At 38.4% G+C, this 576716-nt stretch overlaps 3 protein-coding genes, 4 long non-coding RNA genes and 1 other non-coding gene across 19 annotated transcripts; 6 read left to right on the forward strand and 2 right to left on the reverse strand.

Annotated features, from left to right (window-relative positions):
- Positions 1-36909: 36909 nt before the first annotated feature.
- Positions 36910-37016, reverse strand: LOC140615660 (U6 spliceosomal RNA). Its single transcript, XR_012016143.1, has one exon. It is a non-coding gene; the product is annotated as a U6 spliceosomal RNA (small nuclear RNA).
- A 6582-nt stretch (positions 37017-43598) lies between these two features.
- Positions 43599-88931, forward strand: SLC5A12 (solute carrier family 5 member 12). Its single transcript, XM_072793737.1, has 15 exons — positions 43599-44300; positions 53464-53529; positions 54744-54795; positions 55962-56029; positions 60282-60436; positions 60557-60697; positions 64893-65022; positions 66058-66146; positions 68779-68891; positions 74242-74309; positions 78841-78927; positions 81839-82005; positions 83624-83727; positions 86524-86651; positions 88461-88931. The coding sequence occupies exons 1-15, from the start codon at positions 43962-43964 to the stop codon at positions 88611-88613; spliced, it is 1860 nt and encodes a 619-aa protein (XP_072649838.1). The 5' UTR covers positions 43599-43961; the 3' UTR covers positions 88614-88931.
- A 7829-nt stretch (positions 88932-96760) lies between these two features.
- Positions 96761-469428, reverse strand: ANO3 (anoctamin 3). 6 transcript variants are annotated; one of them, XM_072793740.1, is made up of 29 exons: positions 468914-469428; positions 355114-355188; positions 266324-266518; positions 265237-265308; positions 249756-249874; positions 210441-210599; positions 198152-198252; positions 190843-190887; positions 185802-185933; positions 184491-184597; positions 182028-182083; positions 180166-180287; positions 175541-175675; positions 167793-167889; positions 163760-163820; positions 133573-133655; positions 133004-133144; positions 132298-132462; positions 125474-125510; positions 121180-121291; positions 120353-120410; positions 114687-114784; positions 111968-112101; positions 110924-111076; positions 108832-108979; positions 104632-104712; positions 104366-104471; positions 99825-99931; positions 96761-97048 (listed from the first exon to the last, which is right to left on the reverse strand). In XM_072793740.1, the coding sequence occupies exons 1-29, from the start codon at positions 469065-469067 to the stop codon at positions 97045-97047; spliced, it is 3057 nt and encodes a 1018-aa protein (XP_072649841.1). In that variant the 5' UTR covers positions 469068-469428; the 3' UTR covers positions 96761-97044. The 6 variants fall into 6 exon arrangements, with proteins under 6 accessions (XP_072649841.1, XP_072649840.1, XP_072649844.1 ...); XM_072793739.1 differs by having other exon boundaries at positions 96761-97051; XM_072793743.1 differs by lacking the exon at positions 468914-469428 and adding exons at positions 458254-458385; positions 459478-459588 and having other exon boundaries at positions 96761-99931.
- MUC15 (mucin 15, cell surface associated) lies at positions 151920-164678 on the forward strand. 3 transcript variants are annotated; one of them, XM_072793745.1, is made up of 4 exons: positions 151920-152158; positions 157149-157879; positions 160382-160531; positions 162477-164678. In XM_072793745.1, exons 1-4 carry the CDS (start codon positions 151938-151940, stop codon positions 162542-162544), a joined length of 1170 nt encoding a protein of 389 aa, XP_072649846.1. In that variant the 5' UTR covers positions 151920-151937; the 3' UTR covers positions 162545-164678. The 3 variants fall into 3 exon arrangements, with proteins under 3 accessions (XP_072649846.1, XP_072649847.1, XP_072649845.1); XM_072793746.1 differs by having other exon boundaries at positions 162480-164678; XM_072793744.1 differs by having other exon boundaries at positions 151921-152158; positions 162384-164678.
- LOC140615371 (uncharacterized) lies at positions 311982-333268 on the forward strand. Of its 2 annotated transcripts, XR_012016043.1 has the most exons (4): positions 311982-312316; positions 312448-312529; positions 329675-329896; positions 332633-333268. It is a non-coding gene; the product is annotated as an uncharacterized lncRNA (long non-coding RNA). The 2 variants fall into 2 exon arrangements; XR_012016042.1 differs by lacking the exons at positions 329675-329896; positions 332633-333268 and adding an exon at positions 312962-313081.
- On the forward strand, positions 339041-341910 carry LOC140615372 (uncharacterized). Its single transcript, XR_012016044.1, has 3 exons — positions 339041-339175; positions 339243-339430; positions 341291-341910. It is a non-coding gene; the product is annotated as an uncharacterized lncRNA (long non-coding RNA).
- On the forward strand, positions 423765-427781 carry LOC140615373 (uncharacterized). The gene is made up of 3 exons (XR_012016045.1): positions 423765-424017; positions 424632-424708; positions 427453-427781. It is a non-coding gene; the product is annotated as an uncharacterized lncRNA (long non-coding RNA).
- A 15392-nt stretch (positions 469429-484820) lies between the features above and the next one.
- Positions 484821-494998, forward strand: LOC140615374 (uncharacterized). Of its 4 annotated transcripts, none has more exons than XR_012016049.1 (3): positions 484821-484908; positions 485035-485143; positions 494847-494998. It is a non-coding gene; the product is annotated as an uncharacterized lncRNA (long non-coding RNA). The 4 variants fall into 4 exon arrangements; XR_012016048.1 differs by lacking the exon at positions 494847-494998 and adding an exon at positions 485365-486006; XR_012016047.1 differs by having other exon boundaries at positions 484834-484942.
- Positions 494999-576716: the final 81718 nt, after the last annotated feature.

The raw sequence follows: 576716 nt of genomic DNA on the forward strand, positions 1-576716 counted from the left end.
CTTCTTTCTAATACATTCATTCAATGCTACACATTTCCTTCTAAGCATTGTTTTCATTGCACCCCATAAATTTTGAGAGTGGACTCCATTCCTTTTAGGAATCATCTACAAAATTTCAAGAGTGAATAACCTAAATTTGGCTCTTATTCTTTTCAATAAAGATGGTGTTCCATGAAAAAAAAAAAAGGTGGCTAGTTCTTCCTCCAGTTTGGTCACATAAGTGGTTTCCCTCAATACAACTATCATACTTGGTAAGTATTAGTAGCACTTTTTGTCAGTTCTCATTTTGTTACATAGGATATTAAAAAAATGTGCACTCAAGGGTTGAGGGTTACTACAATTAATAATTTTACTGCTTTGTTGAGGATTTTCTTTTTTTTAAGTTTTTTTAAAATTTATTCATTTGAGATTGAGAGAGAGCACGCATGAGCAGTGGAGAGAGGCAGAGGGAAGAGGAGAAGCAGACCCCCCTCTGCTAAGCAGAGAGCCCTATTCACGGCTCAATCCCAGGACCTTGGGATCATGACCTGAGCCAAATATAGCCGCTTAACCAATTGAGCCACCCAAGTGCTGTCAAGAAATTTCTTAATGTCCTTGACATTCGAAATCTTTTTCTTCTTCTGTGTATAAACACAGTGACTAGTATACAGTTTGATGCCACTGTGTCATTTGTTTACCCACCGTTATTTTGCATCATGGGTACAGATGCCAACACAGTGAAAAAGGCAAATAATGTCTTAGTGGTACTATGAAAATTACATTGACCTCATGGACCTCATGGAAGCTTCTCAAAGACCCCAGGGGTCTGGCACTTTGAGGACCACTGGAGAAGTGGCTGGGAAGATAGATGTATGGCTATAACCTTCCTGGGGTTCATCTCTGGACTTTCAACCTTACCATTATATTCAAAAGCAGGTTGTTCTCATGTTCCCTCCATTTCCTCAATCTCTAAAAAGGATATGCTGCTACCGCTGCTGGACACATGTCATTATGCAACCTGAGTGAACCCTAATGCCAACTACAGACCTAGAGTGATTATGGTTCATCAGTTCATGCATCAGTCATGCAGGTTCATCAGTTGTAACAAATGGATCACTGTGGTGGGGGATACTGGTAAAGGGGGATGCTATGCATGTATGGGGTTGGAGAGGTATATAGGAAATCTCTGTATTTCCTCTTAACCTTTCTATAAACCTAAAACTGCTCTAAAATGTCTTTTTAAGAAAAAAAGGGGGTGGGGAAGGATGGCGAATAATACTGCCTACTTCATAGCATTGTTGTGACGTTTATAGATGAATATGGGGAAAGTGTTCAGAACAGTGTCTGGGATAGAGTAAGGATGACATAACATTATCTCTCTTCATTGATTTTCATTATTATCCAGGCACTTAGAGAGAGGCTGGTATGGAGCTGGTATTCCATAAATATTTGTCAAGATAAAAAGGATTAGAACAAGTCCCATACATACTAGGTAAATTATCTTTGAGCCTCATTTTTTTTCATTAAAAAAATATTTTCTGAGAGACAGAGCATGAGCTGTGGGGAGAGCATAGGTAGAGGGAGAGAGAATCCTCAGCAAGTTGCACACATGGTGCGGAGCCTGAGATCATGACCTGAGCCAAAATCAAGAGTTAGGCGCATAACCAACTGAGCCACCCCGGAGCCCCTCTTTGAGCCTATCTTTTTTTTTTTTTTTTTTAACAGATGAACAAAATTCACTACTTTGTGGATTTATTGTTAGGGTTAAGGAAACATGTGTATGTGGAAAGGCTAAGTTTCAAGGGCTTTAAAAGTGTTATTTTTTTTTGCAAAGAATGAGATTTCCCTCATGGACTTCCATTCACCTTTTGTACCCTCTGACCTTTCCCAATCTCTAAACGCTCATGCAGAACTCTCTATCCTGCGTCTCATTCTCATTAGGCTTGGCTCTGACTAGTTAATTGGTATGTCCATGATAGATTAAGAGCAAGCATGTCAGAGTTTCATTATGTTTGATCTACGCCTAATGTAAAACTTATAGAATATATACAGCTCTGTCCTAGAAAAGTACTCGTGAAGGGCAATACACATCAAAGTTTGAATAAGTTCTAAGTTTAATAATTAGTGACAACTTGGGATTAATTTATATGAATTATGACTAGCAGGTGAATTAGTTAGGACTCTTGGTTACAAGTGATCAAAGGCTTGTAAGGAAAAAAAAAAGCCAGTCAAAGAGAACATCAGTTCACATTTCCTAAAGTACAGTTTCAGGCACAACTAAATTCAGATACTGACATTTTGTCACCAGTAATACGTCTTTCTCTACTTTTCAGCTTTGCCCCCTACCTTGGTGTTGCATCATTTCTCAGGTTGGCTCTCAGGGGGTAATGACAGAATTAATCACCAACAGCTTTAAGCTTGCAACACGCCAGCTTGGAAACTATGATGAATCTACCGCTTATTTCCTGGTTGATCCTGTAAGGTTCAGGGTAGGACCCTCATTGACCCAGCTTGGGTGGTCGGATGCCCATTCCTTCACCATGCAGAAGGTGAGGTTCTCTAATAATCACTGACAGATCTGGGTCGAATGCATAACTCTAGAAATTGGAGGTGGTTCAGCCCTACTTTCACCGTGTAGATTGACAATGGAAGATTGGGGTTAGTTTCCCCAAGGAAATTTGATACACTATTACCAGAAGAAGGGTGAAGATTATGGCAGGTGAAAGTAACAGGTGGTATCAGAGAGGGGGGTATCAGATAAATGTTGACATATTATCCATATAGATGGGTTTTATGTATAAGGTAAGTCCTATATTTGAACAGTATCCTTTCTTGCCAAAGGAGTGACTCTGATAAAGAAGGTTGTGGGGGTGGGGGGCAGCCTGGGTGGCTCAGCGGTTTAGGGCCACCTTCAACCCAGGGCCTGATCCTGGAGACCCAGGATCGAATCCCATGTCGGGCTCCCTTCATGGAGCCTGCTTCTCCCTCTGCCTGTGTCTCTGCCTCTCTCTCTCTCTCTCTCTCTGTCTCTCTCTCTCATGAATAAATAAATAAAAATTTTAAAACGAAGGTTGTAGGGGATGAGGCACGCAAGTTGATGAGAGTGTTTTAAAAAGAGTGGATTTGTTTTGTTTACCTTCAGATTCCATTACATGAGTGGAGCCCCATGCTCCACCTATGCGGAAGACAGATGTTTCCTTAGCCAAACTCATTCTTTCATTTTAGTTTCTTCTTTCTCATTTTTCACTTTCATCCACCTCAAAGAATACTCTCCAGACTTGCTATTCAGATGGCCATTCTTCCCATTTGATTTGATCTTGTTATTCAGTTAAAAGGAGATGCGGTGTATTGATGTGAGCATTGAGAGATGCACAGGACCGATTTTGACTCATTTATTTATTAACCACGTCACAATTGAATTGTTCAACCCTGTAAGCATCAGGGTTTTTTAGCTGAAAAATGGGGAAGATATGAGTGCTTTTGAGTATTCAATGAGTTGCTGTAAAAATCCAAAAATAGAGCCTTGTCCAAAGTCTGTCTTCAGTAACAGGTAGCTCCCTCCCCTGATTCCCTGCCTCCCTTTCCAGATGTACATTTCTTCTGTTTCTCTCATTTGCAATTCTCATCTCTGTTCCATCATGTTGAACCATAACTCTCTTCCAATTAAGTTGGTGTTTCTAGTTCTAAGTGTCCTTGAAGTCTACCCAGAAAATCCCCACTTTCAACATATGTTCAGGGAGACAAAAATCTAAGGCCAGACTTAGATATAAGCAGAGCAGGTGACTGTTTAGAGGCAGATAATGACTTTAAAAAGTGAAAGTTAGAGGCTCTCTGGCCCTAAGCTTTCTTTCCCAACCACCTACCTGTCAATTTCCATTTAGGACAATTTTTGACATTAAATCAGTGAATTTCCATTATGATCTTGTTTGCATGTAGATATTCATCCTAATAGTAGCAATCTATGGCTATTGGTTAGTCAATAGCAGCATGAAGTCATTAATTGGATTAACCTAGAATATAAAAGAATTTGAAAGAAATGGAAGTGAGAACAGGATTAGAGTCTGTGATATTTTAAGGATGACAGAAAGTAGTCACAGTATCGGGTACACTGGGGTGATCCTCAGTGGGCAAGACATTCACTCATTGAGGCTCCATTGATCTGTTAAACCAGAACTTATGAAATACCCATGTTGTGTCTGATAGAATCTGGATGAAAAAGAAAGGCAAATTCTGGGCTTTCGTGAAATTCAGTCTGGAGGGCGGCTGATATTAAACAAGTAGTTGCAATAAAGCTCAGTGCATTTTATAATAAACTAAGTCCAGGTCTTCTGGAAACACGGAGCTAGACTACCAGGCCCACTTAGCCAAGATGAGGCCGGGTGGAAGATGTGCCATTCAACCTGAGACCTCCAGGATGGCTCTGATGTAACCAGAAAACAATAAGGAGGAAGATCTCCTAGGAAGAAAACAAACAAACAAACAATCAAAGAAAAACAAAAACAAAAACAAAAAAACAAAGGTTACACAGGCCTGGAGACTAAAAAGAGAAAGAAAACAAAACAAAAATGCCTGGTAAATGTAAGGTATAGAAATAATAATTTTCTATACCTCAAATGCAGAATACATGGAAACCCGAGTAGAGACAAGGCTGGAGAAGCAGCAGGGACGAGAATCACAGGAAGCTGGTTGTGGGGAAGGAACGGGAGTATGTGAGCCTTATTGAGGCATTGCCATTGTCCCAGATGAGTGCAGGGCTACTGCAAGACTTTAAGCAGAATAGGCGTATGACCACATTAGCTTTCATCCAGGTCGGGCTGTTGTCGTATATCGGGAGCCATGGATGAAAACAGATCATTTGCTACAGCAATCCAGTGAGAGGTGATGGCTGTCAGAGCTAGTGTGGCAGTGATCTTAATGACGGCAGTGATGATGAGGAGGAGGAGGACGCCAGAGTTGATGAAAGTGGTGGTGGCGATGGTGATGCTATCTGTAGGCACTCTCAGGACTTTTTGTCTTCCAGTCTCTGTAGCTGCACTGTCTAGTACCGTAGCCAGTGACCACATGTGGCTATTTGAATTTAAAGGAAGTAAAATTAAAAATTGAAGTCCTGCCAGCCACATTCCAGGGGCTCAGTCACATGCAGCTAGTGACTATCACATTAGATAATGCAGGCAGAGAACATATCCCTCCTCATGGAATGTTCCATCAGACACCACTGCTCTGTAGTTTTCTTCTTATCATATTTAGAACTGCTTGACTTCCAGTGACATTTGTACCTAGCACTAAATTTAGGACTAATATTTACCAGGAATATAAACATAGACTCAACACTTAGAACACATTAGGGCCCAATAAGTGTATTTTAAATGAAAAGCATCTGCCAGGTACAGCTCTTGTCCTTCATCAAATTCCTTTTGCTTCTAGTCAAGCTCAAATTCCACTTCTGAAAACCAAACTTCCACCTGTGTTTTTGGACAGGCTTTAATCACTTAAAATCCCATCCACTGCTTTGCAAGATAGCGTGTTTTGGTGCAGGGCTTTTAATTTTTATGTCAACCATAAAACTTTTACCCAAAATAATTATGTTAGGGAAGCCTCAAATACAGAGGTAATAAAGTTACAGCTTCCCTGGTGAAGTTTGATAGAGAACTCAACTACTCTCTTGCTCCCCCAAATTTCTGTGTAGAAAGATGTGTAGAATTTTAGGGCTCAACAGAACACAGCTTGAAAACCACTGTTGTAACAAAGAGAATACAGGATTTAAGGTCACAAGTTCTGAGTTACAATTACAAGCCTACTAATAACTAACTACACATCCTTGAAGAAATCTTTAACATCTAGTATTTTTATTTTTGACCCCTCTAAAATAAGTGTATCACGAGCCCTTTGTTCACGGATTTCTGTGCAGATTAGCTGACATGATGAATGTGAAAGTAGTTTGCAACTTGTAAAGGGATATTCCAGAAGGAAATGATGCTATTATTGCTTTTCTTGTCAAACCTCCCTTCAGGAATTACAGCCGGTTACCTGCTAACAGATGGTTGCTTCATCAAAACTGGCGTCCTGCACAACTAATTCTAAGATCTTCCAGACCTTGTTGGTTTGCGGGGACAAATGAGGTTCTAATTGACAATAAAATTTAATGACTCTCACTTTGACCTGCTCACACAGGACCTCCAGATTCCCTCAAATTGTCTCCCAATTATTTCTCATGTATACTTGTGAGCAAGTACACTATTTATAGTTAGTAAGTAATTCCTTCTATTTTTTCTCCTCTTGCAATGAATTTCTTTATCCAAACCCCATCCGTGTAGATCCCTGAAGGAAACCCCCTGAACTTTCTACCTTTTATTGTGTCCATAGAATCCCTCCTTTCTACATAGCTTAGCAGCACTCCTGAAATTGCCTCCTATTCTCCTCTTCTGTGTGTTCTGTCCAGAAGAGGGGGAAGGTACCCATTTTCCTCCCTCAGTGACACATGATTTCACCAGGTCGTAGAAGTAGCACTGCTAGGCCACCATATCTCTCAGGGTCAACTATGGAGATAGTTCTTTGCTTTTTGGCCAAGAAATCCTCTCTCTAAAGGATTCACCTGTGGGTCTTTGAAGATATATGGGTGGTGAAAGTTAGAGGGATAAGCTGATGTTTAGTCAGGGACAAGGCCAAGGCCATAGTTAAGGAGACAACACCAAAGGACCATATTGAGGTTGAGCAGGGTAGGAAACAGCTTGTGATGAGTTTTATGGAAAACGTCAGGTCTGAGTCTATGAAAAGCAAGAGGGCTGAAGGCTCACTTTTAGGGGGAGTTTTCCTACACTAATATGAGGGATAACCACTTATATCTTTTAATTAATAATGTTTCAGTAAGACAATACTTTTTAACATTTTGGAGCACACACTCACAGAGGGCACCTCAGAATCTTGGCAAATAGAGTGAGGTGGGATGTTGCATGTAGTTTGAAAAAAATCTTTGAATGTATTGGATCTACTTTTCTTCCACACAGAGCAACACTTTATTATAGTGTATAGCCTACTCAGCTAATCGGCTGGCTGGGTGGTTAAAGGCACTATACTGCTGAGCACTGACCAAATTCAACTACTACCTTCAGTATTCAGTCATTAACTCCAAAGTGGGTCCCATAGTCTTTGGGTATTTGTCCTTTATATGGTCTCCTCCACGATGAATCAGAGCTGGTCTGTGTGACCGATAAAGTATGGCAGCGGTAATAGGGTGATCTACAAGACTAGATCATGCAAAGCATCGAAGTCATATTTGCTTCCTTGGATCCATTGCTCTGGGAGGAGCTGACTGCCATGCCACGAGGTCACTCAAGGCCCCCACCCACACCCAATACTAACTTGAAAGCTACATGAGTGAGTCACCTTAGAGGTGGATCCATCAGCCTCAGTCAAGTCTTCCAGTGACTGCAACCCCAGCCAGTAGATGATTACAACTTCAGGACAGACTGTGAGCCAGCCTGCTCAGCCATGCCACTCCCAAATTCCTGACCCATAGACTATGTGATAAATAGTAAGCATTTAGTGTCGTACTAAGTCGCTATGTTTTTATGTAATTTGTTATGTAGAAATAACTAATGCAACAGCTAAGGGCAACTCGCTTGAATTTCAATTACAGACACATTGAATTAATTGTACACTTTCTTTCCCATATTGAACCACACATTCTAAATTTGTAGAGACCCACTAAAAAGGGTAATAAATAAATAAATAAATAAATAAAGACACCAAAGGATGGATATATGTATTTTTAAAGTTAAGTATTTTAAATTTCACATGAAATATCTAGTCATATGAGGTGACAAAAAACATCTTAAAATTATGAAAGGAAAAAGATGTTCCTTAGAGATAATAATATATCAGTGATTTGATGACAATATTAAGAACACATTCATCGTGTTTGCAGATCCAGGGAGTCAGAATGGGTTAGGAAAGAAGTTATTAGACAGAAACAAGACTAAAAAAATCCATCTAGTTAGTGTGTTATCAATAGACCATAAAATTTTCAAAAATAGTTATAATAAGAAAAGAATAGAAGTCCTGTACTGGGCTACAAACAGTACCATTTATGTTTTTCTTGAGTATAGATAACATTGTGCAATCCTAGCTATTCTTTTTTTAGTTCCTAGCCTCTTTTTAAGTTATGTTGGGCCCCTAGGAATAGATTCTAACCAATGCATGAGAAAAAGAAGCACTATATGGCAGTCTTTGGCCTGAGAATAACACCCATGTTATTTCTTCTCCTTCCATGCAAACGTGGTTATGTGTTGAAGATAGTGACATCACGAGGCTCAAGGAGCCTGGGTCCCTGACCGACCCTGAGGAGGAGAAGTGTACAGGAGAGCTTTCTGGGGGGAGCTGTCCATCAAACTCAAAGCCTTTCTCTTGTTAAACTACAGAGCTTTTGAGTAATTGTTACTACAGCGTAATCTATGACTAAAACAGAGAGCTTGCCATCTGAGTTCCTTTGAGGATTATAATTCTCCAAGAATATACTCATACTCTTAATCATTCGTTCCAAAGCATAGCCTTTCTACTAAACTAGCTTAGTTAGTCATGGACCATGTTACAGTCAGTTCTCTTCTCCAGCCATTTAAGGGTCCAGGCCAATAATCCAAATGTCTACGTCTTTCAGAGCTAGTTCCTCTTTGGAGCCTTTGATCTACTTTGCAGTTATCATGCTCATGCCTCAGCAGGGATAAACCCACCAGAAACCCCAACAAAATTTGATCTCAAAAAAGGTGGTATTTCAGGTCTCTATTTCTTCCTTCCCAGGAGGCTCCAAATTTACTCAAATCCTCCCCAAAGATCAATTCTACAGCAGGGTTTGTCAGTAATTGAGAAGTTGTATTAAATATTTCCCTTTTGAGCAGAGATGGGCAAACCGCAGCCTGCTGACAAAATCTAGTCCGTGCCCTGTTTTATTATGGCCTGGAAACTAAGAATGGTGTTAACATTTCTTTATGTTTATAAATGAATGAGAAAAAAAGATGGGGGGAAGAAGAGGCGAGGTAACAGCAACAGAAATCTTAGTGGCCAAAAAGGCCTTGGCCATTTACTTTACTTCCTGGCACTTTACAGTAAGAGCTTGCTGACCTCTGCTTACGAGAATCGGGCTAGCACTAACTTAAATGTACTATGAGGAATCCGTTAGGTGACATTTCCTGGGAGAATATCTACTCCAACGTAATTTTTTATGTCTATTTTCAGAAATAGACCATTTAAGTTTAGTCTCACCCTTCATCTTGCTAACGTTGTTTGCATGTGAATAATTTTGGGGGGGGGCTCTATGACAAGATACCCAAAGCAGCCCTTTTTGCATAGAAATTCTTCATAGATAATTTTAAAACATGTTTTGCCTACGTATGTCTTCTAATTCTTTTTCAGTGAATATTTTTTTACTTGTGTTATTCTCAAAAAGGATTATGTCTAGCTCTAAGTGATATGAAACGTAGGAAGATCAACACATGGAATGCATCTGGGGGTAAGTCTTATGAGAAACAATTTCAGGAAGCAGGGAACATTTTTCCTGGAAAAGAGAAAACTCAGAGGAGCTGTGACAACATCTCTGAAATTTCAGAAGGATCTGTCAGAAGAGAAAGGCATTTCACTTATTCTCTATGATTAAAAGGAGTAGGATTAGAAGAGAAAGGGAGACCCACAGGGAGACCAATTTCTGCTTATTATGAGAAAGCCTTTCTAAAAGTCATGGAAAGCCCTAAGAAATACACTGGATAATTATTTGGCATGGAAGTTACAAAAGATATTTGATCCTATGATTTGGGACTGGATAGAAGTTTTTTTTTTTTTTTTTTCTTTTGTGTTCAATTTACTAACATACAGAATAACCCCCAGTGCCCGTCACCCATTCACTCCCACCCCCCGCCTCACCACACACAAAACACAAGTATTTGAAAACACTGCTGATATAAATTCTATACCCTCCATCTACTGACTCAGACCACTGTCCGTCAGCTCATGGACACCATCCCCAGTCATTGCAAATATTTCTGATCATTAATTGATAGCATCTCTGGAATCAAATGCGTGGGTGAGGAATCAATTTGCTTTGTATTCTCGCTTTGCATGGAAAGGAGTTCTTCACTAGGAACTGGGTACCTGAAATGCCTCCCATCCTATCCACACAGAATGGAGGAAAAGAGCTGAGCTAGAATTAAGGAGAAGGAAAGAAAGCAGAGGAAAAGTAGAGAAAGGGGGATTTGACATAGCCAGGGCTCTTTTCCCAGAGCTAAGATGAAATTACCAGGCAACTATGTTTTCCCTCCAGGAAAATCAACCCCGTCTTGGTTCTTTCCATTGTTTTCTGCTTCTGGGTGTTTTTTGTTTTGTTTTGTTTTGGGTTTGGGGTTTTGTTTTCTTTCTTTCTTTCTTTCTTTCTTTCTTTCTTTCTTTCTTTCTTTCTTTCTTTCTTTCTTTTTCTTTCTTTCTTGTCTTTCTGATCTTTTTGTTTTTTTAAATTTTCCTTGTCATGGTTATTTAAAAGTGATCCAAAGAGAGTAGTAATGTGTCCAGATGGCAGAGTTAAAGCAACCTGGGGAAATTAGCTAAGCACATTGTGGGATCAAAGACAGCTGCTTTTTTGGTATAATTAAACATTTTTAGGGAAAAACCTACAGACAAGAGTAAGGCTCAGGGGGCCTCTGTTGATTAATCAGAAGCCAGACAGCATGTAAATCAGCCTCACAATATAGGGACACAAGGAACCGCTGAAACAGATTGCAAGAATGGCCTCTTTTCCTTGGCCTGAGAAGCTACTTAATATTAAATTATAGGATGCTGAAGATGATTAATTGTCCCTGAAGTCACTCCCCTTCTCCATGCCTCATTTGCATCTGAAATAAGATTAGAACTACTGTTCCTCACCTAACGTTCCTGTGATGATCTTTAAGGGTTTAGGAATATACGGTCATAAAGAATCAGTAAATTGTTTTCAATATCTCTGAAAGTTTACTAGAAATCGTAAGGCCATGAAAGTCACAATTATTGAGTTTGATTCTGTTCGGAATTTTTCAATGCATAGATATCATATTGGTAATGTAACGGTGATGGAAAAACACCACCTGGCTATTGATAACTTGAAGGACTTTCTGGGATGTGACTGGCGGACCAGACGCTGGTAACAAAACATGGCCACCTGGGTCATGACCAAAGAGTGAAGCTCTCTATTAAGTGAAAAAAAAAAAAAAAACAAACAAAAAACAAACAAACAAAACAACAACAACAACAAAAAAACAAAACAAAAGATGAAACACATAAGAAACTTTACATTGTCCCTCAAGTGCTCACACTCTTGGGTTTGAAGTTTCTAATTTCTGTGGCCTAGATTGTTGGTGGTCATATTTTAAATCGTTTACTCAAAAACTAATTTCCCAGGATAAACTTGCAAACTAATTTGCTCCCACGATGGGGTGAATGGATGACTTTTTTCTCCACAAGAGCATTAAATTTTATAATTCCCCTCCTTTGACTGCACTGGAGGTACAATTTAAAGACTAAAACAGGGTTTGGAAATGTGAGCGTCGGGCTTTTACTTTGCCAAGGCTTTGTCTCTTTGGGGGCACTCTTGATGTCCTTAAGCACATCAAGCGATTTTTAGTCTATGCTTGTTTTTATAAAGCTCCTTTTAAATAGAAATATTTTGAGATCTCCTTTGTGGGCAGTGACAGTGATGGAACTGACAACTACAGGAAAAATCTCAGCACCCACCTTCTTAAACTGCAGATGCGTTTGTGGCCAAGTGGACTGCTTCTCTTTTCAAAATGTACTATTTTAAGTCTTCAACATCTGCCATCGGTATTATTTTAATAATTGGTTTCCTGGCCTCCGATCTTACTATCTAACTGTTGCTGCCAGACAAATCTTTCTAAGGCATAATTCTGAACATAATTCTTGCTCAAAATCTTTCAATGGCTCCTTGTTGAATATAAAAAGAAATGAAATCTCCTCAGCCTGGGATTCAGTGCACTGTGTATTCTGGCTTTGAAATGCTCTTTAGACTTTCTTTCCATTATAGTCTCTTCTACTTTTAATTCAAGCAGCGATAGCGTACTTACTGTTCCCCATTGTATCATGCATTTTTCGTGCCTCCGAGCCTTCGCTGGTGCTGTTCCCTATGGCTGGAATGCTCTTTCTTTCCTTTCTTTAAAACATTTAAAAAATCCTTTGGAGATCGCTTTTGGTTGTTATTGTTGTTGATCACCTTCAACCATTTTAATAAAAGAAATGATTAAATCTCTGGGTACCAGCTCAAATGTTTCTCTAAGAAACATAAACGGTTTCCAGCAATTCTGCTTCTGTCCTTCTGCAGAACTCAGCACGTGTCTTAGTCAGCCTCCCGTTACGCAGACCGGTTTGACACATTTGCGAACCTCTAGAGACCAAGAATTACGTTCTTTCAACTTGAATCTCTGCAAGTCCTTAATGGAGTCTCTCAAATAATTTAGTTGTCCCCGAACTAATCAATTGGTAAATTATCCTCTAAAAATTCTCCGGGAATGACTGTGTAAGAAGGGATATCTTCCTGTGACTTCAGAATTAAAAGATAAGACTGGATATTTTGATGTTCTCGTTTAAAATAAGCCCCCATGATCTTTATTAAAAGTTTTCCTGAGCCACCTTGGCTTTACCAACTTCCCAAGTGACATAACCTATAATCTGGGTTTTTTTAAATTTTCTTTTTCTAGGTCAGGAACCTGGGTCTCTGGTAGCTGCCACTAGCAACTCACCTCTACCCCAAATGTTTTCCAAGGGTCCTGAGCAAAGATGTTGCCTGACTCCAAGAAGCATATTCCTAACCAAGAAAAAGTACATTTCATTCCACTTCTGCAAGAGTTAAGGAAGAGAGGCCTGGAATTTGGGGGAGGCCTTCCCAAAGCTGCCCAGAGGCGTCATTTACGAACGAGGGTCCTGGGAAAAGCCAATGAGGTCAGTTACTGAGTGGGACAAAGTAATTGAGGGGAGAGTTCAAGAAATAGAGGAGACTCAAGATGCATTTCTTAAGCAATTGTTCATTATTTTCCCATTGTTATTACAAACCTAAGAAGGCTATGTTAGAACTTAGCAGGATGCACTAAAATGAGCTGAGAAGGTCCCAGATGAGGGAAAGCTCTGGATATTTAGCTCAATTATGCAACCTTACTGTGGTAAAAAGTAGGATGACCATTAGATTTTCAGAACTATTGAAAATGACTTGCAGACCCCTGTTATAATCTTTGCAAGATTCCCAGGAGCCCACAATCTAAGATTTGGGAGAATTATTAGAGTAGGTCAATCCCAATTCTTTCACCGTTATTTATGGAAACATGAGGAACTTGATAGCTCCCTTTGCTTTACTTTGTTATCCTATTGCTCTCCTGGCAGAAAAGAAGGTCTTCATATTAAAATCCTCTATTCCCTCTGAAGCCACTTGCATGCTGATGACTCAGGTCTGCTGATCCACGTTATTCCTTCAGGAAACCTAATGCCTCCATCTGCAACTATTTGAAGATAAAGAAGTCCAGACCCAAGCTTCACAAAGAATTTTCTTCAAGGGACGCTTAAAATGAACAGTATGACATGAGAATCACATGACATCAGCTGAGGCTAAGGCCTCCGGGGGCTTCTGGAGAAAGTGCTCCGTGGAATGAGACCACAGGGGCTGGTTCTGTCAGCCATGACCTGGGGATTTTGCAGATTTGTCCCCTTTTCCTTCTTGTCAAGAGTCATCGTGCTAAGGTTGCGACCTTTTCTCTTTTCATTCTTTTATTTTTATTTATAAAAACAACACATGGCTTACTATTGAAATATCAAGTAAAAAAGCCAAATTATTCTTTTACCATCCCCTTTACACCTCTAGTTGTACAACCAGACCCAATTCCGTATGTATCCTTACACATCTTTTTGACTGCGTGCACTGAAATGTGTATTCATGGGTGTTTTTTATCTACATTTTCTTTTTTTTTTTTACTTCAAACATAGTACTCATGGACATCATTTCATACAATGGGATGGGTGGGTGTTCTCTTCACAATCTTATTATGGAAATGAATTAGAAGTAGAAATAGGTTTTTGTGTCTTTTTTTTTTTTTTTTGGCCTGGAGCTTTGGCCCTCTGCTGAATTCCAAATCCTAAATCTACAGTCCACTGTTCCACAGCTACAACCAGAGAATAATTCCAGTATTTGTATCCGCTTGATCATTCCTTTACTATGTTCTTCAGTGAGAATTTGCCAGCCTTCAAAGTAAAGAACAACTATACAGCTCTTACCAGTCAGCAGCTGAGTATTTCAAAATGCAAAGATAAAGGTTGATAACCTGAAACCTCTAAATTAATGAAAATCCAACCACTGGTTGATGGTTAACTGAAGATTGTTTCTGCTTCCCCCTTCCTTACTTCTATCTTTCACAAATTCCTATTTCTTCATGTTTGTGTCTTTCCTTCCTTGTCTCTTTCCTGTTTCCTTCTCTTCCAATCTACCTCTTTTCTCCCTTTGCTCACATTCTTCTTTCCTTTCTTATTCTCCTGTTTAACTGTTTCTTTTATAAACCTATAGCATTTTTTAAAACAGATTTGTTGTAAAGACTCAATTAAATATACTATAGCATATTGACACAATGGGATAATATATAACCATTAAAATTTACAGTGTGGGGATGCATGTTTCACACATAAAAATGTACATAACACAATGTGAATTTTTTAAAAAAAATCTACAAAATAGTATTTCTACATAGTAAAAATCCATTTTGGAAAAATATTTAATTTATATGGACGTGGGATGTTATAAAACAGTTAACTGAGTTTATCTTTGGGTGGTAATAGGTTGGACTGTTTTATGTCACTATTTTTCAGTTTTCTGTATCAAATTATTTTCTTGTTTGGTATACATGGCACAATTTTTTTTTTTTTTTTTTTTTAAGTAGACTCCACATCCAACATGGAGTCCAACACAGGGCTCAAATTCAGGACCCTGAGATAAGGACCGGAGCTGAAACCAAGACTCAGATGCTTAATCCCCTGAGCCACCCAGGCATCTCTCAAAATATTTTTACAAAGGAATTCAAAACATATTTACTACCTTTATTGAGTGAAATTATTTTGCCTTTTCTAAAATTTTGGTAAGATAAATCATGCAGTCAAAAGTACATCATAAAAAGAAACAATTAAGTTAAAATTAGAACTGAACATCAATAAAAATTAAGTGACCTTTCGGATTTAAAAGCCTAAGGAGAAAAAGCACAAGAACTCTTTAGCACAGGGGCACACAGGACCTCAGCCTTCAGAAGGCTGCCACCATCAAAGAGGCTCACTCCTTGCCTTCAGAGCTCGGCCTGGCCATACCTGGCCTGAGGCCCACCAGACCCAGCAGCCTCAGTCCTGATGGGACTCTGGGGCAAAACCCTGCAAATACACTTGTGCTTTCTGAGGACAAGATGAAACAAAATAAATTTAAAAATATATATTATATATAACATAAATTTTAAAAGGCAAATAAAATGGTTTTCATTCATTAGTGGCCCAGAACTGAATCCCAACCCGCAGTCCTCTCCATTACCCTGAGGTTCTTACCCCTAAAACCGAAACCCAGCAGATGCAGCGGAACCATACAAGAGTTAAACATGAAGAGGCTGCCATCTTGTGGCCCCTTAGAAGGCGATTCCACCGTCCACTGGGTTGTAGGGTTACACAACACAGCTGGTTCCTATTAGTCTTGTTTCAGACTGTAGACTATGAATACAAATCCTATTCATGTGTTAGAGCAGGATTGGGGTCTTGTGCAGTCATTTTTTATGACTTTTTAAAAGAAAGGGTCATTTGAGTTAGGGCGTGTGGCCTATTTCCGGCAGTTTTTCCATTAACATTATTCTGAATGACCTACTGTCTTCAGTCATGGGAGGCCTTCAGAAATTCACAGTGCACCTTACTGTGTATGTTTGCTGCATTCTGAGGACTTTTCCTGGACGACCAGGGAAAGGACAGCTATACACAGAGGCTCTCTGTATATTGGTCGAACAGAGAAAATATTATAAAGATGTCTTAGAATTTCATAGTGTGCAAAAAATTTTATCTGGAGGCTCTGCTCAAACACACACGCACACAAACGCACAATTCACCTATTCATCTGATTTTCCAGCGTCTGAGGAAAAGGCATGGTGGGCTTCAAATTGCCTTGCATCATTTTGTCAGATTGAAGACAGCTCTTTGGTCAAATCCTCAGCACTGAAATTGCTAAAAAGGCTTCAAATCTATTCCAATATAGGCTTTTTGGATGTAAGAAGCACTATACATACTAACTATTAACCAATGGCCAAGAGTTGGTGCTTCTGGAAACAAAAAACTTTAAAGAGGCGAGTGAATCTTTCAAAGCCTCTATACTCTCTTCCTTCTAAATCAATTCTGGGGAATCCACGTCCTGACCTTTCCATCACATTCGCATATCATACCAAGTTCTTCCTCCAACTCTCTTGATCCCACGTTTCTAGTTCTCCCCTGATGTCTGGCCCCTTCAACCATCTATCTCTTTCTTTTATTTTTTGTTATTTTCCTTTAGCCACTTCTCCTTGGTACATAAATTAACAAACTCCCGATCCCCCAAAGTACAATGAAACAGAACGAAATGATAAAGCTAACTTTGTTCAATCCTGTATTTCTCTAAAGTCACCGTTCCCAGCCTTCAGTCCCCTCCAAAGCTTTCAAAGACATAATTTACATTTCTGCCTGTCTGTGACTTTAATGATGGGACTCAGACATGAGAACTCAACTGGATACAGATATTAAGAAGTCCGCAATAGTGAGGCAGTATTTTACATCATCAAAATGAAAAAGCCATCAAGGGAATAAATGTAGTTTGAGAACAAAAGAGGATTGAGAGCTAATCATTACAGATTACCTGAATATAAGGGGTGAGCAGAGAGAGAGGAGGCAAAAAATGATTGATGGGGAGGAGCCAAGAGATGAAAAAACCAAGAGAGTTCAGTGTCACTGGGCATCAACTGTAGTGTGAGCAACTCTAAAAAAACCAACAATAATAATAACCATGCTGACTGTTCTCTATGCTGACCATTCATTTTACACTAACCCCCTTTTTAGGTATTCGCATTCTTTTCATTTAATATTCATAGAAGTCATTAAAACATATCATTTCTCCTCTTCTGTTGAAGAGTCTGAGGCTCACAGGACTTATTTCCCAGTTTTGCAAAATCAAGTGGCAGAGACTGGAATAGAATTCAGCTCTCTTTGTTCTATTCCATATGCCCCAAATGACACTTTATAAATATATAAATATATATGTGCATGGAAATACCTAATATGTTATATAAAATGGGTCATATATTTTTATATGACATGTTTGATATGTTATATTCTTAAAAAATGTTTAAAGCTATGTCCTTTCCTCTGTCTCTGTCTTGGTAAGTACCCAAGGACTCTTGAGGATTTTTTCTTCTCTCTTCCTGCCTCACTTCCTCTTGATTTTATTGACTTTGGCAAGGTATTGATTCCCAAGTGCACTACTCAGGTTCTTCACCTTCACTGTAAGTACTGTAGATAATTTCTTAGTTTCCCAATTCAACCCTCTGCCTCCAGATATTGAATTCTTAAAAATCATTTTCATGATAATTTTGTTTTCTTAGTTTTGTTTTGTTTAGTTTTTTGAGAGAGAGAGAGAGAGAGAGGGAGGGAGAGAGAGCATTTCACGCACACGTGATAGACGGGCAGAGGGAGATGGAGAGAAAGAATCTTAAGCAGGCTCCACGCTGGACATGGAGGACTCAATCTCACAACCCAATGTTGGAACAATTACACATTTGATGGGGAACAACCTACAAGATTTAGGACCTTTGCGAAGGAGCCACAGGTTGAATTTTAAAAATTGGATCGGATTTGAATTGAAGGAGAGAAGCAGGGAGGGTATTCCAGAAATGGAAACTGCACAAACATGTGGGAAGCAGGAATGAAGGTGATGCTGTTGTGGAAATATGAGAACAATGAAGAGGAAAGTTCATGTTGGAGGGCACAGGGGAGTGATTTGTAGGACTGAGGTGAGGCTAGCTAGGGAGAGCCGTTGGAGTCCAGGCAAAGAAGTTTCACCTTCGTATGACAGATTGTGGTTCTTGAGAGGGATAAAAATAATATTTTAAGAAAATTTATCATGTGGATTAGAATGGACAAAGACATGAGTAAGGACATTGCTTCACAGGGATTGTGAAATGCTTGGTAAACTCGCATGCACGATACAAAGGCTTACAAAAATGAAGGAGAACCAGAAACAGAATAAGCTCCTTTGGGATGTAGAAGGCAGAGTGAGTTTAAGAGATTTGAGAGGAAAAAGCAAAGTTAGGTTAGAGGGACCTGTCAGACGAACAGCTACACTCCGTGTCTGGGCTAGTCCTGGCTGCTAGCAGACAGTGAGGACACAGAGTAACTTGGCGTGCCTCCAAAAGAAAAAAAATGAAGTATATGAAATAATAATTCAGTTAATTCACAACTTAAAGACCATCATATCGATTGCCCATTTATTATTTCAGAAAGCTTAGCAATGACTTGCAGAGCACAATAGAAAATAATTAATTAGCCTGGGTTAAGAGCGAACAAAAAATAAAGAAAGAAAGAAAGAAAGAAAGAAAGAAAGAAAGAAAGAAAGAAAGAAAGAAAAAAAATCCTAAAAGACTGGATACACGATGGAACCATAAATAAAGTTAATCATTCAAATTATAATGAGCCACACATTTAATATGGGTTTGAGCCAGCAAATTAGCTTTAAACTTTCTGGCAGCTGATGTCAAAAGGGAGGAACTTGGCAATTAAACGAACCAGATAAAACCATATGGATTGCTAGATGGAATTCTAAGTAATCTTGGTTCTGAAGTTAGCAAGATCACCTCCCATTATATGTATTTCAGGTGAAAGTTATGTTTCTGTGGCATGAGACTTTCTCCTTTTCTCTCTCTTTTCTCTACAGCTTCCCCACCTCTCCACAAAGACCCTAAGCACAGATACACAGAGGAAAGTACTAAAACTAATAGTAATTAAAGAATAGCTAATGTCTAACTTTGACCATATTGGTGAGTTTTGATGGATAAATCAGCACATCTCCTCTTCAAAAAAAAAAAAAAAATCACAGAAAATATTCCCTTGAGATACAAATACACAGTTGATTGTTGTAATCTTATGTCTTGTGCTGGACTTTATAAAATTAAGAATTTACAGGTAGTACACAGGGTAGGTAGGAAAAAAATTGTCCCTTAAAGAAAATGGGATATTTTTAAAGATATTTTTCCTGTGATCTGGAAACGTATCCTAAGCCAGTATTTGACCTTGATCATAATAGGACTTCACCATGAAGTTTCACTGAATCTGTTCCAAGAAGTTAACTAAATTTGGCACGCAGATAATGTTGCATACCTAAGGAAAGATTAGAAAAATCATGCAAGTCAAATGTGAAGGAGACCAAATATCAGTTGAAATAACATTTAGAAATAAGAACACAACGTTATTTGTGGTAAAGTACCATGGGCTGCTTAATTAGGTATAGTGGTCATAGAAAAGTGAAGCATTTCTGTGCAAACCCATGCCAAGAGCGTTTCCCAAATGAGAAAGAGCTCATTAAAGTATACTGTTCCTGTGCTGTATTTCTGTCATAATGATAATCAAGGACTTCACCACAGGCCCTGGGGAATCCTTGCTTTTATAGGCAAAGCCACTACAAAGTCTTGGGATATTTTCATTTTTGTTACATCCTCGCCACTCGTCCCAAAGGACTTTGTCTCTCCAGTCAGGAAAAGTGAAATTATAGCTTAGACATAGAAAGGACGTTGGGTGACTCCCCAGCACATCCAAGTGGAGAAGTGCAATAAAGAGTTGTACAGTCTGGTCTGAAGCTCGGGAGTCAAATGAAGAGAAAATGTGAATGAATATAGATAATTATAACAACAACAGCAACAGCTGCTATGGAACAAACACTGGTTACATGCCAGTCACGATGCTAAAAGTTTTAAAATGTAGTTTTATTTAATTCGGTCAGTATCTTCTTGTTTAACCTGGGGAATCACAGAGAAGCTAAATAATATGTAAAGAAAGTGGATTTCAGGGCCATGAGGGGGCTCAGCGGTTGAGCATCTGCCTTTGGCTCAGGGTGTGACACTGGAGTCCTGGGATCGAGTCCTACATCAGGCTTCCTGCAGGGAGCCTGCTTCACCCTCTGCCTATGTCTCTGCCTCTCTCTGTGTCTGTCTTGAATAAATAATTTTTTTTTTTTTTAAAGAAAGTGGATTTCATTACTTAGAGGAAAGGTATCTAGAGTCCGTTGAAAAGCTCGTAACTGCAGGTGACAGGAAGCTAAGCTCAAACTCTGTAATTGAAATGTCCAAAAATAGAGTATGTCTGGTTGAGATTTAGCCCAAAACAACAGTGTCTCATAATAACCAGCTTCCGTCAGTTCCTCCTCTGCCGTCCACCGATTTGCTCTGATTGACTAGTTTCTATCATATGCTCACTCTGCCCCCAGTTAACTGGGGAGGAACACGGTGTACGGACTCACTCACACCTGACTCTACACGCATGCTTGTGAAACAGCCACTGTAGGACGAGGCTATGCTTACTGATGAAGGCCTAAGAAGACCTCTTCTGCCTACTGAAACTTCAGAACTTCAGAGCTCTTTGGAGAAGAGAAGGGGGCTGTTGGGGAGACAAATAGCAACATTCACTAAGCAGAGTGACCAAGAAAGAGGATCGCAGCCGGAATTCTGGGAAGGCATCATATTTAGGGGACAGGCTCAAGAAGCCATGTCATTAGAAGGAGAATGAGAAAGGTTTGAAGAGAGAGGAAAGCTAGGGAAAAGAGAACGAGTTTTCATGAGTGCATTTGAGGCTAATTATGTTAAATTCCCTCAGAAAAGTCAATTTAATTTAGTTCTTAGGAAGTGAGTAAGTTGTTACTAAACTTTTCCAAAGCTATTTTAGATGAGTGGAAATAAGGATTTACTTTAATATGACCGTAAAATCTCACTTGATATTTTACAATTTTCTCATGCTCTTAAAATATTCTAAATATTCTAAATTCCTTTTTTTTTTTTTTTTTCCTTTAAAGGAGGAAGTAGGGAGAGTCTGATCCCAGGCATATTGGTACGGTCTTTGTTGTGGAGGGTCCTCTGACTTTCTATCCTACATAGGAGGTCCCCGTGATGCCTTTGGATGGTCTGACCCCACCCTCGAGGCCTTAGGAGGCACAGACTACAGCTACACACTTCTTATACGGGAAGCCCTCCCTCCAAGATTAAAGAGGCAGGAAAAACCCAAATCATTATCTACTGAATGGGATTATTCACTGCAACTAAAGATAGAGCACTGCTTTATAGCTAGGTTGGGGGAGGTCCAACAGACCTGAGTTTGGATTTGACTTCTGATCCCGGCCAAGTGACCTTGCCCAAATGACTACATCCTTCTGAAGCTCTGCTTCCTGACGATAAAATGGGGGAAAATTACTAGTCTCTTGTTCAGGACGTTGACTAAGACAATACACGTATATTAACTAGCGTGACGCATCATATTCGTTCAATAAATGGCGATTAAAGTCTCCTGTGTGTCATCTTTCTTTATAGTTGCTGTTGCCTGGTGCTTCTTGCAACGAGAAGGCAGTATGGATAGTGGTTAAGCACCAGGAATGGAGGTCACATTGCCCAGGTTTGAATTCTACAACCATTTTTTTTTTTAATTGTATATCCTTGGGCCACTGTACCTCAGTCCCCTCATCAATGGGCTCATGGTACTAATAGTACTTTCTCAAAGGGTTGTGAGGAAAATTAAGACATGATAGATACTTAAGTGTTAGGCCTGCCCCTGATGCTCAATAATGAGCCGTACACATTGGTTTTAACCACTGTTGTAGAAGGTGATAATGGGAAGATTCGTCAATGAATCGACTATCTCAAAGTGTTCTGCGTCCCAGGGCATTTGGTTTTCTCTGACCTCATTCTCATTGAAAATGCAGGTGACTTTCTCTTTGGTTGGCCCGGGCCACAATCCCAATCAGAACGTGTGATGTCCTCCATGGTGCACACTCAGCTTTGTGCCCCACACTTGATGTGCACTGTGGTTGGGATGGCAGTAGCGGCCCCACATCACCCTTGTGAAAAATGGGTCAGGACAGCTTGTAACCCCCCCAGATCTAGATGGGATTTAACTTAAGCTCCCCTGTACACTCCCTGGAATTTCTAATCCCATCTCCTATGGGACAGAGTTTTGTTTTCTCGTGGTCAGTTCTGATGCTGAGCCGAATTTTCACTTTTTCTGAATTTGTTCAGGATCATACACCGTCTTGCTTTCTCTTTCAGACTCTTACCAGTTCTGCAATGGTTTTCTCAGAAACTCGGTTCCCTTCTTGAATATCAGAAAGGAAGAAAAGAGAGCGGGAAGGATGAAGGAGATTGAGGGAGGGATTAAAATAACACAGAGCGTTTAAGTGTGTAGTAAAATCCCTAAAGACTTTGGGAGAACAAAAGAGAGTAATAGATGGCAATGGTTTTAAAACTTTCTAATTAAATATCAGATATTTCTTTTCTCAAAGTCCTCATATTAAGGGACTCTTTTCATACATTTTTTTTGCCTTTCAGTGTGTACTAGCCTCCAACCACCTAGCTGATTTCTCTCTTGTTCCTCTTTCTCTTATTTCCTTGGTCTTTTGAAACTTCATCCACGATTCTCCAATGTAGTTTCTTCCTCTCTTGCTTCTTTGATTTCTGTCAACATATACCCTCAGGGTTTCACTTTCTTCAGTGTGGCTTACTTATCAAAGGGGTTTGCCAAAAAAAATGCCTTATCTTTTTACCTATGAGCGACACTTTATAAAGTTCTGGCACATAACTTTAGTGAATTTAATAATAATGGAGGCAGTAATTATCATCATTATGATATTAGCAAAGGGAAAGACACTGGTTATGGGAGGGATATATGGTTGCAAAGCATCATTCTGTTGCTTACTTAGGAACTTTGGACCGGTTACTTAACATCCTTATTCTCATATTCCTTATCCACACAATGAGAAAAAAAGTTAGTCCCTACCTCAGAGAATGGTTATATGGATTATGGAAGAAACTGTGTAATTGGCTTAGCGCTATGCCCGCAAATACTTAATTTTCAATGTCTGTTAATCATCATTGCTCATGAAGTATGTATTAATTCATACCCTGTCAAACCCTGAAACACTCACAATCAGGTGTACCCAGGGTTTTCTTTCCCAGCTTCCTCCTGAATGGCTCATCATACAGTGGTCTCCAAAGGGAAATTTTTTTTACCAGTGAATTTACAAAAATGCAAGTAAAATATTAAGGAATTCATATATATATTATATACACATACAGATTTATATACATACGTGTGTATGCTTGTATATTATATATTACATATTACATATCTAATATCTATATTCTATTTCTTTTTGGTCTAATACATATAACATCTTAGTTCATATTGTATAAATATATATACCCTAATCTGTAAATTAACATTTTATAATCTTCTCTTAAATGTCTTTATTTAGACATGTGTACTATTTACATATACTTTTAAATATACTTTAACATGGCATAATGTATTAATACATGTAAATAATTTATAAGTAGACAAAATATACCTGTATTAGAAGTGTGATGGGGATTTTTTTTTTTTTTTTTGAGAGAGAGAGAATAAGAGAGTCCATGAGCAGGTATGGTGAGAGGGAAAGAGCAGAAGGAGAAGGAAAGAAAGAATCTTTTTTTTTCTTTTTAATAAAGATTTTATTTATTTATTCACGAGAGACAGACACAGAGAGAGAAAGAGAATGGGCTCAATCACCCAACCCTGAGGTCATGACCAGAGCTGAAAACAGAGTCTGACACTTAACCGACTGAGCCCCCCAGGGCTCCCAGAAGTGTGATGTAGATTTTTATTGACAGGGTATGAAATGAAAAAAAAATTAGAAATCAATTTACAACTTTCATGGCACAATGATATTTAATTTGCTACAAGATACCAGTTTGCCAACCTCTAGCCAACTGGTAAGAAGAACGACAATTGGTATCTCATACAGGGGAGTCCCACCATGAGCTTCGATGTAAGCATGATAGGGATCTCAGATGGCAAGCTTGCATAATAATAGTCACTATAATGGCTAATACTTATTAGGTGCTTATCCTGCATCAAAAATCGGGTAAGCCCTTTGCATATGGTCACTTCATTCAAACTGCATAAATACCTGTGGTTCCTATTAAAATTTATATTTTATAGGTGAGGAAAAAAGTTCTCATGAGGCTAAGTAACTTGCACAGAATTAGAAAGCTAATAAGTAGTAGAGCCAGGGTCCTTACTCACGCAGGTGAGCCCTTCCACCTGTTGTAATAGTGACAGTCTGGTTCTAGTAACTCTCTGCCACACTTGACCACATCCAATTTTTAAAACCTGTTTACAGATCCAGTCTTATTTGGGCCTCACAGCAAACCTCTGAGTTACCATTAGCCCTTTTTCATAGAGGGCACCATTTCATAGAAGTTGACGTGCCTGCTTGTGAAATGTGAATTGTCTTTCTTCTGTCAATGGCCTTTACGTTCAGCAAGTGATCACATGTTGGTTAAAGAAACAACTAACAACCAGCTCCTTTTTCGAAAACACAAGCGAGGGATGGGTTCACTCCACTTCTTTGTTGACTAACTACCCTCATTGGTTCCTAAACTCTGGCAGGAACACAAACCTGTTCCACACCTTTGTTAACGGGCAGACTGCGAAAAGAAGCAGTCGTCTTATAAATAAATGTGAGGGTGGGTACAGACGTACACGTTTATCCTGCTGTGATCTCATGGTGAACGTCTCCTGTTGTTACGTAGGAAGCACCCAAGAGAAAAATAATTCCTTGTATTTTCAGTCATTTCAGAGACAGACGTGTAAAGCGTTTTGAAAACTCCCCTGTCCCATGTTTCATGAGCAGCAGAAGTAAAGTGAAGAGGAGAACAATGGTTTGCTTCATTCAAGCCTTAAAACTCCTCCGTCCAAAATAGTGCAGTGATGAAATAACTTGTTTTTAGTTTGAATGATTAGGAGAACTGCAGGAGTCCTCCCCAGTGGGGGGGGGGGGGGACTGCAGCGGGTAAGTATTCTTACAGCATACGCCCTGCCTTTCTAGTGTCTAGAGCCGAGGTTGGCACACTCTTTCTGTAAATGAACAGACAGTAAATATTTTGGGCTCAGGGGGCCACAGGCTTTGTTGCCCTAATTAACTCTGTCATCGTAGCAGGAAAGCGTCTAGAACAATAGTGAACCTGTGGGCAGGGCTGTGCTCCAGGAACATCGTATGTATTAAGCAAGCAAATCAAAGGAGGATTAAATTTGGCCAGAGGGCTCTGGTTGGCTAATCCCTGATCTAGAACTCCTCTGAAAACCCTTCACCACCAATAATTTAGAATATAGAGGTTACATATCCACGGGCATGCGTGTGTATGTTTTTAATAATCTCTGACAACGGAAGTCTTACTAAAATCTCTAAAGAGATTTGGTGAACGCAAATCCTTCTAAACTGTTTCTTATTTTTAAGTTGATCCTCATTTAGATGTCATTTCAGGGTCGCGAGGCAGGAAGGGCTGGCATTATTATTCCTATGGTTTCATTTGTAGAAGATGAAACTAAGGCACTAGCTAATTGGTAGAACTTGACCTACGTCTTCAAAGACACAACCATGGGTGTTTCTTCTCTGGATGATTTGAAATATATCCATTGTAGCAAATTTTGACCTCACCCAAATAAATGTATGCCCGGATCTTACAACATTACCGTTTAGGAAATATGGATACCAAGTCACCGGAATTAGGAATCCGAGTAGCACGTAATTACAGTTTACATTAGTTTTTATTTTTTAACAAATGAAGTTCAAAGATTGTGTTTACAGCATCATCAACATAACTTTATTATATCTGTAACTGGAAGACCAAACGCCCCTGTTCCCACACCAGACAAGGACTGGGCCCTTCCAGCATTAATTCAAAGCTTTCTTTATATTTTGTATTGGTCGATAGGAGCCCAAACCTAGGTTGGGGGGTAGGAACTGGAAAAGAGCTGAAGTGCTCTGAAGAAGAAAATAGGAGGAATTTTTCTTTTTTAAGAGAGGGAGTGGAGAGGGGCAGAGGGAGAGAGAACCCTAAGCAGGCTCCATGCCCAGCGCAGAGCAAGGACCTGAGCCAAAATCCAGAGTCCGACGCTTCATCATTTAACCGAAGGAGCCATCCAGGTGCCCCAGGAGAATTTTTATTTGATTAGTTGGCTGTTGGATTTGGCTCTTGTGGAGAAAAAGGGAGCGGTGAAGGGAGGAGAGGGGAGGGAGGGAGGGGAATAACCAAAGTATATGATGACAACAACACAAAGCAAGAACGGCCAGTTTAAGTGCAGGGTTGGCTAGTTGTCTTCACTGTGGTCATGTAAACACCCCCTCACCATCTTCCCCTAATTGTAGTTAAGTCTGCTCCTCGTCACAGGCACTAGTGCAAGTTAATGGTTTTGTGAATCAAGGAGAGAAGGCAGTTTTCCCCTCTGGGGTGGTGCTGTCTGTGGACAGGAAAGAACCACCCCCACTTGGAGTAAATGTCCATTCTCTGAGAACAAATCACTGGGCTTTCCCGGGGGGGAAGGAGCTCTCAATAATCAACTTGCCCCCCCAGGGGTTCATTGATCTTGGGCAACAGTGCTAGTCCAGAGGCCGCCCTGAATGTAGCTGAGCTGCAGCTGCTGTCCACTTTTGTCTTCCACTCACATACCGACCTGACCCATCTTTAAACCGAGCTTGGTCCTGCTTATGCACTATCCTGAGTTTAAAATTTCTGTCATATAATGGGTTTCTGCTGGAACTACTGGATGGCTTTATGATTCAGTCAGTCCAACCGGAGCTCCCTTGATGTTTTCCTTTGCTGTACAGAAGGTTTTTTATTTTGATTTAGTCCCAGTAGTTTTTTTTTTTTTTTTTTTTTGGTTTTGTTTCTCTTGCTTCCGGAGACCTATCTAGAAAAATGTTGCTATGGTTGGTGTCAAAGGAATTACTACTGCCTGGGCTCTCTTCTAGGAGTTTTATGGTTTCAGGCCTCACTTTTAGGTCTCATCCATTTTGAATTTAATTTTGTGTATAGTGTTAGAAAGTGGTCCAGTGTCGTTCTTGTACATGTCTCTGTCCAGTTTCCCCAGCACCATTTATTGAAGAGACGGTCTTTTCCCCATTGTAGATTCTTGCCTCTTATGTCATAGATTAACTGACCATAAAAACCTGGGTTTATTTCTGTTCTGTTGATCTATCTGTCTATTTTTTACACCAGTACCATACTGTTTTGATTACTATGGCTTTGTAATACATCTTGAAATGTGAGACTGTAATATCTCCAGCTTTGTTCTTTTTTTTTTAAAAAATATTTTATTTATTTATTAATGAGAGACACAGAGAGAGAGGCAGAGACACAGGCAGAGGGAGAAGCAGACTCCTCGCAGGGAGCCCGATGTGGGACTTGATCCCAGGACTCTGGGATCACACCCTGAGCCGAAGGCAGATGTTCAACTGCTGAACCACCCAGGCGTCCCTCCAGCTCATTCTTCTTTCTCAAGATTGCTTTGGCTATTCAGGGTCTTTTGTGGTTCCACAGATATTTTAAGTATTATTTGTCCTAGTTCTATGAAAAATGATGTTGGTGTTTTGACAGGAATTACTTTGAATCTGTAGATTGCTTTGGGTGGTATGGACATTTTAATAAAAATATGGTCACTTGGTCTCTGAGGCCAAGCTTTTTGTCTCTACCAGAGTCCAAACCCAGTAATCTACTCAGTGATTGATCCCACTGGGATCTGGTATAAATTCATCATTGCATCTTTTTCCACAACAACGTCTGACAGTTCATGTGATCCAAGTGGCCGGTCAACTTGCACTGCAGCTTAGATCTGCTTGGAACTCTTTCATTCTCGGGGTCCCAATCAAACATGACATCCTTTCATCGCACCCAATATACAAACCCAGAGCAATATTCTGGGTGTGAAATGTGTCATCTGCAAGAAAAGAGAGACTTCCAGAAATTAGACTTCTTTGTGAAAGATGATGCAAGATGCATAATTTGTCCTTGACTTTAAAGAGATATCTTGATACATTCCTGATTTCTGGTCTCCTAAAATGTTTCACTGAAACACTGAAGTGGCAGGTCTCTCAGTATTCATAGGATTTGTCTACTCGCCTCTGCAGTGATGAGGTCTTCAGGATTTTTGCGTCTTAGCCACCTCTAGCTTATTCTAGCCAAATAGCATGATGCCAGTGATGTACCCGAGCAGTATGATATTCTGTAGGATGTCAAGATAGCTCAGGTTTTTTTCACTACATTATGAGAAAAAGAAGGAAAGGTAACATAATCCTGGCTAAAACTGTTGAATACATTGTCATCTACGTATTGTGAAAGTCAACTGTTTCTAATCTTCAGTCCTGTTTCAATAGAAAGGAATAGTCACCAAATTAATGGTCACCTTGTATTGAAAACCATATTATATCAATCTACGGTAGAAAAAAAAATTGTTTGACATGTTATTGTGGCTACTCCTTGGTTGAGTGTGTATAGTTTACAGCATAGTCCAGGATCCACCCGGTTTTTACAGGAGCCCAGACTAGCAGATGAAACAGAACCACAAGAAAGACTCTCACTCCTGTTTCTTTAAATCTTATAATGCTTTACCCTCTCTACCATCTCCTCTGGGATGCGATGTTGTTTTTGATTTGCTATCTTGGCCAGATGTGGGAGGCAGTTTCAGAGGTTTTCTTCCACTTGATTTCTCCACTGTACTATCAATTACCCCATAGGCCAAGGACCTAGTACGGGGGTTACTCCAATTGCCAAGGATATCAATCACCATATACATGCATGGGTTGAGGACACGGCCACCAGATGAGTTCCCGAACATGGTGAACCCTGTAACTGAGACTTTGGGGAACGTGCTGATACCTGAGATCTCCAGGTATTTGTGCCCGTAGAGATGTTCTGTTGTACTTACTATCTCCACAACTCTCATTGATTTAAGACCCCCTGACTGCTCCCTTGACATTGCCATTTGTTATAGCAATGATAACATCCTAGTTTGTGTTAGGTCTGTCTCCTAGCTTCTGTTGTTTTAAAGCCCCAACATCCCCATTGCCATCCATTCTGTAGATCTACTCACTGATTCTCTCACTGGGCCCAGTCCAGTTCCAGACCACTGCAATAAAGCAAATATTTCAACAAAGCAGGTCAAATGAATTTGTTGGTTTTCTCTGTGCATACAAAATTCATGTTTATACAAAGCTTTAGTCTGTTAGGAGTGCAATGGCATTACGTCTAAGAAGACAGTGTTCATACCTTAATTAAAAAATGCTTTATTGCCGAAAAGTGTTAATCATCACCTGAGCTTCCTGCAAGTCTTAATCTTTTGCTAGAGGAGGGTCTTGCCTCTATGGCTGTGGACTGATCAAGGTGGTGGTTTCTGAAGGTTGAGGTGGCTGTGGACATTTTTAAAAATAAGACAATGAAGTCTAATACATTGATTGACTCCTCCTTTTATTAATGATTTCTCAGTAGCATAAGATGCTGTTTGATAGACTTTATTTTTAATATTTTATTTATTTATTTGACACAGAGAGAGTGAGACAGAGAGAGAGAGAGAGCACAAGCAAGGGGAGCAGCAGATGGAGAGGGAGAAGCAGGCTCCCTGATGAGCAAAGAGTCTGATGCAGGGCTCAATCCCAGGATCACAATCTGAGCTGAAGGCAGAGGCTTAACCAACTGAGCCACCCATGTGCCTGTTGATAGACTTTAAACCACACTAGAATTCTTTCAAAATTGGAGTCAATCTTCTCAAACCCTGCCACTGCTTTATCAACTAAGTTTATGTAATATTCTAAATCCTGTCATTTCAACAATCTTCACAGCTTCTTCACCGAGAGTAGGTTCCATCTCAAGAAACCGCTTTCTTTACTCATCCATTAGAAGCAACTCTTTCTCCATTCAAATTTGATCGTGAGATGCAGCAATTCAGTCCCATCTCCAGTCTCCACTTTTAATTCTAGTTCTCTTGCTGTTTCCCCCACATGTGCAGTTTCTTCCTCCACTGAAGTCTTGAAACCCGCTAAGTCAACCATGAGGGTTGGAACCAACTTCTTCCAAACTCCTGTCAGTATAGATATTTTTGCCTCTTCTCATGAATCATAAATGTTCACAATGGCATCCAGAATGGTGAAACCTTTCCAGAGGGGTTTCAATTTACTTTGCCCAGATCCATCGGATGAATCACTATCTATGGTAGCTACAGTCATATGAAATGTATTTCTTAAATATTAAGACTCAAAATTTGAAATTACTGCTTGATCTGTGGGCTAAAAAAATGGATGTTGTGTTTGTAGGCAAGAAAACAACTTTCATCTTGCTGCACATCTCCATCAGAGCTCTTGGGTGACCAGGTGCATTGTCAATGAACAGTAATATTTTGAATGGAATCTTTTTCCGAGTAGTATGTCTAAATAGTGGACTTAAAATATTCCATAAACAAGGTCATCAACAGATGTGCTGCCATCTAGGCTTTGTTGTTCCACTTGTAGAGCACAGGCAGGGGAGATTGGCATAATTCTTAAAGGCCCTAGGGTTTTTGGAATGGCAGACGAACATTGGCTTCAATGTAAAGTCACCAGCCCCTAACAAGAGAGTCAGCCTGTGCTTTGAAGCTTTGTAGTGAGGCATTTTCTCTCTAGCTATGAAAGTCCTAGATGGCATCTTCTTCCAGTATGAGGCTGTTTTGTCTACATTGCGAATTTCTTGTTTAGCATAGGCACTTTCATGATTATCTTAGCAAGATCTTCAGGATGACTTGTTGCAGGTTCTAAATCAGCACTTTTATGTCATGGAGACGGCTTCTTATTAAAACCTCATGAGTCAACGTCAGCTGGCTGCAAATTTTTCTTCTGCAGCTTGCCCTCTCAGCCTTTGTAGAACTAAAGGGAATTAGGGCCTTGCTCTGGTTTTGGCTAAGGGAATGTCGTGGCTGGTTTGATCTTCTATCTAGACTGTTAAAATTTTCTTCATGTCAGCAATAAGGCTGTTCCACTTTCTTATCTCTCATGTGTTCACTGGAGTAGCACTTTAATTTTCCTTCAAGAATTTAACCTCTCCATTCACACTTTGGTGAACCGGTACAGAAGGCCTAGATTTTGCCTATCCTGGCTTTGGACCTGACTTCCTCACTAAGCTTAATCCTTTCTACCTTTTGATTGAAAGTGTGGCTTTTCCTTTCATTTGAATACTTGGAGGCCATTGTAGGGTTATTAATCGGGCTCATTTCAATATTGTGGTATCTCAAGGAATAGTTAGCCCTGAGGACAGGGAGAGAGACAGAGGAATGGCCAGTCAGCAGAGCCATCAAGAACATACACATTTATCGATTAACCTTGCCTTAAATGGGCAATTCGTGGTGCCCCAAAGCAATTATAATAGCAACATCAAAGATCACTAATCACAAATCACTGTAATAAAAATAATAATAATGAAAAAGTTTGAAATACTGTGAGAAATACCTAAATAGGACACGGAGATATGTGAGCAAATGCTGTTGGAAAAGTGGTGCCTATAGACTTGTTTGATGCAAGGTGGTCAAAAAACCTCAGTTTGTAAAAAGTATAATATCTGTGAAGCATGACAAGGCAAAGTACCAAATGAGGTATGCCTGTAGTTGGGTTCATCATTTAGTGTGTAGCCCTCTGACTAGCACATGGTAAACAGGAGGTCCACAAAGATGCATTTTATTTCTTCTCTTGTCCATTCTGTAGGTCCTTTCCCATGGGATGGACTTGGAAACAACCTTGCATAATATGCTTCTTCAACGAGCCTTTAATTCTTCAGAAGGTTGGGATGTGAAATCAACTTATACAAAGGTTTCATCCAAGATGACTCAGATTCTAAAAATTATTGAAAATGTCATTTTTCTTCTAAGAAGTAGTACTATTTTTTCCTTCACACTCAATGACTATTCCCTGTGGTAGAACTTGATGGTTCACGAACTCACAGAACCTCAGCTAAATTTATCTTTATGCTTGTGGACCTGTGAACTTCAGTATATATAGGCAGAGACATCTTATTGCTAGATAAAACAATGATTAACAAAAACTAAAGTCCAAAAGTAAATCTTTACCTGAAGGAGAAATAGCCCCCTATTCCCTTAGCAAAAAATTGCTAGGCAAAAATTATAAAAATTTTAATGAAGTTAAGTTTTTCTTCTAAGTTTTTGTCAGTTGTTGTGTTTATAACTTTGTATCCTCGGTAGTAAGACCAATTATTGAGTTATCATTCATTGAACCTCACCTTATGCCTGGTACTAATTCTCTTATCCACAATAACCATAATACTCTTCCTAGTATTTATCTTAACTGCTTTATAGGCATTGTCTTATTTAATCTTCACAATTACCCTTCAAAATGTTGTTCTTCTTTTACAGCTAAGGAAACAAGATCTCAGTTTTCATAACTTTCCTCAAACTTGTAGTGTGGGGAGCAGAGCTTGGAAAAAAATCCAGATTTGACAAAAGCCATGGTCTGCCTACCACAATGCCTGGTTTTCATGAAAGTAAATATTTACCTCTGCCTTACAAGGTCATACTAGTTGATTTTTAAAAGCCCCCCTCCCTCTATTTTTTTTTCTTAATTTCATGCAAGATTTGCAAGTTCAGTGGTTATTCAAGACCAGAACCCTTAAATCAAGTGTAACATCTCTCTTTCTTAGAGAAAGAGAATGTTGGGCATACAAGAAATGGACAGACAGCTATGTTTCCTAGAAATTGGATTGTTCCTGTTGAATAGGAACAGAGTTAGTTGATTCTTATCATCTAGAAGCTCCTAAACTTAACACATAGACAAAATCAAACACCAATGTTTCTATCAGTAGGTATCCTGAGCTCTATTTGTTTTTCTGCTTTTGACAGTGAGGTTGATTTTAATTCCACTGACAATTGGGGAATTTTTCCTCTTTGATGACTAAAAATAAACACATTAAGAAGTCAGGCTTAGTAGAGCACCAGAGTTTATCAGCTGCTTTCCCTCCACCTGAGTGGGAATGCTGTGTGGGAGGGTGCTTTTTCACAAGATGTGGAAGGATCAGCCCCTTTTCAATCTCAAGAATTTCTCCAGGGGAGACACTGCCAGAGAGTGGGGGCTGGAAACCAGAACATTCTGGAACCTTCTGATCACCTCCTGTGATCAGAAACAAAACACCGACAACTGACCTAAAAGTTGGCCTGAGGCAGTTGCAAGAAATTAGCTGAATTTATTCTCACTGATTATCTCCTGAAGAGGGTGACCATTGTCTTGGTTTGCATGGGACGGCTTGAGTTACCTCTGCCCCAGTATCACAGCACAACCCTTTTTACTGTCAGAGGTCTCAGTTAAGATGATGGATCATAAATTACATGATGTCTTTATTTAGAGACAGTTTTCCATCCCCACACCCCTACTGGATAATAGGTATCTCAGGAGTATGAACCAGGTTTCATTTGCCATTTGCATACTTCCTGAGAACTTCACTTTGACCCTTTTATGTGGTTTGCATTCAACACATGCTTGCTTTATTAAATTGAATCTGTATAAATACTCCAATAGTAAAAAGGGAAAGAAGAAAGAGACAAAGAAAGAAGGAAAAAAGAAAGAAAGAAAGAAAGAAAGAAAGAAAGAAAGAAAGAAAGAAAGAAAGAAGTATGTATTGAAAACTACTGTGTAGTAGACCCTTCCTTAGGCACTGATTTATCTTATTGATTTATATTACCTCTTTGGAGCTCATAACTACCCTGCCAGCTATTCCTATTTTACTGAAGAGGAAATTCAGAGAGATTCAGTAATCAGACTACATTGTATAGTTAGTAAATAGCGCAGAAAAAATGCAATTCTGTTCCATTTCATGTCCCAGCTCAAGATTCTATTATTATTCCCCCTGCCTTCCTGTGAAGGCATATGCCAGTATCCTTGTGTGATGCTTTTATAATTTAGAATACATAATAGTATAGAAATCTCAAAACAGCCCTGTAAGGTAAGTAGAAGCTTCCTTTTACAAAGAGGTATATTCATTTTACAAAGTTTTCATCTGGTGATATCTTCATGATCTTGGAATTAATTGTGCCCTCCCCCTCCCTACTTAATCCCAACTCTCCTTCTTCAGGTGTACTATACCTAACTTTTCAACATACACTGGTAATGAATTCCTAAAAATAAAAATAGTGAATTTATTTGGTTTATAATGTTTTCCCAAAATTTGTCTCAAAAGTACTCATGATTAAAAATGTCATAGCATGTCTTCCCAATTAATAATTTTTGCTACTCACTCATGCTTTCCCATTAGGAAAACCTCAGCTATCTCTGACAGACCTCACAAACCTCAAGCTACATCTATTAATTTGGAAACATACTTGGCAGGGACAAGGAGTGGGATTTCAAACTTGAAATGTAGTAGGTAGACCCATGAAAATCTCATCCGTATACCCATTTCCATACAGAGATGTATTTTAAAACAAGTAGAAGTTAGCTTCTTAAACCCATGTTTGTCCCACAAAGGCCCCAATATTGTAAATGTTTTTCCATAACCCCTTCTTTCTAATCCTCTAGAATTCTAAAATATAGTGCAAAGCAAGATTGTTTGTAAATATGCTTTCTTACATACTCTTCCCCAAGTCCTAATTGCTGTGATATTCCATAATATTTTTGCTTCATCGGATAACTGAAATAATGCTGATTTAGGAAAGTTTGAAACATTTTTAAAGTGGGCCATACACTTGCTTATCTAGAGTGCAAAGGTGACAAGAAGTGTCTTAGAAGCTATAATAGCTGCAAATACCTACAGAATCACGAAACAAAATTAGCTGCAGCTGACAGATTTCAGCTGAGCTAGAATTTTTACCCCGTTTACAAGACTATTCCTATCTATTCCTATCTATTTCAGATAGGAAGAAAGAAAAGGAAGAAAGAAGTGATATAAAATGTACAATCTGATAAATTACAACAGTGCAATGACACCAGGAGGATTTCCATAGTCTAGAAATTGCAAATACAGAATAGAGCAAAAACCAAGAAAACTCCCAGTCAGAAATCTGACTTTTGCCACCCCTGGATTGGGAAATAAATAATTATAAGGTTCTTCCTATGTTGTTTTCCTGTAGTCTTTGTTCTTTCCAGAATAGTGTTGAAAACTCCTGGTGCAAGTGCAACAGCTGTCACTAATAGAGGTGTGACAGACATCAGTTTTGAGGTTCCTATGATGTGTGAACTCTGTATACGACACATGCCTCTAACATTCATAGTCGTCTAGCGAAAAGGCTCTTATTTCTCTTTCGAAGATGAGTGATTGAGTGTCAAAGAAATTAAATAACTTATTTGAGGTGGTGAAATTATAAATGGCTGAGCAAAAATGTGAGCCTAGCTCTGGTTTAAATCCTCTAGTCTTCACTGCTAATAATTAGACCCTTCATTTCTTGACACATATGTATGTATCTATCAATTGACTATTATGTTTAAGTTTGTTAAATTATCTGAAAACCGTAAGAAAAGCCACCAAGAGCAAGCTTCAATAAAAAGGAAATAGAAATGAAATAAAATAAATTTGAGGCTCCTAGCAAAGGAGGTTCTGCTAAAAATCCTTATATGGGACTTGGGTATGCCTGTGGAATGCCTACAGAGAGCCGCATGAAGAACTGCATCAATTTATTCTAATTTCCCCCTGCCTTACTGCCCATCATGCCCTGTGAATAACTTAGCCACTATCCTGAGTTGATGAAGATGTAAAGCAATTTTCCCAAGGCCAAAAAAGTGGGTAATTGACTGTGAAAAAAATTGAGTTCTGTTTTTTTATGCTTTCAACGTAATGGGAAGCATTTTTCCTTAATGTTAACAATTTTGAAACAGTTACCCGAAAAACCTAAATCCTGATGGGAATTTTTTCTAGAGGAACTTTTTAAATGTATCATCAATCAAGATAAAATACAAAGCCTGGCAAATTAACCTGGTGAGGAAACCAAGTCTAATCAAGTCTAATCAAACATTAGAAAATGTAGAATTAGAATAAAGTTTCTACGAATTATTTCTCAGACTAAAAATCTAAAACACACACATAAATATCACTAAGAAACCCAGCACTTGAAAAGTGAGTGCCCTGTGACCAGTGTCGATGGACCTCCATTATGACCATCTTAATCTTTTATAAAGGAAGACAATGTTATCTTTGATTTGACACTAAGCACGTGAGAACACAGTCACCCACATCACACTCCAAATGGGTCACTGTTGGAAAAAACTCTATGTTGTAGTTACCATTACACATTTTTACCTTTTTCTCTTGATGTTGCCTTTGAAGCTAGGACACATTTGTTTGTATATTCCCAGTGATGACAAATGTTCAGGAAATACAGAAAGCCACTCATTCTTAGTGGTGTCCAGTGGTAGCAAGGGTGACATGAGGAACCCTGGAATAGGATAGGAAATTAGGTACAAAGGAGATTCCATAGTAACCGATAAAGTTACATCAAAACTTGCCAACTGTATTGTCGTGTTCAAATGTATTTCAAAAGATTCTGAATAAATAAAAGATACTTAATATTAAAATTTGCTTGAATTTAATTGAAGTTTTATTGATTGATCGATTGATAAGGTACTTGAGAACATGATAGTGTTACAGAACATGAGCCTTGGTTATCACTGCTCTATTTCACTGGAGATGTGTTGATTGTCACTGTTCAGATTGACAAGGTAGAAAAACTTAAATTTTTCTTCAATACTTTTTTTTTTTTTTTTTTTTTTTAGGTTCAGAGAGAGAAAATTTTATTTTCTTATTTTGGAAAGTATTGTTGTAAGATTTTCCAAGTGTTAAAATTCACTGTCAAACACGATGAAAAAATATGGAACACTTCATGAATTTGCGTGTCATCCTTGCGCAGGGGCCATGCTAATCTTCTCTGTATCGTTCCAATTTTAGTATATGTGCTGCCGAAGCGAGCACAATACTTTTTTTTTTTTAGAGAAAGAGAGAGCACATACATGCATGCATGAGAGAGGCAGTGAGGTGGGAGGGAAGGAGAGGGAGAGAGAGAATCTTAAGCAGGTTCTATACCCAGCATGGAGCCTACCATGGCACTCGATCTCACAACCCTGAGATCATGACCTGGGCCAAAATCAAGAGTTGGATCCTTAACCAACTGAGCCACTCAGGCATCCCTTTTATTATTTTATTTTATTTTATTTTATTTTATTTTATTTTATTTTATTTTATTTTATTTTATTTTTAAAAGATTTTATTTATTTATTCATGAGAGACACAGAGAGAGGCAGCGACACAGGCAGAGGGAGAAGCAGGCTCTGTGCAGGGAGCCTGTTGCTAGACTCAATCCCAGACCCCGGGATCATGACCTGAGCTGAAGGCAGATGCTCAACCACTGAGCCACCCAGGCGTCCCCCTTTAATACTTTTAAAAAGTCTCTCCATTTAAACTAAAAAGTGAGTAAGCTGAAAATGTCTTTACAAGATATATACAATGGAATATTACTGAGCCATTGAAAAGAATGCAATCTTGCCATTTGTAACAGCGTGGATAGAGCTAGAGTGGATTATGCTAAGCAAAGTAAGTCAAAGACAAGCACCATATGATTTCACTCATATGTGGAATTTAAGAAACAAAACAGGCAAGGGAAAAAAGAGAGAGAGAGAGGCAAACCCTAAGAGACTTTTAAATATAGAGAACAAACCAAGAGTTGCTGGAGGAAGGGTGGGCAGGGGATGGGCTAAATGGGTGATGGGTATTAAGGACTTGTTGTGATGGCCACTGGATATTATATGTAAGTGATGAATCACCAAATCCTATTCCTGAAACCAAATTATACTATGTGTTAACTAACTAGAATTTAAATAAAAATTTGAAACAAAAAAATGTTTTTGTAAGAAATACTCAGTACAAACAGTATAGATTTTGGAGTTATCCAGGCTTTACTCGAGTCTAAAACCACTTCTCAGAAGCTATATGACCTTGCTCTTGACCTTGGGCTAAGCACTTGAATGTACTTTTTTTCTAACATTTGTAAAATGGGACTATTGATACTATTTTTTACACATTTTTTTAATTTTTTAATTTTTAATTTTTTAATTTTTTAATTTTTTAATGGGACTATTGATACTATTTTTTACACACTTTTAAAAAAGTTTTACAGATTTTTATAGTCATATGAGAAGAACCAAAATAATGCATGAACGTTTCAGACAATAAGAGAATCCATCCCCTTTTCAAGATTATTCAAAAGTTCTATTTTAATGGCTAGAAGCATGAACTAAACAAGAAATGTTCTTCTTTTATACTTATTTAGCAAATCAAGCCCATTGTCGATCATGCTGTTCTACAATGAAGAGTACTTAAGGGCGTTTAATGAGGACCTTGATCCTCATGCTCAATTGCCCTTCCAGCTGGATATTCCTTTCCAATGTTCTACTTGTTTACTGTAGACCTGCAATGCCATAGGTCAGTTCTAAATAACATTATCTGCTGGACTTTGAAATTTGCCTCCTAAAGGTTTGAATAACCGTCTCTTCACATTTGTTAAGTGTATGTAGAATGAGTGAGTGAAATTTTAACCACAGTCCCATTTAGCTACAATGAATTTGGGAACTTGATAGGATGGAATATAAATATCAATTTTACATGGAAAATATGTTTGGAGGTAGATTAATACTTAAGCTTAAAAAAATCTTGAAAGATTTTTTATTCATTTTTTATTTTTTTCTTCAGTAAAATAGGGATTAAACATAGATTATAAAGATAGAATGGACTCCTAGAATTTATATAATTTAGTTCGATGTATGGGATATTTGTTAAGGGACAGAAACTTCTAGATTATGAGGTTACCTTAGAAAACAAAGTAGATAAATCCTTTTAGAAAGTTTTCATTTCAGTTGAGGGATGTTAACATTTAAAATATTATATAGTGGGGTGCCTGGGTAGGTGGCTCATTCAGTTAAGCATCTGACTCTTGATTTCTGTTCAGGTCATGATCTCAGGGTTGAGGGATCAAGGTCCGCACTGGGCTCTGAACTCAGCACAGGGTCTGTTAGTCCCTCTGCCTCTGCTTCTCTCCCCACTTGTGCTCCCCCTGTCTTTCAAATAAATAAATAAATAAATAAATAAATAAATAAAATGTTTAAAAAATAAAATGTTACAAATTATATTAGTAGAGGATACATTTTTGAAGAAAAAATAGAGTAGGGAAGGAAGATTTGAAGGTGGTTGTTTGGACTTTAATCAAAGAAGGCAACATCTGAGTAGACTTGAAAAGTGATTTAGTTACTTACATTAATCTGAATATCTAATTATTAATAGGATATACCATCATTTTTTACAAATGTGGTAACTAAGAACCAGAGAAAATAGTAACAAAATCATAGAACAGCTTAGTGACAGGATGGAGAAAGAAACTTGGTCTCTTGTTGCAGGTAAAGGATGTTCTCCACTATATTACACAAGGGTCTGGGAACAATCTTTTTTTTCTAGTGAGAAGATGTAAATGAAATTCAAGTATTAACTCCTCAGTGCCCCAAATCCTCTAGACTTCTCAGATCACCCTTATTTTTATATTAGGAAGCAAAGGAGGGAGAGAGGGAAGGAGGAAAGGGAAGGTGAAAGAAAGAAGAAAGAAAGAAAAAGAAAGAAAGAAAGAAAGAAAAAGAAAGAAAAAGAAAGAAAGAAAGAAAGAAAGAAAGAAAGAAAGAAAGAAAGAAAGAAAGAAAGGAAGGAAGGAAGGAAGGAAGGAAGGAAGGAAGGAAGAATAAGAAGGGAAGGAAAAGAGAAAAACAAACACAAGACAAAAAAATAAAGACAAAAAAGCTCAACTCCTGACTTTGATGGAATAATCGATCTCAAAGGTCATAAATATTGTCAGGAGGTCTTTTCTGCAATTTACGTAGGCTCTATATCCAGCATGGAGCTTACCATGGCACTCAATCTCACAACCCTGAGATCATGACTTGGGCCAAAATCAAGAGTCAGTTGCTTAACCGACTCAGCCACCCAATTTTTGTTTTTACTGGGTCCTCAATTTCCCCTATGTGTCATACTTCCTTCAATAGTTTTCCTTCCTCCTTCTGTATTTTGAACCTAAAGACAAACACAATCTCTTTTCCCTTTAGTGTAATGATGAATATACATCAATATAATACCAGTGATGTAACAGCTTTTCCATAAAGGTTGAGGTGAAGAAGGGAATTACCCTCCAGCACAACATGACAAAAATTTAACATTTATTTGGGGACCTAATGTACAGCATGGTGACTATAGTTAACAAGTTAACAATATGGTATTATATACCTAAGAGTTGCTAAGAGAGTAGATCCTGAATGTCCTCATCGCCCACCCCCCAAGAAGGTAATTATGGGAATGATGCAGTCAACTAACCCTATTGTGGTGATCATTCCACAATATATAAGCGTATCAAACCATCACATTGTATATCTTAAACTTACATAATGCTACATGTCACTTATATCTCAATAAGGCTGGAAAAAATACTAACATTTAATGTTAATCTCATTGTTAGAACCCCTTTGGTTCTCCTTACACTGGTTTTAAGATAGTCTTACTAGGTTTGAGAAATGTCTCTGCCACCAGATAGATTCATGTACTGGTTTTTGTTTTGTTTTGTTTTTGTCTTTATTCCTATGCCTAGTCTCCAACACTATACCCCCAGAAGTCTAATCTTGCCAGTGCTTTACTGTTTCCTCCCTTTGGTAGCATTCAATGTTCTCAAACTCTCTTGCTTTCTCCCGTTAGAACTTGCTCCAAGCAAAGTGCAGAACTATTTTACACCAAGGAGACTATTACTGATAACAACAACAAATCTAACCTATTATGCAGTGGGAATTGGATAGTGGAGCCTCATTAGGGGAGAGTGTGTGTGTGTGTGGGGGAGAGCCGGTGATGATGTCTTACCTTCTAACAAAGGTTTCCACCTTACACTAAGGAACAAGGTTCAATGTTTGCATTTGGAGTTCCTGCAAAATGATACAGGAGATACTGGGTTTCTTCAGATCAAAGAAGTACATTTTCCCACCCTTCCATGCAAATATTTTTGTTATAGGGATGTACCTTCTAACTGATGTAGCCATTGGGTGCCTGGGTGGCTCAGTTGGTTAAGTGTCCAACTCTTAATTTCAGCTCAGGTCATGATCTCAGGGTCCTGGGATCAAGTCCCAACAGGCTCCCCACTCAGCAGGTAGTCTGCTTGTCTCTCTCTCTCTCTCCCTTTTCCCCTGCTCTCTCTCTCTCTCTTTCAAATAAATAAGTAGATCTTTAAAAAATAATTGATACACCCATTGCATGTGCTGGTTGTGTTGTTTTCCCTGAAAAGTTATTAGTAAGTTGATCCTATACCTTGTATAGGTTCACCATGAACCTTGCATAGAGTGAATTTCATGGGGAAGGAGGAAGAGAGTTTGAAGTCACTGAATACTACCAATAGGATGGAAAGATTTTCAAAAAATGGGAGATAACTGAGAATTAAATCAATAAATTGATGCTGTGCCTCATAGTCAGCAAAATGTTGAAAGCAAGGAATATGTTATTGTGAGAGGCATGGAGTTTCCTTCCCATACGAAACCATTAGCCTCTCTATTTCCCCACTGTCTTGACATCCAAGACAAACGCAAGTTATGTAGACAATACTGTTTCTTGACACTGATTCATTAAAATCAGCAGCACTCATGGACTCGTCAACCGTAAGCTGCTGGTATTTAACCCTGGGACCTCATAGATATAATGATAATGTTTTGAACAAATATTCACCTGACCAGAACAAGTTGTTTACATCCTTTGTGGATTGAATATTAACACTTAGTTGGTGTTAATATTAAAGTAAAAGGTAGTCTCTGAAAGCCAGAGTTCCAATTTTCTGCTGAGACTGTTACAAACAAAACTCTGTTACATAATCAGAATGGTGCATGATAAAAATAATTAAAAGCTTAGGTTAAAATAAAAATATTAAAGGCCTGGTTTCTCATTAACACTGATCATGTCAAGTCTGCAAATTTAGAGAAGGAAATTTAACAGGACACTGATAGCTCCTGGCGGTCTTTGCGTATTTATTTGTAACTACAAGTATATTTTGGCCATCAGTGCTTCCAATGCCCTTCAAATCCATGGAGCACAGTAGAGAGGGAAGACAATATCCAGACTAAACAAATCATCACAGATATGTTCAATTATCCAGATGTCAAAAGCAAGATTAGAATTTCCTCTGTTTGGCAGAAAATGTTTCTGGCTTTGGGCATATTGGATAATTTACAATTTCTTCTTTTGCTTTGTTGATTATTTCCTTATTTTCTACAGTGGCTACTGTTTCTTGATCACTCTGGACCGGGCCTTGTCCCTATCTTCCAAAAGTTGGTCATCTACAACAGCTGACAGACTCATACAGACACTCATGTAGGTTCTTTAAAATAGCGGAGGATACGCAGTCCCAGGAGGGGCTGCTCCCACGGTGGCTGCGGTGGAGCGAGCAGGTGTGAGTCAGGGAAGGCTCCACACAGCAGAGGAGACAGGAACTATATCTTGTGGAATAACCAGGCTTTGTAGGGCGAGGGTCAGGGAAGACAATCGAGAAAGAGGAGAAGTATGAACAAAATAGAGAAACCGTCCCCCAAAGACTTAGTGGGGATACTTCAGGACAATTGATGTTCTAACAAGAGCAGAAACGGGAGTCTATAACTGGATTTTCACCTTCCTTTTCTTATTTGTCCTAGAACTAATTCTGAGTTGACCTCCAGGTACAAGTGTTGAGTTGTAAATGTCAAAATGAAGGAGAGATGGAGATAAAATGGAGGAATACAAATGGTGTTTTTTTTTTTTTTTTTTTAAGATTTTACTTATTTGACAGAAAGAGAGCAAGGGCTCCCAGAGCACAAGGTGGGGAGGGGCAGAGGGGGAAGGAGAAGCAGTCCCATGCTTAGGACTCCATCTCAGGACCCTGGATCATGACCTTAGCCGAAGGCAGATGCTTAACTGACTGAGCCACCCAGGTGCCCCATAAATGGTTTATTAATTATTGGTAAATCCATTTTCTGAGTTCAGAGAGAATCAACTACTATGTTCAGGAGGGTTCCACTGTAAAGGTTTACCAATAAGAGCCAATGAGGTAGATATTATCAGCTTTCATATTAACAGATGGGGGAAAGAGGGTAGAAAGTTTGAGACACTTGAAGACTCATAGTAACCCCTTGCGGTCTTATTACCCCCATGCTCCAGCTGAAGCTCAGAAAGGTTAAATGACTTGCAGCAATTACACAGCTTGCTTAGAGTGGAGCCAACTTGAGCAAAGGTCTCCAGATTGCCGGTCCCTTGCGCCTTTCCCTCCACACCCACTGCCTCGGGCAATTGCAGGTACCCTGCCTCCACCCTCCCTTCCTCCCTCACTCGGGAAAAGACACCCCCGAGGGTGCTGTTGCCCAGTGCAGATTCCATTTCACTACTTAAAAATGCTGAGATGTTCAACTTGTATCACTTCCATTTTTTCTCCAGTAATGTTTAACCTTAAATCAAAAAAAATCCAGAAGATAAAAGAGCATGTTATCTGGAAGTCCATTCCACCCCCATGGTTATTAATTTCAGAACACATCTGAACTCCCTCTCCGTTTTAGCAGGGGAACATACAGCTCCTGGCTGGGTCGGATTGCACGTTCTCACTTGGCGGTACCAATAGTACCACCAGATTCTTCTTTGGAGTCAACTTTGAGATCTTCCCTGAATACAGCTTGGTGTCTGGAGACCCACTCAAGTGCCTACGGTCATCAGTCTCCTCCCAAAATCACCTTGATCTCTCTCGGCAAAGCATCCACTGTCCTGAGCTCTGCTTTTGGAAGCAGCTTCGCCCTGAGCCCTGGTTGGAAGCACCTCCCTGGTGCCATCCGGCCCAGCATGGAGGCCAAAAGCTTCACAGTTTGGGATTATGTTGTGTTTGCGGCCCTCTTTGTCATTTCCTCCGGGATTGGGGTGTTCTTTGCTATTAAGGAGAGGAAAAAGGCAACTTCAAGAGAGTTCCTGGTCGGGGGAAGGCAGATGAGCTTTGGCCCCGTGGCCTTGTCTCTGACAGCCAGCTTCATGTCAGCTGTCACTGTGCTGGGGGCCCCCTCGGAGGTTTACCGCTTTGGGGCATCCTTTGTGCTCTTCTTCATCGCCTACACCTTTGTCATCATCCTCACGTCGGAGCTCTTTCTCCCTGTGTTCTACAGGTCTGGCATCACCAGCACCTACGAGGTAAGACAGCTCTGCTTCTTCACGTTAGAAAGAGTAGTTATTTTCTCCCCATGTGGACACCTCCCCCCCCCCAATAGCATACATCACCTTGATAACACAGGGTTGTTGAGAAGCGCATTTATTTTCAGGATGATCACACATCACAGGAAGAGCACATGTGGGTGTTATTGGGCAAGGCTTAGGTTTGGCCATACACACAACTGCGTTCACATCCATAGAATGAAGAAGGATGGAGCCACTCCCACGAGGCTACCCCAAGGATGATACCTGCTTCCTGGTCTAACTTGTAGGACAGTCTTCCTGAAAGGGAGTTGATCTTATTATCTGTGTCAGTAACATCAGTCTTCTGAAAAGCATGCAGAAGAGACGTTGCAAATGTTGCCATTTTCCAGATAAGAAAACTCAAGATTGAGATAAATGGTGTACTGAGTATCCATTTCGTCTTTATCCCCTTCTGTCATGTAGTAGAGCCGAGTCCTTTAACAAAAGTTATTTCTACCAGTTTTGGTAGAAATACCAAAAAACAGCAATTTTTTTTTATTAGAAAACATTTTAATGAGGGGGGATTCCTAAATGATACAAATATGGGGATTATGTTAATGAAAACAAAATGAGGCAGTGCTATCTTGATCTTGCAATAATTCTCAACTAAAATAGCACGTTAAAAATTGAGTTTGTGTGCCCAGTATGTAGGTGTGACCATAAGTCAGCTTCTATGAGAAAGTGGTTTGTTTTCCTTGTCCAACACCATCTCTACCAAGTCACAGCAGAGGATTCTTAACACACCTCTTTTTTATTATTAGGTAAACTAAATGATTATAAAGGATGACTCTGGATTTCAAAAGCCACTTCAGCAAATGAATACTTTCCAGAAGGTTTTAAAACTTGTGATTCCACAGATAATCAAATATCCAAACTCCCCTCCCCACCAAAGGTAGGTAGGTGATCAGAATAGGTAGTAGGTTGGATGGTAGGTAATGCACCAGCTACTGTCTGGGGCGTAAGTCAAGTGGGAACGACTCGATTGATGCTTCGTCCCACAAAGTCTATGCACATATCCTCGTTGCTCATTAGTGTACTTTCGGAAAACGTAAATATATCCTTGGTTTTTCCATTGAGCTATTAACGTTTGAGTCCCCAAAGCGTTGCTACTGTTTTTTTTTTTTTTTTAAAAAATGCCTCAGTAACTGTTAGAAAGAGGGAGACAGAGGAGAAAGAGGAGTCAGAAAGGAGTGCAATTTCAAAGTCCATTGCTTAAGAAGAGGATGACGTTGTGCAGGTTACTGAGTGTTGTTATCAGCTACGGTTTCCACGTAGAGGATACTTCCCTTCTTTCATGAAGCTTTGGTTGAGTGTTAAAGAGTTTTTAAATTCAATAAATAAATAAATAAATAAATAAATAAATAATAATAAATAAACAAACTACCCAAATGTGGAAAATCATTTGTACAACTAAGTAACTCAGTTAACCACTCAATGCTTGTTAAGCATCTACGATGTTCCGGGCGCCCTCTCGGGCGGGGGAGAAAGCACTGAACCAAACCCGTCTCTTATGGTGCTTCCTTCATCGCAGAGAAGGTGATCAATAAATGTACCGGAAGGTGATTAATAAACATACTGCGTAAGGCGATCATAACAGAAAAGTGTTGGCCATTTAACTGTGTGCCAAGCCCTGCTCTGGGTCCTTCACGTGCATTCAAGCATTTGCCCTTCAAATGACCTTTCCCGGTTGGTTCTATCGTTATCATCCCCTCTTAACAGACTAGAACCATTGCACGTATGGAGTCAAGCAACGTGCCCCATGTCACCCTCTAGCAAGTGGCAGTGTTTCCATCCGGGCAGTGGAAGTTGGAGGAGGTTGCATGTGCCTCGCAGCCCTCTGGCCTGCTGAGTGCCCTGGACAGACAGTAAATAGGAAAAGGTAGATTGTACGGGTCCTGCCTCAGCAGGGACGGCGGTAATTCATACAGGGTGATTAAGTGAGGTTTGGGTGGTGACCAGGGCCAGTCCTGGCACCCCGGGAGGGAGAGACACCCCAACCTACAGTAGCCACAGATGCCCAGGCCCTAAAAAGGGAGTAGGACTCGCATGTTTGAGGGACAGGAAAGAAATCAGTGTGCTCCAGAGGAGTGAGCCAGGGGGAGAAAGGTGAGAGAGGAGATCAAAGAAGTGGAGGGGGGAGTCCCTGTATGTGGAGGAGCATTCCGGGGGGGTGCGGTGTCAGACACGGGGAGGGGCTTGGAATATTTGTGGGGTAATTTGGCCACCACACTGAGAGGAGGCACCCACTACTGGAGTGCAGGGGGCCCAAGCAGGGACAGTGGGGGTCTTGGGCATGTGAGACACATACGTACGATGAGTAATTGTACCACTTCGTGCTCGGTGGTTGTTCAACGCCCTCGTGTTCAAAACCTCCTGCAAATAGAAATCACGATGCACTTGGCTCTCTGGTTATGTTAACCTTGGAAAGTAAGAAGCTGTGTACATGCACTAAAACGTAGGGTATTTGCCCCAAGACAAAGTAGAATAAAAACATTGTCTTGAGGTCAATTGAAAAATTTTCTGAGCAACTCTGTTCCAGCGGTGCTACTAATTGGTTTTCGGGAAAATGGTTCAGTTTTTACAGTAAACCAACTGCAAATATGTACCTGAGGAGATCTGAGACCGCCTTTATAATTATTAAGGTAACACAGGTACAGGGAATGCAAGGGTTTCATTGAATTTAATTTATGACGTTTATTGCCCTCTATGTATTTTAGTTTTTACTACCCTAGTAAGGATTTCAGATTGCGTAAAGTACACACGGGGTGATTGGGGGTTGCCTTTTGCTGTGTCAGAATGGGCACTACAGCACAAGGGTTAAGGGCATGGACTCTTGAGAAGGCTGGGTGGCTCTGGGGTTGAGCGTCTGCCTTCGGCTCAGGTCGTGACCCTGAGGTCCTGGGATTGAGTCCTGCATCCGGGTCCCTGCAGGGAGCCTGCTTCTCCCTCTGCCTGTGTTTCTGCCTCTCTCTCTGGGTCTCTCATGAATAAATAAATAAAATCCTAAGAAAAAAAAAAAAGAATCATGGACTCTTGACTCTGTTGGGCTGTACACGCTGGCACTGCCGCCCAGCAGTGCCCGATTTCCACGTCTGTGGGCGAGTGATCATAAATGCACCTGTCTCAAAGGATGTCCAGGAGGAGTAAATGAGGTGTTACATGCAAACACTTTTAACAGAACGTGGCCAATGGTGCCTTCCACGTAAGCGTTTTGTATTATTACTTATTGTTGTTGTTCCTGTTGTTACTGTCCCCAAATTTATACCACTCAAGTCCTTTGCAGAAGCTCTTTGTTCATCCTCTATTCCCTGTTACCCAACCATAGATACTCTTCCCAGGGTCTTTTAAAGCCCTGAGGACTGCAAGAGGTGGAGTCTGTTTCCCTACCCCTTGAATCTGCGAGGGCCTTGCGACTTGCTCTGACCCATAGGATGTGGCTTTGACCAAGAGAAGTGATGTGTGAATCTGGAGCCCAGGCCTCGTGAGGTTATATGGCTTCTGCTCTCACCCCCTTGCAATGCCGTCCTGGTACTGCTGTCGGGAAGCTGGGCTAGGCGGACTGGCTGTGGGGGGATGAGTGGACATGCAGAGGACGACAGAGGCACACCAGCCAGCACCCAATGCGACTAGCAGACCTGAGAGTGAGGCCACCTGGATCTTCTCACCCAGCTGACCTTTCGGGTGATGGCAACCTCACGGGGGCCCTGGGGAAGCAAGTAGGGAGATAACCCAGCCAATCTGCAAAATCATGAAAAATATTAAATTATTTTTAATGTTTATTTTTAATTTTGATTGCTTCTTTTAAATTGCAGCATAGTTGATCAAATCCTTTGTTTTTAAGCCAGTGGGTCTTGGGGTGAGTATTACGCAGCCACTGCCAATTGACTTAAATGCTCTGATATACAGTGGGATTTCCAGAGCCAGATGCACCACCTGTGCAACTGTACTACTATCCTTCCCCTTGTTGAAGCAGGAGGGCTTGTCCTCACCCTCACTTGACAGATTAGGCTCAGCTCAATCGCAGTGTCATATGGTTTCATTATCTCCATTTGGATGGTTTGTCATTAGCCTCATCCTGCTGTCTCCACTCCAGTTAACGTTGTTTCCTTCTTTATCTTATCACAGGCTGATAAACCCAGTCTGTTATTATTCGCCCTCAGCACTAGCCTATAGGCCGGTGTGTGCCTGCCTTCTCATTTTTCTTGGACTTCTTAAACTAAATGACTTCTGAATTACTTACTTCTCTTTAACCCAAACTTTTTCATTATAGTAATGCACAGGCCACTACTTTTTTTTTTAAAGATTTTATTTATTTATTCATGAAACAGAGAGAGAGAGGCAGAGACCCAGGCAGAGGGAGAAGCAGGCTCCTGCAGGGGAGCCCGATGTGGGATTCGATTCCAGGACCTCGGGGTCACGCGCTGAGCCGAAGGCAGACGCTCAACCGCTGAGCCACCCGGGCGTCCCCCAAGCTACTACTTTTTTAATGTCATCTTTCGAAGTGGTGCCTAAGCATTATAGGTGACATAATGCGGAGGGTTAAGTTTCTTTCTTTTTAATTTGCCTTTCCATTACATTGGTGGTGTTGTAGTAATTATAGTTAAGGTTTCAGAAATTAGATATGTAGGTATAGGATATCATTATTGAATATTATTTTGACATAGTAAGTGACATCACAAAATGATTGCTTTATGATGGATATTCATGGTCTGAGAGGGTTTGAAGCAATGCTATGAAGCCTTGAAGGTCTTTGTAAGTGTTGACCTTTACTCACCTTGAGATGGGTCACGGCAGCGTTTGAGCAGAGGAGTGACACGATGTGATCTGCATTTTTTGAGTGTTGCTGTAGCTGGATGTTGGGAATGAGTCTAGGATTTTGATTGCTGAAGCAAGGGTCTGGTTCAGAGGCTGTTCCTATAGCCCAAGCAAGAGCTGATGGTATTCCAGTGGCAAGAGAAGAGATGATGCAAGTGGCTATATTTGAGAGTGGGACATAGGCACCAGGATTCTTGTAGGAAGTGGATGTGGGGGGTGAGAGAAAGAGAGGGGTTAAGACTGGTTCCATGTTGAGTTCAAACCAACATGAGAAGTGAACTTACTATCTACTAAGATGGAAAAGAATGTGCCTCTATAAGGCCTGGGGTCTTGAAAATAATCAAATACAATGATGGGAAGTGTTACCTTTGCCATTTTCAAAAGCAGGCATCAAGCATACATCTCTTTGGTTGAATTTCCATTTTTATTATTGGCTGTAGTGATAGATAAATACACATCAAAGAGGACCATTGAGTGAAGGAGGGAGTAATTGAAAGAATAGGTAAATGCAGTCTTTCAGATGTAGAATTTCACAATTGCAATTGTCTCTCTTGTTTCAAGGATGAAAAAACAGAGGCTTAGGTTGCTGTGAGATTGTGGCAAAGCTCAAACTAGAATTTAAGGACTCTTCCTTCTGATCCACTTCTTTTTTTTTTTTTCTTCACATATTATTTTCTCAATATTGCCTCTCCAGCTGGACTGAATTGGCTGACATCAGGGAACTAAACCGAGAGGCTAAAACCCTTGACTTTGTGCAGGTTCCTATGGCAGTTTCCTCACTGTCTTGCCATTTTTCATAATTTCCCTTTTGCTGTCCCAAACTTCAGGTGCCACCCAGTCCCAAAGCTAATACCACATATTTGGGGACTTTGGGGTTACAGCATTTCTCCACTCCTACTACCAATTTTCATATTACTTATGAATTGCTGTGTAACACATCACCCCAAAATAAATTTCTTAAACAGCAATTTTATTTGCTCACAATTCTATGGGCCAGCAATTTGGTCTGGGCTGAGATGGGTCCAGTAAAATAGTAAGGTTCTCCTCCTGGTCTCACTGGGGCCTTGTATGAGCCTGCCATCAGCTCTTGCGTTAGCTAGTGGCTCACCGGTCTGGGGGATCTCAGACAAGACAGCTTGTCTATGTCACACTTAGTCTTGTCCTCCAGTAGGCTACCTTGAGTTCTTCTATGTTTTGGGACAAAAAGTTCCCATCAGCAGAACATATCTTTTTTTACATGAGCATTTTTAGTCACCACTTGGATTATATTTGCTTTAAGTTATGTTCCCCCAGAAGCATTAAAAAAATAAACAAACAAACAAAAAAACCCTAAGACAAGGATTTGAATGCAAGTCATACTGGGGGAAGTGATTTCATTGAATATTGGTGGCGATGAAAATATGGAAGAAAATGAAGCCAATAAAAGGTGTGTTTTTGAGCAGGTTACCCCTGTGAGCACTTGAGGTTCCCTCTCACTGGGGACCTGTGGAAGACCTCCAGATCCTGTCTCAGGGTCGTCCCTCCTGGTGGGCAAAGAAGCCTGAATATTTGTGTCTAACTCCTTCTGTCACTGGCTTTCAGCCAATGATAACAGCCCCGGGCACTGCCAGCCTGCCCTGTGCAAGGGCTGAGATGAAGCCCTGAAGCAAAGGATCACAGGTGCATTGGGAGGCCATCAGCACGTCCTGGAATACTGAGTGCCACCCACTTGACGGCTACGGTCGCTAAGATCCCAGCGTGTCCTCGTCCCTGGACTTGGCGTTATCACGTACTATGCCATGGAGCCTATGAGCACCAGGTTTAGAAAAGAAAGCCATTGTTTAGGGCAATAAATGAATCTTCCCAAAGACATATGATTGGAAACTAAGTTGTCCTCACCACAGAAGTTCTGCATGGTTTTCAGTCCTATGACATCCGAGACTTGCCTCCTCACTGACTTCCTTACCTCTTAAGATCATTTCCTTTATACCTGGTGTCCTCTGTCATTCGGCCACTGGCCTGTGTCCTGACTCACAGGGTACTGAATCTACCGTCTGAAGAAAGAGGGTCTACGGACAGGATGGATACGTGCTTGGGGTGAGGGTTGAGCAGGTGTAGTAGTGTGAAACTGAGTAACACTTCTGCTAAGAGAGTCCCTTCTAGGGTTTCAGAGAAGGCCCCGTTGTACACCATGACACAACACTTCTGTATCATTTCTAGGAATAGGACAAATCTGGTAGTTAACTCCTGATTTAATCAAAATGATTTTTTTTTCTTCAATGCAAGTAAGACAGGACCACTACCAATCAGAAACTCCTGCCAAGAAATTGAAACCTCAAGTCATACTTTTAACACTTATTTTGTTCACCTAATGCATATTTATTATGATAAATAATCATAATCATAATCATAATAATAACAACAACAAATACCAGTGTTGTCTAGAATCTTTATTCAGGAAAACCCTTCTTGACCTCTAACTGTAAACCAGATCCAGCTGTTCAGTGTGTTCACAGTTCCTAGTAGCTCTTCCTCTAGTACACAGCATACCTGGAACTTTATTTTTATTAGAATAAATTTGTTAAAGGTCACTTTGTCTAACCCATAGAATCCTCTAAGGCACAGACTATATCATATTTGGTATTACTGTATGTCAGAATGCAGGATGGAAGTCAGGTAATAATTATTTATTGAATGAATGAAGATATAAAAGAAGACAAAAATGAATCCTTAGAGCACTGTTTACATGTATCAGGGAAGGTAAGTGTGGTTAGGCTGAAAAAATGTATCCCTTTCTTTAAAAAAAAAAAAAAAAAGTCAATATTCTAATCCCTGAACCTATGACTATTACCTTACCTGATTAAAAAAAAAAAAAGCTTTTGCAAATGTAATTAAATTAAGGATCTTAAAAGAGGAGATTATCCTGGATCTCCCCAGGTAGGCCCTAGGTACCATCACATGTACCTTTCTAAGACTGAGGCAGAGGAAGACTTGACAACCAGGAGAAGAAGCGATGTGACCACAGAGGCAGGAATTGAAGTGATGGAACCAGAGGCTAAGGAATAAAAATTATTTTAACATTAAGTGATCTCAGGTTCTTTCCTAAAGCCTCCAACCTGCCAGTACCTTGATTTTGGCCCAGTGAAATCGATTTCATACTTCTGGTCTTCAGAACCTCCAGAGAACTTCTGTTACTTTAAGCTGCATCAAAATCATGGCAATTTGTTACAGTCACTTTAGGAAACTGATACTGTAAGATTTATGGATCCGTTGTCAATCCACCAGACAGTAGAGTAGGTGGTCAAGTGACGCCATATAGGAAAAAAGTTGATCATAATTGCTGTTGGAGCTCAGAGGAGAAAGTATGCATATGGGTGGGAATGGCAGCTGGGCCAGCCTCCTTAAAAGATGACTAAGGATTGATGAATCTGGGGGGAAGATTCTCTCCCGTCGAAGGGTCTGTGCAAATGAAAGAAGAGCCTGAGAAGTGCAAAGCATGTTGACTGAGCCACACACAATGATTTGATGTGGAGAATAAATAATGGGAGGCCTAGTGGTGTGATTTAAGATAAGAAGGGTATAGATCAGAGGGTGGAGAGTATCAAGTGTGGGATGCGCACCTTGTTTGTCAATGATGGAGAATCATTGAAGATTTTAAGTAAAAAGGCAACATATGATGCCTGGGTGGCTCAGTGGTTGAGCATCTGCTCAGGGTGTGATCCCGGGGTCCTGGGATCCAGTCTCTCATCAGGCTCCCCTCAAGGAGCCTGACTCTCCCTCTGCCTATGTCTCTGCCTCACTCTGTGTCTCTCATGAATAAATAAATAGAATCTTAAAGAAAAAATAAAAAGCAACATGGTTAGAGCCTTGCTCTAGGAGAACCAACATGGCAGATGTATGGTTGATGGGATGGATGGGCAAGGATCAGAATTAGAGAAATCAGCTGGGAGCTACTGCAGTGACCTGGGAAAGAGGGAATACAGGGTGGGCTAAATCTAGGGCCAGGGATATAAAAGGAAACAGTGGCTTCAGTATAGTCAGTAGGATGACCTCTGGGTCGAAAGTGAGAGGGTCTGGGTTTTTATTCAAGCAATAGAAGTTTAAAAAGAAGGCATTTGTCTTCTCTCTCATGAGAAGCTTAAGCCAGAATGGAGCTTTCATAGAGCTCTGGTATTTCTTTGACCTCAAGCAATCTGTAGTTTTCCTGTTCTCTCAAGTAAAGCCATATTACAAACCCAAAGCACTAAACACGGGAATCCAAGAAAATAAAGCACCTTCTTAGCAGCTCTGATGCTGACTCTTTGCTTGTCCTTCTCTCTGTTTCTAGTACTTACAGCTACGATTCAATAAGCCAGTACGCTACGCGGCCACAGTCATCTACATCGTGCAGACGGTAAGGGGGAAGGGCCGCAGGGGGTGGACTGTGTGCGGTGACAACACACAGGTTTGTTTACTCCAGGGGGGGAGGCAGTGCAACCAAAGGACAGACCAAACGCCAAGAAGCAACTCCTTTCCTCACAGGTAGGACTTCTGAGACGGGTGACCACTGGCAGTGGTCCACATGGTACGGACCCCGTATATTCATCCGGATAATAGATAACAAACAAATGTCTACTATAAACCACAAAGAAAAACGTAGCCTTAAAAACTCATTTGAAACTTTTATTTCCCTTGTACAAGTTACTTTGGATATGAAATGGTCCTTTCACTAGCTTTTCTCTAGTTAACTGCATTGAACCAGAAAAGCCCATTTTGCCGAAAATCATTTAATTAATTAATTAATTAATTAATTTATGTATTTATGTATTTATTTATTTATTTTTGCCCCAAATCATTTTAAGACAATACTCCCATTTTCCCCTTTTGGACTTCTCTCCTGCTTCCTAGGCTCTGGGCGCCTCCAGGCCGTCCTCCAAGTTGGTATATATACTTCCTAGAACTCACACAGTACTTCCTGCTGGAAAATTACCTTCTTGCCTTTTTTAACCAAAACACTCCCTCACGATTGAAGGATTTAGTAGAGGGGAAAAGAAAGCACTGCTCCCTGACCTTCTCATACACTTCTGCCTTTTAAAACCCTTGCCTGAATCTCTAAATGGTGAAATCCCATTTAAAATAAAATGAGACTGTGCCCGCTTCCTTCAGTGTAGTGGCTGCAACTGGGGGAGTCCAACCATTAAGTAGATCACTCGTGTGGTTAGTTTTCCCCGTGCTGTCCTGTCCCCTGTTTCAGTAGGCCACTAAAAGGAGGTTGAGTCATGGTGGCATAAGCGTGGGGGCGGAGGTGGGTAGAGAAAAGTTGGATCAAAACCTTACCTTGAAGCCTATTTTTGTGTCCTCCAAAAATATGCCGTATCTAGCCATAAAATCTCAAAATTCACAGCAATCTTAGAAGTCCAGTGCTCTTCCTCCATCAGATGCTTATTATCCCCTTTGCATGCTAATGATGGCGATCATATGATTTCAAGATGAGAGCGGTTGCCAATGAGATGTGTAGTGACCACGTTGAGGGAAACACCTCTTGAAGGTCAATAAGGACCGTTGGAAGCAGCTTTCCCTTCCATGTCACTCCTCACACTGTTCACCCGACTCTTGTTCACCTTACAGATTCTCTACACAGGAGTGGTGGTGTATGCCCCCGCCCTGGCGCTCAATCAAGGTGAGTTACTGATACTCCCCTGGGTACTTTCCATCTTTTGTCTGTTTACATTCTCATCTCAAGAAACACACATCCGTATTGTCAGGGAGACATTCTTGTGCTTAGGGGGCTCTAATTACTATAGTCATCACCATCTAGAGCTCCAAAAATCCTTGGAAAGAGCACTGGGTGTTTCATGCAATTGATGAATTGCTAAATCTACCCCCAAAACTAATAATACACTATGTGTTAACTAACTTGAATTTAAAGAAAATCTAAAAAAAGAAAAAAGAAAGAAAATAATGCAAATAATTAGTCACTTGATTTTGCCCACATGGTTTCAAACACCAAGCTTGATTGTCATTTGTTTTGGTTTTTTAATCACTGAAATGATGGAGGTCTTGGTTATTGCATATGAACAACCACTAAGCACGTTTGTGGTATATGATCCCATCTCAGTGCTTTCATGTAGATAATCTGAATAGAGGAGCGAGGGATCCCTGGGTGACTCAGCGATTGAGCGTTTGCCTTCAGCCCACGGCGTGATCCTGGAGACCCGGGATCAGGTCCCACAACAGACCCCCTGCATGGAGCCTGCTTCTCCCTCTGCCTGTGTCTCAGCCTCTCTTTCTCTGTGTCTCTCATGGATAAATAAATAAAATCTTTAAAAAAAATAAATAGAGGGGTGAAAGGTGCTCGTAGGAATCATTTTAAGATTTATACTTGGCCTTTTGGAGAGACCTAAGAGCAAAAAGTTTTAAATGATTAAAATAAATTTCGTGATGGTACCTATAATATTAAAAGACTTCAATATTCAATTTAATCATGCTCTGGGCTTATACTGAGAAATACTTATTCATGGCTGATGCTTAGGTAGTTTCAAAGTACTCAGACTAATTTTGTTAAGAAAAAGCAAACAAACAGTTGGTACAAAGACGGGCAGCTACAGAATTTTTGGAGGAAAAATTTGGCTTTTAGCCATACCTAAAAATTATGGACTGAGTTGAAATATAACAATGTAATAAAATAATCTTAATCAGAGGTGAATTTAATAAGAGAAAATTCTAATGCGATTTCCATTTGCCCACAAAAAACGCTAACAAAAATATTGTGACTTTGTCTTCATAAACCTTGGTCTTCTACTTTCCTCGGAGAAACTTCTTTCAATATTTCTTCTCCTTTTCTAGTGACGGGGTTTGATCTCTGGGGCTCTGTGTTTGCCACGGGAATTGTTTGCACATTCTACTGTACCCTGGTATGTATCTATCCATTAAAAAGTATTTAATACCATGTCCTAATATGGGATAAGGGCAAATCTCCAACAACAGAGCATCTAATTATAGCAGAATTTGCTATTCCAAAATTAAATAGAAATATGCTGGCCTATCTGTCACAGTTTCCTGAGGAAGGTGCTGTTGTTTTATTTAAAATTCTTTTCAGTACCATTAGTAGAATTGGGTTGGGCTCATTTGAGAAATCTTGGCAAAGAAAAAATTTAATGGGAGAACTACCTCCTTGATCAGAGGATAAGTGACCCTACACGTAACAAGCACAAAACCAAAATGTGCTTTTTTCACAGCAACTATGAACCATATAGGTAGCATACATGTCACACCTAGTGATTGAGAAATTCAAAATGTGTGTACGAAAGACCAAGAATGGTTGGTGTTCTGTGAACTTGAGGGTTCCACAGTGTGCTGTTCTTTCTTATTGATGGATAAGCTTGCGTTACATTAACATTTGGCTTACCATATGCTCCATTTTTAACCAGGCAATCTGGGTGGTATTGGCACTATATTTATATAACTGTTAAAATCAGTTTAGTTCAGAAGCGTTCGTTGAGCACCTATTATTGATCATGCCCTGCGATGGGAATCTTCATTCATCTGAATCTTTGGCACCCACAGACAGAGGCTGTAAGTAACCAGGTAAAAGTGTGACAGTGTTTTTCAGAAAACTGGACCTTTTTTGTCCTCTATAGAGAAAAATAAAGTAATCCTATATTATCATAGAGCAGGCCATACATGTATTTTGGCACTGTGTGCAGATCAGATACTCTTTTAACATATATCATGAAATATATGACTTGGAAACGCCCTTAACTCCTTTTCATACACACAATTCCCACCATTTCTTTGCACTGCAGAGTTTTGTCTTTTTTTTTTTTCATTCCATTCTCACTATCATTGTTCTATTCCAGACGCACATCTCTTACGTAGGTTAAAAATAAGTTTCTGCTCCTTAAATGTCTGGCCATATGTGACAGATTAGTTGCTCTGAGGCATCTACCCATACAAGGATGACTAGACGCATTGCCAGGGACACTGAAGACAGACTTCTTAGCAACAAATAATGGAAGGCAGAAACAGTGAGATAATATCTTCAAAGCATTGATGGAAAACAATTGTCAACCTATAATTGTGTATTCAGCAATACTAACTTCTCAGAACTGTCAAGAACCAGGATGATTTACCACCAATCTAACTTCCCCTGAGAAAAACCTAGAGGAAGGAAGAAGGAAAATGATCCAGTTTTGGATAGAAGAAGTAATGATCAGAAAATAAAATAGTAAACCTTTAAAAAGTCCAGTCAAACAGTTTTTTGGTGCTTGATGACAAAAAATAACAACTTGATATTACATATCAATAATATCTAATAACTTACATATCTAATGATATGTTATAATTTACAATATTGTGAAATATACCACTACTATTTTTATTATTAGGTGTAATTTTTTTTATATGTAATTTTGGATTAAGAAAAAGAATAACCATCTTTTGGACAACAATAGCATGTAAATTAGGAAGACAGTAATCAGACTTGATGATTTTGTCTTCTTTGAATTGTTGGGGATTAAGACATTCTTTAAATTTAGACTCTAACTTAAAATTTTATGGCAAAATCTCAAGAGGACTTGTTTAAATAAAATGGTCAAAGTGGAGAAAAGGAATTAAAACATGACAAAACAAAACCTCAAGTGATTTAAGCAAGAGAAGAGGAAAAAAGCATAGAGAAAGCACAAATAGAGACCAAAAAGTAAGATGTCAGAAACATGTCTGCGTATTTTAATGATCACAACAAGCTAAACTGAACTAAACTTACTAACTCTTAATTGGTTTCAGTGCTTTCCCCCCTACCCCCCCCCATGTCTCTGGAAGATTAATCTTAATCACCCGTTTCTTTATGCCACTTAACTGACCCAATTCTCTTCTCACTTCCCATTGTTCACAGGATAAAGTATAAGCCTCTTGGTGTTGGAAATCGTTTATGATGTGCATCAATCCACCCAGCTAATCCCTCACCACACCTCTGTCCCCCTCTGTCCCATCTCTCCTCTCTCTAGCCAAGTTGCAGGCTTCCGGATCTCATTATGCTGGTGGCTCACTGGTCTAACACTTGCTGCTCAGGTGACAGGCTCCTTATGGTCCTGCAGTTGCATAGTACAACTAAGACAACCAGCGGGAGAGATTAAAATAATAAATAATTCCTGCCATTCAGGGACTTGCAATCTAGTGAAGTAAACATTAGATTTCACACAAACTGATTACATATATCAGTGACCCCGCACGATCAGGGTTATAGGTCAGTGGTGTGTGTGTGTGTGTGTGTGTGTGTGAGTCTCACTGTATGAAGGAGTTATGGAGTCAGAAAAATTTTCATGGTGGCTATAATCTGTCTTTTGATGTACATTTGATAAGGTGGTTTGTCCTCATGCCTCAGGGCTAGCTGAAGATAAGGTTCATGCATATTTTTGCATAACCAATAGCAAGTAACCTCTGAAAACCGAGGTCTTGGACACTTGATCTTCATATCACTAAAATCTGGTGTTGCAATTTGGGTTTAGAAGGCTTAGTATCTTTAGAGAACATCACGATACCACTATTTGAGGGGGTAGGAGGAAAATATTGGTTATTCCTCAAGTCAGGATGAGAACACAACATACAAATACAATGCCTCTGGCAGAACTTTAATGTCTATTTATTAAATTGCACTTTAATTGCAAAAGAAATGATGGGACAACCCCAATATCTTCTTTCTTCTCAAGGTAAAGATGAAGCCTGTCATCTTTTCAGAGAAGTTCTTGACACTCTGGAGGAGTAACTGGGGATGATAATTCTATTTTTCAATGTTAAAAATACCACATCCTTCCATTCTCATTGTGCTTATTCATTTTCAAAGCACTTCTTTTTTTAAAATATCACTTTGTTTAATCTTTCCCGATTTGCTCATTCCTCCTTCACTGTGGTCCTGGGGGATTCTCTACCTGGATTACTCCAGCAGCTTCTTTCTCCCCCTCCTTTCCTCTTGCCCACGTGTTTCTCAACTAAAATTGCACACTAGAATCCCTGTGGGAGCTTTGAGAAAACATTTAGGACTCGGTCTCAACCCAGACCTCAATTTATTCAGAATCTTGGAGTTGGTGCTAGGATATTTTGTTAGTTTGCTTGTTTTCAAATTCCGCAAGTGATTCTCAAGAGGATCCAATTTTGATAACCAGCATGCTCACCTCTTGCTCATCACTCTGTGTTGAGTTCTGATGTGAGATTTACCCTCTAGAAAGTCTGCTTTGCTCATCTCCCTATTTGACCATTTCTTGATGAATTTCTAGACTCTGTGTTTTTCTAGTTCTTTTCTTCTTTCTCATCATTCTACCATTTCACTTCCCCCAAATTTATTTATTGTCACTAAATTTACAAAAACCAAAAAAAGAAAAAAATGCTTATGTTGCATAAACCAGACCTAGGTGATCATCCTCAATTCCCCTCCTTCCTCATCATATGTATTCAATTATTCACAAGTTGTGTTGATTTGACCTCCCAATTGTTTTCCAAATCCATCTACTTCTTTCTATCTCTGCCTTGCTTCAAACCTCTGTCATCTTGGGCACAGACTCTGAAATCACATCTGGGTGTATCTCTTCACTCCTTCTTTTCCATGGTCCTGCAATCTGGTATCTACACAACCACCCCTGAAACCACTATAAAGCAAACAAATAAAATCTCATCATCATGTAAATCTCTTTAATGCTGTCTCATTACTCTTGAGAAATCATTTAAGTAGCCTTGTCAAAATCTGTGTTCTGGCCTGTAGCAGATTCAGCAACCTCCCCTTGGGCATTCTGTATATGCTTCAATCTATATATTCTAGTATTATTTCATTTCTCCAGGCAGCCATACATCTCCATCCTTCACACATGTGGTTCCCTTCTCTTGTCCTCTGTGCCTGGAAAATTCCTACCCATTCTTTACAATGTAGTGAAAGAAAGAAAGAAAGAAAGAAAGAAAGAAAGAAAGAAAGAAGAAAGAAAGAAAGAAAAAGAAAGAAAGAAAGAAAGAAAGAAAGAAAGAAAGAAAGAAAGAAAGAAAGAAAGAAAGAAAAATGGAAGGTAGCAAGGAAGGGAAGAAAGAGAAAGAAAGATTGTATCAGCAGAGAGGTTGTCAAAAAGAATTGGAAGACTTGAAGCCTTCCTTTTTAAGAACTCACATCCATTCTCTCCATTTCAGGGAGGATTAAAAGCAGTGGTGTGGACAGATGCATTTCAGATGGTTGTCATGATTGTGGGATTCTTAACGGTTCTCATTCAAGGATCAGCTCATGCTGGTGGATTACCCAATGTAATAGAACAATCAAGAAATGGATCCCGACTAAATATATTTGAGTACGTGCAATACTACTTTCCCATGTTTTATAAAGATTTAGCTGTATGGCCTCTGTAACTAAAGCAATATTTGGGCATCGAAGGAACATCTTTGTTCACTCACTTCTCTCTGGCTCATAGCTTTGATGTAGATCCTCTCAGACGGCACACTATTTGGACAATCTCAGTGGGAGGAACGTTTACGTGGCTTGGGATCTATGGTGTTAATCAGTCGACCATACAGCGATGCATCTCTTGCAAAACAGAAAAACATGCAAAACTGTAAGTTATAAATACACATTTCAGTTTTCTTTGTCCTTATTGGGTATTTATTATACGCTTCTGTGTGTGTGTGTGTGTGTGTGAGAGAGAGAGAGATGGAAAGTTTGATTTAACCCTCTCAACAGTTTTTTGAGGCCGGCATTACTACTCCCATCTCAACAAAGAAGTGGATTGGAGCTCACGTCTGCCTCCCTTTGCTCTCCATCATTGACTGCCTCCATTTGTTGAGAACTTGTAGGCTAAATTAGGTGGCCATGGGTGGCGATGCAGAGGTAAATAGCATAGATTGTCTACTCACAGCTTCTGTGAGGAGATGGCCCTTATGATTTGCTTGATGAAGCCTGTGGTCTCTTGAGCTACTATTTTTGTTTTGATGGATCTATCCTTAAGTTTTCCAAGGAGAGGTTTAAAAGAAGTCATAATGGGCTTTCACCAGGGCAGCTCTCGCCAAGCTAGCAGCCCCTAGTATTGCCAGGCCTGCTTGCCCTGAGGGACTCCAGCAGGCACAGCTCGGGGAGCCTTTTCCAAGCCCTGCAAGGCATCGCATGCTCTAGACTGGGGGTTGAAGGAAGTCATGTATTATTCTGCACGACTGGCAGAAATAAGCTAGCACTGCATCTGCAATGGACATTTTATCCTCCTTGTTACTGTCCAGATTTCCAGCATCCCCGGATTTGTCAGGATGTCCTCAACTTTTCTTAGAGTGAGAAACAGTCACTGTGAATATTTTCACAACTGACTTTAAAATACTTTCAATGCATAGTTTTTTATTTAGAATGAGTAGAAGATAACATTGCTGCGACACGGCTCACCATTTTGTGACTTGGATTCCAAAAGAGAATTTATTACTTATCTATTCCACACGCTCTCAGAAGGAAGCACTGAATACGTTATCTAGTATTCCATTAATTTGCTGGTAACATATTCATATCCTATTAGAATAAACAATGTTAGCAAACCCTCCACACAAGATTATCACTTTATCAAATAGGAAACAGAAATCAGTCAAAATGGTCAGTCCAGTTGAAGTGCACTCAGCCGGAAGGAAGGGCGCGGCGGGGATGTGTCATTTGTCACACAACTGAAGCCTCAAGGTCATTACGGGGGCAGCTGGAGGCCACTTGGAGCCGGCTGCCAATCTGCTCTCATCTAGGAGGCTCTGCAGAATGTTGATTAAATGCTCTGCTTCTGTTCAATTACCTGAGAGCCTGGTGTCATTAAGACATTCCATCAGAGTTTAGGAAAAACTCTGCTACTTGGGAAAAATACACCCTGAAACATATGTAGGTGAAAACAGATCCATAACCTTCGTACTGACCATGCGTCCATGGGGTGAAACCACGAGTGGGCTCATTATATATGCATAGCATTCATGACCAGGAATGCCGAGGACGCACTGGAGACAATTCGGTTGATCTTAAGCCTGATCCGTCTTCCTCATATCTAGAAATAACATCACCCACCATGTCATCTTAGATGTGCTCCCTGGAAGCGGACTTCACCTCCTCTTGTTTCTAGACTCCAATTTCTTTTTCTTTTCTTTTCTTTTTTTTTTAAGATTTTATTTATTTATTCATGAAAGAGAGAGAGAGAGAGAGAGAGAGAGAGAGAGAGAGATGCAGGCTCTTCTTTTTCTTTTCTTTTCTTTTTTTTTTAAGATTTTATTTATTTATTCATGAAAGAGAGAGAGAGAGAGAGAGAGAGCGAGAGAAGCAGGCTCCATGCAGGGAGCCCGATGTGGGCCTCGATTCCGGATCTCCAGGATCACGCCCTGGGCTGAAGGCGACGCTAAACCACTGAGCCACCCGGGCTGCCCCCAGTTTACTTTCCAAGGTGGTTGACTGTACATGTTGCTTTGAGGGTAGTAGGTGCTGATGCAGAGTCTCAGGTCCCTTCCCACATCCATCCCAGCTCCTGGCTAAGATGAGCACACCCACACAAGTCACTTTTGTTCTATTCCTGCTGCTTTTGTTTATTTCCTCATTCACATCTAAAATCATTGTGTTCATTTATTTCATTTCAGTGATGATCTGCTTCCAATCCCGGAATTTAACCTCCATGAGGGAGGGTTCCCTGTTGCTCACTGCTATACCCCAGTACCTAAGAGAGCCTAGTACACAGAGATGTCTAATCCATATATTTTGAGTGAAACAATGAAGTGGCTTTAGTTAAAAATAGGAGAATTATCTCTGTAAAGAATCAAAGTCCATTTCTAATGAAAAACAAAGTCACGACACAAGGTCTTTAACATTCAATACAGTCTTACCCTTGGTTTCTCACTTCCTGTCGTTGACTGGTGAAGCTTAAAATTGTTCTGGATAATGTATGGATGTCCTCTGTATGGATATTTTTACAGAATGTAACTCATTCAATCCCTGTACTAGTCCTATAATAGAAGGAAAGCAGGTGTGTTCACACTCTTTTTACAGATGACATAACTGCCTCAGGGTGTTACATGACTTGTCTAAGGGCAGGTGGTCGTTAAGGATAAAGTCTTCTGCCCCGAGGTCCAATGTTTTTTTTTTTTTTTTAATAAATGATACAAGGAGTATAATCACAGTGTACTGAATTTCTACCATTCATTCATTCAATTATTTATTACCAAAAGGGAAATAATTTCATGTCTGCTATGTGCCAGCACTATTCTATAGCACTGTGTTTGTTTGAGTGGGGGAAATTAATAATAAGCAAATTAACATATAATTTCAGATAATAAACATTGCTGGAATACTTTCAAGGAAGTAACTTCTAGGATAAGTCTCTTTTCTCATGTAAATAGTATCAAATAGAAACTTCCAAACGAGGTAATGATTGAACCAGATTCACTTCATATACAGGTAGTTTGACTCAAGGGTTTTTTTGAGAGCTAGGCACACTCGTACAGGATGGGTTTTCGGAGGCTTTGAAATTAATGTGTATCCTTACATTTATTTTTTTCTTTTTCTTTTTTTTTTAAATAAATTTATTTTTTATTGGTGTTCAATTTGCCAACTTACAGAATAACACCCAGTGCTCACCCCGTCAAGTGCCCCCCTCAGGGCCCGTCACCCAGTCACCCCCACCCCCGCCCTCCTCCCCTTCCACCACCCCTAGTTCTTTTCCCAGAGTTAGGAGTCTTCATGTATCCTTACATTTAAATGTGGATGTGTCTGATTCCCTTCAAACACTGACGTGATCCAAGAAAATTCCTAGTGTTGCTCTCTGGCCCTTTGACATTCTCTCCAGAATGAGGCTGTTTATAAAAATCCAGCCTACTTTCAAATCTTCCTTGAAATTAAGAAAACTAGTGGGGCATCTGGGTGGCCGTTAAGCATCAGACTCTTGATTGCAGCTCAGGTCATGAGCTCAGGGTTGTGAGATCAAGACCACACTGAGCTCCACATTGAGCCTGCTTGGGATGCTCTTCCTTCCTCTGCCTTTTGCTCGCTTGCAGGCTCTCTAAGTAAATATATATATATATATATATATATATATATATATATATATATATTTTTTTTTTTTTTTTTTTAAAGAAATCTAGTAATATTTTGACTTTCAGAAATCAACAATGAATTCAAAATAACCATAGGAAACTGTCAAAGCACTCAAACTAGAGTGAAGTGTATCCATGTGTTGTACAAATAAAAAGAATTGCTCCCCAGAATATGGGTAAAATGACCTTAAGTTTTGCATACTTTCTATTCTCTTTAAAAAAAAAAAAAACCCTCAACTTTACATTTCATCTAAATCAGTCTCCAAAGTGAATATTTCCAAAATGTGTCTATTTCTACATTTATCTCATTATCCCTCTGGAAGAAAAGGTGTTAAAATGTAAGTTCACTTTTTGACAGTTTTATGAATTGAGTGGGGGGAAAAATCACTGTAAGTTATATAATATGAGTGATCGGTATGTGAAATTTCATCCGAGAAAATAGATCTTGCACCACACATTGAGATTTTGCAGAAAAACTCCTGATTTCAAAAGAAAAGCCATCAAAAACCTACCTCATTCAATTTTGTCATCAGTCTAAAAATATAACATTCCCAAATAGAACAAAAATGGTGAATGTATAAAATATAATGATTCTTGAAGGCTGTAGAATTTTATTTTATAGCAAAAAGCCCCCCAAATTCTTACCTTGAATTTTTGGTGATGTCTTCATCACACTATTATATGGCATAGAGGCTACCAATAGGCCGATGTGTTCTCTTCTAGGGCCTTGTATTTTAACTTGCTGGGTCTCTGGATCATTCTGGTGTGTGCTGTCTTCTCTGGCTTAATCATGTACTCCCACTTCAAGGACTGTGACCCTTGGACTTCTGGCATTATCTCAGCGCCAGACCAGGTTTGTGTTCTCTTGGGACCAGCGGAGAATGGCCGAAATGAGTGAGCTTCTGGCCATGACTGGGTGATATGGGTTCTTCCTTTTTATTTTTCCACCTGGATCCCAAGCCACTTCCTGAGCCCCAGGGAGATGATCTCTTTCCCCTCCTCTTGGGTGATGTCACCACACACCAGGTTCTAATAGGGGAAGTGACACGTAAAAAGGTATCTCTCCTTGCCCTTGAAGACCAGGCCAGGGCAAGGCTGGGGAGAGTGGAGGTTAGGCTTGAACCCATGGCTTTGGTTGTCGATCCAGCCCTTCTTTTTTCCCCTAGATGTCTCAAGGTTCATTACAGATGCTTTATTCTCATATTGAACAAAATGACCCTTATTTCTATAAAGCTTCTGCGCTTGTCTTCTCATTATACTACATTAAAAGTGCTTTCAAAAACTCCATTTATTGAGGCACCATCACCTCTCTCCCGTCTGTATATTCCACTGTCCCAGGGGGGCTCCTCTCTCACAGATCTGACTCCAGAATAGAACCATAATACCTAGACACCCTGAAGACCTGGCTCAAGCATTCGTTTTTAGGATTTAACTGCTAACATTAAGGGTGCACAGGCAAAGGAATGGCATACATTGCAAATACCAGAAAAATAAAACGAGTTCTTGAACCTTCTAAAGTGCATCTAATCCTTTTTCCTAATGTCAGCTGCCCCTTCCCATGCCTCCACCTCCCCTCCAGCTGAAGCTGGACCTCAGGGCCCATGAAATCAGACTACTTGTAGCCTCAACTGGAAGCACGTAACAACCTGAGTTGTGCAAATGCCTCTATTTTATTTTATTTTATTTTATTTTATTTTATTTTATTTTATTTTATTTTTTTATTTTATTTTATTTTATTTTATTTTTTTATTTTATTTATTTTATTATTTTTTAATTTTTTTTTTTTTTTGTATTTTTTTCCCACTTCCTTTTGCTAAAAAGTGACATTTTTCCACTCAGACTGTGCTGATGAGACCACTGATCCTATCTCGTTTTACCACCTCTTCAGCTAATGCCGTACTTCGTCATGGAGATATTCTCCATGATGCCAGGACTGCCTGGACTCTTCGTGGCCTGTGCCTTCAGTGGAACTCTGAGGTTAGTCTGTTGACAATACACGGCTCTGGCGATGTGGATGATATTATTTACATTTAAGAATATTCATTTAAGGGTTGCACGGGTGGTGCAGTCGCTTCCGTGTCCGACTCCTGGTTTCGGCTCAGGATCTGACATCAAGCCCTATGTCGAGCTCTGTGCTTAGCACAGAGTCTGCTTGAGATTGTCTCTCCCTCTCCTGTCCCTCCTGCTTGTGCTCTCTCTTAGTCTCTCGAAAATAAATAAATATATTTTTTTAAAAAAGAATGTTTATTTAAAGTTAATAAATCATAAAAAAAAGAACAAAATGCATATACTTATTCTACTTTTAGGAAAGTTTTTATCAGAGATACTGAATTTTATTAAATTTTTGGCATTTTTGCAGTGGCTATGTTTTTAACTTTTGGCAACCTAATATGGTGGCAGATTTCCAAATTAGCAACATCCTTGACTTCATGTAATGATTTTAACCTGCTTCGGGTATAATTCTAATTTAGTGAACTACTGAATTATTTTTGCTAATATTCTTTTTAGGATTTTTGCATCAAATACATGAAGTGACATTATTCTGTGGTATTGCGATTAGGATCTCAGGGAAACTCCAGACAGAAAATAGGAGCACCAGAGGATCAAGGAGGGGTAGCACTTTAGTTTTTATTTTTTCCCTCTCTATAGAGCTTTGCTTATCTTTTCTCTTACTTTAAGACCGACTCTTGACTCTTTCCAGATTGGAGAACTCGTAGTTGTCAACAGATAATTCACAAAAGAATGGATGGCTCTTTTGTTCTCAAGTCCAAAACTTCTAAGAAAGGGACACATTGGGTGGTACCTGCTATAGAGAGATTACTTCTGCTGCAACCTTAAGGAGGATGTTGAGTTGAGAAAGGGAAAGACAAGAATGGGGGTACAGTAAAGAGATCGTCCTTGAGGGTTAGGAAAAATTAAAAAAGAAAGATTTTTATCATCTTACAGAAGCTTTAGATCTGAGAAGTTGACATATGGATAATTTACCTGACTCCAAAAGCAACCCAGTAGAGGCTCCATAGGGGCCAAATTCAAGTTTTTGCTCCCTCCTTCCCAGTGGATTTAAGGGTCAACCCTAATGTTCAGGACTTTCAGATGATGTATTTTGAGACAAAGTCGTATTTTGAGATCAAACTCCTTCTGTTTGATCATCTCCTTTCCTTACTGGATTTTCATGGAGCTGCAGATAGGAGGAAAGTCTGGCAGGAAACACACACACCACGTAGTGATTCTCAGGAAAACGAGAATGGTATCCCAGAGTACTTACAGTTTGAATTCCCTAGAAATGGGTCTTAGGAGATTTCTGCTTGCTATAGCTACCACTCAGGGAAGGAACTTTTAATTTTGCACAAAATGGACATGGAACTATTCTAACTAAAGTAACCTACGGCTAAAATTAATGGTATTATTAGAGGAAAAAGAAAAAAAAAAGAATTTTCTTCCATGCTGTTGGCACAGCCCTAGCTTGTCTTCAAATGAACATCGGAGGATAACAAAACAGTCAGCTAACGAATAGCAGTGGAGAATTTACCAACAGCTTGGTCAGGTTTTGTCCATCAGCTTGTTTCTTTTCTGGAACCTTTGTTTGTGATTGTGATTTTGCATCACATGAATTTAATATAGTTACCTGTTCCACTAGCTAAAATATTCCTGGTCTGTATGAGAAATTAGATAAGCTTTCATGCTATTGGGAAGGGAAAACCCCAACCTCCAGGTCCTCTGTTGTCAAAACGAGTTTTAGGGCTTTAAGACTGGACTCTGATTGGAAAGTCAGAGAGAATATCAAATCTTTTATGTGGTTTTAGCCTTTGCCTCCTTCCCATTTTATCTTTTGCTTCTTTCTCCCTGACCGATTGCATTCTAACCACTCTGGTGGCTTCAGGCTGTTGAGTGCGGGAAGCTTTCCATCTAGAGGCATTTGAATGTCAAGTTCCCTTTTCCCCAATTTGCATGGGTCCTTTCGGTGCCTATTTCAATCATCATCTCCTAAGGGAAGAATTCTTTAACTTCAGTTTAGGACTCTGCAAGGCACACTTTCCTAGTCTCTTGTTATTTTCCTTCATGACAACCGTGATCAGTTGTGTAATTGGCTGTTGAATGTCTGTGGTGCTAAGTAGAGTGTAAGGTCTATGTTTGGTAGTTGACCATTGTATGCCTGGTGCCTAGACGTGTAAATTGTAAGAATGAATGAATGCGTGAATGATTAATGAGTGGCACATTTTACTGATTCCTGGATTAGGGTAGTTACTGCTTCCTGCCTCAAGTCCAAGCTAAACACACACACACATACACGTGCACCTGCACACACAACCTATCAATGCCTGCGAATTCACTTAAAGTCTTGTTCGGGGGCATTGGTAGGCATTAGAGCACAGACATGTAGCTTCTTCACTAGGGTTTGAAGAAATCCAAGAGCACAAGCACAGAAGCAGCTTTGAGGAGGGAAAAGCTCCCCATGGAGCTCCCCTGAAGTCCCAGAATAAGGACATATGTCTGTATCTGTTTCTTGTTTCTTTCCAGAGCCCTGCTTTGTCTACTTGCCCTGAGTGACAGGGCAGGCTGCTCAGCTTTATTTAGCTTGGATGATGTTCTTGCTTTTCTCTCCCTGCAGCACCGTGGCCGCCAGCATCAACGCCTTAGCAACAGTGACCTTTGAGGATTTTGTCAAGAGCTGTTTTCCCCATCTCTCCGACAAGCTGAGCACCTGGATCAGTAAAGGCTTATGTAGGTACAGCCGGTGGATCTTCTCCTCCACATCACGAAATGTACGTGTGGTGCATGTCAAAATTCAGGACCCACAGGCACGAACGCACACTGAGGTGTGTGAGGAATTTCACATATGGATTCACACTTCCAGAGCACCAGGAGGGTAATGGGAGATAATCACCAGCTAGCGTGCCTTTCCCCGTCCTTAGTTTTGACTCTCTTCCGTACTTGCCCTCTGCTCTATATTCATCACTTCGTCATCCCTTGGTTCTGCCTTGTGTTGATCATATTCGCCCCTCTACATGGGAAGATGTTCTCCTCACTGTGGCCGTGACTTTGTCTAATAAAGTCAAATCATTTCCTTTTCTTTCTTTTTACTATTTATATTTATTATTACTATTATTATTATTAGTAGTAGTAGTAGTAGTGACACAGTGTTATGTTAGCTTCAGGTGTGCCACATGGTGATTATGCCAAATTCTTTCTCTAAATAACTTTTTATTACCAAACTCCTGGTGACCTCACTTCCAGGAATAATTCCTCCTTGCTTAATCACAGGGTTGCATATTACATTTATGCTCACTGTAGCACTTACCATGTTGAATTATCATTTTACAGAGTTTCCTTCTTCTTAAGTACAAATGAATTATATGCTTATTCACTTACTACAAAAAAATGTAGGTATTGGAGAAAACATATGAGCTTTTTAAATAAAATCATACCTGATTTTGTTCTGGTTGTTTTTTTTTTTTTTTTTTTCTAGGATAGGATAGTAAGCATTTTCCTGTGTCACTTATGCATAGGTTTTGAATGTTTGCCTAGTAGTCTACAAAATGGCTTCCTTTTAATTTTTATGCTGTTACTTTTTAGATTTTTTTGTAATATCGTGATGACACCAAAATACATTCATCTTTGATGGCATCCACAATTTTTTTCCTTAATGAAAACCTCCAAAAAAACCATCAGATCGAATGATACAAATTCACTGACAGCTCTTGATGTATGTTCTGAAAAATATTTCCAGCATGGTCCAATTAATATTTATGTTTGGCAATAGTGAGTAATGACGTGTTTCTCTGTGCACTCTGTGCACATTAGTATTTTTAAAAATTGGCCAAATTCATGGTCAAAATAACATCACAGTTTTGCTTTAGTTTACATTTTTTGATTTATAGTGAATTTGAACATCTCTCAGATGATAAATAAGCCATCTTAATTTTTTGAAAAATCTATTTATACTTTCTGTTTGTTGATGAGATATTAGAAATTTTGCCTGTAAAATCTCTTCATGTATAAAGGAAATGTGACCTTTGTATATTTGAGAATATCCCCCAGATTTTTAAAATACATTTTTGATGTACAGAAATTATAATTACATGTTTGATCAAATATGTGTGTTATTTCTTTTCCTATTTTATTTATTTTATTTATTTATTCATGAGAGACACAGAGAGAGAGGCAGAGACACAGGCAGAGGGAGAAGCAGGCTCCATGGAGGGACCCTGATGCGGGACTCGATCCCGTGACTCCAGGATGACGCCCTGAGCCAAAGACAGACGCTCAACAGCTGAGCCACCCAGGCATCCTCTTTTACCATTTTATCCATTTCTTTATGCTTATGAATTTCTTCCCATGCAAAACCCATTTATATATTTCCTTATTTTTTCTGGATTGTAAATAATTTTATATTTCACATTTAATATTAACTGTATTCAAATTATTCGATTTGTTTGTGAAATATGATGAGGATCTAACTTGTTCTTTTTTCTTACATAGCCAATTCTCTAAGCTTCATGAATCCAATACTCTTCACTGTTTTTTAATATTTCAGTGATGATAATATACACTATAAAATTCTTTCATCTGTGAGGGTTTAAGGATACTACATATTATTTTCATTAAATTATCTATTGCAGGATGAATACCATCCTTTTGTATACTATAGCTTTATAGTGTTTTATTTAAAATATCTGCTAGAGTAACTCCTGTCACATTTATTTTAGTTTAAAATTAAAATTTTTTTCTATTGTTACTTTACTTTTTTTTTCCTGGAAAAACAAACTTTGAGTTACACGTGTTTATTAATGCTTTAGGCTGACTTTAAAATACTTTATTGCATGTCACCTAGCCGCACCTCCATCCCAATGGGAATGCATTAAATCTAAAAATGTTTGGGGGAAGAATTGACATCGTTGTAAGCTTTCTATCTAGAGTTTCCAATAAAACTTGAAAAACTCAATTTTTCTCTTGACGTAATTTTTAATTTTCCACAAAGTAAATTTCTTAACAATAATGATTTTAATCCTAGGATTGTGTTTTGTTCCTTACATTTTATTATATAAATTTAATCTTACAGCAAAATTTAAGACTTTTTTCATAAATTCTCATTTACATACCCCCTGGATTCTCCATTACTATTGTCCTTGTCTTGCTTTTTCATGTAACCATCCAGCTCTCTACCATCCATTAGTATATCATGTTTGATACATTTAAAAGTTAATTGCAGATATCAGCACACTTCCACATAATTATTTTAGCATATACATTATTAACTAGAATTTAATACTGTTTTAAAATTTTTATGTAAAATCTACCTATAAAGATTTAGACAAATGGTAAGTATATATTTGCTGACTTTTGACAAGTGCGTATACCTGTGAAACCCAGAGATTACTAAAGTGATATAAATCACTTATCTATGATATAAATCATAGTGATATAAATCACTATCATTACCCTGGAAAGTTCTCTCTTGCTCATTCGAGGTAACCCCTGCCCCACGGCCCTCCCATGGCCCACGGGGACAACCACTCTTGATATTTCTCTCATAGATCAGTTTTATCTCTTCTAGACTGTCGAATACATGGAATCACAGTACACACTCTTTTTATGTACGACTCCTTTCGCTCACCATGTTTTTGAGATTTATCCATGTTGTTTTGTATATCGGTAGTTCATCCTTTATTTCCGAGTAGTATGACATTGTATGGATATACCACAGTTTTTTCAAACTCCTGATTCTGTTAATGGACCTGGGGTGTTTCAGTTTTAGTTTATAATGAATAAAAGTGCAATGTATACTCTTGTACAAGTCTTTTTGTGAACATATTTTCATTTCTAGTTGATAAATACTTAGGAGCAGACATGCTCGGTCAATTATCATTTTAAATTTCTTTATAGTCCTTCCTTAGCCCACTTGGACCCATTTTCATCTAAATTTATTGCTGTTACCCCTTATCTTGCCATTTTTCACCTCATTTGCTTTCTCTTGACTTGAGCTTGTTTGTTTTTTGCATCCTATTAAAATTGCCAATTTCCAAATACTTGATTTTTTTTGCTTCCTAAGGTAAATTATTTCTAGAAAGCCTACCTTGTATTTGAGCTTTTAGGTTAATATATTCACTCCTTTGTTCGGCGATATTCTGCTATGGATCTCATATTTCTTTTTTTGTTTTATTTATGCTTTGACAAGGAGAGATCAATGCTGACCACATATTTGTTAACTGGTGGTGAATTGCCTTGCTTCTAGTCACCATCTTGCACAATGGACTAAAGCTAATAATGGATGGGCCTTACTCTCAGTACAGTTCCCAATTTCTAGAAGATAGTCATAAACATGCTGGATGATAGTAGAAATTTCTTCTATGCCCATAATTTATTGTCTGGTCCTCCGAGTTGATGTAGCACTTGAAAAATCCATAGTATTTGCTGTAATTGTGGGACTCTTTCCCTCCCACATTGACTGTTTTGTTTCTGGTGCTACACATTCCAGGCCTCTATGGAACCCCCATCAACTTCCTCTAAATTTCCTGCCTTCATGGTTGTTATTGATTATAATATGGCAGGAGTATAATATTTTGGGGGAGGGGAGGAATGAATTAATTCTCTGGTCAGCACAAAAAAGTAGAACCCTTGGAGAGAGGGATGACTGCCTAGGATTTCATCTGAACAGATGATTGTTGGCCCAGCAGAAGGGAAATCAGTAGTAGACAGAAAACATGTCTTTTGTTATTTTCTTCAGATAGGCAAAGTTCTCCTTATTCGTGAAGCAGTTCAGAATCAGGGCAAACATTGTTTTCTGCACTCCAGTTTATCATCTTTAAAGATAATGAGAATAATATCACAATTCCAAAATGTTTTTCTTGATGAAACTTGGCTTTTAGTGTTGTTGTGAGCTTCTTTATTTTTCTGTCTTATTGAGAAGTTGGAAAATATTACATTGAATGTTACTAGCATGAGTTCATTTTAAGAGTGAGTTCCTGATAATAAGTATCATGAATATCGTGTACTGAACCTGAAATATAATAATAATAATAATGATAATAATAATAATAATGATAAAATAATGATAAACTCAAAGTATTTTCTATGGCACTGTTGGATACATCATTTATATGTAATCTTTTCCTAGAATGTAAGATCTTTAGAACAGGAATCAGGTTCTGACTTTGTAGCACTGACACAGATAAAGTACCTGACATATGGTCAGTACTCAGTACTATAACAGGACATGTTGGCAACTGAGCGGGATATTTAGCTGAGAGATGATTTCAAACAATGAACAAAATCATTTTATCTCCATTTCTGTCATTGTTGTCTCTGTCTATATCTCTAATTCTTTGTCTCTGTCTCCCTCTCTCATTTAATCCAAAGTTTATAAGGGAATTGAACCCAATTTTAAGATGATTTTTTAAACAAAGATGTATATAAAAACAATTCTTTTTTTAAAGGTGGTTTAAAAGATGACTAACACACATACGCTTCTTCACTGAGTGAGTTCCCTTGGTACTAGAGGCCCTGTATTAGATGCTTCAGGGCTTGGTACTCTGATGGCCCTTAGGGCGCTCCCACATAGATATGAAAACAAAGAAATCATTGCACAGTATACTGAGGGCCCGAAGGATGGTATGAATAAAACACTAAAGGAAAAAATGAGAAAAACTTTCCAGAGTTGCAATTCCTCTGAGATAAAATGTATAGATACTTAAACATTTTAAAGTTGAAGAACTATCTGAATCCCAGAAAGGTCCTCTAGAAACTTCTTCAGCTAGAGGGAATTGCTGCCAGTAATCCCACTAATTTGGTCTGGATTAGTCTAGACCAGTGCCTTTTCCACATTTTCATGTTGTGTCTACATGATGGTTCACTTCCTGAGTCCGGGAGAGCAAATCTCTGGTGGCTGGATTCCAGTTCTTTTTGCCCGACTGGGACCAAAGCCTCCCATATCTCCCTCTTGGGGCCTGTGATGGCTGGGTGGCCAGGACGGTTCTTACTGAGATCCCTTCCAAAGGTGCTCAGACACTGTTCCTGCCCAGGAGCTCGAGAAATCCCTCAAAGCCAGCTTGATGATGGCTTTTCTTTCTTTCAGGTCTCTTGTTTGGCGTGATGTGTACCTCCATGGCCGTGGCTGCATCCCTCATGGGGGGCGTCGTGCAGGTAATGAAAGAGAAAAAGGACACCTTTGATTTCAGAGCAACTCTAAACCCGCTTTCTTTGCCAATGCTTTGCCTATTCCTCCGAGCACCGTACCCTGGACTCCGATCCTAGGTCGGAATTAAACATTACATGTAAAATTTCAACCGAAATTGCCTTCAGAAGGGGAAACTAGTAAAAACCAGTAATGGAAGTCAGTGACTTGGTACACTGTAATAAAATTAGAAGCCCATTTGAAATCCAGATCTGAGAATATATGATCCGGAAATAAAAGTAGAAGTGATAATTAGAATAGCAGAAAAAGAATAACAATTGCTATTAATGGAACAGCTACTATGTTCGAGGTGCAGCCCCAGATGGATTACCTCGTTTAATCTTCATCACTTCTCTCAGGGTAGTTGTGATTCATGTACTCACTTTACAGACGAAGAAACTAAGAAGTAGAGAGTGAGGGGACTGTCCCAGGCTCACATGGTTAAGGAGTGGGGGAGCTGGCATATGAGCCACCGCTACCTCTTATCCAGGCTGAACGGCCTCCCATATGTCCAACTCCCATTTCCATAAAAAGATGACTCTAGAAGGAGCCTCAGGGATGATCTATTTGAGCATCTTCATTTTGTAGATGATTATAGAAAAGAGTGAAAATATCCTGCTCAGGTTCTCACAGCTACTCAGTGGCTGAGAAGTTTACAGCCCACGTCTCCCCGGGGGCCACCTCTCCTCCCTTCGCAAATCGCCCACCTGTCAAGGCAACAGCAGATAAGCCCATCTTCAGATTGTACCTCAGCCTTTCACCACCCCCCTGATATCTTTGTATAATTTTAACATCTTTTATATTATCTTGGCATGGCAGGGGGTTTCCATAAATGTTGCTTCAACAAAGAATTGAATAAGGGCATGTGAAGAGTAGTCACGGACTTTTAGAGAGTGTCTTTGAGTTTGCAGATCTGTGCATCTTACTTGAACCTTCCAGCAATGACTTACGCAGATTCCCTTCTTTTCATCTTGAACTTCAGGGAGTACGTCAGGGAGACTGAGTGATAGTCTGAGAATTCAGTTGTCTGCCTAAGAAGCTGTGGGACTGGAGAGCCGGTGGCCACTCCAGTTAAGCTGGAGGAACTAACCCTTTTATCACAGATGCTTGATAATCTCGTCCCAGTTTTTGGAGCACTTTGATATTTGCCCGTCCACACAGCAGAACCCTATGTTCCACATTTCACATGGTTTAGGAGATGCTGGTTGGCAAGAAGTGAAAATTCTGAGTTCTTTTTTTTCTAGGAGAGATACTGTCTAGGGAGTGGCCCTCTCATTTCTTTGAATACATCTGATTTAACAGGTACAGGAAGCCAATTATAGTTCCCCTATTTAATTTTCCAAATGGCTTTGCTATAGTGAGCGTAATGGGACAACATTCAGGTTCAGGTTTTGCACATGGGAAGACCGAAGCCTAAGTCCCGTGGATGTGAGGGATAGAGCCAGGTTTAATTCCATGTTCACAAGACCATCCCATACTCATGGTGTGTGTATGTGGGTGGTGCTAGGGGCAGGCAGCTTGAGTCTCCTTAAAGCAAAGTCCTTTTACTGTTCTGGCTTAGGACTTTATAAAGTGTGTTCTGGAGACTTTCATCCTGTGAAATACTCTAAGAAAGCAAATTTCCTATGTTGGAGACATTTGGGAAATGCTGCACACTGCATTCTCCTCTCTCAGATATCCACAGCCACGTTAGCCTATTGAAGGCCTTGGGAAGTCCTAAAATAAGCCTGTTTCACTTTATTTCTTATTTTTATTTTTTTTAAGTTGTACTTATTTAAGTGATCTCTACAGCCAACGTGGGGCTCAAACTCACGACCCTGAGCTCAAGAGTGCCACCCTCTTCCAGCTGAGCCAGCCGGTCATCCCCTGTTTTACTTTAAATATGTGACCATAGACCCTACGTGGGGAAGGGTGAGGGGTGGTGGTGGTGGTGGTGGTGGTGGTGGTGGTGGTGGTGGTAGCAGAAATAGGGGGAGGGGGCAGCTCACAGCAGCAAAGATCACCTGTTAACTAGTGACTTGCAGAGCTCCCTTTGGGAAGACCATTCTATCCATTGTGCTTCTATCTTAACGACTACCGCCTAGTTCTACCAAGGGCTATAATGACTTTCAAACCCGTTCTTATCTTAATTTAAGAAAGTGCTTTCTGGGTCGCCAAGCAGTCCAATAATCTAATGATATGCCTCAGGAACTGGAGAGCTCACTAATGGTCTAGACAATAGCAATGAGAAGAAGATAAACCATAATAGTGGATAACACCTGGAATTAATAAACACTGTATATTAACTACTTGGAATTAAAATTAAAACTTAAGGAAAAGGAAAAAGGAGTGATAGTAGATAACATTTGTGGGGGTACTTACTACGTGCTCTGCAGTGTTTAGTCGCTATTCTGACCTTTCTCAGACTCCGCATTGAATACTTACAAGAAACCCCAGGAAGCAGGCATTAGGATCCCTACTTGATACCGTGAGAAAGCTACGGCACAGCAAGGCAACCCCCCCAAAACATACGTTCCCTGCCATCGCCCCCTGTTTGTAGGAACAACTTCTGTGAGATTTGCCCACTGAGGAGAAAGCTGCTGGATGAGCTTTAAGTCTTCCCCCAACTGAACCTGCTTAAGAACAACAACAAAAAGAAATATGAAAATTAAGATTAGTCTAGTTGTGTAAATTACAAAAATATGTATTTTCAAAAGCCAGAAATGCTTGGATTCTTTTTCTATCATGTAAAGACCCTTTTTTTCCCCCCAGAAGCATATTGGCTAATGATTTTATAAGGGATTGTTAATGTTTTTTCCTCCACTGGGGGACATAAACACTGTTCCTAAACTTATTGATTCTCCTGTATCCTAGCTAGTAAGTAAATTAGCTTCCAAATTCAGCAACCATGGCAACTATGAATTCATGCTATTAATCAACAGAGGAAATGTCAGGAATATTAAAGTAAGGATTGATTTTGAGGAAGAGTATCGATTTTAATCTTATCTGCTTCCATCTTGTCAAAGATCCATCTGTGGCATTGACTTCATAAAAAATTAACCTGGAGAAACAAACATAACCATGAATTGCAGCTCGTGTTTCTAGAGAAAAGAACTTACATTACAGCTGGAGGGGACTTGGCAGCCTCTTGGTCTTATCTATTTTTTATAAAGAAGACTCTCTGAAGTAGAATGTATCTGAATCAATAGCAGAAGTTTCAACGAATCATGCTTCTAAGCAGCAGGGCCAAACGAGAATCCAAATATTCGATTAGTGATGGAATCTTTCAAGAACTTTCTCCCCTTAAACGAAAGGAGGCCATTATGAGAGTCTGTGCTCTTGGTTCCCCGCCCCCACCCCCGTAGCCTACTTTTAGGAGAGAAAATGTGGGCTTTACAGCCAAACAGTCCTAGCTTAAACCTCTTAAATCTTACCTCTTCCATTTTCTAAATGGAATTATGCCCTTAATAGGTTTCCCATCAGTGCAGTTTTCTCATCTATAAAACTCAGTTAGTTATGATCTACTAAACTGGGTAATTGTGAGGATGAAACGAGGTCACTTATCTAGAGTGCCTGGTAGTTCATCCTAACCATCTGGCATGCAGGTGGTGCCTGACAAACCCAAGATATATATAGGATCTTTAGAACATCCTATTCTTAGATATTGATCTAAGAGCCCTACAGTTGCTTTGATAGAGCAAGATAGGGGCTTCCCTGCGGGATAGCTGTGTGTGTGTGTGCATGCATACACACATGCCCATATGCTGGCACTCGCACACACCTGTTCACTAGCATGCATATCAGCACATTTGTATAAGTCCAAGACTCTTGGATCGCCATGGCACGAGGCTACCGAGCAATCGCAAATTAGTTTAATGAAAGTTCCTTACCAATTCAGTGGTGTAATTTAGAGGCTAAGAGATGTGGAAATGCACTTGTCAAACTGCTTCAATTTCCAAAGAAAACAGAGCCGTAAAAATGGGATATGAGATATGAAGTGTCCAGTGAGCTCCCCCATCATGTCCCAACTTAGTGCTTCAACATCCTTGATGTGTTCTGGCTGGGATGGTGGGAGTGGGGTAATCTACTATTATCAAAATGATAGAATTGTTCAAACTAAACTAGAAAAAACGAGCAGTCATGTAAGATATGAAATATAAGTTATGGGTATATTTATGTGGTGCATTATAAAAAGGAAGTTTGTTTTTGACAAGATATAAAATGTAAACAAATCAATGAATTTCACCTGAAGAGAAACTACCTCTACAAAATCCAAATTTCCTATGTGTATGTGTACACACCTCCCCTACACACAAATGTATCTTTGTATGTATTTTTGTTGTTTTACATAGTGCTTATCTCCCCAGAAGGGAATAATGACCTCTATAAGGCACATGATTAATGAGTGTGACCGTCAGGACGAGGACTGAATTTTATCCCGAGTCTGAGAGAGAGAGTGATCCCAGGTGACCATGGATTCAGGGGAGTGGGCACATTTATCTGATCTATCTCGTTCCACAGGCTGCTCTCAGCATCCACGGCATGTGTGGGGGACCAATGCTGGGCTTATTCTCTCTGGGAATCTTGTTCCCATTTGTGAACTGGAAGGTAAGGATCCTGCATGTCGCTCCATGATTCCTAGCTAAAACTGAAGCCCAACTTGTTGAGATGAGCACTGGGTGTCATGTGTAAGTGATGGGTCACTAAATTTGAGTCCTGAGACCAATACTACACTATATGCTAACGAGCTTGAATTTAAATGAAATAAAATAAAATAAATAAAATAAAATAATAAAATAAAATAAAATAAAATAAAAGCTCTTGGTCCAATTGTTGGAAAAATAAAAATAAAAAAATAAAATTGAAGTCCAGCCATTTCCTATCTCTCCCTTTCTCCTTGGAAAGGCCATCTCTCTGGACTAGGAAAAAAAAAATGGGGGCTTTTTTCCACAGTAGGACTAAGGAGAACCCAAGGCCTCCTATCTCTGACTCCAGTGAAATCTTTTTAGAAGCCAAAAATAGGGAAAGTAAGAGGTGGACATGAAGTACCAGATGTCATGGCAGCAAAATTGACTCTTTAAAGTTGTCTCTTAATTCAAGGCCCACAAAATGAAAATTTAAAATATATATTGAATTGTAAAAAATAATCTTGAAAACTTAAAAAACTATGTAAATTTCATTTTTTCTGTATTTTACCTAAAATTATAACAAATTTAATTAACTTAATTAATTAGGTAGAGAAGATTAAACAAAACCAGTATATTCTGATGGTTGGCTCTCCTTGGTTTTGATGGCTTACAAGCTAATAGTATATCTTTAAAAGTTGGTTGGATAACTTTATAGTAAATGCAAACCAAAATGAATATTTATTTGGAAAAATAATATACACTTTAAATTAGTTTGAAAATCTTTATTTTCTCAATCTAGTAAAATTGTAAAATTTTTTTTACTTGTTGTCATCCATACATTTACATGCATATACTTTTAGAAAGTCATTAGACTACAGAAAAAAAAAAAAAAGCCTTTAGACCAGAAAAAACCTGACTGCATATTTTTTAATATACTTCAGGGTGCTCAATGAAGCTTGAGTCACGTGATATATCTAAGTAGTCTCTGCAGCTATCTGACCCTTGCTGACCTCTATTCTAGATAAATCTTATGGAGCTAGGTAAAGAGCATGGATAGGTAGGGAGCATTTGGTAATTTGTAGTGCTTTTCTTACAGTCTTAATTAACCTTTCTGATATTGAGGTTGACAAGGATAACTATATTTTGGGAAGATGACATGAGGGAAGGCAGTTCCTTAGCCCCCCAAAAGTAACAATGATATATAACATCTTTGTCATTCTACACATTAACCTGTTATCTATATTAGTGAATTGTGGTCCTTCCATTTAGTCCAGAAAACCACTTTGTTCTAGGTAGAGGAAAGTAAATGTTACAAATTTGGGTCACCTCCTCCCTTGTCATTGACCATGGCTGATCCTACTAACCAATCATGGCTCTCTTTCCACAGAATGTGGATGCAACCTCAGATTCTTTCTCAGCATCACTTTCTAGACAGCTACTATCCGTCTCTGAGGGTTGAACCTCCTGCTGAAATCTATTCACCCTTTACTGGTAGGCCAGGGGTCAGGAAACTATACTCCTCAAGCCAAATCTAGCCAGCATCCACTTTTTGGTATAGCCTATGGCCTATAATGGTTTTGACATTTTAAATGATTGGAAAAAATGAAAAGAATGATATTTCATGACCCATGAATATATGAAATTCACATTTCAGTGCCCAAAAATAGTTTTACTGGTCCTAATCACTGTCCTTTATTTATGCAGTGAGTATAGTTGTCCTAGTGCTGTAGGCCAGAGCTAAGTAGTTATGACAGACACTGGGTGGCCCACAAAGCCTAAAATATTGACTAGCTTGCCATTTGTAATAGAAGTGTGTGGACCCCTGGTCTAGACCAAGGCATGAGTATCCGAATCACATATATTGCTTTAGTTTCCCCAAACAGTAATGAACAAAACATTCTGGTTCTTTTATCAAAAAGTCTTTTCCTGAATCAATAGAGAAACTACCAAGTTATTTTCTTGCACAGAGAAAGCTCAGCCGTCCAGTGGAGTCTGGGGGCATCCAGATTTTATTTCCCAGTCCCGGTCACTGCTAGACCACTCTGTCTCCTTTGTAGGGGAAAAGCCTCACTCACTCACTGACTTTTCACTGTTTATCAAGGGAAACTACCCTTAAATGGCAAGACTAGTAAATATGCTTGCTAGTGTTTAGACTCCAACAAAAAGCTCCAGGCTTGTGAGTCAGGGACCTGCCAGGACCGCTTGGGAAGAAATACGGGAGAAACAATTTCTCTCTGACAGCTGTCAATGAAAAATGACCACATTGTCTCCATTCTCTCAGGTTCTCCCAAGCTTCTGAAATTCTTCTGCTGGGAATGGGGGTCTCAACAGGTGTTTTCTCCCCCAGTTTTGAGACATAATCGACATATGGCATGGTACAAGTTTAAGAAATATGGAATAATGACTTGACTTGCATATATTGTGGAATAATTACCATATTTAGTTTACCATCATCTCGTACATGTCATTCCTTGTGGTGAGAACTTTGAGGATGTTCTCTCTTAACTCTCGTATATACCGTACAGTGGTGTTAACTACAGTCATCACGTTGTACATCTCTCAACAGATTAAATGGTAAGAAGAAGCTAAAAAGGAGGGGAAAAACCTCCTGCTAGAATTCTAAAAATGGTGACCATTATAACATTCTCCACTACTTCCATTTAAGGAACAAGTTACTCCTAAATAAAACTGCATGGTGGGAGTTGCAAAAAAAAAAAAAAAAAAAAAAAAAAAAAAAAAAGCAATTTGGGTGGGTTGTTTCTAGCACACGTGGCCAAGACTTGAGGTGGACAGTAGGAATCTCTGAGACATGGACACCCCCCCCCCATCTCCTCTTTTCTTTCAACAGCTTTGTCAAGTCTCTCCTTAACTTTTTCTTTCCCTTAATCAAGGGTGCACTAGGTGGCCTTCTGACTGGAATCACCTTGTCATTTTGGGTGGCCATTGGGGCCTTCATCTACCCTGCACCAGACTCCAAGACATGGCCCTTGCCTTTATCCACCGACCATTGTGTCCCAACAAATGTGACAGAAACGGTGCCCACAGCGCTACCTAGCAGGTATGTGGACCTTGACCTTGGTGTTTGGTCCCAAGGGGTAGGTGACCCAGTTAGAGGAAGATTCATTCTCCAGGGCTGAGTCTGATGAGCCAGATCTTGCCTTCCAGTGAGAATCCTCGGGACAGGGCCCAGCATTGAAGAGCACCAGACGGGGCTGTTGAAGGTTCTGCAGAAACCCATTACCCTGCGTCCGGGGTTCACAAGAGGGAACTCAGCAAAAGTGTTAATTGGAAATATGATTGCAAAGCAGGAAAAGTAGTGGGGCAGGGGTTGAAAATCGGTGGATGGAGAGGAGGATCAGAGATGGCGCCCCCGAAGGAGTAAAGCACCTGAGTAGAACAGGCTTGGGAGCAATGCGGAGAATGGTTGTGGACGCACTGAGCTAGCAGCACTGCCTTGAACTTGCAGCTTCTAGATCAAACTAAACTGAATTTAACAAAGGATTCTCCTTCTATTTCTGGCTGGAATAAGTAACTTAAGATACTAAAATACAGGAGATAATATGGTGTAGGGAGAAGACCATGGCCTTTGAAATCAGAAATGCAGGTTTGGGTGTGGGTGGTACCATTTATCCACCCAATGTCTGCACAACTTGGTTACTTGTCACTTCTCAAATTCCCAAGAGTCTTTGAAAGAAAAATGAGGGTATTAATGTTTACTTTGCTGGTGTTTTGAGAGGATTAAATGAGATAAGACATATAGCTGGTAGCACTGTCCCTGACTTTAATTAATGCACATTCTCACACTCTCATAGTTTGTAGAAACAAACCTAAGAAACATGGGAGAGCTCCTTAACTCTAGTATGGTGTGGGAAAATTATTATGGGCCGCACTGGGGGATGAAGTGGGTGGGGCCGCGTCCTAGAACTGTCCTGGCTACATAGTCTATGAGCGCTCTGTTATCTTGCTTCCATTTGCCTCTGAGTTTCATTTAGTTTAGAACCATTCTTTTCCATAAATCTTACAGACAAATAATACCACCCTAGTAGAGTTCCCACGTCCACCATGTCTCTTCCCTCCTGCCTGTGCTTATTCTAGCCTCTTTTCTTAGAGGGCCAAATCCTGGCCCCAACTATCTTCCTTGCTTGATTAGCTGCTAACTAGTCTTTAAAAATAAGCTCAGATATTATCTCACACAAGAGCCTGGGTTTGATGCTCTTTTTAAAGGTTCCCATAATCCTTTGCTCCTATTCCACCAAGGTGCTACCACTCTACTTTATGATGATCCCTTAGCTCCTATATGTAGACTTCGTGGCTTTCTCATCCTTTATGTCCAATATCTGTCACAATTCTTCGCACTAAACCTGGGCTTAACAAATATTTGCAGAATGAATAATACAAAAGAAATGGGAGGCGCTGTCCTCATTGTATTTATTCTCATTTAGTATATACATTGTCAACACTTGTAATGCAAGGATGGATTGGATTGAGTGCAATACAAAGCACAACTAGTCTATAATTAATTCTTAAAAAAAAAAAGCCAAATGACAAAAAATTAAAGTGTTGGAATTTTGAAAAATGCCAGACCCTACCATGAACCCTCAGCAGTCTTCTACGTCACTATGGATCGTAGCGTCAGAACTCATGGAACTGTTGACATGCGCTGTTGTCATCCACAGACCTGCAATCGCTGACACCTGGTATTCGCTCTCCTACCTTTACTACAGTGCAGTGGGCTGCCTAGGATGTATTGCTGCTGGAATAATCATCAGCTTCGTAACAGGTTGGTTATCTGGATTCCTCTCCTTGGGGCCAAGGAGACATGGGCTAGCCTCATGCATCGGTGGACAAGGTGGATGTCTTACTGGTGTGATTTTGGATCCACTGCAAGAAGCCCTTCTTCCCAGACAGGTGCCTACTCTCTCCAAGTTGATAATGCAAAGCCATCCTCTTGATTATCATGTATCTTATTATAATATACATTTAAAAATATCCCTCATATATTATGGGGAAAAGAAATGATATTTCAATACATGGCCCCCAGAAGCCAGAGTATGAAAAATCCTTTGTAATTAATAATTAGTAGGAAAGGTTAAATATTAAGAGTGGCAATTTCTCCTTCTTCTCAGTAAGAAACTAGGGTTTTTCTCATAACCATTTCTTATCTCATGGGTGAGCTTTAACTAATATACTATATGGGGAGTCTTTTAAAAATTCTCTCAAAGTTGCGATATTTCAAGTGACATTTCAAGTGTAAACTCCTTTTTCTCCTATGGAGAAACCCACTCATCCTTTCTCATGAAATATGACCTGTCATAGTCATACTTTCTGTTGACAGACCCAGTTTCAGCCAGGAGGGGATGATACTCTTTGATGCCTAATCCCTAAAGTCTTGCTCATTGAACAGATTATACATGCTCTTGAGGAGGACAAATACAGAGTTCCAAACTTGAATTCCATTTTCATCTTTAACCTTCCTACCCCATGAGAACTGCAGCCCTAAATTCTGATTTTTTTTTATTGTTTACTATCTCCCAACAGCTTTCTTCCCCCCAAGAACAGAACCAACTCTAAATCCAAGTGAAGTAAAGTTCTCCTTAGCAAGGCTCAGCTCTTGTCCTTAGAGACAAAGTATCTATCTTACTTGTCCAAGCGTTTGGTATTTTTGTGGCCTATTAGGAGACAAAAGTCTTCTCTGATGAAACTTTGGGAATGGTTGTTTGGGGTCAGTATTAAGTTCTTTTTATTCAGAGTTGCCCTTGGATAGAAGTTTGAGGTTGTATGATTCCTTCCTCCACCACTCACACATACACGCACACTAAGGAAAATGCAGTGTTATAGGCTTTAAGATCACAAATGTTTAATTTCTTGTTTCATCATTTACTAGACCATAGAAGTGTTTATTTCCTCATTTATGAGATGAGAATAACTATATATATATATTTTAAAGATCTATTTATTTATTTATTTATTTATTTATTTATTTGAGGAGAAAGAGAGAGAGGGAACAAGCAGGGGGAGGGGCAGAGGAAAAGGGAGAAGCAGATTCTGTGCTGAGCATGGAGACCACTGTGGGGTTTGATCCCAGGATCCTGAGATCATGACCTGAGCTCAGTTTAACTGACTGAGCCACCAAGGAACCCCAACAGTATCTACTTCATGAAGATTAGATGTGCCTAGTACACAGAAGGCGCTCACTAATAAATAAATATTCTTATTAAGAGTAGTATAATTCTCTTTGGCTGAATGTCTTTTGACAGAGTGACATAATGCAAGGAGTATATCATTGAAACTTCAATTTGGATATTTAGGAATCTCTCTCTCTCTCTCTCTCTCTCTCTCTCTATATATATATATATTATCTCTAGAAAGAAATTTTTTTTTTTTAATTTTTATTTATTTATGATAGTCACAGAGAGAGAGAGAGGCGCAGAGACACAGGCAGAGGGAGAAGCAGGCTCCATGCACCGGGAGCCCGATGTGGGATTCGATCCCGGGTCTCCAGGATCGCGCCCTGGGCCAAAGGCAGGCGCCAAACCGCTGCGCCACCCAGGGATCCCTAGAAAGAAATTTTTTAAAAAGATTTTATTTATTTATTCATGAGAGACACACAGAGAGAGAGAGAGAGAGAGAGGCAGAGACACAGGCAGAGGGAGAAGCAGGCTCCATGCAGGGAGCTCGACATGGGACTCGATCCCAGGTCTCCAGGATCACGCCCTGGGCCGAAGGCGGCGCTAAACCACTGAGCCACCCAGGTGTCCCTAGAAAGAAATTTGAATTTGGAAAAAGCTTGTGGACAGGCACAGTGTCTGGTACATAGATGAATGTGGTCAAGGTTGTAACCGCTACTCTGCCACCCCTCTAGGGACATGTAGACGAAACTGGCTATCAAATTAAAGACGGCCATTGAATGAGATTGGGTATTTGTGAACAGTTATGATTTTACCAAGATTTACAAAGGTTCTAGGCGGGGAACATTGTCAGCCTTCAAATCTTGGTTTGAATGTCAAAGTGGCTCTTATTGCACAGCAGGGTTGAAAGGGATAGGACGCTGCACAGGTATGTTTTAATGACTGGAAAGGAGGTCTCAGGCAAGTCTAGACTGGCCGGAGGGGATGGGAGGGTACTGTTTATTCAGGATGCTGGGACGGAAAGAAGAAGAAATAGTAAAAACACCCTTTTTAATTTTATGAATATTAACTCTGATGACTCTAATATATCTGATGTGGCTGAAACCAAGGGAAACCAAGAGTTTTCCTAGAAGAAGAAATTAGGATTCCTTCTGTCCTCTCTGGTGACCTACAAAGGGTACAAGTGGAGTTTTCCATGATCCATATCTAAGAATAAGTGTGGTGTCTCTGCTTAGCTCTGTGTCTGTGAGTTTGCCTGAGTGGACAGCTGGGGAGATTTAAAAACTATCCCCACCCTCGCCCTGAGCAGTTGTCGATTTCTATTACCCAGTCAGGCCCATTTTCCCCCTTTTACTAAGAAGGGCTACTCGGGAAGCACACGGTCCTTAAGTCCTTGAGAGGCCCTGGAAGCACGCCAACAACTCACCCGTCTGTCCTTCCGTTAATAGGTCGCCAGAGCGGCAAGGACATTCAACCACTGCTAATTAGGCCAGTTTGCAATTTATTTTGCTTTTGGTCTGAGAAATACAAAAGACTGTGCTGGTGTGGTGTCCAGCATGACGGTGGGACGGAGCAGGTGAGCTGATGTTTGAACTTCTGAAACACACACGTGAACTCAAAGGGATTCCCTTTTGGCCCCTTTAGACCATCCGCAGAGGTGGGTGTGGGTGGGGAAGGCGAGGAGTATGACCCTGAGTCTGGTGTCGACTTCAGTTACCCCAGCTAACTGGCTTTCGAGCGCGTGAACGTGTTGGTAGGTGAATGTGCCCCTGGGGTGAAAGGTTGGCCCTGCCAGTGATCAGATTCCAGAATTCCGTTTAACCCTTCTGAGGCCGAATGCTAGGACAGCTGTAAAAATGAACAGTAGACAAGGAATAGGACAGGGGGCGGCCGTCTAGCATCATGGGGAGAAGCGTAGGCTTTAGGGTCAGCCCTGGATACAATCCTGCTTCCATGTCTTACTCGCCTTGGGTGAATTGGTTTACTCTTGAACTTCAGCTTTTAGCTGGGAACTGGGAGGAGATGTGGACGCACACAGCTCCAGCTCACGAAACGTGAAGGTAGAGGCACGTTGACTAGGAGGACTGTTGAGGTAGAGAAGCAGCAGGACGCACACTGTTCCTGTTCCACTGAGAACCCAGGTGGCCCAGGTGGGACTAGAGACAGTATCCAGGAATCACTGAGGTCACGGCAGCCCAAGACCACCCGGAGGAGCCTGTGGTCAGATGGGACTGAACTTACTGAGGTGACACCGCTGGGGAGTGGGTAGGTGGGTGGGTGGGTGGGCGCACTCCAGGGCAGCAGGCAATGCAATCCCACCCGTGACAAGAGGGACCTGGACTTACCGCTGTAGGGCTCGGGTCCCCACTGAGGGATGCTGGGAGGAGACTAAGGGAAGCTGGGCATGAAAACAAAGCTGTGTGGGGCCCACTTGGCAAGAGCACAACGACCCTCAGAGTCATGCCACTTGACAACAGGACCTTGGGCCACGTGATGTTGCAAATGGTCTTAGTCATGTGGGTCCTCTTGGCCTCATGGAGTGTCGGAGGCTTGTTTTTTCCTTTTCTTAGTTCAGGCTCATCAGCTTTCTTCCCATCCCAGACATTTAATTCCCTTAGTACTGTGGAGGACGACCGCTTCCCCCACGTCACATCCTGCAGTTGCGCACTCTTGTCCTTCCCCCGAGCGCCTCCCGACACGTCCGTGGGGTAAACCCGAGTGGACGGTGAGGTGGGGCCAGGGCCGCCGCACGGGCGCTCAGGCTGTGGAGGCGATTTGTCTGCTGAGGAAGCAGCCGATCGAGCTCCCTGTGTGGTTTGGAGAAGCAGGTTTTTGAGGATGTTCTAGAAGCACCTAAGTCATCTGCTGACTTACAGACGTACGTTCCCGGGCAAGGATTTCCTGGAATGATGCTAACTCCTCTGTAGGGGCGGCTTCTGTCCTCGGGGCTGAGCCGCGGGTGGGAGCAGGGGACACGTAGTAGGTGGTCCTTGGGCTCCCTTCCTGACCGGCGACATGGGGCAGCGCCCGCGGGGTCGGCCTGCAGGTGCCTGCTGGGATCACGAGGCCCGCTCTGGGCGGCAGGGAAGGCGACCGCCCCGTCGGCGGCACAGGCCCGTCCCTGCTCAGGAGGGAGCGTCCCTACCCGGCGACACAGCGTGCGTTGCTTCACACAACCCAGGCTACAGGGCAGGTGCTCGCTAAGGTGTTGGTGGCCTTAGAGACCCGAGCAGAGCGCATCGAGGCGCCGTGCTATGGTTAGGGGATACCCCGCTCTCGAGCATGTGACCAGGTCACAGCATGGGGGGGCTAAGCCAGGTCCCCTCGGTGTCACTGGGAACGCGTCAAGACTAGGGGCCTGACGTGCGTCTCTCCCTTTCCTCAGGAAAACCCTGAGGGCGGCAGCTCCTGGAAGCGAGGGGCTGAATCTGTCTTACAGAATGGACTCAAGCAAGAAACCCTGGGCCATAACCCAGGCCACGATCCCAAGGACAAGAGCTTCCACACTACGGCGTTGGAGAAGGTCACCCGCTTCTAAGTCGCGCAGGCGAGCCAAGGCGCACACAGTCTGCATCCCGCTTGCCTGTTGGTCAGAGGACGTGGGTGGCGTCACCGCTAGAAGACAGGCTTGTCGGATTCTATTTATACTTATTTATATTTACAAACGTGAAGGCTGCTCCCCTGGGCATTCCCGGGCGTTCTTTGGAAGACCCCAACTTTCAGGTGAGAAGACGCAGCCCAGCCGTAGGTGCCCTGGCCACTTCCTCCTGGGCCGAGTTAGGACGGGGCGTCACCCCAGTGCAAAGAGGCAGCCCCTTGCTTTATGTCCTATTAAACTTCAGGTTGTTTTGCTTTGTTTTGTTTTGTTTTGTCTTGTTTCTGGGAGTTCTCGAAGCATCCCATATCTTGAAGTTCACAGGCAGAGGGTGCAAGGGGGTAAGCAGAGTAAGTGCTTCTCCATCACCGCTGGTAGGACGAAGGCGCGCCGTCCACCCCGGCCCCCACGTCTCACATCACCCCCACTGCAGCTGCACTAGGCCCACGTAACTGCCGCTAAGGCCCTCATCCCGGCCTCCCCGCCTCTTCCCGTCACCCCGCTCCTCCAGCACCCCGACCAAGCCTTAGGAGTGATTTTGCTCGGCACAGGAGAGGGACTGGTGTGTCCAGTTAGTGCAACAGTCTTAACCAAAACCGCGGTTCCCGTTGTTAGCTTGGTGTGTACGTCTGTCTTTCTATCACCTTAAAGGAAAGACTGATTCTGTGGATGGTTTCCCCAGGGCTGGGTCAAGAGGAAAAAGGCACATCCCACAGGAGGCTGTCAGGATAGTGTTGTGGAAAAGCACCTCGCAAATAGCTTCCCGGCCCTCGGATGTCCCGAGTCATGGGGTCTTCTTTGGCGGAAGACACCTCGGCACAGCACTGATGCTGTACTTAGCCCTGACATGGGCTAGGGTGAAGCAAAGATCCATAGGGTTGAATCCTTAACCCCACTTATTGAAAACTCTTGAAAAGAGTTTTCTAAATTCTGGAGGAAGAGGACAACAAATGGAATCCTTGAAAAGTACAACAGAACCATGTCACAGGAGCTAGATCAGAGGGAGGACAGGAGAAAGTCGGCCAATGTCTCGGGGTCAGCTGTCTTACGGCAGGTGGCAGATAAGTATTTTGGTGGCCAGGTAAGATCAAAAGGCCTGGAAATAGTACATCAGTGAAATAAAAAGAAATGGTCCCAACGGGTAAGGATAAGAAGCCCCAAAGGCTGTGTTGTGTAAATGTAGCCCAGGAGGAGAAAACCTTCAAAGAAGCGTGAGATGGGGGGAAAAGTATGTAACCAGTGTTTGTTATTAGGGAGAGAAGTTGGAAAGATGGGGAAGAAAAACCAATAAAGGAATTAAAACACCCCTGGAGTTCATACGCCACAGCCCAGAGCTTGCCTTCTCTCCCTCCACTCTCTGTAGGGGAGGAGAATAGAGGGAGAAAAAGAGAGAATTGGGTTGTGGCATATAAGGGAGAGGAGAAAAAAAATACATCTGGAAAAAAGAGGAAAGAAGGAAAAAGTAAAAAAAAAAAAAATTACATTTTGGAAAACTATCTGAAAACGAGAAGGAGCAGAATTTCTAGAAACATTGTTTTGAGGCCCAGCAAGCTGATGAAGGTGTTGATCTAAGGATCTGCAAATTGAAAGGTGAAATTATCTCCCAAATGATTTAGTAGTTGGGACATTCCAAGAATAGATTAGGTGAACGTTGAAATCTGGACCAAACGTCGTTGGTTTAGTCAACATCTCAGGACGGGGAAGGGAAGTAGCAACGCAGAGGATGGGAGTTTGATCAGCAGGAGCCGCTGCACTTGTGGCCTCCCCTCACGCCCCGAGGCATGCCTCATCGACAAGGGACCTTGAACATGGGTTCAAGGGAGAGCTACCTGGGTTACCACCCTGCCTGCTGCCTTCCCCCCCAGTCCCTCGGAGAGCGGGGAGACTGGGAGCCCCGAGGGCTGACCCCGAAGGGGGACTGAACCCACCACTGGCCACTCAGGCATCAGAGAGCACATCACAGTCTTCGTTGACCCCAAAGCAGATATTTGGAGCCGACCATCCACCCCAGCAGGTGCACAGGTGCACGGGTGCCGGCAGGCAGACTGGCCTCTGCGGCTAAGAACCAGGAGGGCCTGCAGCTGGCCCTCCAGACACCCCTGCTGCCCTGCTGCTATAATATATATAAATATATTATATTTATATAATATATTTAAATATATTATATTATAAATTATATATATAATGTAAATATATTATATATAAATACATAATATAAATATATTACATATTTATATATAAACTATACATAAATATATATAAACTAAATATATATAAACTACGTAAATATATATAAACAACGTTCAAGAGTTTGAACTTTCATTTGGACTCACATGAGAACAAAATGCACCATATAGTTCTTCGTTTCCTCACGAATTGTACTCACAAATCACCCCACAAACATTTTACTAGGACAGCACTTTCCCCCAGAAAGTTTTTTTTAGGACATTTTTTTTTAATAGTTACGAATGCTCTTACGTGGAGTGTTATCAAAGGATAATGTGACTTACAAATGGAACTGTTATTGTCAGTATTATTATAAAAATGGCTCTGTCTTCTCTCATGGAATGGGACCTATGGTATGAAGAGTTCTCACTTTGAAAGCCTGTAGAGGTCAATATAAGGATCCCTCCCAATTCTTCCTAGTTGGTCAACTATGCAAAAAAACCCTAAGGCTGCAGGTAGAGCGCAGGTGGGAGTCCCAGAGGAAAGCCATCCTCCTCAGAGTCCAGGAGCCACGTTCGTTGGTTGGCTTCCCAGCAAGGAAGGTGAGGCCCAGTCGTACGTTGTGCACGTGTCTCCCGCTCTTGCTCCTCCCGGGGCAGCAGCTCAGATCTGGGCCGTGGAAGATCTGCCCAGGGCCAAGTTCAATGGGAGCCATGGAAATGGGTTAAATTTGTGGCTGTTTAGGCCCCCGAATGACCGGGGGGATTCTCAGTAAGTGGGGTTGTGAAGGATGAGTTGTAGGATGGGGATGGCCTACTGTCTGCCAAACGCAATGCCCGTCTCTGTCTTGTCAAGTCAATGAAAAATGTTGGTAAAAATGAAATGGAATGACCTCAGTGTCTCCTCCCTTCATTCTGATTCATCCGTTTTGAGAGCTGGTATTTCCCTTGTTATCATCTGGGGCAAGAAGTACAACCTGCTGGCGGAGGGGACGGACTGAAGGCAGACAGCTGAGGCTCCGATGCAAGTTCTGACACAGCTCAGCTCAGGAATGTTCGGCAAGGCTTTCTGAAGTTCTGCTGATTGCAATTTAAAAGGAGCAAAAATCATCGCTACTTGGAGGCGTGGTGAGGATTTCTAGAGGGGAGTCACCCGGACAAGTTAGCCTGGTGACTGGCCCCTGTGGGACACTTGGCACTTGTTAGTCTGCAGCATATGAAGGAAGTGAGACTTATTACTCATTTTCAGTTAAATTGGTTCACTGTTCTTAATCTTCAAGATCCTGGCCTAGTATATGAATTAGTGGGGAAGTGTGAGAATTAACAAGAACAAGGTGACCATAAGCTATCAACTTAAAATCATGCCATTTAATTTGCACACGGTAGCCTTTTTAATGGTGAATTTAAACGAACTATAATTTTCCAGAGAGCGCCTTTTCTAAAGGTCCGAAGTTCTCAGAGAAAAAAGAAAAGAAAAAAAGCCCCACTCTTATAAAGATAGACGAGTTTATTACTGAAAAATGCAATATTCATATTTGCGCTTTGTTAAGTAGTATTTTTGTACATGTAAACTTCGGTGAGTAAACAGCGTCTTAACCCTCGTGCATGACTGCGTGCACAGGTGACCGTGGCTGCGCTTCTCCAGACAAGGAGGGGCGAGGGCTCTTCCCTTGTTTAATCAAAATAATGTGACTTGAATATAAATTCCATTCTTTTGTGATTTCATAGGGTTCTAGCGTTTCACTCTAAAGAAAAAAATAAACCACACACCAGGGGGCCTGCAAGCGATATTTCAAAGAGGATGTTACTGAAACATCTTCATGGTATGACAACCTTACTTGAACATTATTGCAAGGATCAGATCAGTAAATAGAAAGAAATAGAGCGGGTCTCCTTTTCATTATTCTCCTAGAAATAACTTGTTTTAAAATGTTACAGAAACGCAAGCTCCCTACGTATGCATTTGTATGTTTAGAGATCTCATGTGCACAGTCTCAATGTTCCCAGGTAGCTTACTGTAAAGTCAACCTCTTCTATCCAACACTAATGGCCTTGAAGTATAATTCATTTTCAGGCAGCTAAAATTTATCTGATGTCACCGATGATATTAAAGTGATACAAAATTTTAATCAAGTGTAACTCATAATTAATAATCATCCAGTGGGTTATTTTTATTTGTAATTCTTGGAAAGAGGTAATGCTATTAATCTGCCTGCATTCCAGTCTCCTGACCATAGCAATCTAGATTCACAAACATCTATGTGAACAACACACACACATAAACCCGCTTTTCTAATACTGCACGTCTGGTATTTGAAATATCAGCTCCTCAGGAGACAGAGTTAAACATAATATTCGGCTATTTAGTCACAACATGGCCCTTACTTGGGGTGTGAGGGTATTAGTGGCACGCTCATGATGAATTAGAAAAATAACCCTACTCTGTCATGGAAATGTTAGTTGATAATATTTCTGTATATTAGTGAGAAACTTAAGACGATTTTTTTCTATTTCCAAATTTTATGTTTTTTTGTTCATAGAGCCATGAAATACTTCTAAATTTAATGCTGTATTTATGCAACTACTCAATTTGAAGAAAAATGCCTGTAGAATAAGCATAGATATGTAATTAAGATGTATAACTAAATTAATTTCTCTTAGAAGTAAGTTCAGATGGAAGTGGATTTAAATGCCCAACGTGATTATTTTCTGCAGGTCGGGAGCAGGATGCAAAATAATCCTCCACCCTAAAAGCTTTTATATAAGGCTAATAATCTAAGGCAGGCTTATTACCAAGTCTCCAAGTAAATGCACGTCAAAATATGGTTTGACATATGGTAATATAGCGTGACTTCTTCTACATATTTTGGATAATGCCTATATTTGGGCTGTTTCAGGGCTTAAGGCACACCCACACCCACACCCACTCAGAAGTAATCATGAAGAGGATTTTATGACTTAATTGGCTACTATAAATCAAGAAAAGCAATATATTATGGTGATGTCTTTTATGGACCTTGGCCTATTTGTCCTCGGGAATTTCCAGGAACCACCATTCATCTGTTTTTAAAAAATGTTAAAGCAACTGTGTACACAGGTGTTCTGAACATCCAGTTCCCCACTGCAGGATCTGTTCTGACATATTTAAAAAGCTAAAAATAATTTCATGTAGTAAACTGATTCAATGCCTTAATGTCACTACCACGTAAGAAAACAAGTGAGTGATCGGTCCACAGATGGTTTATTTGTAACAGCACAGGATGGTCAGCAGACTTCTTCGTAGAGGCAATGTGATTGACCGATTTGGAATCCACATCATAAAGGTTTATGTGCCTTTATTGTTTACTATTTTCAAGAATGCTGACCTTAGAAATTTATTCAATCTATTTCGGTAGAGCAGATCTTCCTAAAATTGGCTTTAACACTTCCATGAGAGTTTGGAAGGGATCTTTAATGATGAACCATCCACTGTATGTAATTTGATTCACAGAGGAATTGCAGACAGTACAAAGAAAAAAATTAATATTTAAGTTCACTTGGCTAACTATGTGGTTGCAACATAAGTTCTCCTATGGAGAACAAAAAAGGTTGGGGAAATCTCTGTCTCTTCCTGAAATTTTCTCTTCAATCACAGGACTCTCCAGCTTTTTCCTAGTTCAAAAATACAAGACTAGAAGCCGATAGCTACACATCCTAGGAAGATACAATTGCATATATTTAAAGGGCATTTTCATCTTGAGTATTGAAAATTGAGACTGTTATTCTTTGGCTAGTTGTCATTGAAAACTAAGCTTACCATATTTAACTTAGTAATCTTAAAATAGGTAAGAAAAAAAAAAACAAGGGGAGAAAACTTCATTTCTCTGAATGTTAAAGAATGAAGGAAATTGCAGTTGTTTTTCCGTCAGAAAGAAGCCTGGGCACAGCAGAGGCTGAAATAGGATGTGCAAAACAGACATCTTTGCTCAGGTAGGAAAGTCCCTTAGTCTCTTCCACCATCCCCCAAACATTGCTTCCACAATTATCTTTGCCATCAGATTTTTCTGCTGCACGATTTCCCTCTTCTCATAACAAAAAGTGGGAAAAGCCTGTCCATACTACTTGTTAGAAAGATAGAAAATTTAGCTTAACGTGGGGGTCCTTGGTTGGCTCAGTTGGTAGAGCGTATGGCTCTTGATCTTGAGGTTGTGAGCTTGAGCCTCATGTTGGGTGTAGAGATTACTTAAAAAAAATAATCACTCAAAAAAATAATAAACTTAATCTACTGTGTTCACCTGGTAGTGTTGAGTGGCATGGACACTGACAAAATAATTATAAAGGGTTTGAGGCAGTTTGGAAAACCACATGGGGCTAGCCATCCATGCGACAATTATATTTCATGGGGACTGTCTAAATAGATCTCATTAAACTTTGCTTTTCAACTAATAATTTAGGAAACTTTTGCCTTTTGTGAAACAGCAGAGAAAGTGTTTTCCCCAAACACAGAGAGAATTAAGATGGAAATAAATGTTCTGAAGAAGTCAATATAGGGTTATGACTGGAAATATGACCCCGCTTCCATCTTAGACAAAGAAGCAACACAACATCCTCACAGCTTACTCTCGGGTGTTGTCCTCAAGCTCGCACTTGGGGCCAGGATGGTCCCAAAGCACACGCTGGTGCCATCATAGAGAAAGGTGAGGTTTATTGGACAGGCTTCTTCTCCCAGAGAATAGAATCTGATTATACAAAAATTTGGAGTTGATCCTAAATATGAGGCTCTTGTCTATCAACCCGTCTGCTTTCGTTTTACTTCCCTGGAAAAGATGCTTTAATATGGCTGTGGCTGGAACACAGTGGCTATAATACTTGTGTTTTCTAGGAAAGAAAAAAAAAAAACATCGAATGTGGTTGTGAGTGTGGTTTTTCAGATGAACCCAGAGGGCATGTTCAATGGAAGGTAACTTATCACCATTACAAATGCATAAATCCTGTGCAGCAGGAACCTCGTCTGATCGATGATTCCAGCTGAAGCCAAATCAATCTTCCAGCTGGACTGCGTACTGTTGGCACATTTCAATTTGAATAGAAACTCCTGGAGGAAAACTCACTGCTTTCTATCAGAAGCTTGGTTTTTCAGGCCATTTCTATAAGGTTCTTGCTTCTAAGTTACTGAGAATACCAGAAAGATTAAGATGCTAACCTGCCCCCTGGATGGAACCTACAACTATTCCTAGAGCCTGTTATAATATTTTGATTTGGGGGAAAATGGAGTGGAAACACTTTATGACCATGGTAGGCCTGCACTGGGGGGTATCGCACAGTGTAGACACACACGCACATGCACACGCACACCACCCCTGGGCCTCCATCTACCTGCCTCCAATTGACAGACTAATCAATTTGGCCACATCAGTTAAGCAACCTGGATCTTCGGATTTTCAATTTTGACCAAATTGAGAAAAGAAAATGGGCAATTTGGTAGCCTTTTGTTGGCAGTTGGCTAGAGTGCTCCTACCCATCCCCCTTCCTTGGCCTGAACTTTATCGTTGCTAAAATTTTTATCCTCAGACCATGTTGATGGTGCTTGGTGGAGCCAGCCCAAGTGTGAGAAAGAAAATGCTTCTGTAGGATCGAAGCCTTACTGCCTTCTAAAGAGCTCATCAAGCTCCCTCCCCCATCTGTTTCTAGAACAAAGCATTGTTAGAATCAGTAGGAGTCTCCATCTGCACGTTTCATGTGCACATGCCATGATGATGACCACGAGCTTGTCAGAAGACACACAGCCAGAACTTTCTTGGAGTGTGACAAGGCCTCGCAAGACTGGGAAACCACGGCCTTTGGAGCTCGAAGAGTGAGCAATCCCCCCCCTCCCCAGAGGCGCTCCAACTGACAGTTAAGAAACAAGCGGGATCACATGTAACATGCAAATTATAGGGAAAAATATCATATCACATAATTTATTGCGTGGAAAAGGTTCCTTTTCATTCCGTTCTACAACAGGTTGTGCTAAGAGTCATTTCAAAAGAAAGTGCATCATTCGGAAGGTGCGTCTCATCATGCAGTCACTCAGCGGCATTTCATCGAAAAGTGCGAAAAGTGTGAAAAGTGCGTGCCCGGGCTCAGAGGGCGGGAGAGGAGCTCGGCCACGGCCTCGATGCTCCACGTGGGCCGGAAGAGCTGCGGCCCGAACACCTCGCCGAGGCGGCCTGCATGCACAGCTGCATTCGTCATCTGCTAGAAAAGACAACGATCTGGGATATGAAAATAGGTAAGCAGCATTCGTGGAATTCAGAATTCCTGAGAAGAGTGTGTGCTATATAAATCTTCTGAGAAATCATTTGTATTCACATGAAAACCATGATATAAAACATGTCTCTCAACGAAAGCAAGAGTGATCCAAGACTCCCGGGCCGCGAGGGGCCCGCCAATACTCTGCGTCGACAAGACGAAGGCGTTGCTGGGTTCTACTGCCTTGTGTCCCAAAAGGAAATTTCCAGATAACTTTTTCATTGTTTCCCTATTTTCCAATTGGTCTCAGAAATTACCAGGGAAGGCAATGTCTAAATCAATGTACTAGAAATTTTTTTTTAATGAAAAATATTGTTCCCTTTTTCATGCTTTTTTCTCTAGGCAATCAGTAGGATTTTAAACCCGGATGGTGGTGATACCAAAATAACTCGGAAAGAATAGAAAGAGTTCTCAGGGTCGTGGCTATCTTCCTTCTTTGCTCTACTGTAAGGCCAATGTCTTTGCCTTGTGTCCCTAATTTGAGGAAGGCATGAGCGTCAGGCTCCTTTATGGCCTCGACAGGCGTCTGGAGCAATTATTCTCAGGCATGGTATACATTTAGCTAATGAGGAAGAGGAAATGCTGCAGATGCTACAAAAATGGAAGAGTTCAAAACCCCCTCGTGTAGTTAGTGGCATGAGCTGCTACAAACACGCAGGTGGCCCCACAGAGCCTTGGAGGCATCTGATGGCTGAGTCCCACGTGACAAAGGCTTGGGCGGGAAGTCTGGGGCCCTACCCCCTGCTCGGTCAGAACCAGAGGCCGAGGAGGGAGGTGAATGTTTTTGACATCAGCAAACCAAGGAACAACCATAACCTATCACAGCTTTCCCCTGGAGTAAAAGAAGAAAAAGTAAAAAAAAAAAAAAAAAAAAAAAATATTTTCAGCATTAGGATGATAAAAAGCAGTCTCCCAGTTAGAGGGACTTTATAATTTCCTTCCTGGGGACCCGCTAGCAGGTATACAAAGTGGCTTTATTTCCACCATCTTTACTCTGGTCCTTAAGCATTTTGGAAATAACTGCTTTTTTAATTGAACAAAAACCCAACTGGTCAAAGATGATGAATCATATATGCACGTACATACGTGAATGTGTGCGTGTATGTGCTTCGCCTCCCCATTCCCAGGGGAGGAAAACTGAGATTAACTTGGATTGTTTTGCCAAGGAATGGGGCCTTGATGCCTCCCACATTCCCTTCCTCCAACTCTCCTCTTGCTTCCCCTCCTGCTCCCATTGCTTATGCCTCCACCGGACTTTCTTTCCTGGGAGGCTGCATCCTTTCCACTTCATCTGTCTGTGAACAATAACACGGAGCTGACGCTGAAATAGCAACTCCACAACAAAGCATGATGACGTCTCTCACAATTGACTTGACCTTGGTTTTAGAGAGTTTTTAAAAAACCAACCAAATCAGTCTACCAAAGAAACTATAACAGAAAACTCCCCTTCATGGATGAAAAGAAAATAAACCAAAAAAAAAAAAAGTGGTTTTTTTTTTTTTTTTACAAATAATATAAATTTATATTCATGCATTGTTTTCATTAGCTCATGAACAAGAGTGCACATTGTTAGAAAAGCGTAAAGTGCTGCAAAGCATTTGGCTTCTGCTTTCCTGAATAAAGTCACAACGGCATACTACATAACTGGTCTCAGGGCTGCACAAAATGTAACTTGCATTACATATCGCCAACGTGCAAAGGTACGAGGGAGACCAACATATTTACAGCATTTCAAGTTACTCTGCGATTCCGTGAGAGTCATGATGATAAACCAGAAAGGAAGAAATCAAAGATACTCTCAAACAGCCTTCCACCGTAAAGCCTGGTGAGTGGTGTTCTAAATGATATGGGAATAAACGCCCATATTTTAAAAGTATGTGGCTCTCTCGGAATTTAGTTGTTTTTTTTTTTTTTTTTTTTTTTTTTTTTAAAGGCAGCACAACTAGTCCTGCCAGTGATACAACGCATTTGAACGTAGCCAATGCAATAGGATGTATGTCAAGGATTGGTATTCTTTTTAGAATCTCAGGTTTTGGTTCGACTACGAAGGGTGGGGTGCAACTCTTCAACTGCACAGTCAATGTAAAGCAGCATAAACTCCTTGGGGACACACATCTGTCATCTCAGCGGGGAGCGAGGGAATTTCCCCAAACCTAGAAGCTGAAGGGACATGGGTTTCTGGCAGCAAAGGCAAGCACTGATTTAAGTGGTTTCCTGTGAGTATGTCAGCTCAGCCTACGGTTCCAGAGTATGTGACCGAGGCCCACGTGATCCCCTACGCACACCTGCCTTCGGAATGTTTACGTGGAAATCTGTCGCTAGAAACCTCACTGTCACCCTTCCCGTTCCACTGCATGACGGAAGGTGGAGGTCTCCAAACACACAACTCCCTGAGGCTGGGTCTGAGAATTAGATCCTGGCTTCCTGCACTGTCAATCGAACCATTTTTTAAGGTCACGAGTCAGCTTTTTCTTCCCTAGAAGCCTGGATATTCCAAATCCCAGAGATGGCTGCGACGCATTTCCAAGTCAACATATCACACACATGGTTTGCAAGGTATGCCTTCCTTCTGGATCCCACCCAGCACTTAGAGTTGCTGTCATTCCCGCTAATGCTACTGCCCCTCTGGGCAACAGGCATCAGCTAAGGCCATTCATGGTGCACGGGGTGACCACTTTTTCTCCGTTGTTGTTGCAAGTGTTCTAGTTCAGCCTCATACATCATCTCCTGGACTAAGTACTTCTCCCGTCGTATTCGGTCATACAGGTTCTTTGGTACATCTGGAATCAGGTAGGCGATGAATGACTTGATCCCAAAAACAAGGTGCTGCAGATTTAAGAGGGGAAAGTACAGTTTTCAAAGATTCTGGAAGGCCAATTATAAAACAGGTCATAAACAATGCTGCATTTGCCTTTCAATCAAGCAGCAGAACTCAGGATGAACTTTTTTTTTTTTTTTTTGTAATGCAGAACCAATTTATTTCCATGTACGACAATGAAGATTGGGATACTATTAAAAGGAGAGCAGTCTTCTGTCAAATAGAGATCCAGATTTTTAAGTAGCTGCTTTGGGGAACTACTACGATGGAATATGAATCCAGAATATTATTTTTTTTTCCAGAAATTACATTGAGACCTCTACACTGTTGCTTTCCATCACATCAGTATTAGGAGAAACCAGAATTCTTTCCTCTTTTGGGTGCCACCTGTTGATATCACTTTATAGACACTGAATGAACCTGCAGGTCACGTCTATACAATCCTCATATATTACACAATCCTGTTGTGACACGCATGGTTATACACAGATCAGAGATCACATCCAGAGAAAACTCACGTCTGATAGATTGCAATTGCAGGGTACAGGGCACATGGAATACTGTCTGTCTGTGACACTGGCATTGGACTCAACCTCCAGCATATGCATTTTATGGAATTTCTATTCTAGCAAGTTCAGATGTTGGGAAATATTTTGTCTCTACTGCAGAATTATTTTCTGATAAAAATGTATTAATTTTTAAAAACAGACTGACAAAGGTATCGTATAGAAAAAAAAGACAGGATCAAAACCCAAAAAGGTAATAAGCCCATGGTTGAAAGTTCAGAGGCTGAATGAGACCATCTGTGCCTGAACCGTTCCCTGACACCCGCTAGCTGTCACCCTTACGCAAATCACCTACGCTGTCTGTGTCTCATCCCTAAAATGATGACAATAATAGTATCTCTTAAAGGTGGTGCTGAGGCTTAATGAGCAACTGTACATGAAGGGCTTGGTGCAGTATTAGCACCACTAAAATATCAGCTCCTGTGATAATAAATGCATTCTTTCTCTTTGCCTGTGGAGGAGAGTGGACCTTTCTTTCGCTCAGAAAAGAAAAGGAAATACTGAGAGAGTCAGATGATGTGTGGGGAAAAAACCCATTTACCTATAGGACTTTGTGACAATTGTCTCTCTATGCAGAAAGGAAGAACTCAAGGTACTTTTCATGGGGTTTACGATCAGTGTCTCAGGAAACCGCCCTCCACGGTAGATCATGGTAAAGCAGGTCCTATTTCCCAGAGAAAAGTAGACCAGGAGATTCTTTCCTCATCAAATATTTAGTATTCGCAGAAATATCCAGCAATGTGTCTCAAAAGTATAGAAATAAAAATCAAAAACGTGTTGTAATTTGAGTGAAGAATATGCAATGAGTCCTATACAATGATAATAAATGACCCTTTAAACTGATTCACATGGAGAGACTGATATGTAAAGATGATGCACTATTTTTTAAGAACAATTTTTTTAAAAGCTAAAGATTATCCTTTATCAAGGCAAGCCTGTAACTAGTTACAGATGACAATTTTCTTAAATGGGCAGAACTTATCTTAAACAACAAACCTAGAGTAAGTATCATACTTAAAGAAAGAAATGGGGAGGATTTATAATGAAGTTAGAAACAAGACACAATTGCTCACACCACTGCTATTCGATACCATGCTGAAATTTCCAACAACACAGCAAGGCAAACAGGAGAAATGAGGCATAAGTCTCCCAAGTACATGGACAAAGCTGTCGCTGTTGGCAACTTGTATTATCCTTTGAAAAGACAATCTAACAGACTTCACAGACAGAAGACTGGAACCAATGAAAGACTGAAACAAGGAGGTACACGCATCTAAGAAAGACCATTAGAATTCCAGCAAATACCAATCAAATCCTCGTGGAGGCTAAGATAGTATTTTTAACAGCAATAAAAATAGCTACAAAGTTTTTGGAAATGAGAAAGAATGAACAAGCAAGACAACATTTTAAAACTCTATTAAAAAAAATAAATAAAACTCTATTAAGGGATAGAAGAACGGTTTGAATAAATGCCATGTTTATTAATGAATCAGCACGGATTATGTAAATAAGTCAGCATGTGCTTTCTGTAAATATGATTCTGACCATAATCCTTGCATGATATTTGGGGGAGTCTGAAAAATGGCCTCTGAAATCTATATGAGTGATAAATAACTCCAAATGGCCAAGGCAATTTTTAGAACTAAGAGCAAGCTTGGCAGGTGAGGGAAGTGGCTAGCTTTACCAGATACGAGGATATATATTCCAAAGCCATGGCATTTAAATGGTGTGGCAGTGAACAGGAACAGGCAAATAGAGTAATGAAATCAGAACACTGAGGCCAGGCACATGCTTTCTAGAGGAACTTGGAATATTATAGAGGTGGATTTACAAATCAGTAAATAAATAACATATTAGTAAAGAGCTGTACAAAAATTATGTCACCATGTAGAGAATAAGAAAAATTTATTTTTCCCTCTACAAAAAGTCCTGATATCTTTGAGACGTGCGATAGGTAAGACTATAAAATTATTAGTACAAAATGAATATCTTTTTGACCTTGAGATAGGAAAATTTCCTAGAGAAGCTAGACAAAAAAGCCAAAACCTTTGTAGGAAAATAACGATGGGCTTGATGACATCAAAATTAGACATTATTTGTAAATTAATAGGTTATGGATAAGAAAAAGCTATTTGGTGCATTTATAACTGGTAAATACTAATAAGTGGAACACATAAGAAAATCTTGAAATTTGGTAACAAATAAACTGGAAACTCAGCCGAAAATAGATCAAAGTTATAGAGTCACAAAAAGGAAACCAAAATGGCTTTCTAGTAATAAAAGTGATAGTCAATATCATAAGTAAGTAGATTAAACCAAAAAAATTAAAGTACAATATTACCTTACTCTTATCTAATTGCAAAATATTAGAAATTCAGACAATATGAAAATCTGGTGAAAATCGAAGGGAATTTTGGAGAGCAACCTGTCAGTATTATGTGAAATCGAGTATGCATATAAATAATTTCACACCTGAGTATAATACTCCTGAAAAACTCTTAAATATGTTTAGAAGGTAACGGGTCCAAGATTCCTAATACGATATTTATAGAGGTAGAATTATTGTAGGCCTAAGTACCCACCCTTAGGGGACTTGGCATTTAAATTCAATGAACTATCAAATATAAGTAGAAGAAATGATATGGATAGACTTCATGGATGGATCTCTCTCTAGATCTAAAAAAATTAAAGTTAGAGATTAAAATGGGTTATTACATAATACTATCAAAGCAATTTTGAAAATAGAACATTTAATACTATATTACATATATAATATAGTTATTATATATATGATATAGTTATAAATATATAATACAGTTATATACTATATAATACATGTATATTCAAATATAAACATGTGGAAAAACTTCTAAAGAAAAGAAAGTGGGTGTTTTTAGAGCGGGTGGGTAATAGAATTAGCAATGGGGAATGGAGAAGAAAAGATAAAGAGGGAATCACATGTATCCACGATGACATGTTGCTGTGAATCGAGGCATTTGACGAAGTCTGTTGCTTGAGTTCCCAAAAGAAGACGAAGAAGAAAAAAAGTGCACATTTAAAACACAATAAAAAGATTTTTCAGAATCAGTGGATTGGAAATATGCCTTAACCTCTTATGCTACCTGTTAATAAAGTAAAAAGTCACACTTCATCAGTAGACATTTTTGTAGGCTCATAGAGTCATTATGTAATAGAATTTCTTCCGGGATTAAACCTTAGATGTAAGCATTTCATTTTATGGATGATGGATGTTTCACTACAAAATTTGAGGTATTTTCTGGAGATCAGTGGAGAGGCAGATTGCCTTAAAAAGACTTTTTTTCCAGAAGTTTTATGTATGGCTACTTCTTTTTCCCTCTCCCTAAAAAACAAATGCATTCCAAGTTTTTCCATAGAACTTGGTGGCACCTTAGAGCATACTCAATATATTCCAGGACTAAAGGCTTCACTGTATCGAGCTTAGGAAAGATTTTTCAAGCAATGTCCCTTATACAAGTTCACGTGTGGTCAACTGTAATTAAGTTGATTAGAAAAGTTTCTCTACCCTCATGAATAAGTATAGATTCTCTCATCAGATGATGAAAACCACCCTTCCTTTTTTAAAATATGGGTACTCACAGGCTCCATGCTTCCAGTTCAACTGTTAACAGCTTCTTTTATCCCAGTTTTAAATACCCACTGACCTACCTTCTTACATCATTCAGCTCTTACTTCTTTGCATGTCTTAGAGTAGTTTCACTGTATTTAAACCTTTTACTGTGAGAGACACAAGCCCTTTTTTTGGAAGTCAATGAGGAACTGATGTACTGAAGAGTCAACTATTGTATCAGTAGGGAAAGCGTTTACCAGTAGTGATTTTATCAGCCTGTGACTCACCTCGAACACGATAATGAAGGCCAGTCGAGCGGCAAGGATATGCCAGTACTGTAAGGTGAACTCATAGGGTTTGGAACTCCAAGGGGGACCTCTGTAGTCTCGGTACCTAAAATCCAGAAGACAAAGAATTTGAGGAATAGAGACCAAAGTACAAAGGCCCCAAATGTTTTTAATTTGCCCAAACTTCAAAATGACAGTTGAAATGGGCTCATTAGCATACAGAGGGAGGAGATGGGTGATGAAAGCAATAATTTGTAAGTAAGTACCTGCAATAACCAGATTTTCCCATACCAAGCTCGCTCAGGTCAAAGAAGGATAGGCTATTGTTGACATATCCCTTTAAACAACTGGGAGAAAAGAAAAGTATCATGTGATTCAGAGAGTCATAAATTGAGAGTCCAATTCTTTCATTACATATGACGGGATTCAATAAATACTATTACTCTTCCATTCTAATTATAAATTTCTGGTCACTCAGGTCTCTATCTCCTTTCATGAATCTGCAATTTTACCTTAATTTACTCTTGTCAGCTGTTTTCCCCCTTTCTTTTGGCTTACACTTATTAAGTGTTTACTATGCACTTGGCATTGTGTTAAAAATCTAAGTATGTGTTTTATAAATATACATGCAATAACATACCACCTAGTTAATGATAATTAAGCAACCATTTGATCACACCATATGTATTTGTGATTAACGTATTCAATATATATTTATGGAGGGCCTGTAATTTGTTAGAAAAATTCCTGGATGACTGACAATGCACAAAAAAAGGTAAAAATCCCTATCCTGGTTGGTGAGGTATTAAATTGTGGTCAGAGTTAACTTTTATAATAACCTTAGAACATACATATTATCATCTCCATCATATAGATTAAAGAACTATTACAGAGACTAAATAACTTCCTTCTAAGCCTGTCATTTTCAAAGTTTTTGATCTCAGCTAAACTTTTACATTTTTAAAAAATTACTGAGGACCTCAAGGAGCTTTTAGCAGAGGGGTTTTACATATTGGTATTTCACGCATTAGAAATTAAAACAGAAATTTAGAAAATATTTATCTACTAATTCATTTAAATAATTTATCAAATCCATTACAAGTTGATATAAATAGCACAGTTTTAAAGAAAAATAGCTGTATGTTCCAAAGGATGTAGTGAGAAGAATGACCGTTTTTCACATGTTTGCAAATCCTTTGATGCCTGCCTTAACAGAAGAGAGCTAGATTTTCCTGTCTCTGCTTTAAACCTGATGCAGGATGTTATTTTGGTTGAAGAATAAGTAGAGAATCTAGACTCACATAGACAAGTACTTGAAACAAAAGATATTTTAATAGCATTTCAAGTAATTATGGATATTTTTTCATTGACATTGCACCAAATTTCTACCCGTGATTATTTCTTAAAGTTTAACTGCACTGTGAAGTCTTAAAGTATCAATAAACTTTTGACATGGATTTTACATTAAAATCCACAGGTCTATCTTGTACTTTGAATTTATATTTTATCTACACATGACCTTGCAATATTAAATATGGGTCACTTGGGAAATATTTGTTTCCTGAATTATCTAGACCTTCCAAATGTTGTTAGATTTTTACTACAGACTATGAAAATAATTGTTAACATCAGCATTGACTTTTATCAGGAAAAAAAATCTGAAAGTACTGGGAACCTTTCAAGCTCAGTGGTAGATAAAGTTATCCAAAATTCTGATTTTCAATTCAAAACTTGAACTTTATTAATGGCAATAATTACTGTCAATTATTTTCCCTAAAGTGACAAGCTAGTTTTGTTCATTTCATAAGACTGATGCCTAAATATCCAAGTCTGAATAATCATAGTTTATGTGGCAATCACTGTTTCATGTTAAAAAATTGAGTAGTTTGCAAATTCAACAATCATGCAAGTTTTTTTGTCTGAGATGATCATTGTACTTTAGCCCGTAGCAGAAGTGCTTTATCACACTTCGTATTTTGTCACATAGAATACTGAGAAGCCATTTATTCAAGGGTGGAGATTTGATATAATTAAATTATTACTGCTTCATCGAGGGCATTCTGAATTTTCTCACTGGCATTTTTTAAATGGTAGCTATACAATGGTGAAGAATACAATTATGCAAAGCCAACAGAACATTTCACCCACTGTTGCTTTTGTACCATCTGGCAAAGCAAGCAAATAATATCTTAGTATTATTATGAAAATAATCTGGAGACCTGCAGATCTCATGTTGAGAATCTGCCCAGGATAAACAGCTGTTACAACCTGGATTCTAATGTGAATCTATCTTATTCTAAACCCTGAATTCTTAAGTACAGGACTACGCTGGTTTCACTCCCTTCTCTCCTTCCCCAGAGGGATGATTTATCATTTCAACCGCTCTCTACCAATACCCTTCTCTCTATCACCATTTTGTCCTTTTGCTGCTTTGGTGTGAAAATTTCTGATCTGAATGAATCTACTTTCAGTTTAGCTTCTAAGCATATCTGGAAAAAATTAAATAATGGGATGGCCCTAGGAATGTGGCTTCAACCTCATACAAGCCCTGCAAATCTCTTCTTGAAGTTATTCTATATCTGGTCACTGAATGAACATGGAGAAGGTGTCAGGTGCCATCTACTTGAAAGCCAGGACTTGAAATGTAACAGAGGGCCCGTGATGTAATGAACACTGGGTATTACAGAAGACTGATGAGTCACTGACCTCCACCTCTGCAACCAACAATACATTATACGTTAATTAACTGATTTTAAAGACCCTTTTAAAAATATCAAAGAAAAGGGATCCCTGGGTGGCGTAGCGGTTTGGCGCCTGCCTTTGGCCCAGGGCACGATCCTGGAGATCCGGGATCGAATCCCACGTCAGGCTCCCGGTGCATGGAGCCTGCTTCTCCCTCTGCCTGTGTCTCTGCCTCTCTCTCTCTCACTGTGTGCCTATCATGAATAAATAAAAATTAAAAAAATAAAAAATAAAAAAAATAAAAATAAAAATATCAAAAAAAAAAAAAAGTAAACAGAACACATAACCAGCCAATTTCATTTTCACCCACCACTAGGGGGAAGCAAAGACAGTAGCAAAAAATGCTTCTAAGGAAGAGGGCTGCCAAATATGCCTACATGTTATAAACCTTTAAAATCTGCTTCTAGACTTTGTTGAATTAAGAAGAAGGGACTTTTTTGATTTTTCACTAGTAATATAAAAGCAACTTATTTATATAGTCTTTCATAGTTTATAAAATGTTACTTCAGACACTGTTTCTTTATTATAGGTCCAGATTGATGATCTTGGGCATTTGATTTGAAGTTAAAGTCCCTTGACAAGGCTCCAAAATATATTTTTTATTCCTTTATTCCTTCTCTCTGAAAGACAGATGTTTCTGTTCAGAAAGGCACTTCAGTGTTCTGTGAAATACATCAGTCCATCAGTAGAACTCAGGGTGGATTTCATGTTAAACCACAGCTCAGCTTCTTGGGGCACATGCCCTACATCTAAGGAAGATGCATGCCCAACGCTACTCCTGAGGCAGGAGGGGAAGTGGCTTCGCCTATCACTACTTTATCTCCCATCACTACTTCCACACCTAAGGCTAATCTCCAGCTGAAACTCCAATTTCTGTTCCCCAAGTCCAGTGCTCTCTTGTATTCTTTCTTAATACTTGCTTTCAAGAAGGAAAGATGTGAAAAACCCATTTCTCCTCAACAGTGGTTGTAAACTGGGTGATTTTGTCCCCCAGGCAACATTTTGCAATGTCTGAAGACAATTTTAGGTTGTCACAACTTGGGGAGTAGGAAGGCTGCTATTTGTATCTACTGGAGAGGCCAAGGATACTGCTGAACATCCTACAATGCACAAAATAGCCCCCACCTTATCCTCAAAAAGAATTATCTGGCTTAAAATGTCCATAGCACAGAGGTCGAGAAATGCTGCTCTAAAGTGTGGATTCAAATTTTAATAACAACAACAAAAAAAGACAAAGATCCAGGGCAGCGTTTTCTGCACCTTAAAATTTTTTGTTATAAATTCATTTGGAAAATTCCTTTATCACATAGCTGACATTTCCCTCCTATTCTGTATCTGCTTGCAAACTAGCTTTATTCCCTGTAAACAAATTGATTAACTAGTGTAGGCCTCCGTTTTCCCATCTATATAATCAGAAGATTGAACTGCATGATTTCTAATGTCTCTTCCAGCTCTGAACTTAACTTCTAAATACATTATAATGCTTTTAATATTTGGATGCCAGTGATGCATTTCCAAGTAAAAACACAGAGAGACTCTAAAATTATTTGATTAAAAAGCACTGTCGCCCTTTTTATCCGCTTGATTTCCTCCAATAAGCACACGGTAAGTACAATGATCAAAAACACTGCCCGTAATGGTCACAGAACAAAACTTCCCAATGAGTTCCCACTTCAATCACAAAAATAAAATGTATCAGAAAAATGTGTAAATTTCAACCTTACTTTTCACCATATTCAAAACGACTTGCACAGGGGCCATATTTATATTCATAGACAAAACGTGGGATGTAATCAGATGTAATAGCAATTACAAATGCATTGGTGATCACAGCCAATATACCAATTCCTTCAAGAATGCCATACCAGATACCTAGTAGGAGAAAGAGTGGAGATAGGGGATGAAATGGAAAAAAATAATTAAAACCGAGTGGATAGTCTTTGGAAAGAATGTTTTACTTATTTGGGGGCTACAGCTCTGTCCATTATTTACTTTATTTCCCTACACATTAGACATCTACTGAATACTTTTCCCTAGACAGAAGATAGAACCCATGAAGGGAGATCTGAAAATTAAAATATCATCAGGAATTGTTTCAAGAATTTTTTACATTGAAAATATAAAAATGTAAAAGTTTGATGTCAAGATATGGAAATCACTAGTTGACTTTTCCAGCCTGGCATACAGGTATAAGAAAAACCTTCTGAAATTGTATACGGTATCCACATACTATCGATTACAGTCAAAGTTGATGTTTAAAAAAATAATAATTTTTGCATTGGAAAATGCAATAAACACTAGCTAAAGCTGGAAAGGGAGTTTGAATTTTTCCTCTTTGATTTATTCTGTAGATTTTCTTTAATGTGTTTATATTATTTTAATAATGACATAATAAACATGTCTAAATTAAATAGCAATAATAATTTTAGACGTTTTAAAAAATGGGAACTCAAGTTGAATAGCATTAAATCTCTATAGATTAGAATATTTTAATCAGCTTTGTTGGCTGTGGAGCATATATATGAGTAAAATTAACTGAAAAGGCAACTTTGCAATAATAGCCAGAAAATTCTCCAAAAAAGAAGAGGGGAATTATGAATTTTTTTCACATACTTAGAATCTCTGTTTCAGAGCTATAGTTTAGTAAAACAGTATGCCAATAATAAGTAGTCTGATCAAAGGGACAAATGGGGATTCTAGAAATATAACTAAGTTTACATATAGATTCATAAAATAGAGATAATTCAAACAAGTTTAAAAAAAGATGGAATATTTAATAAATTTTTTGTACCCTTTAGAAGGAAAACAAGCTGGGTCTTAATTTCAGCCCCTTTGTTAACAACAAATTCCAGTTAGATCAACAATTTAAATAAAATCCTAAAATGCCAACAGATAACCAAACAACACACACATATCTAAAATATAAAACAACTAAAACACAGTGAAAAATCGAGAGTTCTAAAGGACATTCTAAGAATGTCATAAATAATAACTGTAAGACAGATATATCAGTGTGATTATATACACACTAAAACCTTACTCATGATAGAGTAAAAGATTAAAAACCAGCATCTGAATATATATCAAAGGTTAATATTGTAAACAGAGATAAAGATTACCAAATCAGATATAATAGCCAAAGGTCATAAACAGTAAAGAAGAAATACAAATGTATTTAATCTCATAATTATAAAAAATGCAAGGAAATAAAGCAAGATATCATTTTCCCTCCTCAGATTATTGAGGACAAAACAGTATAAAAAAAAAAAAAAAGAACCCTTATTACCTGATGGAAATATAAATTGGCACGATATTTCTGGAGAACACGTTGAGAAATTATCAAAATTTAAATGTAAAAAAAATGTAACTCCTTTGACAAAGGAGTTCCATTCTAGGAGTTTATCTTGAGGAAATGATCAAAGTACATAGGAAGATGTACATTCACCTCAGTATTGTTTATAATAGAAAAAACTGAAATGATCTAAGTGTCTTCAGTTAAGGGGATGATTTTTTAGAAATGTCATATAACATGCAATAGAAATTTGTGCAGTAATTATAAAGAATGAGACAGAACTATACTAACATGGGAAGATGGATAGGAGATGAGTTTTTGGTATAAACAAGTTCGTGAGATAGTATGTTTAGTATACACATAACTCTCAACTGAGTTGTGTCCATTTCATTATTTTGTTGACCCAAACTGCTCAGTCTTGTTCAATTTGGAAGGGACCCCAACAATAGAAACCCACATGGTGCTAAGATCAAGGCACTTCTTGGCCTTAGCAATGCCAAAACCATTTAATTCCTGAATCTTACCTATGTCAGTTGCTCGAGCTGGAAGAGGCCTCCGCCACTGGGTGACAAATTTGTATGCATCCAGCCTGATCTCAATGATATTGTTTAACAAAGCCAAAAGAGGGGCCAGAGGAAAAGCCGCAACAAAGATGGTGGTAAAACCGAATTGCAAAACTGTCCAGGGAGAGAGAGAGCATCACAACATTAATAATATAAACAATACCATTTATTGAGTGCTTTCTTTGTGCCATATTAGGTGCTTTACATAAATCACTTGTAATCCTTCCAATACCCCTACAAGGTAAATATGCTCATCATATTTTGCAGTTGAGATAACTAGAGTTCATATGCGTTCAGTAAGCTTGCTAAAGGGTGGATATAAAAAAAATGTTAAAACTTGCATTTAAACTCTGATCTTAATGGGCTGAAAGTCCATGTGCTTTCTCCAGCATGAAGAAAGAGTGAAGAAAAAAGAAGTCAAAGAGGAGGCTTTGAAGAAAAATGCTTAGCTCTACGAGGGACTCCAGACACCTAATCTCATCCTTTCTTTTTAAGGTGAGAATAGGTCAGAGAAAAAGCAAATAGCAAGACAGCACACAAAGATTTTAGAGTTGGAGTGAGAATCCTCCATTGCTTAATATAAATAATGGGGCTTCTCAAAGAAGCTAAACTCTCGCCAGGTCTGAGCAAAGGTTTATTTATTGTAAGAAATAATCATTGCTTTATTTGCACAAGATGGCATGTTTTTGGCATAGGGATGGGTTGTGCTTTATTTTGTTCCTTTCAAACATCTGCCCTAAAGCTAGGTGTTCTACTGTGGGAAAATCCTTCCCGTTGCTCAAATGTTATGGCTGACACAAGACAGATTTTGTGTCTTCCAAGGACACTGGTTTAATATCTTCCCTCGTAATGTTGAGATAAAGGTATAGATGTATTTTAGAATGCTTGGGGTTGGAAAGGAGAGAGATGGTTTTCTCTCTTGAATCAAAGCCCGTATGAAGTAAAAACAAACAAACAAAAATGTATCAAGACGGCCAAATACCTGTGTAGAAGTTTCTTCCTTACCCATTTCTAAATACTCATCCATCAGTCCATGAATATTCATGGGCTGCAGGTTCCAATCATTTTCCCACTGAGGTATGGACGCATCTTGTATTCCCCGCTTGATTTTATGTCGTGACCACCAGTTCTGGATCAACCTACATCACAGAGCAGACAAAGGCTTTTTGAGCCCTTATTTAACTATATGGTGAATAATTTATAGTGTATTAAGGAAAGAGAGATACCACTAAGCATTGCTGGGTGCTGGAGATATTTACATGGTCTCCATTTCCAAGTTCCGGATGAGAGGATAGGCCTCAGCCTTCCTAGACCTTATAAACATCTACATAATGTATCTGAGAATTAATCTCCCCATACACTTAGGTGCTTCCTATACTTATTAGAGAAATACCCATTTCTATGATTCCTCCCCTCCCTACCTCCCCAGCCTATATAAATACTTCTGTGTTGCCTGTTGTGATTGGATCTGAGCCCTTCATTGCTCATAACCTCAAATCTTCTGGGCTGTGCTCTCTGAACATGAGTAAAATCATGTCCTGCACTAAATAACTGAGCCCTAGATAAGGTTTCAAGAGATAAAGGCTCCACCCTGTGAGGTGTTAGTTGTGTGGCTTTTAGTAAGTTGATATTCACCTCTCTGGGTTTATGAACATGAATGGCTTGCGTATTAACTATTCCATTCTGCTTCTGTAGTGAGCAATAGTTTACAGGCAATGGATCTGTGTCTGAGTCCATTTAAAAGACCTAGAAAGGAATAAACAACACTATTTCCTGAGCTTAGGGGAGTCTGTACATTATGTGACTCCGAAATATCCCATAGTGGGGACTCCTGGGCAGTTATTTCAAGAGTTAGATGAAAATTACCTCTAGAATGAAGTGAATCGCACAGTGCACCTAACTCTCAGTATTAATTAACCATGGACCTAGAACTCAGTGGGTGTTGCAAGAACCATCACAGACCAGAACTTGAGGTCATTGGTTCTTCAGTATACATCCCATGGAGGTTACCTCTGGGACCTCATGAAGATGGAAAAGGGGCTGGGTGTTGGGATTGAGGCCCGCTTAGTTCCGTTTTATTTACCACAGTCTGCATAAGGTTTAACTTTTAAAAAGAGAACTGTGTTCTGAAAGTTTCCAAATCATTGCTTTGGTCCACTCCTGCTGGACTTGGAAAAACACCAACAGGATGTCCCTTACCATGGTACATTTGGGATTTGAGAGACACAGTCCCAGCTGACCAAGGTCATGGTGAAAACGTGTTACCCAAAGTGCATGGTATGGACACAAGCACCTGGACAATGACAATAAGAATCATTCTTAATACTATAATGACCACTCTACCACCTTTCATATGCTTATGAAGCTCTTGCATTCACAGCACATCAGATCCTGTGGCGGCCACTTGCTACCTAATCTCAGTTATTTTCAAATGACTTTTCCACATCTGTTGAGCCTCACACAGTTGAGTCAGGGATAGGAAGGGATACAGACAATGGGCTGGGCTCCCCAATCCTCCATCCCTCTGCTCTCTCCACTTATAAGAGATTGGTTTTCATCCATTTTGAATATTGAGGATCAGTATGAAAATCTCTTCACAAAACGGTTCTGTCATTTATTGTTGAAGGTTTAAAGACCACTGGGCATCTCCTGTAATCTCCTCCCTTATTTTCTAAATTAAAAAACAAAAAAATCCCCCACAATGTCACAGATAGGTCAAATAAATCATAATCATCTTTAGCAAGAGGCAGAGGAGGAACGTGAACCAGGTCCCAGTCATGTCATCGTCCATGCTCTCAAACTGCCTGCAACTTAACACAACACTCTTCGGCAGATTGCAGGGTGGATATCACTTCCGCAGCCCTCAAGTCTCTACTCGGGAATGTCGCGACACCATTCGTAGGCCCGCAAGGAGGAGGAATCGCAGGATAGTCAGATGACTAAGCCTAAACTACCTGTATCATCAATTAACTAGTTCTTCTATAGTCAAGAAATTCCTCAAAATAGTGATGTTTCTAACAACCTTGGCTAGGCCTTGGCTAGCCTCAAAGCTTCCACAACACATTGTTTGAAATAACCTTGATTTCAGTGTATTTGGAGGAGTAATATATTTTATTAGATGTAGAAGTGGGCATTCAACACCCTTCCACGTCAGCCTTCCACAACCATTAAGCTCCTTCCAAAGGGACAAAAGAGAATGCTACTGTTTTGTGAAATCAATCCTGTTCTAATGACTTATTTTTTCTTTCTGTGTAATAAAGAGTACAAGACCTCCCTATCTGGAATTTTATCTTTGTTTTATTGGTTTTTTTTTTCAGGGAGGGAGCCTACATGGAGGTTGTCTTTGTTAAACAGCCATGACCTCAGTCTTTCGGTGGCCAAAAGAAACCAGAAAGTCACTTTTATCCTTAAGAACCTACGTACTGTCAACAGTGCTTTAAGAAGAGCAACAAGCCTTTTAATGTGCTTGACATCTACTCCTTCCTTTAATCCTCACAAGTGTTCTTGAGGAGCAGAGAGCCACTGATCCCCTCTCAGAGCTGTGAAAACTGAGGCTCAGAAAGGCTAAACTCACACACAGTCACACATTTAGTGAGCAGCAGAGCAGGAATGGAACCCACACCTGTCTGCTTACCAGGCCCCAATTCCTAAGAATTCTTCACACTACCTGTCCTTTTTTTGTGTGTAGCTATATACAAGGCAAGTCTAAAAATAAAATGCTCACGGGTATCCCAGTTCCATGAAGTTGTTCCATATTTGCTTCAAAAACATGATGACGCCCATCTGGAGGCAGAGGTCTATCAAACAGCCACTGGGATGACACTGGAACAGAACAAGAACAATGATCTTGCTCTCAGTTGGTTACATGTCCCCACCCTCAGATCATACAGCAAATTCTAAAAGCCAGGCTGCTCTATCGCAGTGCACAAGGAAAATAAAAATAAGGAAGAAATAGCATGTATAAGGACACCAGATAGGGGTATTTTCAGTAATGAGGGTGGAATACTGATCACAATTTTAACAACAATAACAATGAATCTAACTTTTAGTGAGCACTTACTATCTGCCAAGCTCTGTACTAAGCATGATCCCATTTAAGGAGTGCTGTGGAATACTGTGTATCTATTAACAACTGGGAGATGGAAAAACATGTAAGTGTTAATAATGTGGTCTTTATAAATAATGTTTTGGACTCAGAATAATTTTCAAAGTATAGCAAATTTGCAGAGAAAGAGCAGAGAATGCCCATACATGCTTCAGCCAATTCCCTCCATCGCCCCTTTCATTACCAACGTATATTTGTCAAAGCTGAGAAACCAACATCATCTGATGTTTTCATGTGTCTAAACTGGGCTTATGTGCTTTGACGATGGGCAGAGATTACAGACGTAAAGTGCCATTTTCACTATTTCCCCTCGGAAGTTACATGGCAGCCACACGGCATCACTGGTGACATTAATCTTCATCAGCTGGTTGGTAGGGTCTTTACCAGGTATTTGTAAAGTTACTCATTTGTCCCTTTCCCTATTCTTTACTGAAGTGAGTCCTTAAGTCTAGTCCGACTTCAAGATAGGAGGCAGGTGTTAAGCTCTCGATTCTGGAAGGGAAGATCTATGTATATTAGAATGTGCTTTTAAGTGATAAAAACATGCCACAGATATGGGAGGGGGAATAAAAAGAGAGGGAAAAAAGCCATAAGAGACCCTTAAAAATAGTGAAAAAACTGAGGGTTGGTGGAGGGAGGTGGGTGGGGGATGGCTACATGGGTGATGGGCATTAGGATACTTGTTATGATGAGCACTGGGTGTTGTATGTAAGTGATGAATCACCGAATTCTTCTCCCGAAACCAGCATTGTACTGAAGGTTAACTAACTAGAATTTAAGTAAACATTTGAAGAAAAAAAATGAAAATTTTCCCTCTGGAAAAAACAAAAAAGCCACAAGATGGCTTGTCAGTATGATCCTCGTTTTGCCTTCCCTGTGCTCCTCTGCTTTTCCAGATGTCCAATAAATGTCAGAACTAGAAACCCCCACAAACAGAAATGCGATTACAATGAAAATCACAGCTGATGTGTTTTGCTTAAAAACTTTGCACTGCAGGAGATACTTGGGTAGGAGAGCGTGGGTCTGTTTCTTTAGAAATGGGTTCATGTCCTGCTCATAAGAACAACAGTCACTATAGCTTTGATCCAGTTTCTATTTCTGTCAAATTGGTACCAGTGGGACTTCAAAGGGAACAGATAATTAGGACATGAAGAGCCTGGTTTTCCGGTTCCAGCCCAGTAATTTAAAACTCCCTAAACTGAGTCAGAGAGAGGGCTTGCCAGTGGCAATTTTTATCGTGTAGAGAAGTCTCAGTTCTCCTATTAAGCACGCCCCTTCTCTCTAGCATGAATTCAGGACCCCCCTGAGCTCTGACACGTATGGATGATAGATGGGTTCCACAGAACGGCTGAGACACAGTAATTACTAAGCTACAGGGCCAGGCATAGGCCTAGATCACAGCTGTGAGATGAAACTTCATTTTTATAGAGAGACTGGAAGACGTAAAGTAACGCGTACGAGGTCATAGGATATTGACTGTCGGTAGGGAATTCCGAGCCTTGGTCTCCTGCACCCTGGTCTTCTGCTCCTGTACATAAGGCTAAAGATGAATCCTACTTACCAAATGTGTTTGTTGCCTTGAAGGGCTGGTTTACCAAAGCATATTACTATGTGGAAAGGGAAAAAGACCATTGCAGAACCATGTGATTGGCTCATTCTCCACGACCGCAGGCCAAAGTGGGGAGGCCGGATGACAGGCCATTTACAGTTTTGTTTAATTTGAGCCTTCATGATTTTGTGATTTATAGGGCGGAGAAAGGGATCCAACAGCTTCTGTGGGTCTGTCCTCCTCAAATAATAGTTCCCTTGAGCAAGATCCAGTCTTTTGATACTCTAAAATTCATTCGATAAGAGAGCTGCTACTTAGAATGAGTAAAAGGGCATGGGTGAGTGGGCAGGAGACCCAGGCTTTCATTCCCACTGCAGCCCCCCAAATCGTATGACTGTGGACAACCCATAGCTGGACGTCTTCACGTATTTTTGTCATTGGCTCTTCCTGAGAACCTCATAAGATGGGTGTTGGCATTTCCATGTTGTAAATGATGCGAAGGGGCAGATGGGACTACTAGATTCTGATACCCATGCTCCTTTCACATGAAGTATGTCTACTCTAAATCCAATTTACACGTGCGAGTCAGCAATCATTCTGCAAGCTCTTATCAATTTCCTTGATGTTCCTGATTTTGCCTGTGTGCTATTATCCCAGCGGTGACCGGAAAGCACAGTGTTCAAAGTGTGGACTCTGATGCTAGGTTGGTTGAATCAAACTGACGACTGCATCAGCTTATAAGTGTGTTTCTATAATTGTAGGCAAATTATATAACCTGTCGAAACTTCTGTTTCCTCAAGATGAGCGTAATAGCAGAATTTTTGCATTGATCTATGTAGAGCAGGTAAGAACAATTGCTGGAATGTGCTGGCATATAGTAAGCTCTCATTAAATATTAATCATCGTTACTATTTTTACATAGATTTACATAAAATATTTATGTGAGACATTATACAGTACAGTATGAGGAAAGGTCAGTGTAGTCAGTTCATCAATGTTTTTTTGTTTTTTTGTTTTTTTGTTTTTTTTAGTTCATCAATGTTTTAGCATGTCAGTACCTTTTGCTTTCTTTATAATGGCTACTATTATTTGTGCCAGGTATTTTACGTGCACGATCCAGTTTTATCCACCTATCACCAATCCTACCGAGATAGCTACTCTTATCACAACTGACAAAAGAAAAAACTGAAACTAAGGTACTAAAAGCGTGCCTTTGGGTGGGGCATAATTAGAGTGTAGACTGTAAGACTCCAAAGACACAATACTTGTTACGTAGCGTGGTTATGTTCTTTTCTTCGGGACTATTAGCACCACCAGGAAAAGAAAGGGACTTCATCTGTATACCCCATATTATCCAACAGAGGCCTGGAATGGAGTGTCAGTAAATGCTTATTGTAGGATTGAAGTCAGAGGGTCAATTCTTACCTTCTGTTATGTGTACACTTCTAGAATTTCTAAGGTCCATCACAAAACCACATTTTTTATTTCACTAATTCTTTTCCAAAAAAAAAAAGATAATCTTTTGTTGGATAATACGCCCTTTATGTATGCCACACATACTGTGGAAAGTGTGTAGGATCGTTCTGAACCATTTATCCTGACACCAGTATTAGACTTATTTCCCTAGGATAACAGCATCAGAATTATTTCCCTGGGACTCCCAAAGAAGAAACATGACTTCTAATAATTTTACACTTCAGAGTAAAAATATCCAATTAAAATTACTGGCGACAGCAATTTCTAACATGGCATCAGTATGCAGATCTATCTGCCTGTGCCACCTTGTTCTCCACACTCTCCTTGCTAATCCCAGTTGCATACTCCCGATAAAGAGTGCAATCTGGGTGCAATCTGGGTGCAATCTGGGTAGACAAAAGCTTTTTAGCAGATATAGTCTAGGCCATGAGTGAAAACTGCAAGTTTGATTTGGGGACTTCCTGGAGGTCTGAAATTATGGAAGCTCTTCATCTGTTTTTACCTAAGAGGATAACACCCAGGTGGCTGTGGAGATAGAGCATTGATAACTATCAGCTACAGTTTATAGAGTGCCTGCCAAAGTCCAGAGGTGGTGCTAATTGTGTTATGCAAATTATCTCTTATCCATAAACAACTTTGCAACCTAGTATTACTGCTGCTAAACTTAGAGACAAGGAAACAGATATTCAGAGGGATTAAATTAAGGGCAAAGAATTAATAAGTAGCGAGGTTAGCAGGTGAGCCCAGTTTTCTGTGATGTAAAGCATGTTGTATTTAGGAAGTTTGGGGGCTTTCTCCATGTATTCCAATCAACTAGAAGGCTCTAGGGAGACAACATCAATGAGGACACCCTGAGTTTGGGGGGAACTTTTTAGAGACTGGAAATATTTGTTTTCTCAGTGAATCTTTTCTTAGCCTCTCTCTAAATTATGACCTTCTATTAATATTACCATATACTAAATTGGATTTTACATTAGAATAATTAAAACAATTTTGAACTACAGAAGCAATAAGCAATCTGACCAATGAGAATGGACAGGGTGCAGACATAGACATGATTTCAAGATGCAGAAGATGATAAATCTTGAAATCTTATTTTGCTGATAAAAAATACATTATTAATTAAATATGTGATGCCAACTGAAGGGGGGGAGAATCTTGATTACCTTTTACTCAAAAATAAGCTTCTAATGCACCAAAGATATAAGTGAAAAGTTCACACTTCACAAGTGTGAGCTTTTTAAAAAAATTCTAAAATGAAAAAAATACATTTTTGGGCATGATATAAATGCCTGAAATCATTAATAGCAGTGATATTTTACTTGAAAAATGCTATAGGGTTTAAAAAAATGTATCCAAACAAAATTAAGACATCCAAGAAGATGAGAAACTTACCTGCAGCAAATTTGAAAGATTAGAGCCTAACGTTAGTATAAGGTTTATAAATTTTTAGGACAGAGAAAAATAGTCTAGTAGAAATGAGCAAGAATAGAACACACACACAGAAATATAAAATATTTAACAAACATATGAAGAATATGCTCCATCTCACTCATAATTCAAGGAGCTGAAATCAAAAGGAGATCTCCTTCAGATGTTATATTGGTAAAAAAATGTTTCTGTTGGCAGAAGTCTGAGGAAGCAGGCTCACAGACTACAGGTAGGGGCTGGCATTTTGGGGGATAATTTGTCAGTCTCAGTGACAATACACAATATGCTCAACCCTGTGATCTAGCAATACTAGACCTTTTGTTTCCATGACATACATATTATAAATCCATAAATTAAAAAAAAAACAATTATGAGACTTGGAAGATACAGATCTATTTGTCTACAGATTGGTGTTTCAAATATGATTTCTTTTGGATGAAGTTTCCCTGTTTAAAATGAAATCTGACATATTCAAAAGTTCAAAACCCCACGATATTGATTATAATAATTCCCCCAAAGTGAAAAATCCCTGGAGCTAAATTTCTGAGCTTTGTGAATGGAGCAAATGGATTTGGCAGAAAATTAAAGAGCTAAGGTCAGGATCTGGGGGTTTACCCTTTTAATTCACACTTTTTTTTTTTTTTGAAAGACATAGTTCCTTTATTTCTGAACCCATAGGAACTCTCTACCAAAAATGCCTGAGATTCCACGTACCCACCTTCTCTCTCTCTTTCTCTCTCTCTCTCTCTCTCCTCCCACCTGCTTCCCTCCTACATCATTGGCCCCGGTCCACACCCAGTCCCACATCCACCCTTACAAGGTTACTTACTTCCTCCAGTCTCCACCGGTTAAAAAGTTTATTGTAATTTCCCGGGTGGCCTACAAATCTGTAAAAAGCCATTTTAATTCATTAGCATTTATGTGGGGTTGGCCAAAGAACATTTACTAATGTATCACAGCAAGTGCATGTGTAGGTAGATATAAATGTTCGCTGGGGCATCCTGTCCCCAAACTGCAGACCTAGGCCACGCTGACACATCAAAGTACCTGACTTAAGGAGGAAAAAGTGGTGTGTGAATTCAATGCTGGGGGAGAGAAAGTACAGACAAACTAACCAAAGGAAAAATTTCCACTTTCACCTGTAGGTCTTTAATGTGTTGCTGACCTAGCTAATGAATATTAATGTAATGTGCCCGATTGTTTAGTTTAAAATGGTTTTAGCTTTAGTATGTTTCCATGGCACTGCTGGAGTGTTAAGCATAGTTTAATATGCTTCTTTTTCATACTGTGCAGCAAAGACAGCAAAAAATGTTAACATGATAAGTAGGAGAAATTTCCACACTAAGGAGCTATAACCTGAGGATATACAAAAATCACTTTCTTATTTAACACACCATTACTGAGGATTGGATGATCATAATCCAACCCAAACATAGTACATAGGTTTTATTTATTTTTTTATGCCAACTTTAATTGGTAGTTGCAGCTGGAAGCACTGTACTGAGAAGTCTTTTGATGGAAAATGCATGTGAAGACTGACTAGCACTTTTCCAAGGCAGGGGACAAGAATTCGCCATCTCTGTTAACAAATCGGCAATGGAACCCTTGGCAGTCTTTCTTTACTCTGAAAAGATAATGTACATAAAGTTGACTTACCTTCCCAAAAAGAAAGCAATATAGAAGATAGAACTATTTAAATTAACAAACTGGAAGAGAAACATCTTCAAAGCAAAGCTGTTTTCCCACTCAGATTCTGTTCGAGGATATTCTAAAAGAAAAACGGGATGAGTTCACATAGAGGAGGTGAACAAAAAGAAATATGGACAAATACTAGTTCTACGAGGTAGTCTGTGTGTCTGAATTCTAGGATGCCTGTTATTAATAATATATAAAGATTTTTGGGATTCTGCTTGCCATTGTCATTTGGAAGTCACCATATACTTGGATGGTTGGCTCAGTCCTTCACTCAAACTGTCTATGCTTTAAGAGGGACATACATTGTTCACAGAGTTGAGGAGTGGGATATTCTGTGCAGACTGAAGTAGAATGGAAAAAAGAATAAAGGCCAAACTTAGTCATAGGAGCTAAGCTCCTGTCTCGATTCTATAGCTAATTTTCTGGTAATGCCAGGTAGATTTCTTTACATTTTTTTGCAACCAGTTTTAACATTTATGGAACAAGGAGTTCAGACAAGATGATTTCAAGAACCTGTCTACTCTCACATCCTATATTTCTATGACTCTTTAAACAAAACGAAATGATGCAAGAGACTGAATTAAGATGGCCATGTGGACTGCAACCTCTGCTTCCACCCAGGACCCAAATAATGGTAGAGGATCTGTATGCACAGTTGATACATACTTTCATGCCATTACGAATTCTAGAAAGATAGAAAACAGATGGGATCTGATTTTGAGGAAAAGATGGGCCAGACTGTGTGCATGATCCAGTCACAGATTAGGAATAGGTCCTGGGGATTTCAAGCCCGACTAGAATAGGTGCCAGAAATCACAGGGGTCTGCGGGGCATCCCCAACGCTGCTAGTGGGTGGGCACTGGTGACAGCAGCCAGGAGAGCCCACATTTCCCCAAGGTTTTGGTAGGTTTTGTTTTCACGATTGTTTCATTCTAAACACTGTGTAAATTTAGCACAAAACTTTTTTTTGGAAATGAGAATATGGATTTTTAAAAAATCGTGTCCTTTTTTGGGGGGGGGAGGGGAATCTCCATTTCTAATTTTCCTGCATCATGATCCAAAAACGTTCCTTTGTGATTTCTGCTTTGGAGCAACAAAGTTGCAGTTTCATTTGTGGTCAAATTACTTGGATATATTTTGTCTATGTATTAAGTGTTTTGAAAGAATACATATATTTTTTGTTGAGCATACAGTTTATATATATTTAAAGAAAAGCTTGTTAGTTATGATATTCAAGTATTTTATATCCTGGCTTATATTTGAGTGTAGATTTGCCAACTTTTTTTTTTTTCTATCATGTTTGCTTTCTATATTTTGAAGGTTTATAAAAAGATGTATAGAAATCATGACTATTATACTGACCTGACAGACTGTTTATCAGAATGACTTATCTTTCTTTCTCACTCAAAGATATATTAAATTCTGGTTTGCCTAATATTAACATGGCAACATCTGATTTTATTACTATTATCTTGAAATAACTATTTTATTTTGTTCCTGAATTGACCTCTGACACAGTTGAAACTCTTTTCATCAGTTGGCTTAATTTGTTTCTTGGAATCCATGCTCAATTTTTATAGATAATTCATATTATAGATAGTTCATTATTATAAATGATTTGTTATTTGGACCATAAAACCAAGCTGAAAAGAAAACACATCACTTTGGATCAAATATTATATATTTCTTCTCATATAAAAAATGTGATAGAACTGAAACTTTGTTTTTTTATGACTTTTGAAAGTAAAATATGCGGTTAAAAATAAATCAAGAAACATAAAGTTTAAAAGATCTTTTAAATAAAAAATGTGTGACCTTTTCCAGGAGGAAAAACTTAATTTCTAATTTGAAGCACAAATTTGCACAGTCTAAAATTACACAGAATACAATGCCATATATATTTATATGTACCTATATTCAAATATTTAAAATATGTATTTATATCTATATACACATTATTTTAAACAATATATTAAAAATTAAGAAATAAACAATATATTAATATTTTTGTAAATTTAAATTAATACAGTCCATTCATTATTAATTTAATAGTTACGAATCCATAGGCATTCTCTCATGAGTTATAGATGGAAAAATCATATATCAAGTGCAAACTTTGGTTCTCCTGGTACTTAACACAAATAACTGTTCTATTTCCTACTATTATGATCCTCCAAATCACTCCCTTAGGTTGCTTTCATCCTTGGTATAAAATACTTTAAAAGCAAACAAATATAAAGAATCAGAGCTAGAAGAAAGCTTTCAGACAATCTAGTTCAAGTGAATAATTATCCTGCTGAAGAAACTGTAGCTCAGAGGATTTAAGAACAATGCAACAGATCATTCCCATTTATTGAACAGTTGTCACATGTTGGGCAGCCAACCTACAACAGTGAAATAGGAACTGTTATTCTCATTTTACCAATAACAAAATCTGAGACTCAAAAAGACAAAAAACAGAGGAAGAACCAAAGGAAGAGAAGGAAATAGTGGTGGGGGAATGGGGGACGGAGGAAAAGGAAGAATGAAAAAAGAAAAGTTGCTCATAGTCATGTAATTTCCAAGTGATATGACCACTTATTTCCAGAGCATGACCTAGGAGCTTGTTCTTGCCTCTACACGATGTTCCTTTTGTTATTACTTGTAAATACATGATAGGGGGAGCAAGAGTCTAGTGATACAGTTATTCCACCATAAGCAAGTGGACGCTGCCACATTTGGGTTTAAATTCTACATATTTAACTTAATTATCTTCATTTTCTAATTCATAATATAGGGATCCTACTGTCATAGAATTGTGATGTCAGTAGAACAAAATAATGAATGCAGGGTGTCTAGCACAGTGCCTGGCATCTGATGAGTTTTCCAACAATAAAAGATCACTGCTCAAATAGCTCTGCTTGTCTTCCGAATGGAGAGACGAAAAAATCAAGTTTGATGATAGAAAAAAGACATTTTCAGACACATAAGGTCTCAAGAAATTTACTTTTCAGGCAAAAAGAAAAAAAAAAAAAAGGAATTAAGCCAAGACAAAAGAAGACAGAAGGGTCCAAAGAGTGGTATCCAACTGATACCACTCAGCACGTGGGAGAGAGGAAGCATAGATGCTGCTGACCACAGGGAGGGTAGGCTCTTGAGAGTGGAGTGAACATGGGTTCAGGACGGGTAACTCTAAGAAAACAAAATAAGTAGGAAACCTGATGGCTTTACATATTTAGAGACCATTCAGAATTGAGATGGAAAGTTTGGGATAAATTAAGAAACTATGCTGAAAATTAAAGAAAAAAGTGCTATTATTCATTTCATGAAAATATAAAGATTTCATAAGAAAGGAAACAATCATAGACACATCGTGCCTTACATATAAAAGTAGTTATATAGAAAGAATGATGTAAATGCTAATTATTAATTTGGCTAAAATTTCAAATCTGTTGAACAGAACTACTTGGAAGGGGGAGAGACAGTGTGTGTATATCAAGTGATGAATGGGAAACCATGCAGGGAAAGAACACTACAGGGAATGTTTTAAACCTAAGGCAATAGCTTCCCAAACCTGGAAAGTCCAAGAATGTCAGAGAAATATGTTATTTAGAAACAGGGTAGGAAATAAGAAAAGAAATTGCTAAAATTAAAAAAAAAAGTAATCTCTCAGGAAAGTGGAAAATAAGAATGGGTAATGTGGCAAGTACTGGTTTTAATTATAAATTTCTTTTTTTTAATATTTTACTTTCTTATTTAAGAGAGAGAGAGAGCACACACACAAGTGGGAGGGGCAGAGAGAAAGGGAGAGAATTTCAAGCAGACTCCACGCTGAGCATGGAGCCTGACTCGGGGCTTGATCCTAAGACCTTGAGGTATGACCTGAGCTGAAACCAAGAGTGGGAGGCTTAACTGACTGTGTCCTTAATTATACTCTTTTGCCTTTTAAGTTGTGTACATGTAGTATAATATTTCAACAAAAATAAATAGTGGGGGAAAAACCCAAAGAACTGAAAAGGTAGGGAAAGAAAATCCCTCCCATGTAGGGAGAGGTAGGTTTGCTAGTAAGTCGTAGGAAGGAGATTTTGTAGCAACACACTGCCTCTCTATAGGTGTGCAATATGCTCCAACTTCCCATGCATGTCTTTCCTTTTGATTGACAATTCACAAAACTGAAGTTGACATTCGAAATGCTAAAGTACACCAAGCAGCCTCCGACTGATACGCCCACATGTTATTCTTTTCCTAAGGAGTGAAGTTAAAACAAAGGACTTACCGAGGTTGGTGAGAAGGTAAGCAATTTTTTCATAAGCCTATAATGAGAGAGCAAATAGTGAATGTTATTCTTGTCTTCTAGAAAAGGCTATTTACACTGCTCAAGGAAACATCTAGAGTGTATTCCACAAAACGGCTACATTTTTAATCAAGTGGAACTTGTTTTAAAACCTACTGCGTGGTGCTTTGCAAATATACACACACTAAATGCGTGTGATGTAAACCTGCTATGATTACGTGTCTGTATATACGCAGACACACTTGATTTCGGTAACAGGAAGCCTTTTGGGGAGAGTTATCTTTATTTCCACTTTACAAACCAAGGAAATGGGACTTTAAGAAACTTAAAACCTTTTGTAACCAAAGTCATTCAACTGGTCAATGGCTGACGTGGGATTGAGTCACTCAATTATACGTACTTTTTACCATACTGGAAGGCTGAGTGGGAGGTTGAATTCTTTACTATTGACAAGGAATTTTCCAAACTAACACAAACATAGGGTGCTAGTCCGCATTCCTAAAGAACAACTTTGGTTTGGTGGTTATTTAAAACCAGACCGTAAGTCAAACCTGTTGAATCCATAAGTAAGTCACATGCATGTTATTTTTACGATAACATTCTCCACCTTCCCCCCTGCCCCTACTACTCAGCCTACCACTCGTGCAGACTTAAGGAAAGGAGACATATTGCACAAAATTCCAAGTTAACCTAGTTGGGAAAACACATTTGCTACAGACAGAAGGGTAGTATGTGTTTGTGCGTATATGTTACATGTACATGTAAATATAACTAATCCCCTAATTCAACAAATTATTCTTTCTATTAGAAATTCCAGTACTCTACCTGTTGGCACGCAAAATTGAAAGGTAGGTATCTGGACATTCTAAAAATTGTTCACCTTCCCTAACGGTTCTTTCCATACAACTATTGTGATTATTCATCTGAGCCATGATTTAAACCTACCCTTTCCTCCGGAGAGTTATCTTGAGACAAAGAGATTATTTGAGTATGAATAATATCATTCCACCTCTCGTGCAGTTTTGTTGTTGCTCTTGTTTTTATTTTTAACTATACATACAAACTGCCACTTTCAGACTGCAGAACAAAGATTGCCTTGGATTCATGAGCACCGGAATTGTCTTGGCTGTGACACATTCTTTGCCATGCCCTATTTTATTTTTGTTTTTAATTTTTTTTTTGCCATGCCCTATTTATTACGTAACATGATTGCAGAAGGGGCTCCAAGGAGTATAATAGGATAGATGAACAAGTAGTTCTGCACTTCCAGCACCAAACTGAGTGCCCTCATGGAGAATGAAAGAAGGTTTTACTTAAATAACTGCTATTCCAAGTATTTGGCAGATAGCAAGCGGTGCATTATATATATACACTATTATTTAATTTAGTCCTTACGACAATTTTATCACATAGATATAATTATCCCCATTTTACAGAACAGGAAACCACTGTTTCAAACTTCGGGTACCTTGCCTAAGGCGACACTATTAAACTAATAGCAAAGTCAGGATTCCTGATGTTGGGTCTCTTGTACCATTTATCCTATGCCTTGTCACAGAAACCATTTCAGATTTTTGTCTTAATACTTAGCACACAGAGCCTGTCTGCAAGCCTGAGATGGGAATATCTACAGCTGATGCCCCCAGTGGATTGTAATATCCTTTGAAAGAGTGTTATAAATCACACCAAAAATGCTGTATCACCCCTGGAAATATTGCTCTTGGAAAGCTTTCTGGGGCACCCAAGAAGCTGCATCATCTAAGGCCCAGAAGTTAGCTAACTGGCACCACCATGATGATGAACTACAAACTCAACCCATGCACACTGACTTGTTAACTTCAAAACCACAAAGTGCAGCAAGAAACCATAATTTAGATATATCCACTATATGGTGTATGACAGCAATCATGGGCTGTGTGTGTGTAGGGAGGAAAATTGATATGTATTTGGGGGAGGAGAGAATGAGAGGGGGGCTCAGGGACCCTTGGGGTCACTACACTGTGTATGTACATTATATATATAGATCTCATGTTAGAGAACCTATGCTTTTAAACATCACTCACTCCTGCATTCAGGAAGCTGAAATTCTCTTAGTCATAGATTTTAATTACATAAAAATATTTGGAATTTCTAATGAGCCAATGTGAACAGACAGACACAGCCTCTACTTTAATGAACCTTAAATTCCAGTGGTTAGAGACAAGTGAGTTGTGTACTTGGTCAGAAAAGGGAAAATACAGCGGGCTGTGTGCACAGAGAAGCGCGGTGGGCACAGAGTATTATTTTATAGTATAGTCAGATGAGCCTCCTGAGAGGGTAGCATTTGAGCCTAGAGCTCATGCACGAAGCGACAGAGGGAGCCAAGAAGAGATGCGAGCTAAGTACCTTGGAGACGCAGAAACAGTAAGTGCAAAAGCCCTGTGGCGGGATGTGCTCGATGCATTTCATGAAAAATAAGGCAAGTGGAGGATCAGGAGGGGTGGCAGTAAAGGAGCAAGGTTGTAAGAGATGAGAGAGAGAGACCTCAGAGGAAAACAGGTTTTCAGGGCCTGGTAATCCATGGGAAGGTCTTTAGAATTCATTCTGAGCTGAGAAGTCATCATCTTCCCACTGATGCTTTGTTTGGGGTGTTACACAGAAATCCTTTGGGGGAAAATTTAGAATGGAAAAAGCAGGGAAAGGGCAACCTTTCCTTCCAACCCTTTCCAACCCTTTCCTTCCAACCAGGGGAAGGGGTACGCTTGATTTAGTGCTCTTCATCTCTGCATCAGAGCCTTACAGCCTAACTTGTGCTGTAAAAATGAGCTCAAAACAGAGTTTTTCAGAATCAAAGATAGACTGATCTTTCCCAATAATCTACCTTTCTGAGTTTCTAGAAAGCATGGATATAGACATGAACAAACTAAACAAATATATATTTTTGAAAGAGAGAGAGAGCACGAGAGGGAGGGGCAGAGGGAGAAGGAGAGAATCTCAAGCAGACACCCCACTGAGTGCAGAGCCTGACTGGGGGCTGGATCCCATGACCCTGAGATCACGACCAGAGCCCAAATCAGGAGTCAGACGCTTAACTGACTGAGCCACCCAGGCACCCCAGCAAGGTCCTCCTAAGAGCAGCATGCAAGGGAGATGAGAAGAGTTGAGAAAGATAGGAAGACTAACCGGTGAGAAGGCTACTGCAACAGTTCAAGCTAGAAATGCCAAGTAGCTGAAGTAAGGAAGTAGAAGTGAGAATGGGGAAGAGGGAATGGGTCAGAGAGACGTCATAGGAGCAAAATTCACAACAGGCACTTGTGATGAAAGAAACAAAAGAAATGCATGGATGACTTAAAATTCATGGCTGTGTACCTTAAATATTTAAAGTTCCTGATTTAAAAACTCATTTGACTGGTTGAAACTATTTTGCCATGCTATATTTCATGACTTCATGCATATGGATGACGGCTGAAAAGCATATTAGATTAGCAGAATATTTTGATTGAGGCCAAACCGTCATCTGGAGAATATGGTAGCACAGAAATCCCAAAGTCTAGCTATTAAGAAACAAAAAACACATTTTTATGTGTTGCTATTTAGTGTTGGTCTGAAAATAGCAAGAGGTAGCATTTGGTATCCTACGTCAATCTTTTTGGTGGTATAATTTTTTTTAAAGAGTTGGCATTTTGATATTAATGGTTTTAATTTATGTTTATTTGATTAAGATCTTAAATTAATCCTGTGGGTTCAGATAAATCAGACGGGCTGTTTAATGATCTGTGAAGTGCCTCAACATCCTGAGTAGGAAGAGATACATAAATTCAGAAGGACATTTAGGTTTTATACTGATTAAATCTGAGGAATATAACATTCTTTCCACAGTTGTTGAGTTGGTTGGGTAGTTTATCTCCTTTACGCTAAAAGCCATTTAAAAATATTTTCCTAAATTAGTTGCAAGGGCAAAGTAGAAGTTTTGTGGCTGAATCTACTTCCAACAATATCTAAATGTTTCTGTCAAAATTCCCAACGAGTAGAAATAAATATTTAGAAAAAAGAAAATCAGTCATGTCTTCTTTCAGGAAGCACGGATGAGTTACAGCGCTAGGAAGTTACATAGGCTCTTATGGGATTGTGAGGACCTCAAAATATATTTTTTAAGATTTTATTAAATAAATAAATTCGTGAGACAGGCAGAAAGAAGCAGAGACACAGGCGGTGGGAGAAGCAGGCTCCACAAGGGGAGCCCAATGTGGGACTCGATCCCAGGACCCTGGGGTCATGGCCTGAGCCAAAGGCAGATGCTCAACCGCTGAGCCACCCAGATGCCCCCTCAGGATTGTCCTTATCACAAAAATAATACTATCCTCATCTGCCTCAGAGGCTTTATTTCTACCCCTAAGAGATTCACCTCATCTAGTTCAGCCTCTGTTATCTGTACAAACCAGTACTTTGGAAGAAAAAATATCTTGAGCCTCATTACATATACAGATTTAGTGAGAAGAAGCTGTATCTGAAGCTTATGAGAGAGAAGGCTGTATGTATGTGGGTTCACCGTGATTCTAGGGGATGGGTGGTAACTGAGGAGGGGGCTGGACATGGAGCAGAGTCAGAGTTTAAGGGCCTGGTGACTAAGAAGCAACTGGAATAATAGGACATTGGAATCGGGTACATCAAGGGAAACTTCAGCCAGATTTTGATTTTTTTTGCACTATCGGTGAAAACAGAAAGACTCCTTTTGTAAGGAAAATACATGAAGGTGAAAGCTCCCATTTTACTCAATTGCAGGTTCTGATCGTGACAAGTTCTTCAGTCTAATGAAAAGATAGTTATTCCACTGGGTAGGACTCAAGGACTGGATCCTGGGCCTGGAGGCTCTGTTCCCAGTGTTGTCATGCTTGCCTTCCCAAGCAAAAGTTAATGACACACATTCGGCTTCTTCATTTTTTCCCCCTGTCTGTGAAATCCTTTCCATCTTCAAGAATATTAGGCCAGTTCATTAATTCACTCAAGACGTTTTTGAAGACCAGTAGGTCTTTGGAACAAACTGTCAGACACAGGAACACAGCGTACTCTTTTGAAGGCACTAATAATTGATGGTGAGGGGAATAAATAGACATGAAACCATTAACAATGATTGCCTCCAATGGGTACAGTTAGTTTATGATAGGAAGGGACATGAGAGGCATTTTAGGTAGAAAATGGTGACTTTTCTTGATATTTGTACTGTTTTCATCGTGTCAGTACTTTACATGATAACAATGTACTGATTTTATAATTCAAAACTAAAAGAGATAAAAATAGTAAACTTCAGAAAGATGAAAATACATTTAAAAAAGTAAGACTGCAAATCAGCACACTGGTATGATTTTTGCATGAACAAATTAAATATTTCAAATTTTCTTATATTTAATCAAAAGACATAATACAACATCTTAGATGTGATTCTATTTCTACAGACAACTGCAAGTACTTAAACATGTGTGAAAGGGTAATAAGCAACAATTAAACAAAAAAGGTGAAAAATTATGAATAAATCACTGCAGGTGTGGTCCGAAGAATTTAGAAAGCCCATAGAAAAGATCCTTGGCATTTCTATACCAATGAATATTGAAGATTAATACATAAACTCTATGATTTAAAGATCAAAAGAAAGGGAAAAAATAAAATGTTGGTATTTGAAACGCGAAAGATTAGAATTCAGAGATGTTATGTGGTATGGTGAGATCACACAGATTGAGTGCAAATCTTTGCTTTGCCTGTGTCCAATGTCCACTGCTTTTTATCGGGACACCAAGTTGAGGAACTGGCATCACAAAGTGATGAGAGTCTGGGCAGTATTAGGAGGGCAGGGCGCACACACAGGTATAGTGAGTGTGTTCATACGTGCCCGCACACGTTCTGGAATGCCGCTGGGCCACTGGGAAACCTTTTCTCTACCTGGTGAAAGACCGAATTTAAAAAGTGAGTCAAAGCTGCTACCTAGGTGGCTGTGGTTTTATGGGTGACTCATATATAAAGTAAAAATAAAGTACATTCCATTTCTAACTTATTCCAAATTTTACATCATAGTAGAATTTTTTTAAAAAATAAAGGTTATTCTTTTCTGAGTATAAATCAAAGCCTACATAGAGATAAACATTTGAAAAGACCAAAAAAAAAAAAAAAGTTACATTAAATCAAATATTATCCGACTACTGAGAGATGACCGTTGTTAACATTTTATTGTTATTCCTCATAGTTTCAAAATGCAGAAAGAAAGAAAGAAAGAAAGAAAGAAAGAAAGAAAGAGGAAGAGAAAGGATGGAAGGAAGGAGGGAATGAGGGAGGAAGGCAGGCAGGAAGAAAGGAAAGAGAAAAATGCTTAGACCTAGAGAAAGAAAATGGAGTAGCTATTTTCTATTTCACAGGAGGCCGTGGAAGTAACAAACCTTCTATTTCAAAGAGATTTTCTTATACCTTTGTAACAGATTCTCCACTGAGGTTCAGTTTTTTGAAATAATTTTTGGATCAAAAAAATCCCTTAATTGAATGAAAAGAGCATAGCACTTTTACTAGCACACACTAGACCCTCAATGAATAGAAGTTTTCACTAACCAAGACTATAAACTCAAAGGACAAGGAAGACAATACAACTGTTATTGATTTTAATTTAAATAAAATCCATCATCCAAACCACATAGATGACTTTTTTTTCACTAAACTAGGTTGTCATTGATGAAAATGTGGGTTGGGCTCATTTGGCTTCCTAGAAATACAATCCAAGCATGAAGGAAGCACAGACCTCTCCCCTACCCATGCCTTTTCACCTTTTGAAAACTGTCAACACTTACAAGATTCAGTGCCATGATGATTACAAAATTGATACAGACAGCAGCAGCTGATGTTGCAAACTGCCAGTGTTGTTTGATGAAATTCCACTTGAATGATGCAAACTGTTCCATGACAACCAGGCGATAGACCACAACAGCAAACACTGCAGTGATCACCAAAGAAATCTGCAATATGGAACACCAGAGAAGATGTCGTATTTTGCATAATTCACAAAACAAAAGCAATACCCTAGACCAATATACTGCCCCACACACTCCCCGGAGTGAAAGGAATTTATTTTTCCAAGAAAGGATGAAAAAAATCAATTTTTTTCCTTTAAGGAATTGAGTCACATGAGAGCCAAAATACATAGTACAAGATTTAAACTGTTCAGATTTCCACTTTTAAGTGGAATGCTTAGTTTTAATTAATCAGGGCAAACTCATAGAATTTCCATTTTACCTTAGATAATTTTTGTTTCTTCCAAAGAGTGTTTTATTTAAAGATATGCCCAAATTCTCTTTGTAATCACTCCATAGCTTTCCATGATTTTAATTTTGTTTAATAGTATGTGTTGAAGGTACTGAACTGGATATGGTTTGACCCTGAGGGTCACACAATGAGATGATATTAGAATTTCCTTTATTTTTTATTTTTATTTTTTTTTAGAACTTCCTTTTAAATGCAGAATGCCAGGACATTCTGAAATTGATGTTTGTACTTTACCATGAAGAATATTCCTGAGATAGAAACAAGAAGACGAGTGATTTTGTCTGAGGAAGGCTGATGTGGCTCAGGTTTTCCACTGATGGGATTCACTCTCTCCATCTTGTAATACTTGGCTTCAAACTGGGGACGAAGTGTTTCCTGTAAGAGAAACTAAAGTTACCTACCTATTAGGTAGACATAAATGAAAAAAAAAAAAAATCACCCAGGAGTTGGAACAAAATTCCTGGATTTTGGCCTACTTTTAAAACAAGTCTTGGAAAAGAAATAACTTTAAAAAAATAAAATGCAAATTATTTTCTAAATAAACCCTAAACTCTATTTTCATCAACACAATTTTCCACTACTGTAATTTTAGGAAACATTGTGGAAGTGCTTTGAAAAAAAATTCCATTACTTCATCAATGATTTCGCTTAACTTCATGAAATAGAAATCTCGTTAGTAAAAAACATCAAATGAAAACCTAAATGCTATTTAGTTGCTTCCAGCTTGGATGTTAAGGACAGTGAATAATTTTCCACATCATGTTATTCCAGTTTTCCTGCCTCCTGGTTTCCTAACATCTTACCTCCTCTTCTTCCCATTCAATAAGGTCCCAAGTATAAGTCAGGGTACTTCTTCTCCTTTTCCAAAACTCCAAGAAGACTGTGGCTATAGACAATAATAATGTTGTTGTTATTATTATTATTATTCTTTACCCAACCACATCACTTTCTATCATCATTGCTTTTCTTTTTTGGATTAATGCATTTCTACCATATTATTAAATCATTAAAATAGATTAAATTTGTATTTAATTTATATAATTGGACTTCTGTCTTTCCCACATCCTATCCTCCCTGTCTCTGAACACTGCAGTCAGCATGAACTCCTAGAGAGTAATTTTTTTTAACAGATTAAATAAGCATAGACCTTTGCTAGCCTGGCCGGTCAAAGTGACGCTCTATTAGTGAGCTAAATATATATTGTTCCTTTGACTTGTATATGCTTATTCAAAATCATGTAAAAGACCTAAAGAAGGCTTCCCCAGCCAGAAATGACAATAAAGATTAGATCATACTACTCTAGGACCCAGAGAGGGATGGTGTGTGGGGGAGAGAGAGAGAGAGAGAGAGAGAGAGAAAGTGCACAAGGTTACGGTGAAAGGAGAAGAAAGGAAAAAGACCAGAGAAGACACTCTTGGATGAATATCCTAGGTGAGCTCAGCATGGACTTAGAGGACTCAATGGAAAAAGTAAAGGAATGCCTGAACCATTAACTGGATTTCCTGTGCGAACTGTTAAGAGAAAGATTGCTTTCTTTTTCTTTTTATTTTTTTAAAATTTTTATTTATTTATGATAGTCACAGAGAGAGAGAGAGGCAGAGACACAGGCAGAGGGAGAAGCAGGCTCCATGCATCGGGAGCCTGACGTGGGATTCGATCCCGGGTCTCCAGGATCGCGCCCTGGGCCAAAGACAGGCACTAAACCACTGCGCCACCCAGGGATCCCCTGCTTTCTTTTTAATAAGAAATATTACAGCATTCAAGACTTTGCGAACATCATTAAGACCTCACAGGTGCATTTTTAAAAACTATTCATCTATCCATTCATCTATCCATCCATCCATCCATCCATCCATCCATCCAACCATCTTCCCACCCATCCATCCACTTGCTGTTCTTATTTTGGGCAAGGCACTCTAACCTCAAGGATCTCCTTATCAAGTAGACAGCTATCTAAATAAAGTTAACTTACATTGGAGTAAGAGTTATAGTGAAGGAAGGATTATACTGAAAACCTAGAAACACATGCTTTTGGGAAAACACCACCATCACCATAAGCAGCGCAGAGCAAAAGAGTGAGCGCTTCTTCTCTGTCCGTGGTCACTCTCCTCCTGCCTTCAATGCAAAAAGAAGGCCAGGGGAAGCTGATTCTGAGGTTTTGTTCTTTTTCCTTTATAAGTAGAAATCAGCCCTCAGTGGTTAGAAAACACAAGGTTCATAATCACATTACGTTACATTTTTATCAGTCTTCAAAATGTATAAAGTGCCTTCTCACATATGATTTAATTTTCTCACTTTCATAACACCAGCAGATATGGCAGGAGTTACTGTCATCAGATTTTTGAAACAAAGATATAAACGTACTGGGTCTAAGGTCATATAGCCAATAAATGGCAGAGTCAGGATAGAAAATCTTGCTAATTATTGTCCAGACGGTCTTCATATTTTTAATTTCCCCCCCAGGCCTACTATACGTGCTACCTACTGATTTTCTGTAAAGTCTTTAAAGAGGAGATACGGCTAAAAGAATCGAGATAGCCAAGATCCACTGACAGGAAGACAAACGAGGTTTTCCAAATACTGCATCTGCCATAAAAAAAAGTTGGCCATAATCATTGTTATGATCTAGAACTTAAAAAATAAGTGGGACATAGAGGAAGTATATTGAAGAAGAGACACAGAGAAATAATTTATTATGAAAGGAAAACTGAAGAAGAAAAAAGCACTGTGCTAAATAAGCAACTATAACATGCAGTGATTAAAAGCCTGGGGCGTAAAGTCTTTCATACAATCCATGCGGAATGTGCAATAAAATTCTAATTATCACTGATCTCAGCCAACGTTTCAAATTCCAATGTGTCACGTGGTCGTTTCTTCATTTATCTTTCCAGAATAAACTTTGCCTAGAAGCATCTCCCAGAAAATCTAAGAAATGAAGGAAATCTGGGTTTTGTGAGCCTGAAAACTGGCTTTGGTGTAATTTTAACTTTTTCTTTCTTTCTTTCTTTCTTTCTTTCTTTCTTTCTTTCTTTCTTTCTTTCTTTCTTTCTTTCTTTCTTTCTTTCTTTCTTTCTTTCTTTCTTTCTTCCTTCTTCCTTCCTTCCTTCCTTCCTTCCTTCCTTCCTTCCTTCCTTCCTTCCTTCCTTCCTTCTTTCCTTCTTTCTTTCTTTCTTTCTTTCTTTCTTTCTTTCTTTCTTTCTTTCTTTCTTTCTTTCTTTCTTTCTTCTTCTTTTCTTTCTTTCTTTCTTTCTTTCTTTCTTTCTTTTTAAGATTTTCTTTATTTGACAGGGAGGGAGAGCACCAGCAGGGGAGCAGCAGGCTCCGGGCTGAGCAAGGAGCCTGACGTGGGCTCCTGGGATCATGACCCGAGCTGAAGGCAGATGCCTAACCGACTGAGCCATCAGGCGCCCAAATGCTTACAAATGTTTTTACTTTAAATTTCAAATGATACACGAGGCTTTGTGTTAAAAATCCATTCTCATCTTGAGATATATTTATTTTATTCACAGATCATTTTAAACTCTCAAGTGAACCAGTATTCTCACTTAAAATTTTGTTTTAGTTAGAAAAAGGGCACGTGGAGTAATGTATCCATATGCTGGGGCACCTGTGTGGCTCAGGCCACCAACTCTTGATTTGGCTTAGGTCATGATCTCAGGGTCATGAGATGGAGCCCTTTGTCAGGCTCTGCACTGAGCGTAGAACCTGCTTGGGATTCTCTCCCTCTCTCCCTTTGCCTCTACCCACTACTCTTTTTGTCTAAAAAAACCCATTAAAGGGGATCCCTGGATGGCTCGGTGGTTTAGCGCCAGCCTTTGGCCCAGGACGTGATCCTGGAGTCCAGGATCAAGTCCTGGGTCAGGCTCCCTGCGAGGAACCTGCTTCTCCCTCTGCCTGTGTCTCTGCCTTTCTCTCTGTGTTTCTCATGAATAAATAAGTAAAATCTTAAAAAAAAAAAAAAACATTAAATTATCAGCATGCCGAACATCAAAGAAGGAAGGAAATTTCGTACACTTACTAATCCCTACTAAACTTAAATTCAGATTAAAACATAATAAAAGCAGCTAAGTTTGAAAATTAGAATAGTATTTGCTTCTAGGGCTGTGGTGACTGGCAGGTGGCATTAGGAAACCACCGAAGGGTGATGGAAATATTCCATATTTTAGCAGAGAGGTGGCGCTACAAGTTTATGTCATTTTTCAAGAGTGATCGAAATACACCGAGAATCTGTAGATTCCACTCTATGTAAATTATACCTCAAATACCAGATTTTAGAAAGTAAATAACTTTGAAAATACCAAGTGATTAATGATATCAATGCCTGGAACCTTATGGCAACCCAGTAGCTCCCCCCAGGTTTACAGCAGGAGGCTCTGAGCTTGCAGTGAGGACCACACAAGGAGGTGGGATGCTGGGAAGACTGCATCTCGTCGCACAGACAGTTTCGGGGCAGATGCAAACCCAAATTATGAACTTGGGGGATCAGACTGGACCTGAAGACTACGCTGAGCATTAAGGAGGCCTGCACAGCACCCTGACACAACGACATCAAGGAGCCATGGAAAGAAGAAATGGTTTTATATACACCAAGACCTGACAAGAAGGGTGGAGCAGAAGCATCCAGCGGAAGTGGCCTCAAGGTCCTCTCGGGGGGGGACACGTGTGGCCTCGCATAAATGCAGTAGGAAAGGCTGGGCCTTACTCTGAACTGCTAAGTGCTCAGTGCATCGAAACGCACTCGAGTTCCAATAATTCATAATCACATAAACCACCACACTGCCCTGAGTCATCAGCAAGGTTTGTCCCACCGGCCCACCCTTTGTGCCCTAAACGGTAGTAGGTTGCAAGTGACAGAAATGTGAGATGGAGAGACTAAACGCTTCAAGGCCTCAATTCAGTGACTCTGTTCTTCCAGAAGCATTCTCTGAACTGGACCACTTTCCTGGTGGCAGAGGATGAGTAAAGAGGTTGAGCTGGCCTCTAGTTCGGGACTGAAAGATGGAAATAGGAATTTCAAGAAGAAAGAGGAATCTTTGAAGGGCTCCATGAATCAGTGACTTAAAAAAAAAAAAAGGATGTCATAAAGCATGAAAGTGACAAGCAAACTTTAGTCATTTTATTGTAATTGGTGGCGAGAAGTTTGGCATGAAGTAACGTGGAAGGACAGAGACATGATGGATGGCTCAGGATGAACAGGGTGACAGAGACCGTGAGATGGTAAAGAGGACGGGGGGCATATTAAACGGCCCTAATGCAAAAGTGAAAATGCTTTAAAAATGAAGGTGTACGGGCACTGAGGAGGGCACTCGATAGGATGAGCACTGGGTGTCATACTCTATGTCGGCAAATTGAATTTAAATAAAATAAAAGTTTTAAAAACGGAAGACGTAGAGAGGGAAAGCCATTTGACTTAGAGGGATGTGTCACTATAAATAGGGGTGTAGGTGGGGTCATAGACATTTATAGTATATACTGCGTACAGAGTACAGGTGTCCACTTGTCGTGTATGCATGACAAGTAGCTGGGGGATCAGACGTGTGACAGCTATGCACGCGGGGCGCCCGGCTGCATATATGCCCAAGTGTCCATGCTAGCTGTCTGCGGAAACAGATCATGGAGTGCTTGGATTCCCTACAAAGGACACGGTGATTGTACAAGAAATACAGGCCACCTACCTTCTTTTGACCTCTTCGTGTATGCAGTGAATCAACTCTTCCCCTTGGTCCGGTGAAACTGGGTTGGAGATGGGGTAGGAGGACAGGAGGCCTGCACTGGGGAGGAGCATTTTGATATCGGGGGAAAGCCAGCTTTCACAATGAGTCACGGAGGTGGGAGGACTATGCGGGAAAAGCTGAGGATGACACTGCACACTTCTGCTCCTTGGCAACTGTACATTGTATTTGTTTTCTTACTCCTGCCTCTCAGACTACAAAAGATGAGATTGAGACATCTTGCTATGCTGGGTATCAAGGAAATTATCTATAAATATTAGGACCATGTTAGGCCTTAGAAGTCAAGATGAAGGGGCTTCTTTCTTGCCATAGATAGAACAACAAAGATGCACGTGTTGCATCTTGAACTTCCATTTATTATAGTCTACTTCTTTTTTTTTTAAGATTTTAATTATTTATTCATGAGACATGAAAGAGAGAGAAGAGAGACACAGGCGGAGGGAGAAGGCTCTGTGCAGGGAGCCCGATGCGGGACTCGATGCCAGGACCCTGGAATCTGAGCCCAAGGCAGACGCTCAACCACTGAGCCACCCAGGTCCCCCCCTCATGTCCATTTCCAATGGCTTTTCTACGTGATCCAAAGTCAACGGCACAGAGTGACCAAATCATAAAGTTATGCATCTCAAAGAGGTTCATTTTTTTTTTTCTTTAGTAAGCTCTGTGCCCAGTGTGGAGCCCAACAATACAGGGCTTGAACTCATGACCCTGAGACTGAGACCTGAGCCAAGATCAAGAGTCAGAAGCTTAACTGACTGAGCCACCCAGGCGCCCCTCAAAGAGGTTAGATTCTATATGTAGTTTGTTCCAAGTTATTCCTTTCTTTTTTAAAAGATTTTATTTATTTATTTGAGAGAGAAAGAACACACACAAGAAGGGGGAGGGCGTAGAGGGAGAGGGAGAAGCAGACTCCCCACTGAGCAGAGAGCCCGATGCGGGACTCGATCCCAGGACCCCAGGAGCATGATCTGAGCTGAAGGCAGACACTCAACCGACGGAGCCACCCAGGTGCCCCCAAATTATTTATTTCGAATGTATAGATAACAAGGCCCTGAGTGGTTGATAAGCAACACTGGCCTTCTAGAAACCTGCCAAAGCATCTACCACACTTCACCTCACTTTTCTCCTATATTTGCTTTGTCCTGCCCTTGAAGTTAGGTTTTGAAGTTAGGTTCTCCTTTGTTTTTAGTGCTTGGCACACCCACATAGTCAAGAACTGCTACGTCAAGCTGAATTATTGAGTGGGATCCCGTGAGGGGGCCTCTAACTCCTGGCCAAGTGCCCACTAGAGGTGCACGACCATCGCTTCAGCGTCTTGACAGCGACGTTGCTGACCACCGCAGGGTGGGGCTCCTGGGGGTGGGGCAGGGGAAGCAGAGCAATGCCAGACCCAAATGGAGTTAATATGTCTGAATTTGGAGAACAGAAGGGAAGTCCAAGTATTGTTTTCACCCGAAGACATGAAGACGTAAAGCCTCCTTGGAAGAAGACCCTGCTGAAACAACAGTTTATGGGAGGATGGCCTCTGCGACTGCCAGCGCAGGGAACACCCAAGCACCACCAGAGACTTTCTTCCATCCCCCAGATTTATTTTCAGCAACGTCCTGAAGCATAATGTGCCTTTCCCCACACAGTGTTGCAACCTCACTCTGCGTGAGGTAGAAACAGAAACCCCACAGAACAGGTCCTACGGTCGGCAGGAGGGCCGCCAACGTGGAACACTTGATGTTGCCCAGGGACAGCCACCTTCTTTCTTCTTCTTCTTTCTTTTTTTTTTTTATTCTTCCCCATTAGCACCTTACAAAAATGGAATTAATGGAGTTCCTTCCCTCCATATAAAGCAGACTAACCAATATAAAAGGCTGAAAGATGAGTGAAGCCAGCGACAGATTTGGAGTATTTGGGCTGAAGGCTGCTTGACACGAGCGCCCCGGGAGCCGGTTAGTCCAGACTTGCCTGGCTTGTGAAATTTCCTCCTTGTCTAAGGACATGCAGTCTCTGTGGCACTTGCCTTCCAGTTTCCCTCCTCTCCTTCCTCCCTAACCACATCCAATGGTAAGGTAAACAGCAGACATTTAGGTTCGAAATAGGCGGGAAGGCCAGCATTTGAACCCTAATTTGCCGAAAATCTTCACCAGTCCCTAAAATCAGGCTGGATAGTTTTTCCCCCTTGGGGAAATTCTTTTTTTTTTTTTTTTTTTTGGAAATTCATTTAAAAGTAAGAAGCCACACAGAGACAGCATGACGTTACATTAGAATACAGTGAGCAGTCTCAGGACAATCTCGACCAGAGCAGACTCTGAACCTTGATGCGCAGAGTCCCTTGAAAGCGGACCCTTGTCACTCCCTGTGGCACTGAGTCTGCTCAAATAAAAGCTCGTCAGCTTCTGCCAGGAATTTTTGTAAAATGTAACGTAGCCTTTGAAGCACAGGATTAGTTTTTCTGAGGCCCTTTCTTCAATCTTACCGTTCAACTATTTGACAGACTTAAGTTCTCTGAGTCCGTTGAACCTTTTCTGATTACAAATGTAGAAACACCAGTAAAAATAACTGGAGCAGCACCTTTGTCGGGTTCCCTTCTGAAGCACGGGGGCCTCGGAGCGCCTGTCCCAGAGGAGGGCTTCAGTACGTGTACGCCGAGTGAATGATTAAAACTATGAAGAAGAACCTCCGCGTCACCTACCATGTCCCCGTTGATAAACAGCTGTCATTATTAAGATGTTGCTAATTCCGTCCCAGGTTGTTCTTGAACAGCACATTTAGGGCAGGTATGAGGCCGACGCTCAAAGGTACGGCCACACTGGTTGCTAATTCATGACTGAAAAAGGGAAAAGCAGGCTCCTCACGGAGTCCCTGGCTTGCCTTGCCCTGCCCCGCGCTGGCCTGTCCTTCCCAGGAAAGCTTCACCAGGCCAGGGTGGGTACCTGGATACCTGTCCCCGTCACCCCTGAACAGCACGGCCTCCCACCAAGTGCTCCAAAACTGGGGCTGCGTTCCTTCCGACCAGCCGGTGCCAGGGCCCTGACCACTGACCAAATGTAGGCCCTTCCGCCTTGGAGGCCGCCCTCTGGGAGTGGGTGCGGGCCCATGACACCGTACTTGGCACCGCAGGTGAGTGGCAGCCGCTATCAAGGAAACGACTAGCTTCGCTTTTATAATAAACACAACTTACCTTCTTGATCAAGTCACAGCGATCCTCAAAAAACAAAACAGAACATAACAAAGCAAAACAAACCATCTAGGAAAGGCAGTGTGGTGCTGGAAGAAGAACACGGCTTGGCGTAGGAATGTTCTGGTTTGAAAGCCACCGATACCTTCCTAATCGGGTGACGAATGTCTACGTAATGAGAACCCTCCAGTTTCACAACGTACAGCGACAAGAGTAAAATCATCTTTATAGGGGCATTGAGTGAATTAAGTGAGGTGCAGTTTGTAAGTGGTCTAATGATGCTTAATTCATTATAATATAATAAATTATATCATTACAGTATAATAAATTACAATAACTTGTTTTTTTCCGACATTCTGTTCGTTGCTGTATGTAGGAAACTTTATATAGACAAAGTTCTTGGTTTCTGCTGCATAAGAGATACACAATATAAAATATACTTCATAAAATTTAAACATATTGTATATCTTCCTGCAGGATAAAGAAATCTATCGACATTTATTTATATTTTAATTGTTCCACAAATTCAGTCTTGCTCAGTTTCCGCATACTTTCTTCTGCCCATAACCTAGCCAATGATTTAGATTGTCCTTTTCCCTTTTGTATTTAAGATTGTAAAACTGCTTCTAGAGTAAATAATTTGATTCAGAGCTTGCTGTTTTTGAGAGCACAGTTGTCTATTCCTACAGAAAGCGGTGAAAATGAGTGAGAGAAGCAGAAAAGCAGAAAAAAGGTGAAAATGAGTTGCATCATATTCGAAGAAGAAGAAGAGAACGAGCCTTTACTGAGCACCTACAACATCCCAGACTTTGTTCTAGTTATTTCTAACCAGTATCATTTCCACAACAATCCAGGTAAAATACAAGATTATTAATCTCATTCAGTTGATACGCAAATTGAAGGTCTTGGAGATTAAATAACCTGAGGAAGATATTTGGCTGAAATTCAAATCCAGATCCAAATGCTGACCTTTTTCTGTGCCCCCCCCCCCCAAAAAAAGAATTACTCCAAATGTGGTTTGGGATAGTACTTTCTGAGCTATATAATTTGCAATGTCTTTCCGGGAAGAAATTAACATCACAGATGAAATGTTTAAGTATTTTTCTTTCTTTCTCTTTCTTTCTTTCTTTTTTTCTTTCTTTCTTTCTTTCTTTCTTTCTTTCTTTCTTTCTTTCTTTCTTTCTTCTTTCTTCTTTCTTCTCTCCCTCCTTCCCTCCCTCCCTCCCTCCCTCCCTCCCTTCCTTTTCTTTCTTTCTTTCTTTCTTTCTTTCTTTCTTTCTTTCTTTCTTTCTTTCTTTCTTTCTTTCTTTCTTTTTCTTTCTTTCTTTCTTTCTTTCTTTCTTTCTTTCTTTCTTCCTTCTTCTTCTTCTTTTCTTTCTTTCTTTCTTTCTTTCTTTCTTTCTTTCTTTCTTTCTTCTTTCTTTCTTTCTTTCTTTCTTTCTTTCTTTCTTCTTTTCTTTCTTTCTTTCTTTCTCTTTCTCTTTTCTTTCTTTCTTCTTTCTTTCTTTCTTTCTTCTTCTTCTTTTCTTTCTTTCTTTCTTTCTTTCTTTCTTTCTTTCTTTCTTCTTTCTTTCTTTCTTTCTTTCTTTCTCTCTCTCTCTTTTCTTTCTTTCTTTCTTTCTTTCTTTCTTTCTTTCTTTCTTTCTTTTCTTTCTTTCTTTCTTTCTTCTTTCTTTCTTTTTCCCTTCCTTCCTTCCTTCCTTCCTTCCTTCCTTCCTTCCTTCCTTCCTTCCTTCCTTCCTTTCTTTCTTTCTTTCTTTCTTTCTTTCTTTCTTTCTTTCTTTCTTTCTTTCTTTCTTTCTTTCTTTCTTTCTCTTTCTTTCTTCTTTCTTTCTTTCTCAGAGAAAGAAAAGACCTAAATGAGATTGAGAACTTCTGGGAGGTTTGGCTGCTTGTCCATTCAGTGCATCAACAGTCTAAAGTTCTTTGACCAGAAATCTTTTCTGTTTTTGTTGTTGTTTGGCGTCTAAAAATGATTATCAAGCACTCTCTTAACACTGCCTCTACCAAGGCAGAAATCTTTGCATAGATTTTTAAAAAATATTTTATTTATTTATTCATGAGGGACACACAGAGAGGGAGAAGCAGGCTCCATGCAGGGAGCCCGATGTGGGCCTAGATCCCAGGACTCCGGGGTCATGGCCTGAGCCAAAGGCAGATGCTCAACCACTGAGCCACCCAGGCATCCCTGCATTGATCAGTTAAAGGAATTTTCCTTTGCAGGAAAATTATAATAACATTTGATACATGCTTATAACTTAATTGTCTGAAAAGAGTATTTTTTTTATTAGATCAGTATATCTGAATTTGTGGAGACAGACATGCAGCAGCAAATGTAATGCTTCTTGGTCCACAATTCAAGGGAATATTTACTTTGTCAAAGAAAGATTGAATTGTGTATGTGTGTAATTTTGATGTGTCTAAAAGCCAGAACCTCTGACCTCCTCAACACTGGGTGGTAGGCTGGCCCTGAGTGTTCTTGACAGCTGACTAATCGAGTGTTGAGTCAGGGATATGTTTAGTTTGCATTTAGGAAGATCCATCTATGTGGGTTTGCAGACACTTTCACAAGTTGTTCGATAAATACGGACTGTCTTCCCATAGCCATGAATTCTGAGGACACTCCTTTTACTTCATATGCAGACTCTTTCAGGTGCCAGACCAGGGGTTGTAGAAAGAGATGGCATGTTCTGTGGTGTCCAGCGCCCATCAAGCAAGAGAAATAAGATCTGTAGTACAGAGCCAGACGCGACTCTATAGAAAATTATCGTCAAGACTTCAAGTCGTTGGGCGCCTGGGTGGCTCAGTCGGTTAAGCATCCGTCTCTTCATTTCGGCTCAGTCATGATCTCAGGGTCATGAAGTTAAGCCCCGCTCAGGCCTCACTCTCAAGGCAGAGTTGGCTTGAGATTCTCTCCCTCTCCCTCTGGCCCTCCTGTAACCTACTCAAATAAATCGATAAAATCTTAAAAAAAATAATTTCAACTCATATGTGAGACACATCAGAGATCTTCTCAAATTTATATTGAAAATGTACAACATGGGGCACTTGGGTGGCTCAGTCAGTTAGGCATCTGCCTTTGGCTCAGGTCATGATCCTGGGGTGTGGGATCGAGTCCTGCATCGGGCTCCTTGCTCAGCAGCGAGCTTGCTTCTCTCTCTCCCTCTGCCCCCCCACTCGTGCTTTGCTCTCTTTCTCTCTCTCTCTCTTTGAAATAAATAAAGTCTTTTAAAAAATGCACACCACATCCAACAATGGATCATAAAGCTGAAATAAACTTTTCAAAACTGTCAATAAAAAAGAATTTCAATTAACCACGTTGGAGGAATAAGAAAGACAATTACTTTTCCCTGTGCCCTCCAAAACATTTTAAATTGGCACATTAAAAGGTAATTTCATAAAACACAGAAATGTAGGACAAAAAGCACTATAGCAATATGGATGGCAGGCAGTTAGCTAATTAAAATATTGTTACTTTTCTGGATTTTGATTTTATGTATTGGGAGATTTTTAAACCTTGTAAATTTGTGATCTTTCCCAGTTTGGTTACTTTCGTTCCTCATTTTCCTATTCATATTTTTGTGGCTTCCAAAATTGTGTGTCTCCTTCCCATGATCAGCTGTCATGTGTCACACACACGTGTCAGCCATTCTGCTCAATGTTTTACACATTAATGCTTAATGTTCACTCATTAGATCCTCACAACAGCTCCATGTACAAGAAATGATTTTTTTTAATCGCTATTTTACTGGTAATGATACCAAAGTCCAGGAATAAATGTTTCCTGCCCCAGATGAATTTGACCGCATACCCTTGGTCACTCCGACTCCTAAGGCAGGGCTACTGGTTTCAAATACTTATTCAAAGGAGGGTTTCCCAATAAGCCTAAGTGTCCTTCTTTAAGGAATCCGTCCGGATTTGGTACCAAAATTTCTTTCTTTTTCTATGGCTTAGAGCTTCTAGGAACTGTCAGCTTAGTTAAACATAACATGTTTTCTTTGTTCTCTCTAAGTCTTTAAGGTGCTTAGCGTCCTTTAAATGGATGAGAAAGCCACTTGTCATTGTTATTTGCAGTCTGTGAACCCGATTTCAAAATCCCCTTCAGGTCATGGATAAGCTTCCTTTCTCTTCTGCCCTGGGTTCTGAGCCAAGAAACAAATCAAGAACCTTCTTCCAGGTGTACAGACTGCCTCCACCTCTAGCCTCGGCATCCCGTCCTCTCCTCACTCTGCCCCTTGCAAGGTCGTGGCAAACAAACTGTGTTTGAAGCAATTCTAACTTTCTAACCAGAAAAAAAAAAAAGAAAATTAGAGATGTCAGGATTTCCTAATGATCTGCCTTAATACTTTTTTTGGGGGGAAAGCATTAATAAAGCAATCTTTCCCTCAAGGTGACACAATAAGCTATATTATCGATCTGCCGGTTTTGACATTTTATTATGTCTGGGCCTCGCTGTAACTTCATCAAGTTGCTATGAAAATCAATTGCAGAGCTGATGAGCTGAGCAGCGGGCCTCTAAAGAGATTACACTGCGGACTGGAATGAGGGCTCTCAAAGGAGGAGACCTGTAGACCTGTAGCCGTTGCTCCATCACACGGAAGGAATCTGCGGTGTGGCCCTGCTGCACCAGAGTGCCACGGCCTTGTTAAGGAGGGCGCTAGTGTTATCCAGCAGGTTGCCACTTGCCAGGCTGGACAGTTGTTGTGGGGGCCAGGAATTGGAGGAGGCCTCGCTTCAGGATTCTTCTGTGAGCAGCAGTCTAAGGGAGCCCAGAGCTCCCACCTTAGCAAGATGCCCTCACGGCCGCATCCAAAGCACGCACACCTGTTCCTCCTGTTATTACTCACAGCTGGGTCCATCAGGGCTCGGTCACGGAGCTCCTTTTTTTTTTAAAGATTTTATTTATTATTCATGAGACATGAGAGAGAGAGGCAGAGACCCAGGCAGAGGGAGAAGCAGGCTCCATGCAGGGAGCCCGATGTAGGACTCGATCCCGGGACCCCAGGATCACGCCCTGGGCTGAAGGCAGCGCTAAACCACTGAGCCACCCGGGCTGCCCACTGTGCTCCTTAATTCTGTTCATAGCAGCTCTTTCGAGAAGACCAGGATTTCCAGATCATCCTTTAACCCTTGGATTTTGATCCTCTAGTTTCAGGGAAACAGATGGCCCTTGTGACCATCCCCCTCTCTTTCCTAATACTTGGAGATACTTTCACTGTATCTCTTGTGCTCAGTCGTCAGCTGCAATTTATGTCGCGGGGCCCTCTTGCACTAACTGAAAGCTGGGATGGCCCCGAGACCCCAACTTCCACGTGGCATTCTCAGGTGATAGCTCCTTGTCTCCCACACCGATCGGGGCTGAAGATGAGGTGGCCAACTTCTGGCTCCTCACTGCCGCTTCAAGACCTTTCCTCTCCCTCCTCATTCACAGATGTGGGGCTCACGTTGTCAGTCCGAACCTCCTGCTACCTGTCCTTGTGGAAGTCACCCACCACTCCCTGGGCTCTCTTCCCCGGCTTGGCTAAGGATCTTTAAACCCTTGGCTTAGTGTAACTCTTTTCAACATGATTCCTAAAATAATTCTTGGAAATTGCAGTAGATACAATCTTGCCAGGACCTCCGCTCTATCTTCAAAGTTGTCTTCTCCTACTCTATGTCACTCACCCACTCCCACAGCACACTTTTGATCAATGACTGCACTCTCTAAAATCTTCGATTATCACCTCCATCCTTTTAGTTCACTCCCTATAAGCTCCAACAACTCCCTGACCCAGATTTTTCAATCCTCAACCCCATCATATTTTGACTGTCCTCTCATCCCCGGGGCTCTCACTCTCTTCTTTATGATTCTAATAATATTCACTCACCCGCACACATCCTCAGGGCTCTAGCTCATCTCAGTTTGTTATAAACTCATAGTTTGAACATAACCATAGGTAAAAACAACACTCCATCTACTGTCTGTCTGTACTCATACACGCCAACATCACTGGAGAAAAACACAGGGATGCTCGTGAGTTGATTTGTCTTAAATTAATGATTTGAGGGGACCTGTGCCATGCTGTTGCACCTTCTCTTTTCTCTTTTAGCATCCAGTACATACACTCTCATCACTCCCAATTGCAGTTTTGCCGTCCACCTCATCATGAAGAATAAAGTATCCAGAAGAAATTATCCCCCGCCCCCAACCATACCTACCCACTTACACTTGTGTGCCGTAGCATCTACACCCTCACCTGGTATAACAGAATATTAGGAACTCATAGTTAAAATCAGCTCTTTTTGTCATCTGGCCCCCATCCCTTATCTCCTGCTCAAGGAAACTGCTCAACGATGTAGGTGTACAATCATACAAAGATGCCCAGGAAGTATCTTTAAGTGAAAAACAAAGCTGATTTCATATCAGAAGGAGCCATCAATTAGAAGAATATTCGAGGTAGAATAAAAGTAAGCTTGCAGATGTCTTATACTTAGTATTTTCACTTTGGGGAGGGTTATTGTTGGTTATATTATTTGCTTATATACCTCCTCACTCATTTAGTTTATTCACTTACACACTTACTGAGCATGTAGTCTGTAGAAGGAATTATTCTAGCTCTGTGGAGAAAGCTTTCTTAATTGCTTTAAATTGCCCAAAATGCTTGCTTTCACAAGCTTTCTAGTACAGGAACAGACAATAAACAAAAAAAATAAGGCGCAGTGTATGCTAAGTGATTTAACTGCTGTGGGTAAAATCATGCAGGGAAAGGAGATTAAAACAGGTCAATAAAGCATGACTAGGGAAAACGTCTCTGTCGGGGAAAAAAATCAATTAAAATTGGAGAAGAATTGTTTCATTTTTCATTCAATTGCTATTTACTGAGCAACTACTATGTGCCAAGGTATAGACACAAACTAATTCAATACAGGTGTTTCCACGCTTGGACTGGAGCCATTTCAATTTATGTTCACAAAGATGCCAAAGCTTTCATTTCTATAATGTCTAAATATAAATTATTATAGTTACCATATTATTATAGTTATTGAGCCCTACCAAGTGTCAAGCAACACAGAATGACTTTGCCTACCTTACCTCACCGTATTTGTAAATATTTCCAAAAGACATAATTTCCAGTGCATTATTAAAAAATGGTATTTTAAAATATGACTCTCATATTAGTCTTTTATACTTATATCTTTTAAAAAATGTATTGCATAAACTCTTCTCTGTTGTAAAATTTCAATTGTTCCGTTTTATCTTTAAATCTACTTCTGTTCTACCTCAGAATATTATCCTTTATATTTTATCTGGAAGTGTTTGTTATCTTATACTTCCAACAACAACAAAAAAATTAGAATAGAAAACTATCTATGGTCATTTAAGGTCATTGAGAAAAAGATATAAATTAAAAATTTCTTATAAACATGAGGCTTTTATTTCAAAAAAAGTCTGGATTGAGTTATCATTATGATTAATTAGAATTTATTCCAAAATTCAATGGATTTTAAGCATGAAATCTAAGATCTTATTATGAACACATCTCTTAAGGATATCAATGGGCTTTTTGATTATTTTTCGATTGGTTCAGGTATCCATAATACCTCTTACTTCTTCCCACAATGAGAGAGGCCTCAGCATCAGCTGTATGTTGATCTTCTGTCTGTATAAGGACATTTACTAAGCAAACATGTTCATGTAAATGTGTAGCTAGGAATGCAACATGTGTTAGAGGACTGTTGTTGAATTAAAGCTTGCATGTGATTTATCGTGTTTGTTAAATCAGGGTTTTACAACCTTCCTTGGCTCTCCGTTTATTTTGGCACGCGTGCAAGTATGTACACCTGCATACGTGTATGTGCTATGTCACAACTTCTACTTAAAAGAGGGCATTGTAGTAGAACGTCCTTAGCAACGAAATCTTTCCATAAAGTTATTGTTAAATGAAGAAGATCGTATTGTAATATTACAATATGACATGACGTAAGAAAAAATATAAGCTTCTGTTAAATAATTGTCAGCGTTCAGGAAAATGATCCCTCGATTTCTCTTCCAACAGAATATTGAAACAGATGGTATCAACTATAGGGAAGTTTTCCAGCTATCAAATTCCATTGTATTTCTCAAGAGTTTCATTATATCATCCTCAAATAATATTAACCATGATGCTACTTATTTTATTATTAATCAAATATTTGTTTCTTAGCGTGCCCATGCTCCTGTGGGGAGACAAAACCTAAATCCAATTTATATCCTGTTTCAAACTCGGAACCTGCTGTTAATGGATTTCACTTATGGCAACAAATTCCCTACATGTGACGCTAGAGGATTTGTATGAAAGGGATGCCATTTTGGATCCAGAACAATGTCTTAATTTTGTCGGAGGCATGGTCCCAAGCTGCATTCTGGTTCTATTTTCAAACCCACCAGTGACAACATAATGTAATTTCACGTTGTAGCAACTCCACTTGTTATCAGTTCCGCCACTTTCGACAAAGAGAAGGTATTTCTTCTTCCAATAAGTACTGTGAGACTTACTGGGTGTGAAGCCATGGGAGAGGGCCAGATGGAAGGTACCATCGTCCGGAGGTTCAAAGTAATGAGGCAGGCATTGCACCATGTGTCATCCCAGCTGGCCTGGCTGACGACATTGCCAGCTAATCGTCCCTTATCGTTGAGTTCCTCTGGAGAAACAAGGGACAGCATGGGCTTGGTCCTACCTAGAACAGCATCTATACCTGGGAATGTCTCCCTGAGACTTGTTTGTTTGGCAAGAAATTACTTTTTAACTCCAACTCAGGTGATTTCATAAGGATTTCTGATCACAGCTAAGGGAGCTAAGTAACCACTGAGGCATTAAATGCATGCATGCTTCTGATTTTATGACTCTCCTTCTGGATGTGCTCAGGAGGGAGGGTGAGTAGGGGTTATCTCTGGGGTCGTTTCTCATCAATTGGTGAAGGGGATTCTCAGGCCACAGGCAGAGTCTCCAGAAAAGAAGGCCGTGGGAGACGAGCTTTGACTGATGCAGCGAAAGCAGAGGGTTGTAGCAGAAGCACCTGGTAATTTCCGCGCCTGGCATAGGCCGTAATTACTAGGGTCGAGTCAGAAAGTGGTAATGCTATTCATACACATATCTAGGAAAACCCCTCGGGGCCCAGCACGCCCAACCCTGCCAAGTCATGTTCAGATCTCTACGTAGACAGAAAATATTGTGTCAGCTGGATTTTTTTCCTAGTGACCGAAAATCTGAAAACAACCAACCGAGTTCCATCAAGCCATTGCTCAGTAACCAACTGTTTGACTACAACCAACTTGCTTTTCATCGCCCCAGTGCAGATACAGCTTAAATCTCCTTTGAGTAAACATTTTTTTCCCCCAAAGGGGTTGGCTTACTTTCTTAATCAAACTCTGAAGGAGCCTCTGGGCTTCAGAAAATCCAAAACTATAGCATTACCTTGTACTTTCCCGGGGCCAATTAACCGGGCACATTCTTTGCATTCAGTTTGAAGCTGCTGGACTTGAGCTACAGTTTCGTTTCTCTCCCAGCAATGGGAAACCTACCCCCTTGCAGGACAGAAACTAAGCCTGAACCTCAGCCGCGCTGAGCTGAACGGGCCTTGGCGCCAGGCCCCAAATTCTAGTGCGCAGAAGCTCCCAGAAAGGGCTCCCTTTCATAAGAAGCCTTGGAAGCAAGTGAAGGAAGCGTGCCAGGGTGGTCATCCAAGTCCGGCATCTAATCAGGCGTTCCCTGGGCACTTCTGAAACGCTCCAGCGTCTACACTTAGAGCGAAAGCAGAGAGAGCCCAGCACGGAAGCTGGTTCATCCAGAAGGCTCTCGGGCTTCCCCAGCTCCTGAGGGCAGCCAGGGCCCACCTGCGTCCGGCACCCCGTCGCAGCATCCCTGCAGATGCCACCTGCGGGGGCCGCCTGGTGGGCAGCGCGCGTGTCTGTGACGGCCCCGGGGCCCTGTCCTCGCAGCTGCCACACACCGAGAATGACTCGGGGCTCGCCCAGGGCGGCAGGTGCAGGGCAGGGGGCACTTCGGTTTCCTCTCCTGCAAAGGACGAATCCGGCACGTGCCACACATTCCTGACACACCAGGGGACACTAGCAAAGGCTCTGTCCTCCCCCCCCATTCCATTTAGGGTGGGGCATGGATGTCCCTTGTTTTGCTGCTGCTCAAGGGAACCGGCCTGCCCCAGAGTCAAAACGATCAACCTATGAAACCTGGAGGGTTGGACTTCTTCTTTTTTTTTTTTTTTTTTAAGGTCTGAATGAGGTGATAGCTTCATGCTGCCAGCTGAGAAGCAGGTCGGTCAGGTTCCTGGTGCTCTATTACCCCAGCGGCTCGGGCCAGCTGCACCTCATTCTGCTGGTCGCACACTCTCGGGCTCAGGGGGACAGTCACACTTGACCCACCCGCTCCCTCCGAGCTCAGCAGGCTCACTCGAGCCAGGACGCCGTCTGGGATATTGGGGTTCCTGCTTGGAGACAGCCTCCAGGACCTGGAGGTAAGTGCGGACTGGGTGCCACGGGCTCCCCCACTTCTCCCCCCTCTCCCCTTCCTCTGTTCCCTACCTCCTCCTTCTGTACTTGCCACAGAGAATCAAAGCTGGCTCACCTGCACGGGGCAGTGTGGCAAGTGGCCACGGGGACCCCGGCAATGGGGAGCTGTTTCATCGGGGAGTCGCCTTCTGAGCGGGCGCTTGCCCCAAGTGACCTAGCCTGACGGGTCATGGCCAGGTTCGCTCGATGATGAAACCAGCTCGAGAGTGAAAGACAAACTTTACCTAAAGTGTACATGACTACCGGAGAGAGCCGCCTCAGGTCAGATCTTAGGAACAGCGTCGCAACGTTTAAAGTGGGGGTGCACGGGTACGACTTGATCACTGAGCTCCGAATCGTGCCTTCGGGCTTTGAGCTTCCTGCCAAGGTGCTGGAATATGACAGGTCTTGAAAAACACTCTGTGAACACGATGGATCACAAGCTTCTATGCATCTTTTCCAAAGGTTTCATTAACCAGAAAACTGGCAAAGTGTCGTGTATGCATCCAGGTCACAGCGTGGTACGCGTGCAGGCCAGGCACCGCCTGGGAGTCCGCGTGGCCACGGCAGGTGCCAAAGCGCACCTTATGCAAGGAAGGAAGGTGAAAATAAAGTTTCGTAAGATCATTTTCAGTTTGTGGCTACGTAAGACTCCTTTGATGAAAGGGGTGTTGAGTCACTGCTTAGCACTTTCTAGCAGATCCATTGAGGTATTTTTCACCAACGGTGGGAAAGAATAGGAGGCTCAGAACCCCATGCTTGGGAATTTGGGTCCAGAATATTCTGGATACAGTCTTTCTTTCTGAGCCTTTGGGCTCGATGCTCTCCCACCTAATTATGTCAAAAAAAAAAAAAAAAAGTTCATAAAAAACAAAAAAAAACAAAAACGACTGGAGTTCATGATGAACAATGCTCAAAGTAGCAGGGGGCATGACATTCTATATACTTTTCCTGCATTTATGCATACCCCAGTCTTTTACTTAGAATTATGTTCACAAACTTGGAATTTGTTGTTGCTGGTTTTTGTTTTTGTTTTTTTTTTTTCCCCTGAAGGAAAGTACTGTTCTTCTTTCCTTTTTAAGCCAAATGAAAGAGAACTGATATGCCTAAGGTCCTCAGGTCCAAGCCTCCTTTTGGGCCACTGAGTCTTTTCATCCTCTCAAGACCCTCTTATGAAGGAGGCATCCCATGGCTCTTTATGTCCCTTACTGGGGCTCTTTCATTTCGGAAAAGCCAAATACTGTTCAAGGTTGAAAAGGCCACGCGAGAGTAGCACGCATTGGCCTGCCTGGGGTATCGGCTAATGTCACACCGGATCTCCTATGGCAAAGAGAAACAGTCCCCGACTGTCTAACCTGCAGCCCGAGATCCGTAATAGGAAACAGCGAGAGCAACTGAGAGCAGCGCGGACTACGGACTGTTCAGTGTTTCGCTGCAGCAACAGGTCTTTGCGGCCTCCCTTCAGTGTACCTGAACCAACGCTGTAATGCAAAAGCCCAGGGCTTGATGGACTTGCCAATAGCTCGCACGGTCCTTCCCCCGCGTAGGTTGATCACCTGTTCCAAGCCAGGCCGCCACCTTATTTTTAAAGCTTGATATAAAATGCGACTGACTCGGTTGCAGCAGGAAGGCTGGACAGAATGATGACTTTGTGCACTTAGGGGGAAGCGAAGTCATGCACAGACTCTGGGGTTGCTCCCCTTCATGGCCATGCCTGTTTTTCTCTTACCGACCTCTGCAGCCCGCATACGAAAGGCCTAACGTGAAACCACTTTCTGGTGCCAACACCAAAAACGCGACAAAATCGTGTTCGTTGGCTCTCTGCATATGGTAATCACTCAAGAAAAAAACCATAATGACCCATGTCACTCGCACCCTCTGAAAGCGTATTCTAAAATTTGGTAGACACCAGAAACAATAAACGTGGTTCAATATACGCAGAAAGGTCCAGAATCTGTGTTTAAAGTATCACCAAGTAGGTGGGAATCCTCCCCCGTCCTTTCTCTTTCCCCTCTAAGAATTCTAATCTGAGAAGCTCCCCAGGTTTGTAATGATCGTCGCCCTGCTCCGATGCCCACCCCCTATTACTGCTCCCTGGGTGCCCCCCTAGGGGCCGGAAGGGCCAGGAAGAACCGGAGGGGACACGGTGCCCCCAGCTCTCCCGGCCGCCCCTCCGCCTGGGCACCTGTCCTTCCTCCCGCTTCCATCTGCTTCCACAGGACAAGCTGGGTGACGACGCACCTGGGTGCATGCAGGCAGGCCCCCGTCGTCCAGCACAACTTGCCATCACAAGAACACAACATACTTTAGACACTGAAACTCCAGCGATGGAGAGAGGCCGGGAGGAGTGTTAAGGGAGAAAGAGCACAGATTTCCTTCGTTGCCCTTCAGAGCTTCTGTGCCCCTTCCATGACCTCTGCGGCTTACGATGGGTTTTGATGGGTTTTGTTCCATTCGGAATGGGGTCAGACTTGACCAGAATTTCCTAGTCCTTGCCCAGCAGAAGCCCCGGGCCTGGGGTTCTGAATAGTGGATGGTTTCAATTCCTGGCTGCTTCCCTCCCTGTTAGATGAAGGGCCCTGAGCCAGAGGTGGACCCTCTTCTCCCCGAGGCGCGGAGGCCAAGCGGTCCCGGGAGGGCGGGAGCAAAGCCATGCTCACAAAGCCTCCCCCACAGCTCTATTATTTTTGGAATGGAGTGCACACGGGATTCACCTCGAGCATCGTTCTCTGCTCCCCCTCTCTGCTTTCCCTGGAGACAGATCACAGGCAGTAAGAGGAGGCCGGGCCCACTGGGGTGCTCATACCTTAGGTTTTCAAGTTACCATCAAGAGCTGGGTGAGGGGGATGGAGCTCCCACTGGAGGTTCAGTGTTACAAAGTGAATCAGGAACAAAAAAACCCCTCTCTTTGCTGGCTCTCGGTACGTGGATTCTGGTTACGGGAAGGGAGTGAAAGCTCATGTAACACGAGAAAACAAGGGTTGCTTGTTCCCCCTCCCGGTGACCACTTCACTAGGAAGCGAGGACAGCCACTAAGGGAAAGCCCATCCAAATGTGTAATGACGACACAATGGGTGGCCAAGTGCAATTCATAAATCTAATCAGATGATGGAATTAGCATAAAAAAGGGCTGTGAACTCGCCAGAGTTCACAGAAGGAGGCTTCTGAGAAGACACCTGCCAGCGTTGTTAAGCTGGGTGAGCCGTCAGCCTGATACTGTGTCGTGAGCTGCACGTCCTGGGGACGATAGCCTCGGATTTGTTACTGTGCGAACTAAGCGCGACAGGTGTCCACCTAGAATCATAGACAATTGTCGGGATTTTCTTAAATTGGGATAAAGGCGTATCTAGTGTGTCTGAGGGGTACGTACGGTAGAAGGCCCGGTTTTTCCATGGGTTTAAAATAATGGTGTTCTAAACTGCTTTGGGTTTTGGGTAAAATAACAAAGTTTGGAGAAGCTGTACTAAAAACAAGTGTTGGTGGGAAGAAGTTCTAAGAAGCACCTAAATTCTATATGCTCTCGTAACCAATTTCTGCATTCCTTTGAAATTTCCCTTACACGGATGGATGATGACTAGCTTTAATGCCTCTCAGTCATCACTCTGAGTCCTAGGATACTTTTCCTTAAGACCTATTTTTTTTATTTTATAGAGCGGCGGGCCGGGGGCAGGGTCGAGAGTCCCAGGCTGACTCTGCCTGAGCCAGAGGCCTGTGTGGGGCTCCATCCCACCACCCTGACATCACCCCCCCATCCCCCAAGCCAAGGGTCGTAGGCTTCACTCCTGGCCTCACATCATGGACAGTTTTAATGCTCCATTTAGTTCTGTGTGAAACAGGATGGATCATCCCTTCCTCATGGTCTGTTTGACTGTTTTTGGTAAGAATTAAGTTAGAAAACGCGTGAAGTATCTGATGTGACAAAAGCAGAGGAGTGATGTTTTCCAGGTGTGGTAATGAGTTTCAGGATCTCACTCCCATTTTCTTGGCTATCACGGAAAAGTGAATGACATGTATAAACACACGATATCACAAATACAAACACCTGTGTAGTTTCTACGAGATCAAGAAACAGTATCAGTGGTGTGTGGGGTGGGGTGGGGGGTCAAGGGGTGGAGGGACTTTCCAGGGAATGTAAAATGCTTTTTAGAAATTCTTCCCACCATTTTAGAGGAAGAGAGAGGGACAGAAGGATGGAATCTTCCAGGGGACTCCTCACTGAGGGCGGAGCCAGAGGCAGAGCTTGTTCTCAGGACCCATGAGACCATGACCTGAGCCAAAACCAAGAGCCAGACGCCCAACCCCATGAGCCACCAAGGTGCCCCCGCCTTGCTTTTTAAGTAGAGTTTTTTAAAGTGATAAGCATAGGACACGGGACGTATTATATTTCTAAAAGCTTCTGAAGGAAATCTACATCAGGATGTATTATAAATATATTTAAGTTGTCCCCCTTATAAGATACCATTAAGCAGGGAGGGGGCACTTAAATCCAAAAGAAAATCTGAGGGATTATTTAGAGGCCCCCCAGACTCTAATGAAAAATCATCAAGGTTGAACATAATTGTAAACACTTCCAGGAGAGATATTTTATAATATCTTACCTAGCAATTCGTATATAATATTTCATATATATATATATATGAAAAAATATGTATGTATTTCAACTTGTCCCAAGCTAAATGATCTTTGAAATAGCACAATAGTGGCATCTGGCTTGACAAAGTTTTTGCATGGCATTTCCTTAGAAGAAAGAAGAAATAAATGTCATATAGAAAATAGAATTCACTCTTGTTTTAGTTTATAATCCAAAGAAAACAAACTTTTGGAATAAAGGTAGGGTATTATCAATTCAGTATTATATCTCAAGATTTTTATCACTTTAAAGATGTAGATCCACTTAAAAAAACTCACTACTTTAATAATTCAGATGTCTGTTCTTTTCTTTTTTTTTATTTTCAGATTCTCCTTAATAACACCAATACAAGAAAAGACTACAATGTTGACCTCAGTCAAAATTCTGTTGATTTCAAATTTGTTTAGTTTACTATTAATTGGAAGCCACGGGAAAGAAATTCTAAAAAAAACCACAACACAAAGCATTGCAGCAGGTTTAAAAACAATGGAAAATGAATCTGTTCCTTTGGAAAGTGATACAAATTCAAACTCAGATAAAGAAAATAAAGAAACCTCCAATCCCAAGGCAAGTAATTCCTCTCTATGGGATCCATCAAATAAACACCATGGAACAACAGAAGTCTTCAACAATGCATCAACAAACAACTTTTCTGGGAATCTAAGACCCACGCCTATGTTTCCCACAGACCCTCCTCTGGTCCATAGCTTTGTTTCTAAATTGCCTCGGAACTCATCAATAGCAGATGAAAATCCTCCTCCAGTCTCAGCACCTCCCAATGCTACATCTGCTATGTCTTCAGAAAAGTTCACTTGGCCTTCAGCCAGTGAAACCATGAAAACTCCTGACAACAGTTCCATTTCAGTTAGCATCCTCCCTGCAGCACCAAACACCATGACTGTGACCCCCATGGCAACAGAACCAGATGAGTGGCTCACCACATCCAATGATAGCTTCATAGGGTTCACCCCCTACCGAGAAACAACAACTCTACAGCCCACCTTAAAGTTTACCAATAATTCAAAAATCTTCTCAAATACATCAGACCCCCAAGAAGGTAAATATAAACGGATTTAACTTTCCTCTAGTGTGAAACTGCATCTTGAACTAAGTCATACAGATTACATCTAAGGAATGTGCCATATTAGGGGGGAAAAAAGAAAAGGAAGAGACTACAGTAGCACAGGTGGTTCTCACTTTTGGGGGGCAACCATGATATTCAGTGGAAATAGTGAAGGGATTCTGGGGCTTCAGGCAGCAGTAGTCATTACACTATGGGAATGTGATGAGATGGCAGGACAAAATTAGAGGTGGGTTAGGTTGAGGTAGTGGTACAGTTGTGAGATACCAGGTAATGATTTTCATTGAATCTGAGAAAACTACCTGAAACGTCCCATGCTTTTAGGAATAATATGCAACTGAACTCCAAAAATACATGTATATGAAAACTGATTGAAATACATGAATGTGTAAATTATCTGATACCACATAGCAATCACAGGAAAACAGAACATGGATATGTATTGTTTTAAATGTAAATAAACTCAACAAAAGGAAATCCTCCTGGATTTTGAGTTTAGTACCTAATGAACACCATAAAAATGGAATATAGCTGTATCACAAGAAAAGTATATTATAGGAACATTTTATGTTTCATTTATGGATTATGTCAAACTTTAAAACATAGAGTAGTAAATATCTCTAATATTTAATAAAAATTCATCATTTTTTTTTTTTTAGGTCTACCCAAGTTCTTATTTTCCTGCATTTTTTTTTTTAAGTTTTGGTTTAAATTAAGTTTTGGTTAAATTCTAGTGAGTTAATATATAGTGTAACATTGGTTTCAGGAGTAGAATTTAGTGATTCATCACTTACATATAACACCCCAGGGCCCATCACAACAAGTGGCCTCCTTAGTGCACATCACCCATCTAGCCTATCCCCCTACCTCCCTCCATCAGACTTGTTTGTTCTCTATCATAAAGTCTCTTATTGTTTGCGTCCCTCTTTTGCACCCCCTTCCCCTATGTTCATCTGCTTTTTTTCTTAAATTCCACATATGAGTGAAATCATATGGTATTTGTTTTTTTCCCTGAAATTAAAAAAAAATAGTCATTTCCTCCATGAAGTCAATGATTTCCAATCAACTTACTTCCAGATTATATTAATGATGTAAACACTAAATCATATATACAAATTCCTACTGAAAGTTGTCAGTGTACAGGAAAAGTTTTAAATTCTGATATCTAGGCTTTACAATAACACTGCAGATAAAACATTTTATGTACACCTACTTTCATTTTAGCTATAATTTTAACACATCCTTTCATTCAGACATACTTGGATACTACAGCCGGAAGTTTTCTTTCTTTTAGAGACAGAGAGAGCAAGAGAGGGGCAGGGCGAGCAGAAGGAAAGAGAATCTTAAGCAGGCTTCACACCCAGCATGGAGCCCCACATGGGGCTCAGTCTCATGACAATGAGATCATGACCTGAGCCAATATCAAGAGTCAGATGCTTAATTGACTGAACCACCTAGGAGACCCTATATCAGAAAGATTTTTAATAAATACTCTCTCTCTTTTGTCTCTCTAAACTCAATATACATATTAAGAATATTGAGCACTTACAGCCACCATTGCTTCTTTTCAAAAGGAAATTAGGTAACTTTGCTTTCCTTTCATTTTAGTAATAATTTTGCTGTTAAGCTTCCAATGTGTAGGCTAGGTTTTTTTTTTTTATAAATGGAATTTAATATAGAATTACAGACTTTATAAAATTCCTTTTCTTCTTAATGAATAGCATGCTCATGAAATTTTTAAAAGACTGAAAATACACCACACTAAATATGAGTTCAGGGAGGACAGCATAGTTTATTAATAACAAACTTAGTCTTCAAGTAAGGCACTTGGTAAAGGGATGATAGAGTAAAATTTTGGACTCCTTTAAACTCAGAACTATATACCTCTGTTCTCAACATGCGAGACACTGCAAACATCTTACTCTGGTCTATTTTTTGTGTCTAGAAATATCCTGTATCAGGATGCACTGCTTTTCCCTTATAACACCTTTTTGGTTGGGATTTTGTGGATTCATTTTCTGTCACCCACCACTAGCGTTTTACTTTTCAGTTATTATCGAAACAAGCTCATAGTTCGTTGCATCATTAACATTCATTAGACATTCAGGGTTGATTAAAAACTTAATATAGCACTTAATGTAGAAATTAGGCCTTAATGGAGCATACACATGGCATTTCAGTACTACTGTCGTTAATAGAATAAGAGACAGTTCTAAAACTAAGAAGTATTTCAACGTAATTAAAAAATCGAAGTATGGTTTTATTGGGAGGCACATTTGCCAATATATCCCAAATACTCAGTACTTCATAAAACACACACACACACACACACACACACACACACATCACCATTATCTAATTTAAAAATACTGTTTAAATATTCTTTGTTATAAAGAAAGTCCAATGTGTATGTTTCTCTTCTTTGAAAGATTATTTTCTCTTTCTTTATCGGTTAATTATTTTTTCTTTGTTCTCTAGAGAATAAAAATACAGGAGTAGTATTTGGGGCCATTTTAGGTGCTATTCTGGGTGCTTCATTGCTTAGTCTTGTTGGCTACTTGCTGTGTGGAAAAAGGAAAACGGATTCATTTTCCCATCGGCGACTTTATGATGACAGAAATGAACCAGGTAAAAACAACTTTTAGAACTTCACTTGCTCGCAGTGGTTTTAATTAAATGAGGGTGTTGATGTTCACTACGTTATCTAGAAGGGATCTGGAGATTCACATGATGGAAACAGACTAGAGATTTATTCTGATCTACTCTCTGTTTCTCAAAGAACATCACCAAAATAAGTATGGACCTGTGGGTGGAATTTTAAAACCAGTTGGAACTGTGGCTCATTGCATCACCATTAGTTTTAAATAAACCAGATCCCAGAACCTAAAACATGTCTCTAGAATTGGAAGATAATGGTGTGCTATGGAGGGAAAAGTGGCCAGTTTTGTTAGCAAGTAGCTGCTCAGCCATCTTCTCTGCCATTGCTGGGTCTCTTAGCAGCAGTAGGTTGAACACTGACTTCCTCCAATTTGGAGTTCCTAAGGTTTACGCAGACACAGGAACCCTCCATCAATTGTCTTAACAAGTCTCTAAAACAGAATCTATAAGGAGCTGTGTATTTGGGTCTATAAAGTCACAATAGATCAGGAACTTTTCATTCATGTGATGGAAAGATCTGTCTATGATATCTCTGAATAAGAAATGTATCTGCTAAGAATAAAGAACTAGATTTGTTCTTAATTTAATACCAATTAGAACAGAAATGAAATAATTTCATAGAATGGAATCATTTTTTTTTGTTTTGTTTTTTGGATTCTTGCCATCATAAAAAAATAGTCAAGAGCCCCTGGTACATCCTGTCAGTAAAGTCTTAATGATTTCACTAAATTCAGTTCATGACTGACATTACTCATCTTTGGAACCAAATCCACTGATTGTAAATTTAACTGAATTCTATTTTGGGGGGTTTCTAGCAATTCATATAAAATAAGAAGTGGCACTTTTCAAAATTAAAGGATAGGATTTCAAACAACAGGGTTTCCAAACTTCTTTTTTTTTTTTTTAAATCCCAGAATCTTTTCTTTGTCTGTAATCACAGGCAAAATCTCAATCAAACTGATATAATCTAAGATGTTGTGATGAGGCATAAGGGAATAACTCAATCACACCACCTGTCTTCCTCCTTCCAGACAGCTTTGAGAAACCTCTCCCAAATCCCTAAGGTTCCTGGGCCCCTGGTCAATAAACAGAAGAATTCAAGAATAGGTAGGGTATGAGAATACCTACTGAATAATTAAATCACTAATCTAATTAGTAATTAGTCACAGCTTTAGTATTTAGAGATACCATGTACGCACCAAGTTTTCTTTGAAGATCAATTCAAGATCTTTAAGGAAGTAATAATTGGCAGTTCGTTGAAATAGTAAAACACAATCCTATACCATTAATCAAAAACCGTAAAGTGCATGGTAACTAGGATCCATCACAAGGAAACGTAAGATTTTACAGATTGTTTTCATCCATCTCCATCTTCCCTGGCTCAACCATAAAGACACTGATTGAAGATTAATGCTCTTCAATTTTTAAAAGCTATTTTTTTACACCAGAAGTAAAAATTCTGGACGTGTTGACAAGGCTCTGAGTTCACAAGATTCAAAAGTCAATGAGACACACGTCTGTCCTTCTCCACACAGAGTACGGCTCTGCTTTTGTTGTGACTTCTCCCTTAGTTCCTTTATTTTTGGTCCACCAGCAATGAAATCACTTTAGAAGTCAGACTGTTCTCTTAGTCTTAAAAGGAAATGTATCTTGAAAAATACATACTTATTTAAGACTTCAAGACCAGTCTCTGTAAAGCCCAGACAAAAGATGTCCTTACTTACTTACTCATCTAGAACAATTCCTATAGTCTGGTTGATGCCTGCGCATGCATCTTCCAAGACTGTCACCATAAGATAATTTTTTTTTGTTGCTTTTTTAGTTCTGCGATTAGACAATGCACCAGAACCTTATGACGCGAGTTTTGGGAATTCTAGTTATTACAACTCAACTGTGAATGATTCATCTGTGCCAGCAGGCCAAGAAAACGCACGTGACGGCATTCCTATGGATGACATACCTCAACTTCGTACCTCAGTATAGAACTAAGGGGAAAAAGGCTTCTGACGGCAAACGAGCGCCTACATCCTAGGCTTTTCACAAACCCATCTTCCAAAAGCTGAAGCAAGATCACTGTCATGTGGCTGTGCCAAGGAGAACTATAAAAGTATGAGACTTAGTAGCAGAAACATAGAGGATAAATCATCTAAAAGGTTTCCTTTCTTACTGTTTTTGGCTGCGCTGAATCATCTATCGAGTAACCTCAATTTGTATTTTGGTCTCTTTTATTCTTAGTGGGAAATGTTTGTGGGATTCAGGTGAAACTAAAAGGCTTCACGGTGATTGCCCTGCCTGATGACTTAATTAACCCTGTTGTCCTAATTGCACCAAGATTGGCATTCTCTTGAGGGAAAACTGGCACAGTAATCTTTAAAAAAATTTTTTGACTTAAACAAGAGAGAGATTATATGGAGTTTCTGTTCCTGGGAAATTAAGGAAATGGGCGTGGGACATTTGTACTCTAGTCCATTTTACTTCCCTGTATCAGCAAGCACATACACGGTCAGCCCCTGGAAGTGCCAAGCTGGCAATGACTTTGCATCTAACAGGATAATGGTAGGAAAGCTGACTCTAACCAGGAAAGGCCTCACTTCTCTCCAAAGGGTGGGGACTTCTAACCTGAGTTAGTTTAGAATCAATTAATTGGGTGCTTTAAAGAGTCAATGGGAAGCATGGTGAAAAAAAAAGTCAACCAGAGCATATACCTGTACAGAACTTCTACAGTTTTAAGATGTTAAATAAGAACAAGAGTCATTATGTATTAGATATCATTGCTTAATCATCTATGGAATAGATCCTGTATCTCTAAGTGTATAAAGTATAGGTTAAACAAATAGACAAAGAGAAATATTATGCAGATGAAAAAATTCTTGAGCATCGGTTTTACACCCAGAAGTACACGCAGTGTAATTTGGATTTTAGCATGTTTCAGTTTGTTTTTAATCATCACCTGCTTTTGGCAGGGAAAATGTTCTCCTTAGTATAGGAAGGCCCAGGCTTTAGGATTAGAGCAAGAGTTAAATTCCCAAAGAATCAGTGAATGTGTGAAGAGGGCAAACAGAGTGAGAGTTGAATTACACACGGTGTGTATGTGTGTGTGTGTGTGTGTGTGTGTGTTTGTGCGTGCGTGAGTGAGAAGAAACACAGCAAGGGCCTCAGAACATGAGGACTAGCAATTAAGTAACAGAACATACTTACCCCATATTGCCATAAAAATAGCAAAGAAGACTGTGCCTCCATTATCAAACAAGTATGTCACCTGAATGGAAAATAAAGCAAAAATATTAGTCACATATTGATTACAATAATCTAGTGATTATAGTCCACATTTTAAGTTCTATGATTTTTTTCCCCAATGGAATCACCCTATTTTGTGGCTTGTAAATAGACAATATGAGATCCTTTCATGGGTCCTACAACGGTTTCATTTGATTTGCTCATGGGGAGAGGTGAGGACTCTCAACATTTCCCCCATTTCTTCTTTCTTCCCTTTGGTCTTCATTTCTGCTAAGAATTGGTTCTAGCACCCTGAGGAAGTATTTGTGAGCCATGGATTGTCAAGCTGAAGTTAGCTTTTCAGGGCACCTGGGGGGCTCTGGAGTTGAACGTCCGCCTTCAGACCAGGGTGTGACCCCGGGGTCCTGGGATCGAGTCCTGCATCAGGCTCCCCGCAGGGAGTCTCCTTCTCCTTCTGCCTGTGCCTGTGCCTCTCTCTCTATGTCTCTCATGAATAAATAAAATATTTTAAAAAATTAGAAAGTTAGCTTTTCAGTTGAGGCATACCTAGTTATACTGTCAGAGAAACTTCCAGGACTGAGGAAGTTACAAAATGCAGAATTATGCCAGGGAGCCAGGGCTTCCAATGGAAAGGTATGGCAGTGCTAGCCTGACTTTCTGACATCTCTTAGAATGTGCCATAGGGTCCAACAGCAGCAACAATTATTTTTAAGAAGTTTCATATATCACTAAACATTTAGGATATAGTCTAAGTGTTTTTTTTTTTGAATCAGACATTATCTGAATTTTTATAAAGAACAGTGTACAGTTATATGATGTTACTGAAGGGCTGCAGGGCTGCAAGGACTGTTTGATTATAATAAATTAAAAATTCAACTTACCTTTGCTTCTTTTCATTTGCATAATGCCCTCACTCTATTTATATTTTACACTACCAGTGAGGGATATTAAACCAATATGGCCAAGGTAACATACGTTTGGCGGTCATACATGTACCATAGAAAGTACGGGAAAAATAGGGATGCTATTCTCACATGAGAGAAAGGCCAATTCGGGGCTAAAGAACATTATTATAAGGGAAGTGGGAATAGAATGGTGTCCTCTTTGCACAGTCTACAGTCTAGAGGCTGGTCAATGAGGGCTGCAAAAGAATATCAATGTGCATTTTAATTGTAACATCTGGGACACACAGCCCAACAATATATAAAACAGATAAAGGTAGGGTGTGTTGGCCTGTAAAATAAAACATTACTGAAAATATCATCATACAAAACATGCTCCTTTGGAAGGTTTGTGGACAGGTGCAAGATGTCCTAATTGGCCCTAAACTTCTATGACCGTGAAGACTTGGGATTTCTAAAAATGTCCTAAGAATCGGTTTTCACAACAATAACCACCATGTATTACATAACGGCGAGAAAGTGGCCATAAAGAAATTCTCTACAGAGCTCTACATAAAATTACACCCAGCGGGAGAATCCAGCGTTTTTGTTTCCAAAGGCATCCCACAGAGACACCTGCTGCCGCCAAGCAGCTGAACAGCTGTCTGCTTTCCTTCATGACAGATCTAGTGAAGGAAACAGGCTCTTGCAGAGTTCTTACAGAGACTTTACACATGGAGACTTAAAGGTCACCAGGATAAAATGGTTCTCCCCTACTCCAGAAACAGCAGCGCCTTTAGAAAAGGCCCAAATAAAAAGCCATGCTTACCAATAATTGCAGTGCATGTATACGATCTGTCATAGGTTAAGCAACATTTCCCTTAAAAAGCTCTTCATTTTTATTCTTCTAAGTTTGCTCACGATCTTTCAGGCATTTTTTTTTTTTTTACTCAATAAATTAAACATTGACTTTTTTAGAAACACATCCACGAGACACAGTGAGGCATACATGTAATACTCACGTAATGTGAGATTACGTATATCTAATGGGAGATACAGCTAAAATAGTAGTTATGGAAAACTTCAGAGCTTGCCCTAAGGAGGAGTATAAAAGTACAAAATCATTATTTTAGAGCCACTAAGAAATAACAAGTGGGATGTGCTATGATTTGGGAGGCCATGGACCTAAGAAGAACAATTTTAAGCCTGTGGTTATAGCTGGAGGTGTTAAGAGTTTCATTTAAGGTGCTGATATACAAGCTGTTGAATAAAAATAACAGGAGGGAGAAGGAAGAGTCAGTCCAGCACGGCATGGATGGCTCAAGCTTAGGCTATGGGTATCCGGCAGGATAATAAAGGGGGAAGAGGCCTTCTGCCTAATAGGAAAGGGACTCTTGCCCAATAAATGAAAGCCCCAGATGAAATCTCAAGGAAATTCCCAAAGCAACATAATAGGCTTTTCCAAAAGCAAGAGGAAGCTTGTCCTAGCTACAAGTGCATATTTGCAATGAATTATTTTATGAGAAAAAATAGCTTGCTTTTATGCATAGGGGGACCTATGAACAAGCATTTTTTCAACATTGCTGATGTGAGTAGGAAAAATATATAAAGACAGAAGCAAACTGCGCCTCAAACAAAACTATGTTTAAGCACACATTCTCCATTATGTTTGACATCTGATTTCTCTTGGAGAGTCGAGTGTGGCTAGAAATCAGTAAATGTGGGTATGAATCCGGCTTACAAATCTTAAAAGTGAGACCCAAAAGGACTGAATGATTTCCAAGTAACTAAACTGCAATATGTCTACATATCTATTAGCATAGTTAGAATTAAAAAAGACTGGCCATCCTGAGGATTAGTGACCCTATGGAAAACTGGAACTCTCATATGCTGCGTACGGGAATGTTACATGGAAGAAATGCCTTGGAAAACATTTTGGCAGTTCTTAGAAGGTTAAACATCCACCTCTCATATAATCTAGTCATTTTACTCTTAGGGGTTTATCCAAGAGAACTAACAGTGCCTGTGTATAGGGAGATCTATAGGTGAATGTTCAGAGCAGCTTTATGTAAAATGGTAACTCAAAACAACCCACAGGCCCGTTAGTGGCAGAATGAATAGGCAAATTCTCGTAGAGCCGTGTCATGAATACTATTCAGCAATAAAGAGAAATGATCTACTGATAAGTGTTACAACATAGACGCATCTCAAAATAATTACGCTCTGCAAAAGAAGCCAGGAAACACACACACACACACACACACACACACACACACACATTGTATGATTCCATTTACATAAAAGTCTAGAAAATACACACTTATCTATAAAAAAAGAAAATAGTTGGTTGCCTAGGCACAGTAGTGGAATTGGGAAGGGGTGGGAGCCCAAGATCACAAGAGGCCGTGAGAACACTTTTGGAAGTGATTCCATGTTCATTATCTTGACTGTAGTGATGGTTTCACAGGTGCATTTATAATGTCAAAATGTATCGATTTATACACTTTAAATGTGTGCATATTATTACACATTAATTATACTTCAATAAAACAGGTAGACAATAATCATTGTAAATTCAGTTTCTCAAATTTGTATGCACACTGGAATCACTTGAGATGTTATAAAACACACTAATGTCTAGGTTCCAAACCCAAAGGTACTGACTTAATCAGTTGCTCTGGTGTGTGGCTTGGGCTTCAGAAGTTTAAAAAAACCCTTCAGGTGATTCTAATAGGCAGCAACTCGAGAATTTTAGTATTTTTCTTCCTTTTCTCTGTAAAATTAAGAGTACTGTAATGAGTGTTCATGGAAGACACAAACTTAATTAGGAGTAGAAACCATCATATTCTCATAAAAAGAATCTAGAAGTCATTTCAAGTAGAAGTTTATGTCCATTAAAGACAGTAATCAGTTATAAAAACAATGGAAGACCAAAATATTCAAATAAAAATGTACTCATTTTGTAACTGCTGCAGAGTGATGGTCTATTCAGTTGTCAATGAATATTGATTGTCGAAACTCTTGAGAACACTTAACTTTGTTTGGAGGACTTCTTACTATCTGCTTCTGAGAATAAGTAGAGTTCAGGAAGGAGAATGCGAGGATCCACTCACCTTGGCATAGATACAGCTTTCGTTGAGTCTCTGCAGCGAGCAGTTCTTGTCACAGAGAGGGCACATGAAGACTTCGGTGGCCTTGCAAATTTCTTGGCTTGAGAAACCAAAGAAGAACGAGAAAGCATGAATCTCCAGGTTTAAGAAGGTGCTTAGCTCCTCTAGCTAATCCTGTGGGAAGTAGCAAGGCAGAGAGACGCAAAGAAGAAATGGAAACAGTGGGAGTGCTGCACAAGGACGGAGGAACTGTGTGGCTCTCACTGAAGTTTTTAGGATATTTGTGATACGGAGATGTCTGTTTGCTTGTTTTTAGAAGTCTCTGTCAGGATACGGTACAGAGAAGAGGCCACATTGTCTAGTTATGAGATACCTGCAGGGCTTGCAAAGACAGTTCCGTGTGATTTCATGGCACTCCGGATGATCTCGTTGAAGAACACCTGGAGAGCTTTCACCAAGCTCACAGCTTGGAAGTGGCTGAGCTGGAATCAAATCTGACTATTCTGATTTCTCAAGTCTGTTGATCTTTCTCCTGGATCTCACTGTCTCCAAATCACCAAAATCAACAGCATCCATAATTCTCACAACTTCGTAACTCCCACTAGAGTCAATAGGTGCATCATGTTCATTGGCAATTTGAGGGAGTTGATTTTTTTTTTTTTGCAGTGTCTTGCCATACAGCCATGATGACATGACACAGTTTTCATTTACATACTATGTATTATATTCTCTATTAGAATTTAATTTTCTAATGTTTGTCTCTTCAATTTTATCCCCACTACCTTTTAAAGATCTCAGCATACATTATAGATGACTTTGTGATGCCAGTAGGGCACCAATAACAGTTTCTCAAAAGCCTGCCAGCCTGAGAGTTCACTGCAACCTATTTTTAAAATGTTTTGTGCTTTTATCTGTCGTAAGTGGCCCTTTCCCACTTAGTGGCCTCTAAATAAATTGTTTCTAATTAAATCTGCTTTGGGAATGTTGAAAGTCATTTAAAGGCTTTTGAAAATATGTCTGGAAATGGAGCTGTTTAATAAATAATAAAAGTTTAATCAGCAGAGTTTACAGCACAATTTACTGTTTTCAAACATATATATTCAAATGAAGCAAAAAACAATGTATCTGTATTTCAAATATGACTCCAAAGTCGAAATAAATAGGAAGTGATGATACCATATAGTAATCCGGTGCTGTCAAGTGGGCAAAGGTGTTCATGTCCAGTAAGTCTGGTCTGTACCGCAGTCTCCTGCAGGGGTAATAATCTCTACAACTGAGAGGCAACTAACGTTTAACTTAAGTAACTTGCTCAAGGTCATATAGCTAACAGGAGGTACTTCAGGGAACTGAATTTAGGTTTTGGTGATTCTAGGTCCAGTTCCCCATCAAGTATAACATATCTGAGAGAGAAAGATTTATTTCATATAAAAAGCAACTTTCGAGTGGAAGAGGACACTTCTCACGATGAGTCCTGAGTAATGTACAGAACTACTGAGTCATTATACTGTATGCCTGACATTAATATTACACTGTATGTTAACTGTACTTGAATAAAAAAACCAAATCTGGCAAATAAAAAAACAAAAAATAAAAGGAACTTTCCTGTAAACCTAGGTTGTTAATGGTGATGATGGTGTGACAGGTCTGATAGATAATATAATTCTCCTACTCTCACATGCATCATCTTGATAGTCATCAGGATGTCTACATGAAGAAGGAAAGCAGGTAAAGCATACATATTAAAAGGCCATATTAAAAGACCTAAAGAGATTATACTTCCTCTTAGTAATGTCACTAATTTGTAGGAACAAGAATTAACATGGCCCTTGAAGGATATTTTGATGAAAATTTCATAATTCATGGTGTTTCAAGAATGACACAAATTGTCCTGCATCGAAATCTCATAATGAAAAGCATTAGAGTCAGTCTTTGCCACAGCATTTTTCCTACTTCCCTCACGGTCAAACTAAAGCACCGATCTATCAAAGCACCACGCTTAGAATCCCAAGTCATCAGACTGAGTCCTATTTTTAATTCCAGAATTATTCAACTTATTTTCTGTTTAAGTCATTCAAAGTTCAATTTGATATGTAACATAAAACATAAACAACTTTTGAAAATACATTTTTTAGCCCCAAATAAGAAAGTCAATACTACCACAAATTTCTTTGACTTCAGTTAACCACTAGAGGGAAGGAGAGCGTCCAACGTGTTTCTTCATTTCTTTTGCACAGCCTGATTAAGAAACGGCCCCTTCAATTGTGGCTTTCTTTCATATCTACTGTTAATATACATATCAAGGGCTGATTTGAAGGAAATAATTACTGGTAACTTAAGATAATGGAAGAAGGGAGCTATTTGTACTTTTGGGGGTGGACATCTGGACCTGCTCCTGGGTCTTGTGTTTCCTGTGATCCTGTTAACGTGACAAAGCACAGAATAAGACACTTGGGAAAATGTGAAAGTGGGTTTAAGGAAGGGCAGTATGAAAGCATGAGTAAAACATGATTTTAGAATCAGATATAATCAGGGAAAAAGTAGATCTAATCACAAGATATTACTCTATACCTGTTAGGATTGCTATTATGAAACTAAACAAAACAAAGATAACACGTGTCAGCAAAAATGTGGAGACCTTGGAACATCTGCACATTGTTGGTGGGACTGTAAAATGGTGCAGCCGCTATGCAAAAAAATATGGAGGTCCCTCAAAACTTAAAAATGGAACTACCATATAATCCAGCAATCCGGTTTCTGGGTCTAGATGGAAAAGAACTGAAACTAGGATCTAGAAGAGACATCTGCACTCCCATGTCTTTGCAGCATTATTCACAATAGCCAAGATATGAAAATAACCCTGATGCCTATCGAAAAATGAATAAAGAACATGTCATATAAATACACAATAGAATATTATTCAGCCTCAAAAAAGAAGGAAACCCTGCCATATACAACAAGATGAATGAACCTGGAGGATGTTATGCTAAGTAAAATAAGCTGGGCACCGGACAAATACTGTGTGATTTCACATATATTAAGTATTTAAAACAGTCAAACTCATAGAAACAGAACAGAATCCTGATTGCCAGAGGGTTGGAGAGTGGGAAACGGGGAGTCGCTATCCAATAGGTATAAAGTTCCAGTTATACAAGATGAATGAGCTCTAGACATCAGCTGTGTGACATTGTGCCTAAAGTTAATGATACTGGAGCGTGCACTTAAAAATTTATGAAGAGGGAAAATCTAACGTTGAGTGTTCTTACCACGAATAAAAAAAAGACAATAAAAGTTTAAAACTTAGCTGACCACTCACTATATACATTCCCCTGACCAAGTCTCCTACTCTCTGAGGATCAATGTCTTCATCTCTAGATGGAGATAATATCTAACAGAGATATTACATAAGGGATATTGTACAGGCTTGGAACATCACAGGCACTAGCTAAATAGACACCATTGCTAAGGATGTTGTCAGGAGAGGGTTCGAGAGGTCCTTATGACTCAACAGCGTTTGTAAAGCTGGTCTGATGCTGGGAACCATATAGAATTTTTCAGTGAGTTCTAATGGCAAAGGGGAAAGATCAGACCAGAAAGTTGGGGCTTCTGCTCTTTTGCCCTGGACCTGCAAAACCATTTTATCCGTCTGCTTGTTCATTTTCATATTCGTAGGATACGTACCCTGCCAGGCAAACATGTGACCATATTTGGTTGGGTAAGACCAATGAGCACATGTAAATACACATATGCACGTATACATACAATAAATAATCCACAACTTTATTGCTACCTAATTCTACAATGAACTACAGGGCAATTAAGAAATATGACCTTAATGTATGTGAACATAGTTGATGGAAACATAATAAACACAATCCAACCTTCAGCTTTTTAATATATCGTTACCTTGTAATATAAAAAGAGATCAATAAAATAATGCTAACACAAAGCGACACTAAATAAAAGCCTCGTGTCCTCCCCTGACCTGAGAGGATAACACCTACAACTTAACCATGACTTAACTACGTCTGACACCTTGAATAGAAAATTTCAGTCCCATGAAATTTTGAAAGTCAAGATATTCAGTGATGCTTATCTTGGTTTAGAATAGAAAGTCTGACAAGATGTTAATTATAGTGTGACAGAGTGGCAGTAATATAATACCATAAAGCACTGAAGAAAAGAGTTTGCTAATGCCTTTTAAAACACTCCTTGTACTAAAGGTACTTATATGCAAGGAGCCTAATTGGCTTTGTTGAATTATTGATTCATGGACTCATAGGAATTATTGATTCCATAAATCAACTGGAATAGCAAATCTATTCCTTTCATTGCCTTTTGTTCATTTTGGGCCCTGTAGGGGTAAATCAGGGAGTCTATACCACATGGTAAAACTTTGAGAATATGTTCTCCATAGGACCAACTTGAACAGTAGCTACTCCTCTAAGAATCATTTTATGTCTTTATCAATTCATTTTAAAAGAGTAGTTTCCCCAGATTTCTTCCATTCCTTTTTCCCTCCCTTCCTCTTTGAAAGAAATCATAAAGGGAGAAAAGATATGAGAGAGTCTTAACTATGGGAAAGAAACCAAGGGTTGCTGAAGAGGAGGCTGGGTGGGGGGATGGGGTAACTGGGTGAAGGGCATCAAGGAAGGCACGTGATGTGATGAGTGCTGGGTGTTACATGCAACTGATGAATTACAAACTCAACATCTGAAACTAATGATGTACCATATGTTAGCTATTTGAATTTACATTAAGAGAATAAGTAAGTAAAAATAAAATAAATAAAAAAATAAGAGTGGTTTTCTAAAACCTTGAGGACTCTACCAAAAACACTGTTAGAACTAATAAATATCGCAGAATAAAGTTGTAGAATACAAAAGCAATATATAAATATCAGTTGCATTTCTACACACTAACAATAAACTACCCAAAAGAGAAATTAAGAACAGTCCCATTGATGATTGCACCCCAAAGAATAAAATAATTAGGGCTAAATTTAACTAAGGAGGTATAAGACCTACACAGTGAAAACTAACACACCAATGAAAGACATTGGAAAAGACACAAATAAATGGGAAGATATTCTGTGCTCATGGCTTAGGAGAATTAATGTTGTTGAAATGTCCATACTACCAAAGGATATCTACAGATTCAATGCAATCTCTATCAAAATTTTAATGGTATTTTCACTGAAATATAAAAAGCAATCCTAAAATTTGTATGGAGCACAATAAATCCCAAATAGCTAAAGCAATCTTGAGGAAGAACAAAATGGGAGGCACGACACCTCCTGGTTTCAAGTAATATTATAAAGCAATAGTAATCAAAATAGTATTGTATCAGCATAAAAATAGACCCATTGGTCAATGGAACAGAACCCAGAACCCAGAAATAAACTTATGTGTATGTGGTCAATTTTTGACAAAGGGGGCAAAATATACTATGGAAAAAGGATAGTTTCTTCAATAAATGGTATTGGGAAAATTGGAGATCCACATGCAAAAGAATGAAACTGAACCCCTATCTTATCTCATATGTAAAAATTAACTCAGAATGGATTAAAGACTTAAATTTAAAACCTGAAACCATAAAACTCATGGAAGAAAACACAAGGGGTAAACTCTTTGAAACTGGTCTTCGCAATGATTTTTAGTGTTTGACACCAAAAGCAAAAATAAACAAATGGGATGGACTACATCAAACTAAAAAGCTTCTACATAGCAAAGGAAACCACCAACAAAATGAAAAGACAACCTACAGAATGGGAGAAAGTATTTACAAAACATTTATCTGATAAGGGGTTAATATCCAAAATATACAAAGAACTCCTACAATTCAATAGTAGAAAAACAAGCAATATGATTTGAAAAGTGGGCAGGAGAAACTGAATAGATATTTTTTCAAAGATCTACAAATCAACAGGTACATGAAAAAGTGATCAACATCATTAATCATCAGGGTAATGCAAATCAAAGCCACTGTGAGAGCTCACCTCCTCTCATCAAAGACCCGCGGATGGGAATGTAAATCCGTGCACCCACTATGGGGAAGAACATGGAGGTTCCTCAAAATATTAACAATGGAGTGATCATATGATCCTGCAGCCCCACCTCTAAGTATAGAGCCAGAGGAAATGAAAACAGGATCTTGAAGAGATAGCTGCATTCCCGAGTCCACTGCAGCATTACTTCCAAGAGCCAAGATATGTAAACAACTTAAGTGCCCACCGATGGATGAACGGACAGAGATGTGGGATACATATAGATAGAGACGTATATCTTTAGCCACGAGAACGAAGGAAACCCTGCCATTTTTGACAACATGGATGGACCTTAACGGTATTACACTAAGTGACATCAGCCAGAGGAAGAAAAAATATATATATATCGAATGGTATTACTTTAAAGTGAATCTTTAAAAAAGCCAAACTCATAGGAATGGAGAACATAAAAGCAGGGAAAAAAAAATCCTTTTCAAGACACTATAATTTTAATTCACAACCTGTTTTCTTAGTCTCAGGGGTTACTGACTCAACAGCATGCAGAGAAATGCCCAGCTAGGGATGGATGTTCCCACTGGGCACAAGTTTGTTCAGGAGAAGCTGCCTTCCAGAGCGGTAGTGAGTTTGCAAAACTCTGAAATAGACCTATGACTAGATGAAATGTCTTTAGAACAGTAGGTATTTCTTTGTTTTCAAACTAACTATCATTTGGCCTTCATGGAGAACAGGGGCAAATCAAGGAAGTCGGTGATGGAACTGGATTGAACTCTGGGGCAGTGGAATATTTTGTTTTTAGGCAAATTATTATATGTCCACATATGCATATTACATAATGTGTGTATATATATCCATATATATATGCATCCATATATAGATATATGGATATATAGATATTTGAATTATGTCATTCACACCTAAACTTGATGATATCCTTGCACACATTAAACAGAACATTTGTCATGAGGATTCTTTAATGCCCGGCTGAGTCTTGTTTCTGCTGAATAATAACGTATTTTTTCCTCCACCCAGATCTTGAGTCATTTCAACTTTAAGAGTAGAATCATCATTCTGACAAACACCTGATTTTTGTCAAACCTTATTTCACTACTGTCTTGATACCTTAAGTCGATACTAAAATAATTATAAATATTTGTTCTTACAGAGAATAAGAAGAAAACAGAAAGTGATTTTTATGTTCTCAGGAGAGAAGATTGCTTAGAGCAGGATTTATGTGCTACAATTATTTTGTTCAGACATCTCTAACCACGTAAGGTTCCCTCATCTGCAAAAAATGATTACTCATCTCCAAGGGTGGTTGTGAAGTTCCTATCAAATGAAAACAAACAAACGGTTATCAGGAAGCTCTCTGTAGGTTGTAAGTCGTTTAAAGGACTGTAGCTATTATAATTATTTGAACCACAATAGGGAGAGGGCAATCTAGACTACCAAATACTATGGCAATGTAAATTATATAAAACTACCACGCATCGTTGAATTATTATGTGGGATATATCGGAAAGAGAAACTCTGCAGACGGACAGTCTTAGAACTGAGCCAACAGAATTTGCACGTACAAAGGTGGAAATGACCCTTTATAACAGTGCTCGTTGTCTCTTCTCCTCAAAATTCCCAGCCAATAAACTATAGAACCTTGACCTGTTATTTTTTAATAAGTCAGCATTATCATAAAGCTTTTGTCAGTCAGCATAAAGGCCAACATGTTTTGATAAGTCTGTTAACAGCTCACCTTACTTGACTTCCATTCATCGTGAATATTCCATAGAAAAAGACACACAAGCCGACAAGTGCCGCAGGAATCAGCATTCCCGTGTACCATCCCAGCCAGGCAAAGTAGAGCCCGATCTTCTCACCAAAGTACAGCCTGCACGAGAAGGCGAAGCTTTAGCTTAAGGCAACACCAGCAGCACTACAACCGTTGACGTCGCACCCAACCACGATTTCAGACTCCGTACCCGGGCAGTTCCATCTGGGGTATCTTAATATTCCCACTTGGTAATGAACCCAATAACGGTGATGCTGTTTATCTTTAAACATCGCCATTACAGGGGCGATTTTATAAAATGTGATCTTTCCATGTCAAACTTAACAAGGCTCATGAAACTCTTTATAGGCCAGTTCTTTCCTTTCTCCATCCAACCCCCTAGTAAATTTCTCTTGGTCTTCCACACACAGAGCGGTGCTGAAGCATGTTGCTTTTGTGGAAATTAGAAAAAAGTCTTCCCTGTAGGTGAACGCTGAGAGTAGATTAGATTTCAGTCTCCGTCTGCCCCCCCCTCCATCCCCCCACCAGGCTCCCTTATGCTGGACACAATCTTTGCACACCTTCCTCGACAAAGTTAACTCTGCGCTTCCTGGAGACCGGATTCTTTCTTTGGCTAATGCTGTTCCCTTATTTTGGAATATTGTGTTTCACCCCCTTTTCTTTTTTTTTTTTTTTTTAAGATTTTATTTATTTATTCATGAAAGACACAGAGAGAGGCAGAGACACAGGCAGAGGGAGAAGCAGTCTCCATGCAGGGAGCCCGATGAGGGACTCGATCCCAGGACCCCAGGGTCACGCCCTGGGCTGAAGGCAGGCGCTAAACTGCTGAGCCACCCAGGGATTTCCATTCATCCCCTTTTCTTACCTGGCTTGTTTGCATCCTTCCCTTATATCACTTCTACAGGAAGCCTTCTCTGACTTCCACTGCAACCCTGGCCTAGATGCATCGATCTTGCTCCCCTACTGCCCTCGCCCACATTTCAGGGTCCCGAACTTGTAACAATTTATGACAATTAATCTGCCACTCTTCTATTCCTCTCTCTCCCCAAAAGACTGCAAGTGCCTGGAAGTGGACCTGTGTCTTCTTCACTAACACTCATCACAGGGAGTAACGAATGAAGCTAAGGAAATGATGAGATCGGGCGCGTTCAGGGTGGTATGGCCGTAGACAAGCTAAGGAAATGAATGTATTTTATTACCTTTGAGCTGATAAGAGTAGTTTATGCGGAAATGGAGGATGAGTAAGAATTCTAATGACTATTCAGTTGCTACTTCTTCATCACGTCTACTGACAGCATCAACTGCCACACAGTTTATAAAATTCTGGTAAGGAATAATAATTTCTTGAATTCTCTAGGACTGTTTGGTCCCCATGTTGGAAAAATGGTTACTTAACACAGTTTTGTCCCAGGGATTGTTTTAAAAATTGATGTTTTACAGTTCACTTAGGAATACTGCACCGTGCAGTGATTCTTACCAGGAAGAAAATTCTCTTGGTATTTTTTTTTTTTTTCTCTTTCTGAAAATCAATCTTAAAAAAAAAAAAAAAATCATTCTTTCACTAAGTCACTCTCCATATCGAGTCAATGAAAGTTGTGCACACTCTCTACCAGGTATAAACAGAGTCATCTTCCAGTTATCTAAGTTATTTATTTATTTTTTTTCATTGATTTCTCCTAGGAGACACAGAGCGGTAGACCAGTCACTGCCCATACGATGATAATACTGTCCTAGTTGAGACAAAAGCTTATCGTATTCACAGGTATTGCAATAAAGCCGATTGTTTCTTTAAACAAGTGTTCCTCTGTTTAGCATATATTACTAACATAATGGAATGTCTTCATAACAATGACTACAGAGGACTGTGCAGACAACCCCCTTTAAACAGGCAGCACTAAACTGAGATTTTAAATTACACATTGTTGAAGGTTAAGAGGAACCACAGTATTACTTGACAGTAGTTTAATCACCCAAGTTACAAGAGACTTCAGTTCTGGCTCAGAAGGGAAGGGAGAAGCACAGAAGCTGATGAAAACCCCCTTGACCTGGAGCATCGGTTTTCACAATTTTCTAGGATCTCCAGAGGAGTCTCAAAAAACATGCTGAGGCGAGGAGAAATAGGACTGCTGCTGACGTCACTCTTTACCTCACTGCACCTCGAGCTGTTCTCTTTTTATCTGTTTTATATTTCAGTAACAAGCAGGTTCCTAGAGTAGGAACTCGTTGAAGGGCCATCTATGTTTACTCTTCTCAGGCCTCCACCTTGGCTAGGCCCTTGATCCCCTCCCTGTCTTCTTAGCCACTTGATTACAAAATACATGGTTCTCATAAGTAAAATTTCCCCACTATGTCAATAGCCAAACAATTGGTAGCCAAATAACCCTACTGATTAAAAATAAAGGTTGCTTGCTGAAATTACCTGAGGCAGCAATAAGCAACGTGTCCAATAGATATGAGAATTATCGACACTGAAATGCTTGCCTGAAAATACCAACTTCATTTCAGTTCCTAACAATAAATACGGTTCTGTGAACTAGCACATCTCACTGTGTTCACATATCATAGTTCTCTCTTCTCTCTCTCTCTTAAAAAAAAAAAAAATCCCTCAAATTAATGGGGTGCCTGGATGGCTCAGCTAGTTAAGTACCTAACTCTTGATTTCAGCTCAGGTCATGATTTCAGGGTTGTGAGGTCAAGCCCCACTGTGGGCTCCATGCTGGGGACGTAGAGGCTGCTTGAGATTCTCACTCTCCTCCCTCTGCCCCTCCCCACTGCTCAGTCTCTCTCTCTCTCAAAAAAAAAAAAAAAAAAAAAAAAAAACCTAAAAATAAAACTGAAAACCAACAATTCTTTCACCTGCATATATAAGAATCTGATAATTTGTTGTGGTTGACGGAATTAGAATCAAAGCATCTAGATTTCGGTTAGGCCCAAGGACTTAATGTCAGAAACAAAAGCGGTTTGGTGCTGATTATTAGGATTTGTGCATCGGGATCATGTTCCACCTTTTTCCTGCCTGCTACGCGCCCCAGGAGGCTCACTTTCATGGACTGTATCACGTGTGCTCCTCCCTTCCTCTGGTTTCCTGAGGGCTCTCTGGCCAAATGAAGGCACCAGCAGGAGATGGCAGAGCGGGACTAAAGAGGTATCAGCGTCTCGGTTATCCTGACTTTCCCCTTCTTGGAGCAAGCATGGTCTGGCCGTAGCTGCTTTCCCCACGCCAGGCACCCCCACTTCTGTTTTTCACAGGTTCCACCAACGGCTCTCTCTCCTCGTTCCTCCAGGCTGAGGTTTGACAAGAGCAGCCAACTTTTGCTCTTGTCTGGAAGCGTCACCATCTTCATGCACATGCTCCCTTGATACTATGTACACTTCTGTATCTAGTTCTTTTATTGCATTTTCTTCAGATACCCCTTTTACTCTATCAGTTTCCTGCTGGGACAACAGCTGATACAGTTATGAGGTTATTCTTGATATTTATATTTCATAAACAGCTCCAAATATCAACATATATAAATTTATGAGTGCTCTTTTTTCATTCATTCTAAGAACATTTGTTGCTAGCTAGAAACTCAATTAAAACCTTTTTAATATATATTTCCTGATATTTAAAAAAAACAAATTATTCTCCATCAAAATGAAATAAATCATGAATGTAACAGTATCTGGAGACTAATTCAACTTGAGAGCAGTTACTCAGTAGAAATATGCTTCCTGGAATAGAATAGATACTTCTAAATTATTGGTTGAAAGAAAAATGCATGCATCGATGCCATGTTGGTCATGTTCTTCTTTGCCTCTCAGATCCATTTTCTGCCTTTCCCTATTTTTTTTTTTTTCTTTCACAGGGAAGTAAGTAGATTACACAGGTTCCATGTTCCATTGCTCTTGGGTAAGTTGGGTCAGGAGGTATTGGCAGACTCACAGGTGGAAGGAAGGGAAAGAGCCAAGATCCTTCCTGCTCTGTTGGCCATCCTCAGGGAGAAGGGGTCATGCCTTCTCCAACACATTCACTTCTTTGCAGACAGTCTCCGTCATGGACGGCATAGCTCCCGCCCAATGGCCCCGCTAGTGGGCTCTGAAATATGCTTCATCTCATTTTCCTTCTAACCCCAGGGTGGTTAGCAATCTTCTTCTTTTTTTAAAAGATTTTATTTATTTATTCATGAGAGGCACACACACACACACACAGAGGCTGAGACACAGGCAGAGCGAGAAGCAGGCCCCATGCAGGGAGCCCGATGCAGGACTCAATCCCGTGTCTCCAGAATCAGGCCCCGGGCTGAAGGCGGCTCTAAACCGCTGAGCCACCCGTGCTGCCCGGTTAGCAATTTTCTGCTGTTGTTAATCTCTGCTTGCCTCTCCATTCCTGTCTGGTTTCTCAGCTTTTCCATTCCCTTTATAACCAAAAAGTGTCTTAAACTAAGTTAAGTGTCTTTTATTGAAAAGACCTACAGTGGCTTCTTTTTCCCCTGACTGCATCCTGACTGATACAGATGATCTGGTGGGCAGGTGAAATAATTCTAAATCTAGGAAAATGACAACAGCACAGAATGATCTACCTTCCATTATCGATCCACCCACCTTACCTGATTAAATCCAGGGGCTGATGCTTATACCACATTCCCCAGCGTGCCCAGCGCTCATATAACAGATGTCTGTTGTTTTGAGGTCCATGTGTTTTGATGGGCTGGCTACTCTTGTAGGCTCCCTGAAACACACAACGTAAGATAAATTGATATATATTCCCTTAGCAAATTTGAACTACATAAGAATTGCTTTTACTATTTTTTTTTCCTTAGAGAACAATTTAACAGCTTACTGAAAGCTTCAGAAATTGTAAACTTAGGCTCATCATTGGAATGATGTGGTAAATGTTTTTATATAACACTTTTTCATTGAAAATGTTCTGATAATTCCTTAAAAGTCTTTTCTTAAAGTCCTTTTTTTTTTAAATCAGTGAGATTGGGATGCCCGGGTGGCTCAGCGGTTTAGCGTCTGCCTTCGGCCCAGGGCGTGATCCTGGAGTCCCGGGATCGAGTCCTACATCGGGCTCCCTGCATGGAGCCTGCTTCTCCCTCTGCCTGTGTCTCTGCCTCTCTTTCTGTCTCTGTCTCTTGTGAATAAATAAATATTTTTTAATAAATAAAATATTTAAAAATAAATAAACCAGTGAGATCCCCTTCACTTAAACTAGAATTTAGATTCTACCTTTTGTAACCTAAGGTTTTTTAATAAACACTATGTCTTCGCTATCACTGATAGAAATAGTTGTAATCCTTAATTCAGAAATTAAGAGTATTATTCTACTTTAAGAAATGACTCAGTCCCAGAAAATATTTATTTTATTTATAGAAGCTCAAGAAGAAAGTAAATGTTCAATCAAAAAGTATCAGAGGTCTAAGTCACAAGTGCTAGTCAGGTTTTTAAATCCTAGAATCCTTACACCTTACTTTAGATAAGATATTCTTCACACTTTCCACCCCTTACTATTATTCCTATTCCTACTGTAAGTAAGGACCACAATGAATTGATGCATTGGGGTCTGGCTTCCTGGGCTCAAATCTGTGCCTTTGATACCTCACTTTTCTGTGCCCTCAAGGATGTAGCTATAAAACAGAGCTATTCTTATTGTCTACCTCAAAGGATTGTTCTAAGGATTAAATGAGATAATCCATATAAAACCCTTAGCTCAGTGTCAAATAGGAAGTGCTCAATGCATTTTATCCTTTATGAGTTTTACTAGACTGTGAATTCCCCAGGTATAGGAAACCTGTGAGTCCTCAGCCTTTATAAATAGAAGCGATAGGTTCTGAGATTGCAGACCTCAGACTGCCTTAAACCCCATTCTTATTTTAAAATACAAAATTGCCTTAAAAAGAATACTGTGTGTGTGAGTGTGTGTGTGTGTGTTGAGAGAGGATGTTCAAAACTGATTCAAATGTCATTCATGACTCTGTAGGCAGAGCTCATCACAGCTTGGAGCAGGTATTTTTACCTAAAATGGGTAGCCAGGTAATAGCCTGGCAGGGAATCAAGTAAATAATGGGGTGTAGGTTTTGGTTGTGGGTTGGTCTTAGACTTTCAGGTATCCCAAAGTCATAGGCACAAACCAGTCTCTATCCTGTTTGGGAGTGGTGTGGGCCTGAAGCTGAGTCAAGCATGGAACTCTGGTGTTGGAGCAGAGGGTGGCAGTGGTCATAGTGGCTGAGCCATGTCCCTGAGTTCCCTCCAGGGCTGGGACTCCCCATAAGGGAAAAATTGCACAAGGGTTCTGGAGCACTGGAGCCAGTGTGCAGCCAGAGATCATAATGGGGTCTCAGAAAGGCCCAAGGCCACCCACTGATGGAGTCATCCTAAGAGAGGATAGCCAGACTTAAAATAAATTTAAAAAGATCAGTGATGAGCATGAGAAACTTTTTTTTTTTAATGGAAACTATTTCAAAATTACCTCATGTGGGGGAAAAGCTGCGATATATGAGCCATTGTTTATAAGTTTACAGATACCTGGGAAGAGAAACAAAAAACAGTTCCTGGGTCAGTTCAAATGAAGACTTCCCTCTGTAGCAACATATATATACCTGGGACAACAGATTCATCTAAAACCTTAAAATAACCCAGATACCATCCATAGCCACACCACCCCTGAGGGCGGTGGGTGATGAGCGAGATTGATAATAAAGAGTCTGTTTGTGTCCTTACAACACTAATCAATGGAGATTTGCAGGGAGGTTTGCAAGGTGCCAACATATGGCACTTTGCCATATCTTGGAATATGAGGCATTTTAATATTTGGGTTCACATGAACCTGGAACAAAAATATTTTTTCTACCTTGAAACAGTGACATTTGGTCAAAAAAAAAAAAAAAAAAAAAAAAAAGCAGAGGAATTCTATGCCCATAAAAATGTCTCAAAAAGATACTAGTTTTAAGGAGTCTTTAATTAAAACGGAGCCAAGGAGACATAAATAGCAATATGTGACACGTCTTAAAATCTCCTCCAGCTCAGAGTGTAGTGAAATGGACATTCTCATAATGTCCTGATAAGATTAGATATTGGGAAGCTTTTAGAGAATAATTTTTGTTACAGCATTATTTATATTAGTGAAGACTGAGAAATAATTGTATGCCCCAAATTGGGGAATCATTTAATTACTATGGTGCCATCAATTATATTAGGTACTTGGTAAATAACTGCAATTTGATGAATGTCTATAATAGAATTTTGTACAGCTACTTAAAATGTTTACAGACATACCAAAGGGCTTGAGAAAATACTCATAAATACTTCTTAAAAAGGACAGAAAATTGTAAAAATTAAATGATTTTAATAATGTGCTTTACATCATATTCAACATATATATACACATATTATTATTAGAATCATGCAGGCTTACTATATATAGGCTTACTATATATATATATGTATATATATATATATATATTCAGTATTAATTTGTGAGAGTGACAACTGAGTTTTGGGGTTTTTAATTTTATTTTTATACTCTTCTGTGTTTACTGTATGTTCCACAAAAGGCATAATATCTGTATAATCATTTGAAATGTCATATTTTTATTTTTAAATACTATGTAAGCACATAACAGTATCACTTGGACACATTTTTAATTTATTTTATTTTATTTTTTTATTTATTTTTTTTTACATTTTTAATTTATATTCTGGATTTCTCTATTTTTATTATTTATTGGAAAATTAAGTGTCAAATTTTTTGGTAAGGGTTTAGTATCCAAATTAACAATTTTGACTTCTCAGTAATAAATGAATTGTTCATCAAAGAAGAACCAAAGTCTGAACTTTCCTCTTTAAAAAATAATGGCTGGCTTGAAACATAGTTCATTTGACTTCTGTGGCACTATATTTTAATTCAATTCAGTAGAGATTGGTACAAGTTCTCAGTGGCTATTTTATTTGTAAGAACTTTAGGACATAACTAACATCTGATCTCTTCACTATCTTGTATTTTTCACCCTAATAATTAAAAAAACAGTTTGTTACCAGTCTTTTCCTGCTCTGCAGTATGTAAACTTTGCAATTTTATTTAATTTTTTTTAGATGAAATTGTCTCAATTTTCTTTTGCAGTATACATGTAGTAGCATACCACAATACATTTAAACAACACAGAAATTTAGAAAGTTAAAATTGGGTGTTATTTCACATTCTGGAGGTAATTTCTAAAAAGTTTCATATATATTCTAGATTTTTTTCTTTTTATGAATGTACGTTTAGGAAATGGGATTACATTGGACTTACAGTTTTTAATCTGTTTTTTTTTTTTTCCTGTTCCTTTTTTCACTTGATTATGCATTGTGGTGTCTTTCAAAGTCAATAAATGGAGAACTAATCACTAATTTTTAATCTCCACAAGTAAGGGGTCTGTGTCATACACTTTTTGTGATATGCAGCATATAACAGATGTTTGGTAAATCTGAGTTAAGAGTGAATTAATAACATAATTTTAAATGGATGCATTTATGGAGAAGCAGCCTAACATATTTGCTAGTTCCTAGTGATGGATGAAATTAGATTTCATTCTAATCTTTGTTTATAAACAAAGCCCCTATGTACAAACTTCTACATTTAGTGTTATTCAAAAATCTGATTATTTCTTGGAGATAAATTTCAAGAAATAAAATTTCTATTCCAAAGTGTTAGCACTTCTCACATTTGATACATAGGGCTAAACACCCTTGAAAAAGCCTTTGTTGTTGCTGTTGTTGTATTTAGTTTTGCTTTATTGAAAGGTTGAAAAATAGAATGTTTAGAGTTTGTGTTCAATGCATTATACCTTCATAGTTAATGCACGAAGGCAAAGCTTCAGATGTTAAAATAAATATTTCTGGATATTATTAGTAACAACAAATTCTACCTTCTATTTTTAATTAGTGTTCTTACCCACTTTTGATATTCCATTTTCATATTTGGTGTGCTGTAGCATGTGATAGACTATCCTGCTTCGAGTAGCATTGCTGAAGAACGTGTCCTTATTGTTTATTATGAAGCTGTTAAGATAAGGGGATTCGTTTTAATATTCAAAGCAGAGCACAGAGTCCAGCAAAAGTCAGAAGTTTCTAGGTAGTCATCCATCTATTTTCTCCATTAAAACGAATGTGTGAGAAGTAGAGTAAGTCAAAAGACAAACCATCGTCTTAAAAAAAAATCAATTGGCTGAGACAAAATACATTTATAAATAATACAGGTATTATCAAATATTAATTGACAAATCTTTCAGTTTATAAGGAGGCCTAGATGTCCTCATATTTCTTGTTTGGGATAAAACAGGGACAGCATTAGATTGTCAGTTGCCTCCCATAAATTTTGTACTACCTCAAGCAAAGTAGTTCCAAATAGGACACACTAAAAATTGATGTCATTTGCCCATACCACACCTTCCAAGCTAACTCATCTTGCCCTGGGAACTTCAGCAGTGAGCAAGAGCTCCCTTCCCCTTCATGCCCTGTCCTGCCGCCATGTAGGAAGAGGCACAAAGAGGAACTGCATATGAGAGCCAATGAATAAAGAGCAAGAGGGTGATCTTGACAGCAAAGAGAGGGTCTGTTTCAGCATTTACTTTGTAATTTGCTGGGATCCTCAAAAAAATGGAAGTGTCATGGACTCACTCAACTTCTGACAGTTTATGTAGAAACTCAAGAAATGCTAGTTGAATGAATAAAGGAATAGAGAGAAATATGTTGGTATATAATTGGATAGTTAGCTATGCAACAAGTCTCTAAAAAATGTCTCATTTACCTTAGTTTAATACAATTAGACTTAAGTGGATTAAAATAATAAATACATATTAATTAAATGTAATTACGTATAATCATTTATTAATTAGGACAATCCATCATTCATCCATGTTATTTAATAGTAATCCTGTTATTATTATCATTATTGTTACTTTAACTGAGTAATTTAGCACCATTGTAATTATTTTGAAAGAATTGGGACTCTAGGCTATTAGCCCATGAGTTTACAATTCATTATTCATTTTTTTGACTGTTGCTAAATCATCTGATAAGGAATTAATAATGCTCACTGAGTACTGTTCATAAACAAAGTGCAAAAAAATTAATGAAATGATACATTCTCTGACTTATTTGGCAAACGATGGAACTGCTCCAACGTATCTTTATTCTATGAATAACTCCTAGATAATGAAAAGTACCACGTCCAGCAGTGGGAGAAAAAGGAACATGAACTTACTGGTGAATCCGGGCCCGGCTGAAGGGGCCGGTATAGCAGTCTGACTCCTGCAGGTTTGGAAAAGCCGACTTGTCAAGAACCATTGGGTTCTGGGCCATCCATTTCTTTATCCTTCTAAAATAATTTTGTACACTGGAACAAAGTCACATGAACCAGGTGAGGCTGCATTCCAGAGCAATGCCTACCTTCCATTACTGTTCGGTAAACTGAGCTCCAAAAGGACACACCCCCCCACACACACCCATGCACAAGCATTGCTCCTGTTCCCACACCACAAAGGGAATGAATTCCAAAACAAACCGAACCCTGCGGTTGTGAAAGCTCTTCCAGTGCAACTAGGTCATCCTTATGAGAAAAGCCTTGCAGAACATGTGGAAGGATCATCATGCACACAGAGGGTGGTAGGAAAGAACCCAACGATGAGAGCAGTATGACACACTGGTCAAAGTTGGGAGTGCACACATGGCTGTATTTATACCTATAGACGTAGCTATAGATTATTCCCTGATTCCCTGAAAACTCTACAGCCCTGTGGCTCTACAAGTGGACACCAAAAGGAAATGAATGTCTACTACACACTTATTCAACAGGTCTGCGAGCCCCAGCTGCAATGGGAACACCAAGGCTCCTGGCGTCAAGCAAAACTAGGTTCAGAGGCAGCTTGGCACCACAGTGGCTGTGCAAAGTGACACATATTATTGAGCTTCTTGCCTCTGTTTCCTCACTCCCAAAACAAAACAAAAAAACAACAAAAACACACTGACTTTGTTAGAGACTTGTAAGTTGGTGTCTTATTTTTTAAAGATTATTTTTTAAAAGGCGGGGAGAGGGAGAGGAAAAGGGAGGGAGAGCACCCCACGCAGGCTCCAGGCAAGGCTCCATCTCAGGACCCCGAGGTCACGACCTGAGCGGAAATCAAGAGTCAGACGCTGAACCGACTGAGCCACCCTGGCGCCCTCGGTGTCTTATTTTAAACTTGATTATTAACAAACAGAGGCAGAGAGTCTTTGCAGTACTTTTAAGAATCTGATGGGCACATGAATCATCTGAAGATCTGGTTAAAAAGCTAATTCAGTTGGCCGAGGGCGGGGCTTGAGAGTCTGCATTTCTAACCAGCTCCTAGGGATGTCCGCGCTGCTATCCACTGGCTGCACTTTGAGTGATGGGTTTAGTACAGACACCACGCACATGACAGTAAGATACTGTTTCAGGAAATCTTATATCATGATACCTTGGTCTCAGCTTTAGATTATGGTCATAACCCAGTTCTTAAGTGTATATACCGATTGGAATCATATTTACTTTACAAAGAAAAACAAGTAAACGAAAGAGATTGATTCTGAAAACTTAATTCTGAGTAACTGTAATTATAATTGCATTTTTACTTAAAAAAAAAAAACCCTCCAAACTGCAATATTTACACGCCATTCATGAGATTCCATCTTTGTCCATTTGGGCCTCTTCTGCAGTAGTAAGAATGAAAGTAGCAGAATAAGAAAGTTTCCTAGGCAAGTACAATGCATCTTCATGTCTGTTTGGTCAACTCTGTTTAAACTTTAAAAAATTTAGTGGAGCAATGTGCAGGCCGCTAATAGTGTCTCTTGGGAATTATTCCACTTGAGTCTATTATGCTAAAATTACTATGCATAACTTGAAATAATAATCAATTCCTGACGGGCAGTTTAGCATGTGGAGAGTCTGGACCTTTCCTTTGCCGGATGGGTTATTAAATAGACGCCAAGTCATTTTTGGTTTTAGAGGGACCCAAGCATTTCTTTCTAGCCTAAAATAATAAATCAGCAATATCTGAGGTGTTCATTTTGCTTCTTCTCATGATAACAAAAACCTCTGAAGAAATCACAGAGTATCTCCGTATTTCAGTGATAGTGTATAGATGTTTATGAATCGCTGAATGGATGAGCTAGCCATCACTCCTGCTTTTCAAACTTGGCACAGGGAGGAAAACACTGGGGTAGGAGGTGGAGGAGGAGTCTTCCAAGACTGAATTTGCCAGTTACTGAAATCGAGGCAAACATTTTCAATCGTTGAGCTTTAGGTTCCTTATCTCTAGAAAGAGGACATGATTCTGTCTTACCTTACTAGGTGCCAGAAGGATCAAATGAAAGGATATGTTTTTGACTGCACTTAGGAAATGCTGACCTACTAGTACAAACATCCTAGAAGCGGAGGTAAATTTTAAGAACATTTAAACAGTAAAAGGGGCTTCGGATCATCACTGATTTTTTACAGAAATAAACATTTTATAATTTAGATTTTTTCATATGGACTTTCTACAGAGAAGTAGAGGATTCTGATAGTGAAATGTGGTCAGGCCTGGATTTGAATCATGGGATGCAAAGTTCTGGGTTATTACTCAATTTCCTTGGTTCTTATTCGATGTTCTCAGCTCTTAAAGGAAGGGATTATTTTGAGAACTATATACGGAATGCCTGACTCCACAGTGCTCAGCACCCAGCGAGCACTCAGTAAGGTTTACAATAATCGTAAGGAAAGAGAGTATTGCTACTCCGTCTACTACCAGTATCACCAACATGTCACCAACACAACCTAATGCATGATCCACACTCCAGCAAATCCTTGTCACCTTGGCCATCTGGTGGACTCAAGATTTCATGACATACTGTGAAGATGACTTCTAATGGAGCTTTACGCTGCTGGGGCAAAATCAAGGGAAAGCAGAGAATTCCATGGAAATTGAAAGGAAACTTGGAGAGGAGAGCCAAAAGAACGTGGTCAGGGCTCAAGCTCCACCCAAGCTGCTGTGAAATACTGCGGATGAGGCAAGAGGCCAGTAGACAGTGGTGCCAACAGTCACTGGTTCTCCCCGGTCAGCAAAACCGGTTATTCTGTGTTCTGCTGCCCTGGAGGGTCATTTTGAGGATGATTGGAAAACTGAACGTGAAAGTGCTTTGTCAACAAATGATAGACAGCAGCAGGAGTAGAACGACAGCTGCCCGGAGAAATGACCATCTTCAACAGCTGGAGAATTGCCTGTACCTTACAACACCTAATGTTTACTGGTCGAAACACCCATGCACAAATCATCTTTCCCACCTCAAGAGAGGAAAAGCACAGGGAAAATCTAAGTGCACACAAGTGACTTTCATTTCTCTCTTGCCAATTGTCTACAAATGAGGTTTTAAAATTTTATAATGATGATCATCACCACACACACACACACACACACACGGGGAGGAGGAGACAGTTAAACTTTTTTCCAAAGTTAAAATTAAAAAAAAAAAAAAAAGAAAAAAGGAAATCAAAACCAAGCATTTCCTTAATTGAAACTAAACTCAAGCAAACAACGTGACATTCTTCTCAGCTCATGATGTCATATACTTTTATAAATACCCTTCCTATTTATTTGCTACCCTTCCCGTTTGCATCCAAAAAGTCAAGGACCAAAGAAAACTATTTGTCGTAAGTAAACTGTAAAGAGGTAGGCTGTAGTAACGTTTCAGGTATTTTAGTGATTATTTGGAACATATAATTGAATTTTCATTTCATGAAAGTAAACAGAAAAAATAATAAACATCAAAGATAGTAAAACATTATGATACATAATATAGTGTTTAGTTCTCTAGTTTAAGTTTGATCAAAATAGAAAAAATTAAAAGTGTTTTCTTTGCAATTTAATGTACACGTTTATCATGCATTCTAAACACAAGCGCACTCTAAAGCGATTACATAATATTATGTAGAAATTTCTTGCTATTTTAGTCTATAGGATCTTATCCCTCTACAAGTCTCTGGAAGAAAGATGCTTGTTTATCAGAAAACCCACTAATTCTACAGTAGCAAAATCTCACTCATTCTATGGAGCACACTGAACCTACCCCACTGACATTCTGTCGATGCCATCAAACATGATGCAGGTACATGCAGAGAAAAACAAACAGAACCCTCTGCAGTTATAAATTCATATATTATCTGTCCCAATGACTTTTAAGAACTCATTTCTTTCGCATTAATTCTAATTTCAAGTTTTCCCTCCATTATTTACTTTTCTTGTCACCTGTTCCTACCACATCTAAATTTAATGTTTAAGAGAGACCAACATTCTCTTCTCTTAAAATCAAATTTTTTCCTATTCTAAAGTTCCTAATTATATTCAGCCACTCTCTGTGGTAAGGAACTGGATTTATAAAATCCTTTCCTAAAATGTTCTGAGGTTCATACTACATGATTCTAGTTTTGTGTCCTTCTGACTGGTAACATCTTGCAGAATTATTCAGTAGGGTACACGCCATCATATTTTGCTTTTGTTAATTAATTCTTTTGAAATGAGCAGAAAAATAGAAGCCTTTTTGTTTTTAGTGTCCATTAAATGGAAGCTCATTTTCCTCAGTGAAACAGGGCCAAGGTGATTCAGGTGGGAGAGTCTTTTCTGTCTCAGGGTTCTGGCTTGATTGATTCCTTTGTCACAGCTACTGTTACCACAACAGGTAAAGAGAAGTTTTGGGATGAAGCTCTTGAAAAACAGCTTCTTTTCAATATTCGGAAAAGAGAGGCAGCTCAGCTGGTGACCTAAGAGTAGGCTTGGGATTCAAAAGATGCTGTGTGGCCTTGGTAAACCACTTCATCACTCTGGATGCTGGCCTTTCCTTGACCTCCTCTGTCAAAGGAGAGATTTACACGGAATGATCCAGAGGGGTTTTGCTGTGTCTGTTCTCCTTTTATTCTAGGGGGTCCTCATCTGCTCATCAATCCTGGTTTTATAACTATTTTATAAATTAAAATCTTTCCTAAGATGCTAACTTGCAATTAAAATCTTCCTGTCACAACATTATATCAAAAGAGGATTGTAGGAATTGAAATGGTAAATAAAAAAAAAAAAAAGAGATTATCTGATTTTCACATTGTTAAATTTGGCATAAGTCATCTTGGAAATCTTTGAAGAAACCAACAAAGTTTTTCATCCTAAAATTTATAACTGCTGATATGGGTAATTGAATGTTTTCTTTTTTCTTTTTCCCAAATGTCAAATCGGTTGTAAACAAATTACACATCACCCACTGACCTGCCCATTGATTTGCTCCTCCGGTCAGTGTAGTAGCATTTTTTCCTGAAAAATAATAGAAACAGTTGAAGAGAGTCACTTGAGAAAAAGAGAAATCAGTGAGTGACAACATTTGATCATAGTGAGTATATTAACCCTCTAACTTCCACACATCCATGAAAGACATGAAGTAAGTCAATGTAATAGTAAGAATTCTAGATGTACATTGTCTTAATTTCAGACTTTAAGTTGCTAATAACAAAAAACCTGGATAAGTCAATAGAACACTTTTGAATATTTGATTTTTAATTCCATTTTTTGTTGGCCTTCTGCTACACAATGCATATTAACTGGATTATTTGCTTATATGTTATATGAAGTCATCCATCCATCTATCCATCCATCCATTTATTTATATTTCTATCCATCTAAAGACATATGTAATAAATATTTATTATTTTGCAAGCTCTGTTAAGGTATAACTATTAAAAATTTAGGGAAAAAATAACTTGCTTTACAGTTGAGGAGAAAAGTGAGAGTTATAATAAAATGTGATGATGCAGGAAAAACAGAGAGTGCTATGGAAGTACCTAGGAAGGGATCTCGATTAGTTTTTCTAGAAGGAGAAAGGAGTCAGGAAAACCTTCCCAGAGCAATGTGTTATCTGTGTTGAATCTTGAAGCATGAGTGGGAGTCGTCCTCTGAATAAGGTACTTGGGACATGGTATTCTTGACAGAAGTAGTGGCACATGAAATGGTTATGGAGCAACATCAAGTATTTTAAGATTCAGGAAACTGCAGCCACTTTGGTGCTCTCTGGAGTACGAATTGCAAGTTGAAAATAGATATAAAAGAGCTGGCAGGGATGATGAACATGGCACAGATAATGAAGGGTCATACCACTGACTCTAAGGTTTTAGATGAAAAACAATGGATGAAAAACATTGAATGTTTTAAGCAGGTGTGTAGCATGTCTGATTTTGGAGAATCTAAAAATTTGTGACAGAGGTTAATTCACCTCCCAAAAGATTCTTACCATGTCCTCATTTTGGAGCTCAGAAATCTCATAGTCTCTTCTAAAATGCCTTTTTTATCCCCACCCATCAAAACCCGTTCCAGAGGATCAGTAAATTCCTCCCTGTGTGGCATCTAGAAAGCAGAGCTGAGTTTAGACAATCAATATTTGGTCCTAACTGTGTTATTAATTGCTGAGAAACCTTGAAAACCTTCTGAACTACCATATTTCACTGCAAACACTAGTCATATTGCTAAAAAAGATATTTTTTTCAGTTGTCCCTGCCATACCTCAATACTAAATTCAAATATGGAATCTTAAGGCTTGCCATGTCTATGCTAAACTCATTTAAAAATCCCTCCCCTTCATTTTTCAAATATACAGGAATTTGTATGCATATAGAATTCAATCCCCATTGGAATATAAACCAATCTTCTTCCTGAATTTCCTCTACACAGACTGTCTTGCACTAGTCATCATTATGTAACAGATCACGGACCATCTTCCATAGGAGATTGGGCCTATTTCATACGTTGGGCTGCCTGTCTGTTTCCATGTTGTTTTCTTTTTGAGTGAAGTGTCCTTTGCATTAAAAATTGGTCTAAGTTTTATCTCAGTTGTGATGGATTATTCTTAATATTTAAAAAATATCAGCCCCTTTCCCCCCCGCAATCTGCTATGTTTAAAGTATTTGTGGGAAAAGTTTAAAAATCTTATTAAGAAACTCAAACTGAGGGGATTCCAGAGGGGCTCAATGATTTAGCGCCTGCCTTCGGCCCAGGGCGTGATCCTGGAGACCCGGGATCGAGTCCCGCATCAGGCTCCCTGCATGGAGCCTGCTTCTCCCTCTGCCTGTGTCTCTGCCTCTCTCTCTCTGTCTCTCGTGAATAAATAAATAAAATCTTAAAAAAAAAAAAATAGAAGAAAAAGGAACTCAAACTGAGAAACTAGGGGATGACTGAAACATCTTAATATATGTTTGACTCTTTTAATATGAAAAGGGTAAGAAGAATTAGGAACCACCTTTGAATTAAAAGAAAAATAATGAAAGCAGAACTTAATATTTCTGGAATGTGGAAGACATGTGCTAGGTCCCTGCTGATAGGGAAAACATAAGAAAATTTGAAGCATTTTAATTTTTTTTTTTTTATTTATTTATGATAGGCACACAGTGAGAGAGAGAGAGAGGCAGAGACACAGGCAGAGGGAGCAGCAGGCTCCATGCACCGGGAGCCTGACGTGGGATTCGATCCCGGGTCTCCAGGATCGCGCCCCAGGCCAAAGGCAGGCGCCAAACCGCTGCGCCACCCAGGGATCCCTGAAGCATTTTAACCCTCTGAAATTTTCTTGAGTAGTTTTGAAACATCAAGTCTAATATGTAGGCCATATTTACTTTGGAATGATAATCATAAAAGACAATAGCTAGAAAATTTAGGTATATAAAATTCTACACATACATCTAAGTAGAGGATTTAGATAAAATGTTCAAGAATCATGTTAATACAGTAAGGAGAAACCGTTTGCAGGCAAAGCAGTGTTATAACTAATATCTTATTCTGAATAAATTTGTAGTTTTTCTTTGTGAAATTTAATATGTAGTTTCCAATGCTGAATAAATATATGGGATAGTCAAGCATGTGTAAGTTTTTTTATGCATAAATCTTTTAAAACCTCTTGTCCTAGAAAGAGATATATGTTTTTCCTATTTAAGGTCTTTATTATTGTATATTTTAATTTTATGTTCTTAAATGTGATACCAGTTGACAACTGGAAACTGAATCGGCCATCATAGAAAAGCTTTGCCACTTTATATTTGTATAGCATTCTCTTTTTATGAGGCAATGGCTATGCCAAATTTCATGTGTTCCTTAGAAATAAATGAGAAGTTAGTTACTAAGGAATTAATGTTACATCTATTATTTAAACTGATCTGGAAAATGTTCCAAGAAAACTCTGTGTTCTAGTATTTGTCAAACTGTTTTCCCAAGAACACCAACATATTAAGATAAAGATAAAAGATATTAAGATTAAAAAAAATCCCACCATCAAATGGAAAGGGTGCTTTGTATAACCAACTCTTGGAATATATAAAAATGATCAAAATTATTAAAATAATAAAATTGTTAAGACAATATTTCTTTACCATCTGCATCGGCATCCTGTGGGATGTTTGTTAAAAATCTATACACCTTCTGTCCCAGAATTAGGATGCCATAATCTCTGGGGAGAGGCCTCCAGGGAACTTCATGTTTACTAAGTCTCCCAGGTGACTGTAACGCATTCTAAAGGCAGAATGAGGACCACTTCTCTAAAAATTCCTAGAGTAAATAAACTTACTGTTTAACTCAGAAATTCAGAAACATATTTGCTCACAGGATATCTTTCTCTTAAGAACTTGTGGAACTAGTATTCCTCTGATACATTTTGGAAAATGTTGCATCTTTCCTAGTATTTATGTTATTAAATCATGAGAATTTCAATGGCATTTTCCATAAGTTTTAGTATGCAGCAAATGTACACATTATTTAAAAAAAAAAAACATGTTATGAGGGGCACCTGAGTGGTACAGTTGGTTAAATGTCTGGACTCTTGGTTTCAGATCAGGTCCTGATCTCAGGGCTGTGGGATTGAGCCCCATGTTAGGCTCCGCACCCAGCCAGGGGGTCTGCTTGGGAGTCTCTCCCTCTGCCCCTCCCCCACTCACACCCTCGTGTGTGCACTCTTTATCTCTCAAGAAAAAGATGAATCTTAAAAAAAATAAAAAAACACATTATAAAGAAGAAATTTCAGCCACAATATCAAGAAGAGTAATTGCACACACTTCAGGGCTTTCATATTTCTTTCCTTAGATGTATCAGCACCGTGCTTTCAAATGCAATCTACAAGGAAGAAAAAAAAAAAGAATATCATCCTAAAAAAGAAAAAGAAAAAAAACATCTATCTGAAGAGAACATCTTCAAAAGTCATCCCAGGTCAGAACACCATGGCATACAGCCTGGAGACCTAAGCTCTAATTCATATCAACCAGGAACATTCACAATCTGGCAAGGGAACTGTTAGTGTTTTGTTTTTTGTTTTTGTTTTTTATTTTTAATGAATTTCTAAGAAAAAGCAACAAAGGAAGTAAGTTCAGGATATATTTTTAGAAAAATTAAATTTATGAGAGTACTGATCAGTCTATCACTGAGTTTCTCAAAATTTGCCTGAAAAGATAAGAGTAAGGCAATGACAGAAAGGAGATCAATGTGCTCCAAACAGAACTTCAATTTTTAAAACTTAGTAAAATCCAACATGATGGTGAAAAGAGCTATATGAAAAGTATGACATTGTAAACTGTCTTCATATATGAAAAGTATGCCATTGTCTTTGTAAGATTTTTCCCTGTAGACTGCTGCAGATGAACATATTTTGAAAGTGAATTGGTAAAAAGAAAAATCTTTGAATTTCGAATGTCAAATACTTGCAGTAAAGCAAACATGTAGACTGACACTATATCATAACTTGTTCTTTCACTGAAGGCATCACTTCACCGTTCATAACAAGCGCCGTTGTGGGGATCTAGGGCAAACTGTGTCAAATTCCTCCTTGGGTATAGCACAAAAGGAACAAAATCTTCTAGACCCCTGGCCAACGACTGTTTTGTTTAAAGTCCAGAGGAGGTCAGGGGGATGATATGCAGCCTTTCTGATGAGATAGATGTTTTTTGTTTTTTTTTAAAGATTTTATTTATTTATTCATGAGAGACACAGAGGAGAGAGAGGCAGAGACACAGGCAGAGGGAGAAGCAGGCTCTATGCAGGGATCCCGATGCGGGACTCGATCCCGGGACTCCAGGATCACGCCCTGGGCTGAAGGCAGACGCTCAATGGCTGAGCCACTCAGGGATTCCCAAGAGATAGATGTTTTAACACAATGTTCACTCTGTCCGAACAGAACCTGAATGCTGAAATCCATAGAAATGGGACACTTTGTGATAGACTCCAAGGGTTTCCTCTTTTTTAGATCTACAAGGAAATTAGTTTGTCCATGAATTTAATTACAACTCTTTAGAAACAATGGTGAAATCACAGGATGAGGGGTGGATAGAGGCACCTCATTAGTTAAGATTCATTTGGAGATTTTGGGGGAAATTTAATTCTGATATCAGAAATTAGGTCATCTTGAGTGTCATACTTCCCTTGTATCCCGTGCAGTCAAATTAGAATTTATTAAACGCAGATATTTTTTTCAATACGAATAAAATAACAGGTACCTACAATTGCACCTATCAGCAGTTATTTTTAGCATACTCTATTTTATTCCTATTTCACTTCTATGCATTTCGTACCGTTAGAAATTATGTATCATAATGTATATAACTTTAAATTTTATTATTTATTATTTCCCCAAATCATTAAGAAATCCTATACCCATTCATTTTGTAAATTATATTTTGTTGCGAGGGTGTATTCTAATTTACTCCTCTACTGTAGAACATAGGAGGTATTTCCATTTTCCACAATTGTAAGTAATACTTCAGGGAATGTTTCTGCACATTTTTCAATTATCTTATTAAGATAAAAGTGGAGGGTATAAAAGGTTTTAAGGCTCACAGGAAAACAAACACTTCCAAATTGAGTTTCAGAATATTTTATGAAGTTTGATTTGAACCATAAATAAACAAATCTGATTATTTACCATATCTGTGAAATGTCTGAATGTCACCTCTTATAAAATTCTTCACTAATTTTGTAGGTTAAAATTTATCACAGTTTTAATTCTGCATGATTCTGTGCCCCATGAATAGGTACAATCCAAGCAAGAAGAAATTGGACAGAGTAAATGGCAAAAGTTCCCCTGTTATCACCTTGTAATAAGTCCCAAGTAAGTATTTCAAGACTTCTTAGAAAGTGACATGCTGTCACTAGGGAAGAATTGCTCAGAAGTGAAGGGATGTACAGACTAGTGCAAGTGTATACTTACCCAGCTGTGCTCTCTAGCTTAGTTCGATATAATGCCTTGAATTGAAAGCAGTCCTTTGCAGACCTCACACTAGTTAATCATAACACACATAACATCTCATAGGCCCTTATTTTCTTCTTTTAAGAACCACGTTTCATAGAAACATACCGACTTCGGGTCCTCTTAGGTAACTTATCATTTGTATAAGGTGCTGAAGGATTAGACTTTTCTTTCCTTTATCAGCTTTTGCTTTATATTTTGTCATTACCACTATTCTTTGCCAAGCTTTTTGAGGTTTTATTTGCTTATCTCCTAAATATCATTTTTAAAGAGAACTTTTAAACTCTTAGGTTTGAATACAAGCTAATTAGGTATTCAATTCTAATACTGTCTGTAGATTCCTCGGTAGTTGCCAATGCTTCATCAATTTCTGTTTCGTGGACAATGGCTGTGGTTGCATCTTTCAAAGCCTGGGGTTTTTCAAGTGACTAGAAAGATGGGACCACTATCTCATATTTTATCTTGAATACCATGGAACCGGAAGACTTGTCAGCAGTCTTACCAGAACTGGCCTCTTCCAAGCTACCAGGTCTGAGATGTTTCTCTGTTATGTTCGAATTGTGCTCTTACATTCACAATCACTATTTAGAGGCTCTTTTACTCAGTATCTTGTTACTCTTTTTAAACCCTCTTATCAGCTGGTGAAACACACTGAGCTTCAAAGGTACATAATCCTTATCTCTTCGCACACAGTAGGAACACTATTGAATTCCACATGGAGGAAGTGATAATTCTGCATATAACACAAGATACACAACAGAGGGAAACTCATGTCTATTCAATCTTTGTCTATAGGAAAAATGGAAAAATCTTTGAGTGGGTCTCCCATTCCTATGTATCCTCTGGTGCTGAGGACAGAGCTAAGAAACCATGTAGTTGAACGGCAAGGAATGATTCTTGCTGACTGCTATGCCAAGAGAATCACTGCATTTGTTCACAAATGGACGCTACACACACTTCCTGCCTTCCACAGAGACAGAAGAGTTTTTACCACCCATATGGAATAAGAACTGAGACTAATCTTGGGAACTGTAAGTCAAATTCCGAAAACAACCGTTTTTCCCTCCCTCTTGGCAAGTCCACCTAAAAATGGCATAAAACATCCAAGGGACCGCAAGGTTTATCACATTTGGTAAACATATTAGAAGGAAAAAAAAAGTGTCCAAGATATTCTAACATTTGGAAGAAGCAGCTCTGTAGAAAGAGTTACATTTATTGCTCTGAAGTTTTGAAAAGAAAAAAAAAAAAAAAAAGAACAAACAACGGTTTCATCTTAATTACATTGAGATAGAATGAAGTAAAATTTGAAAGTACCTGAAGGGCATCCTGATATTTAGCCTCTCTGCATACTTGCACAGTGTGTCCCATGGAATGTGAATTTTAATAAACATGATATCAGAGTTTGCGACAGCTGGCTGCAAAGGATAGAAAGGTAGGCACGGTTATTTAGAATCAGAGCTGATGATATCATCACACCACACTGTGATTTGAAAGCAAAAAACACTGTCACCTTGTCTCCACATAAATCATTGTCATTGATTTAAGGGGGATTTATATGAATAAAAGTTCTTAATACAGAACAATCTTCATAGAAATGTAAGAATGCCATTGCAATACAAGAATAATCACCATACAAGTTAGTGCATTTTCTTAACATTGATTGTTATCAAGATCCAGATTTCCAACCAGAAAAATCATGAGCCAGTTAGGAATCTGAAGTTATTCTTGTTGGGAACTTTATCATGATCCTGCTCAGAGGGAACAGAAAACACTGACAGTTGCCACTAGCCATTCATTGATTCATTCACTTATTCTTCTAGCATGCTTTACAGAGTACCTACAACCTGCTAGGTCCTATGAAAATCCTGGGAAAAAATGGAATATAAATCATACAAGTCCATGACCTTACACTGCTATCAAATTTGCAATTACTTTAATCTTTCAGTCTCTAAGAATTTAAGCATCTTTGATCCACACAAAAGGCTTTTAAGCAGAATTAAGTGTGCATCACAATTACTTATGGGACTTTTAGCAAAATTCTAATTCTTAAGAATTCCTAGAATTGGATTCCATTGTTCTGAATATTTTGTTCATATTACTAACAGAGAATCAGCTATGTTTCTGAATAAGATAATTATTAAGATTCTTAGATGTGGCCCACTAGTCTAAAATAGGTAACTAAATAATGGACTAGTTTGGCATTATATATCATTTATGGTCATGTTCTGTATTTTTAAAAGCCTAGACAGTTATTTTCTCAAGTTCCTATACTATTGGAGGCCCATACAGCGAGGAGGATGTTTGTGACTATTCTAGCAGTGAATTCCACAGAGCTTATCCTACAAGGGGATAGAGATGCTGAACATATGTAAAGGAACAACCACAGTTGTTGCTTACACTTAGGCATGCCTGCCAAGCTATACACAGCTGGTCTCCATTTGGTTAACATTGTTCAAGTAAAAATTCAGCTAGATAGAACTTCTCAAGAAACGCAACGGTGTCAAAAGTGCAAAAGTATAGAAGAAATCTATCAGTTTAATTTAAAATCATAAATATTTTACAATTAAACTGTACAGTTTTATAGTTTTATATCCCTATATTCACAAAGCCCTATATGTTAGGTGTGGCTACTTTCATAAGCTTAGCAGAATAATATTTCAAGTTTGTATCACTAATATTTTTAAAAAAGTATTATTAGAACACCATAGGACAATCATCTGATTAATACTCAGATATAGAGGGCATCATGGTTGTAAGTCAGACACTTCCACAGACCAGCATTTGCTAAAGTTTATTCCACAGAGTACTATGAAAAAAGAGGCAAGATATCTCATGGTCAAGAAAATTTGGGGTTTCTCACTAGAGGACTTGTGAGATACTTTAATATGCATATACTTGCTTAAAATATCCAAGAAGGTAAATTTAGTAAATTAATTTCCAAAATTTTGGACCATGGATTACTTTTTTCCTTATAGTTTAATGAGATACACGTATTTTGCAAATCATCACGGGAAACATAACAAAAGATGCTTTTACACAAGTACAATTTCCAAAGAGCTTTCTTACTTCAAATATGTTTGTTTTAAATTACAGGTAAAGAATGTGGGAATAAAATTGACCATGACTAAAGAAGATACAGGATGTGTTAAATATCAATAGGCCTTTGAATTTAGACCAACGTCATAAACATTAGCTATGATGGAGAAAATAATGTGTAGAATTTTTTAAATGGGCCTTAATTCAAACAACTATTTGTTTAAAAATACATTTTTTACCTAGCTAGAAGAGAGAAGGAAAACGATTATGATGTTATCTCTAGATTCTTTTTAGCGACTATTACAGACTGGTTGAAAGGTTTCTGTGCAGCTATGAGGTATTTATTCAAAGGACTCAAAAATAGTGATTTGAACGGAGGTGGGGGGCACATGCACTCCACTATTTATAGCAGCCATGTCCACTATGGCCAAACTATGGAAAGAGCCCAGGTATCCATCAACTGATGAATGGATGAGGAAGATGTGGTCTACATGCACAATGGAATATTACTCAGCCATCAAAAAGAATGAAATCTTGTCATTGGCAACAATGTGGATGGAACTAGAGGGTATTATGGTAAGTGAAATATGTCAGAAAAGAAAAACAAATATCATATGATCTCACTCATATGTGAAATTTAAGAAACAAAACAGATGAACAGAAGGGAAGGGAAAGAAAAGTAAAATAAGACAAAAAAGGAGGGAGGCAAACCTTAACAGACTCTTAACTATGGGAAACAGATTGAGGGTTGCTGGAGGAAAAGTGGGTGGGGGATGGGGTAACTGGGTGACAGACACGAAGGAGGGCACGTGATGGGATGAGCACTGGGTATTGTATGCAACTGACGAATCATGAAATCTACCCCTGAAATTAACATTATACTATACGTTAACTAAATTTAATTTAATTTTTTTTTTAAGAAAGGTTTCTGGGCAGGAGTGATAGAATCAAGAAAATCTTTCTGAAACATAAAAAAAATAGACATTTAAATAACTCCTTCACTGAGGCAAGTGAAAGAAGAATTTCATGTCTTAAGAGTCTTTCTTGCTTTACCATACAAAAATCCTTATATTCAAATTGATAACAAAGATCCTCCTTTTGAGATCATGGTGTTGGCCAACTGGGTGTTAACGGACTTTCCTTCTTGCTTACCAAGTACAGTTTAAATTTCTTCAATCTTAACTGTCTACTTAGAGGAAATCACATGGCATGGTAGAGAGAACATAGTATTCAGAATCCCAGACTTAAGTACACATTTCACATTCATCATTTACTTAGTTCTGTGAACTTGGGGAAATTACCTAACTCTCTCATCTTGTTTTCTTGCCTGAGAAATGGAGACAATGATCTTAATTCAGAGCCGTTAAGAGTGTTATGAGCGACTAGACATATAAACTACCCAAGTGAAACAGAGTATCCAGAGTTGTTCATTCTCTGTCCAGAGTGTGCTTCTTCAATTAGACCTGAGCCAAAATTATGGCTAATTTCAAAACTTCACAAGAATTTTTCTCTCTCACTGACTCTCTTTCTCTTTTTTCTTAGTAAACAGCTACCAGACTCCTCTTTATCCCTTGGCTTTGTAAGCCTTCAATAATGGGCCTTTTGAGTCATAAAAACCAGTAACAAGCTATATTTGCAGAAAACTCTAGAGTGATTTGAACCAAGTGATAGAAGAATTAAATATTAAATATTGCAATATTTTACAAAATATTACAAATTAAATATACAATATTATATTGTATACAAGAATTATAGATTTGTATATCCAGTAACATATCCTGGATAGAAGTCGTAATAAAACTATTTCTATAGACTATAGTCTCTTTGGAAGATGTATCTTCCTTGATATGTATTTAAAATGTTCTATACCCGTATGTTATTGCTTGTTCCTAGGGAGAGGTGGGCTCTTTTTCAGCAGTTAATCAAAGAGAAAGAAAATGATGCCCTCAAGATTATAGAAAACATTTCTAGTATTCATTTTCCTCAGAATCTGGAAGAGAGGCCTCTTTGAAAATAAAGGAGTCTAGACACTGGAAAAAAAAAAAAAACAATCTATAGCAGACTGACGCACTCTACATGTAGAATGATTTAAGACCAAATAACAAGCCTTTGAAAAATGCCCCGATGTTTGAACATTGTGTTCCTTCCAATGGTTCCCGTGAGTATGAAAGCAGGGATCTCTGTTGTGGAACCAACAGCTCCTGGGACGAAAAATAGTTTCTCAGCTTAAAAAAAAAAAAAAAAAAAAAAGTTTCTCAGGAGCTGGACCTTATTCCCGTATGCGTGGCCGTCTCATTCTCCCTCAGAGCATCTCGGTGCCTGAAGCCTAGGATGGTGGTTGCCAGAGAACAGTCACAGCATGAAGGAAGTGTGAGTGACACGTGTGTTGGGAGAGGCCTTTGAAGATTCCACGTCCACAGCAGCAGAGCTGGGGTTTCATACTACCAGACGGTTCTTGATTTGTTTTACCTTATACTAGGACAACCTTGATTTGTTTTACTTTATATTACGATCACTCCCCACAACTCTCACCCTCATCCAAGCCATCATCATCTCTGGCCAAGATTCCTATAGTGCTGCCCAACATAGCCTTTGCTTACATTCTTGTCCCCAGTAACCTATTCATAGCATAGGGACGCCTGGGTGGCTCAGTGGTTGAGCGTCGCCTTGGGCCCAGGGTGTGATCCTGGAGACCCGGGATCGAGTCCCATGTCGGGTTCCTTGCAGGGAGCCTGCTTCTCCCTCTGCCTGTGTCTCTGCCTCTCTCTCTCTGTGTCTCTCATTAATAAATAAATAGAATCTTTTAAAAAAAATCTATTCATAGCATAATGGCCAGAGTGATTCTTTAAAACATAACTCAGATCATATAACTTCTCAGAACCTTATTGCATTCAGAGGGAAAGCCAAAGTGTTTTCAGTGACCCACACAGCCTTTTATATAATGTCACACTCAGTATCTCGCTAACCACCCTCTCCTACTACTTTACCCCTTACTCGTCCTACTTCTTATCATTTGGTCGCTTGCTACAACTTGCCTGTCCTTGCCGCATCTTTCTCACTGCCTATCCTTTTCCTTCTAGTATTTACTACCTTCTAATAAGTCAAACTATTGATTTATGTAAGTGCCTTGAAAGAAGGGATCTTCATTCTATTCAATGTGTATATACCAAACACCCCGTGCTATGCTGAGCATGTAGTAGTCTCTCACTAAACGTTTGTTGAATGGATGAATGTGTGGGTTAACTTATTTTAAATACACCTTCCTTGTAACTTGTCCCTCACCAAGAGATGATGGAAACGAGAACGCGAATAAACCAAAATTATTCTGGGAGAGGTGCTATGTCAAAATTCAAATTAGCATCATGAATAGCTGGCATAGCACTGATTATTAATTCATTCCTGTCAACCTTTAAGATGTGAAAAAAATCGAATACACTTAAATAAAAGAGATGCTTTAGAAGGATGTTGCTACATTAATTTTACCATCAACGAGTGAAATGTCAAGCTAAGTGCACATACAGCTAGAACATTTCTAATTCTGTATGTCTTAACTTTAAATATATATAGATCTTTTTCAAGCAGCATGAACTGTCTTCTCTTAGAACTTCCTCAACTTAATTTCTCTTTTGTTATACCTCTACTTAAAACAAAACAAAAGTAGTTTCATTTTCTCACAGCTACTGAGCAAGGGGTTGGTGAAGGGATGGTGTTGCCAGGGAGAAAGATTACTTTCTCCCTTGGAATCAAAAGCTCCCAATCTGCCGCTATTCTGTTAGCTCTGATGAAGGCAGGCCTTTTGGAGGGAACAAAACACCCACCGCCTTCACACTTCACATTATTATTTAATTATTACATCCAAAATTCCCAAGAAGTAGAATGTTCACTCTCGAGAGAAGAGGAAGTACAAAAACTGAGTTTTTACAAAGTCACCCTCCGTGAGCTGGGGGCAGAGAGCTGCAAGAAAACAATGCGGTGGCTCATGAGAGTAAGTCTAGCAAGCCAAATTGCTCATATGATCTAGAAATGTACATGGAACAAACACAGTCACAGATCACATACCGATCCACTCAAATATGGCCTTATCATCATCTGCTGATGATGGGATCATCTGGAAACTGTCCTTACCAACCTGTGATATAATGAGGACTGGAGGCCTACTCTCCGCCAGACTCCGTGCTTAGCTCTAGTGAATGTAAATTTAAAAACTGGGGGCTCGTTCCCTAAGGGATATTCCTGTTTTTTCAGCTAACAAGTCTGATACTTGCTGACAGGCTCACAATTTCATTTTCTGTGTCCTTGTGTCCCAAGTCCTTTCTTTTCCATCTGCTCATGCTTCCCCCCGACTCCACCCTTCTTTCTTGGATCTTCGCCATCGTCGTTTAAGCATCTCATATAAGAAGAAAGAAAAGAAAGAAGAAAAGAAAGAAAGAAAGAAAGAAAGAAAGAAAGAAAGAAAGAAAGAAAGAAAGAAAGAAAGAAAGAAAGAAAGAAAGAAAGAAGAAAGAAAGAAAGAAAGAAAGAAAGAAAGAAAGAAAGAAAGAAGAAAGAGAAAGAAAGAAGAAAGAAAGAAAGAAGAAAGAAGAAAGAAAAAGAAAGAAAGAAAGAAAGAAGAAAGAAGAAGAAAGAAAAGAAAGAAAGAAAGAAGAAAGAAAGAAAGAAAGAGAAAGAAAGAAAGAAAGAAAGAAAGAAAGAAAGAGAAAGAAAGAAAGAAAGAAAGAAAGAAGAAAGAAGAAGAAAGAAAAGAAAGAAAGAAAGAAAGAAAGAAGAAAGAAAGAAAGAGAAAGAAAGAAAGAAAGAAAGAAAGAAAGAAAGAAAGAAAGAAAGAAAGAAAGAAAGAAAGAAACCAGGGAAATCTCACGAGAGCTCTCTCCCTTTGCTGGCTATTGCTCTTCACCCTCCCGTGCACAGCGTGCTGACGACATTTACTGCTGGTGCCTAGTCACTCTTCAACCCATGTCCATCTTGCTTACATGTCCATCTCCTCAGAATGATGATTCTCATTGTTTTCACCAAAGATCTCCACAACCTCCACTGGAAGGGGCCTCCTTCTTGTCTTCCTGGACTTCCCAGCTGTATTTGCCCTGTGACCCCTCATCTCTGGCCCTTCCACCTACCTCCAACACCTTCAGGTGTCTCCTCTCCCCTCCTGCCTTTTACAGGTTCACTCTTAGATTCATTTTTTTCCTCTCATTCTCTCTAGTGGTTTCATCCTAATACAAGGCTTATATTACCATCTCTGTTCTTTTTTTTTTTTTTACCATCTATGTTCTAAGGACTAAAGCACTAAGCTTCAGTTCAGTCTTCTCATTAGGCTCTAATACAAATTTCAAACATTTTTTATTTGTATTTCTCAAAGCTCTGTCAATCACTGGCCTGTGATCTTTATTCTCATAATCCCATCTCATTTTCTCCCCAAATTAGCTTTCTTCTGTCAAAAGTAGTTTTCTTTTGGCTCTTCCTTCTGCAGATAGCAGTCTGCCCCCTTATCTTCCCACGATGGACTCCTTTTCATTTAGGTCACTTCCTTCCAGATCATACATGCTTTTATTCTGGTATTGAAAAATGCCAGTTTCCTTCATCCCACAACCATCATAATATTCAACTGATTCCTGTTATAATGGGGTTTGGCATTAAGAGATCCCCAGGTGATTATAATGTGCAGTCAGTGCTGAAAAATCACATCTAGCCCTTTTATTTGATTTATTTTAGGTACTATCCATTTTCAAACATCAACGTTTATTTCTTTAATTTCACCTCTTGGGCAGCCTGGGTGGCTCAGTGACCCAGAGCGTGATCCTGGAGACCCGGGATTGAGTCCCACGCCGGGCTCCCTGCATGGAGCCTGCTTCTCCCTCTGCCTGTGTCTCTGCCTCTCTCTGTGTGTCTCTCTCTGTCTCTCTGTCTCTCATGAATAAGTAAATAAAAAATCTTAAAAAAAATTTCATGTCTTCCCTTCCTCTTATCTTCCCTCACCCTTCAGACTAGATCACTGCCCTTGATATAAGTCATTCTAGCATCATTTATTTTTCTTTTCGGTCACTTTTCACAGTTTGAAATTATGAAAGACTGACTCATATGTACTGTAAGTTCAATGAAGGCAGGGATGAGGTCTACTTTACTCAATAGCTTGCATAGTACCTGTTAAGATCATTTGCTGAATTAATTAATAATTGGAGATATGTGAGCAAAATAACTACCAATATTATAATAGAATGTATGTATAAATTGTTCTGGGAACAGATGAGGAAATAGTTGTTTCTATAGAGAAGAAATCATAGGGAAATAAAATCTTATCACAAGACCGAGTTCATAAGCTTTTTGTAATATTTATTGGTTGAATTAGTCCAGTGATATGGATATTCTGGGTTAAAATTCCCAGAAGAGACATAAAAAAGGAAACACAATTAAAGGAGTCAATAGAATTTGAGACCAGAATTTAACTTGCCCAATTCTATAACAGTAGGCAGTGTGTGAATAAATCCTTACCTTGTAAAAAATCAAGGCAGTGTACTGTCATTTTATATATATTTAAAAGTATTAATAAATATAAACACATCAGTTTTCTAGGGCCACCTCACATTACAGTTCAGTATTCCCTAATTGTGTTTCTTAGAAGACTAATCACAGGAGCCATCCTGTGGGGAAAAAGAAGGGGGGCTCCAATAACATATCTAAGTACCAATGAGCACTCTATTCCACTGATAACATTTATTAGCAAACTAGATATTTAAACAAAAAAATCATTTTTTCACCTTGTCCATCTCAGTTTTTAGAAAAGTAGTTGAATCCCACTTGTAGTAATTTAGGAGCCTCTCAAAATACTTAATTTAACATTTTTCTCTGAATAAGGGAATGGCTAACTCTCATCTTTTCTCAACTTTTCATCTAGTAAAAAAGATAAGCTGGATCTAAATATAATGGTAATTTAAGATATTCATAATATATTGTTAAATGACAGATTTGAGTAGTAGAACAGTATGCATAACATGACTAATTTCTCAAAAAATGTGTACATATTTATATACATAGAAAATATCCTGAAGGGCACCCAGCAGGATAAAATCAAGGCATTAACAGAGGTATAAATAAAGAAAATGCTATGATTTGGGAGATAGCAGATATAAACTTTACTTATTATTTTGCACATTTTTATATTTTTAATTTTTCACATTAAGATTTTTTCTTTCTGTAATGTGATAAATATGTGTTTAATATGTGTTTTTCTAAGATCTTGGAGGTTTAAATATAGTAGTAGCAAGACTTTTTTTTTATCAAAGGACTACAAAAAATGCTTTTATCTCCATTCTATATTCCATTTTTTTCTACTGAGCATTGGTAGTTTTATTGCCACTAGAAAAAATAACATCCTTTAAAGAACACTTAAAAAAAAAGCATTCAAGAAAAGAAAAGCCAGGAATAAAGAAGGGCATCACAGAATGATAAAGAAGCCAATTCTCCAAGAAGGCATAACAATCTTTAATGTGTGTGCATCTAATAAGAATGTCAAACTATGTGGGGCAAAAACTGATAGAACTGTAAGGAGAAACAAATGAATACACTATCACAGTTGGAGACTTCAACATTCTTTTCTCAGAAATAGACAGATCCAATAGGCAGAAAACTGGTAAGGAAATAGTTGAACTCAACAACACCATTGATCAAATAGATATAACTGACATCTAAAAATTACTTCATTTACAGCACGATACACATTTTCTCAAACTCATATGGACCATTCACAAGATAGATTATATCCTGGGCCATAAACCACATCTTAGCCAATTTAAAAGAATAGAAATAATTTTACAATGTCTGCTCTCAGACCACAGTGGAATTAAACTGGAAATCTGTAACAGAAGGATAACTGGAAAATTTCAAAATAGATGTAGATTCAATAACACACTTCCACATGTCACACGGGGCAAAGATGAAATCTTCAGAGGGGAAAAAAAAAATTTTCTACTATGTGAAAATGAAAATACAATTTGTCAGATTTAAACTATTTAAACTTTAAGTACAGTGAAAGCTGTGCTTAGGTGTAAATTTATAGCATTGATTTCATGTATTAAAAGTGAAGAAAGATTTAAAATCAATAACCTAAATTCTACCTTAAGAAACCAGAAAGCAGCGTTTTTAGGATAAAGGATAATATACAGAAATTAATTGCTTTCTTTTAGCAATGGAGAGTAGAATTTGTAATTAAAAACACAATATCATTTACAATAGCACCACAAAGACCTAGTTACTTAGGTATAAATCTAAGAAAACATGTACAAGATGCATATAAGGACAACTACAAATTTCTATTAATGAGCTCAAAGAAGAACTAAATAAATGGAGAGAGAATTCATGTTCATGGATAGGATGACTCAATATTGTCAAGATGTCAGTTCTTCTCAACTTGATCTATAGATGTACAATGCCAATCAAAATTTCGATGCAAATCAAAATTGTGATGCCAATCAAAATTTCAACAGGTCATTTTGTGATAAAGATTACAGAGAAGAAAAAGACCCAGAAGAGCCATCACAATATTGAAGGTGAAGAACAAATGGGACTGACACTACCTGACTTTCAGACTTACTATGAAGCTACAGTAGTGGTGTTAGTGAAGAAATAGACAAGTAGATACAGGAAACAGAATGGTGAGCCTAGAAATAGACCCACATAAATATCAACTTGACTTACGAGAGTCAACGGATCTTTCGCAAAGGATTAAAGGTCAAATGATGGAGAAAAAAATGTCTCTGTAAACACCTTGTGCTGGAACAACTGGACATCCACATGCACAAACTAAATAAATCTAAACACAGACCTTATATCCTTTAAGAAAATGAGCAAAAAATGGATCATGACCTAAATGTAAAATGCAAAACTGTGTAACTCTTAAAACATAAAATAAGAGAAAACTTGTATGACCTTGGGTACAGGGATGGTTTTCAAAATATAACACCAAGAGTATAGCCCATGGAAAAAAATTGATAACCTGGACTTGTTTAAAATCAAAAAGTTCTGCTCTGTGGAAGACAATATCAAAAAAAAAAAAAAAAGAGAGAGAGAAAACAAGCAACAGGCTGAAAGAAAATATTTGCAAAAGACGCATCCGGTAAAGAACTGTTATTTCAAAATATATAAAGAATCTTAAAACTCAACAATAAGAGAGCAAACAACTCAAAGGCCTTAACAGATACCTCACCAAACACGATATATAGATGGCAGAGAAGCATACAAAAAGATGCTGTACATCATATACCAAGAAAATGGAAATTAAAAAAAAAAAAGAGCTACCACTATACACCTACTATGGTCAATATCTGGAATACTGGAAGCAGCAAGTGTTGGTGAGGAATGGGAGCAATGGGATCTCTCCATTCATTGCTGTGGAAAGGCAAAATGGTATAGCCATTTGGGAGGACATTTTGAAGGTTTCTTACAAAAATGAACATAGTCTTACCATAGGATCCAGCAATACCACTCCATGGTATTAACCTAAATAAACTGAACATGTACGTCCACACAAAAACTTGCACACAGATGTTTAAAGCAGCTTTATTCATAACCGTCAAAACTTGGAGGCCACCAAGATGTCCTTCAGCAGGGGAATGAATAAACAAACTGCAGTGCATCTAGATAATGGCACAGTGTTCAGCACTAAAATGAAATGACCTATAAAACCATGAAAAGACATGGAGGATCCTTAAGTGCATACCACTCAGTGAAAGACGCCAAGCCTGAAAAGTCTACAAACTGTACGATTCCACTACACGACATTCCAGAAAAACTATGGAGACAGTACAAGGGTCACGTTGGCAGGAGTTGAGGTTCACGGAGACGTGCACAGGGAAGACACAGAGGATTTTTAGAGCAATGAAAATACTTTGCCTACTATCGGGTAGATACATTTATCCGGGTAGATAAATTCTTATACATTTGCCCAAACCCACGTCATGTACAACGTCAAGAGTGAACGCTACCGGACTCTGGACGATGATACTGAGTCCATGTAGGTTCATCGGTTGTAACAAATGTACCACCAGAGGAGTTGATAATAGGGGATAATGTGGGGAGGCAGGAGCAGCATTGGAAATCTCTGTGCCTTCCTCTCAGTTTTGCTGTGGTCCTAAAATGGCCCTTAACAAAAAATAAGGTCTGAAAAAAGTGATAAAAGTATTTAAAAAAAAAAAGGATTGAGAAGGAACTCCTTCACAGTCCAATATTGAAACCAGACATTGACGGCTTGGCAGCCTTTTCTTTCAGCATTTTTCTTTTCGCAGGTTTTGTGCTTTATGTAGGCATAATCACTTCTTCAATTTTTAAAATCGTAAAAATAGTTATGCTCTTTGAAAAAAATTTAAATTTACGGAAATATATAAGAAAGAAATACACAGTTAAGTGGGACTGTCTGTACATATTTCTTTCACATTTAGGAAAATGTGGAAATTTAGGAAATGACTACACGTTTTATAAAGACGTGAGCTATACACGCTTCCCATGCTAAAACAGAAGCCATAGACGATAGCCCTTCGAGCACGTCATGTCACGTAACTAGTGTTAGGGCAGCACCTACCTCCTTTTCCAACATCAGGCCTTCTGCTCGGAGGTTCTTTTCAAATGTGTTTCTTTTGTCATATTGTATATTTGACTTTCTATAAACCAGGATGTAGTCAATCCGCTTTTTGCCATCTTTGAATAGAAGTCCACTGGATGCTATGTAATTCATGTCATTCTGCAAATGAAGCAATGATCGTTAATAGCGTAGGTTAAACAAGCTCACACATTTTTGGGTTCAGTCACTTGGTTTGGATACTGGCAATTCGACAGCAAAAAAAAAAAAAAAGTGTTTTTTGACATTCCAGTTATTCCAGTTATGAGATATGTAAAGATAATTAAAGAAAACTTTGCGATCTGTAACAGGAGACAAGCCATCAAGGGGTGTTCCAGAATTTGAAATTAGGCCGTCTGATACCAGAACCTCGTTCTCTGAGGCTGGCATCAAACTACGTCTGTTTTATACAGTGACGTCCTATAAAAATAATTATCAGGTAGCATACGATGAGTATTTGTTCAACATCAGGTTCAGACACACGTGCCTTACATGTTTGATCTTATTTAATACTTACAACTCCCATTTCAGAAATACGGGCACTACTACGGCTTTACATAAGTACTGAAACCACCACAGTTTCCGATTTTGAATACTACTCAGAATAGATACTATTTTCTAAACCTGTGTTCAACAACACTAAACCAAACAATAATTCCCGAGCTGCTTGCTCCAAGAAATACTTGCTCACGGGATGTAAAACTGCGAGCTGACCACAGCAGCTTACTTATCAAGGCTAATCACTTGCTCATTGAGATTGCTTTGAGGTCCTCACCTTGCTCTGTTCATCCACCTGAGCTATTTTTTTTTTTTTCTAAATATGCACGGGCCAATTTTCCACCAAATCCCTGCCTTGCAAGACTTACCTGGCATGAGAGCTGAGGCACCTGCGTGATCCTCCACATTATAAATGACATCATGTAACTCGTCTCCTGAGACCCTTCAAGCTCCGCCTCTTCCAAGCCCAGTCTATTTCCCTTAGCACTTACTAACTCCTAACATGTTCCATAACTAAACAATTTGCTATCTTTTGTTTACTGTCTGTCTTATCCTACCAGAATAACAACTGGACCAAGGTAAGGTTTGTTTGTTTGTTTGTTTTTTCTTACTATTTTGTCTCAGAGTGTTCCAGACATCTAACCCAGAATCAGACACATAGTAAGCATCCTTCCTTGCGGGAGGAAGAAACAAAGGGAAGGCAATATCCATAATCCTGTGACCTCAGGAATATAAGGCCAAGAAGAAATCGTGTTATCATTTCTCATCCTCTCATCCTCTCCCCTCCAATATTTAAGGCAAAATTATAACAGGTTAAGATAATTAATTGCAGCAGAACTGCAATAGCCATGGTGTGCCATGACCCACTGCCTCCAGACGTTTCCATACTAATTTATACAAGGATTGGACTAAAATAAACCCATGGACGATTCTTCCTTTGCATTTTCTTTTGCTTAAAGTATATCACCCAGTCCAGTCCATTAATGAGAGGGAGCTAAGTCGTATGGTACTAATAATGTATTTAACCCCAGGTGAAAGCAAAAGTCCTTCAGTGCAAAGACCTAGAAGTAAATGATTGATTGGTAGGAAAAATACAAGAAAATTAGATAGTGTTTAGTTGATTTTGCATGCTTTTCATATTTTAAAAGCAGCATGCACCAAAAGTGGAACCCGGACAGTTACTGTGACCCATTGTTCTAAGTCTAAGCAAAGCAAATGGTCAACTCTCCCAGAGAAACAGCAGCCTGACTATCCAAAAAGATCGACTTTTTTTTGTTTCTGAGCAAATGTGTTCACAATCAAACCATATTAACTAGAATTCTAATTTACTATTTGATTATTCTATGAATTCTAAATTATTGACGATGAGTTTTACCAGACAAAATGAGAGATAGTAATCAAAATGCTAATAGAGAAGCACAGAAAAATTAGGAAATCTCTTCCGAATTACGTTTAAAAATTGTTGAATAGGGGCGCCTGGGTGGCTCAGTCGGTCAAGCATCTGACTTCATTTTGGCTCAGGTCATGATCTCAGGGTCTCGAGATCGAGCCCAGCGTCAGGCTTGAGATTCTGCGTCTCCCTCTCCATCTGCCCCTGCCCCTGTGCTCTCTCTCTCTCTGTCTCCCTCTCTAAAAAAATAAATAAAATCTTAACAACAACAACAACAACAACATTGTATAAGTTCTGTACAGTTTTAAGGTTAGGAGTATTATATTTTATTTGAATACACATATGGCAACCATTGACCAAGGTGTTGGTTAACCGTGTTCAAACCTTTAAAAAGCGGAACGGGCAGGAAATGTGTTACATGTATCATTGTATCTAGACATCAAAGGAATGACTCCTTTAATTCTTTGATATAATAATAGTTGTTTGAAAATGAAATCAAGCCTCATCTCTTAAATTATCTGGAATAGTAAAATGCTTTTCAATTACAATACAGGATGCATTTAATTTAGAGACGATTTTTGTGTTTATCCCTCCCAGAAGACAGAGTAAAACTAGTTTTGTTCAGAGAAGCTGGCATGCCGATCATCCATCAGGCACCTTATCCTTTAACAGGTTTGAAAACAACTTAATTATTTAACGCACTACAATCCATAAATTTCAGGTACTTTCAGAAAAACTGGCTAAAAAAACCTCCTAAAGAATATCTTGGCAGGATGCACGCTACGGCTCATGCTGAGAAAGAATCCTTTGCAAAGACTGTAGCCTATTTGCAAAATAGCAATAGAAGTCTGCCTCCTTGCATAAAAACACATTTTTTAGGGTATTTTTTCAAATAAAATTATGGTAGTAACTGCTTGTTTGTGACATGCGTATTTTTTCCAGTATTCCGTTCTCTTTTCAATCTAACAAGCACTTATTGAACACCACGTGTATGCTAAATACTGTGTGAAACTTGAGTGATGAAAATAAGAGGACACAGAAGACTTTTCAGGGATTTCAGCCTACCTGTGCATGTAGATATTTAGTTACTCTGCTGTCTAATAATCCCAGGCTTAGAGGCCCGAGCTACAGAGCTGAAGAATGCCAAGGTGTGCCAGAGGAAGACTGATTAGCAGGTGCCAGTAGCCGCCAAGGGTCCTGTCTCCTTGGTGACTTTACCTGCCAGGCGGGCACAGTATCAGGTCAGGGCACTGCTCTGGGAGTGACTGCTGACCGATTACGTGGGGACACCCTTCTGAGTTGGTACGATGCAGGTCGGTGCGCCGGCTGCGGCCCCGAGGTCTGTACCAGACAGACGGGGGTTGCAACCAACTGTGTCCTCAGACATGTCACCCCATCTCACTGCTCAGCTTCAGGTCTCACAGCTGTTAAGTGAGGATAACTGTATTCGTCGACATTGTAAGATTATTGTTATGACCGAATGAGATAATGCACACAGAGCACCTCAGTGTCGTCTGAGCTTTTGGGATCGAAAAAAAAGTCAGCTATTCTCACGCAAAAAAAAAAAAAAAAAAAAAAAAGGTAAAATACTCATGCAATGTATTAATTTGCTTTGGGATTTGTCTTGTTTGCTAGTTATCCAAATGACTCCTTTTGCTTTTTTTTTTTTTTTTTTTTAGAAAATCATCTTCCTTAGGACAAAACCAGGTAGAAACCCCAAAGGATGTTGGTGTGGATACAGAATCAGAGCAAAGGAAAGCAGGTATCCTTTACAAATACTTGTGAAATATGATTTGCAACAAAATAAACCATGCAATAAACAAATGCATAACAATGACTTATTGCAAAAAAACCCAAAAAACAAAAAAACAATGACTTATTGTAAGACCAACACCTGTGTAACTACTGCCTAGGTCAAGCAACAGAACCCCCCAACTCCTTCAGAAGCCCCCCTATATCACCTTTCTCAGCTGCCCTCCACATCCGCTCCCCACAAGGTAATCATAATCTTATTGTTCATGGAACTACTGCCTTTCTTTTCCTTAGTTTTATTATTTATTTATTTTATTCTTATTTTTATTTTTATTTTATTTTTATTTTTTTGCTTTTCCTTAGTTTTATTTCCCACACTATATTTTAGTTCTGTCTGTTTAGCACCTTTGTGTAAACACAAATATACAGTGAAGAAACTTTTGTGTCTGGCTTCTTCCCTGTTATATTACGGGTGTGAAATCCATCTCTAATTTTCATGTATTTGTAGTTCATTTTTCTTCAATGTTCTATTACTATATAAGTACAATGAGACTTATTTATGCCTTCTACTAACAATGGCTATTTGGGCTGTTTCCAGTCTTGACTATTGAAAATAAACCTATAATAAACATTAATGCATATAGTTTGCAATACACAGGTGCATACATTTCCATCCCTGTGTACCTAGGAGAAAAACTGCTGATTCATAGGAAAAATCTGTTCTCAACCTTAGCAGTAAGTCAAGCTTAACTCAGAATGCAGTGTGTTGCATACAGGCTCTAAGTTAACTTCTGGTGTCTCTCAAGATTTCATGGAATATGGCTCATACAGATGGAATCTTCTTGATCACTGAGGCCTGGTCTATGCTTAAAAAATTGACTTATTTTGCCGTACTATGTGACGTGAAAGACTAGAGGATGCATGGGTTTCAAGTGCTGTCAGTATCTACTTCCACCTGCAGGAGACCTTTTATCCAAATTTTGCTGTTCTGAATGCAACCAATTATTGCCGTGCCCTCTTACTGGGTATTTCTGTTTGGAATTAGGGGGGGGGGCACAGGTGGAGGGAGGCAGCAGGAGCAGTCATGACTGCCTTGCTCAGAAGATTGCTCTTGTTAAGGGCAGTGGGTGCTTAGGGTCCTTGTCTGTGTGGCCCCGCAGCCCAAAGGAGAGGACCAACGATGGGGCCAGGCTAGCCCAGCTCCCCACCGAATCTGGGTGGCCATCCGGCTGGTTTCAGTTCCTGAGGCCAAGGGTCTGTGTTTCATGCTCGTGTTTCCTAATCTTTTCCTACCAAATCTTTAAACAGTGAAGATCTTTTTCTTTAGTGTTTGGCAGTGGTGTTTGTTTTTGTGTGTCTGTATCCTTTTTAGGCGATCATTAATGGGAGATTGGGAAACGACAGTCTAGATGTTGATAGTCTCATGCCATGTTTTTTTTTAATATTTTATTTATTTATTCATGAGAGAGAGAGAGGCAGAGACACAGGCAGAGGGAGAAGCAGGCTCCATGCAGAGAGCCTGACGTGGGACTCAATCCAGGGTCTCCAGGATCATGCCCTGGGCTGCAGGCGGCGCTAAACCGCTGAGCCACGGGGGCTGCCCTCATGCCGTGTTTTACTTAGAAGTTTTAGCTTTATCTCCCTGAATTAGGGGAAATCCGGACAGCCCGGGTATGTAACTGTAATTTATTTCAGAGTTAAAATCATTCCTCACAACAGCTCTTGTGGTTGACTCTACCTATTACAGAGGGGAAAAAGGAGGTTTTAATACTTTTTTCATTTCAGACAAATGAGAAATAGTTTTACCCAGCAAGTCACATATTTACAGCAATAAAACCAATCCCTCTTAAAAGAAGCTAACAGAAAATACACCAAGAAGCTAACAGAAAATACACCATGCACTGCGGTTGAGGAGACATTCCGCATGTGAGTAGAAATTTACCAAGTGCTGCTGAATTAATAAATATTCTGGTTTTTCTGTTACGGAATTGTTTTTTTTATTTTAAAATGGTACTTAACAGGAGAAGAATGTTCCCGAAGTGTCCTCAGTGATAAAAAGTATATTAATAACATATATATTTTAACACACCTAGCTTAACTCAAAATCTGTCAGAAGAGTAATTGCTATGTAAATTTTCCTATGCAAATCATCTCTGATCCCGAGTCTCAGGAACCCCAAAAAGTCAGACCTCAGTGCTATCCAGGCTATTGACTGGCTATCCAGTGGAGAAGACCCAGGCCAGGCTCATCGCTTCCTTAACAAGAAAGTCAACCCTACGTCTAGTCCACATCTTCTTCAGAAATACAAATATTCTCTAAATCAGTAACGGGAGGGCTCTTACCAGACGGTAGATTGTCTTCCAGCTCCTATCACATCTGGTAGAGAAAAATGCTGTTTAAGAAAATAATAGCTAATAAAGTAATATTTAAATAAATAATACTACTAATGTAAGCTAAGCAGGAACCAAGCACCCTTCTGCATGCTTTGTATATATTCACACATTTCATGCTCACAAAAACTGAGAGAAGTGTTTTTTCCCCCCATTTCACAAATGCTGGACGGGTCGGTGGTAGCCAAAGAGCAAGGCATCCCACCCGGTTTTCCACAGCACCTCCCTCTGTCTTCCTTTTATGCATCATGTTATTTAACCTACATTTGCTGAGTGTCCTAGATACACATCGCGGAGCTCCCCGACCCGGGTAGCCTCCCGTCGCCCACCACTCCCAGGCAGGGAGGCAGCGCCTGGCCCCGGCCCAGAGGCAGGTGCACCCGGCCTGCAGCCCACCTGCCCACGGGATAGGGACCAGGTGGGACAGAGCTGTTTGCTCACAGGAATTAAACAACAACAACAACAACAAAGGAATTAAACAACAGCCAAGTGTATCACAGACATTGCACACGTCGCTCCAATCTCCACCTCGACCTCCTTCTGGACTCTCACGGTCCCAGGAAGGCTTCTAGGGACGGGGAGGCCTGAGGATGCCTGTTCTTCCTGTGGCCTCCTAACTTCACAGCATCCACGGTTTCAGTGGTGTGTTTTCAAATCATCTTAAGGTTTTTATTTTATTTTATTTTTATTTTATTTTATTATTTTATTTTATTATTTTATTTTATTTTATTTTATTTTATTTTATTATTTTATTTTATTTTATTTTATTTTTCAGCTTCAAAGATAACTGTGCTGCCAAGTGAAAGGGTCCAGTCTGAGAGCTGCACAGGCTGTAGACTTCCCACTCCATGGCGTTCTGGAAAAGGCAAGACTAGAGAGACGGCGAAAACATCAGTGGTTGCCGAAGACAGAGAGAGGGAGGGATGAAGAGCAAGGTGCAGAGGGTCATCAGGGCAGGACGCCCGCCCCAGGCGACACTACGATGACGCGTACGTGTCAGCAAACACTTGTTCTAACATACAGAATGGACAACGCCGAGTGTGAACCCCAATGTCAACCGTGGTCTTTGGCTGATTATGATGCGTTAATGCAGTTTTAGCGACTGTAGTAAATGTCCCACTCTGGGGGTGGGGTATGGACAACGGGGGAGGCTAAGCATGTGGGGGAGAGGGGTATATGGGACTCTTGTCCTGCTCCAGTTTTCCATGAACCTAAAACTGCTCTAAAAATATTCTTTAATTTTTTAAAAAAATTTTTTTTAAAGACTATGTGAAATGTCATATAACCTACAAGTTACCTCGTATCTCTTACTGCCACATCCTAGGCAAACTAGTTAAATGCACATGCTGAAGAGCAGAGAGGCATCTTTAAGTCAAAGACAGTTCCTAAAATAAAGCCGAAGGGCTCTATATCTTTTCATTTAGCGGTGTCATCCTTTTTTCTCTAATAAAAAAAATGTATTCATGTTTATCTGTATAAAGGATTTATTATATGTCTACTATGTGCTGGGAACTCATAGCTCTGGGAATATAGTAATAAACCAGGCAAAGTGAGGCTGGACTCTGTGAGGCAGATATGGTACGGAAATTAATACAAGATGTGATTCAGATGTAAGGTGCAAAAAATAAGTTTGGTGCATCGGGGGAACGTCAGTAAAGGTCATTTTAGATTACTAAAAGGAGAAGTAAGCTGTTCCCTTTTATTGGATAAAAGTAACAATTGGATTTGCAGTTAAGGCAGTAAGATCCAAGTCAGAGATCGAGTCAAATTTATTTTCCCGTAGAAGAGGGTAGTAATACCAGCACTTCACAAAGTTGTGGCGAAGTGAAAATTAAGTATGGCAGTGCGCACAAGGAAGGTGGTCTTCTGTCCATTTTAACATCCTATCACTGAATGTATATATAGGCCGTTCAGTAAATGTATGTTAAATAACATGATGCATAAATGACAGGAGTAAAATGTATGTAAAATATTATAGACATGCTTCTTCTTATTACTATTAATATTCTTTGATGTTATTAAGTAGGGATATAGAGCAGAGAGAGAAAATTCAAAAGAGGGAGCCCTCTTTGTACAAAAAAAAAAGGTTTTGGGCCCCTGGGTGGCTCAGTGGGTAAGTGTCTGCCTCTGGCTCAGGTGATCCTGGGGTCCTGCGATCGAGTCCCACATCGGGCTCCCCCCAAAAAAGCATGGTTCTCCCTCTGCCTGTGTCTCTGCCTCTCTCTCTGTGTCTCTCATGAATAAATAAATAATTTTTTCCTAATTTTAATTATATTTATTAATTTGAAACTTAAAAAAAAAGATTTATTTATTTTATTTTTTGTAAATATATTTTTTTATTGGTGTTCAATTTGCCAACACCCAGTGCTCATCCCGTTAAGTGCCCCACTCAGTGCCCATCACCCAGTCCCCCCACCCCCTGCCCATCTCCCCTTCCCCCACCCCTAGTTCGTTTCCCAGAGTTAGGAGTCTTTATGTTCTGTCTCCCTTTCTGATATTTCCCACACATTTCTTCTCCCTTCCCTTATATTCCCTTTCACTATTATTTATATTCCCCAAATGAATGAGACCATATAATGTTTGTCCTTCTCCGATTGACTTATTTCACTCAGCATAATACCCTCCAGGTCCATCCACGTCGAAGCAAATGGTGGGTATTTATCATTTCTAATGACTGAGTAATATTCCATTTATTAAAGAGGTGATTTTTTTTTTTTTTTTTTTTTGCTTCTTAAAGCTAAACAGCTTTAAGCTCTTTAATAGCTTATTAAAGTAAAGAGACTCATGAGATTAGGTCATTGCAATTTTTATCAAACTGAAATACTTGGAATTGTGCTGATGGAGTATCTTGTTGACTTAATTTTTATTGAATTGATTCCATTAATGCTTATGAGTTATGCAAAAATAATTTACTCAAAACTTCAAATCTGTTTCAGTCAGTCAGACAGAGCATACTGTTGATTATATTTGTCTGGCCTGCTGGCAAGCTCTTGCTGGTGTATTGTAGTTAAAGAATTGTTGGTTTGCTTCATTAATGGTACACCAAACATTCACTGATGAGGCTGCATGTTAGTGTATCAGAATATAATACTTTATGGTATTATTTATCTATTGTTGCATAAAAAAACCTACTGCAAACCTAGGAGCTTAAAACAATGCAGATACATTATCTTACATTTCCATGAGTTCAGGTGTAGCTTAGCTGGTCCTTTGCTTAGGCCACCAAGGAAGCTGCAACCAAGGTATCAGAAGAGCTTTACTCTTATCTTAAGGCGGGACTAGGGAAAATCCATTTCCAAGATAACTCAGCTTGTCGGCAGAATTCATTTCCTTGTGGCTAAGGCATGAGTGTCTGACTTCTGCTGGCTGTTAGCTGGAGGCCAACCACAGCCCCCAGCCCCGAGACACTTCCTACAGTTCCTGGACATGTGGGCACTCCCAGCCTGGCTGATGGCATAAGCAAACCAAAGAGTCTCCAGACTGAGTCTGACAGCAGGACAGAGTTTTATATAATGTAACATAGTCAAAGAAGTGGTATCTCATCAACTTTGCTTTATTCTAGTGTTTGGAAGTAAGTCACAGGGAAGAGGATTATGCAAGAGTTTGAATGCCTGGAGGCAGAGATCATTTAGGCCTTCCTAGAGTCTGTCCATCAAAGTAAGATTTATAAATTAGATAAAAGTTAAAGAACTGATTTAAAAGGTTAAAAGTTGACTTTAAAAGAAATCATGGGGCGGCCCGGGTGTCTGGGTGTCTCAGCGGTTTGACGCCGCCTTCGGCCCAGGGCCTGATCCTGGGGACTCAGGATCGAGTCCCACGTCGGGCTCCCTGTGTGGAGCCTGCTTCTCCCTCTGCCTGTGTCTCTGCCTCTCCCTCTCTGTGTCTCTCATGGATAAATAAATAAAATTGTTAAAAAAAAAATAAAAAGAAATCATGAAATACTGTACTAAGGAAAGAAGGCTTACAGTCTCACTCACCGAACTCCTCCATAGAATAAACAACTGGGGGATAATCTATCAGTTTGGAAATTGTTAGAACAGAGGATATTAAAAAAGGAAAAGGAAAAAGAAGGGTATAAAAGAATATGGGTTTACTCCTAGTTCAATCTCTACTTTCATGGCTGTAGACAAATGGTGTTTCCTCCCTCAATTCCCTACCACAAATCAGAGTGGGTATAGAACAAAGGGTCTTTGTAGCTCTGACATCAGGATCCTTTTCTTTTTCCCAAATATTTCTCCAGGAAGCCGTTTTCTAAGACCTCTAAGGTTTTCCAGCTAACTCTGGCTGGGGTTTTTATTTCTGTACGGAATGATACATAGATATTGGGCAGCTGAGTTCACTCCTTAAAGTGCTTCAAGGGTCTTTTCAGAAAAGTATTATAAATGACAATTGAGATCTGTCTTACTTTGACCTGAGTAGGTACCTTTGACATCATGAAGGAGAAAACAGGAGACAGGGCTTCTCTTATTCCAAAGTGAAAAGCTCAATGTCATCAAATTTCATGAGTCGAGTAGAATACAAAGCACACACTTTGGAATGTGACACCCTTTATGACCACTGAAATGTAGCCTAAAGGGGGAAATGCAGAGATGTAAAGTACTTCTAGTAAAAATCTACTACCAACTTTCAGAAGTAGGGCATAAACATAGAAAATCAGAGTTATGATTCCAACAACATGGAAAACAACACAGTTTCAAAACTCTCATGTCATAAAACACCTAGAAATGATAGATAAAATAAAACATATAACTACTGAAATTCCAGAGGAATAAGCAGGAAAGTATGTATGTCTAGCTTCTAGGTAGAGAAAATATGTAGAAAACTATAACTTGCTGGCAAGTCAATAGTGTGGCTGCTCTGAGTGAAGATGTAGAAATCAATAAAAAAAAATAGCGGAAACAAACACTGATAAATTTAAAAATAAAACTTTAAGTAATAAGCTAAAGATATAAAATTCAGTGAAAGCTAGAAAAGAAAGTGAAGATACAGTTTCTTTAGTAGATAATGCTGATTCAGATGAATTAGATATCTATATAAAAAAGTTATAATACTTTAGATTATATTTAAACATCAATTCTAGCTCAGAAATAAACAAAAATTTATGGTCAATTGACTTTCAGCAAGGCCAAGGCAGTTCAATGGGGAAAAATGGTATTTTCAACAAATGGTGCTGGGGCAACTGTATATCCATTCGCAAAAGAGGTTGGATCCCTATCTTAAACCATACACAAAAATTAGTTCAAAGTGGATCAGAGACCTAAATGTAATGAAGAAAATTATATAATTATTAGGCTAAAATATATGAATAAATATGAATATGAATAATACCTTGAATAAATGAATATGAATAAATAAATACCTTGAGTTAGGTAATGATTTCTTAAATACAACACCAATTATACAGAGACAAAAGGAAAAAGAAAATATAAATGGACTATATAAAAATTAGACACTTTAGTGCTCTAAAAATATATGCTATTAAGACTGTGAAAAGGTGGGGCACCTGGATGGCTAAGTCAGTTGAGCAGCTAATTCTTTTTTTTTTTTTTTTATTCATGAGAGGCACACACAGAGAGAGAGGCAGAGACACAGGCAGAGGGAGAAGCAGGCTCCATGCAGGGAGCCTGACGTGGGACTTGATCCTTGGTCTCCAGGATCACACCCTGGGCTGAAGGTGATACTAAACCTCTGAGCCACTGGGGCTGCCCAAGCAGCTAACACTTGATTTGGGCTCAGGTCTTGATCTCAGAGTCATGAGATCAAGCCTCATGTGGGGCTCCATGCTCAGTGAGGAGTCTGCTTCTGTCCTAATGCTCTCTCTGTTCTTCCCCCAACTTGTTCACATGCTCATGTTCTCTCTCTCTCTCTTTGAAATAAATCTTAAAAAAAAAAAAAAAAAAAAAAAAAGTGAAAAGGTAAATCACAGAATGGGAATAATATTTTTTAAAAATATGTCTGATAAGGGACTTGTATTTACATTATATAAATAACAATAAAACCACAAATAACTGAGCTACCAATGAACAAAGGATCTGGATGTAGATTTTTCCAAAGAAGATATACAAATGGGTCAACAGGCATATTCCCTAATGAAAATATTAGGGAAATGCAAATCAAAACAGTGAAACACTACTTCTCACCCAATGGTTATAATCAACATGACAAACATTAAGCTAGAAATGGGAACCCTTGTCCATCATTGGTGAAGACGTAAACTAGTGAACAAGCTTTGAAAAACTGTTTGGCATTTACTCATGATGTTAACCACAGAGTTACCGAATCACTCATTTCACTCCCAGGAATATACCCAGGAGAATACATCCACACAAAAACTTGTACATAAATATTCATAGCAGCATTATCCATAATAGTAAAAAAGAAAAAGCGATGCGATGTCTATATGATCAATACATAACTGAAATGTGATATTATCCACATAATGAAATATTATTTGGCATTAAAAATGAATTAAATATTGACACATGCTACAACATGTTCATCTAGGATGAACCTAGATAATATACAAAGTAAAGGAAGCTAGTCACAAAAGACCATATATTATATGATTCCATTTATGTGAAATTCTGTAATAGACAAATACAGTATATAGGTTCATCATTTCCTAGAGTTGGAGGAGTGAGTAGAATGGAAAATAATTGCTAATGGGTACAGACATTGTTTAGGGTACAGGTTTTCTTCTTTAAAAAATATTTTAAAATGGATATTGTGATGATGGTTTCACAACCTAGGGTATACTAAAATCATTGAATTGTACACTTTAAATGGGCAGTGAATGTTACGGTATGTGAATTTTATGTTAATAAAACTCTAAAAATCAATTACAGATGGATTATGGATTTTCAATGCACACGAATATATATATATATATATATATATATATATATATATATATATATATCTTCTAAAAGCTGACATAGGAACTCACAGTAGGTGAATATTTCTTAAACAGGACTCAAAAAAGAATGCACAGATTTGCTACAATTCTATAGTAATTAAGGCAGCAGGGTATTCATGCTGGAATAGACAATATAAGAAACTAAATAGAGATCCCAGAAAAAGACCTCCATAGAGAACTGAGATGGAATTACAAATCTGTGTACTTTTCCTGGGTAGGGTAGATGAGTCATTTAGTGGCACTAAAAAAGTCAGTTATTATCTTGGAACAATACCATATACAAAAAAGAAAAACATAAAAAGAGTTTAAAGACAAATGTGAGAAGCAAAAATGTAAAACTTTCAGAATAAAATATATAAAATATTATATATAATATATAAAATTATATTAAATATGTAATATTTAATAACATTAAAATAAAATGTTAATGTTTTAGTAGGAAAGTTTTGTTTGATTTTGTGTGAAAAAAAGCTCCTAGGCCCGTAAGAAGGTAAAACTATGATTAGTAAAACCTTTGTACATTAAAAGCTCATAAAAAATGTGATAAAGTAAGCGTTCATTAGAAGATATTTTTCATGACAAATAAATGATTAGTCTCCAGGACATGTAAATAACTCCTCTAAATCAGTAAGAAAAGATCAATAATCCAACAGAAACACAGTGATGCTATTAATAGGCATTTAAGAAAAGAAGAAACATTATTGTATTATTTGGAACAGAAGAAGATCGGAAACATATAAAACTTCTCATCAGTCAGAAAGTGAATAATTACCTGTGGTGATACATTTAGTACCATTAGTTGTGTAGTCACACAATGTAATATGACCGATCTGCTCAAAAATCCCTTAAAGAGGAGCTAGTGAACTTTCAAAAAAAGCAATATAAAATATATATTTCTTCAGAGTTTGAAAACCTGAAAAACAGTCCTCAATATCGTCAAAGGAGATGATAGATAGATAGATAGATAGATAGATGCATGATAGATAATCCTATGCGTGGTAAAAGTACAAAAATATTCACAAGTAAGCTTAATTACCAAAATCAGAAGAATGGTTATAGTGAGAAAAATTGAGGAAAAGGATCAGGGGGTACTACATAGGAGTCTTCAATTTTTGTCTTTCATAATTATTTGGAAACAGATACGGCAAGCAATTCAGATCCAGTAAAGCTCTGTGTTGGATATAGCTTGTTACAGCTAAATATTATCTAATAATACAATTTTCGATATGCCTGAAATATTCTTAATAATCATAATTCAAAAGGCCAGCATTGCTGTTGACTTCTGAAATCAGCAATCTGCAATATATATTTGTTTAGCAGTTAAAATCTTACTTATAAAATTGAACACCTATAAAAAAAAATCTTACTTATAACTTAAGCTTCAGTTCCCTCACCCAACTGATACTATAGTTACTATAATCAAAGATCGTTAAACAATAAAACTTCAATTTCAATCCCAGTTACTAAACTGCATGCCCCCTTCAGTCAACTATACTTGTGCCTACCTTACCATTTTGGGGAAAAAAAAAAAAATAATGAAATACTGTAAAATAAATTATCAGAAGTTCCTTATTCTTCGAGAAGGAATACTACGAGGACTGTTAAAAAGAAAACCCCAGGCCCAAGATGGCTTCACTTTGGTTAAGGTCCCAAGTCAGTAAACCAGGACCTATTACCTAACCTAACTGCTGTTTTACCCCCCAGGAATTAGGCAGTCAAAAGGGGAATTTCCTGGGCAGCCCTAGGCAATTTACTGACAGACCCACTTTACTCCCCTTAGGAGCGTGACCTTGCCTAACACATATTCTTTGCTAATAATTTCCTTTGGTTTATTCCTTTTCTGGCCTTTCTGTAGCTCTCTGAAGCTCAGAGGGGATATTACCCGATTCATAAATAGATTAATAAAGCCAATGGAGAGCTTCAGAATGAAGAAAAAAAAAAGGTGTTAGAATGTACTGGGTTGAATTTTCGTTATATAACAGGTGGGGGGGTGTTGGGGGGCATCGTTAGGATCAGCTCAGAGCTTGTATGCAGAAGAGACGTGAGCACTGTCAAGTCTCGTCAGCAGCCACCTACGACACCTAACACACAAACTCCGCTTGAAATCAGCCTGAAGTCACTCTGCACTTCTGGCAGTGATCAGCTGGAAATTAAGAAAAAAAAAAAAAGCAAGAACCACTTAAGATTTCACTGAAAGTCTGAGAATGAAGATTTTTAGAGGAAAAGAAAAAGATCAAATTTCAAATGCAAAACCAAATCAAATACCATTGTATTGTAAAGGACTTTGAGGAAATTACCTTTGTAGAGAGTTTGAAAACAACCAGTGACATCAGTGCATTTCTTGTTATCATGAATTCCATATTCTCCCTTACATAGCTGTTTTTTTTTTAGTTTTTTTTTTTAATTTAGTATTATTTTTTAAGTAACCCCGACACCCAACATGGGGCTCGAACTCACAAGCCCAAGATCAAGAGTTGTAGGCTGTTCTGACTGAGCCAGCCCGTCCCTCCACCCCGTACAGAGCTCTTAAAACAAAATTCTTTAAAAAGGTGGTCATAATAAAGGGGCAATGGGTGATTTCCAACATGAGTTTAGGAAAGTGATTTAAAATATTAGTAATCTCAGGGATCCCTGGGTGGTGCAGCGGTTTGGCGCCTGCCTTTGGCCCAGGGCACGATCCTGGAGACCCGGAATCGAATCCCACGTCCGGCTCCCGGTGCATGGAGCCTGCTTCTCCCTCTGCTTCTCCCTCTGCCTGTGTCTCTGCCTCTTTCTCTCTCTCTCTCTCTCTCTCTGTGTGTGTGACTATCATAAAAAAAAAATTTAAAAAAAATTAAAAAATAAAATAAAATATTGGTAATCTCAGAAACCCAATGGAAATAGTCTTTAAAAATGTGGAACTATTTTATTAGAAGCAATCCTTCCCAAGAAAACAAGCAAACATTACACAAAGCAAAACCTTAAAAAGCATCAAAGAATTCACAAGATAGTGAGGAATTGCTAGGTCAAGTTCAGAACAGAGTAGAAATCAGGAATGGAGAGAGGGGAGCACTTAGGTCACTAGGCTTTTGCATTAGCACTTTTCTGTGTGTGGTTGCTGGGGGCACAAAGGTGAATAAACCAATCAGCCTAGTTTGTCCAAGGTATTTTTAGGACACGTCAGTAGTAAATGTACCTGATACATTAACATATTCCTCCTTTTGGCTCTGGATTCGTAACCGATGAAAAGTACAACAGATGCCTAAAAAGGATGGGAAGCTCGACACAGAGAAGTCCAATTACACCAGGGCAGGTTGAAGTCACCTGCAGTTTTGCAAATGCAAAGTAAAAATGTCAAGTCAAAATACAGAAAAGGGTAAAAAATATCCCTGAACCACGGGAGTGGCCCAGAACATCACCCTGGCCAAAGGCTACTGTTTCGCTTGAATTTTTAACTTGGAACGAAGGGCACTCTCTGAGGAGGGTATCAAATTTGTTGGCGCTGAATAAATGGGTAGTATCATCGTTAGTGTCCTGGGCCATATGAGGAAATTAGGAAAATTCACATAATGCTCCAAAGGAAACTATTCTCTGTTATCTGGTGTTTATCATTAATTATATATGCTAGGAAGGCAGAGGATAAAACCTCCCGCAACCTTCACACCAGGGTGGATTCGATCTGATGAGCAGTGTACTGGCTCCTGCAGAAGAGATGAGACTTGTGTTCCTCACATTTGCAGAAAATTATTTTTCATGACCCAGCAGTCCACCGTTTCTCCCTAAAAGCTCCACCACTAAGACGAGAATCTCTGGAGACCCAGCAAGCCGAAGGCAGATCGTCAAACAACTAATTTTGCTAACATCAGAAAGCGGACGACCTTATCGCGTTGGCCACAATCTACTGAGCAAAAATAAATCAGGTCATGTTGGAAACTTTGGAAAGCTGGCACTGAAAATATATCCTAGAATATGAATGCCTATTTTGCCATGAGCTTAGTTCTTTCCAGTTCCAGGGCTACTCCTGCTGCTTATACCTTAGATATCTGTAAAGACATAGAAAGGTGAACTCTCTCAGGTGCCCAGGAGTGTCATTTAAGATTATGGTCCTGGCTATTTGTACCTGTGCGGGCTTCTCCAGCGTTGGCAGGGTAGTGTCCTAAGCTGTAGAAGGGCCGCTCAAGACAAAACCAGTGGTTTTTAACCTTTGGTAATACGGAGTATCCCGAGAAAAAAACCACATAGGTACATATTTGTACGACTATGCATATAATCTCAGAGAGTTCACAGACGCCCTGGGCTCCTGGGTCAGCCCCGTAGGGCTCCCTGGACACCAGGCTAAGAACTTCTGGATCAGGCCTTCTCAAAATCGTCCTAGGCACGATGTCTAGGGACACCTGCCTCTATCACCTAAGCTCCCTTGGTAGGCCCTGACCGAAAGGAAGCTGAATCTCTTAAAGCAGAGCCTCCAAGCACTCCGGAAACCCTCTAGCTAAACTAACAGGGCAGTCAGCTGAATTTATTTAAAATTGGACATTAGTGAAGGTAGGCAGCATTTCCTTTTCCTCTACTAATCTTTCCTTTTCAGATACTATGAAAACAACGAACGTACAACCATGGCTCATATTTGAAACTGAGGTAAGTGTAGACATTCATATTTCCTCAATTTCGCAAAGACAGCAGGATTTGTAGTTGGAGGATGGGAGATGAAGGCCCAACTTCTGCTTCTTATCGTGTCACTGTGCCCAAAAACTTGATTAAGGTTTCAGCATCCGTATTTATAAAATGGTGATAAAAAAAGCCTATTTATTTCCTCTGAAAACTGTGAGGATGTGTAAAATAGCTAGCAAGAGTACCAGACTTCTTAGGTTCTCGATGAAGGAGAACTGTCATCTGAGAAGTGATTAGACAAGATACAACATGGCATTGTTTTTTCAAAGTTTAATCATATATCTCTATTTTTGACCATAGCCACAGACCACTTTTTAATATTTTTTTCTTTAGGTTGCATTCTTTCTTAAAAAAAAAAAATAACCTTGGGATCCCCGGGTGGTGCAGCGGTTTAGCGCCTGCCTTTGGCCCAGGGCGCAATCCTGGAGACCCGGGATCGAATCCCACGTCGGGCTCCTGGTGCATGGAGCCTGCTTCTCCCTCTGCCTGTGTCTCTGCCTCTCTCTCTCTCTCTCTCTCTCTGTGTGTGACTATCATAAATAAATAAAAATTTTAAAAAATAGCCTTTGCCATAAATATTAGCCTAAAAAATTACACGTTTAGGGCGCTTTGTTTTTTTCCCCCCTGCACACACACTACAATAAAGTCATATCTATTAAAAATGTTTAAGTTACTGTGGTGCAGTTTGAAAATGATCTTGAAAACCATGCTTTGGCAAACATGTAAGCTGTAACAAGCCACTAATGCTTTGCATAAATTAAACCCAGTCTGGGTTTATTATCTTCGTTGGCAAAGAGCAAGACTTGAGATAAGGTGGTTGGAGTTTTGATGGTGGAAAGGGAAAAAGGAAATACCCCGAGGAGGCCACGTGGCAGGGCCTTGTGCATCTGAACTTCAGCCGGGGATTTAGAGTCCGTGAGGGCCGAGAGCATGGAGTAGGAAGACAGGAGGCCAGGACAGACCTGCGTGGATTGTAAAGACCGACGTTACCGATCTCAGGTCCAGAGCTGGGCCAGCTTGTGTCCTTCCTACCACCTAAGAGCGGCATCCCTATTCAATGGCTGCAGTGTTCTAAAGCTGGCAAAAGGTAATAGTTTGTCACTTAAAAAACAGAAATGAGAACATAAGGCAGGAGTGGTCAGGACATTAGTGTGGAAGGCAGAAAAATTGGCGGTCTGCTCTTGATTTACCGATGCAAATGTTTTATAACGCACCCCTGTTCAGAAGCTAAACACAGGATTGTAACTCCCCGAAGGACCCGGAAAGCCATGAAAACACAGTTTATCTTTTATCCAATATTGCCTAGAACTGCCCACAGGGTCCTTCTCCAGCATGTTGCTATATAGACAATGAACAAATACGTCAATAAGCAAGGATGGAAACAAATGATCCTTCATGAAGGATGGATCATTAAAATTGAAGAGGCGCCACCTCCATCAACTTGCAAAGCGCCTGCCCGCGCGCACGTACCTGCTATACTTAGCAACTACTTTAAGCTACATGCAATAGAAACAAAGAGGCATCTGTCATTCAACAAATCTCTTTTTAGCTCCAGTTTGATCCCAAACACTTGTTCAAGTGCCTGGATGGAGAAGTGAACAGCAATCAGAGGAATGGAATGAGTATTACAGTGAAGCCCTGTAGACTCTGGTTTGAACAAAAGAAGTTTATTAACCACCTGTACATGATGCAAATTGTACCTTTCTTTTTCTTTTTTTATTTTTTTTTTAACCTTTGTTATTTCTTCCATCATATGGAGGCAGACAAATCTGGATTTGAATTTCGGCTCTGCCTCTTAACTAGCTACGTGGACCTGGATTTTACTAACCTTTGTGTTCACGGATTACCTCATTCAGGAAGTGGGAGAAAAATATTCCCTTCATTACAGAATTAGGTATGCTCTAACAAGTATGAATTTAGTGCTCTTCTGTCCTGGTTACTATTTTAGGCATGTGCAAAAACCGTGGACACCTCGGACACACCCTACTGTCCAACCACGTGGATCAGCCAGGGGGTTTATCCAGGAGTGGTTAGTGGGCAGTTGACGCAGGGAACTTACTGCTGTAATTCCTAAATGATGAAACTCTGAATGGGTGTCAGGATGAGGAATGCATGTGTATAAAAAAACAAGTGGTTTAATAAAACAAGTGGCGGGTATTAAACGACCGATTTTGTGGCTATCTGGCAAAATAATAAGTATTTTCAATTACATTTTTAGGAAGCTAACTGTGGCTGCAGGGGTTCAATGCAGGACGTCATGGTGCCAGCCGGGGCTAACCAAAGGTAGCTTTTCTGAACAGCTAGGTTCTCCTAAACAGGTAACATATTACAGGTAAAATGACTCTGTGCCTGCAAAAAGTAAAAGCTAAAAACTAATTAACTATATAAATGGAGAGAAAAAAAAATCCAGATCATATGGTGTCATCACCATTTGGGCAAAAGCATCTGTGAACACTCCCAGTAGACGCGACACAGAAGAGCTGAGGCAGAGCTAGAGGTACACACCCCCTAGCTCCCCCATTCATTAATAAAACACCGATTCTTAGTCTCATTCTAATGCTTAAGGAGAACCCAATTTTATCAAACACCATTTTAATTCTAGATATCCGAGCTATCCCTACGTCATGACCCATAATCAACATATATTTATTTGCTCATCCAAACTGGGATGAGGAACAGCAAACAGAGGAGCCTTTGTTCTTTCAATGATTGATTTAAAGATGACATTGTTTGGGTTTAGAATTTACAAACAGTCTAAAAAGACATTAAGCCGTACTTGGGAAAAAAAATTAAATATCCTTAGTGTAACTTACCCCTTAGACAATGTATAGGTAGTTAAATGCTTTGGCTTTGAATTTTTATATTTTTGCTTGTTTTTAGGAAAACTTCAGAAAATGATAAGCTTTAGAGCAGGGCTGCTCTATGTCTAGTGCTGCTTCATAGAAGTGGGAAGTGGAAATGGAGGTGGGGCTACAGGTGAAGGGTAGGTTAAAATTCACCTGCTGAAGAAAGAACAAGGACAGTGATGTGTCCTTATTGCCTGGCCTTCTCAGGGACTCCTGGCAATGATGCCCCCTGCTGCTCTGCCTCTACTCTCTGAATTACCCGTCTTTACATTGAGACCTTTCTTTGTTGCAGAGCCAGCCCGCACCTGCTCTCAGGAGCCGATTTTGAAATCTTCGGGAATTTTGAGAACTAGCACACTGGTATCTGACATAGACCAAGGTGGGACTCAGCAAATGCTTTTTTGAAACAACCCTTGACCACCATTGCTTATTTGGCTTAATGCCTAAAGACACAGAACGCGTCTTTGTTGTCCACAGCCGTCTATGCGGTGCTTAGTCTAGGATCTGCTCTACGGTGAGTGAATGCAAGCCAGGTAAATCAGACAGGAGCGTCAGCATACACATGCCATGCTGCATTTCAAAACCTATGTATGACCCTGAAAATTATAACCATTCAGCCTCGAGAAAAATCTCCAACTGGGTAGTGTCTCTATCATTTCCACAATTCCCTTTCGATAAGGAGGAGAGGTACGGGAATAAATTGTGCCTATGAGGGGAGACTGAGTAAAACATGAATTTCCAAACAGTCTCTGGGAACTCGGTCCACTTCAAGGCAGGGCCCCTCCCAGCTGAGGGACAGGGCTGCTCGCAGCACACGGGGTTAAACAGGATAAGTAACCTGCTTTCTGAGCAGGGTTTCGGTGAGCTGTAGTTTTGAAGTTGCTGTTCAGCCTCCTGCTATTCAGAACTGCCATGGTGTAGGAATCAAGAATGCAATGGTGTTCAGGCTAAAAGATTATTGTGACTCATATCTTGGAGATTTTGGGAGCCCAATAGTCATAGATCACCAGGGAGCCCTTGTGAATCGGGTCGGGGTCTGCAGGGCACAGTAACCACATTAGGTAACAGTGAATGAGGCACACACGACAGTAGAGGGGACTCCTAATCACAGTGCTCAAGAGCAGTGTTAGCTCAGGCCCCTCTCCCCAGTCAGAGCCTCCCCTCTTGCCTGCCTGTTCTGACCTGGGGCCACTTAAAGATCCTGTCAAACAAAGGTGACAAATTCCAGGTCCATGTTCGACAAGAGTAGGAGTTTCTCTACTCTTGTCCTGCCCCAGGACCTCTGTTCTTTTTACAGATGGTTGCCTTAAGCCCATTAATAAAAATATATACATAAATAAAAAATAAAAATTAAAAACAAAACAAAACAAAACAAAACCTTTAGCGCAATGTGAAAAATGTCAGTCGCATCTGCTAAACTCTAAGATCTCATGTGAGGATAAGAAATTCCTTGAGGCCATCTCCTTGTTCCCAAAGGAAGAACTGCTTACCTAAGAATTCACATGTATAAACACAAACACATCTTGAAATGCTTGGCATTTGAAATGCTCTGCCAAACATTTGCAGTTTTTGGAAATATTGCTTTCCAATGCAGAGGCACCGTACAGGAAAGCATAAACACAGTTATAGATAATGGCAGTCCCGAGACTTCGATTTAGCAACCCTAAAAGCATTCTCTTTTAACCATTTAATCCCTCTTTGGCTTTTTTAAAAATAAATTTTTCTAAAAAGTATTGGCTTTATTGATGTACACATTTTTAATTTAAAAGACGTTATATATATAATGTATATATTAATAAAAATATATATATTACATAACATATTCTAGCCAATATAATGGAATACATACAAATGAAACCAATTAAATGCAAAGATGAATTTTCCTTATATACAGCTATGAAAACAGCTGAAGTCAGATAAGTTCTGAGTAGGATGTTCTCTTACGCATGCTTATAAAACTTACTTCTAAAACAGAAAATGAAAGGTAAAAGACCAGATTTATAAGTCTCTACAAACTGAATCCCAGGTAACAAGCATAATCCCCAGAAGTTCTCATGATCCACGATGTGCTTAGCAGGAGGAGAAAACCGAACCCATTTCAATCCTTTATATGTGTATTTTGATCTTTTTAATATATTTCTTAGGTTGTGTTTGCCTTTTAAAAGCTTCTCAGAGCAAAGACAGATTCCTGTTTCCTTTATGGGATTTTTTTCCCCCTCTTTGCCTTCTCGACTTCACATACCCCCCCTTTTCTCAGGGGCCTTATTTCATTTTCTACCTTCCATTTCTACCCAATACTTAAAGACAAATCTTACTGATTGTGCCATGGGCCCACTTGCGGACTAGTGGCTGAGGCCGGCTGTGTCCTATTGCACTGTTAAACAGCCGAACAGTGTTAAATAGCTGAACACTATTCACTTTTATGGTTAGATCATTATTTATTTACCTTCAACCGAAAGAGATTTAGGCTTGTTTTGCTATGTTATCTTTCGCTATGATTCATAATGATGTAATGAATATCCTTGTTCCCATATCTCTGGTAATATCTCTAATTGTTTTATTAATACAAATTCCTAGAAGTAAAATCACTCAAAAATTTTTATCTGAAGACAAGCTTGATTTCCTCTTCTCCATAAACTTCATCTTAACTCTTGAAAGCTACTAATAATTCCATGCCACCTAAAGTCCTAATATTCTCTTTCACATTCACTCATTTGACAAGTTTATCGTGAGTTCCTATTATGAGTCAGGCTCTGGGCAAGGTGTAATGTAATTACAAAGAGAAATAATCCATGATCCTCATCCTTCAAGAGAGAGTAATTTAGTCAGGTAGAGAGATGGCAGGAACAAATAATTGCATTTCGGTGTGATTTGTGCTCTATGAGGGGTGAGTACAAGTGCCACGAAAGCAAACATAAAGGGACTATCCAGACAAAGAGAACACATCTTCATTCAGAAGGGTTATGTTCTCTTCAACAAATGTTGCTGGAACAACAAAATGTCCAAATGCAAAAAAAAAAAAAAAAGGAAAGAAGCAGCAGCTGCTACCAGACATAGATTTACTCTCTTCACAAAAACAATTCAAAATGGATCACAGATCTAAAAGTAGCACATAAAACTATAAAACTCCTAGAAGGCAACACAGGAGAAACCTTAGATGACCTTGAATATGGTGATACCTTTTCAGATAGAACACCAAAGACACGATCCATGAAAGAAATAATTCATAAGCAGAACTTCATTAAATTTCTGCATTTCTGCTCTGGGAAGTACAGTATCAAGAGAAGGAAGGAAGAGACAAGCCACAGACTGGGAGAAAGTATCCTCAAATGAGACATCTGATAAAGGATGTATCCAAAAAAAAAAAAAACAAGGAGCTCTTAAAACTCAACAATAAAGAAAAAGCAATTAAAAAACGGTCTGTGATCACTTAACATTCACCTCACCGAGGAAGAAACAAAAATGACAACTACACATATGAAAGGACGCTCCACATCATATGTCAGCAGGGAAATGAAAGTTCAAACAACGAGATACCACTACACATCTATTAGAATGGCCCAAATCCAACCACTGAAAATAGAACACGCTGGCAAGGAGGTGGAGCCACAGGACCTCTCATTCATTGTTGGTGGGAACGCCAAGTAGTACAGCCACTTTGGAAGGCAGTTTGAGGGTTTCATACAAAACTAAACATACTCTTTGTGATCCAGAAATTGAACTCCTTAGTTCAATTCCACACCCAAAGGAGTGGAAAACCTATGTCCACACAAAAATCTGCTATGGATGTTGAGAGCAGTTTTATTCATAATTGCCAAAACTTGGAGGCAACCAAGATGTCCTTCAGTAGGCGAATGGGTTACTAAACTCCGGTACATCCACGCAATGGGATATCATCCTGCACTAAAAATCATTGAGTGATAAAGCCATGAAAGGACACAGAGGATCCTTAAACGCATTCTACTAAATGAAAGAAGCCAATCCTAAAAGGTGACAGACCGTATAATTCCAACTATACGACGTTCTGGAAGAGACAAAGCCATGGAAACAATAAAAACACGAATAAAAGGATCAGTGGTTGCTGTAGAGGTTGAGAGAAGGGCTTGGAAGTAGGGAGGGATGAAAAGGAAGAACAAAAACAATTTTTAGGGCAGTGAAAATTCTCTGTGTGATATTACGATGATGGCTTTATGTCATTGAACATTTGTCCACACCTACAGAATGTACACACCAAGACTGAACTGTTAAGGTAAACTGTGGACTGAGGGTGATCATGATGTGTCGATGTAGGTTCATCTTTGGTAAAAAAAAAAATGTACATTTTGGTAAGTGTTGACAATGGGAGAGGTGATGCAGGTGGGGGGTGTTGGGGGGTACAGGAAATCTCTGTACCTTCTGCTCAATTCTATTGTAAACCAAAAACTGCTCCTTAAAAAAGTCTTTAAAAAATAATATGTTATTTGATTCCTGAAAAATGAATAGAAAGAGGTGAAGAAAATTTGACGTGCAAAGGCAAGGGGCATGGACAAAGAAGAGTATATTCAAGATTTATTAGGATGTTGGCTGTGACAGGAGCAACTGGTACCTTGAAAGGCTGTCAAATAGCATAAAGGATAATTCTTATTTTAACATTTGAGACCCATTGCTCTTATGTCCCTATTCATATCCTTCTCAATAAACTGCAAACTTTTTGAGGACAAGAACTATATTTCATTCATTTTGTATCCACTATACTTTGCATCCTGTCTGGAACGTGTCTATGTGCATGCACGTGCACACACACACATCACAAATGACTTAATTAATTATTCAAATCATGACTGTCTTCTCAAAGTCATAGTTTTTTCTTTCTCATTACATATTAAAAATTTCATGATAATGGGCATCTTTTCATATTGCATAAAAAATAAATGGAATAAAAATTACCTTATAATCTTACTATTATTACTGGTCTCTCTCTCTCTCTCTCTCTCTCTCACACACACACACACACACACACTATTATAATTTTGCTTCAAAGCTGCTTTCTTCTTTTTATTTCCTCGATATGTTTCCATGTCATTATAATCAACCTCAAGATGGTTTTTTAAATAACTGTCACCGCTGTGGTTATATAGATAAGTGGTTTCCACATTTTGATAATAGAAACTGATGCATCCACCTCACCTGCGACCACTCCTGGCTAAAGCCTAGTCCTCTTCCAGGTGGAGTGGTGACACATCATCCCCATTTCCACCATTGTTCCCCCTCCCTCATGTACACAGTGATTTCATGAAAACAGAAATCTGTTCAAAACCCTTAAAAGTTAGAATAAAATGCAAACTTCCCATCATAAGCTCTTACAACATTGCGCTTGCTTACCTCTCTCTCTCCTCTCATTTCGGCCATCCTGGTGTTCAGTCTCTGTGTTCCTGCCACACAGGCCACATATCAGTTTCTCAAACACACCAAGCTCTTTCCCACCCCAAGGCCCTCATCGAGGGCACTCTGCCTGCAATGCCTCTTTCTCCCACTCTTCCCTCCTCAGCTGACTTCTCGTCTTTCATTTCTTGCCTTTAATCTCTTCTGAGAGATTGCCCCAAGTAGCTCCCCTTCCACTACTCAGGACCCACTCAATGACAACCTGTAAACAGATATTTATGTGTTGGTTTATTTATTTATTTTCTGTCTCCTCCACTAGACTGCAAGCTTTGCGAGGGTAGAGACTTTGCCTGTTTTATTCATGAATGCCTATCCTGCCTTAGTAGAGAGTCTGGCACACATAGGCTCCCCAGATACAGAGCCCACTGGAGATACTAGGAGAAAATTTAAAGCAGTCATTCTCAAATATAGTGCCAGCACCAGGAGCCTCAATCCTCTGAGAACTTGTTAGAAATGCAAATTATCAGGCTTCAAGGGGAATTACTGTTATCAGAAGCTCTGGGGGTAGGGGCTGGTCATCCTTTTTTCTTTTCTTTTCTTTTTTTTTTTTTTTTTTCTTTTTACAAGCCATACAATTGATTCTGCTATTCCCAGTCTGACAACAACTGCTGTAAGGTATCTTGTAAGAATAAAAAAATATGCCGACTTTGTTTAGAAGTTGCTGCAGTCAAAATTTCTTAGAATGTGAGGTTTGAACCTTAACATGTCACTAAATGTGGTCATATCATTTTACTGAAGGGAGAAAAAAAAGGTTCCAAAAGAAATTTTTTAATATATTTTAATCTAACAATTAATGATTCTGCTTATAAGTGTGCTTTGTTGAAGATAGTAAAGCATGCAAATTTCTTATAAATACGAAGTATAATTATGCAGCATAAAACTGTTTCCTGAAAAGAGTATTCAAATACAAAGCTACTTTCATACTTATGGCTGAGTATTAATTCAGTTAAATTCAAGTATTGTTATGAAATATCTGCTTTTCTTTCTTCTTTCAAGGTGGTTCAAACAATGAATTGATCTGGATAATTTATCAGACTCTGCCTTTGAGTTGAAATTTTCCCACGGTGATTTTAATTATTTTGTTAAGGGGAATCATTAGGTTTTCACATTTGTTGGAGGGTCCTATAAAATAGAGCTGGCTCATCGAGGAGCACAGTATCGGTGGAGTCACAAAGAAGATGGAAAATTAATCATTAAAGACAGGACTTCAGAATGGATCCCAAACACCTGAGTTACAGGACCTGCATATGTGGATAAAATGTGGCTTTGAAATCATACGGTAAGATGTATAGATCCACTGAAAGAGTCCAAATTATGAAGCAAGTGCAAATATTCTTTTAAAAAGATAAGAAGGATAAGAAGGAATAAAGAGAGGAAAGAAACACAATACTGATTGCATTTCTATAATGTGACAGCAGCACTAAGTGTGGCTCTTTAGACTATCTTCTATAATTCTCTCTCCTCCCATTTCTATTTACTCAAAAATCAGAGGTTTTTTGGTTCAGCTAAAGAAAACCGAAAGCCAAGTCTTTCTAAGTAGAATAGTCTATGATGGAGCATAGACTGTGATTTTCTAGTGGGTTCTCTATGAAATAAACGTTTTTGTTTGTTTTTGTTGTTGTTGTTTTACATATGTGAGCCTTAAATGTCATTTTAGTAATTTACTTCCACTAAGAGAATATAGTTGAGTATACCTTTCCTGCACACTGATTTTTTATATTTTTAAAACTACATAAGGACTCTTTTAAGTACTTACTTTTTACTAAAGGGAACCACATTTATTTCCATATCCATTTCAAGTGATCTAACCATAAATGCAGATTTAGAAATTAAATCATTGATCTCCAAAAGGAAGCAGTTAATATTTTTAAAGAAAGAAATTAAAATGAAGCCTCTTGAATGGAAAAACAATAATAATTATACCACCTTTCAAACAATGAGAAAATAAAGATAGCAGTTTGGAACATCTTGTTCCACAGATTAAATCACAGTGACTTTCATAGTTGTGTCACTTGTCTACTTGAACATTTCATGCTGCGAGCTATGCTTCTTTAAATTCAGATTTTTTCCTCAGATTTTCTATTTTGACTGAAATTATTTACTAAAATATCTAGTACAAAAATAATTTCTTAAGCACATTTTAAAAATGCATTTTTACAAATAATTGAATTTTATATATTCTTGAATCAAGAATTAATTTTACAGTAGAATTTGTATTTCAATGAAACCAATAATCAAATGCATATAAATAGTCAAAACTTCAGGGAGGTGCCATTTGTTTTACATGCAAGATAAACACAGATGCTCAAAATATAACCTTTTAGATCGTATATTTCTTATTTTTAAAAAAGCATTTCTAATATTTTGAAATAAGAGATAACACTCAACATCCTCAATTCTGAAACCAGTATCACTTATTCTTCATTGGCTTCTCTACCTATTTTTAAGGAAACAGAAAAGTAATAAAGAATTCCTAGATTGATGTATACTTTTAAACATACCACAGTCAGAATTCTGGGTTCAGCTGCATTTGGAATCCTTCATTGCTGACAACAGAATTGCAAATGACAATCTTCTTTAAAGCACTCTTCAGCATGACAACAGAAAGTTCTCCTTTCCACTGCCTCCTTTTTTTTTTTTTTTCCATTAGCTAGAGTGTTACATATTGAATGCTGCACGAAGCATTTGACTGGAGGGTTTTTAGACTCTTTAAATGCCTGAGTCTGAATAATGATTAAAAAAAAAAAAAAAGACAACTCATGTTTTTATAAGAATTTCTCACTGTTTTTTTTTTTTTTTTTTCTTAATTTAAGAGGGTTGGCTAGGGGGTGGGGTTTGAGGGATGCCTTTCTGTGTCATTGGTTAATAGTTTCTATGCGTGATTCACCTAAGTGACATTTAGTCATATAATGTCAGTGACATTTTGATAATTTTACCGTCAATTTTTAATAATCTATTGTACATTCTTTTATGGAATTTGAATGAGTTGAGCAGATTAGCATAAAGGGTGGGAGGTATGTTTCAGTCTGAATAATAGTGGTCTGGCAAAGGAAACTTAACCTTTTTACTGGTGAATGTTTTTGATAGCTGAGTGGAGTTCACTAGGATTTCCCTTCCCCCCCACCCCCCCAGCTTTTCAAGGAAATTGCCTCATTTTCTTGTTCATGGTGGAAAAATACAATAGAAACCTTTGTGGTTTCTGAAAAATCCTGCATCCATTAAACTTGACATTGCATCATAGTGGCCCTGGGCTGCATATAACAAAGTGACTGTAATCTGCAAGCAATAGAAGTAACTGTTTTCTAAAAATAAATAAATAAATAGATTTGAACATTTTTGTCCCCCCTGTGGTTAACATTCACATGATGAGATGCAACCGAGGATTATATTTATTTCTGTCAAGAAAGCCTCCACAGGACAGCTTGTAACTGGGATTGGCGAGACCCTGAACTAAGAAACGGCCACTTACTGGATATGGCCTTGAATTAATCAATATGCTTAAAAATTGATCTCCTAGTGAGCCACAAAATAGGAAATTTTAACTTCGCACAATAGTTTGAATCCTTTAAACAGCAAAAGGTAGATTATTGTAATCTCTGAGTTTAAATTGTCCGTGGCATCGAAGAATCAATCAAAAAATGACTGAGACTCTGATCCCAAGTCTTCATTTGTAAAGAAGTTAATCTGCCCAACTCATTCCAACAGCATAAGAATGTGCAATAGATCATTAAAAATTGATAAGGTTAAAAAGTTAAATACGACAGGCTTTATTTTTGTTGATGCTTTATTTTAAGAAGAGTGACAGCTGCTCAAAATATTCATATTCTGACGGGCTCCTTTGGTGAGATTAAGACGTCTGCGTGTCGGTGTGAATGGAGTAAAAGGACATGGCAAGACGAAGGGCTAGAAACAGCACAAAAGGGATGAGTATTTTATAGTTTATCAGGATCTGAGCGGAGGAGTCTCAGTTTTATTGTATTTTTCTTAAGCATAAAACATTGAGGAAAGCACAAAATTCATGGTCTCTACTGCATATGATCATTCATCCCTTAGTGACATGAACCCGTTCTCCAACTATCTAATACACTCGTCTCGTGGCTTCTCTAGTCCCTTGTGCATACCTGCATCCTGTGCAACACAGCCCAGGGTTTACACTATGCTGGATTCTGTACCATTCCTGCCTACTGCTTCTGCTTCCCCAACCATATATTTTTTTTAATTTTTTTTTATTTATTTATGATAGGCACACACAGAGAGAGAGAGAGAGGCAGAGACATAGGCAGAGGGAGAAGCACGCTCCATGCACTGGGAGCCCGACGTGGGATTCGATCCCGGGTCTCCAGGATCACGCCCTGGGCCAAAGGCAGGTGCCAAACCGCTGCGCCACCCAGGGATCCCCTCCCCAACCATATATTAACAGGGAAGTCACTTGGTCATTCTGAGCCTCCATTTCCACACCTACGAGATCGAAATAAAAACAGATTCTACTTTTTTAGAGTTATTGTGAGGCTAAAGCAATATAGGTCATCAACAAAATCCCTGAAAAGTCCTTAATAAATATTAGCCATTGTAGTTATTTAATATTAACATTATTATTAATGTCCCAACTCCCAATCCTGTGTTCCTTCTGCTACACATATAACCTGGCAGGCCCGGGGAGGGAATATTAATGAGGTAAATTTGACTTTAAATGCGTTCAAATAACATTAGTTTTGATGTGGCTTCTCTTCCTATCTTCACGTCTAAGCAGAGAACTGGTTTGCTGTGAGTCTATCACAGAGTAAACGGATAAATATCAAGTAGAACGATGATCTGAACCAATTAACTGGTATGCTGACACACTAATTTATTGAGTTTATTTTCACATCCCATAAACATATGCACAAAGTCTGCAGACAAGTTCTAAGTACTCCAAGGAGGCTTAGGCAATAGATCTCCCAACATGAGGTCCTAAGCTATCATGGAGAAAACTAGTAAGTTGATGATTCAGGAAGCCTCCTCTATGTCTAATTACCTGACCATTGGTGTCAGGAGAGAGAAAACATCTGTGCATCTTGTTTGTTTGCTTGTATAGGCTGTGAAATAAGACTTCCTAAGTAGGCATAATTTTTCCTAGATAGCTTCGAAAGAACTAAAGACATTAACCTCGTCAGATTCATCCCTCACCTAAATCCACTCTCATAATTAAAATATCTCCATGCCCTGATTTCCTAACCTCTGTTCCATTGTTCCAGACATAGCTATGTTGAACTGTTATTTTTGTCCCAATTGACAAGAGGAGTTCCATTCTGTATGATAGATGCGCTTGAAAATATTGCCTCAAAAAAAAAAAAAAAAAGAAAAAAAGAAAATATTGCCTCCACTGATTAGTCTGTAACCCCACGGAATAGACACCTTCTCCCTTGTGGCTACTTTTGCTGACTTTTAGTAATATTAAGTTGAAACAAACTCCTTGCTTCTTTACTTGGTTATTTGTTCATATAAAAGTAAGTTATAAACAGGTGAATCCACTCCTGGGATGTTGTGAGTTAGCCACACAGTTAGTAAAAGGCAGAGGGGCACCTGGGTGGCTCATTTGGTTGGGCAGCCTCTTGATTTCAGCCCAGGGCTCAGGTCATGATCTCAGGGTCATGGAATCAAGCCCTCATCAGGTTTTGTGCTCAGGGGGCGGTTGTCTTCAAGATTTTCTCTCTCTGCCCCCTCCCTTTGCTTGCCTACTCCTTTTCTATAAAATAAATAAATACATTTTTTTTTAAAGCAGAGATGCCTACTTCAGAGCAATGTTTCAAGGTTTTATAAAGGTGTGATTAATATGTGAGTATTAATTATTGCACTGGAGTCAGAAAGGCATAGGGTTCCAGGATCAGAGAGACATGCTACGATTCAGCTGTGTTCCTGTCTAGCTCAGGGACTGGACAAGAAACCTTAACATTTTTAACCCTTAATCTTTTTCATTAGTCAAATGAGACTAATAGTTACTTTCATTGAGTTATAGGAAGTTATGAGATAATCCATACAAAGTGCTTACCACAGCTTCTGGTGGATCCATACATATTAGGGGGACAGACCGAAATGCTACTTAGGATGGTTATCAGAATACAAAGGTGGAGTCCTGAACTCTTCTTGACTTGCTGGTGTAGCAAATGGAAAAATAGTTTCAGGGAGCAGAACCATCTTACTTTTCAAATCTTGGCTTAGTCATTTATTAGCTGTATAAAATTTTAAAATGAGGATAATATGATAATACTTATGGCTTAAATTTAAGAATACATGGAAATAATGTTTATGACATTTAAATCTACCACCAGTGATAAACACTATAGAATTTGTTGTGTATAATTCTGAGTATTTTCTTAAATCAAGAGTTAGATATTTTTATATAATTGATATCAAACCGTACGTTTTTTAATAACAACCTTCTTAATAATCACACATTGTGACGTTTCCCATTGTACTTACTGAGTTTGGAAGTGTATTTTTCAATTGTTTTATTTGAAGGCATTATTATTTTTAATTTTATCTTTTATTCTCAAATATTTAAGTGTTTAATCTTCCCCAACCCCTCACAAACTACAGTGTGAGAAGCATCCTTAAACATAATTATATGGACAAACATCTAATTATATTCTCTGGATAAATTCTGAGAAGTAGGTTAAAAGGTAAGACTATTTTAATCTTTATTATTAGCCTGTTTTCCAGAAAATGAGGATCAATATACACATCTACCACCAGGCAATGAAAAGTAGCAGTTTACAGTGCCAATACTGTTTCTTTAAAATTCCTTTCTAATTTGTTTCAAAAAAATATTGCTTATATTTGTATTTCTGCAATTGCTAGTACTGCTAATGTTTTATGTGTTAAATGATACCACCTTTAATATTTTCACTTTTGTGTTTATCAATTATATAATTACATCACTGCAAATTAACAATATGAACTATTATTTGGCGTGTATATTTTCTACTATGTCAGTTCATTATTGTATCTTAAGTTTATCCCTTACTCTAATTTTATTGTAACTTTGACACTGATAAATAAATAGTCAAATCTATCAAGTCTTCCATGATCAATTTCATTGTTGGTTTCAAAAGACCATTTAGAAAGGTCGTTTTACTGTTCTGTGATTAGAAAAAAAAATGCTTATTTTATATTTACATATTCATGTTGAGTTTATTAATTATTTTGGCTCTTCAATAATTCATTTTGGTGTAAGATGTACAGCAGACATCTAAAAATAGTTTAACCCCTTAATGACCTATTATTGTGAGAACATTTGCACATTTTTTTGAAAGACCAATAATTTCATTGCTGATGTGAAATGCCACCTTTATCATGACACACCACACACACAGACATACACACACACATCACATATAGGTTTAAGTAATCTACAGGTCATGTGGAAGGCCTCTAGAAAATCTTATATTAAATCTTCTGTAAAATCTATGCTAGCAACCAGCTTGTGTTGCACAAATACCAACTCTTACCAGAGAAGGCTTCTGAAGGTTAAGGGGAGTACTTAAATGGCACAAGGAAAGGAGATGCCTCAGATGGTTGAAGGGAGAATAATGCTTTTTAGGGAGGATAATGCTGGAAAAGAAGTCTTATACTAGGCAAAAAAATAAATTAATTAATTAATTAAAACACTGGCCAAAAAGATAAACAAACCAAGCAAGATAACTTGCTGTGTGTTCCATAATATGTATGAAAATTAAATATTTAGAGTACCATTTCCCACAATGGTATTGTTAATAAAAATATTACTTTAGGTCCTAAAGTAATGTAATATTAGGGTTTTCCTTAGAAACTGACTATCCCAATAATTGCAAATAATAAGCTTTTTCGTTCATACATAATCTTCAGTCATTATGTTATAGTTTAAGTCATCATTATCTCACAATTGCTAGTAAAAAAAAAAATATGTAAGTTCAGAATACTAACAATCCCTGAGCATTATTTGGAGGCAAAGAGCCACCGAGGCTCATGAAATAGTTGCCAATGTCCGTGTGAAAGGCACGTATCGTAGGGGACTGCAGAGGCCACTTTCCTCTCACCTCCTCTCACAAATGATGTGTCTCCAGCCTTCATAGAAAATAGAAAATTATTCCTGTTACCAGTTAAGTTAAAGACGGACACCATCTGCCAATGCCAGTTGACACAATCAAATTGAATGGCTTTGAAATCTAAATTTAATGAACTGCTAAAATATTCATGTCAAGATTTTCCTGATCCATAACCTTTTTCCTGTCTGATTTGATACCCAGCATCCTTTGAGAGGAGAAGTCACTGTAATTTGGAATATAGATTCAGATTCCCGGACTCATTGTTGCTAACACAATTCTTTTTGGCATCCTGAGGGAGAGTAGCACAGGAAATTCTTCATTAATGTCCACTACAGAGACCATGGGTCCTGCTTCATAGATTTGTTCCTTCTAACCTAAACTAACTGTAGATGTTTCCTATAAATTACTTACATCTAGAGACTTCAGCTAGTGTGTAGGACATGGCTTTTTGACAGATTAGGACTTTGCTTCCGAGGATCATCCAGTTGTGTGTAGGATCTTATCTTCAACTGTAATTCATAACGCTCTTGATATTAATGAGACAGAAAAAGGCAATACTTAACAAAAGTGTTTTAAAAGCAATCCCTATCTATTCTAGAACTTTGCTTGCAGTCAGAGCAGATGTCTCAGCCCACGGGTTTATAAAACTTATATATATATATATATATATATATATATATATATATATATATATATTACAAATTTGCTTCCTGAAATTTCTTATCCATGTAGGCTTTGGTCAAAAAGAGACTTTTTGTCAAAATGTAAAACAAACAAACAAAAAAAGAATTGATTTTAAAAAATAGTTCTTTACCAATTTTAGCGGGTATTTGTGCTTGTTAACTATATACACGTAGTTCAACTAAAGGTGATCTTGGAATTCTACCCTAATTTAATGCTATCACAAAGAAAACAGTTTTGTAAATAGAGTTTTGGGTTTTATTTTTTTAAAGATGTCAGAATGTTTTAGATAGGCTGGCATGATACCATGTTCTTTAGGTTACAACATTTAAAGCATACTTGGGCTCTGTAGAGTGAAATGTATAATATGAGTATGTTTTGGAAAATCAGGTACAATTTTTCAAATCTTCTCAGTAATTGAGGAAGAATTCACTTTATGTTAACAATCAACTGGCCTCAGCCAACATGCTATCCATTCTTCAACATTCATGGCTGCATCCATTACCTCCTGCTGAGAAATCATCAGCAAACAGTTTACTGAGACCATGATTCTGTGGGTAGGTGGGGCCCAGCTGGGTGGTTCTTCTGACCTCAGCTAGACCCTTACAGGGTCTGAGCTTCCTGGTCGATGCCACTGAACTCTGTCACACCTCTGCTTCAGTTGGGCCAACCGTGCTCACTGGGCTCTGATCCACAGGGTTCATCCATACACAGGCTATTTCTGGCTTGCTCACCCGCTAGAGGCAGAGTCCCAAGACAAAGAATGCAAGAGCAAGGCCTCTTCTGTCCAAAGTTCAGTGTTGGCACATGCTCACTTCTGCAGCAATCTCTGGCCAAAGCAAGGCCCAAGGCCATTTTAGTGATTTTATTTTTATAAGATTTTATTTATTTATTCATGAGAGATCCAGAGAGAGAGAGAGGCAGAGACACAGGCAGAGGGAGAAGCAGGCTCCATGTGGGGAGCCCGACATGGGACTCGATCCCGGGTCTCCAGGATCAGGCCCTGGGCTGAAGGCGGCGCTAAACCACTGAGCCACCTGGGCTGCCCCATTCTAGTGATTCAACCTCTTGATGGGAGATGCTGTAAAGTCTCACTGAAAGCAGAGTGGATCTGAGCAAGAAAGATTGTGGCCTATTTTCCATCTACTACAGCACCTCTGAGTTACTTAAATATGGCTCCTACCAAAAAGCCTGAGGCTAGCTAAATCTAGACTTATCCCCTGGGTAGTGTCCTCTCTCATTTCTAGAACCTCTTAGCTTTCTCCATTTATACACATGCATCTTGTACTGCACCCTGCTAGTGCTAGATGGGAGAGCAAAACCCGTCCATGTGTGCCATCTTTTTCTGTTCTACAAGCACCAGGTTCTGCATGTAGTAGCTTCCAAATAAATAAAATAAATGTTTACGACTATTTACTACTACTTTTTATATCACTTCATCATAGTCAACATCGATACTACAAATGTTTTTATTTTCTAAAATATTAAAGACTTTCAGTGTAAATGACATCACAAAAGTTCATGGTTTGTTGTTTTGTTTTAGAGAGAGGGAGGGTGTGTGTGTGGGGGGAGGGACAGAGCAAAAGGGGGAGAGAGAATCTTTAGCAGGCTCCATGTCCAGTGAGGAGCCCAACATGGGGGTCAATCTCATGACCCTGAGACCATGACCAGAGCTGAAATCAAGGGCCGGCTGCTTAACTGACGGAGCCACCCAAGCGCCCCCAAAAGCTCACGAATGAAGTCAAATATCCTAAAGATGCAACTCATTGTTCCGAAACTTAATTCTTGAACAAACTATACTGTCTTACAAATATACTTAGCTTCCAAAATATCATAAGCAGTGAATACATGATCAAAATTTAAACTTACTACCCTGTCTCAAGATCATTCAGGAAACATTTACACGGTAGTTGACAAATCAAGTGCTCCATCTATTTCTAGATTTGCTTTTTGTTTTTACAGTTGATGAGATCAACAGACTTCCTCATACATTCAAATATAAGATACCACCTTAGAGGATTTGGAGTTACTTCCTATGAACCTAGTTTATAGCTGATGCCAAATTTTGTTGGAAAGCTCCATTTGTTTTTCTAGGATCCAATACTTATCATTACTCACAATATAGTTTACATTAGCAGTCACCTTCTCCTGGGAGTTTTGCTCTTTTCCTGTTGACTCTATAAGCTTGTTCATCATCTCTAAAATGATCCCTTTGCAATTGAATAACTTTTGTAAAGAAATAAAATACCAAATGCATTGCATAATACGCAGGCGGCAGGTTGAGGCAAGTATAATTATCCCAACCAACCAAATAATGTGTGAGGTACACACCTCCAGCCACAGAATTTATACGTGTATTAATACATGTTAATGTAAACAATATGGAAGTTGCTGTTTAGTAGCACAAAAATGAGGAAGTCACTTCTCAGGTCCATCTTAAAATGTATATAATCTAATATATACACATAAATGCACACAAATCTTGTTATTTAGTGATGGGATCGAGTAAGAGGAAGGTCGACAAATTTATATATAAGTGGAAAGATATCTAGCTCAAAAATATTTACCTCTTTGAGGGTCCCTGTGACAAATGTACACAAATAACATGTTCTAAGCAGATTATTTTGCCGTCCGTTTGTAGATAAGCAAGTAACCAGTTAATGGCTTTTAAACATTTTTTTTCTTTTTGTCATGTGACCATTTGTTCAAAATGGAATTTATGCTGTGCTCTAACTTATGAAAGGATAAAAGTAGACATTTTAATAGAGAAGCTAAAAGAGTGATTCTACAAAGAGTGAGTCTATAAACATCCAGGTGACGCATGACATTGTTTTATATTTTGAGTCGTAGAAGTGCAACAGCAGAAAAATATGTATTCGGGCAGACTCAATAGGACGTTACACTAGCATTTCTTGGACTGAACAACTGTGATGTTACTGTCATCACACACCATTCTCTTATTTTAACAGCAAAAAAAAATGCATGCAGCCTTACCTATATAAGATTATAAATAAATCTTAAAAAAAAGTTTTGTTTTTTTTTTTAAGATTTATTCTTTTTTTAAGATTTCTTTCTTTCTTTGAGAGGCCGTGAGGAAGGGGAGGGGTAGACTCTCTGCTGAGTGCAGAGCCCAACACGGGGCTTGATCTCATGATCCTGAGACCACGACCGGAGCCGAAATCAAGGGTCGGCTGCTTAACTGACGGAGCCACCCAGGCGCCCCTTCACTACTTCTTAACTTTCAGATTCTACAGTTCAAGTCTAGTCAAAGTGAGACTGAAAAATGGCTACTGTTGAGCAGAAATGAAATGCTGGGTATCACTGGTGGCACGTGGTGAATTCTAGAGAAGCAGATGAGATTCATTTTATTTAATCTTAGTTCATTTTTTAATTACTTGAAGGTCTTATTGGTGCTATGGGCGTCTTGAGGAACAACATCTGCTTTTTCCTCAATACTTCTGATAGCTCCTCCTTCTCTCAGGTGACTTGGAACAATGGTTTACAGGTAGTAGAACATTCTAAACCCCATGTTGCTCAGACAGACACAGGGCGGTCGATGATGTGAACAGAGGGTAGATGAACCCCTGATTTGTAAAGATAACTGAAGAATTATTGGCACAAAGTACTGACCCCATTTAACAAAACAAAGCAAAAGAGGAATGAAGAAATTTGACGCGAGTGTTTATTCCTACATCTATTTATTAAAGTCGGTCTAATTTATGATAGCAATATTTTAATTGTGCCATATTTCTTCTCTGACGCTGTGGTGGTGACTAATGAAGGGATTTGCATAATTAATCCAAGCCAAGCCAAATCAAACATCAGAGAAATAGAGGACTACTTTTCAAGGATGGGATGATTAGCCTCGCAGCGATGATGAAGGTTAAGTCATTCCCTGTGTTAAGCCGCAAATTTCTTTTAGAAACACATTCCCACTTTAATCAATAGAAAAATAATGGAGGAGGGGGGACTGGGCTTGGACTGAGCCAGAATTTGTCTTGGACCATATCAAAAGGGGATGGCATTCAGTGTTGAATGGCCAAACTCAGATGCTTTGTAGAGTTCACAAAATCTTTTTGTTTGAGCAGCGGTGGGATTGCTGCCGTCAGGGGTTTTTAAACCCAACTGTAGCCCAGTTACGCATCTGCTGATGAACTGTAGTTTCAATGAGGTATTCTCAGCTGCCAGGTTGTTACAAAAACCTGCCCCGTGGTCAGCGTGGACTCTGCTCTAAATGCTCTCATACGGTTATCTCACGCACCCATCAAACAATTCCGTCGAGCAGACGACAGAATCCAACTTAACAGATGAGAAAAACAAGGCCTAGTGCGTTTAATTAACCTGCTCACAAATAGTAAGTAGCAGAACCAGAGTTCAAATCTAGGTCCATTCTGGGATCTCCTGAAATCATGCTGCCTTTCAAAAAGTATGAAAAAATGAGGTAGCAACCCCTAAAAGGTTAATTTTATATTTCACATTGTTTTAAAAAGAAATATTTGATAACATAAATATGATGTCTACATACAACTTTCTACCTTTAAGTCCTTAACGACGCATATTAACTAACCCGTGTGCCCTCTTATCCTCTCCAGCACAAAACACATTAATATTGAGAACTGAAAGGTTTTAGAAATATTGCTTTCAAGTGACTTATTGATAGTTTAGTTGGTATTACCTTAGATAACTTTGCCTTGGATTCAGAATTATCTCGGGGAACAGAGTCTCTGATTAGCCGAGATCGGTCATAATTAGCATGTTCTGATTCATCCATGTAATCCTTATCTTTCCCTAGGGCTAGAAAAGAGAGAGAAAATTATATCCACTTTTATCCTTCTGCCTTTTCGCTCTCTTTAAATGTACTAATCTCTCTTTTATTCATGCTTTCCCAAGGTTTAACCAAGTATAACTTTCTCATGACCCATCCATCCAAAAAATAAGCAAAAAAAAGGAAAAAAAGGCGGGGGGGGGTGGATAACGTGAAAACTTCCCTGTTAGTGGATTAATACTGACACTACAGTAACTTTCATAAGAATTAAATACATCTCTGCTGTTTAATGGACTTAAACTTCTTTAAAACAAAATTAGAATCACGCAAACTCATCATCTCTTTAGAACATGAAGATAAAGACATTGCTTAGTACTCAATAGATTCTCAAGCATTTGTTTGCTCAATTAAAATCTGTATTAAATTTGGGAATTTGTTTTCTTAAAAGTTGGACAGTTTCCTAAATGCAAATTTGACCGAAGAGTGACAAGTCTGAGAACTCACAGAAGCAATTCTAACAAACAGTATACGGATTTTTTTTTTTTTTAATATCAGGGATTGGAAATGAAACTACAACTGCAAACAAGGAGAGAACACTGAAAATTAATTACCATTAGAATTATAAAAAGAGTAGGACCTTGTAAGAATATATGAACAATAAACAAACTATAATCAACACAAGAAACCTCTATGGTGGCTGTAGGTACAACCACGAACCGCTGATGTATTTCACAAAACCTGTATTCCATATGATGGAAGTATGTCTTCAAATTCAAAAACAGACAGCATCGTATATATTTAGCCTTTTCAAATAAGTGAAAATGCTTTGGAGAGTTATTTTATTCCATCTGCTGACACCTATCATAAATTTTGACATCAACAACTATGTACAATTCTTTAAAGATTTCAATCATTTAACTTATATTATTAATTGTCAACTATTAAAATGCTCTGAGCACTTAATATTCTTTTTAAAGATTTTATTTATTTATTCATGAGAGACACAGAGAGAGAGGCAGAAACACAGGCAGAGGGAGAAGTAGGTTCCCTGCGGAGGAGCCCAATGTGGGACTCGATCCCGGGACCCCCGGGTCACGCCCTGAGTCAAAGGCAGACGCTCAATGGCTGAGCCACCCAGGTACCCCTATGTTTACCTTTCTTATTGTTTTTCTTCAAATTATACAGAAGGATTCTTCTGTATGTAATAACAGCTTTCTTTTTTCCTTTTACTATTAGCGAGATTGCAAATTCCTGTTAATGTAATGTAAATTTATCTCTCCTGTCTTGTCTCTTAAAATGTTCCTACAGTGTTCCTGGGTTAGAAACAAGAAGTCAATTAGATGCTTTTCCTGAATATAAAAATGTCTTAATGTAGTTTGTATTTTTTTCTGTTGTTGTTAAATAGGTATTTTTTTCTCACACTAACTTTATACACACTATTCCTGTAACTAATGTTTTGTTTTGCTTTCTTTTTCAGGGGGATAGCTAACAATTATTTAATTGTTATACGTATCAGGTATCCTTCATTCATTAAATAATATATTGAGCTAGTTCTACAGTGTTCCAGAGACTATTCTACTTTGAAGGTAGGAGGAAGCACAATGAACAAAAATCCTCACCCTCATAAAGTTGATGGTGACAAAGTTAAGAAAAGAAAAAATGTAACTTTTATATATTAAATGATGATGTGGTTAATTTAAAAAAAAAAAAAAAAAAGAAAGGAGGGCAGGGAGATTAACAGAGAGGGCTGCAATTTGCAATTCTAAATAAGGTAGTTAAGGATGGCCTCCCTTGAGTAACCTGGAGCAAAGATGCCAAAATGGTGGGAAGAGCATCACAGGCAAAGGGTAAAGCAAGTGCAAAGGCCCTGAGGTGGGAACATGCCTTTCTTGTCTGATGACAGACAAATAGATGAGTGTGACTGGTGAGGAATGAACAAGAGTGAAGGTGGCAGGGTATCATGTTAAAGTAGCAATAGAGGAAGTAGGAGCATATCATGGAGGACTTGGGCCACTAGAATGATTTTGGTTTTCATCCTGAGTTAAAAAGTGCTATTGTGTGAATTTGAGCACAGTGAATTTGAGCAGATTTTAACAAAATCAATCTGGATGCTGACATGAGAATAGGCTGAAGGTGCCAAGGCCAGAGGAAAAGAAATCAGGTAGGAGTAATTGAAATAATGAGGTAGAGAGGCTATGCTTTGGGTCAGGGTGGTATCGAGACTCAGGAATGGTCAACCTGAGGATGTATTTTTTAAGGGAAAACTAACAGAATTCTATTGGATGTGGCATTTAAAAGAGAAAAGTCAACAATAATTCCAATGTTTTTGGTCTGAGCACTGGGAAGGGTGTCATATTATTTTCACATATATTTTGATTAAATCATTTAAAAGTACTGTTACTAGCCTTCCTTACCAGCAAGGAAATGTAGGCAAGTACCTAGGGTGTCACATTTGGTATGAGGCAGGACGAGAGCCCAGGAAATCTGGCCCTAACCCTTACATTCTTAGCTACTATTTAATACTGCCTCTTGTAGTATTGGAGGGATGATGATTTAGGAAACTTTGAAGCAATATAATATTCAAAAAATATTCTTAATATTTTATTTATTTATTCATGAGAGACAGAAACAGAGAGAGAGAGAGAGAGAGAGGCAGAGACACAGGCAGAGGGAGAAGCAGGCTCCATGCAGGGAGCCCGATGTGGGACTTCATCCTGGGTCTCCAGGATCACGCCCTGGGCTGAAGGCGGCGCTAAACCGCTGAGCCACCCAGGCTGCCCAATATTCAAAAATTAAAACAAAAACAACTGGGTCACGTAAAAATTGCAATATATTTGTTGAATGAAAAAGGATGGAATCTCTAATTATCAACATAGCTTTCTATCTTCCTTCAGCTGATGATGATGGAGATAAATATTAGCATCCCAACAGGTAAAGATAAAAATTGTCAACAGACAAGAAATAAAAGGTAAGGTAAATTTTATGAAAACTTACTTATTTTTATGTGGCTTAATATCTTCCATGGCCAAGAATTTAAAATTAAAAAGGTACTATTTTATGCTAGCACATGAATTTTCTTTGGCATCTTTCATTTCTAATAAGAATATCCATTGCCGACAAGACGTTAGAGAAATGATAATAGTCATTTGTTTTCTGTACCAATATAAATCAGTACATTTTTTGGAACACAGTGTGTTAATATGTTTTAAGAGCACACCTAGAGAGGGATCCTAAAGTCATCTAAAAGAAAAAAAAAAAAAGTTACGTTCACAAGAATGTTCCCCCAAGCCCATGGATAGAAACAATGAGCACTTTAATAAATAGCGACTCCATTCTTCCAGTTTACAGTAGAGGCCAATATCCTGACTCCTCACTTTCTTTGACCTGATGTCTGATCCTTAAATAAATTTTGTTGACTGAGCACAAAATACTTTTTCTGCTTTGCTTTTACTTTCTAGCAGATCAGTTTCTAACATGCAATATGTTATTTTTATTTATTTATCCTCATTTATTATCTATTTCCCTCACCAAGGTGTCTGTGGGTCAGTTTTTTTGCTTTATTCGTTTTTGTTGTCTTTTTTGTTCGCTGTTTTGTCCCTACCATCTAGAATAGGGTCTGACCTGTCTTTGCTATCCAGTAAAGATCTGTTGAATGCTTCCAAGGATTTAAACTCCTGTCTGGCCTATCTTCAAATTACATCTAGAAACTGATCATTTATTAAAGTCATAGTTTCTTAATCCAAGCCACCACTATCTCTCGGTAGAAACCTGCAAGAGTCTCCTAATCAATCTTCCTGTTTCTGTTTTTTACTCCTACCACAGACCGAGTGGTCCTTTTAAAATTTACGTTAAATTACATTAAACTTCTACTCAGAACCTTCCAATACTTTGTAGCTCCAAGTAAAAGTCATATTTACATTATGGCACACTGGGCAAGCATCCTCAGGCCCCTTAGTACCACTTCTCATCTCTGTCCTCTAACCTCACCCTCACTCCCTCCAGTCCAGCTGCACTAGGTTCCTTGGTGTGAAGTATGTTCTCACTGCAGAGCCCTTGCACTTGCTCCTTTCTCTGCCAGGAATGCTCAATCCCCGTTGCAGCCAGGGTTCTGTATCAGAGAGTCTTCCTCAACCACCATTTCTAAAATAGAACCTCCCATACTTCTCTGTCTCCTCAGAAGGTTTTATTACTTTTATTAGCACCTGACATAGAGTAACACGCACACACTCACACAAAATGTGCATGCGATATGTGTATGTATATATCAGCACTGGACATTAAGTTATAGCAGGGTATGTGCATATGTGTACATGTATATCATACAAATGAACATGTTTTACATGCATATATTTGTGCTTTTATCCATATAAGAAACAGAAAGTATCTATATGTACATATCTATACATGTATATAGATATACATATCTGTATATGTATTTAGAAAGTATCTATATGTATCTCTATGTACATATAACACAACTCAATAATAAAAAGACAACCCAGTTTAAAAAAGGGCTAAGGGGGGATCCCTGGGTGGCGCAGTGGTTTGGCGCCTGCCTTTGGCCCAGGGCGCGATCCTGGAGACCCGGGATCGAATCCCACGTCGGGCTCCCGGTGCATGGAGCCTGCTTCTCCCTCTGCCTGTGTCTCTGCCTCTCTCTCTCTCACTGTGTGCCGATCATAAATAAATAAAAAAAATTTTAAAAAAATTTTTAAAAAAAAGGGCTAAGGATCTGAATAGACATTTCTCCAATAAAGATATACAGTGGCCAACAAACGGATGAAAAGATGCTCAACATCGTTATTTATCACGGACGTGTAAACCGAACCCAAGCCCACAATGAGACCACGTCACACCCTGTTGGACGGCTATAATAGAAAAGATGGACAATAACAACTGTTGGTGAGAATGTGGAGCTGTCAAGCCCTCAGAAACTGTGGATGGGGATGAAACATGCTGCGGGTGCTGGAGAAACCAATCTGGCAGTTCCTCCAAAGTTTTAACATAGCTTCCATATGATTCTCCACGCTACTCCCAGGTATGTATTCACGAGAAATGAAAATATCAATTCACAAAATCTTATACACCAATGCTCATAGCAGCATTATTTGTAATAGCCAAAAACTATCCAAGTGTCCATCAACTGATGAATGGATAAATAACACATGACTTATCCATATAGTGGAATATTATTCAGCAATAAAAAGGAATGAAGTACCGATCAATGTTAAAACATGGATGAACCCTGGAAACATTAAGCTAAGTGAAAAATGCTGGTCACGAAAGACCAAATATTGTCTTTTGTGACTAGCATGAACTGTCCAGAATAATTTATAGAGGCAGAAAGTAAATGAGTGGCTACCTGAAGCTTGGGGGATTGAGGTAAGAAGAATAGGTGACTGCTCATAGGTATGAGGTCTTCTTTTGAGGTGATGAAAATATCCTAAAATTACGGTGATGGATATACGAAAAACCATTTCAGTCGCACACTTAAAATGGGTGAATTGTATGGTATGTGAATTATATCTCAATAAAGCTGCTACAGCTATATATATAAAAAAACATGATTCCCAAACCTTAAAAAAAAATCATTTAATATGTTGAACCCAGGACCCCAACGTAGTGAAAAAAGAACTAATGATTTCAGCAAACCCAAATTAATCCTAGTTATGTCATTTATCAGCTTGAAGGGCATTGGGTCAGTTATGGTTTTTTAAATCTGAAAATCTGGAATAATAAAATCTTGCTTCAAGGATTAGGATCATATGAAATAATCTATGTGATTTGTACATATAAGGTATTAAAGAAATGCACATTCTCTTTCTTTAAGTTCACAACTCTAGTAATTAGGCATCTATAAAACCAATTATGTAATTTGGGACTGCAAAAAAGTCATATTTTCCACTTTAAAGTCTAGGTGGGCAGGAAACAACATAATTAACATGAATATGCCAATGGAAATTTAAAATTTAATTTACAAATCCTTTTTGCAATCATCAGTAATATAATTTATGATGACAATTTTTGTTGAGTCAAGTGGGAATCCATGAACTCTTGCAAAGTTTGTGCGCAAACCAACATCAGCTCAAAACTCAAAGGGACCAATCAAGACAGCAGGCTCCTATGATTGCAGCATAAACCTTAGAGCCATCTCTCACACTGTAATTTTAATAGACAAATTATTCCATCTCGATTCTTCTTTATTTTAATGCCATTTCATTACTTTGCTATATAGTAATATAACTGCTGGACCATCTGGAAATGAATGAGGTAACTGTTAGGCAATTTTAAGTATGTGTGAGTGATCTTATTAGTTGGCCACTACGGTGCAACCTTTCCATACATTGCTAATGATAGTGTGTTCCAGGATTGCCAGAGCAATTGGGGCTGAAGATTAAAATAAAGATAGTAATAGCTTAAAGTTATTTTTATTTTTTGTAATTTATATATAAATTTATATATACTAAAAACCATTGAGTGGGTGAATTGTACGGTATGTGAATTATATCTCAATAAAGCTATTATATTAAAAAAAAAAACAAGATTCTCCAAGCTGAAAAAAAGATCATTTAATATGTTGAAGCAGGGAGCCTGATACAGTGAAAAGAGAACTAATGATGATTTTAGCAAACCTAAATTAATATTGCATATTATTAATTTAATATGCATCATTGCATAATATTAATTATGCATAATTAATATAATTGCGTATTAATGCAATCAATTATTATATGCAATATTAATTTGTGTTAATTAATATGAATAGTAATACTTCCAATACATTGTCTTATTTGCATCTCACGAAAACTCTTAATTCAAACAATCCTTACTCACAGTATAAGAAAAAAATCAAACCATAGTATTGATATCTCCATTTTGTAAATCAGGAACCTGAGGCACGGATGGTGTACTTTTCTCCTGAGTGATAGAGTTAGTACCTGATATGACTGCTAGTAAGGTCCATGATCTTAAAAATTATTATTCCACTGAAGTTTCCTATGAAGAGTAAACCTAACAGCCCACATATGGTTTACTCAGTGGTTAGAGCATGGTGATAATGAAGATCCGAACTTACTAATTCCTTGCAGTTCCTTTGCTGCCCACTTCTCCCAACACGAGCATTGCTCTCAAGCCCCGACACTAGCCAGTCACAGTGAGGGCACTGCCAAAGCTGTATTCAGTCAACCCCACACCCAAGCAAATTTTGAAGATAAATGCTTTCCACTGTGTCATGTGCCAGTGCTTACTCTATCCACATGCATTGTTCCACACATTCACCCAATCATCAATGATCCATCCATCGAGTAGACAGTGTGTACAGGTAACACGAATGAGACAGACATAGAGGGCAGTTATTATCATTCTAGTGAACCAGCCAAAGTGCTATAATAGAAATAATAATCGGATAATAGAAAGTAGGAAGCATCTAAATGGGCACTCCAGAGGACTTCCCATTGGGAATAATGTTAGAAAGGCATTCTCTTACTACTAAAAAGAGCCATAGCTATTAGGTCTTTAAATGCTCTGCAAAAGGTTTGCCAATACATCTTACATGAACACGAGGAATGCCATTAGATTAGGTCTTCAGTGAGAACAATAACACGGTACTGATTCCTAATGAGTGAGAAAACCACAGCGATGAATGACATCACAGAAAGCAAAGTAGTAACGGAGAGCAGATTCTCCAAAGATATGTGTGTCAATATCCTCCTTGGCTTTCATCCGTTCATCTCTCCTTTCAGGGATCCTAAAACTACTCCTTGACAACCTACTATGTGCCAGGTACTGTTCTTGATTCTGGGCTGTCGGCACCAACAAGACTAAGCAAGTCTCTGTCCTCTGGAAATGGAAAGAGGGAAAAAAAATAAATCTTGTAATTTCCAGTAATATCTCTTAATTCAAGATCAGGAGACACAAAGTGAAGCTCATATTTCTCTCAGCGTAGGGACTTGGGATAAGAGCAAAACTTATAATGAATAAAGAACAAAAGAGGGCTGGGATGGCTCTAGCACTGTGAGTAAACGGAAGCATTAGCAAATGCTCTAGAGCTAGAGCAGGGCCACATCTCTTAAGGCCTCTGAAGGCTACAGTTAGGAGTCTACATCTGACAGGTAGTGGGAAACCAGGAGGGATGTGAGTAGAGAAATGATGATATTTAATTTTCCTTTTATGAAAGCTTCTGGTAACTGCTGTATGCAAAATAGACCATAAGGAGGCGAGGATGGGAGCAGAGACGATTAGGAAGTTATTATGCACATCTCCCCAGGGACATGGCACACTGGACAACGGGTGGCAGTGGATATAGCACTTGCAGCAGCAAGTGCTGAGCAGTGTCAGATGCTGAACACAATTTGAAAAAAAAAAATTGAGGCAAGAGGACTTATTTAATGGGCTTAGCTAACAAATAAAAAGATTTGCAGCGACTGTAAGGCTGTCACAACTGGAAAACAATCCATTCTTTCAGTGTAATTCCTCTATTTCTGTAATCTTGAAGTAGGTTGGCAACATCAATAAGAAGTTATTTTTTCCGCCATCTTAATGCGAAACGTTATTTGAAAGAAATATCAAAAACTATTGGAGATTATCTAATATTACAGGATGAAAGCAAAAGTACCACGTACTCATTTGACCATAACTGTTTTAAGGAATAAAATGAACCCTCCACCACCTGAACGTTTAAGCTCACAGAAGACAAATATCTGGCTGTGCCAACATAAATCAGATCCTAAAGGGACTCACTTCATAGCATTAATGAAATGTTGATTTCACAAGTTTGGGTAGATGCACGTTTTAGTTGGCTGCAGCCAAATTATGTTGGCCTTAACAAGCCCTGATTATTTCACTTCAAAGTTATCTGGGTTTATTGCAGCATAAGCTCCAGTTACTTGCTAATATGGATTTCTCTGTCCTTGTCACTTTACAGAACACCTGCAAGAGAGAGGGCGAGTGATAACACAGGGCTTCCAGGCCGACAGACAAGGGTATCGTCACATCGGAGTTTCAAGTCCCTTGTTACATGGATTGACACTTGCCAGAATAACTGTGTGTGTGTGTGTGTGTGTGTGTGTGTGTGTGTGTGGCTGTCTGTCTGTCTGTGTGGCTCCAGGCAAAAGATCAAATGGTGCTCTGGCTTTGTGAGCTGTCCTATGAAAAGTAGAATTAGGTGCACCTAGCTGGCTCATGGCTTGAGTGTGTGAGTCTTGACTTTGGCTCAGGCCATGATCTTAAGGTTGTGAGATAGAGCCCGTGTGGGGCTCCACCCTCAGTGGGCAGTCTGGTTGAGGATTTCTCTCTCTCCCTTTCCCCCTCCCCCAGCTTTCACTCTTTATCTCTCTAAAATAAATAAATCAATCTTAAAAAAAAAAAAAAGAATTAAAGGCTCACAGATGGCAAAATAATGAAGGAAGAAAACCAAACAATGAAATTCTAAACCTCCCAACCTGATTAGCCTTATGCAACCAATCATCACCCAAATATATTTTACTATGCAGTGTTTCACTGCTCGCAGCCCCATACTTATTAACATTGCAGAGCTAGTGTTCTATGGACACCACTAACCACCTCTCCCCTCCATGGACTGTGTTCCTACTGGGATGATTGAGGGAGAAGATGAGGGGCTAAGACCTCCTAGATTAGGATTTCAATTCTTCCTTGGCTAGATGTATGGCATTTAGCAAGTTATCCTATCTTGGCCAATCAGGTTCCTCAGCTAAAAAGAAAAGAGGCTAATAATAGTACCTAACTCAAAAAAAAAAAAAAAATGTTATGAGAATTAAGTAAGATAAGTCAGGCAGAGAGTTTGTAATAAGTGTTCAGCAAATTATTGTTATTCCACTCTGCCACAAAAAAAATCACATTTTGATGATAAAAGTTGGTTGGGGAAGATATCTCTGAGCCCAGCAAAACTTGAGGTGCAAGATAAGCTTAATGAGTGAGTGAATAAAGCAATGAACAAATATTTGTCGAACCTCTATGATGTTGTGCTAGGAGTGTGGTGGAGTTGCGCCTCTTTATTTAATTTAAATAAATTAATTAAATTTAATTAAAAATTAATTTTTTAATTTAAAAGTCTTGCAAAGCCTGGATCATTAATTCCAATTAATAAATGGGATTACCGAGGCTCAGAGTGGTTAATAATATGCCACAGTCACACAGCTAGTAGATACAAGAATGAGAATTTGACCAATGTCTGGCAGGGAAAACAGCATTTCAACCATAATACACTACAAATCCTGCTAGGCAATCTTACTAGAAATGTCCAGCTCTGAGTCAACAGAACCAGGAGTGTTCCTTCCCCCGTAGCTATCATTTTGAACAATGAGCTATACTCATCCTCAATGGAACACAGACTACCTGTAGCCAACTCTGCAACAGCGCTGATAGTCTCATGGGGCAAACTACTTTGAACTACTCAAAGTAGTTCACTGTAAAAAAAAACAAAAACAAAAACAAAAACAAAAAAAAACAAAACAAAATAAAGGAGGGTGCCTGGGTGGCCCAGTCAGTTGAGCATCCACCTGATTTTGGCTCAGGTCATAATCTCAGGGGTATGACATCGAGCCCCACAATGGGCTCCACACTCAGCAAGGATTCTCTCTCTCCCCCTCCCTCTACTCCTCCCTCACACTCATGTGATTCTCTCTCTCTCTTTCTCTCTCTCTCTCTCTCTCTGTCTCTTAAGAAAAAGCCATTAACTAGATGCATCAGTCAGGTTTCAAAAACTGTATTAGAGCCTGCTGGTACTTAACTCTCATGCATTAACCAACCCAACGGTAGAAGCTGGCAGTCTGCACTCTAAAAGCAAAATTAGAAAATGCAACTTCATTGAATTTAAAAGAGAGTATGTATTGCTAAAACACTCATGCTTTATTTAATTGCACTCTTGGTATATTTGACACCGTTTTGCTTGATCTATTCTCAAAGAAAAAATCATATCCATTTTAGATATGTGGCTGCCTCTAAACGAGTACTTTTCAGCCAGGTGTTACATCCAGATGGATTCCTGGAACACCTGCTGATACCACAGTCAGCCAGAGCTTCATTCTCACCTTCACTGTAAAGGCAAATACCTCAGGTGTGGATGCTTTAACCTCTTGGGAAGCTGTGATGGTTCCCTAAATTGAATGCATGGTAGATTGAGGCTGGGGGTGCTAAAGTGTTGACTATGAGGTACGATGCCTGAAGAGGTAGGAAGACAGGTCAAGTGTGGCGGATGATTGGGACATACTGGAAGGATGAGGGGAGAAACATCCATGGAGTGAGGACGCCCAATTACATTAAGCATTTAGAGAAAATGTCAACACTTATGATGTCACTATCACAATTTTTTTAACTTTCAAAAATAAGATGGATAGAACTGAATGGAAAGACTTGCATGACCGGAGTCATTGTGAGGCTATTAACCAGTATTAATTTGGGAGAATTATTAATGAAAGGTGCTATGCAAACTATGTCACTTGTATGGTATTTCAGACAAGGTTTTTGTGCTTATTTTTGTCTTCTTATCAGAAAATAACAATAGTAACCTCTTCCAGAATTAATTAGTATGGAAAAGACCTTTGTACTCTGATTGAGTATATTTGTTCTGATGAAACGTTCTCTTTGATATCGATGTTGTATATGAAATGAACCTGCCGGTGGCTGTCTTCCTTTAATTAGGAAACTTAATACGCCAGCACTGTCTCGATGCCACACACACAAAAGTGAATATTTAAGAAACATGACTAATTTTCAGTAATTCAGAGTGCTATCATAAATAACACAGCTCATTGTTTAAAAAATTATGAAAAAGTACCTTAACAATGTTCTCAGAGAGAAATCAAGATACATGTTTTAGGCTAGAAATTCTTAATTCTGGCTACATTCAATGTTGGCCTGGGGTTATAGTTAAAAGTATGGATCCTGATTTCAATCCTCAGACCAAGTAAAATTGATTTTCAGGAGCTGGGACCCAGAGAGTTTTAAGAGCTCCCGGGTGACTTGAATGTGTAGCCAGAGTTGAGAACCACTGAAGTAGGCGATGCTGCCAGGCCACCAATATGTTCACTACTGAAAACTCAGGGTGAACCTTCTGAAGGCTATAAACAAATTCACTCTCAGGTTTAAAATAAGTGTTACAATAGGTTAATGCCACTTTTTGATCAATTCTGGCTTTATTTTCTTTCTATTCAGTTTATGAAAAAGAGAAGTCCCAGTTCAAAGGCATTGCCCATGCACAAGTCCAGCCAGCCACAGATCTGAAGGCAAATCTTGCTCAAATGAAGCAAATCTTGGGTGATAGTAGCAAAAAGCAAAAGGGAAGGCTGGGCAAAATTGTCTCTGCTACAGGAAAAATAAAAATTATATTGACTACCAACTGAGGGTCAGGATAGAACCTTTCAATATTACTGTTATTCCAAATACTAGGTGACTATCAACCAGTTTCGAGTTTCAGTTTTAAAAACTCTCCATTGAATTGTGTACTAGTTTGACTGAAATAAGAGCAATTTTCCCTATCTACAAAAAATTCTGATGTGAGTTTTTTCTTTACATATTCTTTTTTATAATATTTATATATGTTGTTTCAAGAAAAAAATATAGACAAATAACCTTATCGTGTGAAGTTATGCACTATTAGCTAGCATACTGGAATATTTCTACCTCTTTTCTCATACATTTTCAACTAAAATGAGGGGAGGCCTACATTTACATTTAAGCTATTTTTCCCCACTCAGCAACATGCCACGAAAGGTCCAATAGTACGGTTACAAGAATATTTAACTTCTTTCCATTCTTAAGTTTGATGATTATTATCCAGAAAACTGTCAGGGAAAATATTTTTCATTTCTGAAACTATTTTTTTTCGAATAGAATTTTAAACAAAAAATCCAATACGGAGTCTCTAAAGTAAGTGTTCTACAGGTTTCATCCTTTGGCTCATACAACAAAATATCTCATTGAAGAGCTGGGTGTCATCAACTTGTTGGTAAATAAAGGAAGTTCGAGATGGCTAAATGAGTTTTCAAGTATATTTGCCATCCCTTGCTCTAAAGACGTCATTATCATGATAATAAATAACTTTCAAAAAGTATCTTCCTACAATAATTTTCTAGAAGGCAAAATTCTGATGTAAGACTGTTAACTGATACAGTAGCTTAGCCTAGATTTTTTGCAGTCAGGAAGACGGTGAATCTCTTTAGCCAAATCCTAGAGATGCCTGGGCTCAAAGGTGGTAGATAAGCACAGGAGTGAGAGTCAGAGGTGAAAACCTGAAGAAAACTGAAGGTCTGACAATACAATATGCAAACACAAACTTTTTCTCTGAAGAAATTCAAAGTGCGGGAGCACTCTGCATGTGCGAGTCAGCTCTCTGGAATACGATTTTCAATCCGACATTGGGTGCATCACCTAAGTGATGGCTCCTAAACCATTCACTCTAGAGTGAAATCTTTCCTTTCCTGAGACTCGTGCATGTACCTAGAACTCTGAGTCAGCCTTCTTCTTGTTGTATTCTTAAATGTAAACAGATGACCAAAGATCACCAGAAACGGTTGGAAATTCTACAGCCTAAAAGACAATGACTAATTGAAGCAGGCCAAAAAAATGGATCCCTGGAACAACAGGATAAAACTTCAAAAGCGAAGGAAAACTTAAGACAATCACAAGTGTAATTAGAGAGATTAGAGAGGTTGTGTTGATGAAATGCAATAGGATGCTCTGAAAAAGTCACATCAATATACATACATGATCTCACCTTCTCCTCAACACACACACATACACAAATAAAAAGTCATTTGGAAGAAAAGTGCAGGAAATCTTCCAGAACTGAGGCAGAAATCAAAACCATGAGATGAAAGAAATTGTACACACATGCATGCACACACACTTAAACATAAAGCTGTATGATTCTGTAACAAAAATAAAGATAATAAAAATGCACAGAGAGAAGAAAAAAAATCAATGACAAAGGAACAAGAATCAGACAACAATTGTGCTTTTAACAGTAACAATGGAGGCTGGATGAAAAGTGAATCCAGTTTCCAGGTTTCCAGGAAAATTACTTTTAACCTAGGACTTTATAACCAAGCAAATACAATGAAATGTAAGAGTGAACTGACGTCGTCTCGGACATACAATAACTTACAACGTTTGCATCACATCTGAGCCTTCAGAGGTAGCTGCTTAAGGATATACTCTGGAAAATATGAGACTGAAAACTAAGAAAGAGGAATATGCGGGACAGTAGAAACTGGAACTAACCCAGTCATCTAATGAAAAGTCAGTGAACACCAAGAATTTCTTAAGGAAGAAGAATGAGGTAAAGGATATAAAAGTTAGAATCTGGAACATATGGGAATACTTAGAAGATGAGATATTGTCTCCTCACTAGAAAAAAATAGATAATCTAGGAAAATGAAACTAACAAAAGTTTGTGGTATAAGCAAGAAAATAAGTTTAGTGTGGCATGATTCTGGGTAATCTGTATTTTGATGGAGGGTTCGAAAGGGGAATCGATGTGACTTCAATTCTGGGACTATTCAAGACTGGCACAGGGGTCATAACAACTTGGAACTGTAGAAGACGATGTGATCCTATAAGTGTCAGAAGCCTTATTTTCATAGAAGTGCCACATTTGCCAAGTACAGAGTCAAAAGATAGTGTTAAAATGTGATAGAACATGATATATTGGTGTAAATATACTACTCAAAGCTACAAATTTAATCGGGAGAGAGGTTTAATATTTTAAATGGCAATATAACTATGAAAAATTGAAGGATTATGCACATAAGCTAAATCTTCATCTAACGCCACAGGGGATCAACAGGTACTGCTGGTATTTAATAAATCTAGAAACAGTGGTATTAATGTGCTTATTCATAGAGAATTCAAGGAAATTTCCAAAAGCTCAACAGCAAAAAGTGTTAAAAACTTTTGGTAATAAGATTGTTGTTCATTACAAATCTTCTTATATTACTTGAATTTCAAACTGTACATGAAATACCTTAATCATTTTTAACCTGAGAATATTATACTCACCCATCAAATATTAAAGACCAAATGTGTGGGGTTTTTTTCTTTCTTTCTTTTTTTTTTTTGTTTTTTTGTTTTTTTGTTGTTGTTGTTGTTGTTGTTTCTTAAAAAATTATTCTAGGGCAGCCCAGGTGACTCAGCCGTCTAGCACTGCCTTCAGCCCAGGGCGTGATCCTGGAGACCTGGGATCGAGTCCCATGTCGGGCTCCCTGCAGGGAGCCTGCTTCTCCCTCTGTCTGTGTCTCTGCCTCTCTCTCTCTCTCTCTCTCTCTCTCTGGGTCTCTCATGAATAAATAAATAAAATCTTTAAAAAAAAAAATTCTAGGTTTGAAGAAGACAGTTTGCCTTTGGAGAGGCTGTAAAGGAATAGAAATCAACTTACCCAAGCAGAAATCACTGAGGTCAGCAAAAGAGCATTTGAGCACAGAGTCTTTTTTATCCTCCTCAGCATTAACTGGGGAGAAAAAAAAAAAAAAAAAAAAGAAAGAAATTTGTAGTTTTGGAAAGAAAAAGATTAAAATCACTTAGAAAAATGACCATCGTGACTGATGGCCAAATGATGACCAAAAAAAGATATTTTCGAAGTTAATGAGTTGAAATTAGTTATTTAAAATTTTACTCAGTCAGAGCAAGATACATCTCTATTATATTTTAATACCTTCATCCTCTTGAGTAATTAGGCACTTTGTTATTGGACATGGATGTAAGCTATTATTCATAATTGGCAGTAATTTCATGGTATTATTGAAAAGAGAATCTTGACATTTTCAAGTGATCTAGAGGAAGAAACAACCCCAGGGAATCATGAAGTAATGCATTCTCATAAGACAAAAAAAGCAACCCAGAGAGGGATGGGAGACACACTCCATCCTCTGAACGACAGGGGGCCTGGTTGTATTTTGACTCTTGGCTTTTGTGAAAATAAGATAATGGTATCTCAGACGGGCATGTGTGTAGGAAGGTGCCCAGGGCAGCCACAAAGTGTCATCAGTGTGGCACCTAGCTGGCACTTCCCTGTATTTCAGCTCTTGCGTTGCCTAAGGCTTCAGGGATAGCAGTAGATTGCTAACACTTGTCCAACCATATCTTTGTGCAGCCAAACCTTCACTGCTTTATTGTCAATATTATTTAAAGTCTTTGGTCTTCCTGTTTAGGAAACTGAGTTTATTATGGCTGACACAATTCTACTCCGTTACCGGTTATAGATTCTCACCAGAAATGATAATGAGCCAGCAAACAGGAAATACCAGGTCTGGGTTCCCCCAAGGTTGGCTTCTTTCAAGGCAAGAAAGGAGTGAAAACACATCTGGTCAACAAATGGCCTTCTGTCTGACTGGTGTACTGTTCTCCTTTCTATGCCAGCCTTCCTGCTAGCGAGCTCTATAAATACTAGCAAAATGGATGAAGGAATGGTTTGAGAACACTTACTCTTTGCAAGTTGAACAAGAAAACCAGGAATAGCTGCTCACCTGGCTCTGCTTTGCCAGCGGAGAGTAAAGTTACCGAAGTGGGAGCCTGAGACTCACTCTCCGTTGACTGAAAGAGTGAGGTCGACTGGCTCAAGCTCTTTGAGTAAGCATAGCTCTGGGCGAGGCAAGGCAGGGATCTCCTGGACGGTTTCAATGAAGTTTCCTTTGTTATCTCGCTCTTGCTTACATTCATACCTGCGAATTCAAAAGGGTGAGTTTTAGAAGAAAGAAATCATCAGCAAAGGTCAACGAATAATTCTAATTCTTGTGATGGCTCTTTCAGGAAAGTACTCTTGAAAAGCACCACCCAGGGACTAGAACTCATTGAGTTAGTTTTGTTTATATTTTGTCAGGGAAGGTGAGAATTTTGTCAAATAGTTCTGAGAAATAAACAGCTTCTCTTACAGTTGACACTTCACCATTTTTAAAGGCTTCCGTAAAAAAAAAAAAAAAAAAAAAAAAAAAAAAAAAAAAAAGCCCAAGTGGTTAAGTTCATTTAGGAATTTACGAGAACAATCATTTGGATTGTCTTTGAATAAATCTAACCATTTAGATTTCTAAGTAGCAAAATAAACGAAGCTTAATACATGAACATTTGAACTACTATTTACTAAATGGAACCCTTCTTTTTATAGTCTATTCTCCCTCAAACACACATACTACATTTGATTTTCCAACCGTCTTATAAAGCAGGTATTGTTATTTCTATTAGCTGCAAGGAACTGAGACTTAAGAGTGGAAAAGTGACATGACTTATGTCACACAGATAAATAAGCAGAAAGGGGTTTATATTCCAAGCTAAAACTACCACATTAAGCTGCATCTATAAGTTAGTTCGAAACTCCTGGATACCATCCATTTACCCCCAAATTTACAGGCACTGAAATGTAAAGAACCTTTAGCAAGTCCATACCAGTAGAGGGCAAGACACAGAAAGAACATAGCTAAGGGCACACCTGTTCCTACCAGCTTCCCTATCCACCTGCCCACATGCTGATTCTCTGAATCAATTTAGATTTCTAAGGGAGTGATTGAAAAGTGAAAGAGATAATGCAAATGCATCAGTACGTAGAACATCCAATTAATGAAGCTTTTGCATTCCAGTTACTCATCTTATTTTCAATTTGGAGACAGAGTAGAACGTGGGTCATAACAGGTGTGGGCGAGGGCTAAAGACAGAGAAAAACGTACCCTTCTAGTAATGATCACATTTAGCATATAAATACATCTAAGTTCTACACAGATTGCTCAGGTCAATAATCTTTTAGCTACTCAATTTTATAGCCAGTTCATAAATTAACTCGAGGTTTCCAAGTCGCTCTTCAAATGGATGGATTCAAGTAAAGACAAGCAGAGGTACCAGTGTGTACTGCCCGTTGAGACCAATGGGAATCCCGGAAAAGAAATTACATTTTTCTAAATTTGGGGGTAAGAATCACATAAAATCTGCCGTGGGTTAAAAAGGCAATTTTTAAAAGAGCCCCTACAGAAATAAGACATCGTTGAACGGATGAAATTCAAATAAACCTAAGAATGGGGATTTTATCTTTGGTTTTATAAAACCATGTATTTATTTATTTTCATGTTCAGTCTCAGTGTGTAAATAGAATGTGAACTAGGAAGGGACGCGAGGAAGAACTGTAAATTAACTGGGAGCACAACACTGAGTCCCTTAGCTTTCTGGGACCTCGTAACGACAAAAATAGAAAACACCCTATTGGAGGAACTCCCCAAGGTCCACAAAAAGCACACCGAAATCCTACAAAAACACCAGACAATTTCCCTTAATGACCAACTCGTGTTTTCTACACTACATCCAAGAAATGACACAGGCCAAATATTCATTCTTTTACTCCTATGTTCTGCTGGGATAAAAGGCTCTTCTCAACCAGGGCCCAGAAGCAGAAAGTTGACCATTTCATATCCTACATTGGTGTTTCTTAAAAGATATATCAGATCACACTACACAAGGTGAACAGGCATAAAAACTTACCAGGACAGCTCTGGCCTACGGAGAACAAAGAGGCCGAAAGGACCTACTGCGACAGTCAAGGTGGGGATAAAAACTAGCGACTGTTCTTTGAGGCATTATTTATTTATATAGACATTTATTTGTCCTTTATTTTTCACAAATGTATGTGTTTTATGTTCTTTTCTGGAATAATTGTGTTTGCAAAAATTCATAAAATATTTTTCAATAATGCCCCTCCCAGATGGGAACGATAGTGGGAGAGGTTATGATATTTACGTCCTTAGGTTCATAAATCTAACAACTGGCCGAGCTGAATGGTAAAATTTAGAATCCATGGGCTGGATTCTAAAGTCCGTGTCTTTTCAGAATGTTCTATGGCTCCTCGTGAACCCCAATCCTACATGGTTCATTACCATGGTTTCACATGATATAAATACCACACACATTTTCAGCAGAGAGCTCTGAAGGTAGACACCACCGAACCAAAGCAACCTTAGAGCCTATAAGTCTATACCCACAATCTTAACAAACTATGGAATATAATTTGGTGAAAAATGAACATGTGCTGCTGGGTACATATCAACAGGAATGTCTGCCCCCATCTATCAAACTGTATTCCTTGTGCTCATTTCTAAGAGAATAGATAGGAATCACATAAAATCTGCCGTGGGTTAACAATGTGTGTAACTAACTTTTACAGCAGAAGTATCAATTTTTTTAAGGTTTTATTTATTTATTCATGAGAGACGCAGAGGGACAGAGACAGAGACACAGGCAGGGGGAGAAGTAGACTCCCTGTGCGGAGTGGGACTTGATCCCGGATCCCAGGATCATGACCTGAGCGGAAGGCAGATGCTCAACCATTGAGCCACCCAGGCGTCCCCATAAGTATCAACTCTTATTTTTATTTATTTATTCATGAGAGACACATAAAAATAAATATTACTGAGAAGAGTAGCTTGTAAATAATTGGTGGTAAATTATTAACCAATATAATTTTATTTTATTTATTTTTTTTAATTTTTTTAATTTTATTTATTTATGATAGTCACACACACACACACACACAGAGGCAGAGACACAGGCAGAGGGAGAAGCAGTCTCCATGCACCGGGAGCCCGACGTGGGATTCGATCCTGGGTCTCCAGGATCGCGCCCTGGGCCAAAGGCAGGCTCCAAACTGCTGCGCCACCCAGGGATCCCCACCAATATAATTTTAAATAATAATCGTAACAATGATATGTACTTCCCTTATTACTTATCCCTTCTCTTTCAAAGTGGACTTTAAAATTTGTTTTTTTTTAGATTTTATTTATTTTTTCATGAGAGACACAGAGAGAGAGAGAGAGGCAGAGACACAGGCAGAGGGAGAAGCAGGCTCCATGCAGGGAACGCGATATGGGACTCGATCCCAGGACCCCGAGGTCACAACCTGAGCCAAAGGCAGGTGCTCAACCACTGAGCCACCTAGGCATCCCTCAATTCTTATTTTTAAGACTGATTTATATTCATCAAGTTTTTAAAAAATCATTTATGTAATGATTTCAAACAATTCTTGAGTTCTTTCTCTGGGCCAGGCCTTGACTCACTGTTGGGTATAACACGGTGCTCACTCACAAGGGAAGCAGATACATAAAAACAGATTTTATACTAAAAAACAATATGAAATACACACAGCACATTATAAAACCACCCAAAAGAAACTCCTAATCCAGGTGGTAAAGTCAGTGAAGTCTTGTCTACGAAGGTTATCTGAGTAGGTTCTTTTCGGTATGTTCCTACTCCTACTTCTCTGTCTTTGCAATTCTTGGGTTCAACACATTTTCTTCAAAGGATTATGCGCACAAGATAGAAAACTCCTCACAGAAAACATAACTGCTGAAAATATTTGTCAAATCCAACGCTTAAAGAAGACTGGAAAAAAATGTGGATGATGAAACAAATGTCCTTCCCGCAGCTCTGCATTTTCCTTGCTGTGCATCTTCAATGCAGTGTCGTCTCATTTCCTGAACAATTGAGTGTTTCCAAAACGATTATACAGATCATCTTTGTTGGAAACCTATATAATCTAAGCTGAAATTCTGACATCCTAATGTTCAAAAGAGTACAAAGTTCTTTTTCGAAGTTCCACACTAAATGCCATCACGTTCTGCTTGGCATAACTAACAGTATCTGTTAGTTCCTTGCACGGCGTCAGCTACGCCCTCCGCGTATTCAGAACTCATGTCTTCAATGTTCCAAAGTTCCATTTCTTTCCTTGTTGGCTTTCTCTGATACCTTTGAATAATATTTGATAACTACTCCTTTAAAGCTAATTACTAGAAAAGAGACCGTGTGAATTTTGGTAAGCACGAGCACGTGCAGCTCACGAGTTCAAGGATAAAGCTATAAGCTACAGAAGATGTGTCATTTCCTATATGTAGAACAGATTTTTCTCAAGCCACTTGCAATTGTTCTACTTCCAATTGTTCTAAGAACGTTTCATAAATGCTGACATATTTAAAGGGATCTAACAATTTCAACTGGACTTTTCACACAAAAGTCCAAGAGGTATAATTGCAAATACGGTTATCTTCTAGAAATGCATTCACATGAGCACCTGACACCAAAGGAGGAAAAGTGACCGTTCCGATACATTTAACTCAATGGGCTTTGAGTTGATACCGAGCTTTAATTGGAAAAACATACCCTTAGAAAACTTAAAAGAGAAAAGTGGAGAGTCAAAAAAAAATTGGTTGATTTTCTTTTTTATTTTTTTTTAATTTACTTATTTTAGAGACAGAAAGAGTGAGAGAGGGAGGAGGGGAGGGGAAGAAGAAGAGACTTTTTTTTTTAAAGATTTTATTTATTTATTCAGGAGAGACACAGAGAGAGACGCAGAGACACAGGCAGAGGGAGAAGCAGGCTCTCCGTGGAGGAGCCTGAGGTGGGACTCGATCCCAGGACCCTGGGGTCACGTCCTGAAGCCAAGCCAAAGGCAGATGCTCAACCACTGAGCCCCCTAGGGTTCCCGAGGAAGAGACTCTTGAAGCAGACTCCCCACAGAGTGCAAAGCCAGATTATCATGACCCATGGGATCATGACCTGAGCCGAAACCAAGAGTCAGATGCTCAAGCAACTGAGCCCCCCAGGTGCCCCCAAATGGTTGATTTCCTTAGTGCAAAACACACATTTTCAAAAGACCTATTCTGGTAAAATTTCTCTTCAAGAAAACGAATTCGCCTTAAGGACTCATGTGAAAAAAAAATTATAGAATGAATTCTGAAAATGCGCCCAATAAACTGTTAGAATTTTTAGAAGATGTGTAGCAAGAATATTATGACCTAATGGAATTTCACATCATGTCCCTAAGAAGGAGAAATTATGACAAATGTAGTGGTCTGACTCCTGTTATAATCTCAAGATGAACTTTGTGGTTTAGTAAAACTTTAAAATTTGATGGCCCGAGACTGGGTAGTGTCTCCGGATGCCATCTGACTTGACAAAATCTAAACACATGTTCTTATAATAGTAGATATAAACTGAAGCATATTTATCTAAATAATATGCATGGGGGGGGAAGCATAAATGCACACAGAGTTTTCTTCCCTTCCTTGTCAAAATCACCGTAGCTCTGCTGTCTTCAAAGGAACGTCTCTGACCTGTTGCTTGAATGTGCCCTTTTCAGCGGAGGTTACGACTAGTGATGACAGCACCATTCCCTGCGTGCCTATGGTGTCAGGAGCATCCTGTATGTTAGCAAGGATTCTCGTATCAGTCCTGTCCTGACCTCCCATCCCCACTTACATGTGCGAATCTTGAGACCCAAACCACGTAAGTACCCTGTCTGTGGTCTCACATGCAGAAAGTTCTAGAGCCTGGAACAAACCAGGCCCATCTAACTGCAAGGTCTCTGCTCCTTGCCATAAAACATGTGACTTCTCAGTTTACTCCCAAACTTATTTTATAACAGTTTGCTCTTCACTCATTTTTCAGTTTTACCCTCGCTTTGAACAAGGAAAATTATGTCTCTTGTATTGGAGTCCTCGTGGAATAGGGATGGCTAACTCAGATGAGCAATCTTTTTTTTTTTTTTTTTTTTTTTTTATTTACAAAGGGGTGGGCAGGGCTAAGAGAAACCAGCAAAGGTTGACAATGTTCTTACAGCTCCCAAGGGCCAGAAACCTTTGTCACCCTTGGGTTGCAGATGTCAGAGGCCCGAGACAGTCAGGGCTGGGGCTGAGGGAGCCTGAGCCGGCCCAGGCGCTGAGGAGCAGAATGCAGCCTGGGGAACACCATGGAAGGGCAAGGAGGGAGCCAGGGAAAGACAAGAGCCCAGGCTCTCTTTTGTCCATTTCTAACCTGCTGTTATTTCCCAACTGGTCAAATCTAAACAGTAGCTGGAGGTCGTGTGGGCCTGCGGTTGTTGTAGTCCATAGACACCGGCTTCCTGGGAGTGACAAGGTGGCGAGTGGTGCAGGAGGGGCTTGGAGGGATGAACCAAGATTATTCACTACACACATGCACATGCAGTTCTTTTGTTTTTGTTTCTATTTTGGTGACCCCCACTCTGGTTTATTAAAAAATGTGTGAACTAAGTTGCACCAACAGAAGTAGCCCCTCCTCTGCCCTCTAACCCCCCTGCCGGTACCCCACACCCATGCCCTCCCCCCCAGGGTTGTGGTGCCTCTCTGGGCACAGCCTCAGGGGGCCAGGGCAGCAGGGTCTCTAGAACCCTGGCTGCTCCCTACCCCAGGTCCCTGATAGATTTAATGCCCTTAAGCAAAAGAAAGCACCGATCCTCTGCTCCTAGATCCCCACCCCCCTGCCCCAGCCTGGCCCTCGCCCCACCTGGGACTGCTTCACCAATTCCCACCACCCTCGAGGAGAGAAAGCGATATTATGCACTTTTACTGTTAGAGAATAAAATTTTGAGGTGGTGGGGTTTTGGGGGGTCATAAATTGTATATGTTCTAAGAAATGTACTCTAAGATGTTTATAATTAAACATGGGAAAGGCAACTACTGACTTCATTGTACTTTTGATTGGCTTGCTCTGTGCAAGAGATGGAAGTGACCGATACACGCTCAGCTTTTAAACAAGAGTAATTAGTAGAATCAAAACGTATCTCACTCGATTAAAACGTATTAGGATGAAGAAGCAAAGCTCCCATAAGCCTAATGCAAGACAGAGCGCTGTAAGGGAGGCACCGCGTTACGAAGGGGGTTAGAAATTGGTGAAATGTATTTCAAAAGTCCTGAAGGTGAAATGAGAGCCCTCGTTTTTATCTTTATCCGTGTGTGCTCTTCTCTCATTGCCAAGTCACATTTTCTGTGCTGCATGAGCTCTTAGAATCATATACTTTGGGGTGTCTCAGTGGCCCCGTTGGTTCAGCGCCTGACAGGATTTTGCCTTGGGTCACCATCTCAGGGTCATGGGATGGAGCCCTGAGTGGAGCTCCACCCTAGGCATGGGGCCTGCTTGGGGTTCTCTCTCTCTCTCTCCCCTCCACTCTGCACCCCACCTCTAAAGCAACAGCAGAGCTTATGCTTTGCTTTATTTTATTTTATTTTTTTTTAAATTTTATTTATTTATGATAGTCACAGAGAGAGACAGAGAGAGAGAGGCAGAGACATAGGCAGAGGGAGAAGCAGGCTCCATGCAAGGAGCCTGACATGGGATTCGATCCCGGGTCTCCAGGATCGCGCCCTGGGCCAAAGGCAGGCGCCAAACCGCTGCGCCACCCAGGGATCCCTGCTTTGCTTTAATAGAACCTCATGTTTGCATTTATTTACTTAATAGGTTATTATTTAACATACAGTCTCTCCTGCTGCACAGTGAGCTCCAGCAGGGCAAGGGCCATGTTCTCCCTGCTCACAGCCACCGCCTCAGCAGGTGGCCCTGGTCTGCATATATAACATGCAAATAGATATTTACAGAAACAACGGCTGAAATAAGACTCTACTAATTAATGACTTTCCCAATTAACAACCTCATGTGACAGCTACTCGTTCCAATAGATGCTCGATATTCTTTCTAGACCATGGAAGACAGCAGTGAACAAAGAGCCAAAACTCCCTGCTCCAGTAAAGCTTGAAATCTCAAGGGCACAGCAAGAGACCTCTCCTCTTCATGAAACAGTGCTCTGGAACTTGAGTGCTCATACCATCTACAGTCTGTAATGGTTTTTCTTGAGATACAAATGAGATTTTTCTTTAAATTAAATGTTTACAGGGTAGTGTCATACATATGAACAGAACCATTACAAAAACAATGATCCACGTATGAGTTAAGCTATTCCAATCCCACTCCTCCCCCTTCGGTGGCCATTAATTTCCTTGCTTTCCTTTTAGGGCTCAAACAGATTTTGGCAGGAATTAAAGCTGAGAGTAATAGAGGTTTCTGGTATTTATGAAATGTGCCGTGATGCAATGGGCTTTCTTTAGAATGCACAGGAGGGAAATATAAAAACAGAAGTACAAGATCCATCTGTAGCTGAGCTTTTTCCCATCGTTGTGTGTGTGCAAAGGGGTAAAGCTTGGAATTTCTGATCATCCTTGCCTGCCTCGTGGAAAGCAATTCCAACTGCAAACAAATCTTGGGTTTGGATTAGTATGTGAAAGTTGAAGCTCTGTATTACTTCTGACAAGCTGCAAAGTGATAATGTTTACCCCACTGCCAACAACAATACAGGCTGCTCCACTCTGAAGAGCCCAGAGAAGAGATTTGGATTTTGGCCCAAGTGCACGGCCCATACCTGGATTACACCCCGTCCTGGAAGTGGGGAGGGTCGGGGGACTCCCGCTACCTCTCCCAGGTCTACAATGGCATTTTGAAAAACGATAGCTTCTGATCCAACCTGTTCCAACCACACACTGTTACTGGTGAAGCCAGTAACTCAACCAGAAGCAACCGATGTGTAGACTCGGAACCCAAACACAAGCACGACTAGTCCAACCAGCACTGCATCAGGGGCCTTGTCAGCCTGCCGTGAACATTTGTAACCACAGACCTTCCCACCGCTTGCCACCTGCTGCTGTTGTTTTTACCGATGGGTTTCACCACACTGTGCCAAGGCTGGCAATTCCCACATCTACTTTGGAACGTAGTTTGACATTTTATAATTGAAAGTTCACTTCAAAAGCGTAAGAAGGGAAAAAATTAGCTTATACTAGAAAAGAAAAACAGAAAAGTAGTATTGATTCTGGTTGGTTTGTTTGTTTGTTTTCCAATGAGTTTAGGATGAGAAAATTTTAGCTGTTAGGATTATTCTTTTAAAAGTCCATTTTAGGGGCTCCGGGGTGGCTCAGCAGTTGAGCGTCTGCCTTCAGGTCAGGGGTGATCCCGAGGTCCTGGGATCGAGTCCCGTATCGGGCTCCCTGCATGGAGCCTGCTTCTCCCTCTGCCTGTATCTCTGCCTCTCTCTCTCTCTCTGTGTCTCTCATGAATAAATAAATAAAATCTTAAAAAACATAAAAGTCCATTTTAAAAGATGAGGGATAAGTAATAAGGGCAGTATATAACGTTGTTATTAATTATTGCTATTTTAAATTATGTTGGCTAATAATTAATTTACCATCAATTATTTACAAGCTACTCTTCTCAGTGATATTTATTTTATAGAAAGTCAGAATTTAAGTTTTAATTTAATATCATTTGACTTTCAATTTTTCAAAATCATATTTTAAAAATCATGGTTTTTATTCATCACGAACATTATACTATTTTTGCAAAGTTTTGAGTTCAATAAAACCTGAGCTGCTTTTTTGCCAAACACTTTTTATTTTCATTATAAAAACCGTATGTATTTTCAGGGATAACCCATGTGCTTATTTTCTCCCTTTAATTATCTTTTTTTTTTTTTTTTTTTAAGGTTCCATGGATAAAGTTAACATTTCTGGTGTATATTTTTTTGTTTTAACACAAGCATGGATTTTTATAACAACTTCATAGACAGGATACAGAAAAATTACAAAGCTTAAAGGAACTCCCTAGTCCTGCCTATTTGTGTTCAGTGTCCTCCTTCGCCCAACTTCTGATAATGATTTGTTCTTTTTACCTCTATTTTTTTGCCTTTTCCAGAGAGACACATAAATAGAATCATACACTATGCAACCTCTAAGATTAGATTCTTTCACTTAGCAAAATGCATTTGAGAACCATCCATTTCTTTAAGTACTAAAAATTTGTCCCTTTAAATACTAAGTAGTAATTTCACCATGAGGATGTCCTACAATTTGATTATCTATTCATCCTTAGGAGGACATTTGGGTTGTGTCCAGTTTTTGTGATTATGGATAATGCCCTATAAACATTCGTATAAAGGTTTTGAGTTCTCATAAATACACAGGAGTGAGCTTGCTGGGTCAAATGGTGAGTGCATATTTAATAGTGACAGAAACTATCAAATTTTTTAAAAAGTGGCTGTACCGCCAGCAGTGTATGAGAGCGTTCCGGTTGCACGATATGTTAATCAATAGATTTTTGCTGTTATGAAAGATTCTAAGGTTTGTAGTGATAACTCACTGTGGTTTTGGTTTGCATTTCCCAAATAACTAATGGTATTGAGCATTCCTACATGTGCTTTTTGCCAACCATATATATTTTTTGGTGAATTCTGTTCATATAATTTGTCTATTTTTTTTCATTGTGTTTCTATCTTATTAGTAAGTTTTGAGAGTCTTTTATATATATTCTGGATATGAATCCTTCACTTGATATGTGATATGCAGGTATTTTATCTTTATCTGTTTTTTGTTTTGTTTTATTTCCTTAATAGGTGCAGAGCAAAGTCATCATTTGCAATGAAACAAAATTTTATGAATCCTATTTTTGGTGCTATACCTAAAAAACCATTTCCTAACCCCAGGTTATGAACATTTTATCATAGGTTTTTATACTTTTATACTTGACATACAGGTCCACTATATATTTTATATATTTTAAGTTAATTTTTTATATACAGTGTGAGGTATAAAATCAATAATCTTTTTGGCAGATAGCTAATAGTCAACTATTTCTTTTTTTTTTTAAGATTTTATTTATTCATTCATAGAGACACAGAGAGAGAATGAGAGGCAGAGACACAGGCAGAGGGAGAAGCAGGCTCCATGCAGGGAGCCCGACATGGGACTCGATCCCGGGTCTCCAGGATCACGCCCTGGGCTGAAGGCAGTGCTAAACCACTGAGCCACCCGGGCTGCCCTAGTCAACTATTTCTTAAGAAGACTGTCCATTCTCCATTCAGTTGTCTTTGCACCTTTGTCAAAAATCAGTTTTCCATACTTACATAGATCACTTTCTGGGTTTTCTATTCTGTTCCTTTGGTTATGCGTCTATCCTTTCAGCTATACCACATTGTCTTGACTACTCTAGCTTTATTTATAGAGTATCTTAAAAACAGGCAGTGGTAGTCCTCCAACTTTGTTCATTTTTTAAATTGCTTAGGCTATTTGAGTCATTTTACCTTACCGTATATACTTTATTTATTTTTTAATATTTATTTGAGAGAGAGAGAGAGAGCATGAGAGAAAGCAGAGAGCACAAGCAGGGGGAGGAGGAGATGGAGAGAGGGAGAGGGAGAAGTGATTCCCCGCCAACCAAGGACCCCAATGCAGGGTTTGATCCCAGGACCCTGAGATCATGACCTGAGCAGAAGGCAGATGCTTAACCAATTGAACCACCCAGGAGCCACCATAATATACTTTAGAATCCGTCTATTTATAATGGATAATTGGCTTATCTATAATTGTTGATATTACAATTGAGATTGAATTTATATATCATTTTGGGGAGAATTAACATCCTAACTATATCAACTGTTTCCCAGCCCATGAACCTGGTATAATGATTTCCTGAGGTTTTTTTTTTCTTTGATTTCATCATATTTTTGTAGTATTCTCAACACAAATCCTGTGCATATTTAATTAGACTTATAGCTAACTATGTCGTTATGTTAGAGCTTTTTAAAAAAGACAGTATCTTTTTTAAATTTCAGTTTTCCACTTTTCAACTGTGCACTGCTAATGTACAGAAATGCAATTGATTTCTGTTTACTGATTTTGTATTCTGTAAACTTGCAAACTTGCTTACTAGCTTGAGGAAAAATTCTGTGGATTCCTTGGAATTTTCTACACAGACAAGCATGTTGTCAATGCAGTTAAGGGTAGTTTAATTTTTTTATTTTTCAGTTGAATACTTTTCCTATCCTCCTTTTATTTCCTAGGACTTCCAATGCAAACACTGAGAAGGAGTGGTGAAAGTGGACAATCTTGCCTAATTCCTGATTTTAAAGGGAAAGTAGTCGTTCATGATTCGGCATGATGTTCAATGCAGGTTTTCTTATAAATGCCCTATGTCAAATGGAGGACGTTTCTTTCTATTCCTAGGTTGCCAAAGTTTTTAACACGATGGATGTTGCATTATTTCTTCTGTGTCTGTTGATCTATCAGGTAGCTTTCCTGTCAAGTCTGTTAGTTTGGCAAATTACATTGATGGATTTTTTGAGTTTTGAACCAGCCTCACATACCTATGTGATACTCATTATTTTAATTCTCAAATAATACTGAAAGAAAGCTTTAATTATACATATTTAAGAGTGAGATTCAGAAAAAAAATACATTCAGCAGCCCCATAACTTCCAAATCTATGAACTGAATTCCGGTCCGTGGGATTCCCCTAGCTATGCTCCTCTTATTGTAGCATCACACCTTTCATATGTACAAGGAGAAATATTATTGATGGGCTCCAGGGCCACGAAGTCTGTCCCTTTCTATATTCCACTTCCAGGGTAAAGGGGTCCTGGTAAGCTTCTGGGAACTGGACACCTGTTGCTGAGAGCGAAGCCAGTGGGTACACTGGCGCAACAGATTATACTGAGCTGCCCGGTACAGTCTCTCTTGGTCTTGCCTCTATCTCTCGCTTGTCTTGGCATTTGTAAACGTGAAGCAAAAGCAGCATAGGTAAGGCGTATGCAGCTGACCTCTGGGACGGTGGTTGAACCAGCTGAGATAACACTTTAGTAATGTTTTCACATTCCTTCAAGATTTTCTTGTATTTCTGAAGGCTCTGAAGGAACCTTCAAAGGTTCCTTAACATTAAGTCTGAAGTTAGATATAAGCCAAGAAGAAAGGCATCGAGGAGGCCACCAGGTCTGCTGTTATTTTATATCTTTTAAAGCAGAGCCCAGTTTAGCAGAGCCAGTTTCGAGGCCAAGGCCCTAGTCAGAAAAATAAAAACAAGTAGTTTTGCTTGAATGTGTCTTGTGTCTTCTCTGCACATCTTTCTAAGAAATCTATTTTAAGATTTGGAAATAATCACTCTGGGTTTCAGCTAAAATCTTTGTCTTAACACAAGAAATGCTTACAAATTTTCCCCAGAAATCCTGTATTCACATTTTTTTTTTGTCTAGTTAACCATATTTTTGGAACATACTTGCTAAATAGAAATATCAACAGTCAACTAAAGTCTAAGGGACCTTTTTTTTTTAAAACCTCGGGCAGAGGAGAATAGAGTTTGGATGATCTTATGTGTTTCTGAAGGCTCTTAAGAACTGATCTTATGATATATAGATTCTTATATATCAAGAATAGAATTCAAGTATTTAGAACAACACTTGTAATGTAAAATGGACACCGATAAGAAAATAATTGCCAATCTAAACAAAATCAATACTGAGCACTTTAATCATTATGTCTAAGCTGAAAACAGTAAAAAAATAAAAAATAAAGACTTCATTTACTTCTGTCAAAGTCCATCCTCAAGAACTTCTAAGGCAGTTTCACTGCCTCCTAATTTTCTTTCAAAAACTGTCTGAATATAAATGTTCTGATCTTATCATTATACAATACTGAACGTATTTGACACTATAGAAAAGAATGCTTTCAAAACCATTCACATTGTGCAGATTTAGTGTCCAGTTCAAAGATAAAGGAAAGGAAAACAGGTGCCTGGCTTTATTTCACTGGTTTTTCAAGAAATCACTTTTTTTTTTTTCTTATTTTCCAAAGTGACACACAAGAGAACAAAGAAATGATTCTGTATTTTCTAATCTTAAAAGCGAAAGATGGGCTGATGAGTAAAGAAGTGCTACTTTCTGCAGTGAGATCGGAAAGACAGGAGCCCACTAGCTGTTCTGTGCCTCCTCGCAGAGCCTGGGGCCCCTGGTTCCTGGTCGAGAGGCCCAAGCTCAGTGAGGGTTGCTTTCTCTCTTTCTCTCTTTCTCTCTTTCTCTTTCCTGCCTGGATGACAAGCTCTCAGCTACCAAAGAGGCAGCAGTGGGCAAACATATGGCACCGGACTGGGTGGAGGTTCCAAACGCAGTTTGGGGTGTAGCTTGGAAACTGAACGTAGAGTCTTCTGGAGGCTTGCCCAGGCCTTCTGAGTACAGGAGGAAGGGTAGCTGGGACTCTGACTCAAAGGAGAACACCGTCCTCTGAAGTCCTAATCGGTCTGCCACATGGCATTTTTCCACATGCTAATGGGTACAATGGCCTTAGGGCAAATCTAGGAATATTCAAGTGTCTCAAGAAATTCTAGGTAGACCTAAGAATATACAGAACTCAAAGTTTCTCAAATGCACTCCCAGACACACATGCACCCTCACATTCACTCCAGCTAACGTTTGGTCAGCCTGGCTCTCCCTGGGAACCCGTCCCACGGCCACTTCTGCAACAGCCAGTCCTGTGTGCTGAGATGGGGACGTGGTTTTAGGATAGATTAAAAAAAAAAAAAGTCACTCTTCTAAATCATAAGCAATTTTCTCCAAATCAAAACAAATAAATTGGCCAGACCGCAGACAACTCTGAGGAAGAGTACTGCCTGTTATTAAGAAGAAAAAAAAAAAAAATCCCAACTCCTGGCACTGTTCCAATATTGTATTTGGATTAACTTCCACAATCTGGACAATTCTAATTCCAAAATTGTAATATTCTATGATTCCCAGCATTTAAATTTTGCCATTCTAAGAGGAGTCTCAAGGCTTTTATTCAATTCAAATTTTATTCTAGTTGTTCTCATCTGTACTTTATTTAACCTCTTTTCAATCTCTTAAATCTGTCCCTGGGGAGCTGCCAATAGATGCAAGAAGGCTATAAACTCAGTGGCATATTTTTATAGACTTGGGCAGGATCCATTATGTGTAAATTCCCTCCACCAATCCAAGCCCTTTGTTCTGTTTTTGAAAAAAAAAAAAAAAAAAAAAAAAAAAAAAAAAGAAAGAAAGTATAAAGACTAAATTAATGAAAACAGCACATATATGCAGTTTATGACATTAGTGCTTTGGGGTTAAGGTACATCACCCCTCCTAAAGTATGGATTTTATTTCATATTAAGTTTATTTTAAATAAATCTTAAACTGGTTCTCTGGCATATTAAATCAGACTGAAAGTTATGATATTTATACATAGAGGTTAGAATAATAAGGTTTTTCTACAAGCATGAGAGAGTAATTATACTGAGATTGGAAAACCAGACAATCACAAGGGAAACGTATTTAAGTCATGTTCAGAAAATGGTTTTCCCAAAACTGAATGGCATATTTGCTTTCAAACATTCTTATTTAGAGATTCAAAAAATTCTTCCTATAGACAACCTGATGATTATCTCTGGTTAAAAAAAGTGAAGTAATTTCTTAAGTACCTATGGGAAAGGCACTGAGACATGGCAGGATGACAATCTGAAAATACGTGTGATCAAGCCAGGCGTAGCTCCCCTCATTTCCTCCTCCGGCCTCCACGAGCACCTTGGTAACTTAGTGCCAAGGCAGGGCTTAGTCCTGCTGAGTAAATATAGGTCAAGGCCACCGTGGGCCTGGAGGATCAAGTAAGAGTGCTCGGGCCATTCCCCCTCTCACTGTAGGGCACACGTGAAAAATACTCCGTGTCTTGTGAATCCCTTTAGAAAGGATCCCTGACTTCTAGAACAGTGGGGATTGTCTACTACATTCATTCCCGCAAATTCATGGAGATTTTTCTGACTCCATTTATGACTTTGAAGATTAATAAGGAATTAAATGGGAGGAGGTATGTAATTCAAAGTAATGGAGATTAAGAGGAAAGCAGCTGTGTCACACTCCTATAGTTTAATACGCTCAATAATGCATTCACAAATATCCAGACCCTCACACAATCTTCCTTTCTTTTGCCCTTAAACGTAAAATCTCTTTCTTTTGAATTTTAATAGCACCTAGTCTGCTTAACTAATAGTGGTAGTTTTTAAAAAAAATTTTATTCATTTATTCATGAGAGACACAGAGAGAGAGAGAGAGAGAGGCAGAGATGCAGGCAGAGGGAGAAGTGGACTCCATCGGGGAGCCCTCGATCCCAGGACCCCGGGGTCACACCCTGGGCCCAAGGCAGACGCTCAACCACTGAGCCCCGCAGGTGCCCAATAATGGTAGTTTTTATTTACACTATAATTTTTGTCAGTAAGCTATATCTCTACCATTGGACTCAGTCCCTTGAGGTCAGGGGCCACAGATCCTTGCTCATTTCCTCCGCAGGAGCCTGCACACCAGACAGTTTGAAGCACTGGGTAGCTTTCAGTACCCCAAGGGCCAGCCTCGACCCTTAAAGTATGCCTCACAGACCAAAAATCCTAAAACAACTCTCAGACTATTAAATCAACAGCAATATTCCTTCACTGTACCACAGTTTATGAGATTAAGTATATTACTTATTAAAATGTATGTACCTAGATATTAAGCTTCTGTATCATTTTTATGATTTTGATGAGTTATTAGTTTTTATCAAACAAATCTTTTATTTTACTTTCTTGTTTAAGTGTAATCAATATTATTATAGCGATTACTCTTGTTAAGGGCCTTTTATATGCCAGACATGGTGCTAAACTATTTATAAACAACATTTCTGATCCTGTAAAATGTTTCATATCCTCATGTAACAAGTCGCTGAAAATATAGGCTCAGATGGCCTAACTAAATTGCTTGAGGTCCTATAAATTGTTGAACTTGTATTCAAATCCAGATTTGCATTTTTCCAAATCCTATGGGATTTTCACAACAGCTTACTTATCTCTCTATAAATATATAAAAGTTTTAAATTATAATATGCATAATTTAAGGAATGATCAGTATGTAACCTGGATATATTTGTTGTTGGAGATTACATGAAAATTACAGACATAAGACTGATTTTAAACCCCCCCCCCAAAAAAAGACTGATTTTATGTTATTAATTTTCCAATTAATACTCCTTTAATTTTTAGGATCAACCCTACACATTGAGAAGTATTCACTTCACTGGCCCTATCTTGAAAAGCCACAAGGAGAGTGGAAGATGTAGGGTTATAACATTTAATCTTAGACTCTATTGGAGGAGGAAGGATAAGTCCAAATGCAATTTGTAAATGCAAACGTGTTAAAAGTCATGCAACTCATTATACCCATAATATAGATTTTGTAAAGTTACATGTAATGAAGAACATGAGAAAGGTAAAAATAGGTGTGGATTTCTTGAACAAATGAACTAAGATGATGAGAAGGAAGTGAAATGAATAGAGAAGCATTCATTAAGTGCATACAGACACGCTGGCATGCCCGTTGGAGATCATCCTGGCTAACGTTTGTGAACATATCCTGAGTGTTTTGACTTGCACCATTAAAAGACAGTACTTGGTGAAATGCAAAATTGTACCATATGATCAATTTATTTTTGAAAATCTGCGATGACTTCTTTTTTATGAGATGTATTACTATACAACCTAATATCCATACTCGGATTGGCATATCTCTGAAAGGAATAGCACTTTAACTTATGATAATTACTGCAAACACTGTACATGATAAATGCTTTTCTCACACTGGTAAAATGCTCAACTCTAACTAATCTAATTAGTCTTAATATCTTTATTAGAATAAAGGTCTCCTTCTCTGCACTACAGCTATTTAGTGGAATCAGGAGTCTCTCTTAGACTGTAAGTTACTTGCAGTCAAGATAAGCAGCTAATTTACCTTTATGTCTCCCAAACCATGGGACACCACATCTGTATATTTTGCAGAGCAAGGAAATGACTAAATGAAAGAATTAAATATTTCAATACTCAGATAAGTCTGAGTTGGTTTCCCGTGTGCCAAGTTTTACAAACGGATGCCTCTATTTCCTTCAAAGTTAAAAAACTTTTTCTTTCTTCTACTCCAGGAAATTATAATTTATTATAATGTAAGCCAATAGATTTTTGTCCCAGAATTAGACAAACCCTCTGTCAGAAATTCAGGAATCTCAGATCCCAGGACAGAAAGACAAAACCGCTTTGACAACCAGCAGGATCGTTAATACATGGAGTGCCCATCCTCCAGACAATGGAAATTTCTACTGATGCTGCTCCAACACTAGACTCAGCAGTTCTGCTCAGATTGTCATTCCCTGCTTTAAAACTTTCTATGGATCCCCCAGGGCAGCCTGTTCCACATTCAGACAGTTCCAGCTGTTAAGACCTTTTTGTAGAGCAGAAATTTGCCTTCCAATGGTTCCCAACACTGGTCCTTGTACTGCCCTTCAGAAAAGTGAAAATTAAATGCAGTCTCTCTTCCATATGACCGCTCTTCAAATATTTGCCCACTTCTATTACTTCCCCTTGAAGTCCTTTCTTCTCTCAACTAAAGATCTTGTTTCTGCAACTTGTGTCTGGGAGGTTGCCAAACCAAATAATCTCCCTTCAATTCTTGTAAATGCAATGATTTTGGATTCGTTTCAGAATCACCTATTGACCTGCGTTCGGTTCTGTTGTGTTATAGGCTGCCCATTTCACCAGCTCTTGATATTACAAAGGAAAGAGATTATTTGCAGCTACTTAGGACATATGTTTCTGATCCCAGCTCAGTTAAGTGAGGTTTCCCTGCTTATGACCTTATCACATATAGGCATGTAACTCCATTGTAATTAAATAATTCTCCCTGTAATCATTTGATTCTTGTCTGAATAGCTGCTATATGGTGAGTGCCTGGAAGGTAGGAAATATGGCTTGTTCACAGCTACACTGCGAGACTACCTGTGAGGCCACCAAAATGCCTGGCACATAACAGGGACTCAGCAAGTATGCCACATAAATACTGAATACACATTTATTGAGTGAATACTGAGTAGTACCTGAATACTGAATACTAGCCCTGTAAGCTTTATAAATGTCAAAAGCATTTTTTTTCTTTATAATTCATTTGAGGAATTCATGAAAATACTAATTGCAACAGGATCAAGAAAAAGAACTCTGGATCAGGAGGTTTACAACCACATAGAAAATTACTATGTGGCATTGATTCCAACACGGAGACACAGTCATTTAATTACTCAACCACATTAACAATCAGCCATATGGCTGCCTTGACTCTGAGGCTATCATATCGTCCCTTTTACTATATCATTTTGTTAGAAGCAAAAGGAGAACAACACATCACTTAAATTGTCATCCTACTCATACACAATGTAATACCCCTGCCAAGGTACAAACAGAGACAAGACGATTAGAGGGAAATAATCTGCTGTGGGAAAAATAGATGACATTCATTGCTTTCGTGGTAATTTCTATCTTGATGAAAATAAGAGATATCATGTCATTTCATTACAAGTATCTCAGTACTTAAATTCAATACACATACATGGCCAATTTAATGGACTAGCATGAATTCATGCAACTGTTGTCCTTGAAATGTCAGGTCATTAAACAATAGATGGTTGATATGGGGAATTGAGGTCCAGTGTGAAAAAGTGTGGGTGAAGAAACGACTTTTTTTTTGTGCATTCTTCAATGCTTTGTCAGCTGACTCCAGGTTAAAAGCATCTCCTTTCTTTTATTTTCCAAGGAAAGCATGAGCTGAGTATACCTGATTTCAGTATTTCTATGTTTGTTGAATTATGTGCCATATGTAGTGTCAGATGCAGGAAGAAATGATGAACTAGGTGAAAAGCCCTGATGTATACAAGAACTTACAACTTGCTAGGGTGTGAGAAATACTGTGGTTGGGGAAGTGCCCAGGCCCCTGCAGTACATAGGAGAGGCTTTTTACCAAAATGTGGTGTGGGAGTCGGGAGTAGGGAAGAGCTCTGAGAGAAAGAGATTGTTAAGCTGTACTTGATGAATAAATAATAATTAGATAAGATAGGAGAGCAGAGCTTTCTAGGGAGATGTAGCATCATGCAGAAATACCTGGAGGTAAGGGAAGAGTTTGGTATTACTGGAAAACAGAGCAGAAAGTGATACAGAATGGGGAGGGCCAGGGATGGGAGAAGGATAGTAGGGATCAGCTCCTGAATGGCCTGGCATGGCCTGTTGAGTTTAGACTTCATCTTAAGGGGATAGGGAGCCACAGAAAGCTTTTAAGCTGCAGAGTGACATAGTCTAATTTTGTGTTCTCAGCATGTAGAGTGGATGAATTGGATATGAGTAAAGTCATGTCAACAAGAGAATAGGTCGCTTTCATTATCCATGGGACAACATATGGTGGCCTTCAACTATGATTGTAGCTATGGGACAAGAGAAAAGTAGACAGATTCAAGAGAAGGTTAGGAAGTTAGAATTCACAGGTCATGGAGTGTGATTGCAAATGCTCATTTAATACTAAATATGATGGAACATTCTGTCAGCAGTAGAGTATGTTCCAAAAGCATAGACACAAGGGGTAGCAGACGTTAGTTCTAAGTGGAAATACCAACGATAGTAGGAGAAAAAAAAATGTGTCATTTGAGTTAGGTCTTAGAGAATGCATATGATTTTCAGAAGGCCAAGCTGGGTGTACAAAACAGAACAAATTAACCAAGGCATAGGAGTAGATACGTTTATTATATATTCAGAGAACTAATCGGAAAACTCAATTAGAGAAATGTTGACTTTGTTTCTCCTGACCAATGCACAATGTTGGACACTGGACTCTTATATAAGCTTTTCCCTGATTCATATATATGTAAAATATATATAGTATACACGTAGTTCTATGGACATTAATCAGTCTAATAAAAAGAAGTAAGTTAATCTTCTATTTCCTAGTATATAAGAGAATGAAACCAAGTCTTGATTTCTATAAAACATGCATAATCACCTTTGTACTAGATCACAAATTCAAAGGGAAAGAGGAAGTATATTTTGTGTGAATATAACAACTTAAGAAATTGATGTTTGTTGCCACATACACATACGCACCACCAGCCCACCAGCACCAACTCCCTGCCCCAATACACACACACTCTCTCCCTCTCTCTATCACACACACACACATACACACACTCTGCCATAGATTCCTGGAACTTCTACTCTGAGCTGGCTTAATGTTTCATCTCCTGCAAAAAGTACCACCTGAATGTTAACAATAGGTCATACGCCAAGTCTTATTTTGCCAGTGTGATCAATAGGTCCACACAGACCTGAAATCTTTATTTCTGTCATTCTGGTAAAGCACTAACTACACCAAAGTTTTCTAAGAATCTCATGATTTGCTGAGAAAATTCTATCAGAAGATAAAATGGGACTCCTGTGGGAATCTCACAAGAATTCTGTATTAAAAGTTGAATTTGAAGGTTTATCAGTAAAGGCCATGAGAGATGAAACATAGGGGCTAGGAGGATTCTATGTTTGATCCTATTTATTAAATATTCCATCAAGGCTTAGAACGCAAAACTGCCACTTTCAAACATAGCACTTAGAAGAAAATGAAAAAAGAAAACCTTTCAGAAATGGCAGTTTGAGGAAACCCTATAGAGAGCCAATGCAATTTAATGGGAGGTCCACGGTCAACTGTAGAGTATATTAAAATGCACATTCGTCAGCTATTCTCCAGGACTACTATGTCTCTCAGAAGAGAGTCTAGAATCTGAATTTTTAAGACACACACATATGTTCCTAAATTTGAAAACTACTGATATAATGTAACTGCACATTGACAAAGAAACTGATAATCAGAGATGGTAAATGACCTGCTCAAAGTTGTAAAAGTAGTTCTTACCAATGCTAGGACTTGTCTCAAAACCCGAGAAAGACAAATACCATCTAATTTTACTCATACGTGGAATTTAAGAAACAAAACAAATGGAAATAGGGAACAAAAAGAGAAAGAGGCAAACCAAGAAACAGACTTGTAACTATAGAGAATAAATTGATGTGATTCCCAGGAGGGAGGTGGTGGGGGGGGGGGTGGGTAAAATAGGTGATGGGCATTTAGGAGTGCACTTGTGATGAGCACGGGTGTTGCATGGAAGCGTTCAATCACTAAATTGTACGCTTGAAACTATTACATTTTGTGCTAACTGGAATTTAAGTAAAAACTTAAAACGACCTTCTGTGTCAGGATCATTTGGTCTCAATCATTAGCTCAGATGCATGGCATATGTACAGGGCAGCCACAACTCCCTTCATCATCTCGTAGGTTGGCCTATAAAGAATATATGCAGCCTTGGCCATTAATATCCTGAGATTCCATGTCTTCTCAATGGTTTTTTCATCATATTTGGTATTAGGTTTTATCAGCAAATATAGCAATATCTAAAAGGCAAAGAGCTAAAGAAATGAAAACATATACATTTATCATTTCTTTATCAATAAGAAGACATACTTCCTTCCTATTTTCTTTAACAGAATCTTCAAGAAAATAATCCCAAGAACAGAATTGGTGACAAATTCAGAAAAATTTTGGGGAGTGTAGTAACATCATCCAAATATGATAGAGGAGAATTCCATAAATGGATTATTTCCAGCATGAGAACTTTGTTGATAGCAGGTGATAACATATACAGCAAATAGCATTTTATATAATTAAATTATTTTTTTTTCACTTTGTCAGTTATTTTTTCCCATGGAAAGAGTAAAACTTATACAGTGTCTATGAGGGGAAGCAAAAACTAATATTTTTAAAATACCTGCTGTGAGGCAAATACTGTACATTAGGAACTGCCATATGATGGCTTTAGATCTCCCCCCACATGCACTAAGTGCTTATTTTTCAAATTAGCCACTGGCTATTAGCAAATCTACCAAGAATTAGCAATGTAATTTAAAAATCTAATTCTACTGTACAAGCCATGAAATTTTACGGTTTTCCTTTAAGTATCTCATCCTTTGGGATGTTTCTCTAAAATCACTGTTTCCCTGTGTAGCTTTCTCATCACAACACTGACAATAGTTATAGTATCATAATTTTGCTTTACATAGATGACTCTCCCTCCAACCCCTTCTAAATTGGAAGTGTCATAGGGAAAAGCAAAGCTAAAACAAAGTTTTAGTTGAGTAACAATAAGTGCTCCAGCTATTACTGCCACTAGCACTGCCAGATTTTCCCATATTAGTCTAGAAATTTTGCTTCCATTAATTCTAATCTTTGCAACATACTTACTCATGAATTATTTTTTTCCTTCCTTAAATGGAATCATATGTAGGGGAAGGGTTAGTCAGGAAGGGAAGCAGTTACTCCACAAATCAGACAGGGAATACATTTATCTTGGGAAACAGTAGTTTCCAAAGCATTTAGGCGCTACAACACTAACCTGGCCTCCCAAGACATGTAAGGCCAGGATTCCTGCATATAGAGTTTAGCAAAATGAAGCTCCAGCTCATCACATAGGGTCACCTGGACAAGGACTGATAAAGACTCTGGAAATTATTCAATGTAGCTTCTTGTTCCGATTCATGCATTCATCCTCCTATTCAAACATTTATATTACAGGGCACATATTATATGACAGTCGTTGTTTTAGTCCTATCATAGTAAAAGAATGAACAATAAAGACGAAACCCCTCCTTCACGTCGTTCATAAATGGAAAGGATTGTCAATACAGGCATGTAAATGTCAGGTATTTATTAAGTGTTCAGAAAAGAAACCAAAGGCAGGATCCGAGAACAGAGAATGATGGGCAGTACAGTTTTAGATGGGGCCATCACAAAAATTCAATCCGAAGAGGTAAAAGATGAGCAAAAATCAGAACGAAGGGGGGATGAAGTATGCAAACACCTGGGATAAGAGCATCCCTAGGCCAAATGCAAAGCCAGTGCAGGCGGTGAGTTCTAAAGTGCCTGAAGCGTTCAAGGAAGAGCAAAGAGGCCTCTGGGGCTTTAGAAGCAGGAGCAGAAGAATGAGAGAACAGAAGGTAGAGGCACAGCCGGGAGCCATTTAATGTAGGAGTCTGCAAATCCGAACTACAAAGGCATTTGCCTTTGATTCTAAGTGAAATTGGAGCCTCCGTAATTCTACTCCTGAAGGCAAGATAATACTATATGCACTATATGTGTTATACAGCATCAGGTTGTATATATGGTATATGTAGTGTGTATATATGCATAATATGTAGCATAACTAGATGTTAACTAACTAGATTTAAATAAAAATCTGAAACTAAGTACTGGAAATCAGTAGAAGGTCAAGTACAGTGATTTGGTTGTTTTGAAGGATTGTTCTGCTTCTATGTGACAAATGAGTCAGAGGAAATAAAGGTTGAAACTGGACAATTAAGATGCTGCAAGAGTAGTCCAGGTGAGAGAAAACAGACGTTGCCCTGATGTGCTACTGAGGCAGAAGGTGCAAGAAGACCCCATTCAGGCTGCATTTTGAAGTTAGAGCCAAAAAGATTTGCTCACGAACTGCCACGCTTCCTCCATGACTATGTATAAAAGTAACTCAACCTAATTGAGCCTCAATTTCTAGGATAAAACAGTCTTAGTGAAATAATAAATCTAGGCAACGATCACCAGTGACTGCTATTATTACGAAGAGAGGGAGAGAAAGCCACGTTTTCTGTGCTTCCTGATGGAAACGTGCAATGCCAATTATGAGATACTCTTGACAAAAACTGAATCTGAATCTAATCGTGTTTCTAAATCTAACTTTCGGATCATGCTTCTAAATCTTACTCAAAGTACACGGAGCCAAGGTACATGTTCACAGCAAGGGAATGTCACCAGCAAAATCTAGAATATTGGGTAAATCTGTAAGACAAAAAAACTTAAGGTGTCCATCAAATAAACTGCCAGAGACAAAATGAGAGCGTGAAGCCCCAATGCATTAAAAGAACTCTGAGGGGGGCACCTGGGCGGCTGTCAGTTAAGCATCTGCCTTCGACTCAGGTCATGATCTCAGGGTCCTGGCATGGAGCCCCGAGTCAGGTTCCTTGCTCTGTGGGGAGTCTGCTTCTCCTTCTCCCCATATCCTCATCCTCCCCCCTGCTCCTGCTCTCTCTCTCCCCCACACTCTGTCTCTCTCTGTCAAATAAATAAATAAAATCTTATTTAAAAAAAAATCTAAGAAACATATCAGACAATTGCAATGTCTTTTTAGGTTCTGAGTTGAACAACTACCAAAATCAATTTATTTGACAATTCCTGAAATACAAACAAGGACTGAATATTAGAACCTTAAATATTAAGGATGCTATTTTAAAAATATTATAATAACATTTTGGTTTTAAAAATTTCTTAAAGTTTAGAGATACATGTTGAAATATTTATTAAATAAGACATGATATATGGCATTTAACAAAAATCAATCCAGTAGATGGTAGAATTGAATAAGGGTATGTGTTCGACCAGAAGCCCGTAATGTTGAAGCTGAGTATATTTACATAGGTATTCATTATATGATTCTGTGTACTTTTATATTATTTGGAATTTTCCATGATAAAAAATTATAAAACTGAAAAATTAAAATAATTGAGTGGAAATTTTAGAATGATTGTTACATAACTATTCTTATTATCCAAGTGCATTCTTTCAACCTTTTGGGGCAAAAATGTAAGCACAAATGATAAAAATATGTACAGTATTTGATGAGTCAATTCCCTTTTGATATATTTTACAAAGGAAATAATTCACAAATATCGCTAAATATATTTTTACATTATTGGTCTTTACCCAAAAATCCATTTCCTGTATCACTGTAATCAGGACCCAGATTTTGTCCAGGGATCCACCCACTTAAAAAAGGTGACTCTACCCAGGCCAGTGGTGGTAATACCATTTCTTGTAACTTTGATTTTTTTGTAAGTGAGCATGTGACCCCATTTATATCAGTGGAAAAGAAAAGGAAGTATGCTAATGAGAGCAGAGGGGAAACTTTCTCACTGTCAGAAGGAAATATAAGGAAGACTTTTTACAGTGGGATGTTGTGTGTGTGCGTAAGTGTAGGGGTTGCTGCAGCTGTCTTGTGATCATGAGGTGCACTAGGCTGAGGACACAACCGTGGAGATGGAAGGGCTGACAAAGGTGTATGTCCTGGATCTTTGCAGACAACACTGAGATAGTGATAGTAAATTGGTGCATTAAGCAATCCTAAAGGAGCCCTAATTTGGAATTGATGGTTATGTGAGAATATAAATGTTCCTCATTCCGTTTAAACTGTTTTGAATCCGGTTTTCTATTATTTTCAAATCAAAATTTATTTAGGGATAGCACAGGGTTAAAAGTAACAGACTATGGGAATCCCTGGGTGGCTCAGAAGTTTAGCGCCTGCCTTCGGCCCAGGGCATGATCCTGGAGTCCTGGGATCGAGTCCCACGTCGGGCTCCCTGCGTGGAGCCTGCTTCTCCCTCTTACCTGTGTCTCTGCCTCTCTCTCTGTCTCTATGTCTCTCATGAATAAATAAATAAAATAAAATCTTTAAAAAAAAAGTAACAGACTAAAATGAGGAATTGAATGAGTAAGGAGCTGTGGGGGGCAATAAATTATGGTCTGCAAGTCAAATCTGACTTGCCACTTATTTTTGTGAATAAAGTTTATTGCTCTACAGCCATATCCACCTGTTTACATATTTCACCCTATAATGTCAGAATTGTGTGATTGCAACAGAGACCACATGGCCAGCAAAACCTAAAGTATTTACTACTGGGTTCTTCACAGAAAAAAAGTGTGCCAACACAGGGCACTGATAACCCACTTTCAGGCCTGGGAGATGACAGCCCTTGTTATGAACTTGTAAAATAGTTTCTTAATTGTTACCTATTCTTTAAGTGTGTAATATTAGGGAAAATAAAAAAAATAATCAGAATGCTTCCATATGAGGACTGGTTCCTGTTTTTTGTTTTGTTTTGTTTTGTTTTTTAGTATCCTCCAAGAAGAGACAAAGTTTAGATAAAGTTGACTCACACACACACACACAAAAAAAGGAATAAAACATAGATTTTCCAGGGAAGTGTTTTATGATGTACAATAAAAATGGATGTTTTAAATCTCATGGAGCTGGAAAACTTAATTTTCCATTTCACATCAAAGGTGGCAGGAAAAGAGCCAGGAAAGCAGAACATTGAGCAATAAAGTTCACAAACTATAAGAAAATGTGGCTGAAAGGAGGAAATCTCATGCTATACAAGATCATAAAATATCCGGCTGCTGCTATTAGTGCATGATATTGGCAGGAAACAAATGGCCAGTAGCACACTAAATTACAATGACACCCTAATGCTAAAGAAACCTCAAATCTGTTTCACAGAAACCTCTATTTGTTCAGCTATTACGGTCATCTGTGTATTTCTGAATTTAGACCCCAGGAAGTGCATTACTAACCATATGTTTTCTCTAGAAAGGCTTTTTCCTAATCCTCCACCTAGAATAACAGGGGAGACTGTTGGAAGGTAGAACGAGGACAATAAACTGAGCAAAATTATTTTAGAGAACAGAATCACGGGCTGCCCCTTGGCTGGCTGACCTGAGAGCTCACTCTACTTCGTGACCAAGAATCCATACTTTGTTCACACTGATATGATTTATGTCAAGTCCAAGTCTCTATGGTATTTTTGATTTTCCAGTTTTCCTTTTGGGAATAGGCCTTCTTTTTTTTGGCAGGTATCCTGTTCCTTCTGCGCCCTCCTATAATGGGTATCTAGAGGTGGATGACTTAATTTCTAGCCAGAGAAACATATACCAACTTTCTAAAAAGAATAGCAACGCTCTCCAGAGATGCTGGACTTTTGGATGAAAGTAGTTCATGGAGGTAACTTGGCATTTTCTCTTTTTGCGCTGTGAGATAAAAACATTATTAAGAGGTGTGCACAGCAAAAAAGGGATTCACATTGGCGGCAAAGAGAAATGCCATGGGAAGGACTATTAATCACCTCTTGAAAAATACTTCCCATTTCCTCCTAACAGGAACTCTACTTTTTAATTGTGCAAAATATGCATCCATATAGATGCGTGTTCATAAAGGTGTGTTTAATTCTTATTTACCAGGAATGCTTTGTCCACCAGTTATCTCTGATACCTAGAATATTCTCTGACTGAAAACAAATATATGAAAAAAAGAAAAGGAAAATACTAAAAAAAAAAAATTATGGAATAAAAAGCAACATGCCAAATGACAGATGTACCATGTTTATGTTTGAAACTGTGAAATATGCATATCTATATGGTCAAGGACCAGAAGGTGACATGCAAAACAAATGCGCTATAATTTGCTACAAGTGATTTTTATTTCAAAATGGTTTTCAATATTGTTTTATGTTATATTTTCCATAAACAAAAAGCAATAAATAAAATTTGGGAGCTGTTCAAGATGACTTCTTCCTTTCATCTGCTATGATTTTTTTCAGCCTCACGCGCATGGGAGCTGCCTTATGCCTGTGCTGGCACACATGATCAAGTTGAGTGCTTCCTCGGCATTAAGATTTGATTATGAAAATGCCCAGCAATCCACTGAAAGCTCATAACCAGTAATAACAGAAACCACTTCTCCTAATGACCTTGCGTATTAAGTTTCCTCCAATGCTTGGGTTAATGCCCCACATCAGGAGTACAAAGGCAAAACGATCTCTGCTTTGAGGAATCATGACGCGTAGGGACATAGGCCTCACTTAACACAATGGAGTTATTGTGGCAATAAAGATACGTATGAAGGAATCACGTCCTTAAGTCACTCGATCTATATGTGCTTGGCAGGAAAGTATGCATTTTAAAAAGTCTTTCCTAAACACTGTGTGTTTTAGCATGAGGTTAGCCTTTGCAGACTGCAAAATGAACAATGTAGGTCCAGAACCCAATATAATGTATTTCAAAATTGAGAAAGGCAGTTGATATCGGTAAGAGAAGAAACAGAAAGGAAGTGGGGGGGGGGGAAGCCTTATGTGTATTTTATGGCTTTTGTGTATTTGATGGGAGCTAAGTGAAACCACTTACATGAAGGGGGGTATCGTTTTAGATAGGCGTTGCCGGTGGGTGTGCTGCCTCACTGGAAGCACCATCCTCCTGCATAGTCCTGTTTGGGAAGGCAAATGATGGAGAGGAGTAAGACCTAGAACCCTTAGGACTTGAGTGCAAAAGTGCTCGATGAAACTCACAGATGGAGACTGGTGGACAGAAGAACAGAGAATGTGGCTCCAGAGGGGAGCACGAAGGAAGTCTGGGCCCCATTTCATCTCCCGAGGGTTTGAGTGATTCCAGGTAACAGAATGTATTGGACCATTTGGGAGCTGGGGCAGGGTACAGACAACCTGCACTCTCAACTCTGTGCCTTTGCCTGGAAAGTCTACCTCCCGTCTGTACCCCAAATCCTAGTTACATTACATCATTACATTGCCTGGAAAGTCTACCTCCCGTCTGAACCCCAAATCCTAGTTACCTTTCCAGCCTGAGTTCAAAAGTCATCACATTCATGAAACTGGTGCTGCCCACTTAGCTCACCTCAATTTCTAAATGGCACTTGGGTAATTTGTGTTCCTCTCCCTCATCTTTCCTTCCCAGGGCTGATGAATAGAACATCACCCCAGGGGACACAAGTCCCATGATAATCTACTTGAATAGCTCCCTTGAGTTTTGCGGGCCACATCCTGTGAGGCTCCACGAAGAGGCCCTTCCTCCACCGGCCAGTGAAAGCACTGCTGACATACGTCTCACTCATGCCTCCTACAGTCACTTTCACACAGTTAGTCCTAATAATCACCATCCGTGCTGCAGTATGTCACATGAGCCTGACAAAAATCAATTTAAAATTATAAAAAAAATCTCAGATTTACAAAAGAAACAGGGTATATAATACACGGTGAACATATATGTAGTAAAATGTTGTATTTGACAAATATTAACTTTTTGTTAAATTTGCTTTGGGTCATGCTTTTTAAGTCATAAAATATTGCCCATACGTATAAAATCTATGTTTTACTTCTTTGCAGCTTTTCCCACCATTCCTCCCCAAATGTAACACTAGATTCATAGAGGTCTTTTGAAAATTCATAGAGCCTTTTCCCCTTGATCATATGCTGGCTGAGACTTCGTTATTTCCTGCAAAAGCTCCCTGTAGAGTGCTTTAAAAATCATGTATGTTATTTGGCTTTCCCCAAACTTAGTGTGCCCAGAACCTTGAATGGAGTGTGATTCTGGGTACACTCTTCTTTAATGGATCGTACATCGGAGCTGCCACTTGGCATTGCACCAGGATATTTTTAGAGTGCTCTTTTCCTAAATATTTATTGAGCCGTGCAGATCTTAATCACACGTCTCTTATGTAAGACAATACTGTTGTATGGCACCTTCTATTTTCAAGGGCTTTGTTCACCCATCGTCATAAACGACTGGGAAAAAGAGAACAGGTTTTATTCACCATTTTTGAGTTGAAAGAAACCATGGAATAGAGACTATGAAAGAGGCTGAAAGTCTCACAGCTCCTAAGGGACCAGAGAAAGAAAACATCTTACTTTTTTTCAACCATGTCTTCATCTTTTCTCAAAAGTTAAAACATAGGGGCATTCTTTCAAAGATGTGTTCTTTTTGTATTAGATAACTTAAGCTCCATTTTTATGGGGAGGGGTGGGAAACTATCTTAGAGAAGTCTCTTTCAGTGTTTTGATTTTTTTAAAAAATTCCAGATTTTTTTTTTTTTTTGTATAAAAGAAACAGGCTAAAAAAAAAAAGGCATTTAATGATAGCAGATACAAATTTCTAAATCCTACACTGTGATGCTAGATCTAATTCATCACATCTCTTAGGGGGGAAAAAATTGTAACACCAGTTTTACCACCAAGGAAATTGAGATTCAAAGTAAGAACATATCTTAGTTAAGGTCACAGATATTCAAGACTGGAACCCCAAGACTGACAAATGCCCATATCCCTCTGTCTTTGATCTTCTTTGGTATTTTCATCTAAATGGTTAAACAATCTGAATTGTGCACAGATTGGAAACTTCCTCAGTCCGTGCGATGAGCTTGAGGCAGCATAATGCAAGTTTCCTTATACGTAAGTAACACGATGATGATAGCTGCACCTAAATGTCCTATGGACCGAGGAGAATGAGAAGCTTGAGCTTCTATACCAGGCATCTTCTAGCCCCAGGGGAGGCCGAAAAGCCAACTAACTAAACAAACATACTAAAGTAATGCCTATGGTATGGGTCATTGTGAGAAACAACTCAGATAATCCATTTTAAAGATAATCCATTTTAGGTGCTCAGTCAAGTGTTCAATACATAGTGAAAAGGCAGTACACAGACATAGTGTATTATTATGTTATCAGTATTATTATGGAAATAAATTTGATGCTGCACCATCCGGAGTCCCCGTAGAAGGGCTAGAGGAAAACTATCCCCTTCACAACCATGTGCTGATGATACCTGCTCCAGAGCTGAGGACATCATGTCAGGTGTGGGAAGACATCCATGAAACAGGAGTCTGCTCTTGTACTTGAGAGATACACAGTCTAATGTTGGAAATGGACAGTTTCAGATAATTCCAGTGGAGTCTGGGAAGTGTTCTGGTACATGTATATAAGAGCTAAAGGAATTTGAAGATGGAAAAAGAATTCTCTACACATTTGAGGGAAGCATCACTATAAGGTGCCTGATACTGCACCTGATGCTGCCATTGTGGGACTATAAATAAATAACAGGCCTCTAAGCCTTAGGTTTCCCATTAGCAAAGAAAGGACAACAATATTCTTCTATATAGGGGTACCTGAGTGTCTGTCGCTTAGGTGTCTGTCTCTTGATTTCGGCTCTGGTCATGATCACAGGGCTGTAAGATAGAGCCCTGGGGTGGGCTCTGCACTGGGCGTGGAGCCTGCTTAAGATTATCATTCTGTTCCTTCCCTCTCTTTTCTCTCCTCTTTATTGTGAGGCGTGCGCACGCACGCGCACACACACACACACATACACACTGGCTAAATTGAGTTTATCCAAGTTTGCATATTTGGCCCCAAATTCCACAGGAGTTTTCCTATAATATGATGTTCCCAGGAGCCTTAGGAGATTCTAAAAAGGGCTCTGGAGAAGTAATATTTGCTGCATGCTAGCTTATTTATGGATTGCTAATCTATGAGATTGACAAAGAGAATTGTGAAAGTCTAAGAAATTAATTTCAAGATTTTTTCAATCCAGCTTTTATTACTGAAGACATTAATCAGTACTGTTTTTAAGGAAAGATTAGGATTTTTGACTAATTTTGTATTTGGCCAAAGTATCATTGATTAACATTCTAACTCCATAAATATTTTATGGATTTTCTGACTTCTAAACCTCTTTGTAATATACAAAATGTTTACCATTATAAATCAGTCTGAAAAATAACTCATTTCACAGAAACAAAGCTTTTAGGGAGTAGCATAATATGTAAAAATACATAATATATGATAAAATGTCTACAGAATGGACTTTACGGTTATTACCAACAAAAAAAGCAACCGTGAGTTAGAAGGCCTGATTTCTAGTCTCTGTTATGATCCAAACAAGCAGTATAACCTCCCTGAGTCCACTTACCCATAATTATAATATCAAAACAAGATAATCTCAAAAATTCTCTGATTTTATGACTTTTTTGATTCTTATTCAGCTAAGTTTTTTCAAGCCATGTATGAATAGATCTAGCAGTCACTGTAGAAGATATTTTATCACAAATGAGAAAATATTAGAATTTTACCCAAGTACTAAAAGCAATAGCCTGAGCAAGTGGTTTGGGAAAATAAACAAAAGTAGGTGACTTACAGAAGATCCTTATCAATGAAATAGTGAGATTTTGGGGGTTAAAAGTAACCTTTGGTACCCTCAAAGCTAAATAAGGCATCTTTATCAAGTTGGTCAAAACATTCCATTATTTAGAAAGGCCACTTAAATAAATGTCAGAATGCTTTTACAAATGAAGTGGATATTGTTAGATTAGTTTAAAAGTAAATTCATTATATTTTCAGGTCGAAAGGTTTTATCTAAATATAAAAATAACCCCTTATATTTCTACCAAAGCATTAAAAAAATTAGTAGTATATACTTTAACCATTTATTTGTTTGAGATTTTAAAAAGATCTTTTTATGGCTATAGCAAGTCTTGAATTATATTATTTTGTGATCTGAAAAGAAAAAAATGGAGACTGATATATATAATATATATATATATCAATTATAATTATAATATATATATTAGCAAGAATTCACGCTTATGTTTGGTTTTTAATATCGAAAGCCTTCTGATCATTACGTCAACAAATGTCGACTGCTAGTGTGGCTATAGAAATTTAATTTCAATTAAGATGTATCCATTAAAACTGCTAAAAAAAATGGAATCTAAACAAGGTCAAGGGTCCCCATCCTCTGTGGGGTGGAGCATGGGGCTCTTCACTGTATTATGCCAGATGACCTTTTACATTGAGTTCCTGGCCTCTCTCCTCTGCTTTCAGATATTGATTTCTTTTTCTTTCCCTCCACCTCTTCCTTCCCCATAGAGGGAATGCTGCTGAGGTTGAGTTTATAAGTCTTTTGAGAAGGAAATACAAGGGAAAGGATTCAACCTGCATTCAATCAGTGCTACAAGGCACATAGGACTGTGTTTGGTGCTGAAGGATGGTCAAGATGAAGACCATGTAGGATCTAAGTAGGAAAAGACAAGGATTCGCAAAACCATGGGGGGGGAGGAGGCGGGGGGAATGTGATTCAGTGCCAGAAAGAGGTAGGAATGAAGAGCTCTGGAAGGATCTTAGAAGGGCACATGAACCCAGTTGCCCCATCATTCATAGCTTTTAAGAATTAGAAGGTACATTTGAAATCATGCAGTCCAAATCTTGCCAAGGACTTTTCTGCATCAACAGAGCTAGAATCTCTATCATTATTTCTTCACTTCAAATTTTTAAACATCTTGTTTCAGTCTTCAACTTCCAGACCTCTGGCCCTTCACTTCTATTCCCAAAAGCCCTATCCTGACGTCTATTACAAAGAAAACTAGAGTCTCCTTCTGAACATCCCCAATGATCTCCTAATTTCTAAACCTATTATCTCCTGGATGTCTTTTGTTGTTGTTACTTATTTACCAATGAGCACAGTTAATTTTACGTGTCAAGTTGACTGGATCAGAGGGTGCCCAGATATCCGGTTAAATATTATTCTGGATGTTTCTGTGAGCATGTTTCTGGAAGAGATTAGCACCTGAATCAGTAGACTGAATAAAGTGGATTGCCTTTGCCAATATGGGTGGGTATCATTCAATGTATTCAAGGCCTGAATAGGAAAAAAAAAAAAAAAAAAGATGAAGGAAGGATTTTCTGGTTCTCTACCTGACTTTTTAGCAGGCATATCAATCTTCCCCTGTACTCTGCTCTTGGTTCTTAGGTATTCAAACTAGAACTGGAATCTATACCTTCCATCCCCTTCTTTGGCCCTCAAGCCTTTGACCTATACCACCTTTCCGGGTCTCCAGCTTTCATATGGCACATCATGGGACTTCTTAGCCTCTATAACTGCATCAGCCAATATATGCCCATACCTTTGCACTGTGTGGGTGGCAACTATAAGGAAAGCCAGTTAAATTACCTTTATACAAAAGAAATGGAGAGGTCACTTTAGTTGGGCATAACTTTTTTAAGGTAACAAGATGAATTAAAAATAGTTAACTCATTAATAAGAGGATTCCCTAGTTAATACACCTAGAAATTCTGAATTTCTGAATTTGAGGGACTGATTATCCAACTCTTGGTAACCAACTGTGATACAAAATTGAAGAAAATGCAAAAATAAAATCAAACGTGCCAAGTGCATGAAGTATTAAAATATATAGCTTATTGTTTCTTGTTGTTGTTCTGAAGAATCCTGACTAATACAGCATAAGACAGCAATGTAATATGTGTCTTCTTTAGGTGAAATTTCTCTCCTCTGATTTAAATGACACTAACATTTCTATTATTTATGTGTCTTAATTTTGTTTTTGATTTTATATTTTCCAACTCCTCTTCATTTTTCTCTTCTACATATTGAATATTTCTAAAATTTATCATTTAATCTTCTACTTTCTTGCCTCTATCATTGGTTCTTAAACTGCCGTATGTGCAAAAACAATTGCCTACGGGTGTGTATATTGTGTGTGTGTGAGTGTGTGTTAGGGACAGGGCAGAAGGCAGTTAATAAGAATATTCCCAGTACTCACTTCTCAAAATTCTGATTTAGAATTGTAAGATGGAAGTCTGAACTTTTTATCAACCCCAACAATAAATGTAGAGGGTCTATTACCTCTACATGGCCAAAGAATCGCTTTCCAAACCTACCATTTTCCTTCTGTCTAGTTTCACCTCTGAAACCATCAAAGGGAAACTTTCCATTCTTTGAAACGAACATAGTCGTATCACAAAGAAAGTTTTTTCTCTTCAGTTGAACATTATCTTACACATAATGAACGTTTTTCTTGCTTCACATCACACCGTGTGAAGTTCACAGGTGAGCAAATGTAATGCTGTACCACATGGATGAGGACACAGAGCTCTATGCGATCAAGCCTTAGAACTACAGGCCTCACAGCTAGTGCATTATGAACACCCGGTCAGAGCCCAGCTCAATGTGACCTTTTTCGAGCACTTTCATGTGCTTAACTATGTTTTAAGTGTTATAATTTTCTTGACTAAAAAGCACAGGTTCTTACAAAGTCCATTCAGAGGCATTTGGCTTATAATTACAAAGGCTGATAAATAATTCAGAAGCAGGGAAAAAAAAAAGGGTGACTGGGTATATGCATGGATCTTTCCATCCAGAAGCTTCCCTAAATTCAAAGTCTTAAAAATGAGAAGAGGAGACTCGCAGCAAAAAAAAATAATAATAAAAATAAAAAAAAAATAAATAAAGATTAGCAGAAACAGCTAAATTTGACCCCTATTGACTACCAAACAATTTAGAATTTTATTAAATAGTCAACAAAGCTCCTAGAGCTCTCTGTGGACAACATGTCCACTCTCACGCCACAGTTTACAAAGTCAGATTAGCCTCCACAACAGAAAACCTGAAACAGTGATCCTTAATAGCACTAAAAAGAAAGAGGGAAGAAAGAAGGAAGGGAGGCAGGGAGGATAGAAGTGCATTCTCGGAAATACAGGTTCCAACAAGCTAGTTATATATTATTAGCAATTGGTACAGATGTGACAATTTGCAGCAGGAACTAGGGTAGAAGTTAATTTTAACAAAGTCACAAATCGTTTAGTCCACAAGGTATTACCAAAGGAGGTGAATGATGAGGCACTGGAAAATTTGGCTAACAGGAATTGTCAAATATCATACCAAGAATATTAGAATATTCTATATTTTCTCTTTCTCTCTATATGTATAGAATGGTGGTTACTAGAGATTAGCCCATGCATTGGCCAAAGATACAGTGGAATTTATACAGTGAGGAATGAGAGGGAAGGGATGACTTGAGAGACACTGCAGAGAGAAAGACAGGAGGAGATAGAGAGGGATAGGGAATGACCAGAGTTTGAGAGTAATGGGGAGACTAGGTGATTGAGTCAAGACAGCATCAAAATTAAGATAAAGCTTTAAAGTTCAACAAACACTGGGAATCTTGCTGGGTGTCACCATTTATTAGCCTTGTGTTACTGGACAAATCGCTTAGATTCTGGAGTTACTATTTTATGTGTAAAAGCACAGCCATGGACAACCTATTGACTTGTTACAAAGATTACACATAATAAGATACGTGAAACATTCAGGACCATGTCTTGTACTTGCACCTCAATTATTTAAAAGAAATTGAAAAGAGGTGCACCAAAGTGTGAGGAGAAGAGTTCTTCAGGAACATAGCACAGGGAGAAACGTTGAGAAATGATTCAAGGTAACAATCATATTTATGCAAGATGAGGAGACAAGGCAGGAAGGAAGGATGGGGAAGCGGGGGGAGGTGGAGGGAAGGAGGAAGGGAGTCAGATTATGAGAAAGAGCAGGTCACAGAGGCTGAAGAAGGTGAGAGATCAAGGAAGAGGGGTGGTCAGGCAGTCCGGAATCATGCTTTTCCTACCACATTTCAAAATAAACCCCAGGTGATTTAAAAAGGCAAATATTGATAAAATACAACCCTCAGAAAAAACACAGGTGAATAGAGAAAATGATATGTACTAGCTCTGTGAAGAATTATATTCAACTCTGAACCAGAAGCCAAAAAATTACAAAGGAAAATTATCTACATGTATATAAAATTATATATATATATACAAACTAAATATACATTTATTTGTAACAAAACAAATCTAAAAGATATTAATATTAAAAGTTATGGAAAATTTCAATTTTTATTAATTATCTTATTTATCAGCATAAGGTATTCGCTGTTAATAAAATGCCAATGATCAAATATGGTAAATTTGGGTAATTAATAAAACATTAATTCAAATAATTCACTTAGTAGCAGTTTTGTTTATTAGTCTCCATGAATAACATCAAGACATTAGTAAATAAAAATGAAAAGTAATTGGATAGATAGTTCAAACAGGAGAAAATGCATACAGCTTAAAAATAATTGTAAGTATTATTCACCAAAATCATATAAATTAAAATGATACTGGGGACTCTGATAATCATAAAAATCAGACACACAAACACTAAAACTCAGGTCTGACGAGGTAGCTGAGAAACTGTTAAAATTATATACTACTTCTAGCTGCAAAAACTGGTATAATCACTATGGAAATAATACAGCAAGATATAGTAAAAGCATAATGATGTTTATCTGTATAGATGATTCCAGTCCCAGGAATTGATCCTAATGAAATAACTAAAGGAAGAAAGCAGTAAAGAAAATAAGTTTCAAGTATTTTCAGTGTTCTTCTGATGCAAATTTTCACGATTCATAAAAGCTAGATATGGATACTGGATTCCTTCATTTCACCTGTGTAGTTTTAGAATTCACAAAGCATTTTTATATGCTTAAAATTGCATAATCATCCATTTGGATGAGTATTGTTATTCCCATGTAAGTATGAGCGAATGCCATTATCCAATGTTATTTAGCTAATGAGTAACGCACCAGGCTTGAGCCAAGGCCCAAATAATCATATCATTTCCAAGTTTAAGGAATGATTATGTCACATAATCTTTTCAATTTCTTCAGTTGCCCTCTTGCTCACTTTTTCTCTCAATCTCTAACAACATTATGCCAATTCCTCCAAAATTCAAGATAAAGGAGGTTTTGCAGCAGGCTTTGGGGTCTCCATCTTTTCTCATCAGTGCTTCTTTTACCTCATGGTAATTACCTCCTCGATGTGTCTCAACTCTCTGTGTCTAATCTCTCCCACCTATAATTCATGCTGTATTCGACACTGTACCAAAACAACCCTTTTTGGAATTACTGAGACCTTAACATCCATCCAATATAAAAGAAGTGCTTGAGGTCCAATCTGAGTCCATATTTCTGTAGAGCTTCGCTGAAAGAAGCTTGACGGACAGTCCTGGTGATATTCCAGGATTCGGTACACTATTCTCTGCCAACCACAAAATTATATACTAGGGTTTCTAACACTCTGAAGACACCTATAAAAGACAAAACCATCTTAAAGTAGGCAACAGTGAGTAGTGTATAATGGATTGCCCTCTTTTCTTCCTTTTTAACTCTTATATCTGCTTTCAAGTGTTACTTCCCAATTCAGACTATCACACACATAACTGAACCTCCCAAGACAGTTCAGTACATACTTCTTGAGTTAGGCAGCAGAGGTGTACAGTGCCTTTTAATTATAATATTTCAAAAATACATTAAGTTTATTATAAACCTCTTTTAAATTCTAGAATTTTGCAGAGTACATACAAAATTAGAATTTCAATATTCCTCAGAGTCTTTTATTCAAGAAGAAAACAATACCTTTTCAGTATGCATAATGAGAAGACAAAGCGCTATAAAATATAGCTTGAGATATTCAACTTTTCGACAAAATTAGCAAACATGTGGTACCTAATACATATTCATAATTGTAAAGTAAGACTTTTCATAGGAATCAGAAAATTCTTTTCAAATGTTAATCAAAGTTTTTAAGATCTATAAAGAATATGGTATTTATAGCTATCAATTTGCAAAGAGTGCACCCATTTGGGGATGCCAGGGTGGCTCAGCAGTTGAGCGCCTACCTTCGGCCCGTGGGTGATCCCAGGGTCCTGGGATCGAGTCCCCTTTGGTCTCCCGGCATGGAGCCTGCTTCTCCCTCTGCCTGTGTCTCTGCCTCTCTCTCTGGGTCTCTCGTGAATAAATAAATAAATAAATACAATCTTAAAAAAAAAAAAAAAGAGTACACCCATCTGCAAATGAGCAGGTCTGCTTAGCTTATAAGGATGGAAAAATATAATAAAAACCATACTGTGACAATTATGTATAGACTCTGGAGCCCTTCCTTCCTTCCTTCCTTCCTTCCTTCCTTCCTTCCTTCCTTCCTTCCTATTATATTCATTCACCTTTGAAATTCACAAAATCCTTATGAGACAGGTACTTCTAAGAATCATATTTGTGAGGAAACTAAGGCACCAAGATTTTAATTTAGCCCAAGAACAGGAGAAATTGTAGAGTTAGGATTTAAACCCAGGCAGTCTCCAGTTCCATCCACGTCAAAGCAAATGGTGGGTATTTGTCATTTCTAATGGCTGAGGAATATTCCATTGTGTACATAAACTATTATGCTGAGTGAAAAAGTCAATCGGAGAAGGACAAACATTATATGTTCTCATTCATTTGGGGAATATAAATAATAGTGAAAGGGAAAAGAGGGGAAAGGAGAAAAAATGAGTGGGAAATATCAGAAAGGGAGACAGAACATGAAGACTCCTAACTCTGGGAAACGAACTAGGGGTGCTGGAGGGGAGGTGGGCGGGGTTGGGGGTGACTGGGTGACGGGCACTGAGGGGGGCACTTGACGGGATGAGCACTGGGTGTTATTCTGTATGTTGGCAAATTGAACACCAATAAAAAATATTTTTATAAAATATATATATAAAATAAAATAAACCCAGGCAGTCTCAACACATGTTCTTACTCAGTGCTGTGCCATTTTGTTTCTATACTTTTTTTTTCCTAATAAAGAGAGGAAAAAAAATAGTATCTGGAGTAGCTGCTTATATCTGACACTGACTTGATCTTATTTCTATGGAGATAGAAAAAAATAAAAACATTCTGGTTTATAAATTAACATATCAAACAAAGTTGTCCCAAGGATTCATTGTCTAGGAAGAAATTTAGCGGGGGGGTGTGCTTATTTCTAAGCCCTGAATTATACCTTCTGAAGACTGGAACACTTCTAGGTTTGCCTTGAAAGTTTTGGCTTCTATCAAGTATAAAATGTTGCACCAATATTTTCTTCAAGTGCTAACAGGGTACAGAATGTGCAACGCTACTCTATTTGAGTAAAGTCTACACGCAGAATCTTATTAGAAAAATTTAAGGAAGGAGGCTATCTAGAAAGGTGTGTGTAGTGGGGGCATGAGTTTGTGTGTATGTGCACATGTACGTACACATTTATTTAGTAATTTATTAATGTTTACATAATACATCTTTGTGTAGATGCTGGGGGTCATTAGCAGTGCCTTCAAGAGGCTCCAGCACCAGAAAACCAAAAAGTTGGCCCTAATGGGACCACTTATAAGGTTTGATGTTAGGCAACTCATTTAGCTTTCTCGGTCTGTTTCCTCATCCATAAAATGAGAAAAAAAGTTATGGCCTAGTCATACATATATTATGAAGCTTAAATGGGATTTTACATGCCATGTACCTGGAACGTTGCTTGTCATATGTAAATGCTTAGCTACTAAATTGTACCTACTATTCGATATATTAAAGGCTATTGAGAAGAGATTTCAAATAGGCCTTCATTAAGTCATATGTAGTTCAGTTCATTTTGACTGTTTTGGGTGAACTCTATGCTAAAGTTAAGACAAAAGGCATATACAACATCGGTGTTCCCTATAAGAGATTTATAGTCACTTTAGGAAGAGTAATAAAATCCCATACATAAAACCTTCCTCTTTCTGCATAATAAAAGATGACATTTTGAAGGGTTCTGTTACAGTACTAATGTGATTCTGGCTAAAACATATTTTAATATATTTCTAGATTGTAGGAAGTAATAAAACTTTCTAAGAGTAAAAAAAAAAAAAAAAAGCAAAAACAAAACAAAACAAAACAAACCCCCATAAAACCAAACCAAACAGCTAAACAAAGAAGTAACCATGATCCCAAGTCAGTACAGGGATAGTGAGCGGTGAGAAGGTGAAAGCCTGTGTTATCCAGGCGAGATCTTTGGGCATTTCAGAGCGAGGAGCTGAAATTACAATTTCCACAATTAAGCTTGGGCAGGGCAGTTGAAGCAGGGGAAAGTGGTTCTAGGCACTGGACCCCTGGGTCCCAGCAAAAGAAAATAGATGCATCCCTGGCTGAAGCCCTGATGGCACGCCGACAAATTAAGATCTCACAGATAGAAGGCACAGCAAAGATCCCCCTCTACTAATAAACCTCTACTAATGAAAATCAGGACAAGAAAAAGCAGGTGCAGATCCTTAAGGATTTCACCGGAATAACATAAAGAACATGAAGAAACTAAGAACAACATATTTAAAAGTAAAATATAGAATAAAAAAGATGAACAAGCAAGGAATATTCATAAAAATTTTGATTTAAGAAATTCAGGAAGAGATTTTAGAAATAAAAAATACAATTACTCAGGAAATCAGCCTCGATACGCTATTCCTGTACAAACAGATCTGATTAACATTTTACTAATTACTTCAACAACGTCTCTTCCGCCTTTTGGGACAGGAGAGTATCCAGGAATACAGATTTAGTTGTCTTGCTGATACCTTCCAATCTGGAATATTTCTCAAATCTTTTTGAGTTTTAAAGATTATAGCTTATATAATATTTAAATTATTATATAATTTATAGATTTATATAGATTTATATATTTATATAATTTAAAGATTATAGCTTTATATTCGATTTTAAATATTAGGGTCCTTATTTTTTTTGTCCTTTTTTTTTTTAAAGATTTTACTTATATTCTATAATATGAACCTCAATCTGAATCTGCCTGGTGTTTTCTTGTAAGAAATTCCTAGCAAAAACACCTCAAAAAATGCATTCTTCTCAGTGCGCTGAATCCCTGGGCTCAGGACATCAACTCTCTGTACCACTGTGATGACAGTGTAGATCACCTGATCGTGTTGGCATCCGCCAGGTTTCTTCACACAATCAGGCCACCATCCTTCCTTTCTAGTTGAGTAGTACTTTGTGAAAAGATAATGTCCAAGAGTGACAAATTACATTCTTCCTCAAACTTCCTCCCACCAGACTTAGCTTCTATCAAAAATTCCACCTGAATTGCCAGCAATTTGATGATTTGCTAAAAGGTGAACTTCTGTCTCCATCATCCCTTCTGGATTCAGAATTTTGCATTATAATATAAGATAGAGCCTGGTCTTGTCCCCAATTTACGTATTTACTTAGTCATACTTCTATAAATCTCGAGTCCCAGATTCCTATTTTATTCAATAGGTTACATACATTATTATGATTACTTGTTTCAATGCTACAATTATCCCAGATCTGGACTGTGCCACTTTTACATCTTCTCATATTCTTTGAGTACACTTTCTAGCACAGTAAAAATCCAGGTTTATTATGTGTTTTTCTCTGCCCTCGTCTCATCATTTCTAAAAGAGCCTTGGTTCCTTTCCTGGAGATGGTATTTAAAACCAAGAACTGGGCACCTGTGCTTGTTATCACTGGGCACCCTTGCTTCCAGAAACTACACACATACACACAAACATACACACGTACACATAAGTACATATATATGTCATAAATTAAATATTCTTTTCATTACTTTCCACGTATCACATGTTACATACTTTTAAGTTAAAAATAACACTATCACCTATGGAACATTTTGAAGAATAAATAGGATGTAGACACTTAAAAAAAAAAAGAGGAAACTTAAATGCATTAAACAATCTGAAAGGGAAAAAAAAAATTAGATACTCAGGCATCCGAGAGGGAGGTGGATATTGGAGGCCAGGCAGGGAAGAACGGGATTACATATGCACAAACTCTGACACGTTTATAGTGATGTTTCCAGTTCTCCATGAGAGTCAGACTAAGACTGCCTTCCCAAAGGTGTCTACACCCCAATCCCTGAAGCCTGTGACTAACTTAAAGCTGGTGAGAGAAGAGGGATAACCTGGGTTGGCCAGGTGAGCCTGGTGTAATCCCCCAGGGCCCTTCTGAGCACGTGAGAGGTGCGGGAGTGAGATGAAGACATGTGACGGTGGAAGCAGAGGGCAGGGGACCAATGAGAGATCTGAAGGTGCTTCCCCGCTGGCTGGTTCCAATGACCAAGGAACCCCAAGCCTAAGCAATCCAGGTTGCCTGTAGAAGCTAGAAGAGCCAAGAAAACAAACTCTTCCCTAGCACCTTGAAAAGGAATCAGGACTCCTATAATACCTTATGTTTAACCCAAACTTCTGACTCCTGGAGCTTGGAGGGTATAACGCTGAGTTGTTTTAGGCCTATGAAAGTACTGCACCTGCCAGGGGAGCCTCAGAGTTCTTTTCAGCTTTCCTCTTTTCTGTTTCTAAACATTTTCTCCAACCGTGAGGCACGTGGACCCTGATATCCTCATTGTATTTACTTCTTTGGTTCAGTCTTTTAATTTTTGTCAGTTAATTCATTTATGCATCACATCTTAAATGTTCTTTTCATCTAAATCCTGTGTAACGAAAGTCACGTCATTTTAAATTACAAGTATCGGTACTACGTAAGAGAAGTTTTGTAGAGTAAATAGGAGTTCGGCAGATATAAAAGAAGACACTAAATTCACTAAACGGGTCGAGAAAAGGTATTATATACTGGGGCCTAACTACACGTGGGTAGGGAGACCAGAGGGAGAAGAACATGATTAAACAAGACAGAATGATGAGAGAACAACTTCAGGCAAGGTGCAATCATCAGGGGCAACGTTCACAGAAGGAGCGAAAGGTCAAGTCAAAGAAGTTCAGAGAACAAAGCCCATCGTGTTTACCCGGTGATGCTTCTGGAAAGTTCTTAGAAAGGCTGGAGTGTAAGGAGCAAGAACAGAAACACAAAGGCCAATGAGGAATCCGATTAACCACAAGAACTGAAAGCGAGCTGGCATATTTTGGAGGTAGAAGGGGTGTGGGGGGGTAAGGGATACACGGGTTTCAAGAGAACAATGAGGGGAAAATCCAAGAAAACAGGGAAAATCATGCCTGGGTTTCTGGATGCCTTGGAGGGTTCTCCTTAAAAGATCTTCAGCTGACCCTGCTGACGCTTACCCACGTAGCCCATCGGGGGGCCCTGGCAGTCACGGGGGAGCTGTCCTGGATCGAGGAGCCACAGGCCTGCCTCCCCCTGGTTTCTCCAGGCACTCCCAGCTCGCAGCTCCCTCCTGTCCACAGCTAGCTCCCAGCTGCCCACCTGCCCTCCCAGATTCCAGAATTGCCAGGGCATCAGCTGCCAAGTGTCACTGTGTGTAAAGCACTGAGGACAACGCCTGGCACTGAGTACGTGGGATGTAAGGGTCAGCCCCTGCCGTTATTCTACTGCATTTTGTTACTTCGAATCCTTTACTTGCACATCCTTGCCAATTTTGATGGGATTAGAAATAAGCAGATATTAGTCAATGTACGTATTTAATAAGGAGTCTGAGAAACTCTGTCTCCCTCCTAGCTCAGCCTGAATTTTTGCCACTTGCATTAGGTTTTTTTTTTTTTTTTTTTCCTCCAGTGTGGTTCTTTAAGGGCAACCTAAAATAATTGTGTTAAAATACTGTTCAATATGTTAGATATCATGATTTCATAGTCATTTAGGCGAGGGGTAACCCCTTGCATAAACTGCTGCAATTTCCTCAAAGAATCCACTGTGCTAACCTGAGTTTACCTGTCAGGAGCACTCTAACACGGGATGATAGACGGTCTGCTCTATCACCCATGCTAGAAATAAGTCAGGATTCTCACAGCCAAACATGACACAATATGCAGTTTTAATGACCCACTTTTTTGGTTGAAATGTCTCAAAGCATTTCTTGTGGAATTCTTTCACAGTGCGTCAGCACACATAGATGGAGAACAGGTTTGTTTTTAAAGCCTGTTTGGCCAGAGCTGGGTGAGACTCATGTGTCAGCCTTCAATGTGTTAACTTTTATTAATATTCACCTCACTTCAGAAGTGATTACGGGACAGTAAATCCTGAGTAATAAATTCCTACCTCACTTGGTCATTAACCTCCTTTTTTTTTTTTTTTTTTTTTTTTTATTTTCTTAAACTTAATAGAATTCCTAGGATCACGCTTTGGAAAATGTGGATGTAGGTCAAACCTCGTCCAAAAGTGCTGCAGTCTGCGAGTACATTTTTAAAAATTTAACACTAAAGGTCACGGTGATAATGACACTTATGAATAATATGAATAATATCTCAAGTCAGATATATGTTCACTTGGAGTCCAGGACATAGAAGATTAGGACTCATGTGATTTCCCCGTAAGGATTCACCATTTCAAGAAAACTGTTAGGAATAAGGAATAGGCAGGAGGCCCATCTTCACCCTCTCAAACAGTGCCAGTGTTCTCATAATCAGGGAGGGTAGGCTGCAGCTCGAGTGAGCAATGCCATTTCTGCATAACGTCGAGATGCTCAAAGAGGCAGAAACTAGGGTTTATGAGGTTAGAGTCGTACCTGCTGTAAGCTTGCTGCTAGAGAGGAGTGCGCTTTGAAAGAATATTTATGTAATTTCCGAGATATGATGACTAATTCTACAGTGAAAAGCATTCGGGGAACAGCCAACCTGCTTCTAGAACTGCTTTTCCTGAGGTACCCACCTTTAAGAAATAACGCCATCTTCATCAAATTTTCTAAAGGTAGGAGTTCATACTTATTTTTATCTGAGAGATTATCAGAGTGGGTAGATGAGGGAGATGAGTACAGGAGCCAAGGCTGAGGTATTAGAGGATGCTCTTGCCAATTAATTTCTAATCTCCGAAAATCCTAGCAAACTGGAGACTAAGGGTGTCGAGGTGGCTACCAGGGATGACAAGGGTGTTGCTTGCTCAGGACAAGAATGAAAACATAAGGTAAGAGATGCTGGAAGGGTATCATCAGATATTTAATGTAGACTTTAATGTAGTTCATCTTATCTGTGATGTGGCTACTTTCCCCCATGTCTTTCTTTTTTCCCTCCCCTGTCTTTTTAATCTTTAACACACCTCTTATTAACGGGATAGAGGCCGGATCTGTTTGGGGGACCATGACTAAAAGTGCGACTTTATAAAGGGTGGCATGAGGAGTGAGTGGAGGCCAACCTCAGGAGGCTCAGGGATCTGCTACAATGATCTCACTGTACCTATAATGACGTCTTACCATTTGGTAATCAAAGACGTGCTCTTTAGCATGCAGGGTGGCGTTTGAATCCAATTACCTCGAAGTCAAGTGGCCTCTATAAAGTCTTTCTTCTAGGCTGTATTCTCTCTGCCCTCCTTAATGGGATGCTACTCTTTGCATTTTAGGTACATGACTGCACATATCTGAGAATGCATCCTTTTTTTATTCCACTGCAAACTTCATTTTCCCCTTACCCGAACCAAGTAAAATAAATTAAAAATAAATTTTGACATCTGACTACAGACATGAGGTTTTGTTCATTGTCTTGGAGCTAACAACCCTCCTGGCTGAAAATACTCAATATTTCTGCTAGCTTGTGGCCTCTGATGGTAACTCTGCTGAATACTGCTGCTGAATTTTTCTCTCATTGTTTTATGAACATCTGTCTTGTCTCCTCGTTCACTATTCAAAAACTAAACCATAGACAACTTGAACATAAAGCATGTCTTATTCTGTACCCTCAAGATGTTTATCACAACACTTGTGCCCACAGAGGATGGGGGAGAAATACTAAATTTCCTCTAGTTTTGTTACTTGAAGTGTTGTAGCCAGCAATAACCCACTCACTCATTCATATTTTTAACATGAATTTTTCTACCAAATAACTTATTAATAACTTATATACAGATAAATTTCTGGGTATGTGTTTAACTATATTATATATGAGTAAAAGGAGTTCTTTATACTTTTATGGAATAGAAATTTATCATTTTTATTACCCAAATCTTCACACAATATTTAATTTCAAAACCCAATCTGAATAAATTATATAATTAAAATGGGGGAAATGATTATCGCCTCTTCTGTTTCTATCAAAATTTCATTTGTTCCTTCCTAAAGACCAAGTTTCTTGATATGTAAGGTATCAATTACAAAGATTGATTCCAGAAACAGACTAAAGCATTAAAGGCAACTAGGTCAATAGTGACCTGTATATCCTGCAAGCGTGGGTCCTTCCATTTGTGATACCCCTTACGCAGGACTGAGAAGAATCCTGCTTTGCCACTGCCATAGCAAATCATGAAGGTTTAATGTATTTCAACTTCTAAATGTGATGTTTATCACATCAAATAAGAGTTGATGCTTTCGATGGTTTCTTTGCCACTCAAATGCAAATAGAAATGAGAAAGAGGAACTGTTTGAAGGGGCCCCTCCTTCCCACAAAAAAGGAACTACTGGTTCCAGAAACAGAAGAGCCTAAAAGGAATACGAGTCTTTAGACCTTCTACAATATAACCTCATTCAAAGCTACTTCCATTTACCCAGGTCTGTAAGATGTGGTAAACAAAGTCGCCGTGACACAGCTGTCGATTTGGAAGCGAATAAGATTTCAAAACCAAGTAAAATTGACACCATTCATACATCTTACTCTGCTGGTGTAGGAGTGGAAGTCTGTTATTTGCATAAATGCCTGTTTGTTCTTAAAACTTCTTGAATCCTTGTGACACTGTGAGCCAGATGTCATTACTGTTTCAGGTTACGTGTTTGGTTAATCGGAATACATATATAACTTGACCAAAATCACAAAAATAGTTAGTAGCAGAACTTAGTTTTGTACTCGAACAATTTGGTCCTAGAATCCAAATTCTTTCTCAATATACTCTACATCCACCATCGATGAATAGAAGTGACCTTAACAAACCCTTACACTCAAGTGTCTTTGTCTATACACATCTATACAAATGTAAATGTACGCATACATTTGTATGTATAAATCTTTAGATTTTAAAAAATAACTGGAAGGAAATAAACCAGTAGGATGAAAGTTACGGTTTCTAGGTAGTAGGTTATGATTTGTTATCCTTCACATTTTTACATTTTCCAAACAGTCAATAATCATGTACTATTCTTATTTCCATAAAACAACATATTCAAAAACAAAATTTTTACAAAATGTTTGTAACTGCACAATCTATCTAAAATTTTGACCCTTACTCTGCCACCTTATGGAGACTTTCCCTGCTTTAATTTTTACGTCTTTGGCACCAGTCATATTTGTTTCATATACTAGGTGTTTTCCTTACTTACGCTGTCTCTTTCTACCAGTAGAATGCTAACTCCCTAAGAATCAGAATTTTTATCTGTTTTGCTTACTTCTGGACTTATAACAGTGCCTGATGCATTGTAAAATCAATCGGAATTCAATTAAAAATATTAATATAGTATAGAAGCACTGTTCCTTGAAGATTCATATTTGAATTATAAGGAATTTCCATCTACTGACAACCCTTTATAAATGTGTGGTAATTTATTTTATTAAAAAAAAAAAGAACAATGAAAACCAATTTATTCAGGTCTGACTTTTATCACAAAGAAGACAAAAGGCCAGTAATCCATTTCAGTCACTCCTGATACTTATCCTTTTCTAAATAGGGCAACTTAGTTTTTATCCAAGAACAGATTTTATTCCTAAAAAGCAGTCTTGAGTGTATAGAGGGAGAGAAAGGATGAGAAGGTGTTCACCCGCTCCATCTCATGTTCCCTCCAGGTAATCACCAGCTTGCAGAATGTACAACAGTTGATGTTCAAACTGAAATTCTCTTGAGTTTCCAAGAACAAACTCCTACAGGGTGGTTCAGTGATACATCGAACCAGGAAGATTTCAGTTTAGGGAGTAACAGTAAGCAACAATTGTCAATATTGTTGGAAGGGAAAGTGGAAGATGTTCTTGATACAGGGACGAAGAGAAAATGAGGATGAAGTTAGGAAAATGTATTGTGTTGAGTTCGTACTTTGGGATTAAGAAGGAAAAATAGACACTATTGAAAAACAACAGCTAAAATTAAAGGCGTACCCTAAAGGTTGCCAAGGACACTAGAACAAAAGTTTTAAAAAGATGGTAACCACTGTGTGTTGTGGCTTCCTATTTAAAAAAATCGAAGTATGACAAAATCAGCTTTGTTAACCTGTTAACCTCAGAGCTCTAAATTGAAACAAAAACAAGATTTAGAAAGGGGGGGGGGATGTGGAAGAGGAGGAGGCAACTGAAAATTAGAAATATCAAAGAGAAATGGTATAGTTTCTTTGACATTCGAATGTTTCTAGACAGCACAGAATCTGAGACATTTCTCAGAGTTCCTTCTGAAATCTGATAAACATTTCACAATTCAGCTTCTGCTGCTTTTGCCACCTTTACTCTCTCACTACTCACCTCCGCGCTTCCAGCACATACGTGTATAGACACAGATTCATTGCATTTGAAATATGTGTTACTTTAGAGTCCTACTTAATTGATCTAGGATAGAAAAACAAACGAAGCTATTTTATTCTATAAAATGGGCCCTGTAAATTCAGGGGGGAAGGGGTGTAAATTATGCCATGATTATAGATCTTTGTGCTTTTTTGCACATAAAGTAGCATCTAAAAGAGCAAGTTCTTCAAAAAGATTCCTTTTTCTCTCCGTCGCTTATTCTCTCTCTGCCCATCTCCTCTTTACACTTTCTACCAGTCTTCCACATAGGCCACTGACCCATATCAGGTAAGAATAAAGGAAATGGAATTTTGCCAGTTTTATTTCCAGGAAATGTATGATTTTAAAAATAAATGTAGGTTTATTTTTATCGAGGTTGTTGATATCAACTTGGACACAGAGATCATTCAGAAACTCATGTTAGAGCTAACTTCTAATTACTGGAAGAAAGTCACAGTTCATAGATTCTTCTGGCTCACTCTATAAACCACACAGAGCCGCATCTGTCATTAATATTTGTATCCATTGTGATGAGGGAAGACAGTTCCCTCAGAACTCGTAGTTAAGAGTTCTTTGTCATCAGGATTTGTGGCCCATTTGGGTGGAATTTAACATTTATAGAATTCAGAATTTCAACTGGAGAGAGAGTCAATACATAGACTACGATGGTCTGAGAGATGGGCAATGATGTTTTAGAATTACTGTGGAAATTGCTGAAAATATTAGCAAGGGGTACGCTGCTGAACCAGTTAGGTTATTAAACCTAAGGGGTAGGTAGGTTTAGACTCTGTGCTTCTGGATGATCCTCAAAACAAATAGGGCCCAAACTTAGAGAGATGGGACTAAGTTTCCCAAAAGATTCATTCTGCATGAAAAAAAAAATGAAATTAAAATCTCAGCTCAGCTTATCAGATTTGGAACTGAGAACCCTAAAGCTATGTAGACTCACATAAGGCAGCAACGTTTACTGTCACATTGAAACTGAGCTCCTTTTGCTTTTGATGTGGATAAAATATCTGTTGTCCAGATGTTAACTGCAGTTTCTACTAGCTTACCTCCTCATCTAAATAACACCACAAATTAATATGCCCTAACCCCTACTATAAAAGCAGTATTTTAAAAACTGTCCTGGTCATGGCTCAATGGACCAAAAGTAGGCATTTGTACTTTAAAAGACAACTCTTCTCTCTTTAGGGGCCTATGCTATCATCCTTCTTCGAGAAAGGAGTTAGGCCAATTGGTTTCCTCTCTCTCTTTTTGCAATGTATGTTAGGGAATTTGAAGAAAGCCCAGTTATCAGTAAGAACTAAAGCTGACAGGAGACTTAAAGTAAAGAGAAATTCATTAGGAAGGAGCATAGGTTGCCTCAAGAATATGAAAACAACCCAAAGATACATCCTCAAAAAGCACAGATTTGGACCATTTTATGAACTGGACTGTGTTCCCTACAAGGAAGTTCTAACCTCCAAGGTGACGGTGTGTGGAGACAGGACCTTTAAAGCAGTAATCCAGATTAAATGAGTTCATATGGATGGGGCACCAATAATAGGAATAGGGGCTAGTGTCCTTATATGAAGAGGAAGAGATACTAAGGATGAGTGCACACAGAGAAAGAGGCTCTGTGCGGCCACAGCAAGAAGATGGCTCTTAGCAAGCCAACAAAAAAGGCCTCAGGAGAAACCAAACCTACGGCACGTTGATCTTGGACTTCCAGCCTTTAGAACTATGAGAAATCAATTTCTATTGTTTAAGCCATCCAGTCTGTGCTCTTTGGTGCCAATGAACTCTGATTAACAGAGACCCCCAAAATGGGCATCAATTAAGGTTTGCACATGAATGACCTGATGAGTTTGTGTCCTGCCAATATCTAACTGGATAATTTAGGGGAGGTTGTTTAGTCTCTCTAGATCATAGCTTCCTCATCTGGATGATGGGAGGACTCACTCTCTTAGACATGCACAAATTTAAATTTAATGGGAATGATGACATTCCTAATTACTCCAACTCCCCCAAATTTCCCACTCTCTTGATAAATGCATAGATGACATTACTTACTGTAGGACAAACAGCCGGTTCGATCACTTTTTCTCAATTGATACATGCATATTTTAGTGTCACCAGTTGAGTCATGAGAGTCTTGAGGAAAGATTCCAGATCATGCACTTAGCTACTCACTTAAGAAATATCTATTGAACATATCCTATGTGTAAAGCACCATTGATGGGAATAATACTATAAAGAGGATGCATATGACGGCTTCCTTCATGGGAGAGACTAACAAGAAAGATTATGTAAGTTAATTCAGAACTGTAGCCAAGAACAAAATATGACATAATCTTAATGAATATTTGGAGAAAGACGGTGTAATGTTATACTGGAGTTCACAGGAAGGTAATTCCTTTCCCCCAAAATCAAATTATTAGGAGATCATCTGATTATCTGAAGCATATGCCAGAAGCACACTTTGTTCACACACTTGAAGTTGGTGGTGAAACCCCTCTGGTTAGGATCAGTCCCAGCCAACACGAGTTCAAAACTGCTATAAGGCCACTGCTTAAAAATCCGCAGCTTTTGCTTGTCAATGGTCATTCCTTTAAGATAAATTGGCTTGCTCGATGAAACAAGAGGGAAACAAGTCAAGTGTAGCTGGTTTAGAGTTCATGAAGAATAATCTGAATTTAAGTTACATAAGCCTTCAAAGCTTTCATTTCCATAACGGAGTGATGGAAAAACACAATCCACCTTGTACAGTTATTGTGAAAATTAAAGATTAATATATATAAAACTCCAAGAAGACCATTTAACATACTGTAGGCACTAAAAGTGTTTATCATTATTATTTGGTTTCAAAGCAAATATGGAAAAATGATGATGATGATGATGATGATGGATTGTGGAGCACCATCTTGAGAATGAGGTAGTCTGTGACTTGACTCAAGATCCACAGAACATCAGTGAGGGAAGATGTACTGTGAGTCACATTTAATCATCTTCCTCATATTAAAAACTCCTACTGGAGGGGGGTCAGTGGAGATGGTAATGTACGCTTCCACTAACTCTCCTGAGCCTGTGAATCAGGCAGTGAGTAAAAGAAAACCATTGGCAACTGTTCAGCTACATCCCAATGGTGATAAGTGAAAAGAAAATAAAAAAGGCATTTTACAAAAATCTGGCACAGAGTTCACTAGTCACAGGCAGAAGCAGAAGACAACTAATCATGGAGAGGAGATGGAAATATTAAAGAAACAGGAGGTTTTTGCAAAAAGAAACCAGAGAGCCAAAGAACTAAAGCTAAATATTTACTGGCAGTTTTGTAAGTGGTTCTTACTATACTACCTAGGACATACTTAAAGGAGTTGGAACAATATTTCCAGAAATATTACCTTCTACATCATCAGCAAGCACCAAAGCTGGCAGCTGACACTGGAAGCCTCATTACGATCCCTTTGTTTTTCCTTCAGAATAAATGTGTTTATTGCAAACGTCCTCTATTCTTTTTGCCTGGCACTCATAAGGGAGAAGCATGAACAAACACAGTTCAACTAAATCATTACAATTACACCAATAGTTATATTGCAAATATATTCCAAGTCATATTTCTGTGTTAAGTGCAATAATATTTCATTATAAATATTACAATAAAAATAAGTCTCTTCAAAATGTGTAGAACAAAGTGTAGAACAATAAAGTGTCATTATTCGAAATGAAATATAAATCTAATATTCCCAAACTTCTGCAATTACAAAACACTTGGAAAAACACCCAGGGGCCTTTCTTCCCAAGGTGATAGAACTTTCCTTTAGACATTTATTAAGATCAGGATACCTCTCATTTTAAACAGCAGCTTTGCATTAGCCAGGGTGTTAAGTACCGACCTCTGATACAGTTAAGCCAAACTTAAAATTAAGTTAAATTGGCCTTTTCTGGCTTCTGACAAAAAAAGTATAAAATGCAGTCACATCCAAAGTGTGAAGCTTAATAGGATAAAATTTAGAAGTGATGTTGCATTCACACATCTAATGTCAGAACTTGTCTTTTTAATGAGGTATAACTGACATATAACCTATTAGTTTCAGAGGCACAACATAATGACTCAATATTTGTATATATTGCAAAATAATCATAATAAATCTGGTTAACATGTCAAAATATAAGTTACAATTTTTTTTCTTGTGATGCGAACTTTTAAGATCTAATCTCTTAGCAACTTTCAAATTTTCAGTACGGTGTTAGTAACTGTAGTTACCATGTGGTACATTAAATCCCTATGATTGATTTACCTTATAATTGGAAGTTTGTACCCTTTTGACGTCCTTCCCCCATTTTGCCCACCCACCCCACCCTCTGCATCTGGAAATAACCAATCTGGTATCTGTGAGCTTCCTTTGTTTAAAGTTCCACATATCAGTGAGATGATGTGGTATTTGTCTTTTCCTTCCTGATTTATTTCACTTAGCATAATGCCTTCAAGGTCCACCCATGCTGTTGCAAATAGCAAGATTTCCTTTTTCATGGCTGAGTAATATTCCTGTGCATATACACCACACTTTATCAACCACTGATGGACACTCAGATTGCTTCTGTCTCCTGGCTGTTGTGAATAATGCTGCAATAGAAATAGGATAGAAATATATTTTTGATTTAGTGGGTTTTTTTTTTTCTTTGAATGAATACCCAGAAGTGGAATTGCTGGATCATGTGGTAGCTCTATTTTTAATTTTTTGAGGAACCTCCATACTGATTTCCATAGTGGCTGCATCAATTTATATTCCCACCAACAGCACACCTGGGTTCTTTTTTCTCCCTATCCTTGCCAGCACTGGTTGGTTATTTCTTGTCTTTTTGATAATAGCTATTCTAAGAGGTACGAGGTGATTATCTCATTGTGGTTTTGATTTGTATCTCCCTATGATTAATGATGCTGAGCATCTTTTTATGTACCTGTTGGTCATCTGTATGTCATCCTTAGGAAACTATCTCTTCAGTTCCTCTGTCCATTTTTTAATTGGATATTTTTCTCTATTGAGTGTATAAGTTCTTCATATATTTTGGATATTAACCTCTTAGTGATGCGATTTTCAAATATCTTCTCACATTCTGTAAGCTGCCTTTTCATTTTGTTGATTATTTCCTTTGCCACGTGGAAGGTTCTCAGTTTGCTGTAGTCCCACTTGTTTTTGTTTCTGTTGCCTTTGCTTTTGATGTAAAATCTAAAAAGTCAATGCAGAACCTTCTCTGGATACGCAATTGACACTTATTCAAGATTGTCACTGCTACGGAGACATCAGCTTATCCATTCAATAAGCTGTACCACAAACATTTAGCACCTGTATATCTACTCCCAGAATCCCATTAAAATAAGAATAAAAAATATAAATAATTATTAATCTATGAGATCAAAGAATACATGATGAGATCATGTTAACTGAGAGACTGGAAGGAACTTCCGAAACGCAGAAATAAGGTGAGGGAGAAGGCAACAAAATAGAGAAAGCTTCCAATAACAGCCTGCAGAGGAGACTCCACGAGGCCTTCACTAAGCGATTCAATGCACTGAAGCATCATTTCCTGCGGAAGGTAACTCTGCAGGTGACTCCGAGAGCTCGAACAGACTGACATATCCACAGAGACGTTCATCCGCCAGGTGCTGTGGTGCAGCTAACAGTTTGACTCCAATACAGTGAAACTCATTTGGACTACAAGAAATATAAGAATAAATCTGTGCCATTTAGGTCACAAGGTTTGTGTTAATTTGTTACAGCAGCAATAGTGAATGAATATACCATATAAGGTAATGCCAATCAGCAATCAAAGGGATGAGCTATTGATACAAACAACACAACTGAACATAAAAATAATTGTGGAGTGAACTAAAAGGACAAACATGAGTATATATTGTATTATGCCACTTCCATAGAATTCTAAAAAAGGCAAAGTAATCTAAAGTGATGGAAAGTACACATGTGATTGTCTGGGGACGTGAGAGACAGGCAGGTGCAGGGAGGAGGTGTGGCGAGAAGCCTGAAAAGACTTTGGGGATGAACTATACTTTCATAATATTGATTATGGTTTGGGTAAAACTTATCAACTCATACAGCCAAAACTTATCAACTCATACACTTTAATTATGTGCAGTTTATAGTATGTCAATTATGCCTCAATACTTTTAAAATTAAAAATATGTATATATGGGGGTATATGGATGCATATATAAACACAAACATACATATACATACACAAATGTGTCAATGCACACACATATATAGTGTGTATGTAGAGAGAGACGAATGAAAGCAAAAAGAAAAAAACCCCAAAGCTCCAACATTTATCTTACAGTAGCTTAAGAAAATGAATAAAATGAAACATTAGAGAATTGTTATAGAATACAGGGAAACCTCTCAGAATTAAAGGGTATCACTTTATAGATTCAAAGTGACCAGAATAGTGAATAATTAGAATCATGCCAAGATTCAAAATTATGAAATTTCACACAATGCCAAGTTAAAGAGAAGATCAGGGATCCCTGGGTGGCACAGCGGTTTGGCGCCTGCCTTTGGCCCAGGGCGCGATCCTGGAGACCCGGGATCGAATCCCACGTCGGGCTCCCGGTGCATGGAGCCTGCTTCTCCCTCTGCCTGTGTCTCTGCCTCTCTCTCTCTCTCTCTCTCTCTCTCTCTGTGACTATCATAAATAAATAAAAAATAAAAAAAAAATAAAGAGAAGATCATTCTTTTTTTTTTTTTTTTAACAGATTTTATTAATCTATCCATGAGAGACACAGAGAAAGAGGCAGAGACACAGACAGAGGGAGAAGCAGCCTCCCTGCAGGAAACTTGATGCAGGGGCTCCATCCCTGGACCCTGGGATCAGACCTGATGCTCAAAGGCAGATGCTCAACCACTGAGCCACCCAGGTGCCCCTAAAGAGAAGAGCTAAAAAGCTTAGAAGAATTGGTATTGTGCAGGACTGAATACTTGGGAGGAAGGGTAATGAGGAGAAAAGAAATGAAAAGTCACAAAAGAGACTTGATTTGAATCCAAAATGATATTAGGCTATTTGAAAGCAAATCTATCTGTTGGAAGTCAGCAGCAGAATAATGACATAAAAGCTTTGAGAAGAAATAATGTCCAAATTCTTTATCTAGCCAAAGATTCAATCAACTTTTCAGGTAGGAAAAAAAAAAAAAAGACATTTATGATATACAAAGGCTCAAAAATTAACTCCTAAAACACATTTTCTTAAAAAGCTATTAGAGAATGTCCTAGTAAAATATGGCAGCAAATCAAAAGAAAAAAGAAAAGGGTAAGACATTGGATCAAGAAAGGAGATCTAATATTTAAAAAGTGGGAAGAGAAATCCCAGTATGACGGTTCTGCACTAATCCTGAAATTTAAAAATTTCTCAACAGAGCAGGAGACAGGTAAGAGAGAGGGGCATTTTAAGGAAAACAAGTTATAATTTTATATGTTTCAAGTGTCAGGAAAAATGTGAGGCATTTGATAAATTACTTTTGAACATTAAAAAATTATGGAAGAGTTATGAAAATATAGCAAATGCAAAAATAAGTTTTTCAAAAAAAGAAGAAATCTTACTTGAAAAGATATTCATCTTGGTATACGATACTTATCACTTGACTAAGCACTAAACAATTTTAATGTGAAAATAATATATACATTAACTATTGATTTAATCAAGAGTAGTAATGCTTTATTGGGAAAGTAAGGAAGCAGGAATTGCAGAGGTGAGGTAGTGGCATTATGAAAAGTTAAATTTCCACTAACTCAACAGAAAATCAATAGACATTTTAATGTAACAAAAATTGTAACATAGGTATACAATTTAGAAAATATAAAAGTCCCAGAACAAACATTAGTAAGTAGAAAAGCTAAAGAAATTGTTTTCGCAAATAGAGCCTAGAGAGCGCAAAGGGATGGGCAAGAAGATACTGTCTTAAAAAAAAAAATGGTCACTATTCTACTGTTTTAAACCATGCCCAAATATATATTTTTTTTAATTTTTTTAAGGTATTTCAACAGAAATCAGCAACAGTTGTCTTGGCAATACTTCCTAATTAGTACAGTTCTGCAGGAGTCTCTTTTCAGATGCTGAATCATTTACTTTCAGAAAAATATGCTTTAGGCTCACAAAAGAAAAAAATGACTGAAAATTTTAATAGAGGTCTCGATTTTTATTGCATAGCAATTTTTCAAAAATAGAAATAAGTACCTACTGTATATCAGGCAATTTTAATTTTGGTGATAAAAAATTAATAAGAACCTGTTCTCAACAGAGTATAGTTTATTGGTGGGTGGTAGTAACAGCAAATACACAGAAAATTAGAATTCATTGTGATTATGTTCAAGGAAATAGGGGAAGTAGACAGGTTTAGTTATAGAGAGATTTAAAACCCAGAACAGTTTCAAATTTATAGAAAAATTGCTTGGATGGACAAATGTAATCAAGATAAATAAGGAGGGGAATGTGTGATTGATTGAATATTTACTGAACAGCGAGCACAGGCTGGAGCATCTGTAAAATCTAAAACAGAATATATACCTTTCAAACTATTGAAGCTGAAAACCAGCAAACTAAATTTAATTTAGCAAAGACAGAAAGCGAAGGAAAATAGTAAACATAAAATCCAGGGAGCATTAAAGAAAATGCGGGGGGAAAAAAAGAGCAAGGCACATCCATTTTCACAAATATAATCCATATATTGGTAAAGTTTTCACTTAAATTTCTAAGAGAATTCTGGAGAAGTCACTTGGTAAAGGTCACTCCCTCTCTGAACTACCCCCTCCTCCCCAGTGGTTAAAAAGATGGGAGGGAGAGAACTCGAAAAAGTAATGGATGATTCTTCATTCCTACCTCAATGCTAGAAACTAGGAAAGAATTCCGGAATAGACAAAGCCAGATTGACCAAATAAAGATGTCAAGGCACCTTTGGTGCTGTATTGCTGCAAGAAAGTTGAAGGGATTTGGGGTTGAGTTCACCATTACCGCATCTGGAAAAGCTGTCCCCTTCCTCTACGATGAGGATTAGAAAGTAAGTTACAGGACTAATGAAATGTCTCTCTCTCTCTCTCTCTCTCTCTCTCTTTTATTTTTTTTCAATATGAGAAGAAATAATATGTCTCAAAGGTTGCAGGAGAGAAAAACTTTGAATAAGATATGTTACAATAAACAAATAAAATGTAGACAGAAATCTGCAATTTCCCCCTAAATAAAAGTGAATTCTTAAAAAAAAATATGTTACAAAGCATCAATATGAAAACAGGGCTGGGTAAAATAAAAGACATAATTTAGGGTTAATAATTTGTTGGTTGACATTAAAAGTGCTTTTTGAACAAATAAAGAACAGAATCAACTCATGGAGAGACTGAGTCATTGGTAGAAAAGAGAATCGTAAGCAGCTTCCAGAATACAATGAGGTGGGGACCTGACAATTTTTTTAAAAAGGGAGGATAAATTGAGTTTTTACAATCAATTGTGATGGTTAAATAAAGAGGCAAGAATGAAAGAATCCAAAATAATTAAAGCATTGCTACAATAAATTCCCTGGGCTGAAAAACGATGCCATTCTGCAGTTCAAAGTTATAATATTTAGGGATTACTATTCCTGTCTTAATTATTCTAGAGTCAAAAAGTTTTCATTCACATATGTATCATGAGAATGTATCCCATCAAATAAATCTGTATCTTCTAAAAAAAAAAAAAAGAAATTGCAAGTATAACAAGTTGTACTTGTTCCAATTGGGAAAAATAATAAAATAATAAAAATAATAAAATAAAAAAATAAAAATAATAAAATAAAAATTATATATATATATATAATTATATATATATATATATATATATATATCCAAAACGTGAAACTTGTAAAAAAAAAAACACTGAACATGGACATACCTACACATACAATTAAGCCTACATAATGATAAACTAGAAAAGTGGTAAATAAGCCTAAGTTGCGATAAACTAGAAAATCAGAACCTAATTATTTTAAAATTTGTAGAATGTTTGAACAGGCACAGTTTTTGAAGGTGATAATGTTTTTCCACATTTTCTACAATGATCATGGTATTTGAATATCAGAAAACACTTTTTAATTTAGGCGATGAGCAAAGACACTGCGCAGATCCACTTCCCAGTAAGCAGCCTACTCAGACGTGGTGAGTGGCTGGGGTTGGTGACGGCGCCTCGACCAGCAGGCCACAGGTCTGCACTCCTGCAAAAGATACCCGGACTTCCAAGGTACGATGCAAGCAGTATCTGGATTATTTCATAACTCCATCATTACATGAAATCCCAAACTTATTGTTTTTGCTCTGATTCCTCTTTTCTCCCCCCACTGTCTTAACTTCTTTTCTCCAACAAGGACTATCGAAAAGCAGAAAAATGTGCCACCCTGTCCTTAAGAGACTGATGAGGGCAGACCAAACCCAGCAAGAGAGTATAAAAGAAGTGACCCTGACGTGTTCTCACCGGGGGTCTAGGTAGAGGTGAATTCCAGATTCAATAACAAGTGTGACAAAAGAGTTTCATGTCCACCTGAACTCTGTCCTGAGAAGGCCACGTAAAGAAGTATTTTGAAGTCGGGATTTGACTTGCCCGAAAGAGGGGGAATGATCATTTATTTGCCTTCTCTGCTCTACAGCATCGATAGCTGCCTTTGTGCACTGACAGTGCACGAATCTGAAGGTTCTGTATGCGGCTACCATCTTACACTACTGCCTTACAAACATCAGATACTGGAAAATTTTATTTGAAAATACTTCCAAAACACTAATACAGGCAGTGCATTTGGATTTCAACGCTGGATCAGCTCCCTGGAGTTTATCCCAAGGACAAGGCTGACGACAGCTGTTCTTAAGGCTCTCTTGTTTCCTCTCAAAATTTTAAGTGATTCCTTGACCACAAGAACACTTGTATGATTAAAGCAGGTGTCCCAACTGATGACAGCCAGTTATTTCTTAAATATAAATGGCTAAGAGACGCTCACGGCGTTTCAACATAGAGGTATCAATGGAAAGGAACACAAACTTTAGCAAAGCTTCCTCAGCAGATGTCAAATCTTATTGAACGGTGTATTTTCAATGTTGAGCATGGTGCCTAGAACACAGTAGATGTTCAGTAAAGTATTTGCCAAAACACACAATTGTGAGGCCTGGGATAAGCTGCATCATGTACCATGATTCCTGGTCCCCCGTCATTTCCTATTCCAGCGAAAACTTAGAACTCAGTATTCACATCCAGGCGAAATAACAATAAATGTTAAACCTGGATTTGAGAGGGCAGGGTAGAGGGTAGAGGACACAATAAAGGGAATGGGTACTCAAGGAGAAGGCGGTCTAGCATAGTAGGAGAACGGAAGAGAGTCTGAGATGGTAAGAAAACCTTCATAGTTCGTCACCATCCCTGGAAAAAGTGAGATATAAGCTGTAACAGAAATTCTGGAAGATTCTTGGCTGATATCTCTGTTGTATCTCGTACCTGAGAGAATTTCACAAGAGGCCACAGTCCTTCGACTGTGCGTGACGTACAAAGATCATACCCTGAAATGCTTAGCATGACTGTTTTCAACATGCTATTTTTCCCAATCCAATTTTTTTTCGGGGTAACTAATGGCAGAAAGAAGCCAGTCTCCCTAAACCTCATGTACCTCTCGGTACACCAGCAAGCCTATGGGATTGATCTCGTGTTTGCCACACGTCAGCTCTGTGGCCATGGGCAACTTCCTTAACGTCTCAGTCTTACACTTTTCCTTTAAAGTGTTAATGAAGAATTACGTGAAGGCCCATAATTATGGCTGGCACACCGACGCACACACAGGCTCTGTACTGTTAGCCGCTCTTTTCAGCCACCTTGGTAAGACTTCTTCAGAGAACAAGACCATATTTGCTGGTTCCAATGCCAGCTCTGTTAAGCACCTGTCTTACATTTACTAAATGTTCATCTTATATTACTAAGTAAACCATTTCTCATGCCAGGCCTCAATTTCCCTATTGCAAGGTGGAGTGGCTAGTACCTTCTTTGATGGATTTCTGAAAGAATTAGATGAGTTAATGCATGTCAAGCGCACAGTAACAAGCTCACTTACAAACCCTCCATGCTTTAGGGCCGCTATTTTCAATGGTGTTCAATGAACACATGATAACATCTTTCCATTCACTGTGGAGTTAAATAGATTTAAATCTGACAAAATATTCTTGGCAGAAATAAAATTCAGACATACTAAGCCTTATATGTGTTGAGCATCCTTCACATCAAGGATTTCTAACTAGGCTGAAGGAAGGAATATCAGGTGATTGCGAAGAAGCCTTGATTGCCACATTTCTAGTTGGTTATGAAAGGCTATTTTTCAAGACTAGGTCTGAAGCAACGAAATGTTCAGATTTTTCCCATCCCTTTTTTACTTTTTGGTAACAGATCGTGCCATTCCTAAAGACAATGCAGTACTCAAGCACCACACAGGGCTCAGGCTATATGAAGGAAATTATGAGAATTAGGTTTTGGAATTATATTTAGATAGAAATATTCTCATGTACACACATTCCCTGTTCAGTTATATCGTGTCTTTAGACCATATAAAGTCTTGAAAAACATTATTTTATGGACTATGCACTAAAGTAACTGTGTACCTGTGATTTAAATTCTAGAGTACTGTTGTCTAAATGGGTAGAAGTGCCTCTGAGTGGGTGATTTCTTCACATCTGGTAAGAGTCATGACTAACCGCAAGCTGTTCCATGGGGCACATACCACCAACTCACTTGTCTTGGAGCAATGTGTGAGAAATAGAAAAACATCATTCAAAATATGAGTGCTCCAACAGACGCATTATACCAAAGATAGTATTCTAAAAGGCAGTATTTTCCTCAATAAGGAAATTTGAATTTACTCTCTTACCCTCGATTTTCTATACCTATTGTCAGTGGCTGACATCTGAAACCTGCTGCTTTCTTATGATAACAGGCCATGATATATATATATTTTTTTTTTTTTGGGGGGGGACCATGATATATTTTATAACATATAAAATATGGTGAAGGGGAAGATGCATTTTGATCCCTGTCGAAATAAAATTCTTTCTCGGTTGTCATGTTCCATACTTTCATTTCATGAATATCTATAATTTTGCAAGCAAAATATCAAACCATCAAAAATTGCTAATGCTGTATCAGAAGGAAATGCGAATTCAGAGACTAACAATTATGTGAATTATTTTTTGATGACTCTGTATTCTGAATTTTATACCCTTGTTATGTCGAAATTTATAGATGTAACATGATTCAAAAGAAGTCAAAGTGCTGAACTATAAAGAAAAGATATTAAGCTTGACTTTTCCCGACCTATGTTTAGTAGGAACATTTATACTGTAAGCATTAATTGTGTTGGGATGTCTTAGAACGTCTTAAGATCTGAAAAAGTAGCAAAAAAAAAAAAAAAAAGAGGCAAATTGGCATATGTCTTTTTTTTTTTTTTTTTTTTAGTATACACTATAGCAAGTAACCCCCTAAACAACCCTACCAATCCAAATATATATAGGAGAAAATGGGAAATTTAGAGAAGTAAAAATTGTGGCAAAAATCATACATAACAAACCATAAGAAGCATCATTTTTTAAAGGTTTATTTATTTATTTTACAGAGAAAGAGAGAGTGAGCGTGTGAGCAGGGGGAGAGGCAGAGAGAAAGGGAGAGAAATTTTCAAGCAGACTCCTTGCTTGCAGAGCCCCACGTGGGCTGGATCCCAGGACCCTGAGATCACAACCTGAGCCCAAATCAAGAATTGGACACTCAACCAACTGAGCCACCCAGGAGCCCCAAGAAGCATCATTTGAATCCAAGCTGCTTGACATCACCACTCAAGGTCTTGACCATTTACCTCTCTCTGAGGCCATCCTGTGTTGCAGTGTGCGGTTGGTAGTCAAGGGCATCTTAGGGAGACTCTAAGTGTACCACCGGCTGCAAGTGCGCCCCTGTGTCTGTTAGGACCCACCAGTTCACAGCTAAAATGTGTTTTGATGTCTTTTGAATAGGTCTGAGTTGAGCTTAAAGTTAGTGAATCAAACTCACTTCATCTAAAAGGAAAGAGAAGTTGGATCTTTGCAGTCAGCTAACCTTGGGGAGAATTATTTGAAAAATGATTTGGGAAGCGTTGGCACAACCAAGTGGATAGTGCCCATTGTGTAGATAAAGAGCAAAAACGCTGTGCTGAGTAATGGACAACCCTTAATTTCACTGATTTGAGGTTAGGGTGTTAGGTTAGCGACTGGCGTTTTATAAAAATATTAGTCACCAAGTCCCGAGGCCACGATACAAGCAGTTCCTGTAGGAGGAACTAACCCCGCAGACTTGCTGATCCTCGTGGCATTCCTACCCGCCAGACGGCCACCTTAGCTCCTTAGCTCGACCTCTCCTACTTGTGCGACCTTGAGCACCAGCTTTTCTGTCCTTCGGTTTCCTCGTCTATGCAATTACAGTAACAAAGATCGGTCTTTAGGAAGATTAAGTGGGTTACTATGGGCAAAACACTCTAGTGTCTGGCAAAGAATAGGCATTTAATCACAGCACTTGTTATTCTGAGTTCATAAGTAAGGAGATTGAAACCCATTAAAATCAGCTTGTCCCGATCACTGTATGAAGAGTCTTAAGATTCAAACAACATTCTGTGATTTCATATCCTGCTTATTTCACAGAGTGATTTTTTCTTTTTTATATTTTTCTTTCTTTTTACATTTATTTTTAGAGTGCTTTATTCATTGACTTTAAATTATGACGGTGAATCATTAAAAATTGATAAATAAAATACCACAAGCCTGCCACACATCTTCCCTAGGCAGAAATCAAGAACTATAAACTTTTACCATGTATTGTACCTTAAAGACACCACTGTGAGATAATTCATCACGGGAGGGTGCTCACTAAAGCCCCCTCGTTTTTCAAAAAGTTATACAGTTACAAAAATAGGACCTAAAACACCTACAGCAAATATAAAGAATTGACAGCATTTGAGGCATTTATTAGGGTCAAGATTGAACAGCCAAAGGCAAAGTCTGAGCACTCAGCTCTACAAGTCTTACAACTTATTTACCGAAGTGTCCAGTAAATGAGACAAGACGGTAACTCCTATTTAGGAACTTCATCCGACCTTAAAAAGGAAGGATTAGGGGATTATAGTTAATATTAGAAACACACTAAAGTTCCATTTTCATGGACTAAATGCATGTGTTTGGCTAAGTTTATCTAGGCTGTACCTACTTCGTCTCTACTAATAGTAGAGGACACCTATTTACAACCTGCTGCGGTCCACACACCGAAATTCATTATCTCAGTGCATACACAGTTATTTTATTTTATAAAACTGTTTCTCAAAATGGGTTCCGTGGTTAGAGCCCTGGAGGCTGCATGTTTGCTAAGAACACAGATTCCTAGTTGCCTCCTCTGGAGGGAGATGAGATCATAAATCTGGAGCGACTGAATAATTTGCATTTAACAAAAACTCTGGGTGATTCTTTAGATCTTGAAAATTTAGCTCATATAATTGAGAGAAATGAGCTAGGGCAGATGAGACACATCGCTCGAGGTACCAGTGAGTGATGGAAACTGGGTTTAAGCTGGACCTTGTGCATATATCGGCAAAGCCCAACCCCTCTCCCCCTGCCTAAACTGTTACTAGTGCACCAAAGCCAAACATAAAATCTATACCATTTTAGGAGTCATTTTGACAGATGTCTTTGGGTCGGCCTATGAACTTTCTAGAAATGCAATGATACAAGTATGCCAAGACTAATACAGTGCATTTGCAAAATGGTTTCATGTCCCTCCAATTCTACGCACAGGGAAGTCCTATCCTCCGAGGCCCACTGCATTTCAGTTCTAGTGAGGGGGTGAATGCGGGGACTCCTATTTGGGGGAACCTGGATCCTGCAGCTGCTGCTGGTTTCTCACATGCCTGCTGGGTTGAAACCAACCAGCATTTAAAGTAATTGCTGCTTTGTGATGCAGTTCAGCAGGGAGGGCAGCTCAGAATCAGGGAGGGGTGTGTTCATGGCTCAGATCGACTGCTCATCAAGAGTTAATGCATAGAGCACCTAACCCTCAATTCCCTCGCCCTGAAAATAGGAAAAATGATGTATGTCACTACTAACGGGTTACCGAGTATCAAACAATGCACTGGACTTGTAAGCTTTTGGGACAGTGGGCAGGGGTAGTATCCACACTGTGCTTGCTGCGGCTGCTGCTGCTGCTGTGTTTGGTGGTGGTGTGATTATTATCCTCCACTGCAATCCTGAGAGGTGGGCATTACCCTGGGGGGTGGGTCTGGAAAAGCACCTGCAGCTCAGAAAAAGCTCAATTCCTAAGTTCAGGGATAGGGACAGAATTTCGATCACAGGGAATTTGAGACCTTGGTTCTTTTCACCAAGGTACAACTATTTTACATTTATCTATACATTTCACATTAGTATTTCCTAAACATCTGCACAGTTCTAAAATACTAAAATATTAAAAGGTTGAGCTTTTTTTTTTTTTTAAGGCATAGGTTTCTTGTGAGAAGTTGATTTATACCATCATCAATGCCCAGTATTTTTTTTTTTTTTTGCAGTGACATCCATGGGCAGAGTCTAATGCTAAATCCTAGATTCAAAGGAAGACCTCAGCTCCTGACAACCCTCAAGAAGTGTGATGTTTTGGATAAATGAACTTCTTGATAGCTTTGAAACACTCATAATTACCTCTGATGGAATTTCTTATTTATCACTTCTCTTCATTCCTAAGTAGAGGGCACGTATTTATCACAAACTCTATACTGCTTTTGCTCATTCAAAGTCATCATTTTAAACCTCAATATTCTTACTTTGAGACAACAGTAATTCTTCTGAGCCATTTAAGGTGTATGTAGGATTTAAAAAAAAATGGTCCTAGACACCTGTGTTTTCTATTTGGGTTGAAAAATGTCTATATTCTCTTCATGGTTTGGCTCTCCCTCATTGGGAGATTATCACTGGGGGGCCTGAGTTGTATTCATGTGGGAAATCTACTGAGGAAGTAAAGAAAGAGAAGGGTAGGAATTAAGGGACAGAGTAGACGACCTGAGGGGTTCTCAATTAGATGAGATGCCCAGTCCTTTGTGCTGATCAGGATGCTATTCAGTAGCCTAAGAGAAGTATAGTTTTTGGCCCCGGAATATCTCCCCCCCCAACTTTTTTCTTCTATGTTGCAGGAACTTTACGAATTATGAATTTTCATGAATTATTATTATTATTATTATTATTATTATTCATAATTTTAGAAGGAGGCAATCAATGCCTTCTCTTTAGTCATAAATAAAAGAATCACCTGTCAAAATACCAGGGCAAGTCAGTACACATGTGTGAATGCATTTCTTTCACTGTATAAATGGCTTCAGAATTTGTTTTGTTTTTAACAGGGGAAGAGACTAGGAAAGTTCTAGATCCTTAAGACATGAGTGAGAGGAAAATGAGGCTTAAACAGTGGACATCAGAGATTCTGAAACTAGGTGTTTCCCCCAACAATGTCCCTTCAGGGTATTGTGAACCAGGAACTGGACACAAAGCAGGATGGTTGCTAAGAGGCTTTAGAGGTGGGCACCTGTCACAGCAAGCAATTTATTTTGAAAAAAAGGAGAATATAAGTGCTTTGTGGTCCACAAATTCCCACGTACGTGTAAAGACCATTATTATTATTAAACCACTTTCTGAGTAGGAAGTGTTTGATTCCCTGGAACTATTAAAAACACTCTTTTCATGTTTAACCAAATGTCCCTTCGAATAATGATGAATCACTTAACAGCTTCAGCTAATCCCATTAAACCCAAGCCTTTTAGGACAGGCTGTGTTTGATGTGACCTATGGTTTCCCTGAAAGTCTTGCTGGCTGTATTGGTAAATAACAGCCACCAGAAGCCAGAACTCACATTGTCCTTTTCTTGCCCACTTTTGAATGACACATGAAATCCATCCTAAATCAAATGAACAGAGCAAGCCAGGCTGGGAAGCACAGTTGGACTTTCACCAGATATCACTGCCGACTTGCCAGCTAATGTGTTCCTCCAATATGTGCTAAGGCAAAGGCAAACACACACTCCCCGTTCTCTGTGAGCCTAAGACACGCCGGTGTACCCGTGAGACTTCAGAAATAAACTGTGGAATGCTCTTTCCCCCCACCCCAGGATTCTCACATTTTACTTCCTAATTTATTAAGCTTCCTAACAAAACAATATGAAATGTAATCAAAGTGGAATAAAAAATTAAAAATATCTTAAAAAATAAAAGTATATGCAGACCTCTTCAGAAAACAAAACTTACAGGGGGGCATTGTCAGTAAACGAAAATGTCAACACCTTCCTGGAAAAATGCAGAGTTTCCTACAATTTGCATAAAGGTGTTGAGGGGATCCCTGGGGGGCTCAGCGGTTTGGCACCTGCCTTCAGCCCAGGGCCTGATCCTGAAGTCCCGGGATCGAGTCCCGCATCGGGCTCCTACATGGAGCCTGCTTCTCCCTCTGCCTGTGTCTCTGCCCCTCTCTCTCTCTTTCTCTCTCTATCTCTCTCTCTGGGTCTCTCATGAATAAATGTATAAAATATATATATATATAAAAAAAGGGTGGTGTTGAGCAAAGCTCTCAGCCTTCCTACTATCCAAAGTCCTCTGAAGAAGGTTTTTGCAGTAATAGGTTCAAGAATGAAAGTGTCCTTGATAACGCCATCGCTAAGCACCCTGCCCGGCATACAGCAAGAGCTCGATAAATACAGGTTGAGTGGAGAGTGAAGAGGTCCGATTTATTTGCAGTGAAATTTTGAAATTATGAAATGAATATCTAAACTTACTCTATGGGAAGTTTTGAGAGGCTTTCCTGAGAAATGGGCATAGCAGTTTGGGTAGTTTGTGACTGCAGCCCAAGACGACTGTACGGGATCTTCTAGATGGCCTCGAGTCTTGTTTTCCTTAAAAATACCCCAAAACAACAAAAGTGAGACAAAGTAAAATAAAGGGCAACAACTTATAAGGGAATCGCTGAGGATGTTGTTCTACTCCTAAGTAGTCCACAAAGAGGCGGACGGGCCTGGGAAGAAGAGTAACTATCATCATTATTATTAATTATTCACTATATTTATGAGCCCCAGTCTGCGTGCCAGACAAACTGCTGAACACATTAGGACTTTGCCAGGTGATATCTTCATTTCACAGAGGTAGTAGCTGAAGCTTAGAGATTTTAAAGAACAAAACTTGTAAGTAGTACATGAAGAGCTCACATCCAGGGCTGAAAACAAAGATCCTACATTAAACTAATGGAGAAATTCGGCTTTACAGACAGTATTTCATTGTTACAGATAACGATTCTGGCATCTATAGTGACTTCTTGAAAAATGCTGAGTAATATCAGGGAGGGGATTTGGCTCAGGCACTGATTACTTCACAGTTTTCATGGAAGGAAAAGTCCCCACGCCTGCTTAGAGTAAGAGAGTGTGTCTCTTTTTCAAGTGATGGTGAATATTTCTAAAGTCTTACAATAAGGGTTTTTTTTTCTGAGTATCTCCTGATCTTTCTAGGTATTATAAAGCTGAAATCAAAGGCAAAAGCAAACATTAATCTCCCTTGATTAAAACAAAGGGTCTTCCCTAGAAACTGGTTTACTCAGCGAAATTATTTCTTAAAAGTGAACTAAAAAAAAAAAAAAAAAAAAGTGTACTAAAAGCTGGGCTTTCCTCTTTGGCCCAGGAAGCCATTATCTCTGCTTTCACACAGCCACCTGCCCCTCCCCAAAGAACAGAGAAGGGGAAATCAAAAAGGCAGGAGGCGTCAGGAGTTCAATGTTTCAACAAAGTAGAGTCCAAAGATGTTAAACACTTTGGCTGAGGTTTTTAGACTAGTTAGGAAGGTGAGCTTAGAAAGTAGAACTCCAGAGAGTTCCAGCATGTTCTCCATTCTAATGGGAAGTTTGCAGGTCAATGTTATGGCGAAAAGCACCCCTGATAGCTTTCTGTCTCCTGCCTCCTGGGTCAGAAAGCATCTCAAGTATTATTTTGCTGCTTCTCTGAAAAATTAAAGTAGCTAATCCTCCGTCTGGTATGTCTTTTTGAAATGCCCGTTCAGGGTTAAGAAGCAACCAACCAGAGCCACTGTACTGGTGCTTCCTTTCCTGTCCCTCCTCGTCTCCACCTTTATCCTTCTGCTAAAGTTGCCTTCTGTGCCAAAGAGTAAAAGACTTGAAAATAAATGGCCCATAATGCATCATAAAGGAAACTAAGTGTTTTTGGATAATAATGAAGAACTGAGATCTGTATGATTTTTTTATAACTCACTCTGAGCAATAACAGGTGGTCCTTCCATTGGCAGTTGCTTCCTTTTAAAAACAAAGTATGAAAAAAAATAAAATAAAACATAAAAAATAAAAACAAAGTATGTACCCATACATAAGTCCTGTGGGGACCATTTCAAGGTTCTAGGTTCTAGAAATGAGTCGCCTGCCGCCATGCATCAGAGGAGAATCTTAACTGTATGACGCTGGGGCAAAGTTCCTATCATCTTTATCTTCATTCTGAAAATGTACATGTGTTTAAAAATAATGATTAAAGAGAACGCGACTTCTTGAAACAATTTAGTTTTCTTTGGAAACTTAGATTCCAGATGGAATTGCACACTCGGGGAAATTAGTGTCTCACCTTATTCCCAATTTCGACACATTTTTCTTTTCTTTTAAAGAATCTACAGATTCTTGGACTGTAAACAGAGTATAAAATCCTGGAATCCGAAGCTCCTTCAGGCCCATATTCTTCCTAACGCAGCAATCTCCACTGAACTATTCCTGCTACCTCCATCCAGTTTTTGCTTTTAAAAGTCAAAGATCTGCATGGAAACAACTGTTGACGTAGATGGACAAAGATGGATAAATAGAGGACAGAAGCCCCGGGAGGAGGCAGGGATACTTAACGAGTGTTCAGTTCACTCTGAATGCGCCAAGCTGTCACCCCAGAATCCACATCGTGGGCGCCTTGGGGCGTCCTCAGCACTACCTGCGGCCTAAGTGCCATCCCGGTGCAGACTCCATACGAGGGTCCTTATGTCATTAATAAAAGTCTTTGGACTGGGAGCGCGCCTGGGCATCCACGTGCTCCCGGAGAGATGCTTCCCACAGGGGTCAAGACCGAGCGGGAGGACGGCTTGGGGGTCTCTTGGTTTGAGGCTGAGCAGAGAGACCCCGAGAGCCCCCTGCCCCTGCGCTGGGAGGCGGGGGTGGGGGGGTGGGGGGGACCGGAGCCCGGGGTGCCACCGCGCCGCACGCCCACCCCACGCCGGCTCGCGCAGGACCAGGGCGCGGCAGCAGCGGGCTCCCCCGAAAGTTTCGCCCCCCCCCCCCCGGCCGGCTGGAACTCCCCCAAATCCGAGCACCTGGGGCCTGTGCCAACCGACCTGCAGCGGCGCGGGCTCCCGGGGGCTCCTTCCGCAGCCCCGGGCGCACCCCCGGGCGCACCCCGGCGCTCCCCCTGCCCCGCGCCCCGCTCCCAGCGCCCCGTCCCCCTCGCCCCTCTTGCCCGCTCCCCTGCCCCGCGCCCCTCCTGCCCCGCTCCCCGCGCCACAGCCGCGCCCCCCGCCGCCCCGGCGCTCCCCCTGCCCCGCGCCCCGCCCCGCTCCCCGCTCCCCCTGCCCCCCGCTCCCCATTCCCCGCGCCCCCGTCACCCCCTCGCGCCCCCTGCCCCTTGCCCCGCTCCCCCCCTCCCAGCTCCCCGCCCCGCTCCCCCCCTGCCCCGCGCCCCTGCCCCGCGCGTGTCCCCGCCGGCCCGAGCTGGTTCGCCGCAGCGCCCGGAGGCGCGGGAGCAGCGGGGTCCCGGGGAGCAGCCCCCAGGCCGGGGCGGCGCGGACGCCGGGACAGGACTCCCGTGGGTGCGGGGTGGGCGCAGCAGCACTTGCGGAGACGGACGCGCAGACGGACGCACGGACCGAGACAGACGCGGCGGGGCGCCCCGCTCGTCCCCGACTTGGCGGAGTCCCGCGCCCCCGCCGCCCAGGCGGCTGCTCCCCCCCGGCCGGGACACGCGCGGGGGCCGCGCCGCCAACGCCGCCACCGACCTTTCTGCGGCTTGAAGGACTGGATGGAGCCCGAGTGGTGCACCATGGCCCTCCGCGCGTCCCCGTCCCCGTCCCCGTCCCCGTCCCCGCCGCCGCCGCCGCCGCCGCCGCCGCCGCGCTCCGAGCCTCCCGCCGCCGCCGCCGCACCTGCCGCCCGCGCCGCGCGCCCCCGTCGTCATGGCAACGCGGGGCCGCCCGCGCGCCCCCCCTGGCGGCGGCTGGGGGAACCGACCTGGCTGCGGCCGCGGGACTGAGTCGGGTCTGTAGCTCCAGCAGCTGCAGGGGGGGCGGGGAGAGGGGCGCGGGGCAGGGGGAGCGGGGCGCCGCCCGTCGTCCGCAGCGGCAGGTGCCCCGGCAGGTACCTCGGCAGGTGCTCACCACGGGGCGCATCGACCCCCCCCCTTAACATCGTGAAAGAACCCGAGGCCCCGCGCGCAAAGAACTCTCAAGACCATCACAGCCAACACCTGCCTGGGCGGACAAAGCCACCTGGTCCCCGAGAGGTGTCGTGACCCGGGCAGGGCCAAATCGCCAGGCCCAGCCACGAGCTGGAGCCAGTTCTGCCAGCCTGGGGTGCATCCCCTCCCCCCCCCGCCCTCCTCTCCCCGCCGCTGCTCCGACCCCTTAGTTCACCGCGTGCACAGCGGGGCTCTGCCCCCCTGCCCTGGGAGGTGTGGGCGAGCCGCCCCATCAGTACAAGAGTCCCCCCAGGGCGCATGACAGAGGGAAAGCTGCAGGGACCTCAACATCTGCAGGACCCCAGGCCGCTGGAGCCCCTGCCGTGTTGTCCCCCCAACCCCCCACCCCCGCGGCGCACGACCCAAGAGCGGGGAGGGTGGGGGCAGCTGGGGGCAGGAAGCCGGTCCTGCAGCGTGACTGCACAACAGCCGCTCTGCAAGGGAAAGCTTCAGGCTACCACCTGTTCGTGCTTCCATAGGTGGGCTGGGCTCAGCCTGGCGGTGCTGACTGGACCCCTCCTGGGTTTGCAGCACCTGGGCCTGCAGAAGAGAACAGCCGGACTCACCCTCGGGGAGGCATCACAAAGAGTGTGCAGTCTTGGTAATGAAGGATGATGTTTGGGTTTTTTTGTTTTGTTTTGTTGTTGTTGTTGTTTTGTTTTTTCCAGAAGGAAGATGTTGAGCCTTCAGTAAAAGCTCAGGATGCAAGCACTGAAGAAATACTGGGTTATGAAAAATCATCTCGGTGTGACTTCATCTCCCTCTGAAGATCTAGAACGAACCTCGGAGACTATCTCCGCAGAGCCTCACTTTACAGCTCTCTGATGGAAGAGGGCACGGAACCCCAGGGCAATAGGTGAATTCCTGGGGGTGCTTTGTGATGTTTTGTTCATCAACAGTGAAGAGTCTAGTATAGCTCAAGTCACAGGTCATTCTGGTGCAGCCCCACTCCCTGGATCCTACTTCCCACTTCCAGGCATAAGGACATCCTGGTGTCAGCGTAATTCTGCAGGAGGCAAGCATGTGTGCCCTGGAGCTAGGAGTCAGTTAAGGGTTCGAACCTCATTAGAGATTAATTTTTTTTTTAAAGTGATTTCTAACACTGTGGCACCCTAACCTCTGCAGTGCAACTATGATTGAGTTATCTTCTCATAAAAGTTGATTACTTTTAATTAGGAATAGTTTAGGCTGGACTGACAGATTGGCTACTAGGGAATTCAAAGAACATCTTTGCTTGTTTTAAAATCCATCTTTTAAGGAAGGTTGCTAGAGGAACGGCTTTCGCGAGGGGCCTAGGCAATTTCGAGCACCATCTGCTTTACAGGAAAGGCAATGCACAGACAAGGAAAAGCTGTATGTGTGTGTGTGTGTGTGTGTGTGTGTGTTCAAGTGGAGAGGGGTTTGAACAAAGACCTTCCTAAAAAAATAAATCTTCCTATCATCTGGTAAGACGAAATATTTTGAATCGACATTTCCATTGTAGAAAGTTTAGGAAGGAGTATTTAATGGCCTCATCAGGGAAGGCTAAACTGATCTTTTTTTTTTTTTTTTCTTCTATTTTTAGTTTCAAATTTCTTTCTTCAAATTTTAAAGATGGGAAAATACTTTATATAGTGTTCAGTGAGGGAACATGATTATCATATATAATGATCTTAACTATATTTTGCAGAAGAGAAAAAATAAAAGACTAGTAAGAAGCATACCAAAATGTCCAAAATAACTAATTTCGCAAGTAAGGATTAAGGCTGATCTTTTTTTTTTTTTTAGCCCTCCATATTTTTTGACATGTTCTGCTTTCTACAAATGATATATACCGATTTTATATTGATCATGTACATATATTTTTAAACTCCTTCACTAAAAAAATAAAAAATAAAAATAAACTCCTTCACTATCATTCTGCAGATCTATTTTTTTCTTTTCCAGTCTTGGGCCCTAGCTTTTCTGTCCTGCTTCTTTGCTCAGGTCTCTGCCGCATTCGCTCTCCCACAGCTCACCACCTGTCTCCTGTCCTCCTTGGTGATTAATTTATCAGGCCCCACGCTAACTTTTGCCTCCCAGAGGGGTATGAAATTTTGTTTTAACATCACTGGGAGGCTTTTGAATTCCTTTGAACTCCGGAATATGAGCACACAGCCCAGCCGGTCATGAGCTTCCCGGTTTTGGGCTCTATCCCCAGAACTGCGAGAGTTCTGTCCTTCCCTCGTTGGGTCTTGAATAAATGACTCTGTTGAAACTGGGATTGCCAACTCTGCTCCTCATTGCCTAAATGAGAACTGAAAAAGAAATTCTCTTTATAGTCAGCCCCTGTCTAGAACCCAGTTATTTAGGGGATTAGGGGCAAAATGAACCGCCAAGGCACATTGGTAGTGGGTTTATCTGAAAAGGGTGAGGAAGAGAGAAGGGGAGAGAGAGCTGCCCTGGAGGCATTATTATAGGGAGACCCCTATCTCCTTGAAAGCCAACTGAGTGTTGACTCTCTGAGTGTTGACAGAGACCCGTATAGTTCCTGTCACACAGGCTGAGCGATGACTTACTAATGAATAAGTAAAGAAAGTAATTAATTTAAAATTTTAAAATGACTTCTAGAAAAATGCTGCTTTAGTGACCTGAGCAGTTGTCTTCCTTATGCAAAACCAAGGGAAATTATCTTAAAATCATTTACATATTTTAGATCTACTTATATTTTATATATGAACTACTTTCTTGGTTCTAGTCGCCATCCATACTTTATTAAAGGCCCAGGCAAGCTCTTCAAAAAAACAAGCTCTGTGATCAATGGAAGGGCGGAGTACAATTTAACAACTGCTTCCCCAACGCCTTGGGTTCCTGGCCACATGCGACAGTATAACAACAGGTTAGCCCAGCTGGCAGCCAGGCTAGATGCTCAGAGAAGCATCCAGAAGCGGCGTTCTGAATCGATGTAAGTGACTAAAAGAGAGCATTGGAGGAAAATCAGCAGCTTCTACCTGATCTGAATCTAGCCTGAGGTGCTCTTATCACACAGTATTTTGAAGAGACAGGGACATAAAACGATTTGTTTAAGAAGACAGCATTAAGAGAAGGCAGATGTATGGAACAAAGTAAGTGATGATGGAATAACCATTTTATATTCTACGTCTCGGCTGAAAAGCTTACCATTATTTCAAGTGGCCTCTAGGTTGGAGGCCATGTCCCTTGCTCTCCCATTCAGGGCGCAGCCTGAACTTGGGTGCAGTCTGAAATTAAACACTGAAGTAATGAAGAGACAGCTTGCCAAAATAAAAGTTAAAGGATGCAGAGATTATTGAATTGATTATTTACTGTGACACCACTGAATTTACCTAAAAAATAAATATTGGCGACTTGGAAACATTTATGTATCAGTAATGTGTCAGTTGTAGTCCTTGCATTCATAAAAGTAAATCTAATTAATTTATGGTAGCCTCACAGAGTAGATGATCACATGATGTTACCTTCAAGAATATTCAGTAAATCATACTTAATATCAAGTAAAGTTCTTCTTCCTCCCTTCCAATAAATTCTACAAATAATAGGAGAAAGATACATATTTTTTTCAGTACATTTAACAAATATATACTGGAATCTATGTGACAAATCCAGCCGGGATATGTATTTTTAGTCTTTGCAAGCTTTATACCAGAAGAACGGTGCATCTTTGTAATTTCTTTAAGAATAGATAGCAAATGGTTATAAAAGCCCTAAATGTTTCAAATTCTAAGTCTTCCATGTTTGTGGTATTTTATTATTTTGAGGAATATATAACTAACATAGTCTGTTTGATTAAACATGATTCTGCCAAAAGAAAGATGAATTAGAAAAGACCCTGAGATAAAAAAGAGTAAGATATAATCATCTGAAATCTTTATTTACCTAATAAAGACGGACACTAAACGGACACTAATACACTCTCCAGAGATACTTAATATAAGAACTATAAAAAGTTATTGAAAAGCAAACACCACAAATTAAACAGGTAGTTGGAAGTGGGGTAGTTGGGAGTGGGGGAAAGAAGGATGGTACAGAAGTCTGGGGAGAGGGGACAATTAGAAAGGAAAATGGAAGGTGAAAATAGTCTTAAGACCTTTTATTAGGGAGGCTATCAAACAAGAGGCAAATAAAAGCATGTAGGTTAATAGACAAAATAATCTGGTTTAACTCATTTGATTATGAGAATAAGGAACATAAAAAGTGATATTTCATGACCAGGGAAAGAACGATGAATTGTCCAGGGAGAAGACAAATGAAATATGTTGCACCTTGATCACACCAGGAAAAATAAGGAAAGGAGAATGTGGACTCAACGATGAACATAAATTATAGGTTCAATGCAAAATGGGATGAATAAAATCAAGTATAACGGCCAATATTCCAAATATAAGCACGCCTTTTTCCCCACTAAAAGACAGTGGCTTAAACTGGATTAAAATCAAGATATGTACTGTATGAGGAATAAATATTTGATGCAAAGTAATAAAGGGTGGTCAAAGTGATTCCAGGTAAATGCAAATAAAAAAGTAAGCAAGGGTAGAAGATAGAATTTCACATTAGAAGGACTAAAATTTTAAAGAGGCACATTACCTAAAGTGAAAGGTATAATTTGTAAGTAAGATGTAAGTCGTATATTTAATGTGCCAAACTATATAGCCTTTAACACAAAAGCAGAAACAATTAGATGATTGACTCAACAAAAATTGCAATTGTTAATGGATGACGATACATACTTCTCAAAAAATCTGAACCGTTATAATGGACCGAATAACAAGCAAAGTTCTAGATTGACCTATTACATTCAATGAACTTCATTTAACAGAAGCTTTTAAGATCATACTTTATCTTTGCATTTTGCAGATATTCAGAAAAACCGACTGTGTGCTTTGCTAGGTCCCTTTTGTGTCAAGTTCACTAAACTACAACTGTGTTCTCCAGAATGGCCTTCCCGATACGGTTCCAGGTTAAACCTGATCAAAACGACATTTGTGCAAGACGAGCAAACTTGGAGGAAAGCAGCTGTAGCCGTGGCGCTCTGGAGGTCACCGTGCTTGGAAGCGATGAGAGAACGACACAGGTGCAGACAGGGTTCCTCCCCGTACCACGTCCAGCTCTGTTTTTGTCTCTGGAGATGCCACGCTGCCAGCAGGTGCAGAGGCAATAGTCTTTCCGTGGGGGCTCCACCAGTGCTCCGTCGTGGTCCCACTCCAGGTTCCCTGACAAACTGACTTGTTTGCTTCAGAAGAGCTGGTTAGTGGCTTTCCTCTGATTCCCCAACATCCTTTTTTGGACTGTTCTCCAAAAATGCCTATAATTGGGTAAGTTCTCATTCCTATCACAAATCCCTATTCCATAGTAAAGTATATCTCACTCTGCTTTGCCAATTGAACCCTGATTGATACAAAGAGCAAAAAGAAGGAAAAGGAAAGCAAGACAGAAAAAAAAAATAATGCAGAGTATTTGCAGACGACATCGTAAGATTCTAATCTTAAAAAAAAAAACATAAATAATTTAAAACGAAAAAATATTTTCTCTGATAGGGAAGTGTAAGTTAAAATAGCAAGGTATATTTTTAAGCTCTTCACATTAGCAAAAATGGAAAGAAGCCATGAGATCTATTTTTATAGGGGATGTTGGGAAAAGCATTCTTTCATAGATTGCTTTGCAACTGTGAAGTGTGAGAGCCTATTTTAACCAATAACCCATCTCGTAGAAGTCTCTCCCATTCAAACAAAGCCCATATGTCAGGGTGCTTATTGCATCATTGGTCTTGGTGACCCCAGACCAAAACTCATACCAACAGAACACCGGAGCAAAACTCATACCTGGCAATATGGCAGATTATGACTTATAATCATAAAATTTTTTAAATTTAAAATTTTTATCCCCCCCTCTAGGGGATCTATTCAATTAGTTAGACAGGGAGAAAATGTATAGAAAGGTACATTCTGGGCTGAGAATGTGGGTAGGTAGGTTAATACAACAGGACAGAAAAAAAGAGCGAGAGAAGGAAGCCAAAAAAGAGGGAAAAAAGTAAAATAACTATACTTTCAAAAGTATGGGAATAACCACATGTACGTATTTATGTAGAGTTATGTACATGTACGGGTGAAACAAAATCACACATTAAAGACATTCTCATAATCTGGCTCATACCTAATTTATCCATCAGATTTCTCTGGACTTCCCAGCACAAACCCTGTTTGGGTCGAAATCTCTCCCTTGATCCGCCTCACAAAAACAGCCCAAAATACTTCTCTTTGTTTCCTCTTTGGGGAATGCTCTCCATCTGTTGCTCATCATCCAGGTTCTCCCAGGCCCGGTTGGGGAGCCACCTCTTCCTTGAGTATCACACCAGCCCACATGGAGTCTCTTCTGAACTTGTTCATCCTTACTAAATAATTTAGCACTTAATTATATAGAATCACGAATTGTTCCGATTCTTTTGTGCCAGTTAGTCATGTCCCTAACGATTAATCCTGTGCTCCGCTTTCTATTTCTCTTAACAGATGCATCACCAAATTGTACCTTTAGTGTAACGGCTGTTCTGTTTAGCATGATGCTTGGTATTTGGTTTCCAAACACGGAGACAGTTCCGAAAGCGTGCAGCCTTGACCTCAGAAGATCTCAGTTGAAATGTGTGCTCTGTTACTTCCTAAGGGATGTGCCCAAGGATATTTTGTTTTTCTTAGCCCTTAGTTCCCGTATCTATAAAATAAGTTTCTTTAAAACAGCCTAGCGACACCTGGGGGGCTCAGTGGTTGAGCATCTGCCTTTGGCCCAGGACGTGATCCTGGGTCCTGGGATCGAGTCCCGCATCAGGCTCAAATCAGCCTGCTTCTCCCTCTGCCTGTGTCTCTGTCTCTCTCACTGTGTCTCTCATGAATAAATAAATAAAATCTTTATATATATATAAACAGCCTGGATTATGGAAAGAATTTGGATTTTAGAGCCAGCTAATCTGGCTTTGAGTCCAGACACAGTGATGGTTTTATCTCATATAGCACTTGGCAATTATTTACTTGTGTCTCTGCATGCATGTGATTTTGGCCTGACAATAGCTATGACACTTGTGCTAACCAGTGTTAGCACATTATTAATGATTATGTTGGATAGAATCAGAGAAAATAAGGACTGTCTCTGACAAACCAGAACCTACGGTGACCCCACTTAGAATAAATATTTGAACCATAGGTCCCTCGTTTGTTGGTAGCAGGAGAGAATTTTATTTTCTATTCACCCTTTCTGTTCTCACCCCTGCCCCTGGTGGGGATGATAGGCCTTTAGTAAAACAAAATAAAGAGACAAAATATTGGTGTTAACTCATCAGCCACTTGATGAAGGAGAATCAATATTAATAGGGCTAAGTTTGCTTCTTTTGTCCCCTCTCAAACTTCTGAAGCTTATAAATCAGATATTTTGGGTTTGTAAATAAAGGACAAATCTGGACAAATCTAAATAAAGGCCTTGGGGTCCTTTTATTACCTAGTACTTCTTTAAGGATTTGAAAGCACTGCAAATATTCTAAATTGAGATATTTATACATACATATGTATATATATATATATATATATTTGGATTTGTAACTTCTCTGGAGAACCTGGGGACATCTATTAAAACTGAAACTTTGTTATCACTTGTCAAAGGTCAAGTGGAACTGAAAAGTCAGTGCCTCAACTCTAATTCTCTAACTTATCACACTTTTCCTAAAGTTGAGGTTTAGTTCCATTTACCATTTCTTTTGGGATATTGTGGACTGCCTGACTTACTCATCCACTTGTCCTTCTGAGACCCTAAAAGATTCTTAGACATTCTGAGCTTCAATGTGAACCTTATTCCAGCAATATGCAACAGAGTCTTTCAGAGTGGTACCAGGAGCAAGAGGAAGTGCAGAGAGCTAGAAAAACTCAGATTTTGGAAGGGAAGAGGATGAGGGCTAGAAAGAATGGATTCTGGCCATTTTTATGGACTGATGGATAATGAGATTGGAAATAATATAAAGATTTTTTTTGTTATATACAGAGATTTTTACAGACTGATAACAAGATGGACAGCTCACCATCTGAATACCACAGGTAGGGGTGATCATGTACAGCTGGCTTCTTTTCCTTTCTTTTCTTTCTTTTCTTTTCTTTTTATTTCAAATAATATACTTACAGACCTTCTTAGAATTTATAAAAAGGACAAAAGGATTACATATAAAATAAAAAGAAGTAAGTATTATTTAACTTGTAAAACCATTGGGATTAAAACCAGTAATAAGTGGATGTGACTTATAAATAGCTATACAGTGTTGAATAGCTTGATGATGGTAATGATGATGGGTCTATATTTATCAAGCTTAACTTTTGGTTTGGGAAGTTATTAGAGTACCCAGATAAAGTGTTTAATTTTTGCTTATTATATTTACTGAACACCTCTTATTAAAAGTGGAGAAAAACCCTATTAAGTCATTACTAATATGACTTGAATCTGTTCATCACTTATTTAACTCACTTCTTATGTTCTCTGCTTCCTGAATCCTGGAGCCCTAAGGAAAGGAAGAACCAAAATCTCTGAGCACCAGGTGGGATTGCAGCAAGGGACACTGCAAGGTGGAGACACCAATATACAAAAGTAGACAAAACAGAAACAAAGAGGGGAGGACTGCCAACTTGCCTTTGTCATTTATGATACCCAGGGGTCACCTCATTTAATTGCATGGTATTCCTGAAAATCCATTTTTGGCAACAGGAATTTTGCATGCTGCCTCACTTATAATAACAGCAGTAACACGTAGAACAACAACAACTGACATTTAATGGGACCTTAGTAGGCTAAGCATGTACTGACCTTTGAGGTCAGTACTATTATCTCAAATTTATAAATGAGGACATTGACAAACAGAAGAATAAGTAATATATTCAGAACCCTGCAGCTAGGGAAATGCATCACCAAAATTTGAAAAAAAAAAAAAAAAAAGTAATCTGACTGTAAAGCTCATGTGGTTGACTGCCATGCTGTATTAGCACAATAATCATGTCCTAAGCCATCTTGTAAGAGGGGACAAATGACCAATAGGGAGCTACTTCCACTTCAAGGCATTGCTCAGATGCTACCCTGGTGATAAAGCCTTATGGAATTTGCTGCATTGAAATTAAACTTTCGACTGTGGACCTGCAAATTGTATTTCTATCTCTTTATGGACAGCTGTTGCTTTTTATTATTAACAATTATATATCCTCCTCTTGTTGATTTTTTTATGTTCAGAAGAGATCCCCTGCCGTCACGTTCTCTTTCTCTAAATCTCTTTCTTTCTTATATACTTATTTACTTTTTATTATATTATGAAATAATTTATACTATTTTATTTTATGTAAAAATATGCAGCTTTTTATTATGACGTGATAGACAGTTAATATTTACATAGCATTTTGCAAATGATTTTACAACTTAATAATTCCTTCAGTAGTTACACAAAACCTAAGTAGTTGTGAAATATGTATTATCACCTTCCTTTTCTTCATTAAAAATATGATCACTTGCCAAAGTCACACTGCTATTAGATGCCCCAGTCTGACTTGGTCCTTCTAATTCTGAATCTAATGTTCTTTTCAGTTTTCTTTATGAACATTCTCACCTAGCTCCGTGTCTGTTGCAGAAGAGATCCACTACAGTGCTGTGATGAATGAATGAATGAATGAATGAATGAATGAACACGTCCTAATAAAAGAAGGTCATTCCACTGCACAATTTTTTTTTATAGATCTGCTAGTTTTATCTTTTTATTTGTAGAATAAAAAGGGTAGATGCTAAGATTGGGCTTTTCTAGGATGTTATTTAGGAATAAAATGGTAAGTAGGAGCGGCAATTTCTCGTTTGTAACAATGAAGATTAAATTACATTCCCCATCAATAATTTGGAGTTAATTTAAGACAGAATTTGCTAAGAAAATGGAAATATATTACACTCCTTTGACACTTAACCAGCTACCATGTCCAGAAGACTAAGAGCTGTGTTAAGAGGGGAGCTTTTAACAAATTAAGGGGACCATCTAGACCTTTATCCCAGAAGAATCATGTGAATCTCCCTGCAGTTACTCATCTGGCTTTAAGACAAGAGGCTATCAGTCTTTAGTGTGGGAGGCGGTTATGCTCTGCTTTACCCTATGCTCTGCTTTACCTACCCTGCTTTACACACACGCACACGCACATAGTAGTCATGGACTTGGCTAATGACTATCTTCAGAACACACAGGACACGAGCCCCAGGGTCTCCGGTTCATGTCACCATGCACATCAGAGAAGTCAATCCAGGGCTATGTAAACTGCTCTCGATGCCACTCTTTAAAGACACATCACTGTGCAGTGCGTTTCATCAGCAGTGTTGCTGCGAACCTACCACTGAATCAGGCAACCGTTCTGGCACCGAAGGCAGTGGTCACACCAGAAAAAACAAAGCAACGTTTATCCTCTCATGGCAGTGAAATAGCAAAAGATGGTATCTCAGGTAGGTCCTGTGAAGAAAAATAAGAGCCCTGAGGTGGGAGAGAGGTCTGCAATTTTGGGCACGATGGCCAGGGAAGGGCCACTCAGCATCCCACTGCGCAAGTGACCGCACCAAGGCCTGACAGAGGTGAGGTGGAAAGTCATGCTCACGTCGGGGCACCAGTGTTCCAGGGGGAAGCCAGGACTGCGCCGCGGCCTAGAGGTGAGAGGAGCCACAAGGAGGCCTCGTGCCCCATGGGATCATCAGTAGGGGCTGGAATCAGGGGGGGTCACTGGGAGTGGTGGTACCTTTGGAGCAAGGTCTGTAAAGATAAAGGCTGGGGAGGTATTCGAGGAGAGGAGCGGTGCTGTCTGCCGCGGCCTGGAAAGTCACCACAGCCGCTCTGTCGGGAAGAGGATGTGGGTGGAGGGGGTGAGTAAGGACTTTTTAGTAGACATGAGCTAAAAGGTCTTTCAATTTTCCATTGGGAGGGGTGGGGAGGGGATGATGGTCCTTTAGACCAAAGTGAAGGCAGTAAGCAGCAGGTGGGGTACATACGCATTTTGAAGACAGAGTCCCCAGGATGCACCCCCAAGTCTCCATAAGGAGAGCAAGAACCACCAAGGAGACTGGAGGTGACTGGAACGACAGAATTGCTACCACAGCTCTTGATGCAAACCAACAAATGCAACACAAAATCCACCTTGTTAGCCAGATTTTAGGCACATTCTACAGGGTTCTTGACTCTACCAGAACTGTTCTCTCCAGACCGTAATCACCTGGCATAACTGAAGTCTCTGTGCCCTTTTGACCAACACCTTTCTGTTTTCCCCTCCCCCAGCCCCGGGTCACCACCATTTGACTTGCCACAAAAGAAAAAAATGAATAAGAGGGGGGCAAGGTGATCCTTTTGGAGGTGGTAGGTATGTTTACAGCATTGATTGTGGCGAGGGTTTCACAGGCATAAACTTCCCTCCAGATCCATCAAGGTGTGTACACCGTGCGCTGCGTTGCATGCCGATCACGCCTCAGTAATGTGGCTTGAAATGGCACAGGTAAGATGTGACAAAATCTGCCTCTCGCTCCCAAGAGAAAACCAACCGGCGAATACTCTGACTTGACACTAAGGGAACATGTGAAAACGGGTACAATGTACAGAGGATTGTTTCCATGGGACTTTAGAAAGGAGGCAAGAGGGCCTCCCTGATAGGTCCTCTGGCTTGTGGTCACCTGGGCCTGGAGCCAGTAGGCCTTGGCAGTCTAGGCCTTGCTAACGAGGACACTGCTAGCCCCAGGATGTCCATTTCTTTATTAGGAACGGGAACTCCTTATGAAATTTGCATGTACTAGGATAGAAAGGACACAACATTTAATGTGATAGGTGAATCTAAATGTACCAAATTCTCTCTTGTGATGAAAATAAGTACTTGGAATTGTGGATTTTTTTTTTTTTTTAATGCACCTAGGGTTGCCTGGTAAATTGCCCTTCTCATCTTTAGTCATTTATTTATCTACACATAGGATTTTGGAGACTAATCATGTCAAAATACTGTCTCTCACACACAAGTCTGAAGACAAGTTGATGATATTCCTTTCCTAACAATACTTCGAATTCAGATTTGCACAGTTGGAAATTTTGTGTGTCCCTAATTTGGGGGGATTGTACCCATGTCTGTGAATAGTCAAGAGCTCTGTCTTTTTAGGAGACAGATCTGGTTCAAGTCCTGGTTCAAGCCCCTATGAGGGAAGAAGTAGCTAGATCACAGACAGATTACTTCTCACGTCTGATCCGCATTCACATAATCTGTACTTGATAGTAACCCTGGCCTCATAGCTGCTGAGAGGAGTCAACCAACACAGAGTTTAACACACTCCTCAGCACATAGAATAGCTTGATAAATACCTGTTCCTGCTAGTATTCTAATTGTCATTTAATGTCATCCAAAAGCCTGTTTTTGGTCATGGGATTCTTCACCGACTCATCATTTATCCTTGCAAATTTCCATGCCACTTTCTTTTGGGGTAGGCAAAAATTTCTCATAATTTCCTGTGTATATTACTTAATACAAGAAAGCTACTTGGAGGCAAAATAGTGAATGATGTTAAGTACTAAAGAAAGAAGAGCAAACTTTACACCAAAGAAAAGCCGGTCTACTGGTTGCTGAGAGATATCCCAAGGTGGTTTTCACTTCTAGATTGATTTTTAGTTATAGTCTTAGAAATATGACTTTGACAGAAGGAAACAAAACATTTTTCAAAGATGGAGTCATGGCAACCAGGTTTGCAGGATAATAATAATACCTATACAGCGCTGGGAAAATTGGATAACCACATGTAGAATAGGGAAATCAGGCTTCTTTCTTACACAACTCACAAAAATTCACTCAAAATGGATTAAAGATATAAATGGAAGACCCACACGCATAAAAGTACCAGGAGAAAATATAGGAACGATGTTCTTTGACTTTGGTATTAAAAACAATTTTTTAGATATCACAAAAAGTGCAAAATAGCACAACAATAGCAAAAATAAAGAAGTAGGACTAAACTAAACTAAAAAGCTTCTGCACAGCCAAGATACATTTGGGAAAAAAAAAAAAGGAAACCTACAGAATGGAAAAAGATAATTGCAAACCATCTATAAAAAGTTAATATTAAACATATACAAGGAACTACAACTTAATAGCAAAAAAGTCAATTTTATTAAAAACTGGATAAAGGCCTTGAATAGACATTTTCTAAAGAAGACATACAAATGTCTGAGTAGGTGAAAAGACGCTCAACATCACTAATCATTAGGGAAATGCAAGTTGAAGCCACAATGAGATATCCACCTCACACCTGTTAGAATGGCTATTATCAAAATACAAGAAATAATGCATGTTGGCAAGGCTGTGGAAGAAAAGGAATCCTTATGAGCTATTGATAGGATTGGAAATGGGCAGGGCCACTATGAAAATAGTATACAGATTCCTCAAAAAAATTAAAAATCAAAGTACCACATGATCCACCAATTCCACTCACCTCTGAGTGTGTATCAAAGGAAATGAGAAAAAGCGGGTGGGGAATGAAAGCAGGAGATCAAAGAGAGATCTGCGCCCTGCTTGTTCACTGAAGCATTCTTCACAACAGCCAAGACATGGACAACCTAAGCTGTTGGTCGATGGATATACATACATATACAACTATGGAATATTATCTAAGAAAAAAGAAAAAAAGGGGAAAGAAAAGAAAACTCTGTCCCTTGTGACAATGGGAGAGCATTATGCTAAGTGAAACGAATCGGAGAAAGAAAGGCTAATATGGTATATTCTCATTTACACGTGGAACCTAAAAATGCTGAACTCCTACAAACCAACTAGGATGAGGATTACCAGGGCATGGGGATAGAGGAATGGGGAGATGTTGGTCCAAGTGTGCAAACTTTCAGAAATAAGATGAATAAATTCTAGAGACCTAATGTATAGCATGGTGGCAATAATTAGCAATACTGTATTATACTCTTGGCAGTTAAGAGAGTAGATCTTAAAAATTATCACCACACACAGAAAAAATAATTATGTGAAAGGCTGGAGATGTTAACTAACCTGATGGTGGTAGTCATTTCACAATGTACACATGTATTACGTGATCACGTTGTAAACCTTAAACTTACATAGATGACGCGTCACTATCTCAATAAGCCCGGAATAAAATGAAAACCTGTAAAATACTAATAAAAGTATTCTTATATCATGGAAAATAGTACTCCTTTGTGTACTGGCAGTCATGGCATATATTCAGCACGTACATTTCCCAAAATACACACATTGGGAGTTGGACAGTAAGGCAAAGATTTCTGTCAAGCCTAGAGTCAAGACAAGGTAAGTTAGTTATACAGTTTGAAAAGTTCATAGCACTAGGCCGTGACAGCTCAAGGTACCCATCGCCACATGGTGTTGAGGCAGGGGGGTATCTGGAGCCAGAGGAAATTCTTCCATTGAGAGGTCCCTAACAAGTATTGCCAATATTTGCTTCTCTTTTTTCATGTATTCTTGTTTGGACAGTCTACCTTCTGGGAGATCTATTCTCTAACCATGACAATTTAATTAACTTTATTAGTCAGTAGCCAATAAGTTGTTAAAGCAATAGCCTCATTCTTTCTCTTTATGATTGGATCTCAAAAAGGAGTCGATTGGTAAGTATTTATCTGCTTTTATCTATTATGTGTTGGTTTATCGTTAACTTTTAACTTTTTAAGGTTTTTTTTTGGACAGTGTGCTGTTTTATGTAGATATAGACAGGTCTTCCTTAACTTATGATGAGTTATGTCCCAATAAACTCTTCATAATTTGAACACATCGTTAGTCAGCCATGCATGTAGTACACCTAACCTACCAAACCGCATAGCTTAGCCTACCCTATTTTAAATGTGCTCAGAACACTTACAGTTGGACAAAGTCATCTAACACGATGCCTATTTTATAATAAAGTTTTGGTGGTCTCATGTAATTTACTGAATATTCTACTGAAAGTGAAGAACAGGATGGCTGAAGAACAGCTTGGGTCCAGGATGACTCTAAGTATATCGGTCATTTGCCCCCGTGACTGTGCGGCTGGCTGACTGGGATCTGTGGCTGCCACTGCCCAGAGTCAGGAGAGTATGATACACATATCACTAGCCCAGAAACAATCAAAATTCAAAGTAAGGTTTCCCTGAATGTTTTCACTTTTGCACAATTGTGAAAAGAAAAACTGTAAAGCATCATAAATCAGGGAATGACTATACATATAAATCATATATAATACAGGTTCTACATAACCTACATTAAATGTTTTCCACTAAGAGTTATAAGCAATCATTTCAAATGGTTTGGCAGAGGCCTTTAGCTGATTAGTCTTTTTTCTTTAAAGATTTTATTTATTTATTTATTTATTTATTTATTTATTTATTTATTTATTTATTTATTCATGAGAGACACAGAGTGAGGCAGAGACACAGGCAGAGGGAGAAGCAGGGTCCCTGTGGGGACCCCGACATGGGACTCGATCCCAGGATCCTGGGGTCATGACCTGAACCAAAAGCAGATGCTCAATCACTGACCCACTCAGGTGTCCCTGATTAATTTATTAATACTAACAAAGCTACTATTATAATGTGAATACATTTTTTCCCAATGACCGATTTATTTATTTTATTTATTTATTTATTTATTTATTTATTTATTTATTTATTTATTCATGAGAGACACAGAAGGAGAGAGAGGCAGAGACACAGGCAGAGGGAGAAGCAGGCTCCACGCAGGGATCCCAATGTGGTACTCAATCCTGGGTCTCCAGGATCATGCCCTGAGATGAAGGCGGCACTTATCTGCTGAGCCACTAGGGCTCCCCATGATTTATTTATTTAAGTGAGAGAGAGGGATCCCTGGGTGGCGCAATGGTTTGGCGCCTGCCTTTGGCCCAGGGCGCGATCCGGGAGACCCTGGATCGAATCCCACGTCGGGCTCCTGGTGCATGGAGCCTGCTTCTCCCTCTTCCTGTGTCTCTGCCTCTCTCTCTCTCTCTCTGTGTGTGACTATCATAAATAAATAAAAATTAAAAAAAATAAATGAGAGAGAGAGAGAGAGAGAGAGAAAGAGAGAGATAGGGGAGGAGCAGAGGGAGAGAATCTTTAAGCATGTACCCCACTGGGTGTGCAGCCTGATGTGGGGCTTGATCTTATGACCCATGAGATCTTGATGTGAGCTGAAACCAAAAGTCCAACACTTAATCCACAGGGCCACTCAGGTGCCCCATGTAAACGCATTTCTTAAGAACAAGTGGAACAAAGGTTTTTATATGTAACATCTTCCCTAAGACATTTATAAGTAAATGCAACTTCACTAGAAGCTTGGGATAAAACTAAATAAATTACAGATGTGAATGTGCTTTGCAAACTGCATGATATGCTAAAGTGTCACACTGATAATTAATAACATGAATGTGATATGCGAATTAGTGTTAAATTTTCACTCCCCATCAAGACTCTGGAGTTGCTATTTCATTGTACAGAAGAGCAAAGTTGGCTGGAGCACCTAAAATTCCGCCCTCATAACTCACCTTTATTATGTTTGCCTTTGGCAGCCCACACACTCTTCTCAAGCCCACAATGAGATGAGCACAGTTTTTGCAAGCCTGTGAGAAGGAACAAAAGAACAAGAAAATTTTTGCTTAGAAACTCAGTAGACCAGAAAGAGAATAGAAAATTATCATGAAAAAAAGAGCTTTTCATGTTGACTATAGCTGCTGTAAAACTACTATGTGGTACAGGTCAAACTAGGTATAAAGAGGCGTGTAGGAAGACACAACTTTTCAGTAAATTGTATTAGAAACTAAGCAGGTGGGCAGGTCTGGGTACTGTTATGCAAGCAGAGTCAGCTGTCAAACTTTGGAAAAGTTTAGAATGGCTAGATTTTCCGATTAGGTTTCCCTGGGTGAGTAACACTCTTCGAATATCCTGCCCACCCAAACTCAAAAGCTACATCTTTCTCTTTGTTCACTCCCTGCTCTTCTGTGTAGCCACCGAAGTCACCAGAATTCCCTGAACATGACCTCTGTTTCTTTGCTTGAGAAATTTAATGATCACCAGATAAACATGTAATAGAGTCTATTTTATAATAGTAGAGATTGTTTTATAATAGTAAAGTATATTTTATACTATGTTGTACAAAATGCCTTTAAATATCAGTTTATGGGTCATAAGCAAAAGAGACTTGAGGATTATTTAATATAACCCTACTTATATCACAGATGAGCTGAGACCCGGTGTGTAGTATTATGGGCTTGTTAGGAGATACGCAGTTGGGAGTCACAGAGCTGAGACCTAAGCCCAGGCTCAGCTAGCACTTATATGGAAGGCTGTTTAGGTTTTCCAGTTGTGCTATAAACACAATAAATGTGCTATTAATAATAATAAAACAGATAAAATGATTTGGGGAGACAAAGGCTAGATTTTTTTTTTCTGAATGGCTATAATAATTTTAAACTGAGTATCTTCAGGTAATGATTGGATTTAAGCTGAATTTGAAAAGTAATAAAGACTGTGGGTAGAACAAGGAAATCACAAGGTTAATTCTTTTTTTTTTTTTTTTTAATTTTTATTTATTTATGATAGTCACAGAGAGAGAGAGAGAGAGGCAGAGACACAGGCAGAGGGAGAAGCAGGCTCCATGCACCAGAAGCCCGATGTGGGATTCGATCCTGGGTCTCCAGAATCGCGCCCTGGGCCAAAGGCAGGCGCCAAACCGCTGCGCCACCCAGGGATCCCCTCACAAGGTTAATTCAAGTGTAAGAAATAATAAGTGAAAGTATGGAAGTAAAATATAGCAAAGGCTTTGTTAGGAGCCTATTTGTGGAAGTCGAACCAACAAATGCAGAGAATGACATAAGGAAACTGAGAAACATGCAATACAACTCAGTCACATGATGGTCCACAACATGGAAACATTTTCTCTTTTTCACGAAATCATTAACTACATCTGAAGGATACTGAAGAGAGACCCTGATTTTTGAAAGCAAGTTTAGGAAGATGAACCTGGCAATTGTGTGTAGAAGATTATGTGTAGATCCCCAAAGATCATTGGGAAAGTCTTAAAGGCAGGTTGGAGCTCCAATCAAGAATGTAGCAGTAGAAACTCAAATATATGAGTAAACATTACAGAATAAATATAAGAAAGCCACAGTTGGCTGGGAATTGGATAAAGGGGAGAGACAGAAATAAAATAGTAGTTCATGTTAATATTTCAAGTTCCAGAGGCATGACACAGTTTTCCATTGGCCAACTGGGGAGGAGGGTCACCTAGGTATGAGCTAGTATAGGCTTAGTTTCACACTAACTTTGAGTTGAGTCTGGGATAATTCAGTACTTGAGTTCCCAAGCCTGAGGGACAAACAGGAGTAGGAGACATAGACTGAGATGTTACGCACATAAAGGCGAGGCTGAACCTATATAAGGAGTAAACTCTTGGGAAAGAAAAATAGGAAAAAAATAAAAAGCACAGAGGGAAAAAACAGACTCTTGGCCAATAATCACAGCTGGTTTTTGAAGAAAGAAAGGAAACCAATGAGGAAGGTAAGAACCATAAGTGGATAATTTGGGAAAAAATAAACAAAAACAAAACAAAGAGCTGAAAATACTATAGTGTTGATCTTGGAAGAACTCCATATCCTAAATGTAGTGGGAGTTTGTCCAATATGTCTATGTTTATCAATTTCAAAAGACTGGTTTCCGTGTCAGTATGTTGCATGTTTTCAACCTTGTGTGAAAAATTATAGAAAGTTCAGTAAAGAATGTTGAGAGAAGAAAGCCACATTAGACTAATTCATCCTCAGAAACACAAAAGTAAATTAAAATATTTCATTCAAAGTTTGGTTTTTAAGCAAGGTCAGACTGCTTATTAAATATTAGAGATTAAACTTGCTATTGCTACGAGACCTCTCTATTATGAAGATTTAGGACGAAGGCAATCATTAGGTCTGTAGTCTGACTCAGTGGAAAAGCCTACACTAGCTAATCTGGGTAAATAGTCTAAATACAGTGACGAATCTGGACACCAGCGTCATCAGAGGAGGCGCGTATAATCTTGAAAGGAAGGGCAGCCAGTGTCAGAAGTCGTTCAAATGCAAAAGCTGAGACTCCTCAATGTTGCTCGCAACCGCTCACTGATTCGATGAATAATGATCTCCGAACCAGAGTGAATTATGCACTATAAATGCTGGGGCAACTTAACCTGCAGTTGTTTTTCTTGATTAGGATCAAAGTTGTTTGTGTGAGTTTGTTTTTTCTTTTCAAAGAAATAATACTCATTAGTTCATTGGTTCAGAATGAAAGTGAGTCACGACCTTGGGAAGTTCACTTTTCCTTCATTTCTGTCTCTGTAAAATAAGGGGATGGAGCTGGATGATCTGAAGCCTCTATGCTCTAATTAAAAAGTAGTTTCTAGATTATTGACCTGGGATGATTATACCGTTCTTATCAAATCTGCAGCAATCTGACTTTACACATAGTTGTAACGCAGATATATGGATGCAGGTATGGGATATGTAATATGACCCAGGTAAAGCAGTCAATTGAATCATCAGATTAAAGTGAAACAGATTTTTCTAAAATAAATCTGTGGAAGATCTAAAGACATATATGTGTCAGGTGGCAAATAGACAAACCTTTATGAAACACAGGAAGGCAAAAGTCCTGCTTCCTAGGCAGGAAAGCTTTTAGGAGAACGTGATGAAAGACCGGACGGCTGTTTAGCTGAGACAGTTGTGTGTATGCGGTTATGATATAGAAATATGAACGCTGCATATGGTAGACAGAGGTTTAAGTCACTTGATAAATCCGAAATAGACAGCTTGCTCTATTCTAAAAGCAAAGTTAAAATATATATAAAAAACATTAACAATTATGTAAATACTAAGGGATATTTATCCTCAGTAGTAACCAAAGAAATCAAGAACATGGTATTGTATGATCAAAGTCAAAATGGATAATAGTTAAGATTTAGAAGAGTTTGATCACAAGGCACTTTTATATATTACTGGTGTTGACAAGTTTTCTTATGGTGTTATAATCTCATTAATGCAAATCTATGGTATTTTCAGTAAAATTTTTCAGTAAAAGCTAGAAGTAAATATTTTAGAATACCAAAAATGCTAATCTCCAAATAATAATAATATTTTGGACTCGTTACTTTCTTCTCTAAACTTTAAATACATTCTGGCAGTTGTGATGCATCATCTATATTACCTCTGTAGGGTGGAAAATATGAAAAGAATGCTAAGACCTTAGCTTACTCATTAGAGTAATCAGGGGTATTGTGACTTTTGTCTTTTTTTGTGCACACTTCTACACCAACCACTTCTGTATGAAGCGGCCTTTCTCCTCACTTGGCCAAAGACTGAATAACCTTCAGTTTATGGATAAGGAATTCTGTGAGGCAGATGCCACCTGACGAACTGGCATGTTGGCTGGATCCTGGCAGGTGCCGTCATAGCCTCTGCCCAGTACCTGGAGCTTAGCGGGCCTGAATCACCAGTCTCTTCCCTACTTGGCAATGTTTTATATTGATCATTCTCCACCGCCTTTCACTATAAAAATTCTCCTAGCAGATGCAGGTGTATTTATACCACAGGGCTTAGAAGCGAGATGAGAAGGCAAAGGTCTATCTGGGTCTCACTTTGAGCCCACTTCTTTTCCTTTGAGACTACATCACTGGGAAAAAGGAAAGCAGTCTATGGTGTGCGGTATTAAGGGTTTAAGGCTCTGTGCGACTCCGAGTGCATAAGCATCTTTGGCCTGAATCATTCATTCACGTCGCTCTGTCACACGCATACGCACACCTGTAGCGCAGCATCACAGGCTTATAGGGTGACAGGGCCAAAGGAGATGTTAGATCCTGTCATCCAGCAATTTTAAAACCATGATCCTTGGAGCCTTTGGAGCCGTGTAGCTTCTCAGGGAAACCTAGGAGGGCGGGAGGATGTTCAGAGAGTAGACAACTGAGCCACTGTAGCTCTGGTTTAAATAAAAATTTCTCTTTCAATTCTCATACGGACTTGGTGTAGCCACTTTAAAAATATTTCAACCACTGGTCAAGTCCATTTTATTCATTTAATGGGTTAGGAAACAAGTATCCCAGAAAGTTCAGTTACTTAAGCAAGGTTATAAGGCTATGGCAGAGATAGGACAAGATATCTAGATTTTCTATTCCAATCGGACGGTGGTAATCCTCTGTGATTCTGAGTTTTCCATGGAGCTGCTACAGCTTATGAAACTCACATTATGAAGATGCAATTAAGAAAATGGAGAGGTAACCAGGCAACAGTAGTGCCATTTTTTTTTTTTTAACAGTGTGAGTGATATTATGCAGGCATGGGTTACTTCTGCTTCAGCTAAGCTGGTATATATATGGGAGAAGACAGGTTGAGCATCTGCTGGAAATTAGCATAGACCTTTTTCTCCACACCTGTTCTACAGAAGAATATTTATAATGAAAGCTCCAGCAGCTTGAGCCTATGTGACTGCCAAAAATCTGAACAAGCAATACTCCCTGGCCATATCATAACATAAGGCGGAGTTGGATCTGTGATACAGCTCTAAAAAAAAAAAAAATAACAAAACAAACAAAACAAAAAAACAAAGTGAGGTTTAGTTGGTAAAATTATATGGAATCTTGTGTACTCCCTGCTTTAGTTTTCCTAATCTGTAATGAGGGGAATGAGATTGATCACTAGAAAAATTTTCAATATAATGCTTATATACTCGGTTACTTTAGTTGGGGTACAGTGCTTTTTGTTTGCTTTTAAAATCAGGCTCAATGTCAAGAGGGAAAAAGCCAAAAGGAGGAAAAATATTAGCAATTTTTTTAGAGACACATTATCAAGCATTTGTATTATTTTATTTAAAATAGCATCTCAGAAGGGCTCCTTCTGAGGAATGGAACAGTGGTTGAGCGTCTGCCTTTGGCTCAGATCATGATCCCGAGGTCCTGGGATCGAGTCCCACATTGGACTCCCCGTAGGGAGCCTGCTTCTCCCTCTGCCTGTGTCTCTGCCTCTCTCTTTGTCTCTCATGAAAAAATAAATAAAATCTTAAAAAAAATAGTAAATAAAACACCATCTCAGACAAACTATAACATGGCTATGGTTAGTATTTAAAAAGATGCCCTAAAAAAAGAGGAATTACCAAAACACTTTATTTTTAAATATGAGATGGGTTTGTGTACGTATCATACCAATTCCTTGTGTCCACCCAAATGGTTAAACCACAACTAAAGGAAAAAAATGTGCCAACATGTAGACCTATCTCCCTCAAATTCATAACAATAACCCTAAGGGGTCCTTAATGTTGACCAGCAGTCAATGTATTTCCCTGGTCATCTTATTTTTCTACTCACCTACAAGACTATTTCATGTTTTATTCCCTCGCTTCAAATTCTGTCTTCTAACACCCACCTCCTCCCCACTCTTCATTCTCAGCTGATAATTTTGCTTCCTATTTCTCTGAGATTGAAACAATCTGCAGAAAACTTCCACAGCTCCCACCCACATTCTGGCATCTGCACCCATATATTCTGACTTCCTGCCTGATACTCTACATAAACTAACTGCACTCCCAGCAAGCCCATCTCCTCTGCTTATACAGTAGTTTCCATCCCGCCCACCTACTCCAGCTCAATAATTCCCCATCTCTCTTCTTATAGAATCAAGTCCAGCCTCCCATCACCATGGAAGCGTGAATCCCTAAAAAAAAACTGGAAAGAAAAAAGGAAAAAAAAAAAAAAAAAAGCAAGCTCTTTTGGCTCCAATTCTCCTGATGTTTTTTTTTTTCCCTCAATTTATTTGTTCCCTTTTGCTCCAAGTCTCCACAGAAGCACAGTCAATAATCACATTACTAATTCCTCTTCTTCTTTCATAAGTTTTGTGGTTTTGTTTGTTTTGCTCTATATCTGCACTAAGACTTGTACACAAGCCACCGATGTTCTCTTTACAGGCAAAATCAACAGTGGATTCTTAGTCTTGATCTATTTTGCTACGTTAGGGACATTTGCCATAGTTGCCTGTGCTCTTCTAGGCTTCCAGAGTGTTACAGGCTGGCTCTTCTCCAACCTCACCAGATGCTCCGTCTTGGTATCTGTTGTGTCTTCCTCTCAGATCTTGAACTTTCAACTTTGGAAAGGTCTGTGACTCAATCTTTGGACCCTTCTCTTCTTTATCTTTTTTCTCCTTCTCTTCTTTATCTTCATTCCCTACCCTTGGTGATCTAACCTGTTTCATGGTTTTAAATATTATCTATGTGTTCATACCTCTTAAATGCATATCTCCCATCCAGATATCTCTCCCTAACACCAGGCATTTATATCACATCTGTCTTCCTTACATTTCTACTTGGTCTGAAAGAAGCATGTCCAAACTCAACATTCTTAAATGAGCTTTTTGATATTTATTCCCAGACCTCACTCAGCCATAATTTCCCCATCTCATTCGATGGGGAAAACATTAGACACCAAAATCTTAATACTTGTCTTTCATAACGCCCATTCAATTCACTTTCAAAGTTCGTCCAGAACCGATTTGTATCTTCTCACCCTTCCCCCTGCTGTGAGTCTCTTAAGTGGCTTCTCTACTGAGCAGCATGAAGGTGGGTTTGGGGTTGAGAGTGAATAGGCATGAGGCAGATTATTTTAAAGTGAAATCCAGCTAATAGGACTCTTCTGCTTGAAACCCTTCATTTGGTAAGTTCCCATTTCACTAAGAGTAAAAGCCCAAATCCTTAGAATTATTAAATGACAAAAGCCCAACAAGGCATGGAATAATCTTGCTTGCCATTGCAGATATAAAAATGCATCTGTGTCAGGGAATAGCTTTTCCACATCCTTCTCTAAATGCATCTTTAAGAATTCAAAAAATTAAGAGTTCATCACTGTAGGAATGCTTATAGGATAAACACCTGATTATCCTTGTAAGGGAAATATAGGGCATATATAATTTGATTATGAGTTTGTGCTCTGCCTCTTTCAGTACCTACACTCTTTAAAATGCTGCTTGCATTTCATATTTTTTCAGTACTAATGTTTCTTTTAGTTTCCCCCTCTATTAGCAGTGTATTCATTTACTTTCCTTCCTGATTTCATTATTTGCATATCAAATTCTACAAATGTTTTATAAACATATTACCTCTCTTTTGGTAATACAATACTGATAGTATTTAAAGGATCAATAATACATGTTAGCAATTTAAAGAAAAAAATCATGGACTGATGGCAGAAAGGAGTGGAGGACTCCTTTCCATTTGTTAATAATCTGCATTATAAAAAGGCATATTAAAAAAAAATAGTCCCATGTGGAGGGACTTCAGTAGAGTACACTCCTGGCTTTTCTTTCTTTGGGGAATAACCTGGCCTATCAGGATTATGTGATTTGCAAGTTTGGAAAAACTTTCTTCTTTCTTCTCCGCTTCAGCCTATTCGCCTTTCTCCTGCCACATAATAAGGGGTCTGACACTATGGGGGTCAGGTTTCCCAGCTGTGTCACTTAGCTGATGGGTAGGTCTCCGATTCACAAGGAGAGGAAATTCAGAGGCTCATTTGGCCACACATCAAAGTCTTATTTTCCTGGCTTTCATCAATTATACAGCTGACCTTTTGATATCCATCTGTCAGTCTCTAGTGCCCTATTTCTCAACTGACTCAGAATTCAGGCGGTAGGGAGAGAGGTGTTACCTACAGAGGCCATGAAAATCCCAACATGTTCATCATGATTCAGATACTAGTTTCTAAGCGTCCTATTTTTGCATGCAGTCTTGGGGGAGGAGGGTGCAGTGGAAAGAATGGGACCCTGGTGTCAAATCATCTTGGCTTCTAGTGTCAGATGTATGACTGTGTCGCCCTGAATCAAGTTATTTAACGTATGTCAGACACTTTTCCCTGATCTATAGGGGAGTGTGAATAAGGACTTCATTGCGTTGTTGTGGAGTTAAAAGAAATAGTGTACATGGAGCACCTAAGAGGAAACCTGGTGTATACTCAGAATTATTGTCCTCCCTTTATATCAATAATCCATTGAATAAGTAATCGAAATCAAATCAGAAATAACGATATTTATCAAAAGTCAGGGGAAAGTTTTTAGACTATGAAGTTGAGCGGTAGAAAGTGCCTTTGGGGAAAATGCCAGTCTTTTATTTTGGAGGGAAAGCAAAATAAATTCTCTCCTTGCAAAACTGAAGCAGATGAATGAATTAAAAAAAAAGCTGCAGTAAATCTGCCTAAAATTCCTATAGTAGCCAATGTGGGTGGAATCAGAGGACCTTTGATTCATCCAGCCCACCGCCTGTGTTCTGCATAATTACAAGTTTTTATCATTTCTGTAAGGATGTTGTTGATCATTATTTGACAACAAACCCATAAGCATCTGTCTGTGTTAGAACAGTGACACTCACTGGTTATTTCTGATATTGGCAGAAATCTAAAAAGTAAACTAAACTAAAAAACAATTTTTATAAAGCAAAATTTAAAATGATCTTCATCGATGTCAACAATGTTAGCCAATAAAGGGACAGCGAAGGGTATCTATAGGCACCAAAAGGGAATACTGAAATCGTTAAAAATACTGAATATGACAAAGAAATTCACACACATACACAACGTGGAATAGTCAGGGCGACCGGGGATGTTTGGCCAGAAGAGAGGGCATAAGCAGCCAGTGATAGCTGTCTTTAAATTATAGGAAGTAATATCACAAATTAAATCTGCAAGTAGAGCTCATAAATACTTGGGCCAACATAATTTTAAGAGTCACCCAGCATAGACTGAGCTCCCTTGGTTGTGGCTCCCTGCCTCTAGAGATACCCGAGTATATTAATAGTATACTATTAATTATAGTAGCCCTAGGAAGATTCGTGAATAACAGGGATTGTAGATGATCTTTAAAAACATTCCAGCTTCCAGTTCCTGTTGCTCAGTGCAAACCCACATTTATATGACTTGTAAGCTCAGAATGTTTTTTTGTAGTAAAATCTGGCTCCTTTGCTCATAGGTAAATTACGAAAGCCTGTTTTAATTGTTGAGGCCCCATTGGTTTCAGGAATGGGAGGTCTTGGCAAATCAGTGCCTTGGCTATTATCATCAGTGATAATTACACACTGCAACGAAATATAAGAGAAGCATCTATGACTTTTTTTTTTTAGTTTGTTTATTGATGTGTGTATTTCTTTGTTTAGTAATCTCTACAACCAATGTGGGGCTCAAACTTACAATCATTAGATCAAGAGTCACATGCTCTTCTGACTGAGCCAGCCAGGCCCCCTGCATCTACAACTTTTTATTAATAGGATGATTTTCTATCACCTAACACAGAAACAGCTAGAATGACTGACCCTTTTTCTTCTCCTACCTCCTAATCTCAGTAAACACGTAGAGTCTCATGGTACATTACTCTCGGGTTTATGGAGGAATACAATCTGAGTAACTGGTAGGACTCTACCCTGAGACAATATTACAACTTTCTCTTCCTTTTAGACTAGAAAAAAAAGAAAAAAAAAAGATAAAAGAAAAAGAAAAGACATGATTTGAATTTCAATGACTTAAATATGTTGCTTAATATGAGTCACTCCTGAAGGCATTAAAAGCGAGGGTCGATTAATCTAGGGCCAGAACCAGCCTGGCATCTCATGTAGACATTTTCTCATTCCTTATTTTGGAGATGTTTACATTCAGAGACTCATAAAGAAACTGCTTACTTGCCTAAGGCAGGAGAGTTTTAATATACTCATTCCTGGTAATGAGAGCTTATTTTCCTTAGGTACCAAGAACATTTTTACATATAAATCCGTGCACATAAGACCAGTTACCAACACAAGAAAAACAAAAAACAAAAAAAACACCTTGCTACACACCATCACTTTGTGAGAAGATTAAACCCATTCGTTTTCTTTATTAAACACACACAGAATTAGGCAAGCCACAGCCTTGGGAGCAAACTTAAGGAGCTGTTTTTACCATCTGCTTTCCAGTCAGCATTGGAGTATGCTTGGCACAAGAGAATTTCCAGGCTAATCAATATAAACAGAAGCATCTAGAGAAAGTCAGCTCTGTAGACTGCGGGGAGGAGAAACTATCCCAAGAAGAACACAGAGGGAGGAAGCATTGGTCAAGGTGGGAAAAGGGAGGAATTTGGCTCAAAGTATCCATTGGGTGTTATTTTCTCAGACTCATTTCCAAATAATAACACATGCAAGAAAAAAAAGAAACACCCAGAGATATATTAAAGGTAGCTTGGAAAATTTCAAGCTGACCTGATATCTAATGGAAATAGGAGTTGATGATCTATTTCACATCTACACTTTTTATAGAATCACATACCTTTTAAATGACTTTTTTAAAGACTCATCGATAACTTTTTTTTCTTTTTTGCTAGATGCCTTTAAGTGTGATCAAATACGTAAAACCTTTTACAAGTCTTACTATTATTCTCTAATAATTTCCTGGCTTAAGTAAATTTTATGATGGCTAAGGGAAAAACCAAGGCTTTATCACAAGGGGGTTATAAAAAAATGTGTTAAGAGAAATGAGGGAAGTGGCAGGCTGTCAATTGGTGACATCTACACTCATTGCCTCAGATATATTTGTTTCTTAAAGATATGCAAAAAAGAAGCATGAGTTATTTTTCAGTTTTTAAAAATTTCAGAGAAGAATTATAAATCAAACGGTAAGTTGTAGTCATTCTTTTTTCAGGAAGGGGCAAAGACATCGTGTAGGTGGTGAAGTCAGAGAACTGGGTCTAAATTTCAGGTCTTCAGTCTTGTTGCGTGACCCCGGGCAAGCTGCTTACCCTATCACGCCTTCTGTTTCCCCACTTGGAGAGAAGTCATGATTATTAAAGTAACAGTAATAACAACAAGGACACTAGTGCTTTTGCAAGGGTTCAGTGCACTCATGTTCTATAAACCACTAGCACAGTGGCTGCTGCGGATGTACCCTAAAAATAGAGGGGCTTCAGAAGAGCTCAGCGGTTCTCCACCAGTCTTAGAAATTCCAGGTGGAAATGGGATCAGAGTACGACAGCAACATCATACTTTCAGCATAGATCAGCTTCTGACCCCCAAGGAAAGATGATAAACCATGACTTCTGAAACTGGACAACATTTCTTTAAACATATTTTATTTCCACTTCTGTTCTTTCAATTTCTTTCTTCTTTTTTGGGGGGTGGGGAGAGGCACAGAGAGAGGGGACAAGAGAATCTTAAGCAGACTCCACGCCCAGCTCAATCCCACTACTCTGACACATGACCTGAGTGGCAATCAAGAGTCGGGTGGCCGCTTAACCAACTGAGCCAACCCTCAATTTGTAGTCCTTTCTCCGGCTCTCTAAAATGTGCCATCTTCCTGTGGCCTCCTCCAACAAACACAGAGACTCTCACATTGAAATGCAGTCACAAATGTTGGCAACATAAGGTAGTAGCAAGGATATTTACCTGAGTAATGAGGAAATCCCAGCTGTATCACTTGAGTGGGCTATTTACGAATCTTTACATTCTATCTGAATATATTTCCATAAAACAACCTCTAACCCCCCACCCTGGATTTCTCCTGTTACAAAGTAAAAGGGTGAAAAACAGGAACAACAGACACAACAACAGCGAAAAAAAAAAAAAATGGAATCGTTGGACATGCTCTACCATGATGCTGGCTCTACCAAGACAACAATCTCCCCCCAGAAAAACAAACAAACAAAAACAAAGCCAGAAACTGCTTGCAAATGCATTTATTTTTTAAGATAAGGGGTACAATCGACTGTGTAACATTTGAAGGAATAAATTCCTCTCTGGTGAAGGCCCCTTTTGACAAAATTTGGAACAAACTTTCACTTGCTTTGTCGTCCTTCTATAAAGGAAGATAATATGCTACCAAATTTATAGTCATTGTAACATTTAAAAAATCTTTTAAACTGAATATCTGGTGAAAAGTCATGCAACAATTCAAAAACACTCTTGGAACCCATAGTGCCATTTCCTAATATGGGTTACATAATAAGTTTGCTCGTTGCCATGGGTCAAGAAGTGCTGTGTGATGATACAAGGGCTAGAAAGATGATTGACTTCATTCTTACTCTTTAAGATGTCTTTTTTGTTGTTGTTTCTCACAAATGTTGGTGCCAAAGGTTGTGGAATTCAATGAATATAGAATAGCTCACACTGCTAAGGTAAACCATGGTAAGCCCCACAATACATCTTAAAGCAGGATTTATTTTAACTTAAGGTACATGATTGGGCTTTGGGGATTTTTTTAATCTCTTAAATTATATTCAAGACTTTGTGTGTATGAGTACATGCGCATTCGTTTCTGGGGAATTGATCCTTAATTTTCATCGGGTTTTCCAAAGGGCTAGGGACCCCTAATGATTTCAAGCTATTGTTTTAAATTGCTTATCACCAAAATGCTGATGGACACATTTCCTCTGATCACTGTAAAATAAATCATAGCTGGACCAAAGTGACCTTGAAAATACCTCTATGTATTTATACATAGTTTTGATTTCTATATATTGTGCAGTTACCTATGCAATAATTCTCAAGCACAATGGGGTTTGAGAAACCCTGAATAGCATCAAAACAAGGACAATATATAAAGATGCTTTGATTTCCAAACATTTTTGCTCATAAAATAAATATTCTTTCCCTAGCAATTAATGAATAGAAGGGAACACACTTACATTCTTGAGTCTTAAAATCAGGCATACCATGACTTCTAAGGCACTTGAAGTTTAGCATAACTTCCAGAATCTCCAAGTCACTTCGGCAAGGGCATGCAGACAGTTCTAAATACATTGCATACCATTCACAGACCACAGGATTCTCGGAACATTGGCTGAGGTCTATCTGTAGGTCTACCTCCTTTCCAGCCCTGTCTCGTCTGTGTAAGCACAAAATCAAAGCACAGATTTTCCTAGAGGTACCTAGAATCCTCGCCCCATGCTTATGTTTGTGCACCAATAGCACAGACATTCCCAGACTCTCCAAACCTTTATAGACATTTATACTACCTCCTACTTAGGTTCCTAAGAGAAGAAGACAGTCTGGATCCTAGCATCATACCACCTTGTTCGGGACATGCCTCTCTTTTCTTTCTCACACTTCACAATAGTGGAGAGTGTATAGTTTTCTCTTTTTCTTAATATTTGCCCAGGGTCTTTCCTTATATAGCATTTTAAGATCTATCTACCCCATATATGTTTCTGTCTGCTAGTTATGAGGCAAGTAAAAACTAGTGAGTATCAAGAACAAAAACGTCAATAGATATGTTTACTTATGTGATTGAGTGAGAGCATGTGAGATAGTACGTTACATCTTAGTGCGATGGGTATAAAGTTTGCAAATTAGTATACATGCATGGTATGATATCATTATAGTAATTACTCCTTCAAACAGCTACAGGAAATGTGTCACAACTCCTGACATCTTGGTAAAGGAAGATATGTCAAAGACACAAGACATAAGGGATAAGCAATGGGATAACCCATGATGCTACAAGTATTAGAACACAGCAGGGCCTATGGCAACAGGACACAGCATCAGGCTGCTTGTTTCCCATTATTATGTTCCAACACACAAATTATTCATTTCCTCATTTAATTAACTATGATTAGATGCCAGCTTCTGTGGAGGTTCCCAAGTTGCCTAAAATTGGACTTGACCTCACACAGCTCATAATCATCACCATCATTATTTAGATCCTTTGGCACTATAGACATACTAATCTTGAAAATAGGTACTATAATTACCACTATTTTTTTTTTAAAAAAGAGGTAACTGAGGTATAGCCAGGTTGAATATTTCACAGACACACAACAGATTAATGATAGAACAAGATAAAAGCGAGCCTCATACTCTAAAATTCATGCTTTTAGATAACTCTGAGGTTGTCTCTGTATACACATCACTGTAATGGAAGGAAAGAAGTACTAATGACCAGAAGAGAAGTATATATAAAGCATTTTGATGAAATTTCAGAAAACTTTATTATTTTTTAGAGGGTCTGGGTGAGCAAATACTTCGTGAAGAAGATGTTTTGATGCATATCTCCAAGATGAAAAGGTCTCAATTGGAAAAATAGGTGAGGTATCCCCCAGAGTGGAGAGGACTACATGAGCAAATTATGTAGGGAGGGAGGTGGGTAGAAGGGCAAAGAAGCCAAGATAAAATTTCCTTTGGCTGGAGTATACGTCTCATCCAAGGAAAGAGAATGGAAATAACATTCTTGAGTGTGTTCCTCTGTACTAGTCACCTTGCTGTGTATTTCACATGATGTACCTCATTTTATTTACTGTTTACAGGAACTCAGTGAAGCAGGCATATTAGAGTTTTAACAAAAACATATAATTGACAAGATGACAGAGAAAACACTTTCTGGAGAGAAGTTGAAATCAGAGTTAACAATAAAGTCTGTGTTCTTTCAGAAATACCATATTTTACATCACGAAAACAATCCTAGGGATAAATTTAAAAAATGGATATTGGAACCATACTGGGTAGGGCCTTGGATTCCAAGATGAAAAAAAATAAATTGGAGTTAGCTTTGAAGATAATCATGAGTCACCGTCGGCATTTCACAGCTATACCTCGGATTTCTCTTGTAAGTCAGAAACCCATGTTAGTCATTAACTGATTAAGTTTATCTGTCATGAAGAACCAAGGTCAATAAATTCTAAACTGCATTAATTGAAATTTGTTCTTTCAGCCAAACTTTAAGCTCCTGAGTCATAACTCCCATGCAACAACCAAACAAATAAGAACATCGAAATACTTTAGTGGGTATACATTCATGATGAAAAAAACTTGTCAGCAAATTACTCATAAAAAGAGTAAGATAAAATAGGCAGTAGGATGGGTTCATGAAATGAAGCTTAAATGTACTATTTGTATAAAAAAGACTTGATGTTTGCTTTGGCGCAGGAGGCAGCTACCTCCTTGTCAATAGCCAAAATCTGCCACTGAAATGTCATTCCTTATTTATATCCTTTCAGTTGTTTTTCTGAGAAATGATCCTTTGGAATTAATCCAGTAAAAACAATAGTTAGGAGCACAAATGACTTAATTGTACAGAAAAGAAAAGGAAATGTGAGGCTATTCCCTAAAATATTAATGGTGATTCTGGAGGTGTCCGACTTATGGTTAATTCTGATTGTTTTTTCATCATGTATTTTTGCATTTTGAAGATTTTGTACAATGAGCACATACTATGTTTATGCTGAGAAAAAAAAATGGAGGGAGTGAGAAACAGAACTGAGAGTTCAGGGAAGATAGACTTCCTCCCATTCTCTTGTTCTGTCTTTCCGCCTTTGCCCAGCTCTGTGTATGAAAATTAGCACATGACATCACGTGAAGATCAGGACAGGAGACCCATTCCATAGCTGCTTCCCAATCTCTTGGTACAAAATGTCAAACATGGAACCTACACCAAATTTGGGCATGTGGGAAACAATTTGACCCGACAGGTCATCACTTTATAGTCTCAAACTGTAATCAGCATGATTTAATATATGACATATTATTTTTCTGCCTGGAGAAAGGCAAACTTCATTAGAGTTGTCAAGTGGGGACTGGAATGTGACTTTAGGTTAAGTAAATTTTTTACAGCTTATTTCTTATTCTCAAAGACCAAGGATCCATGACTTTGCCTGATGTTTTATGCCAGTAAAGTGCTTTGGATCTTCAGAGTATCAATGATCATATTTCTTAAACTTTAAACACAGAAATGCTATCTGAACATTTTTGATCTGTGTAGATGTGTATGTAAAAAGCCCCACACTTTCAAATTTTGAAGAGCACATGAAACTATAACTACACATTTAATGATCTCATTAATGGGAAAAAAAATGCATTCTTAAGAAAATCCAATGTTTTGTTTTTTATATCAAACACTGATCACTCAAGTATACTGGCCAGTATTAATGCACCAACCGGATATCTTTCTGTAAGAAATACTTTGACAACTAAAATTTTACCTCACTATTTTTTTCTTAACTTTATACAATTTTCTATCCCTGAGTCTATTTTTCAAAAATTTTTATTATTACAAAAGTTCATTACTCAGCAGGACAAGGGTAAACTTCTCTTTTGTCGGTTTGTGTTTCTTCCAGTGTTGGTGCTTCATAGCAAAAGTGAAAAGCCCAAGATAAATCATTTAAATAATAAATTTGTTTTGGGACGATCCTCTATTTTCAGTAAAGAAAGCAGCGAATCTGTAATAAAGGTTAAACATACAGTTGGACAGAAGGTGAAACACAGTTGTTTAATAGGGGTTTGGAAAATCGTCATAACAAAGTTTTAGTAAGGAGAACATAGCCCAGCGGAATGAGAAGAATCTGGGTCTTTAGGAGGGTTTAGCAGTGAAGAAGAGGGAGGAGGCATTTTTGATGTAGATGGAACCCATCGGGTATAATTACTTCAGCAGTAACTTGAACATCATAAATATCTACCATTTACACAGGCAATTGCATGCAAAATACACAGGGTTATCAATCTAGCAGAAAGTACACGACAGAAGCACAGGCCTCTCCTCTAAACACATGCAGTTGCTGCTCTGGAGTCTATGCATGGTGGCTGGCTCCCCTGGTTCCAGCTTCAGTCACTGTTACCAGGCCAGCATGCCAGCAAGGGCGGATATTAATGTCTTAGCACGAAAATGTGCCTTTATCATATTTTGGAAGCAAACAGTTTCCCTGGAGTATTGGATGTGTTGGCAAGTAACACCATACTGGTTGCCTTTGACATTCCTAGAGCACATAACCTCCAACGATCGCTGTAGCGGTGCCCTGCCTTTGCCATCTCAGTATCTGTCTCCCTGAATTTTGCCCCCAGAATCTGTGTCTCTCTGCCTGAAGGGTTTCTCGCACCATCTGTGCCTATTGCGCTGGTGTGAAAGGCAGGCTAGGAGCTCTAGGAAGTAGCATCCCGGGAACATCGCTCAAGGAATGATTAATGGGTGTTAGTAGATAAACACCGTGGGTCCTTTGCCCTTGGGGTGCCCTTGGGGTGGGTCAGGTCTGTGTGCTGTGCCATTTCTGAATCACCTGGGGATTCAGAGCAGGACTAAGCTACAGATGCCCACAATGGTGCTTTTGTTACTATATTCAATTTTTCTGCTTTCTTTCTTACTTTTCTACTTCTCTACATCATTGCCTGGGGTCACCCCTCAAAAGAATTGTAATAATTACATTTAGTTCTTTGTCTCAGAGTCTGATAACTACTCACCAGAGACTCCTGAAACATCAGGGCTACCCATTCTAGACTTGACTAGTAATAACTTAATCCGTTGACACATTGATGCATCATGTCCAAAGTCAAATTCCTGGTGGGCTAAAAGCACGTAAGGCCGCTCCTACTGACTTCCTGGACTTCATGTTATCTCTACAGCACAGTCGAGACAGCCTTCCATAAATCAGTGAGTCTTTCTACTCCGTCCTTCGTATCTAATTGACAGCCAGATTTTATCAAGGGTATTTCCAGTATGTGCCTAGGGTTTGTTATTTCCTTTCCTTATTTTAGTTCAGCCCCTGTTACCTAACACGTCGGAAACTTAATCTGTATAGAACTTATTGTTTGATGTAATGAGGTGATTTCTTCTCTGAGAAGAGCTCCCTCCTACTTAAATAATCTTCTAATCTCTATTCATGGTTCACCCAGGACTTAAGTTGCTCACCAATAATTTACAAGACTTGGTAAATTTTTCTTTACTGCTCATGGTTGTACCATAAAAAAAAAAAAAAAAATGGCCACAAATTATTTGACCCTTTTCCCATTAAGAAATGCAAACCCACATTTTGTTCTCTTGTGTTCTCTGTGACCAATTCGATAAAGTACAGATGTCATCATCTGCTGGCCTGAGCAGCGAGAGAGCGAGAGATTGGCAGATACAGATACGTCCTTTATGCGGGAATAGTCATGTATGGAAGCCAACTGTCACGTGAAAAGTGTGATTTCCATGGAGCCACCACACTGTGACAGTAGAAGCCCTGCAGAGAAGCTCAAAAGGACGAGGCATTTTGTAAGGGATAAAAAAAAGTACAAAAAAACATTTTGGAAGTGGACCCTCCAGCATCGGTCGTCTCAATGGGGGTCACATGGATCAGACACAAACTGTCCAGCTGAAGCCTCTCCTAAATTCCTGACCCAATAACCTGCTGGTTTCACTCTAGGGTAGTTTTTATGCAGTAAGAGATAATGGGTGCAGTCCCCAAATCCAACCCAATGAGTCCCGTTAGCTCTGCCTCCAAAATACATCTTGATTCTGCTCATCTCTCATCACCTTCTTTGCTCTTCTAGTTCCAAACAGCATCGTGGTTCACCTAGACTCATACAAAAGATTTTTCATTATTCTTTCCACTTTCACCTAGCCATTTATTCCCTGCACAGAAGCTATAAAATTATTTAAAAAATTAAATCAAATAACGCTGCTTAAATTCTCCACTGACTTCTCACTGCAGTTGGAGTAAACCTGCTCACGACGGGTTATAAAGACTGACACGGATGGCTCACGCGTACCTCTCTGATCTCCTACCACCCTCTTTCTTAGTTACCGTGCTCTACTGTGCCCCCCTTTTAAAAGGGATTTATTTATTTATTTGAGACAGGGAGAGAGAGAGAGAGAGAGTCTCAAGCAGACTCCACACTGAGCACCTTTTGGAGGTCTCTCTGAAATGCTGTGACTCACCCATGTCCCAGGGCCCCTGGGTTCCTGTTGTACCTCTACCTGGAACAGTCTTCTCCGGTTCTTCACGGATTGGCTTTTTCTCAGGATTCAGACCTCTGCTCAACTACTGCCCCTTACGCTTATGGAGAGGCCTTCCCTGACCGCGGGATAAACTGCCTTTTCCTACTTGTTATTATTGCCTCTGCCTTTAATGCGTTTCGCTTTTTGCGGCCTTTATCAGTGTCTAAAACTATTTGTTTACTTACTGCTTATTTCTCTCTTATTAAAATGTAGTGTTTATAAAAAGAGACCCAATCAGTCCAGTTGGCCATGACATTCCTAAGGCTCGACCCATAGCCTGATGGATAGCGGGGGCTCCACGGTTGGTGAATGACCATCATGCGAAACAGGGTAACGTCATCATCTCCCAACTTAGAATCTATTTCCTTGGAACCTTTTATTACACTTGGACTGGACTGAAACCTCAGAAAACACACACACACACACACACACACACACACACACACACACACATTGTGCTGATAATCAACCTGCTGCAGCTTCCCAGGTCATTTGCAGGCAAATGTATATTGCCCAGTAGATCCACTGCACCATTTAAATAAAATACCTTTAATTTAGAAACATCCAAGGTGACTAATTTAGTGTATCCATTTGGAAAGACAATATTCCCCTCTCCTCCTACCCGGCTGCTTTCCAGGCCTGATAGAGACTGAAGAGGGCAGTACGGGTCCGCTTTAGACATTTTCTTCCCTTTTTGAGCTCACAATGGCCAATGAAAGGGATCTGAAATTTGGAAGGAAGACAGAGGCCAGGGAGGTCTGCCCACATCCACTCTGGTCTGTGTTCCTTATTATCCAAACTAGAGTCACAGGCTCTTCTGGGCCTGTTAGAAAAATGAAAGCAAGCAAGCAAACAAGCTAGGGATCCTTTTCGTACCCACTCATGGAAAGAGGACAGTTTAAGGGTCTAAATTTATGTTTTCTCCTGTAGGCACTTTGTTGAACATTTTTTTGTTTTTAATAGTGAAAAAGTCCACTTTATTGCCTGCTGACATAGGTCCCTTTGTGCCTTTCTGAACTACCGAACTACCAGTCTCTCAAAAGTCAGAGATAATGAATGGCTGTGAAGTAAACTTCCACTTCTTTATCTTAAAAGCAAATTCGGAAAAAGGCAGGCTGATGGTTTCCCCTCGGGGAGGTTCCCCCTCAGGCAGTCCTCAGGCCTCTTCCGCCTTCATCCCCTTTCCTTCCTGGGCTTTCAGCCTCCTGGCCTGAGACGTAAATCTTCCCAGCAGGAAGGAGGGCCACTCTGCCTTCCACAATCCTCTGATTACTTTTATGGCAGCATCAGTCTACTCTCGGTGGTGTGAACAGTCCAAATTCTACATGGAGAAGATGGAGGGGCAGTTGAACCCACAGAGGGTCCATGTGGTCTCTTCAGAAATTAGCACATTCTATTTGACAGAATTCTCTCTTGGTTTCCATAGCCAAGGAGAGAATAACTTGGATTTCTTCCTTACAGTTGAAAAAAATATATATATATTTGAATCTCAACCCATCCCTGGCCATTGATCCCTTTTTGATATTTGAATATGTCACTTACATTTTCATGGCTCTAATTTGCTTATCTCTTCTATTAACTGGTTCCTAACTACCAGGGATAGTGGTTGGGAGCAAAAGCTTAGAAATCTCTACTGCCTGGGTTGAAATGCTGATTTCGACAATTATTAACTTTGTGACTTGGGATAAGTTGTTTAACATCTCTGTGCCTTTCTTTCTGAATTGGTGGAAAAGCATCTCAAATATGCACAGACCTGATTTTCCCTGCTACTCTAATGACACAATAATCAAGCGGGTGATGTAAAAGCACAGTCATTGTGTTTCCATTTATGTACAGTTCATTTTTTATAAACTCCTTTCTGCTAATCATCTAAATGTCCAAGGATTGTCCAGGTTTCCTCAAAGGACAATAATCTAAGCAGAAAGTCTTAGTAGATTCTGGAAGAAAGCTAAAGACTCTCAGAAGATAAGCTGAGAGTGATGTCAACAACCCGAGAGCTTCTACGTAATCAAGCAACAATAAATATCACCAAACGAGCAGAAAGAGTTCTGGCGTCTTGGGGGCTCTATGTTTATTATGGACAGGACAGCCCACCCGCATTGCTTGGTTCCCTTACTGGGCAGGGTGGTGTGGTCGTAGCAACCCCAACCATCTTCTGGGTTTCAGGCTTTACCCCAGAGACACTGAATCACATTCTATAATTTAACAAAATCCCAAGGTGACTATAACATCAAGGTCTGGGAAACACCAAAGATTTTCAGAACTGGCTACACAGTGAAAACACCTGGAAAACTTAAAAAAAAAATAAATGACTTACGCCTGGATTTCAATCCTAGCAATTCTGATTTAATTGGTATGAAGTGTGGCCTGAGCAGCTGAGATTATTAGCAAATTATTTTCCCAAACGATTTCAGGGTAGAGCCAAAATTCAGAACCACCAACCTAAATCTGGAGGTGTCCCAGGCCTTTATATCAGAATATGATTTCTTTCATGTGCTCTGCATACAAAAATGCTGAGATATGTCAAATGCACATCTTTTATGGCTAAGAAAGGTTTATTGACCAGATTTCATTGTCACGTGCTGTATTCAGAGCCCCCCGGGCTATTCCTTCCACGGTGACTTCAGGAGGTGAGAGCTGACTTGCTCATTTTCAGACAACAAAAGGGTGATTCCCCATCAGGCTGCGCTGATGGCCCTCTGTCATGAGGAAGCTATGGGCTCAGAAGGTGGCATTTGCCACTGTACCTGGTACCTGGAGGCAACAAATGCAACCCAAGCCTTCTAGAACTCACAACGCCTTATGTGTCAGATCCCTGAGAGGAAGGCAACCCCAGTTAGAGACAGAGGCTTCACTGGACAGGCACGCCTCTCCAGGTGCCTTAGGGACCCTGCTCTGAATGATGCCTTTATCATTCGTATCTTTCCACGGACTGCTCCTAGGCTGGGGCCAATGTCTTCACGCAACATTTCATAACCGAGCACCTGACAAAGGGAAGGGACACACCGGGGTTGCCCTGTCTTGCACAGTATCTGAAACCAACCCTTTTAAAAAAGCAAAAAAAAAAGCAAAAAAAAAAAAAAAAAAAACAAAAAAAAAAACAACCAAACAAACAAAAAAACCCAACCCTTTTGATCTAATGAAAATGATTAAATGAGTTTCTATAGTAAAGTGTTCAACTGACACCCAAACGGTTACAATAATAATAATAATAATTATAATTATAATTATAATTATGTTTGTGCTTATTTTGTGTTATTTACTTAATCAGAAATGTTTACCCTATATGACCCAGGTGCTCCACAAACTCCTTACAGCACAAAGATTTTATATTCAGTAAGGCATGACATTCCAGGAAAAACAGATTTGGGGGCCACGTGAAAAGTAAATTTTGGCTGTTCGTAAACATTTATTACATATTCACCTCAAATTAAAGATAAAGATAACACAGTGATTAAGACAGAACCCATAAATTAGCATAAACATGTTAAAGTAATAATGATGGTTTCTATTAAATTTTATACAACCTTATATGTCTTATTTACTAAAATATTTCTAGATTTTTTTCCTCCAGTTTTTATTTTTTTTAAAAAGATTTATTTATTTATTTGAGAGAGTGAGAGTGCAAGGGGGGGGAGCAGAGGGACAAAATATGAAGCTGACTCCCCACTGAGCACAGAGCCCTACATGACACGGGGCTCAATTCCCAGGACCCTGAGATCATGACCTGAGCTGAAACCACGATTCAGCTGCTTAACTGACTGAGCCACCCAGGTGCCCCCCTCCACCACAGTTTATTTATTTTTATTATTCATTTATTTATGTATTATATTTAATCAGTTAATTATTTTTCCACGACAGATTAAATCAGATGTTTTATCACAGATAAGGTAAATAAGAGTTTTTTTCCCCCCAATTCCTACATTTTCCTTAATCTCCTACATTTTTCTTCCTCCAAATGGCTTTTGAGGAAGACCTGAGGATATTATGCAAAATATGTAAATGCTTTTCTAAAAGTTAACCGAGTGAACTTTACCATTAAGTCTTTGGGTGGCCAGTAGGCACTAACCTGACCAAGGTTATAGAAAGAGCGCAGCGGAGAGGACACGAACCACGTCGTGCTCGCTCCCTCTAGTGGAAATTCTGCAGACAAGGCGCTTCTAACAGGAGAGTTGTGAATTCACAGGCTTGAGCCCGTGGCCTCTCGGACACCAGCTCCATGCTTACAGACCAACTGGACCCCGAGTCCATAAACGTGGGGGAGCAAGGAAGACCAGTATTCAAAATGTGCATTTCTTAAGGCAATGAATCCAGGAAGAAACTGATTTATGTTCTTCTACTTCTGAATTGAAGGATGGGGGGGGGGGTACAGCCCTCTCCTTACCCACTTTCATCTACGTACAGTAAGCATGAAAAGTCACTTGCAGGGTTGGTTTAAGGATTAGATGGGATCTGTGTCTCCCCAATCTTTCTCTACATCAGTAAAAGTATGTGACCCCAGGGGATCAAATCAAACCTGAATGCTCTTTCTCCTGTACTTCGCCTCCTTGTACTCATCACGGGGTACCACTCATTGGTGTCACCCGCCCCCTCCACCTGCAAGCCATTCCCCAGCACAGGACAGCCCCTCCTCTGACCTGGCCCTGCTGGAATAGCCTCCTGACTGCCCTCCCCCTTGCCTCCCCTGTCACCAGATGCCCCATGGGCCACCCGGAGGACTACACGGCAGGCGTGTGTCGCATCCACCCGAGAGCCTCCTGCACCTGCAGGCATGGTCAGCAACACCCTCGGAGCCCCCGAGACTGCAGAGACCTGGGCCCAGTGCCACTCACGGGTGTTGTGTCCTCCACCCGCCTGCTCGATTTACTCCCCGGCTTTTCTCTGAATTACTCTATGGAGGCCAAGGTACTCTCAGGTGCAGGCTCTTTGCACGGAGGGATCCCACCTCCTGACAGCATTCTTCTCAATTTTCTTAAGTCTGGTTCCATCTGATTTTGCAGGTCTCAGCTGAACTCCTGCTTTGGAAATCTTCTGTGCCCACACCTGGCGTCCTATCTTTCAACTCTTCCTCATCGCGCCCTGTTTGTTTCCCTCACTCATTACAACCCATAGTTGTTTCATGGTTCATGATCCATCTTCCCTCATTAGATTTTAAGGTACCAGGTCTGTCCTGTTGCCAATTAGATTCATAGTATGCTGGAGAACCGGTGCTTTTAAGCATCTATAAAACAGACTTGTAGATGAATTCCATTTTATAAGATTACTCAGCATAGGTTAGACTAATTAGGCCCTCACTAAACGCCAGTTCTTTTCTCTTTCCCAGAGGTTGTTGGGCTGTATTCGTTCTCATTTCTAGGAAAAATTATAAGCTACTTTTCTTTAGTTTGAACTAATTGTTAAATGCTTTAAGTAACTGACTAAAGGCATGGTGCTTCTGGCCCTGCGTGCAGGACAGATTTACAGCAAAGCTAATACATCTTAAGTGTCCAAATCCCTCATTTTCCTTGGACCTTTTTAAAAATTAAATTAATTTGTATTATTATTTTCTTTAAGAGACAGAAAGAGTGCACAGATACACGTGGGGGGAGAATCATAAGCGGGCTCCACGCTGGGCATGATGCGGGGCTCGATCTCACAACCCTGAAACAATGACCTGAGCCAAAATCAAGAGTGGGACGCCTGACCGAGCTACCCAGGTGCCCCTCCTTGTAACGTTTAAGACCAAGAAGGGAACCCTAGATTTATGCTTACACGGTCATATGTATATATATATTTTTACTTTTTAAAGATAAAATTATACTGGCAGACTGATGCATGAGCAACATCATTTCCTACACAAGAAAATAAAATGCAATGACATCACACCACTCAGATATGAAGGGAGCTTGAAAGAAAACTTCCCATATTTGATAAAAATCCTAAAGATCTGCACTACAATAAGTTATGAAACAAATTTAAAAAAAATTCAAAATATATTTGGTTAACCATTTGAAGAAGGCAATGAGTTGTCTTTCAAACTTTTTTTTCTGTACAAAATGTTATAAAATGTGTTAATATATTCAAAGAGTGTGTAGTCAATATGTAAGAAAAGTAATTATAGAGTTGTGACTGGTAGTTACTTAGAATATATGCTATTTTTCTGGATTTTCTGATGTTTGTGGGTTTTGTGACCTTTTAAAAAAGTTATAATCTGCTTTTGGTTTATTTTCTCATTTACTTTCTAGTTCTATATCTGTAACTTTGTATTCACTCTTAAAATCCCCCCTCCCCCCCAATTAAAGACTTAATGAAAACTGAATTTTCCTCTCATGCTTGGGTGAAATGATAAAATGATACATAAGTATTGTTTTTAACTGAATGGATCGGAGATGTATTCTTCTATTTTCAATTCTATTTAATCACATTAACTAACTTCTTTTTTAATGCCACAAAGTGACATACATAATGCTAGGAATAATAAATTAAACTTCTTAATTTTAAAAAAAAAAGGTGATGTACTCTGAGGGGGGCACTTGGCAGGATGAGCACTGGGTGTTATGCTATATGTTGGCAAATTGAACTCCAATAAAAAAATTTTCAAAAAATAAAAGAGGGAATACATACCCTTATTTTCTCAAAAAAAAGTATTTTTTTAAAAAATCAACAAGAAATACATGTGATAAGATTTTCAAAGTAGAGAAGAAGTAGAGGAAAATGTTATTGGGAAAATATGAATTCAAAAGAGGAATCAATCAATATGCAGGAGGCAGGCTATGGCGTTCTCTCATTTCATCAGAAGTTGGCAGCAGGTTTGCCCCTAGAATTTCCCAACAACCAACAAAAAGAGACAGACGCAGACATGGTAATCAGAGAATCTACTAAGGAAAAGAGAACAGGAAACCAGGAACCTCTTTGCTGAGGAGAAGCCCCATTCCGGATTGATTCCTGGATCTCCCTCCATCGTCACATGAACAGCACAGTCAACTGGGTTTTTCAACTGAACATAAGGAGTTTCGGAAATTTTCATTCAACCCCCTGCAATTTGGGCTGATCATATCATAGCGTCTTGGGGAAGCCCGCTTCCTGACTCTCCAGCCTCGCTCTAGTGGTAGCAGGGGCCACGGAAGGACAAGGGGCAGGGCTACGTCTCTTCAAACAGTGTTGTCAGGAACCTATCAGCATATCACCAGGTTCTTGCACTTTGTGATTCTTCTCACTCTTTTGATAAACAACAATGTTTCATGCCCTCCTGACAACATATTTTGATGGAATCTCTTATTTTTGCTGACCCTTATTTACTTCCCTGAGTGGAATTGAAAAACAAAACAAAACAAAACAAAACAATAAGGCTCCTCTACATAATTATTGCACACTGGAATATATTTGCCAAATTTTAGTTTCTAAAACTAAAGTTTCCCATAATCTTTGAAAGGTAAGTGTAGACGATTATCTCTTTCAAGTCATCTGAGCTGGAGTTTGGAGAAGGGCTTATCTTAATGATTTCAATCTCTTGATTTTCCTGTTCTCACCAGGAGTTCAGATTGGATTAGAAATGCTATTCTAAAGATGAAGATGGAAAAAAAAAAAACAACAACAACAAAGATGAAGATGGGGAGAAAATAAGTATTTCCTATTCATTCCGTCATTCATTTCTTTAACAGAAACTAATTGAATGCCTACTATATAGGATTAGATGTACCACATATATTCTGAAGCCAATAGGTTTATCATTTATAGGCTGTAGGACTTTGGGCAGGTTACTTGGCCTTTTATATCTTCATTTCTTTTTTTTTTTTATATCTTCATTTCTTCATCTGTAAAATAGAGATAGTAATTTTAATTATTTCATAGGATTACAATAAGAATTAAATGAGTCCCTATACGAAGAGCACTTCAATATTCCATACATAGTGAAGTATTATTACTACCATGTGCCAAGTGCTGGATATAAACTAATGACAGATGTCCTTACTAATTTTGGCAGCCGTGAAAATGAGCCATTCTGACTCCAGGGAGCACGGATGACTGGCTTCCAGTTGCTACACTCTAAAGTCCATTACTGTGTTTGTGAAGAGGTCTGTCAGCTGCTCCCTGCCAATAATGAACTGAGTGTAGCAGAGAAACCCGATTCCTGGGGAATGGGGACCTCGTCTGACAGGTGATGCTGATTCCAGAACACACTAGTGGTTAGCAGAGTTTAAAATGGTGGAGGATAGGGGGTTGGGGTGGATGTGACCATAAAGAAGTAGCAAGAGAAACCTTTGTGATTATATAAAACTTCTCTGACTTGGGGCTCCTGGGGGTTCAGTGGTTGAGCATCTGCCTTCGACTCAGGGCATGATCCTGGGGTCCCAGGATCAAGTCCCACATTGGGTTCCCTGCATGGAGCCTGCTTCTCCCTCTGCCTGGGTCTCTGCCTCTCTCTGTGTCTCTCATGAATAAATAAATAAAATCTTTAAAAAAAAATAAAAAGAAGTCTTCTATCTTGGTTTCCATAGGGGTCACACAACCTTACACATATGACAACATGACACCGAACTGTTCATACCTAGTGTACCAATGTAAGTTTCCTGATTTTGATAGCAAACTATAGTTCTCTAAGAAGTAACAATTGGGGATGGAGTCAGGACACCCCCCCAAAAAAAAAAAATCCTGTCTTCATAGAAGCTACAAGAAACCTGGAAAGCATTGTCAGAATGAACTTCTGCAGGATTCTGGAAGTGAACCAAATGAACCAATGGCAGCCCCCCTTCCCCATATCAAATTGAAACCTTCCATCCGTATCCTGAGAGACAGACAGGGAGAGACAGAGAAGCTTAGTCTTAGTTTGTGTTCTCCCAGAAGAAGCCTCGGAGACAAAATTTCAAAAGCAAGTAGTTTGCTTGGAAGGTGCACAGAATATTAACAGAGAAATGGAGGATGATACAAGGAAGAAAGATCATTAAGGGCAAAATAATCTAAAAACTACCATTTTGGGTAACTGGAATTTAAAGCACCAGGGACCCTGAGATGTAGGTGCAAAGCTCAACATGGAAGGATTAGTACCCCTGAGGTCAAAACCAACCGTGACATTTTTATGCCAAATATTGAGAAGTATTTCTTGATGGATGCTTGCTTTCTTGCTGCTCGAGCCCAGTGAAGGAGGGATAAATAGTAAAGCAGACATGATCAATTGCAAGGCTTAAGACCCCATAAAGACAGAAACACTCAGTCATCCCTGGATCACCTTCCAACATATGCTTTATTGAGTCATGACTTAATTTATATTCCCAACCATATCGCCCACCCCCGGATGTCTCTGTCTCTGCGCTCTAGTATCATAATGTCGGTGGTAGCAAGATAGTGGTAGAAATTTCATTTGTCATCTTTCAAGATTCACCGTTAGTGGAAAAGTATGAGTGCCTTATCCGGAGAATTAACAAAGACCTTGGTGTTGTCCATCTTTGAGTCAATCACCAAGGCCAGAAGCGTGTGTTGCTCTCATTAGTCAGATCCGAACCACATGCTCACGAGTGGGAGCGGAAGTGGATGGAGTCACATCCCTGGAAGGACACGGGAGCTCACAGAAAGAGATGAGTGAAGCAAGTCAATCGGAGAAGGACAATCATATGGTCTCACTCATACGTGGAAGATAAGAAATAGTGAAAGAGATTATAAGGGAAGGGGCGGAACTGAGTGGGAAAATTAAAGGAGATAAACCATGGGAGACTCCTGACTCTGGGAAACGAACAAAAGGTTGCAGAAGGGGAGGTAGGTGAGGGGATGGGGTGACTGGGTGACAGGCCCTGAGGGGGGTACTTGATGGGATGAGCGCTGGGTGTTGTACTATATGTTGGCAAATAGAAATTCAATAAAAACAAACAAACAAAATAAAGGTCTACAATGTTTCCACTAAAAATAAAAAGATTCTCAGAGAATCTGAGTGTCCTTACCACAATGATGGGACTGGGAGTCCTAACGAAAATAATGGGGGAGGGACACAGCTGAAAAAAGACCCCACCAACAATGTCCTAGAAGGAAAGCCATAGGTGGAATTCAATTCAGAGTGTAGCCACCAGTTTCTAATTAGCTCATTTATATGCTAAATTGATTTTTTTTATTCATAAGAGTGTTTTACCCGAGTAGGTTTTAGATCACAGGCACACTTCCGGGCTTTACAAAGATGCTCAAAACCTCAGTCCACTACATTCAGTGATGATGTAGGAGAATGTTCAAGGCGCAACTGGGGAAAAGGAAAAATCAGGAAGCTTTTACAAAGTAATATTTAAGGCAAGGTTTAGACAAGTCTCTGAAGGAGGAAAGGAAGGAAGAAGGGAAGAAAGGCATTTCAAGGGGAAGGAACAACATGGGGAAAAGGAGAGAAGCGTGCGTGGCTGCAACTCGTCCTACGTGCACTCTGGCTTGGCTACAGTCTCACGATTTGAAATGAAGGAGAAGCAGAAGACTAAAAAGATTCTTTTAAAACCCGAACTGCTAAAGCCTTACTTATGTTGCTGTAAGGAGTCTATACTTTCACTTACTGGCCATAAGGACCCCATGAAGGGTTTTTAACAGTGGGAAGATGATGAAATGAGAATTCAGACATCCCAGGAATCAAAATGTGATGCTTAAAACCAACCGTAACAAGATATTTTATGATGGATGTGTGTGCTAAGGTCTAGACACAGCCGGGCAATCCTGTCTCCTTGCAAGTTGCTCATTCCCCCCATTTATGTGATGGGAAGTAGCCTTCTAGGAAACCCATTCCTACGGCATCCCCGAAGTGCTTATTTTTTATTGAAAGGCTATTCACGTGAGCTCATCCAAAATAATACTATGAGAAAACTCCCCACACTAAGAACGCTATTACTGGGCGACATTGAAGGAGTCGGTTTTTTGTTTGGATGGACTGATTTCCTACTGGACCGCCCTCCCCACGCCCCCAGCCCCCGGAGGAAGGCCCAAAGCCCTGCCGTGCAGCATGAGCAGCAGCCTGCAGAGCGCTTGCTTCCCTCGGGCTGTGCCGGCCCCCCAGGGCTGCTGCAATTCCGAGCAAGAGGTCAGGGGAGGTCAGGGGAGGTCAGGGGAGAGTCCATCTCTGGAAACAGAGATGTCAGTCCAGCAAGTGACAGATATGAAATATCAGTGAAGTCAGACTGAAGCCACGGTGGCCAATTATACCCAACAAAGCCCAACGATAATGAAAACCAGAAAGGCGAAGAGTGTCATTTTGATGGGAGATGACTTCTAGAAGAAAGAAAGGGGGGCAAGCCAGGTTAACCAATTTTGCCTTCCCAGGAGAGAGGCCAGGCATTCTTCAGACACATTAAATTGGGTTCCAAAAACGTGTTCTTTCCTGATGTGTTCCTAACAAGTAGAGCAGCCTGGAGAGTGCTGTTCTACCGGAAACAAGTGGTGCAATCCATCTGTTACTAAGCTATGACCCTGGAGGGGTAGCCACCCATGGGATCTCCTCCCTGCGAAGAGGATCCCTATCTGGATATAAGTACGGCTGCACCAAAACAGTCTGGACGCAGACAGCCTCGTGCCTGATTAGAACCTGGGACTATTTTTGGAAAGAGCTGAACGTCATGCAAATAGCCAATTCACCTGTAAACATGAAGCCAGAGTCTCCTGAGGGGCCACCTTTCTCAGATTCACTGGGGGGTGGGGGGGCAGTTGCTAAAATTTGCATTCCCAGCTTCCACCCCCGATCTTCCTAACCAGATTTTCTGAGCTGGGTCTAGGCATCTACAGGGTTGGCAAGATCCTTAGACAGTTCTCTTCCTTTGCAATTTTTGAGGACAAAGATGTGTGGCACCGTTTGGGACACCTGCAGGATGCCTTCCGTTGGGTCAGGGACACTTCTGTTGGGTCAGGCCCCCACATGCAGGCAGGGGAGGGTGGCCTGTTGGCTCACACACAAACACACAGTTTCATAAAGCAGGTAAAACCTCCCTCATGCGGAGCGCCTGTGTTCGGTCACAGTGCTAAGCACGGCGTGTCCTTCACTGTCCCCCAGGCCACTGAAGACGGTATCGTTGCCCCCATTTACAAATCACAGAGGACACAGCTTCAGAGAGCTTAGCTGACTATCCACGCTCATGCATTTAGAAAGAAACAAAGCCAGAGTTAAAACCAAGATATATTTCGTTCTAAAGTCACTTGGCTAAGAAGAGAGGGGGAGGGAAGTGTTAAAGGTTTACTGCATTTCAGGTATTAATTTCCCCATTATTTCTAAGTCCTCGTGTTTCAGATTAGATGTCAGAAAGCCCCCTCCCCCATATCAAGTTGAAATCTGCCATTCTAGAACCTTCACCCGATATCCTGAGACCTGACCTCCAGGGTTATATGGGGAAAAAAATCTGACCTCTGACCTACAATATGACGTTAGAGGAAAAATATTAACTCTTGCCTCTTCTGAGAGTGGAAGTATGGAGGAGTTTCTAATGGTTTTTCCCCTGAAAGAAATCCATTTTAAATGTATTTTAATGGATTTCTTTGGTTCACAGATTTGTTTGTAGGACTTTCTATTTTTTTTTTTTTTTTTTTTTTTGTAGGACTTTCTAAACCATGGGTCTTGGCATTTAAAGTCAAAAGAAGGTCACACATTTCATCTCTACCAAAAATAAAGTGAATAAAAATCCTGAAAAAAAAAAGTGTGGATTTTTTCAGGCTTCTATAAAGAATCCTATTTCAGTCTAGTTAGAGCCCAGTCATAAAAAAACTGTAGCATAAAATTGAAATATGGCTTATTTTCTCTTCTTTTTAGTAGATTTGGCCATTCCTGTTAAATAGAGAAAACTTTTTTTTTTTTTTTTTTTTTGGTAAATTGTATTGCATTTCAGAAGCACTGATGTAAATATGTCAGCTTAGAGACCAAATCCAGATTTTCATTTTTTTAAATATATAATCTTCAGCAGCCCCACAAAAAATGTGAATAAAGCAGCACACTAAAAATTAACCCTTAAAAATCAAATGACTGAAAACAACTCCCTCTGAAATCCACGATAATACTTACAGGGTTATAGATAAATGATGTGTTTGGCTAGCCTTCTTAATTTTAAATTTTGAAGTCTATCTATCTATCTGTCTTCATGTATTCTTTTTATGTCATAAAAGGTATACATAATTAATATATACAATCAGATGAGATCGGAGATAAGTATATGTCGGTGAAACCAATGCCACGATGTCTCCTACTACTTTTATAAATAATAAATCAGTAAATATTTGTATGAAGTACAAATTGTTTCCTCCCCCCTCTGCCCCTGTGTCCCTCCTTCCCAACCATAGCTCAATTTGTTGTAGGTGAGAGTTTGGATTATCAAAGTTCACAATGGATTTGCCCTGTCAGTGTCACCCCCGGCAAATTTAGGCGGTGGTGATGACAAATGACTCTGAGTTCCCAGGGGCTTCCCACAACCATAAAGGAGGCCCATCATGCAGGGGGCTGGGGTAGGTGGTGGTTCTGCCCATGAAGCCCCCAGCCCTCCCCTGAGCGAGCAGACTGAGGGAACGGACACTTCCTGGGACACTGCATGTAGCATCACGGAAGGAAGGAAAAACAGAGGATGCTCTTTTTGTCACAAGTGGGAGGCCTCTCTTCTCACATCTCAGTGTCCTACGTAAGCCCTTCGATCAAGCTGGGCACCCATGGGCCTGGGATTTGTAAGGAGGGTGAGCAAGTACCTTTAACGATACATAAATTATAATAACATTTCAAATCATAATAGTACCTGCTATGTCTAACATTTGCTTTGCAGTGAACTTTATATTCATCATATGGATGCATCACAATTTATATGTGGACATTTATGCTAATTTTTCAATAATATAAATAACACTGGACGGAACATATTTCAACATAGATCTTCATGAAATGTCGGCCTGTCCAGCTCCGGGGGAGCCGGGAGGGAGAGGAAACCAGGTCCCATAGCAGTCTGAACCCCACAGGGCACATCAGCATCAGCCCGAGGGCTGCTCACTGACCTCAGGGCTTGTGCGGGAGGGGGGAGCACTGGGAGCCTTTCCCAGATGGGGGGTGCTATCTCCCCCCTCCAGCCTCGGGGCACCCCGCACAGCACCCACACTGCCTACCTAGCTGTGCACTTCTGCTCATCCGGCCCCTCGCCAGGCCTTCTGTGGCAGGAGCTTTTCTCCTGTGGGCTCAGCCCTCCAACCGTGAGGCATAAGTTCTCCAAAGTGGCCTTAGGTCCCCATGCAGAGCAGACCCCCACAAAACTTACTAACACTGTGCCCCTGCATTTTCCAGCCAACCTGCACCCTGCAGCATGCCCTTTGCCAGAACCCATCCAAAGCAGTGCCGTGAGCCTCAAATTGTGCAAGCAGCCCTGACACTTTAGAGTGCCTGCACCACTCTAAAGTGACTCCTGCTCCAGGGAGGGGGAAGACACTCACACATACCATTCTTTTTTTTTTTTTTTTTTTTTAAGATTTTACTTATTTGTGTTGAGAGAGAGAGAGCAGAGGGAGGAGCAAAGGGGGAGGGAGAAGAAGGGGGAAGAATTCCAGGCAGACTCCAGACCAAGCGGGGAAGCCTGATGTGGGTTTCAATCTCATGACCCTAAGATCATGACATGAACTGAAACCAAAAGTCAGATATGCAACTGACTGAGCCACCCAGGGGCTCCTTACTATTCTAAGGCTCCAGAAGTGGACTGGGGGCAAACATCTGCTCTAACTGCAGACCCCAGCTACCAGTAAAAGCTCCTCAAGGGACAACACAGGGAAAGTATGCTGCAGTATGGTGCTACTGCATCCTGGCTATGTCTGAGTCTGACTCAACTCAAGCCAAGCCCTAGACTGGCTCACAAAAACACAGGATCAAACTCTGTCCACAATGGGCAAAGAGAGTCATTGCAGATGATGGGACTGAAGGCAAAAATGGCTCAGCCATTAACAGTAGAGTCCATGCAATACACATAGGGGACAACGCTGAAGCACCAGGGGACATTGCATGACAGTCACCAAAGGACCTCTTCTTCATGAAGCAGATACTTTCAAGAGCAGGAGACATAGCTGACATTCCCAACATATAGAAACAGACACAGAGAATTAGACAATATACGGAGCCAGAGGAATATGTCCGAAATGAAATAACAGGACAAAATTACAGCAAGCAAAGCAAATGAAATGGACATAAGTAATATGCCTGAGAGAGAACTTAAAGTACTGGTCATAAAGACATTCACTTGACTAGAGAACAGAATGGAGGACTTCAGTGAGACCTTTAGCATGGGGATAAAAAACATAAAAAAGAAAAAAAAATCAAGGAGGAAGACCTCAATAACTGAAATAAAAAATATACTAGATGGAATAAATCATAGACTAGAGGAAGTAGAAGAAGGGATTATCAACCCGGGGGGCAGGGACTGATGGAATGCAATCAAACTGAGCAAGAAAGAGAGAAAAAAATATAATAAAAATGAAAATAGACTTTGAGAACTCAGTGACACCCTCAAACATAATCGCATTCACATTATAGGGACTTCAGAAGGAGAAGACAGAGAAAAGGGGAAAGAAAATATATTATTTGAAGAAATAATAGCTGAAAACTTATTAAATCTGGGGAAGGAAACAAAAATCCAGATTCAGGAGGCACAGAGATTCCCTAACAAACAGCCTAAGGAGGTCCGTACCAAGGTACATAGCAATTAAAATGGCAAAAAGTAATGATAAATAGAGAATTTTAAAAGCAACAGGAGAAAAGAAAACAGTAATGTAGCAAGGAAATCCTATAAAACTATCAGATGATTTTTCAGCAGAAATTTTGCAGGCCAGTAAAGAGTGGCATGATATATTTAAAATGCTGAAGAAGAAAAAGAAGGAAAAAAAAATCAGCCAAGAACACTCTGTCCAGCCAGGCTATCATTCAGAATAGAAGGAGAGACAAAGAGTTTCCCAAACAAAAGTTAAAGGAACTCAGCACACTAAACCAGAACCATAAGAAATTTAAGGGGGACTCTTTGATTGGAAAGAAAGACTATGAGTGGGAATAAGAAGAGTAGGAAACATAAAAGCAGTAAATTGAATTATGTCTATAAACATCAGTCACAGGATTCACAAAATAAAATAAGGTGAAGTATGACATCATATACCTAAAATGTGGTGAGGAGAGAAGTAAAGAATGGTTCGAACTTAAGGGACGAACCATCAATTTCATATAGACTGCTATATGAACAGGTGTTAGACACAAACTTCAGGGCAGCTACAAATCAAAAACCTGTAATAGGTATGCAAACAATAAAGAGAAAGGAATCCAAGTATATCACTAAAGAAAGCCACAGAAACCCATGTGAGAGGAGAGCAAGGGAAGAAAGGAACAAAGAACCATGAAAACAACCATAAAACATGAAACAAAATGGCAATATGTACATAGTTCTCAGTAAGTTCTTTCAAGTAAATGGACTATATACCCCAATCAAAGGACATCAGATATCAGAATCGATAGAAAAGAAAGACCCATCTATATGCTGTCTACAAGAGACTCATTTCAGGTCTAAAGAGACACGCAGACTAAAGATAAAGGGATGGAGAAGCATAAATTATGTGAAGGGAGTGAAAACAAAGCTAGAGTAGCAGTACTTCTATGGGACAAAATAGACTTTAAAACAAAGACTGTAACAAGACAAGGAACACGCTGCATAATAATAAGGGGAACAGTTCAACAAAAGGGTATAGCAATAGTAAATATTTATGCACCTAATATGGAAGCCCCCAAATACAGAAAGCAGTTAATAACAGACAATGCCCATCTGGCTTAGGGGTTAGAGCTTAGGGGGTGACTGTTGATTTCAGGGCCGTGAGTTTGAGCCCAGTGTTTTTTTAGAGATTACTCAAAGATAAGTAGATAGATGAACAAAGCAGCTAATAACAAACATAAAGGAAGTATTCTATAATAATAGTAGGAGACTTTAACACTCCGATTATATCAATAAATAGATCATCCCAACAGGAAATCAACAAGGAAACAGTGGCTTTGAAAGATACATTGGGTCAGATGGATCTAACAGATACGTTCAGACCATTTCATCCTAAAACAGCAGAATACATCCTTTTCAAGCGCATATGGCACAGTCTCCAGAAGAGATCACATATTAAGCCACAAAACACATCTCAATAAGTTCAAGAGAATGAAGGCATATCGTGCATCTTCTCTGATCACAATGCTATAAAACTAAAAATGAACTTGAAGAAAAAAATCTGGAAAAAATGCAGATACATGGAGGTTAAATAACATGCAACTAAGCAATGAATTGGTCAATCAAGAAATAAATTAAAAGAAAAATACATGGAGACAAATGAAAGCAAAAACACAACAGCTCAAACAAAACCTTTGGGAAACAGCAAAAGCTGTTCTAAGAAGGAAGTTTATAGCAATACAGGCTTACCCTAAGAGCAAGGAAAAATCTCAAATAAACCACCGAATTTTACATCTAAGGGAGCTATTAAAAGAATAAACATAACCCCAAACCAGTATAGGGAAGGCAATAATAAAGATTAGACCTGAAATAAACAAAACGGAAACCAAAACAAACAAAATAAAACAAAACAAAACCCCAAACACACAGTAGAACGGATCAATGAAAAAAGAAGCTGGTTCTTAGAAAAGATCGACAAAATTGACAAACCTTTAACCAGATACATTACAAAAGAGAGGGAGATATATAGGATTCCAATCAATGAAAAAGGAAGCTGGTTCTTTGAAAAGATTGACAAAATTGACAAACCTTTAGCCAGATTGATTTAAAAAAGAGAAAGAGAGAGAGATAGGACTCCAATAAACAAAATCGTAAAGGGAAGAAATAACCAAGACCACAGAAATGCAAAGGATTATAAGTGAATATTATGAAAAATCATATGTCAACCAATTGGACAACCTGGAAGAAATGGATAATTTCTAGAAACATATAACCTCCTAAAACTAAATCAAGAAGAAACAAACAAAAAAAATGTAAACACACCAATCCCCAGCAATAAAATTAAATAGGTAATAACAAATCCCAACAAAGAAAACCCCAGGACAAGACAGCTTCACACATGCATTCTACCAAACATTTAATGAAGAGTCAATCCTTCTTTTTCTCAAGCTAGTCCAAAAAATAGAAAAGGAAAGAAAGCTTCCAAATTCATTCTACAAGGCCAGCATCACCCTGACACCAAAACCACATAGAAATTATTAAAACAAAACAAAACAAAACAAAACCCTACAGGTCAATATCTCTGATGAACACAAAAGCACATTTGCTAATTACCATTCATCCACATTTACTAATTAACCTTTTGTGCTTCTGCTTTGCCATGTGTAACGTGAAAATAATATTATCAGTGGTTATTTATGAAGCTAAGCCTCAGGAATTGGTAGGTTCTTCACAGAATATGATTTTTCTTCCCTTCCTGAACTGTCCTACATCCTTCTGGATTCAGTCCAGAGCCATTTCAAAAACAAAAATAAAGGCAAAACAAACCAAAAAAAAAAAAAAAAAAGACAAACATGAAACCAAATGAGCCTGAATAAGCCCAAGCAATGAGAACCATCAGTTTCACAAAGATGCCATTTAATTAAAACGTAAAAAGGATTTTATGATTCTAGATGTAACTCATTCGGGGAGAACTGAGTGTTCTAAAATGTATCATCCTTGGTCTCCAAACATCGTTTTGAATAAGCCTCAGGTCAAGGGAAACAGCATGAAATCTGTCAATGGAAATGCCTGAGGTAATACTGAAGTTTTGTGACATAAACCAATGAGGAGGGGTCAATCATTTAATATCTCTAGAGGTTGGTTTCTTCATTCATAAAGTAGAGTTAATTCCTACCTTTCAAGGTTTTATGAGACTTACATGGAAAAAGGTCATGAATGTTCAGAAGAGAGTATAGGCTTAGTGCTCAATATTGCTGTTCACCCTTTCTTATTTGTCAAGAGTTTTGAAAAACCTACATGTTCACCCGGAAATGGTCACACATGAAAATTACTGTCTTAGGATGAAAAAAAAAATAATTACCTTCAATAATTTTTGAAGAACAACCACTTAAAATTGTATAGAAAATCTCAAAATGGCATTCAGAACCTATCTTTTAGTTTATAGCATTCATAAAGATCTTCTACATTTCTTTCTTCAAGTGGTAACGGCATCCCTCTAAAATCTTAATCATACAAGAAATCGAAGAAAGGATGACAAAGAATGAAGAAGGATGAGCAGAGAGCCTGGGGAGAAAAGAGAATACGGCCCCGCAGTTATTTGCTCTTCTGGATGACATTCACCTACTTTTATCTTCTCTTGTGTAATTGAGATCCTTGAATCTTTATGAAGATCCTTCTGGCTCAGAGGACGTTTAGACGGGAGCCTAGTGTGTCTCCCGTCCAGGCCATCTGTAACTGGCAGCCACGAGCAAGTAGGTGCAGATCCGCTGCTCGGAACGTGTCTTATGCTTCAGACCAGACAGGAAGTAGGGAAAAAGCCCCATGTTGGCCTCAGACTGACAGGTGACTGCTACGTATCCAACAGGACGCTCACATCCACGGTCTCCTCGGGCCCCTTTCTCCCTCCTGTCTCCTATGGCTCTCTTCACACACTCCAGGGGTGGTGAGCGCCTAGGAGTTCCCTGAACGAGTCTCTTTTCCAGAATCTTTTCTCTTTTTCCTTCTAGCTTATGTTTCCAGACTTTTCATGATTTGGCTCAGATGCTCTCTCCTTCTGAGAGTCAGCTCTGCCCTTCTTCTACTTGAATGTATCCCTCTGTACGAAGCATCCTTCTCAGATACTTATCGCGCGGGATATTTAGCTGTGGGTAGTGTGGTTGTCTCTCCTGCCAGACTATGGATCCTTGGAGGACAGACAGGTCTACGATTTTCCCATTCCCTATATCCAAATCTAGCTCAATTCTTATCAAGTAGAGAATTCCCAGTAATTGCTCGATGAGTGAATGAGTTCAGGCTCTATCTCTACATGACCTCATTTCCTGACGCCTGTTCTTTGCCTGCTTTGAGACTGCTAGGAGTGAAGCTGCTAAGGACAGCTTCTCAACTCAAGCACTCACTAAGAAGCCTTGAGAATAGGGAAAAAAAATAAAAGAGATGGAGATCTTTTCAAGCATAGAATAAAATTATGTGCGGAGACCAATGCTAAACTATCATAGATTCTGGGAAAAGAGAGTATATGACGGTAACTGAAATGGGAAAGTGGGGCTGGCTGATAGATGATGTGGTAGGAAAAATAAAATGGGGTCATTTTAGCAGATTGTCTTTAGACCATATCAATAAGTTTGAAGGTGTCCCGAGGACATTCAGGAGTTGTGAAATCATTTGGCATAGGTAAGCGATCTGATCAAAGATGAATCTTCCAGTGTATGTGGAACATTAGATGAGAGGTCTTAAAGTAGGGAGGCTAATCACGGAAGAAACGAAGGTCATAGATATATTTCAAAGCTAAAAACAAAGGGAAATAAAAGCTGCTATCTCTTGAATATTTATAATACTCTTTGGATCGTCTTTTTTTTTTAAATGGTGTCATGAATCAATTATTAATTTATTCCCAATCTACATAAGAGAAAATTGTGGCCAAGAAAAGTGCCATCATCACTGTTAGATTGATTTTCTGGGGCTGCCATAGCAAAGTACCACACACTGGGTGGCTTAGACAACAGACATTCATTTTCTCACAGTTTTGGAGGCAAGTTCATGATGACATTCATGTCATCATGATTTCATTAATATGATGATATAATATATATATAATAGGATGATATAATATATCATAACAATAATACAATATATAATATAATATATAATATATAATATATAATATATAATATAATATAATATAATGATGACATGATGATGGGGTTGGATTCTTCTGAGCATCTCTTGCCTCGGCTTATAGATGATCATCTTGTCCCTGTGTCTTCCCAGGCTCTTCTCTGTGTGTGTCCTGATCTCGTCTTCTTATTAAGGCAACTTTCCTACTGGTTTAGGGTTCAGTCTAATGACCTTAGTTTAACTTAAGGACCTCTTTAAGATTCTATCGCCTAACATGATCACATTCTGAAGCTAGGGGTTAGGACGTCAGCATAGGAATTGGGCGGGGTGGGAGGGACGCAATTCAGCAGGTAACGTCAAACTCTAGAAAGTGGCGGAGTAGAAATGGGAGTCCAGTTGCCTGACTCCGATTCTGTTACTGCTCAGGACAACACCTCCGGCTTCCATGTGGCCCAGATGACTGGGGGGGCACCGGGAGCCAGAGACGAGCTGCAGAGAGCTGGGCTACCAGGCCTTGGAGCAGCAGTTAGGACAAGAAGCCAAAATGAGAAGTGACAGTCAAGGCTTCAATCACCCGCTGCAGTCGCACAGGCAAAACCAGTGGAGGTTGAACTGGAGAAAGCAGTGGCTCCCCGCGATCTCATTTTCGCCCCATGGGATACAGCTGGTCTAGGGTCAGGGGGTCAGCACGGATGTGAGGGCTGACTCACTGCAGAGAGCCCCTAGAGGCAGGGAAGGGGGGCAGGGTGGCCAGGGGGCAACACTGGGGTGCAGCCAGAAGGGAGAGAAAGGGTCCGCAGTCTCCCCCTCCTGCTCCCTGTGGGAGCCCGAGGAGGCTCTCTGCCCGAAGTCGCTGACACAAGCACCTGATGGCTCAGTCAAGCATCCGGCCCTTCAGTTGTGCTCAGGCCATGATGTCAGGGTGGAGAGATCGAGCTGGAGAGATCGGGCAGCCCGCTCAGATTCTCTCTGTCCCCCTGCTGTCTCTTACCCCCGAGTGTGCCCATGGTAGGCATGCACAGCAGGTGTAGGAGCACACCCCCTCCCTGGGGACAGGGCGGCTGGGTCCTTGGGTGACTCTGCTCCATGTGGTGCAGCACGGAGCCCTCGGGGAGCCTGGCAGGTGCGCCCTGGGCCATCCCCTGCGGCTGGGCCTGAGGGGCACGCGGAGCTTCACGGTTGGGGACCAGGCTGCATACCGGGTTAGGGAAGCCCCCCCAAGCCTCAGCCACAAACTTCCTATTCATGCATGTGGACTGATTTTTCTTGAGATGCTCTGACCCGGTCACCATCATCTCGGCTGTGTCCCGGCACATCCCTGCAGTGACGAACAGTGGCTCCAGGCGAGCCGGGCCACAGGGGTCACGGTGGCAGGGAGGGCACTCAGGAGCCTGGCCTGGAACCAGAGACTTGTCGCCTCCCTGTGGACAGACACAACCCGTGTGCCCCCCACCCCCAAGTTAGCTCCAGCAATCTCCTCTTAAGTTAGGAGATATTTTTAAAAGCCAATAGACCAGAACGATGTACACATCAGGGCTGACTCCTTCGACCACGCTCTCCAGCAGAAAGCATCCTGTAGGTGACAGGGGCCTCTGGCGTCCTCACCTGCAGCTTTGCGGCCTGTGCTGCGAGCACCTGGCAGGTGGAGGTGCCCAGAGAGGAAGGCACAAGCGGTGCTTCGGGGTACGAGCCTGGCGCCCCGGGGCCTGTTTGATGCCTTGTGTCATACGCTGTTGACAACAGCCACATGGGTAGGTAATGTCACCTCCACTTTGCAGACTTTGAAAATGCCCGAGTCTGAACACTGACACCGTCAAACTATTAGAAGGGAAAGTAAAAACAAACAGACTCGAGCTTTCTTGGAGGTCAGTCTACTTGGTTTAGGTCTCAGCTCTATGATTTTTCCATTGCTGCATGATTTTGAGCCAAATAGTTGAAATTATCAACTCCTTATGTATTTATGTTTTTACATTTGGTCATGCTTCTGGCAACATGCTACATACAGTAAATATTCTGTAAATGTTGATTTTTCTCATATTCCTTTCCTGACCAGCATATTTACCATAGACTCTAGGTCTCTCCTTTGCCTTTCTTTCTAGGCTGTTAGTGCTGTGTTGCTTAATTTTGCTAATGGTTATTCACCCATTGTTTTTTTTTTTTTTTTTTTTAGAGTTCCAAGTAGTTTCCTTACTAATTTTTCACCTTAGTATATTATCCAAGGTTTGTATGCCAAGAAAATAAGTGAAAGAGCAAAATGAGGCAGAAAGAAAGTTACAAAGTTGTGTAGAGCGAATTAGAGTAAGCAGAAGGCCTTTACATCAGAATTTTTGAAGGAAAGTCTATGAGAGGAGCAATAAGATTCCTTTGGAGACTATAAAGAGGGGTGAGAAAATGTGCAAGTTTAACTGATGTCTATCTGCACAACTCAGCAAACTTACCTTCCGCTGAATTTGAAAAGAGATTCCTGGTCTTTAGTTTCAAAAGAAGAGGAAAATACTAAGGAAACGATTGCAATTGTACCCAGTAAATGTTTTATACTCTCTTAGCTGATGGTAATGCTTTTAAAGTCATTTACAAAAACATGAGCAAAGGAATTTCTGCCAATTTACTTGCTGAACCAAGGATGAAACAAAGGAAACTGAGAAAGCAGACAAATAGTATTTTAAGATAGGTTTCCTTAATATTCATACAAAATAAAAGTATCTCTGAATATGGATTTTCCTTTTTTTTAAAGATTTTATTTATTTATTCATTAGAGACACAGGAAGAGAGGCAGACACAGGCAGAGGGAGAAGCAGGCTCCCTGCAGGGAGCCCGACGTGGGACTCGATCCCAGGACCCCGGGGTCACGCCCTGAGCTGAAGACAGACGCTCCACCACTGAGCCCTGCAGGAGTCCCTGAACATGTATTTTTCTATAGAATGAGATACTTGCCATGCAATATAAATTACTACTGATGAATTTCTGGCATAATATTTTAGGTAACATTAAGCATTTAGGATTTTAGTGTCAAGTCTAAATGTCTAAAAACTATTCATACATGCTCTCAAAGAAAAATTTTTGGTGGCTATCTAGAGTCTGGGGGAAAATCTCAGGTAAATTTAGCTTCAACAACTAAAAGTTTTGATATGTAAGTGGGAATGTGGTTTTGATACATGCTAAACTTGGACTTTATACATGAACATTTTTAAAAATACTTACCACTGAATTCTCTGTATTTAGAAGTATTTACATTTCTTATTTGAATTAATTATCAATTGCTTGGATTTAGGCTCATAAGAGCAGGAGTTACATGCATTATTTGGCATATAATAGGTGCCTAATTAATAGTGTTAAAATTAGGAGCACCTGGGTGGCTCAGGGGTTGAGTATCTGCCTTGGGCTCAGGACGTGATCCCGGGGTCCTGGGATCGAGTTCCACATTGGGCTCCCCTCAGGGAGCTTGCTTCTCTCCTCTGCCAGTGTCTCTGCTTCTCTCTCTGTATCTCTCATGAATAAATAAATAAAATCTTTAAAAAATAGTGTTAAAATTAGTTAATGAATAAATTCTAATCAATACACTTTTAAAATCTGAGTCATTGGGAAAGAGGAAGTGATGAATGAAAGAGGTGAGTCATTTCAGAGTAATAGAGTTCTGGGTATGATCAAGTTTGAAAGTACTTCATTTCTAAAGTTCAGCAACTTTGCAAAGGTAGACTAAAAAAATTTCTCCTAGATAATTCATAGAGAGATTTGATGAATACAAGCTCCTTATACCAAGAGGCTTTTAGTAAAGACGGGTTGACACTGACAGGATTTCCCCTCCATTGTATAGCTTGTGAAGTAAGTAGGCTACTCAGTGGGAATCAAAGATTACCTTGACATTTATTCCATTCATCATGGCTATCCTTTGAATTGTTACCATTCACCTCAAAGTTTTCTGATTTATAATTTGTCAAGAATCCTACTCAGGATAAAAAATACCCTATATGAACTTCTAATTCCTACCCAAGCTTTCAGAAAAGACTACATTTCATAGTATTTGACTCAGTACACAATTCAGGGCTAGGGGTACTGCTTGTGCTACAAAGGATTACCAAAAATGGAAGAAAAATCCCTGCCCAGAGAATATAATGTTCCTCAAAAAATTCTACTTGTCTGGAGGAGAAAGTATAAAGGATGTTTTTTTGTGTGACTATAGACAGTGGTGATGCTAATGGCGGGGTGTATATGGTATGTATTACTTGTGAGATTTTTTTCATTAAATTTCTTCTGTAGTGCTAGAACAATGTCTGATTTTTCTCATCATTGTATCCTCTATGTCTGCCATGGGGAGGATGCTGAGTAATAATAACACCTACTGGATCAAGAAATTACACTTAGGTAGAATCTACTAAGTGCCAAGCCAAGCACTGACTACATGGAGATGAAATAGCTGGTCCTTGTCCTCAAGGAGCTCTTAGTTTAATGGAAGGAACAGATGTATATAATTATTGTACTGGATGACGACCCTGTCAGTGCTGATGAACATCCGGGTGCTAAGAAGACCACTGAATTCAATCAATAAAAGTAAGAGAGACCAAGGTTTTCTACAGGGAATGGTGCTAAAGTTAATTCTTGAAGGGTGTCTAGGAAACTGTCATGTAAGAAGTGGAGAAATGATTACCAATGACAGACAATGTATACAAACGTGGCAAAGAATGTCTCATTGGTACGTGTTTGAGTGTGACACACTGAAAAATAATTCTTGTTCTTTTTATCTTCTTTTTTTTTTTTAATATTCTCTTCTATCCCCTTTCCTGCTTTACTTCACTCTTAGTGCCAAACCACCAAGTCTAATATATATATTATCTCCAAAAAAAGAAATTCAATAACTATGTTTTATAGGCTGAAATGTGAGTCCCTGGAAATTCATATGTTGAAGTCCTTACCCTCAGTACTTCAGAAGGATATAGGGCTTTTAAAGAGATAATTATGAGGTTAAACGAAGTAATTAGCGTGGGCTCTACTCCAACAAGGCCATGGTCCTTATGAAGAGAGGAAATTTGGAAACAGATACAGAGGGAGGACCTCGTGAAGACAGCCATCCACAACACAATGAGAGAAATACTCAGAAGAAACCAATCCTGCTGACATATTAATCTTGGATTTGTAGCCTCCAGAGTTATGAGAAATTAAATTTCTGTTACTTAAGCCACCCAGCCTGTGGTACTTTGTTATGGTAGCCCTAGGAGACTAATACAATGGAAAATAGTACAAGTGTCTCTCTACTTGTGTAAAGTTAAAGATTCTCACCAAAAAGTATCAAAGATTCTTTCCTTTTGTTCTGTATAAACAGAACTAGAGCAGTTGGTCCATTAACTTCTTCTGGGTCTTGGTATTGTTGTCTTTGTTGTAATATTTATGTGTTTTCCTGGACTTCTTTCAAAGATTAAATGGTTCAGAATTTCAACCTAGGCCCATGGTTTGAGAGTATTATTGCTACCTTTTCCATGCAAGGATACTGGATAAACCTTCATAGTCATTTGATTCATTTAATTAAGATTGCTGAGTAAATTAGGCTCCTGGTTAAAGTCAGAGCCAAATGTTCTAATTGTATTTCTTGGAAATAGTACAAGATCTAATGGACTGTATTTTTTTCTTTGAGTAACTTGCAGAATCTTCCAAGAAATATATTTTTACAACTTCAGCTCATATGACCCCCCCCATCATGGTAACTGAAAAAAAAAATGTATTATCCAACACTTCACAGAAATAACCAAGAATATTTAATTTCAGTCTTTTTAATGAAGGTGATTAATTTTATGTGGAACTAAATGTGATTGGTTTGCTTTTAGCACAATAAACCTGAAACTCATGAAGTAATACTTTGTTCTGGCTGAATTTAGGTCTTTGACAAAGTAGGAAGCAATATTCACCATTGCCAGTATCAAATGATAATCAATGGGGCCACCGGTTACATTCATTTGCATTTGCGATTATTTCAGTTTCTACAGAGCTTCCAGTAATCGTTGAAATTAATATAATGTGAATTATTTATGCAGAGCCCCTATGGTCATTCAGAAAACATGGAATTTTCACCGTAATTAAATATATATATATATATAAAGAAAAAAATTGGCCACTTTCTTCTAATTAACTAGTCAAGATTCAAACAGGAAGACAAAAACGATTCTAAGTAGTAAAAATAATAACAACCCAGGAACTTAAGCCCGTGAACTAAATAATCAAGCTGTGGGAACACAAAGGAGCAAGAGGAGAGATTGTGAAGTTACCCAGAAGTGAGTACCAGCAGTACTCGTGGAGTGGGGGGACAGGAGGAAGAGGCAGCACTCCTGGCACTCAGGGCATGGGATACCCTGGTAGATCCCAAAAGCATGACAGGCTTGGCAGGTGGGGACTGGAGCGCAGCAAGGATGTGGCCTGTGCAGAGAAAGACCAAGTAAATGCCCTGGTTCCTCCCCTTGTCGGCTGTAGCGTGTGGTGAGAGCCAGCAAAGCCCGGGGCCAAGAGAAATTGCCTAATCTGACTCCGAGCAGAATAAGGGATGGATTTGATCCTAAGTGCCAATCTGACAGCAGTTTAAAAGAAGTTAAATTTCAAAAAAAAAAAAAATATGTGTACAAATTTTACATTTTGGATACTGGGAGAGTAGATGTGGGGGGCAGGAGATAAAGGGGGAACAAAGGAGGAAGCAGGAAGATAGGAAGGACTGGTTGAGAGGAAGCTTGGTGTGGAGTGAGGAACATGGGCAGCAAGATAGAAGAAAATCACATTGCAGATGGAAATAAAGATAGAGTTCACAGATCTCATTCACTCCGCCACTTACTATGAAGTAGACAATCATTGAGCGCCTATTCTATCCCAAGTACCGTGTCTCTTAAGAAAAGCAAATATAATAAAATATCACTCCTCCCCGTGACCCCATAGTGCTCAGCCTAATAGAAGCTGAATATACAGCATCAATTTTAATACATGGGCCTAAAAACTGGTAAGGATAAGCACAGGGATTATTGGGCCTCAGAAGAACAGCACCCTAGAGAGAATAGATGTCAAATGTGCCATTTGGTTTTTCCTAATGAGATTTGACTGGCTAATGGAGGATGTTGAAAGAGTGGGAAACTGCTTCAATCACAGAGAAGAGCAAATGCATAGAAAGGAGTGGGAGAAAATGCAGCGTTTTCACACAATTGTAAGAAGTCTGGAATTAATAAAGCAAAATGTTCTTGTAGTTTTAGATGGTGTTATAAAGGTCGGCGTGGGCCATGCCATGAAAGTTCTTATGGGCTCAATTTCCTCTATTCTTATATTTCAGGCAACCATAAGCCATAAACACTTGTCCTCTTTACCTAGAGCCCTCTATAGGTTTGTAGTGTCTACTATTATGGACAATGATGCTGGCCCTTGGACTTGAACATTTGATTCAAAACCACATAACCTTAAAGACCTCATGCTGATCATGCTCTCATAGCCCGTGCTTGTCAGCCTTATAGGAAAATGCATCCTGCATACATTATTCCAAAATCTGTGGACGCTGTTGAGTCCCAGTCTAAACATTTCAGAATACAGCCATATGTAAAATTTATTTGATAAAATGCTCCCAGCTCCTTTTGTAGAGTAGTATTTTTCAAAAGTAAAAGCACTCTTGTTCTGTCAATACACCAAAGTTTCTAGTGAGTTTTTGATGAAGAAAAGCTTCAGGCCTTCTGTAAGGGGACATTTCGTCTTGATGGTGCCCTGGCAGCTTTCAGTTGTGGACAAAAGTGAGTTCTTAGGATCAGTATGGTCAGCCTTAAATCAAGTAAACAAAGGAAGCTCCTGCCCCTGGTGGGCAATGCAAGGTGGGAGATATTAATGAGCAGAAGGAAGTCTACACAAATCAGAGGGAACGAGGACAGGCAAGGATATGGGGTGCTGGTCAAAGCAATAAGATGGTGATTTTGAAAGGGAGTCAGAGTATTTTGGAGTCTCTCCCATATGCTTCTTATCATGGCCAGAAAAAAATTTCAGAGTGTGGTTGATTTTAGAACCGTTAAGATACAGAAACAAGGTACATCCTGATGGAGGAAAAGACAGGAAGGCAAAGGAATCAAGGCTGTTCTTTAGATATCTGTGCAACAGACTGATATGCAGATCCGTAATGAGGCCATATAAAAATGTTCTTTTTTTTTTCTTTTAAGGAAAAGCGAGAAAAATGTAAAAAGCCATTCCAAAGTGATTAAAAAACAAACTGATCATTCCAGCTTGACATGTTTAAAAAAAAAAGGGTATTTCAGGTCTCTAAGGACAGTCACAAAGTTAAATTCTCTTGCTTTGTTCATGTTTGTTCTCTATGGAACAGTTTCTTTTGGCACAGAGAGGATCTCAGAGGGGTATTGATAAATGATGTGTAGAATTAACTATTGTGTTGACATATTATTCTGTTCAAAGCTAATTTTCTGGAAGGCACAATAGCTTCTTGAGTTTCTGTGCTTTTGTTATTTCCTCCTGAGCCACTTCAAAGGGACTTCTTAGCATCATAAATCTACACAGCCCAGGGAGACTCTATGAAGAGCCTGAAGATCTAACAAAAATAAAAATCACGGAGGGAAATGTGTGCATTATGTGCATGACAGTGATCTGAAGCCATAAAATAAAAATAGTCCATAATGGTCCTGTAGATTTAATGTTGGGTGGTGTCTGACCCATACGTCCTTGGGATTGGGGATCTTTATCTTGGGGTTAACGAAGGCAATGCCTGATTCATGACACGAAGGCACTCTGGAATCAGGCGGATCTTGGTTCAGCTCCTGGATCTCCGATTTCTGGTTGCTTTTATTGTTCCCCAACTAACCTGTCAGTCTACTTCCCTGATAATCTCAGGCTCCAGCCCAGAACTGTTGTATGCTGGGTCTCTTTTTCTGGAGTTTGTTCACCCAGTGCCTGTTCTCATATACCACCTTCTGGTGGGCAATATTCAAGTGATCTACTATTTGTGGCAAAGGATAAATCACAACACCTCTTTGAGGTCTCAATATCCTCATTTGTAAAATAGGATAATAATTGTAGCTATGCCTCACAGGTGTACTATGAAGATTAGATAGTATTTATGTGAAAGTGGTTTGTTAACTGCAGAGCTGTAATATGAAACATTTCCATTCCGGTATTCTTTCATTAATGACTAAATATTATTGAGTACAATCTTATCACTCTCTCCACTCATCTCCCTTTCTGTCTATGTTTTCATACACACACAGAAAAGAGATAAACACACACAACTAAGTCTATCTCTGTGTTCAGTGAGAGCAGAAGAGAGTTTGTTTATCCCTCAAGGGACATATAAAATTCCTGAGCTTTGCACAGATTGTATTATCCCAGAACCAAGTCCTATGGACGGAGGAATACCACATATTGACCTGGGTTACTTGGATCTTTATTGTGGCAAGAATTGACAACCAAGATCCAATTTTTGTTCAATCTAGGTTCACTCTATTTGTTTTTTAATATTTTATTTATTTATTTATTTGAGAGAGAGTGGTGTGCATGAGCAAGCACAATCAGTGAGGGTGGGTGGAGGGAGGGAGAGGGACAAGCAGACTCCTTGCTAAATGCACAGCCTAACCTGGAGCTCAAGGTCTCAGGACAGGGAGATCATGACCTGAGCTGAAATCAAGAGTTGGACGCTTAACTGACTGAGCCCCCCAGGGGCCTCCCAAGGCTCACTTGAAAGTAAGTGCAAGCCAGGCTTCATTTAGATCTCACTGTGGAGGAGCAAAGAGATGGATGCTGTCAAGGGAGTATAATGTCCATAGCTGGTATCCACTGGAAGAAGGTCTCTGTATGTTTATATTGAACTTACTGACACCAGTCCTCAACCTATAAAGAATTTGAGCCATCTTACAAGGGGAATTTTGAAGTTTTTGTCGATCTTTGTTTGGACATTGATTTTATAAATTCATTGGTTATAGTTTAAGAGTATGGGTTAATCTGAATCCAGTGTTTAATCTTGCATTTTAATACTATTGTTCAGGTTCAGAATGAATGTGAAGAGAAGAGAAATGAATGTGAGTATGGAGTATAAGTAAAACACGTGAATCCAACAAATAATAAATACCATGAAAAGATGGGTTCAAGAGAGAAGAGGCTGTTATGACTAAGTAAATAACTCAAATATGAGGACTGAAAAGACCTACAGAGTAGCTATAATCCAGCTTCAAGTTTGGCTCTGAGTTTCCTGGCAGAAACCTAAAATGCTATTAAATCCATTATTTCAATTTCATTTTCAGAAAGTGAAGTTTTTTATTTCCAAGTATTCTTGCACATAGCTGCACAGTGATCAGCACAGAGTAGATATTTCATAAATATAATGCTGAATGGTTGACTGATATAACTGCTTAGCAAATGTACAGTGAACACCATTGTATTACATTTCTTTATCAACAAGAATGCTAAGTGAAACATCTTTTTTGAAAGCTAACTGTCCTGATCCATACAAGGTGATCAAAGACTATTTTACCATTGAGACATTAGTATAAAAAAAAAAAACCCTCATAAAAAGTTACTTAATATAATTTGTATTTTCATAGGAACCAGAATAAATATATTTTTATTCTGTAAAATGTAACATTAGTAAGGAAATTCTATTTGAATACCTTGTGATATTAAAATAGTCTTAATCTTCACAGAAATGGGTATACTTCTATTGAAAACACATGTTACATTTGTCTCTGTTCTTATAGACCCTAGTATTTGTTGGTATTTCTTGGTTTTATGTTTTACAGAAAACATGAATGAAAAAAAGCCTGTGTGAATAGGTAATCCAACTTTTTCTCTAATAGCAACTATTTTAGTTCAATCATTCTTAATTCAATCAGTAAATAAAACAGGTTGGAATGTGAAGGAAACTGTATTTTTAGAGGTATTTTTGGTCCCTCTACTCAACAGATTTGTCAGAAATGTCACTTATCCAAACAGGATTTTGATTTCAATGAGACTGAATTTTTATTTTAATTTTTATTTATTTCTCTTTCAATAGGAGATACTGATAGAGCATTGTTTCAGTGACATAAAGCTGAAATTCCCCAAGTATACTCAGTGATGAGATATATCTTTTGATCAGAAGGCATAGCAGCTTGCATTTTATGGTACTTTGGGATTTTAAAGTACTTTCATTGATTTCCTAACTTTCCTAACCTTGCTCACATTGATTCCATAGCATGGATGGAAATATAAAATTGTTTTTTTTTTTTTCAAATGGAATAGAAACTGTAACTCAAGAAGAATAAATTCTTAGTCAAAAGACTCAAACAATTACATGGCAGGGCTAAAATTTAACTGTTAGAACATGGTTTAAAGCAAAGCTTTTGGAGACAGAAACACTTGGGGTTAAATTTATGTCTTCATCTGTTATTAATTGTGTGTACTCGGGTCAGGTTAGAGTACATCACCAAGACTCCTATAAAGATGGGCATTTAAAAAACTAACTTCCGCTGAATGATGTAAATCAAACTGAGATGACAGTAAAACCAGTCAATGTGTATATAAGCGTATGTATACATATATGTATATACACATTCATTTATACAAGCATACTTGTATGAAGTTGCCAATAAATACTATCGATATTAATGATAACCTTGATTTTGATGATTCTTTCAATTCCAAACCTGTTTTAAACAAAATATGCATGTAATCGGACATCTTTGATTTGTACTACTGATATTTTGAGCTGGATAATTCTTTGTTGGAGGGAGCTGTCCTTTGCATTGCAGTATCTCTGGTCTCTACCTACTAGATATCAGTAGCATCAACCTCTCCTGTTGTAATAACCAAAAATAATTGTAGACATTGTCAAATGTCCTCTGGAGGGGAAAACGCAAATCTACCCAGTTGAGATCATTTATTTAGTTAGCATAGGATAAAAATAGATAACTCACACCTATTTTAGCTATACCCTGCAAAACTGTGGTAGCTGAGAAAAAGGAGGGTGGGCAATTGAAAAAAAAAAAAAAAAAAAAACCCTGCATGCTACTTTACAACACGCAGTGGTGTTAGTTGCTTCAACATACCTCATCTCTCATGACTCTTTCAACAACTACAGACATTTTTATCATCTTCATTTCATAGAATAAGAGGTTCATAGAAGTTATAAGTATACTGCTTATTCAATAAGTGAGAAGGCTTGTTAGAGTAAGGTAACTTTATCAAACTTGTACACATACTTGTACACATAGTGGTGAAATCAAAGGTTGCACCTATCAAGGATAAAAAATTCAAGTTTTTATCCACCATTCCATGATAATGTCTGGAAGACAGATAAGATCACAAATGTAAGCAAAGATATACTCTTTATAACTATTTTTATAATTTCAGCTTCTATAATTTATAATCTTCATACTATTAGAAGAATTCTAAAAGCCAAAGAAAGGCAATAGACCAGGCACTTGAATGGATCTCATATACCCTGTGTTCCATTGATCCATTCAACAACTAAGAGTAGGAACTTCCAGGGTTAGTCCAAAATTCATCCAGACCTCTTTGAGACTGAGTTTCACTACATGATACAGTTTCATATGGTATTATTTTGAAGCATTAGAACATTTGCTAAAAATCATCTAGTAACTTGGATTCCAAGAGGTTAGTGTTTCTGCCCAATTAACTTACAGAGGCGCAAGAGTAGTGCCTACTCATCTGTCTCCAGATGATGTCTTCCTATGCTTACCCTGCTCCCCGACAGTCTCCAGCCTCTCAATTACCTCTCCCTCCATTAGGCACCTTTCTAATTCTCCTCTTATATTTTTTCATCCATTCACATATAGATCAGTTCAGAAGCCTCATGTCAGATTATTGAGGTCTATCACTGATGACTGGTCTTCCCTAGTCAAGTCTCTGAGGCATTGAACAGGGTTCTGGGAGTGCTGGGCTCTCCTCTAGCATCTGGTGTGACTCTGCTGAGAATTGAGAACATTTTCATTATATCTTAGAAATGACTGTAGAGCACCTATGTCATCATGACGTAGTTGTTTGTTCCAGGAAACCTTAGCCTGGGTAAGATAAATCTGCAAACTAATGAATAACTTCACTGTTGGCTCTAAGAATTTCCTACTTAACAATATTTCTGAGTCACTAGTTTCCTCACTTGGGCAAAGAGTTTGATTATCAACAATAGTTCATTGGTCTCAACTTACTTCATGACTCTTGCTTTGTAGCGTCCAACAATCCTCAACTGATACCAATCTTCAACTGATATTTTCCCATTCCCAATCTGAACTCTTTTTAAAAACAATAACCAAAAATCTTAAACCACTTGAGCTTGGACCTCAAAGTCCTGTAAATATCCTACTTCGGACTTGACTCATCTATCAAGGTGGTAGTCTTCACTACTAACATAACTTCAACTGACAAGTTACCTGGTAATATTTTGAGGTTTACCACCAGGAATGGAACTGGATTTGAGACTCCTAAGGATTCTGGTTCATGGGCAGTTAGGAGACCCATCTCACTGCCCATTTCCTAGTAATGCCACTGGGAAGTATTATTCTATCAGCTAAACATAGCTGGTCTAATCCATGAAATTAGAGATAGCAAACCATTTATAACATAATTTATCATATTCATCACATTCAGATGGTACTTAAAAATGAAACTGAATTTTTAAAATCTCATAAAGATAGATATATAAGCAGATTTATGTACTGAAGGATAAAAGTGTTAAACATCAGGATTGGAGACTGATTTTTGCAGGAAATATTTCTGTATGGTATGTTAATGTTTGATACACCCAAGACACCAAAATCCTCTCCTATCTTTTGTATCTTTGACCTCCTCTCAAGTATGTGGTCCAATTCTGATTCCTGCTAATAAGATTCAAAATAAACTAAAGGTGATAGTCTGAAAATGCATGGAAAACCCAAAGTATGACAAATAACTAAGATATCTAATATAAAGCAATAAATGGGCCATAATTAACATGTACCCACAAAATTCCATAAATACTGCATATTTAATCCTCACAATGATCCCCCCCAAAAATCCTAGTTGGAGTAGCTTCTCAAATACCACTACTAAAAATGGTGGCATAGAGATTTAAGTCTCTCTAAACCCATGGCCCATCCTCCACGTAACACCCACTGTCTCTAATAGTATTAAGCGGGTAATAATGTTATACAGAGGGATACAAAGTAAAATTAGAAGGACAGAATGCCTTTGTCGCCTGAGGATACGATTAAAAAGTACTTACTCTAATCATCCCACAAACGCTTTAGTAGTTTTTCTAATGAATCTCTTTAAGATATTTGGAAGAAATGCCAAACTCTAACCTACATGTCAGATCATTTCTTCATGGAGGGTAATAAGCAACATGGCTAAACACGTAATTACAGAGAAATAGCTCCAAGGATTGACCACAGTGTGGGCTTCTCTGTGGGCTTCAATTTGATTTCTGAATACATCCCTCAATTTGGGTAACTTCTCTAACCTTGATGAACTTGTTTCTTCATCTTTAAAACTGGAATATTGAAGCAAACCACAAATGATTGTGTGAAAACTAAATGAGATAAAACACGTTAAAAATGCTGTGCAGGAATGTTTAGAGCATAATAACATCTTCTGTCAAAATATTTAGTAACCCTGCTGAGCTTTATGTGATTTTTAGCCCCGTGGTGTTCAACTGGATATAGAAACCTTGCTATTTATACTGATTGTTATTAAATCTTCTTAATATTTGCTTGATATGTGTTTCTTATAACAAGTCATTCAAAAAACAAATCTAGTCGCAAGTTGTTATTTAACAGTTAAAGACATATTCAAAATAGCATAACATAATGAATAATAAACAGAATTTTGAGTATTGTCAGCCACCAATAAAATCAATCCCAAGCCTCAGAAATAAATGTTCAGAAGTGCAGCATATAATAGATCTTAAAATATTTAGGTTCTCTGATCCCAAGAAATAGACTGAATTGGGACAGCTACAACCTTTACTTTTAGTGCAAGATAAAACTCGATAATACCTTTCCAGGAAATCCCACAAGGGTTCGTAAGTCAACAGCCTTGAAAGAAACACTCCAGCCTTGTGAAGGTTGAAAGCCTAGTATGCTAAATTTATTTCCAAATGGCTGAATTTACAATATGAAGCACAATCTGGTGTTGTAATTCGTTCTAGAATGAACTTGTAGCATACAGATGTCTTGGTTAGCATTTCACGTTAATGTTGAACAAACTTTCTTGTATTTTCACAAACTACCATCCTGGTCCCTATATGATCTACTTAATAACCAGTAGAACAGATGGAACAAACAAATGGGTGATTTGTGTCAGAGCCTCGTCTATGAAACCCAGGTAAGTCAGGGAGAGGCACAGGCTCATATATAACCACAAGATTTGCCTAAAGTTGGCAAACACCAAGTGGGGATGGCATAGTGGATTAGCAAGTGGATTATCTGGCCTTATATCCCATCTTTACCATTGATTGGCTGTGGGGTCTTGGATAAAACTGTCATTAACTCTTAATTTCAATTTCTTCATCTGCAAAAACAAACAAGAACCCCAAAATACTTGACTAATTGATTTTTTAACGTTATTTCAAAGTAAAGCATTCAATCATTGCAAATTGTTAAAATGCGTCCAATAAATTTCCTCTGTTTTCTCTTGTCTTTTTAATTATATATATATATATATATTTATGTATAATTTGGTTTACTTCTGTGCATATATGTACATGTATATATACACAGAAGTAAACCAATATGCACACACACACACACACACACACAGGTACACTTTGGCCAAGCTAGTGCATTGGCATGACAGTCTGTCTACTCTGTTGTGTGTATGCACAGAGAGTGTTATGGGCCACAGCACTGGCTTCCATCAAAGACACTGCAGTGGAAAATGGTTTGCCTTTTTTGGACATAGTCATCGTAAATGTGAAGTATTAAAGAAGGCTTTTGCTTCTGCGCTTTCATGCCAGACAGGATGGCTGCCACCCAAGTCTCGTTGGCCTGTGTGGAATCTGGCTTTCAATTAACTAAAATTTAACCAGGGATGCTCTCATTTGCACATTGCCCAAGTGTTTCTTTTAGGATCAGTGACATATGAGAGTCTTCTAGGTGGGATATTTAAATCATTTACCAGGCCACCAGCATCCTAGCATTCCATGTTAGATTTGAATTCTGTTCAGACTGCAGAAATAGCATAAAACAATCAAAAGTTTTATTTTTAATGAGATGTGGTTCACTGGTTGAATGAGAAAAATAGGCATGGAATGTGTATAAATGCAATGCATATCTGTCTGATACATATAAGGAGGGGTTTATGTGTGAGAAATGTTCAAATGTCTATGTGAGTAACACCAAGCAGGTCATGGCATTCACTCTAGTGACTCACTTTTCTAAAGGAGGTGATGGAAGTAGTAGTATTCCACGGAAGAGTCTAAGAACTGCTTAAGTAATTAAAATATTAGAAAACCAAAATATATTGGGACACCAGGTAGCTCAGTGGTTGACCCTCTGCCTTCCGCCCAGGGCATGATCCTGGAGTCCTGGGATGGAGTCCTGCACTGGGCTCCCTGCATGGAGCCCGCTTCTCTCTCTCTGCCTATGTCTTTGCCTCTCTCTCTCTCTCTCTCTCCGCCTCTCATGAATACATAAAATCTTAAAAAAAAGAAAGAAAACAAAAAAATGCAATTCCATGTTTGTCCTCAAGTTCCTTATTGGCCTTATTGAACAAGAGACTTTGAACTTTTACTTAAGAAACTAGAGAGAAAACTATCTAGAGAGTAAAAGAGACTTCCTATAAGGATTCTAGTAATCTATGGCTTTTCTAGGATGTCAGTATTTCCAGAATAACTTCTCAGGATGTTTTTTGTGTATTTTATACCCCAGAATCAGACTGAATTGGTCACTAAAAATATAATTTTAAAATTAGTATTAAATAATATGATTTTTTGAGTTTCTTTTTGAGTCAAGCTAAAGTTGAATTTAATTTTATAAAAGCAAAATACCTTGTAGTTTGCATAAGAGAATACTTCTTCTAACTGTGTATTTAAATCTTTGATATAGAAGTTTAGGATACATCCTTTTCTCTAGAAACAAACAAACATAAAGCGAATAACACTTTAAACATTTTATGCATTGAATATACATGGCGGTACCTCACTGACTTAAAATATGATTCCTTGCTGCCTTTTATTTTAAATATTCAATGCAGGGAAACACTGCCTCATTGATGGGAAACTCAGTTCAAACGTTTGCTTAGTGTTTGCAATGAATTATTAACTTCGATCTATAGAGAAAGAAACAGAACCAACCTCATTCTTCCTTTTGAATTACAAATTCATAGATATTGGGAGCTGGGAAATTCCTGAAAACATATGATTTAGTAGATTTCAAAGACCTTTCTAGAATTGGAAAGATCTAGAAGATCTAAATTGAAAATCTAGCATTAGATAGTTGTGCCTCAGATTGACCCAGAGTACACGAACAGATCTATTTCCATTCTGTACCTCCTTTTCAATTAGAAAATTTTCATTTTTTGTTTATTAAGATATATCTTATTTTTAAAAAATCAAAACAAAACAGAAGGTGTGTCTGTGTGCGAACGTGTGTGTTTAAGATTTGGAAAGGAACTCATATAAAGCCACCCTCATTACACAGATTAAGAAACTAATGCATGGAGAAGTTAAGTGAAATGCCCAGGGAGGAAAATAACTAGCTAGTGACAGAACTAAAAAGATAATTTAGTTCTCCTGATTATCAATTCTGTACCTCAACCCTATCTTTCAGGTGGCAAACTGCTTCAGTAATGAAGGACGGCAGGGATAAATCCAGCAGAATTTTTTTTTTCCCAGCAGAAATTTTTGCATGAAGTCAGCTTGCTGACAGCCTTTGTAAGCCTGAGGCAGTACACAAACTGGAAAAAAAATATTCCTTGAAACTTTAACCACTTAACTACAGTCTGTATACTGGAAATGAAAAGATTAAACAGGAATCATGAAGTATTTTGACCTGGGGTCAAAACATGTCACCCAGAGAGTGTTGTGCGATTAAGACCTATTCCCATCATGGGCCTCGTAGCTCAGAATACAGTCAAACCATTTGTCCTCCAGAGAGAGAAGATTCTACTCTTTCTCTATTTCTCTATATATTCACCGACACAAATGGGTGGAACAGAGGAGGCACATAGGAGGAGGCCAGGTGGAAAACATGGAGTGCTCAGAACTGGAAGAAAAAGAAAACTTCAAACACATGCAAAGAGAAAAGGAAGCTTTCTCTAGGTTATGAGCAAGGTTTTTCCCAAAGCAAGTGACAGAGAGACTCCTTCTCAGCCAATACTCTATGTGCCAGCCTCTACTTCCCAACATTTCTCCCATAGGTAGATGGTAGTTCGGTGGGGCCAAGTGGATAGTTCCGGCCAGAGGGCTGAAAGTACAAGTGACAGTGATATGGGCCATTGCCTCAGTGGAAGCAACAAATGTGTGTCCTTCATGTTCCTTCTTCCTTCTCTTGCTGTGAGAGTGGAGGTCACATGATGAGGGAACAAAGTCCTCAGTGGGTAAATCGAGGTCTCTGAGACACTGCAAGGAAGAAAAGTACAGAGGACTTTGCATGGGGGAGACAAGGCACATCATTCGTGTTAAGCAACTAAGATTTGGGCGCTTGTCTTGCAGCAGAGTTTAGTCTGTATTAGAGGGAAATTATTTTTAGGATTTAGTTAAGATTGTTTAATATAAATTTGTACAAATTTCATAAACAAAACAGCTTATATTCAGCATATTAAGTGTAGTGTAAGATATATGTTTAAAGACAATGCTTAAAAAATAAAGACTATGCTTAAAATATTTATATTTCCTTTTTAATTAGTCCTTTTAAAAACAAGGCATGAAAAAAATAAATAAAAAATAAAAACAAGGCATGACTTAGTTTAGCACAATCAACACAGCAATTAAGAATTAATATCAGGGGGCACCTGGATGGTCAGTAGGTTAAGCATCTGCCTTTGGCTCAGGTGGTGATCTCGGGTGGCGGGTGGGGGTTGGGTAGAGCCCTGAACCTGGCTCTCTGCTCAGCACGGAGTCCGCTTTTCCCCCTCCTTTTGGCCCTTGCCCCTGCATGTGCACTCTCTCACGTGCGCAGATAAATAAAATATTTAAACATTTTAAACATTTTAAAAATTAAAGAATATCAGAGTATCACTATATCCTGGTCAATACCATATATATGTATATATTATCTCCTATATTAATTACATAGTAAAATGTGTTCAATTGTCATTCCATGAATAAATTCAATTTTTTATAAGTAACTCTGTTGTCTTGACAAAGTCCTATGTAAACAAAACCCTGCAGGTATACGGTGTTATGGAATGATGTCTGGATTAAGTGGATCCTGCTCAACTATGGCAGTCAGTATCCACATACCCCACTGACAAAACTAGGTAAATTGGCCTCCATCAGAGAATATTTTGAACAGGTAGGCAAATATAAGTTGTTATATTTTTGCTTAAGCCATAGTACTAAAATAGAAGGAATGCAGAAATCTGAAGGCAATATAAAAAAAATGGTACTTCCACAGAATAAAGAACGTCACAAAGAAATAAAAACTTCAGAGCTTCAAAAAAGTCACTTCAACCGATGATGTCTAAGTGAATAATATGTGGATACATAATCCTGTTTAGCTCTACTCATTGATTTCAAGGAGATGTAACTGAAAAGACAGACTTCTTGAAAATCTTTTTCTTCTGCTATAATAAATATCATTTACATTTACAGTTTTCATTCAGTTTCTATACTTTGCTGTCATTCATGTAAGTAAATAAAAATCAAAGCCAATATCAAAGTCATAGGTAATAGCTTCATTTTAAAAAGAAAGCTAACTTGAAAGAGAGGAGTTTGTAAGATGTAAAGTTTAAATCCTTCTTCTTCAAAGTGACTGGAGTTCTAAACTAAATAAAACATCTAGATTTTCAATAAGACTCTCATCTCCTCAAAGCAAATAGAGAACACCAAGATGGTAATTGAATAAGGCTTCACCATTAATTGAGTTGAAACAGCAGTTTCTGCAAATGGCATTCCCTTCAACTCCCAAAGGTCTGTCTCTTGGTTTCGATGACTAACAAAGCCACAGTGTTTACGATTCTTAGTCACTGAGTACTTGACAAGTGTATTCCCCTTTGGGCACTGGTACGTGAATACACAGCTCAGCAAAATTAAAGGAAGTTTATAAACAGACAATATACACATAAAAATTTAGTATCTGGTAAAAAGTGGCATTCAAATCGCTGGGAAAAATGAAATATTAAAACACATAGGTGGACGACTGGTTCACCATTGGGGGTGGGGGGAGACAGTACTATATCTCTACCTCGTACTATACATAAAAATAAACTTCAAATAAATCAAAGATTTAAAAGTAAGAAAACAACACTAGATGTCAGTATATCTGACCTTTCTACCTCAGTGTGAGGAAAGGCCTTTTCAGTGGAGTCAAAAATTCTGATATATTTGAAGAAATTATTAATAAATTTGATTACATGAGGAAAATAACATTACAAGTAAAATCAAAACAATGTAAAAAAATCCAGAGAAAATGTTTTCAATATATGTCATAGAAAATGGACGGAATCTCTACTATGCAAAGGACTCTTAAAAATCAGGGAAATAAATATAAAAAATTCAAGAGAAAAACAGGCAACTGACATGAGCAGTTTAAGAAATACAAGCTAGCCCTAAAACATGACAAAACATTATAGTTTCCGTTCATTAATACTAAAACTACACTTCAGATACCATTTTTCATTTATCAGATTGATGAAGTTTTGAGAAATTTGACGCATTCTGTTTACAAGTCTGTGATTTAACAGGCTCTCTCTATATTGCTGATAGAGATATAACATCTTACCACCCACTGGAGTAGAAACTGATAAGAATAAAGCAACAGGTCACTTGTGTGGCTCAGTTGGTTAAGTGTCAGACTCTTGATTTTGGCTCAGGTCATCATCTCAGGGTTGTGAGATCAAGCCCTGCCTTGGGTTCCACACTGGGCATGGAGCCTGCTTGAGAGTCTCTCCCTCCTTCTCTCTGCCCCTCCTCCCCTCTCTCCCAATCTAAAAACAAAACAAAAAAAAACAAAACAAAATCAAAAACAAAAAAACCCAAACCTGAATAAAACAACAACAAAAGCAAACTAAACTCTCCATATTGGTTGACCTAACATACTCCTTCTAGGAATCAACATGACAAGTCATCTTCCAAAATAGCATATATACAACCAAACACATACAATTATTCATTTGACATTAGTTATAAAAACAAAACATTGGGAACATCCTTTGCCTTTTGCTCATATGTAAAGAAATCACTTGATAAATTATGATGCATTCCCACAGTGAAGTACTGTTACTACACAGCTATAAAAAGAGAAGAGTCTTCATGAAGTGATACGGAGTGATTTCCAGGGTATATTATTACTTCAAAAAAGCAATATGCCCAAGAGCATATATTGTATGCTACTCTGATTTTTTAAAATAATTGAGAAGTAAAAAAAATATATATATATATATAATCTTATTTTTTCAAAACTAAAAAACACAGTAACAATAATCCAGAATTAATCAAAGTGGGTGTCTACAGGGTAGGAACAGGGAAGAAAGAATAGCAAAGGGAATGTGACTTTGCTAAATACATTTTTGAATTTTTAATCCTGTTGATATTTTCTATATACAAAGTAGAAGATTTGATCAACAAGGATAAAGAAAAATCATAAAATGGACATTAAATCATAAAATTGAATATAAGCACATATGATTAATATAAAATGCATATCAAATTGATAAAATAAGCATAGTGTAGTTGGAGGAGGGGAGAAAAAAGAAAATAATTGACCCAAATACCTGAACTATACACTGCTAGTGGAATACAAGAAAAAATGACAACAAAAAAGTGAAGAAATCTTGAATATTAATGGTTGGTTTGTTGTTAGTATAGCAGTTCTTAAAGTAGTTTTTAGTGGTCTACATAGTACAGAGCAAGTACAAAAAGTAGTTTTGTGAACCAAAGATTTCCCTTAGAGACAGGAGACACACAGATGAGGAGAAATAGAGGAAAATGTGGCTTTGGGTTGAAATCGTGAATATCAGTGCAATTTCTTTATGTATAAAAATATATTTTCCTAATACTGTGCACTAAAAAGGCCTAAAAACATCGACTCCTAGAAGCAACACATCTAGTGCTTACATCTTTATTTCTAAATAGCATGACTCATGGAGAAGACCAGGTCTTTCAGGAAAAATGGTTGATTCTACGTCTATGTGGGGGAAAATTTATAGCAGGCCGAGACCACGTTATGTGTCAAAGGGTAAAGAGTAAAGGCAAAGTAATGGGACTTGTTAAAGGACCCAGATGCCTGCTTGAAGAGACTGGTGCAATTTGACAAATTTCAACGTCAAATGAAATTACGACAGCAAAGGATTGTATCCTATTGGATTTTAAAAGAACAACAACAAAATACATTCATTTATAAGTTCACCAAAAGGTATACATGCAAAATAAAAGATATATATGCTAAAATGTTCATGAGGTTATTTTTATGCTATAATCCTTTGAATTTCTCTGGTGTTGGTTATTACTTTTCCTCCTTCATTTCTGATTTAATTTGAGTTCTTGAAGAGTCTGACTAAGGGTTTATTAATTTTGTTTATCTTTTCAGAGACCAGCTCCTGGTTTCATTGATCCTCTCTATTTCATTTATTTCTTCTTTAATATTTTTTCTTTCGTTTGGTGGCTTTGTAAATAAACCTTAGAACTATGTGCAATGTATGATCTTTGGTGGTGTGTACGATTTAAAAAAAAGAAAAATGAAAAGAAGAAGAAGAAGAAGAAGAAGAAGAAGAAGAAGAAGAAGGAGAAGAAAGAAAGAAGAAGGAAGAAGAAGAAGAAAAAAAAAAAAGAAGAAGAAGCTGTATAAGATATTATTGGGACAACCAGGGGATATGAATGGGAAATATTAATGTTAAAATTTTTAAGTGTAATATTTCTATTTAAGTTACATAGAAAAATGATTTTTTCTATAAGGAATAGGAGATGAAATATCTAGAATTGACATGGTTAATAAAACTTGCACTTCATTTTTCAGCAAAATGAATAAAAATATGGCAAAATGTCAAATATCAATGTAGCTTGGTGAAAATAAAGGTGTTCATTGTGCTTTTTACTGAACATTTTTTGAGGACTACAAGTTTTTAAAAACGAGGTAAAAAAAAAAAGATAACAGAATGGCTTCTGGAATGGTTCTAGGCCTCTTGGCTCCTGGGTTCCTGGTATCCTTTCCTTTTCCATGTACTGGAGGAGGAAACCATTTAGTTGGTGGGGGTTCTCACTGGCTACTGTGCATAAAATCATCAGAAATTTTTGTTAACATTGTAGATGCTGAAGCCACCCTCAGAGATTTCTGATTCAATAGCCAGGATAGGAATCAGGTATTTGTGTTTGTAAGCACTGATTCAAGCACTTCTGGTAGAATTGAAGCTAGAAGTCACATTTTGGGACGCTGGTGGTTCTCAAACCTAGATGACCACAATCATCTGGGAGATTTTATTTTCTATTTATTTAGTTTTTAATTTTATTTTTTAAATTTATTTATTCATCAGAGACACAGAGAGAGAGGCAGAGACCCAGGCAGAGGGAGAAGCAGGCTCCATGCAGGGAGCCTGATGCAGGACTCGATCCCAGGACCCTGGGGTCACAACTTGAGCCGAAGGCAGAAGCTCAGCTGCTGAGCCGCCCAGGTGTCCCTAACTGGGAGACTTTAAAAAGTACTTATATCTGGGCCTCATTTGAGATTTTTTTTCCTTTAAGTCAGAATCTCTGGAATGAGATTAGGTATTCAAATCACAAAAACCCCAAAGAAGCAGATAGAATCAAAACAAATTCAGTTTCCCATAAGATCTTGATTTGAGGTTCACTTGATTTCAGATTCATAGAAGGACACTGGTGTTCTTTGCCCAGGAAATATTCTGATGGCTATTCATGATGAAGTTTTCTGTTTCTGAGAATAGTTAAAATCACAATGGAGAACTCTCAATTGCTTTTTCAGGAAAAAAGATAACTTTAGTTAATCAAACAAAAATGAATCTTTTATATAAACAATAGATTTTATCTTTAAATCTTTGCTATTATATGGAATCTTCCTTTTTTTGATTTATTTCAGCTTTCCTTTGTTCTCTGTAAATCAAAGAAATATGATATGTGAGAATTCTTACATATAAGCATCAAAGCCTGTATTTTTGCAAAGAATATATAATCTGGGTAGATCATGCATAAAGAAAAAAAGCTTTTTTTTCCCCCCTCTCTTCTCCAACAAGAGAGAGGAGAATGGGAAAGAGATTGATAAGAGATTGATTACATCCAGGCTGGCACGTCTGGCTAATAAACATACTGTTTTTCTAGCTGAGAATTTTCACTGGCCATGTCTTCGCTTTGGCATTTCTTCAGAGTCTTCAAAATACAGCCCCCAAATCATATGCAATAGAGTCACTCAGGTTATTTCTTAAAAATGGAGATTCTTGCCCCAAACCAAAACAGAGCATCAGAGTGTCTGGAAGTAAAGCCACATGGAGTCTGCATTTTAACAAGCTCCTGGGGTGATGATTATATACAATTAGAATAAACACCAAAAATTGGGAAACGCTGATGCATTATTCATCTATGATTCTTAAATGTCTGATTGGTATATTGGGATATTCCTTGGAATATTCCTCTTTTCTAAACAATAGTAATGATCATGGCTATCATTTCGTTAATGTTCATATTGAGCTAAGTGCTTTGCATTTACCATTAGATTTAATCTTCACAACAGTGCTCTGAGGGATGTATTTTCTGTCCACTTCTAGAATGAGGAAATATAACTTCAGATTGTGGAGCACACTTGCTAGATGGTCTGTAAACTCAGGGCTAGTAATCCCAGCCAGCTGTGTTAGATTACAAAGCCCAAGATTTTTACCTGCTGTTAAACAACTTTGCATTAAAACTTTTTTGGTAGATGATTTGTACAGACGGATGATAGCTGGCTAGCCCCATAGTTATTAATGGATGAACAGAATGATGCATAAATACATGAAGAGGTGAACTGTGTGTGGGAAGTAGTGGGCAACACGGAGAAGTATGAAGTGCGTGCTATGGAGCAGAATAGGAAGAGAAATGCAAGATTGGCCATGGAGGGAAATGTTTTATGAAGGGGGAGGCATTTCTGAATGAGGCCTTGAAGATTAAGTAAAAGATGAACAGCAGAGACCTACAGAGCAGATTCATATGGATGGAATAACATATATGGAGAAATAGAGGTAGGAAAGCATGAAGATGGAAGAAGAAACAACATGTTACAATATGTAAGGTAAAGAGCAGAAGACAATAGTAAAAAAAAAAACAAAAACAAAAAAGGACTAGATATTTAGGTTGAGGGAAGATCATATTGGCCCTTCAATGTTAGTTTAATTAATTTGAACATGATTCAGGAGGCAAAGAAATGTTTACAACAATTTCAATTATCATCAATCCCTCTCTTTCTTTGCTTTTGTTTCTCGCCTGAAATACTTATCCTTTGATCATCTGCTTGGAAAATTAGGCATCTGTCAAATCTCATTTCAGATTGTCATATCTCCGCTCATTTTCCTTGAAAACTCCCTATTCTGCATCTCACCTCAAAGCTTAATTGCATCTTACTTATCCTTGTCCTGGTAAAATTATATTCAAACTTTGATTGTAGCAGAGTAATTAAAAATGTGGGCCCTGGAGTGAAGATCTTACCTGGATTAGAATCCCAGCTCTACCACTTGCTTTCTAAATAGCCTAAGTGATTCACACCCCCTTTGCCTCAATTCTCTTATCTGTAAAATTGAGATTATTAGTACTACATGATGAGATTATAGGAATTATTAAGTAAGCTATACAGAATAGTATATTAGTTTCTGTAAACATAGTAAACGCTTTGCAAATACTAGCTATTACTTGCTACTATGTTGGCATTTATTATTTGAACTAAAGATATTGGTCTACATGTTTCTTACTAAAGAGTAATTTCTTTAAAGGCAGGAATATATGAAAGCATAAATAAGGAAAACACCTAAGTATTATTAACATGCACAGAGTTAGTATGATATGTATTTGTTTGTTGGGTAGATATGTGAGGAGTATAGAATCCTATGGTGAAGTTTAGGACCACAGACTAAATCAGGGGCTATGTTTTGAGGCATGGAGCTTTTTTTTAGGAGCCATGGCACTTCGGATTACTTTTTCATCTAAATCCAATCATATTTCAGAAATGCCCATTATTAGGATGAAGCAGAAACTGTAATAGAAACTATCTCACACAAGCATATATGTGAAAAAAACACACAGCTTGACTTTCTGGGGAACCCCCCATACTGTTCTCCATGGTGGCTGTACCTTCCCACCAACAGTGTAAGTGTTACCAAAAGTGTAACCTTTTCTCCACATTCTCACCAACATCTGTTGTTTCTAATGTTGATTTTAGCCATTCAGACACGTGCGAGGTGATGATATCTCATTGTATTTCGCTTTGTATTTCCCTGGTGATCAGTGATGTTGAGCATCATTTGATGTGTCTTCTATTAGCCATCGGAATATCTTCTTTGGAAAAATGTCTATTCATGTCTTCTGCCTATTTCTTACCTAGATTATTTGAGTTTTTTGCGTGTTGAGTTTGATGATACTTTATAGATTTTGGATACTAATCCTTTATCAGATATGTCATTTGCAAATATCTTCTCCCATTCTGAACATTTGCCTTTTAGTTTTGTTGATGGCAACCTTCACTGTGCAGAAGTTTCGTATCTTGGTGAAGTCCCAATATTCTTATTTTTCTTTCATTCTCTTTGTCACCAGAGACCTACCTAAAACATTGCTGTGGCTAATGTCAAAGAGGTTACTGCCGGGGTTCTCCTCTAGGACCACAACAACCTGGATGGAGCTAGAGGGGATTATGCTAAGTGAAATAGTCAGAGAAAGACAAATGCCATATGATTTCACTCATATGTGGAATTTAAGAAACATAACAGATGAACATAGGGGGTAAAAAAAAAAAAAAGAGAGGCAAACCATAAAACAGACTCCTAATGGGAGAGAACAAACTGAGGGTTGTTAGAGGGGTGGGCGGGGGAGGGGTTAGATGGGTGATGGGTCTTAAGGAAGGCACTTGTGGTGAGCACTGGGCGTTGTGTGTAAGTGTTGAATCACTCAATTCTACACCTGAAACTAATATTGCACTGTGTGTTAGCTAACTGGAATTTAAATAAAAACTTGGAAAAATAATAAAATTAAAACATCTTATATGATTAAAAAACAAAAATAAAATAAATAAAAATAAATTGAAATGCTATTTGCCAAAGTCATTGTTGCCCATGTGAAGCCTCAGGTTACCTCAGTTCTGGGAGAACATGCCAATGTGTTGCAGTATTTTTTCTGGGTCTTCCTGTTCTCATTATAGCATTGAATCTGCTCTTTGCATTTAACATATGACTTAATGGTCATGTTTGAAGCCTGAGGAATCTCAAACAGGATATTCAAGCGCAGTAAGATGTCTCTTTTCACAGTGGGGCAAGAGCTTTAGATTGGGTCAGGGGAATTATTGAGTTCCTGTCATCTATTAAGTTTAGAAGAAATGTAACATGCTATTTACCCAAGCATTGGAAATAAAGAAAGCATATTTAAAGGACACATTTTAGCAAAGTTTAGCTCCAATATTTTGTATTTCTGGGGACCAATTTCAATTAAAACGATCCTCAAGAGGCAGAGGAAATTGGGGACAAGGTGCTACGTTTGCACTTTATATAATTTCTGGCAAGTAGTCTTCAGCACTCATATACTTAGCATCTTTGAAATAGCCCAGTGTTTTATTTTTCTATAATAGCACTGAAAATGCGTTTCTGAAAAACAGTTATACTATCAAGGGAAGCATTGGTATGATTAAAAATATGAACATTGCTCAAAACTGAGTTTTTTTTTTAAACTGAGTTTTTATGGACAATTTTACTGGATATGTGGGGATCACACTTGTGCTTTTTTATTTATGCACAAGGGTCACCATGAGAATGAGAAGTACGGTCACTGAACAATAATCATGATAACAATAATAGCTAATATTGTCAAATGTTTACTATGTACTATGCATTACCATAAACACTACAGGGGAATAAACTCATTTAGTTATCTTTGCAATAACTGTATGATGTAGGCACTATAATTATTTTGATTTTTCAGATGAAAAGGCAAAAAGGAGTGAAGTAATTTGTTCAAGTAAGCAGCTAAGCCAGAATTAGCCTGGTGATCTAGCTCCACAGCCCATGATTTTAACCGTTGTATTAAACATAAACATACCATACTATACAACCCTATAATATACTACTTTATTGTAAATGCATTTTTTTCATGAAGTATCAATTTGATTTCCCATTTAATCTAGCAATGGAAATAACTACAGTGAAAATGTTAAATTAAGGAGACTAACTTCCGGGAATATTTTAACTATGCAAACTTTAGGGTGCTCATCATTTTTCATTCTTCACTCAACAAGTATTTCTTGAGCACTTAGTATGTGCCAGACACTTAGCTGAGCCCAAAGTTATGGTGGAGACCACGTTGGACAAGTGCTGGGCACTCAGGGGACCAAAGTAGAAGGACAAGGTGACAACATAATGACAATCACCAAGGAAACGAATGAATCAACTTCAGTCCTGAGGAAAATGAAATGGACCCCAGAGGATGTAATCAAGGAGAAAGGCTGCTTCAATAACATGGGAGGAAAGTCTTTTTGATGGGGTGACATTTGAGTTGAGTCCTTGGTTGTGAGAAGGGGCCACCCAAGAAGCTGATCTACAGAAAAAGAGTTCCAGGAAGAAAGGACAGCCAGAAGAGAGCTGTGAAGGCAAGACAGTGCTACGCTTTGCAACAAGCAATAGAAATCTCTCAGCCACAAGTCATGACTCATTTTCAGAAGGTTGGATGTAAATGGAGATGCAAATTAGCCCTGCTTCTTGCTGCGATAAAACAGAGCTCTACTTAGCATAAATGGGAGGTCACCAACTTGTCCCCACATGAATAACAATGTGCTTGGGGTATTATTTTTCTGCTTAAAGTAGCAATGTATTATCATATAAATGATTTAATAATGTCTTGATGCATTTGTGAATATATAATACGATTTTCATTAAATAAGAGATGTCAGGTTCAAAAACCTGAATACAAATCCGTAAATGACTTTTAATCCAAATTATAATTAATATAAATATCGAAAAATTCTAGACAAAAATTAACAAAATTCCATGAAATGCTTAGAGGAGTTCTCTATATTTAGTAGAACTTTGGATTCAGATTTTCCATATCTTGGATAATATTTGAAATAACTGTCCAAAAATAGAGTAATAGTTAAATAGTATCCAGACATAATGAATTTCTAGGCAACAAGTGATGTTTGCAATGATCTGTAAAAATATAAAGACCCCTCAATCCTCCTTCCTCTGCTCTACATTATTTTTTACACACAACACCTATCAGCTTCTAAAATACTATGTAATGTTCATATTCATATACTTCATGGATTTTCTACTCTAGGATGTGATCAACACCAGGGCAGAATCATTGACAGTTTTGTTCAATTATATGAAGACTAGAACATTTCCTGGCACTCAGTAAGTACCCAACAAATGGGCAATAAGTAAATAACTTAAAATGTTTTGAGGATGCAAATTTTAGAGACTATTAATAAGTCAGATTACTTCCTATGTCTTTTCAGTTTTAATGTACGATGCTAAATTAAGAGCACTGATTTCAAAACCTAATTTTGAACGTACTGAAAAAAAAGTATGTCATACTAAGTAAAAACAAATTAACCAGTTTTTAGCTTTAAATTTAAGAGAGATTCCCATAGAAATTGTTCCTATAGAAATTGTACTGACAAAATAAATGAGCAAGTTTCCTCTTTGTGATTTCCACAAGCTAAATGGACAAGCTAATCTAATTGGGTTAATATGCTACACATCCTGTAAGTTCAGTCCTGTGTTAAACACAAGCACGCGCACACACACACACACACACATACACGATGTTATCACAAAAGATAGTAGTAGAGGTGGAGATTGATATTTTCATAAAGAGATTCACGAAACTGTTTAAACTTCTAAACTTTGGTTTAAAAAAATTACTACACAGCCTATCTAATGGTTCCTGTAAACAATCCAGTTTTTGTCTGCCATATTCATGTAAGAGAAGGATTTTTTTTTATTTTAGAATCGGTCCAGCTCTTACATCTCCCACTAACTTATGACATTCATAAACACTTTCATCTGAGCACAGTATAATGTTTAAGTAAAGATTAAGACTGATATGCAATATGCTAAGTTATAAACTACAGAATAAAGGTTAGAATAAAAAAACCTTGGCATCTAAATTTTGGTACATGCATTTGGGCTTATATAGCTTTTCTGTTACTAATTATTTTCACTTTACTAAGAGAATAGATGTCTGGATGTCTGTCATAGAACCTTTTACCTACACTTAAAAGATGTAAAGAGTAAAGCTCTTCACCCTCATTATAAAACCAGAAACAGACACAGTATTGTTTGTTTTTCATCTATGACTCGTGCTTTTTAGAAAAAGAAAAATATCTTCAGATATATTTGAGAATCATTTAAAAAATTACAATTTCTTAAGATTTACCTTATTTTATTTGTAAAATCTCGAAATAAAATTATCTAAGATGTTCTGCAATAAGAAACATATTTTGACAAATATATAAGTATAAAGTATGAAACATTGACAAAAAGAAAGTAAACACAATTTTTAAAAATCAAAATAAAATAAAATTTTATTTTATTCCCCAAAATGTTTCAGGGAAATGAAAAATATAATTTGAAGCTTACCCCACTCCAGATGCTGTATGTAAAGATTCCATAGTAATTCTACTTAATCCTAACAATGTACTTAGTAGGAAATGTAATTAGAATCAATTATATAGAATTAAAAACCCAGATTTTAGAGATGATAAGCAAACTGTTAATATCACATAAATGAAAACTCCGGAATTCACACCCAGTTTTGTCAGACTTCAAAATCTTAATTACTCAATGCATGGGATCATGATAGAAAAGGGCCCAGAATAATAAGAAGAAATTATAACTATAATAAATGAATAATTAATTTGATAATTATTTGATAATTATAACTTGATAATTATAGATTATGAATAACTGAGTTTGGGTAAAAGTATATATTTTTCCCAAATTAAAAAGAAATTGAAACTGCATGTAACCCTATTTCTGACTCAATAAGAATTAGAGTAAATGAATCTAGTACTTGGTAATTGAATACTTTCCAGACATTTGAGTTAGTGTTTCACACCATCAAATCTCACAGATTTGAGGAATGCACACTTATTTCTTTCATAAAAGGTTTGTCTTTTTAAAACTTTCAACCTTTTTTGAAACAATACAATAACAAGAAAAAACTTTTGAAGAATGCATTGTTGAGGAGAATGCAAATTGGCACAATCTCTTTTGAAGGGAATTTAGCAAAAATCAACAAAACTACACATGTATTTGCATTTTGATCTAGCAATTTCACCTCTGGGGATTTTATTTATAACATTATGAAAAATATGTATACAAGTTTGCCTATTGAATCATTTTTTTTAAAGATTTTATTTATTTATTCATGAGAGATTCAGAGAGAGAGGCAGAAATACAGGCAGAGGGAAACTCAGGCTCCATGCAAGGATCCCAATGCAGGACTCGATCCCGGGATGAGCCAAGACAGATGCTCAACCACTAAGCCAGCCAGGCGTCTCTGAATCATTTTTTTATAAATGTAAAATATTGAGAACAGCCTGAATGATTACATATAGAAAGATGATTTAAAAAACTATGATGCATTTTCAAGGTGGAATAGTATGTAGCTGTAAAAACAGAATGAGAGCTCTACAAATACTCTGTTTATATGAAAGATAATCTATAGAATTTTACAAAGAAGAGGAAATAAGAATATATATACATACTTGCTCATTGTGTGAAAAAAACCCCACAGAAAGATAAATTCCATTATATTGAAATTGGCGACCTTCAGGAGGTGCACGGAATCAGAGTGAAAAGGGTAAAAGAGATGGAGGAAAGTGATATTCCCCTGAGTATCCTTTTGCCTATATATCTGGCTTTAGACCCATGGTAATGCTTCACATTTATAAACAAACAAGAAAATGAGTAGAAAGAATCAACAAAAGTGTTGGTAGTGGACAAAAAATGGAATACATATATGTGTATCATATATATCACATATGCATATACACACATTTAATAAAGGAATTGTATCAATGCTAACTTACTGATTTTGATCATTGTGCTATGGTTATACATAAGAATAAAATATTCACTTTTTTATATAGGAAAAGGGACAACCGTGTCTGTAACTTTCTTAAATACCTTCTAAGACATAGAGGAGAAGCTGAAGGGATGTGCTACGGGGAGTGCGTATGTCTGTAAATCACCTGTGAGGCATGTTGGCCATTGATAAAGTAGGTAGAGTCTATGCATGATCACTATGTTAGCTTCAGTGCTTCTGGCTCTGTGTTTAAACTGCTTTAAAAATTCTGTAAATAACACATTTAGTTTTATCTCAGAATCTATCTTTTCCATGATGTCAAGGACAGTGTATCTGGAGCCTACTATTGCCTCAAAGCAATCTCCCAATGGCAGTCTGGGCCCAGATATTCAAACTGAGTGAAAAACAGAAAGCAGCATATGTGACATAGGTAAGTATTTAATAAAAACAATATAGGAACCACATGCAGCACTAACTTAATCTCTGTAAGATTTTACGAATGTGAACAAAAAAGGCTTGGAATAATAGCCGTAATATATCCTGAAATCGGAGATGGGTATTCATTCTGAGGGGAACTATAACACTGAGCAATTCTCCTACAAACTTATTGTTAAGGATTTCTGGCTGCCAAGACAGAAACCAGATTGAAACTGACATAAGCAAGACAGGAAATTATTGACTCCTATAAAGAAGAAGCCAAGGGCTAAGAGTTTTTTTCAAGAACACCCGGGTCAAGGACCTCCAATGATATTATTGGTTCACTTTTCCTCCTCTTCACTCCACCATCCCCTTTCTTAGCTTCATTGTCAGGCAAACTCTCTCTACAGAATGAGCAGGTAGGTCCCTGGCAGCTCCAGGAGTGCATATCCTCAGCTTACACCTCCTTCTTCCCCCTTCTTTGGAGGGGCATCTACACTTGACTCTTACGGGTTCAAATTAAGTTATACTTGCATCCACTGACCAAAACCAAGGTGACAATTATTGTGCTAAATATGACCATCTCCAACCAGACCATACAGAACTTAAACAGGGAAGGTTCCTTAGAAGAAAAATTGAGGCTCATTTATTAGAAGGGCAGGGTGGGGTGGGGGGGAGTTGTTCCTTCCTCAAAGCAGGTTTACTTGATAAAGCCAGCTTCAAACGGAAAAGAACAAATACATATAAAATGTTTCACTATAGCCCCGTTTCTGTATCAGGTGCCTTAAATAAAAATCAACTCAAAGATTTACAAGTTGCCTGAATTCATGCACCTTAGAAGATGCAGAATAATACTTTAACTGTTTGGCTCAGAACAAGCTATAATTATATAATAATAATGATAATACATAACATGTATTGACTACTATCTGGCAAGAACTATGCCCAGTATCTTACATTCATAACCCTAATCCATGTTTAAAAATAAGATTATGAGGCCGGGCTCATTATACTCATTTTATTCAGGAGGGAATTGAGGCATATAGAATTCAAGTTGTGTTTCAAAAGATACATGGGTTATGAGAAGAAGCCCTAGAGGCTTAATTCTGATTCATAACATTCTCTTACCCTTGTGTTGACAAGTGTAGTTTATTACTCTTCTGTTTTTGAGCAATAATGCCACTAATTGAAGATGGTTGGTTCACTACTACTGATCAGTATGTCAGAGACAAAGTTGGACAAGTTACCTTCTCAGAAATCATAGACTATGAATTCTACTGAATCTCCATCAAAACAAAGGAATAATATGAATATGCAAGGCAATAGTGGGTCACTGGCGACTTGTCTGCATTTTCTTCTTTTAAGTATGATTCTCGGAGAGCTTGAGCAGTCTTAGCAGACTGGAACACGTTCTCCAAAGGGCCCTGACCCAAACCAAAAGCCCTGATCACAGGGCAGGACTCCTTAGGACAGGCCTCAGATTTAACCGCAGGCTGATCTTATCCATGAGTCACCTAAAAGAAAACTCTACAAGACAACAACAGGAAATGAAAATTCTGGAGAAGAACCAGGAACATTCTTGTGAAAAGACAGATCTTTAATAAGAATGACATTAAAGAATCATCTTATTTCAAAATTAAACTAACCAATGAAGCAGTAAATCGAAAGAATCTCAATCTAGAGGAGGGATAGAAACTGCCTTTAGATTCATCTACCCCTTACTTATTCCTTCTTGTAGTCAAGGTATCTTACAGCCTCTTTGCAGAGATGCTGACTTGTCCTCATTAACAAGGATTCACTATTGAAGACCCTCTGCCCTCCAGTCCTATACTCATATCCCTATTACTTTTCACTATTAATGCTTTCCTATCTGTGTCCATTTCCTCCTCTGTTCTCTGCTCAAAGAGAAGAGAATGGGTTACAAATAAATCAACCTATTTTGTTGAACTATCCATTTCTATGATTTTACTCACTTAAAATCTTGTCTTAAAAAGAGTCATATTTACAGGAGGCTCAAGTCTTTTGGCCAGTCTATTTTCATCTCAGGGTGGCCTACCTTCCTTTGCATGGCATGGATCTCAGGAGAAAGCAAGAAAGCTTTGATTCTGAAACAGATTTAGGCTAAGAGTAAAGGATCAGAAAGTAGCAATGATTTTACTATGGCCCAGTAAAAGAATAAAGAAGAATAAGAAATCTCTAATAATTGTTCTTCTTTTATTCACGTTCAAATTCTGGCTTTACTTGTGTATTGACATTTCTGATGCATGCAATGTGACATAACAACTTGAATATTGGGTAATATATATATATATATATGTACACACACAGACAAACACACATACACACACATATATACATTTATTTACATATATCAATTTTATTTATATATTTAATAAATATATAAAATATATACAATTTTAAAAATTAACCTCTTTTGTAACCTCTTATAGGTATGGAGGGTCTTGAACTTAAATAACAATAAAAACATATGCTGTGGACCCAGGAAATATGCTCATGAAGAAGTAGTGGTCCTCAGGTTGGCACCTAGCATAAGAAGAAGTGAAGAGGAGAGGTTCTGTGTTAGTTTTGAGAAGAGATGAGGGCCATCCATCATTTACAAGTAGGTGGTAAGATTTTTTTTTTTTTTTTTAGGGTAGGATAAGAACAACAGTAACAACAACAACAAAATGAGGGGATGGGTTAGCATTCTAAACACATACACACACACAAAGTACACTCTAAAGAAAGAAAACCAACTTAGGATATATACCAAGATATAAGAGGGGGGCTGCACGCCCAGAGCTAAGGAGCTACTCATGGCATTTATGACACACTTTACCTTTGTCAAAGTTCCTTTATATCCATTTTCTTATTTTATATTCACAAAGGGATGAAGTAGGTATTAATACACTGAGTCAACAAATAGGGAATATTGAAGTAAATGGCTTGAAGTCACATGGCTTGTTCAAGGTCACAGAAAAAGGGACGGGAGATCTAGGCATCACGTCACGCTCATGACTCAAAGCTTTATGTGCTTTTGGCAATAATTATCGGGTTGGACAATTATGTTGTCAGTTATGCTTTACAAACACTTAAAGGCACTGTGTTTTTGAATCTTACCAACACTGAGACTTCTAGGCTGAGGAAAGTTAATGCTAGTTGGATTGACTGATCAGGAACCTTAGAGAAATTTCTACCTGAAGCTAATATGGTGGAGCTTGTATCTACTCAGAAAAAAAGTTCTGTTTATGTAAGATATAAGAGCCTTAACAAAAAATCGCTGTAGGCTGTAGCACAATACAAATAATTGGAGGGTCCGCATGAGTTTGGCCTGGAAATGGCAGTTTTTGCCATAGGATGCCATTCTTGATTATTTTTTCTTCACCAAAATCTTAAAGTTATTAATTCAGTTTCTGAACACACAGACTCAACCAATTGAAAAAATACATACTGCTTTGGCAAAAGACTTGCCACCAGATCTCCCTTCAGCTTTTAGTCCTTCCAGGATTGTCTTAGTCGCAGAGACAACAACTACTGCATTCAAGAGCCTGCCGCCCTTCCATGGTTAGTCTACATCCACTGACTGATGGGAAGTGTGGGTATAAAGGCCCAACCGTTCTGCTGCTCAGTCCTATTTCCCCCACCTCCGTTTCAGGAGTATTGATCCCAAAGGCTTTCTTTACTAAAGACTTAGCAAATATCTTACACCTCTCTCAATCTCAGGGATTGCCTATCTAAGACCTAACCTGTGACAACTGATGCCAGGAATGGGATTAGAAAGCAGAAAAACAAGATAAGGTTTTCCTTTTTTTTTTTTAAGATTTTATTTATTTATTCATGAGAGACACACAGAGAGAGAGGCAGAGACACAGGCAGAGGGAGAAGCAGGCTCCATGCAGGGAGCTCGATGTGGGACTTGGTCCCGGGACTCCAGGATCACGCCCTGGGCTGAAGGCAGGCACTACATCACTGAGCCACCCCGACTGCCCCAATATCAGGTTTTCATGCTAGACTCCTTGTTACCCTGTGGCAGTGAGGATTTTATCCTTGTTTTAGAAGGAGCACAGACACTGCTCTAGCATCATGGGGCAGTCCAATGTCAAAGCTTTCACCAGAGGGAAACTGAGAATGCACGCTGGTATAAGGGAATGTACCAGCTTGTGGGAACAGATCAAGCATTTGAAAAGTATGTAGGCCATAGAAACCACAAGGGCTTAGTGTTACGTTTGACATCTCACCATGACCAACTACATTATTTCAGAACTGTACAAAAGCATAAGCTTAAAATTACTCGTGTCCTCTCTGCTAAGCCAAGATATGAACCACAACATCTCAAACGTGTGGTCTGGTGTAGACATCTGGGGGCCCAACCGAGGAGAGTACATTGTGTCTGTGTCACTAGAATGATAACTCATGTGCCGCTCAGGGAGGTGCTTAGCTGTGTTGAAGTCGGATAGATTATGACATTATATAGGCAGGCTTACAATTTTAAACTCTTGATCAATTTTCCTTTATTCTTAGGTTTTACTTTAACCAATAAAGCTGACCACAGCTTTATTTGTCTACGCAGTAGGCAAGGAAACAAGAATTCTGTTGAACGAGTTCATTATTGTGTGTACCCAAAGCAAAATGTCGTCAACTCACTGGTCACACAAAACTGGAGCTGGTGGGGGAGGGGGACATGGTGTTGGGAAGAGTGGCAAGATGGAAGACAGAGGTTTGCCAGAAGCAAACAAGTGGAATCAGGCTGTCTTCATCCTATAGCTCAGGATCAAAAAATAAATGTCGAGAGCTTATTTTGAGATACAAAGGGAAGGAACTTCTCAATGGTGACCACAGAGATGAATCACTGATTGCTTCACCATCTCTTTTCCACAAATGATTTGATTCCATGCTATTTATCAACCTTTTCCCAAAGAGCAAAGATGGAAACGTGTTGTTAATCAGACCAGCAGATGGCTCCAGTGCACAGGCGATCCACCAAGGCTTTCAGGGATAAAGCAGTTACTCCAAGGAGCTTGTTTCTGAATAGAGGCAGGTGTCTGAAGAAAATCATTGGAGGCATAAAATGAAATACAGCCAATGCATGAGGCAATAGGAAAACTTTTCAGTAATATAAATTGTCACGTTTTTTCCCAGAGTTTAGGGTGAATTTTTATAAGTCAATATTTAAGTTTGGTAAAGCAGATTTTTTAACCAAACTAAGATTATGCTATGCTATTTTCCTTGCCTTTTGTTGAAATGTAATCTGGCAGCTTTGACTATGTGACTTAAAAAAAAAAACATAAAATAAAACCTTCAAGAAGTATTTGATATCAAAAAAGGAAAGTGTAGCAGGGCAGTATTTATTGCTGCGTTATTTTACTAAAAGATGGCTGCTGGGGGTGGTACCTATTAGAGTGATTCCAGCAGAAACTGCTCCTCCTTGGGGCATTTGAGTCAGGAAATGAGAAATAGTTACAGCATATAAGAAACTGGTTTTGCCACTCTTCTACTGAAAACTAACAGATGGCTTCTATTAATTTACAAGTCACTTGGTATTATAAATTCAAGGGCCCTGGAGATCTGGTTTCTGTCCACTTCTCTTGCTTCATTGCCTGCTTTTGTCCCATGTGCACCCCATGCCCCAAATGTAGAGTATCATCATCATCATCATCATCATCATCATCATGTAATGTGGGGCTTGAACTCCTGACCATGAAATCAAGACCTGAGCTGAGATCAAGAGTCCGATGCTTAACCGACTGAGCCACCCTGGAACCCCACAAAGTATTATTTGCTGTGCCTGGCACACACAGTGTTCTTTTGTGCCCCTTGCCTTATTTATCATCTATTGTGCCTTCCATTGGGAAAACCTAGCCCTCTTCTCTGAAGGTGTATCCCTACACAAGTCCAAAAGGCTCCACTCCAACATCAACTTTCTTGAAATCTTTCCCTCTCTACTGGATGGCTCAGTTTCTCCTGTACTGTGTTTCCATGATGTTCTGTATATGACCCTCTTGAGTTCTCTTTTTTTTTTTTAAGGTTCTATTTATTTATATTTATGAGAGAGACACACACACACACACACACAGAGAGAGAGAGAGAGAGAGAGAGGCAAAGACATAGGCAGAGGGAGAAGCAGGCTCCCTGCAAGAAGCCCGATGTGGGACCTGGACCCCAAGATCGCGCCCTGAGCAAAGGCAGACACTCAACTGCTGAGCCACCCAGGTGCCCCTCTCTCGTGAATTCTTAATCACACCTGATTCTCATTGATTTTTTACTTCTCTGATCACTTCATTGGACTATGGGCCTTAGAGAGCAGTAGCTATTCATTCATTTGCCATCATTGTTCAACAAAGCACTCCAAAGTGCCACTGCATGCAATCTGTGATCAAGCTACAGACTAATCTGTACTTACTAAGGAAACTTACAGTCCAGTAGGAAAGACCAAGAAATCTAGACATCATTTTACTATAATATTAGAAACACAAGAAGTGGTAGTGCAATTTGTGGATGTGGCCTAATTAATAAGGCTGCTCTGATAAAGTGACTTTTGGAAGTAAATGGGGCAACGGCAATGTGCTAACTAAAATGGTGACATGGAAGAGGCGGGACAAGTGTCCCAGGCCTCATGAATAGAATATATAGAATGGAAAAGGGCAGAAGGCAATCACAGAACCAAACCAAATGCCAGGCCAGTGGGTATACAATGTAGAACATGGACAGGAGAGAAACAGCAAAAAATAAGAGAAGCAGATTCAAGATTCTAATTTCCATCCTGAGGACAATGGAACATTTTTGAAAGGACTGTGGGAAGGGAGGGACATAATCAGATTTGCTTTTTAAAAAGAATATTTTAACTCCCTCTGTGGAATGACTGGAACAGGAAAACAAACAAAAACAGAGCGACCACTTAGAAGGCTTAATAACGAACTGGGGGTTAGATCGTACTGACTTGTGAAAAAGAGAGTGATTTCAGCGACAGTAGAGAGAGATGAGCAGTAAACAAGATCATTCCAAAGCAGAATCCACAGTTTGACTTTCGATTGCATGCCAGGACCAAAAACATTAGTAAAGTTTATTTATTCTCTTTTTCCATAGATTTTCACAGTGGCTGGTATATACAGCAGGTCTTTAAAAGTATTTATGGATGAGTAAATAGATAAATGAATGGATGAATGAAAATAAATATATCTCTGGACTGAGAATCATTTAAGGCTACATCAACCATGAATATATTTACTGAACTTTGGGACTGTTTTTTCAGGAGAAGAGTTTAACAGGAGAAGAACAAAAAGGACCTTGGGTTGATGTCATCATCAATATCTCAAGAAACCTGACCTCACGTGACTTTGTCCAGTCTATTGGGTTGGTGTTGGCTTGCATGTAATGGTAGCAAAATATGAGAATACATGGTGTTGCCTCCTGAAGTATAGATAAAAGTTTAGGGATCTAGGAGTCACTTAAAATTTCCACTGAAGATATCAACCCAATGTGGCAGTATCTAGTGGGCTTGAGGACGCTGCCAGGAATGACCACACAGGTTGGGGCCTAATGAAAAGGATGACCAGGAGTGGCAAGAAGAAGGAGTCAGGGGGTAGATGCCACATTATGATCTATGTCATTTAGAAAGACTTTTAAAGATCAGTGTGGTGAAGTCCAATCAGTTTTCAAGTCTAAGAAGTAAATGGCAGCCCAGGAATAAACATTACAAACAATAGTTTAAATGGTCAGTTGGAAATTAGTGATGACTGAAACCTTCGAATAGCTCGGGAAGGTGGCTCAGGATTTTGCTTATGTATGGGGTTGGCTACAGAATGTGTGTGGCATTGATGTGAAAGACTGGGAGGAAGGCACAGAATTGGGAAATCCAAGAAGTGTCAAAGCAGAGGCTGAGTTAGTAGGAAAACTAAATGTATATTGGATCCCAATACTGGGGCAAAGTATATCCGAGTGGTCCCCAAAGTCCAAGGTTAGGATTATATGATCCACAGTCACAGAGATTCCACAATACTGACAACATAAGGGGTCTCCACCCTCCCCCCCACTAATTATGGAACAATCCTTTGTTTCAGATACTATATTAAGCACTTTACATCTAGTATCTTATGAAATTATGTTAGGAGGCCTTATCTTCTTCAAGTAAAAGATGAGGGAATCTAGCATAGGAAGTGATACAACGTTTCTAAAGTCACACAGTGAATGTGCAGCTGGGATTTAAATCCATGACTGCCAAACCCACAGCTAATAATCCTAACCCTACAGTCTAGTGTTTTACCAGAAAACAAAAAAAAAATCCAGGAACAAACACAATGTCCAGCCTATCTCGTATGCAGTCATGATAATTTTATGCTTGGGCCCCATGGTTTAAACAATTCCAAGGAAAAATCAAGATGCAAAGAAGTAGTCCAAACAATGACATGGCTGGCATGGAATGATCAATTAAATGGCGCATCTCTTTTACTGTAGTTATGCCCCAGGCAGATAATGAGGTTAATAAAGTTTAAAATTCAGGGTGCCTCACACTTCATATTTTCCTATAATAATTTTTTGGTAAAATCTTCAAAAGTCATAATGCGTAAGGATGGTTGTCTCTGTGTATCTTGAGCTTTCTGGGTCATACCTCACTTTCTATCAAGTGGCACCTTGGAGTGATCGTGCATACCTCTGTGACCTAATAGGGGGAAGCTGAAGTGGGAACGCAGTTATCTTTGGTTTGTGAGTTATAATTATGGGCTTCTCAGACGCATGGATGTAGAATTAAGCTATTGCTGGCAGTCCCAGTGTGGAGATGGCTTCTAGACCTATTCCTGCCATCTGCTGTGAACATACCCAGCACCAGGTATGCTGGTGGCACGAAGGTGTGAGGACAGTGGTTGTGGCTGGGAAATGGATCTGTCCTATGCTGCTTCACTCCAGAACTTGTGCTTAAGGGAAGAAGAAACAATACTTGGGGGAGCCCCTGGGTGGCTCAGTGGTTGAGCATCTGCCTTTGGCTCAGGGTGTGATCCCAAGGTGTTGGGATCGAGTCCCACATCGGGTTCCCCGCAGGGAGCTTGCTTCTCCCTCTGCCTGTGTCTCTGCCTCTCTCTCTGTGTCTCTCATGAATACATAAATAAAATATTAAAAAAAGAAACAATACTTGGAATGTACCAAGCCAGAAATATGTCCAAGGAATTGTTCCAAATCTTATAGATCATAAATAAGAAACTTGAGAGAGGTATTTCCAAATTTGGCATTAGTTCTAAAAGCTTACATGGCATTAGCAAAAATTATTGTGTAGCTAAAAATAACTTTCACATGAAAATAAGGCAGTTCAACCAAGCACAATGTTTGAAATAATATATAGGTTTTTGTTCTTGCTATAGAAAAAGTTACTATAAACTCAAGGTCATATGAAGAGGCTATCAAAGAGCAGGAAGCCAAAAATTATAGGGGGAAAAAAAAAAACATGGTAGAGGGTGTCAGGCAGTTAATTAACAAAAATAACATGTTACTTATTTTTTTCGTAAGTTTTTGCTTTTGTACAATTTGTCAGCATTAAAAAAAAAAGGGGTAATTGTAGTAATTTACTTTTCCCACTCTAAATGTTCCCTTTCTAACTATTTTATATATAAACTTGTATCATTGTTTTTTGAAAGGGGCCCTTTAATTACACAGGCTTCAGGCTCCATAAATCCTGGACCATTGCTTATTCTCAAGCCAGAAGTAATTCCCATTTGAATTTTCTCTGAGATTTTTTTTTTCTGCCACTTAGTCATTCTTGAATTAAGTTGAATTATTCTATTGAGTTCAGTGCCTACCATATGCAAAAGGTTAGGCAGAGTTAGGAGGTCTTTCTAAGTAGAGAATCCATCCTTGGCCTGATCTCAGTAGTGGGCATTTAGTAAACGGGTATCTTTAATTTGACCACAAAGAGGACTTTGTGAATTTTTTCAAAATTATAATAAAAACACAACCCAAAAGGACAGCAGTGGCTTTAAGTTATAAGCCCACAGATAAGGACGTTAGCCCTGTAGTTTTCCTCTTGGGCTCTGGGTATCTGGTTAGGTGCTTTGAATGAGGTACTTCCTATCTTTCGTGTGTTTCTGGAATAATGCATTCTCTATCTCAAAGAAATATTCATGAAAAAAACCAAGAGATCCCAAGGAAAAGAGCTTTATTTATTTTACCATAATAAAAACAAGATATGATTCCCTTTGCACTGCTATTTACTGAAGATTTCTACTCAAATAAAACAAACACCAAGTACAAAATGGAATGATTAAGCAGGCTCAGATAACACAAAAACTTTAATACAATTCTTTGAAGCTCTGCCCAAATTTCTAACTCCTATTTACTTTAAAGTTCTTCATCTCACCCTATCTTTTCCCATGGGCTTGAAGATCTTCTGGAAAAGAATGTTTTAAGTGTGTAGTGCTTTAGTTCTCAACTGGGGGCAATTTTGTGCATGTGGGATGACATCTGGCAATGCCCAGAAATTTCTGTCTGTCACAACTGGTAGGAGGTTCTGACATCTAGTGTGTCAAGGCCAGAGAGAGATATTATTACATGTTCTGCAATGAGCAGGGCAACAACTTACCTCAAAGAATTTTCTGGCCCAAAGTGTCAGCAGTGCCAAGATCGAGGAACCCTGATCTAGCAGACCTAGCACAGGAGTTTAAATTTACCGTGACAACTGGAACCATGACTGAAGCCATCACTCAGCGGGACAGCAGCTCTCCCACTTTTCTTTCACATATAAAAATATGTATGTGCCACGTTCTGAGGTTCTAGGTTTATATACCTTTTTCTTTTAAAAAAATTATCTTTTTTAGGGGCACCTCGCTCAGTTGGTTAAGTGTCTGTCTCCAGCTCAGGTCATGGTCTCAGGGTCCTGGAATCAAACCCCTACTTGGGCTCCTTGCTCAGCAAGGGGTCTCCTTGTCCCCCTCCCTCTGCCCCCCCTAAAATAAATAAATAAAATCTTAAGAAAAGGTTATCTTTTTTAATAGTCTGAAGCTCTACTACTTTTTCTTTTAAGAGCTTTGCACATTAATTCATACAAAAATTCTGATTATTAATACTGCCCTTTTGGGGAGTTCAAATCACTACAGCTGTTTGGCAGATATGAATCTGCGGTAAGTAAACACTGATATGAAGCATCTGCTTGGGACACAAAGGGGTCAGGGGTTTGACTGGATATTGATAATATCTAGGAAAGGAGTGAGGAAGCAGACAAGAGCCCTGGGATAGTGAGTGTAACAAATTAAATTAAAATGTTGGTCAAATAAAAGTAGGAACTAGCATGGGAAAATACAGAAGAGAAAAATACAAGAGACTGCACATTTAAAACAGAACATATAGGGAAAAAAAAAAAAGCAATCAGCCAGGGTTTTAGATGGTTCCAAGAGAGGGTCATCTTCTTATTAACACTACTAGGCACAGCTACAAGACCAGGTCTCTGGTCATTCCTCTTCCCAGGGCCAGCACTCAGACCTGGCTGCAATATGCAGTTATGCCTACCTCACTTACTGAAAATAATGAATAAACTAGATATCAGAAGTGTTAAAGTTGCTGAAGAAGAAGTTCCTTATAGAATGGGATAGCTGAAGCAGAGAACCATGGCTGCACTCGGATTCTCCTGCCCACAGTTCAATAAGCATCATTATCACACTGGCCACAATGGAGATGCTTTCCGCTTAACATTCTGGGCCAGGCATGAACACAGACACCCCCCGTCCCCAACTCTATAGTCACTCAAACAGAATACACAACACATATACACACACACAGCCCAAATTCCTGTTAATTTTTAAGAATTAAAATAAGAAGTTAAAAAAAGGAAATTCCACAGTAACAAAAATCTAAAAATAATTTGAATTTAAATTCACATTTACTTCCTAAATACTTTAAAAATACTTTTTATAGTATGTAATATGTCCCAGGTTTTGTTCCGGGCAATTAACAAATACTAACTAATTTGATCTTACCTCATCCCTATGAAGCATATTACTATTATCCCCATACACAGAGAGACACTAAAATGCAAAAGACTACATAAAACTTGCCTATGGCCAAGTAGTTGGTAAGAGATAGATCTGGGGTCCTAATCAGGATGTAGGATGTAGGATGTAGGATGTAGGATGTAGGGAGTCTTGACTCCACGCTCTCTCAGGGTTGACTCCCTAATCTTTACTTTGTGTTCCCCAAATGCCATCTGAAAGCCCATCACGTGGGAGAGACCATTTTTAACTCAGCCTGTTAGCAACACACATAGACATTCCAACTCCTTGAAGCTCAGGCAGAGACAGATTGAGAGAGAGAAAGGGAAGCTGATTGATTTGAAATCCCTTCTCCTGCCTCCAAGCACTGCTCCAAAGTTTTCACTCCCTGTCTGTAACCTAGATAGAGGTCTGATGTCTTTCCCCCAAAATCAACTCTAAATAGACTATAGACAAAATATAAAATACACAAAAACTATAAAACTTCCAGTATATAATATAAGAGGATATGTATATGATCATGGACCTAATAAGGGATGTATTTATTTATTTACTTATTTATTTAGTCAGGGATTTTTAGATAGAGCAAAAGTGCCATGTATGGAAGAAAAAAGAATTGGCAAGTTGGACGCTATTGAACTTAAACTCTTATTCTGAGAAATACACTGTTAAGGAATAGATAAGTTACAGATTGGGGAAAATATTTGCAAAACAAATAGCTGGAGGACTTGAATATGAAATCTAGGAATAGATTAAGAATTTAAGGACTCTGCCGTAGGAAAATCACCACCACAGTTAAAAACTGAGCAAAAGATCTGTTCAGACAATTCACCAAAGATGATGTCCGGGTGGCGAATAAGCGTATGAATGTTGTTCAACATCTTGTCATTAAAGAATTGTAAATAAAATAACAAATACCACCATTCGCATTAGTGTGGCTAGAAAAAAAGTAACAATACAAATTGCTGACCATGATGCCGAACGACTGGAGCTCTCAATCACTGTTGATGGGAATGCATACAGAATGGCACGGCCCCTTAGGAAGGTAGTCTGGGTACTTAAATCAAAGCTAAATGTGATCTGACTCTCTATTTAACACTCATGCTCTTAGGTACTTACCAAATTGATTGAATACTTAGATCTCTACAAAACCTGGCAGGTCAAAGTTTTAGCAGCTTTATTAATAATCACCCCAAACTGGAAACATTCAAGGAGGCCCTACAGTCAGTGAAGGGCTAAATACACTGTATACATAATATCATTCAGCAATAAAATGATATGAGCTATCAAACCACAAAAAGGCATGGATAAACCTTAAATGCAAATTAGTAGATGAAAGAAGCCAATCTGAAAAGGCTGCATAAGGATGATTCCAAATTACATGACGTTCTCTAAATGGAAACTACAGAGACAGTAAAAATGATCAGTGGTTGCCATGTGTTGGGGAGGAAGGAGGTTGACGAGTGCAGCAATACTGATATTTAAGACATAAAACTACTATAATGCTGCAGTGAGGGTTACATGACACGACACATTTGTTTGAACCTTTAGAACTTTTGTGACACAAAGAGCAAATGCTAATATATAGAAATTAAAAAAAATATTTTAGGTAGTCAGGGCATTTAAGGACAGAAGGAAGAATGTGACAAAGCCATTTCCATGTATTGCAAATGTATGAAACCACGTAGCTGAAGGGAGTGGGGTACTGAGTAAGTTTAGAAAGGGATGGAATATGGGAGACTAAAGACAAGAAATTGTATAGAAGGATGGAATCTGATGATTAAAGACAAGAAATTGTATCCAAATACTGTGTTCTAGGAGGTAAAGTCATGTGTGATGAGGATTAGCAATTCTGATAACACTGTACATCACCGGGATTGAAAAATTAATGGGTGGTAGATGGTGGGAATCAAGTTTCTTCGCTGTCGACAGTAGGGTGTTACAGACAAGATGGGAGGCAAGAACGATCCTGGGGTAATGGGTTGGGGTCGGCTACACCAGCATGAACTCATGTGCTGCTCAACATAGACAGAGGTAGTTGCATATGGTGATAATATGTATGGGTATATGTTCATATACAGGTCTTTATGCACACATACAGTTCACTTTTTTTTAAGCTGAGAGAGCCCAAAGGCTATGATATTACAAAACCAAGATGCATACCTGATGCCCTGATCTTGGTTTTGAATACCTTTCTTCAATAAAAACAAACAACACCCCCCCCAAAAAAAAAAAAAAACCAGAGTTTTTAGAGAAATGGTTTAGAGTAGGGCTGGGGAAAGAAATATACAAGGTGACTCTGTAATATCTTATATTGCCCAAAAGTAGGGAGTGTTTCATAAAGGAAAAAAAAAATAAGTCATCATGACAGCGGTACATCAAGCAACCCAGGAGACAACTGAAACAACTCCAAATGGCCAAAGCTGGAACATCTGAGCAACAGAGTAGTGTTGTGTTAAAGTCCAAAGTATAAAAGGAGTAGCCATGTGTCCATACTGATAAAAATAAATGAAAATCTAAACAAATGGGAGAAAACTCATTCCGAAGAATTTCAAATAATTTATCTAGATGATGCTCCCTCAAGGGTTTGCCTCTACCGAACGTAACTCCCTACTCCTTAAGTGCAGGCTGTACAGAGTGAGTTCCTTCTAAAGAGTATGATATGGTAAAGAGAAAAAAAAAAAAGTTTATAATGGAGGAACCTGATAAACACTACTCCGGTCAGGTGGTAAAGGTCAATTATGACAGTCATAAGTCATGTTGAAAGTATGATATAGTGCAATGACTTTTTACACCTGTGGTTCTTCTCCCGCAAACACATAATCCCCATCTAAACATGAAATAAGAATAAGACACACAAGTTGAGGGACTTCCAATAAAATACCTGACCAGTACTCAAAGCTGGAATAAGGAAAATCTGTAAAATTATTGCAGCCAAAAGGACCCTAAAGAATCATGACACGTAAAAATAATGTGGTGATACTGCATGAGGTGCTGAAACAACAAAAGGACTACAGGTAAAAACTAAAGAAATCTGAAAAAGATATATGGAATTTAGTTAATAATAACACATGAATATTGGTTTCTTAATTGTACAAACGTGCCAAACCAACGCAAGATGTTAGTAATAGGGAAGACCAGGTATGGGGTATATAGGGAAGTCTCTGTATTATTTCCTCAACTTTTCTATAAACGTAAATCTGGTTCTTTATTTTATACTTTATTAATTATTATTTTGATGCTCCATTCATTGTGTGAATACACGATACTTTATCTTTTTCGTAGGTTTTTTTTTTTTTTTTTTGGCTTTCTTGATTTTGAAGTTTTTATTTAAATTCCAGCTAGTTAACATACAGTGTAGTGTTAGTTTCAGGTGTAGAATCAAGCGATTCATCATTTACATGCAACAGTCAGTGCTCATCACCAGTGCCGCCTTAATTACTCATCACCCATCTAACCCATCCCACTGCCCACCCCCCTCCAGTAACCCTCAGTTTGTTTTCTATAGTTGGGAGTCTGTTTTCTGGCTTGCTTCTCTTTTTCTCTCATGATGGTCAATTGTTTTATTTCTTAAATTCCACATACGAGTGAAATCATATGGCATCTATCTTTCTCTGACTTATTTCACTTCGCCTAATGCTCTCTAGCTCCATCCACATTGTTGCAAATGGCAAGATTTCATACTTTTTTTATGGCTGAGTAATATTTCATTATAATATATATATTATATATATAAACATCTTTTTTCCATCAGTTGATGGGCATTTGGACTCTTTTCATCATTTGGCTATTGTTGAAAATGCTGCTATCAGCATCAGGTTGAATCAGTATCTTTGTGTCCTCTGGGTAAATACCCAGTAGTGCAATTGTTGGGTCATAGGGTAGCTCTATTTTTAACTTTTTGAGGACTCTCCTTCCTGTTTTCCAGAGTGGCTGCACCAGCTTGCATCCCCACCAACAGTGTAAGAGGGCTCCCCTTTCTCTGCATCTTCACCAACACCTGTTGTTTCCTGTGTTCTTTATTTTAAACATTCTAACTGGTGTGAGGTGTTACCTCACTGTAGTTTTGATGTGTACATCCTGATGATGAGTGATGTTGAACATCTTTTCATGTGTCTGTTGGCCACCTGTTTGCCTTCTTTGAAAAACTGTCTATTCATGTCTTTGGCCCATTTTTTAATTGGATTATTTGTTTTATGGGTGTTGAGTTTGATAAATTATTTCTTTATTTAACATATGTCATTTGCATTTGTCTTCTTCCATTCTGAAGGCTGTCTTTTAATTATGCAGATGTACTGTGCAGATTTTTTATCCTGAAGTCTCAATAGTTTTTTGTATTTATTTATTTATTTATTTATTTATTTATTTATTTATTTATTTTTGCTTTTGCTTCCCTTCTCTCAAAAGACATATCTAGTAAGAAGCTGCAACGGCTAATGTCAAAGAGATTACTGCCTATTTTCTCTTCTAGAGTTTTGATGGTTTCCTGTCTCACATTTAGGTATTTCATCCATTTGAAATTTATTTGTGAGTATGGTGTAAGAAAGTGGTCTAGTTTCATTCTTCTGCATGTTGCCGTCCAGTTTTCCTAACACCATTTGTTAGAGACTTTCTTTTTTCCATTAGACATAGTTTCCTGCTTTGTTGAAGATTAGATGATCATATAGTTGTGGGTTCATTTCTGGATTTTTTATTCTGTTCCATTGATCTGCACGTCCAATTTTGTGCCAGTGCCCTCCCACCTTAATCACTACAGCTTCGTAATATGACTACAAGTCCAGAACTGTGATGCCTCTGGCTTTGCTTTTCTTTTTCAAGATTATTTTGGCTACTTGGGGTCTTTTGTGGTTCCATACAGATCTTAGGATTGTTGGTTTTAGCTGTGTGAAAAATGCAGGGGGTATTTTGATAGCGATTGCATTAAATGTGTAGATTGCTTTGGATAGTATAGACATTTTAACAATATTTGTTCTTTCAATCCATGAGCATAGAATGTTTAACCTAAATCTGTTCTGAAAACTCTAAGAATATTCTGCTGAGATGGGGAAGGAAATGAAGAAATTGAGTAGAAGATGGAATATAAAGAGGAATCAAACTATTTTTGAGATTGTAGCTCTGGATGGAGCTGCACACCAAACACTGTCGGTGCAATCTATGTCAGGGTTATTGTTATAATGTGGAACATTTTTGACAGAATCCAAGCCTAACTCTTGAATGAACAGTTCTTTATGGGAAGCAGATAGTGGACCCTGATAGTCGTAAATGCTTAAAACCTGGAATGTCCTAGCCTATCTTACAAACCACCATCACTTAACCCCTTAACCCTGAAAGCAAAACAGAAAAAAAAATGCAATTTTGATAGTTATATTCGTAAATATAGATATATGGTTTAGAGAAGCAGCATTTGTAACTTGGTTTTATTTTGCCAATTTAGGAGACTGGCATATTATATTGTAATTTTTATTTCAAGAGACAAATATTTGTTTGAAAATCTATGTGCTGGTATAACATGAAAGGTCACGTACATGAAAATTATTCTTTTGAAACTCCCTTATTATAAAAAGCTTTGGAAATTAAACTAATGTTCAGAACAAATACCTAAAATTAGTTTCCTCTTAAAAGCTATATGTGGATAAACTAAATTATAATCTGGATTCAAAAAAATCTAATTAAACTTCCAGTAGTTCAAATAGAAATCAAATCAAGAAACATTTAAATGTAACATACTTTGAAGAGAGAGATAGATGCAAATTTAAATGAATAAAGACCGATTCTTTGAAATAGACCTTCTTTTACACATTTCAGGTACACAAACATTTTCATCTCACCTTTATTAATTTGTACATCAATCAAAGTATATCATTTATTTTAGTTTGTTAAAAAGCAGAAAACTTGAATTTTTCTGAAGTTCACCTTGAGATTAGCTGTATTAGTATGAGAAGAGTACTCTTAAGACTGTTCACACACCAGAAACTTCCAGGCTGATATTGTCCTTAGTTCCCGCCACATACAGTGTTATAGAAATTGTCAAGGAGGAATGATGGGAAGACTAGTTAGTTCCTGTAATCTCAGAATTAGATTTTTTTCCTTATAGTTCCTGAAAGATCCTAAGCCAGGTTTTCCCTGACCACACATTCATCTAGGAAAGGATAGTTACCATCAAGTGAATAATATGCTCTAATTAGGCTTAAAGGAGATTCATCAGGATAGTACTAGAAAGTCATCTTACCAGAATCAGCAATCTAGGATTTGAGTTACTGCAGGGATCTACTTCCTATTTTATAGGAGAACTTTTATTATGTGAAAATAGTCTTGATTAGGTCTAGAAAGGTCGCCATTTGTTGACACCTTTCCTCGTTGCCTCATTTGCCTTCTGCTACTTTACTCACTTCTATAGTTTAACTTTTCTTCAAGATCCAATTCTTCTCACTCCCCCTCCCCCATTTCTTTAAAGAAACAAAAGTGAACTTTAAAATTACGTCCATAATTTGACGAAGTAAGAAACTTGTTTTCATCACATGTTGAATAAAAGTGCAAAATTAGCTCAGATGACTGTATTTGCATACAGTGTCCCTGAGAAATATCCAATTGAAGCTACTGAACATTTGGTTAAATAATCATAGCTTTAAAAACTTGGTTGCACGGGGGCACCTGAGTGGCTCAGTCAGTTAAGCATTTGACTCTTGATTTCGGCTCAGGCCATGATCTCAGGGTTGTGAGATGGAGTTCCGCATAGAGCTCTGTGCTGGGCGTGGAGTCTGCTTGGGATTCTCTCTCCTCCCTCTGCCCCTCTCTGCCACTTGCATGCATCCTCTCTCTCATTCTCTATCAAAAAATAACAATAAAAGACTTGGTTGCATAAAAAAGGTGGAATTGTATATTTCATATAACAACCACTAAATAAATGCTGATTAATATAAAAAGGCTTAGTGTATACTTCTGATCCTCAGAAGTATTGGAAAATGGTTGAATCGAGATAGATGTGAGTCTAGGAAAAATGGCATCAAATATTGACCTGGGGAAGTTTGTGCAGCTACATATATTTAAAGGATTTAATTTGAATTAAGATGGAATTTTATTCTAGTTTATATTATACCACAGGAGTAGATGCATATGTGAATGTGTGTGCATATGTGTGTGGGCATGCACACATATATGAAAGATGCCTAATAAAACAAAGCAAATGAAGTGGCAACACTTATGTGACTGCTATTTACAATTCCCACCAACAATTCTGAGCCAGAATATAATATAATACTCATATTCCTAGTGGCTGCTACTCCTAGAACACACAAGACTTATAAATTTATATTCTTTCTTCCTGATCCAAGATTTACTTGACTTTCAGACTACCTAGGATATGGCAGAATTTTTTCTTTTTCAAGAGATAAATTGTCAAGGAGGAATGATGGAAGACGAGAAGTCCATCAGACCAGAATGTTTGGCCACAAGGAGAAGATTTATATTTAACAGAGATGAGGAATATACAACACCGACATCAATAAATTCACTCCTTCTAGTCAGGAGGGAGCTGTTATTTATTGGTTGAGGCAATGGTTTATGAATTCATTTATTAAACTTATTTATTTATTAGCCATCATCATATTCACAGAGAATAAGTTCATATTATTCACACTGAAATCTCTGTAGGACTTGATCAACCCATATAAAATTAGGGAGTGGGTGGATGGCTGCTTGGTTAACCAGGTCCACAATTCTCAATCACAGAAAGCCAGTAGAAAATAAATCTAACTCCCCCAAAAGTTACTGCCTTACCTATGATACACAGTCTTATAGAGAGCATATTATAATCTTGAATTTTGTATGATTTTTCAGACAGTAGGTCTTGGAACAGAGGGCTGAAGTCGCAATTGGAATATAAAAGTTTAATACTTTCCAGAAACCAATGATCTCTTCAGGAAATGCAGAATTGTTTTTTCCCCCCAATTTCAACAGAGAAGCACATATACTTAACCTTTGTGCACACCACTTACATTTTGCTTCTCCCTCTCCTTTTCTTATTTGTTTCTAGGTAATTCCTGAATGCCTGTGCACTGGTTTGGCCAGCAGGACCGTATTTCTGCTTTCCCTGCTCCAATAAAGAAAGCTATTCATGATACGGTGGCCCCTGAGTTAAGACTCTGTTAGGATAGTGAGTGGCTATGGTCGGGAGTCCAGTGGCTGGGACGTATGAATACAAGAGATTCATTTAAGGAACATTTTAATACCTGGAGAGTGATTCGCTTTCCAGACAAATGCAGAAATGATTGAAAACCACTAATAGGAAAGATCAGTTGGATTTTAGGTGCCCCTGGTACGGGAAACTCCCGGACTAGTTCAGTTGATACGGCTTTTTGCCTTAGATTTCAAGAGAATATTTTTATTCTTTCATCCCAAGGCCCACTGCAAACTTTGTCTATTTGCATCATAGACATATCATACTTGACCTTTAAAGTCAGCTCGTGACCCTGTCAAGAATATAATAATTTCTCTACAAAATATGACAAGAATCCATTGGTGTACTAAAATAGAATTTGCTCTCAAGTTTGTGATAAAGCAACAACAGATGTCAGTACAAAGTATAGTGCATTTGGTGTTGACTCTCATTAAATTTCTCCTATTATTATGATGATGATTACTCCTACTAAATCAAATCAGTTTATTTATTATACATTTATTGTTTTTACAGTTTACCCAGTATTTTCATATCAGCTCACTTAATGAATATACTTACCTGGTGACATAAAAGTTATTCCTTTTTATTGAAGCAAAAGGTTAGAATGCAACATCAGGATCTCACATGTTTGTTCTTTTCTCTCTCTCTCTCTTTCTATCTCTCTCTTTATTTCTTTATTTCTTAGATTTTCTTTTAAATAATCTCTATACTCAATGTGGGGCTCAAAGTCACAACCCCAGGATCAAGGGGTTGCATGCTCTACCAACTGAGTCAGCTAGGTCCCCCTTTCACATATTCTTTAGACACTCTGAAATGAAATAAATTTAATGAATCAGAAAAATGAAAATACAAAAGACCACCTTGATGCCTTTCTTGTTCTGGCCGTGGTGTCTCAAGATGACTGTACTCAAGCCTGCTGTCTCATTCAGATCCGAGGCAAAATCATGCTAACTGCTTTTATTTTATATATATAATGTCTCTGTGTGCGTATGTGTGTGGGAAAAGCTCAATAAATATGTTAATCAAAATATGTTAAAAATGTTAATCAAAATAGTCTTTAAAAAGGTGCTTTGGATACCTAAGGCCCATTTTTCTCCTTCGATGAAGGCTAATAATATTTTCATAATACAAGGAAATATCTTTAGTTTTGACATTTTATATTTCTCAAATCACTAAATTCTCTGCAATTAAATGATCTGTGGGATTGTGGCTCTCTGTGGGGAGCTTCCATTCTCAATGCTCAGCAAATGAAGTGGAAAAGGCTTGGTATTATATATCTTTAATCTACATACCATTTCAAGAGATTTTGACATCATTACCTCATAGATATTTTGATATTGACCTACGATGGAGCATATTAATAAAAATAAAGTGCCCCAGGGTCACTTTCACAAGTTTCATGTTTTACTGACCTTGCTCTAATCTAGTGTAGGTACTACTAGCAAATTAAGTGTCTGGATTCCCCCCTGCTGCATCACTTACAAACTATGTGGTCTTGGGGAACCTGTCTAACATCTATCTCAGTTGTTTTTCTCTGTAATTATAGTAACATCTTCACTGAGCCATTTTGATGACTAAAGAAATTAAATTAGAAAAAGCATGTAGGGGATCCCTGGGTGGCGCAGCGGTTTAGCACCTGCCTTTGACCCAGGGCGTGATCCTGGAGACCTGGGATCGAATCCCACGTGGGGCTCCCGGTGCATGGAGCCTGCTTCTCCCTCTGCCTATGTCTCTGCCTCTCTCTCTCTCTCTCTCTCTCTCTCTGTGACTATCATAAATAAATAAAAATTAAATAAAAATTAAAAAAAAGAAAAAGCATGTAGAACAGCGCCTGCTACTGAGTAAGGGCTTTATGAATTATTGTTGTTATTATTATTATTAGAGATAAAGAAACTTTGAAAGAACAGAGAAGTTGAAGGCACTGGTTCATGCAAGATGCTTGGTAAAGAGAGGTATATGGCTTTATTATTTTTTTTTAATTTAGTTTTTTTGTTCTGTTTTGTTTTGTTTTGTTTTTGGTATATGGCTTTAAACCCACATCTTAACACTTAATGAAGCAATTAGCCTATGGATACAAAAAAGAATTGCTGAGATTCTTCTTTCAAACTTCTAGAGGTTATAGAGGAAAAATCCCCAATACCTTAGAATATTATTTACTGATTTAAAAATCTAATTTAGTTCAAGCCATTCATATTTTTCAAAATAAGCTTTAATTTTTAAAAATCCCTGTAAGATGATTTCTCTGGGTACTATATTTCCTATTAATTTGAATTTATTTTAGAAATTAACTATAAGTGAGACACAGTTTTTAAATGAGCAAAGCAAAACTACAGCATCACACTAGAATGCTCCTTTCCTGTATGTTCATTCGTCTGCTCTATGCCTAACTTAATGTTTCAATGTGCATTATGCCCTAGCACGTCAAAACCTCAGTACAACTATTCTGTAAATGAGAATAAATAACTTACTAGCCTTAAGCTAGACCATTTTGATTGAGAATATTCTGATTAATTTGTCTTTCTACACATTTATTTTTTCAGTCTAAGAAATAGCTTTGTACTGGGAGCAGAAAATCGTTTTCATTTGTCAAATAATAATTAGGCTGACATCCTCTGCATACTCCCTTGTCTCTTCCTTGGGGATGTTTGTTCATGTTAAAACATAAACTAATTTTTTCTGATACTACCCAGTAAGGAAAAGGTATTGTTATTATTACAGAAATAGGGAAAACAGACATAAAGATAATAGTTTACTCAGACACATAGGCCAAGCTTATTAACACACACCAGATTTCTGATTTTTTTTAAGAAGAATTCTAATTATATAGAATTTCTAACATAATATTTCCATTTAGAATTGATTGAATCACGTGAGGAAATCAGGGAAAGGTGACATTTGCATCTATGGAAGATTCAAGTAATATAAACCAGAAGCTAAAATTAGTAATTTAGAAATTAAAAGAGTATTATAATCATGTTAACAGATATTTAAATAGTTGCAAATTACTAATTAAATCAAATTTCCAAATGTACAACCAAATTATGTTTGACAATTTCTTTATCTCAATCAGAAATTGCTTAGGTTTCTGTGATATATTCAATAGGAAACTAAACCATGAAACTTGAACTGTAATTCGGAAACTACAATAATATACTGTTATAGGCTGTCAGCATCTCTTGCTTTCTTTGCCCTTTGCATATATCATGTAACTCCATTTTTCTTAAAAGGTTTCAGGATTCTCCTTTAAGATGTGATGGAGTAAAAATTACTAGCAGAGGACAAATTTGAAGCTTAAGCTTCACTGTGGGTCTTAGACAACGGTTTCTCAGGCATGGATTGGTAGCTTTAATGTAACTGCCATTTTACTTGGAAATAGGACTGTGCAATCCAATGCCTATGGGAATGACTGGCTCTTATACTTAGAGACTAGCATATTTAAAACAAGTTCCTAGTCAAGCCACTAAATTCCTTAGGTTTTCAGAGGAAGTTTCTGGAATAAGGTGCCTTCCCTTGGGAGTATCTGTTCCAGCTGAAGCTAACCATACACCAAAATACCCACTGTTCAGATAATGACCTCTTCGTCACAAATCAGTGTCTATTCTATCAGGAGCCTCCTAATTATTAAAACAAAAACAAAATAAAAAATGCTAAGAGTTGTGTGTGACCAAGCTAAAATATTTTTATTAAGACAATTAGCCTTCATTCTGAGGCTAAAGAAAATATCCCCCCCCTTTTTTGGGGAGGGAAATAGCAATAGCACAGCTCAGGCCCTTTCACTAACCTGGTTAAACACATTTGGAGGCTTGTCTTCACTGAACGAATACAGGCTAAACTGCTTTGTTTTGACATTCAAATCCCATTGCAAGTTGGCCCAACTTAACCTCCTTATCTTCCAATCTCTGTCTCACACAACCCACAGTCCAGCTACATCGCTATTCATTTGACAACTATGTTGAATGGCTGCCAAGGGCTGTATGTTTTGCAAGATAAATTAGAAATGGCCCCTGCACTTAAGAACACAGAGTTTGATAAAGGGAGTTATTCTAAGAAACTCATAAACAAAACAAAACACCTATTCTACCAAATATATGAAAGACATTCTAAAAATTCAGAGGAATTATTAAACATCTCTAGTGGTTTTAGGGATGGCTTTAAAGACTGCTTTTGCTTTCTCAATTATAAGTTGCTTTCTCATGCCTTTCTGTGGTTGACCATGATGTTCCCTTTACCGGTACTACCTTTCCTCCTCATATTTCAGCTTCATGGAAAAAATCCTACTCATGAATATTTTGTGCAAATATCTCCTCCCTCAAGCTATTTTTTTCTGTAGCTTCATTCCTACTTCTGTCAGAACATATCACTTCCGTCAATGTGTTTTCACAACACATTATTCATAAATTTACTATAACACTAATCATGTTGCATTTTAACAGACAAGTGGCTATCTTCCTTACTAAACAGTGCATTATATGTATCCCTGATCAAGATCCATACATCAGATTTTTAAAAAGTGCTTTTTTAAAATAAAAAAATAATGGCATTCTGAAAATAAATAGAATTTAGGAGATTATTTGAGGTCAGTTAGAAATTCTGGATAAGATACTTCTAAGAAATTTTAGTTGCTGATTGTCTTATCTTAGATCCAACCAATTATATGAGTAGGTAGGTTAAAACTAAGGAAGCTAATATCTTGAATCCAGTCTCCAGGGGATCAGGAGTGCTTCCAACATCAGCTGTATCCTAAACTCTTAAGTGACTTTTTCATAAATGATTGCAATGTAGCAGCAGAGTAGGAGCATAAATAAGGCTGTTTTGCCTGAAATTACTGGTACAGCTCCATCAGGGTTTTACGAGTGATCAAGCTTTCATTTGATAAGCTGTACATTGGAACCTGCAAGGCTCTGAGGGACAGTAATAAAAATATAACTTCATGCACAGACGTGGAATATTCAACATTAAAAAAATATTCAATATTTTACTTAAAATAGTTTGAATATACAAATCATTATCACTTCAAGTAACTTAGAGTTCCACTGAATGAACTCTATTACTATTCCACAATAATGATATTCATGAACTTGATATTCATGGTTTCTATATTCTTGACCACATTGAAAATACACAATGTAATTCCACTTCTGATTTATTAACTTATAAAGTTGAATAATATGAGTCACTTAGCTTTAGATCAAAGCCAGCAGCATGAACTCGTGATATTTTTCTCTCCTCATCCTTTCTCCATTCATCATTTAAGTAAATAATAACTCCTGAAAAGTCACACATGCAAACATTTCTTTTGAAAAATGGGCCTTGGCATAAGGCAGGATAAAAGTCCAACTAAGGATGATGGGTTAGATTAAAAAAAAAAAATAAAGCCAAAACATATCATTATTCCTTGGTTCTTAGCCTGGGCATAATAGTTTTAGAGACTCTTAAGAGTGAATTGTCAAGTAGGGGTTGATCTATCACTTGAACGTAATCTATAGTCTGCTGTGTATGGAAATAAGAAAAGGTATTTTTTAAAACCATTTCAATTAGTGATCTAGTCACTGTAATATTTTTTACAACACAGACGATAAAATGATAGTGAAGATTGAAAGGGTGGCAAGTACGGACTGTGTCCACATGGTGTTATAAATGTAACTTTCAGTGACATTATGATTCAGAGGGAGTTTTATCTGCTTTGGTAAATATTTCTGCAGTTTTGATTTGGGAACTCTTTGAAGATCTGAGATATATGGCTTATGAAAGTGAAGCATCAGCTCTCAAAATGTTAAGAAATAAATTAAGGCAAAGGTGGATATTCAATAAAGATTTAAGATGTCTGTGGAGTGATGTCAGTCAAAAAAAAAAAGGTTCAGAGATAAATATGTTTTGAATTGTGCACTAATTCAGTATTTTGCAAGCATTTGTTGTATATGAGAATTGAAACAGCCCTCACACAGAGCACAAACCATGCTTGTCTTGCTCAGCCCTATACCCCCAAAGCTTAACACAGAATAAGTGCTAAATAAGTATTATGAAATGGATTATAGTAATTTACACTATGAGAGATACAGATAAGCAAACATATCACTGTGTTATATGATAAAGATTATAACAGAGTAACAAACTGCCAAGCTGTATCAAAGAACAAAAAATGCTTCAAAGAGAAAGAAATACTTGAAAAATCCTTGAGAGAAATTTTGAGGAAAAAGAAAGAGCCTTCCAAGGGGAGAGGCACAAGGAGGAAATATCTCCTATATACCAAACTAGAAATAGCTACATAAATCCTGATATAAACTAGTTTGGGAAAACATAATGGACTTAATTTGACTGAGCTCCAGGTTGAGATTAGCCTTAGTTAGAACCTGATTAAAACTCAAACATGACAGTGTTACCAATCTCTTGGCTCTGCTTCCTCTGGGTTTTCTCTATAATTAGTCTCCACTGATAGTCCCTGACAACACTAGGCCCTTACTTGCTTCAAGTCTCAGTTCCAGCCTCAATACCCTTTTCCCAAGCTCGGAAGGTAAGCTCAGCCTTCCTGACCAAGGTCCTAAAGTCCACTCTGATTGGACAGGCTTAGTCTCTTTTCTAAATCAGTAGGATACTCTGTGGTCATAAAGCAAACCCGCTCAGAGAATATGGTTTTATCCCCTAACATCATGGTCAGAATGTGACAAAGTAAGTTTTCTTATAAGAGACCTCCCTGAACGTTTCCATAAAGAAGGCGAAAATGTGCTCTGGTGCAACTGTGACACACTGCAACTGCCAAGACAGGTCTTATATATTTAGTCCTAGAACCACCCACTGAAAAAAAATCATTTTCCTCAAATAAGGAAAATAAAATCCATTGATTTTTGCTCCCCTCAGGTAACCTGAGTATATACAAACACAGGAAGTCATTAACATCAACAACTTCTGTAGCCACAGCTTCTCAGAGGGTAGAAGAAACTTTAGCCCAGTTTCTGACCAGATGGTTAAACATGACATCTCTCAGTGGCTCTGCAAGTATAAATTTATGCCTAGGTCCGATCCCTGCATGAAATGGAAAACAGGAACACGAAGGACCCACATGGATTCCACCCTGAAATAGAACAAATCGGACAGGCTAGGCCAATCTGAGACCCCAGGAGGAGTTTCTGTAAACAGCCTAAGATTAGCCACTTCCTCCTCCCCCTACAAATTAAATAAAAAAATTTCTCTTAGTGGGAGGAAGAGAAAATCTCAATGTTGCCTTGGGGACACATTAAACTTCTATACGAGGCTTAGTTTTTATCTATTTTAGCTGCAAAAGAGTATAGGGCCAGGAACCTTGAGAGCAGAGGTTAAGGCCACAGTTTTTTTACTTCCTTGAGTTAATAATGATGGCTTGGCTGTGGCCCCAGCCTAATGTTACCAAGGCCTTGACTTTAAAAAGTGAGGAAAGCTAAAGTGGGTCTCCTAGAAATAGCAAGGTGTCTATGAACAGTACTGGTCAACATTATTAATTTAGCATTTGAGGCCTACTCTTCTATCCATATTTAGCTTACCTTCCACTCTCCTACAACGTCAATCTTTCACTCTAACCAAGCTGACCTTTTCTTGTCACTGTCCTACCAAAAACTAGAAATTTTATCACCATATCACTATTGAAAACTCTTCCTACTATAATTGATAGAAGAGTCAAGTCAAATGAACAACATCCCATAAGGAATTCATTAGCCTAGTGACTGAAATCACTGGAAGGAAGGCTAACCTCAGGCACACTTTAAATTAGGGGCACAGACTATATCATCAGAGGGTAGGAGGAAAAAGGTTGATCTTCCAAGAAAAATCCAGAATGTTCATGCTGGTAGAAAGAGGTATGTATGTAATTGTGGCAAAAACAAAAAACAAAAAACAAAAAAAAAAAAGCAAAAAAAAAAACTGACAAACACATGTATGCATAGACATACAAATGAATACTTTATGACACCATATACTGTGGTCGATCCATGTCATTTCATTTCCTTTTCATTTCCTAGGAGTGACTTCCTCCTTTCTTTTAAACAGTCTGTCCCTCTTTCAAGTTTCTTTCCATTTCTATTCTCTTGGGGCCACACAGATCTATTTCTTCTGAAAGTTCAAAACATATATCCTTTATCATTGATTTTTCCCTTTGGCACACACTATAATGAATAGTCACCTCATTTTCCCCCTGAGTGATCAGTTCCGACTTACAAGCAGCTTACAAGCAACTTCTGTGTGCTATGAGAGTTAAACTCTAAAGTTCACCGCATGAGAGACAGAAAACCACTACCCTAAGGAACAGGATAATATACTGTGTTGGTTTTCCAGAATAGCTTAGCGAAATTTAATTAATTCAACATGTGACTGAGGTACAATATTAAAATTCTAACTTGACTCTCCAGAACCATCCTAAATCCCTTGCTCTAACACCTGCTACTTATACTAGGAGAGGAAAAGAATAACACAGGACATTGCTTCTACCTCTTGCTTCACTAGACCTGGGAGGTAGGAGAGGCGTTCAATTGCAATCCTTTGTGATGGCGCCCATGTTCTGCATTACAGCGGCTGGAGTCACCATGCTCCAAAAGCACAAATAAAAAAATAGAGAAAAAAAAGAAAAAAACCAACAGGTGAGTTGAATGAAATGACATGGGCGGAGGATGCACAACATAATGTGATATTTGTGGAGGATGAGGAGGCTCATGCAGATGAGGATTAAAATGGCGGCCAAGTCAAGACCCATAAGGTGTACATTAAAAAGAAACAGTAGGGGAAGATCATCACAAATAAAGGGGCATTCTGACTTAGAAACATATAATATAAGCCCTGGAGAAGACTCTTCCCTAGCTTAACTTTCAGGAAATTAAAGACCAAAATTAAACTGTCATGGACACATCTACACAGGGGCCACATTGAAATATTCTCCATGCAGGCTCTCTTTTTGCCCATGGCTGCCAATTCCTTCTTTGTAAGCATCTACCACTGAAGATTTGAATACTGACCTTGTTTAGGGTTTGATGACAACACGAGCCTAAAACTGAAAAAGACCCTAACTAGTGCTAAGTACTCATGGATGAAAATGGGGCAAGTGATGCCACTGAAGTCTGGGATGTCAGGAAGAATAGGGTTGATACCAGCTGCACCCACTCGCATCGATGCATTCAGGGGTGTGTGTCAAATTACACTGTATATATGGCACAGGGCTGCATTTTGTTTACATGTGTGTATGGTGCATTGTATATATAGCTACTAAGTATTAATGTAATGAATGAATGCCTTTAACACTTGAAGCAGCCAGCATGTTATAGTCTCCTTTCAATTAATTCCTAATTTTTTTTGTAAGATATGCTTATTTGAGAGAGAGAAAGAGAGAGCAGGGGGAGAGACAGAGGAAGAGAGAGAGAGAGAATCTCAAAGAGACTACCCGCTAAGCCTAGAGCTCGACACAGGGTTTCATCGCAAGATCCTGAGATCATGACCTGAGTCAAAATCAAGAGTCCGACACTTAACCAGCTGAGCTACCCAGAAGCTCTTATTTCCTAACCTTGTACCAATACCTTACATTTTGCTAGGTCTTACATTGTATTGTTGACCCATAGGTAATTACGATGTATATATTTGAACATCCACTAGTTCCACTTATTTGCCCACCATTTATCTGTGATGAAATAATGCCCTTTATAATTCAAATTTTAAAGTATCTGCATATGTATTTTATTGAGCGAACAGAATTTTACTTTTTAGCACTTCATCATGTAAAGGATAACTATAATAAGGATACGAGATAAATTGTTGAGAAGAGTTTCATTCGGCTTCTGAGGCAAAAAACAAGATGAAAAAATGACCAAGCTCTCTGTGGTTATTGTATTTTCACCAGAGATTATGAAATATGCAGCATTTGTATGCATCAGTCAGGTGATTTCCAAAATCTATGCTCTTGACTCTGCTACAGAACTCACTGTTTCTTTACATGCTTTTGCTATGAGACTTTTCTCCATTGTGGCCTTGGAAATAAGCCTAAATTTTGAAATCTGGCTGGAGAGAGGCAAGTATTCCGTGGACAAGAACTATGAGACACTGAATTGTGCTTAACTACGGGCATCAGATAAGAATTCTGAAGAAAACAGCAGCAGGACAGATAGAAGGGAAGGATAATTTCTTCAGTGTTAATGAAAAATAAACCAAGAAATGATGATATCAGGATTCTTATGTTACCAGAGATGCTTAGACCAATACCCCCAGATCTTTATCTTTTTGAAATTAATCATAAATCACTTTTAAGAAAGTTTGATCTAAAAATCATATTGTTACAAGCATTCATTAGAAAACTCACAGTGATGTGTGTATTTGTAGACCACTTTGATTTTCAGATTCAATACCTCCAGTCCTCAGAGCAACTCATATGAATGGCCCAACACTTTCTGAGTCGAGAAGACACAAGGGAGTAATACGCGTAGGCAGAACACTGGAAGTAGTAAACGAGGAGACATCTCATATCCATTAAATATGTATTCTAAGCCCTGTCCCTGCACACGGCATTTTTTTCATACGGTTTCTCAATCCCACAATCAATTCTGCAAAGTGAGTGTCCCACTAAGAACAGGCAGAGAAATATTAAGTAACTTTCACAAGCTCTAAATCTATGTTTGAGTCCCAGCCAAAGGTGTCCAGTGCCAAGCCCAGCCATCTTTTATCATCGTGACCCAGGGGAGTTAGAGGACCCATGAGGGCCTGACAATTCGGGATAGAGAAAATTACAGACTGACCTCGAGATCTAATTATCTGTGTAATATTAGGCAAGCTACTCATCATGCTTTCTTGGCCTCACTCTCACATTCTCATATAAAAGGAGCTTGTGAATCTAGCCCTTCCCATCTCTGAGTTTAGTCAAGTTAATCTAGATAATACATGGTTGTCTCTAAAATCTCTGCCTCCTTGTTTGATGCACTAGTCAGTGGTCAGATAAGGCCTCTCACTTCTAAAGGCTATATCATCTTTTTAAGATGAACATAGTGAAGACTTTCCTCTGCCTGCTTTTAGTTTTGGGGAACAAAATACAGAAGTTTAATTTCTAGCACACACAGAAAAGTTTCCCTTTCCCACCTCTCAATGAATTTAAGTAAAATCCCTAACTGCTTTCAAAAACCCATGACACTCTGAGAAGAGAACATTGTTTCGGGATGTTGGTGCCAAAACTAACACAGCCTCCCTGGATCCAGGACAAACTACTGGCCTCATCAAATGCACTGAGCACCCACTGGCATCATGGGACATCACTAACGGAGCGGCCAAGTGAAATCTCGGTTCTCGTGCAACCAGCACCTGTTTTCTTTCCAGTGCCTCACAAACTTTCCTTTAGAAACATCTCTCTTGTTAGAGAAAAGTGAATACCCACACACATCTCTAAGCTAACAAGAATTTCTTTGAAGTCTGGCATTTTATTATAAAAATTAATTTAAGCATTGATTCTACTTCCTACCACACCCTCCTTTATTTTAGTATTAAACATTAGTGGGATAACTTATCAAGTAAAATAAATGTTCCTGAAGTTTGTGACCTTTATTCTCTGTAGAGTCGTGTGTTCCTGTGGACAACTATGTTTGAATTTGAGTAGCTCAGTTTGCCCTACGTAGATTCCACAATTTGCCTCATGTGGACTGTAATCCCCAGAACATGGTTAATCACCACATTCTGGAATATTCCAACATTCTGGAATGCTGTTGTAATATATAATCTACCTTATATAATATACTTAGCTTAACAGCATTTCATAGATCCTTACTAGTGACAGCCATTGTGTTATACTGTTGTGGTTTCATTTAATATTCTTACCTTCTCTGTGAGGTACAGATTTATACACCCTTATTATATATATGGAAAAAGAAACATATAAAGGTTCACTGAATTTTCTGATTCACAGAAATCACACAGCTAAAAAGTATCAGAGCAACCTCTGAGCTCTAGCTTGACTAGGGTCTAAGCAGTTACCTCTCTATCGTTTATGCAGAATAACAGTTTTAATTTGCACAAAGATACTGGATTATTTTAGAGGATCTATTCTTAGGTAGACAATTGGTTCTGTAGCAACCAGTTTGTGTTCAGTTAAAATGTGTAGCTCAAAAAATTATAAAAATAAATGTCATAGACTTTTGGACTTATATAAATTAGAATATGAGAATATTAAATCTGAGATTTTATTTATAGTTTATATATTTTCTACTCATAAATGAGAGCAAGAACTTTCTGTATAGAATTTTCAGGGAACATAACACGTTTATTTAGCTTTTGAGAACTCAAATTATAGACCAGAATAAAGGAAAGGATACACAATATGAGAGCTGAAACCTGAGAATGTGAAAATAAGATATAAACATGGGAAATGTAGGTAGTTCATTGGTCATCTAAAAATAGGCAAAACACCACTCTCAATAATAGGATCCACCACAGCTGACTCAAGGGACAGCAATGGTTTTTCCAACATTCTTGAGGACATGCAAAGTATCCCCATGTTATGAAACACAGTTTCCCCAGCGTGCAAATTTATATTAGGCAGTAAAATAAATCAGAATTTATGGTGACTTGCAGAACTTGCTGGACCCTCCTGATAGAGCCTTATTTTTTTTTTAATAAATACCTATAAAATTAAATCAGAGAATCTTTGAAAGAGGTTCAGAGAATGTACCCTCTAAGTCCTTTGCTTTTCAAATGAGGAAACCAGTCCAGAGCGGCTTTCTCTTGCTGGATCCACCCACTGCCTATTCTTGGCCAATGTGTCTCTTGTGAAGTTATTCCCACTCCAGAGTAGAAGTTCAGCTGTGACTCAGGAAGAAACCAACCAGGGCAGAGGATTGGGAGAGAGGGGTATTGCTGTATCTTTTTCCTGTTTACTCAGTGATTTTCAGTGTACTCTGGGGTCAGAGCAGAACTGAGAGCTTTGCAGTCTCAGCAAAAGCGACATGACTCTGGAGTCAGCAGCAGCTATTTCTCTTTTCATGCTGATAATCAGCATGTTCTATGATTTTATTTTTCCCCTGAAAACTTAGCCTAAAACCTCACAATGATTTCTAGATTTTAGAATCTATTGTACTTTTGAAGGGAATAATACTTGCAAGTTAACTAAAGTACATTTTCTATAACTGGTTATAAATTATCAGTAGCGGGCTGGCTCAGCTGTTTGGTGCCGCCTTCAGCCCAGGCTGTGATCCTGGGGTCCGGGGATCGTGTCCCACATTGGGCTCCTTGCATGGAGCCTGCTTCTCCCTCTGCCTGGGTCTCTGCCTCTCTCTCTCTCTCTCTGTGTGTCTCTCATGAATAAATAAATAAAATCTTTAAAAAAATATCAGTAGCTTACCTGATTTTATACCTTAAGATGGGAACCCACCCACTATTATATAGAGAGCCCTTTGTCAACTGTCTTCCGGAAAGAGCTCTATGAATAAAGATTGTGACTGTATATCACGATGCCAACCTGAGAATCTCATCAGAAACATTTCACCACAGTCCTTGGTTTTCTGTAGGAAGTGCTGTATAAGCCAAGGTACTGAGGCCTATTCCAAAACCAGAGTAAGACCTTTTCATCTGCTACCAAAGACACGATACCAGGATATCTTTGAAGGAAAATATCTATGCATTTGCATCTGTCTCTGTCTCTATCCAATTTAGTGAACTCCACCAGGTATTATGCAGTATGAAATGGCCACTTATCAATACTTCCATTATCATACCTTGTATGGTATCAGAAAGGCCACTTTCTAACTTATCATTTTGAATTGTAATAGATGTACTCAATTCCTAGTAGCATATTTTCAGTAGGCATTTAACCAAATGATGGTTGTTGGGAGTATTTCATTTTACAACATCACATTAGCATTAACTTTTCATTTTACCATGGCAGCCAAGGATGCATATTATATGAATCTAGATTGCTCTTCTTAAGACAGAATGAGTTGAAGGCCCCTAGGCAGAGCCATTAAGAGATCAGAGTTATATTAAAAAATTCCACAAAGGAAGTGAGGGTTTCAATCAATTGGCCCATCTTTGTAAAGTCATATTAGAAACAAGCAATTCAGCTTCTCAGTTCATAGAGCTCTCTGCTGGTCTCTGCCTAGGGAATTGAAGAAAAGTACAACATACCCCTTATCTCATGGGAGTTTATTCTCTATTTACTAAAACTGCACTGAAAGCTGAAAGTTACACCCAATACCTAACAGCAAAAGATTTAAATGCAAGATTAAACGCAGAAAATAAATATTTAACATTGATACCAATGCCACAGAAATGGATACTCTGGGCATCTAATACAGGGAAAATTAGATGTTACATAGAAAGGATGACAGGGAGGGCCCTTTGGAAGAGTTTGATCTGAATTTAACTGAGGGTAATATGCAAATGTAAGAAAAATAGGAAGACACTCTGTCAAGTATGTCAGTGGATCAAGAACCTTAGTATAAAAGCCTATTGACGAAAGACCTATAGTTGGTTGTAGAGTAGTACAATCAGAAACTATCTGGAAAAAGTGCCAGAATGTAGAGATCATTGTAGGGGGCCTTTGCTAATTAACATATCATGACCCTTGACCAAAACACTTATTTTCAAACTTTAGTATGTATGGACATATCATGAGGGATTTCTAAAATCTAGATTCTGAGATAGCATCCACAGAGTTTACATACAGAGAATCTGGGATGGGATCCTAGAATCCCCATGTATCACGAGTACCCTGGTGATTCTAACGCAAGTGCTCCATGGACTATACTTGACTTTGGAAACCACCCTGCCAAAGCACTATTCTCTAACTGATATGTTCCTGCCCTGAATGAGACTAGCAGAATAAAATAGTGACCTATTTCAATAATATATATGGATTTTTTTCATAGCTAGATTTAGAGAATGTAGTTACATCAGGCGTTGGACCTTCCAAATACGAGACATTTCTTAGGAAGTGGCAGAGAGCTGGGCACAGAGGAGACATCTAATAAATCTAAGTTGTTGATGATGGTAGCATAATAACTATTATTAGTCATGTGGCAACGGTCATAGTTCTAAGCATCTCAAGAACTTAGAACCTCTAATTTCTTCTAACTAAGCAAAAACCTTTTTACACAGTAGCCTTTTACTTTCTGGTCAGAGACGGTCTTCTGGGCTGCAATTAGCTGGATACTCACCCTCCATCCTAGGTCATAGAACAGAATCTGTTCTTTGGATCTCCTTGCATATCTTTAGAAACCATGCTCTTTGTTTCCTAAGACAAAGAAATGAAGAGTGCAAAGCCCAATTCATAAAGCCCCAATCACCCATGATGATGATTTTCTTTTTATGCTGACCTTAGCACAGCTGGAAATTCTGCAGAGTGGTTAGTCATTTCTAGGTTCCAAGACATATCGAGAAGGATAAATATAGTCAAATTCTCAGAGCATGCAGTGACTGAATGTGTGTCTGTGTTGCGATCATGTGGTTTGAAGGGGATATGTGATGTTTATAAATGTTTATATTTATTCCTCTGGCTAATACTGGATAGTGTAATACTTTTTAAAAAATATGGTATTTGACTGAGCTCATATGAGACCTTAAAATCTGCTATTCTTAGGAAAGCACAATAGTTAATTGTCTTATGACTCAAGTTATACTTCAGCAGAGTAGGTTTATTTTCATCTTGTATCAGGCAGACATTATACCAAGGAAACTTGGAGGGATGATATTTATTTTAGTGTAAAATGGAATGGACAAGACACTATGAGACCCAATTTCTTATCTCCATTTAAGGTTACAAGTAACTGTGTAACTCTGGGTAAATCATTTTAAGTTAATCTTCAGCTGCAAATAAAAGGCAACAGAAAGGGTTCTTATTTGGCTCAAAATATTGTTATCAATCAATAATATACCAGCGCCTGGCTAAGATTGGGGATTTTTTAAAAAATAAGAATTAAAAGAAGGAAATGAGTCATTTATGGAAATGTCTTAAAGGCAATTTTTAAATATAGAAACTGTGGGACAACTTCTAGTATTTAATAGTTAACTGCTCCAAAGTTAGGTTGGTTTACCAGGAACTATTTGAATTTGATGGACTTTCTAATACAGATAGGACAGGATATTAAACCATTCTGAAAATGACTCAATATATAGGACACATTCAAAATTAACACAGTCATTATTTAAAAGCAGCAAGTTAACATTTTCTATAGACCAATTAGTCTTACCTAGATTATAAAGTTTTTGTAAATATCTTTTCTTATAAAGATTTCAACTCAACCATTCTGAGTTGAAAATAGCAAGTTGGCTTGTAAACTAGTGGTCTATAAATCTATACTTGAAATATGATGGATAATTATAATAATATTTTACTTCCTCATGCTTCAGAACATTTAGAGAGTAGACTAGGATTCAAGTATTTGGCATTGTCAATAAAATAGTAAATGTTGTTTTTGTCAGGTTAAGTAGTAAGACTGGTACTTGCACTTATACTAGTGTAGTAGCAACAACATTTATAATTGGAGAAATCTGGGTCCAAGTTGGTTTATCACTTACTAAAATTTCACTGTAAAATATCACTGATATGCAGTTTCTCCATTTATAAAAATGGGAGTAAAAAATGATTTGATCTACAAGGTGGCTGCGAAAGTCAAATATAAAAGAACTCCATAAATTATGAAATTCTTTGCATATGTTGACTTTTTTACTATTGTTATACATTATATGTAAACAGAAGCTTTGTCTTGACCCTTCTTTACATTCTGGTCTTTATCTAGCTTAACGATGTGCATTGGAAATGTTCTAAATCTAATTATTTTCATTAAGCTTTTTTGTTATAGCTGTTGGTGGCTTTTAAAATCAACTGATCTATTCTAGACATTTTACAGATTAGAAAAATTACTCAGGAGGGATGTTAAAACCTTGCCCCAAGTGATACTGCTTGTTGGTGGCTGAGCGGGACCTTACCTTGACTTTTTATTAGAGTTCTCCAATGACTTCACTAGCATTACATAATTCATTTCTCCAAATCTCCAAAGCTGGTCTTTCAGGATGTTAGGAAATGTTCTGTGTAAAAGGGCTTGGGTGTCTAATAAATATTTAAATTTCTAATATGAAATTCTAGATTAAATAAAATCAACAAATTTTTTAAAAGTTCAATCACATACACTCACAAATGTGCTGGACTGTGTTGTGATGGAAGCTTCATTACCTGTTTCTCAAGGATAAAATACATACATATATATATATATATATATATATATATATTTACGTATGTGTATTTATAAAAAACACATGTAAATATGCATGTATGTGTGTGTATATATATGCATACAGAACATTCACAGCACTGCCTGAGGTATGGAAATGATATGTATGTGCTTATCATTCATATCACAATGGTGATAATGATGAGCATGATGAGGAAATGTTCATAACCTTAAAAGTTATTTAAAGCACAATCCAGAATTCAGGAATTATATTTATATTCTCATTACAGATTACTGATGAAATCCATTTCTGAAACATAAAGAAGCATTTTCTTCCATGGTACTGTTTCTTAATCAGATTTTCCATGAAGTGTTGAGAAAAGAAAAAGGACACTAAGTTGAGAGACACAAAACAGATTAAGAGCTTGCTTCTTGCTTCTTTCTTCTCCTTTTGCCACCACCCACCCCATTGACACACACACACACACACACACACACACACCACAATAGATAGATATATGTGTGCAACTTAGGTCCAATTGCATTATTTTTCTGGCCTTTGATTTCTCTTATTTAATAAAGTTCAAGATAAATGAAATTTGCCTCTAGGATGTCTTGTGAGAACTATTCATATTCTGTAGGTATGAATTATCTTCAAGTTATTATACAAGTAAAAGGTATAAATACTGTTTTTGCTGGCAATGGAATATTTTTCTTTTTAGATATACAACTTTCTATGGACTAACATTCACCTATTATATTCTATTTCCCTATGCTAGGGATACATGCATATGTATGCTGAAAACATACTGTCACATTACTGAGGTGAAAACTCTTTCCCTGCTTCCACTGTTACCTCAGTTTCATCTTCATATAGATACTCCAACCACTAACTCTCAGTTATAGACATTCAATGAATATTTTATTTTAAAAAAAAATCCAATAAATACATTTAAATGGATACAACTTGATTCTCTTGAATACAAGGTGAAAAGATCTAGAATACAAAGTAGATTCTAGGATGCTTAATGCTTCATAAAAATTTTAAATGAAGGACAAATTCCACATGGGTACTATCTTGTTTGATGGTATCATCAAGCAAAAAAAAATTGTGTGGTAATTTCCATATAGTATTTTGGCAGATAAAATGCATGTAGAAGTAGACTTAAACAAATACTCCCTGTGACAGGAAATAAATTAAAAATATGAGTGAAGTAAGTCAGTCGGAGAAGGACAAACATTACATGTTCTCATTCATTTGGGGAATATAAATAATAGTGAAAGGGAATATAAGGGAAGGGAGAAGAAATGGGTAGGAAATATCAGAAAGGGAGACAGAACGTAAAGACTGCTAACTCTGGGAAACGAACTAGGGATGGTAGAAGGGGAGGAGGGCGGGGGGTGGGAGTGAATGGGTGACGGGCACTGGGGGTTATTCTGTATGTTAGTAAATTGAACACCAATAAAAAATAAATTAAAAAAAAGAATAAAAAAATAAACTACACTTTACCATTTAGTCACTTAATTAATCATATTTATGACATAGGAATAATGCAAAAAACAATTGTGAAAAGGCGATTACCTTCAAGAAGCATAATCTAATCACATTATATAATAGAAGATGAGCCATGGACATATGTATTTACAACAATAAAAACCTAGAATGTGAACATTTTTATATATAGGACAAACTTTTGTTTAGAACTTAGAGACAGAAAATATTCCTTTATATAAAGAGTTAACCATAGGCATTTGGGACGAAGATGAATTTTTTTTTTTCTTCTCAGTGAGATCTTACTAAATTTAGGAAGGAGAAATAATTATTGGACATTATTTTGAAAGAATAACATGAACAGTAATTGGAAAGTGTAAGTAAATCATTCCTGTAGGCTATAGGTAGGTTACATGAAACTGGCAAAGTTCTGGGGGAAAAAAATTAGATCCTAGAGCACCAGGTGTATAACACAGGCCACACAGATTTAATAGAAATTGCAAACAAAAGTGGGAAAAGGTCAGACTTGTGCTTAGGAAGGATTATGTGTCTGTCCATGGGCAAGAGTAGAAGGTAGAAGGTAAAAGACAATACAGGTGCGCGCACTAGGGGAATGAAGAGGGCCAATCCTTCAGCCCCTCAGCCAGGCGATCGATGAGTCAGGATATAAACAGTCCTCTATTGCCAGGCACCGTATTGAGTACTGGCACCATAGTGGTGGGCCAGGAGGTAAAGAAGACATACATTAAACTAATATGCATAGAAATAAACATGCACTTTATATGAAATAAATGCCGAGGAGTGTTTGAGATGATTTAGAGGATACTGACAAAAATAAGAATGTAAGAAGAAGGAGGCATTTCTAGGGAGTTTAGTTTATTTGTGTTGAATTTGGGGGACTGCCAAGGATATTGAGGTGAAAGTGTCTTCCAGGCACTGGGGAAGAGTTCATACCTAAGCTATGGTTGTGCAATGCTAGCTTCATGAAGACAGCAGTTGAGTTTACTGCAGAGATGACCAGGAGACAAGAAATTTGGTGAAAAGAACATGGATATTTAAACCATGATTAAACTGGTAAATACTTTATTTGTAAACCTCCTTTTCCCATCTACATCTACTGTGCTGTACTGTTCATTTATAAAAAAGAATGTATTTTTTCCATTCATGCAATTGTAGGTTCAATACCCAGTAATACTTTCAATCTAAAAAAAGAGAAATAACAGGATGGATGAAAGAAGATTTAAAAAGTTGCTGTATCCTTCTGATTATAGAACCGCCCATACTGTAAAACAAGTCATATAATACAAAAGAGTCTATGAATAACAAATCAACGATTGGTTGGGAGTCACATAAAACTTCTTTTCAAACATCTCAAAATAAATAAATATGCCAAGTTTTCTTAGAAGAATCCTCTGCTTGCAAAATGGAATTTGTTATTTCTGCAAGTTCTTTTTCATTGGACAAAGATTAATGTCCTGTAACATCCAGAGCTATGAAGACTTTGCTTAACTTTTACTTTTCTCATTGCACTGTCTTTTTTTATGAGTAAAGATAAACAACTAACTCTTAAGGGAATTTTCCTTTAGAACAATATTTAAAATATTAATTTATTAGACGATTTTTTTCTACAAAGCCCAATTAATTCCCCATTGCCATCTCATAGCTGTTCACATAAGCCAAACCCACAGAATTTTTTAATGAATGTAGGCTATTAGTGTATATAGCTTCTTTTCCTCAAAACTGCAATGCAAAAATGAAAACTGTTGGATGCTAGATAAGTGATTATCACCCATAGGTATCAAAAAAGGATTTTTTCATATTGAATTCTATCAACATTGTCAGGTCACATAATCACGTCATAAAATAACATGAACAAAAAGAATATTCTCTTGTTCTTAATGAGAAGGTAAACAGCACATATTATCCTTCATGTAATTATATAAAAGAAAATAGAAATAAAAGAAATGAATGAAAGATGGCAGAACTTTGAAGTTCATGGAAACAATCCCTGATTTCATCCATCATCGCAAACAAAACTAAGACTTGATAGACTTGAGTGTTCAGAAAAACAAAATCTACTTCAATATTAACACTTTTCTCGGGTTCCTTAAATTTGTTTTCTGGCATTTCACTCTATTGAGAGAACCCTCTGTTCTTTTTGTAGAAATTTATATGTTTTGTGGAAAAACAATCAAAGAAACTAAAATTGACATGAGTTTTACCACCACAAAGTAGGTGACATTGAGATGTATTTGTTACATACCTGACATTAAAAAAATACAAATGTAAGATGCTCTAAAATATCAAACTGAAGTTTAGCTTACCAGCGGGGACAGAATTGGAGTGCTGAAGTTCCAACTGACTGGAATCATCAGAGAGTTCAGTCAAACAGGTTAAAGTAAACTCTGGGTTGGAAGCAGGCTCATGTTTAAAGCCTTCAGGAGAAAGATAATCCAGCTCAAACTTCACAGTTGACATTGCAAAATTCTTAAAGAGCTATGTAAGTCAAAGTTCACACTACTGAAGTTTCAAAAATCGTAGGTGACAGGACAAAAAAATCACTGTATTATAATCTGTAGTAACTCCAGGCTTTCCGGTGATTATTCTCACTTGGAAATCCAAAAGAGATAAAACATGCAGAGCTGACTCTCTTAAGCTTCCTGTATTCATGCCTTTTTCTAGGCAACTGTCTTCAACAGGATGGATGGATTTTAGAGTCGTTTTTTTCTTGATGGTATCTTGCTGCCTTAAAATGATAGCAGCACTAACCCCATCTCAGAGAGGCTGCGATGAAAAGTAAAATGGGCTAAGTGAGGACATAGGCAAGGCTGCAGAGAGATGCTTTTAGTAACTTGGTATTGGAAGTTCTCATTCACATTTCTGTATACAAAAGATCAGCTGGGTGGGGCTAAGGACTGTAAGAGAATGAAACTTTTTTTTTTTTTTTTTTTTTTCCCACCGGGCAGCTCATCAAGGAATGTTTTAATCTGGAAGGAAATTAATCCTAAATGATATTTCCAGGGTCAGGGTTGCGAGACTATAGCCATGATGCTTATTGAAAGATGGCTATGATTGTGGAAACTAAAAGGTAAATCAAACTACAATGCTTCTGCACAATCAAACAAAATTAACAAAGAAACAACATCAAAATGAAAAGGCAGGGAATCTACAGAATGGAAGAAAATACTTGCAAATCATTTATCTGATATCCAAATATCCAAAAACTATAAGGGACTCATACAACTCGGTGGTAGTAGTAGTAGTAGTAGTAGTAGTAGTCGTAGTAGTAGTAGAGTAGTAGTAATTCAAATTTAAAATTGGGCAAACAACCTTTTCGTCTTCTAAAGAGGACATGCAAATGCCTAATAGGTACACGAAAAGGACCTCAACATCATTAACCATCACGGAAATGCAAATCAAAGCCAAAATAAAGTATCACCTCACACTTGTTAGAATAGCTATCATCTGAAAGACAGGAAATAACAAGTATTGGCAAAGATGTGGAGAAAAGGGGACACTTACGCGATGGTGCTAGGAATATACATTAGTACAGTCACTATGGAAAACACTATGGAGGTTCTTCAAAGGGTTAAACAACAACAACAACAACAACTACCATCTATGCCCCAGCATTGTCACTCGTGGGTACACCTCCCAGTGAACTGAAATGACTGTCTCAGGGACGTATGTGCACCCTGCGGTCACTGCAGCATTATTCACAGAACTCAAGGCAGGTAAGCTGTGAGTGTCTGCGGACAGATGAACGACAGAGAAAATGTGATCTACCATGGGGTGTTTTCAGCCACAGAAAAAGGAAGGCCTACCCCTTGGGACAACATGGGAGAAACATGAGGGTGCTCTGCGAGGTGAGGTATGTCCAAGAAAAGGCCAGTGTGCTTGATTCACTTACATGTGGAATCTGGGAAAGCTGAGCCTGTGAGAGGAGAGAGCGGACAGGTGGTTGCCAGGGGCTGGGGGTGGGAGTAAGGGGAGAGGTTGGTCAGAGGCGGGTGAGATCGAGGAATGTAATGTACGGCATGGGGCCTATCGATCACAGTACTGCATTATATACAGGAAAGTGGCTGACAGAGTAGATTTGCGATGTTCTCACCACCGAATAATAAAACAAAACAAAATAAAATAAGCAAACCGTGAGGGGAAGTATGTGCTACTGGACCTTACTGTGGTAATTGTTATGCGATAGATGCATGTATCAAAGGATCACATTATATACCCTAAACATATACCATGTTGTGTGCAATTATATTTCAGTGAAGTTTAGGGGAAAAGGTGTATTTACAAAATGGTGGTCAAATTAAACACACAGCTGGAGCAACACAAAGGACGGATGTCATAATATGAGCAAGTGATCAGGAGAGGAGCAAATGCCAAAAAGGCAGGGATTGAGGAGGCTGACACTGTTGTACTATTTAAAAGGTAAAGCATCAGCTCCCTCTGAGTAGCTAGGCAGGTTATGTTGGTCACCTTGGGAAATTTAATTTAAGGGGTGCATGGCTGGCTCAGTCGGTTAAGCACCTGACTCTTAATTTCAGCTCGAGTCATGACCTCAGGGTGGTGAGATTGAGCCCTGTATCAATCCCCACTGGGAGCGGAGCCTGCTTGAGATTCTCCCTCTCTCTTCCTCCACCCCTCCTGCCACTGTGCGTGTGGGTGTGTGCACACTCCCTCTCACGCTCTCTTAAAAAAATATAATTTAATTTAGAATCTCACTCTTATTCAATCCTCCGTCCTTGAGCTCATAAATCCATGCTGATCACAAGCAGGTGCCCATTGAGAGCTTGTCAAAAAGTAATTTAGCAAAATCCATCCTTCAGGTTAGGGAGTCAAACTAGATGAAATTCAGGTTAGTCCTTTGATGTTCTTTTTTGATCCATTATGTATCCATTAATTTATTTCTTCATTCAAGTGAATATTCATTGGCCCTGTATTAGGTATTACCTTAGATGCAAGAGTGTTATGACAGGTGCAATGGAAAGGATGTGGGTTGGATATGGTCTCAGTGGGAGAGAGAGCAGTGATTGACTGGGATTCTCATTATGACCATAGCATGAGGTATGGCACTAGATTTGCTACACATGAAGAATGGCATATTTGAAACAATTTCACTTTCTTTGTCCAGCACTCTTTGAGAGAGTAAAATATATATAAGAGATTTGCAAATTCATTATTGTTACAATATAAAAAGTGTTATGGACGAAAAAGTGGCATGTCTTACTCATCATTAGTTACTATAACTGAACAAACAAGGAACGAAAATTGTCTCTCCGCTCCACAATCTTTAATAAACTATTGCTCAAGGCCCAGGAATGATTGTCATTCCAACAGCATGGACAACAAACAAAATGCTGTTCAAGCCTAGTCTGCTGCCATTCTGGAACAGACTTAAAAAAATCTGACTAAAATGACAAACATGGCCAAGTTTCATTGATAACTATGTGACACTTTACTTAAATAAGAAGGTAAAAGCAGAATCCAAAGTATAAATAATAATTCAGCAAATATTATCATTGCTTAAAATAAATATGAAAGTATCAGTACATATTCAGAATACCTGCGAAGTCATTTCATAGCAGTGTATGTAGATCTTTACTTGTCTCTCTACCACCTATGGATTCTTAGTGTCTGCGGTAAAGCTTCTAGAAAAGACAGACATTGGGTCAGTAGTGAGAAAACGAGTTGAAGAAAAGAAGGTTGGTAGGAAAAAGAAAAGCAAATACCAGGAAATGACTAAAGGGTAAAAGAAAAAAAAAAGTGTATATACAACTTAAAGGGAAAAAAAATAGGTTCTAGAATCACGAAAGATGGGCTTTACAATTCTCAACCGAAATATCTGTCCTGCTGTTTGGTAGGAGGTACTTTCTGAGAGAAAGTCTAAATGGTTTAATTAAAGAGTTGCTCAAGGGTGTTTAAGCACTAGATAAATTCTACTCTCTATACCTCCAATAAGGTTGACCAAATCCTCAAGAGTTCACCTTTCAAGCAATGATTTAAAGGGTATGGTTACACGGTTACACAGAAGTGTGATTTGGCCTCAGAGCTGCAGTTCAATCATAAATGATTGATAAATGATTCCTGGTAAGACCCTGCGGGGGTGATATCTGATGTCACAGGATAGTCCCTTTGTCTCTAGCACTGGGCCTTCGTTTTTGAGCATGAGGACATCTTGTCACTAAAAGAGAATACTTCTATATATATGGTTATCCACCCCTCCGCATTCATACTATTATATTATTTGAGTATCGGTATCTGATATAATCATAGAAAACTACTTGAAATTCACTAGCATTTGAATGTTATTAATTCCATCTATATATTTTTGAAAATTCATTCCTGTATATGTGAAAAATGTTACTGATTTGCTCTAAGACAATTGTTAAAATGTAGCTGGGTTTATAAACTGTCATTTGATATGGTTCATATCCATAAACTGGAAATTACTATTCTCCGGTATATAAAAAATAGGATTTCACTGCTTTGTATAATAGAGATAAGCAAACCCTGTCAACAAACACACTTCACTGTTCTTTTCCACTAGTAAACCTAAGTGTGAACATCTCCTGAGGCCTCCAGAAATGCTGCTAATAAAGAACATTTATTTAATGTAGAGACTCAAGAATCTAGCAGCTCAGCAGTTCTCTATTCCTGAGCCTTTGGTCAGAACTTTTTTTTTTTTTTTTTTTTAATTTTTTTTTAATTTTTTATTTATTTATGATAGTCACAGAGAGAGAGAGAGAGGCGCAGAGACACAGGCAGAGGGAGAAGCAGGCTCCATGCACCGGGAGCCCGACGTGGGATTCGATCCCGGGTCTCCAGGATCGCGCCCTGGGCCAAAGGCAGGCGCCAAACCGCTGCGCCACCCAGGGATCCCTGGTCAGAACTTTTTAACTTCCACCCAGTGTATGTAGATGTTAAGTCTTTTCTTTTTTCCTTTAACTCAGTAAGTACCATATTCCCTCCTCCCAGTCTTACTGAGCTATAAGTGGCATATAACATTGTGTGAGATGGAACTATCATCTTAATTTTATTGTAGACTTCGAGTTTTTAGTGTTTTCCATGACATCTTAGCTAACAACTTCATTTAGAACAGTTTTCTATAACTCTTAGAAAATATCCATGTAAACTTAGAACTCATATCATCTGCCCAATGCCCAGAACATGTTCTTCTTTATTTTATTTATTTATTTATTTATTTATTTATTTATTTATTTATTTATTTATTTATTTATTTATTCATTCATTCATTCATTCATTTATTTATTTATTATCCTTTTAGAGTACAAACTGGAGATGGCAGGAAATGCCATACAGAAAACATATTCTTTTTGATTTGGTCCAGCTGCAAAATCTTTTTCTCTCAGTCTGCATCAGTTTGTCTCTATTACTATAGTAACCACTCACTTGTTAGCGACTACAGTAAGTTCCAGTCTCTAGTCCTTCATTCATTTCAAAATGTAAGCTGTATTTAAAAACCTTTATTGTTCTCAAGTACCCTTAATTTTGGTATAATCTGTCTTGGGTTCTCTTAACAGACCAAACTAACTTTATTTTATCTTGAAAATGGCTAAACTTACTGTGAATAATCGTAATTTTAACGATTATGCATCATAAAAATACATTTTATTAATGTCTTTTTATTGGACTTCTATTTGCCAACATATAGCATAACACCCAGTGCTCATCCCATCAAGTGCCCCCCTGGGTGCCCGTCACCCAGTCACACCCCCCCCCCCCCCCGCCCACCTCCCTTTCCACCACCCCTTGTTCGTTTCCCAGAGTTAGGAGTCTCTCATGGTCTGTCTCCCTTTCTGATATTTCCCACTCATTTTCTCTCCTTTCCCCTTTATTCCCTGTCACTATTATTTATATTCCCCAAGTGAATGAGACCATATGATGTTTGTCCTTCTCCTATTGACTTACTTCACTCAGCATAAGACCCTCCAGTTCCATCCATGTTGAAGCAAATGGTGGGTATTTGTCGTTTCTAATGGCTGAGGAATATCCCACTGTATACATAGACCACAGCTTCTTTATCCATCATCTGTCGGTGGACACCGAGGCTCCTTCCACAGTTTGGCTATTGTGGACATTACTGCTGTGAACATTGGGGTGAGGTGTCGGCGTTTCATTGCATCAGCATCTTTGGGGTAAATCCCCAGCAGTGCAATTTCTGGGTCGTAGGGCAGGTCTATTTTTAACTCTTTGAGGAGCCTCCACACAGTTTTCCAGAGTGGCTGCCCCAGTTCCCATTCCCACCCACAGTGCAGGAGGGCTCCCCTTTCTCCACATCCTCTCCAACATTTGTGGTTTCCTGCCTTGTTAATTTTCCCCATTCTCACTGGGGTGAGGTGGTATCTCATTGTGGTTTGGATTTGTATTTCCCTGATGGCAAGTGATGCGGAGCATTTTCTCATGTGCGTGTTGGCCATGTCTATGTCTTCCTCTGTGAGATTTCTCTTCATGCCTTTTGCCCATTTCATGATTGGATTATTTGTTTCCTTGGTGTTGAGTTTAATAAGTTCTTTATAGATCTTGGAAACTAGCCCTTTATCTGATACGTCATTTGCAAATATCTTCTCCCATCTTTAGGCTGTCTTATAGTTTTGTTGACTGTATCCTTTGCTGTGCAAAAGCTTTTTATCTTGATGAAGTCCCAAAAGTTCATTTTTGCTTTTGTTTCTCTTGCCTTCGTGGATGTATCTTGCAAGAAATTACTGTGGCCAGGTTCAAAAGGGGTGTTGCCTGTGTTCTCCTAAAAAAAGTATAATAAGCTTGCTGTTTACATAGTTTTCTATATATTTAAAGGTTCTAAATGAACCACTGTTAATAATATCGGACAATATTTTTTATTAGAAAAGATTTCAGAATGACTCTTTAAGACCACAAGTTTGTCCACTGCACCATCCATTGAACTAACTGAAAAATTACCATAGAATACTATTGAACTAACTGAAGAAATTTTTAAAAATCTCCCCATAGCAAAAGAGTAAACTATAGGAAAATTTAAGGAAATTCTGGAACATATGGTGGAGGCGAACAGATTGAGTAATGAGCAATTCCATGAAGGCAAAGAGGAAGCTGTCTAGGTGTAACTCAGGACAACCTGCGTACAAGGCTGGACAAGACCCTGCCCCTCCCCGTGTAGGAACACCAGAGACTGAAGCAAATATAGGGTATGTTGCTTTGTTTCTAAGCATCATTTGTTTCCAACTGTGCATGAAGAAAGCAAGAGATCAGTTCATGATCATTTCTTTAATTGGATATCAGAGCCAGACAGAGAAAGGGGCATTCTCCAGCTAATGGAAGAGTGTCTTAGGAAAGTGAGAGGCAAGTCAGTCTTCTCCGTAGTGGAATTTTAGTACACACTCAGCCTTCCCAAAATTTCCTTCCTTGATTCCCATTAACAGTTACACCAATTTCCATTCAACAGTGGTGAAAGCAGAAGCCAAGTCAGTGAGTAAGTCACAGAAATTTGGCTATTTTAACAAAATCCCAATTATAGACTCTCCAGGCACAGCAACTGGCACAAATCATGCATTGAATATAATGCAAGTCATCGCCCGCCAACCCAGGAACTACTCTGCTTCACTTGAACTATGGGGTTATGATCATTTGAGAGAAAGAAATTCGAAGATAAACAATTTTAAGAAGTGAACTGAACAATCAAATCAAATGAACTTCATCATAACATACTAAATACAATAAAACAGAAGAAAATAATTTTACCCCATACTTTCAGTGATATTTGAGAAAATATTACATGAATATAATAAAAATAAGCTGCTAGGAAAAGGAAGTAGAGTAAAAGAAAAAATTATTGAAAATAAGTAAAACATACACTTAAAAAGTCAACTAACTTAGCGGAAGTACTGGATAACAGGTATATTGCTGGTAAAAAGCACATTCATTGATTAAAAATTAACACGGATTATTTTGAATATAGAGCAAAAACATAAACGTTGGAAATTATAATAGAAGATGGAAAATGCAGTATGGTAGGAAAAGAAAATGCAGTATGTATAAAACAAACTCAGAAAAAATAGAATTTACGATAAAAATATAAGAAAATAAAAACAAATAGCTTTTGATGTAAGAAAGTGCTGATTCTTCAAACTCAAAGGATCGTATTAATGCCAGACAAACGTACTAATACTGAAAGGTCATCCCTCGACACCAAGCACATCTTCACGTGATCTGAATTCCACAAAGAGTCTCTAACAAATTTCAAGATAAACTTGGCAGTAAAGGAAAAAATGTGGTGAAAATTTGACAGAGAGAGCTTTTTAGCTTCAATATCAAAGGACAATATAAAGCAGCATTTATAGGGATATGATCAAAAGTGATCATGTCTCCAAAATTCAAAAACACATCAAGTAAATTATTATAAAGCAAGAACAACTCAAATTATGTAACTTGAGTGTTATATCTGAAAGCATCATTTGAGGAAATACTCCAGCCAAAGGGTTGGAATAACAAAAGAATCAGAATAAGGTATTCAAAAGGAAAAAAAATAAAAGAAATATAAGAGAGAAAGAGAGACTGTGCACGCGCACAAATGGTGAGCAAAAATAATCCAGTTAGAAATGCATTTATGACTAAACAATTGCTGAAAATTTCCATCTAAAACAATTTAAATAATTAGAAGGTAATTTCATGATTTCAAAATCCAGATTATTTCAACAAAATTTAAAATGAAGGAAGAAAAATAAATAAAATTAAGGAAGAAACTATAAGGCAAATTAATTAAAAGGAAACAACACAAATGATGACTGATAAAAATGACAACACATTAATAAGATATCAATCAAAATGGGTTAAATGACCATATTAAGACTCAGAATTTCTTTATTTACATTTTCCCTCTCTTCCTCCCAACCCCAAGACATTTCAAATCACCTTCTAGATTCCAGCTGGAAATGTTGTTTATGAGCGTTTGTTTCATATATTTTTTTAAAAGGGTAAAGTTCCCCCAAAGTGTTACAATAGTTAAGGACATATATAAGAGGATACTTAAAATGGCATGACTACTCCATCAGGTTTGATCAAGGGATAATGCAATGATAGCAATTATCTATCTGGAAACTTCCTAGTAGTTATGCTTTCTTTTTCTCTCCTTTCTGCACTGGCTAGTAAATCTGGTACCATGTTGACTGAAATGGTAATAGTGAATATTCTTATTTCATTCCTTATCTCAGTAGAATTTTTTCAATATTTCACTAAGTATATGCTGGTATGTTTTTTACGGATACCCTTTTTATTAGATTAAGAACATTCCTTTGTATTCATAATTTGTAAAAGGATTGTTTTTATAAATAATGAATGTGAGTTGACTTTTACCAAATGCTTTTTCAATTTCTATTGACCTGATTAACACCTTTCACCCTTTTAATGTTGTGACTGACTGTCACATTTAATTTTTTTTTTCCCTTATTAACTCTGATCTGGCCTTGATGTGATGGTTCTTATATACTACGGGATTCAGATGGTAATACTGCATCTATGTTTATGAGATAAATCAGCATATAATTTTCTCCTGTTATCTCTTGTCTCTCTCAAATAAATAAATCTTTAAATACTAAAAGAAACTATTATATTTCTTATTTACTGGAACAATTTTTTTTTTAAGATAGGCATTATTTCTTTCTTAAATTCTTGATATAATTAGCTGGGAAACCACCTGGTTTAAAAATTTTCTCTAATAATTTTTAAGTCCTGATTTAATATCTTTAATAGGTAAGGAGCTAGTTTTGTTGTTGTTGTTGTTGTTGTTTTTCCCCTAATTCAGTAGTGGGATGTTGTCCTATTGTAGGTATTTCCCCTTTCTATTTTTTTGTTTAATGCTATTCATAGTATCCTTGGTGCACTTGGGGTGGGGGGGTCCTTGCTCAACAGGGCTTCTGCTGGAGATTTTCTCTTTCCCTGTCCTTCTACCCTTACCCCCACTCATATGCACTTGCACTCTCTTGCTCTCCTTAAAAATAAATCAATCTTTTTAAAAACTCCTCTAAATATCTTTTTAATGTATGTAGGATCTGAAGTTATGTCCATTTTTCTTATTGGTAGTTTTTGGCTTTGATTTGATCACTTTTGTTCAGGGTATTACCAATGCTATGAATCTCTTCAAATTGCCAATAGTAAACTCTATTTTCTCTTTTATTGATTTATTTTTAATCTCTGTTTCTACTTTTGTGTTTAAAATTTCCTTGCAAAAAATTAAAAATAAAATTAAATTAAATTTCCTTGCTACTTTCTTTGGGATTGATTTGCTGTTATTATCTAGATTCTAAAGAGGCATACATAGATCATTGATTTCTAATCTTCTTTTCTAAAAGTATAAATTTAAATTTACTTATTTTTCTCTAAATATGGCTTTAATTATATCTGACATGTTTTGATATAGTTTGGTATTATGAGTAATATTATTATTATCATTTTTATTCAATCAAAATTAGTTTCTGGAAGCCTAGGTGGCTCAGTGGTTGAGCATCTGCCTTTGGCTCAGGGTGTGATCCCAGGGTCCTGGGATCAAGTCCCCCACCCACTTCTCCCTCTGCCTGTGTCTCTGCCTCTCTCTCTGTGTCTCTCATGAATAAATAAATAAAATCTTAAAAAAATAAGTTTCTAATTGGCATTATGATTTCTTCTTTGAATTATAGAGTACTTAGTACTTTAATTCACAAATATGGGGAAGCTTCATCCCTCTCCTCTTCCCTGAATTCCTCCCTCCCTGACTTCCTGCCTTCTTCACGCTGTCCCTCCTTTTCTCCTTCCCTTCCTTCCTTTCTTCTCTTTATATTTTATTTTTATTGATAAAGTCTAGTTCTATCATGGTCAGGGATAATTCTTATATGATTTCCATTTTTAGATTCCTGTTGAAACTTATTTATGGTCCAGCATAAGATCTTGGATGCAGTGTCCTTTATAGGTCAACAAGGCCATTTGCTAATCATAGTGTTTAAACCTATATATGTGGTGGTTTTTATGCTGAGCAGGGAGTCTGCTTCCCCCTACCCTCTTGCCCCTCCCCATAGCTCATGCTCTTTCAAATAAATAAAATATTTTTTTAAGATTTTATTTTTTTATTCATGAGAGACACAGAGAGAGGCAGAGACAGGCAGAGGGAGTAGCAAGCTCCCTGTGGGGAGACGGATATGGGACTTGATCCCAGAACCCTGGGGTCATGACCTGAGCCGAAAGCAGACACTCAACCACTGGGCCTCTCAGGCATCCCAAAATAAATAAAATCTTAAAAAGTAGAGAGGGGGGGGCTTGGTAGCCCAACTGGTTGAGCATCTGGCTTCAGCTCAGCTTGTAACCCCGGGGTCCTAGGATGGAGTCCCACTTCGGGCTCTCTGCATGGAACCTGCTTCTCCCTCTGCCTATGTCTCTGCCTCTTTCTTTGTGTCTCTTAAGAATAAATACAATCTTAAAATAAAATAAAAATAAAATAATAAAAAAATAAAATAAAATAATAAAAAAATAAAATAAAATAAAATAATACAATAATAAAAAAGAACGTCCTCTAATATTTTCTTTATTATGGGTTTTTGCAGGCCATGACACTTGTTCACTAAAATCACTGCTGGGGCAGCAGCCAAGAATATTTCTCCAACCACCCCTCCTGATGGTTATGGAAGGGAGTGTGTTGTCCCAGCTGATGAGTTTGAGGGAAATTTGTTTTATTAGCCAGCACTCTCCTATAGCAAAGAGAATCAGGTTTCAGTTTTACCCGTGTGTGGAAGTGAGGAAATTGTTCAATGCACATTATCTCACGCTATTAGATGAGACCATACAGCAGAGGGAAACAGAGTGTGAAGGTTTACCAAATACTCCCGGGCTTATTTAAATACCAATATTAATACTACTATTAATTATTATTCATTGCTAATAAATGAAAATCCTGGACAAATGCTAAACTGAGAAGCCAACATAACAAATATAAATCAGAACTGGAATCCACTGTTGAAGGTGTTTGATTAAAGGACAAATCCCTGCATTCTTTCCTGCAATATTTATTTCTGCAACAACTAACACATTTTGTAAAAAATTTTAAAAATGTCATACACTTTCTTGTACCTTCAGGACAGATTCAAAATTGACTTCTACATCTATATCTCTGTGTGACCCACAATGTGTCATTAATCTTACAATTTCATCAAAAGTAGTATTAACCTGCAGGAATTTACAAATTAAAACTTACAAAGTATCCTGTCCTTCAAGTAAATTTCATTAACAAAAAGAATTTGACTTATTCATAAAAGTGACCAAACTATTTCATCTATTCATTCATTCATTTTATTAAAAAACAAAACAAAACAAAACTATCATTTCAGGTCCTGTGCTAAATTACTTGGAGATTTAGAGGAAAGACATAGCATGGATGTGAATATAGGTGATTTGTCTTATTTTGCATAATCTTGTCTCAGGAAAATCTTTTATTGTTTTCATGAAGGCACTTGAGAACCCATGCTTATTGGTAACCAAAAACTATCCATTGTTTCTAAAATTTCTTTAGTGCACATTTTCAGTGCAAATACCTTCATACATGCAGGTGATAATATATTAGTAAAAATAGGCAGGATTCTGGGGCCAATGCTTAGAACCTTTTGGAAGTGAAGTCAAACATCACCCTTCCTCCAAAATAGTTATTAGTATTTGGTGCTTGGGGGTACCTCATGGATTTGGAAAGAATTCCCGTGGCCACTGTCCTACCAGTCTCATTGTTGTCTTGAATTTGAAGAGTGACAAAGGAGCTACTTACGTGTATTAAAAGTCATTGATGTCAATTAAATTCAAATATTTATGTCTTTTGGAGCTTTGGAAGCAGATTTCGGGTCAATCTCTTCTTTTCTGACCTTGAAAAAGTGATTTCTACCTGTTTGTTTTTCCAAGTATGTCATTATTTTCAGTGAATCTGGTTGATTTGAAATTTCCTATCTCTTCAATTCATCTTGATCACCTAAAATGTCCATGGTTGCTAAATTTATTAATTTAATAAGATACCCTGCAAAAAACTGCCCAACACAGAGCCTGGTTTAGGAACTGATTGATGTTTATAACATCTGAGTTTCTCGGAACAAATTCCTTAAACATAGCTGCCACAGTTCTGGCTTAACTTGTTTTTGAATACTGTGTGGCCTGCATTTATCACATCTGAAATTCTGATCTGGCTTCCACTGAAGTCTTCCTTCCATCTCAATTCACACACACACAGGACTTTAATTTTGGACAGTGTAAGATTTGCAGAAAATCCTAGATATTTCAGAGTGTTACTATATACCCTTCAACAGGTTTCTCTTATTAACTTATATTAGCATGGAGTATTACTACAATTAACAAATCAATATTGATATATTATTATTAATGGAAGTCCATGGATTTAGATGTTTCTTAGTGTTTAGGGACACTGAAAATTTTGAGGATAGGTATAATGGAATATATCTTTTATTGGAATTTATCTGATGTTCTTCTCTTTGTTTTTGTGGACTATTCCACTGCACTTCTTCTTAAAGGGGAATTTTAAGAGTCCCTCTTAAAATTTCTTGCAGAGCTGGTTTGGAGGTCACATATTCTTTTAGTTGCTGCCTGTCTTGGAAGCTCTTTATCTCTCCTTCCATTTTGAATGAGAGCCTTGCTGGATAAAGTATTCTTGGTTGCATGTTCTTCTCATTTAGGACCCTGAATATATCCTGCCAGCCCTTTCTGGCCTGCCAGGTCTCTGTGGAGAGGTCTGCTGTTACCCTAATACTCCTCCCCATAAAAGTCAGGGATTTCTTGTCTCTTGCTGCTTTAAGGATCTTCTCCTTATCTTTGGAATTTGCAAGCTTCACAATTAAATGTCGAGGTGTTGAACGGTTTTTATTGATTTTAGGGGGGGATCTCTCTATTTCCTGGATCTGAATGCCTGTTTCCCTTCCCAGATTAGGAAAGTTTTCAGGTAGAATTTGTTCAAATACATATTCTGGCCCTCTGTCCCTTTCGGCGCCCTTGGGAACCCCAATTAAACGTAGGTTTTTCTTCCTCAGGCTGTCGTTTATTTCCCTTAATCTATCTTCATGGTCTTTTAATTGTTTGTCTCTTTTTTCCTCAGTTTCCCTCTTTGCTATCAACTTGTCTTCTAGGTCACTCACTCGTTCTTCCACCTCGTTAACCCTCGTCGTTAGGACTTCTAGTTTGGATTGCATCTCATTCAATTGATTTTTAATTTCTGCCTGATTAGCTCTAAATTCTGCAGTCATGAAGTCTCTTGAGTCCTTTATACTTTTTTCTAGAGCCACCAGTAGGTGTATAATAGTGCTTCTGAACTGGCTTTCTGACATTGAATTGTAATCCAGATTTTGTAACTCTTGATAGAAGCGCGAACTCTTCTCACTGTTGCATTCCAGCTGGTCTCTCTTTAAATCTCAGGCCGAATTCATAGATTTTCAGGATAATTTGAAGGTTTTCTAGGTAGTTTGGTGGAGACAGGTGATTTGGAGACCCTACTCTTCCGCCATCTTGCTCCTCTCCTCCTGATGTTCTTCTCATAATTAGACTGGGGTTATGGGTTTTGGGGGAGCAAAATTACAGAGGTAAAGTGATTCTGAATAGGAAAAGCATGGGACTTTAGGTAGGGAAGGAATGGGGCCCCAACTAGGCTCTGAGGGTATTTCAGGTATGCAGACACTGAGAATGAAAACAAAGGTAAGGAAGAAAGACCAGACCACTTTGTCCCAGGTGCTAGGGCTAAGATGTTTTTCTGATAATTGCACTGTGACCACAGAAAATAAAAAATAACCACAAAAATAACCAGGCCTCAAAAAAGAAATCAACCATTAAACTTAGTTATCATACATCCTTACTTAACAAAAGACGTTGTGGGATTGTAGGGTCACAGTTTCCTGGTCAGTTCTAAATAAAACCCCTCATTGGCAACTCATTCAGGACCCCTCTCACTCTAGAGAGGCTTTTCTTTTTTTCTTTTCTTTTCTTTTCTTTTCTTTTCTTTCTTTTCTTTTTTCTTTTCTTTCTTTTCTTTTCTTTTCTTTCCTTTCCTTTTCTTTTCTTTTCTTTTCTTTCTTTTTTCTTTCTTTTTTCTTTTCTTTTCTTTTCTTTTTTCTTTTCTTTTCTTTTTTCTTTTTTCTTTCTTTTCTTTTCTTTCTTTTCTTTTCTTTTTTCTTTTCTTTTCTCTTTTCTTTTCTTTTTCTTTTCTTTTCTTTCTCTTCTTTTCTTTTCTTTTTTCTTTTCTTCTTTTCCCTTTTCTTTTTTTCTTTTCTTTCTTTTCTTTTTCTCTCTTCTTTTCTTTTCTTTTTCTGTTCTCACCTTCAATGAATTATCACTTCCCCCTTTGTGTCTGTGAGATTCATTCTTTGACACCACGAGACAAGAGCCTGTAACAATTCCATTGCATCAGACAAAAGGTAGATAGCACCTTTGTAATTTGTCACTGTTGCTATTGACCTTGATCACCTAGCTGGGGTCATATTCATTAGGTTTATTTACTGTAAAGTTACTAATTTTTTTCCTCTCTTAATACCGTACTCTTTGGAAGGAAGTCACAATGTATATAGCCCATGCTTAAGTAGTGGGGAGTTATGCTTTCCCTCTTCGAGAGCAGAGTATATAGATAATTTTTCTGGAATTTCTTGGCACAAGAGAGTTGCTTGTTTCCCCCTCTCATTTATAATTTTTCATTAATTTATACACATTAATATGGGTTCATGGATATTTATTTTATACTTTGAGTTATAATCCAGTACTACTTTTTCTTATTGCTGAAATTATTCTGGCTTTGACCAAAGGGAGCTCCTACAGTTGGCTCCTATGATCTTCTTACAAACCCTTATCAAAGTGCATGCATGTGGGTGTGTTTTCAGTACTTACTTTCTGACACTATCAGGTACTTGGGAGTAATCTTATCTATTTCCTGCCCGACTCCGAGATCAACTGTCCCTCTGTGGAGACCTGGGTGTCTTTGCTGGAGAATGGCATTACAAACCAAGGTATGGCGCTCAGGATATTACTGCTACTTCAGTGTCATTTCCTTTAGGGCATCTCAGCTGACAAGGGAGAGAAATATATGTGTTGATAATAACTGCTGTATATACAAATATTCATAAATATTTTTATGTAACTATATCAATATATACTAAGCTAAGCCTGAGTTCATACTGATGCTTCCCAGCTCTAACCCATTATGACACAATATCATTCTAGTCCCCTTCACTTGCCTACCTAAAACCTCCCACTCCAATAGTGTATCTGAGTCTGCTTCTGATATTCACTTTGTTTCTTCATAGTACTACTTTGCTCTTAACTTTTAGTATGCCTTTTTTGTTGAAATCTGGGCAAAATCGGTAGTGGAAGTTGATCTGTATTTAATGTTTGCTGTACTTGTTGATGCCAGAAGATTCGATTTATTCTGTTGTCTTGTTTTTTATCTCCCCAGTTGTCTTTGGATTTCCGAAGAACTCCGGATTAAGTAGAGTCCACATACTGCAGCTCTTTCAGTTATAATCCTTCGTGTGTTATGTGACTAGAGCCCTGTGGTGGGGATGGTAAGATATGGCAGGGGAGGGAGCATTCTATAAGCCTATGATTAAATTACAGTCTTACAGTGGGCCTATATGTCTCACTCAATTTTGGAAAAGGAACATACCCCCTCAAAAGAAAAAGGAAAACAAATGTTTCAAAAGAAACATGACATTATTTTACAGATGTATTTTTTAAATTTATTTTATTTATTTTTGTAAGATTATTTGTTTATTTATTCACACAGAAAGAGAGGCAGAGACACAGGCAGAGGGAGAAGCAGGCTCCCTGTGGGGAGCCTGATTCAGGATTCGACCCCAGGACTCCGAGATCAGGACCTGAGCCACTGAATCTATTGATTGATTATTTTAGCCAGGCTAATCTATCATTTTATAAAATGCCTTACATATTAACTGGTTCACATATTGTATTAAAGTAGCTCAAAATCTTTCAATCAGTCAAATTGATTACTCTTCTAAATATATTTACGTCCAATACCAACAACTACTGATAGAGGGAAAACTGTCCTAATCTCATTACATTTACTATTCACATAGATAATGCATATTTCAAAAGCCCCGGGTGTTTGCTTCCTAACTTTCTCAGAAGAGCTGCTCAAGGTTAACTTATGGGAATCAATCTCAGATACCAATATATGTTTAAAAACTCTACTTAGAGTTAGAAATATTCAATTTAGCACAAGTTTTATTACAAATAATGGAAAAGTTATCTGAATGCATTAGCTGCACATTCCATCCCCTACAAACTATAGCCACAAAAATCCTTTTTGTCAAACCACCTCTGCACTTATCATATTATGTGACTATTAGCTTAAACCAACTTGGTTTAAGCATTCTAATGCAGGAAAGAGGACTAGATGGGTATTCCTTAAAAAAGAAAAGATGTATTTAGATCCAAGCAGGATAAAAGGAATCCCAGGATAATATCATCATATATTTCTCAAGAATATAAAAGTTTCATAAAATAAATTTACAAAAACAAAAGGAAAAGGTAACAATTAATTTCTCTTGAAATTGGGCAAAGATAACCTTAATCTACTTGTGGAGTAGACTATGAATTCTGTGTCATAAAAAGCCTTACAATTCTGACTTGGCCCTGGGGCTCATAGCGTTAAGGATAAATGTAGCTCCAAAAGTCGTTAGATTCAAGAAATTGCACATTATTTTTTAATGAAGACCTTAAACTCTCAGTAGAATTACTAAGACAGATGAAAGTAATATCAGAAAAACAATCAGAGTTTTAATTGTAATGGTCGAAAGAAATATCCTCATATAACGAGACTTAGTTTTTAATAGATATCTTATACTAAAACATGTTATCATTCTCTAAAATAATGGTTTGCAGCAGAGATAAAATCATTTTCCTGACTTTTCATCCAAAACAATCAGAAAGGCAGAGGAGTAATGGAAAAAAATTAGAACTCTAAAATTATATAGACCTGGATTACTCCTATCTCAAATATTTGGTACTTATGTGCATCTGTTAAATTTATTCGACATATTTGAATCTGTTTCTCCATGTGTGAAAAGTCGAATAATGATACCCATGCCTAGGAGGATTATTTTAAAAGTAAATGAGACAATACATTCAAAGCTGCTAGCATAAGGTCTGGCTCATAACTACGTATTCATTCAACACATGTTTAAGTGTCTGCAATATGCCAGTCATTGCTTTAAGCATTGTTTATCAAAATAGTGGGGAAGACAGAAGAAAGCTGACAAATCTAGAATGTGAAATGAAGAACAGCAAGCGTTATTTTTTAATAACCCAACATGCTAGGGGGAAAGATGGAACACAAAAGGGTGGTCAAGGAAATTCCCTGGGAAGGTGTCGTTATGTGTGGAAAATAGAAACTGAGAATGTGCTTTGTGGATGTCTGGAGCCAGAAGCTTCCAGGCGAGGAGAAAAAGCCCATGAATGGGGTGTATGTTTGTTTGTTTGAGGACAGCAGGTTCAGAGAGGTTCTACTATGACCCTAGGATGTAACCTAGGCAATAATATCACAATTAGTATCTAGTGAACTCCATAGCTAAGAACAAGGTCACTGGGATCAGAGTGTCTGTGTCTATGTTGTGTGTCTACCTTTGGCAAGTCATTTAACCTTCTGGCTTTAGGTTTCCTCTCTAGCAAGGGAGTAATTATCCTCTAGAGTTGTTAGGGGAACTAAATGTGTTAATAAATATTAAAGTGCTAGCATACAGTAATCATCAAAGAACTCTTATTTTTAAGTTACTGAGAAACATGGAGTGGAGTCTCTTGTTCCTCAACCTCCAGGTTCCAAGAATCATTATTATTGTTTTTAACATTTGTGTCAATCTTATAGATGTTTTCTATTCCGGAAATATGCCTTTGCTGTTCTCTAGTTTTATTTTTAGGTTCCTTTTGGATAGAGTTAGGATTTTGTTTCCTTCCAAACTTTAGGAATCTTACTTAAGAGCTTTGCTATCTCTTGAACATCAGTGAACTATACAAACAAACATTTTCAAGATTGATGAGTCATAAAATTCAAAGAAGAATTTTAAAATTCAAGAAAAAAATAGTTTTGATGTTTTCTTTTTGAAAATTTTTGACAGTTGGGTTAAAGATTTTATCTATTTGAACATGCCTGGAATTTGGCATTCAAATAAAATGCAGATTTCACTGCCTTTAATAGTGTTTTTTTTGTATTTAGACTATGCATTTGCTTCTTGATTTCCCATGCATTTTCCTATGCAAGTGGGTCAACAACACAGAGATGTGGGTTTTATTTCCTCTATATTGAAGATGTAGAAACTAAGGTTTATAAAGAGTAATTTAAAATATAATTAAGAGGTTAAATGTTGAATAGAGTTCAATCTTTGGCATCATAAGTCCAACATATATTCCTTATTGCTATAGTATGCGTATTTGTGTCCTCTGGAAATTCATATGTTGAAATCCTAGCTCCCAAAAGGGATGGTATTAGAAGGTGGGGCATTTGGGAAGTACTAAGTCCTGAAGGTGGAGCCCTCATGAATGATTTAGTACCTTATTGAAGTGGCTCCTGAGAAGTCCCCAGTCCCTTTCACTATGTGAGAATACAAGAAGCATGGGATGGAAAAGAGGACTTGCACCTGACTATGTAGGTGCCCTGATCTTGGACATCTAGCCTCCAGAACTATGAGAAATAACCTTTTTATATTTATAAGCTACTTGGTCCCTGGTATTATGTTATAGCAGCCTGAATGGACTAAGATAACCACCAAAAACATAAACTTAATTAGTTTTTTTGTTTGTTTTGTTTTGTTTTAAGATTTTATTTGTTTATTCATGAGAGACACAGAGAGACGGAGAGACAGAGAGAGAGGCAGAGACACAGGCAAAGGGAGAAGCAGGCTCCATGCAGGGAGCCTGATGTGGGACTCGATCCTGGGTCTCCAGGATCACACCCTGGGCTGAAGGCAGCGCTAAACCGCTGAGCCACCCGGGTTGTCCAAACTTTCTTAGTTTTGCATGCACCCAACCTACCACAGGGCCCAAACTAATGGCTTCAGCTCATAGTATTTATTGTATTTACATAACATATAATACACAATTGGGTTTCTATTTTATAACTATAATAGTGATTATCTCTTCCAATATGAGTATAAACTCCTTGATAACAAAATTTGAAAAAAATATATGGTTTATAAAATGGGTCTGGACATATAGAAATTGCTTGAAAAATCTCAGATAAACAAATTAACAATATCTGCACTTGGAAAGATTATAGGATTTAGAGCCACACATATTTAGATTAAAATCTGCTGTTTGACATTTCTTACATCTAGATCTTGGGGAATGGTACTGAGCTTTTATTATCTTCATCAATTTAAGGAGGTTAATAATCTCTTTCTTTCACGCTCATTATATGGACTGAATGTGTAGGGGAGCAAAAGTAATTTTCCCTCTCTCCTTCTGAGTTCTTAACTGAGACCCCTGTAGTAATAAACAGATGAACAACAGAAAAACAAAAAGAAGTTTATTATCATGTCCACTTCATGTATACACAGGAGATATGCAGAGAAAAATGATTCCTCCAAGTGGTTTCGAATTCAGGCCTAAATGCCATTGTAACAGGGAAAGTGGAGGAAGGAGCAGGCCTCTTACGGGTGTAGGAAGTTTGTCTGGGTGTGGGGTCATCAACTTCTAGTCTCTTCTCCTGTAATAAGGATCAATCTTCCCTAGTTGCTGAAACTCCCAGGAGGGAGTTAAGACAACCGAATGTCTTTTGGAGAATCTGTCTTTAGACAGAGAGAGTTCAGAGAAAGCCTTCAACAGGCTCTTACGAAAATCCAGGAATTAACTGAAAACTGTCATATATTACAGATGATTATTTTATACCACTGATTTCACTTAAACATTATAACAAATTTAATTACATATCTTAATACAAAAAATATCTCAAGTTACATGAAGAAACACCTTCCAGACACTGTGCTGGAGAAGACTGCATCGCACAGGTTGCTCCTCTTGTGTAACACAACACTGAGTTTGTAAACTCAGTCTCCTTGTCCTGTCACTGCTTTCAACAGAAGCACCTGGGCTCTTACTAGGATTACTGCTTTCATCTCCTACTTCATATTGCTGCCCTTTTTTTCTTAATCCCATCAATCTGTCACTCAAATTTCTTTTTTTTTTTTTTAAGATTTTATTTATTTATTTATTCATGAGAGACACAGAGAGAAAGTGAGGCAGAGAGAGAAGCAGGCTCCACGCAGGGAGCCCGATGTGGGACTCGATCCTAGGGCTCCAGGATCACACCCTGGGCCAAAGGCAGGTGCTCAACCGCTGAGCCACCCAGGTGTTCCTGTCATTCAAATTTCTAAGTATATACTTTCTCTTTCAAGTAAGCAATTTTCTTTTATTTTGGATGATTTTTTAAATATTAAAAAAATAGTTCAAGGAGGAAAAACGTTAAAAGTTCATATTCTTATCTTCCAGAATCAACTGCCTTTACTATTTTGACACTACTGTCTTCAGAGAATTTTTTAGATGTGTGATTTTGAAAAAAAAATCATAGTAATAGTTATTAGTTATTAGAGTAGTAAATAATTCCCATTGGAAATCAAAGAACATTACAGGTCAATTTAAATCTCTTCTTTGATATTTACAGGCCCTTTGTCATTCCTTCACCCAAGCATTTTCTCAGAAAAAGTAAGAAGAGGAAGTTATTCAAATCCCTTAACCAGAATAAAGTTCTCATACTGACTCAGGACCTGTAGTTTTATACAGTGGTGTACTATGAAACCATATCCCTGAATCCTACATCAGGTCTAAAAACTTGTTGCATTTTTCCATTCCAGAGTACACATAGATCTGAGCAGTTCTACCTATCTTTTTTGCTCATAAAAATCTGGCTCAATTTAAGACTCTTTAAAAAATATCACAGCGTCTGAGATGCCTTCCTCTATTCATCAAGCAGAGATGATTATCTTTGTGTCATACTCACCTTTGATGATACCTCCATCACAGAACCTACCACACCTCTCTGGTGCTACTAATGTTTGTATAATCTTTGTTGCTGGTCTCTGAAGGGCTTGAGAGCAGAGTCTATTTCATCTTCATGTTTGTAGTTTCTGAATCAGACATGTTACTACTCCCTAGCCTGGGACCAAATAAATCTCTGTTTTAGATAAAAGTAGAGGAAATAGTGATAATGGGTATGAAAAGATGGGAGCAAGACAGAAACTCGAACTTAGTATTAATTTACTCAAATTTAATCAAATGTTTCAGATGAAATAGTAGAAATAAGATATACAGTGTGGATTGAAAAGGTCAGAATATATTCATAGATGGCAACTATTTAAAGAATTCAGTAGCTTTCCTGGGATACAACACTTGTTTAAAAAAATTAAGTCTTTTGTACTAGAAAAATGGTCTGCTTGAGTGAATGACAATTGTTCTTAGAGAAAATATTAGAATACAAAAATATCGAATGAAGATGCCCGCACAACTCTTAAAATTTAAATTTGCTCTAAAAATGAGAAAAAAATTAGTAAGCTAAGTCTTATAACGAATTGTTTTATAATTAATACCTCTGAAATGAAGCCTTAAAATCTAGATGCATTAATGCAGAGTATTTTTTGCTTGCTTTGAGTGTCATGTAACTCCAGTTGATCTCTCAATTTCTGGACTCCAAAATAAAATACATCGCTAGAAAACTTATTGATGATTAATTTATATTTATTGTTTAATCTAGTAGTTTCAAAGTAATGATATTTTGGGTATTGGTTTAAATTGGAAACAGCAAGGTAATTTGGCGGTTATTAGTAATTATTTCCAATATTGTATAAAATCTAGTTGCATAAATATATTACTAACGTACCCAAATTATAGTGTTATTCATTATTTCAAAATGAAAGCTCTGAGCCATTAATTAGCTGATGCTTTTAGATCAATTAGATCAAATGATGAAAGAAAGAGAAGAGTAGATTTCCACCAACCAATTATAGCAGGAAATCTGATTTAGAATATAAACACATACCTATGTGGAAATGCTGATTCCTTCTGGATTTATGGAGTCTACCTCAGAAACAGTCAATTTGCTCTGTGTACATTGATCAGTCATCTGTGTCTTAAATCTCAGTCAAGCCAGAAGTTGCTTCGTAAAGTTGCTGAAACTGTCTCACTTCCTAGGCCTACAGCAAATAAAATAGGAAAAGAACTTTTTCTAAATAAGCCTTATGAGCCCTTTTTGAAGTTTTTCTCATCTCACAATGAGTTTCAATCTTATCAACTGTAACACCAAGGGTTATAGAGTGAGTGTAAGGAACCAGTACAAAGGACTAATGCAGATGGAAAATGTAGCTAAAATGTGCCTCAAAACCAGAATTATTCGGTGGCTTTTAGGTAAGAGCATTAATCAGATAGGATATCTGTTAAATTGGGTGAGCAGTAGACTATATTAACTATGTTTGCTGTTTCAAACAACTTCAAAATCCTAATGTTTACTTATTTCTCACATGTCTTTGTGTGTCCTACAGAAATATGGATTTTTAAAAATATTTTATTTATTTATTCATGAGAGACACAGAAAGAGAGAGAGAGAGAGAGAGAGAGAGAGGCAGAGACACAGGCAGGCTCCATGCAGGGAGCCTGATGTGGGACTCGATCCCGGGTCTCCAGGATCACGCCCTGGGCCAAAGGCAGGCGCTAGACCACTGAGCCACCCAGGGATCCCCAGAAATAATGATTCATCCTGAACATCAACTGTATTCTTTTCAAGTAGAGGCAGCTTGAAAAACATCATCTCATCCTCATAAAGATTTCATTAAAGTAACTTAAAATACATTAAATGCCTCCAAAAAAGGAATCTCCAAATAAAGAATGCTTTATGTTCCAGATGGTGTTTTTCAACTTTGCTTCCAATTTAATAAAGAATCGCTTTATGACCTAAATCACATTAAATCAAATGGTGGGAAATTTCTGTTTTCAGTTTTATATTGAATCCATTTTATAATTATTCAAGAATCAACAGGAAATATACTTCAAAAGTTTGTACATGCTTTAATCTTTCATCATTTTTAGTTCACTTTTTTTTTCTTTGAAGTCAGTCAAGTTCCCCAGAACTAGCGTTAGAGGATTATATATGTGGATATTTATATTGTTAGGTAGAGTTTGGTAATTCCTCAAAATGGGACATTCGCCGTAGTAATTAGATAAGTTTTCCTAGAAAGGTTCTAAAAACCTGTCTGCAAAAATGTGCAAGATCTATTTCATGTATAAACTCATTATTAATCCATTGAGGAATGATGACAAGTGCTAACATTTGAGCGCTTCAGTGTAATATGTCTTATGATAAGCGTTTCAAATGAATTTTTAAAAATAATTTCACAGTTATAACAAAAAGTATTTTAATGTTTACAGAGAGAAATGAAAGGATCAAAGAAGTTAAGTAAAATCACCAGTTTACTCAGATAGTAATGAAGGAGCCAGGATATGAAACTAGGCCTGTGTGACTTGGGGCTTGCATACTTCATACCATTAGTGATCATTCTATGTTTGCTGCTTTACATATATGATCCTAAAACCACTACTGTGCAGGGTGTGTGTGTGTCTGTGTGTGTGTGTGTGTATCACAATGTTATAGACAAGTAAAGTGAAGTTAAATAATGTGCATCAGGTAACATCCTTATGCAGAACCAGGATTTATGTTAATGTCTTTGCAACTCCAGTGCCCAATTCGACAACAGTTTGACTTTGCACTTAAGACTCACAACTTTTGGGAGACCCGGGTGGCTCAGCGGTTGAGCCTCTGCCTTTGGGTCAGGGCATGATCTCGGGGTCCCGGGATCGAGTCCCACATCAGGCTCCCTGCATGGAGCCTGCTTCTCCCTCTGCCTGTGTCTCTGCCTCTCTCTCTCTCAAAAAACAACAACAACAACAACAGAAAAAGACTCAAAACTTTCATGGTGGGAATGCTAGCTGGTGAAGCCATTCTGGAAAAAAAGTATGGAGATTCCTCAAAAAGTTGAAAATAGAGCTACCTTATGACCCAGCATTTGCACTACTAGGGATTTACCCCAAAAATAAAAATGTAGTGACCTGAAGTTAAAAAAAAATAACCCCAATGTTAATAGCAGCAGTGTCCACAATGGCCAAACTGTGGAGAGAGCCCAGATGTCCACTGACAGATGAATGGAGAAAGAAGATGTGGTATGAACACACACACACACACACACACACACACACACACACACACACATACTGGAATATTACTCTTAAAAAAGAAAACTTTTGCCATTTGCAATGACATGGATAGAACTAGAAGGTATCATGCTAAATGAAGTAAGTCAATTAGAGAAAGACAATTATTATATGGTCTCACTCATAAGAAACAAAAAGAGGATCATAAGGGAAGGGAGGGAGAAATAAAACAAGATGAAATCAAGGAGGGAGATGGGACCACTGGGTAATAGCCAATAAAGAGGACATGTGATGTAATGCCCACAGGGTGTTATATAAGCCTGATGCATGACTGGTCTCTACTTCTGAAATACACTATATGTTAATTAATTGGATTTCATTTTTTTTAAAAAAAAGACTCACAACTTCCAGAAGAATCATGTGAAGAATGAGGGATAAAAATCAAATGAAGTTCTGATCAATGAAATCCCACAGTAATGCTCAGGAGCATGCAAAAGAGAACATGATTCTAAGACATCAAGTAAATCTACTAAACAAGGATTGTTGTTGAATTAGCCCATGAGTGACCTTATTTGGGAAGTATATTTGAGCAGAAGTGAATAAAATACTTCTTTTTCTTAATGTTATTCTTTTTTCTTGACCCCCCCAAAAAAGGTATCATTTAAGTGAAAATGAAATAAGCTAATAAATACTGCTACAGTTAAAAAAATCAGAGTAAGAAAACTCCCATATTTTATTCTAGAAGAATTTAATAGTTAAAGTAACATAGTTGGTAGACAAACGTGATTATGAATTCTGGCTCTAGCAACCATTAACTGTTTAATGTAAGGAAAGTTCTTTTGCTTCAAATAATTATAATTGTCCATTAAATAAAATTTATATAACTAATTCACAGCATTTTTACAAAAATCAAATGAGCTCAATCTATGCAAATCACCTAACATCCTACCAGACATATAGTAATTATTCTATTGTTTGTTTCTTTACCATTATTCTTATGTGCAGCATACATTTCTTTGCTGAAACCAGCATTAACATTTTTCTCCTCTGTATTCCCTTTAGGTTCTTCTTGGCATGACTAATCCAACTCTCTCTTCAACTAGCACATGTATTAAATGGATATATTGGACATGGTGAACATATATGGGACATAACAATAAAATATTATTTTTAAAACATTTTTCCATTACGTAGAAGAATAAATGGATATGTGAATACTGGTTTATTATGTAAATCAAATTCTTACTGTGAGTTACCATCAAAATATCTGAAAAACATAATTTAGTGCCGTTCTGAGGGCAGAGTGAATGCTAAGTAAACACGCAGTAGAATATTTGCAACAGATAAGTATTGTACTTGGCTTCTAGTCAAGAGTTTTTTCTTGCATAAAACAAGTCAAAAGGCAGGAACCCCTGGTTTTATCTAATGCTTCATGAAGAACCTCAACCACGTTTGTGTTTCTGTACAACTGCTGGTTGTTTCATGCTCAAGCTTCCCCACGTATTCAACATGACCACTCCAGCCATAGCATCTTAACATCAGCATCACACTTAACATTAAGACTAACGTGATTATCCCCCTTCCTCCAAAAAATGAACCCTAGACCCTTTTAGCAATTTAATTCTCATTTCATTCAACAAAACTTAGTTGCACGGCCAGCCACAATAGCTGAAAAGACATGACTAAGACAGATTGATCATTTAGTTGAGTTCAGTTATTAAGGAAGATAGTAAAAGTGTATATTAGAAAGCTCTTCACCCAAATGGGGATCTTTGTTTCTTCTCCTCACTTTGTCTTCCCTCATGGGAAAGAGGTCTTTTAGCATCTGCACATATCAGAATTATGCCATGCAGGGAGAGGCAAGCAATAATAGGAAGAGAGATTTATGTTTTCCTTGGAGATGCTCTATTTTTGGCAATGCTAGCAATAAAGTATGAGATTATGAGATAATGCAAAATATCCTGGTGTGAAGTGAGTGAAAACATAAATGGAGGAGAGAAAATGAAGAAGGATGGGAAGGGGTTGGGGGTCATTAGGAAGGGTTAGCAAACACCAGGGAACCAGCAAGATTAGGCAGATGGAAAAATACAACTTTTCTCTTCTTCAAGATGCTGTGAGACCAAATCCCTCTATTGCACACTGAGCTTGAGCACCTCCTCAGCTATTACCTGGTAATCCCAGACTTGCAAATAAATAAAAGGATCAATGAATGGCTAGTGGTCTTGTTGAGTGAAATTTGCCGACAACCCAGCAGTACAAGAGGAATCAGTTGCTTCATTCACTTGAAAAGGATTCAAACAATTCACAAGTTTTGGCAATCACATTTATTATTTCCATTTTTTTTCAAATAATTACCACTTTGTCTTAATGTTTTTCAGCATGACACATGTAAATACCACTTTTCTTTCAAATATTTGGTTAAGAGCCCTTCAGAACTACCTGTCTCAGCCCTTTGGATGAGCAAAACAATACAGAATTTGTTAGTGTACAATTCCGGTTGATGTCTTTTTGTTGTTGTTGTTTCTATTTCAAGTCTTTATTTTTTACTGGTCCTGACCAGCATGCCTTCATTTTCTAAATTACCTTAAAACCACAGTGATGCATGCTAGGGAGTTTTCTCAATATGATCAAAGGTCTAGGAAGAATAAAATCATCTCAGGTGTTGGTCAATTAAGAAATGAAGATGTTAGCTATGGTTGGGTATATCAGATCTAAGACCAGCTCTGAGAGTCATCCTTGTGTCCAAGAAAACTACAGTTTATGTTCTGTCTCATAAATTTTTGTTTCTCCTTGAACCTTCAGGGTATTCAAAAAATACTGACTGGTGATACTTTGAACTGTAGGCTGAAAGGTTCAATAAAAGAGAATTTAAAGATCTTTTATAAGAAGGCCTCACATATTTATAGGGGCAAATGGGACTTCCTCACTTGCCATAAATGTATTAACATTCAATCACAGATGCTGGTATGAAACTGGATTTCAAATGTTACTGGTAAGACGGGGAGAAAGGAAGTGGGGGAGAGAGAGTAGTGTCCTCAAGTTCATAGGATGAACTGGTTTAAAAAAAATGATGAAAATACCCTAGAATGGTTCATCTATTACCTATTATTTTAAAATACTTAAATTAAAAAACTCCCCATTGTGTTCCTTAAGATACTAATTTCTTCAGATGTTAGAAGTGTTCCCATAAATTGGAAAATAATCACCTCAAGGATATATAAAATGCACATTAGTATGTTAAAACATCGACACCTGGGTGCCTCAGCAGTTAGAATGTTAAAACCTCTGTTATATTCTTCAGGAAAGAAGTGGATTTATACTAACTTAGGATTTCTCTAATATATGTATTTTAAAAATTTCACTCTTCTGTTATTGTTGTTTTGCAGTTACTAGTATTTTGGGAAACTTAGTATAACATAGAATACAACACAAGAAAAACTAAATTCATTTAACAAGATTGTCACCAATATCACAACAACTGGTATGAGGATATCATAAAACAAAATGTCATTTCATTATAATTGTTTTCTAAAGTTCTGACTGGTTAATATTAATATAAATTATCAAAATAGCATCTAGCTTTCTTGAAAGGGAGATTCTAGGATCAAAATGTAATCATTCCCTGGGCCAGTCCATGACCTTTGCTATGGAAAAAGTCAATAAGATGACAGTCTGCACTTTAACCATGCACTTTTCAAGTATATGAGTACAAATATAATGTTATCACCAATTCTTGCACTACATATTCTAATATGAATTTTAATTTTTCTCTCCCCACACATATTATTTCCCTTACTATTTTGTTTCATGTTGCTTTCACTTACGTTATTTTTCCATGAGAATAAATCTTCCTATCCTATTTTTCCCTAAAAATGATACAATATTTGTTTGAATTTCAGAAATAATTCAAGCCAATAAGGAAGCTGATTTGACATTAACGTCACATGACTATCTCTTGACATATACATGGCTATTTTGCAAATAGTCCCTTAAGAGAAAAGAAAGTCATAATACCTTTTTATGCATTGGTTTTACTTTTTCTTATTTTTATACAGCATCTAAATTTTGCTAGCTATTGTAGCTTATGCTGTTTATTTTTTTTTAAGTCAGATGGATTTATGTTGATTTTGGAAATACCAATCTTATTTCTCACAAAACCAAGAGATCAAGCTAGTATGTGATGACAATCACACTTCAAAGATAACAAAATCTCTTAGAACTGGAATTCCTTGAAACAAACTGAAAATATATGCAACAAACAGAAAAAAACAAAAGTGTAAAAACAATCTAAGTAAAAATCTAGCTAATGATTCTAGTCTCTAAATGAGTCCCAAATGGTTTAAAAAAGTATAACTTTGATGAAAATACAGGTTCATCATTGTTTATTCCTTTTCTTAAAAACCTAATACGTACACTAGTAAAGAGAGGTGTGAAGAAGAGTTGTATTTGCTAAATAACCAGCCATATGATGTGAACCTACTGTAGCTAAGCTGTTCTTGATTTCAAGTAGTAATAACCCCAACGGCTTTAGTACTCAAAGGCCATAAATGCAACTAAAATGCAGAGGTGGGTAGATTCACTAGTTGTAGTAGGGTCCAGCATCATCAGGTTTTTGCTCTGTTTCTCTGTGGTTCTCTTCAGCTGCCCTCCCTCCTGTCACTGCCAGCAGCCTCCCAGCCTCTCATGGTTTTCTCATGGACCACAAGAGGGTGGATTTAACCATCAAAATAAATACATACATTGAAGTCCTGCATTTGCCAAGGTCTCTCAAGTTAAAGCACATGGCTGTAACCTAACAGCAAATGGATAAAATGATCCCTACAATACTCTCCGTATTGTTCAGAATGCTTGTGAAATCAAATGCGGCAAGTGGTGATGGGATTCTTTTGTTCTTTCATTCATCCGCTCATTCATTTATACAAGAAATATTTATTAAGAGCTTGTTATGTGCCCGACACTGTTATAGACACTGAGGATATAGCAGTAAAACAGAACTAAAAAGCCCCACATATGTTTATAGAGCTCACATCCTGCTGGAGGGGCAGTCGTTAAATAGGTATATAATGCAATTTCAAATAGTAACAAGAGCTGTAAAGATAAATCAACTGAAGACAAGAGATAGAGACAGACTCGGGTATTTTTTGTTTGTTTGTTTGTTTGTTTGTTTGTTTTTTCATGGAATAATCAGGGACAGGCTTTCTGCAGAGACCTACATGAAAAAGAAATGCAAATCAAGGAGAAAGCATTCCAGAGGGGAAAGAACAGGGAGTGAGGCAAGAAAATTGCTTGATTTGAGTTTCAGCAGAGCCAGTATAGCTGTCACATAATAGAGGATAGAAAGAGGGGTAAGGAATAAGGCCAGGGAGGGAGCTAGGAGTCAAAACAAAGTTTGGCAGAACAATTTTGGAGGACCCGGAGCAGGATACAGCATGATTTGGATGTACACTTTAAAAACCTTGCCCATGCTGCTTTTGGGAAACTGAATGTTAGAGGGCTCAGGGTGGAACTTGAAAATGTCGTTTCAAGAAACGTTTGCAACGTTATAGGCTGGAGGTAGTTCCTTAGACTAGTGCACCATTGGTGACAGCAATGAGATCTGGTGGAAATCAGAATATACTCTGTTTCATTTTTTAGGAATCAGAATTATTCTTGAGGTCACAGTAAATCCAATAGATTTTGAGAAATGTCATATGGTAAATAGACTTCAATGGAGATATCACCCTAAACAAAACTATGCGATTCCGTCTCCTTTTTAGCAGACTAGAGAGCAGATACATTGTGAGGTCTCTTTTTTTTTTCTATTACAATGTTTGACCCTAAAGTTCCATCTTGGAAAGTGTTCCTTAAATGTTCGTTTCCAAACTGTGTTACTAAAGTCGGAGCATTGATGCTATGCAACAGGACTGACACAAATTCACTTAGCAGCTCACTTAGCTCACTTAGCAGCTTTAAAACTTTGGACAAATTTCTTGACTTCTATGATTCAATGCCCTCATTTCCAGATTCAAGACAGTAAAACATAACTCAATAGATTGTCTCAAGTAGCAAGTGAGGATGTGAATCACTAAGCACGCTCCCTACCTAGCATCAGCAACAATGCAACACATATTTATTCACTTTCTCCTTTTTAAATAATTATCCGTAGACTTTAGATGTCATGAGAAATTTTTCTATATGAGCACAACATGAATCACTGCCAAGATTTTGATGCCCAGCTGGTTTTTAAAGGAGAAAGTGGTCTTAATGACATGCTCAGTGGTCCAACAATGTTCTAGCAGAGGCTCTTGGAATAAGACGTGACTATGCCATGGAAATAAAGAAAAAAGATCTTCATGTGCTGGGAATTTGTCCATTCTAGGCATAGATAATTTTCCTTTGGCAGAAGGCCTAAATGTTTACTGGCTTTTGCTTTCTATTCTTTGAAAAAGAGAAAAATAATTTTTTTCCCAGGAAAATTTTAAGTTCCCAGAGCTATCTGTCAAGATTTTGAGTAGACAAACTTTATTATAATTTAACTGGGTATTCTGTGACCTTCAGCTGTCACTAAATAAAATCACTAATCTCCTTGACTTTTTCAAAGCTGTGCATTTTATTCAAATTCATGTATGATAATATAATACATGTTCATTTGAAAAGAAAATGGGCTGCTTTTTAAAATTTGTAATGGTAAACTAAACCAAGCTTAACTCCTGTTATGTGCCTTGATGTCTATTTGTTATGGTATTTGATTCTAAGAAATATACTCTATGCAAAAGTGCAAAAACAAGATAACGAGACTCTCAAAATTATTACTGGGAAGGATAGAAATGTAGGAATAAGTTTTGACAGAGTACCATGGAAGTTCACATAAACATAGGAACGATCTGTTGCAATCTAACAACTTCAGTGCTTGCATGGTCAGTCAAGTACCTTGATCCTTTTCTGATCAAAGTCAACCTAAAACCTACTGTATCCAGACTTTTCCCATATCCACCGTTGCTATTGCTACTAATTTGCTCTCAGTTGGAGTAGGACTCACTTGGACAACTGTCTCTTAACTATCCTATTCCTCTTTCCTATGTCACTCTAGACTAACCTTCCTGAATCACAAATCTGATTATGGTCAGGTGTCTGCTCACAAACTTTGTGGGGCTAACTACTGCCCACCACACAGTTGGAGAGGAACAGAATTTGCCACTCCAAAATATGCTTCCTTGGTATAAGGATTATTTTAGGCTGATTATTTTTTTTAATATTTTATATATTCATTCATGAGAGACATACAGAGAGAGAGAGGCAGAGACACAAGCAGAGGGAGAAGCAGGCTCCATGCAGGGAGCCCGACGTGGGACTGGATCCCTCGGACAACAGGATCACGACCAGGGCCGCAGGCAGCGCTAAACCGCTGAGCCACCGGGGCTGCCCTAGGCTGATTATTTTTAAGAAATGGGAGAGATAAGAGAAGCTCTGAAAACCCAGTAGAAGTTACTGTTCTATAAGGGAAACTGACATTTGTAAGGGGGAATTTCCATTTCTAAGGGCATCTCCCTCTTTGTTCTAGGAGAAGAGAGATGGTTAAAACTCTAGAAATCCTTATCAATCAATTACAGAAAAGTCTCAGCCCAGAACCTAGAAGGGTGGAGGGAAAATGAGTTTTCCTCCCCATATAGACAAATTTTTAGACTGATGTTCAGAACTTTGGGAATGTGGCTTCAGTCTTTCCAGTATTTTCTTCCACTCATTTATGGAGGCCTACACTTGTAGTTGCAGTTCCAATCACCAACTTTCCCATTCCAACACGTATAAGTAGATTCCCTCTTCTCAGACTCCACTATCATGTGCAGTTCCCTTTGGGCACCTATCTCACTGCATATTTTATCATTGATTATTGGGGGGCACTTTGAAACTGATTCAAACTATTTTTGACAGTTTTAAGGTCCTCTCTTGTCTTTCTCCTCTTCCTACCAAGTGAAATCTACAACTTGGCTGGAGATGGGCAGTGGCAGCAGTGGGACTGCTCCTTTCAGTGTGTGATGACTAAAGGATACTTTAAATGGGTCTTTTTTCATGAAAAAGTAAACTATCATCCTGTTTTGGAATAAGGGATTTGTCTATAGGGATTAAGTTGCTCAGTATGATAATAAGAGGATTTTTGTCTATTATTAGCTGAATTGTGATGCTAGAGATGGTAAAGACGCAGGTGATAGTCCTGATGATGACTATGAGATCAGATAACTCTAGGATATCAGGGCCTACGCGTTGAGTCTGGACATGCTTTTAGGGATATTCATATTAGAAGAAGAAAAAAATTCCCTTGAAGTTCATCAGAAGGCGGAGGGGACAAGATGAAGACCAGAAGAGATCTCTAGCTTCTGGGGAAGAGGACATGGATTCCAGCAGCAGTCATTCAAATACTCAATTTTTACCTCTTTTTGTCTTCATTTTAATATATTAACCTATGCATTTAACAGGTAATTTTTATGGACCTACCTTTTGCCATATACTCTAGGTGCTGGGGTGGTGATCACAGATTGGGAAGCTAGTGGGACTAAAGATCCAAGCTGCTCACTCACATAAGGCCTCTTCAAAAAGGATTTTAATATAATTACATGTTTCTAAAAATCTGGCAATATAAGAAAGTTTAACTACAATCAGTTAAGAACTATTCTTTTCATTTCTATCTCCACTTCATCTTATTTCCTAACCCATCATTGGCTTTAGAGTGACAACTATCATTTGGGGAATCTAATTAAAGCAAGGTTGAATTGAGAAGGCACGTTTAGTTTGGGATTAATGGAATATATTTTACAGTTCATAATCATCTCCATGTAGATTAAGTTATAGTTAAATTATCACTAGCATTCTGGGAGGAGGAATGACGGCCAGGAATACCCGAGACATTGACCCTAAATGATACTTCCGCTTAGATGATGTAGCTACTGATAGATCTAAACAATCATCAAGCAGGTCTGAGGGGTTGAGATAAAAATGAGACTAGGAAACATTCCTTGACAAGGACCCCGTACGAGTGAAAAGTAGGAACTGGGAAGAAGATTGTCCTGAGAGACGTGCCTGTGATTTGGACTAGTTGCAACTGAGACCCCTTGTCTGACTACAGAACCCACAACCGCCTGGGCAATAATTTGTTCCACCTGACAGGGAATTTCATCTACGACAGGTTAAGGCAGTGCCGTAAGCACAAGAGTCATTTTTTTGGCAGCATATTGATGCCAAACTTTTTGCCATCATTTTGATGACAGTTTCTGGCAGGTTGTACTTACACGCTATACGCCTACAGGACCCAATAGATGTTACAGGTATGTTCTTCATCCCATACAAGCTTCTTGATATGGCAAATACTGCTAACTTTAATCAGTGCTCTATTTTTTTTTTTTTACTTTTAAATTAACACATTTTCTCATACATTTTCACATTCTATAGCCACGGGCTTGATTACAAATATCCAAAAGCATCTTCTGACTAAACAGAGACATCATTCATCTGATTCTTTTTCCTTTAGTTTATACTCAGGACTGAACCTAAGCATGGGCGAGAAGCACATTTCTGCTTCTAGTTCTCATTTAAGAAAAGTAAATTGAAGATGGCAAAAAGGTGAGTCTCCCCTAAACTAGCTGTTGTAGGGCTTGACCTAGGCATATGTGCTACGGGATGGGAAGATCACCTTCTCAAATCCGTGACCAGATTTTAGGAAATATTGTGGTATCGGAAACTAAGACTGCTTATTCCAGAGCATTCGCTTCTTTGCACCATATGATTTAAAGGAAAGGATTTCTTCTCTCCACAAACTGCCAGATATCTATAGTCTATATATTTCACTTTCCCTGTTCAAATACAGCAAATTCAATGCTTGCTCATAGTAGGGGCCAGGAAGAGGACACTTAACCTCTACAGACTTTCTTCCCCTCCCCCAACACTTTGATTTGCTCTCTAAAATGTTACTTTATAAGTAGCAATAAAATTTAATTGACTTTTTTCCGTTTTTTGGTTTTCTGTGTTCTCTTGTTGGAAAATTTTTAAAGCCACTCATAAACATTTATAGCTAAACTTTCATCCCCCATAACATTTTTCCCATACACTAGAAAATTTACTACTCATGAAGATCTTGTTTTGAAAAAACAAAAACCAAAAAATTCTGGTTTGTATCCGGCACTTTCCTCAGGGCCGATCCTAGGCCTGCAAACAATAGCTGACTCTAATAATCTCCAGGGACTCCAGGAACCTGCCTGTAGATATTCCTAAACTCATAGTGCAGGGTATCAATCTCCTTTTATATTGAAAAAGCAAAAGCAAAACAGTCATAGTTTTCATAGATTCCTAAGAAATTTCAAAGGCAAAAGTGTTGTAAACACAGATCATGGAAGACATTAGACTTAAATGCAACATAATCTCATAGATGGTAAACAGGAACAAATGGGATCATTTTACAGATGATTGTCATTTGTGAATTTTAACATCCAATTCATCAAGTTGGCAGCCTTATTGTGAGAAATGTCAGGCCAAATCACAAAAGTTAATAAATATATTATCAGGATCAAAACACCAACACCACATTTAAGGAAATGTGCAGCAGGTTCATTTTGTAGAGATTCATTTTGTAGATGAATGTTCTTCACCAGATCACTAGGACCAAAATTGTGTTTCCATAATACTCTGAAGTTTAAAGCTCGAAAGTCTTCTGGAAGCTTTAAGTGATTTTTCTCTGACCTCCTGACTCTCCTTTCTGGACTTTATTTCCTCCACAATTGTGTAAAGTTTAATTCTTACAGCCCATCTCTTGTGTGATATGTTCTTGTTATCCAGCTTTTCTATCTGAGAGGCTACTGATAAAGAGACCTGCCCATGGGTTCCCTTTGGGTGAAATTACTGACCTATCTCGTTGCCACAACTGATTAAGCCAGGAGAAGAACAATGTTAGAAGATGCAGGCATCTATAGGCCAGCCTATTGACAAAAAATTATCTGCATTTTAGTACTGGCATACAGAGAGACTGTCAGTTAGCTGGTGGATTTAAAACACATGACTTCATCTAGAAATAGGCCAATGCCAGCCATTGTGAAACATTTTCAAGTTGGGGGATCAGATGAAAGCTCTGTAGAGACAGGAAAATAAAAAAATAAAAAATAAAAAATAAAAAATAAAAATAAAATAAAAAGAGGGGCAGAAAGTAATTTCTGACCCTGAGGGACGGAGATCCCTATGTTCCTGATTGTTTTTCAGTTCTCAAGAAGTCTAACCTTATGTTACTTTCTCTATTTAGGTCCTGGGAAACTTCTCAAGGCTTTTGAAATAAACACCTTCCTCTCTTACGTAAATATGATGTTTTCCCTTTGAAACAAACAAAAATGCAGTGAAAGAGAACCAAAGATTTAAATTATGTAGACAGAGACTAAAGCAATGATGTAAAAATTGAGTGCCTTCAGGTAAGACGTTATTTTATGCTTAATCCTATCTAGTTCAGAGTCCAAAGACCAGAGAATAATTATATATTTATGCTAGTAATTACTAAGATACAATGACAACTCTAGTCTACAGTGACAATATTCCGTCTTGCCACAAGATGGTGATTTTGTTCCAAAAAAATAAAATGATTTCTTAAAGACCGAAAGTTGGTTACTCTGTATGAGGCTCCGTGCTGAGCACTTTAAAAAAATAAAAAAGAATCTCATCTTTTAGAATCTCTCAGTGTTGTTGGGAAGACAAACACCCAAGTGATAATCATGAAATAACGCTGTGACATTAGTGATAGAAATGTACCCACAGTAATACGGGGAGGATATGGCACTCCATCTTTTAAAAAACAGACTATATTTTTCTCCAATTAAGAGGGGAAGGATTTCAGGAACACCTGCATTAATAAGGCCGAGTCAGGTACAGAACACATTCTTCTTCAACAATGTACATCATGTTTATAACCTACAGCAGCTTCTGTTCCCACAGTCAATCATTATAAACACTTTGCACATATCCTTAACTGTCTTTTCTTCCTTTTGCTTTTTCCTACTCGGAAAACCCACAATCCAAATTAATCCAAACTCCGTTTCTGCTCTAGCCTACACCTTTACAGACGAGTATAACTGAACAGAAAGTTCTGTCTTCACTTTAAATGTGTGACTTCTACCCTCAAATGGGCCCTTAATGTTATCCAGTGTCATACTCTAAACCCCTGGCCTATTCTCTTTTATATCCTCTGAGATGAATACTTCAAATTTCTCCTTTCTTTTCAAACTTCCCAAACTCCTCACCTATCCTTAGCTTAAGAGCTTGGTTCTTAGTTGGAAAAAAAAAGAAAAAGAAAAACAACAACAACAACAAAGCAACTAGAAGTTAGAAAGGGAATATTTGAAAGCCATTCATCTAAGGGATCAGAGATTTTGATTTTTAAAAATGGATACTTTTTTCATGAAGTATTTATAAGCAAGTTGAGAACACGGTGCCCCATCATCTCCAAACACTTTAGTACTTTAGACTTCCTCTTACATAATAACAAAACACAAGAATCAGGAAATTAACATTGAGTCCTTACCAATGTAAGCCTCAGACCCCATTAAATATGAACATTGGCCCCATGCAGTCCTTTAGAGCACAGAAATATTTTTTCAAAACATACATTGCACTTACTTGTCATGTCTCTTCAGTCATCTTCAAGATGGAACAGTTCCATAGTCTTTCCTTACCTTTTAAGATCTTGATCCCTTTGAAGGTTAGAGGCCGACTGATTCGTAGAATGTTCCTCAGTTGATTTTATCTGAGGTTTTCTCATGAGTAGATTCAGGTCATGCTCCTTTGGCTGGTTATTGCAGAAGTGATACTATGTTTTCCTCATTGTAGCCTATAACGGGCATAAGATTTCAATTTGTCCCAATACTAATGATGTTTGACCTCTTGGTAAGGGTGATAACTGCGAGGCATCTATTCTCAAAGTCACTATTATTTTACCCCTTGTAATTAATAGGTATTTTGTGGGGAGTTGTTCTGAAATTACATAAATGCTCTGTTCCTTGCTAAAATTTAAATGTATGCCCACATCTATCTTTATTTTCTGGAGCTACTGGTTCTCCATTGCGTTCAATGAATCATAATCCATCACTCTCATGCTTGTTTTTATGCTTAAACTGTCCCAGAACAAGCTGGCTTCTGTGTCCCTAGACATTATCTTTTGAATGCTTCCTTATTTTTTGTGATACGTGGTTGTAGGTTCCTCTTCAAGCTTGGTTGCCCTATCCTTGCATTCAGTCATTTCTCCAACCACCTCTAGTTTCCTGGAGAAGAGAATGGCATAAGAAAGCCAAAATCTGAGAGGTAGATATATATGTGATCTCAGTTCCCATTAATAATTCCAAATTCATGGGACACCTGGAGGGCTCAGTGGTTGAGTGTCTGCCTTTCGCTCAAGGCGTGATCCTGGAGTGTGGAGATGGAGTCCCACATCCCTGTAGGGAGCCTGCTTCTCGTCTGCCTGTGTCTCTGCCTCTCTGTGAGTCTCTCATGAATAAATAAATAAAATCTTAAAAAAAATCCAAATTCAATCCATTACCATTAACATATTTATGTAACTAATCCCCATAGCCACCACACTCCCTCTCCTATGTCTGTGTTCTTTATATCACACTTCATTTCTGACACCCTGTGACTCTCTTCAAATATCGCCCATCTATATAGAATTCTTCTTCTGCCCATGCTCCACACTCTATGCCAAATCATTTCACAGCACAGAAGACTCTTCACGTGCTCTGGGCTTTGGCACTCTGCAACGGGCTGCCTGTTCTAACCCATGAGGATACCAGCCTCAGCTTACTTAGGTCCATATCCCATACTGGACTGCCCTCCTCACTTTGCTGGGATTTCCAGTCCTCACTCCCATTTTCCTCCTGGGTGAATGCCTTCCTCATCCCCACTCTGGGCTCTGAACCCTGCTTTTTCGGTTCATCAGGACTCTTTCATTTAGTACAGACGTCTACCCTGCTTAGCCTGCCCTACCTAACAGCTTTAAGATTAGATTGCTCAGGAAGGGAAAGGAAGAGATAGAAATAGTAAAAAAGAGAAGGGAAGGAGTGGAATAAGAAGAGAAAGGCAGTCTTCTTGATTTTAACACATATCGAGATTGGTTTACAGACCTTTTGGTTCATTGGCCCTCTCGTCAAATTTTTACCCTCCCTCAATTTGTCCTCCTTACATGACTATTATATAAAATTGAAGAACAATTATGAGAGTGATGCTTCTTAAGCATAATTTTCAATGATCACATTAATCATGAAATTGAATGAATGAAACATTGCCTGTATTTTACTACTTAAAAATAGTTGTTCCCACTTACACGATTCCTTGATTATTATTCCTAAATGCCAGTCTTGCATACAAGATAATAATAATTGTCCATACTAAGTAAAAATTCTTTTTTCTTCTAAAGATTTTATTTATTTATTCATGAGAGAGGCAGAGACACAGGCAGAGGGAGAAGCAGGCTCCATGCAGGGAGCCCAATGTGGGACTCAATCCTGGGACTCCAGGATCACGCCCTGAGTCAAAGGGAGCCGCTCAACTGCTGAGCCACCCAGGTGTCCCCTAAGTAATAATTCTTAAGGAATAATTAGCAAAACAAATCTGATCCTAACATTTCTGTTTACTTCATTATTAAGTTACAATGTGAAGGTGATGAATCATCCCATTCCTATAATTTTAGTTTTTATTCCTACCAGCCCAATTTGCCTTCGAGTTCTTCCTTTTATTACTCCTCATCCTCTAGGTTTTTCTGAAAGCATACTTCTCTCACTAATGATTAGGGATGCTATTGCTCACAGTGAATGGTATCTGCTTCTCCACTCTAGGACGGTGTTGTCCAACGGAAATATAATGAGAGTCATCCATGCCATTTAGAGTTTTTCTAGTGGCTATATTAAAAATTTTCAAAGAAATAGGTAGAGCTGAAAATATTTTTTACTTAATTCAATACGTACAAGTGATTATTTTAGCATATAAATAACATTAAATTACTAATTGATATTTTGCATTCCTTTTTTCATACTTAAACTTTGATATTTGCTGTACATGTTATCTTACACATCTCCATTTGGATGCTAAATTTCTTTTTTTTTTAATTTTTATTTATTTATGATAGTCACACAGAGAGAGAGAGAGAGGCAGAGACACAGGCAGAGGGAGAAGCAGGCTCCATGCACCGGGAGCCTGACGTGGGATTCGATCCTGGGTCTCCAGGATCGCGCCCTGGGCCAAAGGCAGGTGCCAAACCGCTGCGCCACCCAGGGATCCCATGGATGCTAAATTTCTATCATAATAACTTTATGCTGAGATTTCATAAAATGCTCAGTTAAGAAAGAAAATTACTATTTCCAAATTGGTTCAAACATACTTAAAAAGTTTCCCAACATATGAACTAAGTATTCATTTATAAAGTTATAATTAAACTAACTTAAAATAAAATAAACTTCAGGTTCTCAACCACACTATTTCAAGTGCACCTAGTGGCTACGATATTAAATAGACCAATCACTTAGAAATAAGGTAAATGTAAGTTACAACATATTGTTGATGTTGATAAGAGTCAATACCAGTAACTTTGAAGTGATGAAATTGATCTGATTTGGAGACAGACTAGATCTGGGATTATGAAAGTTTAAAAGGAAATTCCAGAATAATCTGCATTACTCACCTAATATAATACCGTTCTGAATAATGTTTCTCAAAACATTTAGTGTAAAAAAATTCTCTTGAGGAGTTACTTAAAAATACTTATTTCTTGTCCCACACCCTCATTGCCTGAGAAATCCTCATTTAGAAGTTCCACAGTGGGGCTTACAAAACCCTATTTTAGTTAATTCTGCCTCATTTTGGACAAAACTTTGAGAAATACTGCCCTCCAGAGTTTGACTGTAGTAAAGCCAGCTTCCAATCCAATATTAAAAATATGTGTTGAGCTAATGTTTTCCTGCTGAACCAGAACCACTGCCCTTGTTTCATTAAAAACACACACCTAGACATAACTCACAGAGTTTAGAATCCTGACAACAGATCTGGATAAACACTGAAGCTATTAGATCATTAAGAAGACAGCAAATGATAAAGTGTCTAGTGGTTCACTCTAAGCAATGAAGTCTACTGCTGTGCCTCCCCTAGGCTGCCAATATTCAAAGCAGCTCTTCAAAGACATTTTCCTATTCTTCAAATATAGAAAATCATGAAAAACAGCGTTCTTCTTTTTACAATCTTATTTTTAAGTAATTTCTACACCCAATGTAGGGCTCGAACTCACAACCCCGAGATCAAGAGTTGCATGCTCTACCAACAGAGCCAGCCAAGTGTCCCAAGAAAAGCAATGTTTCTAATATTAGAGATTATTCTTTTGTTGGGGGAACATGGGTTACTGTTTTGGACATCTATACATTCATAGAACTTTGCACTTTACATTGTTTTGTTCTCTTTCCAAAATTTTATAAACATGTATATTGTATCAGTAGATTTAAACTTGTATTACTATTCAAGTATTTAAGCTTCCCAATCTTATACCACAGATTTAAAATGGAGTTTTCCATTTTCTAATATCTGATGTTTCTTAATGACTCAACATATAGTCTTTAATCCTAATTACTATTTAAGAAAAATATAAGACACTAAAGGTAAAAAAAAAAAAAAACAGAAAACAAACAACTCTATTCAGGTATTTCTACATATGGCCTCATCTTATTATAGATGTGCCACACTGCTTGATCCTAATTTAAAATTGAACATAGGAGAACAGAATGAGTAAAATATCTGATGAGTGTCATGGCAGTCTGACGATATTCACAGAGATTTTTCAAGGACCCTCTGCAAGTGCTAATGGGAACCTCAGGGTCAGACAAACGTCGGGTATCATCAACAGAACATCTCATCACTATAACATTCTGCTATGGGCTTCCCAGACAACAATCCCTTGCCTCTCGTTAAAATAAAGTGACAGTGCTGAGGATGAAATCTGCCATGCTCTGGAGTGGTCCTTCCTGAGAAGTCAAATATTTGTGACACACACACACACACACAAAGAAACAAAACTCTGTTAGCTCCACTCTAATTGGGCTATAGGTCCCATGAAATGCTAAGATGTACAAATCATTGCTGCAAGAGATGAGCCACAGATGGGCCAAGAACAAGTACTCTCATCCCATGAGTAGGGCAGGAGAAAACGGCCCCACACAGGACAGCATTACAAACCCAAATGAAATTTAAGCAGGTTCATGCGGAGCACGTCTCTCAAGGAAACAGTGACTCAGTGTTTTGTATATTAGAAAATTCACTCATCGAACCTGACATAACCATCAAAGGCATTTTGCAGTCCCCTTTCATGCCTTTATCTGCCAATTTGATCCAGGCAGTTGTGAGAGGTCACGTCTTGTTTGACGCCCTGACACAAGAGCAGAAAACTCCCAGTTCCCGTTGCCCACCGTGCACCTACAGATTGATCTGTCCCTAAACAATCATCCTGCACAGATTAACTGCCACACGATTCTTGACCTAAGACACAGGGAAGAATGTGTTTTCTTCAGTGTTAATGAGAGAAACTATAGGAAGTAGAATAAAGTCAACTTCCTGTTGATGCTTGAAAGATGAGAGAATATAACCTCTAGGTGTGAAAAAGGACTGATTACATTTATTCTTGGAATTCGTACAGCTGACAAGTTTTATAAATGTATTCAAAACTAAATCTCACTTAGAAACTATTTCTTTCTCCTACTTAGATCGTCTGAGAAAAAGAGATGGGACTTCTTTCAGATTCCCTACATAAATAATTGTATTAATCAACTCTATTTTCAATGGTGCATTGTACAAGTGTATTCTTGTTATGAAATTAATAGTCAGGCATTCATAATAAATGTCACATCCATAAATTCCAAAGTGAAGAATTCGTTCAGGTATTATCATCTATAAATACCAGGATTAGCCAACCCAAATGATCCGTTTCTGTCATGATACTGATGCCAGCCTTGGCCAATCCAGGTAAACTGCCTCCTTCCAGAATTCATTCTACACTGTCAGTATGGGCAACTCGTTACATACGAGTAAATTACGCCTCCAGGACACAAACACAGCACCCAAGATCTATGCCTTTAAGAAGCTCATAGTCCAGTGGGGAAGTCAAGCAAGAGAATAAATAGTCATTATACATTATGCTCTGAGACCATCGTTTATAATGAGGTATGAGAGATTGGAGACTGGTTTATAGAGATGGTTCAAATTAAGTGAGTGCAACTTCTCCCTCCTGCCCAGTACAAACCGAAACCACATTCCAGACAAAAGGAACAGCATTTACAAAACAGAGATAGGATAGCTATGGCAGGCTTTAGGAAACACACATAATTCAAATATCAAGAGTATAGATGAGTATGCAGGATATTGCAGAGGAATAAGAAGCTGAAGCTGAAGCTGAAGGCAGAGGCCACGAGCATCATGCCTGATGATTGACTTTTAACCTGTAGGGGGTGGGACATGATTAAAGGATTTTAAATAGTGGAATGACAACTTAAAACGTGTACTTCAACCAGAGTATCTGAGATGATTATTTAGAAACTTCAGTAACTTTTTTTGATGTGGTCTATGTATAAAATGGAATATTCCTCAGCCATTACAAATGACAAACACCCACCATTTGCTTCGACGTGGGTGGAACTGGAGGGTATTATGCTGAGTGAAGTAAGTCAATCGGAGAAGGACAAACATTATATGGTCTCATTCATTTGGGGAATATAAAAAAAAATAGTGACAGGGAATAAAAAAGAAAGGAGAGAAAAAGAGTGGGAAATACCAGAAAGGGAGACAGAACATGAGAGACTTCTTAACCCTGGGAAACGAACTATGGGTGGTGGAAGGGGAGGAGGGCAGGGGGTGGGGGTGTCTGGGTGACGGGCACTGAGGGGGGCACTTGATAGGATGAGCACTGGGTGTTATTCTACATGTTGGAAAATTGAACACCAATAAAAAATAAATTTATAAAAAAAAGAAACTACAGTAACTGCAACCACAAAGAAACAGGCTTCCATTCCACAATACTTAACTCACTTTTTTTTTTTTTTCTCTGCTTTTCATCTCTTGGGTCCATTTAAAGGGATAATAAAAATTCCCAGCAAATTAGGAATAAAAAGTTTCTCAACCTGAAAAAAAAAAGGCATTCAAAGAAAACTTATAGATAACATTATCCCTAATGGTGAAAGCCTGAGTGTTTCTATTCTAAGATCTAAAACAAGGCAAGAAGATCTCACGAATTCTATTCATACTATATAGAATGTGCTAGCCAATGCAATAAAGCAAAAAAATAAAAGGAAAAATAAAAGTGTTTCTGTTTGCAGATGGCATGGTATTTTATGCAGAAAGTCCTATGGAATAAAAATAAATGAATAAAACCTGAAGAAGTAACAAGTAAGTTCAGCATGTTTAGTATAGTTATATAACAGTAAAATATTAGTAATGTAATAGTCAGATATACCACTCCCATGAATATGAAGATTCAACATTAAGATGAAAAATTCCCCAAATTAATTGTGGATTTAGCTCAATCAAAATTGTGATCATTTTGTTTTTGTTTTTTGGTAGAAACTGGCAAACTAATTGTAAAATGTATTTGAAAATTCAAATGTCCTAGAATAGCTTAAGCAATTTTGAAAAAGAACAAAGCTTGGCACTTTATACCACATAAAGGCTACTAGCATACAGAAAAGGCATAATAGGTATTTGTTTAATGAATAGATATCTAATTCTGTTATATTTAACAATATCTTAACCATAATAAAACCTTACATTCACCTCTGGTAGGAGAAATGAGTTATGAGAATGGCAAATGATGATATTGTGTAAAGTAGGAAATAAAATTAACAGATCTTAGTACTTTTGAGTTATATGTGGACATATTGGGTGGCAGGTGGCTTGCCATTTGTAGATTAAAAGCAAATTTTCCCATAGTTCCCTTTTCAAGATTTCATATCAGCATTTTACCCTTTTATAGCCATTCCTATATTATTTCTCTTGTGAAGTATTTAAAACTGTAGAACATATAAACACTTAGGCCATAACAATAATTAAAATATTAAAACAAATCACTCCGTACTAAAACCTGTCATCTTGACAAATCTATGAAAAGTAAAGAAGGGGTGAATCTTGGGAGACATCGCTTTATATATTCAAATCTAAACCTAATTATATAACCAAAAAATAAAAAACAAGCAATAATCTTAAGCCTGAATTATAATTGTTGAACTGATTATGCTGAAACAAACAAATATCCATATGTGCTTTCTTTCTGGAAACACAATCTCTTCATTTTAATTGTATTTAGCAAGGTTTTCACTATGTCTATCAGCTTTAAATTTGATTCAGCCAGCAGATTACTGTATATGATTTTGCCCGTGATTTGGAAATTCTCCATGTAGTTGACCAAATACACTAATTATTATTGGTCTTAGTCTAGGAATGACTCCCAGTGAAAAGAAATGGCCATGTCTTCTAGGAGAAGTCACCAATAGGCTAAAAAGTAGATACTCCTAAATTATCATCATCACACTATTAACATCAGATTTGCAAGAGAACCCCAATAGAAACAGAGAATTACAGCCAGGAGTGGGAAGAGAAATGCACACACCTGCAGATTCCAAGAGAAATACTGAACTATAAGGGGCAGGGGTATAGGGATGGTGGGGGAGTCCTGAGCTATTTTATTCAGACACTAATTAACACTCCATTCACTGGAAGTTGAAGGTTTTCCAGGCAACTCTCACTCCATCTGTAAGGTTCAGAGAGTTGTTTTTCTTCCTTTGTTCTATCAGTGATTAAGACATCTAATCAAATACTCTAAGAATAAAGACAGTGGCTTCAGTAAACAAACACAAATAGTACATATGTGACTGCAAAACAATTTCCTCTAAATCCTAAATGAAGGAATAAGAGAGTGAACATATTTCACACTGAAGAATCACCAGGTCTCTGAAATTCCTATGCTACTGATAGATTCAATAGCACTAAAAATTTAATTTAAATAAGTTTAAATTAAATAGCAAATTAAATAAATTTAATTTAAATAGCTAATATTTGTTTATAATTTGATCATGCCTGTGGAGTTTTTCTCAAATGTTTGATATATGTTTCAGAACAGCTCTAGGTGTTGTTATCAACTGTACATTTGAGAAATGGAGGTTTTGAGGGATGAAGTAACTTGTCTGGGGTGATGCAAGTAAATAGTGTGAAAGCTAGATACAAACAAAATTGATTTTATGTCACTTACTCTATAAACAATGCATATTTCATTCCACTACTTCATCTCATGTTTTCCTGCCATTTGATTGATGGTACTGTTGCTCCATTTTTTTTTTCCAATTTTTCTTTTAATATCACCAAAAAATAGTATCTCTTAATACTGAGAAGAAATAATTTCACAGGCATTCATGGATTTTAAATTCTTCCAAACCACTAAAATTTTCCATAAACAATTAAAATATAGAATTTCCCTTAAATCAATATCAAGTTGAACCAGAAGAAGAAAACTTTTAGATACATAAAGAAAATTATTGTACAAAAAATTTTTTTTAAAAAAGCTCAGCATTTAAGGATGGAGTGAAGTGAGAGGCTTATTCTCAACCAGCCTTATCCAGTACATTATTTAAGTTAATGACTCAGCAAAATTATATAAAAGTCTTGCGGATCTTGACTAGCTAAAGCTGTGACTCTCACTTTGGGACTGAAGGTCTTCTGCATGTATAACTTTTCTCCTTTTTAAGCAACAAATTTCTCACTTCATCATAATACTCAACAGCTTGTCTCTCTATGATAGGCTCATTTATTTCTCCCCAGCTTATTTTTTTAAAGGATTTATTTATTTGAGAGAAGGAGAAGATGTGGTTGGAGGGTGGAAATCTTTGAGCAGACTCCCTGCTGAGGATAGGGAGCCCAAGGGGTGAGAGGATGTGTGTAGGGGGGGAGCCAGGTGCAGGATGGGGAGCCAGAGGCAGGAAAAGGGAAGGAGCTAGTCGCAGGAAGTTGGGGAAGCTGGATGCAGGAAGGGAGGGAAGCTGGATGCAGGAAGTAGGAGGAAGAAGATGCAGAAAGTGGGGGAATCTGGATGCAGGAAGGGGGGAAAGCTGGATCCAGGAAATGGGAGAAGCTGGATGCAAGAAAGGGGGTCAGACTTCAGAAAAGTCTTAATGGAAATACATTATTTCTTTTTCCTTTTAAAATTCTCCCATTGTCCTATCTTTCATTTCAGATCCACTACCTTTCTTTAAAAAGCTTACAAACAGGGGTGCCTGGTTGGCTCAGTGGTTGAGCGTCTGCCTTCTGCCCAGGCTCTGATCCTGGAGTCCCTGGATCAAGTCCCTGGATCGAGTCCCACATCTGGTTCCTGCATGGAGCCTGCTTCTCCCTCTGCCTGCGTCTCTGCTTTTCTCTGTGTCTCTCATGAATAAATAAATGAAATCTTTAAAAAATAAAATAAAATAAAAGGCTTACAAACAAAACAATAAATAAAGCTCTCTTTGACCCAGTGCAGACCCAGAAAAAACAATGAGGTATGAGAGAATTTATGTATTAGGAATATATCAAGTGTTAGTAACCCATCTTGGCCATTATAGAAAAAAAAAAGTTATTCCTGTCAATCATTAAAATAATCACAATATATTATGAATGCCCATATGTCCAATTTGTTCCCATTTATCTTTCCACAGGTACGGATTTATTTTATATAAGCCCATTCTGTAATGTTAATATATACACGCCTTACTGTAGGTTAGACTTGCTGATTTTGTCTTTATGTGGTTGCCCTTGTGATCTGCACTCTGTAGAATGATTTAGGTGTCCCTGCTATTATTTTATTTTATAAAACATATAAGAGTTGAAAGAACTTGAAGTCACCTAGTTCATGCTATTTATTTTACAAATGAAAACAAAACAAAGCAAAAAATAAAATCCAGAGAGAGCGAATGCCTTGCCCAAAGTTCAAGTGCTATTAAGTGGTGAACTTAAAATGCAAGTCCACATTTTGTATATATTCTACATCCCGTCTACCACACCAGTCTTTCTGTATTACATATGTTGTATACACAAAATTTGAAATAAGAAATCAGATGATTCACATAACATCACTTGGTTCCAAACTTGGTAACTTTGGAACAAGGGAAAATGCCTTACACTCACCTCATCCTAATCTTCTAGCTCTTCCTTGGCCAATGATTCCGGTAACTTCCCTCCTCTGTTAAAAGTTCATCTCTTTTAGTTCTTTAAGGCCCTTGAACTAAGGCCAGTGACATGGAGAGACCTGGTTTTAATGCTTTAAAGTCTTCAAAGTCAGGAGATCCCTGGGTGGCTCAGAGGTTTAGCACCTGCCTTCAGCCCAGGGTTGGTCCTGAAGGCCCGGGATTGAGGCCCGCATCGGGTTCCCTGCATGGAGCCTGCTTCTCTCCCTCTGCCTGTGTCTCTGCCTCTCTCTCTCTCTCTCTCTCTCTCTCATGAATAAATAAATAAAATCTTTAAAAAAATAATAAAGTCCTCAAAGTCAGAAAGTACTTTAGAGCAAAGGAATTCTCACTCCAGATGGACTCCTCATCTTTTTTGGAATGGGACAGGCCTAGTCCCTCAGAACACAAAGATTAGCCAATACGTCTGCTTGACATGGTATTTATTTTCTTTATTTAAACAAATGAAGCATTATGTATTTATAATACAATACCTAGCTCATAAGATGAGTTTGTACAAGTATGCAATCACCATCCCAAGGAAGATAGAAAAGATTTCCCTCAGAAAGGTGATCTTTCCCTTTTGGTCACTATTCCTACTCCTCCAAATCACTTGCTAACTATCATCATCAATTGGCTTTGTTAGTCTATGTGGACTTTCTGGAGATGTAATCTTATACTATATTTATTTCATATTACTCATAATTTTATACTATATATACTTATAGAGACAAATCTCAAATAGTTTTGACTAACGGGAACACCTTTTTAAAAAGAGTTTAAAGACACTACAACTTTCCAATACTTCATTTGCTTTATAATTTAGCATAATAAACTATAATGCATTTTAAAAATGTGGGATATCCTTATTTTGTGCTTTTACAAAAGTTAGAAGAACACATGCACACCACATTATCGATTATAAAATTCATTCATTTTCCTTAACTACTAATTAATCTGTACCTCTTCATGTCTGTCATGGTCATCCCATGCAGTTTGAAACATATATATATATATACTTTAAGATTTTATTTATTTATTCATGAGATACACAGAGAGAAGCAGAGACACAGGAAGAGGGAGAAGCAGGCTCCATGCAGGGAGCCCAATGTGAGACTCGATCCTGGGTCTCCAGGATCATGCCCTGGGCTGAAGGCAGGTGCCAAACCGCCGAGCCATCCAGGGATCCCCAAGTTTGAAATATTTATTAGAAAAAAAGTAAAGTGATTGTTTCATAAGAATATTCTTGCCACATGGAAAGGATTTTTCTATTTCAAAAACCTAAGAAAAGAGTTCTAACAGTTCAATGTGTACCTTACAGCTCAAAATCAATACCAAAATGGATGTCGTTATATATTAAGTCTTCTCTCTTCCTTTGACTAATACGTGAGAATATAATTAGCTCTGTAATGAATCAATAACTAAAATAAAGGAAGCACGGCCATGGACAAACAATAATTGCAGCAGCAATAGCAACAACAACAAAGAAAACATGATTGTTCACTTAAAGAGCTGCTTGAGGCTCCTCTAATTCTTTAGAATTTGAGTTTGTTTGTTTGCTTGTTTGTTTGTTTGAGAAAGCATGTGTGTTCCTATATATATGGGAACAGTCCAGAACAGAGAGCATGAAAATCACTTTCAGAGCCCCAGCCATGCAGCTTGAGGCAGAAGCACAACCGTGGCGGGGCAGAGAGAGTAGTTTGGGGGAGCCATCCCCCCCACCCCCCACGTTGTCAGACTGTCCTTTGGTGTAATTGGATCTCAGAGCCAATTTTTCTAAGACCATAAACCCCTTTTTAACTTATTTATATTTTACATTATATCCTTAAATGTGATTTTGTAGATTTCCTCATATCGCCCTATTTCCCCTAACTGCTGATTTTGAAAATGTGAATGGTAGGAAGAGTAACCCTTTACCCATTACTAGATTCACCATTTTTGTAAGCTGCACATATTTATATACTTACACACATATTTTATACTTTGGTACTCATACACATATTTATTAGTATACTTTATTTTTGGTTTCTGGTGTACTGAATAATCGAGCAGAACATGCAGAGAGTTTCCATATACTGCCTCACTCTTCATCCTCCACACTTTCCCCAATTATTAACATCTCGCATCAGAATGGAGCATTTGTTACAACCGATGTGCATTGTACCTTCCACGGTTCTGTATCCACCATAACCTTATCATATAGTCTAGTTCCACTGTCCTAAAAATCCCCTGTGCTTTGTCTCTTCATTCCTCCCTTCCTCCAAATCTCTGGCATTTATTTCTTCTTTGGCCATCATTTCTCGTACAATGTTGAATAGAATGGGTGAGTGGATATCTTATTTCTGATCATAGAGGGAGAGCTTTCACCATTAAGCATATTTGATTTTGATACATCCACATAACAGGTTGAGGAACTTCTCTCTGGTCTTAGCTTTTTGAGAATTTTTATTATGAATGTTGATTTTATTAAATGTTTAATATGTATTAAGGTGATTATGTGATTAAAATGTTTTTTTCTCTTTTATTCTGTTAATATGGTGAATTACACTGATTCTTTCTTAATTGGTAAATCAGTGTTTTAGTTCTGGTAAGACTCACTTGGTTCCAATGTATTACCTATCCATCTACCTATCTATAGATATATTACTGGATTCTGTTTGTTAATTTTTAGTTAAGACTGTTCTATAAATATAAATTATCAATATCGGTCTTTGGTTTTCTTTTCTTGGAATATCTTGGTCCGTTTCAGTGCCAGCTACATAAGGTAAGTTTAGATATGTTCCTTGGTTTTCTGAGGAATTTAGAGAAGGATTGATACTTATTTTTATTTAAATATCTGATGGATTGGACCAAAGAGGCCATCTGGGCCTGGAATGTTTCCTGTGGAAAGGGTTTTAATTATAAACTCAATTTGTTCATCTTTTCAGAATAAAGAGTTTTAATGATTCTCCTCTGTTTCAGCCATTTCCTATTTTATTGAATTTTCTTCTTTTTACTTCTTTTTATTCTTCTTTTTTTTTTCCTGTTTTCCTATTTTCTTTGGGCTTACTCTTGTTTTTTTTTTTTTTTTTAGCTTTTTTGTTGTGTTTTGTTTTGTTTTGTTTTAAGAACTAGGAGCCTAGAGCATTAATTTTGGGCCTTTCCTCTTATTTGATATAAACATTTAAATCTATCAGTTTCTCTGTAAGAATTATATTAGATGTAGACATACATTTTGGCTTATTGTTCTTTCATTTTTATTTAGTTCAGAATATTTTGTAATTTTCCTGGTGGTATTCTCTTTGACTATGAGTTATTTAGAAGTGTATTATTTAATGTTTAAAGTAATCAACATATAATATCCTTTTTTTTTTTTTTCATATGGAAGTAAATCTAGCCCACACTGTTTCATCATGCAGAAGTGCTTTTAAATGTCTTTCCAGTGCTTGGAGTATTTGCTATAATTTTGTTTGTACACTATTCCCGCTCTTTAAGAAAAGCCAGAGGATCAATTTTTCAGTCTTTCTTGAAGTTAGAAAAACAGAAACAAAAACCTGATTCACCAGTCGAGACCCCAGTGTATGACCTTGATTCAGAAAAAAACAATATAATGTACTTGATAAATTAAAAGACCTTTTTTTTTTTTTCTCTTGATATTGGTGACTAAAATATAAAGATATTGGTTGAGTGGCTGAGATTTAAGTGTCCATTGCCCAGTTTTAGCAATATGGCTGTATTGTTTCTTTAGTTAGATGCCTTATAAGCCTAACACTGGATCCCTGAAATTTCATGATACTCTTTTATAAATTGCTTTTCTACTTGAACTAACTAGGGTGGCTTCTGTTGTTTTCAAATAGGAACCTTGACTGATAAAGAGGTGATTATTTTTTAAAATAATTTGAAAGGTAGTTAATCAGCTTTTAAGCAAAGATTTGTTAACAGTTTCTCTGTACTTCAAGCAGACCAGAACACTCCATGAATACTGAGTAAATTCTTGAGATTACCTTTGAGTATGATAAATAGCCTAGGTAATCACAACCTGTATTACATGAAATTTTTGTGTAAGGTATTTTACCCTCCAAATGTCTTCTATTTTATCTTTACTTTATTATGTTCCGAGTAGTTATAAAAAACAGTCTGGCTTACTATGAGAATATGTGGAGTACTATCTCTGACAATCCATTTCAGATTGCTGACATGAAAACTTCTGTGAATTCAGTTTAAAGCCTAATCTATTATTAATATGACCACTAATAATGTTATTGTAAGAAAGAAAGAACAACAAAACTGTTCCTGACAAATGACTCCAAAGCTTATTTACTGTTCAAGTCATCCCCATTATGATATGTGTGAAACTGTGGGCTGGCTAAGCAGTTAGTTTCCAGTTAGAGATTCTTAAGCTTTAATTGTTAGAATATGAAAATCAATGAGGATTGATTGGCCTGACAATAAATCTCAAATTTCACCAAACTTAATCCATTACATTAATAATTAATGCAATCCATTAATAACTCCATTATTATTATTATTATTATTATTATATTTTTAATGGTGGTTGGTTAGAACATTGCTATGTATACAGCAGTAGACACATAAGTGAGAATTGACTTGCTTTGACTCTTCCGTTTGCTCCGTTATTTCTATTTTTACCACCTGTTCTATGTTCTATGCCTCAGAAGTGTGATCCTTAGGAATTCTCCCTATTGGAGTGCTTTAGGTAGCAAATGGGAGGCACCAGTGGGAAAATAGAGGGTGGAGGGAAGAGAGGTAGAAAGAATTATCCCACCAGCTTCCTCTTTCCTGGTACGTGGTTGGCAGTGCATAAGTTCCTCCACCGACGTCTGCAGCTTTTATTGATAATTTTACAGCTAGAGTTTCTCTCTGAAGACAGCTGCCTTTGTCCCTGCTGACTTAAAATTGGTATTATTTTCTAGTCCAATTTTCTCCAGAGTGCTTAACCCTTGTTTTTACTTAACCCTGTCTCAAAACTTTCTATTTAGTAATTTAGTAACTTTGTGATTAGTAATAGTGTTTTCCTTTAATTTATTTAATCACCACTTTTGAGTGGACTGCCTTTATTCCTGCCGGGACCCTTGCTGGTATAGTAATAAGACCAAGAGTGACTCAAAGAAATGGGTCTTTGGATTGGGAATCTGGGGTTAGATTGTACATATATATGATGAGTCCATGGACATCTTATCAGAAAAAAAATGAGAAAGTGTAATGTATGGTTTTCAGCTGCATCATAGTTACTCAGATTGTCACTGGTTATGGTATTGAAAGATGGTATATAGTCAGTACCTATTCTATGACCTGTGCAGTGACACAGGCCCTTTGCTTGAGGTTTAATGTCTTGTAGTCTACTCTCTTGAAATTCTTAATAATGTTATCTTAAAATTTGTGTTATTTAAGTGAAGTCCCATAGGATAATGAAACATGTGCCAAGTACCTGGAGCTTCAATTCCCGTGCAGTCCTACTCTGCTACCCTGCTGCCCCACCTCTTTACCTTCCTGTGGCTGGTTGGCCAAGTGGAGACCTGGTGCAGCATAGGGAGGGTGGAGGTCAGGCATGCACGTTCTGCACCACTCTGTCACAAGCCAGGGTCCTGGCACCTGTGATGGTCTGCCCTTGTGCCACCATTTTCTCCATGCCTAGGCCAATATGATACTAATAGCAAATAAAAATCTCCATGACAATTGAAAGACACAGAGAGAGAGAGACCATTGAAGAAAGAAAAACTTTTTCCAGATTTTTGAAGAGGGGTATGCATTTTTATTTTTCACTGGAGTCCAACAACTGTATAGCCAGCCACAAATGTACTATAAGTGGTAGCCATGATTTTGAGAAATTGTGTCTGTAGCACCTAGTTACTGTGGATAATAACAATGATTAAAAACAACTGAAGCATGTGCTGAATTTCTTAACAAAACTAGAGGTTGTACATAAAGAGAAGAACAGGAAAAAAACAAAAACAAAAATAAAAACAAAACAAACCTTGAACATCCAAATAAGAGCACAAGAGGAAAATTGGAAGGCCTCTGTAGCAATTTTTAAAAGTGCCTTATCTCCCAACAAGCACAGGAGAAAATGCTCTGCATCACTTGCCATCAGGGAAAAATAAATCCAAACCACAATGAAATCCCACCTCACCCCAGTGAGAATGGGGAAAATTAACAAGGCAGGAAACCACAAATGTTGGAGAGGATGCAGAGAAAGGAGAAAGGGGAACGCTCTTACACTGTTGGTGGGAATGGGAACTGGTGCAGCCACTCTGGAAAACTGTGTGGAGGTTCCTCAAAGAGTCAAAAATAGACCTGCCCTACGACCCAGCAACTGCACTGCTGGGGATTTACCCCAAAGTTACAGCTGCAGTGAAACGCCGGGACACCTGCACCCCGATGTTTCTAGCAGCAATGTCCACAATAGCCAGACTGTGGAAGGAGCCTCGGTGTCCACCGACAGATGATGGATAAAGAAGCTGTGGGCCATGTATACAGTGGGATATTCCTCAGCCATTAGAAACGACAAATACCCACCATTTGCTTCGACGTGGATGGACCTGGAGGGTCTTATGCTGAGTGAAGTAAGTCAATGGTATGCTGAGTGAAGTAAGTCAATGGGAGAAGGACAAACATTATATGGTCTCATTCGTTTGGGGAATATAAAAAATAGTGAAAGGGAATAAAGGGGAAAGGAGAAAAAAATGAGTGAGAAACATCAGAAAGGGAGACAGAACATGAGAGACTCCTAAGTCTGGGAAACGAACTAGGGGTGGTGGAAGGGGAGGAGGGTGGGGGGTGGGGGTGACTGGGTGACGGGCACTGAGGGGGGCACTTGATGGGATGAGCATTGGGTGGTATTCTATATGTTGGCAAATTGAACACCTATAAAAAATAAATTTATAAAAAAATAAATAAAAATAAATAAAAGTGCTTTATCTCTACTAGTAGATGTGGTTCAAAATTGATCCCAAGGCCAGAATATAAGATTTTAGATTCAGCACCTCTTAAGTGCTCAGCCTCATACATCCATTACACCAACGCAGAAGACGGCAAACCAAAAAAAAAAAAAAAAAAAAAAAAAAGGAAGGAGACAAACAGACAAACCACTGCCCAAATGTGGCCCACCAACAGTTTTTCTAAAATTTTTGTTTTCTTGTTTTACTGGAACATAACCATATCCATTTGTTTTCATGTTGTCAATTCATGCTTTCTAATGGTGGAACTGAGCAGTTTCAATAGAGAACACAGGCCAGAAAAGCCTAAAATATTTAATACCTGGCTCTTTACAGAACAAGTTTACTGACTCCTGCAATAGGGTTGTGACACTAGCAGGATGGGTGAGATTCTGAGGCACGGAATAAGGACCTGTGGCTAGGACACACAAGGCTGAGAATTTTGAACCACCTGTTCCTTCTTGGCTAGCCAGGGTGTCCTCCTACATGGCCTCTGAGAGCTAGGTACTAGCATAGCTCAGCCCAGAAATACGAGGCCTGAACCAGGAATTTGTTATTCCATCACTCCCTCCCCCCCCCCCCATCTTAGGTTTGCGGAGTTTGAAGTCTTAGTACCTAAGGAATTACTGAGGCGATAGTCATGGTCATGTGGGTTCTTCAGGTCTGAAAACCAAGAGACAGCTGTGGTGGTAACTGTACTGGCCAGAATCATCGATCCTCTGATTAGAGAGCGCATCATCAGTTTCTGTGAGACAACAAGCCCAAGAAAGACTCTGTCGGGAATCCGGTAGATTCAGTATCTGAGGTGATTTGTGACGCAGCAAATGATCATTGAAACACATTTTAGTACCTAGAATTTTGTGCTATCATAACAACCTAAAACATGGCACTGGCTTTGGGACACGGTGGCAGGTGGAAATCCGAAGAGCCTCGAAGAGAGTCAGGAACCTAACAGGCACTAAGGCAGGTGATCCTGAAAGCCTGAATGACCTTGAGCTTAAAGAGAGGAACATGTTTTAAAGCTGGTGGAACTGGGATCTCTGTTTTATAATGGCAGATATTTGGCAACATTTTTGAGGTAACATGGAAAAACAGGAAATATCCCTGATGGATTTGGTGATCTAGCTGAAGAGATAGCTACGTGTAATAACTGAAAGCGCCATCTGTCTTCCTGCTGCTGTGTTTAAGACGTGAGAAGAGAAGGATATGCTAAAGAATGAGCTCTTAAATAAAATGAAAGAAGGATGCGCTAGGTACTGAAATTAAAATTTCTCATTCCCCAGTATCTCCTGAGAGAAAATGGCTCCAGGGCAACGATTAAATCAAGGCAAGCCTATTTTAACTTCTGTGTGTATGTGTGTGTGTATGTGTGTGTATGTGTGTGTGTGTGTGTGTGCATGTGGCTTTTTTTGTTTTGTTTTTGTTTTATAGATATCAAAACGATCTTGGGCAATCATTCATAGAAACATTTAGACAAATGTCCTGTAAAGATTTTGCATGACAAACATACCCACGCTCTTAAACAGTAAAGCTTCTAAGAATCATAAGGGTATTGTCTCATAGCAGTATGACGGGGAAGCCAATGTAGAGAAGGATATGTCTTAATAAGACTTGTGGTTGGAGTTTTTGTCTAATCCAGAAAATTCAAATTGGATTCATAGAACTCTTACAAAAATATTAAAGGCCCTGGGTGCTGATAGAAATAGCACTGGCTTGGTGGTGCTAAAAGTACAGAGATGATAAGGAATGAAAAAGGCCTTTGGGCCCTTGATCTAATACTTAGGAAGCTGGATGAGGAAACTACAAGCAGTAAACACTGGTCATTTCCAATGAAAAAGGAAGGGTGACTAGAGACTAGGACCAATAGCCAAGGGGCTTGAGCCAAAAGCCGAAGGGCATCATCCCCAGGGAGGAGGGGTGAGCTCTAATCAAAGGGATGGCAACTTGTACCCAGATATATTTCAGGATCTCTATGAAACAGTGACTGCTGTGTGAATCCTGCTTCCCCCCCCCCCTTCTTTTTAATGAAAGGTGCACTATGCCACCTCTGACATTGTATGTCCATTGTGGAGGGATAAGAACTGGTCTCTTTCCTAAAAGGTTCTTCATATTGAAAGGAGCTGTACTCAAACATGTCTATTCTGAGAACCACTTGTAGAGAATTCATCTGGGTCTGGACCCGATACAGATAACAGTTTTCAGGACCAGAGGGAAGACTGATTGCACAAAGAAATGCTACTTTGGGTAGGGAGTCTTGGAAGTAGGTGAGTTTTTTGCTTGTGGTTGGTATGTAAATAATTTGTAGTTTCAAAATATGGTCACTATATTCTCTTTCTTTCTTTCTTTCTTTCTTTCTTTCTTTCTTTCTTTCTTTCTTTCTTTCTTCTTCTTTCTTTCTTTCTTTTACTGTCAAGTCATTTACTTTCCATGCCACATGTAATCACTGCAGAGTTTTAAAGTACTAGAAGATAAAGATACATAAATCTGTATTTCTCCAAGCTAATCCTTTTGTTTCATTGACAGGTGGATTCTGTGTCTCCTCCTCTTGAACTTAGACTGCCTCATCTTTTAAACAATGGAGTATGTGACACTAAGACAGTTCTAAGCTCATGATTTAGGGTTCTGGCAGCTCACGTTTTTTTTTTTTTTTTTTTTCCTTAGGAATGTACTCTTTGTTCTCAGTGACCAGCCTGTAGGAAGCCTCGGCTGTACATAGAGGCCATGCGGAAGTATTCTGGAAGACAACCAGCCTCAGCTGCAAGCCAGCATCCACTACCATATACACCACCGAAGAAGATTTCAAGCTGAATCAAAGTCCAGCCTCCATCTGACTACTGTACGCATTTTGAATGAGAGAGCTCCTTAGCTGAGCCCAATCTAATCTTCAGAATGATGAGACATAATAATGAAATTATTATTGTTGTAAGTCATTAAGTTTTGGGATTGTTATATAAAATAGTAAATTGCAATGGTGTTTATCTCTAAGAAATAACTTTTTTTTTTCAAAATGACTGCATTAAAATTATCAAACAGAAAATTAACAATAATGAGAACAGGGATTTATTTTTTTTAAAAATGTACATATAAGCAGTGTGATAAATATATCTTCACTGTATCTTCCATAATTAAAACTAAAAATGCAAGACAGGGAGAGCTATATCTAAGATAGCTACTAGCAACTCAAAGATCCTTTATCATCATCTTTAACTGTCCAAAAATAAATTATATTCATTGATCCTGAACATTAAAGAAACTGTAGGGTTGAAACAAAACAGGAAAATCTAGTCTCTTTTTTACGAAGAGGTTCAACTGAGATCTTTTAGTTATCTGGAAATCAATTTTCTTTCAGGAATTGAATAAAATATTTGGGATTTGAAAGTACGACTGGTTTCCAATACACCCTATTATCATTTATTAACTCAGTTTTAATTAATTATAGTAGGTATTGATCATCAGTTTCTCTGGACTTTATATAAGGAATTCGTAATAAGAAATTATCTGATTTATATCACATTTTCTGTATCCTCTTCCCTTAGGAAACATCATCACTATTTTTTTTTTCTCTAGAGAAAGCTACAAGTGGAAATAATTTAGACATATATTCCTCTAGTAAGTCATTTTTAATTTAAAAATGCTTTATAGATTTGTGTTTTGGAATGGACTTACTATGTAAAAGTTCTGCCATTTTATAGAGTAAAAGTTTCTCTCTCTCTATTTTTTTATATAACCCTAGTGGATGAAAGTAATTTGTTTGAAAGAAGGAAACACTTAAAGCCAGACTTAAAGCCAGAATTTGTTTTTAGCCTTGAATCCATGTGCAAATTCTCTCAACTGTAAAATGGAAAAGGCATCTTCCCTGCTTACTTCCCACGTCTGTTAAAAGTATATTTGAAATTAGCCATGGGACCCTGCTTTGCAGTCAATATTTACTCATAAAGCAATATCTATGTATCATATGTACTATCCTAGGCAAGTTAGAATGAAATATCCTATAAGATGAAAGAGAATCATAAAAATTTGATGCCTTTAAAAGTCATTGATGACAATCATTTTACAAGCATGAGACTAGTGGCTTTTTAAAGTTCAAATTGGACCAGAGTCTGTGCTCTCTGACTTAGGACAGCACCTACAAAATTATCAAGGAAATAAATGCTAAGTGAATAGTGCAGCACATTCTTTCTTTCTTTGAGAGAGAGAGAAAGAGAGAGAGAGAGAGAGAGAGAATGAGAGTGAGCTAGCGCCCAGGCAGGGAGAGCTGCAAGCAGAGGGAGAGGTAGAAGCAGGCTCCCACTGCTGAGCAGAGAGCCCCATGTGGGACTCGATCCCAGGGTTCTGGGATCCTGCAGGACCTGAGCCCAAGGCAGATGCTTCCCTGGCCGAGCCACCCTGGAGCCTGTGTATTTTCATTTTAATAATTTTGGTTCTGATGCATACTCTAGAATAGATGTTGACAGTCACCTAGCCTTTCCTATAAGGGAAATGACTCAGAAGAAACCCTGATTTTCCTTCCTTCCTTCCTTTCTTCTTCTTCTTCTTCTTCTTCTTCTTCTTCTTCTTCTTCTTCTTCTTCTTCTTCTTCTTCTTCTTCTTCTTCTTCTTCTTCTTCTTCTTCTTCTTCTTCTTCTTCTTCTTCTTCTTCTTTCTTTCTTTCTTTCTTTCTTTCTTTCTTTCTTTCTTTCTTTCTTTCTTTCTTTCTTTCTTTCTTTCTTTCTTTCTTTCTTTCTTTCTTTCTTTCTTTCTTTCTTTCTTTCTTTCTTTCTTTCTTTCTTTTTCTTTCTTTTCTCCCTTTTTTGAAACCCTGACTTTCAAGTGAAAGGAAAACATAACATCATATACAGAAACATCAGCATCACAAGCCTTAGATCAAATTCCTCAGCGCTGTCTAGATACTCCAGCAAAGAAAAGAGGCTCAGGCAAGTGACAAGTGCCCCCAGTGGCAAACACGGGTTCTATCAGAAGATGGCAGTAAAGGAGCAGAAGCAAAGGCAATCAGGCTTCGGTTCCAGTTTGCATACATCCCAGTTCCTCTTATCCCCCAGTGGAACAGGATTCAAGGTGTAGATATTTTGGTTTCTAAGAATTTAATATATGCATTTTAAGTAGAATTAGAAACATTGCATATCATATGTGGGAAAAAAATAGCTGTCCCCATCGTTGGCAATGAGGACATGGGATGCAAATCATAGTAAAGGGATTAGGGACTACCCAGAATTTAGAGTTTAGCAGGTGAGACAGAAGTGTCAGTGATTAATGTATAAACAAACAAACAAATGTGTAAACAGAAGTAGGCACAGCATGCTGTGGGATTGGAGACAGAGTGTACGTTAATACGTCCAGGAGTAATGGGAAGTTCTCTGGAGGAAGGAAGAGATGTTTGAACCGAGCATCCAAGAACAAAAGGTGTGAGTAAGAAAACAAAAAGGATGGAAGGGTTTTCTGGCAAAAAGAGCAGTTTGCCCAAAAGACTGGGAGGAAACAGGTTATTCATTTAGATAACCTTGGAATTATTAATTACGAAGCAGAAATATATGTAATATGCAGGGAACTAGTATTTTGGAAGTACAAAGGAAATAGATATATGTTAATCTTTAATCTTTACAATTTCCTGGTTTGATACATTCTCATCTATGCTTTGCATAAGAGGAAGTTTAATCTAAGAAAAGTTAATTAATCTGCCAAAGCTCATATTTTTAAGGAACAATAAAACTACCTTCAATTCAAACGTTCTTCCTCACTCCACAATCTATATTCTTTTGGTTGTCCTTGGTGCTGGCACACTTAAATATTGATACGATCAATCTCTGTATACCAGAGGCTTCCAAATATCAAACTGTTTCCTGTATTAACTAAGTATTTCAGCGGCCAGCCATGTGTGTCCACTGTGGGAAGACGTGGGCTTATTTTTATGTTTTTTACCATGTTCTCAAGATAAGAAAATCATGTATGTTGTGAACCTAGGTCAAATGGGTCATGACAAGGAATAGTCTGGCCTATAATAGGATCACAGGGAAAGTAAAAAAGAAGTGATAAATGAATAAATTAATGTACTCAGACACACCCTCATGTGAGTGACCTAACACCTGTTCATAGTAGGAATGAAGATCCACTGTGTAGTGTACTTTACCCCTACCTCTTTTATTTCTTTTAAAGATGCCTTGCAAAAACATTTATATATCATTTATATACATATTCCTCAATTTCCCCTTCCTCACAGTCTCTCCTTTTCTCTATTATGTATTTCTAATTACTTGCAAAACATTTGGAAAATATATTACATTAAACCAGGCAAGGTGGCTAGCAGAGACTTCCATTCCTGCTACATATAGTTAATAACTATTTGTACTATCTCTGTAATAGATAGATGGAGAGAGAGATAGAAGTTTCTTTCTTTGGAGGGGAGGGGAGAGGAAAAGGGAGAGAGAGAATCTGAAGCAGGCTCCACGCCCAACGCCCAGACCCATGTGGGGCACGATCTCACAGGCTAAAATCATGACCTGAACCGAAATCAAGAGTCAGAGGCTTAACTGACTGAGCCACCCACGTGCTCCAAGAAAGAAGATTCTCATCTTTAGGATTCCAACTTAACCAGAAACAACATGAAGGATACATGTTCAACAAATGATGTTAAACAAATATGCTTTCCACAAAGGATCAAGTGCACAAGGTGGTCTTCGGTTCATGCTTTACACCAGCACCTAGTATACTTCCTGCTAAGCAGCAGAAATGTAATAAGGTATATTTAATGAATACAAGAACAAAACATACTTCTGCTGTAGCCTTCCTTGAATACTCCACAAAGAATCGAAATTCCTAATTTCCAATCTGTCGTGACTATTTTTTACCTTTGCCTTCATTTATTTTTCTTAATGAGTGCCCACTTGATATTCATAAGGCATGTGTTTATAACCCTGGGGAATTCCCATAATCACAAATGCAGAAATAGCTGTAAAAGCTTGTGAATTTTCTCTAAAGTACAATTCTACCAAAAGCTGTATATCTGATGCCATATGCTCAGACTAAAAGTTAATTGTTTTAACCTCCCCTTACACTTTACATCTATCTTTTTGAGCATTTCTTGTATTATCTTAAGGACTCATATTGAAATTAACACATTTTTTTTCTTATTTCAATACATAATATGTGGCACATTGTTCAAATGATTGGTCAACACTGAATTTAACCTAATCTTGATTTTATCCAAAACTTCTATTTTCTAAGAACCAAGAGTTTCTTATATATCTTTTTTTTTCTCTTTACTTCAAATCCAGTATTGGTGGTTGGATATTAATCTTTCCATTTTGCAGTGGCTCTTGATGAATGAAGAAAAGCTAAGAAGAAAGCAGGATTATCTGGGGGAATTATTGGCTTTCTTCAGAAACTGAGTGATTTATGCTAATCAATACTGTGTTTCAGTAAATCACAAAGGATTAAAAAGTACAGTGGGTTTTTAGGGTGCTAGAGGGCACTAAAAACCATGGTATACAGTAATAATACATTTTTTCTGATTAGATCTTATGGTTCTTCCTAAGGTGGACCGATATATCCAGGGCACAACTATAAAAATCTGTGGTGCTCTAGAAGTAGCAATAGAATAAAAGGAAGGCAAGGGTGGGTACCACTTTAAACTACCACCAAGTATTGTATAGACAAATCAGTTACTCTGGATTTCATTTTCCTCATCTATACAATGTCTCTAATGTTTGAGTCTAATGAGTCATGTTTTCATTGCCAATTCCCATTATTTGCCAATGCTTAACATGTAACTTAGAAATTAGAAAGAATATTTGACAGTAGAACAAGTATTAAAGTAATAAATCTAGGCAAACTAAATGATCAAAGTGTTTCTGGTGTCTCTTTTGCCATTGATACCCATTTGCGAAAAAACTCAGAATATAAGATGTAAAGGAACAGAATGAAGGCAGCTATATCTTAGGGAGGGAGTTCGGGTAATGTGCTTTATTCATAAATATTGCTTTAACTTGCTCTTATAATTGGCTAGATTCAAGTAAGACAGACACAATTTCATTTTATAGAATTATCTATCTAGTTTTCTAATGACCTCAACTCATCTTTTCAATTATAATTCTTTATTGTAGACAAGTCCTTTAATTTTCCAAAAAACTATTGTATAAATTCTATAAAGCTAGACATATTCTGGACATCCGAGTATTGAGTTCGAAAGTTAAAAAGACATTTCCTCCGGTCTCAAAAATGGCCAAATGTCCTAGTTAAATAAATAAGAGTACTCCTTTGTAGAGAACTGATGTAAGTTATTTCAAACACATATAAGAGTTATTTAGTAAATACAGTAACCTCCAACAGTTAAATGTTGACATGACCTCCTCCCCAAAGCCTTGCTACTGCTTTGCAATGAAGTCAAGTCTCATCAAATTCTGCTATACAGGTACAAACATTTATTGACAAGTATGCACAGATCAGTTATGCTGTTTTTATTAGTTTGATGGATTCTCAGCTCTGTTTTTTAGGGGCTGACCAGTAACTTCCAAGAAAGGCTCACCAGAAGATAATGCAAGAATATCTAGTAGCAAGGACAGGCACCCAAGTAGCTTCTGAATCAGGCATCCAAGTAGCCTCTGAGTCAGCAACTAAAACAGGACTCTTGGGAATCAAGCAGAGATCACTTTCCTTTGGAGTATAGGCGATGGGCTCCCATATTTGTGTTCGTGTAAGGGTAGGACTGCTATATACTATTTAGAGACAAACCAGATATTTACAATCATATCTAACATTCACTGGGTTCATTTAAGGAAGTGTAGGAATTTAAGGAAGTAAAGATGCACTAGGTAAGGGGAAAATGAAAATTTTAATGTTAGTAATTGCCTGGATGTTATACTGTGAACATTACTTGTAATTCAGAGTGGTGCTCCCTGCAATTCCATTGCTAGACTTTCTTTCTTTTTCTTTCTTTCTTTCTTTCTTTCTTTCTTTCTTTCTTTCTTTCTTTCTTTCTTTCTTTCTTTCTTTCTTTCTTCTTTCTTTCTTCTTTCTTTCTTTCCTTTCTTTCTTTCTTTCTTTCTTTCTTTCTTTCTTTCTTTCTTTCTTTCTTTCTTTCTTTCTTTCTTTCTTCTTTCTTTCTTTCTTTCTTTTTCTCTTTCTTTCTTTTTCTTTCTTTCTTCTTTCTTTCTTTCTTTCTTTCTTTCTTTCTTTCTTTCTTTCTTCTTTTTCTTCTTCTTTCTTTCTTTCTTTCTTTCTTTCTTTCTTTCTTTCTTTCTTTCTTCTTTTCTTCTTTCTTTCTTTTTCTTTCTTCCTTTCAAATTTATTTAGGGAATGAGAGAGTGAGCAGAGGGAGGGGCAGAGGGAGAGAGAGAGAGAGAGAGAAAATCTTAAGTGGAATCAAGCAGGGCTCGATCCCTTGACCTTGAGACCATGATCTGAGCCAAATCAAGAGCCAGACACTTAACCGACTGAGCCACCCAAGAGCCCCTATCTGGATTTTTGCAACCAATCAGATTTCAAATATTTATTCTATTTTCAGAATATATCTCCAAGCTTTGCCCTAAGAAATATAGTCATTGGAAGATCAAAACAAGGAAGGAAAATTCAGGGTGTACTTTCAAAAGGATATGATATTAGAGCTGAATCATGAAGAATAAATAAAAGCTTCATAGATTTTTTTTAAAGTGGTAAATAATATTTCAGAAATTGAGAGCTATATATGCAAAGAAACAAAGTACAAGAGAAGGGAGATGAGTCAGTGCTGAGGTATAACTGGAGCTTTATTTTAATAAGGTTTGTATAGGATCCTAGCTTGTTGGTACTAGCACTGGAGGTAGACAAGCCTAGGGGAAGTATGTGAAGAAGACAACTGGACCCAGAAGGGAATGTTAAAACACAGTTTAAGGAATAAGAGTAGCAGCAGTTGCCAGCAAAAGAATCTTAGAAGGAACCATCTGGATGGCGGGAATTTTGACAAATATGGTGGTAGTATGGGTAATAGACAAAATATGTTATGTGATACATTTTGCCTAAATTGGCAAAAAAAAATTAAAACAGGAAATTATAACTATAGCTTACTTGAAAATGCTGTAGAAATATGTATATACTGATGGATATAAAATTAGAATATTTTCTCTTTTTCTCTGTGTGTGTGTGTGTGTGTGTGTGTTTGGGTATCTTGTCTGAAGTCACAAAGCTATTGAATGGTGGAGGTGGGTTTAAAAACCACATCCATGTATCTCTACAGCTCAGACTATGATATATCAATTCCTTCTTTCTCTATTCTATCTCTCAGGTACTCTATACTCCTTCAGGTCCTGGTTAGTTCATGCCTTGGAAGATACCTCCTAACCATCTCCAGAAGGTCTCTTCCCCATGCCATCCTGAAAGGTGTGGAAGTGGATAGGGAAAGTATACTTCAGTCATTTAAAAATACTTAACGATAGTAGGTAATGAAACCAAAAGTCCCTTGGGCCTGTCAAATGAAATTGTATTAGCTAGAACCCTGCCTTTGGAGGTGACAGCGCACTTGGCAAATACAGAAGGGCGTCAAAGGTCAGGTGCCATGTTCTTTTCATTTGTATTATCGCAGGACACAATACAATAGTTTACCCAAAGTATACAAGTAGCTTAACTGGGAGCCTTTGGACAGATGTGCATTTGAATCCCAACTCTACTTTTACAGTTTTACCTAAGTACAGCTTCTCCTCTAAAAAATAAATATCTAAATCTTGCTTACCATACAGAATTGTTATGATGGCTGTATGTAATATAAAGCATTTAGCACCTAGGTTGCAATCAGTAGGAATTCAATAAATATAACTTTTCAATACATGGACACATATTTGTGATATACATCTATATGTGTTGAGAGAAAGATAGGGGTTACTTCTTTAAAATCTTGCAAAAAAAATTTTAAGAATATACTTTAGGATAGGTTGAAGTTAACAGAATCTATGGGCACTTGTGGTGCCAATCCTATATTATTCCAAATACTTTGTGAAAGGGAAGGGACAGGCATTGAGGCTTATTCTGCTCTAAATGTTCCACGCAGAGATTTTACTTTTGACTACAAAGATTTATACATAGTTTTTCCCCAACTAATTCTCAACACTTCAAGGAAAGTATTATATAATTTTGTTGAAGAAGTTGAGACTCAGATATAATAAACAAATTTTCACAGCAGAAGAATGACAAATACAAGACTTAAATGTATTTTGACTTATGAATTCTTAATACTATTGGCATTTTTCACTTGGAAATTTGAAGAGAAAGGGGAGCACCAAGACAGTGAATTGAAAGAAATTTGATTAAGTCTTTGAATAAATGATTTTTTGACTAAAAATTTTTGTTCCAATCTTATAAAAGTTTTTAAAAATTCTTATTATGCTATTTTTACTTCCTGGTGCTGAATTTTCATCAGATCTGACATAAACTCTACTTTGGTAAACAGTAAGCTTATGGAATTAAATTTATGTTAAAAACATTCCGTATTTGCCATAGATATACGACAAAGATATTTCAACGAACTGGATTGCTGGACTGCTGCACTGAACAGAAATCTAAGTCCTCCCGGGAACAGAATAACATGGAAATGTCCACTAGAGGGACATGGGAATCACAGTTGGAATCATGTAAACCAACTATTGTCATTGCTGATTTTGTATCTCAGAATGAGTAAGTGGGCAATAAGAACTCTAACAGATTACTAGTGGGAGTATTTCTCAGTATAAACTACAGAAAAGAATCACTGATTACTTCATTTCTACAAATAGGGCCAATTTTACAATATTTATGAATGTTGAACCTGTTTCCTGGAGAAGAGCAAAAAGACATAAACTTTCTATTTTTTTTCTTTTTCTAAGTTTACATTTATATGTGTGCATGTGTATATATAGAACATAATTACACATTAATACATTCATTTTTTACTCATTCACTGCTTTCTATATATTATGGGCTAAACACAGTCCCACATCAGTGAACAAAGCGGACCATCCCTGGGTACTTGTGAAGTTTGTATGATATGACACAATCCATAAAAAATGAACAAAATAATATGCAAATTTCATAGTATATTGCAAGGTGATAGAAAAAGAAGAACAATATAAGGATGACGGTGGGTGCCAATATCAACATATGTAGTGTTAACAAGATAACACTAAATGCATGGAGATGCATGGAGATATGATTTAACTATTATGTGATAATGAGTTGCTTTTGTAGACAGAAAAAAAATATATGTCAAGTTTAAAGATCCTCCATTTATAATTCAGAGGTCATCTTAACTAGTGGTCAGGGGTTGGCTGAATGATCTGAGGTTTTCCTACAAGTCCTATCCTTCATGTGGGAACATAAGGTACCTTTCATTTACCTGCTTCATGGTGTTGGTACAAGAATCTGGGCTAATCTCTTTGATCATGAATATAGACTTCTTGAAATTGGTTCTGTGATTTGAGGTCATTGCTAACTTCTCATGTCTGTTGTCACCAGGTATCTTCTACTCTTCATTGTCCTGTGCCTGTAGTTGCCTCTGCCTGGAGTGTTTTTCCCACTAGGTGAGTCCTAGTCTGGCTCTTTTTCACAAACAGGATCTCAAATCAAATGCCACTTTCTTGGAGAGCTTTCTGCCACACTATTTAAATCATCTGCTCCACTCTGGTATCCTCTGTCATATTAACTATTCTATTTTCTTCGTAGTACTGAAGTTAATAGTTATTTTTATGTCCCTATTCACTGCCCTTCTGTTCCACAGTTGGAGCTCCCTGAAAGCCTGTCTCCAGTCTATCTCATTCAGGGCTCCAACTGCAGTTCCAGCACAGGGACAGAGTAGATACTAAGTGAGTATTTTCTGAGTGAATGAGTGTCCCTACTTGTCCATGGTTAAGGTTGCATTTCTCTTTAGTATTTTCACTGTAGTTAAATTGTTAGTCCTAGAGTAAATACAGTTAAACCAACTGACTCTTGTAGTCCAGGAAATAATGCATTTTAGAGTCTGTGCTATTCCAGTAGTTAAAGTATTGGGCTCTGCTGTTCAAATTCTAGATTTGGTATTGCCCAACATATTTAATCTTTCCATGATCTTAGGCAATTAAATTTACCTTTCTGTGTCTCAATATCCTCATCTGTAAAATGAGGATAATAATGATAGTCATCAGAGTAACTTTATAAGGGCATGATTCTTTAAAAAAAATACCTGATATAAAATAATTGTTCAATAATTATTGCTTTAAATCTTTATGGGACTGCAATTCTCAACTTTGTGTTTGTATCTGTGCATATAACTAAAAGAACACATGAACAACTATTTCATACATAGTAGGACTGTGACTAAAGATACAGGTGATTGCATTTTTCAACCAAACCAGCGTCTCTAAATGGAATAGGTGTTTCAGAAACCCATTTAGATTGAGGTGAATTGCAGAACATAAAATGTTGTGTTAAGATGGGCCATCTCCAAGCTGCTGAAAGTGTGACTGCTGAAATCTGTATTTGTTGCAAATTGTCTATAGCCTCAGCAGTACAATTTCTTTTGATGTTCTTAAGTCCTATAATATTTCTGTGAGAATATTTTTTTCATTCAAATGGGTCCTCAGAGACATGCAATGTCAGGATGTGGCTTTGCTAAAATACATTATTTAAGTATACTTTCTCATTTTTATTTCAAATTTCTGAACAAAATGTTTTGGCTCCCTTGATAAATAATACGAGTCAAAACTCAGCTATACTTAGAGCACGATAGTAACATAATAATTCTCTTGGCCCAAGCATTCTCCAACAAAACTTCCATTAAACTAGCACTACTTTGTGAAAGAGATATTTTTCATTACTTCTAAATGCCTATGTAAGATTCCTCTGTCTTCGAATATGTTCATCAAGTCCTTTCATAAAAGTAGAGGTCAGACCCAGTGGCATCATTGAAGGAGGGAAGGCGGAAATAAAGCGCCTCAAAAGACCAATGCAGTTCTCCAGAACTGAGAAAACAAACTGCTTTATGGGGGAGGAAATGGCCTTGGGAATTAATATTTAAGATGACCAACTTGCAACAATATCTGTAGAAAGGATCACTTACCTCTGGTATCCTGTGTTAAATTTTCTAGTCTCTTTGCTAAAGTACATTTTCAAAATCTGAGTTGACAAGAGCTCTGGCTTTGACAGTGAGACCATTGCTGTGTTAGAGGACTTAGAAAGAAAATTCTTATTCCTAAATCCTCATACTGGTGATTTATTCTGGAACCTTAAGCATTGCTCCGGAAGTTTTACTTTAATTCTCAAAACAAAACAAAACAAAACAAAACAAAACAAAACAAAAAAACAAAAAACAAAAAACAAAAACAAAACAAAAACAAAAAACAAAAACAAAACAAAACAAAATTTAAAAAAAAACAGAAAACTCACAAATAAGAAAACAACCAACCTTAGTTTCAGTTAACCATGTTAGTCTCTAGGTGATTTATCCATTTGCTCTCAGATACATTTCTTACCTTTAAAGAAGCTACTGTATTTGTAAATCCGAAAAGAGATTTGAATCCAGGAAAAAAAAAAGAACTCTCAAAACTTAATACTAAAGAGAAAACTCAGTTACAGTTGGGTAAGGATCGGAATAGACAGTTCTCCAAAAATACGTGCGGATAGCTAATAAGCCATGTGAAAAGATGCTTGACATCATTGCTCATCAGAGAAACGCAAATTAAAACCATGAGGTAACATTCATATTCCTGAGATGACTGAACTTGGGACTTGTGAAATCTTGGCATCAGCCCCAAAGGATCACTTAAATTCATCTGACTTGTGTTTAATGTCCTATGTACTCTGCTTTCAATGTGAATCTCTAGGCCTGTGTTCCACCGTCGTCCCCCTTTCCTTCCCGAATTCCTTGCTGTTTCCTCCTCCAGCCCTGACACCTGTTGTGATGCCTCAGCTCCACTCTTAGTGCTGCAGACGGTGTAGCTGTTGTCTTCTGTACAAGAGCTACGCAAGATCTCACTTGGAAAAGTGGCTCACTTACCTCTCCAGATGCTGCCAGACTGCATGCGGTTCTTTTATTTCCCTTGTCTAATGTTTTCTTTTTTTCTCTCTTAAAGCTTTAAAGACTTTGTTTCCTTCCCCCAGTATCTGCTCAAACGATGTACACCTTGCAAATGCAGATGCTTTCATGTTAATATTTTGACTTATGGATGTGAACAAGGGAATCGCTGGAGTACTACTACTACTACTACTAAAAAATATGTGTGGTGGCAGTGAAGGTGGTGTTGAAGCTATGGCCTAAAACAAATGTTCACTTGAGTTTTGTAGACTGAATTTAACTTTCGTTCCTGGAAATACAGTTTAAGGGGATTTGGGGGATTTACAACTTTCCGCAGATGTACCACACCATGACAGTGAGCTACCAAGAAGTTCAGTGAGCGTAGGGGGTCACCTGTTAGTGATTCCCAAATCAGAATCTCATGGGGGATGAAGCGATTGCCTTGTTGTTTTCCTTCTTTGGAGTTTTGAAAACACAAATTGGGTAGCATTCTGGAAAGCCTCACTCAGTAGAGTCGACTACAGCTGGGTAATCCATGCATGTAAATAAAAAAGCAACAACAGCATTAATAAGAACAACAGCAAAACGCCCCTCTTTAGTTTAGTCTATCAGCCAGTTTGGGGAACCATCTAAAATGTGGATCTTATATCACTGGCTTCATAAGCTCTCTGGAATATTTTTCTTTTTTTTTTTTAATTTTTTTTTGGAATATTTTTCTAAAGCTTCAGACATTAAACAATCCCACTCTACTGTATCTAAATTTCATTATGTGGGCGCCCAGGAATCTGTATGCTAAACAGATTCTACTGTTGATTAGCATGTATGCAAACATTGAATAGAAATAAAATGTCTGTTCTGTGTTGTCTGTGGACCCACGAATGGAAGACAACACAACATTCAGAATGAAAATATCTAAAAACCAAATGTCCAAAGACCTTTACGAGGGTAATAGTTAAGGTCGCAGGAATATGCTTCATATTTCTGATTTTTGAAATGTGAAGTTACAGAGAAGTTAAAAAGAATAGTGGAACTAGCATACATCTTTCACTTAGATTTATCGTTTGTTTAGCTGTTTGTCTTTTTCTCCCCCTTTGGTTGAACCATTTAAGGTATTTTGCACGTATCAATCACATACTTTACTCCTAAATACTCCAGCCAGGAAATTAAAATTTCCCCTACTCCTTGATACTGCCTTTTTTTAACGTTCCGTTTTGCTTCCCCTTAAGAATTACACATCACATTTAGTTGTCATATCTTTTTCATCTCCTGTAATCTAAGACACTTTGTTTGCCTTTTAAAAAATCTTTCATAACACTGATGTCTTTTAAAGATTTCAGACAAGTTTTCTTTAATGTCTCTAATTTTTGTTTGTTTGTTTCTCTGTTTCTTTGTAGTTTCTGGTAAAATGGTTTTGGTGAGAATTCTGTAAGGTAATAATGCTGTCCCCAGTGTATTGTGGTGCTACATTGATAGTGGTCAGTTGATACTGCCGGGTTGATTTTTTTTTTTTTTTTAAGATTTTATTTAATCATGAGAGACACAGAGAGAGAGGCAGTGACACAGGCAGAGGGAGAAGCAGGTTCCCCGCAGGGAGCCCGATGTGGGACTCGATCCCAGGACCCCGGGGTCACACCCTGAGCCAAAGGCAGACGCTCAACCACCGACTCCCCCAGGCGCCCTGAGATGTCAGCTCATAATGTTATTGGTGATTTTAAGTTTGGTCTCTGGATTAAAATGGTGTCTTCTAGATCTCTTCATTGTAAAGGTGCATTTTCTGTTGTCCTTAATAAGTAATATGAGGAGTGATCCCAAGATATTACTTGCTTGAAACTATTATTACAGGTTGTAAAACGGAGATTTGCTAATCAAGCACTCCTTCTATCTATGATGATTTATTTGGCATTCTTTGCAAATATTCCTTTTCAATATTCCCACCCTTTGTGTCTTTTTCCTTTGTTTGTATCATCACTGGCTCACAAATTCTTTTAAATACATATAGCATGTGTTATAATTCATAACTGCCATTATGTCTTTTAAGCCCTCAACTGTCTCAGATGTGGCCAGTGACATATTCTTCAAACTAGGTCCCATGTGTCCTTTGATTTGCTACTACTGTCGATCGAGCATTTCCATGCTGTCAGTCATAGCGACATGTCATCACATACTTTCTCCATCCTTACTCTGGAAGCAACAATTTGTTTAAGAAGTCCTGGCTATTTCAGCAGTGAAAGGGAGCCAGACACCAAGATCAGGTATGCTTTATAATGAAGTTGCCATTGTTATTTGGCCCATTCCATGGACACCGCCAGGATGCATGTATGTGTGTGTGTGTGTGTGTGTGTGTGTGTGTGTGTATTTCAAAATTGTAAGTTCATAAAAGCACTTCTACTCCTATCCTACACCACATTTTCTTTCTGCTTGCCCCATTGCATGTTTGCATTTCCCCTTTCCCCCATACAGAATATTCGGTCTCCAAAACTTTAAGATACTATATCTTGATGCTGTAATATACACCAAGTAGTTTGGGAATCACTTTATCAGTGTTACTACTACTATTAGGGCTACACACACACACACACACACACACACACACAAACTTGCTATTAAAATTCAAGATTTCTTTACATTACTTCCCTTAAAGTAGGTCCCAATGATCACATATTGTCATAGTATTATGTTCAAAAGTTACTTGAACTTATTTTTAATTAATTTATTTTTGTTTGTATTGTCAGTTTAAAATACATTAGCTTTGTTTCTGTTAATAATCACTCATGAAGGTTTTTTACATCCTTACTGATTCTGGGGAGAGGAATGTTGAACATAAAGTTGCCTCAAACATCAAACTTTATTAACAGTAAGAAAAATTACCTCCCCTTCATTTTGTCTTCCACTGGGATCCCACCTATTCTGTGTGGGTGATTAATTTGACTCATTTTGATTTGATTTATATTTCCTTGTGCTCCTTTTAGCAAATTATATATAACTTATTATATATGTATATGATATATATAGATATATATGTAATACATATTTATACATAAAATGTTTATATGTATTTATGTTTACAGTTTTGTTTTTTATATTTACTGCTTTTTTATGAATTTATATTTTATATGTTTACAGTTTTTACACAAACTACACATATACACACAAACACTCATTCTTGGTTCATGTTTTTTACACAAAAGGTAGCTTACTGTTTTGCAGTTGTCTTTTTCCATTTAATAATATATCTTACGAATCACTCCAAATCAGTCATAGAGGTTGTCTTAATTCTTTTTGGCAACTAGATAATAATGGTACCCTGTTGTTTGGATGTATGAATATGTTTATTTATGCACTCTTCTATATTTGGCATTGATCCCATTCCCAATGTTTTGCAGTTAAAAATAACATCATAGTAAAGCTATGCATTTTTTTTTTTTAAACATTCTGAAAATGAGCCTTCAGAGTAGGTTCTTAGAAGTGAGATTGCTGGGTAAATTGTAAATTGACATGTAGTTTTGTTAGATATTGGCAAATTCTTCTCCGAAAGGGTTATAACCTTACCAGCAACACACTCAAGTGCCTGTTTTCTAATAGCCTCACTTGTACAGTATGTTTGTCAAGCTTTTGAAATTCTGCCAATATGGGTGAGAAATGTTATCTCCGCGCTGTTTCCATTTGCATTGCTCTCCTCGTGGAAGATGTTGAGCATCTTTTTATAAATTTATGGGCCATTTTGTGTTCCCTATCTTGTGAATGGTTACTATTACAGTATTACTCATTGTGTATCTGATATTTTCCCCTTTAGTGGTATGAGTTTCTGGTAGGTTAGGGAGGTTGCCCTGTTATTAGTGATTTTTTTTTTAATATTTCCCTGTTTTCATTTATTTTTGCTTTATTTGCTGTGTGTGATTTTTTGACTTTGCAGTGTACTTTTATGTAGTTGAAATTACTACACACTTCTTTTATTGAATATGAGTTTTTAATCTGTTAAACAGAATTCAGCTGAGTAAATTTGAAGATCTAATGACTTGATTACATGATTCATGAATTCAAGAGCATCCTATCCAGCAGGTAGAAGGAAGCTCTGAGGGATTATACAAAATGGAAGGTATTTATAGTAAAGAGGGTGGGACAAGAAAGTTTTCAGCAACAGAAAGGGCCCGGTTGTTCCAGGCTAGGTCACCTTCCCTTAGGCGGAAGAATAAGGGACCTTATTGGGTAGATTATCTCACTTCCTTTGGAGGTATGGAGAGGGTCCTTCTAACAGATTACTTCATTGGTTCTTATCAGAAAATTCCTGATTGACAGTTTAAGACTTACATTCTGGAGGAAGTTGAAATTGAAATTAGATTAGGTACTAAGCTTCAGTTTGGTTACTTGGCCTAGCCCTTGTGACTGTATTTTGGGCCTGTGGTTTTCTTTTTAACAAAAATCATAGTTGAAAAGTTTTTCACTTATCTTCAAGTTATAAAAATAATCTATTTTTTTCTAGTACTGATATGGCTTTTTTTTTTTTACATACTCATCTATTTTTGATCTGTAATTCATTTAGAGTTTATTCTTGTATATTGTGCAAGATATTGGTTCAATTTTGCTTTTACCAAATTTCCATCAGATTGCCCACCATAAGTTATTAAAAATCAATTTTTCCTCAGTGATTTGAAATACTTTTATATCCTGGATTTCCACATGCACTCCACTATATTTCTGAACTTTTTCTTTTGTTCTGCTGGTTTATCTATCATTCATGTGCTAGTAGCCAAGGGGAGTAATCTTCATCAATTACTCACTGATGGTTAGAATTGCAAGTACTTTTGTTTATATCAATCACACAAACATCAAGAGAGAGGCTGTTGGAAATCCTAGGAAATGACATTTATAAAAAACAGTTCTTCAACTTAAATTAATTAGTCTCAGTCTTTTTCAGTTACCATTTCTGTCTGTGCTATTTTGAAATTAGGAAAGGATTTTGATAGAGCCAGTGATTTAATTTAGTTAGAGTATGACTAGTAAGAAGCAGCATTTAAAAACTTAGTGTGGTCCAGGCTTGTCTCTTTCAAGTTATTTTTACCTTTTTTTTTTTCTTCACTAAGAAGGCTTTTATTTACGTTTCTAGGGTTATTTCCTTTGATTTGTTATTTAATAAATGCAACTTGAATGAAAAATGAAAAAACTTAAATAATCTGCATAAAAATTGCTCCAAATGATGTTCCAAGGATAAAAGACTAGAATTTCACTCAAAGGATACATACATCTTAATTAATGAAAACAGAGCACTAAATTGTATTATTTATATGCTTATTATTTTCTAGTATTTTCTAATATTTTCAGATATATTTTTATTGAAATAACTTGTTTTCTTAAGTTCATATTAATTTACATTTGCTCTGATAATTTTAAAGAATAAAGTTTGACAGATTGTATTATTTATTTTTATTGTCTTTAAATTTGTATGTTATTGTATTGAAAGTAGAAGTGCTATAATTTTAGAAAAAAATAGTACAGAAAAATAGTTACCTTTGTTACCTTTGTTAAGCTATGTACAATATTCTGCATTAATGACCGTTTACCTATCACACTGTACACTAGGTTACTGACTATCAGAGTTGACTTTGATACTCTTTTATAAAAAAAAAATCTATAGGATTTCTTTCAATATAGGATTTTCTGAAGACAGTTGTTAACCTTAAAGATAAAATAGTTAGTTGTATCAGCAAAATGGGTTTATTCGGGACTAACAGAAGTACAATTTGGGACACACAAACTATGGTTAAAACATAGGCAAGTCCAACAAATTAAGAGGAATGTGCAGCGCCTGGGTGGTTCAGTTGGTTAAGTGTCAGACTCTTGATTTCACCTCAGGTCAGGATCTCAGGGTTGTGAGATCGATCACACATTGGATTCCACATTGGGAATATAGCCTGCTTAAGATTCTCTCTCTCCCTCCCTCTTCCTCTGTCCTTCCCTTCCCCTCTCCCTCCCTCCCTCTCAAAAAGAAGAATTAGAAGAAGGACGAGAAGGAGAAGAAGATTATTATCTTATGGACAAGGAGGAAGTTGGGAGAAGTGGTTTTGAATGAAAGTCCATTGGAGAAACCCAAGCATTCACGGTGATGTCGCTTTCTCATTGGCTAGGTTGCACAGGTAGTCTATTTATTGTACAAGGTGCAGTGCATATCATTCCCTGTTGGGACTTGTAATTGATGATTCTTTCCCATTGGGAATTCTTCTGTTGGCGGTGGGAATTGACAGTTCTTCCTGTGACTAATATTGAGAAGTGCTGATTCCCCCTTTTAGCCTCCTGATTCTAATGAGATTTCCCATTATTAATTATCACACAACCAAAAAGCTCATTATTAATAATGGAATGCATACTTTAAATCAAGAATTACATACATTTTCCTAGTCTGTTAATTTAGAACAAGGGTCAGCAAACTATGGCCCATAAACCAAATCCGTCCATTTGTCCATTTTTGTGAATAAAGTTGTATTGTGCCACGATCATGCCATTTGTTTGCCTAGTCTCCACTACAGCTTTTGCACTGTGATGGCAAAGTTAAGTAGATATGACAGAGTCTGTCCAACCTTCAAACCTGAAATATTTACCATCATGCCCTTGAAGAGTGTGTTGACTGTTCCATGACTTAGAAGATACCACACACAGCAAACTGTAAATAATACAAAGCAATGCTTTATAAGTTATCTAGGCCACATGCTATAGATTGAATATCTGTCTCCCGCACCCCAAATTTATATATTGAAGTGCTGACCCCTCAAGGTGATGATATGAGGAGTCGAGGTCTTTGGAAGGCAATTGGCATCCTCATGAAGAGATTTGTAGAGCTCCCTAACCCTTTTTGTTATATGAGGATACAAGAAGTCAACGGTCTACAACCTGGAAGAGGGCCCTCACCAGAACCCAACCATGCTGGAAACCTGATCTTGGACTTACAGCCTCCAGAACTGTGAGAAATAAATTACTGTTGTTTATGAGCCACTCATTCTATATTAGTATCACAGCTTGAACAGACTAAGATGCTACATAACAAAACAACTCTCTAAATTTAGTGGGTTAAGGTAACAATTAATTTTCCTCATTTTGTGGTTTGGTTGGCCCCAACAATGGGGTTGTGTTCTGTTGGGCAATACCCTCAGCTAGAAAATCCAGGGTGGCCTTACATGTACTAACAGTTCTGGCTTTTATCCAGGAGGCCTCAGTTTTCTGAATAGCTAATCATCTGTAAGACAGTCTTTTTTTTTTTTTTTTTTTCCACATAAATGTCTCTGTTTCAAGGGAATGAAGGCAGAAATTTCATGACTATTGCACTGAATATTTGTGAACTCCACTGGGGAGAAGCCAAGCTTTAGTCACCATTACATTATGGTAGTACTTGGCAGGCACATGCTTTTGTAGAAGTCAGAGAGAGATAAAATAAACTTATGGACCTCAAAGTATAATTTGAATACGAGCTTACTCATGACCATTGTAGCCTTGGGCGGCAAATCTCTAGATTAGAGGTGAGTCCATGCCATCCCTTGATCTGAGTGGTGTGGTATAGACAAAGCCTCTGACAAAAAACTACTTACTCATTTGCTTGTTTTGTCTTGTTAGGTGTTGATAAGATTAGCATTAGGGAATTTAATAGGTACGTGGGCCAAATGCAGAGAAGAGTGAAAATATTAAGTCTCCTGTGTGCATATTCATCATTAACATGCAATGCTAACAAAACTCTTCTGCAGGCTGTAAGTTCATGAGGGAATTTCTAACACCTGGATTGTGATTTACTCTGTGGAATTGAGCCATCTGGTAAACGAACTTTAACATGCTGGGCCCTAGACCTTCACAAGGCTGGACTATTTCCTTTCAGGCCCATGACGTATAAGTGTTTATAATGTTTACTTGAAAGGTCTTATCAGGTTAAATTGTGCACCAAAATAACAATCATAGATTGTTCCACTTGAGTTAATTTTGGGGGGTCAGAAAGCCTAAGCCTAAATATTTTAAAAGTCATATATATTGTAGCAACCTCTCTCTCTAACTAGGGCAACCTTGGATAGATAAAAGAAAAATGAAAGTAGGATGGATTGAAAACAGGCCTGGAGAGACACTTTCTATATACAAATAAGATAGCCTTTTATTTTAGAAAATGATTGAATTAAATGATATAATTATTTTGTCTAAAAACCTTTACATTTATTACTTTTTTTTTAGTTTAAGGATTAGCATTTAGCATAAGCAGACATTTTAAAGTATTTCTATAAACAATATTTAAAAAAATAAGCTTAGGGCTATTTATTTTTAGGGCTGGCAATACTCAGAATACTCTTTTCAATGAAGCATTTCAATATTATATGCATTTCTAATTTCTTTTTTTAAAAATTTATTTATTTTAGAGAGAGAAGGTAAGAGATCACAAGAGAAGGAAGGGGCTGAGAGAGAGGAAGATAATCTCAAGCAGACTCCCCACTGAGGGTGGAATCCCACTTGGGGCTCCCCTGATCCTGAGGCCAGGACCTGAGTCAAATCAAGAGTCAGACTCCAACCGACTGAGTGGTGCCCTAGTGTTATACTCACTTAAATGACTCTCCCTATGCTTCCCAAATATCAAATTGACACAGGATAGATTTTATTGTAGAATTTTTTTAGAAGGGACTCATACCAACCAAGCAAAACTAGGATTTTTTTTTTTTAAGATTTTATTTATTTATTCATGAAAGACACAGAGAGAGACAAAGACACAGGAAGAGGGAGAAGCAGGCTCCATGCAGGAAGCCCGATGCGGGACTCAATCCCAGGACTCCAGGATCATGCCCTGAGCTGAAGGCAGGCGCTCAACCACTGAGCCACCCAGGCATCCTGCAAAACTAGGATTTAACAAAAATCTCTCAGCTTAAATTTTAGACTTCCAACTTCAAATTTAAGAGTCTGTGTTAAAAATGTCATAAAGGTCAGGTAACATTTTTAAAAAAATAAAATCATGTACTATTTGTGTTTAATAAGGGTATATTTAGTGTGAAGCATTCCTTGCACAGAACTTTTTAGTTGCTTTACTTATTTTGTCCTCACAATTACAATTTTAGTTAGGTCTTAAATATTGTTCGGACAGAGAAGCAAGCTAAGCAAAGTAAAGAGCTTGACCAAGTTAAATGATAGAGCAAGAATTCAAATTCAGACCTGGCTTATTCCAAAACTCACATTCATATGATCTACTACATCATTTCTCTGTGAACACGTGTACAGCCATGCTATATGTTATCCTAAATGAAGGACTGATCTGAGAGCTAGTTACATTTTTACATATTTTTTAAAAATGTTACAGAATTATTAAATGGCTAGCCAGAAGCTTGCTGGGACATTTATGGCACCACTGGGGTAAACAGTCTTTAATCTTATCTTTGGACAGCTAAGATCTTTTGTCTGCACAATTTTATTGTGTATCCTTTTGTCTGGAATTGTTCCCTGAACAATTTCATATGATTGTAGAAAGAGTATAGTACCACTAAAATAAAAATGAGTTTTGGATATAGATACACTTGAACCCTAGCAATAGCATTTACCAACAGTGTTATTTAGGTAGGCTACTCCAATACTTTGAACTATGGATTCATTATTTTAAAATAAAGGTGATAATTGTACTGAAATCAATTTAGTGCGTTTTGATGAGGATTAAGGGAGCACTATGTGTTGAACTTTGTTGTCACCCAATGTAAATAATGATGATCTATTTATTGCTTTATCCTGGATATATTTTTTTAAAGGCTTTCGAAGATTTTTTTTTTTTTTTAGTATTTTATTTACTTATTTTAGAGAGAGAGAGAAAGAGAGAGAGAGACTTGGGGGAGGAGCAGAGGGAAAGGGACAAGCAAACTCTGTGTTGAGCATGAGCCTGATGCAGGGCTTGATACCATGGCCCTGAGGTCATAACCCCAGCTGAAATCAAGAGTTGGATGCTCAACCGACTGAGCCACCCAGGCAGCCCTTTATCCTGAATATCTTAGTGATCTACTTTGGAATTTCTGTAAAGAATGCTACTTTTTGTTTCCCTTGAGTTACAACAGCAAGTTCTTATAGAATGATTTGTACATGCCAAGCACTTTACTGATAACTGAGATAGAGCAGTGGACAACAGAGGAGGAATAGAAAGCCCTGATAGGTGAACTGGATACGGAAGGGTTAAAATTGTCTAAGAGGTTTCAGGTTAGAATAACTGGGAAAAAATTGAAATTGCTTTGAAGGGAAGGGAAATGAGAATAATTTCCATGGAGAGCTGTCATATTTAGTCATGTTGAAGTTGACAACATGGTTTTGGATAGGAATTGTCCATCCTGCATTTGGAGATTTGGGGTTAAAAATTGGACAAGACATTTTGACTAACATTTCATTTTTTAAATTTGTTAGATTGAGTGACAGTTGAAATAGTAGTAGCGAAAGCAACTACAGAAAAACTAAACTGAAAGAGCCAACATGAAACCATGGAGAATGCTCTCATTTAGAGAGAGTGAGGAATATTTAGTAATTGTCTTTTTCAGTCTTGCCTATTTCGTTTAACCTAATGCCCTCAAGGTCTATCTTATAACAAATGGGAGGATTTCCTTCTTTCTCATGACTAAATAATAGTACATTGTACATACACACACACAGAACACACCCCAATGTCTTCTTCTTTTTTTACTGATGAACATTTAGGTTGTTTCCATATCTTGGCTATCATGAATAATGCAGCAGTGAACACGAGAATGTGGGTTATCTCATTAATATTCTTCTTCCTTTCCAGTTTGGATGCTTTTCTTTTTTTTCTCCCCCTGCCCCCCAGGGCTCTGCCTAGAACTCCAGTACTGTAGTGAATGAAATGGTGAGATTTGGCATCCTTGTCTCGTTCCTGGTCTTAAAGGAAAAATTTTCAGCTTTTCACCCTTCAGTAGGATGTTACCTGTGAGCTTGTCATATGTGATGAAGTATGTTCCTGCTTCATGTTGAAATGTGTTCCTGCTATACTAGTGTATTGCTACTTTGTATCATTAATGGATGTTGAATTTTGTTAATTCTTTCTGTTTTGGCATCTATTGAGATGATCACATGATTTACTACATCTTTGATGTTGTTAATGTGGTGTATCACACGATCGGTTTGCAAATGTTGAACTATCTTCAGAGCCAAGAGACAAATCCTTCTTACTCTTAATATGTGGTCCTTTTTAATGTAGTGTTGAATTCAGTTTGCTAATATCTTGTTGAGGATATTTTCATCTATGTTCATCGGGAATGTTGGCCTGTAATTTCCTTTTCTTATAGAGTCCTTGTTTGGCTTTTGACATCAGAATAATGCTGGCTTCATAAAATGAGTTTTTTCTTATTTTTAAAAGATTTTATTTATTTGAGAGAGAGGACAAGAGAGAGAGAGAGAGAGAGAGAGAGATAGAGCACGAGCTGGGAGACAGGGAAAGGCAAAGAGAGAGGGAGAAGCAGACTCAACCCCAGGACCCGGGGATCATGACTGAGCCGAAGGCAGACATTTAACCAACTGAGCCACCCAGGTGTCCCATAAAATGAGTTTGGAAGTGTTCCCTCCTGTTATCATTTTTGGAAGAGTCTAGAAGGATTGGTGTTTATTCTTTAAATGTTTAATTTAATGAAATATGTATCACTAAGTGAAGCCATCTGGTTCTAGACTTCCCTTTGTTGAGAGTTTTTTGATTACTGATTCGATCTTTTTACTAGTAATTAATTTGTTCAGATTTTCTGTTTCTTCATGAATCAGTCTTGGTAAGTTGTCTATTTTCAGGAATTTATCCATTTCTTCTAAGTTGTCCAAATAGTCGGTGTATAATTGTTCAGAGTAGACTGTTTGCCTAGAAATGGAAATATGGAGTACTAAAGACAAAAAAAACTCAGCTTTACTTAATATTATTCATATATTTCTTTTATATATTTTACATTCATGATTTGGTCAATATGGGTATGGAATGACCAACATTTTCATTATTAATTAATGCTGTTGCTCTTTTTGCCATGTCTTTAATATTCAGTATTATTTCATGTTTGTAATAATAATAGCAATAGTCATTATTTTGGACTCTGACTATTCAGATACTTTACATGTATTTTTTTCATTGATTCTTTCTCCAAATTATTTGTCATTATTTTTTCAAAATATATATAATCATAACATATATTGATATGAAGTATACACAGTTTAAAGATTTTATTTAATGCATTAATTAAAGAGGGATATAATAAGGTGTTACCACAGCTTCAGAGGGGAATTTGCACACTACTTCACACATCTAGTCAAAAAGGAATGTTGAAATCAATTTAAAAATTGATGCAAAAACAAGAAAAAACTTGCTAATATCTATGAGCTAATAATCAGTTGTGTTTCACCAGACACGATTTGGTTTCTGTCATCAGGGGTTAATTACATTTTTATCAGTTTTCTACAAATGACAGATTTGTAAAGTAGCTTTAAGACAATGAAAGGTGAGATCTCTCATAGAGTCATATAACTTAGAAGGATATGCTACACATAATTGTTTTTTTCCATTGAAGGTACCTGGTAATCTTTTGGGCCAATTCTTTTATGGTTTTCCCTATAATTCATATTTTTAGATTAAGAAATTAAAGGCAGAGAAATAACAGCTTCATTTAGATCTCACAGTGATAGAACTTAGATGGGAACCAAGCTCTGTCTGTTTTCAGGGACACCTCTCTTAACCTATAGGGACACATTGCTCATGTGGTTATGATTTGAGGCCACAATGGGATATTTTGCAGTGTCTAGAGATACGTTTCATAGTCACACCTCAAATGTTCTCTGCCATTTGGTGGGTATAAGCCAGGGGTGCTGCTACATGCCATATAGTGCAGAAGACAGTCCCCACAATAAAGAATCATCCAGCTTAAAATGTCAGTGGTGCCAAGGTTGAGAAGAGTTTTTGTAGGACATGGACTCCTTTAATCAACTCTTAGCTAAATACCTCACTTTATTTGCATTTCTGTGCGTCATAAATAACACTTGTGTGGAGTGAAATGACACATTTGAAATAACATTGCCACCCAGTATTAAAGTTATAAAAAAACATTTGTGGGCTTTTTATCCTCCAAGGTATCAGATCACTTTAACAAACACACTTTCCTTAGTGATACCCATTTCATTATGTTTGCAGGCTCTTGGGAGAGTCTGTGATGCTGGAGATCTTTGCAGTGGCACAGGAGGCAGTTTTGCACAGAAACCAAGGAGAACACTGCTCATTTAAGAAATTTAGCTTTGAATAAAAAAATACGTAAAGCACAACAAGCGATCCTGCATACCCTGTAGCTTAGCAACAACCCCTTTGAGACACTTCCTCTACACCAGAGAGATTGGAAAAGTTGTCATAGAGAACTATCGTCTAGCAGATGAGTAGATTTGACTTTTAGGCTTTCATTAAGACCTTAAAGTAAGTTTTTAAAAGACGTCAAACTAGAATTATAACATTTTGTGGGTCACATTGTAGTTTTACACCATTGTTTTCTTGCTTGTCCTGGAAAACAAAGTTCTGATATAGCTTTATATCACTGTTCTATAAACTTTATCATATTGCACAAATTGAGCAGCTTTGCTTCTCTTCCCCTTTATCTTGGTTTCCATGAAGATTGCCTTTGTTTATGCTCCTTGAAACTTTGAACTCAGCCGACACCCGGAAGGTTGTACTGTCCCTAATGGAAGAGCGATAGTCTCGCACAGATTTTAGCCGGGTCTCAGGGCCATACTTCCTTGTCACAGCTGCTTTGCCTGGCTTCTCCCATCCCTGTAGATTCCCTCTCTCACAGACATTTGTGTCTGTCATCCTGGCCTTTCCAACAGTGCCTGCTGCTTCCTAACAGTCACTATGACTATGTGACTCATGGCTGTTCTGATTTGCAGGTGTCCTCAGCTCTTTAACTTACACCATAGTCTGCAACTGCTAGGACTCCAGTAAGCCAGGATGTTCCGTCAACAGTTGATCTAGCATTGCCTCTGGTGGGAAAAAGCAAGGCTTAGCATCTTGAAGGAAGGAGAGTAGATTTGTTTATGGGCAACTAGGGACTTAAAAAACTAAGTGAGCGACATCTTCGTCTATGAAGGGAATTAAAATGTTTCATCAAATATATTTTGCAACTGTCTGCATTCTAATGCTTCAGATGAGATGACTGTTCTTATTTATTGATCTGTAACAAATTGTCCCCAGATTAATAGTGTTTTATTAAACCTCATAATCTAATGGTTCAGGAATTTAGATAGGTAGGATTCAGTTAGGCTAAATCCTGTTCCATGTAGCATTGACCCAGGTACTCAGTCGATTTCAGCTATTGACTAGGCTAGTTGGAAGGGCTAAAAATAGTTTCAATGACCTATCCAACACCTCATTAGTGGTGGCTGAAGACTAGCCTCAGATGATATCAGTAGTGTGTCCCTACATGCCTCTCCAGCAGGGCAATCTCAGAGTAGTCAGATATTTTGTGTGTTGACTCAGGGCTCAAGCTGAATAAATTTTGGACTTTATTTATTAATAATGTATAAATATTGGCTCACTAATTGTGAAAAATATAGCATTTTAATGTAAGATATTAATAACAGGGATTTGAGTCACAGGGAAGCTCTCTCTAGTCTCTTCACAGCTTTTCTGTAAATCTAAAACTCTTCTAAAATAACAAGTTTATTTTTCAAAAAGAGAGAGTCCAAACTCCTTAATGTATATTCAAGATAATCCTCATTTTGCCACAGACTCAACTAGTTTATCACTGAAATATCTTATTAACCTGTCCAGGCATAGATCTATTTTTTGTGTGTGTGTGTGTTGTGAAGTTTGAAGGGTAACTTGAGAGCCTTCCTATTTCCTCTAAGAAATTTGTCATTTTCTTTGAGTGAACTGAATACTACTGAAGAGCTTTGAGTAGAGGGATAATATGATCTGAATCTTAATTAAAAACATGACTCTAGATGTTTGTTAGAATACAGCCGAATACAGTGTTAAGGGCCCTAATAACCTGCGTAGTTGAAAATCCACATATAATTTTTGACTCCCTCAAAACTTAAATACTAATAACCCACTGTTGACTGGAAGCCTTACTGATAACTGTAAACAGTCAATGAACACATATTTTGTATGCTGTATTATATACTGTATTCTTACAATAAAGTAAGCTAGAGAAAAGAAAAGGTTATTTAGAAAATCATAAGGAGGAGAAGATGAATTTACAATGCTGTATTCATCAACGGAAATTTGCACATCAGTGGACCCATGTAGTTGGAACCCAAGTTGTTTGAGGGTCAACTGTATATTGTGGATGGAGTAGACCCAGAGCAGTGAGTTGAGTCAGTGGGCACGCAGGTAATCCAAGTGGTGAGAGGTGATGATGGCTCGGATGTAGGTGGAAGTAATGTAAGTGGCAAGGAAGGATCAAAATTTGGTAATATTTGATGGATTTGGATTTAGAAGACTCAACAGAATTTGAGAACAGTTTTGATGTGGGATATGAAGAAAAGACAATTACCAGGAATGACTCCAAGCTTTTTGTCCTAAACAAAGAGGCGAATTAAATTCCCATTCACTGAAATTATAGATAATTTTCTCTATCTGAAATTTTTCTAGTAATACTTATGATCTAGAAAAATAATCCCAACCTTATATCACTAACTATACTTTATTTTGAAGTTAATTTATGAACGGTAAGCTGATGTACACTTGAGAACAAGTAGGTGAAGGAGTTTAATATATTAAACAGGTACAAAAAATAAACAGGTACATTACTTATTTTTAGAATTTTTTTATGTGCAGCTGGAACTTGTGAAATTCAGGAAAAATAGCTAATACTGTCTCCTGTTCAGAATAGTATAATTCATTTCAACATTTCTAAAATTGGGGGGATCAAAATTCCCCTGGATTCCCAAGGGTGTTAATAAATTATTATACACAGTAGCATCAATACAGAGATGTGATTATATAATTTGGGATCCCTGATTAAACTACATAAGTTTTCAAAGCCTGAGTATATTAATATGCTTTGTAAATCTCCAAAAGAGAGACTTTCATTTTATGCAAAATTTCCCATTTTTTGAAAAAATTAGAACAAGGTATTTAAAAAGAAGCTGGGAAAAGTCTTTGGCAATAATGACCCAGGTGTTGGTAATAAAAAGCAAAAAAATACTTTGGGAACAGAATTTCACAAAATCAAAAATGACGATTGTCATTGTGACTTTCTCCTAATTTATAGATGTGTTATTTAAGAAGCCTTGCCTTGGCTTAAAAAACCTGTCTACTTTAATTCCATATTAAATAATTACTCTTTATTACAAAGATTAAAATTAAATAATTCTGGCACTGTCCTATGAAATTTGGAAATGTGTTTTCTTTAACCATAGGAGTTGAGAACAGGAACATCTTTGTGAACTGTAGCAGGAAAATTAAATTCCCTGGAAGACTCTGTTTTGAGGAAAAAGAAATAGAGCTTGCATCAATTCAGAATTGTTTTGAGCTGCAAGAAATCAAGAGCATCATTCTAGTGGCTTAAACTAAAGGGGATCATTTTTTCTTATAAGGCGAAGTCTGAATAGAAATTGTTAGTATCTGTTCAGCTGCTTGATTCTGATGTTAAGAACTCAGGCTCTTTCTTTCACTCTGTCATCAGTTACCTAACCAGGACGAGTGTCTATACCTTCAGATTCTACTTCAATGATATTTAGACCATGATATCGCCTTGTCTCAGGGAGTAGAAGGATCACTTTGTCAGGTAACAGGCTTTAGGAAGTCATAAATCACTTTGCATAGAAAATAAAGTGTAAGCAAATAAAATTTTAAAAGTGTATGAACACATAGTGTTTACAAGTCCATTCCTTCTTAGTGACTCTTTATAGAGTTTGTAGAGGTACAACTTGTTTATCAAAGGCCTTTGTTACCAAACCCTAGGATTTGATTCGGGAGATATGTATTTTTTGAAGCCCCAAACATCTGGTTTAAGTTTTAATCTTCTATTTATGTGTGTAATTTCCCTTGGAGTGTTTTCTCCTGTGTATATATTGGGGATGTTAATTGCATTTCAAGGTAATATGAAGATTAGTTTTTTTTTTTTATGACAACTTCAAAGCAAATGGCTCCAGGTATGTTTTTAAACTGTGTTGAATATTTGGATAGATATTGCTGCTATTGCTCTTGATTACTTTTTCATTGGTAACAAAAAACGATGACAACAAAAAAAATTTAAAAAGCTTGGAAGGTTTTTGTTTTTGTTTTTCAAAATGGCACAATTTATATATATATTTTTTGTCTCATATACTCTTCTAGAGCATAATCAATTCCTTACCAAGGTATGTCGTCCATCCTTTTCTTTGAAATTTGCGGGACTTTTTGACTTCCTCCACAACTGACATACAGTGGAGACAAGGACGCATGACTTCTAAGCCTAAGCCATGCAAGGTGATCTTGTTTCTCTGTGGCACATTCTCTCTCAGGACACTCACCCTTGAGCTTAGCAACCAATTTATGAGGAAGCTCAGATCACATTGAGAGGCCATCTGTCTGTATTTCAGCTAAGACCATAGCCAACAGCCAGAATCAACTGCCAGACATATTAATGAAGTAATATTCAGATAATTCTAGTTCCCAGCCTTAGAGACCCTCTGGGTAAGGCCAAGAGTACATTTAGAGAGAAGCTATTGTTACTAAACTATGCCCAAATTGCAACTTCATAAACACAGTTATTCCTCTTATTTTACACCATTAAGTTTTATACTGATTTATCACATAACAGTAGATAACCTGATTACATATAAAATTGATGTTATTAATAACCCCCACTTTGCAGATGATGGACATGTGATTTTTTTTGGACATGTGATATTATTTGTCAATGTAGAAAATAATGAAGCAGCAGTAGGTCCAGATATGTCTGTTTTCATAGCATGTTGCCTCAACTTGAAGACTTGTTTCTTTGTTCCACTTAATCATTAGTTACCTAAAGTAAGGAATATGTATCTCAACACAATGTTGAATTATGATTCTTAGTTTTGGGGTCAAATATGAATTCCATTAATATCTGATATCAAAGAGAATTTAAATCATATCTCCCTGAAGGAATTGCAAACTTTCTAAGATAAATTCAGCATCATTTTAAAACATAATGATATCTTGAGATTTGGTAGGAGCCAGTTTCTTTTTCCATATTTCTATTTTTTAACAACCATTTTAAAAAAATAATAATAAACATGTGGTTAAGTACGTTCAATGTTCCTTTCAATTGTCAAGAAGAGTATAAAACCACATTTTTTTTATTCCTTGTCTTGGGTGAGCATAACTAGATTTTTGCACACCTTCCTAAAGTAAGAAGTAGGAAATATTATTTTCCATTTAATCAAAATATCCTTTGATGGGCTCTATCTAAGGTTTTATCTTCAAAGCATCTCTGTGCAAAGTATCTTAATGATACAATTCTAGATCTGAGAGAAAGACTGCAATATAAAAGGATCTAATCACTGTCATTTGAGGGGAAGAAAACCTCAGAGAACAAAAGGGTCTCGTCCCAACCATTTTAACTGCTGTTTGTAGTGTATTTATCATGAGTTTTGCCTGGTGCTAGGGGGGTTCACAAAATTAACTCCAGTCCGTATTGAACAACAGTTTGTTTAGGGTGATTTTACCCGTTTTATAGAAAGACGGGAGCTCAGAATGTTCAGCTCACTCGCTGTTATGCAATTAGAAAATCGAAGAATCAGAGGCATAATTATATTCTATCATTATTTTACATAACTAAAGATATAAAACAGATGCATGGGTATAGTTCTAACTCCACTTCTGGGTAGAAAGCTCTGCATCTCCACCTTCATGACTGCAGGCTGCAGATATTTTCTTCCTACCTGCAAAGTTACCAAAACACTGTACATAGCTATTAAAAAGCTTCATATGGCACATTTGTATATTTGATACTCAATCTGAGATGGAAACTGAAGTATTTTTCCAATTCATTATACAACGTATTTTGCCGTGCTATTCATTCCTACACAGAGCCTCAAGCACCTGTGAACTCATAAAATAAGAGATATTAAGTCGCCAGAAGGACAATTCACTAAGCTAAGTGGAGGATGAAAGGTCTGGAAGCTGAGAAACAAGTCCACCTCTTTTCTTTAAGTGAGATATAATAAGTTATTCAAGGTTAGTTAGAAAACAGAACAGAAAAAAAGTTCTATTTTCCCTCTACTGTTTCTTTTTAATTTTTAATTTTTTTTTTAATTTTTACTGTTTGCTTTTGTTTATTTGGCCCCACCCGAATGGGCAGTGTTTATTACTGAGGTAAAACACAAATTTATTACTGGTAATTTTTCAAATCGCTCACTGAGGATAAATGTTAAGGTACTAAGAAATCCAACTCTTTATTCTCCAAAATGCCTAATCTAAATTCAGTTTATCTCCCGAGATACATTTTTAAAAATAATTGTTCCAAAACAGACTAAAGTCAACAGAGGAAATGCTTTCGGAAAAAGAAATATACATACATATACATGCACACATCTATGTACCTCATTGATTCTACACTAAATAACGAAATGATTGGTTGTGATTTTAGACTAAATATTGATGTGATTTTCACGGTTTTCTTTTTAATATTATTTTATAATTATAGAAATAAATGATATAAATTCATTAATATTGATATTTCTATGGAAAAGTTTGTACTGCTATGTAAATATGGATATTTAAACAAATATTCAACTTCAGTTTTCCTATACAATTTTAAACAAAAGCCATGAAATATTTTTTAGTTTTAGGTGTACAATTTAGTGATTCATTGCTTATGTCCAACATCCAGTGCTCATCATAGCAAGTGCACTCCTTAGTACCAATCACTTGTTTGACCCTCACTCCCTTCCCCTCTAGTAACCTTCCGTTTGTTCTCCATGGTTAAGGGTTTCTTATGATTTGACTCTCTTTTTCCCTGCTACATTCATCTGTTTTATTTCTTAAATTTCATATATAAGCAAAACCATATGATATTTGTCTTTCCTTGACTGACTTCTTTCTTTTTTTTAATTTTTTTTTTTTAATTTATGATAGTCACACAGAGAGAGAGAGAGAGAGGCAGAGACATAGGCAGAGGGAGAAACAGGCTCCATGCACCAGGAGCCCGACGTGGGATTCGATCCCGGGTCTCCAGGATCGCACCCTGGGCCAAAGGCAGGCGCTAAACCGCTGCGCCACCCAGGGATCCCTGACTTATTTCACTTAGCACATAATGTTCTCTAGCTCCATCTATGTCATTGCAAATGGCAAGATTTTATTCTTTTTGATGGCTGAATAATAGTCCGTTGTATATATATACACACACACCACAACTACTTTATCCATTCATCAGTTGATGAGTGTTTAGGTTTTCTCCATAATTTAGCTGTTGTTGATGATCTTGCTATAAACATCAGGATGCTTGTATCCTTTCAAATCAGTATTTTTGTACCCTTCGGATAAGTATCTAGTAGTGCAGTTGCTGGATTGTAGGGTAGTTCTATTCTTAATATTTTGTGGAACCTCCATACTGTTTTCCAGAGTGGCTGTACAAGTTTGGATTCCTACCAACAATATAGGAGGCTTTCGCCTTTCTCTGCATCCTCACCAACATATGTTGTGTCCCGTGTCAAAATCTACGAAATCTTGAGCTCTGAAATCAGTATGATTCAAGAGAGATTAGTAGTAACCAAGGTATAATCAACATTAATTTTATAAACACAAATAGTGAAAAGCCACTCTCCTATTTCAAGTGTTTTCTCAGCCCCCTGTTGGGCTCCTCACGGGGCGTGGAGCCTACTTGAGATTCACTCTCTCCCTCTGCCTTTCCCCCACTTCTCTCTCTCTCTCTTTCTCCTTCTCCAAAAAAGAAATAATAATTCTAGAACCGAGTCTATCCCATAGTCTCTATTATGTCTGTGTAAAGAATTTGGGTTACAAACTGCAGTGCACATTCTGCATGAGGAATTTATTCGTTGTGGACAGAAAAGGCAAACGCTCACTTTTTCTTCTTTGACCCCTTTGTTTTCCCCACTTTGAAATCACACATTCATTTAATTTCCCTCCTATATTTCTGGCTATTCCCACTTAGAATGCTTCTCTGGTTCCCTCTCAGATTTGTGACCTCTGAAATTTAGAGTTCTCCGGAGCTTAGTCCTTAGACATTTCCTTTCTTCTATGTCTGCTTACTCAGTGAGTGATGTCATTAGCTTGGCTTTGAACACCATTGACCGCTGACCCACCCTAATGTACTTCTTTTTTTTTTTTTAAGATTTTATTTATTTATTCATGAGAGACACACAGAGAGGCAGAAAGAGAGAGAGAGAGAAGCAGAGACACAGACAGACGGAAAAGCAGGAACCATGCAGGGAGCCTGATGGGAGACTTGATCCCGGGTCTCCAGGATCGTGCCCTGGCCTGAAGGCTACCTGGGCTGCCCCCCTAATGTACTTCCAAAGCCAAGTCATCCTGCTTGCATATCAGACATGCACAGGCAACTGCGTACTCTTGGTGGCTTTATGCTGTGTCATCTGGACTGAACTGGACTTTGTTTACTCACACTGTCTTCCCACAATGTATTTAGATTAGAGTTAGTGAAATAGAAGTTTTTGTGAGAATTGGAAACTGGAATGAGACAGCTGCCATGATGCTCTAAGGTACGTGTATGTCAAGTGCCGTTGCAGCACAAATATATTATTGCTATTATGCTGGCTCACCTTGCTGTGGTGCAATATCCAGGTCCCCATCCTTTTAGGTAACCATTGGATCCTTTCTTTTAGCTTCTCTGGGTCTTAGACCAAGGATGTGTGCAGCCCATGGCTAGGGACTCCAGTCTTTTCATTAGGTCATACTCATTGTTGAGATTGGAGGCATTTTCTTTCTTAAATTTATCATATCCCAAACTAAGTTCTTGATATTCCTTCTATAACAAATTTACTCTTCCTACATTCTTCTTTCACTCATTTCATTACAACTTTGTCATTCTGATAGCACAGGCCAAAAATCTTGGAGTCATCCCTGATGTTTTCATTTATTTACTTCCCATATCCTTTTTATCAAATCCAATCCTTTTTAACTTACCCTCATTTTTACTTCACTCTAAGCCACCTCCATACCTTGTATGGATAATTATAGTACCATACTAACTTCTGTTACAAACTTCTTTTCTTTTTCTTTTTTTTTTTTCTGTTTCCAAAGTCTGTTCCCACAGTGGATGACTGATTTCCTAAAATATTAATAAGCAATGTTACTTCTTCTCTCAGAAGCCATCTCATGGCTTCCAAACTCATTTATAGTAAAAGCCAAATCTTTCATTTACAAAGCCTTGCTTGGGATGGTCCCACTGCTATATTCTGACCTCTTCCACTCTTCCTCTTGCGTACTCACTCTCTTCTGCTGGGGATGCTTTCCTACAGACATTTGCATGTCTTGCTTCTTTCCTTCCTTTAGATAATTTTCTGTGTTTGAGGCCTTTCCCAGATACCTTATTTTAAAATTGTAATGCCTACCTACACTGTATCTTATTTCCCTGCTTATTTTACCCAGTTTTTATTAGTATTCAATACATTAATTAGTATTCAATACACTTGGACTGATAAATATATCATGCTTAACTAGTTTATGATTCTTCTTTATGTATCTTAATTTTTGTCCTCTAGAGGTTAAGCTTCATGAGGGTGGTGATATTGGCTAATTTGTTCAATCCCAAGTGCACAGTACTCTGTCTGGCATAGAGTAAGCCAAATATTCAAATATTTCTTGAGTGAAGGAAGGAATACTAACTTTACCATTAATATGGTAGCCTAAAATTTTTCAAAATATATTGGTCATATTTGAAGGAATTCTGACATGATTGAACTCTTGCTATTATGAGGTAGACCCATGAACATTTGTATCTGTTTTGTACATTAGGACAAACCACATGAAAATGCCAATATTCTGTTTTTTTTTAAACTAATATAATGTCAGTCTCACATGGTTCAATCTGTTTGTAGAATCTGATCCAGAAAAATGGACAGCAATGTAGATAAAGCTGATTGATCTCTCCACTGACTTCTTGACCATTCAGAACTATAGTTCCCATATTCTGAAATCTACAAACTAAATAAATACCAGTAACTACAGTGCAAAATGAGTTATCACTTATTCCAGGCCCCGACTATTGAGGATTCAGCTATTCCCATGAAGTTACAAAATCAATATCAAGTACTAACAGATTCATGAAATATTGAGTCAGGTTTTTGTTTTTTGCTTTCTATCATTATAATTCCCATTTTGTAGTCTTCCCTTGAGTAAATCCAGCAATCGCACGTTGAGCAAAATCATGCAGCTTGTCTCTTTTCACAGAATTGAGGAGGAAACTAAGATGAGAAAAAAAAAAAGAAGTTATACTGTTACTTTGCCCTTGAGTGGTCAATAACTACCAGGGACACACTTAAAAGCAAAATAAAACAATTAAATGACCTTCCATTTTTCACTTCCTACTTAGACTGTGCCAGATATTTATACCAGTCTGATTATGCTAGATAACATTAGAGATCAACTATATAGTTAAACAAAGGAAAAATGGGACCTTTTTTTTTTTTTTTTGTATTTAATGGGGAAAGGGAAAAGAGTAATAAATGTCTTTGAAATCTGGGAAAGCAGACCAAAAAGCAATAATAAAATGGAATGGAATGCTAAAATGGGTGTGCAGCTAAAAGCATGAAGCTAATGTTTTGATCACTTACTATGTGGTATGCAAAGTCCTAATCCTTTACCACAACAGTCCTGCAGGCTAAGATTTTCCTATCCCTCAAGTTAATAAACATATCTAGGCTAATGTGCTTATTTTATTTATTTTCTATTTATTTACTTATAACTTGCTTTGTGGCAGGAGATTTGAGAAAGCTTTAAGAATATACAGCTAATAATTCATGGAGCCAAATCTTAATTCCATTCTTTATCAAACTTACTGCTCTGTCAACTAAACCACACTGCAATTTCTTAATTATATAAAAGCATAGCAATGGCCAAGGAGGTATTTGTTGAGAATTTACTTTTCCTGTATCCAAAGGTACATAAAATTGTATTTGAAAAAAAAAAAGGGCAAAGATACTAAGATTGACATAATATGTCTTTCAAGAGAATCTGAAAATGACTAAAAGCATTTACATGCTCTCCTTATATATAAGTTAAGCCATAAGTAATTTTAGAATGTTTAGGGATACAGTACATCTAGGAAAATTCTTCCTAAAGAATTATATTTTAAGGTATTAATCCACAAGCTCTTCTTTTAATTTTCAGTTCTATAGGTAAGAAATTACAGAATTCTTTTTGTCTCATTAATTTTATTGATAGAAGTTTCTAGCCTGACCTGATTTTTGTCCTCAAAGGGTGTTGCACAATAAAATCTAAAAAAAAAAAAAAAAAAAAAAATCACTTTCTCTGAGGTTTTAGCTATTGTAGTCCAAAGCTTTCAAGAATTTCAAGCAAAAACTATTCTCTTTAAATGTTTCAATTCTTCCACTTGTTTTCCATGCCTGGAAAAATCCATATTTGCTTTTCACAATTTCTTGGAGGACAGATAGCTTTTCAGATAGCAACTAACCGTGATGAGTTGCTAGAACAACTCATCATCAACAGGTAAATAAAGTCAACCAACCAACCAACCAACCAGCCAGCCAACTCAACATAAACTCCACACGTTATACAAATCTAGTGCAAAATAGATGTTGAATTTAAATCTTAAATGTAAAATTACAAAAAAAAATTAGGAGAAAAATAGAAAATCATCAGGGCTTGGACTGAGAGAGAGCTCTCAGATATGACATTAAAAGCATGATAAAGTGAAAATTTGATAAATATGGTTTCCTCAAAATTAAAAACATTTATTTTGTGAAAGACCCTGCTAAAAAGATGATAGGGAAAGCTACAGACTAAAAGGAAATACTTGCTTGCACACCACGTATCTAATGAAAGGGCTTATTTTTATTTATTTTTATTTTTTATTTTTATTTTTAAAGACTTTATTTATTCATGAGAGATGCAGATAGAGGCAGAGACACAGGCAGAGGGAGAAGTAGGCTCCATGCAGGGAGCCTGATGTGGGACTCGATCCAGGATCCTGGGATCACACCCGAAGCCAAAGGCAGACACTCAACCACTGAGTCTCCCAGCCCTCCTGAAAGGGCTTAGTTTTAGAATATATAAAGAACCTCAACAATCAACAGCAAAAAATTAATAATAATACCTTAATTTGAAATGGGCAAAACAAATCCACAGACATTTTATTGGAAAGGCTACGCATATGACAAATAAATATATGAAAAAAATGTTCCACATCATTAGCCTTTGGGAAATAGAAATTAAGTGTAGGTTGGATATCACTAAATACCTATTAAACAGAAAAATTAGAAATAGTGATAATATCAATGTTGGCAAGGATGCAGAGAACCTGGATTTCTCATGCATTGTTGGTGGGATCTGAACATTGGTAAGCATACTCTGGACAAAATTTTGGCAATTTCATATAAAACAAATCATGTGCTTACCATACAACCCAGCAGTTAAACTCCTGGGCTTTTATTCCAGAGAAATGAGGACTTATATTTACATAAAAACCTGTACTTGAGTTATCTAAGAAGTTTTATTTGTAATAAAAACTACAGGCAACCCGAATGTTCTTACTGGATGAATGGTTAAACAAACTGCAGTATATTCATACCATGAAGTGCTATTCAGCAATACAAAGGAACAAACTATTGATACAACAACTGGGTGAATATGAAGGGAATCCAGCTAAGTGAAAAAAAAAAAAGTCAATATCAAAAATTTACATGTAACATTTTTGAAATGACAAAATTATATAGATGGAAAATAGATTAGTGGTTATCAAAAGTTAGAGATGGGGTTGGAAAGATTGGAAAGGAGTGGCTATAACTGTAAATTTAGGGTTAGCACCTTCAAATATACCCTGCAGTCTTGTGCACTAGCAAAATGGACAATAAACAGCAAGACTGTTTCTCATGTAACTGACTGTTTTTTTTTGACTTACGTATTTTGCAAGTGGAAGTTTATTCCTCTTAATTCTCTTTATCTCTCTTCTCACACCCACCCTGCCTGTGGCAACTACCAGTTGGTTTTCTGTATTTTAAGTCTGTTTTTGTTTGTTCATTTGTCTGTTTTAGATTCCACATGTAAGTGTAATGATATGATAGTTGTCTTTGACTTACTTTACTTAGCATCATTCCCTCTAGGTCCATCCATGTCATTGCAAATGGCAAGATCTCATTTTTTTTAATGGCCGGGTAATATTCCAGTGTGTGTGTGTGTGTGTGTGTGTGTGTGTGTGTGTGCATATGTACCGCATTTCCCTTATCTATTCATCTGTTGATGAACACATGGGTTGCTTCACTATTGTAAATAATGTCTCAGTGAACATAGGGGTGCTTATACCTTTTTGAATTACTGTTTTTGTATTCTTTGAATAAATACCAAATGGTGAAATCACTGGATTGTATAGTGCTACTACTTTTAATTTCTTGAGGAACCTCCATATTATTTTCCACAGTGGCTGCACCAGTTTGTGTTCCTACCAGCAATGCACAACGGTTCCTTTTTCTCCACATCCTCACCAACAGTTATTTCTGTTTTTTTTTTTTTACATATATGTTTTTTTTTTGTTTTAGCCATTCTGACAGGTGTGATTTGCATTTTGATTTGCATTTCTCGTGGTTTTGAATTGCATTTGCATTTCTCTGATGATTAGTGATGTTGAGCATTTTGTCATGTGTCTGTTGATTATCTGTATGTCTTATTTGGAAAGATGTCAATTCAAGTCTTCTTATTTGTTTAATTTGATTTTTTTTTGTTCTTTTGGTGTTGAGTTGCCTGAGTCTTTTTGTATTTTGGATATTAACTTTTTATTGGATATGTAATTTTCAAATATCTTCTCCCATTCCTAGGTTGCCTTGTTTGTTTTGTTGATGATTTCCTTTGCTGTACAAAAGCTTTTTATTTTTTTATTTTGGTATAGTACCAATAGTTTGTTATTGCTTTAAATGTTTTCCTTGCCTGAGGAGACACATTCATAAAAATGTTGCTAAGGGTGGTGTCCAAGAGTTTACTGCCTATATTTTCTTTCAGGAGTTTTATGGTTTCAGGACTTGCATTTAGGTCTTTAATCCATTTTTTTAAAATATTGTATTATTTATTCATGAGAATACACAGAGAGGAGAGAGAGAGAGAGGCAGAAACACAGGCAGAGGGGGAAGCAGGCTCCACGCAGGGAGCCCAATGCGGGACTCAATCCCGGGTCTCCAGGATCATGCCCTGGGCTGAACACAGCACTAAACCACTGAGCCACCTGGGCTGCCCCTTTAATCCATTTTTAATCTATTTTTGTGTATGGTGTAAGAAAGCAGTTTTATTCTTTTGCATGTAACATGTAACTAACTTTTATGTTTTGTTGTAAAGTTGTATACGACTAGCGAAGCCAATGCATGTCTTTCCTATAATTGCAAGAGGACTTGGAAAGGGAGAGGTGTTGTTTGTTTGAAATTTTCATTGAAAGTATGCAGTTAACACTGAGGAAACTATCAAATTTTGGAAGCAATATTCAAAAAATTTTGGAAGTAATGTATAGTACAGGAACCCTCCTTGGACAAGAGCGATAAACGTTAAAGACCTAGCTACCTTAGGATCTTGCTGTTTAGATGCTCACAGAAACATAGCACAAGGCTCCAGACTTCTGTGCACAAAGTAAGTGGAATAAGACCGTCTTTGAACATCAAATGGAGAAGCACATTGTTTTCCTCCAGGGCTTAAGCAAATCAAGGAAACATGGAAATTTATGTCTAAACTTGGAGAGCAGGGCTGATTTTCCCAGTTACTATAGTATAGAATGGAGATTCTCAGCAGTGTAAGTAGTGTCAGGATGGCTGTAGGAACACTGGAGCTTCCGAAATGGTAAAGAAAAAGTTATATTTGTTCATTTGTATTTTTCAGGTAAGAGAACTGATAGCTTTCATCCGATTCTCAAAGGGAGATGGCTGAAAAAATAAAAAGGCTATTAACCACTGAACTGGGGAGAACTCTGCTGAGTTTTAAGAAGGAAACCAATTTTGGTCCAACTCTTGTGGCCGTAAATCTCTCTAAAATAAATTATTCCATCTTCTTGTCTCATTAAGTAGATGGAAGTGAAGATTATGGGTTATTTCATAATGTGATAGAGTGCTTCAGGATCATCATTCTGAAAATAGAATCTCATGGCTTTCCTCAGATAAAATAGGAGTAGGAGTTTGAGTCACATGTACTGAGTCCAAGACATGTCTGAATTGTTTTTGAATTATTTTATCACTATGATTTATTTTATTTCATTTTGCCTGTCTTAAATGGTGAAACTTGAGAAGTTCTGGTGATTAATTGATTGTTTGGGTTAGTTCTGTATACAGTATTTAAAGTTTAATATATCTTAATACATCTCTACCTAGTATGTATTTCAGGAAAACAGCCTAACAATTTTAATAAATAAGCAAAGAGGGAAAATTTTATTAGATGAAAGACTGTCCATGGAATACTCTGGTGTTTATTTAGCCTGCCAATATAGTAAAGTTCATTTATTCAGATATTTTAAGAAATAACTGTATACTGAATTTTCCTAGCGTTGTTCTGGGTTCTACAGAATAATGTAAAAATTATTAGATTTAAATTATACAAAATAATGCCTGTTCCTCATGAATACAGAGACCAGCATTTACATATTATATAATAGATTCTGTATCATACTGTATAGTAAAAAAATAGCATTATATAATAACACTTATAAAATGCATGTAAATTACTTCAAAAAAATAGATTGGGGTAAGTATCCCAGTCAAATAAAAGGCAATAAAATGTTGTACATGGTCAAATGAGGACAACATCTTATCCAGGTGTGGTGACCACTAAAGATTTCATGAAAAAGGCAACCTGTAAAAAGAAGAAGAAGAAGAACAGCATCTGCCTGGGTGTCTGACTCTTGGTTTCAGTTCAGGTCCTGGTCTCATGGCTCTTGGGATCAAGCCCCGTGCTCATTGGGAGTCTGCATATTCTCTCCCTGTGCCCCTACCCTCTCTTCTCTGCTCTCTCTCTCTCTCTCAAATAAATATTTAAAAAAAATAAAAATAATGACAGCACAGTTTTTTTTTCTATCTACAAATAACCAAGAAGGCAAAATAACATAGAGTTGTTACTTCAAAAGTTTCTTTATGCTGAAGAATTATGACTTGTTTTTGAAATGAAGACAGTTATAGTTGATGGTTGCTATAATTGAATACAGTTTCAGACCAGCTTGTTTGCAAAGACTGTCCTTGCAGTCTCCAAATAAATGCTGTATCTGCTTTAAGGAATCATTTGGATAACCTTTCCTAATTTTTTTTAAGATTTTATTTATTTGTTCATGAGACACAGAGAGAGAGGCAGAGACACAGGCAGAGGGAGAAGCAGGCTCCCTGCAGGGAGCCCCACGTGGGACTTGATCCCGGGACTCCAGGATCACCTCCTTGGCCAAAGGCAGATGCTCAACCGCTGCTGAGCCACCCAGGTGTCCCATTTACAAATCTTACTGTGAATTTAAGCCACTGTGTTTGTGCTCCAGATTCAGCAGATCCAGTTTAAAGACTGAGATCCTAAATTTCTAAGAACTTCCAGGTGATGTGGATGTGGGTACAATGCTCTAAAGGTGAGAATTCCAAATGCTGGTCGATGGCTAGGTGTTGCCTAGGTACCATCGATCACATACATTCATGTAGAGAGTACTAACATCTCTCTAGTGATGCTGACTCAGTAGGCCTGATTAGAGACTTAAGAATCTGCATTTTAAAAATTTAGGTGAGAGGGATTTCATTGTATGGAGAAGGATTTTATAGAATTGGTGGGAAGGCCAGCAACCAATTAACTCTGGAGGGTTGGAAAGGGAAAACTTCTGGACTGGTCTAGTGATATAAACGGTATATCTGAATGTCTCCACCCACTTTCCATTTGCATTATAAAGAGAAATCATCCTTGGCCTTGCCTGTATACCCTAGAATAGAGTTCTGTAGTCCTAACTGGGGACTGGGGTGCTAACACTGAATACTAATGGGCAAGAACAGCCAAAGCATGGTTCATTGGTTACAACTAGGACTTAATTTGTAGTTATGGTAAATAGGACTCTAGATTTTTAACAAGCAAAATCCAGTTTCCGGAACCACTTCTCTGAAGCATTTGTACTTCCAGGTCTCCCTGCCAATATCTCGCTGTTTGAACTCACTCTTCTTGCCACAGCTGAAAGAAAAGAAACCACTCAATGTATCATACAGAAAGAATTATTTGGCATGTTGAGGGGTGCGTGGATGGCACAACTGGTTGAGCGTCCAGCTCTTGGATTCACTTTTGGTCACAATCTTCGGGTCCTGAGATTGAGCCCTATGCTGGGCTCCACGCTCAGCATGGGGTCTGCTTGAGATTCTCTCTCTCCCTTTGCCCTTCCTGCTCATGGTCTCTCTCTCTCTCTCTCTAAAACAAATAAGTAAAATCTTAAAAAAAAATATTTGGATGTTGAATATTTTTCCTTCCATCCTCCCATCCATTCTTCTTTTCTAGATAAGCACACATTTCTGTTGCAGAGTAAAGAACCACTATTCTGGGTTGTCCATTAAACTACACTCACTATTTTGCTTCAAATAAGACCAGACTGCTTTTATATCTTTTATCTCACTTTCCTCCTGTCTTGGGAATGTTGATGTTTGGTTATGGGTTTTTTGTTTTTTGTTTTTTTTTTTGTTGTTTTTTGTTTTTTTTGTAAATCAAACCTGTTTTCACACCAGATGTCACCTGATGACCTGATGTTCTGTTTCCAAATAGGAGTCTGTTCATTTCAAGTCTGAGAAATTGGTTCTAATTAAAATGATCACACTGTCCTGATATGATAATATTTTATAGGACTAAAAAATAGGCATTGATAATTGGTGAGTGAAATGTTTTCTTAAAATAATATTTGCTTATAAAATTATTTTTCTCCAATTAAGGCCTATAGCCACATTAGGCTCAAGGTTAAAAAATATGTTATGTATTATATTGTCCCAAATAAACAACAAAGGCAGAAATCTAAATTAATACTGCTTAGAATTCTATAAGGTGTTTTTGTAACACATTTTATGCCATTCCTTCTTTACTCTGAATCCCAGACACTGACTTTTAAAATAAATAATGTGGCAAAGATAGTTAATATATAGTCCACTCTCCTAGTCTTCCATCCAGTAGTAGAATTTCTAAAGTCTAACTGGACCTATATAACTTAGCTAGAGACTACACCTATTAGCCTCCTATACCTCCTTGAAATTGCACATACCATATGTTAAATTTTGGCAGCTAGAATAGAGCAGTTGTGATGGGTACAGCCTCTCAGTCATACACTTAGACACAGAGTTGCTGGTCATCCACCTTCTGTCTCTTCTTTCCAATGAATGGCATGCAACCTGGTGATGCTGGGCCACCTTCAAGTATGCAACCAATGGAAATATCCTGGGTGATGTTAAAAGAGAGGAAAAATTGGATCCCTAGAAAATCTCATAAAAACACTTTCTAGTTTCTGTAAATGTGACTGTCTTAGTCACTATACTGAGAGCTCGTATATGTGTGTGTGTGTGCACATATGCTTATATATAAAATGTATCATATGTGAATATAATTAATATGTAAATGTTTTCAGTTGAGGAAGGAATGAAGAAAAGAAGGGAAGGAGAGAATAAAGGGAGAAGGGAGGAAGGAAGGAAAGGAGGAAGGAAGCAATCTAGATTTAACACGTAGACAAGTTGATAGAGAAAGAATGAGAAATCATTTGACTTCATTGTCACTGCATGAATTATTAAAGTGTGGAGTTCCAAGTTTGCTTGGAGACATATACTCAAGTAGTTAAACAACCTGTGAACCATAAAGACTGTCATTCACTAAAGAGTATTAATGATAGGGGCTCCTGCGTGCTCAGCTGGCTAAGCATCTGGTTCTGCTCAGGTCATGATCCCAGGGTCCTGAGATCGAGCCCCACATCGGGCTCCCGGCTTTGCAGGGAGCTTGCTTCTTCCTCTCCCTCTGCCTGCAGCTTCCCCTGCTTGTGCTCTCTCTTTCATTCTCTCTGTCAAATAAATAAATAAAATATTTTTAAAAAGAGAGAGTATTGGGATCCCTGGGTGGCGCAGCGGTTTGGCGCCTGCCTTTGGCCCAGGGCGCGATCCTGGAGACCCGGGATCGAATCCCACGTCGGGCTCCCAGTGCGTGGAGCCTGCTTCTCTCTCTGCCTGTGTCTCTGCCTCTCTCTCTCTCTCTCTCTCTCTCTCTGTGACTATCATAAATAAATAAAGAAAAAATATTTAAAAAGAGAGAGTATTAATGATAGATCTATAAGAAGATCTGACATTTCAGTAGGAATTTTACAGAACTTGATAATAGGACCTCAGTAGCCCTTTTACTCTCAATGTGTTATTATAATATGACTGTCATGAAAGCAAAATAACTCATTTGACAAGAATATTGTGGCTAGGATCCTAATAAAGGGATAAGCCAAGGGTCAGACCTAGGGACTTCAGACGTCTAGACCACCCTACTCCTTTCACGTATGGGAAGCTCAGGGTTTACAGACACTAAGCTCCTTTTCCTTGAAAACTCCGTTTCTCCCTGTGAACACTTTGTTTCAAATTGGCACTAGTCATAACCCACAGAAACTATGTTTTAAGCGTTCTCCAAATATAAATGAGTTTACACTATAAGTCTTGACTCTTCAGGTAAGGTTGGGAGTTGTGGCCCTAAGCACATGTTTGCATTTAACTTACATTCGATTGGTGGGAGCATTTAGTCAATCACTGGCACCTAGGAAATGATTTCATTTTCAATTTAAGCTGTCATGGATTTCTCATGGTTTACAAGGGTGTGATATATGACTCACTTGTGGCAACCTAAAGAAAGAGGCATTTTATGTACTTCATTATTATGTATTGTCATAAAATGTTTATTAAGACACTTTATGAAGTCATTTATTTTTCCGGTAACAATGGAAAACACGGAAAGAAAATCGTAGAACACTGTATTCCCTTATCTTACCCCACGGAGGTACTTAGAATATATTGGCACATTTTACATGATGTATTTTTAAAATATGATTGGAATCCCACTATAAGTAGATTTATATCTATTTTTCCCACTTACTATAACATAAAAAATATCTATTATAATATATTCATGATAAATAACCTGTAAAGAGCAGTTTATTTGTATCACGTGACCCATAACATTTGCCGATTTTTTTCTTTATTCATTTTTTTGAGGAAATGGGCACCATCTGAATATTTCTATTATCAATAATATGTTAAAACCAATTGTTTGTTTTCTTGCTGTGTTTATTGATCAGAAAATTAATCCTCACCCCAGTTATCTATTAAATATTCACCTACACTTTCTAGGTTTGAGAGAAACTGAACTTCAAAACACTAAACAAAACATTAGTGAAGAGAATGAAAAGGATTTTGTATTCCTTGAGATCATTTCTCAAGAAACCCTGTCACTAAAGTATGACTGAATTGACAGGATTGTTTACTCAGTTCATCCCCTGTTCATCAGAGTTTTGAAATGAATATTTGGGTAAATCAAATGTCCTTATTAACACAAGGCACTTAAGTTCAGCCTGCTTCCTTCCCTCCCCGTCTGGTACAAATAAGATAACTTTGTTCTCTTAACAGCTATAATTGTAATCTTTCTAAGCCTCAAATGATCAGTTCCCTTTAACAGTAAACTCCTTGAAAATTCGGATTTTTCCAGGGTCTTGAGTTCATAATTTGAGGATCAGTTCTCATTATGAGAGATTCAACTGCTGCAGTTCAACGGGATTGAGCCCAATATCTATTGAGTCTAGTCAATTCTGTATTTCAGTTTATGGGAAGTTCTTTGCATCAGCTGTTTCAGTTATAAAACAGAGATGATCATATATTGCACCTCATGAATTTACTGTGAGGACAGACTCTTCGTGTGGAAAGTGCATAGAAAAGACCCAGGACAAGGTCGACACCTATTCATGTGAGCTATTTTAACAATCATTACTCTTTTTCAGGTTTTTACCTAATGTGAAATTGGGGAAAAAATACATATTGGGACACCTGGAGGGCTCAGCAGTTGAGTGTCTGCCTTCAGCCCAGAGCATGATCGTGGAGACCCGGGATCGAGTCCTGCATCGGGCTCCCTGCATGGAGCCTGCTTCTCCCTCTGCCTGTGTCTCTGCGTCTCTCTCTCTGTGTGTCTCTCATGAATAAATAAAACCTTAAAAAATACATATTATCATTGGGTAGTTTTTAAAGGCATCAACGCGAGGTGCTAGGGTCATGTCGTTAGGGTAGGGCTCTTAGTTAATCATTCTAATTTACTTGTTTCTACTTTGTCAAAGTTTTCTTGACTCTCCACCTTCCGACCATTATTTTTTATCCTTTTGCAGGATATTAGGTTTTGAAGTGTCATCATGAGACGGAAGGTAGGTCTTTTCGTACAATTGCCCTTAACTGCTCATAGAATTAGTTCCTCAGTGTGACGCCCTTCAATTGTGTTATACCTGGGACGGCAGCGTAGTTGTCACTATCCCTGCTCATCCATGCTGTGTGTGCAAAACCCAGGTCACAAGGAAATCCTGTGACAGGGAAACAACCTCGGTGGAACAGTATGCTGCATTTAGTCACTCATCGTCCTTGCTCAGAACCACTTCCCACAATTACAGATGAACTTTCAAAATCAGTAACTCCCTCTAAACTATCCCAGAGGATTCCTCATCTGTGGAAGTTACTCGGACAAAACCAAACAAAATATTAAACCAAAACTTGGTATCATCTTTCATGCGTCTCCTCCCCTTCCACTCCACGGTGGGTCCTTCCACCAGCCCTGTCTGTTTGACTTCCAGCACTGCCAAGCTGGCCCAGCCACCATTCCCTTCTCTCTGGATCATTATAGGAATATCCTACTTGGTCTTTCTGAACCCGTCCTATCCTTCCTTAATGAGAATGAGAGGAATTCTTTTTTTTTTTTTTTATAAATTTATTTTTTATTGGTGTTCAATTTGCCAACATACAGAATAACACCCAGTGCTCATCCCATCAAGTGCCCACATCAGTGCGCATTGCCCAGTCACCCCCACCCCCCGCCCACCTCCCCTTCCACCACCCCTAGTCCGTTTCCCAGAGTTAGGAGTCTCTCATGTTCTTTAGGGAATATAAAAAATAGTGAAAGGGGAAAGGAGAAAAAATGAGTGGGAAATATCAGAAAGGGAGACAGAACATGAATGAGAGGAATTCTATTTTACATCTGTCACTCCTCCCCTCAAAACTCCCCGGCACCTTCTTATATCATTCAGAGTAAATGTCCCAATACTTACAGGGTCTAATCAAGGCCTTCTATGTTTTGTTGTTGTTGTTGTTGTTGTTTTCCTACATTACAGCTGTGTGCTTATTTTACTCTGTTCTGGAAACTGAAATTTTTCTTGTGTGTTAATAATCAAACTTGCTTTGACATTACTTTACGTCTTGATTTCACCTAAGATATGTATTCTCACATGTACAAACTTAATAGTGTGCGTTATATCAATGGCATACATGTTATTTACAGCTGATTCTGTAGGTTTTTATTGTTGGTATTCAGTCATGTTTTCTAAAAGATTTTTTTTATTTTTTTGGGAGAGACAGTGTGAGCAAGAGAGAGCACAAGTGGGAGGGAGAAGCAGACTCCCCTCTGAGCAGGGAACCCAACGCAGGGCTCCATCCCCGGACCCTGGGATCATGTCCTGAGCCCCAGGCAGATGCTTCACTGACTGAGCCACCGAGGGTGCTCCCCAATCACATTTTGACTTTGATTCCTTTGTTTTCCTAAGAATTTCCCTCTCTGCTCTCCTTCAGCTAATTCCAGGGCTTTAAATTTGATCTACCTACCCTCTGGCCAGGGCTCACGGGTGAGAAGCAAACTGCTGTGGTGGTAAAGGTCTTGCGTTTTCAATCAGAGAACCTCCATTTGGATCTTTACTCTGCAACATACCAGTCGTGGACAAAACGTCTCACTTCACTTTATTCTGAAGAGATTTTGTGTCACATGTTGATATAAATCCCAAAACAAAAAATTAGACTATTTTGTTCTGTTTATGTCATTGTTAACATGATAGCTCTTCACAGATTTGCTCTTTGTTCATAGTTTGGCCATTCTGCTTTATAGCATCTTGATTTATTTCATATTGATCTCCTTTATAATTTCCTGTTCTGATTTTTTTTTTGTAAATTATTTTAGGTAACACTTTGGGCTATATGTATATTTTTGGGCACCACTCTCACATGGAAATGTGAGCTGCTGGCATTGACTTCCTGAAAATGCCAGCAAATGCCCTCTGCTCCTGGACTGGCTGTAGTGAGAAGAGTTTTATGGATCATCCTAATTCAAATGTGACAAAAAGAAGAAAAGAAAAAGCAGCAACAGCTGTAACGTGTTTTCACTAGCTGCCTTGAGACGCTGTAGCTGTTTCAAACATTGTCACGGTGAGTTACATTTGCTAACATTTCTGTGTTCTCATTTGTGCTTAGATGATCATTAGTGATTTATTGTTAGAAATGAAAGAAACATAGAGTTCTTCCAAAACTGAATTTGAGAGAAAAGTGGAATCTATTTTCATTAATCCTAGCCTTAGATTTCTCGTTTTAAGTAACCTGAGCTGTAAAGTATGCTTTTAAAATGGCAAGTTATGGGGATCCCTGGGTGGCACAGTGGTTTAGCGCCTGCCTTTGACCCAGGGTGTGATCCTGGAGTCCCGGGATCGAGTCCCGCATCGGGGTCCCTGCATGGAACCTGCTTCTCTCCCTGCCTGTGTCTCCGCCTCTCTCTCTGTGTGTCTCTCATGAATAAATAAATAAAATCTTTAAAAAAATAAATAAAATAAAATAAAATAAAATAAAATAAAATAAAATAAAATGGCAAGTTATCCATCAGATCCTAGGCAGAGGGTTAAGAGTCTAATCCAAGACCCCAATGCAGGATTCCCATTACAAGAGCTTGAGAAGAAAAGTGCATTAAACTCAGACTCAGCTGAAGTCAGAGTGACAGGACTGGATGCCTGCCTTCCATACATGCGCAGATCACTCTTCTTACTGACCAAGATGTGCTTCTTGAGATTAGTTTCCAAAAGTGAGTGATGAGGGTATGCTTACTTATCTTCAGAAATTCACTTGACCTTGATGGCACCTGATAGTTTGTTTATTCAGACTGGCTGGGATTGGAGTCCACAGCGGAGAAGTCAAAAGAAATTGCCTGAATTAGTAAAAATCAAAACCTCAACATTGGACGCCTGAATATTTTGTTGCACTCACTTGAACTAAATATTCACACACATTTTATGTTTATTTATATTTATATATTTTCATGTTTATGTTATTTTGAAACGAAGAAAGACACATAAGTCCATAAATTGGTATAGAGTCGAAACTAAGACTGCTATGATTTGCATGGATAATCTGTGTCTGTGTTAGCTTTTACCTCACTTTTTCATTTAGAAGATGAGAGTAAATATTCATCATCCCATTTTTCTCCCTGGCTTTATTTCAAAGATCAAAAAAGTCTGGATGTGAAAGCACGTGTCGACTAAAGTAATATAAGATGTTATGTTGTTAAATGGGAGAGTAAATGTGCCAATTATACAAATGTTGTGATTATTTAGATTCTAGGAGCAAATTCCAAATGTCACAGAATTTTAATTTTTCCCCAAATATCACAGAATTTTAAAAGCTTAATGGGTTTGAGATCATTTGGCCATGG

The sequence above is a fragment of the Canis lupus genome, chromosome 23 (assembly GCF_048164855.1).
Source record: "Canis lupus baileyi chromosome 23, mCanLup2.hap1, whole genome shotgun sequence".
NCBI classification, from domain to species: domain Eukaryota; kingdom Metazoa; phylum Chordata; class Mammalia; order Carnivora; family Canidae; genus Canis; species Canis lupus.

Coding starts and splice junctions, on each gene's coding strand:
- SLC5A12 (XM_072793737.1), top strand. CDS start 43,962: ATGGAGGCCAAAAGCTTCACAGTTTGGGATTATGTTGTGTTTGCGGCC. Junction 60,698..64,892: donor ACAGAAAAACATGCAAAACT/GTAAGTTATAAA, acceptor GTTCTCTTCTAG/GGCCTTGTATTTTAACTTGC. Junction 66,147..68,778: donor GCCTTCAGTGGAACTCTGAG/GTTAGTCTGTTG, acceptor CTCTCCCTGCAG/CACCGTGGCCGCCAGCATCA.
- MUC15 (XM_072793744.1), top strand. CDS start 151,938: ATGCTGCCAGCTGAGAAGCAGGTCGGTCAGGTTCCTGGTGCTCTATTA. Junction 157,880..160,381: donor TACATCAGACCCCCAAGAAG/GTAAATATAAAC, acceptor TTTGTTCTCTAG/AGAATAAAAATACAGGAGTA. Junction 160,532..162,383: donor TGATGACAGAAATGAACCAG/GTAAAAACAACT, acceptor TTGCTTTTTTAG/TTCTGCGATTAGACAATGCA.
- ANO3 (XM_072793738.1), bottom strand. CDS start 469,067: ATGTCAACTGTGAAGTTTGAGCTGGATTATCTTTCTCCTGAAGGCTTT. Junction 175,676..180,165: donor CAGCCCCTGGATTTAATCAG/GTAAGGTGGGTG, acceptor CTTCTCGTGCAG/GCTGTACTTTGGTGAGAAGA. Junction 104,472..104,631: donor GGAAAATCTGGTTATTGCAG/GTACTTACTTAC, acceptor TCTGGATTTTAG/GTACCGAGACTACAGAGGTC.